This window comes from Ictidomys tridecemlineatus, chromosome 7, assembly GCF_052094955.1.
Source record: "Ictidomys tridecemlineatus isolate mIctTri1 chromosome 7, mIctTri1.hap1, whole genome shotgun sequence".
In the NCBI taxonomy this organism is placed as follows: Eukaryota; Metazoa; Chordata; class Mammalia; order Rodentia; family Sciuridae; genus Ictidomys; species Ictidomys tridecemlineatus.
The window spans coordinates 29,482,495-30,059,210 of NC_135483.1; the positions used below are offsets into that span (position 1 = coordinate 29,482,495).

Here is a 576,716-nt window from a genome sequence, read left to right on the forward strand (position 1 = left end):
TATGGTTTTTCTCTCCATGATTAAAACTAACAACTGGATTATAATCTTCTTGAAGATAGGGACATGATTTCATACTGTTTTTTTTTTCTGTCCCACAGAGCTGGACACAGAACAGACCATAAAATCCATTTACTGAATTGAACTGTTTAAAATGGTAAGAGCAATTACTTTATTAAGCACCTTGGACATGCTTGGCTCTCTGTTAAACACTTAGTATATTTAGTGTATTTTATTTTTAAAGGAACCTTATGAAATATTAGTGTTCTTATTTTACAAATGAGAAAATTAAAATTCAAAGACATTTAGTCATTTTCTGTTATAAATGGCCAAGTCATAATTCAGACCCAGGTCTGACTGTACGGCCAGTGCTTGCCTCCTAATTACATTTAAACCTGTATTCACCTAATTGTAAGGCATTGCACATAGCCACAGAAGTCTGCACTTACCTTAATCAGCATGACGAGTGTATGTACTATTTATTAAATTATCAGAAATTCAAAGCTTGAGGTTATGCTTACTTTCCTCCTGCAATCAAAATGACAACACTCTGTCACAGCGGGCTTGCACAGCATCAAGGTCGTTGTGAGATAACAAGAGGAAAAAAAAATACCAGAACAGAATTAGAGTAATCATTAAAATCATTAAAAGAAGCATTAGGAGTTTATTCTGAGCCATATCAAGGAGATTCACAGCCCACAAGCTTAGCAGACTGAGCTATATTTGCTATAATTATATTAGGGATGGTGATGGTTTGCACATTTATTGTATTATAGGTTGAGATCATGTACATCATTTAAGCTTTTTAGGAATGATATTAGTTTCAGTCTAAATTTAATTTTTGGAAAAGTAAACAATGCTCAGTATATCTAAACCACAGTTAAAGTGAAAGTCTCAGCTTTGTACCTTAACAACACATCTTCCTTGGAAACTTAAAAAAAATCCAGTCTCCCACTACCCCCACCTCAAAAACTGATCTTGATTTGACTGTGCCTCTGATTCTCAGCTCTTTAATTTGGTCTTTGCTGACAGCTGACTTCAATTTTTGCCTGTTTATGGAAGTAAATTAAAAGAACACACTGTCTGTGATCCAGTGGCTCTCCGTGGCAGAGTTCTATTCCATCCCTAAATCAAAACCCAGATAGTTGTCAGGAGAACTAATCCTTATGTAAACACGATTACATTTGTAGAAAGACTCAGGGAGACCAGAAGGAAGTATGCCCTTCCCTCAGGTACTTTATGGGTCAATGTCTTTGTTATTTCAGTTTCTAGTAATAAGTTTGGAACAATTCACATCACTCAGATGCTTGGTGTTTAGGCAGTGGGTTTATGTAAGAGTCCCCACTATTTAATGATTGCAAGAGCATCCCCTGGTATCAGTACTTACACAACAAGAGGGGAAGATGCTAAAAATGCTCCCAACAGCTTTTGTTGTTGTTGTTGTTGTTGTTGTTGTTGTTCTACGGATTGGACCCAGGAGCACTTTATGAGCAAATTAGACCCCGCCAGCCCTTTTGATTTTTATTTTGAGACAGGATCTCACTAAGGCCTTCACTAACTTGCCCAGGCTGGCCTCGAACTTGAGATCCTTCTGCCTCAGCTTCTCAAGTAGTAGGTTTACAGGCATGGACCACCATGCCTGGCTACATTAGCTTTTAACTCACATAGCTTCCCTTAAATTCAGCAATGCTTTGGTAAAGATAGAATTAAATCTCATGACAAGATACTAAGTTTAAGAATAAATAAACTGACAAGATTGCACATGCTATTTCTAGGTATTCTAAGCAAATGAACAAAACTAAAATTGGGAGTTTACTGGCAGTGGAGAGGCCCCTGTTAAGGCAGTATGACTTCTTATGTTCTCGAAACCTTCAAATATAGGAAGTATTAGGTTATAAGGATAGTTTCTTCTTTTGAGTTGTTACCTTCTTGGAAATATTTGCAATAACCACTGGGAAATACCCGCATGGATGCTGTGCTGTTTCATCGGGTGTGATCTCACTACCTTTGAGTACCAAGGGATTATTTTGCTATGCAGTCTGTTGTTTAAGCATAATATGATCATGTGACCTGACTATAAGGCATGATGGATATTCTATGACTTCTTCAAATAATAGTACTAACTTAAGTGACCATCTTTGGGTAATCTTCCTGGGTAATTGTAATTCCAGTGCATAGATAATAAAATGTGTAAGCACTATGGTATTTTCCCCCAGAAGTGGTTGCATTATGGCAGATAGTGATAATAATTTTGATTTGGACTTGAGAGATTTTTGATATTCCACTTAACTAACTTGAAGACAAATATACTTCTAAAGTGAAAAATACTAACTTCTGGGCTGGGATTGTGGCTCAGTGGTAGAGTGCTTGCCTAGCATGTGTGAGGCACTGGGTTCGAGTCTCAGCACCACATATAAATAAATTTTAAAAAATAAAGGTCCACTGACAACTAAAAAATATTTTTAAAAATACTAACTTCTTGGGGCTGGGGATGTGGCTCAAGCGGTAGGGCGCTCTCCTGACATGCATGGGGTGCTCGGTTGGATCCTCAGCACCACATAAAAATAAAATAAAGATGTTGTGCCCACCAAAAACTAAAAAAAATTCCCCCTCTCTCTCTCTCACTCTCTTAAAAAAAATACTAACTTCTTACCTATTTTTTTCTTTAGAAAAGTAACCCCAGCTAGAAAGGATTAATGTGCTATTTCTAAGAACATTTTCATACAATAATACCTGAAATACATTGTAAGCCTTTTTCTGGGAGTGAATTCCATGGATTAAGGGCAGGGAGGACGTCATGATCACAGGTCCTGACACAGGGAGGAGGGTCTGAAGAGAGACTGATGTGTCTGGAGCAGAGTGAGCGTGAGAACGGAGAAGATGTTAATGGTAGGCAGAATCAGGTGTGAAGCTGCAGAAGGACCTGGGAGCTGGTTTTAAGGGCAAGGGAAGAATTTTAGCAAGATCTGACTGCTTTGTGGGATAGGAAGAAGCTCTAGGATTTAGGTAGACAACTAAAGAGGGTATTTTAATCATCCTGGGTAGGAAAGAGGGTGATTTAAACAAGGGTAGCTAGTGCGAATGTGGAGAGTAAAACGAAATCAGAATCATTTGGATGGCTTCACCTGATGGGTATTATGCCAGAAGTAGACAGTAAAACAGTATGCAAGAGTTTCCTTTTCTCCATATCCTCACCAGTACTTGTTATGGTTAGTTTTCTGATATTAGGCATTCTTACTATGAAGTAATACCACATTGTGGTTTTGATTTGCATTTCTCTAATGATTAGTACCATTGAGGAGTTTTTCATGTACCTCTTGGCCATATGTATATGTTTTTTGGGGAACATCTATTTAGACTTTTTGCCCATTTTTAAATCAGTTTATCTGCTATTTTGCTGTTGAGGTTTTGGACTTCCTGAAATATTCTGAATATCACCCCCTTCCCAGATATATAGTTTGCAAATATTTTCTCCCATTCTGTGGGGTGTCTCTGAACTCTGTTAATTGTGTCTTTTGCTGTGCAGAAGCTTTTTAGTTTTATGGGATCCTGTTTATTTTTGCTTTTGCTTCCTATGCTTTTGAGCTTGTGTCAAAAATTCCTGAAATAATTCTCCCTATGTTTTCTTCTAGTAATTTCATAGTCTCACATCTTACTTTTGAGTCTAAATCCATTTTGAGTTTACTTTTGGATGGGGATTTAGTTTTGTTCTTTTAAATGTGGATATCCAATTTTCCCAGCATCATTTATTGAAAAGACAGTTCTTTCTCCAATTGTGTTTTTAAGCACCTTTGTCAAAAATCAATTGACTGTCAATTCATGGGTTTACTTCTCCATTGTCTATTCTGTTCCATTGATCCAAGCATCTGTTTTGGTGATAATACCATGCTGTTTTGATTACCACAGATTTGTAATGCATTTTGAAGTCAGGTAGTTTAATGCCTTCTGCTTTGTTCTTTTTATTCAAGATTGTTTTGGCTCTTCGAGGCTTATTGTGTTTCCATATAAATGTTAAAACTGCATTTTCTAGTTTTATGAAGAATGTCATTAGTATTTTGATAGGGACTGAGATGAATCTGCAAATCATTTGGGTAGGAAGGACCTTTTAACAATGTTGATTCTTCCAACTCATGAACACAGAATGTCTTTCCACGTTTTAGTGTGTATTCTTAGATTTAATTTTTCAGAGTTTTGGAATTTTCACTGTAGAGAACTTCGACCTCTTTGGTAAAGTTTATTCTTAGGTATTTTATTTTTCTCGGTAACTATTATAAATGGGATTGCTCTCTTGATTTCTATTTCAGATAATTCACTATTGGTGAATAGCAGCACTACTGACTTTGTATGTTGATTTTTTATCCTGCAACTTTGCTGAATTTATTTATTAGTTCTAATAGTTTTTTGGTGGAATTTGGGGTTTTTAAAAATAAGATCACATCTTCTGTAAACAGTAACAATTTTATCATCACTTATTTTATTGTCATTCTTATTTTGCAATTAGGGTGCCCTTCATTTCTTTCTCTTGTCTGATTGCTCTGCCTAGGACTTCTAGAACTATGTTAGATAAAAGTGATAAAGGAGGGCATCCCTGTCTTCCTTCAGATCTTTCTTTTTATATTTTAAATTAATTCTAATTAATTATACATGACAGTAAAATGCAATTTGATACTTAATACATAAATGGAGTATAAGTTCGCATTTTTTTTTCTCATGGTTGTACATGATGGAGAATCTCAGTGGTTGTATAGTCATATATGTACATAGGGTAAAAATGTCTGATTCGTTCTACTTTCCTTACTATCCGTGAATCCCCTCCCCTCCCTGCAGTTTCCTCTACATAATCTAAAGTAACTGTATTCCTCCCTAGCTTTTCCACCCTTAGTGTGCGTTAGCATCTGCATATCAGAGAAAATAGTCGGCCTTTGGATTTTGGGGATGTTTATTTTGCTTAGCATGATATCTCTAGTTCCATTAATCTATCAGCAAATGCCATAATTTCAATCTTTTTTAAGGCTGAGTAACATTCTATTGTGTATATATACCACATTTTCTTTATCCATTCATACTCTTCAGTGGAATGTTAGCTGTTGCTTATTTTAAGCCAGCATGATTATGTCAAGATATGTTCCTTATAAACCTAAATTGTGCAGTGCTTTTATCATAAAGAGATGCCAGGTTTTATTAAAAGACTTTTCTGCATCTACTGAGATGACCAGATGTTGCTTTTCCTTCAATCTATTCATGTTTATTGGTCTTCTTATATAGATTTCCATATACCGTTCTTGCATCCCTGGGATAATTTCCACTTCATCATGATGAATAGTCTTTTTAATGTGCTGTTGGATTTGGTTTGCTAGGTTTTTCTTAAGAATTTCGGTTTCTATGTTCATCAAAGTATTGGTCTGTAGTTTCCTTTTTTTGTTGCATTCTTATCTGATTTTGGTACCTGGGTAATACTGGCCTTGCAGAATATGTTTGAAAGAATTCCTTCCTGGACTCTCTTTTAGAATAACTTAATGAGAATTGGTATTCATTCTCCTTTAAATGTTTGGTAGAACTCAACAGCGAAGCCATCTGGTCCTGGGTTTTTCTTTAACGGGAGACTGTATATTACTGATTAAATTTCATTACTGTTCAAGTTTCCAATTTATTCCTGATTCAGTCATGGTGAGGTACATGTACCTAGGAATTTGTCCATTTCTTCTGGGCTATCCAATTTAATGGCTGCTATTATTCACTAATAACCTTTCATGATCTTTTGTATTTCTGTTTTCTGCTGTCATGTTTCCGCTTTCTTCTCTGAGTTTACTTATTGGATTCTTCTCTTTTTTTCTTAGTCTAGCTAAGGATTTGTCTATTTTTTAAATATTTTCAAGGAAACAACAGTTGGTTTTATTGATTTTTTGTACTGTATTTTTAGTCCTCATTTCATTTATATGCCCTCTGATCATTACCATTTCTTTCTTTCTACTAATTAGGGGTTTGGTTTATTCTTATTTTTCCAGTTCTTTGATATGCAATGACATGATATTTACTTGAGAACTTTTTACCATTTTATTAGTGTTTGTTAACTATATAGAATAATGGGTTTCATTGTGGCATACTTATACATGCATATAACATGCTTTGCTCATTTTCACTATCCCATTACCCCCTTACCCTCCCCTTGACTCCCCTCTCTTCTAATAATCTCCCTTCTACTTTCAGATCATCTTTTTTTCTATATTCCACATATGAGAGAAAATATTTAGTACTCATCTTTCTGAGTCTGTCTTAGTTCACTCAGTATGATGATCTCCACACTCTGTGTACACATATGCACATGCATATATACATACACATACATGTGTATATATGAGAGAGTGTGCAAATGAGATGATTTCATTTTTCTTTATGGTTGAATAATACTCCATTGTGTATATAGACCACATTTTCTTTCTCCATTCATCTGTCGATGGGTACCTAGCCTGATTATATAACTTGGTGATTGTGAATTGTGCTGTGATAAACATAGGTATGCAGGTATCTCTGTAGTACTATAACTTTAATTCTTTCAGGTATATACTGAAGAATGGTTTACCTTGATATAGGTTAGTTCTACACTTGGATTTTGAGGAAGCTCCTTACTGATTTCTGTAATGACTGTAATAATTTACATTCCCCCTAATAGTGTATAAGGGTTCCTTTTCCCCAGCATCCTCATCAACATTGTTGTTATTGGTATTCTTGATGATTTGCTGTTACTAGTATTCTTCATTCAGTCATACTCCATCATGGAGTAAGATGTAATCTTCATATAGTTTTGATTTGTATTTCCCTAATGCAAAAGATGTTGAAAAATTTTTTTCCAATTATTGGCCACTTGTATTTTCTCTCTGGAGAAGTGTCTATTAAGTTCATTTGTCCATTTATTGATTGGGTTTTATTTTTGGTGTTGTTTGTTGAATTCTTTATATATTCTGGATATTCATATGGAATCACAAAAGACCCAGAATAACAAAAGCAATCTTGAGCAGAAAGAGTAATGCTGAAAGCATCACATTTCCAGATTTCAAAATATACACAGAGCCACAGGAACAAAATCACCATGGTACTGGTGTAGACCTATGGAACACAACAGAGAACACAGAAATAAACCCACAGAACTACAGTCATCTGATTGTTGACAAGGGTACCTTAAATTTGTTGGTGAATAGGCAGCTTCTTTAACAAAAATAGTTCTGGGAAAACTGGATATTCATACATTAAAGATTATAACTAGATCCCCATCTCTCACCTTAAAACAAAAATAAATAAATTCAAAGGGGATCAGATATAAGACCTGAAACTTTGAAACTGTTAGAAGAAAACATAGGGAAAACACTTCAAGATATAGGCACAGGCAACAACTTTGTGACTAGGACTCTGATAGCTTAGAAAATAATGGGAATCCACCAGTTGGGATTGCATCAAATTGAAAAGCTTCTTCACAGCAAAGGAAATGATTAATAGAGTCAATAAACAGTCTAGAGAACAGTAGAAAATCATTGCCAGCTACTCTTCTGACAGAAGATTAATGTCTCCCTACTTTTTTGATGTGGCAGTGATTGCTATGCACTGCCCTCTTAGCACCTCTTTGGCTGGTTTTGGTATGTGGTGTCTCCATTTTCATTTGCTTCAAGAAATTTTTAAAAATTCCTTTTTGATTTCTTACTTGATCCATTGGTTGTAGTTGTTTAATTTCCATGTACTTCTATAATTCCAAGTTTTATCTTATTATTGATTTCTAGGTTTTTTTTTGTATTGTTGTAAGAAGAGATACTCAATATATTTTCAATTTTTAAAAAATTTATTGAGACTTGTCAGGCATGGTGGAGCACACCTGTAATCCCTGTGACTGAGGCAGGAGGATTGGAAGTTCAAGGCCAGCCTCAGCAACTTTGTGAGGCCCTAAACAACTTAGTGAGACGCTTTCTCAAAATAAAAAACAAATAAGGGCTGTGGATGTAGCTCAGTAGTAAAGTACCCCAGGATTCAATACTCAGTACTAAAAAAAAAAAAAAAAGTTATCAGTGCTTGTTTGAGGGGCCTATTATATGCTCTATCCTGAATAATGTTCTACATCCAAAGAGAAAAATGTGTACTTGGCAACTGTTGGAAGCAATGTTCTGTTAGTCTCATTTGTTCTAGGGTGAAATTGAATGCTGCTGTTTCTTGATTTTCTGTCTGGATAATCTGTCCACTGCTGAAAGGAGGGTGTTAAAGTTCCAAACTGTTATTGTGTTGGAGACTCTCTCTCTCTCTTGAGCTACTAACCAAAGGTTGAATCTTTTTGCTATGTGGAGGCTAACCCACAACAAGGGAGGTGGAAAAAAGTTCAGTGGATTAGAAGAAAGGGAATGAAGGGAAGGGAGAAGGGATAGGAAGGGGAAAGACAATGGAATGAATCTGACATAACTTTTCTATGTACATACATACAATACAGCGAATCTCACCATCATGTACATCCACAAGACTTGGATTCTAATAAGATATATTCCATGTTTGTATAAAGGTATCAAAATAGATTCTACTGCCATGTGTAACTAAAAAGAACAAATAAAATAAAATTGGCTTTCTATCTTTGGTGCATATATATTTAGAATTGTTATTTCCTTTTGTCAAATTGACTCATTTTTCAATATATAATGACCTTCCTTATCTCTTTTTTGCTGCTTTTTATTTAAAATTTATTTATTTTTTGATAGAAGTATGGTCATTCCTTTTGGATTTCATTTATAGGGTGTATCTTACTCTATTCCTTAACTCTCAGTTCATGTGTGTTCTTAGAGGTGAATTAAGTCTGTAAGCAGCGTATAGTCAGGTGTTGCATTTTTTATTCATTCAGACACTCTATGTCTTTTAATTAGAGAATTTAAGTGGAGAATTGAGTTTCCACTCAAGGTAATTACTGATAGGTAGGGACTTATTATAGACGTTATGTAATTTTTTTTCTGGTTTTGTTGTATTTTCTTTCTCCTTCTCTTACAGTTTTCCTTTGTAGCTACTGATTTACTCTTGTAGTATGCTTTGATTCTTTATTATTTTGAATTTGCATATTAGAGATTTTTGCTTCATGGTCACCATGAAGCTTATAAAACATCTTCTGACTATAAAAAGTTATTTTGAAATAATAACATAATCATAAAGATAAGAACAGAGACAAATAAAACCACAAGAGAAAATGTACTAATAAGAAACTCTTCACTTGCGTTGTACTCCTCTCCATGTTTTAAATTCTCAATGTCCCAGTTTACATCTTGGTATATTGTCTATATCTTAACATATTAATATAGTTATTATATTTTTGAAAGTTTTCATGCTAAAGATACAAATGGTTTATCTTCTATGCTTAAAATATTAAAACATTATAATATATTTGTTTATATAATTACTCTTTTTGGGGGTGGGGTACTGAGAATTGAACTCAGTGACACTTGACCACTGAGCCACATTCCCAGCCCCTATTTTGTATTTTAATTTGAGACAGGGTCTCACTCAGTTGCTTAGCACCTTCCTTTTTCTGAGGCTAGTTTTGAACACATGATCCTTCTGCCTTGGCCTCCAGAGCCGCTGGGATTACATGAGTGTGTCACTGCACCCTGCTATATAATTACTCTTACCAGTGAGTTTTATATCTTCCCATATTTTCTTCTTACTTATTATTGAATCTTTCAGTTTGAAGAATATCTTTTAGTATTTCTTATAGAACAGATCTGATGAAGATCTACTCTTTCAGCTTTTATTAGAAAATGGTTTTATCTCTTTCTCAAGTCTTTACTCCACAGTATTATGGTTGACAGTTTTTTGTTTGTTTGTTTGTTTATTTTGTGCTTGTTTTGTGCAGTACTTTGAAAATCTCATGTCATTCTCTCTTGGTCATAAGATTTCTGCTGAGAAGTCTGCTTGTCAGGCAAATTAGAATATCCCTGTACATCACTGGGTTCTTTTTCCTTGCAGCCTCAGGAATCTCCTCCTAATCTTTCACCTTTGCAAGCTTGATTTGAAGATGTCATGGCAAGGGCACTCAGAGTGTCAGGGGTACCTCAGGGTCCATGCCACAGCTGGCAGTGATGCAGACTGACTCACAAGTCTGTCCCTCTGTGGCCCACATCTCTGTGTGGGGTCAGAGCAGTTTTACAGCCTCATGTGTGATCACCTGCCTGGTAATAGCTGTGTTGCCCAAAGCTGGGGGGTTGGGGAGGGGTGGAGACAGTCCCTTGGCTGGCAAGGATGACACTTGGCTGGATTTTGTCTGAATCTCACTGCTATAGGGTACTGCACAATCTTGAGTGGAGTGTGAGTGTATCACAGGTACAATCCAAGGCTAGAAATGATTCAGGTTGAAGTTCAAGTCTTTCCCACTAGTGCAGAGGTCTTTGCCTGATGCCAGGTGGTCTAGAAGCTCCGTGAACACTGCCTGCCTAGGAGGCTTTCGGTTTCTACTGGTGCTGGGTCTTACCATGGAGGCCTTGGCACTGGGCTCTGAGAGGAGACCTGTGCTAGCTTTCCTGCCCAGTTCCCAGCAGGTGGAGTTCCACTCCTTGCTCTGCTGTCCAGGATTGGAGGAGAGGTTGTGGGAGGAGTCAGCTCCAGCCTCCTGCAGTTCCAGCAGCTCATTCTATGCATAATATTGGCCTGGTGGTGTGAATTGTGGGGCTTAATTCTTACACCCTGTCCCAAGCAGGCAGCCTCTCTTTCTGTGAGGGTTGCTTGGAGTAGAGGGAAGGACGGGGTGTCATGGACAGGCAACCCTTTCCCTTCCTGCTTTCTTCCTAATGTCTTTTCACTTTGTACTAAAATCAGAAACTTTGGTCTGTCACCTGATTTCCTTAGTTCTTGTGCAGGTGCTCTGGTGTGTGAATAGCTGTTCAACTTGATATCTGGGGAGAAGATCACCAGATCTTACTCAGCCCCTATCTTCCCCTGTTTCCCTGTTTGCATGTTTTAATTATATTAATCTTATGGGTATGAGTAGCAGACACTGTATATTGTTTTAATCACTTATGAAGAAACATAAATAGAATTCATTCAGAAGAAAAGAATCTTTCATTATTTCTTCTTCCAGGATTGTTCTAGGTGTTGGAATTGTTTAAACAGACAAACGGTGGATTGCCCAGTGGTCCCTCGGTGTAACTCATCCAACATGCATGGACTATGTGGAACGTTCCTGGACAAGAATGATGCTGGTGAGAAAGCATGATAGATAAATCATAGCCCAGGAAACTCATCTGTTTAGAACTCTGATTAGTTCCTTATGTTTGATTAAAATTTTTTATAAATCTGAAATGCATAATCAGAATTTCAGAATTCTAAGACTGGGGCAAATCACAAGGGAAAAAATGCATAGCAGGAATTTTTCAAGTGAATCAATTCAGTCACCATTATCATGACAATAGGTTTCCTGCTGTTCTGAAGGTAGCATAATTCAAATGTTCCTTGCTTTAAAACATTAGGTTTTTAAATATCACTGGTAAATAAATATAGGGAGAGTAGATCCTTGGAGAGGGTGGAATTTCACAGGATGGCTGTGCCCTATTCTGATTAGAAGAAACCCTTGATTTCAAGGTCAAGAAGGGCACAGGTTCCACCTGCAAAAGCAGCAACAAGGCCCTGCATGAACAAACCTTCTATGTTCTTTTGGCCCAGTGAAGAGAATCAGATAAAAATCTGTCTTCCCTCTTGTGGTGTTTGGAGAGAAAAAACGACTTTTGAAGGCATTTCTTTAGCGTATGTTTCTTGAGCTTCAGTGGAGAGCTATAGATGCCCCCAAATGAGAACTCAAATGGAGAGGAGTTGGGCTAGGGAGTGGGGGGAGGGCTGGAAGTCAACCGATTTCATTATCTTCTGTGACAATTAGAGTAAATATTTCAACCATATCTCAGAAGGGTTTATGTCGACACTCTGAAGCACATCTGGCTATGATTCCCAAGGGAGATTAGTCTGTGCTGTGTCATTATCCTGTCAAGAAATCAAAGGCCTCTTCCTGCCTCGGAGGCTGCTGTGTTTTCCTTTATTTGTCCATTTTTTGTGTGTGTGTGTGACCCTCATTTGTGATTGGCTCACAGTTGCCAAAATGTACTGCTGTCATTACCTAGCCCCTCTTTGCCTGCTGGCTGTATTGACTTCGTTTTGAAGGGTATCCCCTACATTCATTTTGAATTAACCTAGAATTTAATGATGATTATAACATTGCAGGGGAAAGTATGTTCTAGTTTCCAAGTAATGAACTTGAAATGATTTTCTAGCACCTGACCTATTTGTGAATTGGTGACATTTTTATGTATTTAGCTCAGCCTCTTGTACCTTCTTCACCAATGGTATATGTTTTTTTTTTAAATGAGTGAAGTAGCATGGATATTAAATAAAATAATACAAATTCACATTGAGATTCCTTCTATGGAGTTTTAGTGCTGGAAGTTATCATCAAATCATAAAGCAAATCCTCTCATATTATATATGCTCAGTTGTGACCCAGGGACTCATAATTAGAATGATTATGTAATTTATTGTTTAGTGTGAATATTTTTGGAGTGCTAGAGCTGCAGTTACAAAGGGGACAATGTTGGGGACACTGGTATACAAAACCAAATTTGCCCAATGTGGTGACTTAATATAAAAAAGAGATAACATCACAAACCCAGAAAGCCTGAAGCGTTTGTCCTTTTATTACTGAATTAAAATAATATGATTTATGCTCTCTAGATTTTTCATCAATAGATTTCATTTGTTATTCTACATTCACACAAAAAAATATTTCCATGTTAATTTAGTTTTATTCCAAATTTAATTTTCAAAACATCCTTGTTAATATTTTACTAATGATAAAATTCATACCAAATAGTTTAGCATCTATTGTTTTATTCAAATTAAAATATTTCAAATACATCCTCATCCTTTTGAATAGTCAATAGAATCAAATGGGTCTGAAAGTTCTTGGTAAAGTATCTATTTGTACTCAAACCAAATACTAATAGAATTTTATAAAATATAAAATGAAAATCAGTAAATCAAGAAGAAGTATTATAGAGGAGCATATACTAAGTCATAGCCATAACACTTTCAAAATATATTTATTTTATGTGAAAATAAATTTATTTAAGTGTGGTTAAGTAAAAGAAATTAGTAAATATAGTTTTATATTTTAACTTTATTGATGAATTCTAGCATAAAAATGAGCATTTTAAATTGTCACATTATGAGGTCATATAAATTTTAAGCTATTATGTCATTGTAATAGGGTACCCTTCAATCAAATGAACTGGTAGAAACCAGAATTAGAGAAGCAGGGTCAAAGTATCACTTCCTTCGATCCCATTTCTCAGACTCAAAGCAACAGACTTTTAGCAGTTCTGGCTCAGTATTATTTCCCCCTCTTCTCAACCACCTGACAATTGACTGAGTGGCCAACCAAAAAGAAACATTTCCGCATCCTTATTCAAAAGACAATGTCTCCCATTAGAACTCACTACAAAGAAGGAATCAAACTTGTTTCAAAATGAAGTACAAATGTAATCCTTGGTCAGATAAGTGAATTATATAATAGGTTATATATAGGTTTTAGCTTACATCAGCTTTCAAAAATGTAGTTAAGCTTGAAGATCAAAACACCTTACAGATTTGTAGAAACACAAATTCTGTCTCCACAATGATGGGGCTGCTAACCAGATGCAGTGAACTTGATTTTTAGATGGAGAGGGTATTTTTGCCATTTCTATCATCACCATTTAAATACTAACCATAAAAAAGTCTCTATTCTTCTAGGGGCAAAAAATAAAAAAACAAAAAAAGTGCTGTTCTGCCAAGTTAAAAGGTCAAAACAGACATGAACATCCCTGGAAACTGAAATATACATAAGAACTATCTGAGGAGTTTCCAGCTTTCTGGACTCACCCACCAGGAATTCTAGTTTTGCAGGTCTGGAAAGGATGCCAGGAATTGGCACTTCTGAGGTGCTGTGAGGCCCGCTGTGCCAGGGGATCCTGCCAGAGGTGGTTCACAGACACCAATTTGACTTAGAAACAGGAAAGTGCTTAAACTAGAAAGCCTACCTAAGTGCTCCAAGCAGTACTTGCCAATAGATTTGAGGTTTTTTTTTTTTTAAATACATTATTACAGATTTTTTTTGGTACATTTTGTGAATTTAAGGTAAAAAATCATTTAAAGTATATATGTCATAAAGTATATTCATGGAAAATATAAATAGCATTTGAAATTTTTTTCATAGTGTAGAAGGTTGTATGTAGGGTGGAAGAGAAAGAGAAAGAGAGTTGTTGGGAAATTTAAAAGTTTGGATGTAGTAATTAATCTGTTTTCTACTTTTTAAAAAACAATGTATCTGATAAAATTGGTTTTTATGCTAAAAAGTAGTTTTGATATGCTAGCCTTAGATATACCCCTTTTCCATGGGTTAAAAATATGCTTTAATGATTTAAAAATTTCAAAAATATATTTTCTGTTTTAACTACATAGTATCTACTCAAAAGAGGAAAATATTGAAAAGGATAGTGAAAACAATGAGGTGTAATATCAAAAACTTGTGACTTTTATAAAAGAAATAAAAATTGGTATCAATAAAAACAAATATATTTTTGAAGGCTCTCAGGAAGTTTTGGGAGTTGGGATTGTGGATTCTAGAGAAGAGATTACTAGGGCAGAGTTTTTGTAATGGCCCAGTTTAAAACAGGTTATCCTGAGAAGAGAGTTGACATTTTCACTGAAGTGGACAAATAAAGCATGCTTCGGGGTGGTTTTACAAGCATTTGTTAGTATCTTGTAAAAAAAAGACTTCCTCTATTATTTCCTTCCTCCTCTTCCCTATTCCTTCACTTCCTCCCACCTCAACTCCCTTCCTCTGTCTTTTGCTTTCTTCTGTAAATACTGAGCATCCATTATTGGCCAGGCACAAAGGAAATAAAGTTGGTAAAAGTTAGGTACATTTGGTTTGGTTCTCCATATTCATGGAGAACATCGCTAGGCTATTTCAACATTGTACAAGGTATCTGTGTATGAAATGACATGGCACACACAGTTATGGTTTGGATGTGAGGTGTCCCCAAAAAGCTCACGTGGGAGACAACACGAAATGATTCACAGGTGAAATGATTGGGTTGTGAGAGCCTTAACCCAATCAGTGAATTAGTCACTTGATAAGATTAATTGAGTGGTAATTAGAGACAGCTGAGATGTGGCTGGAGTAGGTGGGACATTGGGTGTGTGGCTTTGGGGTATATATTCTGCACCTGATGCACAGACTCTCTCTGTGTTTTCTGATCCTTACATGAGCCATTTCTCTCTGCCACACTCTTCTGTCGTGATGTTCAGCCTTACTTCGAGCCCCAAGGAGTGGACCCAGCTATTTCTGGACTGAGACTTCTGAAACCGTAAGCCCCCAGAAAGACTTTTCTTCCTCTACAATTGTGCTGGTCAGGTCTTTTAGTTACAGCAGCAAAAAAGCTGACTAAAACATACATACACCCCCGCCCTCCACACACACACCACATTTTGTGGAAGTTTTCTCACAAAGACCACTTTGGGAAACTTCAGTCTAACCTTCACTTTGCTAATCTCTAACAGGAGATTCAATTTCAGGGTATGGAGTCTTACAGAAATTATTAAGTCCAGAACATTGGAAAGACTATGTGAAAAAAAATTTTTTTTTTCCTTGTTTCACTGATAGCACTTGGGAAAGAATATTAAGTCCACTTGGCAAGCTCTCCCTCCCAAATTGCTACTCTGTTCTTTCATTTCATGATCAAAGAAAGATACTATTGACTAAGTGGAGTGCCAAATCAGGTGTCAGGACTATCTGGTTCTATTTTTAGCAATTATTGATGACTAACTGGTCTGCATTTCATCCCAGTCTTCTCCATCCTTCCTACAATACTTATGTGGCCTGTTGTATTTAATAAGGGTTCTCTAGAGAAGTGCACCAACAAGATGCACATGTAAATAGAGAATTACGGGAGGAGATGTGGTATGAGAATTAGCTCATGTGATTATGGAGGCTGAATGTCTCCCCTGCCCCTCCATATGGTGTCTGCAGACTGGAAAACCAGGAAAACTGGTGGTATAAATATTCCAAGTTCAAAGGCTTGAAAACCTGGGGTAGCCAGTGGTGTAAGTTTCAGTCCAAGGCTGAAGGCCTGACAACCAGAAGCTCCAATGTTTGAAAGCGGTGGAAAAAGCTGAGTGTCATAGGAAAGGATGAGAGAGCAAATTTACCCTTCCTCATCTTTTTGTTTTGTGCCCCTAATCTGTTGGTCGTCCACATTGGTGAAGGTAGGTCTTCTCTGCTCAGTCTACTGATTCAAATATATTCTCTTCTGGAAATACTCCTGTGGACACCCCCAGAAAAATTGTTATGCCAGCTATATAGGTATTCCTTATGCCAAATTCAACACATAAAATTAGCCATCAAACCCATTCTTTTTTTTAAGTATTTATTTTTTAGTTTTCAGGTTGACACAATATCTTTATTTTTATGTGGTGCTGAGGATCGAACCCAGCGCCCCGCGCATGCCAGCGAGCACGCTACTGCTTGAGCCATATCCCCAGCCCAAACTCATTCTTTAAGAAACTTTCTTCTCTATCTTGTGGCTCATTTTGACTCGGGTTAGACCTGAAAATAGAGCATCCCACTAGATGTGCCACTGAGAAATGAATTTATTGGGCCAGCAAAGCACTCTGTTTACAGAGTGGCTGTAGCAGGGCTCAGTCCAAGCAAATACACATCAATTGCTACCCAAGGATGATTTAGAGAATGACATGGCACACACAGTTACGGTTTGGATATGAGGTGTCCCCAAAAAGCTCACGTGGGACACAATGCAAAATGGTTCAGAGGTGAAATGATTGGGTTGTGAGAGCCTTAACCCAATCAGTGAATTTGATGAGATTAATTGAGTGGTAATTAGAGACAGCTGAGGTGAAGCCAAGATGGATGATGGAGAAGGTGACAGGAGATACTAATAATTAGGGCCCAGGCAAACTAGTGGTTGATATTGAGAAATAATGCTAAGCAATGGACTTCATTGAGCCCCTGGGAAGGAGACTGGTAAAAACTATAAAGGGAGGTTGTTGGAACTCAGGAGCTAATCCTCCCAGTTGACTGGGTCTTAGCCTTAGGACTTCTGGACATGAATTCGAGTGAACTGGTAAAAGTTTTTTAGAAGTAATGAACACACCTTAAGAATGACTATATTACTTCTATTATTGTATGTAGTACATTTAATAGATTCTTACACACTCAATCTGCCTGGGCTTCCAAGTCACTACTTCTGCAGCCTCCATTCCATGTCATATTTCGCCATCTAGTGGCAAGTTGTGGTATATGGCAAAACAACCCCAGATAGATTTTCTATTTGTTGAAAACATGAGGTGTTCAACTTCGTAAAACATTGGAGATTCTTTTTGTTTCCTTTATATCCTGTTTTGCTCTAAGGAGATAAATGATGGCTGAAATTTGGTGTTGAAAATTCAGATCATGACAGAGTTAGGTAAATTTCAGAGAGTAAAACTAAACCAAATTATAAACAAAATTTTTACTATTTTTTCTCAACATTAAAATATATCACTTTTTCTTGTCATTTGTCCCCATTTGAAGTTTATGTAAACTGAAATCCAATAGGTTTCACTATTCTTTTTATTCTGGTTGATTCATTTTATTATTGTGTGTTCAAAGCACTCTCTCAATCACATCACATGGTAATAGGTTCTTTTCCCCATACTTTATTTGGCTTTTCCTTTTCTTCTGCATCCCATGTGTGTGAAGGAGAGAGCACTTGACATTTTTGCATTAAAAACAATCTGTGGTTCAACTTCTTGTTGCCTCCCGTGGTAGATGTGACTCTGATCATTATTGAATCAACTTACATTTTCAATATGATATTCTGGAAACTTTCATTCTTTGTTCTACTCAGAATCAAGTCCCTTCAGAACTCTTTAGTACAATGTTTGTACTGTGGGAAATGTGTGAATGGCAATCTACACTTACTATTCAGCAGATGCCAACGGTCAAATGAAAGGGGAAGCCCTTGTGATAAACAGTGTAATTGACAATCTGAGTAGAGCAAAGCATATTTCAAAACCACATTTGGACAAAGTGTTGAACATGGAGGAATGTAGTTTAGCTTAGTGGTTAAGAGCATGCTTTACATTCTAGTTCTGCTACTTAGTAGCTGTGTTGCCTTGTTTAAGTTATTTAACCTCTTTAAGCCTCAGGTCTTTTATCTGTCAAATAAGAACAAAAACTGTGCTTGCCTCATAAGGAAATTATGATTACATATAAGCTTAGTCTAGGCATAGCATCTGGTGCTTGGTGAACAGTGACTAGAACTATTACGATATTGATGATAACTGGCAGGAAATCTGTCATTAATTTCTAATTCTACCTAAATAATCTCTAACAGAATAAATACTTGCCTTACTATCATGCAACTTTGATCTTCCTTGGGGCAGCCTCTGCAATAAGCACTGTAGCTTGAAGAATGATTAGAAATTAATGGCCAGAAACATTTCGCTCCACACAAGAGAGGAAGGAGTCTCAAAAGAGAAGAAGCTAAAGTCCCAGGTCCATGGGTCCCAGTTGTGCCAATGGGGATGCTCCATGGCCAGCGTAGTGCATGGGGGAAGAAGGGAAGATTTAGTTACTTGAAAAATATTCTCAGTGCTGGTGGAACTTGGAGCTGGAACAGAGACTCGTATGGAAACATGACCCACCTGGTTTATAATGACAAGGAAATACCTCTCCAGATTAAACAGGAGATGAGGGGGAGGGGTAGGATTTACAAGTAAATGAGACAGAAAAACGGATTGGAGCTCTTTTTCCATTTCCCATTTCTATTTGTCAGTTAGCTTAACTTGGGGCAAATGACTGAGCACTATGGAATCTAATCCTTCGACATCTACATGGAATAATGTGGCCAAGGGGGACAAATCACAAGACACTGTGGAGTCTATATCTTTGACATTTATGAAGACAAATGCATCCAGGAGAAATGCTCATTGGATTGTATGTCCTTCAAAAGCAGAAGGTCCATGACGGAAGGTACCAAGCTGTCTGCCTGTCACACCATTCTCTGCCTGCACAGGTCCATATGTCATAGGTGCTTGTGTGTTATTTATTGAAAGTTGTGAGCCAATGCACTTGTTGCATTTCTCCATGGTGACTCCTAGACCACTGCCCAAAGGAGATTCTTAATTGGATGGGCAGATGTTGCACACAATCAGTAAGACCAGTTTTGATTTCCACTCACATAGCCTCGTTCTTCTGTGAATGGTATTACTAACTACACTGATATTCATCTCAGAAACCTTATTTCCTTCCTCGTTTCTTCTCTTTTCCTCTAATTTCTAACTATATTTGGAACTCGTGCAGCTCTGGCTACACTTCTCCCACAGGACTCACTTGAATCTCTATGACCTTTAAGATTGCTTTTCCCACATCCACTCTTGTTCTCTAATTCATTCATGATGAAGGACGGACCTCTGGGAAATGAAAACATCCATGTACACAGTCTAAGGCTGGGGAATAAAAAAGGCACAAGTTATAGTGAACAGTGGGCTGGGATGGACGAGGTGGTTCTATTACTGCCTGAAAAAGCAAAATTGGGAATTTCTCTGACTATTGACTATAAAAACCTTGGATCAAGTGACTTTTAAAGATACTTCAACTTTTAAAATTTAATTAATTTTTAATAGGTGCTTCAAATTCTGGAGCAAAGTGGTAATGGGTGAATCAGAAGGCATTAGATTGTAGACTCTGAAAGTAAGGATTATATCTATTTCTGTTTACCATTGTAATTCCAGGGCACAAAAGTGTTGTGCCAAAGATTTGTTGACTCAATCAAGGCAAACAAATATTGCCTATTATTTTACCTAGCCAAATGTCTAGCCAAGTAAGATTTTGTGGTCAGGGTGACTGTGTACCTTTGCACAAGTGCCTCATTAAAGAGGTCTAAGTAAATTAACTACAAACTGTCCTCTTCACATCCAAGTCCCCTGTAACCTGACTCTGCAACTACTCCCACCAAGTTATTGTATCTTTCCACTCGTGAATATGGAATGGTTTTGCAAGTTGCTTTGGCCAATGGAGTGTGGCAGAAGTGATGGGGTGCCATTTTCAAGCATAGTCCTTAAACAACAACAACAACAACAACAAACTGGCAGCTTCTCCTGTTCCTGCTGGATACTTGCTTCTGCCATAAGAATGAGCCTGGGCTGGTCTACTGGAGGTTGAGGGAGCCTGCTTCAGGGAGAAGCTGGAAACCTAAGGTTATGCTACACCAGCCAGACCTCAGACCACATGGAGCTGCCTGTAGATGAATGCATGGGCCCACTGAGATGTGGCAAGACTGGCCCACATCAGCAGAACTGGCTGGCCAGTGTGTAGATTCATGAGAAATAACAAATTGTTGTGATTTTATACTTTAGAGTTTTGGGATAATCTGTAACATGGTTTTATTCTGGCAACAGGTAACTAACTGATAAAAGGTGAAAAGGGACTCATATCCAGACTATGGTCCTCTTGTTAAGCCAGGAAGCCTGGTGTGGATTTGTATCTTCTAAGGGGAAAAGCTATATATATATAAAATTTTTTTCCCTAACTTGCAATATCTCTAACTGTAACTTCTGAAACAGAAAATATAATTCCCCTGAAGTGAAGCTTTTAAAAACTTGGTCAGAATAATTAATTACCACTTTTATAAAAATAACTTGATTTTTACCAATTGGGTATGAAATTTAATATTGCAATATGAAACTACCAGGAACTTTATAAGTGCAAGCACCTTCTACCAAGAGGCCTGTGCTGTCTTGGTGGATAGAACACCTGGCCTCCCACAGAGAAATTAGCATATGTGTCCACTTATCAATAATTCTAAAAATCCTAAAATGCTTTTAAATGAAAAAGCTGAGCATGAACATTGAGTAATGAAGTATATAGTTTTGATGATCTTATTATTATTGGACACAAGTGCCTTGGGACAGTTTGGTAACTTTCCAAATAAATCTTTAACTGTTATTGATTTGCTTAAATGAACCATGTTTTCTGCCCAATTGTGAGTAAAAAGGCACTTAAATAAATCAGATTTTTTTAAAACCAAGAATTTAAAAAAAAAAAATCTTACTTTTCCTAGTGCTTAGAGAAACGTCTTGTTTAAATGGGTACATATAAATGATTTATAGGCTTCTTTGCATGGATACTATGGATTACCTAAATCCCCATTAGATTCATAATGCCAGATACAATCTAACCCCCTATCTTATCTCTTTTTGAATGTACAAAAGTTGGTTGCAGTCTGTTTTTATGTGCCTCTTATCTGAAGTATAAAGATTTTCCAAGGTGTCTTTAGTCTATTAAGTAAAAAAGTGTCTATATAGTACTCCTATAAGAAAATACTTAGATAAGAATTCACTTTGTTAAAAAAAAAAAGAAAAAGAAAAACACATCCTCAGCTAGCACATATGCATTGCTTGAATTCATTAAGAGTTAATAGGATGAAGCCAGCCATAGCCTAAATTGGGACTGTAGGTTTAAATTGCACAAAGAGGGTTAAAGGAACAGAATAAAGAAGACAATCATTATTAGTCATTGATTGGGCAATACTGGAGTTCCTGTCTTCAGTCCAAGTAGTGTATTTTAGGAGACATGTTTACAAATTGGAATGAGCCCAGAGAAGGTAAATGCATTGTTACAGAGTCTGGGAACCCTATAACATGAAATGCAATTGAAGAAGCTAGGCATATTTACGATAGAGAAGAGGAAAACTGTGGAGAATCCCAGATCCTCCAACTTTCTGAAGCAACATAGGGTGTCATAGAAATTTGGCTTTCTTATTTATTCAATATATAGAATTTAGAATCCTTGAAACGCTGTAATTCAAATCACATTATTTATCTCTGTTAGATAAATATCTCTATGAGATATTATTCTTACGACGAAATCTAGTTTTCTTGCTTTGGCCTTTACCCATCTGACATCATGTGGGCCTTTCCTCACTATTGTCCAGATCTGGTAGATGTTCTGCTTTTTGTTCTATTTTCTATTAATGTACAAAATTCAAACCCACCTCAAGACTCTAATATTTGTTGTTTTCTAACTAAATACAGAACTAAATGAACAAATGAAGCATTAATAGTGGGTGAAGTTTAAAATAGCAGAAGAACAGGGGGCATCAGAATTCAAAACTCAGAGTTGTGGCAGAAAGCAGAGGTTTGTCTGTCTGGAATAATTAGAGAGGGCCAGCAAATTTCTAGTGAAGTTACAGAAAATGAACTGGTTGTTTTGGCTTTTACTGAACAGAAATTTATCATAAATTTCCCTAGACCCATAGAGGACTATCCTGGTTAATTTAAATGAAAGTCCCAGCATGACCAAATCCAGGTAATAAAATAATGTCTATAAGAACAGTTTTTGCTCCAACCACAGCCCCCATAAGTTTTGGGATTATATGATGCCTGCTTAGCAACCCATTCAAAAAAAAAGTTATTTTCTAAAAATTCTAGTAGTAGTCCCAGGGTTAACTGTGTTTGATTGGCTTGAGCCACAGGATCACCCTGAGCCAATCATTGTTGCCTGGAGATGAGACGCTTCCATTGCTACTTCTGGGACTCGCATATATCACACCTATCACTAAAGCCAGAAGAAGAATCAACATTGATGGAAGGACATAAAATGAAATTGTAGGTGGGATAGTTCCCAAAATGAAATAAGGGAGTAGTTAGCTAGCAAACAAAAACCCAAGAGGAAGGGATACTAGAAAGACAAAAAAAAAAAAAGGAGATTCTTGTGAGGTCCTATACATGATATTTAAGTTTTTTCTAACTGATAAAAAGTTTGGATTGCCTGACTTCTCAGAGCATGTCTGACACTTGGCATCATCTCATAGAGTGAGAATCCTGTCTTTAACTTCACCTGCTCTGGTCTGTGTTTAGGATGATCCTGTATATGTGATGTCTTGAGATGAAGGCAAAATAATCTGCTCCTAGTAAATGCAGAACAGGTGTGGGGTTGGAGAAGGGAGGCATGGGTCCTGAGCTGAGTTGGGGGCTTAGCCCAGTGACAGAGCCTACTCTGGGGGGTGCCACTGTGAGGGCTACTGAGAAAACATGGATCTCTTCCATGAAATTCCAGAAATAATTGGAATCAATCACCTGGAGTCCTCATGCTGCTCCTTGGTGCTCAGAATCTCAATCTGAAGCTATGTCTGTCAGTTTCTTCTGAGAACACTGCTACCTGATTGTGGGTATATGGATTCTCTACTCCTATAAAATTTATCCAAATCCTAGTCTGTAAGGACCTTACTTTCTTCCATTTATCCTCAGTGCTTAAATGGATGATAGTGTTTTGATATGTGACCCTTCTCAGATAAATACCTTTGCATTTTAAGCTGTGGGGGTGTTCCAGCAGAATCTAAGCTGGAATCTACAGCATAGTTGCAAATAATGAGTGAATGACCCTTCCCTCGCCCTACCACCAGCTACCTCTCTGCATTAAGTAATTGTATAGCTCCCTATAAAAAGGAAGTTTTGGACTGGTTTCAGGAGAGAATGACCAGAGAAGAGGAAGATGGAGAGGGCCAGAGTCCATGAGGATTCTAGCTCCAGGGACTAGATCTGACCTGGCGGAGATCAGAGCAGCAGACAATTTTCATGAAGAACTTTATAAGGTTATGAGGACATTTATACATGGTGTTGCTGAGTCCAGGTGACCATGTGTGATGAGCTGCTGGAGCTAGTGGCACTTCACATTTTTAAAGCAGGTTAAGTTCAAACTTTGTGGCTTTGTAAGAAATTGTGACATATTTTCTATTCTCGTAATTGAAAAGGCATTACCCTCCTCCCCACCAAGGTTCTAGAAATGAAACACAGAACATGTGCATTCTAGGTAAAAGCTCTACCACTGAGATACACCCTAGCATATAAACATATTCTCTCTTTTTACCTTTTGTAGTGCTGGGGATTGAACCTAGGGCCTTGGGCATACTAGGCAAAGGATCTACCAGTGGCTATATCCTCAGTCCTGTTTCAGCTTTTATGAAAGATTCAATTTTGTAGCAGTAGTACATATGAATTGAATTTCTATTTGTTTCTTTATGATAAGCAACTGAGACTTGATAGAGAAAAAGGACAGATAAGGTGCACTTTTAGGCGTGATAGTAGTTATAGTAGTTAGTCATTTTTTTTAATTGTAGGAAATGTAATCCCAGTTCCCTTGTGCAGACTAATTCAAATCTGGGTTCATTTCTAAATGCCAAAATTAACTTCAGTATCTCACCCCAATGTTGAATATTGATGAGGGATTAAATTAAGGCTGATATATTTGGGGTAGAAAGAAGCATCCAAGTGAGGAAGAGAGAAGGTGGGGTGTTTTGGGTTCCAGTGTCTAGAGAGATGGAAATGACAGATGCCATTTACCAAGTTGGGGACTTTGGGAGTAGTTTTAGGTAAAATCTTACTAATTGAAAGTGTTTATTAATAATACTATTATGAAATTCCAGTTAGTTTTAAACTGTAACTAATACCTCTATCCAAGAATCATGTCTGAGTCTAGTATTTGAGCCTGAGTGTGTGTCTGGGGTGGTCTGTATGTGCAGGGCTGGTGGGATCTACAAGGATGGAAGCGTGGGAAGACTGGAACCGCATGAGTCCAATGATAGAGCAACATTAGCCAAAGAATCCTACTTGGTTCCTCTATGGGCAGGAAATACTCTCCTTTGGGCAGTAAGATATTTATGAGATTAGGATATGAGGTTCACTGAGAGAGAGAGAGAGAGAGAGAGAGAGAGAGAGAGAGAGAGAGAGAGAGAGAGAGTCATAAAGTGCTCCACCTCTTCAGATTGGGCTTTAGTTGTTTGCAATTCTATGTAGAGAAAACTGTTCCACAGTAACATAGGTGAGATTTTCCACTTTCCCAGAGAATGGTGGTAGCTTGTTTCCTTTGTTTATTTGTTTATTTTTGGGTTTTTTGGTACAGGAATTGAACCCAGGGGTGCTTTACTGCTGAGCTACATGCCCAACACTTTTTATCTGGAGACAGGGTCTCACCAAGTTGCTTAGGGCCTCACTAAGTTGCTGAGGCTGGCCTCAAATTTGGTATTCTCCTGCTTCAACCTCCCAAGTTGCTGGAATTACAGGCATATGCCACCATGCCCAGTGATTTGTTTTCTTTGTAAACATTTATTTTTTGTTGTATGATTTTTACCAGACAAAAATAAAAGTTGCATCTTTTGAGAGTACATTATTATCTGGAAAAATACTCATAATTATTAAAATAATGCCAGCTAACATTCTTTGAATGCCTACCATGTGCTAAGCACTGTTCTAGGCTTTTTAGTGTCTATTACTCAATCCAGGTTAACTCCTTGAGACCAATAAAACCATTAATAGTTGTGCTTTGCATATAGAAGAACTGAGAAAAGAAGTTAAGTAGCTTGCTGAAGATCTCTTAGCTGGCAAATAGTGACAGTAAGATTGGAATTCAAGCAATCTGACTGCTCAGCCTAGCAGCCAATGACAACACCATAAACACAAGTGATAGGCAGTCTTTGAGATGCCCCCTCCCTATGGGATGCTCCCAGGGGTCCCTTCTTTCTGGACTTCAAACCCTGTGTGATCCCTTCAGCTGGTCTGTGGGTTGGGCCTAGTCTTGCTTCTAAGGAACAAGAGAAAGCAAAAAGAATGGGGTGTTACTTCCAAGATTCCAAGATAATGTTATAAAAAGACTAACTTCCATCCAGTTCTTTCTCATCTTTCTTTCATTTAAAAAAGAGCCATATACCTGGCTGTGAGGTGTTTAATGGAGATGCCTACAAGGCAGGGTCAGAGGGAGTCCTCATTCTAGCAACCCATGTCCTCATTCAGACCAACCAGTCTGGCCAGGGACCAGGTGGGTGAACTGAGGAGTGGAGTCCCCAGGCCATCAAAGCCCAGGCTGGCAACTTGACTGCAACCGCAAGAGAGATGTTGAGCAAGAGGTGCCCAGCTAATCCAACAGATTGCTGACCCATAGAAACTGTGAGGTCTTAATATTTCTTGTGAAACTACTGTGTTACCTAAGAACAAACAAATTATAAAACACATATTTGTAAGTAGAAATTCTAGTCCCTTTCTCCCTTGATTTAAAGTGCTCTATATCTTACTTTGGAGAATGGAGAATGACAACAAAAACTCTATAGCCAGTTTACCTTTTATCATCATGAGCATCTACCTGTTAATATGTCACTCTGCTGAAGTGTTGGGTTTATTCTTTTATTAAATAATCATTTCCTTTCTGCAAGCCATCCTCTGAAATGTTGACTATTTTTAGCCTCTGACAAAAGCACTTTTAGAAGCATGGACTTTGGATTCGGGCTGACCTGTGTCCCCATGCCGTCACCTGTCACACACCAGGATCATCTGGGAAAGCTACTAAACATTATGAACCTTAGATTTTTTTTATTAAGTGCAATAATAATACTAATATTAGCATTTAAAAAAACCTGAAATGGGAAAAAGACTTCTTTTATTCCTGCCTCTGGTTCTGTTTGGGAACGATTAATAAGAACCCTGTGTTCCTTGTGTTTTGGGAGCCCAGACCTGAGTTTCTAGAATCCAGTCTTTAAGTCTTTCCCAGAAGCCTAGTTTATTGAGATATGACTCAAAACTGTGAAAAGAGAGCAGATCAGAGAGCAGGGAAAAACCCAGACTGAGAAAGGTTTGGGAATGGGGTATGCACCCCTGGAGGAAACCATCTGGGGAGATGCTTTGAGTGTCCCTGGCAAACTGGTCTAGAGGAGCTCCCCACCCCTGCAGAGACTTCTGAGCCCGAAGTAGCAGAATTGCTTCTTTTCTGTCACTTTAAGGCAGGTAAACCTGTGAGCGTAAATAAGAATGAAGAATTAATTCCCTGCTAGTTTGGCCACTTGGAATTTCAGAACTGGATGTTTGAAAAAGACTTAAAGGTAGTAATGAGATATTTTCTCCCTGTTGGCCCTGAGGACTTCACAAGCAGTCCACAAAGCTGTACTGAGGAGGCATCCTTGGTGCTTAGGATGCAGGTCTTTATGGTTAAGATGCCCCTATCCACCGTGTGAAAAAAACTGATTACTTCCTCTCCAGAGCCTCAGCATTCTCTCAACTTTATGTATTTCTAGCCTGATAGTTGAGCAAGCTATTCTTGATTTTCATTACTTTTGGGGTTAACAAATTTTAGAGTGAAGATTTTCCAGAAGGCCAAGTTCTCATTCTCTCCAGTCTTATGATGATTCCCCAGAGAGTGATCACTGGTTCCAATAGAGTTGTTTGTTCTACTTTGGGAGCTGTTGGCAAAGCAGCTTTAATTAGGTGCTGAGCTCTTTATCAGTCCTTGGGCAACCCAAATTCGACATTGGATCCCCCTGAGAGCTCCTTTGTACTGAATTCTCAGCTGCTTCCCTCTTCCCACCCCTAAAGTCAGTAGGAGATTGTCCTCTTGGAGGACCAATAGCCCTGCTTCAAAACTTGCCTTTTAGTTCTCCATGGTTTTAATCATGTTGCAATCTGCAAGTGGAAGTACTGTTAATGGTCTGATTTTTTTTTTTTTTGTAAAATTTAACAGGCTTTAAGGGAGTTTAGCTATTCAGAGTTGATTCTGGAAGCACTTCAATTTAGCTATTTTCCAAAGATGTTTATTTTCTGTATTTCTGGCAGTGTTTTGCTAAGAAATGCTGCTGAAACGCTCTCTCAGTAGTGGCATTCCACACTCCTGCAGGAACCCCTTAGATGAGAGAAATAAGGGCCACATAGAACAGAGGTCAGACTTGCACAGAATGCTGGGAATTTAAATCAGCATAAGCACACCGCACTATAACAAACCGAGTCTTCCTTCTTTGCAGTGCAGGAAAATAATGCTTTGTACTTCTAGGAACAAATTATCAACATATCTTTATTTTCTCAACAGGAATAACAAAAGATTGTAGGCTAAAGCTTACACATGTTGGGCTGGAACATACTTGCCTTAAGAAAAGCAATTGCTATATGATGCCTAAAAGGACTGTCAAAAGGAAATGAATGATTTTAACATATATGCCTGAAGCAGAAATTAAGGGGAAAGAATGTTGGTGTTACAGTCAGCTTTCAATATTCTGTAATAAATCTTCATGATTTCTTTTCTTGGTTTTCACCTTTTCCTTTGCAAGGAGACGGCAATATTTATACATACACACACACACATACACACACACACACACCTATACACACATATATATTACACATATATACACATATACACACATATATGTATACGTGTATATGTGTGTGCGCATATATATATACCTATATATATATATATATATATAAAACTTTATGTGTATATATACATAGCTGGTATCTTCATAAGTACTGTATTTTTGCATGAAGACTACTTTATATCTTATTAGCCAAAAATAAATAGGCCCATGTTCATTCCAATTTCAGCACTCATCTTATTTCTTCTAGCTGTTCGAACATGACACATAAATAAGTTCATATAAGCTCTTTGAGGATTTTAATCAGGGTTTCTACTGATTATTTTTGAACTGTTTTCTCTTAAAATGTCCATTTTCAGATGTAACCGTGATCTCCAGTTGCACATATCTTAGTACCCTTGAATGTGTTGGTGTAAGGGACAATTTGTGTTCACCACATTTTTCTCTTAAATATTTGCCCTTCTAAACTAACTTGAGGGATTTTCAAGAAAAAGAGCCAGAGGCCAAAACAGTTTTATATTCTTTGTTTCATCATGGGTTATTTATTTACTGGAATCATATTGCATAGGATGCATTTTTTTGAAATGAATAACTACATTTAATAATTGCTTTATAGTTTAAGATATTTTATATTATTTTATATTCTCACAATTCCACAAGTAAAAAAGCTAAACATAGAATTAACTGACTCTCCAAAGGCCCCTCAAAACTTTTACAGTGGAGCGAAAATTTGAGACAAATATCTTACTCCTTAAATCTGATTCTGTTGCCAGGATCCCCATATTGGCAGATGGCCTCACCACTCTTCCAGTTATCCAAGAAGAGACCTGGAATAAACTCTGGATGTCTCCTTTTTCCATTTTCCTTCTTGCTAGAGGCCTCTTCTCCTCTAGCTGGACCACCTCTGAACTTAATTTATCTTGGCTAGTGCATGGGTCTACTCCGGTTTTTCTGCCTAGAGGCACTCTTCACCATACCACAGCCAGAGTAATCTCTCAAAATTACAAGTTCAATAAAGTTATTTTTCGGTTTAATTTCCTTTAATAATTTTCTAATACCTAATTCCTGAACATCATTGTGTTATGGGATAATATTTTGATATTAACTGATTTTTTTTCTTTTATTTCAAGAAAAACATTGCAATATAAATATGTCAAAGAAAAACGTAGAGAAAATAGTAAACTAGTGGAAAGGCTAGTGTGACGAGCCTTGTGGGCCATCATCTGCCCTCAACAATTACCAATATACTGTAGCTAATCTCTTTTCATCTGTACTTCTCCACTCTCCCAGCCTGGCGCCCTTTGCTGGATTCATTTAAAGCCAATCTCAGATTGTGTTTCTCTTCCCCAGCACAGCACTCTCCTTTCTGTCCTTGATTTCAGGCAAGTATTGAGGGAGCCTCACTGCCTTGGGAGAAGGAGCATTCAGAGTCCAAAGGAGCAAATTATTTAGGTTTCAAACTTCCAAGTGGTGGCTTTTAACACTGCCCCACATCTCCCTGAAATGATTTAGTTTCTAAAGACAAAGTTTATGTCAAGGAATAGAATTGATACAAATAGATCATGATGTAAAAATTAGTTATCTTATCTCAGGCTTCAGAAAGAGGTAGTTAGGACACAAGAGAGCAGAGCTGTTCACGAAATCCTAATCCACACTGCAGCCTGGTCTGGGAGGGGTCCTAGGATGGGTAGATGTTTGGAAACTCACTTTGGGGGTGCAGGGTCTCGAGATGAAAGGATACCTGTGACATTATGTCCACTAAATCCTAGGGACCATTCTGTCACACCACCATGTGTAAATAATGGAGTGGGAGTGATTGCTTGGCATGTTGGGTCAGAAATACAGAATTTTTCTGGAGGACTTAGGGGTTATCAAGAGAGAACTCAAGAATCTGAAGTGACCACATGGTGGAGACAAGGGGGCCAAAGAGACACCTGTGGACAGAGCAGGGACCTAATGGAAAAGTAGATTGCTGTGGGGTGACAGAAGGATATTCAGTAGCACATGTCCCCTCACATTTGATGCTGTGGCACTTTGTATCCACCTGAAGGGAAGAGGAGAGGGGACTTGTCCTGTGTTGACTGATACACTGAGTTGTCGTATATTAATTGTTTTACTGCCAGGTGAAAAGAGACACTAGAGTAGAAATTGCATTTACCTATGAAAAATAGAGCACATTTTTGCTCTCTGGGGTTTGTACCCACTCCAGAGGGAAGAATCATTGGCTCTCAGACTTTCTCTTTTCCTCTCCTTTTCTTTGCAATCAAGCTCCACCTCTATTCAAGTTGGCTTTGTGGTCAGGTGGGATCTGGGTGAAGGGGTGGCTTCTGGGAGCTTTAAACACAAAAGTAACCATTGGCAACTCCAGGAGAAAAAGAGCACTTCTTCACTTATAGCTGTACCAAAAGCACCAGGGCTGACTCTCATGGAATTATTTTGCATTATGTCCCTGAGTTGATGACTGTGGCCATTAAAATGAAATAGTCTGAAATTTCTTGGCCTGAGTTATATCACTATATTGAAGCCAGGGTTTGGGGTCAGTCAATCTCCCTTACCTAACGGAAAATGAAGATTAAAAATGAACTGAACAGATTGAAGTAACAGAGATCTACCACATAAGCATTTATAAATATTTGCTTAAATGAGTGAAAGAAAGTCATCAAAAATCTAAGATCAAGACTGTCTGGATGATCATGCATAATCTGTATCTTTATTCCATTATTTGTTCACTAATGCATTCTATTGAACAAGAAGTTGGAACTTCACTAACCAAAAGTGAGGTTGGTTCTGTAAGATGGTGGTATGGTTTGAATAAGTATCCCTCAAAGTTCTGTGGGCTCAAAGCTTTGGTCTCCAGGATGACACTGTTGGGATGTGACATGGAACTTTGGGAGGTGTGGCTTTGTGGACCATAGGTCTTTAGATCATTGGGGGTGTGCCCCAAAGTGGATTGTGGGACCCTATGCCCCTCCTCTTTCTGCCCCATGAGATAAGACAGATTTGCTCCATCATACTGCTTCCGGTCATTACCATCTGGCATCCCCACCAAAGGCCTGAAGAAATAAAGTTCACTAGATCTTGGACTGGAATCTCCAAAACCATGAGCCAAAATAAATCTTTTCTCTTTGGGTTAATTTTCTCAGGTATTTCATGATAGTAACAGGAAGCTGATTAACAGGTGGCAAATAAGCAAATTATGACATATTATGCAAGATTTATGAATTTTTAATGGTACTTATATGGTACCTAGTTTTCAAGATTTAAAATATTTATGAAAATTTGATAGTGAGTTCATAAGTAGCGAAAGAATGGGAGAAATAAGGCAAAAGGTTGCATTCCAAAATAAGCCATCTGGCAAGTTTAAGTGGCATATGAATTTCAGGGGATGCATACATTCTGAAAAATTTTATTTTGCATGTAGTTTCTGAGTTTTCTTCAGGTATGCCATTAATAGTCAAGTGCCCACTGGGTTTGCAGGACAGAGTGTCACTTCTGCTTATTCCCCCAAATATAAGCCTGAGAAATGCAGAGGCCATCCTAACTGTCACACCTCTACATATTACAGACATTAACCTGAGAAAACCACAATAAATACTTGCTGAGTGAATGAATAAAGTATAAGTAGTTGTTTTGCTAAATAAAAGTAGCAGAGACTCAGCCAATTCTGAGTATAGAATGTTATTTTGGAAGTTAGTGCTAGACTTTGACCCTGGCAATTGGATTTTTTTTTTTTTAGCTGCCAATCTCGTAGAGCCTTATACAGATTCTTGTTTGATATCTATTTTCTCTTACAACGTAAGCTCCATGATACTGTCTTATCCACAACCTAACACAGGGCTTTTAACATGTTAGTGTTGAATGATAGGATTGATCAGCTAGTTTCTTTAGCAAGCACCAATCAATAGAAAAAGAGAGTTTTAAAAGTTTAAGTATCAAAGAGTTTATAGATTTCCTAGGAAATGTGGAGAGTACAAAACACATTATAAAAATAAGAATAGCTAACACTTTAATGGAAATATATAATTAGGTGAATGGAGATATTCAGCACTTACAGTCTGCTTTGGTCAAACCCATATCTTAGTCCTAGATTTGAATGAAATCATCATTTAGGGCTGGGTTGGTTGATTATATCAAAATTAATCAACATTTTGACACTTTTCTACAACAGAAAATTATTTTTGTTAGTGGATTCTTGAATGTTTTCTCACATTTGTAGACTCAGTGGGACAGAAGTAGTACTAGTGTGGAACACTGTAGTCTGCAAATGCTCAGGTATATAAGTGGCATCTTATACTGAACCTCCAGCTCTCTGCACATTAAAAGAATGAGGTAATAAGTTGTGAGTAAAATGGGTATCAGACTCTTTTAAATATTTATATTCATAACCACTAAGTACAATGGTCTTTTGCATTTCCTTAATATGTCCACTGTAAGTGAGAAATACAAAGATAAATCATAGTAAGGATGGCACTAATGGTGTCTTTCATATCTGCCTTAAGATTTCAGTTGTTCTTTAGAGTTTAAGTCTGTCCAACAGGTGATTTTAGCTATCATATGTCCCTGTATGCATCTGTTTTATTTAATCTGTGTGTGTGTGTGTGTGTGTGTGTGTGTGTGTGTGTGTGTGTATTAAGTGTATTGTCTTCCAAAGTCCAGAATAAAGTCTTCATTGAATTTGGATAAATTACCCAAAAATGATGTTGACTGCATAAAACTAGGTACTTAAGTTTGTAGAATCTGCAGTATTAAGGTTTCTCCTACAAGACTACAGCTGTTAGAATTGAGGTACAATTATGTGATTTATTTTTCAGTAACGGCTAGCATTTTGAGGAACCCCATTCTCCCCTAAGATGGCAATCTCTTTTAACTTGGACCTAGTTATATTGCACAACCAGTCAGTCAGTCACTTTGTTTCAGTTTAGATCTGTAGACCCAGGGCTGACAGGGAGCATGTAAGGGTGTGCTCTATTTTTTTCCACTCTCCATTCTCCTTTCTTCTTGTTACCCCTCTGGTCATGCACTTGGGAGGAGGGAAAGGACAAATGATACTTTCTTATGTGACTGCTCTGGGAAGGGTGGGTGGAGACTTCCTTCATTTGTTGGTCAAAAAAATCACATTAGGGCAGTGTGATTTGGGGGGATTTGGGTGTGTGTGTGACTTCTATTTAATAAAAAATGACTTAAAATACACTATAAAAGTCACGTACCCTCATATGAGACGGTGACGTACTAATGGTGGCTTTAGGCTTTAGAATAATAGAGAAGAGGTACTCATGTATTTGTTTATTGTCTAATCAGTGCAACTGAAGATTCCTCAGTTTCCATGCCCATTCCTTTCTGTATTGTCCAGGATTAATCTTTGTTTTCTCGGTTGTCAAACGTAATGTTCCCTGCTAACTTCATATCTCCCAGTATGAGATAAAGGTAGCGACACTGTAATTATTTATAATACCAAAGCTCTTCTGAACCTCTTTTTCTTGGAACACTGTTGTCTCTTACCTGTGAAGTTCCCTAACACCATTCACCTAAAGCTGGTTTTGTCAATTACTGACGAGACTGCCTTCACCTGTGAATAATGGCTGCCTATGACTCTTTTAAAGGTTACTAATTTGCTTTGTTGATATGAGCACATATGCAAGTTTTTCCTACAGTAAATAGGACAACGTGAGCAATAATTTGTTGCCCATATCAAACTTATTATTTGAAAATTTACAATGTAAACAGAGGATAATGCATTGTCCCTCCTTTTCTTTCTTGAATTTGTCAGGACTGCAGTCCCTGCACTTCCTCATGATAGCATCTATTCAGGTGCTGATTTACTCATGTGAACATATTTATTGGTTCTTCGAAAGGCCTTAAAGGCCCCACTAAATTTCTCTGTATAGATAATCCAGGTGAGAATTTCTCTATGCCCCATCAATGACTAGAAGTGGAAAACAAGTAGTTCTATAGTTCAGACCCTTCACCAAGCAAGGAGCCCTCTAGAAACCACCTCCATACATCGGACACATTATCATTCCAAATCTCAATTTTTTAACTCATGGGGACCTCTCATTGACCCATTTGGGAAAGCCAAATAGTGGGAACTGGGTAACTTCTCCAACTCTCCCTTTCTCAGCCCTGACATCTCTCTCCTGCATCAGACTTATTCATAGATCAGCAAACTTCAGAGGAAGAAAGCCCACCAGTTCCCAATTTAGGGGAAGAAAGAGGCCCTTGAGTATTCCATTCTTTTGGGAAGATGGGAATAAATTGGAGTGAGGAAGAGGAGCAGAAGAATGATGGCTTTCCAAAATCTCTTTCTTCGGAACAGAACTTATCACCCTTATCTCCACTTATTGCCCCATAATAGACAGGAGGACATAGGATGCATACCCCCGATCCAGAACTTTCTATTCCAGCTGTCAGCTCCTCAGGGACAGACTTAGCTTCATAGAGCTGCCACACCTCAATTCACGTCTTTCTTGGGACAACTTATATCTTCTCTAAGGGATGGAAGAATAGGCCTGGCCATTTCTGCCCTGCATAGTACACTCTGGTGAGTGCTGCTTACTCTGGTGCTCCTGCTTATGTAGGCCCCAGCTTTGCCTGTCTCTTGGTAGCGTTCATCTCCCTCTGTCTGATCCTTCTTCTTCCCTATCCCTTCACAGGTGCTTTTTCCTAAGGAACATGCTTACCACATTCCACTTTAGCAGCTGCTTCCATAGAACCCAGCTGATAACATCTTTTAACCCACTTTTATACAAACTGGTGGCCATAGAAGGAAGGGGAAGGAGAGGTTTTGGAGACGGTTTCCTCTGGGGAAGTGTCAGGGTCTGTTTTCAAAGCTGGACAGTATGGAATATTTTGATTCTCTCCCTACCTCCTTCCTTTCTTCTTCTTACTTTTCACCCTTCTTCCCTCCTTTCCTTCTGGCTCTGGTTACTGATTTCTAGAAAAAAATAAATATGACCTCGCCATGATGTATCTCATTAGTCTCTTAGACTTTAGTTTGTATCCCAGACTACAAAACTTAGCAGGAAGTTACAATTCTGGCATATAATAAGGGCTTAATACATGTTTTCTCAGATATACATTTTAAAGAATTGTATATTTTATCTTCATTGCTCTGAGGCTGTGCATATCTTTTTCTCCATGTCCACTAATAGAGCCCTGGAATAGCTACTACCCTCTCCTGTAAGGACTATTACCCCCAAGTCCTAAAAGGCCTTCTTACTTCCTCTATGGGCCTCTCAGGCTAACCTCCCGAGGACAACCCAGAGAATTTCTAGAGAGTATGTCAAGTCATACGATTTCGATTCCAGTGGCTTTCCACTGGTGACACCTGAATGCAGAAGTGAAATGCCCCTAGAAAGCAGTTGGTGAAGCAGTGGGTCACACACTGGTTGGGAGAATCTCCTGATCTGTCCTCTCAGTCAATTCTTTTACCAATGAAGGGCTTAGCTTTCTAATTCATAGCTTTTAGACTACTCCACTGGGTAATAAGTCCCAGTACTAGACAAAACTGCTTGGCTGTTGGTCTAACAAAGTTTTAGAAATAATTATTTTTTATCAAATATTTGGACTCCACCCTCATTATGAATGAGAGCAGAGCTGCATTCCAACCTCTTCCACATCCATCCAGCCTCCATCTTGGTACCTGTCTTAGTTGGCTTTTCATAACTGTGACCAAAACTCTACACAAACAACTTGAGGAGGAAAGGCTTTCATGGTTCCAAATGTCAAGCCCATGGCTGGCTGACTCCAAAGTTCTGGGCCTAAGGTGAGGCAGAATATCATGGTGGAAGGGCATGGTAGAGGAAAGCTGCTTGTCTCATGGCAACCTACAAAAAGAGAGAGGGTGGGGGGAGAGAAAGGAAGAAGAGGAGGAGGAGGAGAAGGGGAGGGAAGGGAGAAGCCAAAGACAAGTAAACTTCTCCAGGGTATGCTATTAGTGGCCTACTTCCTCCAACTAGGTCCCACGTCCCAACAATCCATTCAGATTTTTAAATCATCAAATGGATTCATCTATTTATGAAGTCAGAGCCTTCATAATTCAATCACTTCCCCAAACTCGCCTCTGGATATTGCTGTATTGGGGAGCAGGTTTTCAACACATGAACTTTTGGAAGACATTCCAGATCCAAACCATAATAGCATTGCTTTTGTTTGATTCTGATGACCAAACAGGAATGATCATCAAGTTTCTACTTTTTGGGTTCCCTTCATCTTTGGCTGTCTTTGAGACCTAAAACAGGGAAGTGGAATAAGATACTGTAAGAATATGTTGATGTTCACTCTATGATGATATGATCTTCTATTTTGTTCCCTAAGGATAGAGGCTAAATTAAAAATTTAGGGTAAAGTTAGGCCATGAAGTATTTATCTGGGGACAGCTGAAGATTTTTGGAATAGGAGAAGCCTGCTATGTCATCTCAGGGTAGGTTCCACTAACGTACTATTTTCCTTAACACTCAAAAAGTGAAGTGTGCGTTTACTGAAGACATTTGAATTATTTTTTCAAACATAAACTCGGTGATAAATTTAGAAAACACATCTTTTCATATATGCTCTCTGTGCTGAAATTAATTCCTAGCTTAACATCTGGTTTTCTAAACTTTCCTTATTGGACACAAAGGTAATTAAATCCATTTCCTGACAGCAGATACCAATATAGAAGCTAAAGATAATAAAGACTTAATGAGGAAGGCATATACTTCTCTATTCCAAAAAGCTGGTTGAAGAAAGAAAAAGTAAGACTCATTGTTTTATTTTCATCTTAAAACTATAAAGAGATACACATATGGACTGCAGGCCATTTGTTTTTTTAGTTTTTGGTTTTCTTCAACTGGCAAAATGATTCAGACAATGAGAATTATAATTATCCTTTATATATATATATATATACACACACACACACACACACATACACATACATATATATTCACAAATATGGATATGTACACATATATCCATAAATATCATATACATATATAATGTGTATTTTATATATATGTATAATGTATATAATGTATATAACTTGATATATATATCAAGTTATGTGATACTTAACAAGTCATCAGATGGCAGTAACGTCATTGAAAGCAGACTTTCCCATATGTTTTGGTTTTTCAGAAAGTGGGAAATCAATCTTTGGAATAGAATTTTATCATGCAATTTCTATGTAGCTATAGCTTACAGCTTATTTCACAGATGAAAGGAACAAATACAATTATTAATTCCAACCATGAGTTTATCTTATGGGAAACAGAAATATGTTACCATGAGCTTTCCAAAGCTTTAGTTAATTTATGTGTATCATATTTGGTCTGTTCATGGCAATGGATGCTCTCTAGATACTTTTCCATGTAATTTTTTTCCTTTTGGTCACTACTTATGAAGACACCTCAAATTTGATTGGGCTCATCAGAGTAGGTTGCCTTCAATGCAGGTAATTAATGGAAGAAAATTGAGATCAGGTACTCTATCTATCCATCTATTCATCCATCTATCTATCATCTATTGAGAGCTTTTCTCTTCTGCCCCATGCAGTTCCTGGGATATTCATGTTTCTGGTAAATGTTAACTTTAGTCAACAGAAACAGGCAAGAGAGGAATTAGGTGGGTGTGAAAGAGGAAAGGCTATTTTGGCCTGAGAGTGGAGTGGAGAATGAAGAGAGGAGAATTGGAGAAGACTAAGATTGAGGCTCAAAAGATCAAGTGCATCCAACAAATAGATCAGAATTCCAATGTGAGGATTGTACAATTTATCAATCAAATAGAGTAGATTATCATTATTCATGGATTCTATAGTTGAGAATTTGCCTATTAGCTAATTTTTTTTTCTATTTTACTGTTTAAAATGACCCCTGACAGTAGGTCTAAATTGCTGTCTAGTATTCCTATGCACAAGAAAGTTGTGATGTGCTTTGCAGAAAAACTGCATGTGTTGGAGTTCTGTTCAGGTGGAAATTATGGTGCCATTGACTCTTAGTTCAATACTAATGAATCAACAATATAATTAAACAACATGTCTTTTAAAAAACAGGGCTATGTATCGATCAATTGAGAAAAATAGTGTGACTAGAGGCTCCCAGGAATGGCTCCATATTCCCTAATTCAGTATTCCTATCATCATTATAGAAAATAACTGCCATGATTAATGAGAAATGTCTGTAGCACTTTTTTTCTAAATGTAATCTTCCTGAAAGTTTTAACACAGAAGATATGCTATACAGTATATATGTGCAAGTCAGTGCACACTTTGATGGTATAAGGCAAGAGGTATCTGCCTGCAGGTTTTGACCTGAATTACAGTATAAGCTGCTCCTTAAAGTTCTGCTATGTAGAGTATTGCAATCTAGAGTGGAGCTAGCATTTTTCTGAATAGTAACATGTATGTGCACATAGAATAATGCTCTCCCCTTGGCATATTTTAGAGTGCTCTACTTTGACCTTCCTCCAGCCCTGCTGAGCTCTAAAAGCTTGGAAGCCTCTGGTAACCAGCCTCTACCACCTTCTGGTGACCACCATTCTACTCTCAATTTGTATTAAATCAACTTTTTGGGATTCCATATATGAATGAGATCATGTGGTATTTGTCTTTCTGTGTCTAGCTTACTTCACTGAACATAATGCTCTCAAATTCTATCTGTGTTGTCACAGATCACAGGGTTTCTGTTCATACTGGCTGAACAGTATTCCATTGTGTTATGTACACCACATCATCTTTATTCATTCTTCAGTTGATGGACATTTAGTTTGTCTCCATTTCTTAAAGAATGTGAATAGTGTTGTAGTAAACATAAGAGTGCAGGTGTTGTCTTAACATTGATTTTGTTTCTTTTGAATATATACCCACTAATGAGATTGTTGGATCACATGGTCCATTTTTAAATTTTTGAGAAATGTTCTTAATGTTTTCTACAATGGATGCCTTAATTAACTGTCCCATCAACAGCATATAAAGATTTGCTTTTCTCCACATCATTACCAGCATTTGCTATCATTCGTCTTTTTTGATAATAGCCATTCTTTAAAATTCTTTTAAATATTTATTTTGTTTAAGTTTATTAATTAGTACATATTAATCATACAGGATAGTGGATTCTATGTGTCATATCCATATATGCATATAACAAATTTTGTCAATATTATCCCAATGCTTCCTTCTCTCCTCTCTCCCTTCCTCTCTAGTCCCATCCATTTTCCTGTAAATGACATTATTTCATTCTTCTTAGGACTGGATAGAACTACATTGTGTGATTACCATTTTCTTGATCCATTCATCTGTTGAGGAGCATCTGGTAGATTCCATAACTTGGCTGTTGTGAATTGTGCTGTGATAAACATGGGTATGCATGCATCTCTAAAGTATGCTGACGTTAATTCTCTTGGATAAATATCAAAGAGTTGTATAGCCGGATCTCATGTAATTCAATTTTCAGTTTTATGAGAAACCGCCATCCTGACATCCATAGTGACTGTACTAATTTACATCCTCACCAGCAGTGTACAAGGGTTCCTTTCCCCCCATATTCTTGCCAGTATTTAATGTTATTTGCATTCTTAATGACTGCTATTCTGGCTGGAGCGAGAGGATGTCTCATTGTGGTTTCAATTCATGTTCCTCTGATGATAGTGAGATTGAGTATTTGTTCCTATACTTGTTGGCCATTGTACTCATCTTGCATAACTCAAATGTCACACGGACATTTCCCCCTCCCACCATTTCCTTGGAAACCACTGTTCCACTTTCTGCTTGATGAATGTGACTATTTTAGATAGCTCATGTAAGTGCAGTCATACTGTATTTGTCAGTCTGTGGCTGGCCTGTTTATTCAGCCTAAAATCCCCTAGTTTCATCTTGTCACAAATGGTAGAATTGCTTTCTTTTATAGGGACGAATAATATTCCATCATGTGTATTTACCATATTTCCATTCTCCATTCACCTGTGGATGGACATTTGACACAGTTTCAATCATCTTACTTTTCTAACTCCCACAAAATTTTGAAGGTCTTATTATTTCCCTACTTAATAGATGAGGAGCTGATACACCCCTGAAGAAGCTGTGATTCAGAATTCCTGCTCTTAACTATGTCTTCATGCTACTTCTGGCCTCAATTTCTTGGTCCAGGTGTGGACCTTTGACTCAAGCCAATCAGTATTTTCTCCTTTTAAGTGGCAGGAGTTGTTGGGGTGGGAAGCTAGGATACTGGTGGAGGGCATAATGCCTCCTCGTAGAACAGCCTTGTTGGGGACTGAAACTGTTATAGATTGAGATGTATTGCTGATGAACAGCGGAAGCCCTTAGAGCTTTATTTTAGCTGCTTCTAGAGACCAGCCAGATTCCCCATCTTCCTGTGGTGTGCCTATCAAATTTCCATTTTGTCTAAGCTCACTCAAGTTGCGAGTCATTTGTGAATAAATGTGTGGCTAATATGTAGTCCCCTGCTATATTCTCTAATGTCACACTTAGTTCACCCAAATAGCAATATTGAATATGTTACCATGAGCTTTATTACATCCACAATTGAATGATAACCTTGGAAATCTGTCCTTCTGTTTTTGGAAAAGGCAGTTGCCTAAATCCACAACATAAGCAACAGTGTCTTCAGCCAGAGCTGATTCCTTTTGTGGAACTAAAATCCCTCAAAAGTGACTGGTAATGCTCATGGGAAATCAGCCTTCCATAATGCCAGCCTTGGCAATAAATATTACAGCCTTACTGAGTCCAGGATCCTGAGAAATCTTTTTATAGCCTAAGTTTTGACTCTATATATGGTCAAGAACATATACAAATCTGCATAGGGCTCTTTGTTTCATTCATTTTGATTCTGGATGAAAACCTCTCAGCATATTATTCCAGAATAGACATTGATTGACATCTAGTTAATGCTTGTGCATTGATGCTATCAGGCGTAATGTGTATTCTGCTCAATTTTCAGAAGGTAGAATGTATTAATTTGTTCCCTGATGACATTTACAAGTGATTTATATTGCAGATGGTTGTTCAGTTTCTTTTTTTGAAACAGCAAGAGTCCATCAATTCTTGATGGTACTGTTTTAGATAAGGAGGGAAATGTAGAAGAAACGAGCAAGGTTTCACCAGAACATGCATTTTGTAGTTCACATAGACTCTGTAAGTACTTGATCTTCCAACACTGCATAAATATTTCCATGATCCCAGAAGAATCTAATACAAATATTGGAATACTGAATTCTCAGGCATTTCGAAAACATACTGTTAACATTCTTCTGGCTCCAAACTACTGCCTCTGGCTGTGTGTTACTTTCACTTCATCTCTTTTTCTCTTTCTATGGAACTTTCTCCCAGTACACTAAAATTCAATTTGTATTTAAAGCATTGTCAATATTCTGTTGTGAACCTTTAAGACTATGTGTCCCTGAAGAGGGACACAGAGTCGTGAAGGGGCACTGAATTAAAGCATGAGTTTTCCCTCGCTGGCTTATCACTCTAGAAATTCCTGTATGCCAGCAGGTGGCAGCAGAAATAAATGAACTCAACAACAGAATCTAAAGACCCAGAGAAATGGTTCCTTTTATCTAAATCTTCCAGTGTTTCAACCTCATAGTTCTCATTTCAGTCCATCTCCCTGATTTTGAAAATGTGGCTGATGTAGCAATACGGGCTTTAATTTCACTACTGTGGAAGAATCAAAAAGGTTGGAAACTCAGTTATTTATTCTTTGATGCGTTTTTCCTGCCTTGGTGCTTGTCTGCCTCCAGGATCTTTGGCTCGTCTTCTAGCAGCAGTTGTTGGAAGTTAATCCCTCATCTTTGGCAGAAATGAAAGCTTGAAATCATGAAGCAGATTATGGTGGGTGACCTAAAAGAGCCAGGAGAGAGTGATACTTGTGAGAATTGATTCTTCAGGTATAGAGGGAAGAATATTGTAGGTTCTGGGCGCAGAGGGAACCTGCTGGTAGTATTGCTTTTTAAGAGTCGCATATTTCCTGTTGGTAGTATTGCGTGGATGAAGGCAGAACATGTGAAATTGGGTGCTAGATAGATGTCAAGGCAATTATAGATAACTGGAGGGGCCATTCCAAATATTTTCTCCTGCACAAGGGAACATCATCCAAAAAACTAGTGTTGGAGAAGCCCCCAGAATAATCACTGAAACTGAATGTCTTAATAACTCTGTGTGTTATAGACTCAGTCTCAGATTTAGTTAGAATCAGAGAAAGTTAAATGACATTTTAGACTCTCAAGTGTCTGGTGCAAGTTCTATTTTTGGCACAATCTTGGAGTTGTATTCTGCAGAAACAACTTGTCCCATAAAGGGCAGGGTGGCACCTCTGTCCTAGCAAACTCCTTTTCAATCCTCAATTAGGTACCAGGATCTCACTTCCTTATGTTGGTTAGTGAGGGAAAAGAAATAGGTGCTTGTAACCACCCACTGAGTACCTGGGGAGCACCAGTCCTTCTGTTATAGTCCATTTCACAAGTGAACAAAGGAGAAAAATGGACTTGGCTTATAAGACATTATTTATCTCTGAACTATCCACATCCACAGTCTCAGTTCATGGGCCACAAATATATTCAGTATATAAGGATTATAGTTTTTTTTTAATTTAAGACCTTTAAAAATTAAACCCATATTAACTACCTAAACTTTACAACAACTGCTTCCCCCTGATTTTTAAGACTTATAATATTACTAATGTTCCTTAAAACTTGACAAAATAACTTACCATTTCTCAATTAAAAACTTTCCAGAAGTCTGTGTTTGGATGCAATCCATGTAAATAAATGGAGGTAGAACATGATACAATGACATGGAAAGCAGTTACAAAATTCAGCGCTATAGCTCTTGTGACAAGTCCATGTTCAGCAAATCACCACATTATAAGGAGAGAAATTCCCTCACTGAGGATACAATGTGGTGAATTCCTTGTTTGTGGTAATCCCCAAGAGCAATGCTTTTATAATCATTACTGGAAACTTCTTGGACAAAGTGATTAGAACAAATTAAAAATAAATATATGTATCAGGAATGTTTCAAGATAAATTAAAAAGTTTTGATTGTAGAGAGATACAGGAAAGAAGGATCACACAGGCCTTCTACAAACCCCGAAAACTTACATAAATCTCAATACATTTTCTGTACTTTATGCTGATCAGCACTCTGAAGTTTGGCCAGTAGAGGGCAGTCAAAGAGTAGCTCACAAAATCTGATGCATTTAACTTCTCAACACAGTTCTGAAAGATGCCTTCAAGGATCCTTCTATAACTATAAAATCTTGTGCATTTAATATGCCATTTCCGGGCTCTGGATTCACATTACTATGATAACATTTTTCCTGCTACAAAGTGTTGATTTCCTTTAAATTATTCAGGATCTCAAATTTGTGAAGTGTTATTTTTAGCAGAATCATCTGAAATTTAACGTAGCCCAACTTGCTTTTGAAGAGTCACCGAAAAACTGAGAATGAAAATGCACTCTGTATCTGTGAAAAGTCTGAATATAATTTAGAATGTTGAATGAAGAATTTATCCATGAAGAGAGTATAAATAGGAGATGCCCAATAAAAGAAAGATAAGTAAACCTAATGTTTAGAGTTGTGTCAGAAAAGTCAAACTCATGGTTTTAATTTCCCAGTTACTCAAACTGCTAAATCCCCTTGGGAAACAGTGGGATGAAATGCCCTTTGGGGGAGAATTTCTGGTTCTTTTAGAGGGAAATTATACAGAAATAGGCATGTTTGTAGCATTGTGGCCTCAAGTCATTCCTAATTCACATCCATTCTGCCCCCAGGAAGCAGTGAATCATTTAAGTATCAGAATCAAGAACTTCAAATGAAGAGATATGAAATTCAGTTTTAAAAATGGGGGAAAGTTCAAGAATGACGTCTTCAAGTATTTTTCACATTGTTTTCACATGCTAGTTGGTATGGAAATCAAGCAACACATTAATATTTAAACCAGCAAACAACTTGGCTGCCACTGTGCCTGTCATGGGTGGGAGAAGGGAGCAGAGCATGATCAGCCGCCGCCATAGAAGTTGTGGGAGACATTTCTTGCTCCATGGAATACAATGTCGGTGGTTTTCAAGGTGCGGCTCCTCTCAGACCTGCAGAACCAGGATTACCTGGATGTTGGTCAGAAATGCAGAAAGAGATATTGAACATTTTTTTCATATGTTTGTTGATTATATATCCTCTCTCCCCAGAGTGTCTGCTCAGTTCCTTGGCCCATTTATTGATTGGGTTATTATTATTATTATTTTTTTTTTGGTGCTTAGTTTTTTGTTCTTTATATATCCTAGAGATCAGTGCTCTATCTGATGTGCTTGTGGTAAAGATTTGCTCCCATTCTGTAGGTGCTCTATTCACCTCAGTGATTATTTCTTTTGTTGAGAAAAAGCTTTTTAGTTTGATTCCATCCCATTTATTGATTCTCGGTTTTAATTACTGTGCTACAGGAGTTTAATTTAAAAAGTTGGGGCCTAAATTTGACATGATGGAGATTTGGGCCTACTTTTTCTTCCACTAGGTACAATGTCTCTGGTTTAATTCCTAGGTCCTTGATCCACTTTGAGTTGAGTTTTGTGCATGGTGAGAGAGAGGGGTTCAATTTCATTTTGTTACATCTGGGAAATGGAACCACCATTTGACCCAGCTATCCCAATCTTTGGTTTACACCCAGAGGACTTAAAAACAGCATACTACAGGGACATAGCCACATCAATGTTTGTAGTAGCACAATTCACAATAGCTGAATTATGGAACCAACTAGATGCTCTTCAGTAGATGAGTGGATAGGGATACTTTGGTACATAAACACATTGGAACATTACTCAGCATTAAAAGAAAATAAAATCATGGCATTTGCAGGTAGATGAATGAAGTTGGAGAACATAATGCTAAGTGAAGCAAACCAATCCCAAAAAACCAAAGGCCAAATGTTTTCTTTCATATGAGGATGCAGAAACATAATGGTGATTGGAGGCGGGGGAGCATGGGAGGAATGGAGGAACTTTAGATATGGCAAAGGGGAGTGAGGGGAAAGGATGGGGCAAGAGGGTAGGAATGATGGTGGAATGAGTTAGGCAGCATTACCCTAAGTGAGTGTATGAAGACACGAATGGTGTGAAAATACTTTGTATACAACCAGTGTCTTGAAAAATTGTGCTCTATATGTGTAATATGAAATCAATTGCATTCTGCCATCATGTATAACAAATCAGAATAAATAAAAAAATTTAAAAATTAAAAAAGAAAAGAAAGATCACAGGAATTAGTCATATGTCCCATAATTTGGAATATTGCAGAGCCATTTAAAAATATCCAAGCTTCATGGAAAAAAAAAAAGAAATGTGAAAAAGAGATTCTGGCTGAAGGTAAAGCCCAGCAGAGTATTTTAACAAGCCCTCCAGGAGATTCTATTGGGCACTCAAGTTTGACAACCAAGTCAGTGTCCACTAGGTGGGTAGATTCATTTATATGACACATTTGAAGAAAGAATTGGGCATGCTTAGCTCAGCAGATGTCTTCCTCTTGCCTGAGCTGCAGGAAGGGAACTTAGCTCCTCACTTACTTCTCTAAGGACAGACTTTTTTAACACCTTGGGAATTTTAATTTTAGAGATCAGTACCACAGTTTCCTGTAGGTGTAAACTACCTCTTACAACCTAGATTTTGAGTAATAAAGCTCATATTTTGGCTTCTATCAGTCTTATTCCTTGCCTTATTTTTCAGTTGATCCAGAGTCTAGGGAGAAAAGAGGGATTGTGTTCAATAGACCCCATTGAAGACTTTGATGAAGTTTGTGATCTAACCAAGGAGGTAGACTTATGGAGAAGTAGGTTGAAGTAGGTGAATCTAGGCTTAACACAACTTCTTTAATGAGACTGTTTGCTTTTGTAAGATAAAAGTTACCTTATTTTTATTTTCCTAAAGTTTTCCCCTATTGCCTTTTCTTTTTTTTAAAAAAATTCTAATTTGTTATACATGATGGCAGAATGCAATTCATTTCATATTACACATATAGAGCACAATTTTTCAAGATACTGGTTGTATACAAAGTATTTTCACACCATTCGTGTCTTCATACACGTACTTAGGGTAATGATGTCTAACTCATTCTACCATCATTCCTACCCTCTTGCCCCCTCCTTTCCCCTCCTTCCCCTTTGCTGTATCTAAAGTTCCTCCATTCCTCCCATGCTCCTGGCCACCCCCGCCAATTGCCATTATGTTTCTGCATCCTCATATCAAAGAAAACATTTGGCCTTTGGTTTTTTGGGATTGGCTTGCTTCACTTAGCATTATTTCTCCAACTCCATCCATCCATTCCTATTGCCTTTTTTTAATTTGAGAAGTAAAAGCCCTATCCATATAACAAAATTACACATTTCATAATGAGAAAGAAACAGCTATTCACATATCTCTTGTTTTCAAAAATGTACTTCACAGAACATTTTTTTTTTAAACTTAGAAAATGGATCCACTTACTGCTCATGTGTGGGTACTATCACTTGATAACTCAGTGTTTTGAGGATCTTCATCTGCAGTTGGGAATTACAATTCCTACCTTACTATTCTTTAACTTCATTTTGCCCATTCCTTACTGCCTGATTTGAATTTCTTTTCCTTGTCAGCCTAGTTGCCAGACACCTCATCTTTCTTTCAGTGCCCTTAGAACTTATGTAGGTCTTCTGGCCTGACATTTCACCTGTGCGTCTTAATTATCCATGTCCTGTTTCAAATTCATCACAAATAGACAGCATCTCACTCTCCTTTTTCTCAGCATCACAGCATATAATACATACATGTGTCAAACATTTACTTCTTATATATCTAGTATTTTTATTTTTGCATATTTAATTTTTATGATAAAATGTTTACATACTCTAGTTATAGAATTCTAAATCATTTATTAATTTAACTTCTTAATCTATGATTTTAAAAAGTCTCAATAGACGTAGAAACTACATTGGTGGTTGCCCAAAGCTGGGAAAGTTGAGGAAAAAGTTATTTTTTGAGGGTGGTGATGAAAATATTTAAAACTATTTTTGGTGATGATATATAACTTTGTGACTATGCTAAAGACTATGTAATTCTACATTTTAAATGAGAAAATTATAGTATATGTAAAATATCCCTCAACAAAGCTATTATTAAAAATACCTCTATAACAAAGGCTAAGCAATATATAGATACATTCACTTTAATATTTTGTTTTTGATGTTGATAGGTCTATCTACAAAACCTATGAAAACTTGCATAACAGAAAAGAAAGTTTGAACTCAGGAAAATCTTTATGAAAAAATTCTTTTCTCCCTTGATTTCTCTCTTTCATATGTGTGTATACACATACATACCCATATATACCTACATACATACATGTGTATATGAAGAATATACACACACATCTAATGAAGAATGCCATATTTTGTTCTATTTTCGGGCAGACTTTTTAATCTCAATTCCAATTCATTTTCCAATTCAGGAAAGGGAATTTCTGAAAAATTGGTGTCTCACGGGAGATGGAAGAAATAGTTGAATTGATTTAAAACCTGCTTTAGAAATGAGGTGGCCTGTGTGTTCTTAATAACCACAATGGCCTTCTCTGTTGTTAAGCATGTTTCTAGTTTGTCATCCTGAGAACTTAGTCTCCAGCTGGATGAATAGCGAAGATTAATAGTCTTTGGTGTGAAAGTGTCTGTTACCCTCTGGAGACCCAGTAAATAAGTTGTTGGAAAAAAAAAATCTGAGATGCATATTTTGCCAATGGTATGTGTCCTTTTTTATTTACATATAATGCTTTCTGGCAGAAAAGTCAGGTTGCTCTGTGAATGTTTTCTTATTACTCGTAGCCCAGCTGCAAACTCTCGATTAATAAATATCTGTAAAGTTTATAAGGTTGGAGGAAACAACATTGAGAAAGGACAAACCATAAGGACAAACGAGAAATCATCTTGACTTCAGTGTTTTCATGTGGATGGATGCTATCACTAGTGTTAGGACGAAGGTTTCCATTGATCGGTTAACTAATTCAGACTGATATCACGGAGGCACCAGAGATAGAGCCAGCCATGAATGAGGCAGACCAGCTCTCTGCTAGAGTTTGCCTTTTAGGAGACATGAAGAGAGAAGGACAATAAACAAGTAAAATAAACAAATGGACTAGTGAAGCCTGGTAGTGAGGAGTGCTAATGGATTAGTTGAAAGGATTTGGTTTAGATCAGGATTAAAACCAACTCTCAGGATTCATTTTGTGGCTCACAAAGGCAATTTGACACTGAAGAACTATTGATCTTGTTACAAAAATGTCAGTGAGTTTGCTGGAGAGTCTTGGATAGAGGAAGTTCCTGATGAGCAGAGGACTCTACACAAATGATAACACCTTTTGCATAGTGCTGTACAGTTTAGGTGCAGGCATTAATAGAATGATTCAACTTTGTTTCTATCAGAGGGGAAGGTGCTGAACTCAGTAGTGCTGTCACCATGGGGCCTGCTGCACAACCACTCCTGCTTCCCAGCCAAGTCCACTCAGTTAGGAAGCTTGTTTCAACATACTCATCTCTGGTCTTGCTAGGTAAAATATTGCCATATTTTCCTGTAATCTGGAGGCTTTTTGTGTTTTGTTACTGTTTTTAGTAAACATCTATTTATCTGTTAATCTTCACACTGCAGGTGCAGCCAGGGTGGCTGTAATGTGATCTTTTAGTCCATTGCACTACTGGGACACAGAAGGAGAATAATGGCTTGTGAACTTTAATGGTGAATGTATTTTTGTACCTGAGTAGTTTTGAGGTTAACTTCAAGTGACTATTTTTGGTGACTTCATGTCGCACTTTTCAGTAGTGATTGAGTGGGGAAGGAATGAATCTATGGGCTCAGTTAAAATTTGGTCCAGAGGTAAGAGATCGGCCTACAATAGTTTATGTATCCAGCGAAGCCCCTCCTACCAACCCTCCCACAAGGAAGGAAAAGGAAACTTCTGAAAGGAGGGTGTCAAATACATGTCTAGAAGCATCAGTTTGTAGGTTAGAAACAGGATGTTTTCTTGAATTTATTACCTGGTTTACTTTCACTTAGGAGGAAGTATGACGTCTTCACTTTTTTTGCTGTGATTTTCCACTTTTTTTTTTTCTGAATCTTGCTATTTTTTAAATGAAATGTCACTTGAAAGTGAGCAAATCCATTGCACACATAGTCAGATCCCACTCAGTCAATTAAGTTTTCAGATTACTGATTGTATGGAGTACTATGTTCAAGTTACAAAGCAGTTTTATGGGCTGAACTACAAAATGTAGAATATTAATGATTTTATATGGTGTAAGTTAGTTGTTAATCAGTTGAATCAATGTAGATTAAGACAGATCCTTTTGAAAATTGACCACATAGAGAGACGTAAGTTGAAAGCTCTGTAAGTTGTGTTTAGAGTAAAAATAAGTAAATTTCTTTTTCTGTGGCAGTTTAGAAAACAAGAAAAGCATATTCCTAGGGAATCCAAGGGGTGAAAATTAGAGAATAGGTGAATATGAATCATTTCATAATTAATTGTTTTGGGGTGGGAGTACTAAGGATTGAACTCGGGGGCAGTCAGCCACTGAGTCACATCCGCAGCCTATTTTGTATTTTATTTAGAGACAGGATCTCACTGAGTTGCTTAGTGCCCGGCTTTTGCTGAGGCTGGCTTTGAACCTGTAATCCTCCTGCCTCAGCCTCCCAAGCTGCTGAGATTACAAGAGTATATGCCGTTGTGCACGACTTGATTTTTTATTTCTGATGAGCTCAGTTTTTGCTTGTAAGGAGGTTGTACCACACTTTGCGAAGGAGAGATGCCTGGGTATTCATTTGTTTGATCTGAAGGTGTTTTTTGTTTGTTTTTATTTTTTAAATTTATGCATGTGTTGTCTGACTTGAGAAAACGTTACTAGATACTGAGTAAGATAGAGGTTGTGGTAACTAAGGTAACTTACTGTGAAGGACTCAATCTGAAATATGCTTAGATTGTATAACCAGAGAAGTTGGTAAGTTAGATAATGAATTTGGTCTTGAAGCTTTGAGAGACTTTGAGTAAAGACAGATCTCTGAGCAGCCAACTCCAGCTGGTTCATCCCTGTCTCCCTCAGGTTAGGCCTTTGAACAAACTGATACTCGATGCTCATTGAGTTGAACTAAATATTAAAGAGAGATTTTATAGAGCACACAAGAGACAAGACATTGCTCAATAAAAGAGGGTGTTGTGATATACTCAAAAGGTAAAATGAGCACAATAATCATTTGAAATGTAAAAATTGTCTTCTCCAGCAAATTGAAGAGAAACCATTTGATCTGAGTTTTATCAGGGTTTTGTACTCTGAAAGTGTTAATTGGCATCTTGGGTTGTCTGAAGGTTTCTGGAATAACTAATGCCTGTGTTGAAACCTCACTAAAGGCATGCAGTGTGAAAAACTTGAACAGAGTTGGTATTTTATAGTTCTTGGTGCTGTCACAAGGCAATGAGCAAGTAATTCTTAGTTTGGTTACAGATGCTTTTTAGTTCTGCCTATTCCTGGCATAACATATGTGAACCTCATCTTTCTTGGCACTTCCCCTTGCAGTTAAGTACTCCTGGATTTTGCTCATTCTCCTTTTTCTCTAACATAGTTTTAACTAGGTACTGAAATGTACTCAAATGATATGTAAGCACTGTCTTTAATTAATCATGCTTACAGCTAGCATCTGGAAAGTATAACAGAACATCTGCTTTGCATAGAGCCACCTAAGGATTATTAAAATCTGGTATTTTAAGTCTTTTTATAGTGTAAGTATCATGTGTTAGCCACACTCAAATCAAAAGATTTGAAAGGAAATTAAGCAAAATGGCAACAGTTCAGTACTTTTAAAGAAACAACCAAGACATAAGGTTAAGTTTTATTTTTTTCCAATTAAAGAAACTTTTTTTTTTTTTTTGGTTTGCCTTGGTTGGGTGGGAAGAGTGCAAAAGTAGCAGTTGAGAGAGTTATAAATTGATGTTGATCATCTGCAGAGTAAATGCGATACACTATACACTTCAAAAAAAAATAGAGGCACTAAACGAAGATGGAGGAAGCATTAACTTCTAGTTGGAAACATCTTTCAATCTTTGAATTACATTTTAGATCATCTAGGACCCCAGATTCAATTTAAGGGTGTACAATTTTTAAATGTGTTGGTGACAATGTCCACTTTACAAATGTGTATTTCTGCTTTGTGCTGCTTTATTCTGGTTTAATATAGTCCTTTAAAAAGCGCAGTTTTAGTAAATGTTACCATTACAATTTTTTTTCTTAATTTTATTTTGGGCCTACAATGGTCAGTGACACAAAGGATGAATATTCTTGATCCATCCCCCTTCCTGCCTCATCCCTGGTCCCAACTACCTCCACATCATTGTATTTATTAGTAACTTCTTTTTTTCAACTAGTTATATACACATATTTGCACACTTATGTCTTTGTTATGAAAACCACAAGGACTTAAAATATTCCCGATGTGGTCTTTTAGAATTGTATAGTGTAAATGGAATAATATTTATATTTTATCAATAATGAAAGGAACTTTGCTAATGATCAAAACACATTAATCACATGAGTATTGATATGGCTATTATTGGTCCAAAAGATCCACATGGGTTTGGTGTCATTTTCAAGAAGCTAACCTTAAAGAACTAATGGATACATTTGCTTTGTATCATTAGTTCATTCTATTTCATAGATGGGGATTAAAATTCCCTGTCTTTGCTCAAACACTTTGAAGATATATGCATTGCTCACAATAAACTCATCTGTATTAAATAACTAGAGAAGACTGTGTGCAGATAATGGCTGAGGAAAAGAGATCAATTTCAGAATAAAGGAATTACAAATGCCTTTTTCAAATAGCAATCACAATCACAGAATGAATAGCAGCTAATGCTTAGCTCCTGCAATGTGCCATGTACTCATCCAAGTGCATGTTTCATGTCATGATCCTGAGTCAAGTGCAACTACTATCCTTGCTTTGTAGGTGATAAACTAAGGCTTAGTGAGGTTAAGTGACTTGTTCAAGGTCACATAGCTAGCAGGTTGCAGTATGTAAGCTGCTCCAATATTGTAAGTAAGAGACATCACAGGGATTTATTTTTATTGGATTTTAAAAAATACATACTTACTTAAATAGCAGGAAAAAAACCCCTCAACAATCAGAAATTTCGGCATGCAATTTATTTAGGCTTACAGCAGAAGCCAGACTAGAATTCAAAGAATATGTAGACAATCCTGCCTGATCTGGGACTCTGGATGTGAATCCTATTCTCAAGTCATTTGAAAAATCTGAGTTGTTTAAAACTCATTTTTCATGCTTAAAATTTGTTTTGACACCACCCTACTTAGTTCAAAAAGCCATAAGTCTTCTATACATTTAAAATCAGGAGGAGAAAGAAAAATAGAGGGGTATAGAGATATCAATATGCCTTTTGATCTTACTCTTTTCAAAGTAAGAACTTGATGTGTTGGATATTTTGACATATTTTGTTTTTGTCACACTGAGAAGAGAGAAGCTGGTTGGCTAAAATTATGTCACAGTTTTTTGAAGGAAAATATTTCAAAGGACTTAGAATTGCTTCCAACAGTCATTTCGCCCACTTAGAGACATAGCTGATTTCTGATTCCCAGTGAATGCTTTTATGGTTTCCATTTTATTATGCAAAAGAAAATCCTGAGATTTGAAGAGAGACTGAGCTTGTTCACAAGTAACCTGTTGTGGTGAGCTCCCCCAGTGTCATTGAGCATCTGGGGTCAGTGGCACATAATGAAGAGCCCAAATGACAGTGGCTTAGGCAAGTTAGAAGTGTATCTTCTCTCACTTGATAGCATAAAGGCAAATGGTAGGGCTGGCATGGCTACTCAAAGCCAGAACAAGACTCAGGTGGCTTCTTTATGACTTCATAGTTATAGTGTGGGAGCTCTGGCCCTTTTGGTTCAAGATGGCACCATCACATCTATCTTCCAGGAAGCAGGATGGAGAAAGAAGAAGGGTCACAATTCTTCCATTTAAGACATGTTGTGGAAGCTGCACATATTAACTTTCTTCACATTTCATTGGCCAGAATTTCGTCCTATGGCTCTACCTAGATAAAAGAAAAATAGGGAATCGTGATTGCTATTCCAAGTAGTAATATAGTTAGCTAAAATTGGAAAGTTCTATTGTAGTAGGAAAAAAAAATATGGGAAAACAGATGTTAAGGGACAATGAGATGGGGGGTACTATCTTTGTAAACATTGCTTTCCTTTTATTTTTTGATAACCCTGAAAGTGTAAGGTTGGTTTTCATTGTTCATTTGAATTACTTTCCTTTTTCTGGATCATTTTGTTAAACAATCATTGCTCCTTAAAGCTATCTCCAGGACATATCTAAAAATGAACTCCTAATTATGTGTGGAATTTATAACGTAGTTCTACTGAGCTTTTCTAAAAATGAACTCAAGGTTGCTATCTTACAAAGTTTTCTTCCCTCTTTCTCTTCTTCAGTTTCTCTTCTAAAGCATTTGGTTTGCTAAATGGGGGAGAGAAAATCATGACTAAGATATAATCTCTCCCTGGTCTTGACAGAGGAAATAATAAGATTGAAACCTGGGCGAGTCTGAGTCCAAAAATCTAAATACTTTTACTCCACCTGCTTCCAGAGGGAAATGCATCCTACAGTTAGTTTTCTCTTGGACATAAATAGGAATGCTGTTAAAGTAAAGTGAGAACATTAAATCTTTATTACAGGGTCTGGCACAGTGCATGTATTTACTTCACCTCTCGCCCCAGCTTCTTTTAGTTGGGTCTAAAAGTAAATGTTTTTCACAGAGAAATTCAGGTTAGAGGGCTGGGATTGTGGCTCAGTGGTAGAGCGCTCGCCCAGCACAGGCAGGACCTGGGTTCGATCCTCAGCATGACATAAAAATAAAAAAAAAAATGCGGGGTGTGTGTGTGTGTGTGTGTGTGTGTGTGTGTGTGTAAATTCAGGTTAGAGAAGGCCACAGTTTGAAGTTTATCCCAAAAATGATATTGAAATACTATTTTGAGGTCTGCATTTGGGTCTTGATAAATTGGCAATAAGTCTAAAGGGAAGAAGTGGTTAATGGTGACTGGGCCTGTTATAAACACACAAATAATCAGTGCATGATTGCTTGTAAATTTCAACTTAAAAATAAAGTGTTTTCTCCCTGAATTTATTGTTTTGACCTCTCATGGTGTTGGGTGTCTCCAAATAGAGAAAACAAATAATATCAGAGTTTGGTAACATGGTTGGCAATGGATCTTATCAAAGGAAATAATATTTATTGAGCATTTATTATATTTTAGGCATGTTCTGAATGCTTTTCTATATGTTAACTCATAAGATTCATTGTTGTGCAATACAGAATCTATGTTGATTAACTATCAAAATTTTATAATAAATAAAATACAGTTGATATCAAAATGACACAACATACAATTTTTATCATTTTGGTACTCATGCTTCATTTGGCCAATAGTAACACTATTTTATGAGTTTACTATTGTATCAATTAACAGAGACTTTTAAATGTTAATATGTGGAACATTCCGGTTTTATTTTTCTGGTTCTTTTCTAGTTCAGGGGGTCATTTTTCTTGGCTTCTAGATCTCTCACAAAGAGCTTCCTACAATGCAGATCTCCACTTGAAACTTTAGTATAGTTTTCCATTGCCTAAAAAATAAAGCTGTTAATAGGTTGTAGGTTCTCCTGCAATTTGGTTCCTAATTCTCTGTTTTATACATAAGCTTTTCATTACTATAATGAAATACTTGAGGTGGCTAACTTTATGAAAAAAAGAAGTCTCTTTAGTTCACAATTTTGAAGGGTCAAACTTTCAAATTGGGTGATCCCATTGGTTTGGCCTCTACTGAGGATGGCTGATTGTCTCTTAGTCACAATGGGAGCAAGCATTCACATCTCCAACTAGGAAGGAGAGGGAAAGGGAGAAAGAGAGAAAGGCTTGCTCCTTTAATACCATACCTCTCAGGAGAGCTATTTCAAGCCCTCTCAGACATATCCTAAGTGACTGAAGGTTCTTCCATTAGGCCCAATTCTTAAAGGTCTACAACCTCCCAATGGCTACCATCATTCTATGGACCAAACTGTACCTTGAGCACAAGAATCAAAGCACTACACTACATCTGCCTTCTTCCCATACCTCCCTGTATACCTCTCAGCTAAATCCACGTTCTCTGCCGTTTGACAAACAAGCCAAGATGATTTATGTTTTGATATTTGCCTACTCTGATCCCTTTCCTTGGAAGCCTTTCTTAACCACAAGCCCAGAATTGAAAACCTATGGATTGCTGGGATAAAATCTGGTGCAAGATAACTTTTGTGTGGAAATATATTTGAAAACTATCAATTTTGGCCCCAGGGTTTTTATTATATCAACCTTGGAAACTTGCAAAGCAGTTTCTCAATCCTCTATGTCTTTCAGCATGTTTTCATTGTATTTTTAAAATGTTCACCTTTTTTTCCTTTGCTTAAAATATTCAAATTGAATATTCAGTTGAAAGGTTTATTATATTTTTTGAAATACAGAATATAAAATATATTATGACTATAAGACAAAGTTTAGAAGAAAACGCTCAATCAAATAACTTTGTTAAAAATTTATTTTAATATCATAACTTTGGGACATTCTCTTTATTCTTCTATAAATACCATCCCCAACAACATCTTCTCCCTACCTCTAGCTGTTATTTTTCTTTATACCCTCTATCACAATTCACAATTATTAAGTATTTGAGAGGTATGTGCAGGGTAGTAGTTAAGGATACAAACTCTGAAGCCCGGGGAGGTACCTTTAGATTCTAGCTCTGCAACTATATAGGCTGTACGACCTTGATCTCTTCATTAATTTCTTAGTTCCTCTGTTCCTTAATGAGAAAAATAAGACTCAAAATAATAATGATCTCATGGTATTATAAGGATTAAGAAAATATATTTAAGCAGTTTGAAGAATGCCCTGGCACATCATAAATAATCTGATTTTTAACCTATTTTTTATTTGTGCTTAATTATTGAACATTTATCTTTCTCATTGAACTATAAACTCCATGTAGGTAGGGACCATGTCTGTGTCCCCCAGAACTTGGCAGATAATCATTTGTTGAATTAATGAGCTAATAGTTGGATATATTTGAAGAGTTTAATACATTCAACTACATAAACATTTTTGTTATTTCAAATAGGCCCTACAATAAATACTTTTAATTGTTGGCTTATATGTTTAAAGAAACCTTAGGAAAATATCAAAATAAAGTTTCTTGGAAATTATACATTGATTAAAAATAGCCAAAATGTGAATGCTAGCTTTCTGATGCAATTAGAAAGGTAGCTAATTTGTGCTGAATTTCGGTCTAGATTTTTCTTTATACTGTTTGAGTTGAGAGGTTTATGACAAAAAATATCTTAATCAATTGACCCTTTATACTACATATTTCAAAATTTTTCCATAGATCATTTTGAATTTTGTTTTTTGTTTTTTGACAAAAAAGTACATTGACAATAATCTTCATTCATTGAAATGCTCACTGTGACACAGAATTGTTATTCAAATTCTTATATTGAATTTGTCACAAAAGAAATATATATTTTAACAATGTTAATTGAGCTTATTTTGTCATTTTCACTGTTGTGGCAATGTGTCAATCAGATTTTGTATATTTTTATTAGAAAAATGTGATGTAGACTTTACACTTAAGAGAGTACAAGGTGCCTATTCCTAAAGTGATATATGTATCACTATATATGTATCACTATTTATATCAATAGATCTATATGCATATGTATAATTCCAACATAAAAGTGAAAGTAGCATTTTATTGAGCCTTCTCTCATTTTCTGACAATCCAAATGGAAACAATGAAGTACTGAATTATTATGTAGACCATATGCCACTTCTTAATGAATACTCAGCTTACATTCTCATTCTATTGTTCTTCTAAGTAGTTATTTTCACATTAAGTTAAGCTTTATTTTTCTGTATGATGTATATCATTTTAAAAATAAACCACACAGAATTTGAAGCAGTATCACATTGACAATTTATATTACATCACAAACTGAATTTTATGCCAAATCTGATCTATACAAGCTGCAACTATGTTCAGCCAGTATTTGGTCTAGTTTGAATTTAATACCCAGCTGGCCTAAATCTGACAGACTTAATTTTATTAATTCAAGAAAGCTTGTTCTGTTTTCCATATGTGCCAGAAATTATCATGGTTCATTGAGAAGACTGAAGGAAAGATTGCTGAATAAACCTTTATTAAGCAAAGAAATGAACGGCCACAATGATAGGAACTGATACATTAAATGTCACTGATTTTGTACTGATAAAAGCATCTAGTGAAAACATTTTTACACTCCTTGCAATTTATTATTGTTTAAACAGCAGGACATAATTAGAGGAAAGTGTGCTGTGCTCATTTGTATTTAATAGTGTAAAAAAAAAAATCCGTGGATTGGTTTGAATTATCTGAATAGCTCACATGTGGCAATGCCCACGTTAATTACATAATGGCTGGGTTATCAAATTGGTTTTTACTTACAGGTCTTGACTTGTCTTCAGATAGGTGCAGCCTGAGCTCAGACTTTCATTACAAAATACCATGGATTGAGTGTCTTGAACAACACAAATTAGTTTTATTACAGTTCTGGAGACTGGAAGTCCAAGATCAAGGTGCTGTTTGGATTAGTTTCCCCTGGGCCCTCTCTCTATGGAGTCCACGGGGGAATTTCTGTGTATGTGAGTCTCTGGTGCTTATTTGTGGGTCCAAATTTCCTTTTCTTACAATGAACTCGAGGTAGATTAGACTAGGGCTCACCTCAAAGTTTCATTTTAACCTAATCACCTTTTTAAAGACCTTATCTTCAGATACAGTCACATTCCGAGGTACTGAGTATTAGAATGAATAATGGAGGAAGGAAAAGAAATTTAGTCATTAACACTCAAAGATGTTTGTTTCCCAATAGTGACACTTTGAGTGTCTAGTAATAAAAAAAAACTGTAATTGAACAGCTTTTCCCAGCTATGACCAGCATCCTCTCAGCATCTTAAACTTAAGAGCAGTTTCCTTTCCAACAGCTATTTCTTGTGTGTTTGAAGTTAGATTAAATATGCCAGGAGTGGGTATGTATGATTTCTTGCCAAGGTAACAGGTGAAATAAAGGCAAGGCCAAGTACCTCCTTAAAACCTTTAAATCCTTTTCTCCTTAGCTATTACTGCAGAGTTTCTAGAGTCTAAATTTCCTCATCTGGTCATATACCCAGAACCTAACCCAGTGTCAGACATGGTATAAATATTAATAAATAGTATTTATTTACCAAAGAAATAAATTAATGATTTTCCTAATGTATAATTATAAATCATAAAATAAGGACAGAATCTTTTTCAAAAGTGGCCAAAAACTATTATAGATATTGTTGATTGGAGTTTTTTTTATCTATGTAGGTCTGAATTTATTTTTTATTGATACATAGAAATTGTATATATGTGTACTATGTGACAGTTCTATGCATGTATACCACGTGTAATGATCAAATTGTGGTAATATGCAATTCTATTGCCTTAAATATTCTTGTGCTTGTATTCAAATTTCTGTTTTATAGTTCTTTACAACAATTTATTATATATTCTGTAAACTATCGTCATTCTACTATAGAGTAAAATGATAGAATTTGTTCCAAGTAACTATATTTTGGTACCCATTATTCAACCTATCTCATTCTCATTATTTTCTACCATTCCTAGTTTCTAGTAATCATTATTTTACTCCATTCAATGATATTAATATTTTTAGGTTCAATATATGTTGAGAACATGTAGAATTTTCTGACACAATATTAATTCACTTTTTTAAAGCTTATACATATATTCATGTGTGAAAGAGCCCCTTGTGTCAACCCTAATCAAGGCTGGGGATGTGGCTCAAGCGGTAGCACACTCGCCTGGCATGCGTGCAGCCCAGGGTCGATCCTCAGCACCACATACAAAGATGTTGTGTCCACCAAGAACTAAAATAAATAAATAAATATTAAAATTCTCTCTCTCAAAAAAAAGAAGTAAATATAGCCAGGAGATTATGAAGGAGGGGTTCTTCTTAGGCCCCATTGCCTGGTGGTAACTATCACAAGAGGCTCTGCAGAGTCATGCTTATTATAGAGGCCACCACAACCTTACCCAAAAAATAATTGTCCATGGACATCTCTGCCCAGCAACTCTGTTCAAACTGGGACTGATGCCACTGTTATTATTAATCATTGGGGCCAAAGATTATACTTTCAAACTGTCTGATGTGATCCTCCTCATTTTTGTCTTTAAAAACTTTTTTTTTGCTTTATTCCTTTTGAATATGCCCGTAGTTTATGGTATTCCCAATATTGTTCCCAAATAAAGGTTATTCTTTGAAGAATCTCTGATTTTTTAAAATTTAGGTTGACATATGTCTAAATGATATCAGCTGAGGAGAGCTTTGAATCTATAGGACTTATATCTTTCGAATCTAGGACTATATTTTGGATATATTTGTTTCAATACGGTAAATTATATCTATAAAATTCTCACTTATGACTTGAACAACTCCATTTTTTCTTTTTGTGGGGGGCGGAGAGGGAGAACTGGGTATTGAACTTAGGGGGCACTCGACCACTGAGCCCCATCCCCAGCCCCATTTTGTATTTTATTTAGAGATAGGGGCTCACTGAGTTGCTTAGTTGCATCACCGTTGCTGAGGCTGGCTTTGAACTCCTGCTGCAGCCTCCCCAGCAGCTGGGATTGCAGGTATGCGCCACCATGCCTGGCCTCTGTGGTTTTTCCGAGTCAATATTCCAGCTTGCTGTAGAGTTATAGATGCAAATGTGCTTAGTAATATAGGAAAGTTATGGCTTTCTGGGAAGATATGGTTACCTACTGAAAAGGATGTTGTGAAATAGCAATGGGATTAGTGAGGAGTAGGAACAACTCATGTTCAGAGAGAGCATAAACAGGAGTCTCAGCCACTTTATGAACACTCAAGTTCAACAAAATGTCTTAGGTAGTTCATAGGAAGAAATTTAGAATGTGAATAAATGCTAATTCAGTTGATGTTTTTTGTATAAATCATAGGGTGGACAGAAAAGGAGTTAGGAAAAATAAAACCCAAAGAATGAGATGTTGACGAGTGTTTTCAGTGTACTCCTTGGAAAAGTGTTAATTTTCCACCCAAATATATTCATATGATTGATGTGGTGCAAATGGCTAGAAAAACATTAGCATTTGTTTTTCTGGGGCTCCCTAACTAAATGCCACTTAACATTATATAGTTCTTGAGCCTCAAAGCCCAAGATGAAGGTGTCAGCAGGTTTGGGTCCTCCTGAGGCCTCTGTTGTTGATGGGCAGATGCTGATTTCTCACTGTCCTCACATAATCTTTCCTTTGTATACAACCCTGGTGTTTCTCTGTGTCTCCAAATTTCCTTGTATTATAAATGACATTAGGGCCTATCCTAATGTCCTAATTTTAATGTAGTCACCTATTCAAAGGCTCTATCTTCCAAGACAGTCACAAGCTGAGGCCATGAGAGTTAGGATTTCAGCATATGAATTGTGGGGACACAATTCAGTCCATAATAAAGACATAATTAAAGATATAATAGTGTCTTAAAAATAACAGACCTGCTTGATTTCATGCGAACAAATGACCTTGTCTTTGTAAACAAATGTGTATTTTTTTTCTGAGAGGTCTTACTAAGATAGGTTGATCAAATGTCCTTAAATCATGCTCTGAATATTTACTTTCTTACTGACACTAAGATATTCCAACTTGACATGTACTCACCTAGAGTCATTAATGACTCCCTAAAACTTGTCTTTCTCCTGTGTTTTCTTTCTTTTTTTTTTTTTTTGGATGCTATCCATCTATCTGCTGAGGCCTGCATCTTGATTGATTTTCTTTTTATAATTGATTTTCTTTTCTTTCTTTCTTTTCCTTTTTTTTTTTTTTTTTTTTTTTTTTGTGGTTCTGGGGCAAGCCCTCTACCAACCAAGTTATATCCCCAGCCCCGATTTTCTTTTCTTTATCACCTCCTTCTCTATCATAAATTTTGTTGACTCTGCTTACAAATTCCTTGAAAATCTTTCCCCTGTCCATTTTCATTTTATTGCTTTGGTTAGGACTTTTATTTTATCTTGCCTTGATTGCTGCAATAACCTCTATTTGATTTCCAACCAATTTATTCCATCCTCAATATGCAACTGGTAGAAATTTTCGTTAAAATGTAAGTCTGGTCATTTTTATTCTTTTCTTTAACTTCTTTCATGTCTCCAGTTGACAAATGTCAGCTCTACTAGGGAGAGCTGTTCACAGGGTCTCTGTTTACCCTCCTGATCCTTTTTCTATCCTGATCCCCAAATACAACATCTGCTCCAGACAGAACATGTTACTTGAATCTGCCACTCAGGTTTCCTTCTTTATAACTGAGGCTATAATTTTTATCTCTTGCTAAAGTGGCCTTCTCTCCTCTAGCTCTTCCCCTTCCTATGTGCTGACTCAGTGGACTTTTATCCATGTGACTGTTGACATTTCATGGTACTAAAGATGCTTTTTCCTGTTTTCCCTGGAGACTTCTAGCACCTCCTTGTACCATTTACAAGGTTGCTGCAATTTACTTTTTTGTCTCTCTTTCTCCTCTGAAAGCCCCTCAAGGAAGACAGTTTCCTGGTAATCTGTTAATCTTATGTAATGAATTCAAAGGAATTAAGAGTATTGTCCCTGGAGTCTGACTGCCTGGGCTTTACTTTACAAACATATTGTCTTGGGAAGTTTAGACTTGACCCAAAGTAAACTATAAATACTAGTGTACTAATTTTTTATTGACTAAATAGGAAATTAGTTAATTAATTTATGGTTCTGGGGATTAAACCCAGGGGCTCTTAACATACTAAGAAGGCACACTACCTCTGAACTCCCATTTCCAACCCAGAAATTAATGCATCTTAAAGAGAAAAAAAATGGTTTTTAACTTTCTGAATAGTGTAAATATATTATCAAGAGGTAACAAAATAAAAAACTCTTTAGTTTTCTTTCTTAAAAATTATAGAAAATTGGGAAAAGTGTCTGAGGTCATTAAAATTAAGTGTTAGGATAATGTATACTTCATACTTCCATCTTGTCATGTTAATTTTGCATTGATTTTGCCTTAGATCTCTTTTTAAAGAGAATCGTATTAACATATTGGCTAGGGCAAAGAAGCAAACTACAAGCCCCATTTCTTGCTTAAACATGATTTAGTGAGGATAAGAGAACTTGTGGTCTTAGAGAAAAGCCCCAAAGCACTATCACTTAAGTGCCTCCTATCTACTAGCATTTACAATATATTCTTGGAATTATTCCCAAACATCATTTTATTATCATTATAAACATATCAATTAAAAAGATATATAATCTTTGCTATCAATTTTTTTGGCATCAGATTTCAATATTTATTTTGAAGAAAATATTCAATGTACTCATCCATTCTTTTTTTTTTCCTTCAAAAGAAAAAATATGTTTTTAAGTCTTTGGATCTTTATTAATTTTTTTAATGTTAGAAATTCTACCCTTTTATTTTCATAAGCCAGAATGAAACTAATAATGTAAACATCATGAAAATAGGACATAATAGGCATTTGATACATTTTTTCAGAAGATATCACATATTATTTATCTTTTAAATATTGATGTCATAATCTATAAATCACACAAATAGAAATCATTTCAGATTGTTTTTGATGAGGAGGAATTTCAAATCACCAAAGCAAATCAGCTGAATTTTTATATCGGTAGTTGAATTTAGATCTCAGAATATTGTTCATTTCTGTACTTTGGATTCATGTTACAGATCATAAATCAAATTTTCTCTAATCCTGTAAGTGTCAAACAATTCTGTGAAAATAAGCCAAATACTTCCCTCTTTTACATAATGGGATGTGACTTCAGATAAACATTGCAGAACATAGATAGGAAAGAATGTTTCATTAAAGGAATACAAAAGAGTTGAACATGTAATATTTTCATAAATTTACTTAAGCTCAGAAAGTAGAATAGAGCCAAAGAGCAAGGCATAAAACCCTCTTTGCAAATAATAACAAACATTTTTCAAAAACTAGCCCCAAGGCATGCCCTTTTCTTACCATAATAAAAATGCAGCATTAAAAATAGTACAACAAAAATAAGGAATCACTTACAAACATGAATGTGAATAAAAAAAAATGGAATCTCTCAATTTGTATATATACACTCTAGTTCTCAGGCAACCTTACGTGAAAAGACACACCATTGACATGCAGATAATAATGTAACTACATATCTAAATTAATTTTATTTTTAAAATTGTATTTTTAAATGACTTAGCCATACTCATGAACTTGAATTAAAACCTAGGGTTAAACATTACTTTAAATTAAATACATAAGCATACTCTCAGATAATCTGCACGTTTATTTGCATATGCAAAGGTCTACACACACATTCCTAATTCTGCTCTCAGATATGGCATTTTCATATAGTTGGATTAACATACTTTGGAAGAAAGATACTAATTTCAGACCATTTTCAAAATTCTATTACATGCTTCCTTGGAAGAAATTGAAATGTTCAAAATATTTATGCTTTTGATTTTATCTCATTAAAATAATATACCATTAAGAAAGATAACAAATAGACCAAGAAAACTTTGCGACTTGCTCCTCCCAGTCTAAAAATAGAAAAGAGACAGGCTAGTGATGGAATGTACAATGAACTCCTGCCAATATTTTCCAACAAAATTTCTTTTGGGAGGTAAATATGAATTGGGACTAAAGAAATCAATATTCGTACTTTATTTAGACCCTCAGTAGGTTTTTGATAAGAGTTTTCACTTCAAAATTTCTGGAAAACATAACTAAAATGCTATTGGATTAAAGAAAATGTTTGCTTTAAATGTAGAACTGACTAAAAGAAAGCATCGGAAAATTATAACAATAGTAAAGTATAACTATATATTGCTAGACCCATATTCTACATGTTTATTGCTTAAAAATTGGCATGCTGACTTGTCACTCATTTCTCAGTGGGTTACCAGCTAATTTTCTTCTTTCTTTCTGCCTGTAACAAGTCAGAAGCCCTTAGGACATTTCTTCTATTTTTCCATTTTTGTTTGTTTCCCACTAGGAATGAACTCTCAGAAGAAAGGGAGAGTGTGTGATTGACATCTGTGGTACCTTGAGCAGTGCACAGGGAGTAAAGTGCGTGCGCGCGCGCACACACACACACACACACACACACACACACACGTCATTGAAAAAGAAAACCAAACTTTTCCATAGTTTGCTTCTCATTGCACCACATGGTGTTATTTCCTCATGATGGAAAACTGCTTTTCCCATAGCTCATTGTATAAGATGGACTGGTTATTTCCATTTGTTTTAAAGAAATTTTTATATTTCAGGAGTAACATGTCTTCTGCTAATTTCAAAAGTTTTGGGATGTCTAGGCTTTGATAAAGTCATCTGTGCTATCTTGAAAGGCACAGCCTGAGAAAGAGCCCTCTCAGCGTAGGTTACTCTCATATTGGTCAGAAGCAGGAGGTGAAAAGACAAGTCAAAGCCTTTGGAGGTAGAAGAGAGGACCTTTGGGATCTTATCTTCACCTCCCCAAGGTCAACTGCAAAAGTATTAAGGATGAAAAGAAAGTAGTAAGATATCAGAAGAATGATGTTGTGAGAACTGTGACAATTCAGGTTTGATTTTTTTTTTCAGCTAGTCATGAACTAAACTTGAAAAATAACCTAAAATTAAGCTTGAAATAGAGGAAGTAAGTAAATACCATAAGGCACAATAATATTAAATGATTGCTTTAGACAATTTTTAGATCTTTGCTTACTATAAACTCACCGAGTGCTGAAATGTAATATACAATATATGGTACTTTGGTTTTGTCTCCTGAATCCTAGCATTATGCTCAGCACATAGAAGGTATCACTATATACTCATTAAATTATTGAATAAATTAATTTTTTAAAATATTAAAACTAAGAAAATGTATTATATAGGCAATCTTTAACATGTGCCCACATTGAACTACCTGATAAATGATTAGAGGATTGCAGAAAAAAAAGACAAAAAGAATCAGTAAATAATTTTCAATGTCATCTTAAAATTTTTTCTAATTAGTTGTACATGACGGTAAAATGCACCTTGACACATCATACATAAATGAAGTATAACTTCTCATTCTTCTGGTTGTACATGATGTAGGGTCACACCTGTTATAGTCATATACATGCATAGGGTAATGATATCCATTGATTCTACTGTCTTTCCTACCCCCGTACCCCCTCTCCTCTCTTCACTCCCCTCTGCCTAAAGTTACTCTATTCTACCATAGTGCACCCTCTCAATTATGAATTAGCATCCACTTATTAGAGAAAACATTTGGCCTTTGGTTTTCGAGGGATTGGCTTATTTCATTTAGCATGATATTCTTTCCCTCCATCCATTTACTGACAAATGCCATCATTTCATTCTTCTTTAAGGCTGAGTAATAGTCCATTGTGCATATATACTACATTTCCTTTACCCATTCATCTATGGAAGGACCCCTAGGTTGGTTCCATAGTTTAGCTATTGTTAGCTGAGCAGCTATACACATTGATGTGGCTGCATAAGTGTAGTATGCTCTCATTTATGAGATGGTTATTTGGAACTCAGTATTTTCCATAGAAACATGTTATAAACAGTGACTAGCGAGTACCCCAAGTACTAATTTACCAATAATGTACTAAGCATAGAACCTGTTAACTATGGCTTACAACATTTCTTTAGGACAGTGCAAATTAAGCTTCTATTGCAATGGTGCTGACCATGACTTAAATCAAAATTCTCCTTTAAGAGGAATTTATCTATATATGTATAAACATGTATGAAAAAATGTTCTGCATCATTAAGCATTAGTGAAATGTACATTGAAACTAAAACACACCCATCAGAATGGCTGAAGTTACAAAGTAAAAGCATTAATACCACATGCAAATGATGATGTGGACTGAGCATATCCTCATGTGTTCTTGTGGCAGTTTCTCATGTAGATACAATAAATTTCTGTTAGTCACTTATTATGGGATGGAAGAAAGTAATTAAAAAGACTCAGTTAAATCGTATGGAGCCATCAAAAAAGGATATCAAAATGTTATTTACAATAATAATGTACCTTAAAATTTGTACCGCTAATTTGCTTTACTTCAAGAGACAATCAACAATTTACTTTATTAAACTCTTCAGAATGATAAATAATAGAAACCCTAAATAATCTTGAAACCCAAACCAACCGTAGATGGTAATTGTACAAAATTACTCATGCAACCGAGAGAAAAGAGTTTGTGGAAGTTGTATCTGGAGTTTTCTCTATGGGCCACTGGTGAGAAATAATTTTGGAAGGAAGTAATTTAAAGAGCAAAGAAGGAATTCCTTTAACAGAGTTAGGTCCTAACCAGATGGAATGGCTACCTCATATAACTTATGTTGTGGGGGGATGTTCCACTAGTATTTTACATTCCTTTGCTCACTGTGACATTTGTTAGGTGCTGACCAGATGAAATAATATGGAGCTAGATCAACTGTTGAAAGCAAGTTTTTGTGTGTACATTTTATAGTGAGAGATAGGGTTATGGTGGAAAAAAAAAGAATGATACTTAGATGCAGCAGAGTGGAATACTTAAAGAAGTGAGTAATTTAGATATTCCCACATATGATGGAGATGAATGTAAACAGTGTGATTCTGAGTATTTGGAAGTACAATTACCAAGCTGATTTTATCTAGATAAGTATTGGTGAGGCTATCTAGCCATACATAGTGTATGCAGCGGTCCATATCCAACCCCATAGCTTACTAAAAGGAGCTTTTTGTACCTGAATCTTCAATCTATACCATAGTATGCATTTTAACAGAGCCCTCTGGAAACACAATGTGATTAATCTACCCACAGGCTTGAAACAGGAGGGAGAGTCCCGGCCCAGGGAAAGATGGTATTGGGAAACACTTGGGCCAGACGACATCCAAGAGGCCATGCTCTGCTTTCTATCTTCAGAAGAGACTCTATTAAACAATTACTTTTTATTGAGTATTATATTTAATTATAATTTCATTAACTACTAGAATTTCTGTAAGGCAGAAACGTGGTCTCCACTAAGAACATGTTCTGAATCCCTATCTCCATTCTTCCACATGTGCTCAATCATAATGCTAAAACAGTATGAAAATCAAACTCCACTCATAAGGATTTCAGCACCATAAATGGTTTGTTCAGCCCTGTGGGTCATTGACTCTCTTAATTTACTGAAAGCCGGAGTGCATTTAATAATTGCTGGACATTCGAAGCCAAGGCTAGTCATCGTTGGTTATTTACTTCTCTCTCCCTCCACAGCCAGAGAGAAAGCCAGATTCCCATAGCTGCTCCCTGCTCCCCTCCCCCTCCAAATGGGGAGAGGGAGAAAGTGTCTGCCAGAGCAGATTTTGTGCAGCCCTCCCTGCTTTGGAACTGCCAGTTTTCCTAAGTACAGAATCAGAACTAATACATCATCCTTGAACTTTAAATTTCTGATGTGCCTTGACATTTAGAGTAGCCTAGGAACCAGAGGGATAAGGAAGCAGTGGATTCTGCTTCTTTAATGATTTATGCTTTTATTTTCCAAACCCCTTTGCAGTTCCAGAGCAGCTTGCTGGCATCGGTCCATCTGAGGCACAAAAGGGAGAAATCTAGGGTGGTCTTCCAGCGTTTTAGAGGAAGGGCAGGCAGATGTATATTGAGACCATCCTGCAATGGTCTATATTTATCTAGGAAGGGAAGAATAGTGATACATTTCCAAATGCTAAATTGGTGATGTGGGGAATTGGGTGAAATTTTGAGTGATCAAAAGGAATGAAATGCTTAAGTTCTGAGAACTGTGGAGGAGGGCACTTTGTTCACTATTGTTCAGTTCTCATTTCTAGCAGAAATTGTCGTCTTCTCAACGAGCTTTTGCTCAATTCTTGAACTTAAATCTTTAGCTTATGTAACAAGGGCTGAGGGCCCTAGGTTCTAATCAGAGCATCAGAAATCACTGAGAATCAATAGTATGGTATCTATGTCTAGATGGTGCCAAAATATCAGTGTATATCTTAAGGAAAAGGGGGAAAGAATATGCAAAGAATAATAGAAACATTGTTCTTTGAAACTCTCAAGTAGCTATGCTGGATAGATATGTGAGAAGCAAATGTCTTAGTAAACTAATCAGTTACCTCCATGCTAAGGATGAGTTGTTAGACACTTGCTCTGTGTGTTAAAAATACACCTACAGATCCAGGAACAAGGCTTATCTTTCTGTTTTATTAAAGAAGCTGCTATCATTTTGTTAACACCACTCTGGATTGCTTGGACCACCCAGAAGTAAGACCCTCCAATCTCTTCTTGTCTGCAGGGAACTCCCCTCGGATAAGAATAGACCTGTTCCATCCATTATCTTTCTGAGAACTGACAACCAAAGACTTAACTTACCACATTAAGGTGCTTTTGGAAGAATTATTTTACAATAATAAATACCTATTAAAATATTAAAATTTAAATGATTAAATAGTTAAAATAGTACATAATTATGAAACATATATTTCTTTTCTGATGTTGGCAATAACTTTTGATGTAAATGTACTTTGATTTGAGTTTGTTTCCGAATTCTATTCCTGCAGGTAATATGGAAGTTAAGTTATCTCACAAGTCTGCCCATATTTCTCTACTTTCCACTTTTACCTACTAGCACATCCCAACCAAAGAGAATTCAGATGTTTGCTTGTGGGTATAACCAATCACAATTCTAATCTTGCAATTTTATAGCCAGAGATGTCTTTATCACAACTGTTGGAGCCAAAACACCAGATTTGAATCCTGCTTTAGGCACTAAACCATGGATAGACCCTCAGGCCAATTATCTAACTTCTGATTCTCATCTGTAGAATAGGGATAATAACAGTACCCATCTCAGAGTTGGTTTGGAGGAATAAATGAGTTAATTCACAGAGAGTACTTAGAATATGTTAAAGCTCCACAAAAGTAAACATGAAAATGTTAGCCCTTAATTTTAGCTGAGGGTGTCACTGCAGTTGAGAAAAGCAAAAAGTGAAGTTAATACTACTGAAATTTATCTTGGAATATGCCTTATTTCACCCCTTTACCTTGTAGATGATTTATGACCAGTAAATTTTCTTGTAGCTATCTCTATGTCAATTCTTGCCAGTGTTTCCTTGAGAGGTACATATGCCCAGAACCCTGAAATATCATATTTTGATAGTTTAATCTCAATCCTGTAACAGTATGCAATTTGGTTATTACAAGAAACCTAAACACCTTGGAAAAGTCCATCATTTGGCATTGACTAATTTAGGATTTCATGTCCATTTGATTATCATACAAACAACACTATACAAAGTAGAAATTTATCTCCTTTTTGTTGCAGTATATATCTTGCCATCCTTTTAGGGGAATCTAATCCTGCTAAGATGCCCTGGAAAGATTCTATATTACTTTGCAAATGTTTATTTTTATAAAGCACAAATTTCATAATGTTAGAAATACTAGCATTAGCAATGTCTGCCATTGATTTTTTTCAATGTACTCTTAATTATTATCAGTTCCCCCCCAAAAAAAGGTAGGTTAAAAACTTGAAAATATGATGCTTTTTTATCCCTTGTTTCTCTCACTCACACCACTGAACCATTGACTAATAAACCTTTCAAGTGGCTGGTTTTGTAAGGAAGTAAAAGTGCTTATTATAATTGTTGGAATGAGCAGTCGGCACTTTTAATCTGAGAGTACGGTTCCAAGAACCACACAGAAGCTCCCAAGAACCCTGGCTGCACTGTCAGACACCTATCTTTAAATTGTCTCCTGCCAGATGATGACCATGGCCCTGTCACCCTGGCCAGCCCCATAAGTCTCATTCACACTCCTTCTAATTGGCAGGCTCCCACTCTGGGCACCTCCGTGGCCCTTGTAACATTTTTTAGGCAGATAACTTGACACCGTAAATTTGGCTGGGAGCCTGCTACTGTGGGATTTCTTAACATCCGTCCTCTGTGATCATGTCAGTTCCAGCTTCAACATTTTTTTTTTTTTTTTTGAGCAGAGAGATGTTGTTGCTTCAGAGGGTAGGACAGCCTTTCACCTGTTGAAAGGAGGAGGATTTGGTGACCGGAGAGAGGAAGGGTAAAAAGGTGTTTTGCATGGGCAGGAAGAAGAGGGGAAAGACAGTTCCTATTAGCTTTTGAGGCCTGTGGAAACCTAGAGTGTGTGGCATTTGGTTTCCAACATGAAGGTGGCAGCCCACTTGGGAAACCTGATAACAGCTTTTGTGACCTTCAGGTCTGGAAACGGTTTCACTGATTGAAGTCATATAAGTTCAGCTAAATCTGAATGTGTTGTAAATATTTATCTGGCAGCCTGACATACAGTTGTTCCTGAAAATTATGGGGTAGAGTCTTATCTTTCCTAGTATATAATTTTTTGTAATGCTTTTCTGCATGGTGTTTAAGATTATAAATATAACTTAGTTATTGTTTTATGCTAAGGTTTTTTCAGGCTTCAAGCCTATTTAAAAGAATAGAGGGTGTTCTCTCGCAATTTTCCTAAATATGTTGGAGACTGCAATGAAAATCTGCTTAGAGACTGAGCCTCAGTAAAACATAAACAGTCTGCTCCAGCCAGAGCTATATATTTTCCTTCACAATTCCAGAGACACTGGTATATAAGAGCTTAAATCCAATGGGTATTTTATGTGAGAAAACTGTTAGCATGCAACATTCCTTTCCAGTGAATTATTGAGTTGGGTAGCAACAGAATCGGCAGGAGACGACCAGTCTTCAATGAGATCATCCTTGGATGCTTCAAAGACTGCCTTGCCCTGGGCTGGCCTTGCCCTCAGACACTGCTGCATCTAAGAGAGCAGGAGCACAAACTGACCAGGGCAAGTTCCTTGATAGGCTCTCCATCACATATGCCACTCCCGTCCCATTAACTCACATAAGGTCTTCACCAGCAGCCTGCTGCCCTTTGGGGAGAACACAGGGAGAGTCAGTGGCAGGCAGCATAAAAGAGTAGTGACAGGAATGAAAATGTCCAGGGTTGAGTCTGAGACAAGAGCTGATGAGATGCAGCCACTATTGACAGCGTAGGCCTTGTCCCCAGCGTTGCAGTTGATTACAATAGCCCCTGAGTTCCAGTGGTTCTCTCTTATCTGCAGGGATGCATTCCAAGACACCAGGTATATACCTGAAACTGCAGATCATACCAAATCCTGTATGTACTGTTTTTCTCCTAAATATTCATACCTATGATCAATTTCAATCTGTAAATTAGGTGCAGTAAGAAATTAACAATAATGGTAATGTAGAATAATTATAATGATCTGCTGCAACAGAACTTATTTAAAACATATTGTTTATTTCAGGGATTTTCCATTTAATATTTTTGGTTCACAGTTGACTGAGGGTAACTGAAAAGACAAAAAGCAAAACTGTAGTTAAGGGAAGAACTATTAAATTTAATTTTATTTTCATAATCCCAAGCTGTTTACCAGCTGACACTACACCTAAGTTGATTAGAAATTGTAAATTGAATTTAGAGTTGTCAGTGGAGAATTTTATCATGTGCTCTAAAATGACAGACGGCCACGAGGTCAGCTACTCTCCTGGAAGTGATCCTGAAGCTCCTCTGCATAAAAGGCAAAGTCTTTGCCATGCTGATCATTCTATTTCAGTGTTTATAAATCAACAATTGTTCATTAATGGTGTATCTATCAAAATCTGAACTAAGGAATATAAAGGTGAATTGCCCATGGACCAAATTTCATAAACAATATTATAGAGGAGGAAGGTTTAGGAAGATCTCCAATTGAACCCATTAGGATATAATTTCAAAAGTAATATGCTAGGGGGCTGGGGTTGTGGCTCAGTGGTAGAGCACTCGCCTTTCATGTGTGAGACCCTGGGTTTGATCCTCAGCACCACATAAAAATATAAATAAACAAAATAAAGATATTGTTCCCATGTATAACTAAAACAAATATTTAAAAGTAATATACTAATGAAATTTATTTGACATATGAGCCAATAGTAATCCCACCAATGTCATTGTTAAAGTAGGAGTAACCAGAAATTTTAATTGTATCATGGATCTACTTTTTGGCAAGATGGAGTGTCTTATGCAATTAACTGTCTAAAATAGCACCTTTCCATTTAGGTCCCTTCTCCTATTGAATAAAAGTGTTAGTGTTTCAAAAGCAGACATTACAGCATGAGGCATGGAAGGCTGATATTTGGCATTCATATTGATTTAATCCCTTCCATGCCCATTGCAAATAACCATGACTCTTTCTGAATTACCTGAATTTAGCCTCTCCTTAGTTCACATGGTCTTCCAAGGAGTCACTACCAATTGATTATGTGAAGTGTATTTTACCATTCTAGGTACAAGTATTCTCAGAGTCTAATGTGGAAAGCATTTTATTTACTGACTAGTCATTCTTGAGAGTGGATTTTAGTTCCTTTTCTTTACCAACTTAACTTTTTAAGTATTTCAATTTTATCATAAAAATACATTGAACAACACCAAAACAAGTAACAAGTGTGTAGGTTTTCTGTGAAACAATGCTATATTACAAAATAATTCTAAATGACTAAGCTTCTTGGGATTAATTCTACTGTATATCTCACTGGAGGAGCTCAAAAAGTCCACATGGAAAACCATAATATTCACATGTGTAAATTAAAATACACTAATAAGTCAAAAATAAATATCATGGGATTTAAATATTTCCTTTATAGAATGGGTTTAGGTGTCATGAAAGCTCTAATTTTTTGGTTTAAGTAATGATTTTAATTTATTTAAATAATATATGATCATGTATAACTTTTCCATAGATCTAAATTTTGTTGCAGTAATGAACAGCCCAAAATTGGGTAGCTTACATGATGACAGTTCACTTCTTTTACACTATCTTCTGCATATCTTCCCCACTCTTTAGGGGCAGTTATTCTGGTAGAAGCTCAGCACAGACTTCATACTAATCCATCAAAAGAAGAGAGGCAGAGTAAACAACTGAAAAATAAATGACTTTACCTGGAAAAGACACAAATCTCTGTGCTTACTCATTGGTCACAAGCTTCAACTATGATCAGGAAGGCAGGCAAATACAATCTTTGTTTGGTGACCCTGACTGGGGTTTGAGAGGAGAATATTACTAATGTCTGAAACAGCATTCTTATGGCTTTCCTGTCTCTCAAGATTTTATCTTAAGAGATATGTCTTGTAAGAAACCTTAAGTTTGAAACTCGGGCAATGAAGCAAAGTCTATATGCTTTAAATACTCAGATTTCATTAGTTGACATTAGGAAGCTCAAAGACTCTATGGGAAGGCCAGCAAATCAGACTTGGGAGATCTTAAGACAGGAACAATATCCAACCATGGCACAAGGCTGCTCAAGTAGAGACCTGAGCTGTTAGTCCTAGAGGGCAGGAAACGGATGTGCATCTTCTCCTACTTATGCTTGGTCTAGACAGTGGCATCTCCTTCACTGTTTACTCAGCTGTACCACTGACCAGAAGGTAAGTTCTAAGTAGAAGTGTTGTGTACATTAAATCTATGGGTAGAGAAAGGCATTTCCAATGGGTAAAATTGTATGGGAAAGGGAGCCCAGACTTGTCTATTAAAGGACAGATATTCAAAAAATTCTGATTGTCCACTAACATGACAACTGTCCATCACAACACCCTGTCATCATTTTGCGTTTTTGATATTGAAGTTATTTTTGCTGCATAAATAAACTGACCTTTAGCATTACATTTACGACAAATTTATATTTTCTTCAATCTCTTTATAGATAGCTGTCTTCCCTTTTTCACTTGATTTTTAATGTCTTTGAATAAGAACAAAATTTCCTTTTTGTTATCTCACTGAGTACACGAACTAGAATTTTATGGGGAATACCTGGTCCAGGAACAGATTAGACATTTCAAAAGTCATTGGTGATTAGATATTTGAAAATCACGGTGAGCTGGCTGACCCTTCTGCAAGTTCATGGCTTTCGTTCTAACAATAGTGATATTTATTGAGCTTTATTCCAGGTATTATACTTAACATTTGTTAATACTCTATGAAATATGTAAAATTGGAATAATAGATATGCATATGAGGAAATTGGGAATTAGAGGGGTTCAGCAGTTTTCACAGGATTGCACATTTGGATAGGAGATAAATTAGGATTTAAACCTAAACAAAGTGAACTTTAGATTTGAACTGCTACTCCACACTGCTCCCAAGTCCACATACACAATAACTTGAGTAGACTATGGAAGAGAAAGGCCCTAAGATCTAAGAAGATAAGTTGATAAAACCGGAATAATTTACCTTAGAAAAGGCAAGCTGACTCCTGGGTTAATGGAGGTGTATTGATTATATTCACTGTTGTTGCTCATCTCTTCTAAGCCAACATCAAAAGGACCATCATAACATATTAAAAGACAGTGAAGATGAAGACCTATTATTTTCACATCACTTCATATTTCAAGATCAAATTTCCCAGGAAAAAACTTCACAAGGTATGCATGTTAAAAATTTATTTTTACTATATCCATGCTGAAACAAAAGTTCAGTAATGAAAGAATTTCTTCATATTTGTTAAAAACAAACACTAAAAAAATATTAAATTTAACCAAACTATTAGAAGCAAGAATGAATTTACTATGCAATCCTAGGATGAGAAAAAACAACAAAAAAAAAAGATGTCTGACTTAAGCAAAGACGAAAGAAAGGAGTTAGATTTTACAAAACACACATAAAATGAGATTCCTAGCTTTAAACTCCTAATTGAAAAAGCGTATGCCAGAGATTTAAAATTTAGATATGGACTGTACAGGCATTCTTGAATCCACTGATGATGGTTCTTGCCTGAATTTGAACTACCACTGTTAGTAGGAGGTAAAGAACCCAACTACAATATACCTCATTTTACTAATTGCTCTATCGTGAGGATGACATTTAAAACAATATTTGGCAAAGGTACTGAAAATGACCTCTTTCAGTTTTAATGTTCTAGAAAATATATGAGAACTTCAAAAATTTTCATTGAGTTAATCATAGTGGAAAATTCATCACCTTATATTTAATACTGATTTATTTAAAATTTATTATTATTATTAAGATATACATACAGAAACCTGATCATTCACATTTGTCACTAGGATATACAGAGAGAAACCTGATCAGTGTATAAATTACTTCAGAGTTGTTGATTAAGAAGAGAATTCCACATTCAGCAGAACCTCATCCATCTCTAATATATATCCTTGGATGTGTAGTTATCTGATGAGAAATCCTGGTGACTTTTTTGGGTGTGAAATAAGAAACCTAACTTTTAGAAGTTAACTCACACCTCTAATAGCTATAAAAATGTTCATAAGTGGTGACTGATAAATTATAGTGAGCCAGAATATTTCTGAGGGACACCGGATAAAACACTTAAGCATTCCGTGGTGATTGTGCCCCCGGAGTTCAAACCCTAATGTGGATGCTGTTGAACCATGAGTGCCTGGGCACATCACTTGACCTTTCTGTGTTTCCATTTTCTTATCTATGCAATGAGGCTAATAATACTGATTGACCTCATAACGTTTAATTAGACCATTGGGGAGCTCTTTGAAAATGCTAAGTATCATTTGTTGGTACTTAGCTTCATGAAAGGTTTGTGTTTGACACACTGTGGTTTGAGGATGTGTTGGTACAACTCCTGCCAACTTCTTGCTTCTCTGCTGTATCTTTTCTGAGCCCCCTTTGAAGTCGATGGGAATTTGGGTGATTGAAGGCACTCGATGGAGCTCTGGGTGTGAGAACCCATTCTCCAGCGTGTTTATGGTTGGACTTTCCTCAGGAAGAAAATGTCATGCATTTCCCTGGAAAAGATGCTTGCTGGCTTCTCAGTGATTTGGAGTGGGTAAATTAGTGATTGCTCCTGGAGCTGAAGACCTAGAGGAGAAATTTTTGGGCAAAGATACTGAAAATGTTTAAATTATTTGAAAAAAAAAATAATGCACACTTCTAGGCATTGTAAAGGATAAATTAGGCCCCTATAGGGGAGGATTAGGCTTTTTGCCTTCTGTGCAGAGTTGCTTGATACATGCTTGCTAAATCAATGTATGATGAATGGGCACAAATGTCTATGCTAGTAGCATATTACATAACTATCATCTAACACTTAATGAGGATTTAAAATACATTTTATTACCCATTATGCATTTTTATTCTATTATAGCATTAACTAGTTCTTGTGATGCGTTTCCAGAAATGTTTGTTATATAACATACTTTTACTCAAATCTTAAAAAAAAAAAAAATGGAGCTTTCAAAGTTGCATATCTTTGGAAACATCACCATACTCCTATGACACCCTGCCACACTAACTCAACAGTCTTCTAGTTGGTCTCTTTATGTCTAATCTTTCTGCCAGATCTGTTTTGAATTCAATGCGATGCTAATCTTTCTCAAACATTCCTTACATTACAACATCAGGTTTCAAAAGTTTTTGGTTGCTTCCTATTTCCTATGGGGTCATGCTTATCTCTAAAACTATGATTTTTAAATCTATCTTGTTATGGGCTGAATTTTGTCCCCCCTCCCTGAAAATTTATATGTTGAAGTCCTAACCCCCAGTATTCCAGAAGGAAGGTGACTACCTTTGAGATTAAATCTTTAAACAGGTAATTAAAGAAAAATGAGGTGGTTAGTATGGGCATGAATCAAGATGACTAGAGTCTTTAGAAAAAGAGAGAATTTGTACACAGACAAGCCCAAAACTTTGAATACAAAGGAAAAAGACAAGCATTTAAAAGCCAAAGAGAAACACCTCAGAAGAAACCAACCCTACTAACACTTCAATCTTTCAGTTTTAGCTTCCAGAACTGAGAAAATAAACATCTGATGTTTAAGAAGACCAAAATGTGATATTTTTAAATGGTAGTCTTAGCAGATTAATACAATATCTACAACAGAGAAACTCCGCATGGCTTTACAAATTATTTCTCTATTGATAACTTGAGTCTTGGTCATCTGGCTAAATCAAAACTATTAATTTTATAATTTGTCTTTTTATCAGTGTTATTATCTTGTTATAGAAGGCCCTTCCCCTGGATCAAAGAAAATAATATTGAGAAGGAAATTAACACTTTTTCTTTACTCATCAGAAGACCTGGGCATGTCATGGTCCCCTCAAAAATGAATATACCTCTAAAAATATACCTAGTTTTCATACTTCAGAAGTTTGTAAGATGATGCATATGAATGCATTGGAAAATTGGAAAATATCAGCTTTTGGCTTTCCAAAATCTTTAAGTAACAAAAATCCACATGCTCAGCACTACCCTAGTCTGGAGCCCAAATCTGACTGTATTTTAGAAGGCCCATCTATATCACCAGGTAGAATGTGGAGTCAGCTTTGCTGAACACAGCTCTCCATCCTAAGGGTTTGAGGTAAGTTCCTTGAACACCTGCATCTCTTCTTACAGTTCCTAGCCATAGCTCAATCCATAGGGTTTGGTTCCAGGCTCATTTCTTGTTTTGCATTCAGAGTCGGGGCTAGACGTCAGAAACTGATCCAAACAATAAAGTGCTTGGCATAGAGCATTTCCTGGCACCTTACTCAGGACTTGCCAGCCCCTCTAATAGAGTGCTACATCTCATCCTTGGACATTTACCAATTACTGCATCTCTGCTCTGAACTACAGCATATGTTCCCAAGATCATGGCATCCCTCTGATGTGCCTTTGGGTGGTATTTACCATCCATAATAGCACATATTCTTTGTTGAGTACCAGCCTGAATGAAACCCAGGCTTCCCAACTTCCTAGACATTAGGATTTTAACCTTGACTCTGCCCCTTCCGAGCTAGCTAACACCCTTTTGTGCCTGATCTTCCCTGGGTACTCACTGTTCTTCCTCTAATAGTGTGCTGCATCACAACAGATTCTAAGATTGATGAAAACAGTCCTCTGCAACGATAAGAGAATTTCTATTTTATTATAGAAAAAATCAAAGCTATGCTCTGTTCTTGTAATAATTGTTCTCTGATCATTCTCTTATAAATATTTTCGTTCTTTGAATTCTTATTTTCAGTCTGCATTAAAAAACTTAGCCCTTAATTATATGATAGATCTTATATTCTCCCTGTAAATTATTTCATGTGAATCAATTTTAACATCCAGATTTTGAAACCTCAATAATATAATTCTTTTGAGTATATCTTTTGAGCATAATTAAAAAAACATGAAACCTTAAAATGTTTTCAAAAAGTGAAAATACCCAGGGCTGGGTTTGTGGCTCAGTGGTAGAGCGCTTGCCTAGCATGTGTGAGGCACTGGGTTCAATCCTCAGCACCACATAAATTTTTTTTTTTTAAAAGTAACTAATAAAATAAAGTTTAAAAAAAAGTTCAGTAAAAAAGTAAAAATACTCATTTATTTTCTTGCGTGATGTTATGTATACCTTTTATGAACACAAATTTTAACTTTGGACCTCACAGGTATACTTTGTCATATTCTTAGGATGCTTTTGACATTCATGAGTTTAAAGTTTAATGTAATTAATTTTGTCAGTGGTTTTCACTTTATATTTATGCTAAGAAAAGTCTTCATTTTCATAAACTCAGTTGAATACTTAAATGCATTTCTTTTTGGCTTTTATGTTTGATTATCTTAATTCTTTAATTTGCACAGCACAATATTAAATTTGTAAATGCATGCACACACTGAATATACATAGGTAAAGATTGACGAGAAATGTCAAAAATATTAATCTGATTATGTAATCACTTCTGGGAAGTAATTATTTTGCTTTCATTATACATTTCTAAATATATTCTTAATTGCTTTAATGTTCATATTTTTTTTTCATAATTTAAAAAGACAAGGCTAAAGAGGTAACCAAGGAAAGAAATTTTGAAACCTACCAATTTGTGTTGGCTTGTATATTTAAACATATTTTTCCTGAACTTTTGGTTCACTGATTTCTCTGTGTCTATATATATTTTTTGATTTTATCTTTTCTATTCTTAGAGTGGACCAAACATGATTAAGTAAATGTGTTTAGAGCTTAAAAATAGGATCCTTCAACTCTTGAATTTTTACTATTTTACAGAATAGATCTGCTATGGTAAAAGAAAGAAGAATCTCCTCTCATTAACTGTATGGTTTACAACAATAAAAAATATTTGTGGTTTATGGTACGTGTCATCTTAAGTCAGTCAGGGACTCAGCATATCACAGTCACTGAGATGCCCGGTTGACACAGAGGCCACCATTTTAAACTTCATTAGTCACCTTGCCAAAAGGAAAGGGCTCAGGGTGGTCTCCCTCATCTGCTCTTAAATACTGAGCCTGGAAGTGACTTCCATTTGCAGCTTGTTGGTCAGAACTAGTCACATAGGCCCAAAATAAGAGGAAGAAGTCAGAGTCCTATTATGAGCCATAAGCAGAGAAGTAAAAATATGGGGTGAGCAGGGTGACATGGGGCACTCCTATAATCCCAGCACCTTGGAAGGCTGAGGCAGGAAGATCCTGAGTTCAAAGCCAGCCTCAGCAACTTAGAGACCCTGTCTTAAAATATAAAAAGGTTGGGAATGGGGTTCAGTGGTTAAGCACCACTAAGTCTAATCCCTGGTAGCAAAACAAATAACAACAAAAACCCAGAACAATACAAGATACTACTTGTCTAAAATAATTTTAAGATTTAATTTAGAATAATTCTAGTGCAAATTCTCAAATACTATGAATTGTATCTTGACTTAGAAGAAATAATAGGTAATTTTTAATTTAAAATATTGCATTTTTTTGTTTTATAAAATATATGGGTATATTGAATTTCTTTACATTGAAACAATAGTAGAATAAAACCACAGATCTTCTTGGTTATGGAAATAATAGCTGGTAAGTCAAATTGTTAATATATAATTCTGTGTGCTTAAAATTTTTTATTTTGTTCACTAACTTAACTAGGTAGGAGAAAACATGGATCTAAAGAAAATGTTACTACCTTTTATGTAAGACATTAATGAACCAAAGAGAGGATATCATAAAACACACAACTTTTGGAAAGAAATTGTGATAGAATATCTTTATATTTATCATAGAAATGCCTGGTAATTTAAAAAATTGTGTGAAGAAAAAAAGTAAGAAAAAATAAAACTGTTGGATGAAATGAGAAAAGCATTGAAAATCAACAAACACATGCTAAGATTAAAAATAGACCTAGTTTCTGGGTCAGCTCAATTATATCCTTGGCTCTGAGAGTCAACTTTTGAGGGATCGATCCTTAAAAGATTCTCTAAACTGACTCTTGATATTTTCCCACAACATAAATGGAACTTCTTAGATATAATGTTTAAAGGAAAGAACCCAATAACTTCTTTCCAGTCTTTTTCTGTTGAAGTATTTTGGGTGACCTTGTCAAAATAAAAAAATTCTGCACCAATAGGTTTAATAAAAAATAATAAATGACTCTATCATTTGGTTCTTTTCCTTATAAGTAGATATCTTCATCCAATCTGCAGTCTTTGAAAGTGTGTGGTTTTTTTATTTTTTTTATTTTTAGGAAGGAGAACTGTATGAAATCATTTATCAGCTTTAGACTGTCAAAAGTGTTGTCATTAACCACTAATGTATGTCTATAGGGAAAACATTCTCTTGAGAACAACTGCTGTTCATAAACCACTTGTCTGTGATGTCATATTTTACATTTTCAGCAGAGCATCTCTTGTATATTACAGTTCCTTATTTACTTGGAGGTGCTCCATTGTTTTCTATTTCATGTATAGTCGATGCCAACTTTATGATATAGTTTTTCTTCTCTCTGTAACAACAGCAAAGTATGTAGGTATCAGTGTATCCTGCTTTGTGAACCGGAACCATCAAGAAAAGTCCAAAAATCTTGATCTTTTCTCCCCCAAACCCTTCAATTCATTGAGAAATATTTGGATTCAGGTTTAAGTACTTGCTAGATGACAAATTAAAACGGCTGAACAATAGAAGTTTTGTATTGCATATTATTTCCCAGAGTTAGATAAGAAAACATTTCAAGCACAAGGGGAGAGAAATTGTAGCCATTAGGCAGGCAAGAATTCTTTTTTCATATTATGGGATTGGAAGATTGATGGTGTGTCCAGGAGTTAGTTCCAGATGTCAAGAGCTGTGGCAAAGAGGACTTTGACAAGGCCAGTGGTAAGAGCATGCGACTCCCAGGGAGGAGTCCAAGCCTAGAGTGCCCTGAGAATGGAGAAGCATGTTATGGCTCTGAAAGAATAGATAGATGAGACCAGTGCAGAGACCATTGAAAAGAAGGGAAATCGTCTTAAAATGACGTTTCGGATCATTGGGAAACCAGGTCAATATACATTTGAGAACTGCAGAGTTGCATTTGTCATTAAGGATTCGGAGGCACCTGATTTGGGGAGCCTCTAAAGATCACTGGAGTAATAAAAGGAGTCTTTCTAGAAATTTGGCAGAGGTGAGGATGATGAAAAGGTTAATGCGAATCATCTAAAACTGCTACAGTGGATGGTTTTGTCTACAGGATACAATACAGAAGAATAATGTGAAGGAAAGCGGCAGGACAATTGTGTATAATATTGAGTAAAAAAAAAAAAAAAAAGGAAACAAAATGTTATATTCCTGTCTACCAGGACAAAGAGGCAAGACCAAGAAACGAAGAAATCGGACTTGCCCAGGCAGGAATATCCAGATTTTAATATATTACCAAAAGAGAAAGAAAACAAAGAGTGAGAATAGTGGTGGATATAATGATGCACTCACTTGTTTGAACATTTTTTAAACTTGTAGCTGTGATAATGAGTCAAGTCTAAGGGACAAAGCATTGTGGAAAAGGAACTACTGCATATTTCCCCCATGGAGGCTGCTGTGTGGTGAAATCAGTGCTGAATTTGGATCAAGAAGAAAGGGACTCATATCCTGGCTCTGAGACAAACCAGATGTGTTATCAAGGACAAGTCAGCCTCTAAGTGTTTGTTTCCTCATCTGTAAAAATGAGTTATAATTGTGGCAGAGACTGCTGTTATCCATCAACATCCATTCCCTCTTCCTTCCATAGGAGTCAAGCTCATGATTTTTAGCGAGCAAATTTGTTGATACAAATAAAGATTGTGCTTTCTATTCTCCCTTGGTAGATGGGTGTGACCATATGATTCAGTTCTGAACATAATTAGAAGTGTCATGTAGCAGTTTTAAGAAACCTCCCTTAAATGATTACATTTTAGAAATATTTAAAAAAGAGGCTATATGAGCATATAGCCTCTTTTATTTTTTAAATATTTTCCCATGTTCCTTCTGGAATGAAGATATAATGGCTGGATCACAAGCTGCTCTTTTGGATGAAGAGCACGGGGTCACACCTTAAGGATGGCAAAATAGGAAGGATCCTGGTTTCTTGAGGACTTAGTGAAGCAGAGTTACTATATGAGCCTTCAAACTTCTATGTGATTAAAAACTAGATTTCTATCTTTGCAATTGTTATTTATAATCCTGATAATAGTATACTTTACACTTTATTAGGATTGCTGAATCCTAACAGTACAAAACTTATCAAAGTTCTGGCACATAATTGAGCATAGTATATTAGAGCTGATTGGATACATATTAAGCAAAACATTTTAACATGAATTTAGTTTATTACCAATATGTGCCTGTTCAAATATAAATTTTAAAAAGTACTCTATTTTTAGACTGCTCTAAATACTTAAGGAAGTGGAAGAAATGGAGCAGAGAAAAATTGGTGAAGGCAAGAGATGAGCTAAGTCAAAAAGAGGTCAACTGTCACCTCCTTTATAAAGTTTTCTTTGTTCTCCTTAAAATAACTATCTTCTTTGTGGCACCAAAATATTTGAACCCCAAAGCATGCACCTGTGTTCGAACTCAGTGAACACATCCACACCTATTGTGTGCTTCTTCAGCCCCTCTGGACAGTGAGCTCCCAGAAATCAGGGCCGGTTCCGTATGCAGTTATTTCTGTTCTCCATGAGGGGCTGGTAGAACTCTGTAAAGTACCCAGAGAACTCCTACTTAATTCTTTTAGTTTTTTTTTTTTTTTGGCATACAGTAAGCACTTAAGTAAAAGCATTGATTAATTGATTGATCATACATTAAGAATGTGGTGTGTTCAAATTTGTGTTACTTTTCTGTGATTGCAATCTCGTTATCTTCTTGTCTTCTACCTCTCTCTCCAACCCTTTGCCATCCAATCAGTAGCTCCTGGCTGGCCCTGCCTCTCCACGCCCATAGACATCACCCCAGGCTATTATCACAATTCCTGGTCTTAACTTCTTAGATCTGTCCCCGTGAGTGTCTTTGTTCTATACACTCTGAGGCACAATCTTGCAGACCTACAAATGTAGCAGTAGTTCCTCTTTCCTCCAGGTTATTGGATGATTTCCTTTAGAAGCCCCTGTTAGAGGCATTCTATACAGCTGCTACTTGCTGAAATAATCACCCTTTTGTTTGCAGGATTATTATAACAGGCCCATTTAAAAAGACACCCTCAGTTTTATGTTTTTTTTTTTTTCTCAGTTCTCAGCCATTTTCATCTAACCTGTTAAGATGCTTTCACCACCCCAGCTTCTCATGCTGAGAATGGAAACTAACTGCCCAGGAAGCCCTGGGCCTGGCACCAGCAAAACTCCAAGAGCCAGAATTATAATATATCTCTGGCTTGTTCCACATGGCTGAATCTACATATGCATATTTTCTGTCTTTGTTTCTATGAAGTATAACATTTCTGTAGGATGGGTAAGAGCAGATTAACTATCTTCCTAGTTTAGGTCAAACTGTGACTAAATTCACTTTTTTAATATCGTTTTTTTTTTTTCTTATTTCGGATGTGGACAGTTTATCAGATCCAGTTAATTGGGACCCCAATGGCCTTTGGTAATATTATGTGCCAGTAATATGCTTAGAGAAAGGGATCCCACTTCTGATGGGGGCGGGGGAGGGATATGGGACATGAACAGCTTTAGTCATTGGTTAGTATTAGACTTGGCTGCAAATAAAAAGTAACCAAAATAATAGAAACTTTAATGCAGTAGAATGTTATTTCTCTTTCATGGTAATATTGAAACATTGGCAACGGGAAGCTGGCATGGCAGGTTGTTGTTTACAAAGTTCTCAGGAACTGAAGCTCCTTCTAGCTTACAGCTCTGGCCTGAGTAGCTTCCATCCTTAAAGTCATTTTATGGTCACAACTATCTGCTCGAGCTGTAGCTATCACGCTTGCCTTTCAGCCAGCAGGAAAACGGAAAGGATAAAGAAGAGAGATGAGGAAACATTCCTCTTATTTTTAAAGAAAGCTTTCCAGAAACTTCTATGCCATTTTTCTTTCACAACCCATTGGCTAGAATTTAGTGACAGGGTCAAAATTTGCAGCAAAGGGAATCTAGGAAACGTACTCTTTTTTTTTTCTAGGCTACCATGGACTAGGTTCTCTAAGTGGGAAGAAAGGTGAGAAAAGACTTTGAGAAACACTGACATCCTCTGCTACTCATTTGTCAAGATTAGTTCAAGAGCATGTAGCCCAGTTCTGCCGGTAGGATTTGTGGGGAAGTAAGAGAAGGCTTCCAAGAAAGATCTTTCTCCTTGAAAAAAACAAAAAACAAAGAGAACAGAGATGCTTAGTTAACAGTATCCTTTTCTTGCTTTTGGATGCTAGGTCTAGTAAATGAACACCAAAATGCTTCCAGTAATGGAAAGTTTAAAATGTCACAGAGAAGCCAACCATGGATGACCCTGAGCAGATTATACTAGGGAGTCTCTGAAAATGCCTTGTAAACTCCTATATATGGACCTCTTAAAAAACATGTAAAAATGGATGTTGGTATTGACACAGGGTACAGGGGAGGTATATGTGGACAGTCTTGCTTAGAAGGTAGTGAGAGCTCGTCTTACTTGACAGTAGCAGGGATATGGCTGGCATCAGGCCTCCAGCTCAACAACAAATATCCTGCTAGCCTCTAATGGGACAAAACAATATTTAATGGAACCACAGAGGGACCACACCCTCCAGCTAGCTCAAACTGTTTTCCAAGAAGCAACCTGACCTCGATTTTTACCCTCTTGTTTATTAAGACTGATTTGCATATGTACTGCCACACCCCTTCGCTGCATAATTACATGCTAATAAAGCTGAATGGCTATTCTATGAAGGGTCTTCCCAATTCCAGGGAACCTCATCCATAGTCAATCCCTGCTTATGAATATTAATTTCTCTAACCAATATGAACCATAAACCATCTTTCTGGATTGTGCTGCTCAGCTTTCAAGTCTGCCTGAACTCAGGTCTCAAGTGCATACTTTCACTTTGTAATGAAGGGCTTCCTCTTTTGCTATAACCTGAACTGTCCTCAAATTCTTTTCTGCAACATGGTCAAGAACCTGGAAAGTTTTCAGTGAATGTGTCCTCTGTCTCTGAAGTCCTCCTCAATCACCTGACTGGTGACAGTATTGCTTAAATCAACTGTTAGGAATTCTCTGGATGGTATACTGAAAGTGCTAACATTAAAATATTTCTTTTTACTGGCAGAATAAAATGTAAACTCCTTTGACCCAGGACGGGGGATGCTTTAAGATCTTGTTGCTGTCTATCTTCCAACTTCATTTATTCTTCCAACCTCCTTCTTTTTGATCCATATATCCATGTTGAGGCCCAGCCACTGCCACCCAGAACTCTTTACCTGGTACCCAGTGCTTGGTCATGTCTTCACACATGGACTCCTCACTGAGTCTGCATGGTGACCTCCTGCAGCTGCCTTACTTATATCAGCAGATTTTTAAAATCACCTTCATGAATTAGGAACCAGACTACAGCAAGTTAAACAAATGGGGTTAGTTTTCCTAGCTAATAAGTTGAGATGTGAGCAGTTAATAGCTGAACGTCTGTTCATGGAAGTTACCAAGGACCAAAGCTCCTTCTAGCTTCCTGTTCCATTCTATTATAGCTTGGAAGGACTTTAGTTTACATTGTTTTAGGACAACTCCTGTTTTCATAGACATTGAATTGGCATGCCAGGCAGTAAGAGATGAAATAATAAAGAGATGTTTGTATACTATTGGTCTTTTTTTCCCCAGGAAAAACAACCTTTTTTCCCAAAGCTTCACCTGTTAGCCTTCTGACTACATCCCCATGAGCTAGAAAGAGCAGTGGTAGACACTGGGAAATTACTCGACACAGTACAAGTCTAGCAAATTTAGAGTTCTATAATTAAGAAAGAAAAGGAAAATGGATTTTGAATACATGACTAGAAATATCATGTATGTATCCATTGTACTCTTGGTTTATCTAGCATTAAGCATTAAATACTCAATACAGCAGGAAGCATAAAATACTCATATCTTATACTCTTATATCTGGCTTGGTATGAAACTATTCTCAAAGGCAGTATATTAGGGAAGGCTTCAGCAGAAAAGAAATTTCATACTAAAGGATTTGAAGGGAGTGCAAAGAGGGAACTACTTGAAAATGTATATACAGGATTATGGTAATTAACTAGAGATGGGGAATCATACAGATTACCAACCAAAGGTAGCAATTATTACCCATCTTATTGTAAGCTGTTGGCAACACCAGTGAGCCCTGAAGCAGCAGAAGCTGTGGCTCTGGGTAGAGGTTCAACCTCAGCCAATTTGCAACCTGAGACGTGGGGAGAATAAACATGCCTGGCTCTCCACTCATTTCTGGCAGCACTTTTCCCTGGTCAAGCCCAGTAGGAAACCAGAGGGAATATACAGCCCTGTTGACATGACTGTTAGTGGTCAGTGTGTTCCTATTCAAGAGAGGGGGAGACGTGAATTTCAATGTTCAGAGAATAACAACAGCAGATCATTGTACTAGGTCATTTCTATGATCTAGAACAGGCCTGGAACATTATAGGTGTGCCAAGTATTTTTAAAATAAGCAATGTTCAATTAATTGAGAGGAGGAAAGTATTCTGCCATTGAAATGTGACAGGCATAAAAACTTTTAGAACTTTATGGGTTGAAAATTGTGATTTGGCCCTTGGAAACAAATGGCTTGGGGAGCATTTCAAATCACCAAGTATATTTGAAGCTGGATATGTCTAGGGGAGTCTACATTCAAGGAATGTACTAAAAAGAATCTGAGATGCTCCTTCTCCCTTCAGAAACACAAAAACTTTGAAAGGACCCTTTTAAAGAAAATAATAAAAAACACTTTTAGTGTATGGATTGACAACCTACATGAGTTCATAGCTGAGTGATGCTAAACATCATCTTCCTCCTCGTCCCTCTTTGCTAGATACACTGGGACAATCTTATATTTCATGTTGGTTGCTTCAATATGAAAGGCAAGTAAATGAGTGTCCCTTTCATTTCTGTGGAGTTTAGTAATCACAGGTATCAATAAGGAGCATATGAAATTTTCTATGAGTGGCTGTAGTTCTCGGTGAACGGAGAACTATGGATGGATAATGGGATGGATAATAGGATGATTCCTCTTCAATATCAAACCAATGACTCCCTTAAATTGCTGCAGATTTTGCAAAGAATTTGTTTTTTTTGTTTTTGTTTTTGTTTCTGTTCTTGCAGTTGGTAAGACATTTCATTTTCAGGAGAAACCAATTTGTTTAAAATGAGGTTTTGTTGAACTTCCTATACTGCAGCACCAAAATCTAGTGACATTTCTGGTAGTAAGAGGAAAAGGGAAAGGTAAAACCGAGTTAGTGGTCAGTGGAGCTGCCAAGGACTGGAAGAAGACACAAGTTGGATGGGTATTTGTGGAGTTGTATGCTATTGGGGACATGATAGAAGTTGGTGTGAAATCCTTCCCTCAGCCTTATAAAATCTTTGTAGCAAATTAGATGGAACTGAAGGATATTATGTTAAGTAAAATGTCAGACACAGAAAGACAAATTCTACATGTTCTTTCTTACAGGCTGATGTTTTGAAAAGCTACTTGGAACATATAATAGAGATTAGAAAAGTCTAAGAAGGGTAGGAGAGAGGGAGTATGGAAGGAGGTTGGATAGTGGTACCAAAACAATAAGATAAAGTGATGAGTTTTATCATTCTGTAGCACAGTGGAATGTGCATAGTTCACAATAATCTGGTATATATTTTATGAATAACTAGAAGAGAGGAGCTTGAAGTCTCCAAACACAAAGTGATGAGAAGGAGGTGGAAACATCAACTAACCTGACTCCATGGGTACATATTGTATGCATGTACTGAAATCTCACAAAGCACCTCATGAGCATATATGGTAGTGTTAATCAAAAATTTTCAAAGTGTTCAGGGAGATGGAAATGTTAACTACCTTGATTTGAACATCACACACTTGTATATAAGTGTTCAAATTATCACTCTTTATCTTATGAAGTATAATTAAAACAAAAATAATAAAAAATAAGGAATAATAATAAAGAAATCTTCTTCTCTCCCTAAGTGTGTTTGGAGCAAGTAGATTGTCCCAGGGGAATGTAAAGGGGTGTTGAATAATGGGGACTGCTGATCTGAGCCATTGTAAAAATGGAGGATATGAATATCTTCTCTGCTAGGATATAAGGCTTTGCTGTCCATTGCCTTGTAGACTAGGGAGAAAAGAGATATATAACTGGGCTAGTTTTCTAGAATTGTAGACCAAGTGTAGTAGCCTGAATTCTGACTTAGAATTAGCCCCTAAATATACTTTTCCTCCTCTACAATTGTCCTAGTCAGGTGTTTTATTCAGTGGTGGAAAAGTAGACTAAAAGAGTTCCCAACTGCATATTTAAGTTGACTTAGAGGTCTAAACAGGCCACAAAAGAAGGTTATGGAAAGTTATCTGGTATTTAGATGATCTATCTTTCAACCTAGGAGTGGGGAAATTGAGGGACACTTCAGCCTTCATGGTTAGTAGATGGCAAAATTAGATCCTGTTATGGTTCAGGCATGAGATGTACCCACAAAACTCATGGGTGAGACAATGCAAGAAGGTTTAGAGGAGAAATGATTGGGTTATGAGAGCTTTAACTCATCGAGTTAATTCCCTGATAAGGATTAACTGAGTGGTAACTAAAGGTGGGTAAGGTGTGGCTGGAAGACATTGGTCACTGGGGGAGGGACCTTGGGGTATATATTTGGTGAGCCGAGCTTAGTGTCTCTCTGCTGCTTGATCATCATGTGAGTTGCTCCCCTCTACCACATTCTTCCTCCACGTTGTTACTGTGAGCCCCTAAATATACTTTTCCTCCTCTATAATTGTCCTAGTCAGGTGTTTTACTCAGTGGTGGAAAAGTAGACTAAAAGAGTTCCCAACTGCATATTTAAGGAATTTCTGTATCTCAAACAAAACAAAACAAAAATACTCACGGTTTTGAAACTACTTTATTATGGAACCTACTGTTATAATATGTAAAACTTCAAACACATGGTAGTAAGCATGAACACAGACTTTTCTACATATGCATTTTGATTTCTCTTATGAATATATATTTTATGTATGTTATTGCCAACCTATTGCTATAAAAATGGCACTCAGAAATGTTTATTTTTAAACTAATGTGGTATGATGTTGTGACCATAAATAACTGTTTGTGAAACAGTAGATTGGTTCTAAATCTTTGTAACAATGATTTCAAATTCCTTGAATTTCAAAATAACAAAATGCCTCAGAGGTTTTAACTTTAAAATGTAACACATCATGAGTAACAAAAACATCCATTAGATTTTACCAATGACCATTAATTGTTCCCCTGCATTAGTCTATAAAATATGTGAGCCCCAGAACTAGAATCAGGTTTGCAAAGCAAAAATATATCCTCTTCTTAAATGTTGGGGGGTATATGATGAGTTACATACTAGTTCCTAAGAGGATTAATCAGGGTTTATAACAAAAATAAAATGTCTTTGACCAAGGTCTAGGACAAAAGAAGTTCTTCAATTTGTATACTACAGTGCTGGTTTGTATCTTCCTTTAAAATTTATATGTAGAAAACTGATACACTTTGGTGCCCTGACAAATATCAGGCATAATTCAAGATAGAAATGTCTCTGCAAGGAAAGGCTAAACTTTCAGCTCAGACATGTGTATGCAATTGGTTTTGTTTAATGTAGCTTTAATGTGACTGATGGGAATAGTTGTGACTAAAATAGTACAAGAGGAGGACTATCTTAGCCACTTAAAATTTAACTTTCGACAAAAGGCATTTACTATAATTCCTTTGGAGTAGGTATGTTTGGATAAACTTTTCCACCATGATTAACCTACTATTATTTAGAAAATTGTGTTTTTTTTCCAGCTAGTATTGTTTAATTTCCTAAGGTTTAAATATCTCAATATAGTAAATATATGATACACTGTGACTCCTTTTTTTCTTTTCTTCTTCTTTTTTTTTTTTTTTTTTTTTTTTTTTTTTTTTAACAGAGTCTGGTCCTCTTTGGATTGCTTCCCAGGATCTTCTGGAAAACAGATTTTTTACATCTATGAATTTCTACTCATTAAGCCATTGTAAATATAGAAAAAGTACCACGGAATATCTCATTGTCTTAATGTCAGGATGTCAGGAAAGTGATTTACCAGAAGGTTCCACTGATTATTTAGCTCATGGTTTTGTATCAACATGTATTCTCAACATCTATTAATGAGAATTGGGTTCAGTTGGATGACCTTTTAATATTTGTAACTCAAATCTAGTTCAAAGCCAAAAACTGCTAGTTGCAACATGCCAGCTCATGTTTCCCTTTCGATTGAACCTATTGGCAGAAGTCAATAACTCACTTTCCGTCTGAAAATCAATCAACAAACAGAAACCTTACCTTCTTTCTGAGCCAGTGTTCTGTCTTCCAACTTTTCTCTTCCCTAATTAGCAGAGGAAGTAAAAGTCTTCATATAAGTATATAAATCCCTGTGACTCCCATAGAGGTAAGAGAACTGAAGTCAGACTAATTTAGATTGAGATGGGACACTTAGGACACTAGAACAGAGAATACTTTGCCTTTAGGCCTCTAATTGTGTATGGATTTCTTCCTACCAACAACCAGTTCTCCAGTAGACACCAATTAATTTCTCTATAATAAAATTAGATTCTGACACCTTGATAACATCAAATCTCACAGGTTAATTGCTAGAACAGCTCAAAGAACTCAGGGAAGCACATTTACCAATATAGTATATTAATAAAGGATACAAATCAACAACCAGATGGAAGAGATAGAGTCAATGAGTTAAGGAGAAGGGGGCATGGAGCATTCACACCCTCTCTGGACTTGTCAAGCTACCCTCCAGGGACCTACTTGTGTTTAGCACCCTAGATGCTCTCCAATCCCTTTTGAGTTTTTATAGAGTCTTTGTTATACAGGCATGACTGATCACATTATTGGCCATTGATGATCAACTTAGCCTTCAGTCCCCTATCTATTGTCCAGGTGAAGGGTGGGGTTGAATATTTCAACTCCCTGATCACAAGGTTGGTTCCTCTGGCAACCAGCCCCCATCCTGAGGCTCCCCAGGAGCCCATCCATCTGGAGTCACCTTACTGGAATAAACAAAATTTCTATTGCACAGGAAATTCTAAGGAATTTGGGAGCTTTGTGTCAGATACTCCCACTACTCAGGAAATGACAAAGGCATTAGGAGCTTTGGGTCAGGAACTGGGGCCAAAGACCAGTTAGAAGATGATATTTTCCTAGAACCCCAATCAACAAGTCTATTGAGAGCTCTCCCAGGAGCCAAAGGCAGAAACCAAAAAATTATTTCTTATTACACGACAGTAGCACAACTAGGGTCTTCAAAAGGACTTCACAATCAGAGTTTAAGTAGCCAAAGAAAGGAGAAACTTTTTATTCTAAAGCACGCCCTTGTCACTAAATCTGAGCCTTGGTCAATGTTGGACTCGAAGGGATCACTCTGAGACAGGTGGCATAGTAATTTGGTTTCCTTTTGCCAGAAGTTGGCCAATAAGTACCTAGGAATAGCAGCATATTCTGACAGTGACTCCTAGATGAACACCTATTTTATCTTCTTCCTTCTATTTTGGAAAACTGCCACTCTGGTGGGTGCTGACAACTGATGACCTCGCCTCTCTAGATATGGGCACAGAACTCCTCATGTGCCCATCAAAATCATCCTTGAGATCTCTTCTAAAGTCTTCCTCTGATGTAGAAATTTTGAGCTATGAGGCAAGAGCTTCTACAAATTATAATTTTCTATCTTTTATAAAGGAAATTATTTAGAAAAAAATTGTAGGAGAGAGGAGGAAAGAAAAATGTAAGATAGTGAAGAAAGAGTAGAGGTTCCAGTTATTACAGATCTCAAGACTTTCAGTATCATAAACTTTTCTACATGGCCCTATCACATCTTAAGCTCTTTCATCTTTTGTCTACTGGTATGAATTATTTACAGTCAACATTTCTCGTACAACTCTCAACTGATTTAACCCTCGGCCATCCTATGGAACAGAGCTAAGTAGAGACTAAACTAATACTGAAAAAAAAAACTTTAAAAATCTATCTTCAAATATCCAGGGAAACTCATTCTATGCACTGATGAGACCAGAACCCTCATGTCCAATCATTGTCTAAAAGTCCCAACTCTGAACCTTGCTGCATTGGACATCGTGCTTTCAATGAAGAGCTTTTGGGGGAACATTCCAGATCAAAACCACAGCACCTGGTTATTAATAACTCATATGAAATAATTGAACCTATGTATGTCAAAACTGAAAAAAAATTAAGATTTGTAACTGTTTTCTTTACTTGTTTACTCATTTATTCATTCACTGTTTATTCTATACATACCTGCAAGTACAGAAAGTAAAGTTAAAATGTCTTCTAACTATAACATGATCTAAATAACTAGGGACAGGCAAGTAAATAAATGATAACAGCACAGTGTAGTAATTGTGACAGACATAGTAAGTTATAAAGTTTGTAAGGGTATTTTAAAAAGAGACATTGTGCTATTGTGATATAGTAGGAAATATATATTTGGCCTCTGGCCTCTATTTCTAAGACAAATCACCTAAAACCTTTGTAGATAGATGCACTAACACAATCTTTTGTTCTAATATTTGGTTCTTGACACTGGTTCTTGACACGGGGCTCCTAAATCCCTTGGAATTTCCTGGGTTGTAGGAACATCTTTTGTTCCAGTAAGGTGACTCCTGGTGGGCTCCTGGATAGCCTCAGGATGGAGGCTGGTTGCCAGGGGAACCAACATAAGAGTAGTAGGCAATCAGCCTACCCTTTAACTTCTGGGAAGGTTGAGTTAATTGCCAATGGCCAATAATGTAATCAATCATGCCTATATAATGAAGCCTCCATAGCAACTCAAAAGCACAGGATTGGAGTGTCTGGATTGTTGCACACAATTCTCTATTTCTTGCCCTATATATCTCTTCCCATCTGATTATTCATCTATATCTTTTATCATATCTTTTATTAATATAATAAACTTACTGTATCCATGAGTTCTATGAGCTAACCTAACCAATTAATCAAACTCAAAGAGGGAGTGGTAGAAACCCCTAATTTGTAGCTGGTAGGCAGAGATTAATATTTACAACCTGGGACTTGCTACTGACATGTGAAATGGTGGCAGTTTTGGGGGACTGAATCATTGACTTGTGAGATTTGATGCTAACTCCAGATTAGATTTGAATTAAATTATAGGGCATACAGTATTTCTGGAGAATTGGTTAGTGTGTGCAGAAAAAAAAATCTCATACCTCTAGTGTCAGAAGTGAAATATTGTGGAGTGTGAGAGTAGCAAAGACATTTTTTTTCCTATTGTACAGACATCTAACACAAGCTGGAGACCCAAGAAAGCCTTCTTAGAGGAGAATATTAAGGTATATCTCATTAGATAAATAGGACTAAATAAAATCCCCTTTTCCAAGAAAGAAAAAGTAAAAGAAGAAAAGGGGGAGCAGTATATTCTAGGCATTCAAAACAATAATGTTAAAATACTAGGGATATAAAAGAAATGTCATTTTTATGGATCTGAGAATTTTCTTTAAGGCAGGTTTTCCTCTTAGATGACTCGGGCAGCCATGTGGAAAATGCCTAAGAATGGAGTAAGAGGTAAAGCACAAATGGTTCCCTGGTGACTTTGGTAGTGTGGGCAAGAGAGGTGGTGCTGAACACTGGCATTCAGGATTAGGAGGAGATGAGCAGACATGGAGTTAGAACTATTCAGGAAAAAGCAGGATGCTTTGGACCTTTCCATTATTTTGAATTTTTAAAAATGAATCTACTTCCTGAGTGCCATAGTGTTTTACTTAAAAACATATTTGGGCTTCTTGGTGTTGGAACTTAATTTATTCCATTATGGTTAACATAAGGGTAACATCCTAAGCATGGAAGAATAATAATAAATACTATAATTTAATCAGGACCAGTGTTAGTCACTATGCTGAAGGCTCCAGCTACATTATAATATTTAGTCCGCACCATAGCCCTTTAGAGAAAGTGTTCATGTTATTTTCACTTTATAGTTGAGGCAGTGGAAGTAAAATTTTAGACTCAAGCCATTGTGGGAAAATGAAACAAAACAAAATTGTACTTTTAACCACTTTGATGACTCCTTCTCCTTCTACGTTTCTGGGTTTGGTACTTAGCCATCCAATGGCATGCCATCTATCATATAATGCGAGACTTTGATTTAGAACATCATCAACTTTATTTTTCAAGGAAAAACTTTTTAAAAATACATGCAACAGAAGACTCATTTCCATAGATAAGGTCATGACTTGAAGCACTCATATAGTTTCAGATAAGATAATGAAAAAGATTTAAAATAGGATGATTCGTATATTGTGTGAAAGTTTATGTTTTGGAGATGTGCACATGCAGTGGTTAAATGAGGTACATTCCAAAGTTGGCACATCTGGAAGAGACTATCATATGTGATCACAGCATTCTTTGGTCCTCACGGAGTTTTTTTTCCATTTCAACCTTGCTAAATGAGAAATGGAAGAAACCTAAAAGAGTGTGACATCATTCTGTAAACTCATTAGATTTCAGGTTGATCTTATGTGTGGTTCTTTGGGGGCTCTTAAATGTGCAGGCACAAATCAAGACAGCGAGTTCACAGAGGAAGGCAAAATACACAGGGAAAACCTTCAGAGTGGCAACATTAATCTGAGTTTCATGCTTCTGGGAATTGTCATTTTCAGCATAGCCCAGTTCTTAGACTACTGCAAGCTTGGAATTTTAAATATAATTTCAAAACTACTTTCTTTTTCTCAGATATTTTAAAGTATAAAAGCAACGTAAGCCTTTAGTTTGAACATGGTAAATTAAAATCAGACTTTTTCCTTATTGTTATGGAAATAATAAAAGAAAGTAATAAGAAGAATGAGATACCTAGACACAAGCTGTATTTGGCAAATCTAGGGAACAGTGAAATCTAAGAACCCAGAGAAGAACTTGTGCAATGACAGAGTTAAGGCTCCCCTAAAATTTACTGCATAAGATCCATGAGGACACAGCCCCAAATTGTCATAATCAAATTTAAATAACTCTAGAAATTAATCAAAACCTTATAACAATATGAGAAGTGTTTATGCAGGAACAATTGTTGAATCTTAGTAAGACTACGAAGTTTTCTACAATTTTAAATTTTCCTCTTCCCACTCTCATCACCCTGGTTCCTTAGTAACTTTACAAACCAGCATCCTGGGAATCATAGAAGCCTCACTGACACTGAAGTGGGACAGAACAGTTTGAAGCTCCCATAAAGCTCTAACCCCAGAGAATTGACACTATTAACCTGTCTGGTAGCACACTGGAAGCCTCCTTCACAGAGATTTGTTTTCGTTTGATTTGATTCAGAGTTTCCTCAATGAGAAAAGTGCCATCCCCAGGGCAGTTTGTCAAAAACAATCAGTGGCAATTGTTTACATCTGTGCTACTTGAGGTGGAACTACTAGTTAGAGAAAACAAGAGGCTGACCAAAAATTTAAAAAGAAAATCTGGAGAATGTGAATCATACAGGGTGCTTCAAAATACTATTAACATATTTCTGGGGATCTACCGGGCATTGCACATTGTATTTAGCTATAAGCATGCCAGTGATTCCTGAGTACGTCTAACATCTAAGTCGAACTATCTCATTGGTCAATGATGAAAGATAAAAATATGCTAACCAGCTAATTCAATTTTGTTCTGCTTATCCAAATGAAAGATTAAAGTAGGATACACAAAGAGAAAAGGAAAAACAAGAAAAAAGAGAAAGACACAGGGAGAAAATAAAGAGCAAAATTAGATCTTTTACCAGGAAAAATATGTGCAAAGTGTATTAAAAATAATTCATGAAAAAATTATTTCTATGAAATAAGAACACTAATCGAAAATGCAAGAGCTCAGGAAGGAGATGAAATATGAGACAAAAGGAAGAGATGAAATATCACCTGGCAAAGCTCAGGAACTCTGAGGAAAAAAGTAAAAATATCAGAGGAATGAGAGTAACAATAGAAAAACAAGGCAGAATAGACATCCGAGATTGTATATGGTGGAGAACAGAGTAAAGTATAAAATATAACAATAAAGAAAACAATTAAAAAGGGTCAGAGAGCAGAGGGTAGGTAGAGAAAAAAAGAGGAATTGTAATCTTGAAAAAATAAAAATAATGGATCAAAACAAATATTTAGAGATCATTCTCTTGAAAGTTTGAGTGAATTATATCTTCTCATTTTGAATAACTAGTTGGGGGAGTAAAGCTGACAAATCAATTAGTACAGGATGAAATATATTTAACATCACAAACTTAAATACTAAGAAAGATATATAATTGATTAAAATAAGATGGTTGAAGAGAGAAGGGAAAAAGAAATGAACTTCATATAATAAGGATGTAGTAGAAACTATATTAAATAAATGAATCAATAATGGCAGACTAAGAATAAGTATATTGTCCTATTAATAAAGGTATAAATTTGCATACTTAAAAGATCTGGGGTTGTAACTTATTGGTAAAACTGGTGTTCAATATACTCAAATCACAGTGCACGCATACTTACACACAAATAAATTTGAAAAGAACAGAAAGTAAAAGATTTTCAAACAAGATCATGGTAAAAATTTTATGCTATACACAAAAGCCACACTGATAAGTCATAAAAAATAAAAGAACGGGTAAATATATATTAAGCAAGTGAAAACAAAAGAAATCAGATATGATAATCATACTATTTGACAAATTAAATTCAGATCCTAGGGCATTAAATAAAAGAAATATTTTAATGCAAATTTTACCATTCATAGTACCTATGAATATATGGACATCAAATAATATAGCATCAATATTCACAGAATAAAAAGATAACATGGAGGCAAAAAGATATATGTGTTTTCTAATACTATGAAACATAAAAGTAGTGGAAGAAATTTGTAGTGGGAGATTTTAGTCCATATTTTATACTTCAAGACAACTGACTAAGTAGAAAAGATTTAAAACACCTAAATACCACATACTCACAGGCTCACACATATAGACATGTGTGACAGCTACCCCAAAGAGAACACTTCTGTAATAGTAATTAGACTCGACTGTATACCAAGCCATAAGGAGAATGTATATAAATTCTAAAACATGCAACTAGCACATACAACATTCTGTGATCCCAATGCAATAAAACTACAAATTATAACAAATGTAGGAAAAAGAGAGTGAGAAAGGGCAATAAGAAAGAAAAGTAAAATGCAAAATCTTTCTTAACAATCCTTGTGTCAGAAGAATAGTTCAAAAGAAATTGTAGAAACCACGAAAATAACAATAATGAAAATACTATATCTTCATTTACTAATTACTGCTATAATTCATTTTTATGAATTTTATGCTCAGGTGAAAGTTCATGACTTTAAATATAATACTAGTGAAGAAGGAAATAATTGAAATATGCATCTCTTTCAAGATATTATAATAATAATAAAATATACTGAAAGAAATCAGAGGAAAATTATGGGAAAAGAAATTATTTGAAATAAAAAATATTACATATACATAAAATCTGTTTTTTTGGGGAGAATGTGAAGTAGATGCAAAAATACCATATAAACTAGGCGTGGTGGCACACGTCTAATCCCAGTGGATCAGGAGGCTCACACAGGAGGATTGCGGGTTCAAAGCCAGCCTGAGCAACCACAAAGTGCTAAGCAACTCAGTGAGACCCTATCTCTAAATAAAATACAAAGTAGGGCTGGGTGTGTCGCTCAGTGATTTAGTGTCTCTGAGTTCAATTCATATATATATGAAATTTTAAGGGGAAATTGACTAGAGAAGAAATAAAAAATGTTAAAAGAATTTTCAGATCTATATATCTCAAGTATTGTTCCAAATAATTTATTGAACTAACTTTAAAAGAAAAGTTTCTAAAATATCCTATGTTTAGAAACTTACCAAAGAGCTTCCAAACAATAAACACTAGGTCATTTTAACAGAAAAATTGATCTCACCTTCAATGAATAGATAAATCTGGTGCTAATTTCAAAAATTCTAGAGCATATGGAATGAAAAAAAGCTTCCAACTCTGTTTTATAATTTAGGCATCTTATTAATACCAATAAAAATAAAGATAGAATAAACAAAAACCTATAAACTATATTATGAATACTGATGCACAATATTGGCAAAGAGAACGTGGAAATGTATTAACATGAAAAAATCTCTAGAAGGATATATTTTCCATTGGGAGAATGGGGACACTGATGATTTTATATATTATAAATTTTGAATCAAGTGAATGGATTGTGTATTCACCAATTAAATTTTTAAAATTCTCATTCTCAAAAAAGAGGGAATTAAAATCAACCTTATTTTAAACAAGAATCTTTTTATACAGCATTAAAAAAAAAACCTTTTCCATTAACATTTCGACTGATCATGATTGATGAAGGATGAGCCTTGGGTATATGTAGATATTGATTAGTTCAGTTGCTTTTGGTTGTGTTTCATTTTAGATTCCTAATTACTGCCCTCAATTTGCCACCTCCATCACCCTCTGAGAGGATGTGTAAAGGACACTGGTCCAGACCTCTGTGGCTCCACCGCTGACCTTCAGGCAGGGAGTGTCATTTGTCACAGTGCCTTTCTGTAGTAGCTGACACTCTTGATTCTAATTCTGATGCAATTTTAACTTCTTAGGGTGTACTTCAAGAACAAAAGTGTCTCTAACAGAAAATGAATCTCATTTTGAAGTATAACAAGGGGGAAATAGAAATGAAACATACTCTCTAGCCAGCCATTCGGTATTTGTAATACTGGATAGATGTTATAAAAGAAGCTATTTAAAGAAACTAGGGAACTATTAGACTAATGAGTTGTTGAATGCAAAATACCTTCTGAAGTCCAGAAAAGTATTCTTATACCTTTCCTAGCATTCTTACACCTTTTCTGTTCTAGAAGTTCAATTATTCTTACTCTTAACCAAAGACAACAAATAATTCTTTCTTGAGACTCCTTGACATTTCATTTGTTTTATTTAATTGAAAAGGACAAACTGAGTGGGAAAGGAGTTTATTTCCCGATTTAGGGAGTATCTGGTTATGTAGATCTGTAGTAAATAAAGTACCCATGGGCTGGGACTGGGGCTCAGGGGTAGTGTACTTGCCTGGCATTTGTGAGGCACTGGGTTTGATTCTCAGTATCACATATAAATAAATTAAATAAAGGTCTATCAATAACTAAAAAAAGAAAAAGAAATAAAAGAAACTACCCAGCCGTGTAATAAGTGTACATTTTTATCTGTAAAGGAAGAATTCCTGAAACATGATATTAACATTGTCTGAGGCTATTATACATAAACTCAGCTCATGTCCCATTTATTATATGACTTCAGTGATTATCAGATAAAGAGGTGCTTAGATTTTTCAGGGCACTCTGCAGAAATCACACACAGGAGCAAAGGAGACAAGTATGATGGGAAAATGTACTCCATACTCCAACCCCAAGCCCTGAATCTAACAATCCTAAACTCAACACTTACCAAAGAGCGCTTTCATTTTTTGGTAAACAAGAGATTCTGGCATAGACATTATTAGTCATGGCCATTTCCAAAGGTTGTACTGCCAGCCCTTTCTCCTTAAGTAAATTACTGAGTGAGTTCTCTGTAAACAGTTACAAAGACACTTATCTTTGGTCAGAGTTTCCTTTCACTGATTCAGATTTTGTCATTGTAATGACCTGGTCCACCCAGACAGCAGCCATCTCCCTTTGAGGGTGAGACATCTTGTAGACTGGTGTTGATCACTCCCAAGGGGAAACCTTTCCTGAGGACTTTGGATACTTGTGCAGGTAGCATTTAAATGAGGGAAAGCTCCCCCCGCCCCTCCTGTTCAAGTTTTCATCATATAATTGAGTAACAAAATTAGATTGGTTTAATAAAATATAAACTGCCACTGGCCAACTAAGTGATCTAGAAAATTCTAATGGACACTAAGAAGAACTTCACTCTTATTGAAGGCATCATAGAACTTAATATCTGAAGGTTGTGAAAAAACATTAAGCATGCTGTAGATTAAGCCAGAAAACCTTGAATTTAAGGCAAACAGGGAGTAAATGAGGACTTGGGTAACATTTTTGGTAAAACAAGAGATGTTTATGTCAGTAATTATAAAATCTTTGATCAAGTATTGATTCTTCATTCTAATGACTGTAGGCTTGATTTGGGTGCCTGCAAATTACATTTTAAAAAGCCAAACTGAATTTGTTTAGTTAGAATGAGAGTAATTCCTCTGTTTGTCATAAAATATCATCAATCAAAAGGTTAAGCAATAGCGAATCTCCAGTGACAGGAGTGTTAGCCTTTCCACTGAAGTTTTCACTTCTGCAGAAGCAGTTGTAATTCTTTTGATTACACCCCTTACAGCATGTTATTTCACTGAGTAACTAGATCATTCTGCCTTTGCTTGCAATGGAAATTAGATCCTAGTAACAAAAGATATTTGTATACTTGTTACCAGTTTCAAAAATAAGTATAGGAGAGAGATTCTATCAAATAGACTTAACGTTTATTTGTCTAAATAATAGTATTTACTTTTTAGAGCTCTCTTATATCAGCACAAGAATGGCTTGTACAAATCATGTTATATTTTAATAATACTTTTAGTATCTTAATACAAACAATTTTAAAAAATGAAAGTCCTACACATTTAGCAGTGTACAAAGGCCTTATTTTGTAAGATTAGAAAGTAACTTAATCTAAATAGTCTTTATAATAATCAGGGGCATTTGTCTTGAGTATAAATAGCTTTAAAAGAGGGTATAAAAATTTCCAGACTAATCACATTCATTTTCCTTACAACACAAAAGCATCTCACAGAGAAGTACTGACTAAGTTCTTTGTAATTATAGGAAATGTGCAAGTGGCTATTAAATACAAAATCATATTTATAGACTTGATGATAGAATGTGTTGATCTGTAATTGCTAATCAAATTTACCCCTAAGAAATTAAATTTGTACCTCTTATAGCATTTAAAAATCTTTTAATTCAAGAGTAAGTAGGCAGATATTTTTTATCTCAATATAGGCATTCTTGAGGGATGCCAATTTAAAATACCCCCATTATGGTAGTGTCATTTAATACATCAGTAAAATGTTTCAGCATAACTGTCAATGCCCTTTCTTAAATCTAGTCTTGGAGCATCGTGATACCAATACCTTATCTTTTTGCTGAATGGCTTTGCAAATCTGGGCTTGATCAAATTACAGTGACTTGGAGTCTGGTATATATAATCTTAGGACATGGAGACAGCCCAGTTCATCAGGTCAGTGACCTTTTGTGGTACACAGGGTCAACCTGTACTTTGCAGGCATGTATTTCATTGCTTTGTTCCTTTCAATACTGTGCTATCAGTGCTTTTCCATTACATAAAAATCATCAGAAAAACCATTTCTATAACACTATCTTTATGAAATAGGCACCAAGGCCTATTCTTGGGGAGAATCTTGAAAGTTGTAAAGGTAGATGTTATTTGTCATATTATATAGAAAATATTTAAAGAATTTTAATATTTAAGGTGAATAATCAGTTTTTAAAAGCTTAATCATTTTCCTTTATATCAGCTAATAAGAGGTAAGTAGAGGAAAGGGACCAAGGGTGGGAAGAGGTGAAGAGGGAGTAAGTTCTGAGGAGAAACATTAACCAAATTATATTGTTATATTGTGTGCATGCATGAATGTATGCACATGCATGAATGTATGCACAAAGCCCATTACTAGGTAAAACTATAATATACCAAGAAAATTATGATTTTTGGATTATGGGATGAAGGGTGATTTTTATTTTTTTCATTTATACTATACCTCATTACTAATATTGTTTTTACTTAGGATATATAAGCTTAGAGTTATACCTTAGTTCTACCACTTACTTGGATTAGTTATCCTTTCTCAAGCATTTTTTGCTTGCATGTGAACTGGGGAAAAAATCTACCTTTATATGGTTCTTGTGATGCTTCAATGATACATATATAAGAATGCTTAGTATTCTGCCTTGCATGTAAAGTTCATTTATGTATCTTATTAAAACAGATTATTACATTTGCAAACTGAGTTTACCATTTTAGAGGATACTCAAATATACAGGATAGCTAAAGAATAAAATTTAAAACTTGAATTCAATATATGGCATATATTTCAAAATTACATATTCTAGACTAATTTATAAATATACTGTATTAATATTTGGACTATTTTAGAAGCAGGTGTGTTTTTGTACTCCTGTGTTCCTTGTTAGTAGATTTTGTATAAATTACTATTTAAAATTTCTAATTTTTCTTATGGTATTAAAAACTATCTCTGCAAAATTTAAAAAGTAGTTATAGTTGCATATGGGTCTACAAATCTTTTCCTATTCCCAGAACTTTAGAAACTATTTTCATATTAAAAACAGTCATCTCTTTGCAACATAAATCGTAAATTTATGAAACTCACCATCAATTATCTTGATCTCCTTGAATACTTCTCAGGGTAGTATAATAAAGGATGTGTTCTAGTAATCTAGCTTGAATGACCAGAATTTTAGTTTTTATTTGAGTGGATAATTTAGAAAAGAGAAATTTAAGGGGCTGAACTATAGCTTTCAAACTCCGCAACTAGAATATTTAGAAAAGCTACTAATTTTATAGTAGATTTAGTTAGTTGGCTATACAAAGTAGATTGGTCCATGTGTAGCTGAGGAATAAGAAACGAAATTTAAGTTCTGTGTTTTTTAAAATACTCCTTTTCTTTTTTGATAGTAAAATAGTCTCACAGAATTGAACAAAAAATAATCTTCCACTGAACAACTTTCCATCTACCCATTTATTCATTTCCCATAAATATCAGTGAGTCCCTTCAATGTGATATGCACATTGCTTATGTGACAAACTTTTTTAAAATAAAAAGGTGAATTACAAAGTCCTTGACCTCAGAGGATTGGATAGTTTGCTGGAAGAATCACACAATAGACAAAATGAAAAACCAAAGTATGTAAGAGCTTCAAAGGATGTTGTAAAAGAAAGAAAAAAGTAGCCATAAGGATGGAGGATATTTCTCTACATAGGGTAGGTAGTCTAGTCAGCTTCTCTGAGTTGTGACCTGAAGGAGAAGAGGGCCTGACAGAAAGAGCTGGGGATAAGCCTTCCAGACAGGGAGAACCACAGGACTTGGAGATTACCATGATATAATATTAAGTGAACTGAAATGCTAAACTGATTTATCCATACATGGGATACTGTCAAGGAAATGCATTGGATTGATATGCATCAACATGGATAAAAATCAAAAGTCGTGAGTAGAGAAAGCAGAACAATATGGTGCTCCTCATGATATAGTTTATGGAACTTTTGAAAACACAAAACTTTGCACAAAACTTATGTGCAAAATATTATATGCACATAGATATATAGTGAAGTAACATAAATGATTATAATATATGCCAATTTCAGGATTTTGCTTATTGTCTGTAAAGGTGAAATAGGGAAGTAATGGAGAGTAAGACTTCATCTAACATCTTTGCTCTTTAAAAGAAATTTGAAGCCAAGAACTAGTCAATGGATGAAGGTAGAAATGCCTAACTTTTTACAATTTTCTGGTTATTTGGAAAGTTTAGAGATTAGAATGTCTAATAAAAACAGAATACAAATGGTATGCTTAAATTTTATTAGTCATTATCTCTGTGCATTGGGATTATTGATTTTTGTTTATCTTTTTTACTCTAAATGCTAATATACCCCATGGATTAAGGATGTAGGGAAAGTGGACAACCAAAAGAGAAGTGGAAAGCTAGGTATTCCACTATAGAACAATGGACAGGATGTCATCAATTTGTCTTGGTGGTTGTTGGGACAGTGCCTTGCAACCTCCAGGATGTTTCACTGTCCGTCATTTTAAATATGTTTGCTCATCTGTTGTTTTTCAAGCAACTTTGCTAAGGTATAGTTTACAATAAAATAAGCTGTGTATATTTAAAGTGTGCAATTTGATAAAATTTTGGCATATGTATACTCCCATGAAATCACAACCATAATTCATCATGATTATATACAACAGCCTTCCAAATTTCCTTAGGTGCCTTTGTAATTCTCATCCATCACTTCACTCTCTCCCACACTCCATCGATCACTTTTTAGACTTTGACATAAATGGAATCAGGTATGCATTCTCTTTTATTTATTCTTGCTTTTTTCACCCAAAATAATTATTTAGAGATTTATACATGTTATTGTATGTACTAACAATCCATTCCTTTTTATTGATGAATAACATAATTGTATAAATATACCACAATTTGTTTATTAATTTATCTGTTGATGGCCATTAGAATTATTTTCAGTTTGGGGTTATTGCATAAAAAAGCTGCTAAAAGTGTTTATGTGCAATATGTTCTTTGCATGGACATATTTTTTCTTTTATCTTGGGTAAATACAGTCTATTTTAAATATCCAAAATAAAAGATTCTCTATTTCTTTTGAGATTATTCTGTAATATGAGAGTTCCACACTTCCATATCTTCAAATTGATTCACTTAATTAAATTCAAGCTCTTACCGTTCATGTTTATAATTGACAAATCTGCTGGCTATCATTATCCTGTAGTACTTTGTTAAACAAATATTATGTTCAGGATTCCTAATTTTTTGATTATGGTTATTTGACTATGGTTACTATGATTCTGTAATTATTTATTTTAGTTATAGGTGAGCTCATTCATTAAAATAATAGAAAGTCACCAAATAAATATCCTAACATTGCATCTCAAGGCCCTGTAAAAAGAAGAACAATCAACACTAAAAGCAATAGAAGACAGGAAATAATTAAAAATAAAAGCCAAAATCAATGAAATTAAAACAAAAAAGTTCAAAAAATCAACTAAACAAAAATTTGTTCTTTGAAAAAAGCAATAAAATTGATAAACCCTTAGCCATTCTAACCAAGAGAAGGACAGAAAAGACTCAAATTTTTAAAATTTGTGTTGAAAAAAGAAGTATTACCATGGACACCACTGAACTACAGAGGATAATCAAACTATTTTGGAAAATTGTACTCCAATAAAATAGAAAATCTTGAAAACATTAACTTTCTAGAGAAATTAAAGCAGGAGGTCATAGAAAATTTGAACATCAGTTTCAAGCAATGAAACTGAGGATGACGTCAAAAGCTTCCCACCACCACCACCAACAAAAAGCCTAGGACTAGATGGACTCTCAAGCAAGTTCTACCAGACCTTCAAAGAAGAACTAACAGCAATCCTACTCAAACTATTCCCTGAAATAGAAAAGGAGAGAACCCTTCCAAATTCATTCTATGAAGTTAATATTACCCTGACACCAAAACCAGACAAGACCTCAAGAAAACGTCAGACCTATATTCCTGATGAAAATAGATGCAAAAATTCTTAACAAAATACTAGGAAATTGCATTAAAAAACATTAAAAAGACAGTGCTTTTCACGATCATGAACAAGTGGGTTTCATTACAGGGTGGATTCAACTTAAAGAAATCAGTAAATGTAAGTCATCACATTAATAGACAACAATCACATGATTATTTCATTAGATGCAGAAAAAGTATTTGACAAAATACAGCATCCATTCATGTTCAAGACACTAGAAAAACTAGGTGTAGCAGTAATAAACCTCAACATTGCAAAAACTGTATACACTAAGCCAAGGCCAACATTGCTCTAAATGAAGAAAAATTTAAAGCATTCCCTCTAAAAACTGGAATAAGACAGGAATGTACTTTTACCACTTCTATTAAATATAGACCTTGAAACTCTAGCCAGAGCAATTGGGAAAAGAAAGGGATACAAATAAGAAAAAGAAAAAAAAAGAGCTCAAACATCCCTATTTGCTGATGATATGATCCTATATTTAGAAGCCCCAAAAAACTCCACCAGAAAATGAGTAGAACTCATAAACAAATTTAGCAAAGTAGCATAATATAAAACTAATATCCATAAATCAATTGTGTTCCTATACACCAATGATGAATCAGCTGAAAGGGAAATTAATAAAGCTATCCCATTCATAATAGCCTAAAAAATAGAATACCTAGGAATCAATCTAACAAAAGAGGTGAAATACCTCTACAATGAAAAGTAGAGAACATTAAATTGAAAAAAAGTTTAAAAAGACCTTAAAGATGAAAATTCTCCCAAGTTCTTGGATAGACAGAATTAATATTACCAAAATGGCCATATTACCAAAAGTGCTATACAGATTTAATGCAATTTCTATTAAAATCCCAATGGTGTTCTTAATAGAAATAGAAAAATAATCATGAAATTCATCTGGAAAAATAAGAGGCCCAGAATAGCCAAAGCAATTCTTAGTGAGAATAGTAAAGCAGGAGGCATTACAATACCAGATCTTAAATTATACTACAGAGCTATAGAAACAAAAATAGCATGGTGTTGACACAAAAATAACCAAGAAGACCAATGGTACAGAATAGAAGACATAGAGGTAAATCCACATAAATACAGTTACCTCATACTAGACAAAATTGCCATAAACATACATTGAAGAAAAGATAGCTTCTTCAACAAATGGTGCTGGGAAAACTGAAAATACATATGTAGCAGAATAAAATTTAACCCCTATCTCTCACCCTGCACTAAATTCAACTCAAGTGAATCAAAGACCTAGACGCTAGACAAGAAACCTACATTTACTAGAAGAAAAGATAGGCCCACACTCTATCATGTCAGCTTAGGAAATGACTTCCTCAACAAAACTCCTAAAGCACAAAAAGTAAAATCAAGAATCAATAAATGGGATGGTAACAAACTAAAAACTTCCTTACAGCAAAGGAAACAGGAGCATGAAGAGAGAACCTACAGAATGGGAGAAAGTCTTTGCTACCTAAACCTCAGATAGATAGAGCATTAATCTCCAGGATATATAAAGAATTCAAAAAGGTAAATGTCAGAAAAACAAATAACCCAGTTAATAAATAAGCAAAGGAAATACTTTACAGAAGAAATATGGTCAACAAATATTTGAAAAAAATGTTCAACATCTCTAGCAATTAGACAAATGCAAATTGAAACTACACAGAGATTTCATCTTACTCCAGTAAGAGTGGCAATTTTCAAGAATACAAGTACCAATAAATGTTTGCAAGGATGTCGGGGGGAAAGTACATTCTGAAAAATTTGTGCAACCACTCTGGAAAGCAGTATGGAGATTCCTCATAAAACAGAAAAATCACTATTTGACCCATTATCCCACTCTTGGGGGGGGTGGTGTGTAGGTGTGTGGGTGTGTGTGTGTATATATATATATATATATATATACACACACAAACACACCACACACACACACACACAAAGGACTTACAAACATCATACTACAGCAATACAGCCACATCAATGTTTATAGCAGCTCCATTTTCAATAGCTAAGCAATGGAACCAACCTAGGTGCTCTTCAGCAGATGAATGAATGAAGAAAATGTGGAAAATGGAATGGTACTCAGCCACGAAGAAGAACGACTTTATGACTTTTTTCCGGAATGTGGATGGAGCTGGAGACTATTATGCTTAGCGAAATAAGTCAATCCCCCAAATACAAAGGTCAAATATTCTTCTGATATGGATGCTAGCACACAACAAGGTGGGCAGGGAGAATAGAAGTTCAGTAGATTAGACAAAGAGGAATGAAAGGAAAGAAAGGATGAAAGGAAAAGGAATGAATTTGACATGGACAAATGTGAATACCCCCCCCCCCTGTGAATCTCTACATCACATACAGCCACAAGACTGGGATCCCAATTAGAATAAGATGTACTCCATGTTTGTATGAAGAAGTCAATTATATTCTAGTGTCATGTATAACTAAAGAGAACAAAAATTAAAAACAAAATATTATGTTCAGGATTCTTGAATTTTTTTTGAGGAGTCAGTTTTTTAATCCTATGTTTATTCTCATTCTGTAGTTAGTTTTAGTTATAGGTGACCTGTAAATTCCAAAGTCCATAAAACTACACATCTTCTTTTTACTCCCACTTAATTCATTCAGTTCAACCAAATTTTACTGGTTGGTTTAGAGACAGTTGACACTGGCAGTACCAAGATGAATAAAGCAGGTTGAAGACATGGTTAAAGAAGAGTTCTGATGAACTGTGGTTGTGGCGCAGTGGTAGAGCGCTTGCCTGGCATGTTTGAGGTCCTGGGTTTGATCCTGAGCACCACATATAAGTAAATAAAACAAAAGATTCATTGACAACCATATATCTATGGTTGTCAATGAAAAGAAAGAAAGAACTTTGACAGAAATGGAAAACAATCATCTTTGCAATACAGTCATTTTGGAGAAACATTAGTATGTGTACATGTTTGGAAACTATTGGGATTTTAGGGGATCATGAACAAACCCCCTCTCTACCAACTAAATGTGTGGAACACATTTAGAACTAAGTGCAAGAATCAGAAGAATGAAGCTCAAAATATTTCTTGTTTTGTGAAGTTGAAAAAACGGACTCCAGGATGTGCTTTTAAGCCCACAAGGCAATCGTTTTCTCAATCCTTTATCCTATTATTAAACTCACTCCTCACCACCAACATTAGTGAGATGGACAATCACAAGCTTGCCCCACCCAAGCAGACTTCTGTGTGCTCAGATGAAAGCATCAGAGAAAACAATCAGCCTCCTGGCACATGCTTAAAATGTAGCATGCAAGCTGGGCACAGTGGCGCATACCTAAAATCCCTGTGGCTCAGGAGGCTGAGGCAGGAGGATCACAATTCAAAGTTAAAAAGCAAGGCACTAAAAGCAAGGCACCAAGCAACTCACTGAGACCCTGTCTCTAAATAAAACACAAAATAGGGCTAGGGGTGTGGCTCAGTTGGTTAAGTGCCCCTGAGTTCAATCCCTGGTACAAAAAAAAAAAAAAAAAATGTAGCATGCAGAGATCCGAGATATGTTTCTGAAACGCCTCACTCAAATACTTCATTTTCTCCTTCCTTCAGGGGAAGCAGGGAGGTAGAGTTGAAGGAAAAGAAATGTTAGTCTACTGTGTACTTTTTCTACATTAAAAAGTATACCTACCCACCCAACTCCCCACAAGAATTTCCTACAGTGCAGTCCAAGCAGCACATCCTCTTTTGAAATCAGGGAATGATGAGTTTTTATCATATTTGGTGGTCATATGCATCTGTGTCCCTCCATCCCATGTCCCATGAAATCAGGGTCATGGTTCCCACTCCTATTCCCTCAGCCCTGGTCAGAGAACTCAACACCACAAAGTGCAGAGTGACTTTAAAGTGAGTTTATTCCTGAATAAAGAGGATATGGCGAAGAACAGAGATAGAAAAATTTGCCCTTGGTTGTCCTGCCAGGAGGGAAAGGACTAATCTTAGCAAAACATTCCTCTGCTTTCAAGACTTTCCCTTGGCATTGGAGGAGACCTCTCGTTTCCTTTTACATTCATTGAGATCTTGCAAGAAGAAGCATGTTTTTTTTCTCCCTGTACATGAAGACAGCATTTCAATTTCACATAACTCTCTTAAAAGGGAAGCAAGCAGATAGGAAAGTCTATAACCTGCCAATTCCAGTGTTTTGAGGCTTTCCTGCCATTGCTGTGCTGAACTAGTTCATTCCAACGGATTGCGAGCTGGCTCCATTCTGGAGAAAGATGCTTGTCTGCTAAGATGCTGTTTCTATGTTCTAAGCCACCTGATTTCAGCTCTATCCTAATCATGCTCCTTCCCTGATATTCGGTACGGAAGATTATAATCCTAAAACGTGCTTCAACAGAAAACAGAAAAAGAATTCAGTGTTCTAATCAGTGGTTATTTGGAATTTTCTCATGAAGCTCTGATCTTTACATGTGGATATTTGGGTACTAACTATCATGCAAAAATAAACATATGGATTATCTTTCCCCTGAGGATCAAGTGAGAAAGATATAATTATTACTATAATATGCCAGTTTTTGTAATAGTGAAGAATGATAGTGTGGAAAAGCTAAATCCCAGTCCTAGCATTACCATTATTACTCATATCCATACCATATAGTCACAGAGAGCAAACCTCATTGTATTCACCTAAAGAGCAATTTTTGTTGCTTTCTTTGTTTTCTTTCAATTTTCTTGTTCAATAATTGAACTGATGGAGAGATCAATACATTTCTGCTAATTTCCTGAATCTTATTCAATAAAGAAATATGATTTTCATGTTGATGATTACCATTTTTAGGTACTAAAATAGTGCCAACACATTTTCCAAAATAAGTATCCATTATCCTGCTTGATTTCTGTCTCTGTCATTCACACATACGGGCGCGCGCGCGCACACACACACACACACACACACACACACACACACACACACACGCATACACACAGGTAAATTATTTCATGAGTTTAAAATGGCTTTCATTTCATCCATATCCACTAGAGTAGTTTCCATCTTGTTTCCCTGGTATAGAGCCTCACTCTGGCTCAAGACGTACAAAGAAGTTCTGCACTATGTCCAAATGTCACATTATGTTTTTGCTAAGGAAGAAAAATCACAACTTGATATATAGTGTTAGTTCATTCATCAATTAAATAAGCTTCATCTAAAATGCCTTAGTAAGTTCTAATTGCTCATTTATAAACAGTCTTTGGCAAAGGTGACATTGCAGATGACAGGCATTAATGACTTACTAGATGTCAGAAAAAAAAATTCTGATCTTTTTCATGATTCAAAAGCAAACAAATCTTAGGTTTTCCCCCAGAAAGAGAAATATGATCTGTTTTAGTGTTTTCTGTACTCACTAATTGTTTTAACTATAAGAAAACATTGATTTGGAGAATTCAGAGTCCCTGATGTCATGGGTACTTCCCAAGGCCAATTAAGCCTGGGAATTTAGTTGGGATACAAAATAATAAGAAGTCTGTTTTTCTGTGATACAGCCCCATCTTCTCCAGGGTCTTATTTTCTTCTAACTACCATATGATCCTAATTAATCTTGGTTCCCAACTTGTGCCCAATGAGACCACATGCCACAATCTGAACAGCTTCCTAAACCATATGGCCATTAAAGACATTTCCCCTGCACAGCTGGGCAGCTTCCTTCTCTTTATTTCTACCACTGAAGCTCCTACTCTTGCTAGCAGTGAAGACTCTGTGGCCACAATAGTGCCTTTTTTCCTTGGGGACAATAATAAGCTCAAGGGTCGACTAGAGATGGCCGGCTGGTCTCTGTTTCTCCTGGACAAGTGCAGGTTTCTTCTCTATCTGCAGCTGAAGATGGAGGAAATCTCTAGAACCATTAAACTGCTTGGCTCAGATAAGACCAAGTAGTGGGTCCCTTAGCAATCTATCCACTCTCCCTTATTAACAGTGATGGGAGCCATAAACCCCCTGAAAACTGCAATTTTTCCACCCTCTTCTATCTGGATATTTCCCCAGGGTTCAGGCAGTTGTTTTGATATAAGGCTGCTATCTCTCTTAGATGCAGCCAAAGTATTTACTCCAGCTAAAGAGAAAACAAATTCTCTAACAGAGATGTCATGGACTCTGAAGAAGAGCCATGGCTTCCTAAAGTAAAAGGAAGATGAGATTTATTCTACTTTACTAGCAGAGAGGATTGTTTGAAGATTGGAAATGTTTTTACATACTTAACAGAAGACATTCCAGTAGTAGCTATTTATGACTCACAGAACTTAGTGGAGAAACAGAGAGATGGTAGCTGAGATGTGGTAATATATTAGTCATTTTTAGACATGTTCACTGTATTGCAAAGAAATTTAATTTGGAGGTGAGTGATTAAAAATCTCCAATTTGAATAGACACTGGAGACAGTGAAAACAAATCCAGATAGTATCATATGTTATTTGAGTTACAACTACGAAATATTTGGATGGCTTCATTACTTAGTTATCATTATAATATTTTGTGTTTATCATTGTTTGTATTTTAACATCATTAACTTTTTCTAATCCTATTTTTCTTCAGAGTTTGAAGTTTATAAACACTACTCATTATTATCTTTGTTAATAATAGGAGTATTACTACTATTTATTAATAGCATTTTTTGGTCACACTTGCTAGTATTTTCAAGCAAAATATTTATTACATCCTTATTAGGCACTGAGCTAAACACTTAATATGCATCCACCACTTAGTTCTCACAATAACATATTTGTGTTATTTTACAGGTGTGGAATTTCCAGCTTAGAGAAGTTAAGTAATTATGGTTATACAGCCATAATGAGAGAGAACAAAAAGATCAGATCCAAGTGTTTCTAATAGACTCTATATTCCTAAACAATTATATGGCACCTGTATTTTAATGTACATGCTATGTATGTTAATGACCAGATTTAATTAAATGTATCTATGAACATGTACATATATGAATAATAGTTCTTTGTACCTTGGTTCCAAGATCTGCTTAATTGACTTATAAATAGTTGCTATGTTTGCCATTCATAAAATTAGAAAAACAATCTTTGCTTTTTTTTCCCTTAGAGGTACATTTAAACACTAATTTTATGTATAAAAATCAAGATTTGTAGGCTAAAAAATATTGATTTTCACTCAACTCGTAGTCACTTTTCCCTGCTATTCATAATGTATAAAACATTAAGTACACCATTGAAGTCACACACTAAATTGTTCTTTGAAGATTTCCTTCCTATCTTCTCACTTTCCCTTCTCCCCCCCACATTCCTTTGGTTATCTTATCTAAATATTCTTAATTGCACATATTTAAAAAGAATTAACATATGTCAACAGTGCCCTTAAGTATGTCCTAGCTCTTAGTTCTTAGCACTCTGCCTGGCATATAGTGAACCATAAATATCTTGTACATGTTATTAAAGCATAATCTAAGCATGAAATTTAAATCTTTCTGGAAAAGTCATAAGTAGACCAAAGTCAATCTCATTTTTTTTTTAGGAAAACACCAAAATATTTAAATAATATGCTTTTATATTCATAGCACATTTCTGGAAGTATTTTAATAAGTATTCCTAAATAAAATTGAGAGAATAACCAACTTTAATTGTTTTTTTCTGCCACTCTTGTCTTCTATCACTGTATACGCAATATACTTTTAGAGTATTTAATGGGTAATAAATCTGGCTCACTTACAGGCAGAAATATGTTTCATTGACATCCATGAGAATATTTGCAAAGTTATTTTATTTGAAACTCAGGGGTAAATTCTATTTAGTGTAAAGATCAAATATTCGAACACTGTTTTTTTTTTGTCATATACACATGCCATTTTTGATCTACACATACTATTTTTTTTTTCCTCAGCGAAAACCAGAAATGGAAAAGGCAAAAAAATACCGTGAGAACCGTGGTTTTCTTGTGGTATTTCCAGCTTGTTGGAAGTAGAGTATACTGGAAATCACAGGAGACAGGCCTTTCCCAGGGGGCTTGGAGTCCAGCAATGCTAATCCAAGAGGTTTGGTTTATTTAAAGCAGTCCTTTTAGGCTCATCTATCACTAGTCTCAAGATCCTGAACAAAACCCTTAGCAATCCAAGCAATTATACATGCCTTCTGGCAGTGTTCTTTCCCTGCGTGGAGTTATTGTCCAAATGCACAAACATTTTCCTTTCAACAAATGTGTAATGGGTTTTTATAACTCTGAAAGATGGGTCTCCAAGTATAGGTTCTCTTTTCATGTTCTGTGCCGAGATCTGGAGCACTTCCTGATAGGAAAATGGAAAACTGACTCCCTTCCCAACCATCAGCATTTTAATTTCTTCCTCTTCCATTTTAATTATTGTGAACTGGCACTATCACAGCCAGCACTAGGGTGGAGCACAGTGTGATCATCTGAAACCTGAGGATGTGGGCAGGGCCTTGGGGGTTTCTCAGTCACCTATTTTTCTTTCAGTTCTTTTTAAAAGTATCTTTTCATTCTGGTCAAAGGGAAGCTATTAAAGGCCCCAAACATGTAGATGGTAAGAAGGAAATTAAATTTATTTCGATAAATATTTCCCAAGCACCCACACCATGGAAGGTTCTAAGGATTCTAAAATGAGTAAGACCAAAGTAGCTGGTGTTTGTGAATGCATACTATTTTATACAGGAAAAATATCCCTGCACATATATTATCCCATAAAGTCTAAAAAGTATTCTTCAAGGTAAGCCCTCATGTTGACCCTGTTTTACTGAGAATTATCGGGTACAGAGAAGTTAGTTAATCTGTTTAAAGCCATACAAGCAGAAAATGGGAGTCCTGGGACTCAAGCCCATGTCATCCATCTTTAGTCACTATACGTTTAGTCATATCCTCCCTCAAAATATTGGCATTCTTAGATGTGCAAACTAACAGCATGATATAATATGAGCACTAAAGTTTAATTGAGGTGTGAAGTAACAATACTTTATTGTAACAATACTTTATTGGAGGGTGGAGGAGAGAGTTAGGGAGACTTCATAGAAGACATGGTATTTGTGTAGAGACAGAAAGACCAGAATGGAATTTGCCACACAGAGTAGCTTGGCTAGAGGGATAGAAAATGGAAAGTCCGGCATTTGCAGGTAAATGGATGGAGTTGGAGAAGATAATGCTAAGTGAAATTAGTCAATCCCCAAAACACAAATGCTGAATGTTTTCTCTGATATAAGGGGAGTGACTCATAGTGGGGTAGGGAGAGAGAGCATGGGAGGATCAGATTAATTCTAGACAGGGACGAGGGGTGAGAGGGAAAGGGAGGGGGAAGGGGTTTGCAAGGATGGTGGAATGTGATGGTCATCATTATACAAAATACATGTATGAAGATTTGAATTTGGGGCCAACATACCTTATATACAAACAGATTTATATATATATATATATATATATATATATATATATATATAAGAGTTGTAATGCAAAAAAAAAGAGTACATGTATAATGGCTTAAGTTGGCATGAACATACTTTATATACGAGATACGAAAAATTGTGCTCCATATGTGTAATAAAGATTGTAATGCATTCTGCTGTTATTGTGTATTTAAACAATAAATAAATAAATAAAAAGAAAGTGGAAAGTCCTTCCATAAGAGAGAGAGCATGGGAACCAGATGGAGACAGGGAACAGTAGGACAATGTTCTAGAAGCCATAAATGAGGTGGTATTTCTGAGTCATAAGGGAATGATGCAGAGGAAGATGGCAGAAAGAGAGTTTACAGATGTATCAGCAAGTGTCAGTTCACAAGGGACCTCACAGGACATGCTAAGGAGACTACATTTTGTCACATAAATCAGTGTTTCTCAGAGTTTCCCTTAAATGCACTCTCCTAGACAGAGAAAAAAATCCCTGAGGTTTGCACTATACTCTTGTAGTCTTCAGTCCTCATGTGGGAAAAAGTTTTAAGGCCTATGTTTTTGTATAAATTTATGTACGTTTGCTTTCAACTACATAATACAGTTGTGCCTATATAATATGCCAATTTTAAATGATTTATCACATGAGAAAAATCGATCCTTTAGTTTGACTTGCATCCTTCACTTGTGAATTTGTGACCAAGTACTTTTTGGCATACCTTGTGAGAAGCTCAGCTGGAGATGTTGATGGGGCAAGGGAAATGCAACGACAGAATCACATTTGCCTATTTAATGATCACTTCGTAGGGACAGAGAGAAGAGGAAAATATGCAGTGATGATGAAGAGGAAGAATCACGTTTAGAAATGTGTATTAGGATAATTCGCATGGGCTGATTATCAGATGAAGGTAGGCACAATGGAAGGTGAAGGAGGGGCTTCACATCAATTAAATGTGGGACAATTTTATTAGCTGAGATAGAGACCATAGGAAAGAGAAAGAATTTTCTACAGCCTTAAAGAACTCCAGTATAGGAAGTCTTGAGGCTTTCGTAACAATTGGGAATATGAAATTCTCGATATTTTCTCGTAGAATAAAATCTTTCTCTATTTTTCTTAACTCTATGTTGTCGTTTTTAAATACTTTCCTTCTTACAAACTGAAAATGCTGTTTATTTTTTAAAATTAGAAAATGCAATCATGTTAATTATTTGGAAAGATACCTCCAAATCCGTAAAGGTTGGTGAGGATGTGGAGAATTTGAAAATCTTGTGCATTGCTGGGAATGTAAAGTGATATAGTTGCTATGGAAAATAGTACAAATGGTAGTTCCTCAAAAATTTTAAATAGCATTACTCCATGATCTAGCAATTCCACTTCTGGAAATATATCCCAAAGCATTGAAAGCAGGAACTTGAGAAGTTATTTCTAAATCCATGTTCACAGCAGAATTATTCACAGTAGTCAGAAGATGAAAGAAAACAACCCAAGTGTCCATCAACAGATGGATGAATAAATGAAAAGTGTGCAATGCATACAATGAAATTTTATTCAGCCTCAAAGTGGCTTAAGACTTAAAGAGGTTTAAGGAGGCTTGTTTAAGAAACTTTATTTATTTTTTATTTTATTTTTATTTTTTAAAAATATTTAGTTCTTAGTTGTATTTGGACACAATACCTTTATTTTATTTACGTATTTTAATGTGGAGCTGAGGATTGAACCCAGGGCCTCACACATGCTAGACGAGCACTCTGCCACTGAGCCACAATCCTAGCCCTATTTAGTTTTTAATTGGTGAATTATTGTAATGGTTTGGATGTGAGGTGTCCCCCAAAAAGCTCATGTGTGAGACAATGCAAGAAGGTTTGGAGGAGAAATGATTCCCTGGTGGGATTAACTGAGTGGTAACTGGAGGCACTTGGGGTGTGGCTGGAGGAAGTCTTTCATTGGGGGTCATGGCTATGGGGTATGTATATTGTATCTGGAGGGTGGAGCCTTGTCTCTTCTTTCTGATCATCATGTGAGCTGCTTCCCTCTGCCTCACACTTCCACCATAATGTCCTACCTCATCCTTGAGCCCCTAGGAATGTAGCCAGCCACTTATGAACTGAGACCTCTGAAACCTTGAGCACTCAAATAAACTTTTCTTCCTCTACAATTGTTTTGATTGGGGCTTTTTAGTCACAGCAGAAAAAAAAAACTGACTAAAACAATTATATGTAAAGGAGGAACTTTTCATTATATGTTTGTACATGCACATGACGTAGGTAGGCTAATTTCATTCTGCTATGCCTTCCCTCCAGTTCCCCTCTTTCCCTTACTTCTACTCCATGGTTTTCCTTTCTATTTTTATGAGATACATCCCTCTATTTAAGTTCTTTATTTCTGTCTACATTCTGTATACAAGAGAAAACATTTCACCCTTGACTTTCGGACTGTATCTTATTTCATTCAGTGTGATGTTCCTAATTCCATTCACTTGCCAACAAGTTACATAATTTTATTCTTCTTTATGGCTAAATAAAACTCCCTTTTGTATATAAATATATGACACACTTTCTTTATCTAATTGTCTATTTAAGGGCATCTAGGCTGGTTCCGTAACTTAGTTTTTGTAAATTGTGCTGCTATAACATTGGTAGGTATCACCATGTGTGTTGATTTTAGTTATATGAATAAATATAAATAGCTTAGTCATATGGTGGTTCCATTCCTGGTCTTCGGAGGATTCTTCATACTGCTTCCCAGAGTGGTCAGACTAATTTTCTATCAACAATGCCTAAGTGTACGTTCTCCACTACATCCTTCCCAGCATTTATTATTTGCATTTTTGATGACTGACATTCTAACTGCAGTAAGATGAAAGTATAGTTTGATTTGCATTTTTTCTGATTGCTAAGGATATTGACCTTTTTTTCATATATTTTTTGGCCACTTGAATTTCTTCCCTTGAAAAATATCTGTTTAGTTTACTTGCCCAATTATTGATTATTTTTGTATTAAGTTTTTTTTTAATTCTCTATTTTTTCTTGTAGCTTATTTTTATTTTTTAATGTTCTGGAGTGCGATATCATGATTTTAAAAAGCTAATTTTTCTGAAATTTTATTAAATGATCAATCACTTCCCCAATTAACTATCAAGGCTTTCTTTCTTCATCAATGAATTTCATATTCTACAAGGCAGTGTTTCAGGACCATGTCTTTTATTATATGGACATACATGGATAGAGAAGCTCTGTGGAGCATAATAGCTAAGAATATTGATTCTGAGTGAGGACACGTGGCCTGTGTTCCATTTTCACACTGTCTAGTTGTGTATACATAAGGAAGTTAATTTATCTTTATTGACCTTGGTTTTTCAATATACAAAATAAGGAATGATATTAGTCACCTCATAGGATCGTTGTCTTATACAACAAAACTTGCCAAATACCTTGTGTCTAGTTAGTGTTTAATCAATGCCAGCTATTATTATTATACTACAACTTGGCAGAAGATAGATGGATAGATTGATATCACAAAATTGTCTGACAACAGCATGATGTATTTTGTTGCAATCATTTTTAAGAACTTTTTTATATGGAAATATCAAGCCAGAGCCTTATGGCTTTGAAGCTGCAGAGCTCTCTTTCACATATAGTATTAATTTCTTTTTGATCCACATAATAGTTCTACGATGGAATATATTGCTTCCCTAAAGAGAGGAAGAAAATCTTAAGGTCACAAAAGTTATTTAAAAAAAAAAAAGTCTTGGGAGCTAAAGCATCTGATTTCCAAATTCAATGTTTTTTTCTCATTTATTATGTTGTGTTTGGAAACAGATTCATGGCCCTGAATCTCTGGTTATAAAATAGCTTTGTAAACTCTGAATACTGCCTTTTTATTTAGGGAAGTGTTCAGTAGGCAGGAAAGTGTTCCTTTTAAGCATATATTTTAAAAAAATCCGTTATCTGATTCTTCTAGAGCAGTCCACATGTCCCAAACTGAAATATCTCTGTGTTCTAAAGTAAGAATCACAGAAATTAAAGAGACCACTAAAATAATATATAATGTAGCAGGTGCTTGATTTATTTCTCTATAAAGTTTCAGAGGATTAAGAAGTCTTACTCTGAAAGTGGTGTCAAAAATAATTATAACACCTGACTCAAGAGAGACATGTTTCAGGCTTCTCTCTCTCTCTGGTGGGACTTTTCTTGGCAGCTTGCTCTCATCACAAAAAGGTGTTGCAAGCGGGAGATTTTTCTCCGAGCAGCCAAGTTGTACAGAAATTCCCAGAGGGGGGTTAAGTATGTTCAAAGTTTTTCTTGGTTAAGGAGTAACTGGAACTTTCTTACTTAATATAAATTGGCTCCTTTCACTTTTTCTGCCCTGGTTTGTCTATCTAAATTTTTACTACAAATTGAGTCTTTGAATGAAATCACACATGATAAATTATTGTATAGTTTAAATCATTAACAATCATCCAACATTTCAATTACATAAAAAGAACTATTTATTCCCTTTATTAACCAGAATTAGCTGTTCCTCCCTTAAATGTTTCCACGTTTCCAACTTATTGAAAAAACTTAATCACCAAGTTTAAAATATATTCAAATCAAAAATTAAGTCAAAGTCTATATAATAATAATTTTTTGAAAACTGTAGCACAAATTTGAAAATATTTTCATTTATTATACAGATTTCTAAAAACCTAAACAAATTTCAATTTAGCTTACAAAGAAACCTAATTTTCGGGAAAATATTATTAAAGCATTAAATAAGTGAGATTGAAATTGTCTGTGACCAGCTTAAACTCAAAGCTTGAATATCTATTAACCTCAGAGAATGTATTAATTTACATAACTATGTCATTTATTTACTATAGTGGACAGTCATTTTACTTCTATTTCGATTTTGCCTCCTACTTTGCATTTATTCTTCTTTTGGTACCAGTAACTCTATCACCTTCCAAAAAACTATCCTCTATTCTCCATAGAGATCTGTTAGCATAAATTCTTTCTCTGGCTGTAAGGCTGAACCCAGTAAGTCAGCCCAGTTAGTCAGAGCAGCTCATTCTTTTGGCCCAGAGAGATAACTGTAAGAATGGGCATTTGGCTCAATTAAAGCAAATGATAAATAATAATAATTAGTAGTAGTAGTAGTATTTAGATTTTGACTTAATTTTTGATTTGAATATATTTTAAACTTGGCCATGTTGTCACTAAGACCAGTCCAAAGCCAACATTCAATAGAGCAGAGCTGAGGCCTTGAAGGAATATGGGTCTTGGTGCTCTTGTTTAAACCCTTGGATCAAGTTGGAATGGACATTAAACTCTTACCTTAATTCCTTACTAAGAATTCTTTCCAAGACCTTATAGCACAAAAGGTGGTACAAATTGGCAAGGACAGTGTATTGTGATGAATATTAGGTTAGAATCTAGAACACGGTTCTATAGAGGAAATTAAGAAAGGAAGGGTCAGGCAATAAATGGAGAAGGATGTGATGCATCCTAGTTGAGTTCTAAGTGGAGAGAATGCAGTAGTGAATAGTTGGAAGGAGGAGAAAAATTGAGGGTGGGTTGCCTGTGAATGGTCCTGACCAATGGAATAGCCTGTGGAAAATTTCAGACACCAGAGTAAGAATGCTCAAGTAGCATGAAGTAATTCAATATAGCAAGACCATAAATTTAGGAAGTTGGGAAAACATTTTGGAGTCATTGAAAATCAAGTTGGTGGAATGATGGGAAACCAGGTTGAAAAGGTCCTTGCACACCATATTTTTTAAACAGAGCTCTGGTATTTTAGAAATAGGACTCATAGCTATGTGGAGAAATGGTGTCAGAGGCAGCAAAATCAAAGCAAATGAAACTTGTTAGGGAAGATATAATGGCTGCATGTTTTAAGGTAGTGTCTGGGTGAATAGAGAAAAGCAGAAATTGGAAAAGATTTTGTAGGGGTAGTCAGGTCTATTGATTGATTGAATGTGAGAAAGAGGAAGAAACCTAGGGTGTTAGAAAAGACTAAAATATGATATGGAAGTTTGTAGTTAATCCTTCTCCACTACTATATTTCTGTTCTCTGTGAAAGGACTGACTACTCCTTTTTTTGTGATGGTTAACAATAATACCAGCTGCCCCTACTGTCCAAATCATCCTGCTAAGTGAATTGTCTTTTTGCCTTATGGGTACATGCATTACTGTTTCTAGTTGTCACTGTTATAGAAAAATAAAACAATCCTGCTAACAAAAGCTCCTTACATACCAAATATGGAAGAGAGAACAGAATTTTTTATTGGTCTACTTGCATTTAAGGTGACATGAAAGTAACTACAAAGCCTTGACAGAATTTTATGCTAATTATACATTAAAGTAGAAGAAAAAACAATTAGCTTCTTTTATTTCCTCGAGAAACAAGTGGATGTACCATGTGATTGTTCCCTGTATGTATCCTAAATGATTCCTGAGTTTATTTTGGACATATATGTTTACAGTTCAAGTGTCAGAAATTCTGTGACTTTGCTTTGTAAAATCAAAAGATCAGGTCCCTTCTTAGACTTACTATGTTCTTAAGGGAGGCCATAATTCCCTGGGCAGAGGAGATTGAGGATCCAGCTCTCTCACTTCCCTTTATTAAAACAAAGAAAATTTTATCATTTTAATCTTGTTTACTGGAGCCCTCTGACTTTTACATTCCAGCTGGTTTATCCTGCACATTTTTCCTGAATTCAGTATCTGAAATGGTTAATCTTGATATTATACAGCCCAAATTTGAATTCCAAGCTTCCATTCAAGTTGTTAGCTGATTAAATATGATTGTACTTCTAAACTGGGTATCTGAGCAAATGCAAAAGAACACCACTCAACTCACGGGGACATTTGTTTTTCTTTCCTCTGTCTCTTGGTATCTTCGTTTTGCTAAAAGAAAAACTTTATACAAAATAAATAGAATAAAGTTTATTTGAGCATTAAAGGGATTCATGAACCGGACACTCAAAACCATCAAAGGTTCAGAATATTTTAGTCCAGCAGTGTAGACAATGAGCTATCATAGTGTTAACATGAATGTGACGTGAAAAATTACTTGATTGACCGTAGTTAGCCATTTGCCTGATTATGATCTGGTGGAAAGTCCCTAGTTAGAAGTAGTTGGTGGTTTCTGACTGGTTTTGCTTGTGTTTCTCTTTTACTGTTTACATTGTACTTCAGTTTACTTTTTTTGTAGGAACCAAAGGTTCTGGAACCCTCTTAGGTCAATGACCTCCCAATTAAATTTTTTTAAACAGCTTTTAAATAAACTTTTGTAAGGGACATATCCCAGGAAGAAGAAAGTAGAGTGAGACCAAGGAAGGCTTATTTGCTTCTCTTCTAGTCCATTTTACATGTACCTTTTATGAGTGTGTATCAGAAAGAAAAGTTTACTCAGGGACATGAAAATTCTTCCTCAAGTCAATAAACCTTCTCATGCTACACTTAAATACAGCAGCATCAGGTAAGTTGATGTCTTAGCATTTCCCCTCATTCCTCCCTACTTAAGAATCCAAATGGGATTTTGCCTGTGGGTGAGATGTTAAGTAGTGACTACTGAGAGTTTAGGCATGACCCAGTCACCCCTGGTGGCTTCTTGTGAGAAATGCACCTGGCACTTGGACACTGGCAGAGTTCTCTAGTAATGTATTTACAAGTGAGAACTTTTATTGATGATAGCACAGAGAGACTGAGGAAAGGATTTTATTGGATATCACATAAAAATTTTTCCTGAGGGGCTGTGGCTCAGCGGTAGAGCGCTTGCCTAGCACATGCAAGGCACTGGGTTCGATCCTAAGCACCACATAAAAAATAAATAAATAAAATAAAGATATTGTGTTCAACTACAACTAAAATAAATAAATAAATAAATAAATAAATAAATAAAAATTCTTCCTAAAATATCTCTTGAAGCCTCCTTGCTCTTTCTCTAACGTCCTTTGCCATGTATTATCTTACAGCTCTCCTTCCTCCCTTGCTTTTTCATTCATCTCTTTCATCTTTTCAACCTCCCTTTGGACACCCACATTAAATGCCTCTCCTTTTCATTTCCTCTCAATTTTTTTATGCTGCTTCTCTGTTCTCCAAAAAGTGTTTCTGAGTAATCATGTAATCCAGCAATGTAAATGTCCCCCTTTCTTAGATGACTGCAAAGAAGGAGTTGTATAAATCCGTAACGCAAGATTCAATTTTTTCTGCCCATTTGAAATCACTTGTTCTTGAATCTTTTTTTGAGAACTTGTATAAAACATCACCTGTATTATGTTGCAGATCTGAAAAACACCCCTTGAAAATTCCATTGCCTCTCATTGGCTTTTTCAGAGGTAGAATTAACCATGAAATGGTATACCGACCATCTTCAATCTGCAACCTTCTCAAAGACTAGTGCCGCCCTAGATATTTTATCAATCTTTCAGGTAACTGTAACTCTTTATTATTGCAGTTTTCACTTCTCAAATTCTAAAGATACTCAGTCTTTTTTTTTTCTGGTAATCAGCTAAACCATTGTTCACTTCAGAAATTTCCTGAAGGACCCATCAACTTTTCAACAGAGAGCAAAAGTCATTTCATAAGACTTGCTGATGCTCTGCATCATTATCCTCCTTTGGTCATGCCCACCCATCCTAAACTCTATCATGATCTTTACAATTCTAACCAAGCCTTCACACTGAGAGGCCCACTTAGACCAAACTTCATAATATCAATTAACATACCATTTTTGGCCTCTGTGGACTCTTAAGTCTGCTGAGGAGGGCTCTCCCTCACTGCAGCAGCAATAAACTCAGCTTTGTCTTATCAATAGATTGATGGAGAGAAATTTTGAGGAGTCAGCATTGGACATTTGCAAAATTAAGCCTCAGAGGAAGTGCAACCACATGAACTCCTGGGACAATGACTAGAAATCTGAATTTGTAAACTACTCAGGATTATTCTGAAAGCTCCATGCACTATGCCTGGGAAACATGGTCTAAGCAGACATGAAAATACAAAAGTACCAACTGTTTCTTTTGTAAGGTGCATATATTTTAATATACATATAAAATTTAAAACCTCTCACTCAAACCTATAATATTAACTCTTGCATATTTGTGCAATTTTTGAATTTTCTTTGAGAGCCTCAAAAGATCAACTGTGATCCTTCAGAACACAACACATTGTTAAAATTGAGAAAAAAAATAAAGCACTTATTATCATTACTTTAATTATATTAAACAATATGTATGTGTTAGTTTGAACTTTACTCTTGATGAGAATCATAGTAATGGAAAATAAACTTTTTTTAAAAAAACACTAATACTTGTCAATCCAGTCCTTTAAGGAAATACAGTGAAAGTTTTATCAACTTTTTTGCTATTCATCATGTGTTAATCAGGTCATGGAAGGTTCCCATCAATCATAGTCTGCCCTGGGGTTGACTCTCAACTTGGCTTTATTTTATCTCCCAGGCTCAGTTTTCTTATCTTTAAAGTGGGAGAAACAGGACTGTTTACAGGATTGAATTTGCGATATACTAAATACATAGTGGATACTCAGCAGTGTTCATTTCATTTCTCTTTCTTACTTTGATTTCCCTTGTCTGAAAAAGGAAAAGTAAGGTTTTGGTGTTCTTTCCCCCAAAATTGATATAAATGTGATATGATGGTAAACATGATTGATTGGTTGTTGAAACATCTACACTAACTTCAGATGTTGAGGGGTTTTATTGTTGTTGGAAGGGTGCTATTTTTTTTCTTTATGGTTTTACTTCTCATGAAATCTTTCTTGGTCCTTTAAACTTTGTTTTTTTCCATGCATCCTGCCCAAAATAATACTATATGTTAATCTCATTAATCCAAATTTATTTTCAGAGTGGGTTTTGTTTCTCAACTGCCAAAATGTCAAAGAAATATGGTAAGTTTGACCATATTCTGGATTTGTGTAAGTTTGACTCTCTTTTATGCTAAATACATCTGTTCACTTCATTTAGTCTCCACTGCACCTGTAAAAGGAAAGCCTGTGATGATAGACTATTTATCATTTCAATTTGGATTATGGATTGTTTTGGTAATTAAAAGCAGATGACAGAGGCTGGAGGAAAACATGCAACAGCTGATTAGTGGAAACAAATGAATTTGGAGATACTTGCAGATAATGGATGGGTCAAATGCAGTTCCTACTTCACTGTGTGTACTTTTAGAATACTTCCAAACATGATATTTGATAATACATCAAGAAGTAGGTGTTTGTTCTTCATCTTCTTTTGCTCTCTGTCCCATGACAGAATGCTTCTTCTCTTGCATGGGGCAAGTGCCAATATGAGTTCCAGCTTGACTTAGCTCAGCAGTGGCCTCTTGATAAGGGTTTGCTTCGCCTGTGGGATATCTTGAGGCTCAGCATTATGTGTTGCTTGGATTTTTCTTTATGAGACTTGATACTGGCTCTCAAAACCAGCATTGAACCGAGATCAGCCACCCAAGAGAGTTCATTTGTCAGCCTAACAATTTTCATTCCACGGCTGGAAACCAAAGCCTTCATTAGAACATTAAGCTGTGCAGCAAGTTAGATGTGTTGTAAACATGTTTATGGGCTGATGTCCGTTTCCTCTCTGACCTCACAATTAAGATTCTAAACCCTGCTCTCCTTGAATTGTGAAATGAATCTGAAGGTCAGAGATGCCTCTCTAATTTCAAAAAAACTTGTGTTAGACATGTGGTAGTAAAGGTGAAAGAGTCTAATCCTAAAATAAAACCACAAATGTATTGAAAATTTTGTTTCATTAATGAAACTCAAAAAGTAACTAAAGTCTTTTTTTAAATTTTTTTATTAGTTGCTCAAAACATTACAATGATCTTGACATATCATACATTTGATTCAAATGGGGTACGTAATCTTAATCTTATTTTTCCACGTGTACAGATTGCAATACAATAGGCACTAGTATGGCCCTATGTATAAACTTAAGTCTTTTTTTGCAGAGTTTTTAGTCATTCTAGGGGAAATGTGTATCAGAGAAGTAAAAGTGAGAGAATGACAAAAAAATAAATAAATAAATAGAAAGAAACATAGATTCTCCTTAGGACAGTTAACCTTTATTCAAGAATTTTATTAACATTTCTGGAACACCTCTATTTTATTCTGCATAAGTTTTTTTTCATAAAGATTTGGTACATGACACAAATTTTATTTATTATTAATGATTTTATGAGAACCAATCTATTGTGAGTTGAAGTATATCTCCCACAAAAAGATAAAATGAATCCCTAACCTCCAATAGCTCAGCATATGACCTTGTTTAGAAATAGGGTCTTTGTTTAGAAATAGAGTGCTGTACTTTTAGAATACTTCCAATACTTTTGAGGAGGAAGAGAAGGAGTTAAGAAATATTCAAGTTAAGATAAAATAATTTATATGACCTCTAATGCAATGACTGCTGTCTTTGTAAAAGGGAAAATAATGTCTGAAGAGTTTTTTTTTTTAAATGACAGTGACTAGTTCCCAACTAAGACCAATTAAATAAGAATTCAGGGTTGAGGATCAAGCAGTGGTAATTTTAGTGAGCAGTCAGAATTTAGAACAACCACTTATGGAAGTTGAAAACTCATTTCAGTTTGAAATTTTTCTATATCTTTAAGACAGAGCAGTATAAATGAGATGTAAATTGATAACACAGAGGCCAAGTGTGGAAATGAAAATCATCAGAAAGATTGGAGGGAAGAAAAAAAAAGAATCAGCTTTTGTAGTACTGTAGGTGAATAAATTATAGGAATCTAAATTTACTACATTGGCCATGGGAGGAGAAAGATATTAGATTACACAGATACTAGACAGGATGTACCCATTATCTACTGCTGCATAATAATCCACCTCAAACTCTAGTGACTTAAAAATAATAATAATAATGTTTATCCTGGTATAGCAGCATAAGCCTGTAATTCCAGTGGCTCTGGAGGGTGAAGCAGGAAGAATCATGAGTTCAAATACAGCATCAGAAATTTAGTGAGGCCCTAAGCACCTTTGGGAGATCCTGTCTCAAAATGATGAAATTAAATAAAAAGGGCTAGAGATGTGGCTCAGTGGTTAAGCGCCCTTGGGTTCCATTCCTGGTACAACAACAACAAGAACAACAACACACGTTCCCTTATTTCACTTATAAATTTGCAGTCTCCATGGAGAATCACCTGGTGTGGCTCAAAGGGGCCTCAAGCTTCTACATTCAAGGTGGTTCTCTTACATGGCAGTCATGTTGTACTGGTTGTCTGGTAGTCACTTTCAAGCTTAGTGAGGCTTCAGAGTCTAAGAGAGCTTTGATTCCACTTAGAGTAGGCCTCTCTGCAGGCTGCTTGAGCATTTGCAGGTGGCCTAAGTGCCAAGAACTGAGAACAAACACTCTAGGAAAAGAAGAAGGAGAAAACAAAGGAAGAACGTGAACAGCGATTTCATAACCTCACCAAAAGATATGTAGCACTGTTTCTTTTATATTAGTGGAGGTGGTACAAAGCCCAAATTAGATTCAAAAGAAGGGACATAGACTCTGTAACTCAATAGAATAAGCAACAAGGTTAGAGAAGAAACACGGTGCAGGAGATATGGTAGTGGCCACCTTAAGAAATTACAATCTGCTACAGTTTTGGAGACTTATTGAGAGAGGCCAATGAAAAATGAAGGAGAAAGAGAAATATTCACGTAAGCAAAAATAGCCTCAAAATTATCCAGAAGAAGTAATATTGTTATTAGCTAGGGCAGTGAGGAAATGTCATTTGTATTGGATGTTCCTGAGCCTAGGGAGCAGTTCATTTACTTTATTCAGCACCTAGATTAGACATAGACCCTGGATAATGTTTTGGAAAGGTGATGATAGTTTTCTGACAGCTCTTGGAGTCCTTTGATACTTAGTTTGTTCTTAAACATCTAACTCGCTAAATTTGCCTGAATGCAGGCTTCAACTCAAAAACTTGGTAAAATTAGTAAAAAAAAAAAAAAAAAAAAAAAAAAGAAGAAAGAAAGAAAGAAAGAAAAAGAAAAAAATTAAATAAAACCAAAAGAAAAATTTAAAACCAGTTATGGAAACTCAGATGTGTTTATTTTTGAAAAGAAAAGCCCATGATTTTCTTTTCAAAAATATAAGAATCCTGTCCTTCCAATTCTGTTCACTATTATTATTTTAAGGAATTAATACACAGAATTTTCTGAATTAATTCTTATCCATCTTTCAGTTTTGCACTTCCAAGTTTAGTAAAAAATGGGCCTCTTCATCTTAGGTAAATGTATTAATTGTTAGGAAAGGAAAGGACAGCTAAATCATTATGAACAATGACCTTCCTGTGGCAGTCCCGGGGCCAGCTGCAGTAAACATTACATGATGACAGTGACTATGATGAGTGGTAACTAAGAGAATGCAGGTGGAACAGCGTTCTGGGTTCCTTTCAGCTCATTTGGCAAGCATTCCAAAAATGGGCTCACACCCAGTTGTTCCTTGTCCATGTGAATTCTTGGTTCACAAAATCTCAGAATGGTAGAAAGGGGAATTGAAAAACCTTTTTCACAGATTCATTGTAAGACTAAGTTTACCTACCACATACTCTGTTTGCATTTTGTTTTTAACCTAGAATGAATAACTCATGAGGTTACCTAGATTTGTTGTTTTTGTCCAAGTTTGAAGTGTATGAATTATATAAAAATATAAAAAGGATATTATTAAATGTATCATACATTTTTATATTGGGAAAACAGGTGTGTGGCAAAGCACTATCAACACATTCATGCATTTAGTCATAGACATTTAATAAATAATCACTTAACAAAGCACAGGACTAAGTGAGATAAGAAGCTTGCTCTGACTTGGATCAAATTCAGATGCAAGAGTCGATTGTGTAACCATCCTTTTTTGTTAGTTTAGCACTTACTTTCACTTGGCCAAATTTACAAAGCTGCACATTGCTTACAATTTGACTCATCACATGGCAGGCTTTTATTGCTGCTTTCTCTTCTCAGTCTTTTCATTGACTGAATACACATCATAAAATCAGCACTGTTGGCTTTGAAGACATTTATTAAAACAATGCCTTTGTGAGAGGAAACTTTATGAGACCTGTGACTTACAACGCCCTTGATCTATTACTCCAGATAATTAGATCCTAATCCTTGCAGGGAAGACAGTCCCTGATGCTTACAGGGTGGGATGAGAGAAGTTGTAAACTGATCAATTACAACAGGGTCTGCATCGCTCCATCTTGATGACTACAATACTCACATTTATTACTTTTTTCCCCTTGAGCTGGGTCCACCCAGCATAAAGTTAAAAGTGTGCCTGTGTGATAGATAGCCCTTTTGGAAGAGTAACCAACAACAAATACAACTTCAAAGGTCTATTTTCTGTGTAGCTGAACTTGAATGAATGTGTGTGTGTGTGTGTACTGTCAAGATCATTTTACTCAGAAAAAAACCCTACCATTCATATTTGCAAAGAAAGAGTTGAAAACCACATCTCACAAAGAAGCATGGGGCCAAAGTTTTTTAGTTAGGAATCTTATGCTTGAAGGAAGTCAACATTGGAAAATAGTTTTGTTAGGAACAAACATATTTATTGAAGACCTTTTCCATACGTGTTGGGCACTGAGTAGTTATTGGAGAACCAAAAATTTGACTTATATCTTCAGAGAAGTTACTCATGGTTTCGGAGGAGTGAGTACAATGAAGAGCTTGACTTAGATGTAAAGATAAATAATATATAAAATAATTCATGTGCACAGAAATCACCTGCTATAGGGATTTGAGGCGGGGCAGGTACTTGAACTGGCCCTTAAAGCATGACCAAAGCTTTAAGATAGGAAGAAGAAGACATCTGTGACCCAGGCAGGGAACTAAAGGGACAAGATGCTTTGCAACTAAAGGATCAAACCCTGGGAACAGGACGAGACAGCAGCAAAGGACAGCTGAACAGCGCACAGAGCATTTAAACAGCATGAAACACTGGGTGGAGACTGAAAAATCTCCAGGGTTAAGAGCTCTAATTAACAAAGAGGGAGAAAGTATTAGTGGTCATTTAGCAATAATAACAATAGTAGCACTTCCAAATAAGCCTAGTCAGAGAGAGCTCAGCAAAGAAGTTAGAAGGAGAGTCTGTGGGACCAGACTGACTGGTTTGCAACATGGATATGTAACTTGCTGCAGGATCTTGGGCAAGCTACTTAACTTTCTAAGTTGTTAAAAGAAAAACTTTAGGCAAATTATATCTAGCATAATCGATATGATCAAAAAATAAATTCATGAATCAAGGCAACATCCTGAAGGACAGGTTCTGAGATCTCTGCTCTGCAACATGGGCAGGGAGTATTTAGAGACAGGAAAAAAAAAAGTGTTGTACAGAACCAACTTGTTATAGCTTGGCCCTTGCTTTTTAGGGACATAATCTGGTCTGTTGGTAGCCTGTGATTGGCTGAAGCTCAAGTGCTATGATTGACAGACTCAGCTACTTGTTCCAAGAATATACTCTGCGATGGCAATTTATCTACATACTACATTAGGCTATAGTTTGCTATGTAGGGATTTAAAACACAAAGATAGCTTTAGGGAAAATTTAATTTAACAGGAACTTAGTTTATCCATCAGCAAATGAACGTGGTAATAGAAAGTGTGAGATTGGCCCTATAAGGATTATGTGAAATAATGTACATGAAACAATACTGACACATGGTGTGTTCTATTTAATGGATTAATGATGGGGGTTTACATTATTCACGTGTGCACAAAAGGTGACTAGAGAGGTGACCTGACTCTTACTATGCCTGTTTGTTATTGGGGAAGCAGAACCACTCTAGGTAATAGAGATTAAGGGATTTATTACAGCAGTGGTGTTAAGGTTCTTATATGGGTGCTCATTAAGCAGTTTACACAGCTCTGCTACCTCCATATTTGGGGCAATACAAAGGCATGATCAACATACAAGTGAAGAGAAGATAGACTTGAAGTTGTATAGACAAAGGAAAACCAGGATGTTGCATTGGTCTCTCATGCCTTAGAGCCTCCTTCTTCATGACCTGCAGGAGAAGCCAGTGACCTACCCAACAAAACTTCACTTGCTCTGACCTACCGAGGATGCAGAGTAGATAAAAGAGGAGATCAGATGGAACCATGTACATACACAATAGGGTGGGGACCTTACCAACAGGGCAGCCATCAGTTCAGACATCAGTGTGTCACAATACCTGCCCCATATTAAAGCTGCAGCGCCTAAAAATGGCTACCATCCCTTTTCTGCCTGTGAATTCCTCTTGTGTCTGACTCTATGCTAGAACTATCCACGGAAGGGAAATCTAGAACCATGACTCCAGTTTAGGTCAGGTGACACCATATAGTTTCTGTGGACCTACACATTCAAAATGAGGTAGCACCACCCAGCTAGGACCCAGGCTCTCAGCTTTCCTAACACACTCAGTTTCAATAATCAAAGAAAGAACAAATAATTCCATTTCCCAATTGAGAAAGAATGTTAATAATTATTATTATTTATTCACATCACTGTGTTCTGAGTGCAGTGGGTACTCAATAAATTTTTTACGAAGAACTCCATTTGCAAATGATGAAGTGAAGGCTCGGAGAAGTTAAGTGGAAGGAAACTCTACATGAGGAAATCCTCTGTAATTAAACTACCAAAGTGCTGGGAGGAGACACGATTGTCTTTCCAGGGACTCAGGGCTCCACAATGGAGCACCCAGGGATGCAGAACGGCTGGGAGTCTGGATTTCTCTCCCTGCCTTCAACACCTGCTTCTCCTGCCAGTTTTTCATCCTAATAAATGTCACCACCACCCACGTAGGCACTCCAGCCACAAGCTAGAACTCATCTCAGAGTCCCCTCTTTCCCCATCTCCTGTACATAATCTATAAGCAAATCCCGGCAATTTTGTTCCAGTGTGTGTTCTGACTCTGCTTCTTGCCCTCTTTCTCCATCACTGTCAATTTCTCGTAAGCCACAGTCCTTTCTTGCCTGGGCTCCCGCAGTAGCTCCCTAACTGAACTCACCCTTTCTGCTCTCTGCTCTCCTCCCCAGTGCATTCTCCACACAGAAGTCATGAGGTCCCATCATGTTATGTCTGGCCCCCCAAGAATCTTAGGAAAAAAATCAAGTCTTTCCCTTGGCCTACAAGTCCTTGAAGGGTGAGGCCTTCACCTGCATTTATGGCCTTATCTTCTGCCTTTCTCCTGTGTTCAGTACGAATTTATTTTGTTTTCACATATATCAGACCTGTTCCCACCAGAAGAACTTTGTTCTGGGGGTGATTTTGGCACCCTCTTCCCAGGGGACACTTAGGAATGGCTGGAGACACCTAGATTGCAGTGATTTACAGAGAGCTACTCGCATCTAGTAGGTAAATGATGATACTAAACATCCCACATGTTCAGGGTGATTTCCCACAGCAAAGATCTCTCTCTCTCTCTCTTTTTTTTTAATCTCTCCAAAAGTATAGGTCGTGTCAGGGATGAGAAACTTCTAGATATTCTCTCAGTCTGGGTGTTCTCACAGGTCTAGTCATTGCTACCTCCCTCTGTTTTATTGTCTTATTGTTGGTGTCTGGATTATTGTGCAGATCCTCTATCACAATAAAAGCTCCACGAAGACAGAGACCTACCCTCTATCCCTGGTTTCTAGAGCAGTGACTAGTACACTGAGGGTTCTCAATAACTATTTGTTGAGAAAATGAGTAAGTGAGTAGCAATCTGCCTTCTAGCCCTTATTAGCTTTGTGACGTTAGCAAATTACTGAATTTTTTTGATCTTCTAGTTTCCCATATACAAAATAGATTTTTATGTATTAACCAGAGTGAGAAGATGACATATAGTAAAGTACCTGGCATAGAACAGGTTCTTGGTCAATAGTAATTCTCTACAGTAATTGAGAGTATATCAGTTATATAACATTATAACAATATAACAAATCATGGTTAATTAATTATATGGACAAGTATTTGATATGTTTAACAAGCAATGTTCACTCTCTGTAAAGAAAAAAAGATAAAGTGGTTAAAGGTATATACTCTGGCATTGGATTTCCTGAGTTCGAATCCCAGCTTCACCACTTACTGGCTGAGGCACCTTGAACACAGAACTTAGTCTCTGTGCTTCAGTTTCTTCATCTGAATCCTTGGCCATAGATAGTTCAACTATCTCATCAAGATCTTAGCTTGGGTTCTCTAAAAATGCTGAGTCTCCAAAAGAGGGATTATATTTAAATGGTTGGTCTTGGAAAGGAGAAAATATATGCAGGACTGAGCCAGAACCTAAGTGGAAGTGGAAAATGGGTAGAGAGTCTTCAGGGCCCTTCCTGAGAAACTGTAGAAGGCATCATGTGTCATAAGAGAAAAAGGGGAAATTCGTTAAATTCTGGCCTGATTGGTCAAGTGTTGTCCCAGGGGATGCAATTTCCTTGTATTTGAAGTTTATAAGTGTGAGTGAGTAGGAACCCCAGACATCCCCCAGAGCAGGGACTCAAAGTTCTGGCCAAGTGCAGTGAAGGGCAATGTGACTGACGGGGAGGTCAAAGGGCTCCACCAGCAGATAATGGCCAAAGAAGGTGGGCTGAGAGGATGGAAGTAATAACAGATATCAGGTCATCTAGCAGTTGTGGTCATTAATATTAAGTGTAGCACTAAAGAGTACCTAGAATATTGAGATTATATATATATATATAATGTTGTAGAAGAACAAAATACGTTTATTTATCTTCATGTGGTGCTGAAGATTGAACCCAGGGCCTCCCACGTACTAGGCAAGTGCTCTACCACAGATCTACAACCACAGCCCCTTGTGATTAGTTTTCTATATTAAGGTTTTTACAGACATCCTTTTCATAAAAATGATTTATTATTTGTAGATCAAGATTCAGGAAACTTGCTCCTATCAGGTTCACGTGAAAAACCTGTTCTTTCATTTTCTCAAATATGTTTGATTGTCCACAAAGTGAAAGGTGCTGAACTTTTGCTGACAATACAGAATGAATGCATCTGGTCTGTCCTTGAAGACTTGACATCTATTGAGGAGAAAAGACAAATGTGTACACAGCTCAAACACAGAAAGCAACATCACATTTCATGCATTCTAAAATGCATGTCCCCATCCCACCTTAACCCCTGCTCCATGATTTTAGTATCTTTGAAATCAGAATTGTTTTAATAGATGACGTCTCAGGTTTACCAGAATAGGATAATTTCACCAAAGAGGTACCAACACAGTTCCATGGGAATCTAAAGGAGAGAGTGATTATTTCTAGTGGAGGACCGCCAGGGAATGAGGAAACAAAAAGTAACAAAAGTGGTAGACATGTTAGTTTTAAGTCTTCTTTGGCAGATTTGGAAGCTTGTTGCAGCTACCAGAGTCCTGTGCTACCTGTTCCTCAAGGAGAGGCTTATCTGATCTGCCAGTAAGCAGGAGGGTCATTTGGGATCCATATGGTGCTTCTAGGTACTTCCAGACCTGATAAATTCCTGCCATAACTGCTAAGCTATATCAGGCTTGTTCCAGGGTCTATCATCACCATAGACTGCCAACTCCCTACCATAGGGTCTGTGTCTGTTGGTTATGGAGTTATACTCACATAAAAATAACAGTGCAGGGCTGAGGGTTCAGCTCAGTGGTAGAGAAACTGCTTAGAATGTTCAAGGAACCTGGGTTTGATCCCCAGTGTGGCCAAAAAGAAACAAAGAAAAATAAGAACAGTAGACTATTCTAGGTCCTAGTTCAGTGGATATTTAAAGATAAATTCTTTATCAGAACCTACGAGGGCCTTCCTTGGATGCCGAGGTAAATTTAAGCATTGTACAAATGGAAACGTGGGTAAGTATTTTAACAACTTCAGGTCCTTCAAAACTAGATGACATGATACATTTTTTTTCTGCTCTAATATACTTTGAATTTTGTTGTTGGCTGTTTATTTATGACTGAAAATTCTAACCTGAACATTTTTCCTGTAGAAAGCAAGAACTTTTTGAACTTTTTAGATTAGCTAAACTATATACTTAGATCAATTCAATGAGGTTATAATTACTATTAAGGAGAAGGCACTGCCTAGGGCCAGCCATCTTGCTAAAAAAAATAAATAAATAAGAAGTAACTCTCATGGCTGATTTTTCAAATAATTGGTTCCACAGCTTCCATTTTTGGAAAAAGCATTAGGGATATCACTGGTTCAGAAACAAGATGATGAAACAGCATTAGAGGAGAAAGAAAATGTCACATTTAACTTGTGCAAAATGTTCAGAGATAAACCAGCAATCCTTCCCCATTGGTAAAACAAACAAGCAAGTACTGGTGAACTAGACCCCAGGAACCCTGCCAAAGTCAAATCGCCCACGGACACTTGCAGTCTCCTGTGCTATTTCATTTGGTTTTCCCTGTCTTTCCAATACCTCTATCATCTTTAATCAAGCATAAAGTTAAACTGAGAAGCAATATTTTTGGGGGTTTATATTCTATTTTTTTTCATCCTCATCTATAATTATACAATATCTAAAATTATACAATACTAAGAAAGCAAGTAGTCATATGGAGAAGACGATGTTCTGAACTTTTCTAACCAGGCCTAGGGTTGTATGCTTTTAGGAAAAACACTTACAATGAACCAATGTTATTACTATCCTTTTTTATGAAGTATCCTCCCTTGAATAAAGAAAATCGTTTGAAAATGTTTGGAGCACTTTGGAAAAAACTCTCTGGTAACTGTTACACAGAGATTGAAAATTAGTTGTCCATGATACAAATTTGGCACAAAAGTGTCTTGTTTACCTAACAGTGTTTTTCTGAAAATTTTTTAATATAAAACTTAAATTCAGTTGATCTTACATATAAATTTAAATTTATGACCTCTTGGGAAATAAAAAATCAGATTTTCTAATCCAGGATTCCTACTGGCCTATGGATTGCCAGGCACTATAGGGAAGCAGTCATCTGGAACCTCAAAGAGGCCATCTCTTCTAAGGGGCAGGGTGGCAGCTCTCCATGTTCTTCAGGTGCCATGATCTCAGCCACTTTACAGAGGCCTCATCTCAGCAGCAGCTAGTTGATCTGCTCATGAAGAAGAAGAAGAAAAAAAAAATCTTTGGGTCAACATGCAGCAGAGACAGGTATCTGTCCAATAGTTATTTGTGTTCTTTCTCTCATAGAGTTGAATTGGATTGAACAGTGGCTTCTTAAACAGGTCTGACCTTTAATAGCTTCCCTTTTTTTGAGCACTGGGGATTGAAACCAGGGCTATTTTCACACTGAGCTACATCCACAGGCCGTTTTTAAATTTTTGATTTTGAAACAGAGTCTTACTAAATTGCTTAGGCTGGCATCAACTTGTGATCCTCTGCATCAGCCTCCCAAGTAGCTGGAATTACAGGTGTGCGCTACTGGGCCAGACTTCATAGGTCCCTTTTAACCAGGTGAAGTGACAAATTTTCATTCATGGGTTTTATTCTTTAAGAGGTCTTTAAAAAATAAAAAAGAATCTCTTTGCTCTCTTTGTTTTCTTTTTGAAAACTGAACTGGAATATCTAAGCCCTCCATTGCCACAGAATGGAAGAAACTGGGTCCCTGAATTTCATGGGGAAGAATGGCATTTCTCAGCCCAGCCTACACAGAGGACTATTACCTCAAGAGTTAGTATTAACTTAGGGAAGACATCATGTATTTGGCCCAAATTTAGAACATAAATGAATTACTTTCCTATACTAATAATTTGCAATTACTATGCAATCTTTGCAGGTCTTGGACTTTAAGACCCTTCCTTAACCAACAGGTCAAATCTTAGGTTTCCTGTCATTGCATCCTTGCCAACTCCTCCATTACAAGAGTAAATTTAGTCATATAACTTAGTTATATAATTCAGAAAATTAAAAACAAAGTTTTAACATTTTAGACAAAAGAAAATGAGAAGTAATGTTTTTCAAACTTTCCATATTCTTAATCTTTGGAAGGCTAATAATAAAGTATAATAAAATCAAAGACAACTCAAGGAGGTATAGGGGCATCAAAAAATACTTTCTATCAAATGTACAAATTGTCTCAATTGTTACCTTTGGGTCCCACTTTTTTGTAAGTATATTCAGTGATGGGGAACTTCTTATCATACAAGGCAGCTTTATTTAGCAGACTTTGTGGTTATAACGTTCTCATTTTTAGACAATAATTGGCCACTAAGACCTACACTGACTATAATGAGTTGTGTTCTCAAATGCATATGCCTATAAAGTCATGTAGGATAAGCCTGGTTTCTCTTTCTTATGTCCAAGCAACACCCCTTTGGTTATTAGAAGATAATGTCTAATGTCACGTGCACTACTAAATCTTAACTTTCCTAGACCTAAGGCTCTTGGTTCTTTCACTTATAACACATATTTTTTTGTGCCATCATAACCCTGATTGACTCTTCTAGAGGCATCCAAGATTCATTCTTCTTGGATGTGTGGTTCTAGATACATTCTTATTTATCACCTATTTTTCATACCATTTTGTATTTACTTTGGGCCATCCTCATCAGACTCTTGGAAGACATTTATCAACCATATATCTACTTATTTCTGGTAGGGACAGCCCAATATTTTCTATTTGTTGTTTTAAGTTTAACTTTCATCTGTCAGTTTGAAATATTTCTGAAGCTTTCCTCTATCTCAATAATTAACAACTTACTATATGTGTAGTTTTGGTTGGGGAAAATTGATTAATTTGGTTTTCATGGAAACCTAGCTGCTTATTCTTTATTGATGCTATAAAAATTATTCTAAAAGAGATTCAAAGTAAATTTCAAACTTGTTTTTTTTATTTCGCTGCCATTTTTATAATTTTATAATTATTTTTAAATTTCTTTTTCACATTTCTTAATTGCCTTTGAATTTCTGTATTTTTAAATGTCAGTAATTTCTTATGGATTTCTGAAAACTGTTTGTATTCTAATTTTGTGTAACTTAAGGGAAATACTGTTAAATAAAATTCTCTAAATACTTGATAAAATGCTTTATGACTTTGAAAATGTATAAAAGCTAGTAAAGCAAAAATATAAACTCCTCATTTTATCACTGCATAAATTTGCCTGAAAGAGAAGTGTCTCATCTTATCTAGCTCAGACAACTTATTCTAGATCAGTTTAGACTGATACTAAAGTTTCTTTAAACAAATTTAACTGTTATAGATCATTTGCAAACCCTACATACCAAGCTTCGCTTTTGTCTAAGACCTTCCCACTCTACCTTCCTGTTCTCGTTTCTTAGGAGGCAGGAACCTTTGTAAGGTGCTGGTGAGGAGGAAGAAGAGGGTATAGGTGGTTGTCTTGTGTCAGCACTGGCAGGCAAAGCAATAGTCTAGCAGGGTTTTCAATGCTGGCTCCAGCTGCTAGTGGTCTTAATGATTTTGTGACAGTGCTAATGCCCTCATAGCAGCAGTGATTGACATGCTGACACTATGGCTCACACTAGGTAGTTGAGTGCACAGTTGGACCTCCATGAAATTTCATGGTATGTGGTCCTTTGTCCTTCACCTGAGAGTCCTCTATATAATTCATGCCAAGATACTCTTGGGGGCTTGGATTGACTAGTATATACTATATATAATGTTATATATAGTATAATATTTATAGCCTCTAATAAGCCTACAGAAAACCTAGGGTTCTTTTTTATACCAAATTTAATTTTAAAGAAAAAGTTGCATAGTGTTTGGCTTTTCCAGCCTAGCTATGTCTTTGCCTATGTTGTTGATAACCTACCCCACACAAGTCTATAGGTTTGGGTGTTAAGCAGCTTCTGCTTGGTCCTCTAGATTCTGAGAACTTTCCTCAATTTCTTGGGAGAGCTGTTTTTATACTTTTGTGGTACCATCTCTTTCCCCTCTAAAAACCCCTCTAATCATCTAATCTCTACTAACCCAGGGCACATACAGGGCAATAGAAACTGCTTTATAATTTCACTCACTTTCAGTTCATGCAGTTGGAGAAAGATACCTCCTTTCAGGTTTGAATATTTTCCCAAATCTTATGGCTGACAATGTTTTTCAAGATAGATAGTTTAATTCTTGTTTATTGGTGGTATACCGTAGAAGAATGGAGGTAAATGCAAAGACATACTCTTATCACTCAGTGACATGCACTTATCAGAGGTAGCTTTAGTATTGTGATTTTATTAGCTCTCCCTCAAAGCACAAAACTGTGATTAGTAGTCAGAGTAATAAACCAAGATTTGTGTTTGATAAAATACTTCTCTGGCAAAAATGTAGAATTGAGAAATCAGCTCACATAATTGTGCATACTTGGAAGACAATTCTGGAAACTGTGTTTCTCTTTTTCATCTTTTGAAAAGTTACTTTTGAATTTGACAGTTTCATAACTGAGCTAAGTGGAAAATTAAGCCCATCTCTCAGTTCATCTGTCTATATTTAGTAAGCCACTAACTAGGTGGGGCTATAAAAATCAGATCTGGTACTTGTCTTGAACCAAGAATGATTGTCTTTACCTAAAAGTTTGGCAGACACCTGCCTTAACAGAGTTCAATATAAACTCACTTGTGACACTGTTATCTGTATATGAAAATTTCATTGAATTTTTACTAGTTTATATTTTATTTTTTATTATTTTATTATTTTGTTATTGTATATTTTAGTCTTGACAATTTTGATATGTTTTAACTAAATAACAATAATTTTTCTGTGATTCCTATAATATGCTCATTAACTTTTATCCTCACTTCCTTACTATATAAATCTAGGCAGTTCTTGTACTTAATTTACATGCCCATTTTGGCAAAATAAAAAAAAATGTGTACAACAAAAACAAAAACTGCAGACCAATATTTTTGATGATCATAGACACAAAAGCTTTCAACAAAGTACTTGTATATCAAATTCAACAACATGTTAAAAAGATCATACACCATGATCAGGTTAGTGTCATTCGAAGACTACAAGGATGTTTCAACATTTGCAAATAAATAAACATATCACATCACATGAATAGAATCAGGGATAAAAAATAATACTCATCCTAATAGATACATAAAAAGCCTTTGACAAAACTCAATATCACTGCATGATAAAATCCCTAAAGATACTACATATAAAAAGATGTTACTTCAGGGCTGCGGTTGTAGCTCAATGGTAGAACATCTGCCTCACATGTGTGAGGCACTGGTTTGATCCTCAGCACCACATAAAAATAAATAAATAAAGATATTTTGTCTATCTACAACTGAAAAGAAAAAATATTTAAAAAACAGATGTTATTTCAACATAATATCATACTGAATGAGGAAAAAATGAAAACATTTTATCTAAAATAAAGAACAAGATAAGGATATTTACTCTCACCACTCTTATTCAAAATGGTACTTGAAATTTTATTCAGGGCAACTAGGCAAGTAAAATAAATAAAAGGGGTACAAATAAGAAACAAAGAAGTCATATTATCCTTATGTGCAGATGTGATCTTATACATAGAAGACCCTAAATGTTACACCAAAGACTTCTAGAACTAATAAAATAAATTCAGCAAAGTAGCATTATACAAAATCAGTATTAAAAAATCAACAACTTTTCTACACACCAATAATTAATGTACTGAGAAATAAATAAGGAAAATAATTCCATTCATGATAGCTTTAAAAAATAAAATACCTAGGAATAAAATTAATCAAGGAAGTAAAAGATGTCAACATGAAAATTATAGAACAGTGAGGAAAGAAATAATGAAGATACTAAAAGTTGGGAAGATCTTCTATGTTCATGGATAGGCATAATTAATATTAAAATGGCCATATCACAGCCTGGCATGGTGGCACACACCTGTAATCCAGCAACTTGGGAGGCTGAGGCAGGAGGATCATGAATTCAAAGATAGCCTCTGCAATAGTGAGAGTCTAAGCAACTCAGTGAGACCCTGTCTCTAAATAAAATACAAAACAGGGATGCGGATGTGGCTCAGTGGTCAAGTGCCCCAAATTCAATCCCCGGTACCAGAAAAAAAAAAGTTATATCACCAAAAGCAATATACAGATTCAAGACAAACCCCATCAAAATACCAATGACATTCTTTACAAAACTAGGAAAAACAATCCTATAATTCATATGGAAATATGGAAGAACAAAAGACCCAGAATAACACAAACAATCCTGAGCAAAAAGACTAAAGCTGAAGATATTATAATACCTGATTTCAAATTTAACTAAAGAGTTATAGCAACAAATAAGTATGATGCTAGTATAAAAATAGAGACATAGACAAATGAAATGGAATAGAGGGCACAGAAATAACCCCATACAATCAACTGATTCTTGATAAAGGTGCCCCAAAATCATAAATTGCAGAAAAGATAGCCTTTAAAAATGTTGTTGGCAAGAGATTGAAAGTAGATTCCTATATCTTTCCCTGAGCATAAGTCAACTCAAAATTGATCCAAGACCTAAGTATAATACCTAAAACTTTGCAACTGTTAGAAGAAAATGTAGGAGAAACACTTCAAGATACAAGCATAATCAACTTACTGCATTGCATGGGGATCTTATAGCTCTGGAAATAATAGCAAGGCTTCAGGAGAAAAAAAAAGATTGTATCAAATTTAATAGATTGTGTACAACAAAGGGAGCAATTAACAGAGTGAAGAGACAACTGACAAAATTGGAGAAAACCTTTGCGAGTCACTCTCTGTCAGATAATTAATATTCAGAATATAGAATTAAAAATTCAATATTAAAAAAGCAAATAACCTAGTAAAAGGGCAAAAGAAAATATTCAATAATTATATGAAAAAAAATTCAACATCTTTAGCCATCAGAGAAGAGCAAATCAAAATCACACTGAGATTCCATCTCATTCACATCAGAATGGCAAATATCAAGAATACAAATAACAATAAATACTGGTGAGAATACAGAAAAAAGGAAACCCTTATAGACTGGTGTTGGCAATGTAATTAGTATAGTTACTGTGGAAATCAGTATGGAGGCCCCTCAAAAATCTAAACTAGAACAACCATATGAGCCAGATATACCTACTCCTCATAGTATATTCAAAGGGATTAAAATCAGCAGACTTTAGAGAAAACTGTATACCTGCTGTTTATCACAGCCTAATTCAAAATAGCCAAGTTATGGAATCAGTCTTGATGCTTATCAACAGATGAATAGATAAACAAAACATCATAAACACACACACACGATGAAGTATATTATTCAGCCATAAGGAAGAATGAAATCATGTCATGTTGGAGAAAAATATAAGGAACTGGAGGTCATCATGTTAAGTGAAATAAACCAGACTCAATAAGATAAGTATCACATGTTTTTTGTCATATGTGAAATCTAGGAGAAAAAGAAAAAGATGTTACAAGAAGAAGACTATTAGAGAAAAGAAAGGAGATCAGGGAGAGGGGTCAGGGAGGGCAAAGGTGGTAAAGTGTGGATGGAAACTATCAAAATATTTTATTTGCATGTACAAATATGCCACAACAAAGCCCATTATTCTGTATAACTAACATGCGTGAATAAAAAGAAAGTTTATTTAGCACATGCAATTACGTAAAGAACATAATACTTGATAATGACAAAAAAAATGTAGTTACTGGTTTTAAAAACATGTGATACAGGTCAGAGCAAAATTAAATATTATATTTTAAAGTTTAAAAAAACCTCTAAACTATGTGACTTGTCCCTTAACTTACTAAATTGATTTGTTTCTGTTCTCAGAAAATGACTGTCCCAGTCATTCTCTGTCAGAGGATTAATAGAATATAATTAATATTCAAAGTATGTGCATTTTTTTAAAAAAATCTGTTTACTTGAAGGATTGTTATGCCATTTGCTTTAAGTTGATTTTTCATTTCTATCAAATTTATCAAAGTTTATATACATGTACATAGATTCAGATAGATAAATATAACATCTTCTATTTTTCTCAAGAAAAGTATAATATCAAACACTGGATTGGATTGTCCTGATGTTGTCTTACTGCTAAATCAGCACCATCACCTTAAATTCAGTGTATTTCACTATATATTTTTGGAAAGAGTTGAGTCACAGCTGTTTAATCTAAATGTTTTCTCAGGATATTAAAGAAAAATGTTATTTTAAAATTAAAATGAGTTTTAAATACTTCCATTAAAACCACTGCTATATCAGAGTTTCCTGAATTTGAAGGGTCATGATAGATTATGCCCTCTTTACTATGGAAGGAGTAAAAACTTAAGATGTTTTGGCATGTCAACTCTGTGTACATAACAGTTCAAGCATTCCTAACGCTGATCTAGCACAACCCATTTGCTTTTCTTTATTACTTATTACTAGTTGGATTTTTATAATCTCTGTCATTTATCTATCAATTATACTTTTATTTTATGACCTTCATTGTGTCAAATAGAAGCAGGAACGATATTATAATTAAAGCATGCCAAAGTATGTTAAATGGTTTCTGTGAAGAACATTCCTACCAAACCCAAAGAAGACTAACACTGTGTTAGAATTCTCTCAGTTCTGCAAACATGTCCCTTCCCTTCCATGGGAACCTGTGCTGCCCTTCTCCTGGCATCGTTTTTTTTTTTTTTTTTTTAACTTTATACTTTTTTCATTTGTTTAAATTAGATATACATGACAGTAGAATGCATTTGTGTACTTTGATATATCACACATTTATAAATGGGGTATAATTTCTCATTTTTCTGATCGTACATATTGCATAATCACATTGGTCATGCAGTCATATATGTACATAAGGTAATGATGTCTGTATCATTCTATTATCCTTCCTATTCCCCTATTTCCTCTTCTCCCTTCACTCCCCTCTACCTAATCTAAAGTAATTCTATTCTTCCCTAGCACCCCCCACCACACCCTTATTGTGAATTAGCATCTACATATTAGAGAAAAACTTGGCCTTTGATTTTTTTTTTTTTTTACCAACACTTTGTTCAGCTGTTTCTCTTTGTTTTCACCTGAGGCGTGAGGTCAATCCAAGGTGTACACAATTACTGGAATTAGATTCATTCCAATCCATAACCAAAGCTTTTGAAATGCCAGAATATGAGCAATTGGTGTACCCTTCCTTATTAGATCAATTTCACATAGAGATTTTTTTTAGGTTATCTGCTGTTTGCTTCTTATTCTTATTTTATGAAGCAAGCAATATGTGAAATACTCTTCTAGAAGATGAGGCTAATGTGGCCCGTGGGAATATAGACAGCTGACGGAACAACTGTTCTTCCACATGTTCCATGCCAGGAAAAGCTTAAAACCACCAGTCATAAGCTTATACCATATATTATAGTTCAGGGAGCAACATCCTTTTGCAATCGTAAGGATTAAGAAAACAGTGCAGCCGTGATTCCTTTATAAATATTGACATAAGAATTTGGCATGGAACATTTAAATTATATCTACAACAAAACATTTGGTATGCATACCTAGAGTCTGAATGTAAATTGTAAATATAGTACAATTAAGTAATGTTTACAGACTTTACTGTGTAATTTAATAGGTCATAAATAAACTAAGGATTTAGTTAGAATCAGAATCGGTTCTTTGGACCAGGATATTGCTCATCTACAATAACAAAATAAAATGGTCTTTTTAGGTAAAGTTGAATGTGTTAATCTCTTTTTATCTTACTGGGTTTGTTTATTTATATTTAATATCATTTTAGAAATAGCTTTTGAATTAGTTGTGTTCCTATGGCAGCTGCCAGGCTTTCACTAAAATACCAATATAATTATCTACACTTGTAAGAAAATGTCAGTAATAGGAAAAATAAAGCCATCACAAATTCCTAGTGGTCTGCACATTGCATATTTAAATTGAATTTTGCATTTCTAATATCTCTTCAGCTATTACAAATGCTGAAGAAACCAAGAAATGCTGAAGAAACCAATATTCATTTGGTCAGTTTCCTATCATTTAACATAATTCTCTATAGTACATTTTCTGTTGCTTCATCTTACTATAGTTGCATAATTTAGAAGTGGGATTTTCTACCTTTTTCCCGGAAGAAAATATTGTTTGATGTAAAGTGCTGAGTAGAAAGAACGTAGGATTTGCACGGGAATATCTGGGCCTTGTTTGGACTGAATTACTTGCTAGCAGAGCAGTCATTTAATTATCTGTGAGAATGAGGATGATAAAAGTACTTCACACATTGATGAAACAGGCCAAGTGGGATGTTGTATAACAAAGTATTTGGCAGAATGCTAACTACAAATGAACATCATTAATTATTTGCTTTATTTCTTTTCTCTTGCCCATTAAGGGGGATTTTATAGTTTGCATTTGTGATTAACGAATGTGATATCTCTCCTGAGGGATCAAAAATTGGTTCTTATAGGAGGCAAAAAAAAAAAGAAACCTTCTTCTTTATAAATATACAACACAGATATAAATGCAGCACATGAAGATACAAGTGGTACAACTTTGATGTGAAAATTTTAGGAAAAGAGGCAATTAGGGAAGGAAAAACATCTCCCAGGGCTTCTTAGGGAGAATGCAAAAAAGTGTGTGTGTGGGGGGGGGGGGTTGATAAATACTGCCTGCCAAAGTTTGGATCTGAAATGTTCCTTAAAGGCCCATTTGTTAAAGACTGGATCCCCAGCCAGTGGGAGGTCCCCACTGGGAGGTGGTAGAACCTTTAAGAGGTGGGGCCTAGTTGGAGGAAGTGAGATCACTGCAGGTGTGCACTTGAAGGTAATTCTGGGACCCTGCCCCTTTTTCTTTCTCTCTCTCTTTGCTTCCTGGCCCCCCTGATCTGAGTGACTTTGTTGGATTACCCACTTCCTGCCTCACAACAGGCCCAAAACAATGGAGCCAAATGACCATGAACCGACACCTCTGAAACCAAGAATAAAAATAAACCTTTGCTTCTTATAAGTTGATCTCCTCAGAGATGCAAGATTCTTGGCAGAGCTTTCTGAGTTCTTCTATCCTGATCCTCCCTCCAGATCATTCTCTTTGTTTGTCTTCTGAAGACTAGGAATTCAGGATTTTGCCCATGCTGTGAACTTCATCCAAATACAGGAATCAAGAATTCCTGCACATTTAACTTTACTGGTTTCTTTATGTTACCATTTACCCCACCCTGTGCTTCAGCCTGGGGATAGAGGGTGGGATGGGTTTTGTGGAGTGTAATTCTCTTTTGGGAGAACATTCGGAAAGCTATTAGCCTTTCCAGGTGTTTCAGAAGTGTATTTTGAAGCTTAAAGAACAAGAACTTATTTCTGTATGTCAACGCTTTGTTGCAATAACACTGCCCTGAGGAAATACCTGCCTCATGATGTACTTTAATGGGGAAAGAGCCATCTATGAAATCAAAGTGTATGGGTATGCGGGACGTGGGCCATGTGGGTGGACACGATAGATTTCATTGAAAAATTATTTCCGATTTCTCTCTCATCATATCAACTCATCATGTCATCTTATTAACAACTTTATTGGGATATAATTTACTTACATAAAATTTACCCATTCTAAGTATACAATTAAAAAATTCTGGCACATTTATAGAGTTGTGCAAACTTAGCCACAATCCAGTTTTAGAACATTTCTATCACACTCCAAATAGTCTCAAAAGACTCTAATTAATCCTGCTTCCACCCCAGCCTGAGGCAAAGGCTGATCTGCTTTGTCTCTATGAACTTGCCTTTTCTCTCAGTTTTCCATATGAATGAAATCATATAATGCATAGTCTTTTGAATCTAACTATTTTGGCTCATGTTTTTCAGGTTCATTCATGTTGTTGACAGTACTTTATTCCCTTTTTTTTTCTTGCTTAACAGTATTTGTTCTGTGTACGTACCAACTTTGTTTGGTATATGAACTGGATATATCAATTTGATGAGTTGATGTATCTTTATTTCCAATTTTGGCTATGATGAATAAGATCCTATGAACCTTTATATACGAGTCTTTTCATGAATGTTTTTTTTTCCTTTCTTTTGGGAAGATTCCTAGTGAGGGATTTGCTGGTTCATATGGTAAATTTATTATGATCATTTTAAGAAAGTTCCAAAATGTTTTGCAAAGAAGCTGTACTATTTACATTCCTACTAGCATGCACTAGGGAGCCAATTTCTTCACATTCTTGTCAACACTTGATATTGTATGTCTTAATCGTTATTGTAGTGTGGATGTTGTCATATACAGTTGAGGTTTTGACTTGCATTTCCCTAATAAATAATGATATTGAACATCATTTATGTGTTTATTAGTAATTCATATGTCTTCTTTGCTGACCGAGTTATTCCATTTTTGTATTTGCACATTTTTTAGTTGATTTTTGTTTTATGATTTTTTTATATATTTGTGTACAAATCTTATTAGATATGTGGTTTTCAGGCATTTTCTCCCAGTCTGTAGCTTACCTTTTCAATTTCTTAGTGGTATCTTTGGAAGAAGAAAAGTTTTAAATTTCAGTGAAGTCCAGATTTCCAGGTTTTTTTTTTTTTAATGGCTTATGAATTTGTTTTCACCTCTAAGAACACTTTGCCTACCTTGATGCCTAACCCAAGGTCACAAAAAGTTTTCTCACACATTTTCTTTAAAAAGTATTTAGTTCTTATATTTAAGTTTATGATCAATTTTCTTTTACTGCACATCACTCCTTTATTATAATGATCTGGAAAAAGATTTAGAACATTTATACTCAAAATGAATGCTGGGTCCATTGATGTGGCCAAACAACTAGAACATGATTCAGAAATCAGACACAGTGAAAGACATACTTGGAAGTGACTAAGAGGCATTTTACCTGACACAGAAGAAGGCAGGGAAGGAATTCTAAAGTACATATCAAGATGAACTCCAACCCCAAGTTAGTGCTCTCAACTTGGAGTTCATCTTGCTATGTATACCATATTGGTGTGAGGAATGGCTTATTTTATGATGAACACACGTGGGACTATTTTAGCTGCCACTAGAAACCACAGGAGGACTTTTGTTCATATATATATGCAAATGCATATATGAACAAAATGCAACACATAAACTTAATTTCAAGATTAAATTTAATTCAGGATTGATCCCCACCTTTAGGGGCCAGTTCCTCCAAGGTCAGGAGAAAATAGGTTTTGTTTGTTTGTTTGTAAGTCAGCATGCAGGTTACTTTTTTCCTTTCACTGCAAAAATGAAATCCTGATTGACTTAGAAAAAGTAGAGGACTGACCCCTAGGAACACAATGAAGCCAGATTTAAAGTTAGGTAGTTAGTGTAGTTAGGTAAATTGGGTCTAATACCGAGTGAAATCTAAAATGGAGGCCATGCTGAGAATGACTCAGGGGAAAACAGGACAACTCATGGAATGTTTATGAAGTCCTGAAAAGGCCCTAGGCCAAAGTCCACCTCAAAGAAGTGTTAACCAACAGCCCCAACAGATTTGGAAATAGCCCATCCCAGAGAAGTGATAATCCCATCCCAAAAGGTGATAATTAGGCCCACCTGTGTCCTACCCCTTGGGCCTTCCAACCTACATTCCATCACCAAAACTATAAAAAGGGGAAACAACCGCACTTCCACGGATTCCACCTTCTGGGTCCCCTTCTTCCTCCGGGAGAAGTCTTTTCTTCTGTCCTTTAATAAATTTCTAATTTCTACTCTGACCTTGCCTCGGCGTGCTTCTTTGGTGTTATTCTTCAACATCGGGGAGCAAGAACTCGTCACTGGTCAACAGCGGTAACAACAAGTAGTCTCTCCCGCCCACTGGTCCAGCTTTACCATGGTTTCTCCCTGTTACCGACAAAGGAAGGTCATTAGAAAACTGAGGTGAGGATGTGGGGAAAAGGGCAAACTCTTACATTGCTGGTGGGACTGCAAATTTGTGCAACCAATATGAAAAGCAGTGTGAAGATTCCTTGGAAAACTGGGAATGGAACCACCATTTGACCCAGCTATCCCACTCCTTGGATTATACCCAAAGGACTTTAAAACAGCATAGTACAGGAACACAGCCCCATAAAGGTTTATAGCAGCACAATTCACAATAGCTAAATTGTGGAACCAACCTAGATGCCCTTCAATAGATGAAGGGATAAAGAAACTGTGGTTTATGTACACAATGGAATAGTACTCAGCATTAAAGGAGAATAAAATCATGGTGTTTGCAGGTAAATTTGCAGGAGTTGGAGAATATTGTGCTAAGTAAAGTAAGCCAGTCCCAAAAAACCAAAGGCCAAATGTTTTCTCTGATATGTGGATGCTGATCCATAATGGGCATGTGGGGGGAGCATGGGAGGAATGAAGGAACTTTAGATAGGGCAAAGGGGAGGGGGAGAGGGAGGAGGTATGGGGTTAGGAAAGATGATGGAAGGAGATAGACATCATTACCCTCAGTACATGTATGAAGATATTAATGGTGTGACTCTATGTTTTTTTAATTGGTTGTTCAAAACATTACAAAGCTCTCGACATATCATATTTCATATATTAGATTCAAGTGGACTCTACTTTATGAACAACCAGAGACATGAAAAACTCTACTTTATGAACAACCAGAGACATGAAAAATTGTGCTCTATATGTATACTGTGAAATGAAATACATTCTGCTGTCCTGTATAACAAATTAGTGTAAATAAATAAAAAGTGTAAAAAAAAAAAAAGAAAAAAATCACTAGCAAAACCTAAGTCAGTACTCTGAACTCTCTGAACTGTCCCTCACTTTGCCTGAGAACTCCTGCCTCAGAGGAGTTACTCTGAGTAGATTGTATGAAAAGAGTGGGTGCATGAGAAAAGAGCTAAAATGAACATGGGAGCCACTGGAGCCCATCTGCAGCTACAGCTCAAGATGCCTGCAGATGTAGTCAGTGTGGTGAATGGATGAGCTAAGAGTATGCATTCCTTGGAACAGTAGTCAGCCTGCTCACATCCACTGATTTGCCTTGCACTGGGCAGGCACAGCTTCCATGGCTTTATGTGCATCATTCCCTAGGAAGTGATAGGGCTAGCTTTTCTTCAGGTTCTCATTCAGTGCATAGACAATGGGAATACTAGTTGGTAGGTTCTGCTCTAAGGTAGCCTCTTCGTAGATCCTCCGGGTGCTCAGATCCTCCGGGTGCTCGAGGATCCCTCCAAAGGGTGTTGCCAGAACTACCTTTGATCTGCAGAACTATTTCTTTATTTCAGAAGGGCAGTGCTCTGGCCATAGTGTCCTTCAGACTCTCACAGGAGAGTAGTCAAGAGCTGTGAGGTCTGCATACCTGAGTACCTGTGATCTTGTTGTGGGAAACAGAGTGGCTGAGATGCAGGAAGCAGCACTTGGAGAGGAGAACTCCAAACTTTATTTTATGGCAGCGGGCCTAAAGGGAATCAGATTCCAAATTCTGTCTGAGTGCCCATCACCAGTTTTTCACAACATTTATAGGCTATCTAGTGTCATAAATGTTCTAACCTAAATCATACATAGTTGTGCACAGGGTTTTAAGCAAGGAAGCTAAGAAAGAGTGTGAGAAAGGGAAGAACTGGCTTTTGCAAACCCTTCAGTGGATCTCTAGCCTTGGACCTAGAGCTTCCACAGGGGCATTTACACTTCAAAGGAAAGTAGTTAAATCATAAAGCAATCATTTACAATCCAAAAGGTAGGAGAGGGATTTGCTAATCAAGTTCCCTAGAAGACCCCATTTACAATCCAAAAGGTAGGAGTGGGATTTGCTAATCAAGTTCCCTGGAAGACAACAGACTAGAAAGGAGAGGAGAACTCTCCCTTTTACAGGCACTGTGTTTCTTACTTTGTTTTGCCTCCAAGTATGGGTTAGTGACCCATTATAATCTTACTGATGTTGCTATAGAAAGGATGGACAGGCTCTGTTTTATCAGCTATTTCGCTGCTGTGGCTAAAGGATATGACCAGAACAATTTTAGGAGAGAAAAAGTTTATTTGAGGGCTCGCGGTTTCAGAGGTCTTAGTCCATAGAATGTCAGCTCCATTCCTCAGGGCTTGAAGTGAGGCTGGACATCATGGTGGAAGAGTTTGGGGGCAGAAACAGCTTACATTGGGTTCAAGAAGCAAAGAGAGAGAGATTCGAGACTCCACTCTCCAGATACAAATATACTTACCCAAAAGCCACACCCCAATTCCCACTGCCTCCAGCCACACCCTATCCCTTCAATTAATCCCATCATGGATTAATTAACTGATGGGGTTAAGACTCTTACAACCCAAACATTTCTCCTGTGAACCTTCTTGCCTTGTCTCACACGTGAGTTTTGGGGGATACCTCACATCTAAACCATAACAGGCTCCTTCCTATAAGGGGTTATCACTAAATCGCCTTCAAACCTTCAGCTGGGCCTCATCATGTGTGGCAGTATTCTTTGCCTTGAGGCTAGTCAGACACTCAGAGTCACTCAGTGAGTCCCGAGGTGTCAAATTTTCACTATGGTTACCCATATCTGGTCAGTGACATCCAGCATTGTCCAGAAGGTATTGACTGCTCTCTTGAGCTCTGAGGTGCAGCATATATCAAAGTCACAGCTAGCTTCCCCAGTGCCTGACCTCTGTGCTTGGCCTCCTCATGCCCCACCTGACTCAGGAAAATGTCCTCCAGCTGCCAATGAGGTAGTTCTCCAGGTTCTAGGTGTATGTACCAGTTACTCATAGTCTGCTGCTATTATACCAGCTGGGACTCTGAGGTTATGGAAATGTCCACCCCAGCCTTGCCTGTGGGCTTTCTCCCCACAACCCCTGTATTCATTTTAATTTAATTTTTGCTTATTATATAAGTTCTATTTATGGTTTTGTTTTTTGTTTATTTTGTAGGAAAATATGTTTTTTTTAAATTTTTAATTTTTTTCCCATTTAAGTGACATGACTCCCTTGTGGAAAGCCAATTGACCAAAATTATAATGATGAATTCCATTAGTCTATCTACCTCTAACTAGGTCAATATTACTATCTCTTATTATTATAGTGTGTTAATATTTGAAATCATGTCATTTAAGTTCTCTAACTTCATTCTTCTTTTACAAAATTGTCTTGATTCTTTGTGTTTATTGCATTTTGAAATCAGCTTGTTAACTACTACAAAAAAAAAGTACTGGGATTTTGATAGGGGTTGTCTGAATCTGTAGGACAATTTAGGGGGAAGTGCAAATTGAAATCTTATTGAGTCTATTGACTCAACCAATCCATGAACATTGAATTACTTTCTAATTATTTCAACTCCCCCCCACTTTGGGATTAAACCCAGGACCTCACATATGCTAGGCAAGGGCTCTACCACCGAGCTATACCTGCAGCCCTATTTCTACTTTTCCCCCCTCCCTCCCTCCCTTCCTTCCTCCTTCCCTTCCTTCCTTCCTTCCTTTCTTCCTTCTATTCTTTCTTTCTGTTTTGGCTGTACTAGGAATTGAACCCAGGGGTACCTTTACCATTTAGCTACACCCTGAGCTCTTTTTCTATTTTATTTTGAGATAGGGTATCACTAAATTGCTGGCCTCTAACTTGCCATCTTCTTGCCTCAGCCTTCCGAGTTGCTAAAATTATAGGTGTGCCTCACTGCATCCAAGGCCCAGTTCAACCTTTTAAAATTTCTTTCAATAATGTCTTATGGTTCTCAGTTTACAAATCTTGAAGTTTTTGTTAAATTTGTTAGTAGATATTTTATTCTTTCTTTTTGATATTTTGTACAGTTATTTTCTTATTCTCATTTTTATATTAGTCATTGATGATATTAATTTGGATAACTCAAGCCTCCTTTGACTAACTCTCCAGAACTTCCTATTAAAACTCTGCCCATACAGAAGGATAGGCTCAGACTAGTGGGGGTGCTGGCCCTCACTCTTTCCTCTCCATCAAGATCATTACTCTGTCAACACCTGGTATCAAGGGAGCCTATGCTGGTGGCATCAGAAAAGCTACATACTTGTTCTTGACAGTTTGGGTCAACTTTGTAGTTGGTTTGCTGTCTGAAAATTATAGACAATGTATTTTTGAATTTTTTATGTTAGAAAGTTATTTTACATTATTTCATTTTATTTTTAATATTATATTTTCTCTAAATTATGTTTGATTTTTAAAGTGTTGGCTATGTTATTGACAACTTTTTTCACATTCTTTATTTGTTGGGAACTCTGTATCTGAACTACATGGTCACGCATTTTATTATTATATTAAATAAAATCATTGCAAATATATATTTTTTTCACAGCTGTATTCACAGATGTATTTACCATAGTTGAAGTAGAAAAGTAACTGATGAATAATCAAAAGTAACCACATGCTAGAGTCATTCATTGCAAATTAGGTGAGGTCATTATTAATATGACTTGGATAATGCTGCCATTCTTAAATGGTTTATTTCTCTTTCTAAAGTTTCAAATTTGTTATTGCACTTAAATGTTTAAAAAACTGTCATAACTTCAATATTTATTCTAAAACTGAGGATTTCCAGGTTCTTAACTGTGTAATTGATTCATTATTATGACTGTCCTCCAAAATCCATGTACATGGATACAGATACTAAGCCAGAACTATTTATACAAGTTTTATTTTACTTCACTATTTTTATTCATTAAGATTAATTAATTGTATATAATCTTTGGGCCAAATTTTAAATTCTGAAGATCATAATAAATAAAATAATCTACTTTATTCTTGACTAAATTGCAAGCCCTTTGCAGATACCACATTCTTTTAATAATAATACAATTATTAATACCCTTCACAGTATATTATATATAGTACATTGAATGTAAAATATGTATATTCCCTCAACCTTGGAATGGGTTAAGCCACTTTCCCAACAAGAGAGATTAGAAAAAAAGGTGAGAGTGCCTAGATATATTCCACATCTAATCAACATATATTTATTCAAAGCTTACATTGTGCCATGAACTATGGTAGATTCCGGGACAGGTGAATATCACAGCCATTATTCATTTACTCAGAGAAAATTTCATAGGGAAATAATCAGCAAATAATTAATAAGTGATCACAAGCCACTTAAAAACAGTGATTAGCAGGGTGAAGCAACCAAAAAATACACAAAAATTTAATTTGATAGGATGATCTAGAGAAAATATTTTTACTTTTTCTTTGCAGTTTTAGTATTTTACTGCTTTATTATTTAAAACTTTTATTTGTGAGAAAAAATAGCAAAAATAAGAGTACACAAAGAACACCTGTACACATTTTCTCAGATATGCAAAATGCAAATATTTTACATAATTTCCATGGTCATTTGGTCCCTTAATTTGTTTATTTCTACCTAGCTATCTATCTTGTATATAATTTTTTTAAAAAGTATTTAAGAATGCATTCACTATGGACCATTAGCCTTGAATAGTTTAGTATGGATTTCCCAAGAAAACAATAAGTTTTTATATAGCCACAGGACAATTATCAACTTGAATAACATTCATATTGATGGAATCTTTTTATCTAAACTATCACTCATTTCTTGTTGTTAATTTAACTAATAATGTCTTATACCGCAACTCCCCCCGCCCCATTTTTCAGTACAGGATTCAACCTATGCTCAGGTATTACATTTAGTTGTCATGTCTCTTAGACTTGCTTTAAACTGGAACATTTCCATGGAAGGCGGTCCCATCCCTCTCGTTTCTTCTTTCTTCTTATAGAACATCTCTTTGAGCTTGACATGCTCTTCATGATTAGGTTCAGGTTATGCATTCTCTATGTTTTTTATGGCTCTCTCCTCTGGCAGCACATAACACATTCCTGTCCCTCATTGGTGATTTCATTTGCATCACTTGGTGGAGATGTTGAACGATTTCTGTACTTTGTAGTTAGTGCTTTTCCTCCTTGGAACTGCTAAGCAATCCACAGGGAGACAATTTAAGACCAGGCAACTATTCTTCTCCTTAGCAAAATATTCCTCTGGATTTAGCATCCACTGACATTTCTGTCTTGGTTCATTCTATACTGAGATAGTTGCAAAATAAAGATTTCCCCTCCAGTGCTCTCTCCTTTTGTCAATACCCTGCCTCAGCGGGAAGTCAGCCATTTGTTTCTCCAAAAACACTGGTTAGTAGCTTTTATGTACACTAGAAACTACTAGTTATAGGAAACATGGGCAGTTTGATTCTAAAATCAACATTTAAAATAAAAAAAAATAAATGTAAGAAAATATGTGCCCTGAAAATCTCTTGGGAATACCAATATATCTTCCAAGATTAACAAAATATAGGAGAGTAGAGAGAAAAGGACCAAGTGAAAACTTTGTTTAAAAATTGAACCATTTGCAGCAGCATGGAAAGGCACTAGACTCAAAAAGCATAGTTCATTAGCAGGAAAGGCCTAAGCAACAGCAGAATAAAACAGACATTATTATGGCTGTATGTACATAGGTGACTGTATGACCAATGTGATTCTGCAACCTGTACAATCAGAAAAATGAGAAATTATACCCCATTTGATTCAAATGTATGAATTGTCAAGATCATTGTACTGTCATGTGTAACTAATAAAAAAACTAAAAAAAGTGCAATGATCAAGATTCATTTATCAATTCATAGATAATTTCTATGGTGGCACAATATTGGACTTTTCCCTCCACTAAGCAAAATTCACTTACAGAATTAATGGCAAAAATTAAATGTTAAAAAGAAGAAATAGCAGATGAGTAACAGATGAAGAAGGATTTATAAAGCATAAAAGCAAAAGAAAAGCACTCAAATAATACTTATAGCTATTAATTTCTGTACATACATGTGTCTTTAAGTCATTTTCCAAAAGCATATCATTTCATAAAATTTGGAATGAAGGATTCCAGTAAAAAGGGAGAAAAGAATTCATGAATGTCACAAATCTGTCCTCAGGCTTGCACTTTCTGCACATTCATCTTGCCCACTGTCCCTTTTGCTCATTTTATCCTTAATACCTATATAAAACAATGCCCAGCATATGGTAAGACTGGGCTAAGTGAGATGGAATAAATGATTCGTGAACATCGTTCTAAGCCCCTCCGACTTCAGGCCCAGCATGTTTTCCACTCTCTGATGCCTGACATCTGAAGCCAACCTCATTTGCATCCATGCCCTGATGCTGGCTGGTATGAATACCGGTAACGGTAAATATACATCATTCCTTTGAGCCTCCTTTGCTTGCCTGATTCACATCCTCTAATGGATTGAAGGCTGAGGTAGCTGGAGAACCTTCTCAGTATTTCAAGGAAAATGTGATTTTAAGCCTTTTCAATATTCTGAACATCTTGTGTTGTCACACCTTTGAGTGACTGTAGATTGGAGGAAGAAAAAAAAATTGAAAATTACTTTGGAATCTTGGGAGCATGAGTGGTAATGATTTCCATTTTTTAATAGCCACAAGTAATGATAATAAAGAAAAAATATATATAAGGCTGTCAGCTTGGACCCTCTGAAATACATTGAACAATTCCATATTAGTAATGGCTCTTAGAAAAAAATGTTCATTTGAAGACAATCTGATAAAACATTTCATGATTTTTTCTATGTTTGAGTAGAAGAATTAGTCATATCGATCACCATTTATTTAAACAATATTTTGTCAGACTTAGCCTGAGAAATTTTACCTAATCTTATTTTGTTTTTTACACATTGCAATATCTGGTTGTATTACTCACTTTTGGGGGAAACTATGGCACTGTGGGACATGTACATGGGTAGAATTCAGCTTCCCCATTATAGAAGCTGAATGTCAATAATGTAAAAATATTATCACCAGTATTATATTGTTTAATTTTCGCAATAAAACCATCAGAGAGGCACTGTTGTGCCCCTTTAACAGATGAGAAACAGGACCACCAAAAGCTCAGGTTTCTTTTCTAGGGAACACACTTGTTAAATGGCCAGAACTCATTTTAGATGTGGCCTACTCTTGATTTCTCACGACCAGAAAAAATGTCCCATGTGGTTATTAATTTAGGCTAAGAGTCTAAAAACATATTTATTAAATATACATAATTCTTTTAGATGTATAGAAATCCACACCCACAGTATTCTGTGCGATTTTTATTGACTCTGTAAATTACACACACACCCCCCAGCTCTGACTAGGGAAGAGAGAAGAAAAGAGATGTACTGTGTATAAAACAACCAGGTTTCTAAGTAGATATTTTATAACATGGTTACATGATATTGCTAAAATACAGACTCATGAATTATAAAATGTTGACTTTATGATAACTTTATGCTAACTCAGATCTTTTTGCTCCCTGTTTCAAACCTGAAATGGCCTCTGTGATAGGCAGAATAATCTCTCCCTGCCCCCACCCATAAAATCCTAAGTCCTTTGTCTTACCTCCAAGGCCCTTCAAGACTTGCCCTTGCCCAACTCAAATCTGAAATTTTAAGTAAAACACCTAAGGAAAGATAACTCCATACTTTATCTAATCCACTCCCCAGGAACACTAAACTGCTTAGAACTGTCACATTAGTTTTGCCTTTCTCTGCCCCGGCTGCACCTTCTTTCCTGTGTGATGGTTTTCTCTCCCATTTCACCTCTTACCTCAACCCCATGCCCTCACAGCACAGCCACGCTAATCACTGCTCAAACTCAGCTCAGCTTTCATTCCTGCAGAAATCCTCCCAATATCATCCCTATTTCCACTTGCAGCATCTCTCCCTCCTGTCCTATTAATTCCACCTTGACCTCAATTTATCTCTGTGGTAATGGCTATCACACTACATGGGACTATTTATACTTTCTTGGCTCCTGGATGAACAGTGAGCTCCACAAAAGCAGGGACTGAGTGAGTTTATGGGTTTTCCCCCTAGGTGCTAACACGATGCTACCTGCACATAGTCAATGCTCATGAAAAATTTGCTAAATGTGTGTGCTCAAGAAGTTTGCTTTCAAAAGGTAACTGGTTTGTATATAAAAGAAGGAAGGCCTTTTTGAAACTGGTTCTGAGAAAAGCAGCCAATAGTAAATGATTTGACTGATGGCCTCTAGAGATACTTCTTCTTTCCTAGCACAATGTTTATTCTCTGGATAGATAAAGATTTGAACTTTTATAATAAAGGTATAAAATACCAAATCATAAAGTGATCCACATCCTGTAGCTCTTTATATCTGAAATATGAATAGATTACTACTAATATATTCATACATTTACAATATATACAAGAAACTACAGGGCACATCTCACACAGCACTTTAAGTTATATTGTGTACATATATAAATATGTAACCACAAATCCCATCAATATGCATAACTATAATGCACCCATAAGAAATGTGTGTGTGTGTGTGGGGGGGATTTATTTTTATTTTAAGTGTCTGGGTAAAGCATGGACCATTCCAAGATAGAGCCCTTGTGCTATCACAGTCTTTGAGATGACATCTTAAATAGGCTGAGAAGTTAAGGAACAGCTAAGCAAGCTAAAATCAAGGAAAGGGGATTCCATGTGCGAGAAGAACCAGGACCTGCTAGTGAAGACTTATCATTCTCATGCTTGTTTCTCCAGAAAAGCCAGGAGTAGAAGAAACCACATAGACATTTTTAAAATAGTTTTCTGTTTGGATGATTTAAATTAAATTATATTACACCCACAGTGTCAGCTGGTAAGAGCAATTATATTAAACAGATGGACCTTGGAATGGGGGACAATGTATTTATCAGCTTTGCTTATCTGTGTCTGAACTGGGTCCTCCAATGTTTGAAAAGCTTTGATGCCTCCACATGATGTTTGCCAAAGTGGGGTCTATAATGAGCAGCCAAATTCTCCGTATTTCAGGCACTTTCTTTTAAACTCCTTTTGAAGGAGACTGTCAAGTGCTGCATGTTGTTTGTCAGTTAACACTTGGGGAGTGAAATTCACAAAGGGCACTTTATGTACCTTCACAACAAGGATATCTTTGCCAACACTTCAGAGCTATTTTAAGTTTTGGAGTTGTAAGTATCTCACTCTTCTTGGAGATGATAGTAGCTGACCCAGGACGCTTGGGTTGTAAGTGACTTTGCACTTTCAAGACTTATTGGCACTCTCAGGGAATTCAGTTACATTCTATGTCCAAAGAATGGGTCTTTTATTCATGTGTCGTCCTTCATCTAAAAAGCTTCACTATAATGATGACAATAATGAAATAAACGGTGATAAATATCACTCATTGCTTGCTTACCAATTACGCAACATTTTAATAATTTAGCCACATAGCCTTGTTGAATACAGGCTAGAACCTAGAGAGAGATAATATGATTTGTTCTGTTTACAGATGAGAAAATTGAGACTCAGAAAGTTTAAGTAAAATGCCAAAGCAAACAACTCCAATAGTGAAATTGAATTTGCATCATGATTGCATGACTTCAGAGCCCTTAATTTATCTTTCCTTATTCTTTAAAGATCAATGCCATCAAAGGAGGGAGAAAGTGTGTGGGGGGCAAGGAGGGGGCAGAGGTGGGAGAGATCATAGGAAAAGTATTTAGGTGCCAATTAAGTCCTTTCTATTTCACTATTGCCTGGGGGGTGTATTGTGTGTGTTTTGTGTATGTGCACATGGGTGCGTTATGTGTATGTATGTGTGTTTTCCCATTTTCCAATTTTCTTGTGTGCTCCAAAAGTTTGTTGTGAGTACTGGTAATCTTCTGTGATTTATTCCAGGATCTTGAGAGGCTTACATTTCTCTGCCACTTTTGTAATTTTGATGGTGATATTTGAAAGTCTCAGTTCCCGCAGATCAGAGCTGGGAACGCAATAGTTCTTTACCCCTCTCATTACAAGCTGACCACAGACTCACTTTGTACATTGGTGCTTTTGAGAATAATGGAAAAAAAAATAAAGAAAAACCAAGAATAAAGGCAGGGATCTGAAGACTGGGAAAATAAGCATCAAGCTCATTTTGGAGACAATGGTGGATCAGCCCAACTCGACAATGCCTACACATTTCACTCTGCCTTTCATTCATCATAGTGGTTAATTTCTCTCTTCATTTGCTAAACAGATGAGTAGCAAGGAAGACAATAGAATTAAAGCCCAACAAAGATGCCTCTTTGTCCCAAATCCTCAATGTCCCTTTCAGAATAAAGACATTTAATGATGGGAGGTCCATTCTGATTATCTGGAGCCAAAGCATTTCTACCTCAGTGGGCATTGCTTTCAGCAAGAGAAGGAAATGCTTGTAAAAAGGGGTAAAGACTCAGTTAACTGACAGCTTTGAAGAGAATTAACCTGCCAGAGGAAAAGGTGGACACTTTGCAGACTTCATCTTTTCTGGGCAGAGCTGCGTTATGAAGTGCTAGCCTGGCACTTTCTTGCCTTCTTTGAAAGACAAATGTTTTGTGTCTTTAGAGCTTAACTTCATATCTACAGACACACGCGTTCTCTCCCACACCTGACCCCGTCTCTCCCTGGATCTGTGCATCCTTGTGATTTCGCTGCAGAACTGTTATTCTTCTCTCTTGGCTTTAGCTTTCACATTAGCTACCTAATTTATCTTCCTTCTACAGATATTTTTCCTTCCTTCTATAGATTCTATTTTAGGATATTTTGATTCTCAAAAGCTTTAATAGTATATCTAAGTCTAAATCATAATGTGCTTTCTAGCTTAACCTTCCAAATGTTCTATGATTTGACCCTATTGGACCTATGCAAGTATTTCCTGTCTGCTCCCCTACCATAAATCCTCCCCCTACTTTTTTTTTTTCAGTTCCCTTCACTAATACCAAGTTAAAACTTTAGTTCCCTGAAATAGAGTGTAAGTTCCTTAAGGTCAGGATTATTGTTCCATTTTATTTCCATATTTTCAGCACCTACATCCCAGGAATGGCCAGCATCCTCCTAGGAGGGGCCAGATAAATACATAATAAATTAATTGAATGCACAAATGGCCCTTTCCCACATTTCTTTGACTCTGTACCTTTACTTATTTCTTTTCTCTCTATAAATAAATCTTTAGCTTTTATTTAGAACCTATTAACAAACCAACTATCTCATTAAGCAATATCAGATAAACTGGGATAAATTCCATCTGTGAGGTCAACTGATCTTCATATTCTAACAATTCTTCATTACAACTTCTTTTATCACTCATATTTCACTTATAACTTTAGATGTAATAATTTATTTTGACAGAACCTTGGGCAGAGTGCACATTCAAATACTTTTTCTCTCCTCCTCATGGCCTCAGACTCATGACCCTAAGATATTGCTCTGCCGAGAGAAGACTCAAAAAAATCAGTTGCTTAAGAATTTTTTATTTTAATGTCACTATTCCATTAAAAGTCTTTGCAGTCAAAGATGTGTTTTTTACTGCTCTTATATCTCAGCTTTGTTTCACTGATAGTTGCCAAATTATTGAATATATTGGCAATGGACTGGTCTTCAGAATTTTTTTGCTAAGTAAAAAAATTATTTATACCTCAACCCACAGAATACACAAAGCCAGGAGTCCTCTAATGGTAAACCATGGACTTTGGGAGATAATGCTGTGTCAATGCAGGTCCATAGCAACCTATGTACCAATCTGGTGAGAGATTTTGATAACAAGAAGGTTATGCATGTATGTGACCAAGAGTAGGGGAAGTCTCTGAATCTTGTGGCCAATTTATCTGTAAACTTAAAAGTGCTCTAAAATTCAGTGTATTTAAAACAAAAACAGAATTTATATACTTTTATACTTTTCTGCCAAGTAATTTTGACACACACACACACACACACACACACACACACACACACACACACTTATCCTTGTCACAAAGGCTAACATTTTTAATGCTTATGTACATGCCAGCCATTATCCTGACCATGTATATTGTATGACAACTAGATCCCCACTTTAAGAGAAAGCTTGGGGACGTTTCATAACTTGCATGTGTCAGCAGTTATTAATGGATGGGTCTGGACTCTGGTGGTCTGAAGGAGCTCAGCATCTTCAGTGCAAGCCTGATTTCAGCTAGCTGTGGAAGAAGTTGTCTGGGATTCTGTGCCTCTGCAGTGACCTCTAATAACAAAAATCTTCCTTCCAACATCAAGCAGACAGGAGTGGAGGATGAGCAGGTGGTAAAATGTATTTTTGCTTTTGTTTTAAATTTCCTAGATACATATTTCAAGCAATATAACAAAACATCATTAATATTTACCTGGCTGAGCTTAATCTCATATTATTATATATTTCCAAAGTATTAACAAATTGATGTGGCAGCACCATACCAATCTTTATCAGTCATGTTCTTTTTTCTGGGTTTCTGTTTCTTTCATATTTATAACTTTAATTTTAATTTTTTTTTACCAGTTATAAGTATGACATCTTAGGAGCACTTAAAAAAAGAGAGAGAAACCAAGAATAAATGAGTTGGAGATCAGTTTCCAGCATTGAAGAAAAGCAGGCACATTTGTCTAATCAAGTAGATGCCTTCTAAGTCATAGCTATGACTCCTCACTTGGTTCTTGTCCTCCAGGGCATACTTCTCTGGGGAAGAATATGTTTTCTGCAGATTCCTCACCCTTTGTTCCTACCACACAAGGTAATAATCTGTGCAGAAGAATCTTGGCATTTGCCATGAACTCTTTTCAAGATGCATTGATTATAATCAATTGAAGATTTCTGAAAATAGGATACAGCCTTTAATGAATAGAGGTCTAGTTTTATGGTCTGGAAAGTAAATTATAGCAAGAACTTTAGCATTACATTGCCAAAAAGAAACTGTAGAGAAGTCTGACCTTGCATGAGTTCTCCTTTCTTCTCTATTTTTCATAACTGCTCCACAGGGGGCCATAATTATGTTTATTCATGCCAATGATATTTAATTACCCCTGAATTTGAAGATGGAAGTCTTTCCATACAATCTTTCATAGTAGATTTCTCCAACAGTACAGATTGCTATCAAGTGGGAAAGGATTTAGTAGGTCTCTGCAAGCTCAGAGAAACTTATGTACAGGAACCTGCTTGTTCTGTTTGTCATTAATGAATAAGTAACATGCTTCCTAAAACACCATAAAAGAGGTTTTATTTAGATTTTTTTCCAAGATAAAGAACTTAGAGATTAAACATACTGAGATGTTTCTAGCTCGAGGGTTGAAAAAAAAAATCTATCAATCAATCCATTGATCTCTATCTATTATCTATCTATTATCTATTGTCTAAGTTGAGTCATTGTGTTACCCAAGTGCTATTCAGTCTTCAAATCTAAATGTTAACAGAAATGATAAATAGATTCAAACATCTTCTTGAAGTACAGGGACTTGACAACCAGTTGGAATAAAGACTGAACTTATTGTTTAATTTAAAATTAATCTAAATTCTCCATCTTTTAAATGTTTAGTATTTTTAGTAGTTTCCATACATTCCAGAAGTTAAAAAACAAAAACTCAAAAATCAAAACAGAGCTCAAATTCTATTTATGGTTCTTCTCACTCATCCAGAGCCAGAAAAGATTGAAAGCATCACTAAGTCCTATTTTCTTAAGAAAATTCCTAGAGAATTATAAATATTTAGCTAAACATAGAAATGCTCATTTGGATGTTTGAAATATACTCTTATTTGTCGACATAGAAACCAAATATAGTTTTGGGTGGTCTTATTTTAGAAGTCAGCCACACACTAATAAGCATCTGTGCAAAATTTGCCATTTCTGTACTAATTTATTCTTTAGTTTATTATTATACATATTCAACACCTGCTACATGGTAAGCATTGTGATTCTTTCTGGGTATTGAATATTGAAAAAACAAACACACACATGTGATTCCTCTTGGACTTATAGCCCATTGAAGAAAACAGACATTAAACAAAAGCAAAAAAAAAAAAAAAAAAAAGAAGGAAAAAGAAAGAAAGAAAGAAAAAGAAATGCAACTATAAAAGGATAGAAAATAAAAGAGCAAGATAAATATAAACACTTTCCATCAAATACAGGTAGATTTAGAAAGATTTTTTTCCTTCTATTCCTTCTATGAGAAAACAAAGATATTTGTTACCTTGTATGAACATTTTGTTATCTGGCCCCACAGCATTACAAATCATAACCCACTATTTTCCTGGCACCTTTATTCTCTCCATAAGCTTCCCAGAATGTTTTTGGCATTGACCTTTGCCACTTTCTCACATGATCAAGGGAATTTCCACTCGATGATAAGATGTACAAAGTCAAATCAATGTGAGCTTTTGACCAGTTAAGACAATGTCTCTCTGACCAGCTGCCCAATTTTCCCAGGGAGTGGTGCAGGCATCTCTGCAAGTTGTCCTCCTCTATTTACTTCTTTGTGATTCACTTTGTCACCTGCCACCATCTGCTTATTTCCCAGAGATTTTGCTTCCACCAGCTTTTCCCATTGGTCAGTTTTCCCCCCTCCTGTTTCTAAACATATATCTCAATGTCTGCCATGATCTTCACACTTTCCCCAGTCACCTTCCTCAGCTAAACCTGTCTACTTGGCAGACAAGTACTTTGGAACCCCGTATCTACTCTTTCTCATGCCGCTGACATTCTTTTTTTGGCATACAGATGTCAACAGGTAGGATCAAATGGAAAGAAGCATGAAAGGTTAATTCCCCAATATCAACATCAAGTATAGGAAATGTACTTGCAGAGTAAGAGCTAAGTAGAACTCCTCAAATAAACAATGATTTGTGACAACTAGTAAATGAGAGGATTTCTGTCATAAGGAAGACAAAGTTAGGTTGTTTGATGTCATGGGTCCCTGCATAGAGAGCACAGAAAGTTCTTATATAAGAACATGGAAGGCCAGTGTTACAGACTGTAAAGCTTTAGCCAAAGAATGAAGAGCTAGTGCCAGCATTCAAAGGGTTTTTTTTTTCCCAAACACAAATTATCATTCTTAATCAAATCCCTATTAAAACATGGCCAATATCAGTCTGTCGTTACCACACAAAAAAGAAAAATAAGAATTATATATGTATGCATATAGAAAACAGAATAGAATTGTAAATGACACTTTTAAGAAATCATATATTGAATCTTTGCTTCCAGAATGGAGGCTATGTAATGGATTTTACATCAGTGTATCTTTTTTAAAAGGTTGTAAAGTTGTAGGGGAGAAGGAGTTTCTTTTCTCACTTGTTGCTGGAAACCTCTACAATAAAAGATTAGATTAACAAAAGAAAAAACCGCAGGGATTTATGTAATAAAAGTTTTACTTTACACAAGAGCCTTCAGAAGTGGGGACCCCAAGAAACAGGTAAAATGGTATATTTTTATAGACAGTTGTGCAGAAGTATGACTAAAGGTCAAGAGAAAATGATCCCATGGTAATAAACTGGAAGGACTTAGCAAGACATTCTCAGAATTTTCTGTATTTTTTATCCCCATTCCTTTCCTCTGGGTACAGGGAGAACTCTCATGAAATGAGGATCTGGTAACATACTTTAGAGGAAGGTCAGCCCATGTCAGGAGAGAATAGCAGAAGAAAATCAGAGAGAACTTCTTGCCTCTGCTTTTCTCAGATTTCAAGGTATATTTTGGGGTATTATGTACCAAATTCTATCAAAGTGGTACATATGAGTTGTTAGCCAAAGTCAAAAACAAATGAAACTCTAGGTTCTTTTTTGATTTTTCCCCAAAATGGCTCCATTTAACATTGGCTATCTTTGTAGGCCACATTTTCAAAGAGCTTAATCTGCAGCAGAAAGGACTTCAATTAAATATGAAGATCTTTTCTTAATAAATGATTTATAAGAATGTATATACCTGTTTATACTCATCTTCAAAAAATTGAAGTGGGGCCGGGGCTGTAGCTCAGTGGTGGAGTGCTTGCCTCACATATAGGAAGCACTAGGTTTGATCCTCAGTACCACATAAATATAAATAAATAAAATAAAGGTATTGTGTCCATCTACAACTAAAAATATATTTTTAAAAATTGAAGTTGCTTATAAAAATACATGTAAGCCAAGAAGAAAAAACAAATAATTAATTAAAATATTAAAACAAAAACAAATATAAAGCTGAACCAGAGGTAAAACTAGTGCTTATAAAAATTATTGGATTGGAATTTTCTAGTAGCAAAGAACTCATGAAAATGAATCATCAGCAACCTACTCCATAGGTTTTAGTAGCTTAGGGAAACACAATTTCTGATACATTGACGCTGAAAGAATGTTTCCATAAACAACTCTAGAAGACATCATGTGGTAGAGTACATATTCAACAATATTAGCTGAGTTAAGAACCATGAACACTGTGGATGTGGTGGTTCATACCTGTAATCCCAGCTACTCAGGAGGCTGAGGAAGGAGTATCCAAGTTCAAAGCCAGTGTCAACAATTTACAAGACCTTGTCTCAAAATAAAAGTAAGGAGCTGGGATTGTGGCTCAGCAGTAGAACACTCGCCTAGCATATGGGAGGCGCTGGGTTTGATCCTCAGCATCACATAAAAATAAATAAATAAATAAAATAAAGGTATTGTGTCCAAGTACTATATATATATATATATATATATAATACATATATATATCTATATCTACTATATATATAAATACCTACTACATCCATTTTATATATAAAAAGTAAACTGGACTGAGGATGTGGCTCAATGGTAAAGCAGCCTTGGGATCAATTCCCAGTACCACCACCACCAAAAACAACAACAAAGAAAAACAAAACAAAGTTGTAGGAAACTTTACATCTTTTTGTTAGCATGCTATATTAGTTTCTTATATAGCAACATTGCTGTTGTAACAAATTACTGCAAACAATGTGTTTTTAGGAAAACACATTATCTAACAAATCTGGAGGTCAAAAGTCTGAAAAAGATCATAGGGTGATAAAATCAGGTGTCACCCGAGTTGTGATCCTTCTGGAGGCTCTAGGAAATAATCTATTTCTTGTGTTTGCCAGCTTCTAGAGTTGGCCTGCATTTCTTGATTACTGGTCTATCACTCTGACCTCTGCTTTGGCCTTCAGATCTCCTCTGACTAACCCTCCTGTTGGTATTTTATAAGGACTATTGTAGTTACATGGGGTCCACTGGGTGAGTAGGATAATTTCCCATTTCAGGTTCCCTTCTGTCACATATAAAGTAATGCATTCTGGGAATCAGGGTGTGGCCATCCTGTTCATCCTACCACACTTGCCTTATAATAGGACAGTTGGATGATGAAATGTCTGTAATATGCAGCTCTCTGAGTCTTTTGTCTAATATGAAAAAAAAAGTCAAAAGAATAAGATAAATTGTATGGGCCCTAGGCCAGTTTTAATTAATATATCTCAATATTAGTAGTGAGGAGCAAAGAACTTTAGGTTTTGCTTTCTAATAATACATGGAATATAGATATTCTGTGCTTCTGGTAAAGGGCAGATCCAACAATTTTGACTTGCACAGGAAATAGGTGCCATCTCCAATGCAAGTAAGCACTTTTAATTATGTCTTTAGTATAAGCTGATGATCATCCTTAAGGCAGAGCCTAGTCAGAGCTATTAATTTGGTTCTGCCTTGCTGGACACAGAAAAAAAAATGGGCAATGGAGACCCCAAATTTCTATATGAAAGAACATAGCAGATAACAGATATTGAAAAATACCTACTACATCCATTTAAGTTCTCAGAAAAATAATTTAATGATGCAACAATTTAATTGAGGACATTCTATGACTTTCTTTTTCTTTTTTCAAAATATGCTCCTTCGGTATGAAAATGAATTCATTTAAAGGTTTTTTTAAAAATCAAAATTTAGGAATGGTTGACCACAATGATGACTTGGGTAATTTCACCTAGATATGAAGCATTCATTTAGAAAATACCCAGATTGACTAAATTGAAGAAATGCCCATCTACCCTGTCAACGTTGATTAAAACACAATAAAAATCCTTTTCATTACCATGTAGGAAAATGTTAACATATTTTCTTTATGGTAAAGCACAACATGGTGAGTCCAACTAAATGATCTTGAATCTTTAATAAACAAGTAAAAATTCAGACCACTGGAGTTCTGTTGGCTTTAGATTTTATAAGAAATTAGGTGAATAATTTTAAAGAAAGTGCTTAATCTGAAATTAGCTTATTTTTTGCTGACTACACAAATACCTGACAAGTTGAATTCTAGTGTCCCCTTCTTATAGGTTCCATCCATCTTCAGAAGTAATTCATTTAAAGAACTGACAACCTTGACACCCAAGAAGGGTATCATTTGTTATAAGGAATAAATAAGTTGTCATTTATTAATAGGTAAGTTATCATAATAACTTTATTGTACTTCTAATTCCATGTTCCTTTTGAACACAGGGCAAACACAGTTGGTACATCATTAACTTAGTTTTAGAATGTTCAAAACTTGGTGTACTCCCCTCAACATTGAATCCTTTCTTAAATTTTCCTTTATTTAAATTATATGTAACTTTAAATTTTTTTTCTATGCAGAAAAGGGGAAATATATCTTGAGTTTTCTTATTTGGTTTTATAATCATTCCTTTGTTTTTATTCCCACAGTCCCTACATGAGTTCAGGTATCTATAGTCTCATAAACAGATTAAAGTAAAAATTTTATAATGGTTTTCTTGACTCATTTTCTTGAGATAGAATTCACAGACCATCATCAGATGTATCGTCATAAATCACCAGGGTCACCTTTTGCTCAGATACTTTCATTGACTTTACAGGGAATAAGACCTAATGCCTGTTTTGTGCTTAGTTTGATGATCTGACCCCAGCACACTCAACCCAGGATGCCTCTCAGAATTCCATGACCTTAATTTTCTGTACTTAGCTTGATCTCATTTTTTCTTTCATCATACAAGCCATTATTGGGAACCCACTCTATGTTAAACATTATGGAAGATTATTGGAGATAGTGATGAAAAATACAAACTTGGCCCTCACAGAGCCTATGATCTTTTAGGGAAGATACACCATTAGTTAATACAAAAGAACTGTTACCATGGGCAGTACAGAGAACTGTGTGTTCATGTAACAGGAAACCTAATAGGCTTTTGGGTTAAGAGCAGTATTCCCTTGGAAGTCACATCTAAGCTGAAATGGGAAGGGTCAGTAGGTATATAGATTTGGAAGGAGTGAGAGTGTGGAAGCAAATGGGAAATTCTGCATGAAACTCCTGGAAGCAAATAGAAAATGGAGTTAGAGCAAATGGAATTTGGGTTTATGGCCACAGTAGAAGTATAGGGAGAGAAGAGGCTTGGACTGGACAGGGGAGAAGGTAAAAGGTCTTACTTACCATAAAGTGAACCATGGGAATTTTCAATGGATAGATTCTCTTATTTTTGAATGATTACTCATGGACAACAATGGAGAGAAGATAGAAAACATGAACCCTTACGGCCAGATCAATGAGTCACATTAAAGAAGTTGATAGCTGGGATTAGGGTGATAGCGGGTGTGGAGACAGTGGGAACAGATGTTTTTATGGCATAGCTCAGCTGGACTTTATGATTGACTAGACATGGGGATATGAGGAGAAAGGAGGAGCCAGTGAGCATCCCTCACTCAGCCAATCAACATTACTTCTCCTCTTTTGGAGGCCTTCCTGTGAAAGGTTTACCCTCATGCCAGTACAAATTCAAATCCTGCTCATTCTTGAATAAGAGCAAGCTCACATCTTAATTATCTCAGATGCCTTCTTCTACTTCTCAAGTTCACAGTGATGCCTTTTCTCTGAACTCCCAGAGCATCTATTGTTTGTTTTCATCTTTTGGCATTTATACAAATACTATCTTAAGCCATTATTTATGTCATATATGTGCCAGATGATTGTAGGGTATTGTAGGATATGTTGATGATGTCTTTCTTTTATTTCTTTCAGTTCTTATGAAGTTTCTGGCACAATTCCATGTACCCAGTAGATGTACATTAAATACTTATGCAGAAATGGCTCCATGAGCAATGAGCGAATCACATTCAGATTTAACAACGAGCATAGGAAACTTCAGAAGTGGATAATGTCTTTCCACAATCCATTGCTATCGTTCTTCTCAAACTTATCATTCATCTTCTCAACTTTGTAAATTAACACCTAATGCTTATTACACTATCTACATTTTGCTTTTTCAACTTATTCCATTTATTATCATTCCTCAACTTTGTCTCTCATGTTTCATTGTAATTTCATATTCATTTTGAATCTCTTTTATTTAGCATATGTAGCTATCTCTTTGACCTTCTATTCACCCAATTTTTCTTTAACTCTGCCAAAGATCTACTTTGAATTGATGTCTTTTCCCGGTGAGATTTGAGCCCTGGAATCTATGTCTGCAGACAAGACTCAATTCTGTAATAGTTTCACAGAATCTGGGCAATCCAGGCTTGTTCCCATTGCCTCACTAAGCAATGTCAGAGGTGAGAGTTGAAAGTTGTGAACAGATGGTAATGAGGTAATGCTGCAGGGTGTAAGAATCACTGTAAACCAGAGCATGTCAGAGCACAAATGATTTCTTTTCCCAGGGGCTGGTTCTCAGCTCTGTGTCACAGAATTTAAATGTGTTTAGTCCCATTTCCCAACACAATTGGAGTATTTTCTGTACATGTGTGCTTTTATGTGTATGTAAGTGTTTTCCACACGTGGTCATAACCATTGATTCTGAGGAGTCATTTAAGAAAGTCACAGTATAGTTAAAACTAAGTTATCAAATTATAGTCACTGTCATTTCTGGACTAGTAGATCTAACGTAGTACTAGAATTAAGTCTGATAATGCAACTCTGAAAATACTGTATGAGTCACTTATATATTCCTACATATATAATATATTTCATATCATAATATTAAAACTGTACAAAGCCCAGTGCAGTGGCACAGTCCTATAATCCCAGCAGCTTGGGAGGCTGAGGCAAGATAGTTGTGAGTTCAAAGCCAGCCTCAGCCACTTAGCAAGGCCCTAAGCAATTTGGTGAGACACTGTCTGTAAATAAGATACAAAAAAGGGCTGGGGATGTGGCTCAGTGGTTAAGTGCCCCTGAGTTCAATAGTTGATATACATATATATTTGAAACCATGCAGATGTATTTAAATAGCATTTAACAATTGTCTCATTGCTGCTTTCCATCAATTTCTTCATATTGGAATTATTATGGAGTGATTCCTTACTATTTGCATGGATGTATCTTATTCATTGATGCTTTGGTGACATGAGTGTTATAAATACTGTGTGCTGCATACAGCCATGCACTCTATAACTATGTTCTGGTTAATATGATAAGGGGTTCCAAAACGTTATATCGCTTACTGACATTGTCGCCCTTTTGGTTTATGTGAGCACACCCTGTGATAGATGCAGAACTACAAAACCTCCTAAGGATGCATTCTCTGCTGTTAAGTGGTACATAATTGTATTAATTGTATTTTGAAGGGAGAGTAGGGAATCTCAGAATTTCCTGAAGAAATATATTTCATAATTGTTGGAATTTCCCATGATATTTTCTTCTGATAGAATAAATAGAATTTTATGATCATGATATTTGTTTGATTCAAAGATGAGTATTTTGGCCGTTGTTCAGGAATTTTTAACATCTTAAAACTATTTCAGTCTGCTCTTGGTTTGATAAAACAAGTAGCCTGAAGGGATTTTCCTTTAACTTATAAGCCTTATGATTTTGGAAGGAAACTTAATCCATATATTTCTGACTCATTTATACTTAAATCATTAACATGTTGTAGTGTAAGAATACTCTTTCTTTGAAATAAGCCCTTTCTCATCAAAACAGAAAGCTTTGTTTTGCCTAGAGTAAAGAAACTTGGAGACCAATGATGTAAATCCTGTTTGAAAATTGAATTCCAGGGAATTAGGGTATGTTTTATTCTCTGTTCATATTTTAATGTCAATCTACTTTCTAATTTTATTAATGTTTCACTTTTGGGTGGATATTCTCTATCCACATTCATTTGGTTAAGGATTATTATATTAATATCTCATCAGAGCCTTTGTTAAGATGTGCTACTTTACTTAAATCACTATCAAGTTTCATTTACTTTTTAATTCTTGGATACCTTGTCACTGCAGAAAGGGTATTTTTAAATTAAAACTATGTTTAAAATATTAAATTTATTGATTAATTATAGCATTTAAATAACACTTTCTGAATTTATCCAGAAAACTTTATCCAGTTTTCTCACTGACACATTTTTATGAATTTTTTTCATACCATTATATTTTATATGAGCTCAATAAAAATTTAAAAAGGATCTAATGTCACCATTCCCAAAGCTTTTCCCTATCAAAATCCTGAGTTTAAGATTATACTATTTTTATTTTTTAAAGTATATTTTTTCCTCTATAGAGAATGATTTCTTTTTTTAATAACTTTATTTTATTTATTCATTTTTATGTGGTGCTGAGGATTGAACCCAGGGCCCCGCTTGTGCTAGATGAGCGCTCTACCACTGAGCCACAATCCCAGTCCATAAGATTATACTGTTTTTAAATACTGTTCTCTTCAAACAAACAGACTAAATAATAAATAAATAAATAAATAAATAAATAAATAAATAAATAAATAAAACAAATGCTCCAATGCTCTCAGGATAAAAATTAGAAACATATTACCATAAAACAACATATCCAATATGTGTTTAAGCATCTTTATTTATTCTTCTTTGATACACACATGTATACATGTATGTTTATATACACAGATATACATATACAATGAAAGTACATGTATATACATTTATGTATGTTTATGTATGCATATATGTAGACACATATTGATACATATATTCTGCTTAGTTTTTATATATGTATATATTAATATTACATGTTTTATTTTTATATGTATATCTATTACTGTATATGTTCTGCATTTATGTGTAAATTCTCTAGATATTACAAGCATGTTATTTTTGACCATTAGTATACATATTCAACAAAGTATTTAAAACAGTAAAAAGTGATATTAAACTTGTCTTTTCTCTACGTATTTGAAGTAGCTCTTTTATCTTATAATACCTTTCTGTATGCATATTTGTGGATTCCAATCTGTTCTACTGATTAATTTATTTTTGTTAAATACCAAGCTACCTAAAATATAAAATCCACTTAAGAATTATTTGACAAAATTGTTTCACCTCTTACTATTATTTTCATAAATCCTCACCTATTCTTAGGTATTAAATTATTTTTAATATTCACCTTAGAAAAGCTTATGTTGGAAAATTTTACAGTTCATAATTTTATTAACATTGAGTAGAGATTAATTTAGAAAAAAATTAACATGTTTACAATATTGAGTCTTCTAATATTTTAAAGTTATATTTATATATCCCTTAACATTTATTGTTTGGTTTATTCATAGTTGTTTTATCATCTTGTTTATATTAAACCATTTTTCTTCCACTTTATTTTTATCTTTTTGGATATATATTATACAGTATCTTTCAATAGGCTGCTTATAATGGGTATTCCTAATATGTATGGTTACTATGCAAAGAAATGAATTAAATAAAATGTTGACTTTGGTGGCTTTCATACATATCTTTATTACCATGAACTTAAAAATGTATGCATGTTGCAAATTTTCTGAGTATTAAATATTGTATAGATACCTACATATTGAATAAATGCCTTATTTTTCAGTTGCTGTATAGGAAATGTAGCAAAATCTTTTAAAAATAAAAGTGAACAAAGTTGTATTCAGTTTAACTAATTGTGGCTGCCTTTAAAGACTCAGCCTTTAAATATATATATATACACGCACAAGATATATATATATATATATATACATATATATATATATACACACGTGTATATATATGTATAAATATTTCTTGAACTATATATATATGGTTCAAGAGAACTGAAAAGAAGGTGAGATGTGATAACAACCTGAATGCAAGAAGCCTGCATGACAGACTATTAAAAGAGAATGAACATCCTTCATAAAATCCTGGATTGAGCTCACAACCTATATGGAATCTGCTGCAACATGTATACCTGCTGGGTATATTTATAGATAAATACTGTCTAAAACTCTTTGCTCTTTACTCACTGGTTTGTGTGTTATTTTATGTTTTGATTCAATAAAAAGGCATTGCAAAAGGCCTTTCAAATCATTTGGATGGGAGACAGACATGCAGACAGGACAAATTAGCGGGTATACATTTATAGCCACAATAAAATAATTTTACTCACAAATTTGACATTATCAAACACTAGTGAAAAATGTACTGTGAAGATGAAATATAAATCTGTTTCAAGATTTTCCATGTGCTGTCCATATGTACTTATGATACAGGATTATAGAAGTTTAAAACTGTAATAGAATAACTGTTCATTTTATGGATGACATTTAGGAACTATTAACAACACAGTATATGTGTCTGTGAGATGATGTGAGGGTGAGGGAGAGAAAAGTAGGTAGGAATCCTGTAATAGGCAGCATATTTGCTAAGCTGAAGTTTTTCTTTATCCTGTGACACTTTAAAAGGCACAGTGAGAACAGGTTACAAAGAAAAAAGGGTTGTATGCTGTGTTCTGAGCTCTAACAGCTCTCTTGTTTGGAGAAGGGTTTGTTGTAGGCATAAGCACAGATTTTGTCTGTTGGATCCATTCAGTCTATATCTGTCTTTACAAATATCTGATAATGTTCTTAAGTTTCATACTTTATAAAGAAAAAAAACACGCTTGAAAGTCACAAAGCACACTAGAGAATGAGAAATATAAAGAGGTTTGGGTATCAATTATACTATTAAAACTGTTTACAGGGAGGATCAGATAGTAAATGAAGTATAGGCTGCCTGTTGTCTCTTCAGTGTCTTATCTTGGAGATGCAAAAAGAGTTGGGCAGCAGTAGAATTCTAAGCAATATAGACCCTGAAACAAATTCGAGGATTAAAGGAGTAAATCAATACCATATAAGTAAATCCAATGGAAGAGGTAGAGCAAGGTAGAGTCTTAATTTTTCTAATTATCCTAAATATTTCCTTAATTTAGTCTTCCATAAATTTTAAGAATTAGTCACTAAGTTACTTGCAATGCTTTACTTGGATTTTAATTGAAATTTATTTAAATATGTAGTTTAATTTGGAGAGCATTGGCAGCACTGTAATGATAAGATCCGTGCACATGGTATATCTTTCCATTTAACCAAGTAGTCACTTTTGTACTTTTATGGAATTGGCTATCTCTGAGTCATCTTTTTGTCATTACAAACAGAATTGATATATTCTATTTTTAGTTTATTGTAGAGGCAGAGAAAACCATAGATATTTGTGTGCTGAACTTGTATCAGTCAGTTAACTGACCTTATACAATTGTTGGAATACTTTGTTGAATTTCCATGATTTTCTATGTAAATGGCAGCATCTGCAAATGTCAATATTGTTTTTTTCTGAATTCTTTTCCTTTCCTAATTGTTTCAGCCATGGGCCTTAGAGTTATGCTGTTTAGCAGTGGCAATAATAATAGTCCTTGTTTCCAATGTTAAAAAAGGGTATTTCTAAAATTTCCCCATTAAGAACATTGTTTGCTATGGTATTTGGTAATTATCTTTTATTAGTTTAGGGAAAGTGTCTTTTAAATAATTTTTCTAGGAACTTTTAATATAATTGGTTGTTCTTTCAATGACAGTTATTTTTTTAATCTATATTATATTTTATTTTTAATTCATGAATGAAGTGAATTATCTCATTGAAAAATATGCTGCTATTGAAGAAGTAAGGCATTTCTTGTTTAAATCCTATCTGACCACAACATAAGAGGCTTTAATTGCTTGATATTTTATTTATTCAGAATTTGTATTTTTTCATATGATTTTTATTTTTCTACTGCCTTCAACTGATTTAAATGTGAAATTAAGTTATTCTAATAACATACACCTGAAAAATTTTCCCTTTTTGTTTTTACTTCCTGAAATATAGAATATAAGAATGATTTTTTTTTTCCTTGAGAAATTGGTAGGACTCACCAGTGAAACTATCTTAATGACCCTGTGTTTTAAAGTGGGGGATGAAACACATTTTTGTTTACCATTTTCAATTTCTTTGTAATTATTGGTATTTTCAAGTTTGCTGCTGCTTCTTATGGCAAATTCTCTGAAGCTGTGTTCACTTAATCATATTTATAAATGTTACATTATTTTTACAATAGTATCACATTATCTTTTGAGCCATTTTTTTCCATAATTATTTCCCCTTCTTATTGTATATTTTGTTATTCTCCCTTATTCTCACCAATACCAGTTATTCATCTAATTTATCAATACTTAATAACTATCTTAAGTTTTAATCAACTACTTATACACTATTGCGGTTTTTCCTCTGGTTATTTTATTTCCTTCTTTTTTTCTATCATTTTGTCCCTTCTTATTTCCTTGCAGTAACAATTAGCTTTTTACCCTAGTATATTTATTTGAATATTTTCCCATTTCAATATTCCTTATTTTTCAACAATATGTGCAAAGCTCTTATCCTACTGATACTAATTTACTCTATTTTATATTCTTACATGTATTACTTTAAGCTCTAAGTATTTGGTAATAATTTTACTAGTAACCCATAGATTATTTTTTTAATATACTTCTATGTTTCCAGATATATCATATGTTATTTTACTGTCACTTTATAATTCTTACTAATTTTCAATATGGACCAAAAATTCTCCCGAATTTTTAATATGGACAAATATGTATGACGGTACACAGAATTTATCATGGATTTCTTCATCAGTTTTTCTTTATAAATTCTGTAAATCAACTTAAAATTGTTTATGTTCTATTATTCACTGAGTTTTACAATGTTCTCTCTTTTTCCATGAATATATAGATCAATTAATGAATTAGTCAAAGCTTCAATGTTATTGTTTGTTTACTCATATATTAGCTTTAAAGAGGAATGTGCTACTATCTCCCACTGAAAGTACTAATTTCCGTTTATTTTAGTATCTCATTCCACTGTCAGTTTATATACTTTAGTGCATATATTCAGAATATATGTATTTACTTTTTATATATTAGTGATGTGTGATTTACCATAGCTATCATTTCTTCTGTCAGTTTATAACTCTTTATTTTATTCCTTATGATTTTTTTGCCTTAAATATTTCTATTAAAATTGCCTTCAAGGATTTCTTTTGTTTTATATTGCTATATCCCCTTCATTAGTGCACTCAACAACTATTACATGTCCAGTGTCAGGCCTTTTCAAGGTCCTAGATCTGAAGCTCCTTCCTGTCAGGAGGTTATATTTTAGTAGAAAAAAACATGAAATAATAGATCAAGAAAAACTAAGCAATTGAATATTATATATCAGAAGGGGGGTGATAAGTGCTATGGAAAATAAAGCAGTTGAGGAGAAGCAGGTTGCCGGGAGGGGCTGCAATTGCAGATGATGTGGTCCAGAAGGCCTCTGTGTTGTTCAGGGGCACCAAGAATCCCAAGCTGGAGCCAGAGCAGCCACCGTCCACCTCTCCTCCCCACATGGAGTTACAGCTTATGTGAGGAACAGCAGAGAAAGTACCTGTGAGCAGGAGGTAAAGCATAAGACTTCCATGATAAGTAATGGAAGGATTCCCAAAAAGATCTCAGAGTCAGTTGGGAATTAAACAACGAAGGGACACAGGCCACTTTGAGACTCTTAATTTGATCATTTTTGTCTTTAATATTACTAAAATTACAGGGTTTTTCAAAATTTGATCTGGATATCCATCTCTTGGCCAATAAATTTATCCCATCCCTCAAAATTATTATTTATGTTAGGCCTTCTTTACATATATTGTGGATCTATTTTCCATACTTAGTTTTTATTTCTTTTCTCACCCTTATTAGGTAAAATTAGATGTTTTCTCCATTTTTTTCTCTTCTGAAGTTTATCTCCATAAAAATCTTTCATTGGGATATATTTACCTATTTGAAATTTATCAATTACTGTTTGTTCCCCCCAAACAAAATGTGCACCACTGCATGCTTTTAAATTCTAGTTGTTCCTTCCCTGAACACACAACAAACCCACATCTTTCTCCTATATTGATATTTCTGGTATCATATAATATTTTAGAGAAAATTTATTGAGAATATTAATTTGTAAAGGACATCACCTAACTGGAAAAAAGATCTTACTAAATTCTGTTTTCACTTCATTTCCCAAATATCTTTTTCCTGGATTAGTCTGTTACTCATGTAATGAATCCTCTAAAAGTTCTTTCAAACAGTGTTCTTGCATGATAAAATTGCTAGACAGTGTCTTTATTTTACCTTGAATATGAAATTATAGATTTCATGTATTCTTCCTGGTACACAGTGATAAGCAAATATGTGTTGACAGTTGAGTGAATAAGCATGAAAATGTGTTTTCACACAAAACCACTGAAACCACAGAGTTTAAATGAACCAGAATCACATATAAAACCAACATAGCCCAATGTTCACTCTTAATTCCATTAAAATCCTTTAACAGAAAACAAAATAATTGATTGTTCTTCATCTACTACAAGTTTCACAGGAAAATGAAGAGTTGTATTTATATTTAGATAAGCATGTTTATATATACTCTTCAATAATCATAAATTTTGACTTGTACAGCTGTGGTTTTTAAAATTTATTAATTTTTTTATTAAAATAGGTAAGGAATGAGTTGAAAGAGAAAGACCATGTAACTGGCCTTCCTGGAGTGTCAGTTAGGATCTGGAAATATTTTAGGATTGTAAATTCAATTTACTCAATATCAATTTTATGCTACATGTTATGGTTTAGATGTGAGATGTCCCCCAAAAGCTCATGTACAAGAAAGTTTAGACATGAAATGATTGGGTTATGAGAGTTTTAGCCCAATCAGTGCACAATCCCCTGATAGGGATTAATTGGTTGATAACTTTAGGGAGATAAAGCGCCCTTGGAAGAGATATGTCATTGGGGATGCGCCTTCAGGGTATAATGTTTTTTCCCTGTGAAACAGTGTCTCTCTGCTTTCTGATCTTCATGAGCTGAGTTTCTTTCCTCTGCCACACCCTTCCATCATGATGTTCTGCCTTACCGTGGGCCCACAGTAATGGAATTGGAGAGACCTCTGAAACCATGAGCATCAAATAAACTTTTTCTCCTGGAAAAATGTTCTTGTCAGGTCTTTTGATTGCAGCACTGAAAATGTTGACTAAAACACTGCATTTTACTGCAGTCAGATGGCTGGCAGACTTATCAGCTCCCTCCAGTGTCTTCCCATTGGTCTTTTTATATTGCCTTTTGATAACCTGCTTTTGTGTCTCCCTATTAGACCACAACTTTTTGAAACAAGTCTCTTTTTTTCTCAGTGAACAAACACTTATTGAGTTTTGTCTATGTGCCAAGCACCATCTCATTAATTTTTAAAGATCCCAGTTAGCAATGGCATGGGTATGCAATAACAATATCAAATGAAATGATGAATCTTCTCTCTCTCTACTTTAGAACATGTCATAGCACTTGGGTAATAGTATATTCACATTTTGCTTACAATATTTTCAGCAGATTTATACTAAAAATTCAAATGCTGATTTATTACTCTACTTATAATGTCATCAACAATTTTGTCTTATCAGTATTTTTTCTTAATACTTAAGAATTCATATGTAAATCAGCATACAGAATTAAACTGATAAATTGATTCCAAATTTCTATGGATTAAAAGACCTAAGTAACATGAAAAAAAAAACAAAATTGGAGGACTCATACAACCTTGATTTATAAACTTACTATAAAATTACAATAATCTCAATAGCATGACAACAGACAAACAGGTTAATGGTATCACAGACCCACAATTATACTGTCAATGGAGATATATTTGATAAACCAAACCAAAATAGTTGAAATTCAGATAAGCATGTTAACTAGATACCCAACATAAGTCTGAGACATGCCCATAGTTATTTTGAAAAATTAAGAATGCTTTCTTAGAAGTGAATATTTTTCATACTCTAAAATGTGAAAATACTGTTTTGTTATTTGGTGAAATCACAATTTATATTACTGAATGTAGTTAGCCAAAGGTAAGTTTTCATTGAAGTCTAGTGTTTATTTCCATACTAGAGTATTTCCTTGTTTATACAGTGAGGAGTCCAGATATTAACCTTCCCTATCAAAATGACTAAGTATTTCTTCTGGTCTGTCTAATCCCAAGCTTTTGAGTATTTTGAAACTATTCATGAAGCAGAACTGAGAAACATTAGTTCAACATTTGAAGCAGAGTGAACTGTAACGCAGTCCTTCCTCCTTTCTCAGAAGTGTTTGCACACTTGATGTTTTCCCCTTGGTCCATTACAGAACTCCCTATAACGAAATGGCCAAGGAGCTATTAAAACACTAACACTGAAGATGCATTCATTCCTTCAACAAATGTGAAATGATACAATAATAAAGCCACAGTCCCTATTTCTTTGGGGGAACCTCGCAATACACAGCTAAATTAGTAAGTATGTTTTACAGATCCAGGTAGTAAAGTTAGTATAAGTGCTATGATTAGAGAAAGGCACAGTGAGAAGATCAAGTGGGAGGAAATGGCTACTTTGTCTCCGGTGATTAGAGAAGACTTCTCTTAAGAGAGTACTTGGGAATGGAAAAGTCATTGAAATACTCCATCTGACCATCTGGAGGAAAACTTTTCAGGAGATAGAATAGGCAGGGACTCCTAGAAAGAAATGATTTTGCATTGTCAAGTACAATGTAGTTAGAGCAGAGGGGAGAAAGGAAAGATATGAGATTTGAGTGGCATGGAAAAGTACTTTTATAAGAGACGAAAAACAAAATTCCAAAAAAATTAAAATTTTTTTTCTCTACTTTTTTTATCTATTTAAGGTCTTAGCCACTTTCACTGTTCCAATTTTATTTTCTCTGTGCAATACTAGACTCCTTTTTAATTAAGACGGACAATTTAGTTAAAAGTGACCTAGGATAATAATAACTGGTAAACTGATCTAAGTACATTTTTATATTAAGACTGACATAGGGATTATACACTAATCACTAAATAGGCCTCTATTTCAAAGATCACTTTTAAACTTCTATATCAATTCACTTAGACAAAAACTTTATCCCCAAATGTAAAGGTTGAAATATTCCTACAATTGGAGTGTATTTTAGTTTGATTATTGCTTTCCACAGAAGACTCCAATGTATAATTAAAATAATTATCTGAATAATTAAGGGCAAATAATAACTTTGTCTTAAGTACACAAATAGTTATCCATGTAGGGAATCTCAAAATTAAATATCCAAATGGTATTCTTATGGTGGTATCTTGATGATTTAAGTATATATGAATCATAAACATTAGGATTAAATTTTCCCTGAAAGAATCTTATGTTTAGAATCTATGGAGAAATCTACTTGGCAGAGTATATTTTGAGTTAACTAAATACTCATGAAAATGGCTTGAGGTAGTTTTCTTGAAATAAAGACTATTGCTACATAGAACACACCTGCAACCCAAACAAGGAGAGTTCAAGTCACAAATATATTTGCCAGAAATTTCTCCATGATTGCTCAGTCATTTATTCATGCTTTCAATGGAATTGCCTAACCTCCTAATATGTGCTAGTCATTGTGCTGGGTTCTAAGTTTCCAAAGGAGAACAAGATAATCTTGCCCTACACTTCTTAGGGTTCCCAGGCTCCTGAAGAAATTGAGAAGTAATAATAAATGCCACTCCTCAACTCTCCAAAGAGGAGAGGGGACTTCTCCTCCACTCCAAGGATACACAGTATAAAGGATCCCAAAGCAGAAGTAGATGGAAGTAAGGGAAGAAAAAGATAATGAGTTAAGTTTATTGTGTTCAGGGTTGAATCAGGACATAAATGATTTGAACAGGTGCCAAAGGTTATATTGAATCAGGCAATGTGACCTGGAGAATTGACAAGAACTTCAAGGAGACAGATGGTTTACTTATGTATTAATTTATGTGAAGATGCACGTGGGGTGGGCTGTCATGAGTTGAATGTGGTTTGGAAACTGAAATATGTGGTGCATGTGTGGAAAGAACATCTATATTTGAGGGAACACTGGGGATTTAGAGAAAGAGCCAGTGTCCAGTTAAGTCAGCCTAAAAGGAATAAAAGGTAGAAAGGCACTTGACACAGGAATTGACAACAGGCAAAGCAGCTCATACACTGGGCATGGTGAATAACTAGGGCCTGTGCATTGAGCCTTAAATTAGATTGTCTCAAATTGACTTTTATTTTTTTTTAATCAGGAGAATAAGGGCAGCAGAGCTCCTTAGCCTTCAATACTCAACAAATTGCCTCAATTTGCTTCATTCCATAGGTACAGATCTTGCTATACATATCCTGTTCTCAGCATATCATCTGATTTTCAAATGTCTTGGGCTTAATAAAATCCGAAGTATGTATTGCCAAGAAAATATCATCTGTGATTCTAAGCCTGTTTGTTTTAGAAGAAATATAATCCTCATGTTTATGATTCATTTACACTTAAATCCAAACACCACGGAGAAAAACCTTTAGTACATCCAAGATAGTTTTTGTCATTCATGTATCACTCTTGGAGAAGTTTTTCTTAAGTAACTATGAAGATTAAGCCCTATCTAATTTTGGAAAGTTAAGAGATACAGCTTCTCAACTTAGGGAGTGACATAACCACATTGAATCATGGATGTGAAGAAATAGAAGGGACTTTGGGGCTCATCTAATTCCCTCATTATAGAAGAAGGAATTGAGGAGTACAAAGTTCACTTGACACATTTGCAGATACATTCAACTTAGGGAAGAACCAGGGCAAATAAATTCTGTGCTGTTTAATGAATGCTTCACTTTGAACACATAAGCACTTAGGACAAGATCTTCAACATCCAAATAATGCCAAATAATGTTTGTTTAATGACTAGATCAATGTCATTGGAACTCCACCTATCAGATAAATGTGCTACAGTCTGCTATTTGGCATACTCATTAATCTTCTACATATAAGGGGACACTTTGATGGGCTTTGTACCAAACTGTCTTATCAGGCACAATTATTGGCCTCAAGAAGCTTTTAACTAAAAAATAACAAACTGAATAAATAATATTCCAGCATTAGAGAGACTTATTAGATTAACATATGAAGACATAACTGTCATTGTATATAGCTATTTGTGTGAGAATATAAATTAAGATATACACATTATATTAAATAAGTGAAATGCCACTTTTCATTTTATGTTCATGGAGAATAGTTAGGGAACAGAAGGATTTAAGGGGCTTTTCAATTTGACTCTACTGCCGAGGGAATGTCCTGTAGAATAATTGAGGTCTCAGAGCAGGAGGGAGGATTTAAGTAAATGGATTTGGTGTGAAGATTTGTAGCCTTGAAGCACAGTGGGGTGAGGGATAAGCTGATGGAAAGAAGAAATGTTTCAGGATCTCTGGGAAAAGGATGAGAGCTTGAACAGGAGCACAATGCTCTGATTCACAGTATGTGAAGTTTAGCTGTGTGACTTGGATAATGTGCTTACTTTAAATCTAGATTTCATTGAGATAATCTTACAAATGCAGAAAATCAGAAGACTTGACTTCATGTCTTTTATAAGAATGGATTAAATTAATAATGTCTATTCCCTCTGCAGCATGCAGCTCAGGTGGAATCTGGAGACTAGATGTTTAGTGAGATACTGACCTCTTTTGAGTCATAGCCTTAGCTAAGTGGTCCTACTACAGTTCATTCTGAAACAAAGATCCTAATCAGAGGATTTCAATACATGATCATTCTCTGTGTGCCTTCTCTTTTCTTCAATTTTCCCATGTGGACCTCTTTTAGTCTACTCACCTGGAATGCTCTCAAGGACATATAAGAGTTATATTTGATGACTGTATTAGACTGGGAAGAAACCACTGTTTGCTTGGTGGCTCATGCTAGATTACCAGAATATAGGTCAGAATGAATTTATTCTGATGACCTGTTTTTGCACATATGACATTTGTGAGAAAGGCAAAAGTTTTGGAGTGAAAAGACCCACTTTGAAGGGGAAGTCTGCTTCTGTCACCTGCTAACAGTCTGACTTGGACAAATTGCTCAATATTTCTGAGATGTCATTTCTTGATCTATAAAAATAGGTCTAATAATTTAAACATTCAAAGCAGTTGTGGAAACTGATGGTATTAATCACAGAGCATCAAGCACAAATGCCTGATATTATGTATATGTGTGTGTATGTGTGTGCATGCATGTATATAAGTACATGTGTGTGCATGTGTGTGTTCTCCTTCCTTCCTTCCATTATTTAAGTCTTCCTTCCATTATTTAAGTCTTCTTTCCATTATTTAACTTGGAGCAATCTTCAAGTTCTTCCGAGAAGAAACAATAAAACCAAAATAAAGTCTGGGAAGTGGGGAATCTTTGCTCTTAATGCTCTAAGAAACATAGGGGAAAAAGTTCATCATAAAGTGATTTACAAAGGATTATCAATCATTCTTCTTTCATGTTAAAGAATGACAAACACCGTCCATTTTGTAAACAGTAGATATCTAGAACTGTCGGATGGTGGGCATATCACTTTGGAATGATTCTCCAACTCACATTATAATTGGGAATGCTAACTGAGTTAAGCTAAATGGTAAAAAAAATCAGCCCTTTGCCAGTGCCATGGTTTATGCAATGAGAGAAATGGAGTGAAGTGAAACTAATATATGGCACAAAACAGGAGTCATCACATTTCATAATGTCATAGAATAATAGGAAGACACCGCTGAGATCACCCATGTTGATCTCTTCAGGGCCCTCTTACCTCTAAGCTGAGGACATCTGTCGTGTTGCTAGATGACTTCATTCAAATGTGGGGCTCTTGGCATATAGTCCTTTCAGATGGCATTGCCATCCTTAACTTTGCTTCTGCCTTGTTTCCACTGCACTGGGTTTCACCTCTACACCTCTGCACCATAGCATGCTGCTCCCTTTATTGGCCGATTTAATGATGGGAAGCAGGTGACACACTTTTTAAACTAAACACAGAGGTTTCTTCAGCATGCGTATGACAAAACCATAGCTCATTTCTGACAATTGTTAAGCTGTTATGTACCTGAATTCCAGATATTTAGAGTAACGTCTTATATAAAAAATTAGATTTGTTTTGACAATCCTGTTTTCACATCAAATTTCAAGACAATGTACAGTTTGAGATAGTGAATTCTACATTTTGCACCCCAACATCTCAGTGTTGTGTTTTACTCTGGTACTCAATGATATGATTCTATTAATAGGGGTAAAATTCAAACAGGAGGTAGACACACACGCACGCACACACACACACGCACGCACACACGCACACATGCACACTCCTACACACAATATTATGTTCCAATAAATGTGCAACCACATGGAAACTAGCAAATTCTTACCAAAAAGAACCTATGTAACATAGATTGTCTATAATATAACTTCAAACTGAACATTACTCTAGGTGTAATGTTCTTACATTGGCATTTGCAGTGTAGTAACTAGATTTTGCATTCCTCATAGACACTAGCTCCTTGAGGAAAAAGGTTTCTGGCCTACTTCTGTACACACAAGATTCCCACTCCCCCTAGCATCAGAGTCTGCACCAATGTAGTATAAATTTCTTTTAAATAATTATTTTTAGTTGAATGTCAAGTGACATCTCATTTAATCCTCTCTGCTCTAACTCTAGGCTAAAAGCAGTATTTAGATGTGGTAGGTGTAATGTTCTTACATTGGCATTTGCAGTGTAGACTTTCTCAGTTGTGAGGTTCACCTTTGTTTTCTGGACATAGTCCAAATTTGAAGGTCCATTTTCATGTTTTGTTTTCTCCATTGGTCAAGTAAATGTATCCATTATTTTACTCAGGTCACAATTTTTTTTTTTTTTAGAAAAGATGAATTATATATAAGATATTTTGCTGAAAATTTGCAATTCACTGGATACCTAGAAAAGGTCTCTTGCCTTGCAGAACTTATGAGTCATGGACTACTAGAAAATATAGTAGACTTGGAACTGTCCTAAAGAAAGCATAAAAAACACTAGATGATGTTTGCTTTACCACGCACCAGGAACTATATGTATTTAACAATTACCAATTTAAATTGTAGCACAGACTTTAACTCAGTGTAATGATTAACTTCATTTTACCTATGAACATACTGAGGCTCAGAGAAGTTAGAAAATCCCACAGCTATTTTGAAGCTGGTTGAGTCACAGCTCCAGGATTCGAATGCAGGCAGCCTGCTTGGCTCCAGAGCATGTCATTCTTAACCACTTCAGGAGACAGCCTAGGAAAGTGCAAATGATTTTAGGCAGTTTATTTTTCTTGTAGCTAAGGCAAAAAGAAAACAGTCAGAGATATGGTTTTGTGTTTTTAACGAGAGAATTAATATGCTAGGGCATTTTTTTCCTGGAACAATCTCAAGTCTGAATAGTACAGAATTTGCATAAAAGCATATTGTGCACTCTGGACAATGGCTTTAATTGGAAAAATGACTTTTTATACCTCAGTAAATGCAGAAATGCTATTCAAACAAACATTTCTTATATTAACACTTCAAATAAGCAGAGATCATCCTATTTGTGCACTTCATGCCTTGAGCTGATATAATAGAAGCACAGTACTGAGACCAGCTGGATGGTGAGATAGCACATATGTCCTTTAGACTGTCTTTCCTAAATATCAGATGTCTAAAGATTGCACAGGTGCTGGATTTTATTCAATTTGCAAGCAAATCCTCTCATAAATACCTTAATTACAGTTATTCTATAGTGCTGACTACCGTGAGAACCAGGTATGGGAGAGGGAAAAAGAGACCTTCTCAAGGGGAAAGTTGAGTATCCACACTATTACCTGCAACAGAAAAAAATCCAGCTTTTTTTCAGCATGGAAATCAGTATTCTGCTCCTTCTTTCAAACAGTTATTCTGGGTCAAATCTTATGCTAGATACACGGTGTACATATAAAAATATGACATGATTGCAAAGAACTTCCAATTTTACCCAAACCTAACAATTATTTTTCCCAAAATATTTAAATTGTTTCAAACTCTTATACTAGTTGTTGGCCAAGCACTGAGAATTTTCCATCACAGAATGTGGCTTAAACCCAGAGTTTCTCAATTGCAGTATTAATAACATTTTGGGCCCCATCATTTCTTGTAGCAGGGTACTACTACCCTATGCACTATGAGATGGTGAACAGCACCCTTGGCCTCTGTCCACTATGTGCCAGTACCACTACCAGTTCCAATTGTGAGATCCAGAAGTGTCTCCAAACAGCATTTAGGATTGAGAAACACTGCTCTACCTTGCAAATGTTTTAGAACAAGTGTTAGTGCATTTATTTCAAAACAAACCAAAACCAATAATGAAAATTCTCAGGACAGTTTGAACCAAGTTCTTATTTTAAAATAAGTTATAAGAAATTAGTTTCTCTAAAAGGAGAGAGTTACAATGTGCACGTCTAGGAAACTAAAACGTACAATTCACTAGGGTCATTTTAGATTGACCATTGAAAATACTGCAAACGTTTAAGTCAAATACAGAGGCCAGAGCCTTTATTTGGGGTGAAAATTTCTCCTAGGAATATGATTCCCTTCACCCCTACTTTGGTTGCCATGCATACCTGAAAATTTCTGTATGCCAAATCTTATGAACTATTTTCCCAGCCCTTCAATTCAAATAGATTCAAAGAGTTGTAGATCAGGTCTTACACACCCAAGATCTGGTTAAGGTGAGCTGAGATCATCCATTAAATCGGTTTTCCTATTTTCCACAGTTGAAAAAATGCATCCAAAAGCCTAGTAAGATAATTATTCACTTGACTGAATATCCCCTGGGCTTTTGTTTTCTGAAATTTATTTTTTATATAATTACTTACTGCTTATTTTTTTTCCCAAAAAGTATTTAAGGGCAGCTTAAAATAAAACACATAGTGTAAACATATGAAGAAAAGGGATAAATCATTAAAGGAGAAAGGGAAAGCAGGGTTATGAAAAATAAGCATAAGGTTTGTACTCAAGTTCAGATACTCTCAGTTGCCAGGGTTAGACAACAAATGTGACTTTTGGCAGACAAGGCAAAGAGGTATCAAAACCAGTTATACGATTGAGGGTCTCAAAAATAAATAAGTTGCTCAAGAGAAATTCAGCTATTTCTTATACTCAATCAGAAAGAAATTTCACCTACAGATTATCCTAAAAGAGACAAAGATGGTGTCATGGGCTAGAGTTTCAACTACATTAATAATATTGAATACAATGATGAGATTTGTACAAAAGTATCTTATTATGGATATCAATGTGAAGCCATGGCATAAAGTCAAAGTTCAATTTAGCAAAATGTCATTAACAGGGCATTAAAGCAATTAGGTGTTGCACACTCTGCTGGCCTGAAAGAATCCAGTTTAAATAAGGACTACGAGAATGCAAACACTATATTATTTTAGGAAGTTATTATTGCTGATACTATTTCTATCGATATTTCTGAAGTCTTGGGTGTCTGTGAAGTGGCAGTTATATTCTCTAAGAAGCACCTGGAATGTGGCTACTTTATGTCACTAATGATTTTCTTAATAGTTGGCTGTATTGGCAAAAGGATTATGATGGTTCAAAAGTTTAATGGCCTACCAAGGCAATGTGCCTGAATAGATGCTATCTCAGATCTGAATGGTACTTGGCTAAAGTAAACCCCTTGGAGAAGGAAATAAAATCTCTTTTAAAATAAACAAAACAACCAAAAAGGAGCTAAGGGAATAAGTATTTCCATATACTAAAAATTGGTTGCAGTGATCTAAACTAGAACAGTTTTAAGAAAGATATAACTAGGGAAAAAAAATAAAACATATCCTACCCCCTTTACCTCTGCCACCAGAATTGGTAAGGCATCTATAAAGTATCTATCTTTGAGCTATGGAACTTTCTGATATACTTTTCAATGGGAACTTATGTGGATGATTTAAAAATGCTAGAAATTCTTTGCTTATTCCCTCAAGAGGAATTCCAAGTCTCTTTCCCTTGTGTCCGGACTGGCCTTATATCCAGCATGAGTGTTATGGTTTGGATATGAGATATCTTTCAAAAGCTCACATGTTAATGCAGAAATATTTGGAGGGAAATGATTGGATTGTGAGAGCTATAACTTGATCAGTCCATCTAGTTTGAATGAAGTAACTGGGTGGTAACTATAGGTGGGGCATGGCTGAACGAGGTAAGTCACTAGGGATGTTTCCTGGAAGGCTTCATTTTCCTGCTCCAACCCGGCCCCACTTCCCAGTCACCATGAGCTGAGTAGCTTTCCTCTACCATGTCATTCACCATGATGCTCTGCCTTACCTGGACTCCAGAGGAATGGAGTTGGAAGACCATGGACTAAAACTCTGAAACTGCAAGCCAAAACCAAACATTTCCTTTCTATCAGGTGTTTTGGTCATAACAATGCAAAGTTGACAAACACAATGACTGATATAATATTAAAAAATGATGTCCTAGGGTTAGATCTTAAGAACAGCTTTTATCTGAGCTCCCTTGGTAGCTAAGAGCCCATATATAAAAAGTCTGACTACCTTCAGACTCTATGCTTAAGAGACAAGTGTAGGTGCTTCAGCTTGGCTGACCTACTCTCCCAAGGCTACAGATCTACAGGTGTAGCTGGTTAGGCCCTTCAGACTAATAACAAGTTGTCAATTAACAATATGGAAAGAAGAATTACTCAGCTGAACCCTGAGTAACCCTGACTCAATTCTTCCTGCAAATATGATGCATGAAAAAATGGTTATAGTTAAGTCCCTAAGTTTTAGTTAGAGGAAGTTAACAACAAACATCAGGAACAAGTTGTCAATATGCTTACATAAAGGAGTTGGTTAACTGGTTATGCACTGTTAAGTCATTTCCATTCAAAGAGTGGCATTATCTACTAAAATCACTTGTTTGGGTTTTGAAGCATTGATGTTCTTTTTCTACTAGTCTCTTGTATATCACATCCAGGCTTTGATAAAAAGTCTCTAAGTTCTTCCCTGCATGCATCTATTCCTTCTTTCCTCTCCTTTCTTTCTCTCCCTCCCTGATTCTCCCAAGTTTATCCTTTTTTATTGGGCTGTGTTTACAAAATGTAAGTTATTGCATGTCTGATTTTTCATCATTTTGGAGCTTTATAATGAAGACATGCATATATATGATGGGCATTTTCACATAAGCGAGTCTCATGATAGTCTTATAAACATAATGAAGAGCCCAAACCATTTGCTGTTTTCCATCCATTTTTAAAATTTATGATAGAGTTATTTTAATCCCATACAACTAGTGGACTGCATTTGGTTTCATGATAAATTCTATCTGAAGGTGATAGTGAGACTAAGAGATAGCAATTATCTGGCTTAGTCTTTCATGCATCTTAATTTTATATGTTTGCTTATGTTTACTTTGTCCAATGCTCCAGCTTGTTTTGATACAGGACTTCTCCAAAAATAATAGAATTTCAAACTGTCTTCATGTGAACACCTCAAATGAAAAAACTAAACATGATTCTCCTGATTCCCATCTTAGAATGCTTACATTGAAAATTAAATTTAGTTTTGATAGCTCGAGTCACACAAAACTATTGTAAGTCTGCTTTTAATGTTTTCTTGGATTATTCATATTTTTTAACTTTCTCTGAAACATTTTATATTTGAGAATTTAGACTCAAGAATTTGTTGTTCTTTCCTCTGTCAGTCATAATTATTACCCTTTAAGCACACATGCCACTTAGACTGCTTAAGCACAAGGTGGCCATTTGAAATTAATATAATTTTAGCATAGATCCTACATGAGTCATGTTATAACATTACAACTGGCATTGAATTACAAGTCTATTATAAAGATTTGAGAATTGTAACTCATTCTTTACCACAGTTCATCAAATTTAATTATACCTTTATTGTGAAATAAGCTTACAAAAATTAAGTTATAAATGTTTTGGACATATGGACAAATACAACCAAACTATCTTTATAAAAGCACATTCAATTGCACAAATGACTTCCTTCTTTTTGTATTAATGACTTCTTTTGAAAGGAAAAATTTAGGGCAGATGAATATTGAAAAAAAATTAAAACAAATTAAGTAATATTAGAGATGCAATTCAGTGATTCCAGTAGTTTATTTACAAATTATATGTATGTAAATGCATATATATATATATATATATATGCATTTGCACAGATGTTCACCTAATGGAATTGCATTGAAAGTTTTATCTAAATTTTTCTTAGAATAATTTAGTCATCTGCAAAGAGAGCTCATTTGAATAATGACTTAAAATGGCTTACTAAGATTAAATACAGTGTCAAAAAAAAGAAAAAGAAAGCCCACATCATCAGAGCTTTTTAAAAAACAACTATTTTTATGATCTTGACTTTTTTCTAATAAAGTGCAGCTTCTCAAAAACATGTGTTTTGATACTCGAGTTTCTAAACACTTAAAATTTAAAACTTTCACTCTCATGAAAATATGTGTTCTCTTTTTCAGATGTTTTAACTTGTAGAATAATATACTGAATTTTGGCAAAACTCAAGAATCATGGGCTTTTATGTGTATTTTATTATTTGGTATGTGTAATAATAAAAAAAAAGTGTTAAAGAGAATGAAGAGAAAAAAATCCCAAACTCTTATATCCAAAATTATATGGCCATAGTTAAAACCAACCTTGAATGACATAGATTGTGTTCCTTAAGTGAATTAAGTTTATTAATGCTTATTTATTCATTTTTCAATCTGAAACATTTACAAGTGCCTAAGATGCACAGTTATAGTGTTTGACACCTAGGATACATCTAAATGAACAAACATTTTATGAACATCCATTACAAGATGCAAGGAATCTTGCTAAGCATTTAGGATTCCAAGATACACAGATTTTTTTTTAAGACTATGCTGAAGCCCTGTCCATGCCTATATTTACTAAGTGTCAGAAAATCCCAGTTTACCTAGAAGCATGACAAAGGAACACCCACTCTGACCTCATTGCTTGATTGAAAGTTTGTAATAGTTTCTTATAATGGCTAGATTTATCTGGTCATTCACACTTGATAATGGTCAGATTAATCATAATCTCATAGAAAAATTTGGGACCCTTCCATTTTAGTTATTATTTCAAGTTGAAACAGATTATGGTAGACAATCATATTTGATCTCTTAGAAGCTGAATTACAAGTCCTTTTTATTGTTGTTGTTGTTGTTGTTTAGACATGGTATTTTTGTAGTGAGCATTAAAAATAATATTTTTTCATTATTAGTTTATAGAAACCATCTTGGTGAAATGGCACATTTTTTGTGAATAGAGGTATTTTACCAAGATACCCTAGTGTGGCAGAGTATAGGGACGCAGAGAATGAGCCAGAGGTTTAGGCTGTGGGAGCACAGAGCACAAAATTTAATTCAGTCATATAATCTGGAGATATTAATTGGAAATTACTTTTTTTTTAAAATATCAAAACAAAACATAGACAATTCAATATATATTTTATGCGTATATATACACACACACACACACAATCTTAGTGTGTGTATGTGTGTGTATATGTGTTGCTGGAGATTGAATCCAGGGCTTTGTACATGTAAGGCAAGCACTCTACCTACTGAGTTATATCCCCAGATTGACAATTTTATATTTTGTCTGGTCAAGAGTCATGTTCTATAGAGTTCCCTCCCTGATGAAAAAAATTACGTCATTGCAATTATAATGAGTTAATTTATAAGAAAAATGATTTGAGCTTAATTAGCTAAGACTATGCTCATTTGATAAGAGTCACACAATAAATTTCTGTCTTGCCTAGCTTGAGGAACTCTGGGGATTAGCTTTTGTGGTTTTCAAATCCAGCATGTCTAACTGAGAATACAATCCTTGCCTTCCTTGCGATTAGCTGGGTAAGACAGTAACCTTCCAGAGGTTTACACTGTCGCCAGTAAATCTTTTCCAGTAACCAGACACCATGCTTTGGACTCAAAAGGAGATTTACTCTTAACATGTGGGAATTGATGTTCAAATCTATCATCACTTCTCTTATTGGTACTACATTTGCATTCTGTGTCCTCTGGTGAACTGAAATAACTTTTCGCGTTCCATGTGAAATGAGCAAAGGCACAGTGCTAAAGCATGTCTGTTTTGTCAGAAAACAGATACAGGGGCACGAAAGGATGAACAAACCTCTTTATCCAGCTATACAATCCCAGTTCTCCTCCTACTGCTGCAAGAACTGCTTTTCTCTTTATTTCATTTCCTTGTTCTAAGTTCCATATTGGTTTCTGCTTTTCTAATTCCAAAGTTGTTTTTTACTGTCAGGGCTCCGACCTTGCCACTGTCCGGGTACACTTCTGATCTTTCTCTAGGTCCACCCTCTCTCATCTCTCTGCTCACCCTGTGTCTGTGCTATGCGTAATATATATCTACCATAAATCTCCCAACTGCTTCAGTCTATAAAGCCATCTTACCCGTATTCAGAAAATTGACTTTGCCTTCTGCTCTCATGTCCCCTGTCAGTAATTCTGTCAGCATTTTGACAGCACATAGATTCTGGAAAATTCAAGTGGCTCTCTTTTATTCTTTCCCTTCCCCCACTCTCCCAAGGGTGTTATAAAATCCTGCCACTTTTTCATGCAAATTATTCCTCTTTTTTTCTCTATCCCTAGTGCAGCATTCCCAGTTGTGACCCTTAAATACTCTTCTAATTTTAACAACAAAAATTCGAATTTTCACTTCAGTGTGCTTTCTACTCTGCCAATCTGTCTTTCTATAAAATACATCTCTCTGAAAATTATAACATTGAAATAAATGTTTATTCTCAGTAACTTCATGTCTTCAGTCTCTGACTTCCAGGAGTCAAAGCAGTGTCTCTGAAAGCACTTTTGAGGGCACATTATCATTATTATTCCAGGTATCCCAAGTGTCCTACATAAAAAGTTGGCATTACCTTATTCAAGAAAGTTTAAAAGGTCATTTGGTCAAGGGAAGAATATGATAGAAAGATGGAAGGAGGAAAAAAGAGATGAACAGAGTTTCACAGAAATTCATTGCAGGTCTGATTTCAAAATCCAAATGGTCCAAACTAAAGAAGTGAGTTTTTAAAATACGATAAAAAATTTTGATGAAAATTAAAATAATTTCTAATAAGATAAGTTTTGATTGGTTTCCTGAGACAGCCCACAGTATAGGTCTCACTTACTAAGTGACTGGAATGTTCTCTTTGCAATTAAGTTTCTAACATATGATATTGGGCCAATTTGTTTACACTACTGCAATTTAGCTACATTATAAATGAAATAGATTTCTGTGGGATAGACTGGAAGTCTTAAAAAGTAACCATAATATTGCATACCTCCACCTGAAATTTGGTTCTCCATGGTGTTCATTCATTAGTTTATTCTTTCAATAAACCTTTCTTAAAGCCATTCTGTGCCATCCAGAGAATTACTAATACATTGTTGTCATAGCCCTTTAGAGGATGGCAGTACTAGAATGAGAGTCATCTATGTAATCTAATAATTGTTTTGAATTATGTTAATAAAATTAAAATGTTTCTAGAAGGAATTCAGTGATATTAACGCAGGAGAATGACTGGATTTGATTGCTTTCTAGAAATTCTAGGGACAGGATGATCCATTAGAAAGCTCATGAAAGTGCCCTACTAAGTGACTATGGTGGTCTTATTTATGGCCATAGCAGAAGTTACAAAGGAGAATGTTCCCTCCAAACCTCCTTGCAGTAGAAGTTTCATGATCCAACAGCCAGTTGTATAGGCAGTGGCAGAGGGTGCTGGGAGAATTGGGAAGAGTAGAAGATTCTGCAGATTTGCACTTGAAGAGCTTGGAAATTGTTGCTCATGAAATATGAGATAATGAGCTGAGGTGGAGTAATGGATAAGGAATAGGTGATATTTGAAGTGCAGTTAGTTTTAAAATGCAGAAGCCCACATTATTTCCTGAAAATCCCTTCCAACAACTAACCAGTCTTTCCTTTTACTTGTCCAATATCTTGTTTCTCTCCTCCTTTTTGAATGTACCTCCTAGACAATAGACTCCAATCTCAAGTCAGAACCCCTTTGAAATCCAAGCCAGGCATAACAGCAATCCATGCCTCGAGCCTGTCTCTACTTCACACAGCCAATTTTCTGTCACTTTCTTGTTCTAATGAAAACTTCTGAAGACTCGCTATCTTTTACCATGTATGAGTTTGGCCTTTATAATAAATACATAAATGAAATTTCTCCTCCCTGAACTCCAGGATTTGCCTCCTTTTTCTCTGTGCTTTTAATTTTGTATCAGTAAGTGCTCAATCAGAGAAGCAGAAATGATAGGAGATATTTAATATAGTATGAGCATGCATATTAAAGGATTCATTACAGGGAGTTGGCTCATACCACTGTGGAACTGGCTGAAGCGTCCCTGTAAGGCTGTGTCCATGTGTGATGCTGTTGTAAAGTTCAGAGTGGGCAGCTGGGAAGGGTGATCCCTTCTGATGCTGGTGCAGCAGCTGGAACCCCACAAGGGTAAATTTATTTCTGCTCCCTCTGACCCCATCCCATTCTTATGACTTTATTTAACCTTAGTAACTTCCTTAAAGGTCCTATCTCCATGGGGGTGGGGGTAGGGGTGACATTAGAACTTCAACATATAAATAGGGGTTGCAAATATTCAGTGGACAACATTTTACAATTTTATTTATATTCACACAAGCAATCAAATAGCCTTCTTACCCTTTAATCACTCTTACCTTGTCAATTTCTCCTCTTGGGTAAGCCTCAGGAAGCTGACCTCTGCTGGAGAAGAAATATCATGTCAACAGCTGCTCCTGAATATCCACACTGTCCAAACCTCACTGGACCCCATGGTCAGTCCCACCCCATCTTCTTCCACAGGGTTGACATGCTCCTGTGGTTCTCCCAAGCCTCTCTCACACATCCCTAACTCCCACATTCAGCCTCAACCTTTTAACTCTTAAACTAACACTGTATGTCTTCCATACTCAGAGAATATAGGAAACAAAATTGTGTGAAATTGCTGAAGTCCTTTTCCTTCCTGGTATCCTCAGAGGAAAGTTGTTAAGGTTTGGATGTGAGGTGTCCCGCAAAAGCTCATGTGTGAGACAATGCAAGAAGGTCTGGAGGAGAAATGATTAGTTACAGCATTAACCTGGAGGCAGGTGGGGTGTGGCTGGAGGAAGGTGTTCATTGAGAGCATCATTATGGGGTATATATTTTGTAATTGGAGAGTGGAATCTCTCTCTCGGCTTCCTGATCATCACATAAGCTGCTTCCTTCTGCCACACTCTTCCGCCATAATGTTCTGCCTCACCTCAAGCCCTGAGGATTGGAGCCAGCCTTCTATAGACTAAGACCTCCGAAACCATGGGCCCTCAAATAAACTTTTCCTTCTCTAAATTGTTCTTGTTGGGTCCTGTTAGTCACAGCAGCAAAAAAAGCTGACTAAAACAAAAGGTATCCTGAATCTCCTCCCAGATGAGTCATTTTCCAAGATCAGCTGATGGGACCACTCTATGCCAATGATCTCATCTTCCTTTCACATTTTTAATCTTTTCTCCTGCACCAGTTTCTTCCCCCAAACCTGCATACATGTTCACATTTTTTATTTCCTTCAAAACATATCTTGAGCCCTGCTCCTACCCCTCTTTTAAAATCAGCTTCCACCACAACCACTCTGTGAAAAGTTCCAACGGCAAATTACCTTCAATTTAGCGAATCCTGCAGCCCCCACCTGTCCTGATCCTCCCTGGCTTTCTGCAATACATGACCTCCTTTACTCCTTGACACTGTGATCCTGGATTACTCCCCAGTCTCCTTCTTGTCTCTTTCATCTTTATCCAAACTCTAGTTAGATATAGGCTCCTGAATGTTTTCCGTATAGCCTTCTCATTCTAAGCAGTTCCTTCTGTGATACACCTAAGATTCAAAGATCTCCTTTATAAGAATTATTGTAATAGCATTGTCCAACTGTGATATAAATGCAAGCCACCTATGGGATTTTAAAGTTCCTAGTAACTACCTTAAAAAAAGTAAAAGAAACAGATGATATTGATTTTAATACACTTTATTTAACTCAATATATCTACAATGTTGTCATTGTGACATGTAATTGATCCTTTAGTTTTGTTTTTTTTTGCACAATGTCTTCAAAATTCAACATATACTTTTGCTTAGTTTGTGTCTTCCTTTGAACTAGTTCCATTTCAAGTGCTCAATAGATTCATAAAGCAGTTAACTATTGTTTTGGATAACACAGCTTTGGAATATATATCCCTGACCTCAGTTCTGAATTCCAGAGCTGATATTCTATCTCCTACCAGCATCTTACACTCAACCTCTCCCTTGTACAATCTTTAGTCATACTGCTAGTTGTTATCTATAAAATCTAAGGCAACAATTTTATCCCACTGATCACACACAGTCATGGCTCTCTACTGCCTATAGAAAGGTAGAGTAGTTGACATAGAAATTAGGTCTCAGAGGGGTTTGAATTCCAGCTTATTATGGATTGATGTCTGTGTCATTCCTTTTCCCACTCTGTCCCTACTTCATATGTTGAAATCCTAACCTCTAGTGTGATGATATACTATGGGATATGATTGGTCTTAAGAGTAGAGTTCATGAATAGCATTAGTGTCCTTCTAAAAAGGATCCTAGAGAGCCCTGCCACCCTCTTTCTCTCAAGTGAGGGCACAGTGAGAAGTCAGTAGCCTGCCATCTAGAACAGAGCCTTCTCTAAAACACATCCATGCTGGCACTCTGGTTCTCAGAATTCTAGCCCCTTAAAATGTGAGAATTTAATTTCAGTTGTTTACAGGCTACTTCATCTGTGATTCTTTAGCACAGCAGCCTGAATTGAGGAAGACACAGTCCCTGCTAACTTCCACTTGATTCAGGACAAATTACTTAACCTTCAAGGCATTCTGTGTTTTCACAGAAAAGAGATGACAAAGAAGACTTACCTTTGGGGTTTGTTGTAAGGAAGATGTTATCAGTCCTCACATAGTGCGTGGTCCATAGAAATTGCACAATAATGACTACTGGGCTATTAATGTGACACTCAATGTTCTCCAGGACCTTTTCCTACCATGTCTTCCCAGTCTAATGTCCTGCTCTAAGGGTCAGCCACATGCCCATGCTCTCAAACATCTATTCCTTCATTTCCCCAAAAGTCATGCCACTCTGAGCTAAGCTCCCTAAAACTGCCTTTGGTGAATTCATTTCTGCATTTATCCAAAAAAAATGGATTAAGAATATACTATGTATGTGCTATTTTTTAGATGCTTGAAATAAATCACTGAATGAAACAGATAAAACATATTTGCTAGAGGAGTTTACATATTAATTGGGAAGACAAAATTAAAAGTAAATACAATCAATCAGAAAATCATAGAGCATGGGAGAAGCCTACTTTAAGTGCTATGGAGGAAAAACAGAACAGATTAAGAGAGATGAAGAGTGAAGGTGAAGGAGTCTCTTACCCATTCTAAGTCCCAGTATTTGGTAACTTTCTTCATGCATTTTAAAGTAGTACTTTGAACATAATAAGCACTTAATGAAGAACAACAGAATTCCATGGGAATGAGTAGGGAAAAGAGATCTAATTTCAGACAAAGCAATTTAGCTTTATGAACACTTTTCATTTTAAATTGGAGTGTCCTTGATTTTCTCTAGCAGAGTTCTTGCAGTTATATTCTATTGAGTACCTTTATCTCCTCAAAATGTTAGTTCTTTAGGTGGGGTACAGTGAAATAAGTATAGGAATGAGATATAGATCCTATCTATCCTATCTATGCTAATTGGAATTGAGAGCTCATATAACTAGGGACGGATTTTTTCATGTTGTATTATATTAATGAGTATTGTGAAAAATAGGGTCCTAGGAATGGAGAAATATTGGAATTTTTGGATCAAGCAAAGTCAAGCACCCTTAAAAATGTAAATGTATGTTTAACATACCCCCAAACTTATTATGTACAATATGCAGCATTTCTCAAATTTAATCAACCTCAGAACCCCCTTAATAATATGTGGAGAGTTTGGAGTTCAGGTAAATGTACGTTTAGAAATTATATACTAGAAGAGGAAAGGTAATGCAGTCAGAAGTGGTTGGATTGGAAAAAAGAGGACTCTACAAATTATCTCTCAAAGGTGACAGTTTTTAGAATGAAGTAGGACTTGTTAGTAACTGCCAGGAAAATAGGCATAAACAGAGCTCGTCCCTAGGAAACTGGAACACTGGCACCCATCCCTAAGGTACACCACCTGATCATCATTGTATGTTCACACCTTTCCCAATAGGTTTTCTTCTTAGATCCTTCAGCTTCCTTGGGATGTGGGCACCAGGTAATCCCTATATGAAAAGAAGTCATAACTATTCATTCCTTTTGAATGAAGATCTCTTGATATTTTCAGTAACATTTTGTATTATAAGAAAGAAAATTTCAAAATGATAAATTTAAGGAAAAATGTGCTTTACCTTTTAAAGAAAAATAAGGAATTATCATCTCTGAACCTACTTAGTGAGGTATTTCACCTTTCTAGAGATATTATGGAACACGTTAATTTTAGATATCTGGGTATATTTATGAAAATGTTTAATATAGGATTATTAGCAATATTTACTAAGCTAATATTTATAAAATTAAGCAAATTTAATTTTATGGGATTGGAAATTTTGTGATAAAGTTAAAGAATAGAGTAAAATTCATGAGAGTCAACTAATTAAATTGTTTTTTCATAACTGATGAGCTTTCCCTGGTATATTTAATTTTATACATCTCACTGTGGAAAGCTTCACTAAGCTAAAAAATAAATCATATTTAAATCTATGAGTTCTACTTATGTTCTTCATATAAATGAGCAAAGCCAACCGATACTTTGCTATTCTAAAAATGGAACTTATTATTCCTGATATTAATTGCAGTCTTCCTTCAACAAATAATTTTGAAACAAAGAATCTGAATTCAGGATCCTTGGGCCTTTTTCTTTTTAAGAAAAATCTTATTTTAAAAATGTTCCATAAGGTAAAGGGGTACTATTTTTGTAAAGCTTTGGATTAATATTTTATGACTCTCGGAAGAGAAAAGTTCTAGTACTCACCATAACTTAATTATTTTAAGGAGATAGAAAAACTAAAAGAAATTCATTGTTAACTTGAAAACTTTCCTGAGTTGCTCTGCAGGATAATCACATTACAGTGTTTCTGAAGCAACACAAATATCATAATTTGCATTTTCTCTGTTTCCTTCGACCTGATGGTCTCATTGTCTCCAAAGGAAGCAACTGACCTTGACATGTACAGACAGAAGACATGGTTACCCTGGCAACAGGCACCATGGACCACATTTGATCCCTTCCAAAGAGTGCCTGTGCCTCCTTTTTAAAACATAAACTAACAACAGCAATCAAAAAAACCAAACAAACAAACAAACAAAAAAAAAAACCCAAAAAACTGTAATGCTGTCTCCTACTTAAACACTTTTTTTTTTAATGCTGGAAGAAAAATGTAATCCCAATCACCCAATCATTCAGCTTTTTTATTTGGCAAACTGTTTTAATTGTGGAATTGAGCTTCCCACCATCACTGCTTTGTGTTAATTTCATCACCATGAGTAATACATTCAACTAGGTAACTGTAAGGTACTAACCTTTCTCCAACATCCACAGTCCTAAGATCCAGCAGAGGGAGCCCACACATTATTGTTCTTTAACTGTCATTTAATGATCGAATTTCATTTTACATTTTCTGATAATACAACTCTTGAAATTTTTGTATTCCAGAGATTACACAAAAAATGTAAATGCTTAATGTCAATTTATTTTTGTTCTTTTAATCTAAGTGCCAGCATTTTTTAAACTTACATTTATGCTGGTAAACTATTTTTTGGTCTATTTCGTGCAACTAATACGAATATACAAAGAAACTGACGTATCCTTTATTTCAGATTTCCCAAAGTTTTTAGCCATATCTATTCTATCACCACCACCACCACCCACCCCACCACTGCAAATAAGTTGACTGCATACAACCAGGGCATACCCACGGTGAGTCATAGAACTGATTTTGAAACGGAGCACAAAACCCATGAGGAATCCCTAGCTGGTTCTATAAAAAGAACACAAGAGGTTTACAGGGCATTGTTTTCATGTCAAGAAAGACGTCTTTGAAAATGACATGCCTCCCATAGGAAACTGTGGGACTCAAGGACCTGCCCTGCTCCCAGAAGATAGAGATTCTGGGTGCTGTTCATCAACCATGTAACAGTCATTTGCTCATTAATTTATTCAGAAATATTCATCGATATCTTATTCTATTCCAGTGACTTTTCTAAGTTTAAAGGACATATAAATAATAAAAGTAGCTATCATTGATATCATTGACTGAATTCTCACATTGTTGATACTGTGCTACACTCCCTCTTCCTGAGTCTTATAACAAGCAGTAACAGGGTGGAAAATTGCATCTCAGAGGACTTAAATAAATTGCCAATAAATCCCAAAGGTAATAAGAGCTTGAATTTGCTTGGGAGTGTATAAGACCCTAAAGTGCACACCGATAATCATGGTGAAATATTGCCTTCCTAGATGCAAGGGGTTCACTAAGTGTTGATTTGACTCTTGCTTCTTTTGAAACCAGGATTTCTTGCCCTTAGCACAAAGATTTCAAAAGAAGAAAAAACAAGTAGACCGTATATGAGTATCTATCATGTACCAATCATCATGCTAGATGGTCTTTTCAACAGTCTTAGGAGATATGTTCTAGCCCTTTGCAGAGGAAAAAACTAAGGCCCAGAGATTACATAATTTACTCAAGATGATAACAGGAACCTAGGCCTTTGAATCTAGGATTTGAATCTAGATTGTTCCGATCCTAAAATGTTCACTGTCATGCTATTTACACAAATATTTCTTCTAACCAGTTTCAAAATAAATTTTGCTGGGACTGAGGATTTAGCTCAGTGATAGAGCACTCAGTTAGCATACATAACACTCTGGATTTGATCACAAGCTCTGAAAAAAAAAGCTTCAAATAAAGTTTCTTATGTAATTATTTGGGCTTTCATGGACTCATTCTAAATCTCAACTCAAAATCTTTATTCATGGTAAAGTTTCCTGAAATACAATATGCTTATATTAATTTTCAAGTAAAAACATGGTTTGTTTTTCCTCAATCTAGACATTATTAATTTTAAAAAATACTAGAATAGAAAAACTGGAATGGGTGTTAGTACCCAATTTAGTCTGATTCCTTTATTTTATAAATGAGGAAAATGAAATCCAGAGAACTTGTGACTTGCTCGGGTTCTCATTATTAGTTAAGGGCAACACAGAACACCACTGAAAACCCAGCAAGCAGAATTCCCGATTTTATTTCAGAAAGAATTTTAAATGAATTGCGCTATAAATATCTGATCCTTAAGTCACGTTGGGCCATGACCTGAGATTGAGATTAGCAAGCCAAAATCATTTTCATGAAGTCAATGCTGGATTTTATCCATGACAAGAAATTTAAAATAAAGATAAGTTTTACCAAAAAATTAAAAAAAAAAAAAAACGACTCACAACTCAAAATTGAATAAAATATGTTTCAAAATTCTTTGGAGATCAAACTAATGAGTCAAAGACAACAAAATTTCGAAAGCTTTTGTTTGGGTAAAACAGCAAGTTGAACCATGCAATGCATGTTAAAATACCAAGTGCAGAAGACAATGTGATGATGTCATTGGTTCACCAGAGTACACTGCTAACTTCAGCTGTATGTGTGTAAACGTATATTGTACACTCCAATTCTCTGCATGACTTTAGTGAATCGTTCTGTTATGCGCAGATGGATTGTTTCTAGATGGAAATTGCAAAGTACACATTTTTCCACAGGGGCGACAAGCTATTGTGTGCACACACGTACAATGCACAGCAGTTTTGCCTGTGTTGTCAGAGGGAAAGTTCCTAAGTGAGGTCAGCTGGCAGCAAAGTCCTATCCAGATCCTGATCCTCAACATCAAGAGCAGTTCTGGAAAATTCCAGTGTCTGCTGGAGTAAAGGCATCTCAGTGTACAGACCGGTTCCTTTTAAAAGTTTTGCTTTCATAAAAGTTTCTAATCCTTTTTAACTCTTCAGATGTCCATGACTTGATCTCAGCAGTCAAAAGACCCATGTGTAAGAAAGTTTGACTTACAAGCCTGAAGGTTGTTGTTGTGAATATACTTCATAAATTTTCAGAACTGACCTATGACAAAAAAATTAGTCAACCACAAAGTAATCATTGTATCCCAGAAGCCATTCAAAAAAAATTGTAGATATGACATTTAGTCTTAGAGGAAGCTGTTGGAGGAGCCAGGGCCTATGGAAAAATACCCAAGAACATAGAATGTAAAAATACAAAACTTTGAAACAATCTAACATATTGTTATCTTGTTATTGTTTGTTTGTTTCCCACAGCTTAGTCCCTTATTATTGTAAACTTCCAATAATCTTGTTGAATTAATAAAACCTGGCAGTTAATACCTAGTGTTTTCTGTATGCCTAGCAGTACAATAAGAACTTGTAAATACATTATCACATTGAAACTACATTATTATTCTATAAGGTCCGATTGTGGAAACTGAGACTTCTGTAACATACCCAAAGTCACACAGTGAGTGACAGAGGCAGGATTGGAAGTGAGATCTGTTTCTAGAGGACGGTGCTTTTAATCACCAGGCAGATTTTAGTTGGGACGTTTCCATCAGAAGAATCAACAGTTGGTGTACTCTCTGCTTCTATTCACACAAACTTTATTTTTCTTAAATGGCAATAATTATAGCATAACCATATTGTTGCTACAAGTTTTCCTGGCTTATGTAAGTATTTTATTTGGTTTGCCGTAAGTGCCTCCTTAAAGAACACAGGGACTCTGGATTTAAATATAATTTCAGGTCACTGGTTGACTCAGCTTCCAAATTCCTGTGAAAATGTTGTTTCCCACAGGGGAAAAGATACATTAGAGACATAGGAATTGGTGCACAACATGTCAATTCTTGCCATGAAACCCAGAGCTAGCTTTTTGTATGTATAAATGACTTTGGATCATGTTATGTTATAGCAGCCTATCACCTTGGCTCCTGGTTATCGCCTTACCGACATTCAGATTCCAGGATAGCTGGAAGAATGACTCTTTCCCACTGAACAGTACTTTAAACAAAATTTAAACCCAAAGTGGGATTTGGAGTTTGCCTCTGAGTTTGTGGAAATGTGAATTAGGTCTAAGACCAGGTCAACGTGGTCAAATAGCTTGGAATTTTGTCTGATATTTTTTTCCCTTGTTAATTGAAAAGGAGATTATTCTCTCTTGTCAGTGAGTGGCCTTTGGGTTGGGAATATTGTATAACCCAGGCAATCATCTTAATAAATTAGCCAGGAAATACACTGTTCAAGCAATCTTGCTTTTTGGCCTATGGGGAGACTGTATGGCTCAGTAGGCCAGAGCAGGAGATAGGGGTTAAAGTAGGGCAGGAAATTTACATGATGAACGTCCATGGATTGCATTTTTTATACATTCAAAATCTACCACAATTTATTGCACTGATAAAATTCCTATAAATCCATTGTACTGATTAAGTTCTTAGAAAGCAACTTACAGTATGCTGGGTCTATGAAAACTCGTGTAGTATCATTTCAGAATGATATGGAATTATCATAGCTTACTTGTCTGGAAAAGTTATGTGTTAAACAACCAAATAAATTAATGCTTCTTCCTCACTATCCTTCGAAGAAGCCAGACAACACATTCACTGTAGTTTTATGTTGAGTTTCTTACTGTCACAGGATACAAGTTGAGACAAAGCATGTGCATAACTGCCCACTCTTCTTCAGGTAATGTCTGGCTTTGATATAAATATAAATAAATGTCTTGTTTAGTCCAGTTTTTTTTTCCTTTGAAAATAGCCTGAGTTAAATGTGATTTTCAAGAGACAGTCTGGAGATGGAATCTAGAAACAACTAGATTCAGCCACCTCCTTAATCACAGAATCTCCTGGTTTAAAGATACCTCAAAGGTCATACAGTACAACCACATTAACTACAGTTTACCATTAACTACAAGCAGTTAATATTCATCGAACACTCACTAGCACAATATGCTCCAGAGTTGTTTGATAAAAAATAATTATTTAAATTTGATTTCTTAAGCTGTTGTCACTTCAAAAACCCTCTGAAATAATTCTTGCTCATTGCTGCTTATGATGCAGCATGATAGGGTTTGGGCAAAAAATATGTTTGTGGAAAGTCTTATGGTACAGTGGTATTGTGTGACCACTGGCAGGCTGTTTTGCCTGCTAACCGAGCACAGGGGCTTCCCTGGAGACAGACTGCCTGAATACAAACTGTGGTTTTGCCCTTTACTAGCTCTGACCTTGCATGCTGTACCTACCTTGCTAAGTCTTGGTCCCATGATATCAAAAAGGACAGCAACATACACATCTCAGTAGCTTGTTATAAAGATCAAATGGCATATACACTTAGGTTACAACATGTCATTTTACATACTGTATGTGCCCAAAGCAATGCTATTATTGGTAGCATTACGATTATTATTATCTCACTGTGGCCTTTGTGACAGCAGAGGACTGGCATATAGTGGGTACTCAGCATATATTTGCTGAATGAATAAATAAGGATAATTTCTTTAATATGAAGTAAGCCAATTAGGATGGGTGAATATTTAGCTCAAAATTTTATATATTATACCTATGGGCATAATCTATATCCATAAATAATTTGATAAGAATGTCGTGCTTGGTTTATAACTGCTTGCTCTTACAGACATAGATCTTAAATATAAGGGAGTTGAAGTTTCTGGGGACACATGGCATGAGGTAGTTTTACCCAGAACAAAAGCTCTCATCTTTTTATACACAGCTAAACATAGTAGGCTTGGCTCAGACCTGCTTTCTGGCCCTAACAGGTTTGGTAGGTTTGAAGCAAATTAAATGAAGAACAGCTGTGATTTAAATAAAGTCGGGTAAAGACATGGATTTAGTGTCCTTACATTAATTTTAGGTAGTGTTTAAATTTCAGGATTCAAAGTGATATTACCCATTTCCACAGTATAAAGTTTCCCTAATGAATATTTTCAGCAGTTTCATTTTTTCCTTCATTCTTAGCAAAGAATAAATGTTTATCTGATATGAATGATTAAAATATGGAAATGCAAATGAGAAAGAAAAAGTGTATGGAATATCACTAGCAAAGTTAGTAAGTGGAATGGCATTAATTAAATATGATAATACTATAAATTAATCTTAAAAAAAGTTTTCCGAATGTAGTTTTGAAACATTGAGGAATATTTTATGCATTCTTACATCCTTTACTATTTTTCCTACATCACCTTCAGTCTGTTGCTGGTTTTCAGTTCAACAGCTATTTCTTGAGCACTTACTGTGTATTAATGATGGGGACCCTGAGGAGACTGCACAAATAAGGGGTGTAAGTTCGTTTTTTAGTTAAAAGATGGTAAGTGCGACAATGACTATAAAGACTAATGAAAAAGCAAAGCCAGATAAGACAGATCAGAGTTTCCTAGAGGAGATGGAACTTGAGATGTGTTTTGAAAGATGAGGAAGAGTTAGGCAGAAGGGGAATTGGAATGGGGTGAGTTTAGAATAGGGCATTTCAGGTAAAAGGAGCAACATGCCAAAGATATGTGGGGAAGGTCATGCTTCTCTGAGCAACTGCAAATCATACAGGATTCCCAGAAGACAAACTGTGGGGTGAGGAGGGCAGGAAATGCTCCAGGAGCAGAGGAATGAGTCAGACTTCATTTCACTTTCCTACCATGATCACGTCACTCTATACCAGCATAGTCAAAGTGTGTTCTGCTGACTGTTAATAATTGTCACTTGAGAAGGAAGAAATCATTAAATTATTCATTAATCTAGCATATAGAATATGCTAGGTTAGACAATTAGCTGGATTGGGTTGCTATACAAAAGTATCACAGACTGGGTAGCTCATAAAGAATAGAATTTGTCATAATTCTGGAGCTGGAAGTCTGATTTTAGAGGCTTGCTTGGCTGGGTTCAATATGATGTTGACTTTAATTTTGTCATATGTAGCCTTTATTGTATTGAAGGAAGTTCCTTCTGTTCCTAGTTTCTTCTGTGTTTTTATCATGAAGGGATATTGAATTTTGTTGAAGACTCCTTATGCATCTATTTAGACAATCATGGGATTTTTATCCTTGGTTTACTTACATGGTGTACTGTTTGTTGATTTGTGTGTTTTTCACCATCTTTTCATTCCTGTAATAAAACCAACTTGATCCTGGTGTGTATGATCTTTTTAATGTGTTGTTGACATCTATGTACATCAAGGATCTTGGTGTTTATTTTCTTTCCTTGATGAATCATTATTGATTTTGGTATCAGGATAATACTGGATTTATGGAATGAGTTTTGAAGCATAACCCCACCTTTCTATTTCTCAAAATTATTTGAGAAGCATTGGCATTGCTATTCTTTAAGGATGGGTCAAATTCAGCTGTGAAACCACCTGGGTTTGGGCTTTTGTTTTTGCTGGGAGGTTTATATTATTGCTTCAATCTCATTGCTTGTTATTGGTGTGCTTAGGTTTTCTCTAACCTCTTGGTTCTGTTTTAGTAGGTCATATGTGTCCAGAAATTCATTCATTTTTTTTCTAGATTTTTAATTTATTGGAATATGAGTTTTAAAAATATTCCCTAGTGAGCCTCTGGATCTCAGTTGTGTCTATTGTGATATCCCCTTTTTCACCTCTAATTTTATTAATTTGGGTTTTCTCTCTCTTTTCCTTTTTGTTAATTTGGCTAAGGGCTTATCATTCTTGTTTATATTTTCAAAGAACCAGCTTCTTATTTCATTGATCCCTTGTGTTGTTCTTTAAATGAAAAAGTGAAATAATTAATGAAATCAAGATTTCATTAATTCTGCTATGAACTCTATTATTATTTTTTCCTTCTACTGGATTTGGGATTGGTTTGCTCTTGTTTTTCTAAGAACTTGAAATGTATTAAGTTACTTATTTGAGATCTCTCAATTTTTTTTATATAGGCATTCAGAATTCTAAACTTCCCTCTTAGAATTGCATTTATAACATCTCACTGACTCTGGTATGTTGTGTTTCCATTTTAGTTTGATTCTATGAATTTTTAAATTTTCTACTTGATTTCTTCAAATAACTCACTCATCATTCAAAAGTGTACTATTCAATCTCTATGTAGTTGTGTAGTTTTTTCTTGCTATTCATTTCTTATTCCATCCCACTTTGATCTGCAAAAAATGCAAGCGATTATTTCAATTTTTTAAAATTTGCTAAAACTTACTTTATGGCCTAATATGCAATCAATTTTGAAGAAAATTCCATGAGTAAATGAAAAGAAAGTATGTTCCACTGTAGGTGATGAAATATTTTGTAGCTATTTATTAAGTAGATTTGTTCTATATTGCAGTTTAAATCTATATTACAGTTACTGACTTTGGATGACATATCTATTATTGAGACTGGTATATTGAAGTCTCCAACTGTTATTGAGGTATATCTATCCTTTTATGTCAAGCAATATTTGTTCTACAAAATTGGGTGCACTGACATTTGGTGTATAAATGTTTATAATCACTATAATTTTCTTCTATGATTGTTCCCTTTACCATTTTATAACTTCCTTCTTTGTATCTTGTAATGAACTTTGATTTGAAGTCTTCGTTGTCTGATATAAGAGTAGTTCCTCTTGCCTTCTTTTTGATTCTGTTTTCATGGCGTATCATTTTCCACACTTTCATTTTCAGTCTGTGAATGTCTTTGTCTATGAAGTGTGTTTTTTGGAGACAACATATAGTTGGGGGTCTTATTTTTTTTTAATGTAATCTGCCAGTCTGTGTCTCTCAATTGGAGAATTAAGATCATTTACTGTTGGCGTTATGATAGAAGGGTATGTGTTACTTCTTAATTTTGAAGTATTCCTCATTTTCTTATCTCTTCTTCTGGTGAGATTTATTCTTTCCCAAGAAGTTTTTGGTTATTTTTATCCTTTTTTTCCCTCTGTGAAGGATTCCTTTAAATATCTTCTGCAATGCTAGCTTATGAGCCCCTTTAGTATATGCATATCTCTGAAGGTTTTCGTGGTCCAGACTGGTTATTTTTTAATTTTTTATTTTTTTAGGGCTTAAAAACCATCATTCCATGTCTTTGGAATTTCTTCTAAGAAACCTGGTATCATTCTGATATCCTCATTTTTATAAATGATGTGACTCTTCTTGTAGCTTTTAAAATTCTTTTTGGGGGGCTGGAGTTGTGGCTCAGTGTAGAGCACTTGCCTAGCATGTGTGAGGCCCTGGGTTCGATACTCAGCACCACATAAAAATAACATAAAGATACTGTGTCCAACAACAACTAAAAAGCAAAATATTTAAAAAAAAATAAAATTCTTTTTTTTTGTTCTGAATTTTTGACATTTGAACTCTAAATGTCACATAAAAGTTCTTTTCTGGTCTTATTTATAATTCTAAATGCCTACAGGAACTTGCATGTCCATATCATTGCCATAATTAGGGAAATTTTCTACTATTATTTCACTGAATACGTTTTCTATCTGATTAGTCTCTGCCTCCTCTTCTTTCTCAAAACCTATGAGTATTAAATTTGCTTTTGAAATGTTGTCCCAGAACTTTTGTTAGGTTCTTTTTTATTTATTTAAAATAAATAAATAAGGTTCTTAGGTTCTTTTTTTTACTTATTTAGCATCTTAATATTTGAATTCATCTATCTTGTCTGCAAGTCCTGATATTCTTTTCTTCTGCATTTAATCTGTACATGAGACTCTTCACTGTATTTATTTAATTTATTGAATATTTCATTTCCAAGATTTCTGTTTGGTTCTTTTTCAGAACCTCTACCTCTTTACTGAAATGCTCTTATATATATTTGTATTTTCTCCCTTAGTTCCTCAGTTCCTCTTTAATTCATTGATCATATAACAATCCACTTTTTGAATTCTTTGGCATTTCATCCACTTCAATATCTTTGGATTCAGTTATTGGGGAGTTATGAACTTTGGAGGTGTCTTGTAGACTCATTTCCTCAAGTTTCCTGTGTTGTATGTTGTTGCTTGCACATCTGCTGTGACAGAATTCTCTTCCTCTATTATGTGAGGGTCTTTTTAGTAAGAAGTTATCACTTGGCGATGTCCATGGGCTGGAGGTATACTGCAGCATCAAAGTTCCCAATTAGCAAGATCACAGTGCAGGCTCAGCTATCGGCAATGCTTTGAGAGAATAGAATAACCACATTGAGTGGCAACTTGAAAACAATTGTATATCACTATATAATAAAAAACCTATCTTATTAATGATCTTTACAAATCTACTTAAACAATGAGAGAAGTGGATGAGAAATATTGTAGAACAGGTTGAAAGCTCAAGCATTCATAATAGTATCCTTAATATTAAATTATACAGAAGGAAGAGGAAACTAGGTAGGGGAGGGAAGAGATAGAAGAAAAACTGAGGAGAGAAAGAAAAAAAGAAGGGAACAGAGATGAGAAAGAAAAAAGAAGTACTGAGAAAAAAAACCCAATTAATTGACAAAGTATAAAATTGATATAAAAAACAACAAAAGACACAACAACTTACAAAAAAGTGAATGCAAGAACAATTAAAAAGATTAAAATGTCTCCTTTTTGAGTCATTTAAAAAAGAGTCACTTTTTTGAAAACTTCAACTTTAGTATCCACCAGCTGGGAGGTTTGTGGGACACAATTGTTGTATAATTTGTTCCTCCTCAGTTTTGACCCAGACTGGCCAAACCTGTTAGGAGGGTTTGTATGCTGAGCTCTACACCTCTGCCCACCAGTAAATATTGAGAAAATGTTGCCCAAAGAGCAAAATTCACCCCCAATAGTCCGTGTGTGTGTGTGTGTGTGTGTGTGTGTGTGTGTGTGTGTGTGTATTGAATATAGGGGTGTGGCTATATTAGGAGCCACTAACCAGTTCCCTCACTTGTGTAACCAAGCAGATTTCTTCTCAGTACCTTTATCATGTCAGTGGCCTTTGTGGTTTTACATAATTTTTAAATATATTTGAACATAGACCATCTTATGGATATGTGCTTCAAGCAACACTTTCGGAAACCACGGGTACAGCCAAGAGAAAACCTCAGAATAAGAGTATTTCATTTCAGTAGCAGAGTAGAGGAAGAATGTGTGTGTGTGCGTGTGTGTATGTGTGTGTGTGTGTGTGTGTGTGAGAGAGAGAGAGAGAGAGAGAGAGAGAGAGAGAGAGGATGGAATTAGATGAAAGTAGATTAAGTTTGATCTCATTGCAAAAATTCTGGAGTAGCCTAGAGAGAAGATAGGTTGGATCTGACCTTCATTAATAGATGGCAGTAATGAAGAGAAGGCAATTGACTGAGAAGCACTTAGGAAAGGAGGAAAAAATGATGGATTTCATTCTTTTAGTTAATTAGGAGGTTAAAATTAGCAGGACTAGATGATTGATTGCATGTGGAGGGTGAGAAGATGAATGAATCTGACTCAGGCTTCACATTTGAGAAAGTAAGTGGCAAGTGATTTTTTTTTTAAGACTTAAAAACACTGGAGGACATTTGGAACAAAGAACTGTGATTTTTAGATATTAATATTAGATATTTATTCATTTTTAGATAATAATTTTAAAGTGTCTATGGAACATGAAAACTGAATATTTTGGTGACACATATGTAAGGGACATGGGTATACAATTCAATCACTCTGAGTGAATAAAGGCACTCTTCTAGGGAAGAATATGGGCAGTTTTACCAAAAGGCCATTTTTACAAAGCCATTCCTTTTAAGGAATTGCTTTCAGAGAATTAGCCATTTACCAAATTGCTTTTTGTCTAATTGTTCATTGGCAAATTGTTATAGCCAAACTGATCTAGAGCTACCAGGAAAACTGTACAACGTAAGAAGAATTTAGGGCAAAGATGAATCTTTGTATTAGGAGACGGCAGGAAAAAGAGAAACCCATAAAAGAAAAAAGAAGGGCTATGGAATGCCAACATATTTTTGCCAGTATGATAATTTGTACTGCCAAATTAATATTTATTTATGTAAGAATGACTACCTCAACAGAAAATTAATACCAAACTATTTGAGCTGCTATCTTGCAGGTATGTTTGTTCTTAAATGGTCCAAGTTCAGGATTAACTGATCCTCTTGATTTCTATCAATAGTTGACTGTTACCCATGTTACCCATTGCTGTTATGAACGTTTAACATAGCTCAAACTAAACCTAGACCTTATTGCTTATAATAGTGATGAGTGCACATAGCTAGACACATTACACATGTATAACTAATAGCAGTTTCAAAATGGAAATGATATGAGTACTTTATTTGTGAAATCTCTTGCTTAAATAAGGAATGACTATGATTCTTGAATTCTAATTTTAGTTTTTTAATAACTGCATGGATTTTCTTAGCAATGATCAACTCCCTTGGGAATTAAATCTCTCTGACATGCCTTCTGCTGGGCCAAGACCTGTGTCTAGGATCTTGTGTCTCTAACATAGAATGGGTGTGTGATCTCAAGTGTGTGCAAGGACTTATGAGCAGCAGAACAGGCAGAAGATAAGGTTTGTTTGCCGATTTTTAACCAAATGAACATAAGATTGGTTTTCGTGTAAGAGAGGAAAAGGTGGGCATATGGAGTATTATTCCAAGTGAGCCATAAAGCAAGAAGTACAAAAGAGATCAGAGACAAAATTGGAAATCAAAGGAAAATGTAGGCATCTACAATATCTATTCTTCTTCAAAACTTCCTAAAGACTGAGTTTCAATTATCCTCATAAACTATGAGAATTTATTCCTGGATCAAAGACCCTGGGTTTCAGGATTAAAAAAAAAAAAAAGATAAGAGAAATACTAGAAGACCATGTTTGAATGACAACAACATCTGTGAATTGAGGAAATCATTATTTTTCAAAAACCTAAATTCAAGAAGCCATACACTAGTGTCCTACATATTCTTTTTTTAAAGAGGGTGGGAATATTTTTCTCACATTTCTTAGGTTATTCTCTTTCAGCCCTGGTATCTTGGGGCATCCTATAGCCATACCTGAAATGCTTTCTTCCTCTTATCCATTTAAATTTTGTCTGTCCTTTGTGGTTTAGCTGAAGATAACTTCACTCCATGAAGCTCTTCCTGACTTTTCTTTATCATCTATTGTTGTTCTATATCATAATTTCATTGAAATAAATTTATCGAATGTCAACTATGAGGCAGACTCAATTGTTGACCAGGGATATAGCAGTGAATAAAACCAAGCTTTCTTTATCATGCTAAAAAAAGAAATTTTTTTTCTCATGGATAGATATACATAGACAGAGTGGTATAGATACAAATAGAAAGAAAGGTAGATGAATGTATGAAAGGATAAACAGAAACACAGATCATCAATCAGGGTTATAAAAACTAATAGGAGAGTGATAAGCTGATGTGTGGTGGTGGGCTGATACTTTTGCTGGGATATTATTAATCTCTCCTGCCATATTGAAGAGAAAGACCCCATTCTATTTATCTTATCCGCTCATTAGTGCCAGGGCATAGGGCTGGACTTGGGTAATAGGCTTAACAGTTACTTGTTTATTGACACAGTTTTTCACTTTTTATCCAGATATTTTGGCATCCCAGAGGCACAGATTTAGTTAGTTTCCATTGAAATGTCAAATTGGTCTAAACAGGCCAGCTTAGAGATTTGTTTGGTTTCACATTTATATGAAAAGTTAATATCTTTTAAATAAATCCAAAAAGGGATTCAATAACAATTTTTGGCAGTAGTTTTTTTTTTTTTTTTTTCCGTGTCTCTATTTTTTTCTTTCCTGGTTTTCCCCAAAGTCCTTGCATTACTGGGAGATTTCTTAGAGCAATTAGAATGGCTCCACCCAGTGACCTTTCACCCTCTCCCTAAACATGTGAACAAATCCAGAGAGAAAGAAAAGGGGGCTCAAGATGAAAGATACAGAATGGCCCTCCTTGGGGAAGAGAGTGGAAGAGTGGATGTGGAAGAGGATGTCTCCACCTAGGCCTCACCCTGTCCCAGTTCTCACTCTTCCTGTTTCAGGAGGGCAATGCTGCCATTAAAAAGGGAAATAGGATTTTTGCCCAGGAAGTTATCTGGGCAGTGCATAAAGAAGGAAAAAAAAAATGAGTGGGAAGAAGGACAAGGAAAAAAAATATAAATCTCAGGGGGATAAAAATGAACCAGGCCAAAAAGTGTTTTGCAAGGCTCTTGTATCAAACATGGCGTCCCTGGATAGCGTTTTTCAAACCCAGTGAACTCTCAAATGGCAGTAGGAGGAATTCCACTGTGCTTGGAGTTGGGAGAATTCATAGTATTCTTGGAAAGGAGTTTTAAACATTGCTAGACTGCAAGGAAACAAAACTAACAATCTGATTTTCTCTGTACTGTTTGCAGTTCCCTTCCTACTTATTAATGCAGTCTTAATTTATAAAAATAAATGAAAACTGCACTAATTGACTCTCTATGAATACCAGGCATACTGACTGTGCTATCTTATTTCAACCTCATTATAATCTTTTGGAGGAAAACATAGTTACTTCCCTGTCACAAAGGAAGAAACTCAAGTTGAGAACAATTAAGAGCATTCCTCATAGTTTACAGCAGCTAAGGGTCAGGGCAGGGTTTGAACCAAGATCTCTATGAGTACAAGAAGAGCTCATGAATTCTCTATGTTCTTTAATAGGTATCAAATCATATTCAGGTGAGAAATTCCAAATATAACACTGATGTCTGAAAATATAGCCAAAATCCAAAAGGTTAGCAGGTACAGGTTAGCATGTTTTATGCCAGGAATGGGGATTTAAATTGTATCCTCATTTTCCTATAAGGTTAGCAGAATATACAGGGCCACCATTCTCACCACAGACTCTTCCCCACACCTCACACATATACACAAATATATATGTGTTAAAAGGATGTGAACAGAGTAGCAGGTCATGCTGTCTTTTTGCTTTTACCTAACACCAATTGTATCTTCTACCTAATTTCTTTTGACTGGTCTGATTCCTCTTGGACCTGGGCAAATAGCCTGGCTTTTATGGCTATGATTATTTATAGCCATGTTCTATCTGGTTTGCTATTTAAGAATTTCTCTTTAACTCTTTCAATTCCCTTATAGATGTCACACAACTCTATCATGGGATTGGAAGGTATTGATAAAAAATAAAGAAAGAATATGAGGAAAGGGAAGGGAGGAATTTTTCTACTAAATAGATTTTAGTGGTGAAGAGTCAGTGAGAAATCAAATTTGCTTTTGGCAGCTGGATGTTGAAATCCTAATTTTGATCCTGTCTTTCAGGATACAAATTACAAAAAGTATGCTGAAAATATTATAATTGTGAGTCATCCAGCTTACAGCTGAATGTCATTGTAACCTGGGGCAAATCCTTGAGCTACAATTTTCTTATCTACATAAAAAAAATGGGTTATTGAGATCATACAACTCCAGAATTTTAGGACCTTTTCAAATATTTACATTTGATAATTGATCATATGTGGGGTTTTATTAGCTCCCAAAATGACTCCAATAAATAGAAAATTTTCTTGATTTTAGAGTCTTTCTTTCTTTCTCTTTCTTTCTTTCTTTCTTTCTTTCTTTCTTTCTTTCTTTCTTTCTTTCTTTCTCTCTTTCTTTCTTTCTTTCTTTCTTTCTTTTAAAATAACTATTCAAATCCTAGACCAGTTGTACAAACATCATGAAGTCTTAATCTATATCTGGGGTTCATAATTTACCTATAATGGCATGGATTTAATTATCCTCACTGTACTGTGGCTCTTTGTGGGAAGAGGACTCATTTAGGGGTCATGAGCAAGAGGTTTGGAGGCCAAAGCAGTAATATGTGCTCTCTTGCTGAGGAGATATCAGTAGCATTAAGCAGTCCATCTATGTAGAAGGAGCCTCATTCAGGACCTTTTACCTAATAAACTTGACAGAGCAACCTGTCAGGAAGCCTGCAGCCAGGAGGAGTAGGCATACAGTAAGTGAGGGGAGCCAAAAGGCTGCTTCTTTTGGTAGGTAAATACAGCTGCCTCAGCCAAAACCACGGGAGCAGCTGTCATGCAGAGGTCAAAGCACAAGGTTATGAGACATGGCATCCAGGAAGCAATGCAAGGACAGATAGGTTAGTACTTCAGCCATGGCTAGAGATCAGAAATAAAAGTGATCTCTCTAGACTGTGGAAGACAGAGCATAAGGAAGTGTGTTAACAAACCATTTCCACTGGAATCTAGAAATACCTATGGAAGTCACCAAAGCTTGTAATGAAACCACAGTAATTCTATAGATTCAATTCCATAGTAATTCTATGGCTTTAGTTCTTTGTAGGTGCTTTGAATATACATGAGAAACAGATAACATTTCCTCCAAATTGAGCTCCAGGTGAGAAAACATAATTCAACATATAGCTGTTCATTTATGAATTCTCCACTACTGCTGAACATGGAATCCTTACATTGATACACATTCCCTTGGTATTAGAGATGAATGGTTTCTCTTTCCATAGCCTGTGGCAGTCAAGTATGATGTATGTCTATGCTTTTCTTCCTGTTAATATATAATTCACCAGAGCAATGCATTCATTTTATGAATCCTGATTAGAAATATGTTTATCTTAAATTTTCAAAATATATTTCCTATTGGAAATTGACCAGAATTATTTCCTTCTTTTTAATATAGATTTACCAAAATGATGTACTTATTTTTAAAATTCTGATGCTTAGAAATAAGTTTAGTTTAAACATTTAATGATATTTGCCTCTGGAGATTGACTCAAATAGTTGTTTTTAATATTTATTTTTTTAGTTGTAGGTATACACAGTACCTTTATTTAATTTTTATTTGGTGATGAGGATCGAATCCAGGGCCCCACACATGCTAGGTGAGCATCCACCCCTGAGTCACAACCCCAGTCCTGACCCAAATAGTTTTGATATAAAAACCTTAATTCTGGGTTTGATTTTTAAAACAAAATTAATATTCTTGCTCCCTTTTTTACTGACATTATGAATGAGCAGATTAGGCAGTAGCATATGTGCTAGGATTTGAGGAACATTGTCGCTTTGCTTGTAGGGTAGACATAGTTAGGATAAATTCACTTTAAAGAATATTTTTAGAGGAAATTTTGGTAAATTTGGAGTTATTGTCTGTTGGAAAATCTGGCACTCAACACCTCAGGCTGGGATGTTCTGGAATTGTAATTTTGCTTAGTAGTGGTCTCAGGGAGGACCTATAGTATTTATACCTGCCCAGGGTCATTGTTTCAAAGAAGGTTTGACCAAAACTGACATGGACATCTGTAGAGAAAACTCCATGTGCCAGTGACACTTTAGGGATGAGAATAGGAAGTCATGGGTCCATTGAAGGTAAATCAGACTGTTCACTAGTGGTTGGAAGAAGAAAAATTGGGGTCAGTAGAGAGATGGGATGCTATGCCAATCCCCTTTCACTGCTCACTAAAGATAAGGAGGGAGGAAGGATATAAATTGCAGTCTGATGGGAGAAGGTGCAGGAAGCTTGAAGAAAGCCATACTATTCAGCCTATAGTAATATATAGTCACAGGAGTACCTGGACTTACCATGCTGGCTTCCACAAATGGCAGCAGAATAGCTCTGGGCTGTATAAGGGAAGGTGTGTGCAAAGTGAATCCAAGAAATTTTCATGGCTGTTCCTGGCCTTGGTACCCATGCTGCCTTCCTTAGAGATGGGGGACCAAAGTGGTAACTTTGGTGGTCTAGGAAACAGCAGAGATGACAAAAGTTGTGGACAGAATTAAGAATGGGTTGCTATAGTGTGTGTGTGTGGGGGGGGGCACTAAGACATGAGGCCAGAGGCATCCACTTAGCCACCAGGCGGGAAGATCCACGCACTTGAGGGACGGATTTGGAGGGGCTGTTGTCCCACCGATTCAATTGCTTCATCCCTGTTCTCTATTCTATTCCATTTCTAGGACTGAAGAAGTCCTTTGTGGGCAAAGAGAATTTATGAAGAATAAATGAATTAAGAAAAATGAAAAAAAAAGGTTGAATGAACTTATACTAATGTTTCTGGGTCCATATACTTATTCAATTAGGTCATGGTCTACTTTGTGTATGCATTTGGCAGTAAGTCATTTTAAGGAAAGTAAATATAAGGGAATATATATTCCTTTCCTGCTATTTCATGGTTTCAAAGTATTTTCACATTTACTATGTTGTTTACTAAAGAAACCTGAGAAAAGTAAGATTTGTATTTGACATTTTATAGACTGAGAAATCAAGCTTAGGATGCCTCAGTTACTGTTCAACTTTACATGGTCTATAAAAGAAGCAGGATTTGATGACTTTTCTTTTTTCTCTTTTAATTCAATTTTTTATTTCAATGTTTGATACATTCATATGATTAAGTCCCTTTCCAATGCCTGTCCCTATCCACTCTAGTCACCCCCATTTTGTAAACAAGAGATATCATTCTGTATGTCCTATTTTATGGTTTTGTATTTTGTTTCAACTCAGGTAGTAATATATTCTGGAGATCTTTCCACAGCCACACTTGGAAGCTTCCTCTTTTCTTTTTATAGCTACATAATCCTCTTGTGGGTATGCTATACATTACAACATAGCATTTGTTGACAATTGAGTTGTTTTTCTATTACAAACATGGCTTTAGTAAATAGCTTTCAACATGCATTGTTTCATCTGTTTGCTCATCTGGGATAATTCTTCAAAGCAAAATCCTGGGTCAAAGGAAAATGTGTTCATAATTAAATAAATATTTTAATTTCTCTTTATAGGATTTATATTATATTCATTTTCACCTGTTATGTATAGAACTATCAGTTTCCCCTTAAATTTGCTAACAAATTGATATTGTCTAACTTGAATTTTTGCCAAGATTATTGTTTAAGTTGATTGCTTGATATACTTTTAATTTGTACTTTTCTTACATATTATGAATAGGACTTACTTTTTTTCCTTGCAATTTGTCTTTTGATTTTGTTTATAAGTGTTTTCTAGTTTGTTATTCTGACTTTTTTACATTTCATGGTAATCAAAAATTATTACGTGGATTATAGATGTTAAATTAGAAAGGTCTTCCTCAATCTAAGGATTCAAAGGAATTTATTTGTATTTGCTTCTGGTGATTTATTTTTCAAGATGTAAAACTTAACCTGATATGGAGTTTTTCTTGTTATACAGTATAAAGAATGAAGCCAACTTTCTCTTTTCCCAGATGTCTCAGGATAATCCAGTTGTCCTAACATCATTTATTTTAAAAAACATTTTGCCCACTGATTTGAGATATCATTCTGTTCATCTACTGAATGTGTCTAAGTATTTGGGAATATTTGTTTGAAACCAGGTTTATGAAAACACCAAGCCTAGTTGTATGTCTTTTTTACCATGCCTCTCCAGGTAAAATGGCATTTGCCACATTCATCAGTAGCTTTTTATGCCACATTTGAATGAATTAATTGGGAAGGAGATGTGATTATCTCATACATAAAGGAAATAACATTAAGAAAAGACATTTATCAGCCTAGGAATAAAAACATAATTTTACAGAAATTGTTCCTACATGTTCCTAATCAATGTTTTTCTTCACTTCTAAATATGTTGCCAAGTCATTTCATACTATTTAGGTGAAAAACCCATAATAATTAAGGGGAGAAGGGAATGGAACCAAGAACACATATACCCCTGCAAGCATAATTTTTCTGCTGCTAATCACTACCCCCTCTAACAGGAAACCACAACAAAGCTTTTATCATAAAGGAGGTTACTATGGAAAAAAAATAATTCATTTAAAAAATGTTTATCAAGCTAAGTAATAGAGTTATATTACATTCATGTATCTTCAGTTATACTTATTTTCTAGCACAATACTTCCTAGAATAAAATTTTCTTATTTGTGCAAGGGAGTGTAGCATAGTTTATTGGCAAGTTCAAGGATATGATTTAATTATACTGTCATAACAAGATATTTAAAAATACCAAAAAACAAAACAAAAACAAAAACAAAAAACCTCCAACCCAATCTCCACGAGGCCAATGTGTCCAGGTTAGCATATTTCACACAACGACTTGAGGTTTGAATCTTTTGTCCTCATTCCCCCATAAGGTTAGCAGAAAATGAAGTGTGAAACCTTTTCAAGTGTTTTTTATGGATGCCTCCTTCTCTGTGGTCAGTGTTGCTGTTTACGGCAAATCCTTGCAGAAGATCACTGTTAGTTGATGCCAATTCCTTGCCTTCCAGTCTTCCCTAAACCAATCTAATCAGGATCAACACTCTATACCTCCACTATTCTGAAACTTATATCAAAGACATAAACCACCTGCATGTTGCCAAAAAAACACTGCTCAATATTCAGCCCTCATATTCCTTGATTCAAAAGCTCCATTCATTGTAGTTGGTCACCATCCTTGAAACACCTACTGTTCTTATTTTCCAGGTATGTTAGGCAGCTCTTCATTGCTGTGACAAAATACCTGAGATATACAACTTATAATAAGTAAAGATTTATTTGACTCATAGGATCAGAGGTTTATTCCATGGTTGGTTTGGCTTTTTTGCTTGGGGGCCTGTGATGGGGCAGCAAATCATGGCAGGGAGCATGTAGTTGAGAAAATCTGCTTACCTTATGGCAACCTGGGGGGTGGTGGTATTAAGTGGAGGAAGAAAGTGAGAGTGAGAGCACAAGAGGAAAAGGTCAGATCCCAATGTCTCTTCCAAGGGCTGACCCATGGCTCCATGAAGATAACTTCCTTGATAATCACAGCCAGGTGCATGGCTTCCAGTTCCATCTACCCACTTCCTGACAATGCCCAGATTGATGTCTTCCTTAGGCAATACTCCCCTGAATTCTAAAGTCATATATCTAATTGTTCACTAGTAAGCTCTTCAGTAAAACTCTCAAAATCAACATCTCTGAAACCAAGATTCTGATCTTACGCTTTCCCCTCTCTATTCGTCTTACAGTCTTCTCTGACTCAGTTAACAAAATCCAACCTTCCATGTGCTTCGGTCAAACTGGGAGAGCTCTCACACCTGACAGCTACCTAAAAGTCTGCTTAGCCCTGACTTCAAAATATTTACCTACTGACTTCTTGTCTCTGAAGCCACCATCACCTTTGTTACAGCCACCACAACTTTAATCCAGGTCATTGAAATACCCTCCTCACTCACTTCTTAGGCCTTTGTCTTTTTTCCTTTTAAGATAGAGGTATTCCTTTAAGATATGAGACAGATAATGCCAATTCTGCTCAAAACTCCATAATGGTGTACTATCTTACAGGAAAAACCAGTGTCCTTATACAGCTAGCCAGGCCTTCCACCCTCTTTCACCTGTTCCTTCCCACTCCGATCTTATCTTCTGTTACTGCTTTTCTCCAAATGGAATGGCTTCCACACTGCTCTTTGAACAAAGAAGATACTTCCTCACTGCATTAGCTTTTTACTGCTGCTACTACAAATTACCACAACATTAGTGGTTAAGGAAACAAAAAAATTTATTATCTTACAGTTTTATAGTTCAGAAGTCAATTATAGTTCTCCTATGACTAAATTCAAGGCTTTGGGGGGCTTTTTCTGGAGACTCTAGGGGAAGAATCCATTTTCTTGCTTTTCCAATTTCTGAAGGCCACCCATATGTACTGGTTTGTGGGATCCTTCCTCCACCTTCAAAATGAAAAATTGCATCTGTCTGACCCTTCTTCCTCACAATCTCTCTCTCTGACCCTAGCTAAGAAAGGTGTATTGATTTTCATGACCCATGTGATTAGATGGTTTCCACCTGAGTAATTGCCCCCATGTTAAGGTTGGTACCCTTAATAATATCCACAATATCCCTTTTGCCATGTAAGGCAATATTTTCACAGATTCAAGGAATTAGAATGTGGACTATTTTTAGGAGAAAAAGTGGAGTTATTATTTTGCCTAGTAGACTCACCTCCTTAAATACTTGCTCAAATATTACCTTTCTAGTGAGAGCATTCCTAATAATCCTACTTAAATTCACCACCACCACTGCCACAATATTCTTTATATTGCTTTCCTGCTTAATTTTTAAAATATCACTAATAACTATATACAGTGTGTTATAAATTAATAATTTATTTTTTAATCTTCCCTCATTGGAATGTGAGCTGTGTGGTGTCAGGAAAGTCTAGGTACTTCCCTACTCAATCTTCTGTTTCTAGAGCAGTGTCTCTTATACAATGTAGCTCAACAGATATTTGTTGAATGAAGGGATGAATAAATAGGGATAAAAACACAAGGAATCACCCCTTGAACTGAGATAGACGTTTCAAATCAAAGGATAAAACACATTTTGATTGAATATCTCCAAGAATTAATCGTAGAGTTTGTAAAACTGCTTTTATTTCCTGGTGGACCTTACTCACTATACATTAAGAAATAGAACTTAGTGAATATTAAGTATGTGGGGTAACATGGTGGATCCCAGCACTCCTAATAGTGTTAATGTGAATCATAGTTTATTGCTTTCATAACTCTTTCCCACATTATATCACATCTTATTCATATTATAACCTGTGAGTATGAAGAACGAGGGTGTAGGTTGACTATGAGGAAACTAATGCTCAAAAAACTAGAGCAAGATCCCTCAGAAAGGGGGTGACAGAACTGTAAGGTTATGGTAGTAGCTATGTGGATCTGGTTGTGATAAAACTACATAAAACAATTCACACACATTGTTCTAATATCTAAGATCTGGTTATGATGTTACGTAAAATGTAGGGAAAATGGGTGAAGAGTACATGGATTCTCCCTATAACATCTTTGTAGCTTCTTCTTAGCCTATTATTAAAAAATAAATATTTTTAAAAATATATGTTTTATTTCAGTTTGTCCCATAACTCGAGAATTCTCAACACAGAAGCCAAATGTGGTATATGGGGATTATTTTAAAAAGCATTTTATAGAAGTGAAGCAAGATATAAAACTAACCATTTTAAATCACAAAATTCATTGTCATTTCACGCATTTATAATGCTATATAATCACAACCTCTATCTAATTCTAAAAAATCTTCAACACATCAAAAGAAGATCCTGCAGTCACTAGATCGTCACTCACCAATCCTTCCCCCGACATACTCCTTGGTACTCACTAACCTACATTCTATCCTTATAGATTTTCCTTTTAAGCATGTCTCTTTCAAATGGAGTCTTGCAATGTATGACTTTGCAAGAGTTTCTTTCTCTCAGCATAAGCTTTACTAGGTTTGTCAGTGTGGTCATATGTGTCCGTACTTTATTCTTTTTGTGATTAAATCATATTCCTTCACGTGTCTATAGCACCTTTTCCTTATCTGTTCATCTGTTGATGGACATCTGGGTTGTTTCTGCCTTTTGGCTGTTATGAATAGTCCTGCTTTGAATATGGGGTGCCATTATGATACCAGAAAATGCTCATCCCCAAATCTCATTTTTTTTTATCATGGCAAATGTAGGATCCGCATATGTTATATAATTAAGAGAGCACAGTTAGTAATGCCACGCCTTCTGCAGTTTATATGGGAAAAGCAAATTGTTGACGCTGTTTTCCCAATCGCATCCTTCATCCCAAAGTGTGAAACCAGGACCCTGGAGGGGTTGGTGGGAAGAACATGGTCACTGATGGCTTATTTTTGGGAAAAAACAAACAAACAGTAATTCTTCACGAGAACAGAGAAAAACATCATCATAACAGCAATGGTAATTAATGGATGAGTTATCACTGCGTTCATGAGTGACTGAGACACACTAATTTACTCTTTAAAGGCTTTAAGAATATAAATTGAAGTGGTAAAAAACTTCAACAACAACAAAACAACGTGACCAGTGAGGCTTAATCTCTTGGCTCCAGTTTATTTAATTTGTAGTAATCTTTGTGTTCTAAAATGCTGCTGAAATTAAATATACAACACTTTCAAGGAACTGAGGTCATTGTTTTATGCTCCTAGAATCAAAGAATCCCCCAGAATTATGTCAGGCTTATCCAAGTAACTTCATTCTTTACTTCTCTGTATTCAGCCAACTCAGATGTTTTCAAAGCTTTTCTTCTCAGTCAGTACTTTCAGTTAAAGTCACTGATGCTTAACTGAGGCTACACATTAGAACCTGATGCCCTTTAAGGAATACCAGTGTTGAGGCTATATCCCAGATCAAATGAATCAGAATGTCCAGGAGCAAGCCCATATATCTTGATTTACATAAAATTCTTAAGTGATCATGAGATTGCTAGGTTTAGGAAGTAAAGAATTAAAACTAGTTTCTCTATCTTAAGCACACATCAGAATTACCTGCAAGGCTTGTTAAAAGAAACTCAGGTTTCTGAGTCAATAATTCTGGGTAAAGCTCAGGATTTTACATTATGAACAAGTTTCCAGGTGAAGTTGATACTGTCCACCCAGGGTCAAACTTAGAGAACAATGAGTTAACTTTTTCCTTTGCTAATTCTATAAAGGTGAGGGTGGAACTGGCTATAGACCTTCATATAAATAATCTGTAGATAGTTTCTTTTCATGCATTTGTGAGAATTTTTCTTAGCACATTAATTAAGATGATTGGGCCCTTGAGTCATATAGCTTGTTAAAAATGCCGCTTGTGGCACACCTATAATCCCAGAGTCTCGAAAGGCTGAAACAAGAGGATTTCGAGTTCAAAGCCAGCCTCAGCAATTTAGGAGGTCTTAAGCAACTAAATAAATATAGTAAATATATATATATATATTTAAAGGGCTGGGGATGTGGCTCAGTGGGTTTGATCCCTGGTACCAACAAAATTTTAAAAAATTTAAAAATGCCACTTCTATATAATGTTAGGCAAATTCCTTATTTATAAAGCTTTGGTTTCTTCATCTGTCAATAGGTAAGATGTTTGGTTTTAAGAGTTAAATTCAATAATGTATGTGAATTGGTTGACATACTGTAAGTATAATCTATTAACTTTTTGGAGTAGCTTTCATTTTGAACTCCTACAACTTTCTTTTTGTCTCATTGGCTATCAAGTTTTGTGTTTTGTATTGGATGAACAAATGAAGGGGTGTACACTAAATCAGGAAGATAATTAACTGGAAATCCAAATGAGCAGATGTTTTAAAAGGACTGTGGGTTTGTCTAAATGTAATGGTTAAAAGCTTCAGGTCTAATGTTAGAAAACCACAATTTTCAGTACTGCCTGAAACTTCTCTAAACTTGTTTTTTTTTTTCCTCCATAAAATGATGGTAATTGAAGTTCCTACAAATTGGTTTTTGTGATGATCATAACAGATGAGAGGTTAATTACTTCAACAACAAAAGAGATAATGAAAATACAGTGATTAACAGAGTCCTGGATATAACATAGGTACTCAATAAATGTAGCTGTTATTAAACTGAGGGTAATTGATTCCTAACTGCTCCTTTAAATATTAACTCCCCTTCCCCTCTTTTGAACTGATGTGTTTTTATGGCTTTTTTAAAGGATGTGAGGAAGGAATGTAAATTCTCCAAAGGGAATGCAACTCTGGAGGAGAAACTTGTTTACTATTTCCACAACAGTCTTCCAGATGCAAGACTAAAAAGGAGCAAAGATTTACTCTTCGGACACTAAATCACTTCACTATTCTTTCCATTGCCAGAATAAAGAGAAAAGCTATTGAAATACCTGGTCAATCATTAGTTTCGGTTTCAGACCTTCAGAGGGCACTTCCGTTAGGGCACAACATTGCAAATAAAGCTGCTACCCTGCCATAATTTCCTGGGTGGGTGTAGGGAAGTTCCTCACACATCCTCTCTGAGACATGCAAAAATCTGTCTCAAAAGCACTGTTTGTACACCTAACTGTACTACAGAATGGAAACAACCCTCTAACCCTCTGGACATGATGCCAATTCATCTGGAGGAACTGCAACTGTGATATTCTTTCATACACATATGGATGGGAGGCATTATTTCATTCATTTTGCAAGAGGATGACTCCACTCTTGGCAGCACTAAGTGGCTCCTTAAAGTGTGGTCCACACTCCACTGGGACATGAAATATTTGATGGGTTGTGCTGAATATTCATTTTAATATTCTGTATTTATTTGAACGGATATTAGGAAATAAATGTGAGTGCTTGGTCTTCCAGATGATATTGTTTAGAATATGTCTCATATATAGAAAAGTTTTAAAACTTGAATTTAGGAAACTCGGGATATACTAGTACTGAAAGTTGCATGAAATGTCATGAAGGTGATACAAATGTACAAATTTAGGAAACATTTTGTAAAGTAGGCAGGCTTGGTGCCTCTGAAGCGCAAAATGATCCATCTATGTACATCAAAAGTGGAAAAACATGATGATGCTAATCTTTTCTAATTTTTCAGTCATTAAGGATTATCACTTATCCTAACCTTTTTTTTAATTGCTTCAATTATTTTACTAATTATAAAAGAAAGATCAAGAGGAAAAAAACAAATTATGTATTCCGTAAAAAAGGGTTAACTTTTCAGACTTAGTGAGTACTATATTAAGGTTGCCATTGAAAGGACTGGTCTTAGCTAGACAATATATGAATTAAGAACCTAATGAAAGTAATCATATTTTCAAATATTTTCTATACTGCTGGCATTTATTTCCTAATTTAATTTCCAAATTCTTAATCTGGTTAGACCCTGATAGGGAGCAATATGGACTTTGAGGGGGGGAAAAAAAAGTAGATAGAGTCCGTTTTCCTTTGCTTATGTACAAGTCATACTAAGCGCCATGCCTCTTATGAGATTAATGGTAGTGTTTTAGTCCATTTTCACTTTATCAAAGGCCAACACGTTATCTTTCAGGAAACAGAATGGAATACTACAAGCCACAAGTCCAACCATAAAGAAGTTCTTGAAAATAAAGCCATCTAGTTGAGCTGGCTGGAAATGAGCTGGATAACAAGTCATGGTGGTGAAACTATAAACCACATCCACAGTGCCCCTGTGCTCCCTGGGCATCAAATTCTCACTACCAAACCCTGCTGTTTACATTTCTATTTGCTCTGCTAGATATTTCTCTGGCCTGAGGGCCCAAAGTAGAATATTCTCACTACATTGTTCCCAATTTGTTTCATTCATTACTCAGATACTTATTCAGAGCCTCTTATTTACAGTCACTCACTGTTCCAGATGCAGGAAATGTAACAGTGAAGCAAAACAAGGAAGTCCCTGTCCTCTGAGGAGCCATTAATATTTCCACTTGAATGTGGCTATCTTCCCTACCCTTTTTCAGGGGATAGGGAGGTAACTGGCGATTTTACCCCTGAGCTGCATCCCCATTCCTTTTTTATTTTGAGACAGTGTCTCACTAAGTTGCCTAGAGCCACCCTAAGTTGCTGAGGCTGTTCTTAAACTTGTGATCCTCCTGCCTCAGTCTCCTGAGTTGCTGAGATTATACTCCCGTGCCACCATGCCCTGCCCACCCTCCCATTTTGAAAGTGCTTGTTACATTTCAGATTTGTATAAGTTTCAGAAATGATCTTAAACATTTAAGAGGGTAAAATGATAGGAAAGTAAGGCCATTTCTGAACATAAGAATGTACACACATCTAGGAACCACAACCAACATGTATAGCACATATATGCTCCACACCCTGGGCTCTGTGCCTTGTATCCAGCACTTCCTGTCATCTTCACAGCATGAAATTGGTATAAAGTTGTTACTGTTATTACTGTCCTCATTCTACAGATGTGGTAGCAAACCTCAGAATAACTGTCTTGTCTAGTGTTATCGGACATGTAATAGCACAGAAAAGAAATAACCAAACCAAAACAAAATGAAAACAAAGCAGTTGATGTCCCACCTTAAGCATCCAAAAAATAGTTGGTCAAATCTGGCAGGAGCCATGACAGAGTTTCATGTAAGAAGTAAGACTATATTAACCAAGTATCCAAGTGAGACCCAAAGAGGAGGAAAAAGTGATTTTAGAAAACTTCAGATCTTATTCCCATAATATTTTAATATTAATATGAACAAGCAACATTTTATTAATAATTAATATATTATTTTAATATTAATAGTGATATTAATGTAAAAATATAATATATAATTATGCACATTTTATATTATGTATAATATAGCAAATACTATATAATCATAATAATACAATATATTAAGTATATAGAATTAAAATGCATTATGATATATAATAATATATTTAATAATATTAATATTAAAATATTGTTAACATAATAATAATATCTGAGCTTACAATATTTGTGAGAGATCCTTTTTCCAAGAATGAGTAGAGGTTGTCACTTTTCTGATTTTAGCATGAAGAGCTTTTCCTCTGGACAGGAAGTCCTATGTCATTAGTCACTGATTAGTGGATGGCATTTATCAGCTTTGGCTTATAAGGAGTAGCTGCCACTGGGTATCATGACCCATCAAACGATAATTCCTGCCTTTCCTGGAAAATAGTTGTTCATTTTGAGAGTTTCTGAGAACATGTAAATACACGTCCTTTCTGAAGTGGGAAAAGTCAGTTGAGAGAAGCCTTCTTCTTTTTCTTTCTTTCTTTCTTTTTCTATTTTCCTATCTAGGAATCAAGACATCTGGAGGGAAAAAGAGAAGAAATGAGAGTTAATGAATGCAAAGTTGCTTATATGTTTTCTCCTTTCCTGGGATCTCATCTCAATGAATCTCCAGTGGCAGTATTTCTCCATCTGTGTTTAAGGGGAATGTTGGCATCTGCTGGATTCAGTCCCCAGCTGTTTGTTTTCCTTTCTGACTTGAATACTTGTAGACATTATCTCCATTGTGACATTGACAAGTAATGTAATCCCCAAAGGTAATTCTGGGATGTTTCTTGAATTTTTTTTTCAACTTTGTGCATCTTCCTAGGTGACTTGGATGTTAGGTATTATTCTTTTATCACTCTCAGGATTCCCTGGGAATTCTACGACATCTACGGGCTTTATGTGACTTTGTAGAAAGTAAGATTTGGGGACCTAAGTAGGTCCAGCACTTGGAAGCCTCTAAAGGAGTAAGTGATGCTTCCATGTCTTTAGGTCTCATCACAGAGAAGTAAGGAGAGTCAATTTGTTGTATGGTAAATGCTTACTTAATACCTCCTATGTGGCAGGATAGGAGGAGACAGTCGTTATAAAATAAACATGGTCCTAGCCTTCCAGACTCTGATTCAATGTAGAAAACCACCATGAAACAAATTAATAGTCTGCATGATCCACATATTAGCTGTTATCATGTACAGAGCAAGGAACAATGGCTGTTTTCATCTACTATAAAGAAATAACTTGCCCCTAAGCATGTATTTTGCCTAGAAAACTAGGAGGGGTTTTATCTCATAGGAAACACCATTTTACTCCAAACCTCCCCACTCTATATATCTTCCCCAGTCTCTCACCACCGCTTACCCACAAGTTTCCTCTCCGTTTTGATATTTTTCCCACAGAACCTCCAAATCTCTCCAACTTCAACCCCCCATTTCCATGTCTTTCCTTAAGTATCTTATTCCCTTCCTTTTTTTTTTTTTTAGGTAGAACAAATTAATTCTGTATCAACTGTTTCCAACTTGCTTTGCTATAGTTAAAAACTAAATTAGAGAGCAAGTCATCAATTATCAGCATTCTCTCTCATCAGAAGGTAGGGCCATATTTATACTTGCATATCTCTAGCCCCCACCCCACCTGCTGCAGTGTCCACTGCTCTTTGAAAAGGCCTCTCAACTTGCCTGAGAGTTTTCGAGGGATATATTACATGTACCCACACAGGGCTGTCAATCACTTGGTAGTATTGTCTACCTTCTTTTTCTGATGTAGCCCCTTGTGGTATTTCTGTCTTTGCTGCCTACATAGTTGAGTGTATTGGCTTCGCTTCCAGCACTCAAGAAATGTTCTCTTGTTAGAGCTGCTGCTTCCATAAGCCTGATGATAATCTTGATCCCTGAAAGCACCAGAGCAGAGTCATAGTATATGGACTCCTGGGGCGTGCTGAACCACCCTGTGCTCAGGCCAAAGGGAGGAGGCTGTCCCTGACCTGCCATCATAGAGTTTTGTATGAATACCAGAAGAATGTTTCCTTGACTTTAGTTCCTGATGAGGTTTTTCAAAAAGAAACTCTTTTTAAATTTTCATAGTTTAATTTTATTTTAAAGTTGCAATGTCAGTCAAGATCCCTAACAGGTGTTATGGCAAAGACTAATCATTCAGAGTGAACTCAAAATACAGGCAGATCAATCAGGTTGTCTATTGAAAAGCATGTGGGACAACCACATGGGTGCATTCTGACCTAATATTAACCCTGTTTTGAGGGTGTGGGTGAGAAGAGAGGACTAATGATAATTATAGGTGCCAGGCTGTTCCTGCTGCCTAAATTCCAAGAAATATTTTGCACCTATTTCCTAACACTGAAATATACCTGTAAGCAATATAGATCAGAGTTACATGAATTAAGGAACAAATTACCACTCTGCTATATAATAGATCATAGATCTTGGAAATTCCTCTCTATGTGCCCCAACGTTCTCATCTGCAAAATAGGAATCATAATAAGACCTAATTGTGGGAGTTCTGTAAACATTCAATGAAAAAACAATTTGTTAAGGGTAAAAAATACTATCATTTTTGTACATACTACTATTGTACTATGTACTATGTTTGTACTACTATTGCACTAAGTACATACTACTGTTGTACTATGTTCTTGTGTCTAATTCACTCTGTAGAATAATTATGGCTTCATCCCTTATCCCTTATGTGTATAGGCTCTAGGCAAATCTCCCCAATAAATGCAACAGATATGACCAGTCTGTAGTCATCAGATAATCAGAAAGCTGCACCGATTGAGAAATTAGTCCATTCACTTACTCACTCACTCATTCATTCATTCTTTCACTCCTTCAAAGGGAATGTGCAGTGAGTGCTGGGAATTAATGATAAAAGAGAGTTCACTTTAGAAGTTCACAGATAGAGGGGGAGACAGACTAACAACTAGAGCAACAACAACCCCCCCAAAAAAAACTGGAAAAAAAGAAGGTACCATCTAGGTACTATCACTCCCTAATTTAGAAACAGAAAGGTGAGTTGTGCTATCTTGGAGATAAGAAGAAAAAGTTGTTAAAAGTCAACAGAGAGAGTGGGCCTCATTGAAATCAGGAAAGTGTCTCACAGGAAGTACAAAAACTGATTCTTAAGACCGATTTAGAGCCACTAAATTCCCATATAAATAGTGTTCCTGGTCCCACTGGAAACTTCAGCATTGACCACGACTATTTGTAGATGTGAGTCTAGAACCTTAAAGCACTTTCTGATTCTAGAGTTCTCCTACTCTAACAACAATGTAAAGCATTAAAAACAAAAATCAAGCTACCTCAGAATTCAATTAAATAGAATCATTTGGTTCTTTAGAATTTTTAGTTTACCTTTTTCATAACCGTGGTTATAAAATTTTTTGAATTTTCCCATTCTTTCCATTTTTCCATAAATTTCAACATCCCCAACTCTTGCACCATTTCTGAATAAACGGTGTCAGCGTTGATCCCTGGCCCTGAAGTGTTTTATCCTCAGTGAGTGGAGACACTGGAATGTACCTACTGTGGCCCAGCTGGAATTCCAAAACACAGGAGTTGATCCAGGACATCCCTCCATATTCTGATTGTTTAAAATTGATCTTCAGACATTTTTCCAGGTTGACCCTAGGGCTTCCAGTATTATGAATTCCGTTTTTCTGGCAAAGAAATACACCAGTCTATCATTTTCTCTCAGTCTGCCCACCTCCACCCCCTTTTGTGAACTTGTATTTCAGGCTTTCCTTTCTTGGTTGTCTATGTTTCCCTCAGGAAATTGTGCATTCCTTCTTCGCATTTGTTCAGACAGGAGAAGCTCACATGGACAAGCACACAGAGGGACAGATTTTCAACAGTTGCAGCTGTTTGAAAAAAACAGGAGCACTTCCATAGAGACTTTGCCACTCATCCATTAGTTTTCTGCCAGTTTTCAGCTGTATTTAGTTCTTAACAAAACACTTATAGGTGTTGGTTTTGGACAGTCTTCTTTCCATGGATAATTTTCAAAGCAAGCAATGCAGGAAAGCATTCTCAGACAACCTTTGCTTTTCTGGACCACTTATCCTCATGGATGTGCATGCGATGGAAACTGTCACTTTTTTTGGTGGGATTGGCATGCAGAAAAACAATTCAATGACTTTGGAAGTAAACTGAATTTTCAGTTCTTTCTTTTCTAGGTACATATCACTCCCCTGATTTAGGCCTGCAAATCAGTTCAGCTGGAGCCCTTGGGGATTGCTTTCATTTCTCACAGAAGAATATAAAGGTTGATTGGCTTGTTCTTTAGAAACAGAGGCTCTGGATCCCTTTTTGCCTGAGTTCATATATAGGCAACATCACCTGCCAGCTATGTGAATTGTGACCTATTAGCCTTTCTGTGAGTCAGTTTTCCTATTGATAAAACAAGGTTAAACATAATGTCCATGCCTTAGGTTTGTTGGGATGATTAAATGAGATAGTGTGTGCTGTGTGCTTACCCTGCACTGACAAATAATAAACTCTTAATAAATGCCATTATTGTTGCATAGGAGTGATACCACACAACAGGGAGGCATGCCACCACACAAGAGGAGACTTGCAAAAGTGGCTGAAAGGTTTTTATTGCTGTGTTTGGCCTAACTTGCTTCCCTATCTGTCCGATCAGAAATTTGGTAATTGGTGTAGAAAGGACTGATGAATCTCAGCAAGTTCCCCTAACCCTGAAAGTAAATTACATTCTTTCTGGAATTTGTTTTGACTTCTCTAACTTCTCCCTAAAGGCCCATCTCCAGCCACTCCTGACCTTCACCCACTGCCCTGCTCCCATTCCAAGACATGGGAGGGTATGCCCTGACTTCTGTTTGCACACTGTGACTCCACTGAGGGGTCTTGTTGCTTGAGAGCCCGCCCAGTTCTGGATGAAGTCTCCTGATTTCTGCTCACATCCAGTAAAGTTCTCAGTGCCATACTCTAAATTCTATAATCATCACCTGTTCTGTGTATTTTACTGGTTCTTTTGCTCAAATATTTATGTTATACATTTGGGAAAACACCTTCTGATCATTTTTCTTTCTTCCTTAATAAAACCACAGAGACTTCTCCTGTTCAGACCACTGGCACACCTGATAGATACTTGTTCTCAGATGGTTTGTCTCTGCAGCCACAGAGGATTTATGTGGAATTTCCATACCAGTGTTAAAGACAGACACAGCAACACCAAGAAGGTTCTTGTGAAATATATGATTAGCACGTACCACAGGAATTAATAATTTCAGGCAACTGTCTTAAACTGTAACCACATTGTTTTTCTGGGGAAGTTGCTCAATTTATATACACAGAGCTTCCATGAAGGGCTGCATTTTGATCAGGCAACCAGCTTCATTTAAAATCCATATCCCCAAAGTACTTTGATACTTCTATTTAATATGCACATGCTATATTGCTTTGAGTGACAAATTAGGGTAATTTTCTTGATAATTTAATCCTTTTTTGATTCCTTTCTCTAACTCATAAAATTCTAAGTGAACACAATAAAACAATACTGTCACTAAAAATAGTTCTTAATACATTTTTCCCCCAGAGTCAAAAATAAAAGTTTATTTTTGAAAGAAATGTAATAATTATACAGATTTATCATTCACTGTTAAAAATAATTTCATTGGACATTGTGCCTACTTTCTTCCTTGGGGTTTTATATTAAATAGTAACTTTAAAAACATACAGCTGGTTCGTTGGATTTTAGTAGGTCAGCATACACACCAAAAGTGTATTAAGGTGGACTGCTCTATTTATTGATTTCCCGTGAATCTGCTACAGGCTGAGGGCAATTGTCTGCGGAAGGGGCGGGAGGCCCATACATGATCGAGGTCATGCGCATCTAGCCAATTTGTAAGACGATCCGCCGCCCAAAGCCATCAGCAATCCTTAGCATAGGGGCACACTCATGCATTCCTGTCAAGTCATCTTGTGAAAGGCTGCCTGCTTCCAGCTTGGCTTGGATGTGCAACCTTAATAAAACTCACTGAGGTCTGGGAGAAAATAGCAGATCTGCAGCAGATAGGGCAGAGGAAAGGGTCTAGAGTATGTACAGGCAGCTGACTCAGGCAGGCTCCACGCTGAACGGTTACACAGAGAGGAAACAATAAATCTCAGCTACTATGCAATAAATATCTCAAGTTTTAACGAAGGAAACTATCATTACAGTGAAATAAAAAAAAATAACATTTGAGAACAAAGCTAACAAATGGCTAGTTTTCTATGATTCTTCTGCAAACGCTTTCTTTGAGGGGGAAAAAGTCAAACAAACAAGCAGTTTTACCTGAAATAAAGAACTAGTTTAAAGGTCAGAAGAGAGGAGCAAGTTTTGCGAGAGACACGGAAGGAGAGTGCTGGCAGTACAATGACAGTTTTCCTTTCCTTTGCTTTCTTCGCTGCCATTCTGACTCACATAGGGTGCAGCAACCAGCGCCGGAGTCCAGAAAACGGTGGGAGAAGATATAACCGGATTCAACATGGGCAATGTGCCTACACTTTCATTCTTCCAGAACACGACGGGAACTGTCGTGAGAGTACGACAGACCAGTACAACACAAACGCTCTGCAGAGAGATGCTCCACACGTGGAACCGGATTTCTCTTCCCAGAAACTTCAACATCTGGAGCATGTGATGGAAAATTATACTCAGTGGCTACAAAAAGTAAGTGATTGCTTTCAGTTTCTTAATTGCATGGAGCCTTTTCTCTTCTTGCTCTGCAGCTAACTTAGCGTTCCTTAGGGGGACATTTGTGTGTTTACCTTTTGCTCCAGGGGGGCAGTGTTTGCAAATGCAAGCGGGCTCTCTGGTTTGACTTTCTGAGTAAGCCAAGGTTTCTGGGCTTATGTAAGCATTTGAATGCAGGGCGCTCCCCACTCCCCGGATTTGTGCATCTAATACTGGCACCTTATGACAGCTCTGCTTTTCTCTTTTTAAAAGTTTATCTTGAGTGTTCAGTCTGTCGAAACCCAAATTAAAAAAAAAAAAGAAAGAAAAAAAAAGAAAGCATGCAACTTTTAAGCCATTTGGTGGAAAAAAGAAAATCATAATGACAATATTTATTGAGGATCAAATCAATTTTACACCAGAAAATTTTGTGCAGCTAGGGTTTTGCAATTGCCACAAAATGTCCATTTTTTTCAATCTTTATGATATTTATTGGTTGAATAAATTGTATGAGTAGAGGGAACTGTTAATTTCAACAAGTGGCAGGGTATAGAGGACTTATTTCTGTCATCTAGTTCTTCTGTACTTGAGAAAAATCAAGAAGAAGGTTTAATGTGGACTCATCAGGAAGGGATTATTTGTCACAATGAGAGGAGAAATGCAGCCAGCAGTGGCTGTTCTCAGAGACATGCACCTGCAGATTTAGACTGAATGCATTAAGCAGGATCTGCATATTCCTGAAGTACCTCCTTTCCCAGGGATTATGTGTCAGAGACAGTGCCATTTGGGAGTCTCAATATCCACATGAATGTTGATGTTGGATATGCATTCAATCCCAATTTATAGGAATCAAACTGAACCACTGAAAAGTTTGCATTGAAACTGTGCCTATTAAACTATGAGGACACTTTCTGCAGCCCTTTCTCTCTTTACTGTCTAATTGTGTAACAGGTAAGCAGCAGTAAGTGAATTCAATTGACTGTTACTAGAATGGTGGTAATGTCCCTGTTTGTGAAAAGCTTCTCCCCCGGAACATTACTAACAGATTCACTTGGTGCATATAGACAGGACATGAACGGGCTTTTTTAAAGGTAGTCTGTTACCCTTTAAGAGGATAAAAGATAGGGATGGGACAAATGCTCTTTTTTGTTGCTGTCTGGTTACAATCATTTAGGTCAGCCCTGCTGAATCATGCCGAGTAATAGTTGTTCTACTTTTGTCCACTAGGGACTGAACTAAGATCACTGTTATTTCATTTGACATGTTAACTGGAACTTGGTTGTTCTAGAATTTCCAAATTCGGAATTGCAGTTAATCTTCTTATTACAGACTACAGGTGAAATATCAATAGGTGGGAAGAAGGAAAGAAGGAAAATAGAATTCTGCATTCTTTTAAAATCTGTAGCTTAATTTTCAGGTGATAGTAGTTACAAATAGAATGTCAGTTTTTTCCCTTTGGCAAACCTTGTTTCCATAGTAAAGAAATGAATAGCTTGGTTGAACAGCTTGTTATTATTCTTAATATACCATCCCATCTAGTTTTTTAATGAGAATCAATCATGATAAATTGGTCTAAATTCTTTCAGGGGGACCTAGAGGGAAATTTAGTCCCAAATTGTCATGAATGATCTATTCTACCAAAAATGTAATGTTTTGTTTGCTTAAAACATACAATGAAAATGGTGATTCAAACATAGAAATGCATATTTTGTGTTGCTATGCAATTATTCAGCAGTGACAGGGTAAACACATAATTCTACTGGGCTTAAGTCATGTACACATTTCGTATGTTAATTTATTTTGTGAAATAAATTTGATTCTTGTTTACATTGTTCTTGGTCAATGATTATGGCACAGCTCTCAGAATATAGCCAAACATAACTATTGAAATGTTCTTTGGTTATATGGACCCTTGCAAGAATGAATCAGGCTGAATACTTGCTGAAAATGTCTCTCAGTTGGTATGAGTCAGAGCAGTTTGGCTTGATTATTGTCTGTTTAAATTTGCATATCTTTTGTCATTGTTAATGTGATTGGTTGGAGGATCAAGAAACCAAATAAATGCATTCAGCAGAGAATTTGCTAAAGGCTCTCATAAATTTCCCTTAATTAGAGGTTTCCTTCAATCCAAATTCTAAATTTCTTGTAATATATATTTATTTTTATCTATCAGATGAACTTTTTTTTTAAACTGTAACCATTTGGTATATTCTAGATTGCCAATTGTACTACTTATATTTTTATTCAAATTAATTGGAATGGGTAAGAAGCCATGCACTGCAGAAACCCAGGCTATCAGTGTATGTAAGTGAAATTAATTCATCCATTTATTCGACAAAATAATTAATCAAAGCATGGTGATTATTATGCAGCGCATGGCATCACTGTCAGGGACGTTTCTGATGTAGAATAAATGAGTGTTACCAATGCTAGTTGATAATTTATGTTAATCTGTTCTCTTCCTTGAACGCTGGTGAAGTAGAGTTTTAAAAATTCTTTGCAAGACATGAGCCATCATTAGAAGTCACTTTAAGAGACTTACATTCTCAAATTTCATTCTGCCACTTCTCTGGTCTTACAACTGAACATGAAGAAAAGTATGCAAGGGGGCAAATGATTTACTGGTCACCATAAACACTGGAATTGTTATGGCACTGATCTCCTGACATGAGGGATTTAATTGAGAAAGACTAACTTTCCATGGGAACTTGTTTAGTTAACATGAGGTAGGCTGACAAAGTTATCTTGACTTGTCAGATAGCAAAGAGGAGCATGACATTTATGCCCAACATCACAGTTTTATTGGGTGAAATACCTGGATGTGTGTCTGAGTTTGACTTTCTTCTATCATATAGCTCATTTTCATATTATTAGCAAACGTATCACTTGTCTGACAGTGAATACATCTTGGATATGTAACAATAAATATAAATGATTATTGTGTGTTTGCCCCTTTGTCACGATCTCTTCCTACATTTCTATGACAGAAAGGTATTAACATCCATACCTGTTATGGATTGTTATTGTTATTTTTCTTTTATATGTCAAAGTTTTACTAAGATGCAAATTTTAAATATTTGTATTTAGAATATAAAATGTTCTAGAATGTTTAGAAGGTGTGTTTTGCTTTTACCAAATGTTTTGCTGGCTGTTGACTGTGCAATATTAAACCATAAAGGATGTGTTGTGTTTTATTTTCATGAGGGGGAACTTCCTAATTGTGTGAAATGAGTAGAGAGTAGATGAGTACGTTTTTAATAATTTGTCTCTAAACTTGAAGACATCTTTGATTTGTGCATAGAGACTGGAAAAAAGTGGCAATTGCCAAGAAAAGTCAACAGGAATGATTTCTTTTAAATCAGGTTTGTGGAAAAGTCCTTACCAAATTCCTTTTAAGAACAGACCTTTGATCTTTAAGCAAGGGAGGAGCCCTTCAGAATCTGAGTTAATTTTTCAACCAATAGTTAGGTATGTAATCAAAAGATCCAAGAAGGAATAGACACCATTTTGGTCCTGGAATCTGGGCAGTTGGAGCTATCATAGCTTATGAGTTCTCCCCAGCCTGTTTTCATTGATGGAGCTCAGGTTTTAGAGCTGAGGCTGGTGGGTCCTTTCCTGTGGGTATCTGCAGGCCTTCTTTACCCATGACTCTACCCTTCACATTGAGGCTTTTTTAAATAGTGCTCATCTCATATATAGTTATTGGTTTAATTTAAAATGAATAGGAATGTGTCCTTTGCTTTCTTAACCCCCCCTATAGTTTCCCATTATATAAGAACAAAATCCAGATTTCTTACCAAGAAGTCCTATGTGATTTGCCCAACCCCTTTAGTGGCCTCATCATTTATTACCTTCAAACGACATTCCAGACGCTCAAATGACATTGCCCTTCTTGTTATTTCTCCAACAGACAAGCTCATTCCTGCCTTGGGCACTTTACAAGTTATTTGTTCAGCTCAGAAAATTCTTCCCCCAGCTCTTACCATGGATGGCTCCTCCTCTTTATTCAGGTCTTCATGTAAAAGTCTTCTCTGAGCACCATTACTTCCTACCTTTCCCATTCTGCTGAATGACTTCCTATCATATTGTGCTATTTAATTTCTTCATGCCATTTACTCCTGTGTGATGTTATATTATTCATTTTCTGTCTATTCCATCTTCCTCTACTAAGAATGTGAATTTCACTAGAGCAGGTTCCTTGTCTATCCATAGCATTCCTTATACCTAGAAGAATGTGGAATGAGTGATGATATTCTCGCAGACTCTTAGCTCTATGAGGCAGGGACTATACCCATATTGTTTACCAGTTTTTATTTATGAATATTTATTCCTTTCGTAGAAGATTGACCTCTAGAATAATGCCTAGAACAGCATTAGCAGAGAATACCATTGACCCTTCATTTTGCAGATTTTGCATCATCTAACTTAACCCACCTGAAGTAAAAAAATATTTGTTTAAAATTTGTGTCTACACTGAAATACTGAAACATAAAAACTTTTTTGTTATTATTCCCTGAATAATAGAGTGCAATTATATTATGTGTGATAAATAATGCAGACATTTCAAATACATAGGAGGGTGTCATGAGTTAACATGCAGATCCTAGCTATTTTATGTAGAATCTTAAGCATCCACAGGTTTTGATATCTGTGGAGGGTCCTTGAACTAGTTCCCCATTGATACTAAGAGATGACTATGTCATTTTTTTTAATGAACAGAGAGAAATGAATTCCATGTGTAGATCTGAACTATCATTAAATATATATTTTAAAATAAGACCCAATTATATTCTACATATTACTCAGCTATGTAATGTGAGAAATTTTTATTAATATTCTGAGTTCCATCTTCAATATCAAGCAGCAAACTATAGCCCTAGAGCCAAATCTTGCCTGCTACCTGCACTTGTAAATAAAGTTTTATTGTAACGGAACCACATTTTTTGGTTGTTTTTGTGATGCTTGTTGATGCTTTTCTCCTACAAAAGCAAGTTGAGTTATTGCAATTGAAATCAAATAACCTAGAGAGTGTCAATTATTTAATATCTGGCCTTTAAAAGAAAGTTTGCTGACCCCTGCTCCCTGCCCAATATCACAAGAAGAATTAGTATTCATACTGGGACCATTGCAAGGTAAACTGTGGGGATTGTTGTGTGGGAAAAACATTGCCCTTCAGGAGGCCCAGTAAACTTCAGGTCCCTGCCAATTGGCGGAGAGCCTGACTAAGCCACTTCTTGGCTTGGTGTCTGGCATGCTGTGAAGTGACATTTCAGAAGAGTACAGACAAGGGAATTTCATGTCTTTTCTTTCCACTGCCCCTCATCCTTGAACAAAGAAATATTCCCAAAGCAGATCTATGTCAGAAAAGAAAAAGCACCTGAAGAAAAGCACAGGTCCCCAATCTCTGGATAAACAGGTCTGGGCTCCATGGTCCCCTGCTTCCTGTACCTGTTTCATCCTGTTAGTTGCAGCATTAACAAGAATGTTGACAAAACTCTGGGGACATTCTGTTTTCTTAGAAATGGGACTTCAGCTCAGCCTGTTGCATTCGGTATATTTAGAAACTTTTTTTGTCTCTGTCACTTGTTTTAGATAGAAAGATTAGAGACAAGTGTTCTCACCTGTGTAGATGATGGAACAAAGAAGCAATAAGAGAGGTGTTCAGCTACAGAATACAGAGCACTGGCAGCCCCCATGCGATAATTTGCTAATTTAGGGGGTTTTGCTTTCATTCTGCAATGGTCTCTATGCAGACACATTAGGGGTCTTTTCCTGCTTTGTGTTCCTCTTTTTCTTTTTTTAATACCATAAGCTATATTGTATCATTTGCTCTAATGCACAAGCCTAATTACATTCTGAGTCATCCTTGATTCTTGTTCCAATACAAGATCATTTCTTGCAGTGAAGTTGGGAAATTCCAAATCCCCTTTGGTTTTGGACCCATGGTCTGTGGGAGGGAGGGCCTCTTAGTGTTTAAATCTTTTTATAATGTGTACACAAGATGTACCCCCTCTGTTATCAAAGGAGTTTCTAAAGAATGAAGCACTCTGTGGAGTGCTTTTTATTTGGGGGCTATTGACACCTAGGGTCTGTACCTGAATACATTTCTCTAAGTCTCATATAGAAATACTAGAACTGAGAAGCTCTCAGGCTTATTTGGTCCTGAATAACCTGGATTTCTTTGTTGATGTAAATGATCTGAATTTCTTCCTTCAAGTGAGTGAGTGAGTAGAAGAGCAATTTTGAAAAGAGAAAGGGAAGTAAAACATACAACGCCAAATACAGACCTACTGGTAGCTAAGAATTTCATCAATATTACATCTGGGCTTATGTGGGTTTTTTTCTTTCATCACTAAGTATTAGAAAATGAATATTACTTATTTAGACTATACAGTCTGTATGGGAATGTGTTTCTTAAGTTTTCCTGAACTATTGAATGATCATGCATATTAGCACAGATATCAACATGTGTCTAAAGTAAACCCACAGCTGAATGTTAAGAAAATGTAAGCAGTGTGAATGTCTTGAATCCTTAGTGATAGAAACACATCAATCAATGCCAAATGGTCAACTTGTAAATTTCCAGGCAATGACTGGTGACAATTTTGAAAGATGATGTATTTTCAAGTTTAATTGATAAGTATATATTAACTCATTAGGGGAAAATTTATAGATAGGCTTGATTTTGTTTCTTTTTTTTTTTTTAAAGAGAGAGTGAGAGAGGAGAGAGAGAGAGAGAGAGAGAGAGAGAGAGAGAGAGAGAGAGAGAGAGAGAGTGTGTGTTTTTAATATTTTTTAGTTCTCGGCGGACACAACATCTTTGTTGGTATGTGGTGCTGAGGATCGAACCCGGGTCGCACACATGCCAGGCAAGCGCGCTACCGCTTGAGCCACATCCCCAGCCCAATTGATTTTGTTTCTTAAAGCTGAATGAGTTACATTACAGTAATACACAATGAAGGATTTTTGCTTCCCAAGAACCAATAAGTACTCTAAAATCCCAAGTTAGCTGGGTAAGGTGACGCACACCGGTAATCCCAGCTATTTGGGAGGCTGAAGCATAAGGATCATGAATTTGAGGTCAGCCTGGACAACTTAAAATAAATAGGGCTGTTGATGTTGCTTAGTGGTAGAATGCTTCTCTAGCATGTACAAGATTCTTGGTTTAATCTCCAGTATGCCTCACCCCCACCTCTACCTATACAAACAAACAGAGGAAAAAAAAAATCTGATTCAGGCCTGGGGATATAGCTTAGCTGTGGAGTGCATACTTGTTTCATGTTTGAGGACCTGGGTTCAATTCCCAGTACAATAAACAACAACCAACAACAAATAATCATCCAAATTTCATTTCCCCTATAAACCCTTAAAGATAGTCCTGGGATTTTGTAAAGCATTTTAACACTATTCTTATCTTCACTATTAATATATAGCAGACTTTCATAGTCCAGTGGGTATTTATTACAACTCAAGATTTGTTGTTCAAAGCAGGTCTTGGCATCACTTGTCTTAATTATGCAGATGTAAGGTGCAGAGAGTATAACCTCATCATCACCATTACCAGTGTTATCATCATTTTCCTATTTCACTCACTTTTTTAAAAAGAATAGAGCTATCCAATGTCAGTCATTTTAATATTTATTGAATGAATCAATAGGTTTGTTTAATAAACTGAATATTTAATGACTTAAAATGTAGAGTAAGATGACATATGCTGTGCCTACAACATTACTGTTGGTTTTAAATTCCTGGCAGTACCATTTACTTGCTGTGTGATCTTGGGCAAATTCCTTCACTTCTCTATGTCTCAGTTCATTATGAGTTAAATTGAGGTCATAACAGCACCAATCATTGTAGGTTATTCTTAAATGTAAACATAATTTACATAAATTACTTTGTGTAAGTTGTATCATACCATAAATGCTAAGTAAGCATTAGTTATCGCTAGGGACAGTTCTAGGTTTAGTGTTAGTTACCTGTTGGAAACTTTTCCTCAAACTATTAGAATATTCTAATATTAGAATACTTAGAAGAACTTTACATGTTTTAATTTACTGACTAGTTTTAAAAAGCCAGTATGAAGTAGAAAGTATTATAATTGAATGAATCACTTGCCAAATGAAGAAACTGAGGGATGGGGAGAGGACACCACTTTTCCACATGGCTAAATTGCAGGCCAGCAGCCAACCTGGGGCTGTCTGACTCCATGACCTATGCTATGAACCAACCATGAGATTAGCAACAGCAACTTTAACCATGTCTCCTCCTGTCAATCCTCAAACCATTAAGTCCATTTAAAAAAATTTTTTTTTTTCTGTAGTTGCCTTTGTGTATAAACCCTTAATTCTTTCATACTAAATGAGTTGCCCTTTTCTCAAATTGTGTTTCAGACAACCATTTGTCCCCAGCCCAGCTCTAAAGCTGCATGGTTAAATTGGTCATGGCACGCAGGTTTTGCTGCTAAGGGAAGCACAATAGCCAATTCTCTCTGCCCTCCCATGGTCTGTTGACAGACCAGGCAACCCCATCTGCATTCCCTCCCACCTCTCTCCATAGAAGCACCATCTTCTTGAATGTATAGAGCTTAATTGAGTCTGACTATTTATCTGAAAATTTCTAAAACACAGAGAAAGGCTTACAATTGCTTTACATGGTGCGAAGCTGCCTCTTCTGAATATCTTCCATTCAATTGAATGACCTCCCTCTTGGATTTATCTGCAGGCAACCCTGTTTGGAAAAGAAACAGCACATTCTGGAACTTAAAATATTATTTGCATGCACTTTATTTTAGCAGGTCAATCCGAGAGTTGTAAAAATGAGGAGAAAGGCCTTGTTTTCTCAGGCAATGACCTTTTATCTCACTTCCTATTTTATTTATCATTGTCCCTATTAATTAAAATATTTCTGGTATTTTGGACCAAGGCCAAGAATGTTGCTACTTGCAGGCAATTGTGACAGATCTTCTTCTCTTTTCTTCTGCTCACGGAGGCCTGAACACTCACAAGCCTGGGTTCCATAGCTGTCTCCATAGCTGATGAAGATCAACTACAGCAGATGGGAAGACTCTAGGCGACCCTAACTGCCCTCTGTCCATTTTTCTTCATAGAATCACCAAAGGAGGGAAGACAACACAGGTTGAAGACAAATTTGAATTCAGTTAGGATTTCCATGTACTTTTATATGGTGAGATAGATTAAAACACATTTTAAGAAACCAGACAACTCAATGTGTGTCTGTTTGTTTGACCTCCGCTTTCCATTAAATGATGAGAGCCAGCAGTGTGTGGCATGTGGACACCATAGGGGCCTGGAGGACACTGCCAGGCTGTACATACGCCTACATGCATGCTGTAGTGCTCAAGCTATCTGGGGGCAACTGCATGGTCAGTGAAGTGGTCTGAAGGATTCTAGTGCTGATGCTGAATGACGGGGTCTTTTCCTGTCATAGGAAACTGTAGATCAGGGAGGACCCATTTCTCAATTTTAATTTTCTTTCTTCTTCCTCCCTCCTCCCCATCCTTTTCATCTTCTATTATGTCTGCTGATTTTCCTCCCTTCTCAAGAGATAGCTGACAATATAGCAAGTACAAATTCATGGAGGCTGGGAAGTGATCGCTTATGTTTGGTTGTACAGTTTGTACTTTAGGAGACACATAATTATGGATTGATCTTATCCATATAACACAATCTGCAAAGAGGGGAATGTTTGCTGGATGTTCTGTCATCAAAGGAAGTAAGAAAAAGAATATTCCAATAATGATGTTTAGTAACAAATAGGGTATTCCAAGGTCTACTTTAGTCCCCAGTATCATCCTCCAAATAGATAAGTACATGTGTTTTTTTTTTATAAATAATAGGTATAGCAAAGCAATTTTATAGATAAAGAAACTGAGGGCCAGTGGAATCAAATGATGTTTAGAAGTTTGCCTGTCTACTTGGACACAGATGTAAAATTTGAACTCAGACTTTCTGAATGGGTAAATCTGAGAACTCTTTATTATTTTCCACTCTTTGGCATTTTCTTTCAAAAATTAAAACAAATTCTGAATGGTGGGGAGCAGAGAAAAGGTTAAAATGAAGGAAGCTTTTATTCAGTTTTTGGAGGATATGTCCATAATAAATAACCTTCATTTGGCAACCAGAATAATTTACCATATATGGATTTTAGGTTCTATAAGACGCTTACTTTTCTTAGAATACTTGCTTTCTAGTGTTCTTTCTGTCTTAGGACAGTTTTTTTTTTTTTTTTTTTTGTGTGTGTGTGTGTGTGTGTTTTAATTTAAAAAATCTTTCAGTGGCAAATAATTCCTTGATATTTTTCCCCCAAATGAGTTATTTAGGCATATAAATGATTAAAACTGAACTAGAAGTGTAAATTCCACAATCAGCTCTTCACTGAGAATTTGAAAATTAAATGTATATATCAGACTAAGAAGCCTTCATATCAGAGAGAGAAGGGATTATTAAAATTTTGTGACAATTAGGTTTCATATGGGACAAAAACTTATGTACTTTGAGTTCATAAATCAAACTTGATCAGTTTGCAATGAAAAAAGTTAGTTTGGAAATGAATTATCCCGAGCATAAGTTATCTCTATATATTATTAGCTATTATTTTGAAATAACTTCCTTTGGATCTAATTTTGGAGATCATGGCCTTAAAAGTATCAAAGACAATTAAAATATTTAAATAAAACCCTATAAGTTTACTAAACATGTTTTTATATTTCAGATAATTCACCAAATATTTTGAAAAATCTCTCTTCTGTTAAATACAAAATATCCCCTGAGGAAAATCAGGTTAGCATGTGTTTAATCCTTCTCTTTTAAAATCAATGGTAAGAAGGAGATTTTATGTCAGGGAGACACACAGTTCTATTTGTCCATGGATGGGAGCATATTAGAACCTTTGAGGAAGGTATAGTTTGAATTTAATAAGATTGAAAAGCTACAAGTAAAATATATAGAGTATAGAACTTGGAGAACAATCTTGCATTTTCCAAAGATGGTTATAACAGTATCTCTTGTCTTACATGCTATACTCCTATAAAGAATTCCCTTTGCCTTGAATCTTTCTGAATCATTAAAGGAAATTAAATTTTATCTTGTTTATCACAACACTCACATTCAGAGGCTTGAGCTGCCATGTTAGAAGTCCACCATGTTGTGAGGAAGTCAAGCCACCTAGAGGAGGACATATGAAGGAGCTCTGGTTAGTGAGTCCCCATATCTGAATCATCCTTGCCCAGTCTGTAGACATGTGAGTAAGAGAGCCTACACAGGATTATAGTTCCCACCCATTCAGTTTCTTCAAGCTTTGGAGCCAGGGTCCTTTTCATTATGGAAGAGAAACAATCCATTGCCATTTTACCCTGTCTAAAACATTGACCCATAGAGTCTGTGATCCAATGAGCATAATCAATTGATTGTTACAAGACACTAAACTTGTGGATAATATATTGAACCCACAGTTAGGACTGGAATGGTCACCAGATACCTAGACTTACATGCAGCGCTTACTGTGCTGCCTATCACTATACTTGTCACTGAAGAACAGTGCATCCGACATGGACTCTGCATTCCAGAAGTTTGCACTTAGGACACCATTAGAATGTCATAAGTCCTGTATTGGTTCTGAAACCAGTACTTTTTTCTCCCTTTTCTATTCTTTTAAGTTAGATATTTCAGTTTCACATAAATTTAGTAAGATTCAATAGATACAACTTTAAGACAGCTTATACCTTTGTGGTCCTTTGAATAAAATTGTTGTCAGTAAGAATTTTTCTACCTTCTCTTTGCAAGAAGCCTCAGGGACCAACAAAACTTGGAGCAGACCAGTGTTCCATAATGCCAAAATGATATATGAGTCTTATAGATAACATTGTTTGTAGTTTTTCTGATCATTTTAAAATTATGAAAATCTCAGAGAATTCACATTTTTGAGGACTCTAGGAATGAAGCTTTTTTATAATCCTACACTACTTAACCTGTCATGTTCAGGCTGTAAGTTTAAATCCAGATGTTTCTGAAAATTGTTACTGAGCATGGCTGACTGGTGGTCTCCCAAATGTAAAACAAGTTAGCTGCATCTGTTTGATTCCCAGTGGTCTGGAATTCCTGCAATAAAATCCATCCCAGATTCTTCTCTTTTCAACTGATGAGCAGGGGATTCAAACTTAAATGAAACAGGTATAGGAACATTCTTAAATGTATGATGTGCTTTGCTTATTACATTACATACTGATTGAAACTTACTGGAAAACAGCATAATAGTGAGTACAAAAAAACCCCCAAAACTAAGCACTTTTATATCCTTTGACTCAGTAATCCAACTTCTGGGAATCATTCCCAAGGAAAACAGTTTGACAGAGGGAAAAAGCAATATACATGAAGGTGTTCACTGCAGCCATCATAGCAGAAACAGCAGAAATCGTGGGTATTATTAGTCACTAGGTACTTACTATGACACCTCACACACATGATCTCTAATCCTTCAAAAGAATTTGAAAGATAAACAACATTATTTACAGGCTGAAAATGAGGAAACCGTGTACAAGTTCCCCCAGGCCATAAATGGCAGGATCAGTAGACCCTCAACCCAAGATCGTCTGGTGAAAGGCCTAGACTTCAGTGACTCATGACCGCAGCTGTTAAAAACAAAATGTCCACAAGATGTTGACTGAACCAGTAGGTGATATGCCTGAATAAATTACAGTAGTAAAATTAGAAGCCAATATTTCGACCATTTAGTTTACACAAAGTTCTGGGTTGGATAGTTTAAGTGTGTTATTTCATTCTCACAAATCTGTACCTAGATACTATTACTTTTCTCATTTTTTAAAGTGCCATGAGCATGTTATAGCTCTGATTGTGTGGGAGGGTAAAGTGGGAGGTGAGGTTGAGTTTGTAAGTATATTTATAAAACTGTCAACAGCGAATATATTGCAGTACTATTAATAACCGAAACAATATTCACAGTGATTAATTTAAGTGATAGAATTGAAGAATATTTTTTATTTTCTCTTACATGCTTGCTGTATATATCATGCATTATGAGCTTGCCATTTTTACAATCAAAGTAAGGGAAGCTTAAATTTTAATTTTTAATTAAAAATATGTCTTACAGACTGAGGTTAAATAAAAACAGCAGGAATGATTTGGGTAAAATGGGATCATGCAGACTTGACTGAATTGCCATTAGTTTTCAGAGTAACTGTTCTTAGGGCAAGAAAATATGAAGGGGTCTTTAGAAATAGTAGCATAATCCGTAGGAAATAAAATCTAGGGGAAATATTTTAGAGCGGAGAGTTTTCCCTTATTTCTCCAGTCTCATCTTTCATAATTTTCTCTATGTTCCAGCTCTTTCTAAATCCTGCAATTCTGTTACAATATTGTGATTTCTTTTCCTTCCTTAAATATGTGCCTGCTGTGCCACAGAGAGTTCCAGAATCCCTCCTGCCCCATCCTCCACACAGTTTTTAATAAGTGTAAGGATGGAAAGATGGATGGACATATGAGGTAAATGAATGGATAGATTGATACAAACCCTGCAGCTCACTCCTATGTAATGGAGTTTCCTGGAGAAGGTAACAAATAAGATGATGGAAACTTACTGTCAAGTTTTTCATGGACTTGGACATAAGCAATAATTGGATATAGAGAGAGCAGGTTTAGAATTTGCAATTGTATGAAAGGGTGAATGACCAGAAGCTGTGACAATTAGGGAGAGTGACCTTCACACCCCAGACTCTTCCCTAAGGCAATAAGATAACAAGACAAACAGATAAGGAAAACAGGTAGATCATCAGGTAGCAGGTACAGTTCTGAGCATAAAATCATAATAAAGGTAAAAAAAAGTAATTCAGAAGTGTTTGTCAAAAAGATAATACTAAGACTTAAAACTGGGGATATCCCAACAAGCATGCTTTGCTCAAGTAATAGATACTATGACAAATGCAAGTATTTCTGTATTCGTATCCTATAGAACTGTTAATTTCAGGCATCTTTAAGGATAGTTCCTTAACATTATGTAATGTGAGATTGAGTCCATCTGTCTTCCTGAGTGAGAAAGGGAAGGGCAATCATAAGGTCCTATAAATTTATGAATGCAAAGGTAAAGAGCCCTTTCTTTCTCCCATACCTTTGTGTATCTTGTGCATTTGCAATTTGTATAGCACAGAATATCCTAGGGAATTGAGTCAAATTACTCTCCTCAGGTCCATAAATCTTACATCGTAGTCTCTATCTATTTAAAATTACACACTTGTACTGTCAGGCAGGATATATGCACTATACTCTTCTATTTGTGTTATATATGAATGCCTTCATAAATGAATGCTTTTATTCTTTGAAGTTTGTTTGATCCTGGGAATTTAAATGAATCCTCCTGGAAAAAATTCTCAGTGGTTCCATTTTGAAAACAAGGGCATTAAATATTTCAGGAAGAATCATTTCAGTACCAAGAATCTGTTCAGAGAGGCAATAAGGTACACTAAATGATATTAGCTAACCAATGGGTCTCATGTGGCCCTTTTTTCTTGAATCTGATCATGTGTTTTCAATTGGGTCATTATACACTTCTAAGAATATGCATTTTATAATACAAACTGTAGGTAGAATTCTCTTCAGCATTTATCAAGTGGCTCATGCCTTACAATGCATTCTGTGCCTTTCTATAGCACAAAGAGATTCCTGATTAATATTAGGAGTGTGCATGCCCTGGTAGTCCTGCAAGTTTCAGATAAAATATGAGTAGAAATCTGGTTCTGTGAAAACATAGAAATTCCATGTTGCCGAGCAAGAATAACAGTCCTGTAACATGGGCCATGTGGATATTTAAGCAAACACATATTTATGCCTAGAAATAAAATATGCTCACTGGGAAACTCACATCATCTTAAAAATACACACTCCTCTTATATTCTCAAGACTTTACATCATGGAGTCCTATTCACTCTAATGACCCCAATCCCTGGAGACCCCAAACCAGGTGATATTGTGGTATTAGGAATGGGGAAGCCATTTACTTTCTTTATGATGGAAATTAGAACTCTCCAATGAGTCCATTCTCCTGTTCTTTAGCAAAAAGACAAATCACAGTATTTGTCATGGTTCTTGATTTTGCTATAGGGGAAGGTGTTATTGCATAACACATAATGCACGTGTGTATGTATTTTTGTGTTTATGTGCATGCATATAGTTTTGCTTTCAGCATGTGATGGATTATAGATGTGAACTAAACAGGATTTGACTTCAGATTTCTTCATTTATGAAATTTAAAAGTTTCTGTAGTTGCTCTGCCTCAAAGAAGGGAAGCATGATTCCCCATTCCTTAAGGCTGAACTGCACAGAGTCACACCTTCTAGAGAGTGCTGCCATGAAAGAGGGGAAAGGTAACTTTACACTAGAGAGACTTAACCACCACTTCCTCAAACTAGATGACTAAGGTCAATATCAACAGTGCTAAGTCATTTTGATAGTATTTCCGCTTATCAGAACAGCACAGAATGTCACTTTTCTTCTGTGATCTCTTTCTTAAAGCTCATAACCACAGTCTAATTATGACAAAAACATCCAAACAATCTCAAGTTAGAGATAGTCCATGAAATATCTAACAAGTACTCCTCAAAAATGTTCAGGTCATCAAAAAAGGGAGTAAGACCTAAGGGGACATAATGAGTAATATGGAATTTTGGATGGGATCCTGAACAAAAAGGACATTAGGTAAAACTAAAAGCAGAAAAGTGTGGACTTTGGTTAATAACACACAAATTCCAGTGAAGGATTTTCCTGCCCTGAATTCAGTAGAGAAGCATGGTTATATTGTGCAATGGATTTCTTACGAAGCTATATCTGCTAATTCCGTGTAATATGAATAACTCTTCTCTAAATGAGAATCTGAGAGCCACTTGGCTGGGCATTACCCATAATGCTCTTTATGGGTAGCTTTTTGAAGAAGAACAGACATGCAAAACAATGCATTCTGACTTCTCAAAACTGAAGAATCCTCTGAAATCTTCTAAAAACAAAAAGGGCTTTTCCTACCTGCCACAAAAACCTAGAATATTTTACAGGGGACATGATAGCTATATGCAAGAAAGTTTATAGCTTTGAAAAGCAAAGACCTTTGTGAATATAGAAAATTGAATTGGCCTGATCACTGAGGATGAATTAGGTGCAACTTGATGTATTTTATTAGCCTTCTGCAATAATGCAAATGTAAAAAAAAGTAAATTTGTTAATAGCACATACTTAAAATAATATTACAACCTCTCTAAATATCTTTCTTTCAAGTCCTTAGGTTTCAGGCTTATAAGTTGAGTAAGAATGCTCAGGCTATCATTTTCTTTCAAAAAGCATATTAATTTCTTTTGTCTATCACTGAAAGAACTACAAGTGGTAGCAGGACAAGAATTCAGAGCTTTATCATCATTTTATTGAATCATATACTGTAAAATAAAATATTCTCTAACTTTTTTTTATTATGTTCCATTACATAAGTACTTTGTTTTGTGAATCCAAATATGGTTTACATGCCTCTTTTTTTTTGTAACAGCTGCAACAAACATTGCACAGATTGTACACAACCAATTGTAGAATATTCTCTGCTCACTTGATCTTGTAGAGAGTGGTTAAAGGCATTATTTAAGCAAGCCAGAAAAATCTGCATCATGTTATCTATTTGTATTGCCTCACAAAGAGGTATTTTTAAGATGTGGTATGGTGGTATATTGCCTGATGTCAAATCTTATCACTTGGTAATTTGTGACAAAACTGTTGTGTGTTAGCTAAGAGTTTATGAAGTACAATTGGAAAGCCAGAAATCTGGTTTAGCTTGAGAGAGAGAGAGAGAGAGAGAGAAAGAGAGAGAGAAGAGGGGAGGGGAGGGGAGGGGAGGGGAGGGGAGGGGAGGGGAGGGGAGGGAGGGAGGGAGGGAGGGAGAGAGAGAGAGAGAGAAAGAGAGATCTGCAATAAAATTGCATCAATTAGGAATGGAAACACATTCTACACTTTGGCCAATTTAAGGCTAATTCATGAGCTGTGTTTATTGCCTTTCTTAGTTTTCAGAGATGACATAATTAATGATATTGTCCTCCTACAGCATGATGGTGGTTTTGCCTAAAATTTTTTTTTAAAAGACATTCTTTGTGGATCATAAAATCTGCCTAGATTTTGTGTGAATGGTTATAAAGTCTTAGTTAATGAAAATTTGCTCTCCAAGACTGCATTAATTTTTTCACTCACTGAATACTTATTTATTGGTATCATGTGTTCACTCCAGCATTTGTTGGAATACTGAAGACAAAGGTGAAACAAAAATATTTTGATTACTCAGTGTCCAGCAAGGAACTAGGTATTAACCAAGAAGTCACACAAATAATTTTAAGTTAGCATAAAATACACAGGATGATGAAACTATAAAATAAAGAATTGAACGTGGTCAAAATAAAAAAAAACTGTTTGGGTACTGAAAATATGCATTTATAATAATTGGTTCACATTTCCCTTAATTATGAGCCCTAGTATTAAGGAGTGGTTTTAGAAGCTGTCATGCCTGCTAATAGTAACTATGACACACCATAGACACTACAAAAATTTATTTTAAGAAAAGGAAAGGAAAAGAATGAAATGAATGAGCCTAATTGGTATGATTATACTCTATGTCTTTGTGTTTATATAAAGGAAACTCTATAGAGTTTTGTGGTTCAAGCCACCAAGTAGTAAGTACTTGCTAAATTCTACCAGCTTCATCAAAGTTGTATCATGTATGTAACCCATAACTATTATTCCCTTTTTTTGTAATCACTTGAATTTGACTCTCAAATGATTGACAAGTATTAGGGAGGAAAACTGGTCATCTAAACTGTCCTCCATGTGCCAGTTGGATAGGTAACATTCTCTTGTGAACACTTCACAACTTAATCTTAATTATAAGGATTCTTTTCACTTACAATAGGCCTCATGTAATATTCAGGAGTTTTGAACTCAAGAAGGATGCATGTGTAAGAAATGATAATATTAAATGGTAAATTAGTTTCCATTGCCACACTTTGGCAAAGTTATTTTTTGGTTTATGGTATAAATATGTTTTCAAAAATAACTTGTTAGAGGTCCACTCTGCTCAGCAGCAGTACCCTCTGCATATGCCCAGTGTAAGCAGCAAGAGATTTTGAAGTAAGTGTCCTGTCTCCTTTTGGTTCAAGACCCTGTTATTAATCTGACTCCTTGTTCAAAGCCCACGGCCCATCATCACACTTACCATACTGTTTGCTTTCCTGTCTTTCCTCCTGGAAATGTAATTATTGAGGATTTATATATTCCGGGTTCTGTCTCTGGGTTTTACATGTATTAATTCAGTTAATCCTTATAATAAATTTACAGGATTGTAACTATAATTCCCATTTTAAAGGACAGTAAACTGGGAAACTAAGCTAGGGAAATTGTCCCAAGTCATAACATCCTAAGATCCAGAGTTTGCTCCCAGAGTTTGGACTCTTAACCACTGCCCTTCTGCTTCTGCTGCTCTCTAGGTCAGCTCCTCCAAGTCAGGAGTGGGCTTTTATCTTAGTAGGCGTCAGTCAGCTATGTGTCCTAGAACATAGGATGGACTTGATAAATAGGTATCGAAAGAATGTGCTCTTTCTTCTCAACTGGAGCACTTTCAGTGATAGAAGAAAAAATGGGTAAAGATTTTAAGGCTTGAAAAGATTTTTAAAACTTCTCTTTCTTATACTCCTATGTGGCACCTGGGAAAACCATTATACACAGAGGTAAGTCATATTCATATGATCCCTTTTGTAGATTAGCCAGCAGTTGTGTTTACATTCTGTCATATGCCAGAAACTGTTCCCAATGCTGCATGTGTCCTACCTCATTTAATCCTCATCTGAGGTGGAGGTATTTTCATGTTAGAAGTGAGGAACCTGAAGCGTGGAGATTGTCCTTGTCTCATAGCTGTTAGGTGGCAGAGCAGGGAAAAGAACTAAAGTTGGCTGGCTTCTTTAGATTTCATGTTCACACTAAAACACACACAAAAACAATTATTTTAACTTTATCTCCATCTTTACCTGGTCTAAACTATATGATGCACTTAATAAATGTTTTATTTAACTTGAGATTTAGAATCCCTTGATCCTTATGTTCTGTATATTCACAAAAGTTACTGGAGGAAATCTTTATGCAGCTTTTAAAGGAATCCTTTAGTTTTTTCCTAGAAAACTTTCATTTTTAAAAAGGTTATTTATGAGTGCCTTAAAACTGTTAACAGCTATACATGAGTTGCTATATATATATACACATACACACACACATATATACATATACACAGATATATGTGTATATATATGATTTCTGTATTTATTACATATTTAATATATTACATAATATATAATATTGATTATACACACATATCTATAATATTTAATTATTTGTTTGTTCAAAATAAATTTAGGGCATTTGCTCTGGAGCCATAGATTTCTATTCAAAGAAACTATAAGGGCACAATGACAAACTCACTGCTTTTCCTTTATTTATACACAGCTACAGTTTTTTGGAAAAAATATTGTTAATGGAATTCCTATTAATTCTAGATGAACTGGAATATCTTATAAATATCAAGAGAACATATGAGAATTGCATTAATTTTCTATGCTACATAATAAATTATCCAGAATTAGTCAATTATAGCAATGCACTTTTATAATCTAAAAGTTTCTGTGGATGGGGATTTAGGTATTGCTTGAGTAGGTCTTCAGCTTCAGTCTCTCAGTAGGCCATAATCAAGATATTAGCCAAGGCTCAAATTTCCTCTGAATGTTCACCTAGAGAAAGATTGGCTTCTAAGCTCATGTGGATTCATTTCCTCATGGGCAGTTGGACTGAGGCTCACAGACCCTGCCACGTGGTCCTGTCCAGCATTCAGCTTACCTCATTCTAGCCAGCATGCTGAGAAGGCAGTAGAGTCTATTAGAAAGATAGAAGAATAATCATTTGCAGTCCTTATCGAAGGAGTGACAACTTTGCCATAGTTTATTAGAGAAAGCCATTCAATCCAGCCTGTGTTCCAGGACAGGGGGTACACTGTGCATGAGTTTTAGGATGCAGGGTAGATTGGGCGATCTTAAAAGACTATCTATCACTAAAACAGAAATGGAATATTTATTTTATGAGTGTGAGGGATTGAGAGGGAAACACAGCTTAACTTTTCAGGGTTCAGTTTATGACTCCTTCCTTCTTTATGAGCGTTTTGTATCTTGGGGGATGATTGGCTGGTTGATTAGTTGGTTCCCTTATGTTTGGTATAAGCCTACAGATCATAAAATCATGAAAGTTCCTTCAAAGCCTGTTATCTTATGGTGAAAGTTGTGTTGAACGTATAGTTGAACAGCAGCAAGAAATTTCTTTTCTATTCTGATTCATAATTTCTAAGTCCTTTTTAACTAAATGGCTCTCCAAACCCAAGAGTCATATTTTATTCTTTTTTCTGTGGAGTTCAAGCAGTGGCAATCCGATGATCCCCTGAGAGAGGGTCAAGTGTGCCAGCAATGTCACACTGTAAAGGTCTATTGCATTCCACCCTTCCATTTCTAATGCCCCTTCTGCTTGTGTGCTCTAAAAACCCCATGTCTGAATCTATAGCTTTCACACTACCATGATGATCCCAATGCATTTCATCAGGCTGAATGAAGGATCTAGTCTATGTTGGCTCCTCCCTATGTGGATTAAGTTATATTTGTTCTACCAAGAGCCAATGTATGTTGCCTAAGAGATGGTAATAAGAAGTCTAATAGAACCAATTTAGTTTTGGCCTTTAGCTTTTGTCTGTTTTCTTCTCCTTCTCCACATCCTCATTGCCAAGGTCATTCTCATGGGCATGGTTATCTGGAAGCATGTACTTGGTTTTTGTTTTGTTTTGTTTTTATTTCTTTTCCTTTTTTTCTTTTTTTTTGGATACTAGGGATTGAACTCAGGGGCACTGAGCCACATCCCCAGCCCTATTTTGTATTTTATTTAGAGACAGGGTCTCCCTAAGTTACTTAGCACCTCGCTTTTGCTGAGTCTGGCTTTGAGTTCTCAATCTTCCTGCCTTGGCCTCCTGAGCCACTGGGATTACAATTGTACACCACCACGCTAGGCCCATGTACTTGTTTTTCAATTAAATAAAGTGCTGATAATTTTATCTAATTCTCCAAAAATAGAACTAGAAAGTCTGTCCTCTTGAAGGTTTATAGTTAAAGGCAAAACATTTGTGGAGTTTTACATAGTTGTAATGAAAAAAAAAAGTCATTATATAATCATATAGAAAAAAAAAACTGACCACATAATTGTTCTTAGTCAGTGATTTGTTTATTAAATGGAGACTTCTGGCACTTGTTTTCTTTATTCTTTAATAAGAAATGATAATTCCTAGCCGAGCACTGTGGTGCATGCCTGTAATCCCAGCAACTTGGGAAGCTGAGGCAGGAGGATCGTGAATTCAAAGCCAGCCTCAGCAACAATGAGGTGCTGAAGCAACTCAGTGAGACCTTGTCTCTAAATAAAATACAAAATAGGGCTGGGGATGTGGCTTAGTGGTTAAGAGCCCCTGAGTTCAATCCCCAGTATCCCCCAAAATAAAAAGTTTTAAAAAAGAAATGATAATTCCTGGCTGACTTGAAAAACTGAATGGCATCTGACACATTTGTATGTTTTGGTATGTAGAGAGAGACATATATACTATCAGTATAAATTTATTTTTATATTCACTCACTCATTTATTTGTGAAATTTGAACCATCAACAAGAAAAGTACAGTTAGCCTCCAGAATTTATTATTTATGGTATACTTTGACTATAACATATATCCCATTTGAATACTGGCTAAAAGTGCGTGGACTTTAAAGGATAGGCTTGGTAGCATTAAATCCGTAATTAAGTAGAGTTATGCAATTATTTTTAACATCTTAATTGACTCTAAGATACCAGTGATTACAAGCAGTCTCATTATTTTAGTTGAAAAAAATAAAAGTACTAGGTTGGGGTTGTGGCTCAGAGGTAAAGCACTAGAGCACTTGCCTGGTATCTGTGAGGCACTGGGTTCTATCCTCAGCACCACATAAATATAAAATAAAGATATTGTGTCCACTTATAACTAAAAAAAATATTTTTTTTTTTTAAAAATCCAAGTACTGTCAAATAACTATGCCACCATTATTTCTTATCACTTTGACTGCAAAATATCCTTTGACTTGGGAGAGTTAAAATGTGATAGTGTTGAACTCTAGCTGAGTGATAGTAGTAACTTAGAGATGAACTAACTCTGAGCTGCTTTGCATATTGCTATGAACGCAGACAAGTAGGAGAGATCTGTTGCTTCCGGAGATTAACTAGTATGGGTGTCTTTCAGTACAATTTAGTTTATGTTAATCACTAGGATTTCTTTAACTTTCCCATTGAAATGCTCCCAAGGAGAGAGAGAGAGAGAGAAAGAGAGAGAATGAAGTCCCAAAAGTCCGAAGGTATATTCTGGAATGATTTGGCTCAGCTCCAAATTCAGAAATATAAAAATAGTGAGAAATATGATAAATTGTTTTTAAATATAAAATAATTATTTTGTTTATGATTTTAAAAATAAAATTAACTTTCCCTAAAGATGATCCATATTTTCCCTCTGACTTTGTGTAGCCCAGGCACACTGTAGTGTGCCTGAGGGTCATGCAGCCCTGGAGACTCAGGCAACCAAAGACAATATCTGGACTTAACAAAGGATCCTCATGATTTTTGATTGCCTAAAAAAATCTGACAAAAGGCCAAAAATAAATTGCCTCATTTCATTAAATATCATTAACACAAGTTTTCTGCCCTGGAATCTATCCAGAGTTATGAAGAGTTATGTCTATGAGGATTTAACTGAAAATTACATCGAAATGAGAGATATCTGGAATTGCCTTGTTTGATCATAAAAACTGCCTGTAATTGAATTGAATGCTGGTTTTCCTTCCTACCCCCCTGTGCATTAATCAGGCAGCAAACTGACTCGCACATTGTGTTCTGTTCATAACTATGTGTGTGCTGAAGAAATATGTACTTGGCTAGCCTTTCTCTTTCTATAGCAAGGATTCAAACTAACCAGAGATAAAAACAGTGGCAGAATTACATCATAATCTGTAGTTGTTCATTTTTTCCAACAGCAGAGAAGTACTCATCCCTGCATGTGCAAATGCACTAGCTCACTCTAGTTTGTGATGGATCAGCCTCATTGGATTTTAATTTTATTCATGACATCCAAATAGGCAGCCTTTTATATGCATCCAAAGATATGATCTATATCCACAGCTCCTGCTTAAATTTTTCCATCCCTTGTCCCATCGCTGTCTGAGCCCCATTCCTTTACCAATGTCTCCAGGCTATAGAATATACTTGTAAATACAAATTAGAAATAAGCACTTTACACTCCCCACATGTGGGAATTGTTGAACGGTTTTACCCTGAGGATGCCTGGAGTGTTTCACTAGATTTGGACTGCAGAAGTCTTAGAAGTGTCCTTGTCCCTGGAATGGAAGCATAACATGGAGACATAAATGTCTAAAAACAAGGCATGAAGTTATGGTGATGATTTTGGTGTGTTTTCTTGGGCAGGTCAGTTCTGCTGAAAATCACTTGGAGTCCATTAAGTTTACGACAAAATTTTTTTATCACGTATTCACCAAACAGCCCTTTGTTCTCTTTTTGATTTATTTCTAAAGCAAAGGGCAGAAAAATAGGTTTCAGAGAAAATTTATATTTTCATTTAAATCTGTGTACTGTTCATTTGATGTGTCTTTGGAGTCCACCATTTTTTTCCCTCTACTAAAATGACATTCTGGAAAGTCAGACATATTTTAAAAGATTTAGGACTACCTACAAAAAATTACCTTACTTAAGTGGTCTAAAACTTATGATGGTTAATATAAAATGAAAGTGGTGATTTTGAGATATGAACACCGAATTGCAAACATCGATTAGTAGGGCATAGTGAGTAGGTTTTCTTATTAATTCCCAGTTCTCTCCCATTATGGGTTGAATTCTAATCTGTTTTATACTTTATTGACTGGAAATTTCTTGATAGGTTGAAGTGTTTCATACTGTATGGCCATGTAGTTGCTGAGGATCTGGAGAAGTGTGCTCCTAAAATATAAGATAAACCCAAAACCAAAAATGAGAGGGAGAAAGGGAGAGGCGGGGAGGAGAAAGGGGGGAGAGAGAGAGAGAGAGAATATGAGTATGAATCAAGGGTGAAGTGCAGGGCTGCATGTGCCTGGACCCCTTAAAATGGACTGAGCATTCCAAAAACCTGGTATTTGTTGAACAGAGTTCAAAGTGTCTTCAGATGGAGTTACAAACATGGGCTTTAAAGTTCAACTATCCTGGGTTTGAATTTGGGCTCAGGCATTTGCTCACATTATAATTTTCTGCCAGTTACTTTACTTTTTTGGGGACCTTAGTTTCATCATATGTAAAGGAAAATAATATAATTTAGTGGATAGTGTTATTGGGAAGATTAAATGAGATAATAAATGAGAACAGTTGACTTAGCATAAAGGAATGCCTCAATTAATATTAAACATCTATACCTGTGTTCAATACCCTAAATATATATTTAGTAAGTAGGCAGAAAAATAATTAATAAACATTTTTGTTAAAATTTTCACTTTATAAATAAGAGATGTATTGCTCATTAAACATGAACATTTGATGTGTTTGGAATTTTCTTTTAATACTTTCTTACTCCTTACATACAATTAATTATTCATATTTATTAGAAAAAAATTATCTACTAGATGTTATTATAAGCCATGTTCAAAATATTTTAAATTATTTTGTTTGATTCAGCTTAAAATATTTTACTTTATGATACTTCTACATATTGATAGCAGTATTTCCAGCTTATAATTAGGTTAAAGAGTTCAGACTTTTTGACATGGGCAACCCTGAAAACTTTTAATGTGTATATCTATATTTATGTTACAAGCCAGGTTTTCCATTAGGAGTTTTTTTGTAGTATATTGCAATAAGAAACATAGCAATTATTGGAATTTCAAAAATGAATAAACTCATTGTTTATTCCTGTATACATCTTGCATGTTTACAATATCATAAAATACCAAATTAAATCCAAAAGGCCAGTTAGCAGACTATTCTAATTAATATCAACAGCATCAGTCAAATACTATTTATCAGTTCATATCAGAATTTCAACTACCATGCATAGTTACTGTCAAATAACTATCACAGTCCTAATTTGGCCTTTAGTTTCAGAAACTTGAAAGTATTTATTGGACATAACAGAAATCAGACAATCGGAACAGAAACCCTCAGTGTGAAGATTGTTTTTCTGTACAAAGCAGCTTTTGTAGAAAAAGCTGAGACAAATTTACTTACTAATTCACTTCCATCCCCAGAATCATTGTCCAAAGAAAAATTCCTCTTAGTTTTCCCCCATCTTGCTTGGTGTGTGTGTGTGTGTGTGTGTGTGTGTGTGTGTGTGTGTTCCCAAGTGAGAAATTTCTTGGGAGGCTTAGGGGTTCAAACTTCAGATAATGAAACACTACCTGAATCTGGTAAAGATTCATCCACATACTATTGCTAGTTGCAATTCAGCATAACTAGGAGATATACAAAACTCAACTGCCCGACTTCAGGGTTAGTGGTACAGTCAGCAGTTGTCATTTGTAACACACCTTTCAGAAAAGAGAAGTTAGCATTGGGAAAACTTTTTTATTTTAAATTTCTGTGTAATGGCACCAGTTTGGATGGACTAGAATCAATTTTTACCTCATCATCTACCAAGGAGTCTATGTGAAAACTGAGTTAACAGTTAATCAGATTAGAATATATTCCAGTAATGTTCAAATCCTTGTAAAAATGGAAACTTGGTGGGATGATTGACAACCTCATTCCTTAATATAACTTTGATGTCTATTATCGTATATCAGGAGTAAGGTGATTGTCATTATTTTCAAATCAGGGTAAGACATAAATGTGGTAATTATGTCTTTCGGCCATTTTTTACATAAGGTTATTGAAAACATCCCACACAGGAGGTCTAGATTTGTGTATATACCCAAGCACATATTAATGCAGAATGAGCTATCACAAAGTATATATGTGATAAATTTTATTGTGTAATTTTCCTCATATGGGTAGAGTTATGATACTAATGACACATTAAGAGAACACATGATACAACTGTACTGTGCTGAGGAGAAATTACAGTTTGTGGCACATCTCCCATTGGCTCAAACAGAAAGAAATAGTTTTCATCATAAAATATTGCTTTATTAAATGCTGTCTTGATCGAACTCCTGGGATGTAAGATGTTAGAAATAAATATAACTCAGAGATTTGAGTTTTATTTTTTACTTTGGGATTGGTAAGTTTTATGTTTCTGTTTTATAAAAATAAGTGTTATATCATATACACTTTGAGACTTGAGACTTATATTTTGGACAAACGCCATGAAAGTGGTAGGCCACATTTAACATTTTTATTTCAAGGCCTTGAGAAAAATTATGCAAGCAGATTTTATTGTGCATTTCACCTTCTCCTTTGTTCAGTATAATGATTTATATTGTTTATATAAACCTCAAACATTTGAGAAGATTTTGGAGAAGAAATGGGGCTAGATAACTAAAAGTTAAATTCTGAAATTTGAGCAAATTCTTTTCATCGATGTGACTTTAAGTGCATCAATGTGACCTCATCCATAAATTCTTTAAAAGAGAAATCAAAAAACTTATGACCTTCTCTACATCTCAATTTTTAGAATAGGACTTTTGACTTAAGATGCTTTTTATTCAGGCCTTGAACCCAGAATACCACTGAGCCTGGAGTTTCTTTTTAAAGAGAAATATGCATGTGGAATGTTGTTGCTACAGAAAAGATTATGCAAACATCTCAGCTTTGCTCAAGACATCCAAGTTCACAGGAAACTATTTGTGACTTCAACTGCTACCCAGCTTTCTGTTTTAATGTTGGTCAAATAATGTTTGGCTTATTTAATCATAACAGCACAGAGAACATTTTTGAACCTGTAATGAGAATTTAAAAAGGTTTTTTGTTCAAAAAGCAGAGTGGCAGAGTGAACCCTGTTGTTAATACAATGATGTCGTTCTGCCACCAGCCTATGTGCCCAGGATCTCTGGGTACATTCCACATGGTAGACAGAAAACCAATGAAGATCAGCTTTCTGACTCCTTGTCCTTAGAAAAACATGCTTTTTGTGGCTTTATTCCAATCCCAAAGTCATGTATTTTGTGTCTTTCTAAGTTGTTGCCATTCTTAATAATGTTGACAAAAGAAACTATGGGAGAGGGAGACTAGCAAACCATATTCTTTCTTGAAGATGAAGGATTGATTGTGGGTTTTGTTAGGCCCTACTGCCTCAACTTCTAGAAATATTCTAATTGCAAGATTTGCCACAGGTACAGGATATTTAACAAACACAAGAAATCACAAAGGTTACCCATAATGAATCATGAGGAGAAGGCAGGAATTACCAGAAATATCCATTTTCTTTCTTTGAATCCCTGGGACCAATTCAAAACATGAGTTGGTTACTCTTGCATTTACTTGATGTCCAATCCTGGGATGGAAGGCCAAGGTTAAACCACTTAACCACCACATTGCTAGAAAATTCAGTGATAGTTATTAATCATGGGATGTGGGAAAAAGGGAGACATTTGCTGGAAATGAAACACAGAATTCAATTAAGACATTTAACAAATGACTTGATGTGCATTTAAATCACTTGAAAGTTTGAATGTGTGAGACAGCTCCCATCTAAAATTAGACAGACATTGACATCTAATCTTAAACTTTAAGCCAAAGAGGTTGCTTGAGTTTTCAAACATTATTTATAAGTAAAGTTAAAAAAAAACCACAATTATGTACAGTTCTGAACTATGAACTTGGAGACAATGAAAGGACCTGCTACACAGTGAACTTGTTCTGAACCGAAAAAAAAAGTTTTGTCTTTAATTCTTTTGCTCTGTCTTTCCTAATCAGATGACCTCAGTGAGGTAAGAGAAACTGGATAGTAAGGTAGCAAAACATCTGGGAGCTATTTTTGGGTTGAGGAAAAGGCTTCTGAGGGATTATTTTGAGAAGGTGGCCAGAGAGGATGACATATGGGAGCCAAAGGTCAGTGGAAGAGGGTGAGACCTATTTCCAAACCACTTCATTTTACGAGCACATCCTAGACAGTTAAACCTCTTAGACAGTTCTACTATTGTATCTTCTTTGCCTTCTCAATAAGAACATACAAATATACTTAACAGATCTCTTCAACTCTGGAGTAATGTACGTAGATATGTATGTACTTAAAAGATGGCAAATGCTGCATAGAATTAAAGAGCTAGAAATAAAGTTAGGTGAGATTTGTCAGCAAAACCTAACTTTCTCATCCTAAATTCAAGTTACTCTGAAGAGAATACTGAGGATTGCATTACATCTCAATCCATTTGCATGTTGTTTAGGTTGGCTAGGAAAATGTGTGCTACTACTGCTAAGGAGAAAATGTACCTACTTCCTACTTAGAGTGCATGTCTATACATGTAGGAAGACATGTAGATATCAGCTTACTGTAATAATTTAAAAAATAAACAGTTAAAGGTTTGTATCAAGTTGCCTATATAACATTACCAGATAATCAAAAGTGAAGGAAAACTGGCTTAACTCTTGTTCTAAGTGACTTGTTTGAGAACTGATTTATATTATAACAAATAAACAGAGCAGATAGTCTTGCCCAATAGCAGCATGTACTGAGCCATTGAAAAAAGATAGAGCCTAAACATTGCTAATGGAACCATGAGCCTCCTGGCTCTCCCCAAAAAACTCCTTCTCACTTATTGTATGTATGTTTGCACCTTTAAGGCTATTCAGTTGTCTCTATTAGAGAGAGAGAGAGAGAGAGAGAGAGAGAGAGAGAGAGGAGTTGGGAATGTGAAACACACTATATGCTATGCTCAGTCCTTTTTAAAAACATTTTATCCTGAGATATACTATCAGTGAAGAGAAACCAGAAAGCAAGTGGAGAGGAGTTGGACTTTAGGCAGAGTTCTCTGCTTTTCAGTTAATGATTCTTATTACAAAAGTAGCATGTGATAAGCATTGAAAAATTAGAAAATCAGTGTTTCGTATATAAGCCAAAAGAAATCTAAATCACCTACCAGATTGGAGAGTCAACCATAGCCATTCTTAACATCTTTTAAATAAACTCTCCCATGTTTTTTTTTTCCTTCCACAGCTTTGTGAATTTATTTATTTATTTTTAAAAATAGGGTCATTCCATGTATGATGGACTCAAAATCTGTTTTTATCTAATAGTATACTATATAGATTCTTTCATGCTGAGTTGTACTTTGCCACCTTGTTTAATAGTCATTTCAAATTCAGTTGTTAAAATATATTCTACTTTAGTCAACCATCTACTGTTGGATATCTAGATTCCTAGCCAATTTTTAATATGATAAATAGTACTGACATGAAGATCTTATGCTATCCTTAATTATCTTTTAGTCAAAATTCTTGTGTATTGGCTTATAGGTCTTTCAGTTTTTTGTTTTTTATCACTATGACCAAAAGACCTGACAAGAACAATCAGAGGAGGAAAAGTTTATTTTGTCTCATAGTTTCAGAGGTCTTAGTCCATAGATGGTCATTTCTGTAGCTTTGGCCCAAGGTGAGGCAGAACATCATGGAAGAAGAGCATGGTGGAGGTCATGGCCACAAGGAAGCAGAGAGAAAGTTCTGTGCACCTGGGACAAAATATAAACCCCAAAGTCATAACCCCAGTGACATACCTCCTCCAGACACATCCTACCTGTCTACAGTTACCACCCAGTTATCCATATTAGTGGGTTAATCTAGTGCTTAGTTTCAGGCTTTCATAACCCAGTCATTTCACCCCTGAAACTTCTTGTGTGTTTCAGACATGAGCTTTTGGAGGACAACTCATATCTAAACATAACAATAGGCAATACACAGAAGTCCAGAGACAACTGGGGCTAAGTTAATGCTTATTCAATTGGCATTGTGTGAGAATTAGCACTCTTTAACACATAGAAATTCACACAAAATGCACCTTTCCAGCTATTGGATAGTATTTTAAAAAACATTAATCACCATCTTTTAAGAAATTGTCTTAAAGCATGAGTTTTCTATTTAAATCATCAAACATCTTAACATTTAGCATCATTTTAAAAATTTGCATGACAGCTTTTTATTTTTTTATTTTTTGAGCTTTTAGTTTCATTGTATTTATGAATTCTTTTTGCATTACAATTCTTATTACACATATATAGCCCAATTTTTCATCTCTCATTGTATATAAAGTATGTTCACACCAATTTATGTCTTCATACATGTCTTTGGATAATAATGTTTATCACATGCCACCATCCTTGCTAACCCCCTTCCCCTCCCACCCCTCTGCCCTGTCTAGAGTTTGTCTATTCCTCCCATGCTCCCCCTCTTTACCCCACAATGAATCAGTCTCCTTATATCGGAGAAAACATTCGGCATTTATTTTGGGGGGATTGGCTAACTTCACTTAGCATTATCTTCTCCAATGCCATCCATTTACCTGCAAATGCCATGATTTTATTCTCTTTTATTGCTGAGTAATATTCCAATGTGTATATGCCACTTTTTTTTTAATCTATTCATTTACTAAAGGGCATCTAGGTTGGTTCCACCGTTTAGCTATTGTGAATTTTGCTGCTACAAACATTGATGTGGTAGTGTCCCTGTAGTATGCTGTTTTTAAGTCCTTTAGGTATAGACCAAGGAGAGGGATAGCTGGGTCACATGGTGGTTCCTTTCCCAGAGTCTGCGTCTAATTGAAGAAAAAGTAGGCCCTAATCTTAATCATGTGGGATTAGGCTCCAACGTTCTTAATAAGACTCCTATAGCACAAGAATTAAAATCAAGAATCAATAAATAGGATAGACTCAAACTAAAAAGTTTCTTCTCAGCAAAAGAAACAATCTGTGAGGTGAATAGAAAGCCTACATCTTGGGAGCAAACCTTTACCCCTCACACATCATATAAAGCACTAATCTCTAGGGTATATAAAGAACTAAAAAAGCTAAACACCAAAAAAAGAAAAAAAAACCCAAATAACCCAATCAATAAATGGGCCAAGGACCTGAACAGACACTTCTCAGAAGAGGATATACAATCAATCAATAAATATATGAAAAAATGTTTATCATCTCTAGCAATTAGAGAAATGCAAATCAAAACTACTCAATTTCATCTCACTCCAGTCAGAATGACAGCTATTATGAAGACAAACAACAATAAGTGTTGGCAAGGATGTGGGGAAAAAGGTACCCTCATGCACTGCTGGTGGGACTGCAAATTGGTGTAGCTGACATGGAACGTAGTATGGAGATTCCTTGGAAAACATGATAGATTTTTAGATGCAAAGTTAGGGTGAATTTCTCCCTGCATGTCTGGTTCCAATTCAGAAAAAAATAAATAGGCTCACCTATATTCTTTATCAGCATTTGTTTATTAAACCTTTTCAGAGGGTGTGTGTTTAATGGAAATCTAGTGAATGGGGTTTTCTGTGAGTAAGACCATGAAGGGGACAAACATATATTGAGCCTGCACTGTGTGTCAAATTTATTTAATCCTTGCAAACATCTGGAAAATAAATTATTCTCTTTTCAGAGATGAGGAGGTTCTTGCAGGTTGGGCTATGTGTGCAGGTTGACACAGGCAGCCCAAGCTAAAATGGAATGGGGCAGATACACCTTTTCAGCTGGGTGGTTCACATGGTCTGTCCCACAGAGTCTTAATTATAAAACAGAGAAGGAAGTTCCACTGCTTACATTGTATTTAGTTTCATTTTTTTACTTAGGGGGAAGAAAACTTTGTACATGTCTCTGTATATGGAAACTTGTAGAATATATGCTACATAAAATATGATGTGTCAGGATAGGCCTGGTTTCAGGATACTTGTGGATTTTGTCCCTCTAAATGTTAATACCCTGCTTTTTCTATTCATTCTACAAAGAACTTGATGTCACTAAGACACACATACATATATGTTTATATTTAGATATACATTCACAAGACATTAGGAATTAGGTAAACAGGACACAAAAGTTAGGAAAATAATAAAGATCAGCCTGATGAAATTGCATATGAATAGTTCTTTAAAACTGTTAATGGCAAATCAAAACTAAGCTGTAAGTTTTCTGGCAGTCAGAGGAAAAGGTAAATCAAGTGTAAGAATTTAGGAAGTCAGCAAAAACAGTTTCCCCAAGATTCAGGTCAATGAAACACTGTGCTTTGTTTCTTGAGCTCCAGGGATAGGATGGCACGGGGTGACAGAAGCATCCCTGTAGTAGTCTAGTTTCCGTGTCTGTTTCCCCATTAAAAGCCACAGGAAGACCCCCACAAGTTGTGGGTCACATGATGGGTTGCATAACAAGTTCCATATTCAGAGGAGTCACTCATTTCAGTCACTTTGAGAAAGTGGGAAGTGAAGAGAAGTTGCCAAATAGATGTGTGACTGTTGCTGTCCTGGCAGGCACTTACCGGTGCTAACAGTGAGCCAGTGTCTTCTATTGATCAAGTTCTTCCCTTATTATAAATAAGGCCCCTATATACCAGGTAAAGCTTAACTCTTAGGAACAAGGCATCCTTTGACATATGTGGAGCCTAGTGTTTTAAGGTCAAACAATGTGTGTATATGTGGGAGTGTGTGTATTTGTATAAGTTTGGGGAGAGCATTTTCTCTCCTCATTTTTAATCCTTTTCCTACACCTATACTTCACGAGTAGTCAGTGCTCAGTTAGTGTCTAATGTAACCATGATTCTGGAAACAGATGATAGGAAAGAGTTAATGAAAATCCTAGAGGGATTTGTCTTTTTCATTTAACAAACACACATATGAAGCCACTTTCATTGACCCTCATTAGAAGCAGAGCCATTGAAGTGGGCAGTGGGATTATATGTGCGAAGGAATTTTTATTTAAATGAAATGTAACTTGAATAAAGTATCACGGTGCATTTACAGAATAGTCCAGTAAATATGCAGAAGACAGTCGTAAATTTCCTCATCTGTAATATAATACTAATTGCATGGGGTTATTGCAGGAATTAAATAAGGTAGATGAAGTGAAAGCAATTAGCAGAATGCCAAGTACAGAGTAAGTGCTCAATAAATATGATTTATTCTACTATTACTGGTATTACTATCATTTTAATACCTTTCTGTCATTTCCTGCTTTAAAATAGGAATACATATGTACACCCTTATTCCCATTTTCATATTCTTGGCAACACCCTTGTAAATATTTCATGTAGGTCAAGCAATTTTTCAGTATATTTTTTCTTAAAATAATATTAGACTTTGTTTTCATTGGTTTTGCTTTCTTTTTGAATACTCTTGGCAATTTCATGTGTAGTTGTTATTCTGATCCAAACCTGGGAGGAAAATATCCCATAACACTGCACAATTTACAAGACCACACAGTGATTTATAAGTGTCCCCTCCCCCTGCAACAGAAATTTTAATGGGAGAAGCCCATCTATATTGCAGTGTCAAGAAATCAGCACCTTTATCACATACCACAGACATAAATGAACCATATGAAAGCAAATAATCCTTAACCCCACTACAGGAAGCTAAAGCAGAATTTGAGCTTTAGCAGATGCTCAGTATGTGTGATTAGCTGTACAAATCATGAAATGTGGATGACAATAGGAAGTAATACAGTGAGTTTTTCTAACGCAATGACTTTATGATGCTTTCAAAAAATGAAAACTTTTCCAACAATATCTACTAATCCATATGGTTCCACTAAACCCAAGTCATTTTTAGTTGTGCATCAACATTACTTGATTCAGTTGAACACTTCTGCCACACTGTGTTGTTGAATTTTGAGCCTTTAATCAAAACACTAATCTGATACATTTTTTTTCATATTTTAAAGATTCTAATAATTATTAATCATTTGTATTCACTCCTAAAGCCTGAATTCTAACATCAGATATAGAGGCTTCTAAACTTTTCACAAGTATCATATTATGATAAATTGAGATAAGATAAGCTCAACCTGTGCAAATTATTTGATCTAGAACTTTAATATATTTTCTTATCATTTAGGGTAAATATGCAGAAAAGTATGTGTAATGCCAGAAGACTTACATAAATTAATACACATAAAGAATGAAGAAGAGTGCTTTCACCAATAGAGAAATCAATAAATATTACTACTTGACCTAAATTCAAAATGCTCTTTATCTAATGCAAGGAAGGTATGTAAGAGTTGAAAGCATATCACTTTCAGGCTAATATATAACTGGCAACATGGTTTGATGCACAGGTAGAGAAATAGGTCTTGTTTATATTATGTAACAGAAAAATTACATTATCTTGTGAATAAATTTTGTTTATATTCTAGTCTCTAAATACTGATGTTTACCTGTTCCATTCTCTTTGGGCCTCAGAATCTCAAGTAACTTTGTTGAACTGGGATCTTATTCTTATTTTTCGTTAGGAACATCAAAACTGTTGTTTCCTTTTGCTATATTAATAAGTAATTAATGAAGCCAGGAAAAAGTTGCCTCTACTCTATGTTGAAACATATTATGCACTATAAAGTAAACTAAGTTATGTCATATATGCAAAAAATTCACCCACAGCATCACTGAGGAGCTTCTCTGTGTTATACTCTATGTTCTACTGACTGATTTTTCCAGTGTCGGAAACAGTATGGGTTTCCAGTACCTATTTAATGAAGGAAGGAAAGAATGAACAGATATTACTAGAATAATAGAATGTTTCTTGCTATTGGGAAAATGTCCTTTGATTTTAGCAGATTAGGGCTAAAGGAAATAATTTTCTTCCTTTTTTTTCCTATGGATCCCATCACTTCTGCCAGCTCCCAGGTCCTCCTCTGTCCTTCCAGGCCACACATGGACACACAAACACATGCATTCACAGCAGACACAGAGTAAGACAGACTTCACTTTTCGGCTCAGCAATTCTCTGAAGTCATGTTATTTTATTGCATGCTTATATCTCACCACATATTTAGATCTCTATACTCCAAGGAAGAAAAAGGAAACAGAAAAGAAAGAGGCAAGAGAAGAAGAAATTAAAGAATCTGTTCAACTGTTACACCCTCAATTTTAGGAACAATTTTCTTGAAAGATAGAAGAATATGTTACTAGTTTTAAGGAACATGGAGGAATTGATTTACCTATAGAATTCTGTGAACAATTAGCAAAGAATCACTAAAATGATGAGATTTGTTTAAGTCACTCCTATAAATGGAATTACCTTCTGATTGAAGTTTGACATCAATGACAGTTATGGATAACATACTGCCATTCATTCATTCAGAACTCACATCCACTGCCTTTCACGGAAATAGCCAAGAGCAAATGTCAGAGATTGAGCACTCACATAAACACCAAGTTCAACTCTGCCACGAACTAAGCCTGTCACTTAACAAGACATCAACTGTTTTATCCAAATCTAAAGAAAAAATAAAGATTCAAATTCGTGACTTTCAAAATTGTTTTAACCTTTAAAATCCTTTGTGCAAATAAACCTTGCCTAGGAGTTTATAAAGCAGGTAATCACTTGATCTCCTTTGGTGGAGTGTGTGTGTGTGTGTGTGTGTGTGTGTGTGTGTGTGTGTGTGAGAGAGAGAGAGAGAGAGAGAGAGAGAGAGAGAGAGAGACTGACTGGAATTTCACTGTAATATAACCCCATATTTCTGTCCCACTAACAAATCCCTGAATATCTTTATTTCTCAGAGTATCATATGAAGACCATTGAATTCCCTTCAAATTTGATTATTCCTGATTGTATAGGTGTTATAATTTCATATATATATATATATATATATACACACACACACACACACACACACACACACACACACATACACACACACACATTTTTCTCAACCTTTCAAAGTAAGTCGGAGACACCTTGCCCTTTAACACCTAAATATTTCAGTGTGCATTTCCTAATAATAAAAATATTTTAAAACATAATTTTTTTACAGTAATCAAAATCAGGATATTTAATGATTGAGGTTATATTCTTAATCTAACCCAGAATCCCTAATTTTATTAATCTTTCCAATAATGTCTTTTCTGCTTATTTTGCTTTCCTTGTCTAGCATTCAGTCAAGAATTACATATTGCTTTTTGTCACCAAGTTTTGCCAGTGACCTTTAAGCTGCAACCTTTTCTGTGCCTTTCTTTTGTTTCTTGATCTCCACTTTGAAGAGCTCAGGCCAGTGGTGTTAGATTTAGGTTTTCTTTCTTTCTTTTTGAATTAAATCAGATTATGAACTTATTTAAAGGAAAACTCTAAAATGAAATTCTGTCTTTCTTAGCATTTTATATTATGTGTTTTAACACCTGATAGGTCAGTTTTGTTGGTTGTGGTGGTATATGCTTATAACCCCAGCAAGTCAGAAGGCTGAGGCAGGAGTTATTGCAAGTTCAAGGCCAGTGTCAGCAATTTAACAAGGCGCCTAAGCAATTTGGTGAGACCTTGTCTCAATATAAAAATTTTAAAAAGGGCCGGGTAGTGGTGGTGGTGGTGGGGTGTAGCTTAGTAGTTATGTGCCACTAGGTTCAAGCCCTAGTACCAAAAGGGGAAAAATCTTTTTGTTTTTTCCCCCAGTGCTGGTGATGTTAACTTTGATCTCCTGATTAAGGCGGTGTCCACCAGGTTTCTCATTTAAGAAGGGGACATTTAACTTGGAGAAAACAAAGGATTTAGCCATGCCAATAACCAAAAAAAAAAAAAAAAAAAAAAAATGGAGTAGTCCAGGCAGATGGGGCATCCTGTGCAAAGACCCTGAGGCCAGATCTCTTCCACACATTCTACTGGTCAAAGACAGGAATTTGCCCAAGCCCAGAGTTAGTGTGGAAGGGATGTGTGTTCTGTTTACTTTTGTGGGAAATCCTAGGAATTCACATGACAAAAAGCACAAGTGTTTCATTCTGTTCTATAAATAGAATGATGGGTTAGGGATAGTCCCTTCTGCCATTTGGGCACATTGGTTCTGAGTGAAATGGGGAGCTCTTGAAAGGCTTCAGGTATTATTCTGACTTCAATTTCAAAAGTGCCAGCCTGGTTCCTGTTTTGAAAATATACTCCAGGGGTCCAGAGTAAATCCAAGGAGAACAGGCAGGAGGCCAGCATGCTGAGGGAGGATGGTGGCTCAGACCAGTGTAAGGACAGTAGAGTAGATTCCACATATGTCTTGAAGGTCTAGTCAGTAGGATTTCCTGAAGAGAAGAAAGAAGTTTCCAGTCTGAGCAATTAGACTAGAAGAAGAAAGACTGAATGTAAAGCAGTCTGAGTGGAGGCTTAGGAATTGTTTTGTTGTTGTTGTTTTTTGTTTGTTTGATAGAAGGGATTTAACTGTTTAGCCCAGAGGTGCTTTACTACTGAGCCACACCCCAGCCTTTTTTTCTTCTTCTTATTTTTTTTTATTTTGAGACTGGGTCTTACTAAGTTGCTAAGAACCTTGCTAAGGTGCAGAGGCTGACTTTAATTTATGATCCTCCTTTCTCAGCCCCAGAGGCTGCTGAAATTACAGGTGCACACCATTGCACTCTGATAGAAAATTTTTTTTTGTTGTTATTTTCTGTTAGAATTGCCTATCAGGCACCCGAATAGAGAGATCAAGTATGAAGTTGTCAATTCTAGAATTTAACAGAGATCTGGGTTGAAGTGTTAAATTTGGGAGTTTTAAGCACACAAATGCTATTAATCTCTCATAATATTTGCAATAGCCACATGATTCCTCTGTTTGGTTCTACGCTTTCCATTGTGTCTTTCATCTTGCCAATATTTATCTTTTGGAAAGCAAAACTCTCATCCTATTTATTCTCTATCTTTAAAACCCACCCATAGCTTAAAAGTTCACATTTGATATAGAGATTCCCAATCAGGTCAAAATCCACTGCCACTTTACCTAAAAAAAAAATAATGTTTATAGGCCAAAAAACATTAACTATTTGTTCATTTTTCTTGATGATCCAGCAAGAATTAATGTTTTCACCTTCTGTGTTTCTCAGAATTTGTTGTGTTATCCAGTATGGTGGCCACTGGCCTGTGTGACTACTGTGAACATGAAATATGACTAGTTCAAATTGAGATATGCTGCAAATGGAAAATCCACATGTTATTCAAAACTTAGTATAAAAATATATAAGATGAATCATTAAACATTTGCAAAATGGTAATACTTGGGATATATTGGTTAGGTAAAATATATTGTTGATTCTACTCATTTTATTTCTTAACTGTGAATCACTAGAAATTTTACAATTATACATGTGCCCTCTCATCTGTGGCTTGCAATTTACTTCCACTGAAGAGCCCAAAGTTTAGTGCATGCATCCTGCTGCATAATGATTAAAACTGCTAGTCATTTTGCATCTGTTTTTCTGATAGATTCTATGTTTTAAAAATAGAAGTTTTATATTTTTGATTCCTCTTTAAGGGATCTAGAAGGATTGTGACCAGGTGCTCATTAAAAATTAATTGATAATTTATGGACTTTTCTTTGGTTCTCATCCTTCAAACCCCAAAACATGGACCGATTGCCTATAACATAAACATACATAGAATTTGAAAATAGGTCAACTTTAAGAGGTCCATAGTATATATTTAAGAAACCCAACTAACTATTTTGCCAAAGCCAGCCAAAATTTTAGCTGACCACATATAATTTTTAAACTTAAAATTATAATTTTTGAAGGAATTCCAGGGACCCAGGAACCTTTCCAAAGGATAAAAATAAGGGTACTTTTGTCCTCCTTCCATCCCCATTGTTGCCAAATACCCCCTCTGATTTTGAAAATAAAATTTAAATTGAAAAAATGTCTCCTAAACAAAGAGATGAAACCAGGATTCATGAGAATGGATAATCCAGTATGTCATAATCTAATGGAGATAACAGTAAAATACTTCCTGAAGCTTTTCTCCTTTGAGAGAAAAGAGGGTGATATTATAGGAGAGGTGATGTAATTCACCACAGGGAGCATTTGCAGAGAGAACCAGTATTGTAGAAAAGGCAAAGGTAAAAGAGGCCAATTAGCATGTACTATCAGTCCTGCCCTGGCGGTTGGTTTTCTAATGACAGTCCTATGTGTCTAGACAGACATACCCCTGCAGGGAAGAAGAATGACATCTCAAGTTATGTTAATTTGATGTAAATCTTCTTTTGACCTGCTGAATTTTCCCTTTATGGTTCATTCATCAGGGTTTTGGTTTGATACTTGGTCTCTCAAGTGCAGTGCCCTTCAGAAAAGCAGCAGAAAGCACAGTTTACTCCCATGATAAATAGACATCATCTGACCTACATTGTCTCATGTGCTCCGTCAGGCTAAATCATTTTCACTCGCATAATTATAAAGTCATAAAACTGGAGCCTGAACTTGAGACGAAAGGGAGTTCCTGTTAAAACTCATCAATATTTAGGAAGACTCAGATACACAGAGTCTGTTGGCTTCTGTGGTTTTTTTTTTTTTCTATTCCTTATCAGCTTGGATAATAATCATTAGCCAATTTTTGAAGATTCTTCTGGATATTAATGATGACAACCTCATAATATTTTACCCTCACAGGCAAAATCTTCTTAAACCTTAACAGAGCTCTTTCCTGTCAGAACAAGGATGAGACCTAGTCAAGGTCATTTGCATACTCCATGGTTATTGTTCCACAAACACTTTGGCTGGCTGGCAGAAACAGAAGGATGTTGATCCATTACCTTGACAAATAAATGTGTCCTTGAAGAGTTAGTGGTTCCTTTTATCCTCCCTAACTGTGCCTGGCTGCTTTGGGAGAGAGAATAATGCTCAAGGTTCAATTTAATACAAAAAACCTGTCCTTTCCCCTAGGTATCTGAGCCAAAATAAAATATGCTTCCAGAACTTCCAGCATTGCTAAATATCTTGCTCAACACTTAATAGTTTGAGGTTTAGGGGTTTTGTTTGGTATTAGGTCCTGGTGCCAGTGATTCAGACGTGGTACATCCACATATAACCCATGGGCAATCGAGCCAGATTCTTCCCGCACAGAAGATATTCTGAGAGCAATTTAGACAATTTTGTAAGGACATGGACTATTCTTGGACACTCTTAATATCATTGCTATCAAGCATAGTAAATCATAACAAAATAGTCTGACGCTGTAGCTAGAGGCTGAGAAGATTTTAAGCAGAACTCATTTTGTGTTCATCTGTGTTGCAAATTCATTTTCAGCAATACCAACAACCCAGTCTCATTGCATCTTGTCCAGAATGGTATACTCTCAAAAGTCTTTTATTACTTCCACCACATTATCACGTAGCTTGTGAAACCTTGTCATGCTAGAATTTTAGATAAAAAAAAAATGTTAAAGGTGACATAGCTCAATCTCTTAATTTCGGATACCCTCGGAAGTTTTCTAACTTTCCCCAATACAATGCTTAATAAGAGCTAGGACCAGGTCTTCTAAATTCCAGTCTTTCCACTTTGTAATTTTGGCCTTAATAATCAAACCAATAAGATTGATTGGAAAGGGGAGAATCATTTTAAAGTAGGTACTATTCTAGACCTTTGGGATGATGAGGATATTTTCCTTGCCCTCAGAAAGTTTTATGATCTAAAGACGGAGTCAGCTAAGAACAGAGCCTTTAAGTTGTGTAGAACTTTGAACAGAAGTATGGTAATTAGAATCTGGGAACACAGGAAAGACATGATCAATTATATAGGTGGGCAACTGGAAGATACTTAATTTTCTTGTCTCTAATATGATCAGAAATGTGGGTGCAGCTGAAAGAATGCCTGTTTATTTGTTTTACACATAAAATATATGGTCCCTTCTTAGAGGCAGATGTTTAACAGATTGAGCCTAAGGCTAATGGGACTTAGTGAAATTTAAGGGCAGTTCCAAGAGCATTTCTACATTATAATACTGTGTGTGTGGGGGGGGGTGCGTGTATGTGTGTGTTCTGAAATGCAATCATTGCTATCTTTCAATGCAGTAGACTGAAGCCACTATACTTGAAGGATAGGAAATAAAAAAGGTAAAAGACGTGGTGTGAGGGTAATCATGAAATACATGAATTCAACCCAAGAACTTCCATTGTCTTACAGAAGGCAATCCTTTCAGAATAGAAGCCTCTCACTCTTAGACAAGATTTTAATGGCCTTGGCTTACTGATTCTTTGTCTCCTATGTAATATGTTCCCTAGTAATGAAATATAATATGGGAGATATGACAACTGTAAAACCTTTCAAATAAGAATAGATTAAAATAGAAAGAAAAGTACAATTTGAAACAAAGTTAGATGATAACATAATAAAATTTAAGAGTGAAGCATGATCTATACTAGTTTTGTATACTCTGGCTTAAGCTAGCTTTTGCCAAAATGCATTATTTTCCTTTTTTATATTTCCTCTAATTTATGTTGCCAAACCTGTTCTGTGGAAATACATTTGGTGACATCACACTGATGATCTTTTTATGGAGGAGAGGATTATGTGAGCACCTATACATCACGAAATATTTAAATAGACTTTCAGGTGTCCTTCCTTTCAACCTAATGCATGTTATCTGGATCTAAGAGGTGATGGGAATATCCTTTTCATCTACAGAAATCTGACTCTTCTCTTGATGGGGGTGTAGGTTGGATGGGAGCTGGACCAGGAACTAGACCATTTATGATCTCATTTAGCATCTACAACAGACCTCTGAGGAGATTATTATTTCCAAATTGACAGATAAGAATACTGAGGCTCAGGGTGGTTGAATAAATTATGTAATATCAAACAGACTGTAGAGATGAAGAAGTAGAGATTCAAATAAAAATCTATCCAATTCCTGAGCTACAATGCTATACCGCAGTATAGAAAGTCCTCAGTGTGGAGGGAGACAAACTGATGAAGCAAGGGGCTTAGGACAGTTTCTAGGAGGAATCTCCTGGGTACCAGGAAACTTAGGGGGAGCCTGGTAGCTCTCTTGAAATACCGAAAGGATTACTAGGCCAAAGGAGTTATCATGATTTCGTTACACAATTCCTAGGGGTAGAATATAAAACAATATCTATGTGGAAGTTTAATGGAAACATTGTTACATGGAAAAACTTTCCAGCAGAGATAACTGAAGATAGACAACTCACTTGAATGGGGGTCAGTTTTCTGCCATTAGACTTATTCAGTTATAGGCTGTGTAATCACTTAATGGTCTATTACCAAAGAAAAATCAAATATAAAACTCATAGCTTAATAAATTTACCCTTTCTTTACTCTGGCTACTGACAGTTGAATAAAGTGTGCCATTAGAGGAATTATCAAGAGAGTGATTTTCTAAGTAAACAACCCAAAGCTAACAGCTAATATTATTGCCATGCTGGGTATGTAACATTTATTTTGTTTTCTTTGGTTTTATCCAAGTGCATAAATGGTGATTTGGAAATTGTACCTCTTTTCTCTAGAGAGTCCACAGTATACATTTTGAGCTAAGCATATAATAGAGCTGGGGGCACCTATAAAAAGCCAGAATTTCAGCTGAGTGTGGTGGCATATGCCCATAATCCCAGCCACTCAGGAGGCTGAGGCAGGAGGATCGAAGCCCAGCCTCAGCAAAAGCAATGGGCTAAGCAACTCAGTGAGACCCTGTCTCTCTAAATGAAATACAAAAAAGGTTTGGGGATGTGGCTCAGTGGTTGAGTTCCCCTGAATTCAATCTCTGGTACCGTTCCCCCACAAAAAATAAAACAAAACAGGAATTTCAATTATTTTCAAATTAAGTTTAGAATAGAATCCTATATCATCTATAGTTATTCTAAGTTACTTCTGCTAAATTGAGGAAGGGTTTCTAATGTGAATATGTTCAGATACCATCAGCTTGGTGTTTTTAAAAGGACACACTGTTTATATAAAAACTTTGTTTTTCCAATTATGGCATTTTATATGACTTTGGGTCAGTCATTTAAAGTATGCATATTTTAACTTAGTGCAAGAATGGCCCTAAAATTACAGTCTTAAAAGATTTGATGATTTTACAATAGAAATACATGCCAATATATAATTTTGAATTATCCCTTATTTGCATTCATTGATATCTGCCTGTTTATAGACATTGAATGCATGAGCAAATGGAAACTTATTTGCTCAATAGCTGAACTGTGAATTCAATCCTCAAGACTTCTGCCTGTCTCTAAACTGAGGGAATTGGATCAGAAATTTCTCAAATTTCTTCCAGCTCTAAATAGCCATGCAAAATTTAGTACTATATTAATCTCCAGAGAGAGAGTTCAGGAGTACTTTAAAAATATGTGTAATTAAAATAGCGTTTTTAAATAATCTTCTGTGGTTTGCAAGTCATGTCCTCTGAGCAGTCAGGACGCTTGCACCCCTTTTATTTACCACCCACCTCTGTGCAGACAATTTCCAGATCTTCCTCTCTTGCCCTGACCTTTTATATTCTCCCCAGTTGCAGATTTCTTTCTGTTTATGGAACATCTTTACTTAGATGTTCTGCCATCACCTAAATCTAAACATGTGGGGAAAGAAAAGGAATTCATGGTCTCTGCTCAGTGTGTCTATTTTTCTACTCCTGAATCCAGGTTCCCGGCAGAGACCCTGGGCTTCAACTCCTATTCCCATTCATCCACCTTCTCCAGGCTGGGACTAGTTCTGCTGATCCATCTTAATGTGTTTTTATTATTTTACTTCTGAATTTTCAGCCTGGTGCAAGCCCTGGACACCCAGATCTCTTAAGAGTTTCCTGGTGAGCCTACCTTTATTCTTTCATTCTTGCATAGAGTGAAGAGCCACATAATATTATTCTCCAAATGCCTTTTGAACAGCAAGACAAACTCCTTTCTCGAGTCTAATTTAGCAGCTGGTATGTGCCTTTAGGATGGTATTTATTTTTACATGGAAAATTGAAACAAATATTTACTTATAAGTTCTCTTTTATTAGATGAGGTTTAACATTGGAAGCAGGTCCTTTTCTCCTTATTTTTACAGATTTTATTGAATACAGTGTACCTAGTTGTGAAAAACACTTGACCACTCTTTTCCAAGCTAAAAATCCAGGTTGAATATGACTCCTGGTCTTAGGGAAAGTATTCCTATTTAGTATTTAAGAAAGGAAGCTAAAAATTGTTGAGTACATTTAGGCTCTGAGTTTAGGCCAGGACATGAATTATCTCATTTAAACCTTGAAAGCTTTGTACAATCAAGTTGTTATCCTCATTTTTCAGATGAGGACAAAAAGGTAAGAAGAGGTCAGGTAGCTTATCCCCAGTTCTGATCTGAAGCTTTGGTTCTTAGTTCCCCTGGTTCATAGTGGAATCTGTGTCTAATAGCTCCTAAATTAATGGCATTTCCAGATTAATCTGGTATTAAAGCAAGTTAACAGTTTTCTAAATTGGCCTAAGTGACTATTTAATATACCTTAAGTTTTCTTTTTTGCACCCTCATAAATTAATGCTGCTGTGGTTACTGAATGAAATGTTTATTATTTATACCATAAACACTATCATAAACAGTATTCCATATTCCACATTACACAAGAGACTCCATATATATGAACAACCCTATAACATAATAAAATGTTGTATTTGGATCTCAAAAAATCAAGTCATTAAAGATGTACACTTGTTGCATATGTAACTTCCTCTTCTGTTCATTCTATTATTTATGAATTTCTTCCTTCTATAGGCCTTGGTAGAAACATTTTAGGATGTTAGTCTTCTTTTTTTTTTTCCCCCTCTAAGATCACATGCTGCATAAAATGGACTGTGTCTGGGGTAGTTTCTATCAACAAACTTCAAAAGAACATGTCAGATGATTTCTGTGATAACCACAGCCTAAAATCTCTATCAGGTTTTGATTTATGTAAATAGTAAAGATAAACATATGTGATTGTTTCCTTTTTTTCCTGCCTGCCAATTCCCTGCCTTCTAGGATGACTTTAATAAATAATTACATTGTTGGCAAAAATTCTTGTTTCCTTTTAGAATAAAACTCCTCCTTCTCTACTAGGAACTTATTAGGCAAAAAACTGATGGTTTTGAATTTCAAAACCAGAAAATTTTGAAATATAGATTCAATATGAGTTTAACTGTATTTACATATGACTGAATAATCTTTTTATTTTAATTTTTTTAAGAGAGAGAGAATTTTAATATTTATTTATTTTTTTTTAGTTTTCGGCAGACGCAACATCTTTGTTTGTATGTGGTGCTGAGGATCAAACCCAGTGCCGCACACGTGCCAGACGAGCACCCTACCGCTTGAGCCACATCTCCAGCCCTATGACTGAATAATCTTTACCAGGAAATAGCACTAAAATTATTTCAAACAAAAATAAGACTACCTTCCCCAAAGATGAATAAAGATGGAGACAACAAAAAAGATAATGACAAAGTGGAGGAAGAGCAGGAGGAAGAGCAGGAGGGAAGGAAGGAAGGAAGAAGGAAGGAAGGAAGGAAGGAAGGAAGGAAGGAAGGAAGGAAGGAAGGAAGGAAGGAAGGAAGGAAGGAGAGACGGAAGGAAGGAAGAAAGGAGAGACAGGAAGGAGGAAAGGAGACTAAGAATGTCAGCTAGCAGTAGGCATAGTGCATACCCCAGTAATCCCAGCACCTCAGGAGGCTGAGCCAGGAGGATGGTAAGTTCAAGACCAGCCTTAGAAATTTAACGAGGTCCTAAGCAACTTAGTGAAAGACCCTGTTTAAATAAATAGTGAAAGAAGGAAGGAAGGAAGGAAGGAAGGAAGGAAGGAAGGAAGGAAGGAAGGAAGGAAGGAAGGAAGGAAGGGAGAGCTGGGGCTACAGCTCAGTGGTAAAGTACCCATTGGTGCAATCTCCAGTATTTTAAAAAAAATAATGATGTCAAAGGTAAATTGGAATTCCACCTGGACCATTATTGACAGAATGTTCTATTTTTCTCAGTTCCTTGTCTTTGCATTGAGAAGCAAATCTGAGACCTTTCTTCTTTCCCAGGCTTGGGTAACACTGTGGAGAATTGCAGTGTTTGGTACTCTCAGAGCTAGATTCAGTATGGACTTAGAGGCTGCATTCTATACTTCTGTATGACAGATAGCAGAATGGGATTTTCCTCATGCCAGACTGTCATCTAGGTCCAGCAGGTCTGAGCATCCTAGAGGGAAATGCCCACCTGCAGTTCCTACTGCTGAGAACATGCACTTCGCTGTCTTCTATTGCTGTCCTGTTTCTGCTTTCAGAGATAACGCAACTGAAACACTTAGCTCAAGATGAAAAGGTACCTGCCTATCTCTTGATGCCTGCTCCAGTTTCTCTGCCATCATCTGTAATTCCTAATGATTTATCACTTCTGTAGCTTGTCAGTTAAAAGTGCTCACAAAGACAAAATCTGCAATGATGTTTTAGCATGTTTAATAGAGTCTGGTTAAGTAAACATCCTGAACAAAAGCAGCAAAAGAGCTTAAAATAAACAGAGCTACTGTGCCAAGTTCATAATGACTTACACATTTAGCACTCTGCCCCTCTTCTAAGCATGGTCATTAAAACCAGATTTGTGTACTTAATATAATTGTCCTGAAACCATAGCTATTCAAATACTATAGGGCATTTACATACTTGAGCCCATTTTCTTATTCTTATTTTTTTCTCCTCTGACTTTATAAAACCTGGAACTTGTTTCACAAACCTTATGTCAAGGTAGCCTATGGGAACATTATGACAACATGGTTCTTATAGAGATCACCTACATATTCCTTGGGAAGATATAGGCTTGTTCAAATTCTTCAAATCATGTATTCTTTGGAAGAGTATGAGAAGCTTCATATTCCAAATTAGGAGTGTAGCATGGTTAGTTTTTTCAAAAGTTCAGTTATAATGACAAAGAAAAACATGTATTTATTGAAGCAATATATAATTTTAGAAAAATATGAGCTTTGGACAAAGTCCTAGAAATGTCAGCCTACCTCAGTAGCCCTCAGTTTCTGTCCTTACAGTGTGTGGCAGTGGTGGTAAGAAATGTGACCACATTGGGAGATGATTTTTAAAATTAGAGATACTAAGGGAGGAAAGAAGACAGGGAAAGAGGAAGTACTATAGATTGAAGTAGAGCAGATTATATTCCATGCATGTACAAAATGAATTCCAGTAAAATTGTGGATGTATAACCGATGTGATTCTGCAATCTGCATTTGGGGTAAAATTGGGAGTTCATAACCCACTTCAATCTAATGTATGAAATATGATATGTCAAGAGCTTTGTAATGTTGTGAACAACCAATAAAAAATTTAAAAAAAAAAAAAAAAAAAAAAAATAACTATAATGCACTGATAAAAACAAAAAAGGGGTAAAAATTAGGTATGATAATAAAATTAAGTGATTGCCAGATTCATGTTCATTAAATGTTGTTATTTAAATATACTACCACATAATTTGTCCCTTTATATTTTTTTGTCATCGCTCATATTCCTGCAAATAATTTGTTGATTTTCAAGTATTTCTTCCATGTGCATCTAGGAATTTACATGCTTATGTAAACTTCAGTGGTTTGTTCTTGTCTCCATACAAGTATTTAAGCTAAGACATTCCGTTGGAGGAATGGATGATTGACATAAAATGAGCATAGCATCTGAAAGGCTGTCCTCATGGGTCAATCTTGGTTTTATTCTGTTTAACAACATCATTAGTGAGCTGAAAAAGGAAGTAAGTAGCATGAGAATTGTATCTGTAGACGATAAATGAAGATGAACTTCAAATTCCCAGGAGAGAAGAGCATAAATAGTTTCTCAGAAGGTTCCTGAAATTGGTAGCAAAGAAAAGAAAGAAATGCAGACCTAAATAAAACCTTCCATATAAGAACAAGAGTGCTTTAATACTGTGAGACCCAGAGAGAGGAGTGCCCCAAGCTAACAAATACTCAGTACAACTTGCCAAGTGCACCACAGCCCAAAAGAACACAGTATTCTGTGATGATAAGTGCAATATAAATTTCCCTCTTCTTAAATCTGACAATGAAATTGAAGAGGGTCTAGTGTAGCATAGTGCTGAGATGAAGTTCTAGGTTGCAGACCCAGGCCAGGAACTGTGTGGCCATGTGTGGCCATGGATAAGTTCCTTACCTTTTGGATTCTCATACTCTCTTTTAAAATGAAGAGATTTATATTACATACCTCATAGGATTATGTTGAGTGAACTGCATCTAGCACCACATTATAAACTCCATGAACGATATAATTCACAATTGTATCTCCAGTACCTATCAGAATGCTGGCACATGGTATGTGATCTTAAGAATAGTTTGTTTGTTTGTTTGTTTTTTTGTACTAGAGATTGCACCCAGAAGTGCTTAACCACTGAGCCATAACCCCTCAGTACTTTTTAAAACTTTTATTTTGAGACAGGGTCTCATTAAGTTGTGGAGGCTGGACTTAAACTTGCAAATCTCCTGTCTTAGCCTCCCGAGCCACCAGGATTACAAGTGTGCATCACTGCGCCCAGCGTAAGAAAAGATTTTAAAGAGATATTGAGTCTTAGGGTTTTGTGAAGGCTATTTAATATGTGTGAGAAATTATCTTGAGCTTTTATTTGTTCACATGTTTATTACTTGCCTCCTTATTCTTCTCTATGGGAGCAAGAAAATTACCTTGATCCCTGTGATCCTAGCACATGGGAGTATGTGGAAGTCTGTGAAAATGGCAGAATTATGGACTAGCCCCAGAACTACTGAGTTAGAATCTGCATTTGCTATCTTCTAGTCATTCTTAAATACATTAAATTTTGAGAAGCACAGCCTACGACATACCCCTCTAGTAATTATAGTCTGATATTAGATAACTGTGATTGCAAGTTTTACTGCCACATGTAGCGAGTTTAAAAATCCTTAATATGTGTACATTGAGATTTTTTAAAGAGCTTTATTGGAGTATGATTTACATACTCTATAATCCAACCATTTTAAGTGTATAAGCCAAAGACTTTTAGAAAATTTGCATAATTATACCACCTGCATCATAATCTAATTTCAGAACATTTCCATTGTTTCAAAAACGATTCTTTGTGCCACTTTTCAGTCATTTTCCTATGACAACCCCAATTGCAGATACTATAATAATGTTCTTTAAACACACACCTCTGCTATTCCCCCCTTTCAGACACATAATTGTGAAAAGGTGAACACATGTACCTCTTCCATTCACATTTCACTAAATAAGTGATTTTTGAATGAGATACTGTGGTTGAAATAGTCATTAACCATTCCTAAATGGAATTGGTAAACAATTGGGCTTACCAAATTTGACCCAAGGGAGATGTTTACCACTTTCAAAGAACATAGCATTTTCAAATAATTTATTTTCTGAACTTACTGGGCACACGCTTAAAAGCAAACACGGTCCATCTAACAAAAATAGAAGACACAGGAGTTTAGACTTTTCCTTTAATCCATTAATTACGGGTCATTGCTAATCAGGGTCATTGCTAATCATGACTAATCAGGGCCAGGCCATGGGCAGCATATATCCTTTGACTTAATTAAATTGCAATTGGAGTTTTTTAAAGTTTTTCTTTAAAAGTCTGAGCAACCAGAGACTGGCTATCTTTGGGAAAACTATCTTTTATGGTTTGTCTTCTCTGCTGAATTCAAGTCCTTAAAATGCTTCTCCTGGACTTTCTGAGAAGGCTAATAAGTGATTTCACTGATCCCAACACTCTGGCCTTACCCCAGCACTCCCATCTCCCAATCCCAAGATCTTAAAAGTCTTTCACAATTGTTCACATAACGGAGTCCAAAATCCCTAGCGTGCATTTGGTCCAGCTATTTTTTTTCCTCTGTCTTCGCTTGCCATTCCCACATCCCACCCAGTCTATTGGACATGCTGCACTTCTCCCTGTCCTCAGAACTTGCCAAGCACACCACACGTCATGTCTTTGCTAAGGCCATCCCCTCCCTGTGGAATGCTATCCCCTTTTCTCCCCACGTAGATACTTAAATCTCATTTGGACACTACTCAGATGCTTCCATGATCTCTTCTCCAGTATTCACCCCTTTCCTCCATTCAGATTGTCTCTATTTTAACGATCCCTCACTTGATATGGTATTTTAAAATTTAATATGTGAGGAAGGACAGGGACTATGCCATAGTTAACTAAATTGCTACCCCTTTTTATAGTATCTGGGATATCGTAGGAGCTCAATAAAGAGCATATAACTTTGTGAATGGCATGAGGGAATCCATGGTACCCTGTGTTGGGCGATCTTTGTACCTAGTAGTGACTTAGACAGCTGGATGAGACACACACGTCTGGCTTGCCAAAGGTTGACCATCTAATTTGTATTTTTGTTTATGTCCCATTTGTGAAGAAGGTGTCTTGAAAGTTTTAAAATTTCTGTCAGGGATGAGGCACAGCATGCCTGGGACGCGGTGCTTGCAGAACTGGTCCTAGATGCCTGGCTTCCGATGAAAGTTAATATACTGTTCATCCTTTTAAAATCATAGACTGCAGTAACTGAAAGATAATTTTTTTCTTCAATCCGTTAGCTTTCCAGATGAGGAAAATGCTGTTCAGTGTCACTGTTTGTGCTATTTTCTTTTCCTCTCCCATGGAAGGAGACTGGGGTAGTAATCCTTTCTTTACTCAATGTCTCCCTATTGATAATCAAATTAAAAGGTCTGGAACTGTCCTTTTTCTGTAAAGGGTCTTGAAAAGCACAGAAGGATTTCATTGGGTAGATGTCGTTTCCCAGGGAAGATCTTATTGCTAGCATCCCATTGCAATAGAATGTTTCTGCCCTGAAATTTATCTGCCTCTTAGTATTCCTTGGATTTTGTGTGTAATGAAAACAAATAGGCTGGTACCCAGTAAATGGTTGGAAATTCAATTTTGATGGTGCTCCTTTTGTACCAGTTCTATATTTGAAAATCACTTTAAAAAATGGCAATAAAATGAGACAGGGTTGCTATAGCATGCACAGGAGTGCTTAACTCAACCAGAGGGTGTTACAGAAAGCGCCCCATGAATGTTCTCCTGCATTTACTGTGTTGACAGGCCTCTGTTATATGCCATTTGCCACTCTCCCCCTCCATCAGTTTTCTATTGAGGAAATAGCAATTTCAATTTTAATTTAGAATCATTTTCATGATTTTTATGAAATTCCTAAAACATCAAATATTACTCTAGAAATTAAAATGCTTTCAAGAAGTTTTTCTATATATTGAAATTTTAAAAAATTAATTTAAAAATGAAAACTCATTGTAAATCTTTTTCAGTACATTCCAGAAGTCAAATCCTAATGAAAAAGTGGATTCACATATATATTACTACCTAGCCTATTACTCTTTTTGAAAAATGACTCATGTGGACCCAATGGATTTTCTTATTGACCCAGCTCTGGGTGTGTGTGTGTGTGTGTGTGTGTGTGTGTTGCATGCACACATGTTTTGTTTACCTTTTTATTGCTTTTACTTTTATGGTAATCATCACAAATCACCATATTGTCAATGTGTCCTAAAACAAAAGGTTTTTGAAAGCTATGGTTCAAAAATAATATTATTCTATAGATAACTCCTTAACTGCATAATAACAGTAACCACACTCTAGGAATTTTTCCCTCACTGGGACAAAAGCAATCCAGAAACTCACTAGTTGCTGGGAATCCCACAGAGTCCATTCTTCCACCCCTCCTGGAATTCAGCAGTAGGCTTTCATACTTCCTTCAAGCTACCATTGACTCTGGGGAAAAAAGACAAATAATTAACCCTGAAGTAAGCCACATTTCAGTGCAGTCTCTCCCTGCTGGGTTAACAAACATCTTTTGGAAAGAGAGCTCCTTGGGAGTGTCATTATTGATTAGTGACCCTGTTCTTTTTGGTAAAGCCTTTGGAAACCTACTTCAAGGGGGTTTGATAATTAGGGATGAAGTTTTCAGTTGCTTTTTTGCCCATATTTGCTAAGTGAACTGTTAAGGGATGAGATGCCCATTAGAGGGCTGCCCTGGGAAGTCCTGGCTTCACACACAAACTCACCAGTCTGATTGCACATGTGGCTGACTATGTGCCATGTTGTGAGTGACTCCTCCCCTGTGTCTCTTGTGGCCCTGCCAAGGTCACGGTCATTTCACAACTTGACTTGTAACATATAAGCACCTATTAATTAGAGTAATTTGTAGCCAGTTATCCATAACCAATCCAGTTATCTATTCCCCCACTGGTTTTTGCTTTTGTTTTTTAATAGTTCTCAGATCATGAAAATATGGCATGATGCATATAATTTAGAATCGCAAAATTTTTATACCAGAAGTTTTTTTTCTAGAATATTTGGAAATGAACTCATGTTTTCAAAATGCGTAAAAGGTAGAATCAAATGAATACCTTTCATTCATTTCACTCTACCTGAGGATTGGAGGAAAGACAATAATGATGTGATGAGTGCTTTTGAAAATGTCTTTGGGTGAGTTGGAAACTTTGCCAAACATAGTTGGAGAATGAACTAAGTAGCCAAAATGATAAGTGAGAGTCCTATAAAGGTGAGTGAGCAATTGTGACTCATGATCACTAATTACTGTCAAAATGTGTGGCTTTGCTTAAGAAAGCACCTGTCAGGTGCGTGTGATTGTTCTTGTTCAATCGCAACACCTGGAAACAGAATGAAACAACCAGCAATCCCACCACAATGAAAAGACCAAGAAAAACCCAGTATCCTTCTAAAAGAGAGTGTGGGATACCCAAAGAACCAAAGAGATGGAACCTTGGGATAGCCTGCATTTTCTCACACATACATAGTAAAAGCATCATCCTGTTTGTTTCTATTTTAGTAGGCACCTAAGATAGGATATTACACTTTGCAAAGTCTGCTGTTGCATTCGATGGGAATGGACACTGTTTCCCAGTGTCCTGGATCTTCTACATCTTTTCTAATATCTCAAGGTGATTAGTGTGGGCTAGACATACAGAATACATTCTACCTGCACTGAATTCATATGTACTGAGATACATGCAGTCTGCTACTAGATGACCTAAAAGGCAAATCATCTGGGAAGGACACCTACATACTATATTTTATGATTGTAAAATTGCAGGAACACGTTTCTGCTCCGTAAACTTCAAGTCCAGTTGTTTTCTGATTGGTTATAAATGGAAAAAGTCCAATGGGAAGGGGCAGATGGAAATTATAATCCTGTCTGGTCCCTGAAAATTTACCTCCTGGACAAGCTAATTTTCAAAATCTGGCTTTTGCAGTCTGTGAAGTGGAGAGGTTATTTTGCATTGCTCTAGTCACTATGTATACGGCTCAGGTAGCCTAGCCTCCCCCAAGTCCTTTGATGCCTGCTTAGCTAAGAACTGCCTTTCTGAATTCAGCATCCAATTTGGAGAGCTACATCTTCCCCATAAAAGACCCTGGGAATAAATGATAATTGATTTCCTCTCCCTTCCTCTTGGAAGAAGATACTAACTCTTATCCACAGGAATTTGATCTTACCTTATGGCCATATCTGGGATCCACACCAGAAGACAATCTAAAATAGGACAACATGGACTCATTTTCAAACTTACAATAGCAGAGAGATCATCCCTTAATGATTATACTTATTTAGGAAGATCTTACCCGGGCAACGGGAAAGTCAAATAGAAATATTATGGATGAATGGGATCAAAATAGCTAGAGAACACTGGATGTTGACTTGAGGACAAGGGCAGATGTGTCACACTCTGTCCTGAGGATATAAGAGCATCTTCAGGATAGTATCTACAGGTAGATAGAGAAAGAGTAGCCACAACAGATGGACAGTACAGGGCAGAACAGAGGTGCTTCAGCAGATAGTGGTATCTTCTTCACATAGCCCAGAGCTGACTCCCCAGAACACAATGGACTTGACATTGCAGATAACTCTACAGGGTGTCTATAGGCAACTTACAGCCTTACAAGGGACAGTGCAGGAATCCTACAGAATCCTAAATCCTTCTGCTGCAGAAATTTCAAAACAAAGTTTAGCCTTGGATGCTAGACAGTTCCCAAACCTCTACTGCTCCAGAACACACACAAAAGTGCCCTTCACAATTTGGAAACCAGAGATCAACCTTTCCCCTTTATTTGTAGTATTGACTAAACTAAGCTGGTCCCGCCTGGTTCACCAAGCTCACTGTATCCCTGGCAAAGTGACGATGATTTTTCTTCTATCTGAATCAGGAAAAGGGAGTATATGGAAAACAGGGTTTGGATCCACATTCTTTTTCCATGTGAAAATTCTTGTGAGACATCTATGAAAAGTTGAACTTACTTATTTGACTTTAATTTGCAATATATCTTTTAAAAAATATGTGGAGTGTCACTTTTTTCCCTCTTGATTCCCATTCCTTTCCACTCAGCACATTGGTGAACTCTTGGTGACATAGGTCCTATATTGAAAAGGGTAGCGTTTGTTATTTCTGTTAAGCTTCTTGATGTCTTAAGGATTTGGCGCAAGAGAGAGAAGCCCTGTCATTTGTTATTGTTGTGCTCCTTTATTCTTCCTTTTCTGAGTGCTGTGTTTATTTTAAGGACAAGGACAAAGTATTGGGATTTGGTGGAGTATCCCAAGAATAGAAAGCGTATGCTGCACATAAAAATCCGGGAAGCAGAGCTTTGAAGTCTCCTCCCTCCTAAGAGCTCAAAGGGCAGAGAAGTGACAGGAGGAGGAAGAAGAGCAGGGTGAGTGAGGGGAGAAGCAATAAGTTAGCAGACATACTCTAGGATGATGCTATGGGGCTTCTTCTGATTGCTACCCCACAGTTACCTTTCCTTCTCATTTGTCTTCACAGTTAAAAAAAAAAAAAAGATAAGCTTTCTCAACTGTGCTGTTCTTCCTTAACCCAGTAACTTAGTACAAAGAATTTGCAGTCTTGGATCCCTGCCCATTTCCTGGGTTTTAGGACGTTAATCATCCCTTGAGTGCTTACCCCTCTGAGAAGACTTCCTGGTACTAGGGCTGCCCTTTCTCTTTTTATTTTTTTCACAGTACTTTAGACATTAGACATTTGTGCTGCTGGAGGCACATTGACCTTGAAGCTCCTGCAGCCTGAGCTTCGGGTCCCTCTATTGCATGGGCCTCTTTGTGCCCTAGGAGTTGCTGGTTGTTTAGAGAGGTCTTTGTGGAAGGGTGGCCAGTTTGCAACTGTGAAGAAGTTTTGTGTAAGCACTTCTTGTAAATTAGCAAGATGTGACCTTTCAAGGGTCTAGTAACTTCTATTTTGCTTTGTCTTCCCAAACAAATAATGGCATTTAGACCTGGTTGTGCATTTACAATTTTATTTTCATTCTCTTAAGAGGATCAACTTTAGTCTCTGTAAAACTTGGAGCTTCTGGGTGGTCCTATATTGAAGGGCACCTTCTGCTGAAAGCTTGGAGAAATTCCATTCAAGCTTGTTGGGTACCCAGACTTTTCCCAGATCAGTCATAGAAACCAGCTCTTGGAGGTTCATTGATGAGAGCTTGAAAAACATCTTTTGATTATTCCAGAGTGGGAAAATAACGTTGTAGCCTTGCATTCATATCCTTCCAGATCCAAAAGGCAAGAAAACTTGGTTGGGACAATCTCAGAATAGGCCTCTGATAGGCTCAGCTGGAGATTGATGTGATCAGGGATTTAGTTTCTGTCACTGGTACAACCCCAGCAGAGCAACATTGAAAGGATAATGAGGATAAAAGATGTGGAAGAGCCCTGTGATGTTATCTACAAAAGTAAATACAGCATGCTCAGAAGATGGAAGATGTCCACCAAATTTCCTCCACTTTGAATTAGATTTTCTTTGTAACATGTATGCCTCTTCCATAGCTATGGGTTCTAAATGAGAAATAACCTTTCATTATTTCTCTTATTTTCCTCAGCGCTTCTATAATGTCTTGTCCAGAGTTGTCTAAGTCAATTAACAAGGAAGCAAATGAATAGGATGAACCTAAGGTAGATTCCCCTTAATTAGCATATATTGATATCTGAGCCAGAATTCCATACCAGACACTGTATTTTTCCTTTGAAAAATCCCACGAAAGGAGAGCTTCAAAAATGGCAGTTCTAATGTACTTGATTTATTTTACTTTGATATATGACCAGTCTTTTGCATTATTATGGCTTAATTTTGAGAAGTCCACAGAGGGTCCCAAGAAATATTAGATTCCCGATAAGAGAATTAGTCCCTTGGTAGTCATCCTGACTTTCATGCATAACAGAATGTACAAAGAATATTGCTTTACTGGATGGCTGTGAATATTGCTTTACTGGATGGCTGTGAATGACTGCCCAGTGTTTTTCAGCTGTGGTTGGCATTGAGTACTCTCTAGAGGGACATTATGCTTGGGTCCTATGCAGTCTCAAGAGGGGAACGACATGTATCACATTCAGTTTTTTGTTGTTTGAAATTGCCCAAAGAAATTTCTATCAGTTAATCAGACTCATCCTCTTAGTCATCCTTCTTGGAACTGTGATGCTATAAATTTTACTTTTAGATTACAATGGACAACTCCTGAGAGCCATAACTTCTTAGGACTTGGATGTGTTTAAGGACCACCAACCTAAATCCCTTTATTGCCCAAGTCAAGTTTAACCATTTTTCCTGACCCTTAAAAGGATTTGAATTTGTATTTGCCTTCTTGCATTTCCCACCAAATTCAGCATTTTAAAGGGTTAATTAAAGTCCTAAATAGCCGTTATCCTGTTGTCCATAGCAGATTCATTTTTCAGCTTGAAAAGAAAAGGTACCTGAAATCATTTCTTTCTATATCTTAACAACTAGATTGGAAGATAAGGTACAGCGTGAAAATAATTACATTTATTGACAACTGACATTTATGAGCACTATGTGCCATGTAAAAAGTTACATGCCTGTCTAGGTCAGGTTCCCTGGAAAACAGCCTCTGGGTGAGAGGTATTTGTGTGGGTGTCTGTCTATAGGAGCAACACCTGTAAAAGAAAGACAGTAGATGCTAGGATTGTGCAGAGGAGAAGTTCCACTGTGATGCAGCTCCAACAGATCTCATAGTCAAACCCACAAAGAGATCTGAAGCTGGAATAGCCTTTTGGGGTCCAGGTCCTTGTAAATTCACATCCATCAAAGTTATCCAATGTGGAAATGCCTTAATCCTAAATAAGATGCTTGAATTAAGGGCAAGTCACAGAGAAGGTGCACTGTGGGCCACAAGCAGTCAGCTCTCACAGTACCTGGAGCAAGGAGGACACACCTCAGTATCTATTATAATGTGTTATCTTCTTTCATCAGTGTCATGCTGATAAATGTTTAATATCTGGATCTGAATAGGAGCAGGAGAAGGCAGGCTTCATTTGGAATTTGTCCATTTTCATAGTGAACACACTCCCAGCACAGCCAATTTCAGGTTATCAACTTGATGTTAGTGTTAGCGAACACAGTGGAGCAGAGATGTGCAGACATAGCTCTCTCACAGAAGTATGAACAGGCTCTGACACATCACCACTTTAATCTTTGAAAGCCTTTGGTAAAAAATAATATTAATGCCTTTTGTGAAATGGGAACACATACAAGAAATACATTGCTCAATTCTTCTATATATACAAACTGAAATCACCAGGTAACTACAAACATTCCTACAAAAATATTTACTATAAAATCACTTACAGTGGTGTTTAAACCTGCCTGTACCTATTCCATTTTTCCTTCATATGTGTATTGAAGCAAACTCCATTATTTTTTCCCCCAAGTAACATCTATTGATTTAGGCAGTTCATTCAGTGGTTTAGGTTAGATAAAAGGTTTCAATTAGGCGAAAACTAAGGAAACTCAAGATGTAAGATTAGTCCAGGTCTTTTTGTTCCTAGTTTGATATTTAGAATTTGTGTGAGTGTCTGAGACAAAACAAACAAACTCATAAAATTAGGTGATTATGTTAAAATATTTTATAAGAAGCTACTGGAAGATATTCTGGAGCCACAACGCAAGATTTGAGACCCGATTGAGAAAACAAGACCATTATTATCTGGGCTCTAAATCTAGTCATAATGGGTTTCTCATGGGTCCACGAATACACTTATTCTTTTGTAAAGAGTTATTAAGCTGAAGTTTTTGGGTGTGAATATTTTGGGGCAACCACCATATGGTATAATGAGAGAGCTTGAGTTTTATGGACAGATTCAGTTTGGAATATTAACTACATGTCCTTGGGCAAGTACTCAAACTCTCTGATACCCAGTTTTATCTGAAAGTAATACCTCTTTTACAGGTCATTGATAAGGTAAGCAGGGTATCAGATGGTTTGCCATACAAATGTACAATAAAGTATAGCACTTCTTGTTTTCAAAAGGCAAGCATTTTGAATAGAATATGGGGGTTTCAGTAACCCGAAATAATTGCTTTATATTTGTGAAAAGGAAAAAAAACATATAAAAAAACTTAGGTTAAATTTAACAGAATTTAAGCAAAAGACTATTTGCAAATCTCAGGTCCCTCAGAACCAGGGCAGATTCTAAGAATCCTGGCACGCAACAGGGCAGACAACACTAATGGACAGAAAACAGAAATGAGGTACAGACAAGCTTAATTGGTTACAGCTCTGAATTTTGCCTTATTTGAATCAGTTGGCCACCTGCAAATGACTGAAACTCAGCTGCTATAATTGATGGAGACTCAACTATTTGTTACAGGAGAATACTCCTAAATTAGGCTTTCAGTTAGTTTACATACTAAGTTAGGCTGCAGTTCCTTGTGTAAGGATTCAAGTGCAGAGGCATCCTCAGGCCAAATTTGGTTGAATTTAACATGCTTTTTGGAATTACCCTTCAGAATTAGGGTAAATGATTTTCATTTGTAGTAGACCATATTAGTAAACTCCTGAAGTATGTTTGGGCTTTGCTCCCTATAGAATGACTCTGAAAGAATGAATTCTAATAGGTGCTTAGCATGGAACTCATTAAAATTCTAGAGCAGTGGTCCACAAATGGGGCACAAACAATGAGTGGCAGCCGGTACAAATAAGAACATCTTGGAGAAAAAATCACATGGATGGGATGAAATATATGAATTTTTATGCTTAGGACAATGTTTAGCAAATTTACTTTGTTTTGAATGCACACATTCAAATTCTAATAAAATGGCAAACTTAACCACTTCTCTCTTGCTTTGCTGAAATTAGCCTCCCTCTTTTCTAAAATAATGCAGTATTGTGTTCCTTGTGAAAACCCACGCTGCAGATATACTGCATTCACTGGGAGATCTTATTAAGCAAACAATTCAAAGAGCGGCTCTGCTTTTGTACCAGTCTGATATTGACAGATGTTAACCTTACCAGCAAGACTCCTCTTTTGTAGACTTCTGATGGAGAAGGAGGTTTTCTTTCCCTTTCTTGGTTTGGAAGAGGACTGACAGAGACACCAAAGTTGAATTTCTCTTTAGTGGCCCTGAAAAAAGTGAGACTTTACTGACCTTGTTTTTTCCTCCAGTTTTACGTTGTTGGGGCTGATATCGAGTCTATATCATACTTTATATCCTTACAAAAACCCATTGGACATTTTTATTAGGCTTCAACAGAAATGTTATTTGACTTTCTTTTATTGGCAGATTTCCATGCAAACTGTGATGAAAACTGCTGCCATCCTTATTTGATGAGAGAAGAAGAGAGAATTTTTACTCAGGTTGAGAAACATTGGTCATTATTATACAAATAATAGATATACTCTTTACTTTACCTTGCATTCCTAATATTCTTGATACATAATGGAATAGTTTAAAAAATTATATCCAGTAATCTAGAAAATTGTATTGTCAAAATAGAATAGAATATTGCCTGCTATTTATAGGAACTATTAAATCGAATTGTCAGAATTTATTACTTCCTTAGAATAATTCCAAATAGGAGAATTACTCTGGGACTATTTAAATAATTAAACATTCAAGATCACTTTTTTGTATATTTATAATTTATATATTAATAAGTATAAATGCTAGAGTATTAATGAATAAAACTATAGTCTTCACATGAGATTGTTTCTTTTAATGATTAGTAGGGTGGGGACTTGGTAGATAGATATATATTTTAACATAGATGGGAGTAGTCCTAAAACTACAAAGTATTAGGACTATAAAGTCTTTTATTTTTAGTTTTTTGAACTACTTGTGTGTTTCTGTGTAACAAAGAACACTTCAAAACAAAGTACCTTGTGATTCATTCTCTAGGGACCATATATGAGTGATGATTTCAGGGACAGGTTGATAACAAAAGTTGGTCAAATTGCAATTCCTCTAGGGTGAACAAAAAGAGTACTGTGTGTCTGAGAGGGTGTGAAACTGGGGGCTCTCCTCCACCTGATTCAGAAAGTACACAACTTAACAATTTACCAACTTTATGAGTGGAAAATTTGAGTCAATAGAGGAGATACCAAAGACTAACAATGAATTTGTAATGTTTGCTTTGGAGTCAGGCAATTACAATATTAAATCCTACTGATTCCTTCTCAGAACAAAACAATAGCGTTTCTGTTGTTTTGTTTCCTCTAAGAACTCTTGGGCTGTGTCCTGTACAGTATATGGATATTTCAGTTCAAGATTTAAAATACTTTCACATTTGGACTGGGGATGAACAAAGTCCAGGTGATTTTCTTTGGCTGCTCATAAGAGGCCCTAGGTTACAGGTTAGCAGTTTACTACCAATTCCTTCTTTTTACTCCTATAAACAGTTATTAGCACCAATGATTTTCAGATGGCAAGTTAAATGAGCAATTAATTACTTGTCAATTAAACTTCTAGGAACCATGGGTAAGTATCAATGCACAAGAACAATCATGCTGTTTATTCTGTAATAGTTTCTTGATTACTGGCCTTCAGAGTCTAAGTCAAACCAAAGTTGAAATCCTGGCTTCTGCCCTAATCCTCTCTTAACCTAAAATTTATTTCCATCTGTAAAATGGGTACATATTAACTTATGAAACTATTGTAGAGATTAAATGAAGTCATGAACAAAAGCTAATTAGTATAGTGATCGGCATAGAAGAGGAATGCAGTACATGATGGTAGATTGAACATCACTAAAACAAAAATCTGAAATCTGAAATGCTCCAAAATCTGAAGCCTTTTGAATGGTGATAGGATGCTACAAGTGGCAAATTCCACACCTGTACTCATGTGATGGGATAAAGTACTAAAAATATCATATAAAATTATATCTTCAGCCTATATATATAAGTGTACATGAAGCATAAATAAAATTTGTGTTAGTTTTATTCCCATTCCCAAAATATCTCACTGTGTATGTATAAATATTCCAAAATGCAAAAATCTGAAACCCAAAACACTTCTGGTCCTAAACAGTTTAGATGAGGGATATTCAACCTGCAATGGTAACTAGCATTATCCCATGAAACCCTATGCTCTTAGTTAAACCTAGTAACCTGGCCCTTTCACATCATAAGAAAAGCTTGGAAATAATGCCCTGTCTGGGTTGACGTCTGTCCTGTTGGGTCAATTTGCATGTTCTCTCCTTGTCTCTCTCGTCTTGGTAGTGGAGGACAGTCAACTCAATTTAAGACAGATTAACAGGATAAAATAGCACATGCATTTATTTAATAAATTTTAGGTGGTACAGGAGCCTTTAGAATGAAGATCCAAAGATACAGGTAAACGTGTATTTTTATGCTTAGTTTGATAAAGAGGGGGGATTATGATTTGAGAACAAAAAGGTATTATCTAGTAGTCATAAACTGGGAGGAACCCAGCAAGTCCTGTTTGTTCAGATTCTTCTTGGTATTTCTGTGTCTCTGAGGGTAAGAATGCTCCTTTCCTCTGGGTATTGGGCTGGCACCTCTGGAATGAAGGTTTTATGACCTACATCAGAGACGTTCAGAGAATTCTTTATGGGCTGCTTCAGAGGAGGCCACAAAAGGGCAGGAGGTCACACAGAGAGTCTTATTTCTGCAGTTTCCTTAAATGCTAGAGTACCACATTTTGAACCCTATCAAAATATGGGGTTTAGCATGTTCTGAATCCCATCACTTCTCTTTGTGTGTCTCAGAATCCTTCTATCTCTTTCTCCATGTTAACATGTGACAAGATGAAAGGGGAAGTATCCAGACTGACTTATATTTAGAAAATATGTCATTGAAATTTATGAATTAGCTTGACTTTAGTGTACTTGTTTAACTTTCTATATCAGAGGAGAAGTGAAAACTGTGCAAAGAATTGAATACATCAATTCAAAAGAAAGAGTCTTTTCTCTTTATTTTGAGAGAATTGCTATGCTCAGGCAGTTTTACAAATTTGTCTGAATAGAAACAAATTACTATTAATTCAGAAAGCTTGAAGGGAGCTCTGGAGCACTCCATGGCTGATGACAGAGTTTGACATTTTATCTTTGCCTGGCCTCAGCTGACTTTCATTATGTGGGTGAACTGCTAGCTTCTAGATCGGATCTCTATTTTTCACAAGCCAGATGTTTTATCACTTTTTTTTTCTCCCCTGTCATTTACATATGAACTATTTCTTTACTTACACTTTCAAAAGTCATTAACTGTTAAAATGTCACTCTCTTTCTTATTGCACTTTTCAAGTAGCTTTGGTGCATTCAGGAAATATCACACTTCATCCTTATGGTTTCTTACAAATAACTAGACAAACATGAGCTGGCCAACCGAGCTCAGTATCTCATCACATCTGTTGGCTTGTTTCAGGCCAATACCAAGTTCAGTTGGGCATCCTATAATTACCGAGAAACTTGGTATCATCACAGACATGCTCGTGCCCAGTTTCTCTGAAGTTCTTTCATCAGATTTTTTGGTATTGTATAAAGAAAAGCAGCTGCAATACTTTTGGCTGAAAAAAAATTATATTAGGTTCAGCTAAATGAAATTATCATGAAAAGTGATAGAATTGAAAAGGGGGTTATCTGGAAAAGATAATGTAAATTATTGTTTATGATTTGATTTGGTTGAATTATATTTGTTGCATATTTTGTCATAGGTTCTCTGACTTTAACCAAAGGAATCTCAATCTTCCTTCTAACATAAAAAAAAACCCTGGTTCATGCATCTCACACATGAAGGAAAAGTATTTCAGAATGCTTCTTCCTCTTGGAAAGGCTGTGAATTTTTACTGTCCAGTGAACCATCTACAGTCCTATACTACCAGAAGGTAAACATCAAAATGCCAGTTTGCAGAGGCAGAACAGTTTTATCTGCCTTGCTTGATATATTTATCATTTTTGAAAAACCCTGATGGTATTTAGCTCCTGTTTAAAGAGCTCAAGATGGATGTGAACTGATCAATGTCACGGTCACAGAACATTTCCTCCTCATGTCCTCACTTTTTGCTTCATGCTGAAGAGAGAAACTAATGTGCTCTTCAGAATATTTCCTGGCCAGATTTGACTCCTACAGATGAATTTGTAGCTTTCTTTAATGAAAGCCTTGCTGCCAGCTGCCCCTGTAGCTGCTCCTACGATGTTCACAGTCTATTTGAAGAAAAGGTAACGTTTAAGTGTAGACAGATGTGGAATTCTCTTTCCAGAAGTGAAAATAGCAGGGGATGGGAAAAACTGATCCGGGAGATTTTTGATTGAAGGAGACTTGTGTTAGAAAGCTGAAGCTGGAAGTCATCCGATTTCAGTGACGAGAGATTTGGCAAATGCTAATATGGATGCTCTTTAACTCAAGGTGGAGATTTGTCCTGATAGACCCATTGTAAGTTGCAAATCTCATAAGTGAAAAAGCATTTCAGACACTTAACTTACTGAACATCATAGCCAAGCCTAGTCTATGCTAATCGTGCACAGAACACAGCACACAGTGGGGTCAAATTGCTAACACAAAGCCTATTTTATAATAAAGTGTTGAATATCTTGTGTCATTGATGGAATACCTGTATCCAAAAATCACTGGGAAGATAGACCACTGTGGAGCATCAGTGGTTTACTCTTGTTACTGACAGAGCTTACTCCATTGCCAGCACTGTGGGAGTATCATTGCATGTATTGCTAGCCCAGGAAAAGAGCAAAATTCAACATCTGTATTGTATCACTTTTGTACCATTGTGAAGTTGAAAAGTCATAAGATGAGCTGTCATGGGTTAGGCATCATACTGTCCTTTCCCCCCAGTTCTACATAAATTGCTAGGACATTCCTGGACTGTGACATGTGATAACACTGGTGGTAGCTTTTAACCATTCCACCCGAGTATGTGTAAATGTTCCAAAATGCAAAAATCTGAAACCCAAACCACTACATCAAATCATGCTCTCAGAGATACAGCTCTGACATGACTTCCTCTTAGCAAAAATCTATAGCGGATACCTTGGTTTACAAATTAAGTAAAGTTCTTCACTCTCTTATCACTGCCCTTTACAATATGCTGACCACCTTCTTCACTTTGCTCCTGTTCTTTCTGTGCCAACCACAGGGATGATGTACTGCATCTGAAACACAGCCTTCATTGCTCCATCTCACAGCACCTCTTCCAAGCCCTCCTTCTACCCTCAGGGTTCTCTTCTTCTTTCAAATCAATGTGTTCTCTCCCTCACTTCTCTTTGTGTTTCCCTTATGACATTAGTCAGGGATCTGGAGCCAGAATTCCTATATTTCCTAGTCATAGCCCTTTCCCTTCTAAGTTATCAGTTATTTTGAAATAGGGATGATTTGTCTTTCCCAGTGGCTAGTCCACGGTTGCAAATGCTTTTTCAACCGTTCTATCGTAATAATGCTGTTGGGGGAGCCCATCAGGGCTGCCTAAGGCTGTGTATGGGAAGCCTTGACTTCAAAGTATGGAAGGATTTGACGTGCTAAAATAAACTGGATTGTTGAGGCCCTGTGACAGGGGAACAGACAAGTATCTTTTCATTTCTGTCTGGAAGGGGCTAAGCTGTGATCCTTTACTGGATCAGCTTTGCCTTATCACTGACACACTCTGTTGCTTCCATTGAGAAAGATTTTTAACTTTCTGGTTAAAGCAAAGCATGGACATTTTCAGACTTAAATTACATCATGTAACAGGACACAAGAGATACTTGATATGCATTTGAGTAGGGTTTTAATGGGCAAAGTAAACCTTTTCTGGCAATGGGGAATTCCTTAATAAACTCACACATTTGGTCTGGCCTACAAATGTCTACGATGGGAAACTTGAGCCTGGTCTTTAAAAGGTTTCAGGTTCATTTTATAAAATTATCAATGGTTTCCACTTAGGCTAGTATGTCACTAAAAGAAATCTAAGTTGACTTTAAATACAAACCTAGATAAGGCTAGAAGTTCCTGTGTTCTTTCATTCCAGTCACAGTTAAATTTGCTCAAAAGTTTTGTTTTATAAGAAAACCCCTCCAATTAGACGTAACCTTTTCTGTGTGACATGTCCATGGATGATTTAACATATAATCATGGTGAACAGAATCACAGGCAAACGACTAATTTTAGCACTCCTCCTTTTATACAAGATATCTTTAAATCATACTGGTTTTGCATGATGCAACCCACATTCCTTAATCTGGGTGGTGAAAACTGGATTTGACCACCACTTAGTTCAGCAACCACTCAGAATTAAAGTTCCAACAGGAAGTGTATTTTAGGCTTGGAGTCTGTGATAATCAGTCTAATGTGCTCAAAACAATTTGTAATGCTAATTTTGGAACCAGTCTGACAAAACTTGAAGAGAGGAAGCCCTATGGAAGATGACCATCATATTCTTCCCTTTCTTTACGCCTCCTTTCATATCCAGTGGTTATTCACAGATGCTTTTCCCATTAGCAGACACATGGGATGTCCAAATACTTAAAAGATTTAAGTTCAGATTCATAATGATGTTCTGCTTCATTTAGACGTTAGTACCCACATGAGCCCTTGGAAGATGGAAGTGCTATGTCAGATCTCAGAGGATGATGTTAATTCAAATGATCCTATGGAGTTGTCTGGTGGTTTGTTTGAGGCTGCTAGTTTCCTATCTAATATACATGCTTTCTTGGAATTTCAACTCTAGAAAAAAAAATACAAATTTTAAAAATAACATTTTCTAGTCTCTTTTTCTCATGCAGGGAAGTTCATGTAGCTCAATTCTGATGGATGGGATGCTAAAAGAAATATTATCAGCTTCATAGAAATTTCCTTTGGAAACTGCAAATTTGTGCTTTTTGTTTTTTCTTCCCTTCAGCCTCTTTCTTTCTCCTTGGAATTTATATGTGATAGCTAGTGTTCCTGTTGGGACCATGGAAAAAGAGAGTTATTATCAGGGATGACCAGACAGAAAACTGGAAGCAATTTGAGTTCTTAGAATTCTCTTAAGCAGAGCTTCCTTTAGAGAGTTAAAATATAGTCTCCTATTTTCTTAATGACTTTGTTATGTTTGGTCTCTGTTATCATTATTCATCCTGATGTACCATATAGACTAGTATGACACTTAGTGGTGAATAGATAATGAACCATAGAATAGAGTGACTTAATGATGGGAGGGTCTTTGATTTTGTGTGTTTATCATTGCATTCTCAGTACCAACAACAGTGTCTGGAGCAAGCAATACAGAGATACTGAGTGAATGAACAGGTGAAGAGTCTACAGATTATAATTTGTCTCCTCCTCTTCAAGTGCTCTACTTCTTATTTCTATTGCACATCTTCACTGGCTAGAATGTCTAAGACAGTGTGGATTTAGGTTTTCTCTTTCTTGTATATAAAATGTGTTTCTATCACATGTTCTCTTTGAGGAGAACATTGATGCTTGAATTAAATATTTCCTCAAAGGAAATGGTTTTCTATTTTTTTTATTTTTATATAACTGTATTAGATTTTTCAAATTCAAAGATTTACCAACATCTTGTGATAACAGACCTTTTGTCTTAGGCATTTGAATTTATCAGTTGAATATATTCCACTCTTAAAGCTCCCTCTCCCCCAATATGTACATTTATATTTTGAAAACAAATTGCTCGGAACTGATTGTTATTGATTCATCACACATTGTTTATCACCCCTAAGTTGAAAGTATTTAGATAGAAAACACTCTAGAACACACACTGACACAGAGATTAGAAAAGAAAAATGTTTGGAGACTAATGGTTCCCTGGGAAAATTGCCTTTAATATAGATACAAGAAATCCAAGCAAAAGAGTAGATTTTTTCATAGAAGAAATTTTATCAGGGAATTTATTCTTGTGGTTCATTAATTCATGTACATCGTTAATAAATATTTATGGTTCATCACAATTTTAGTAAGAGCAATTTAAATATTTAAAGATGCTTTATTTGTTTCAATTATCTTAAAAGTTTATATCCTAGAAATATAGAACAGAGAATTAAGAGTTTTTAGACACAGCTTCTCAATTATTATAAGAATTTAAGGAAATCATGACCAAGATTATTACTGAAGTTGATTTGTAATGTTTTGAAGTGTTGATCACATAAAAATGTTTCTCTCTCCCCTATTCTAAACACTCTGACACCAACATAATTCACATATGAATTGTTATTAACTTGCTAGAACTAATGTCAATGGAGAACAACTTCTGTTTCTTAACAGTTAAAAAGGCTTAAGACTGATTACTCTAAGACCAGGACTCTTTGCACTATTTCCATAAATATAATATACTATCTTCTATCACACCTGTACATTAAGTTAAATTCATTTACCAATTAACCACTAGATGTTGTGACTAGTTCATTTTGGATGGTGTGGCCCTGAATAATATTGTTCATAATCAGGTATTTTGTTGTTAGAGTATTGATATTTTCCTGCAGCCATATAAGAGAAGTCTTCTTTCCAATTTTTTATAACAAATTGTATTGTAGCCACGGTCATCTCACTATCTACTCATAGGAGAACCTTGACAAAATGCTAGGCTCTTGAAATATTAAAAAACAAACAAACAAACAAACAAAAGGATATCAACTCCACTGTCTAGCCAGTTGATATTATTTGTCCTTAACCTGTGACACAAATACCTGAATTCTTAGCCTTTGCCAAAACTGATAACCTCTATAAGGCTACAGTGTGATTTTTATTACAATGTCAACTGAGTGAAACAATATAAAAATGAACTATAGTAATTATAAGGAAGGAAGGTTCATGCATTCCTTTAGCTGGTCTACCTTCTAAACCCTGAATCAGACCAGAAGCTGTGTACTTTGATTTCCTTGTTTTGGGGCCCACTCAACTTCCTGCCTCCTAGATCTTCCCAAGTTGCTTCTATTGAGTTTCTCTCTTTGGGCTATATTGAGGGTCCTAGCAGAGCAATCAGTGTGGTGAAAGGCATTATGTTAACCCTGTACCTGTGTAACATGCTCTTCGGACCTCATGATCGAATGGAGGTTTTCCAGTATTGCAATTTCAATTTGGATTGAATTTTATCCTGAATTTACTTTCACCATCAAACCTGCTTTTCTTTCTGCATTCCCTTTGTCAATAATTGGTGTGACTGTGCATCTCACCACATCTCGTCCAACCATGTGAATTCCACATCTGTGGACTATCTCTAAAATCTGTTCATGTTACACAAGCCTTATAACTCTGCCCCACTATTTCCTATTATTTTCCTTTTGCCTCACGATTCAGTGTGATTCACCAAGGGTATTGTCACCGATCCTGTTCTTATTTACAATTTTAATATTTTGTTATAATTATGGATTTTTAAGGATGATTTTTATTTCAAAAATATTACATGTTTTCTTATTTATATGGACATTCACTAGTTTTAGTATAAAATTTATAATTAATTGATAATATTTTGCTGAATGTTATTTATCTTGGTTACTGAGCTTTTGGTTAAACTTTATTCCTAAGGTGTGTACCTCACTTTATTTACTGTAGTCCTAACCTGGTTTCCTAAGCCCTTCCGTTTGGCTTTAATCAGCTTTCAATTCTACTGAGTCAGGCATAAACTAGCTAGGAAGGCCTAGGGAATGAGAGCAGAGGGAGCAGGTTCCTCCCTTTCAGCCTGTAGCTTTACCAAGGGACAGGGAAGAAGACTAAACACTAAGTCAGGCTTAATAAGAGTTTCAATAATTACCAAGGACCCATCACTTACTCTGTATTTGGATTAAGACTGTGTTTACAACTTGAAGTCACCACTGGCTGAATAACCTAAAAGTAAATGGAATCAATTGTCATATTCCTTTGGGGTGGAGTGAACCTCCCTTCTTCAACTGAGTAAAAATAACAGAAAAAAACAAACTTGTTTTCTTAGTTCTGTTACAATCCAGGCTCATTTTACATATTGGCCACATCTATTTATTTAACTGTTAACTATTTCTTCCCTCTTATTTTTCACTGCTTTATCCTTAAAAATTAGAACAGTTTCTAGTCCAGTAGGAGCTTAAGACATTAGCATCCATTCAATAAATATTTATGAAAAACCTACTATGAGCCATTGTTATGGTTTAGAGATGAAGTCCCCCAAAAGCTCATGTATGAGACAATAAGAAGGTTTGGAAGAGAAACCATTGGATTAATCCCTCATGGGATTAACTGGGTGGTAAGTGGGGGTGATGGGGTGTGGCTGGAGGAAGTGGTTCCTTGGGTGCATGGCTATGGAGTATATATTTTGTATCTGGAGCGTGAAGTCTTTCTCTCTCTGCTCACTGATCATCATGTGAGTTGCTTCTCTCTGCCACACTCTTCTGCCATGTGTTCTGCCTCTGAGGAATGGAGCCAGCCTTCTATGGACTAAGACCTCTGAACCTGTGAGCCCTTAAATAAACTTTTCCTTCTCATCCCTTTTTGAGGGGAATACCGGGGCTTGAACGTAGGGGCACTAGACCCCTGAGCCACATCTTCAGCCCTGTTTTGTATTTCATTTAGAGAGAAGGTCTTGCTGAGTTGCTTAGCACCTCGCTTTTGCTGAGGCTGGCTTTGAACTCACGTCCTTCTGCCTCAGCTGCCGAAACCACTGGGATTACAGGCATGTACCACCACTTCTGGCAAACTTTTCCTTCTCTGCAGTTGTTTTGGTTGGGTTTTTCAGTTGCAGTAGCAGAAAAAGCTTGACTAAAACAGCCATTCAGTTTTCCATCTAAGGCTCACGTGTTAAAAGGTTGGTCGTCAGCTCATGTTAATGGGAGGTGATGGCACTTCTAATTGGTGAGGCCTAGAGTCTTTGGTGATTGGAGAATTGGGCCTCTTCTTTTTTTTTTTTTTTTTGGTTTTGACAGCTGGGAGGTGAGAGTTTGACTCTGCATGACAGTTAACCAAACAGACTGACACTTCTAAAACAGTGATTTTAATCTTTATAAGTTGATTATCTTAGTTATTTGTTACAGTAACAGAAAGGTGACTAATACAACTACCTTCCTTGATCCTCAGACAAGACAACATTATATTCTCATGGCACCCTTTTTGGTAGTGACCCCCTTCCAAGTTTGACTTCCATAGGTTCCATGAAAGCAGGGAGTGTATCCATCTTGAGTACTTCCTTGTCTTTAGCACTCAGTAGCCAGGCATATGGAATACACACAATGAAGACTTAAATGAATGAGCCAACCACCTTTCTCAGTATTTCATCTGTGTGGTAGCTTATGATTTTATCAGAATCAATCTTGTTTGTCCTAAGGAATGATTTTTTGAATTTTGTTGGTTCCCAAACCTGAATTCAGTGTCCTTTCTTTTCTCTTTATATAGATTTGATTTAATCCAGAAATCCCCCCTTCCCTGGGTAAATCACAGGATTCACAGGAAGCCAATTCCTTCTCTATTGCCAGAGATTTGACCTAATTAGCCCTAATGAAAGTATTCACCATCTTCTTGGCAATGAATCATTTAGATATGGCCATGCAATGTAGTTAACTTTCATCCATGATGTTTTCTTGGGATATCTGGGAAAACTTCCTTTTGCTTTTCATGAAAGTCTTTAATATATATATATATATATATATATATATATATATATATATATAAATATATATATATATATATATATAAATATATATATATATATATATATATATATATATATATTCATTCAGTTGTTCTTAACTTTGGGCTATTTTGCTTACCAGGAGACATTTAGCAGATACTAGAGATGTTCTTTATTATACAATATGGGAGATGAAACTGGCATCTAGTGATTGGAGACCAAGGATGATGCAAAACATCCTACAATGCAAAGGATCCACCACCAAAGAATTACTCAGTCCAGACATTAGTACTGTCAAAGTATAGAAACCCTCATCTCACATGAGTCAGAAAGTACTCAGCCCTCTCTGATGGCCCTTCCCATTTTGCAAGTACAGTAAAACTAATTTTAGGATAAGTCTCTTATTAACTATAGATTTTTTTTCACCTGCATATTTGTGTTAAAATTTTCTACATAGTATTATATGGTAGTATTATTTCTATCTATTTTCCTCTGAATTTGTTTAGTACATATTTTGGAAAGTGTCTTCATCAATTTTATTGAATGACATAGGTGAGATAAGGTGTCTGATATATAGCAGGGAACTAAAGATGTATATTTTGTATTAAGAATAAATGTGTATCAAACAATAATATTAATGTGATTTATATTTCATTGATTTTTAGGTGGTACTTGAATATTATACAATGGTACCTAAAATAACTTGCAGTTAACATAGAGCTCAAAATCTCATTTATAAACCATTGCTTTAAGAGATTGCTGCCTCTAAATTTATTATCCTTTCTTTTTATGTTTAGATATTATCTTTTTGAATGTTTAGATATTATCTTGGGCAAAAGCAAAAGCAGAGGAATTGTGTTTTTTAATATATTTTGCATTTTATAAACAGACCTTTAAGTATTTGTCAAATAAGTCAATCAAAGCTTTAGAATTTTGTGTTCCTAACCACTTGCTTAACAATTTAATATTCTATAATTTTGTTCAAGGTCATGGAAACAGCTTTGTTTATTCATGATATGTCTAAGAGTGGCTATGGAGGCTTTCAAAAAATTAAAATGGAAATTAATTGGCACAAACAAATATATAATATTTTACAAAGCTGAAAAGATTAATAATACTGTATCAGAGATAAATGACAACTGGGTAAAGTTTTTGAGAAACAGTCCAAATCATCAAAGTCTCATTTTAAAAAACTAAGCTTTTATTTCAATTAAGGTATAATAGAAAAATATTTTTGCTGATTGTATATTTGTACTAACAGGAGAAACTACCATATTTTCTGTTTGTTCACTATGTCAAGTAACATATTCTGGGATTTTAGGCATGATCCAGAAGCTACTGTTGTGTATAATTAACACAGCACAAATCAACTTTAGTGTCTTTAAAACTAGCTCATTTTTCTAAGGGTTAAATAAGCACCTTCCTTTTTAAACTAGACACTCTCAACTATGAAAACAACATATGTCCAGTTGCAGAATGAAGGAAACAGAGGTACAGAAAACACTGAAGACTTGGCATTCATATGTCACTTGTGGATTACAGGAGTAAAAGGGAGTCCTCTGGCATGTTGCCCTCTGTAAAAGAAAGCTACAGCAGGGAAGAAGGGAATTCCAGAGCCTTAGGACCCTGACCTAGGGACTTTCTCCTCATTTTCTAGAAGATCAATGCTAAGAGCTGCCAATCATCATGGGTCAGTAGTGGGGGAGGAAGTTATAGGGTTAGAGTGTCAAACGCCTTCTTAGCAGGGTAAGTATTAGAGCCTTGAAGTTGAAGGTAACAGTTTTAAATGCTCTCAAAGTTGTTGCAAGTGTCAGGAGCCTGTGATTTGTGAGCTCTGTCCTTGCTCTTGCATCACCCCTCTAACCCCTGTCCAGGGCTGGCCTGCACAAGTGTGTAGGCAGCTGCCAGTTGAGTGTGACTTGAAGGGCATCAAGAGGCCCACTTGGCTCTAATTATTCCCCCCTGGGTCTGTCATAACTTCTCCATTACCTAGAAGAACATCTGGGTCAGTAAATCTTTGGATGGATAGATGAATGGATGGATGGATGGATGGATATATGAATTTATTCAGCACATACATGTTTAGGACTTGCAGGTATTATTTTGCATAGGACCCCCAAATAAATCTAATCAATAGATTTCTAATTTTCATGAGGCCCATAGTCTAGTTAGACAGAAAGAAAGTAAAATAAACACAATTTAATGGGGGTTCTAAATTTTCGAAGGAAAAAAAAAAAAGAAAAAGAATGCTAAAGATCACAGTCTTTAGGAAAAAATCTTCCAAGGAAAGCATTTCTGATACGAAAAATGACTGCAGTTAAAATGTAAGCTATTGGAAGAAATCTCATCATCTCATCAACCCTGAATGGTGTTTAGAAAGGGTGAAAGTAGAGGACTAAGAGAACCAGGGACTTTTGCTGGAGGGAAAACATTTCAAGGAGCATCTGAGCGGCCAGACTTCTGTCCCAGCAGATTTGATCCCAGCAGAGAATGAACAGGGAAGGCCTGAGCAGAGGAAGGCAGAATCACTGAGCCCAGGAACAGGGACAGAGGGCCTTGCAGGGCTGTCCGTAACCAGCAGGCCAGAGACAGCACCTGATGGGAAGCTGACTCTGGGAATCCAGGCTGAGCAGACAAGCTGCACTAACTGTGACATGTGGTAAGAACTGTGTGAAGGGCTTTATTTTTTCTTTTCTTTCTTTCTTTCTTTCTTTCTTTCTTTCTTTCTTTCTTTCTTTCTTTCTTTCTTTCTTTCTTTCCTTTCTTTCTTTTAAATGGAGAGGTATGAACCTTAAGTCCATCTAGGAAGATAGAATTGACTTTGGAGCCACTGGTTTAGTGACAGTGAAGATGAAAGCCTTGAGCTCTTTTAAATGAATGATTTTTGCTTTATATTAGAATATCTCTTGTCAATTCTAGAGCCATTTAATTTTCCATTTATCTGTTGCTTCTGGATTCATCAGAGAAGAGTTGCATGAATAATACTAAAAATGAGCTTTCTATGTGATCATGCTCAATCTTTTCAAATTTGAGGAGCTACTACCGAGAGCTGAATAATAGCTGACTGACTGGATGAGTGAATGGAAGGAATGAAGAGATTTATCATTCTGATGCCTGTGACACAGTCATACTATGTTTTCACATCTTCCCCTAGCTCTCCTGACACTGTGCTGGTGGGAAAATTAAAACACAAAAACAACAAAAAAAAGAAATCGTACCTCAAATCACTGCTTTTTTTTTTTTTTTAATAAAGTGCTATACTTTTATTTTCATATGAGATTAGCCAGACCTCTAAAGCTGCATTATGTGTTCTTGAAGTACATAAGCACAGACGGACCTATAAAAGATAAAAGTTCAGCTTTGGGGGTAAGCCTTAAACTAAATTTGCACTGCTTCCTGGTTTCTACTTTAAAATTCCAAAGATAAGAGTCCCCCGTCTTTGCCATCCATTATCACTATTTAAACATCTCTCATTGCTGAAGTCACGCTTTCATGGGTTGACTTTGAACAGTAGCCGTTCATGAAGACAGAAGAGGCCTCACCTCCCAATCCTATCTCCTACTTTGTTTTTTTTCTATTTTCAGCATGAAGACTCTTTTTAGTATCAGATGGAGGGACACGTTTTTCTCTCTGAAGACATGAAGGCAAAGGAGGGGAAAGAAAACCTCAGAAGCAATCTTTTCAAATTTGCAAAATTTCCCTCTAATAAATAACTGCTTTCTAACAATAGCCAAAGAACCTTCTTGAACATCAAATAGCTCTTGCAGAATGACATTAAAAAAAAAATATTCAGTGTACCCAAACCAGAAACATATGGATAAAACAGCAAACATTTAGAAGTGAGTGAATTAAATGGAAAAACACCTCCGAAAGCACATTGTTTATTGTTATTACAAAACCACAATGTTACTAATATTGAATAAATTCTGAAAACAGCTGGATTTTGGCTTTCTCTAATTGCATCTGACCTGAATTGACTTTTTTTTTTTAAGACAATAACATTTCTGTGCATTACCCTTCATTTCAGAGCTAAGTTCTGGAATATTCCAAAATGCTTACTGAATTCACTTTCTCCATGTGAGTGAATAAGTAAGAGTGAGCTTGGAGCCCCTGGGGCTGAGCTTTCATGATCATGGAGGAACAATGGTCTTTGAAAGTCACAGATAATCCTCAACCCTCCTGGTGGTCATCTGTTTCAACCCGATCTTTCTCTGCAACAACCAGTAAGATGCAAAAGTGACTGATGGTTCTCTCCCTTCCCCTGCCTGACCCTGGGTACACACCCATCTCCTGAAGGTGCCGAGGAACAGGGAAGTAACCCAAGCCAGGGAGTAGAAGGGAGAAGAAAGAAATACAAACCAAGTGAACAACCCGAAATGACAGAGTGTTGGCTGTTTCCTATTATTCACTCAGCTGAGCTGTCTCAGATGTGTGTTTTTGAGAAGACTTTCATGTTGTGTTTTCTTTCCTCTTCAGCACTCACCACCATTTTCCATGCAAGGCACAAGGGGTGTGAAGGACTTGAATGAGGTCCAGGTAGGCTGCCAGATCATCTCCCCATGCTCAGATACAGCATTTCTACCTGTTTTTCGGTTTTGTTTTTCTTTTGAAAACAGGCTTTTAAATGGTGTAGGAAGCTATGTCAGTGATGGGCGAAACTGAAAAAGTCACCAAGTCAGGACTGAAATTCAAAAGCAGCTCATCAATGCCTGATAATGATGGACAGCTCTAAACCCAGGGAGATTTTTAAAAGCTTTTTGGTGTTTGGCATATCCACTTCCTAAAGAGCAGCCTGCAGTTTATAAACGATATGATCCTCAATGAGCTCTACCCTCTCTATCAGAAGGCTTTTACATTCTCCTATCATGAATTAAACATAGGACAATCTCATCCATTTAAATAAAATCCGCCTACTGGGGCCATATGTATGGCCTGGGTCAATTCTGTGGAAGCACCATTGTGGAAAAGAACGCCCTCCGGCCATGTCTCTTCTGTTTCAATTGTCCAAGGCTGAGAATGAACACCAAAGAGGAAGGAACACATCAATCTGAGTCACTAACACTTCAAAGATGCTTGCTCTTTCTCAAAAGACCCATACACTGCAGGCTGTCAGCAGACATAAACTAACTTAAAGAGAGTTTCCTAGAGCACGTAGACTTATGTAAAACTGCTTTTTGTTTGTTGAAGGATTTAATGGTAGAGAGGGTTTCTTTGGATGTAGAAAATTAATTCGGAAAAGTCATGATGATGATTTATGGAGCAACAGTTTTGTTCCAAGCTTTATGCTAAGTGCTTTACATCAGTTACAAGATTGAATTATTTTGAAAATCTTGTGAGGTAGTAATTTTCCTTATTTATCATCTATATTAGTACAATTAGCAAAAAGGAAGTGCAGACTAGTGAAGTATTTGCTAAAACTCACACAACATCAAAATTTGAATTTCCTTTATATTATTAGATAGCACATAGATTGGAAGAAGACAGACTTGAATATTTCATGAAGATACTTGAAATTTTTTTAGAGTCTACTGATATTGATGTAGTTTGATTCTAGGGTTTACAAAAAAAAGTTTCTTATAATTTGACTTTTATGTTCATTTCCAGTAATGTAAGTGTCACCATAGGGTTCATATTGCCTTTGTGTATTTCAACAATTTTAAATCTAGCACAATTTTTTCAATATTTGTTTTCATTTTTTATTGTCACAAATTTTTGCTTAAGTTATATCTGTACCTTCTATATATGTCAATTTAGTAAAGAGACTAATGTGAAAAAGTAAAAGAAAATAGAGATAACTATTATCTTTACATATATAAAGAGCTTTAAAAATCAATATGAGTATGTAGAATGACTGAAAAGAAGAATGGACAGAAAACAAAGAATTCAATAGAAAATAAATAGAAATGATTATACTTTAAAACATATAATAAAATGTTTGCTATCAAAAGTAACTAGAGGAATGCAAATTAAACAATTTAATATCTTTATTATTGTAAATAGTTAAAAACTATTATTGCATACTTGTTGTTTCAAGAACTTAGAAATATGGTCACTCTCAAATACCTGGTGAGAGTACAAATTATTAAAGCATACACACATATGCAAATTTAAATATAAGTAGAAATATCAAGACTTATAATGTTTATAATATTTGAATTGATAAGTGTACTTTGAGTAATTTATATGAAAAAAATGGAGAGAACCATCAAATTTTAACAACTAGAATAGTTTTGTTATAAATAAAAATTTAAATAACTTACAAATTCAACACAACATAAATGCCTAACACATTTTTGATATAGTCATTTGACAGTTACAGTTTAAAGACTAATGTGAAAACAGTATATTTACTTATATCATTCATATTAAAATGCAATACATTTATTTACATTATATCTTTAAGGAGAAAAAGAATAGATATGAAATGATCTCAATTTTAAAAACAAATATTTTATATATATACATATAGTTACACAATATATTTCGTATATACATTATATACATGCATGAATCTATATAATAGAACAAGAAAAACAATATTATCTTAAGGTGCTTGAATTATAGGTGATTTTTGCCTTTATATGTTTCTGCATTTAAATTTTTCTACAGTTAAAATGTTATTTAAGTATTTAATAAGTCATAGTTCTCCTAAAGTAAAGATGAGTATGAAATTAGGAATGAAATTAGGAATCTACTATGGTGTCAACAAATAATAGCCCAATATAAATTCAAGGTACTGCTGTAAGTATAAATGGTTGCTTGAGTAAACACAAGAAAAAAGCTTAATTTCACTATTTCTTTCAGAAATATAAATGATTTTTCTCATGTCTATTTTCAGTGTTGCTAACATGGAAGTAATGGGCATTTGCAAACATTGTTGTTTGGGGGGCAATGTGTCACTATTAAAGTTAGCATCTTCAATTCCAGAAATAGATTCTACAATTGAATAAAATCAGATGTATGCAGCATGTTTTATAAAAACAAAATATTGGGGGTATCATAAATACTCATGGAAAGAAAATGTGTAAATGGAGTTACCAGCTGCTCAATGTATCTGTAATAAAACAGATAACTAAGACATAGTATATGAAAAATTTAAAAGGTACAACAAACATTTTAAAAATCTGAATATATAGAATATACCTGAACAGATAAATCCTAAATTTACAGTGGAATAGAACCAAGATTCACTGGAGGGACTGGAATAGGAATTTTATTTTTAAGTTTTATCCTTCAACAGTGTTTGAAGTTTTTGCAGTGGGAAGTATTCATGTATAATGTGCAATTAAAATGATTAAAAATGATCAGTGGCCCAAGAAAAGTGTCAGCCATTTGTTTTAACCAAACACTAAAATATTGGCAGGTATCATCATAGTGTTAGAACTGTGAATTACTTTCCATAAAATATGACTATTTTCCTTTTCCCCTCAAAGTATTTTAATTTTTGTGGCCAGCACAAGGCTGATCTTGGCAAGAGTGGAAGGTATTCTCCCAGGAGAAGAAATCCATAGAGCAATGTGTCCAATATATTAAATTGCAACAGTCATTTCTTTAAGGTTTTTGGTTGTATCATCGTCTCTTAACAAAACATTTTTATTTTTCCAATTTTAAAACCCTCCAGTGACCATTTTGCTTGATTTCTCTTTTGTCTTTCTTTCATTTATTCATGACAGTAATGCAAAACAAATTTTGATATAAATGTCTTATGCACTTTTTGACTGCTCAATTCTGCTTCCAAGTAGAGCCAGAGAACATTAATATTTTGATAGAAAATAATTTTTCTCTCTGAACTAGATTGTTTTTCAAAACTGAAAACAAGTCCATTTTTATTATAAATGCAATTGAAGCTAATTTTAAAACATGATAAATGAAAGTGCAACAAAAGCAAATTACTCCTTTAATCCTGTCACAAGAAGATAACTCAGGTTAGTATTTGGGTGTGCATGTGTTATGTGCATCAGGTTTCTTATAACCTGACTTTCCCCCCATGTGACGTACTCCTTATCCTTATCATTTATAATAGTAACACAGGATTCTACTATATTGGGAATTCCATTGTTAATAGCCTCTCCTTCCTCATTGAAAATCTTGTCACCAATAACAGAGGCTGAATATACTAGTTGTTCACATTCTCAGTTTTGTTTGCTGCTAAGGTATGGGCATAAAGCCCAAACCTGGCCAGTGGATCCAAATTAATAAAGTTGCTGGAATTGGCTTTCATCCTTGAGGAATTTATAAAAAAAGGTTCTTGGAGAAACAATCTTTCTTCATGTATCTAATTGTATGAGCTATAATGCCTGGAGCTGCAGGAGCCTTTTTGTGACCATGAGGAATGAAACCCAAGAACAAAGCTATGCCAAGAACAATAGAGTTTGAAGCCTAAAAGGTTCTGAATCTTTGATGATTTTCCTGAACTGCTGAATGACTACTGGCATTCCTTCTTAGGAATTCTTGTGGGCTAACAGATTACTACTGTTGAAACCAATTTAATCAAGTTATCATGTCAAGCTATTGTGTTATCTATATCTACAAACAATCCTATTGATATAGGATCATATCTAATTTTCAACTTCTCAAACAAAATTGAAATGTTCATTTTTAAATGTATAATTATATAAGTTTGTCCAGATGATTTCTTGAAAGAAATTCTTAGCCTTGGGATTCCTGGCAGAAAAGTTAGGGTGACTTTAAATATAAATTTAACTTTTTATTTTAAGAGCATATTAGCTAGAATTTATTATTCCCTTCCTTATTCTTCTATTCCTTAATTGTGGCAGTGTTTTTAGTTTACTTATCTGTAAAGCAGATGAAATAGTACCTACTTCCTTGTCTTTCTGCGAGGATTAAACAAGTCATCACCTCTAAAACTATCAGAACTGTCTAGCTAGCATTGGAAGCAGTAGTGAATTTCTCTGTGTACCCTCATATCCTATCCCAGTAACTGACTGTGTATTAGTTGCTTAATCAATCTTTATCAAAGAAGTGAAGAAATGAATAATAACTCTGAGATTTTTAATCCAGCCTAGTGTTGTATAAGGGTCTCTGGGATCCATTCTGTTCACTCTTACCTCTGTTATTTCGTCTTTTGCTGGAACCATAAATTGAGCTGGAATGTAATAATAGTCAGGCTATGAGTCAGGGTAGATTTTTAATACAAAAGATGCTCGCTCTGAACCATTCTTAGGGTTGGCATACTGGGCTACAAAAAGAAGCTTGCTCCACTCAAATGGCAGTCTGCACTTTGAAAATCATGGACTAGAAGCACTGAGTCTTCAAGGAGAAAGATTTTGATGATTTATGTAGTTCTACTGTATTCTGCACCATGATTATTGCAGATTTCATGCCAAAATGTCTTGCAAAAAGGTGAGGTGTAATCATTACATCCATTACATGAAACATTTTTTTTAAATTGTGCTGATATTACCTAATAATCATGTATAACTCAACTGTATTTGATGCAAGATTAGGCTGCACAGAATACTTGTGAAGGTACATGAATGTAGTGGCAATGATCATCTGATCATAATCCATCTTTCAGCCAATGAAGCAGTTGTACCTCTGGCCATTCAACACAGTCAATCATCTACTGTCCCAGTGAATTTTTCCACTATTATGTTAAAATTCTGAGCTGGAGGGGTTGGAGGAGAAGGAAAATTAGAATACCATGGATTGAATGCTAGTTTATCTAACCTAACCATTAAAGCAAAACAAGGGCACCTTATTTCCTAGATATTGAAGCTTTGAGCACTAATCACAAGTTACTTTTTAAAAAACAATTTTTGATCTTTCCGCCAGATTTTTTAGAGAATAAAATCTGTGAAACGGACAATGAGCAACGTGCAAACACATGACAGATTTTATGTAACTATAAACATGTTTGTTCCATGTACAGACAAATATGAAATCTACAGTGAGTTTCACAACATTATTAAGTGCAAATGGAATAATCCTGCATCAAAGGACCATTGAACTTAGTGGAAGTGTTATATGAAGTCCAGATATCTTACCCCTTGGCTAATGACTATCAATCAACCCACTCGAAGCCCTCAGTTATGTTTTATTCTTTGGAGGATTTAGAAGCAGGTCACTTCAGATCTTTAGTGCATTATCTCATCTCTATAATCTACTTAGGGATATATAAGGCCACCAGAAAGAGATGACTGTTTCAACCTATAGAAACACCACTGTTGTTCTTTAGAGGTCTTGTGAGAGTATTTTTACTTGGGCCAAGAAAGGAAAAGGGAAAAGTTGAGTTTGAATATTGCAGTTTTAAAAATAAAACCCATAGCAAGAAAAGGAAAGCAAATGCATAATCTACATTTGATTTAATGAAAGATGATCAAATACTGTTAATGGATTATTTGGAATAAACTGTGGAACAGTAGAAACAGTATAGAAGAACAGCAGAAGCTTAAAATAAGACTATTTTGAATATTTTAGCTAGGTCTTGATCACAAAACTCAAGTCTATGGACTGAAAAGTCTGCCTGTCAGCAAGCTACAAAACAGATTGCAACAGCACCAGAAACACACTCCTAAAAGTAACACTTTACAGCAGGATTAAGAGTAAGAAACTGGTGTTTTCAGTTAAAATCAATCACTTGGGGCAGGGACAGGAGCACAGGGGTACCTTCATGTGTTTTTGAAGAATAAGCATTTCCTGATAGGGTCTTGTGCAAATCTATTCATTTTCCAGCTATTTTCTTTTTTAAGTTTCAAGTGCAAGAATGCACTAGTGCTGTTCCCTGCTTAGAAAGCACCAACTGTATCTTACAAAATATTCTTCTATATTTTCTAGTTGATAATGAGTGCTCTCCAATGGTCCATGATGCTTGATGTTTACCATGGTAAAACACTTTCATTCATTTACTCATCAACTGCTTATTAAGGACCTACTATGTGTGGGGCACTGTTCTAGGCATCCAACATACAGCAGAGAACCCAGCAGATGAAACACTTGGTCTCATGGAGCATTACCAATTTGTTAACTTTGTTGAGGGATCAGGGTGTGTTTGATAACCTAGTGTGGTATGCTTTGGGGGTAATAAGGACTTAAATTATGAAATCTATATTGGAATGTATTTGTGTAAACAATTTGAAAGGAACTGTCTTCCCTCTTTCCTGATCTGACTTCTTTAGAATAGAGTTTGGAACAGGGTTGATATCTGTGTGTTTAATAATAAATGTTTACATAATTTAGAAAAAGTTCAAGTCTCCTGAAGATGTACAGGTAGTGTCCCCATGTTTTTAGCAAAGGTAGAGTCAGGAAGGAGAGAGAAAATATAAAAATAATTAATATTTTCATGTTGAACTCTGTCCCAATGAGGGCCAGTCTTGGTGTGGGAACAACCTGACCAATCTGAAAGTTTTCCAAGCTCTTTCTTCCTCGCAAGTGAGAGACCTAGATCCTTGAGTTACCAGTGAGATTGGCATCTTAAGGCAATGGTGATGTTTGCTTATGTTACTGAATATTGTAAGGCCTCTTTCAAATCATGCCACTTTGCCAAGTGGGTTATCAGGACTTGTGGTCTCAGAGGGGTAGAGAGAAAAATATTTGGAACTGGTATGTAGGGGTGTTCCTGGGAGATGGTGGGTAACTGGAGCTTGACTCAGCCACTTACTGCAGCAAGCTCTTGGGCTAGCTGTACCCTCCCTGTCCACAAAGGATCATGAAAGATGTGTACTATTTCATCTCTAAGATTAGTCTCCAGATTACCTATATTTAAAATGGTCCACTTTGTAACGGGACAAAATTAAGAACCTGGCACAATATTGGGAGAGAAATACATATTTCTTTCAATTAATATCCAAAGCCTCAGTTTTTAATAGTACAATAACATTGTAATTATGTATTTTGGTAACTTTTTTGCTTAACATGTCCTAACATCCTTGGAACCAACTATCGTTTTCAATTTTTTTTTTTTTTTAAATGCCAACTATCTCCCACTTTTTTGACTCTCATAGCCCTTGACTTCCTCTCACTGGCTTTGCAAAAGACTCTGGTGATGGAGAAGGCAAAGGTCAGAGAGCATGCAAAGAAGCTTCTGGACAACATGGAATGAGAATTTTGCTCCTAAAGTTGTCCCTCTTTTCTCTTCAATGAATGTCGACCTCTCCTTACATTCACTTGGAATATATATTTTCAAAATATGCAAATTAATTTGATCCAAATTAAAATGAAGCCGAGTATTTTGGAAGAACAATGGGGGATTTTTAGATTTGTTTGTTTCTTCTAAATCCTTATTCTTTTTTTTTCTGTTTCATTTTATCTGATCTTATTTTATTATTTCCTTATTTGGTTACTACATCTACTGAAATAACTGACTCTTTCCCACCATTTTCCCAGAAGAGCTGGAACTATGGAATGATGAAAATGTCCCAGTAGCTTCTCAGGTCCTACTTCTTGGTGGTATAACCCTCGCTGCTCTTCTTCCTCCTGGTGGTCTTGCCTCTTTTCCCCTCCCATTCCTGTAGAAGCAGACTTATAAAACAGAATAAGAAACATTGCTTTCGTAATGATATGTGGATGGATGTTTAGCTTTCTCTGAAGATCAAAGACAAAATTTGAAGCTGGGTATCACTCTGTCCAGAACAGTTTTGATCTATGTCTGCCTTGAGATTGAAATATGGATTATCTGACCACCCAGAAGACAGCTCATGCTTGTGAATTTGTTTTTGTACTCAAAAACCACCACATTTTAGCTCTTTGACTCACAGGGCATTTTCACAGAAAAATTTGAATTAGTAAAAAATTTTAAAGATTTCAGATGACTTGACTTTGTAATCAAGTAAAATCTTTGAGTAAAGTCCTCATGCTTCCTTGAAAGAATAGAAATTAAAAGCATTTTAAAAAATGTTTGGATCATATTTTCCAAATTTACTTGATAGAAATTTTGAAACACATAAAAGCAGTGTCCAGAGCATAATATCAAGTGTCATTTTGTAGTGCTGAGTAGAAATTCTGAAATTATTACAAGAATTTCCATTACTATTCCAAACATAGGAATTCATGAGTAAATAAAAGTGGGATTGTTAAAATGACCACCATTTATTAGTACATTAGGTGATACTATTTTATGTTCTACATGTCTTGTGATAATTAGGAACTATCAAGCTTACGACCTTCAATGAAATCAAAGTCCTGACATAAAAAAGAGAACTTAATTTGTGAAACCTAGTTTTACTGCTTTGGGCATTTTGACTATGTCTATTCAGGTACCTGCATGTTTCAAATATATACACATCTGCAGAGACACCTAACCCTCCCATCCCTCCTTAACATGCACAGGGACGCCGTCAGCACCCAGGAGCAAGTTCGTTCCGGAGAAGGCCTATGCCTCATAATGAAGAGCAAAAATTCTGCCAAACCCTGATAATCTGATAATAATTTGGTTTAGTTTCATTTCAGCTTTGGTATTTGAATTACAGGACATCAAAGCCCTTCTGTGCATGGACAAGTTGGTCTTCTGGGCATTTGTGGATTTGGTGAGCAGGATGAAATGTTTTGAGTGAAAAAAACAGGATTGTGTTAGTTGGGTTTTTATGGGGCCACTGAAGACTGATAATATGACTTCAAGAAACCCCGAAATAAGATCACAGGATCAGAAGGAAATAGGACAAGTGGACACAAAATGTAATTGGTTATTAACTGGTTCTGAAACCTGACAACTCTTTTGAGTACCTTCCTTGGTCTTCCTAGATGCAACTTAAGGTTGGTTGGAAGAATACATTTCCCTTTTACTAAGGGAAATCCTAAAAAGGGGATATATTTTTATATGGTCAGAAGCACAGATGTTCCTTTATTCTACTTGAGCCTAAAGTTTTCCAATTGGCATTATTTTCATGTTGCTGTCCCTAGGTCTCTTACATGTCCTCGGCCCCATCCCCTGGGATGGGTTTCCAGAAGGGGAAAGAGATGTGAAGCAAGTGCGGGTGCATTTCCTCCAGGAAAGAAATTTTGTAGTGTTCTCATCCTAAATTAAAAAACAAAACTACCCTCATGTTCCTTCTGCAGGCAACTAAAGTCATTATTGAAGAAGTAAAAAGCAAGTGATGCAAATGACTTTATGGAGCCTTTCAGTTGCCCTTTAGGGTACAGCTGCTCTGTAGTTCCCAGAGCAGGTCTTTGGTTTCCCACCTTGAGTTCCTTCCTTCTTTTGGGCATCAGCATCTCTCCAGTCCCTCACGGCCAGTTTTTGCTGTAAAATGAAGAGAAGAGGTGCTGAACTGCCAGTCAACCTCTTCTGCCTGCTTTAATTTGATCACATAACCTATTTAGTAGGAAATAAAACTGCAAGCACTGTTTTGGCCAGTGTTTCAAAAAGTTTTACTCAAAAGAGATGTTTTTAGCTATGTGTGAATTTCATTTCCTTAGATATCTCCATTATCATTCATTTCTAAAGATAATAGCCTATTGTGATAACTTTTGATTATTATCATGTGGCTGAGAATCGGGGCTTAAATGCCTTTTGGTGTTTAAGGCAATACCTACAAGGGACAATGTGCACAGCTGAATGAAAGTGAACTTGTCTAAGTGGATAGGATAAATAGCTATAGCAAAGATGGACTAAAGCCTGTCCTGTATTTCCTAGCATGAGGTTTAGCAATCTCTAGTTCTCTTGTCAGGTCACTAAAGTATACAAGAGGTAGTATCAAGTGATAGATTAGTTGATATTGTCATCCAGTTGTTATTATATATTCACCCTAATGTTACCTCAGGCATAAACAGACCATGGTCTCTTTTAAACAGTAACAGAGGAGGCAACGCTCCTCCGTACCTTTCAATCTCTGCAATGCTTTGTATCCCAATAACCAAACGCTGTTTCAGACAGCATAACAATACATACATTTTTGTTCTAATACTGGAGAAAGTGTACTCTAAACAACAAGGAGGAAAAATAACACTGATGACCTCCCTGAGATCAATTTTGTTATTCTCAGTTTCTAGATCTGGGCACATAATGATTAGTCTGGCCCTTCTCTTGGCAATTCTAATCATTCTCTTCCTACTGAAAACTACAGACTCATGTGCCTTTTGGTGGTATACACTGGCAATGTTAAAATTAAATCTATATGGTGTGTGTCAAAGAAATCAATGAGTATCCACATTTTAAAATTTATTTCCTAGCATACAGAAGTGTCAAGGATTTTTTTTTTTTTTTTTGTGATAGCTATTCTGAAACCTTAAGGTCAGGTCAAAGTGAAATGTTACAAGAAACAGGCATTTGCCTTTGGCATTTTTTGTTATGACTTTCAAAACTCAGTGCATACTTGTAAATATGTTTACTATCATCTTTAATTAGCAAAGATATTGAGAAATTATTTATTAGTAAAAGAAAAAAATCACGAAGCTAGTTAATTATTCATGCCCTAGTGCCCTCCACTGGAAATTCTTAATAAAAATATAGAAAATTGAATAAAAAAGCATAGAAATAGAAGTAATTTTAGAACTCACTGCACCCACACCTATCTACCAATATAAAGTCTCTTTATTTACTGGTAGAAATCTGCAGGTACTTGATACTTATGATGAATGAATGAATCAGAGAAAGAAAGTATTTGAAAGTATTTAGGTTCATCTTAAATGTTTCTAGGAATTCCTTTCAGAAGGTAGTTTGCTCCATCATGAACAGTTCCAGCATTTAGAGAGCTCTTTTCTCTATTGCCTGATAACATTTCTTTACCACTTATTACCATCACCTAGATATTCTCCTCAGTATAGAAAGTTCCCATTTACAAGTGATAATCAGACCACTCGGTAAAACTTAATCCCACTTGGACATTTTAGGAGACAAAGCGAAGATTTAGGAAGAGTCTCTATTTTTTTCAATGGTCATTTGTGTTCCACATTGCTTTAATACACTGCTATTTTGTTTAGATAATGAAGTTCAAATTCAATGTAAATATAAACGCAAAAGAGAAAGTTTGGCAAAACCATACTGAAGACTAGAAAGGTTGTGGAATAAAAAAAAATCATGATTTTTTTTTCTGCACTTTAGGATAAGTGGCTAAAAGGCATTAGTGATAATCTGTTAGTTTAAGATGGCTCCTATCATTTCTACCTCCAGATAGCCTACATTTTCACAAGTGAGAAAAAGCAGACACTTTTTCATGGTATCTGTTAAACCTAGCCTCCTTTCCTACCCCTCCTAATTCTGACTCTGAAAGCTAACTCACCTAGGTTAAACCCTGATAACATTAAATCTGGAGCTTCCAGCAGGGCTGCTTCCATAGATCACTGTGCCCAACCTCTTGGCCTGCTGTCCGGGACTTAGCCTGGGCCTGGCTTTCTGCAGCACTGCTCATTAATCTCCCCTGCCTCTGGTCTTCTGTATCTGAGAGATGCCCTCAAGTGTTGTTTGTATATTCTAGTGAGAGTCAACTAGGAGAAGAGTTTTCCTTAAAATGCACACATAAAAAGTACAGAAAGTAGGAAGCAGAAGACTGTAGCTCTGTGGTTCTGCCAATCAACCTTATCCAACCTCAGTTTCATCAGAGTGGAAAATTCCTGCTTGGATGCTGCAGGGACCAGCCCTCCTGTTCTAACCGCTAACTTTAGGAAAGAAGCAGTATTTTTCACAGCTCTTAGAATGCTAATTGGGCACCGAAATGAAAATCTGTGCACCTACAAGAGTAAATCCTTTCTTCAGGATGGACAGTCTCCTAGTGAGGTTAAAGCAGAGCAAATGTAGGTGACTTCCAAATTCAGAAGAAATGCTTCCGGGGTAGGAGTTTCCACATTTTGATATAGGATTCTGCTCTTGTTTTATTTCTGTGTATTGCAGGAAGCAGAAAGAATAACATTCCCCTCATAAACAATATTTCATACTCATACTTAATGGATTTTTAAAAGTCAGTTTATTGAGTCAGTTTATGAAAGTATCATACTTTTAAGCGTACTGTTTGATTAACTCCAACAAATGTATATATGTAGTCATTCGACCAGCCCCACAGTCAATGTGCAGAGCATTTGCCCTTCAAAACCCTTGTAACCTTTTGCAGTCAGTATCCATCCCAAACCCTGGCAACCTCTGATCTATGTTTAGTCCCTATAAGTTTATCATTTAGAACGTTCACACTTAGATTTAAGAAATAATAATAATATTACAAATTTTAAAAATTAAGAGATCAGAGAGTGCTGATGAAAAAAATAATAAAAGAGTAGTGTAATTGGTGTTAAAATTTTCATTTGATAGTTTCTTAACTGGATGTTAACTTTTCTCCTCTACACCGTGCACAACTTGTTCAAGCATTCATTACTACCCAGTACTATGCCCCATTTACCAATAATAGTACTGAAGCTGCCACCAATACAGTCCAGCTGTATCAAAGAAATACAGTGTGGTTTGGGAACAGACAAAGAGATCCATACAATGAAATAAAAGGACCAGAAATAAATCCACACATATGTGGGAACTTAATATATGGCAAAGGTGGTATTTCAATTTGATTAAAAAAGATTGCGATCAAGTGGATATTTAGCAAAACCAACTCTTCTGTGCTAGTGAATAAAATTATTTTACATCACACATGACAACTGAAGAAAGATTGGAATTTTAAATGAAATTCTAAAGAGAATTAAGGAGAATAACAGAAGTAGAGGAGATATCCCTAAAAAGAATGGGAAATCCAAAAGCTGCACATATCAAGCATAGATATATTTACGTGGAAAAGGTGATATAAATGAGCTAAAAAACAAAGTTAGATTTATGATAAAGGATTGATCTTTCATATGCAAAATTGCCTAGAAACTGAGGAGAAAATATATTCTTACCATACATTCAAATGTCATAAGTTTGTAACCCCAATGACTAATACACAAATAAGAGCTCATCCTCATTATTAGTCAAAATAGAAAATAAAAGGACAATAAAATATACTTTTTTCTTCCATCAGATTGGCAAAATTATAAAGGAGATTAATATCTAGTGCTTTCGAGTGGGAAAATATATATTTTAATACATTGGAATGAGTGCAAATGGCTTCCATTACTTTGAAAAGAAATTTGGAAGATTGAAATTTTATACACCATCATGGGAATATGTCCTACCTAAATCAAAGTACTAGTATTCATAAAATTATATGAGATGATTTTCAAAAATAGCTATCACATCATCATTTGAGGGACAAGAGATAGTGAAGTTCAAGAGTAAAACAGTTGAATAAATTGTGATACATCTATAATGTGAAACATGATATACCTATTAAAGGAATTAATTGTATTTATCATTTGACTCATGATATCAGTTTGTTCTTTTGAAAAAGAAAATTTCACAGTAATCTGTATGGTATAATCTCACCTTTATAAAGCAACGTACACGTATCATAAAACAAACTAATATGCATATAAGTGTGAACATAAAGTCATGGAGTTATGCATACCAGGATGTCAACATGTTAACTCAGGGGTGACTGAGTAGAGGAAATTATTTTGAAAAAAATAAATTTTTGGATTATTGTACCTATTATAATAAGTACAGTGTACATTTTGAAATTAATAAAAGATAAATAGGAAAATAGAAAGGCTAGACCAGGATTCCAGGTGACCTGGGGCCAGAGACAAAAAAAAAAAAAATGACTATCATAAATACTGAGAAGCTGGCTCCCCATGCACAGGGCACCCAGCCCACATTACAATGGGAGCCATGGGTGCAAGGAGGCACAACATTCATGGCCATAGCCATAGACAAAATGCTGGCCTTGAACATGGGCATTTTATGTTAAAGTAATTCTTGATATGAGTCAATTCTTTAATTAAAAACTCTTCAATGAAGTGGTACCTGGGAACTGATATATCTATATGCAAACTTTAAATATAATAGCAAATATTAGACATTGGAACTCAGAGTCAAAATAGCCTTTTGTTCTGCCATTCTATATTAATAGTGGATGGAATAAAGAGCAGAGGCAGCAGGTACAAATTCTGCAGTCATACTTGCTAGATTCAGAACCTAGAGCAGTCTTTTATCTGACCTGTGATGTTGTGCAAGTTACTGTGACCTCAGTTTCTCCATCTGCAACATGGTTATGACAGTTGTGCCCTCCTTGGAGTATTGTTCTGAGAATTACATGAGTTGTCATTGGTAAAATGTCTGAAATGATGCCAGGAAAACAGAAATAGCCATTTATGCATTTATGGAATAAATTAATAGCAAAATTCTCCTCTTATTTTCTCACCATTCTTTATCATTTTCTGAGCAATCCTTCAAGGATTTATTATGGATCCTCTTTAATTATAGATTCTCTGAGGATTTAACCCCCTATTTGATTTTCATTACCACCTCTGGACAATAGCAGTATCAACCATTTTATGAGTTGAATGACAGCATCTCACTTTACTCATCTTTGTAGCCATATGTATAAAAGGCAAGTTTCAAGCATTCTGAACCAAATGGAACTTGAATGGCCCAATCATGGTAGATTGGGTTCTGCTTTCCAATCATAAACAGGTGCATATTCTCCTGTATTATAAGTCTGTTAGGTTTCAGTGTGCTCAGGTTCAAAAATCTCAAGTCTATATTTGCAAGTCATTTTCTAATAATCTGTATGTATTAGAGAGGTTTGAAATAGAAATAAGTTTCTAAGCATGAGATTAAAAGAAAGGAATTCTTGAATTTATTGGAGAGTGAATGATGTGTTAAAAAATTATTGTGAGAAGTTTATTCATGGTGTATTTGGACTTAAAGGGAGTGAAGTTACTGGGTTTAAATTTAAAGTCTTTGAAATTTATAATCTACTACACATTTTGAAAAGGAAATAGGAACCATGAGATGTTGATTTTTATGCCCTCAAAGTGCTTGCTGCAACATGATTTTTTAAATAAAAAGAGCCTTATACTTCAATATTTCTGGCATGTTGGAATGTACAGAAGTATATCATAGTATCCTCACCACATTGCTTTGGTCAAAATTATTTTTAGATGGAGGGAGTAGTCATAACCATTTTCTACAACTCTGAGTTTACTCTGTGCATTATGTATGTATATGTGTATATGTGCATATATATATAAACATTCTTAATTACGTGTGTGTGCATATATATATATATAAACATTTCTAATTACATTTTTAATGTTTCTGAAGAGCTACAAACCCACTCTTTTGCACAGACATTTACTTTGGCTGCATGCATTTGTTTTTATTATATGTTATCCTCTGTTTGGCCTTACTGTAAGCTAAAGCAGACAAAAGATGTTCAGGAAAATGAAGCCAACTCTCAAGTCTGGGTATGTGAAGAGTCCCTGGTGGAGGATTTGCAATGGAACTGACAGAGATTAAGACTCCTCTTTAGTTTGCTATCCTGTCGAGCTTCTTTTACATCCATTATTATGAAACATAATTGCTTTACAAATCAAATTTGTTTCTCCCTGACCCCTGCTGAATCATCACTTCAATTACAAGGCTAAACTGACTCTGAATTTGGGTAACTTAACTCTAACATGTTGTACATGGTAAACCTAGATATAGTCCAAAGAAAAGCAAGGACCGATGATGGTTATTTGTACATACAGCCTTTCCCATGGTCAAAACAAGCTCATAGGTAGGTAGAGAACATGCGTTTCCCATTTTATACATGAGGAAAGTAGGGCCTCTATGTTACAGTGCTGGCAGGAGTGAACTCATGACTAGAACCCAACTATCCAGGTTCAATAATTCTCCATTTTTATGCTACCATGATTTTGTTCTAAAAAGTCATATTAATACTGAGTCATCATGATTATACAAGAAGCAGAATTGAACTATTGAGTCCATTTGGCTCATCTGAATCCCCAGAGACTTTGTCTATCTCCCTTTATGGCTATTTATACATAGATCTGCAAATTAAATAAATCATAAGGCAGCTTTCTCTGAACCAAAGTCTATAATAATTGAAAATGCTCTACCTACATGGCAGTTACTATTTCATGTCAAATAAATTAAAGGAGTTCCTTCTACTATTAATTTGATCTGTATGTAGAAAGAGTTCTTGGCAGCAGGAAAACAGAATACAGGAGGAAACCCTTCGGAATCCCTGTCAATTCATGTGTACCACCAGTGCCCACCAGGCATTTTACAGAAAGTTATTGCCTTAATCTCTGCATAGAGTCTATATTGTGCATTGAAAATTCTGTAATGCAGGCAGCCCATTTTAGAGACTATGCTATTTAAAGTCCATCCAACTGGTTGGTACGCAGGAATGGTATCAGGCAGTTTTGTTTATCCAGATGTCAATGGAGTAAAGAAGGGCTCGGAATTCATTTCTGTTTACCAATGGAACTTGCCTCCTTTCAGGTATGTTGGTCCTTGGCCGAGATATTCTGTTTAATATTTTCGTTAAGCAACTTTCACCACAGTTGTTGAGATCACTCTGCATTCTTCACAATTATGTTTTTTATGCATTTGATGTGGCAAGAAATTAGGTTATTAAAATACAAAGTAATTTCTTCTAAGAAAACTTCCCATTTGTGAAAATTGAACAAAGTTCCTGAGAAATAATATGTCACTAATAATTGTCTAATTTATTCATGCTACTAAGTAGGAGCTGCAAAATAAGAAATATATAATAGATTTTCCAGATAGTCTTTAAGACACTGAAAATTTAAGAAAGGAGTTGAGGTACAGTCATTTTATATATTATTATAAAATATAACAATTTATTTTTTGTGCTATAAAAAAGTAAAGCTTCCCAGGCAGTACAAATTCAATCTTTAAAAGGCAGATATGATAGTGTTACTTAATGATCAAGACTTTGAATTGCAGGGATTAGTACAAACAATGAAATTTGAACTTGAGAGTATCTTTAGGTCATGACATCAATACTGCTGGTATTCACTTTGGATCTACAACATGCTCCTTTCCTGTCTCCAACCACCTGGCTAAAGACTTACTTCAAAAGTCACCCTCTTTTTGGAGCCTTGCCCAATCCTACAGGGTATCTTACCTCTGTTTCCTTATCACTGAATTATATCCCTAGTTCTTTTTTATTTATTATTTTGAGACAAGGTCTTGCTAAGTTGGTAAGACTGGCCTTGAATTTGTGATCCTCCTACCTCAGCCTGCTCAGTCATTGGCATTATAGGCATGTACTATAATGTACAAACAACCTCACCAGGTATCTTAAAATAAACCAAGGGGCTGGGGATGTGGCTCAAGCGGTAGCACGCTCACCTGGCATGCACGGGGCGCTGGGTTCTATCCTCAGCACCACATAAAAAATAAAAGATGTTGTGTCCACTGAAAACTAAAAAATAAATATTAAAAAATTCTCTCTCTCTCTCTCTCTCTCTCTCTCTCTCTCTCTCTCTCTCTCAAAATAAAAAAAAAATAAACCAAAAGGGATTATAGTTGTGGCTTAGTGAAAGAGCACTTGCCTAGCATGTATAAGGCACTGGATCAACTTTCAGCACTGCATGTAAATAAATAAGATAAAGGTCCATTGGCAACTATATCTATCTGTCTGTTGGTCTATCTATCTATCACAAAATATGCATGTGCAGATATCAATATATGCATATGCAGATATTTTTAGCTCTTTCCAAGAAAATTTAATTCAGAGTCTCTGGACTATACCAGAATATTAGTGTTTTGTAAACACTTCCAGTTGGTTCTAATTTGAAATAGGGCTGAGAATCACTGAATTAAACGAATCACTCAAAGACTTACAAGCTGAGCCTTAAATAACATACTTCTGACTCTACTGACTGGGGTAGGCTATGTCCACCTCCTTGAACATAGCCACTCTTGGTATCTTCTTCTAGAGATTACTGACACCCTTAATTATGTTGCCACATGTACAATGGGAGGATTCTTTGTTCATTCTTAAGAGTACATTTGGATGAACAATATCAATTACTGATGGCCTAAATTGCCTCCTTCTGAAAAAAATCTCATTTAGTTTATAGAAAGATGAGGTACCATGGGAGGTCTGTGGGAAATACACAGAACCACAATCTCTATCAACTTCTGCCTACTTCCCAGTAAACACTCTAATGGAAAATAGCACTTTGCTAGGCAATGCCCTTAAAGAGAATTCTAGTACTTCTTTCTAAAAGTCAGTAGGTTTCCAAACTCTAATATATAAAATTCTGGTTTCCCCTGATAGTCTACTGCTTTCTAAGTTTTGATGTTGAAATGTCCCTTAGGTATCCCTTCAGGCCAAAACATTTTCAGGATGTCTGTGGGTTTCAGAGATGTCGTGGGTTAGTAAGCGCCCACCTTTAAAGTGATTCTGCCCAATTCCAGTTGAGGCTGGCACCTGAAGCATGACTTGATGCTGCTCAGGTTACTGCTGTGACAAACCTTGAATGGCATCCAACAAGACTGAGTCGTGCATCTCGATAAGCCCGGTTACAGCTGTTCTCTCACACAGCTGTATTTGCTTAACTTGTAAGGCTGGCCTCCTGCTCTGGCTGTGATTAGTGCCAATTCTGGCGTGCCAGTTCTCCTCAGCTTTTGCAAACTTAACTCCATACCCATCCATTTCTGGTTCTGCTTTGAATCACTCTCTTCTGGGCTGAGACATTCATTACTAGTCTAATGTTCATTGACTGCCTCTTGTGGTGGCCTACTCACACCTTAACTATTTCTGCTCAGGCCCTGGTTAGGATCTTTATGTAAACTAGATAACCACATGGGGCATCCGACATCACAGCCATCTGTGCAACTAAACTCTGTCACTCTAGAGCTAACAGTCCTGTAGTTCAATTAGCAAATGTTTTTAAATGTCTCTGTTCTAATATATAGTACAAAAAATATCAGCAAGAACAACCCTTGTGGACAAAAAGGTCTGAGAGAGCCCATTGCTTTTAGGCCTGTGGTAGGGGTGCTGGATGGGAATGAATGGTAGAGAGCATGTGGCAGAGTAAAATGCTCACATCCTGGCCAGGAAGGGGAGTGGGGGGAGGAGGAGGAGGAGGAGGAGAAGAAGAAGAAAGGAAGGAAGGAAGGAAGAAAGGAAGGAAGGAAGGAAGGAAGGAAAGAAGGAAGCAAGATAAAAATGAAAGAGAGAGAAAAACAGAAGAGAAGAAGAGACTGTGGTCCTGAAATCCCTTTTAGGGGCAAGGCCCCAGTAACTTATGAGCCTCCCATTAGACCTCAGATCTTAAATGTTCCACCACCTTCTGACAGCACCACACTGAGGATAAAGCCTTTAATACATGATCCTTTGGGGGACATTTAACATCCAAACTATACCAATTATGGACTCTGTATCTATGTCAGCAATTTTTGTACACTGTTTTATTAAAATCTATTGGTCTAACACTTCAAATAGATCAGACAGTGGTCATTTAGAAGATAATGTTTACTAAGTTAGATCTTCCAATCATAATATAGTTCATTATATAATACTAAAAATCCACCTTCATTGGGACTGGAGTTGTGGCTCAGTGGTAGAGCACTTGCCTAGTATGGGTGAGGCACTGGGTTCCATCCTCAGCACCACATAGAAATAAATAAATAAGTAAAGGTGTTGTGTCCACCTTAAAAAAATATTTACCTTTGTTAACATCAACACATATTACATCAGAAGCCTTTAAATGGCAGTAAGGTATGATGTGAATGGTGTACAATAGTGAATATAAAAATTTTAATATTTTAATTTTCTCCTGAAAGTTTGGATTTTAACATTCACAGTGAATATTGTCAGTGTGTTTCCTCAAATAACAGATTTCACACATTTCTGAGAAACTATTCCAAGTCTGTATAATCATCGTTTGCCTATCAGCCATTCATTCAAATAAAAATGGCACTCTAGAAAAGAGGCAGATTCAGCCTGAAAACAACACAATTTCAGGAGTGCCTTTCCATGAGACAACCATGGTCTGTCTGTCTGGATGCTGTTCAAGTATTATATGCACATTTCCATTTATTCACAGAGTATTAAAAATGTATATTCAAAAGTCAAGATTTAATAAAATTGACTTTTCTCCAGTGAGTGCATCCTTAGAGGAGAACTGACTTGTTTTTAGCTATCAGTTCATGATTAAGAAGAATATTATATTGGCTGATCTTAAGGGTAATGTTTCATGTACACGTGTTTTTGTACCTCAAAGCAAATCTCAACAAACAGACAAGGCAAATACTGTTTTAATTTTATCACAGAAATAATCTTAACCTCCTAGACCTCCTGAAAGGAACTCAGGATCTCCTCAGGAGCCTCCAGAACATATTTTGAGAACCAGTGTTCTAGATCATGTCTGAAGGAGCCATACCTGTGAGGTCACTAAAATATGAGCTGTCCCATACTTTTCTGAGATCACCAACGTCAAAAAAATCTTGAGAGTACAGTGCAGTTAGAAAGACAGGGATCTGACCTTTAGTTCTCTTGAGTAGTAATTGGTTCTTGTACAGTGTCTGTTTGAGCCCATAAGTTTCCAAATGACATAGGAGATGTGGGCAGGTGGGTTCAAGAGGGAGAGTTAAGGACAGCTTTCAAGTAAATGTCAGTGCCTGCCTTAATATATAATATATTCGCTTCTCTTATTGTTTTTAAAAATATAATAACTAGCTGATTATTGTTGTTCAAACTAAAAGAAACTCTCTTCCACTCATTTATCTTGTGTTTTGAATACATTGATTTTCACTGTGACTTGAACCTGCACAAGCAGATTCATAAGTATTTTAATGTAAAAGAAAGCCCTGGACTAGGAATAATGTAGAATAGCTACTCTCAATTTAGATATTCTTGCTTGGCTTTATACAAATACATCCACCTCAAAGACTCATGTCCTCTTTCAAAAAATTAGGGGTTTGGGGTAGGGAATTTTAAAGCTGCCTCATAGCTCCACGTGTATGGATGCCTGGCTGGCATGAGCTCACAGGAGCCAACTCTGCACATCTTTTCCCAACTCTGTGTTTAGTGACATCAGTTGTTAGCTTGAAATCTGTCATGGTGGGAATGTTTTCACCACAGAAAATGGCAAATACTATAAATAGAGACGTATTATTTTTCAAAGAGCCAACTTACCAACACAGCATGGGTAGATATCTGTAACAACTTGACACCATGGAGCATACACACTAGAACTGCGAACTTGCCACAGTGCTCAGATCATGGAATATCCAGAAGATCCATCTTGTGACATATACAGAATTCCCACTTGCTTCATCTCTTTCTTAATTACTATCTGTGGTTTAACTAAATTGTTCTGTAATCTAAGTTTTTGAAAGAAAGGAATAAAAATGTAATAGCAAATGGAAAGTTTTATGAACTGTTAAAATTTCATTTTTGTTTGTCAAGTTTATCACCTGTTGACATATTTCTCCCATTTTATATTATTTAAAAATTAAGTTCCCTTATTCTGTTGAAAATAAGTGACTAGCTGTTTGGGCCAATTCAGGATGCAGAGACAGAAGTAAATAATTGAGTCAATAATTTAAAGGAAAAATTCCTGATGTAAATTAGGCTTCCAAGTCTTTCAAAATTCCTGAAGGTTTATCTTCTATGTATTTTCAAATACATATACATTTTCACTCAGAAATGGAGGGGGAGAAAAGCAAAGAGCTGGAAAAAATTGGTGGGATAGGCAGAGAAGCAGCACTCGTTCTAATCCACAACAAGCCCTAGCTAAGTTTAAAAACTAATACCTTATAGAGCATGGTTCGGTTTTGGAAAAGTACTTTCCCATCTCCCATTCCTCTCATGCCCACTGTCCCTGTACCCAGTTGTCATAACATCCTAGTCTGACAGGGAAAAATGTTCTCGTTTGCTTTTGGAAATGTGATTCAATCTTACTAGCAGGGATTCCTCTGAAAGATCCTTGACCCATTCTCGGGATGCGCTCAGTTTGCCAGAATCAAGCAACAAAGGAGATGGGATTTCACAAAGAGAGAATTCAGGAGTCTTAGGGAGAGTAATTCCTCTTTGGGGCTGCCCTGGCACTTCTGCCAAGACCCAGCAAGGCGCCTTCACGAGGGCACCTAGTCCTCTCTTTCAAACAGATCCAATTACTCAGGCTCCAAGCTATGAAGCAGGGGTTCAGCAAGCACAGAGTGGTTCTTGGGAAACTCCAGAGAGCAAACATTGACAGGTAATGTCACAGCTGCCTATCACCATCCAACAGGGTCGATCTCTGGGCAAGTTCCCGGTACACACAGTGTTGCTTTTAAGTCATGCTGATTTGGATTCAAGTTTTTCCCCTTTTAGCATTTTGCCTGAAGTTTCTGTTTGACTTGGAACTCCCCGACCACAAAATTAAGTGAAAGGAGCATGATAAAAAAAAACGTTCATTGAAATTTACCACAGCCATTTGAAGAAACTTCCAATGAAACCAGAGACAGCGCCAATGGCCATCTGCCCAGTGACATAAAACAAAAGCTGCCCACTAGGAGATGAAATTAAAACTCTAAGGAAACCTGGAATAGAAGAATCCAACTTTGCTGCAGTCTCCACTTATCTGAACTTCGGGCCTTCCCAGGAATCCACCAAATCCATCTGGACAGAGAGGAACTTGCTGTTATTTTGCTAATGACAAAGTGTTAAACATATACGCATACAAACTCCCATCCACAAACACAAACCAGTGAGTGCTGGGTCCTGTAAGTCTCTGGGTCCACAAGGAGGTCACTTTGCTGAGAAGACACAGGTTTCTGTGCTTTGCGGCTCTGCCTCCCTCATTAGAGAGAAACACAGGTTAAGATGGGTAGGATATGGGCTAGAAAAGATTCTCTTTTCAAAATAGTGATATCCCCCTTTTCAGAGACGTATTTCTTGCTTGATAAAATGAGAAAAGATTGGCCTGCTCCCAGATGAGTTGAATAAATCGTTAACTTCTTGCTAGGTGTGGTGGCGCATGCCAGAAATCTCAGCCACTGAGAAGCTAAGGCAGGAGCCTAATCACAAGTTCAAGGCCAGACTCAGTGACTTAGCGACTTAGCGAGACCCTCAGCAACTTAGTAAGACCCTGTCTCAAAACATAAAAAAGTGATAGGGATGTGGCTCAATGGTAAAGCACCTCTGTGCTTATTCCCCAATAACCCAAAATAAAAATAAAAATAAATAAACTCCTTAATAAAAGGAGTAGCATAGAGAGTGAACTCACACTGGTTATTTCTCTCACTTATAAAAACCAATCAATTACCTTAAGAAATAAAATAAAAAATCAAAAAGATACATTGAGTGAAAAATAACCCAAAAAGTTAAAATGTCATATAGCTTCTAACGTGTATTGTATGTATGGATGTGAACATCTGCCCACTGTGTACATGTGTGTGTTTACCTGTGTGTATACATATACACGTATTCACATACCTATGTACATATATGTATACATAAACAATATACACACATTTATCTCCTGCACACAATAAATATTCATTAAACATTTGATGATGAATAATTGGCTGACAAATGTATTGTATAGCCTTTAAATGCTGCCTATGTAAGTTTATTATCTTACACAGATTTTAAGTCCCTAGCACGTAATAAACTTTAGGTAATGGTATTTCCTCTCTATTGTACTTAATTATTGCAGAAACATTTTCTAGTAATTTTTTCATAGTTATTTGTATTTTCCTTCTCTCTCAAACTGCATTTTCAAATCTAGAATATCCTAGGGCTCTGGTATCTGATGATAAAGCACATTTGCTAAAGCGTTTGCAAAAAATACTTATGATTATAATATGTATATGCTGTTTCTTGGATTTTTGTGTGTAAGTTCTTTTGTCTTTTTTTTTTTTTTAACCAGTATCCCTTGGGGATATCTAAGGACCCCAACATCTGGTTAGTGGTTTTTTACAAAGGCACATTTTTACAATACAAAATGTTCTTTTTCTTAAAATAACAACAACAACCCAATTTGCGTGATTTTAGCAGCTTAAGAGATTGAGTAAAACTCACTTTTCCTTAACAAATATCAGCTTCTCTCTTATCATAGTTCAATACACCCCCTCTGAAATAACAAGAAGTTTTAGGCTAAAAATGTGGATGCAAATAAATTCAGAATTCAATGTGCACAATACATAAATAGTTGGATTACTCAGAAAAAGCTAAAGAAATAATACAGTGGTGGGAACATGGGTTATATAAAACAAGTGGTGTGAGAGTTAGCATAGGTCCAAGTTCAATGTCCTTAGACTATAAAACCCAATTGCATCACTTTTACATTCAGCAAATTAAAAAAAAAAAAAATCTTTTCAGAGACTTTGTTTCCTCATCTCTGAAACTGGCAGCCTCCTTAGGCTTTTCCCAAATATCATTTATTTATTGGAACCAGAGCATAAGGTTTACTCAATGCCAGGCACTGGGCATTCTAAGGACTTTTGAAATCATTACTTTATTGAATTTTCAGGGCAGCCTTATGGAGAAAGTACTTCTAATTCCACTTTAAGATAAGGAAACAAGATCTCTAAACCTGGTGACTTTCACCTAGCAGCCCTCAGTCAGCAGCATACCAATGAAGGGGGCCCTGCAGGTGGTCCACTCTAGGGGCAGGTGGTTGATGTCTGCCTTTTTAGGAAATAACTTGACAATAATAGCAAAACCAAGGAAAAACAAGTCCATACTTTATCACCATTGAGCACCAATAATTCTAAACAATTTTAGTGATAAAATATTTCTCCCTGATTCAAGGCAGATTACTCCCAACCTTTACTTCAAAATATCAATTTCTTTCAATATTTGTAATATTGCTTTTATAATACTATAAGAAAAGGGTATGTGTGCATATATGTACATGTATGCTATTTTTCTTTTAGGTTAGTTAAGACACAGCATCTGCATTTTGTCTTCATACTACATACACAAGATGTTCACTGGTCTTTAGTGTTTGGTAAAAATTTTAACTGCACTTTTCCTGCAGTGTGATTCTCTTTCAAAAAAAATGTCAATAAATATTTTCAGAATAAGTTTCAGGTTAAAGCACACAGTTCCTAAAAGCACCATTATACACAACAAAAACAGGATGGAAGAGGACTTCTACCATATTTTTTTAAACCAAAAGATTAAAGTGTGGCAAAATCCTATAAAGTTTGATTTAATTGAGTAGTGACTCTGTCTCAGTTTGACTTCAAAATTCACATGAAAAACTTTGAGGTTATTGAGATCAACTAGTTATAGTTAGAAATCTGCTGGATATATTTTTGTCTGTCCACTTGGCCATGAGGCTGGGTCACCGGGGACACTGGGTGACCCAGCACTGGAGTCAGATCTGGTAACCCAGGTGGATTCTTAAAAAGAAAATATCAAAGCTTATTTTGGATAGATGTCACCTTTAGGAATTAAGTACATCTAAACTAAAATATTAGTTGATGTTTACAAATATTAAATTTTGGGTCATCTTTTCTTCTGTCCCATCCACTTCTCTGTTTTTCTGCTTTTCTTATCAAGGCTGTGTAAGTGAAAGCTTTGCACTTTGAGTCAGGACTTTTCAGGTTCAAATCTCCATTTCCACCACTTGTAATGTGACATTGTCTCTTACTCACTTGAGCTTCATTTTCCTAGTCCAGAAATAGCAAAAACAACACTCACATTGCAACCTCTGAAGATTAAATGGGTTAAATATATAGTCTAGTTTTTGTGGTTACCAAATTCTCCTCTCACATCTTCCTCCCTCCTTTCACCTCTTCAAAGACCCAATACTTTAAAATATTATACCAAGTAGCAATCTTTGAATTTTCCCCCAATTTGTTGCCATTTTTAGGAGATAGATTAGGTAGGGTTTGGAGATAGATTAGATCTCACTATCTTCTGGTGAGGCTTACCTATTATGCACAGCAGATTCCTATGGAAAGGCTCATGATGGGGGAATCTCTGTTTTCAGCTTTATTTATGCCCATGTCACAAGGCAAACCGGGGAGGAAATTCATCCTGTCCATTTTTGAGCAAGACACCAAAAAATGTCCAGTATGCTTATTATATAGTTATTTTGGAATAAAGGACAAACAAAAGCTATATTTCAACATTAAAAAGATGTTGATATATACTTAGAATGTTTTGCGTGTGCCAAAAGAAATAGAACATTCCCTTGCAAAAGTGTGTACTGAAAAGAAATGAAACAAATGGCCTTTATTTATTTATGTAAGACTAGACATTGGGTATATTGCATCATTTAAGCTTCATCCTCACACTTCATTACCTACTAAAAATGGGTGCTGCTTGTATTTGTATAATCAGTGATGAGCTGTGTTTTGAGACAGAGTGGTTCAGATCAAGAATCAGAAGGAAAAAAAATTGCACTTGATCTTTTGGAACATTTAGAGAATATTTGATTCAGAATTAGAAATTTCCTCAACTCCAAGTTCAAAAACCTTAGACATACTGTATTTTTCAGACATATAGAACCACAAATCACATGTTGATAGCTTGGAAGTGATATTTCCAATAGTTAAAGAGTATTTTTTATTTATTTATTTTTATTATTTTAAAATTTATTTAGAACCCAATAAAATTCAGATTTGAAGGCTTCTACCCTTGGATTTCCTCTTTTTTTAGTGGGATAAAATTCAAATTCCTTCAGCAAACATTAAACACCTGCTGCTACAGTTTGGCTGGGCTTACCATATTTCTCACTACTTTCTAAAGGTTCTGGCTAGAGTAGAATATTCATTGCTGTCTCCTACTGTGCCAAAAGGAAGCATGTATTAATTTTTTGACTTTTTTGTCATTGTAAAGCCTGTTTTTTTTTTTCTAATGGGAATTCCCTCTCTATTCCTCCCTAGACATTCATCAGGATTGAACTTAAATTCTACCTTTCCCATGAAAATTTTTCTCTTTTCTGCAAATTACAGAAGTCCCTCCTACAAATGAACTCCTACAATTCATATACTTCCATATTGCCATTTTTTGTTGTTGAAAATTTTGCTAAACTTTGCCACATACCAAATCCCTGTTATTCCAACTACATGGTATAAAATTTGTGGCAAGAAATATGACTTTAGTCTTTTTTTTCAATGTGCACAGCATTATTGTATGCAGAAAGATAGGCACAGAAAGTTAGGTATGGATGGAAGGGAGCATTATAGTGCTGTACTCTGCTTTTTAAAGATAGATAGAAGTATGTGAGGGTTTAGAGGAGTTTTGAACTCTTGAAATGTCTATTTTAAAAGGTAAGTTCTATTTGGACAAAAGGAATTAGAGTTTGAGGACAGAGATCCAGATTACATAAAGAAGACAGGAGGTTTCTTCTTAGAGATTCTTCTCTTGTGGCTCGATTTCCAGAATAGTTAATATACTAATCCAATTGTGTCATATTTTAGAACAGTGAATGGTATATTCTAGATGATGGAGACGGACTGCCTTAAAACTTTGCACACTTGAACACAGTTCATTTCCCAGCCTCTCATTTGCTTCTATCAGGTAGTTCCTTATTTCTTTTGCTCCCCTTTTCTTGTGATTGGAGCAATAGCCTCTAACTTTCCATCAGCAATAAGACTTGGAGATTGCTGCTCCAATCACATGGAAAGTACCAGCAATCTTTTCTCTCTGTAGTCTTCTATTCTTTCCTTCACACATTCATAATGCTGAATCCTCCCCCGGGTAGGATGTTCCAATATGGGGCCTGACTGTTATTCACTCCTATTCCTTTTACACATGAGTGCTCAGCACATATATGGGTTCTACCTCCTGTGATTGATAGGAGGATGGTGGAGTACTACCATTTAGTTTTATTGAGGGATGTGCTGGCTTACCTACATTTCTGTGCTAGACTTTATCTGAGAATATTGTATTGGAATTTGGCATAAAAGTCCAACTAGTAATAACAGAGAACTTACTTTTCTCTTTACTATTATCCTTTGGCTTTATATATCTATAGGGTGGCTCAAAGAGACAGACAAAAGAAGGATTTAAGCTTTTCTTTCTGTGTAGCTAAATCCAATCTGATACTACCCTGATTTCCACCAGAATTTCTAAAAGAATAGGTTTCTCTAGACTCTTTAAGGGGTCATGCTGGGAAATGCAAGTCAATTCTTTGGTCTATAGCTCTGTGTCCCCCTTTATGTGATACAGTGTTTGTAAGAAAAGATCGTTTCTTGACCATTAGATGGAAGGTCATTTGGAACCATAAGCAGTCCAGAAATATCCATGACTAAACCAAATTTGATTTCTTAAGGAACAAACAATGCCCGGCTCCTACACCAAGCATTGCAGTTTAGAGAGCTCAAAGTGAATTGGACTTTGGCATGCCTGTGGCTGGGTAGCGTTTTGGGGACAGATCCTTCAGGACTCCGTGGTGACTTCTGGCCAGAACATACAGTGCATGTGAGCATGTTGGTTTAATTTGTTTGTCTTTTTTTAGGGCATATTTCCTCATGAGAGCTGCTATTTCATAAAGTACAATTAAATGTAAATATTATACTTTCTAATCTTATAATAATTTCCTGATAAATATACCTGATAAACTAGTCTGAAGCATTATATTACAGCCTACTGCCATTGGCTTTCCTGGTCTCAGATTTACTTACCACAACTATATTTAATCACACATTCAGAATAGAAATAACCTGGTCTTGATCCATTCAATAAAAAAAAAAGGTTGGCAAGCTTCTTTTATGAGTAAATGGAAAGGGTTTTGCAAGGCAGTATATATAAAAAAGAAACATTAATCCTAACCCTTCACTCTCTTAAATGGGAATTAAGGTCAACATTCTTAGAGCAGCCAACTGAAGTGGTGCTAAGTTCAGTGAGTCTTTGGTAGGGAAACCAAACAGCTGGCTTTCAACTGGAGAAACAAAACATTTCAAGAGCTGGGTGCTAGAGCTGGTGCTATCTTTCCAAGCCACTTCTCTTTAATTAGGTCATTTCTTTTCAGAGAATACTGAGGGGGCATTAAAAAAAGCATCATGTTCATCTGTTCCATTCTTTATTCCCAATTAAGTTCTAATTCATTATGAGACACAAATAAGTCGGATTTTTTCTGAAAGCCTAGGCTGTTCCCTAGGGAAATGCTAGGCCTTTAGAAATACATGGTAAGTCTTTCAGTCCATCAGAAATCACTGATGCACTAAATATTATATTCAAGACAGTCTCCAGAAAGAAAAGCTTTCAACAAGATGGAACTTATCAGACTCTTTTGTTTGAGGTTCAAGTGATAAATAGTCATTTTTTTTCCAGAGAGAAAAGGCTTTCATGAATAATCCCTCTTAGACTATATCATTTCACTCCTTAAACTGCCATCCCTCCCTTCCAACAAGACAGACACACACACCACAACAGTGTCTGCTAGCCAATTCCCAGAGTGGTCAGTTGTATGGTTTCATGTTCCTGCATAGCTTAAAATCCAACTTCTGTATCTTATGTATTATGTTGTTACTTACAAGTGCATTGGCAAAATGACAGAATTCCTTCAAAAATCATCTATTTTCTTCAGATGTCTCCCAATATGTGATCCAATTCATGAAGATAAATCTATTTCAAACTTGACTAAAAATAGTGCTAAAGTTAATTCCCACTCAAGAGAGTAGGGAATTGAGATACTGAAAAGAACAGTTAGCAAATGGAAAAGGATTTACACTTTGTCAAAGAGGCCATTTTTAGCACCTTATCACAATAACAATAAACTCTTTGTAAATTTAATTCTGACAGTATTGGGATTATCACTTCTTCTATCTGAAATCAACTGTAGCATGTCTTCCCCATTTGTATAAATGTCTCACAAATTTTAGCATGAAAATAAGCTAAATTTTTAATTACTTGTGAGAGTTTACAGAACACTGCATGGTCATTTGGTGGTATTATACACGTGATAAGGATGAGGAAACTGAGGTAGAGAAAGTTAGCATTATACCTCAGTCACCCAAATACCTTGCTAAGCCCATAGTCAAGTTCAAGTATTCTGCTTGGTAGCTGTAGATATGTACATAACATGCAGACCCAGGGGGAAAATGTATCATAGGTGGTGTTGGTGAGCTATTAACCAAGAGGAAACTACCTTTTGTTATGCCTACTCACTGGACAGTAGATGATGGTCATAGATCTGGATTCTAGTTCTTACTATACCACTGAGTCTCTATGAGATCATTCTCTGGGACTTAATGAAAAGGATTTTCAGGAAATGGCTGCCATAATCATTTCCAATCAGTGTGTGTCTTTGATTCTAATTCATAAGTTTGGCCAAATTTGAATTAGATGATAAGTTAAATAAAAGAGTTAACATAAATGAATAGTTTTATTTTCTGCCTTTTATTAGCATGCAGGATAAGAATAGGATGAGCAAATTTGTTTCTATGGTACAACTGTAAATTTAAGGGACCACCAGGAGAGTTGTTGCTTCCTAAATGACCTCACATTTCCCCAAATTGTTTTCTTATAGCTCTTATTACATATATATACATGCTCAAATATTTGAAGTAATTATTATTATTACTATTATTGTTATTTTTTTTTTACCAGGAATTGAACTCAGGGACACTTGACCCTGACCCACATCCCCAGCTCTATTTTTTTTTTTATATAGAGACAGGGTTCCATTGAGTTGCTTAGTGCCTGGCTTTTGCTGAGGCTGGCTTTGAACCCGAGATCTTCCTGCCTCAGCCTCCCAAGCTGCTGGAATTCCAGGTGTGGCACAGAGCCTGGAGGAAATATTTATTTTTATCAGTAATTTCAGCTGGGGATGGTTTTTCATCCAGTGCCTATAGATGCTAACAACTATCACACACAGGATGTCCACCTATACACCTGCACATTCTTCAAACCATTATAGTTGTTTTTTTGCTCTGAGTCAATAATTCTGAAATTAAAATTTTTATTTAAATTTATGAGTAAGAAAATGCATTCCTAATATCATAAAACAACTTAAAAATTTCCTAGTAATTTCAGTTATAATACAGGTGAGATATATGTATTCAATTGTGAAGTCTCCAGTTGATAATGCTCTTTGAGATACAAAAAGTCAGAGTTTAACTGGATAAACAGTCTTTTAGATAATTAAAATAAGAGCAATCAGTTGGAAACCATTCATTTGTGCCCTGTGTGAACTGAGGCAGTGGGAAGTCCCTTTGAGGAAGGAAGGACAAAGCTGGGTCAATGCCAAGGAAGAAGGGCACAGTGAAGTGGAAGGCAGCACCAGAACCCTGGGCACTAGGAGAGAGGGAATTCAAGAAGGATGATGGTGTCCACTTTTGCCAAGTTTCACATTTAATCCACCTGATCCCTGCCATAAGTCACAGAGAGGAATAGGTTTTCAATTTCAACTCTCTTCTTTTTTTTCCTGGTTCAGCTTCAAGTGGAATGTGAGTTTTAAAATATCCACTGATTGGGGAGAACAAGAGTAAAGGAGATGTTGACAGACTAATAGATTGGCTGACATATTATTTTATTGGCTACTTGGGATTAGGAGTCTCAGCAATTCGTAATTCGTGTACTATCATCTAGACTGCACTGTGTCGTTGACTTGAAACCCTAAAAGTAAACTATCAGATTTTGTACACCATTCATGATTTTGTTTTACTTTTTTTCTTTTTTCTTTTCCCCCCTTTTCCTTATATTTTTCCTATCGAGTATTCTGTTACTTGATTGTATTTTTCCTGTTAAAGTTTCTATCCTGTTGTGATAGCATCCTGCAAATTTCAAGCTATAACTATATAAATTATTTGCTGTTGTCTAACAAATTGTGTCAACATTTAGTAGCTTTTTATTATCTCATATACTTTGAGAGATAGGGATCTGAGGATTCCTTCACTGGGTGATTATGTTTCTGGGGCTGCAGCCCATGAAGATCTGACTTCCCCGTTCCATGGAGCATCCATTCCAAGCTTGCTCATCCAGTGTGAGTAAGAGGCTTCATCTCCACTCCATGTGAGTCTTCCTAGGGCTTTTTCCAATGCAGCTACCTCCAAAGTGAGCAATGAGCATGAAAGACATAGAGACAGAAAGAGACATAGAGACAAAGAGACAAAGAGAGGGCATACTGTGTTTTATGCCCTAATATGTAAAGTGACATATCATCTGCACTGCCACCTTCAACTGCTATACATACCAAGTCTAGTGGAATGTAGGAGGAGAGATACCACAAGGATGAGAATTCCATGAAACCAGGATCCTTGGACCATCTTAGAAGTTGATATTGACTTTATTTAGTAATCAACTTGAATCCATTCAATACAAAAATAAACTTTGCGATTAATAACTTAATAACAATGACAACTTACTTTGTTGGGGAAAAAAGACTGAGTCCATATTCTTTAAAAAAAAATGTTAAGCTGGGTGCGGTGGTGCATACCTATAATCCCAATAGCTAGGGGGGATCAGGAGTTCAAAGCCAGTGCCAGCAAAACCGAGGCAGTAAGCAACTCAGTGAGACCTGTCTCTAAATAAAATATAAAATAAGGCTAGGGATGTGGCTCAGTGGTTGAGTGCCCCTGAGTTCAATCCCTGGTACCCCTCCCCCCCACAAAAAATACATTGAGCATTTTGAGTTTATAGTTACTTGCATATGATAATCTTTAAAAGACATGCAAACTCTTTTAGGTTCTGCCCAGAGAAATAGCTTTTGTGCTAATCTAGTAAGGAGTCTGTCTTGTTTGCCATGAAATATCAACTTTTTACTTTTTGGCAACCAAACAAGTATAATTCTGGAGAATTGGAGAGAGTGATATACAGTCCCTGCTCTCCTATTTCCTGGCTGCACAACCAGAGCTAAATTTTAATGTCAGATGCTTCATTTATAAAGTAGACATTGTAGCTCCCATTTCTGATGTTGTTTGAGGACTCAAGTGACACAATGAGCAAACTATTTAGCACATTGTCAGGCACTTAGTGAGAACATAATAAACAGTAGTCATGAACATAAGCTTCTAATCCAGTGTGTTTAAGCAGAACATTATGATCATTAGTAAATTAGAAAATAAGAAATGCATTGAGTCAAGCCTTCTTCCACAAGTGAAATAAAATCAAATAGTGTAGTCCCTATGAGGTTCAGAGATCTGAATTTTAGGCTTCATTGGATCACTGCAATAAGACTGTTTCATGAAACCTTTCTTATTTGTGTATACACGGATACCCATGTGCATGTGTGTGTTGTCCTTGTCCCCATTTTAATTAGGCTTCTGACTGTGCTTCACAGACAAAAGATGAGACAGTCTTTAACTCCACTTTATTATATGGATGTTTTCTCCTCAGGAGAACTAAACGTATTCTGTTCTAGTGTCTCTGAGCGTTTTGGAAGTAGGAATATTTTAATTTCTCTTTGTTAGAGAATCCCTTCCAGTTTAGAATCCTATTTAAAAATGAAATCCTAATGCTCACAGAGCCTTGACCTTTCCATGTCACGCTATTAGTTGCGCCCCAGGCAAGGACATGGCTCATTGCTTGGTGCCTAATAGCCTCTGGTTGCAGAAGCATTGATGGTGAGAGTCACAGGAAACTCAGAAGTCTCAAGGGACTTTATTCATTTGGAGTATTTTTTTGTATAGAGCAAGCAGCTACAAGGATGTCTTTGGTTGTGTGATTAAATAAAGAAGTGCTAAGCCCCTGAGGTTTAAGAAATTCTAAACATTGATCTATGTTAGCAGAAGCACTGCTTCTCATGGAGAAGGGAAGCACTGGAGGCTGTTCAGATTGGCCAATTTTATGGTAGTGAACCACACAAATAAATGCTCTTTTATGATGTCAGTGTCATATTTGCATTGTCTTCCCTTGGTGTTGGTTGTTATTATCAGTGACTTGAAATGTTTCAGTTTTAATTTATCAGTCTATTTAAAAAATTATTGGCAGGGTGGGGAATCCCCAAAGCAAAATACCTTAAGCATTTGCAATATTGTTCTTTTCTGGGCCTCTGTAAATCGAACGAAAGTGATGAATATTGTTACCCTTCATCTATTTTAAATCAGATGTTTAGATAATTGAGTTAAACAAGATGTTTAAAATATTAAAGGAAAAGACTCTCCCTCTCTCTTTTATCCCCTCCTGCAATCTTTCTCCAATTTCTATTCTTAACCCCAGACTCTACGCAACTCACAATAATTCTGTGAAGGACATCTGAGAATTTTATTTACTTTAGTCCTTACTTTTATTCATTACTGGCCTAGCAAGTCAGAGTCTAATCATCTTTGAAATCATAATTACAGATATTTCTGTTTAAAGTTGCTCAAGAAAAGAGTTCCCTCTGAAGGTTCAAAAGAATTAGTACTTGTTGCATAAAAGAGCTTTCTTTCTTTATTCCCACTGGTCATAAGTCTGAAGAAATTTATATATATTCACTCTATATATACTACATATATGTGTATGTATATATATATTCTCTCTATATGTATCTTATATTATTATATATATCTCACATATATGTAATAAATGGCTTTCTGAAAATTATATTAAAATCCAGTAAAATAGTGTTATGGTTTAGATATGAAGTATCTCCCCAAAGCTGGGGGATTGTCATGTATGAAACAATGCAAGAATTTTCAGAGGCAAATGATGAGATTATAAGAGGTATAAATTAATCAGTGCATTAGTCCACTGATATGGATTAACTGAGTGGTAACTGTAGGCAGGTAGAGAGTGGCAGAAAGGAGGTCACTAGGGTTTATATTTTGCCCTTGGTAAATGGAGCTGTCTGTCTCTGCTTCCTGGCTATTATGTCTTGAGCTCTTTCTTCTGCCATTCCTTTCCACCATGATGTTCTGCCTCATCTTGGGCCCAGAGCTATGGAGTTGGCTGACCATGACTGAATCTCTGAAATTGTGAGCTAAAATAAACTTTCCTTCTTTAAATGGCTCTTGTCAGATCTTTTGGTCACAGTGATGAAAAAAAGTCAAACAAACATCATCTCTTTCCATGTGATACTATACTAAAGCTTATAAATATCCTGAAGTAGCATTAAAGGGAAAGACACCTATACTTCTTTAATAATGAAAATTTTCAAAACTTTTTAGCATTGAACAGGCAGCTGATCATGTTGACACTCAACTGTAATCCTAGCAACTTGGAAATCTGAGGCAGGAAGATGACAAGTTTGAGGCCATCTCAAACATCTCAGCAAATTATCAAGACCTTTTCTCAAAATAAAAAATAAAAAGGACTAGGATGTAGCTCAGTGGTAGAATGCCCCTCACTCCCCAGTACCAAAAAAAATTTTTTTTTGAGCACGTAATATCATACAGGGATCTCCACTATGATGTAGTAAATCCTTTATATTTATATGGCTATGGTTTATGACATAGTTTCATTCTAACTTGACAAAACTGCTTTGACAGAGATATAATTATCTTTACAGATGAGGAAACCTATGCTCAGAATGATTAAGGGACTTTTTGTAGTCACCATTTTAAGAAGTGTTAGGAAGCTGGGCTTTTCAAAATGAATCCCTTATTAATGTTTTTCAAATTCCCATACCATCTTTTGATCCATTCCTACTGAGTAAGTTTAAAGCTATTTCTTTCCATTAGAACTTGTTACCTTATTTGTCAATGGCAGTGTAGTCATGGCTTTTCTTGTTGAATCCTCAAACCATACTATGACATAAGTGCCTTATGTTTCCCTTTTTCTAGATTCAGAAGCTGAGGTGCAGAGGAGAAAAGAAACTGTCTCAGAATCACAGTTATATCAGTTGCTAGCCTAGAGCTGTCAGAGCCCAAAGCTTACTCTTCTGCTCATACACCGCTCCTCATAGGCCGCTTCTCGCATAGCTGTAAATGTGGAGTTGGCAAAAGGAACGATCTGAGAGTTAATATTAACTGTTGAAGCAGTCAGAACAGGGCATTCACACTTCTTATAGATGCCCAAACTGCTTCTCCTTCCTAACCACAGCAAAGTGTAAGTATCTGACACAGCCTGCCAGGTATTCAGACACACATTATTATTATTATTATTTTTGATCTTTACATCAAACTTCTGAGATGGTTAGGGCAGGTATAATTGGAATGGTGATTTTCCTGATGAGAAATATTGATCTCACCGTTATAAAAAGCCTTAAAGTTCACATGAGTGATAAGTGAAAAAAAAAAAAAAAAAAAAAAAAAACAACGATCACTGGGATCCCCTGATGACATGCTCTGGGATCTCTCCCCAACACCATGCTAAAGATAGCCCTGCAAGCTGCAGGATGCCACCTGCCTGTGAGAGTTCTCCAAGGCCTGTTCCTCACTTGGGAAGAAATCAGGAGACCATCAAGATTCTTGACTTTTGATGTGAGAAACTCTTGCAACTGGGCTGATAGGCATGGTGCGTATTAACTCCATCATGGGTAAGATGTTCTGCTGTGAGTCCCATTTAACTGTGTGTCATCAGGGAAATTATTTATTTGATCCTCCATTTTTCTCAGATTATAAAGTTGTGGGAGGTGTGAAAAAAAAAAACAGTGTCTGATTTTCTTGATATAATGATGGTTTTCCAGCAAACTTCCCAGACTTTTATATTTAACACATCTCATGCTGAGATGAGAACCCTTGGTTTCAAGTAGTCAATAGTCAAGGCCTCAGTGACTTCCAAGGATCTATAATGTTTAGGTCCATGGATTTCTGAACATCATGAAAATGATATATTTTCAATATAAAAGAAGTTCCTGATGAAGCTGTCAGTGCTGAGAGCACCCAGTTCTGTGTGAGAAGGCCGAAGGACTGAAATGAGGCCAGTGAAGAACAGAATTCCCCCAAATTATGTTTGTGCTTGGTCATGCTGAAGGAGAACACTGCCTAACTGACTTCTTCTCTATGAGTGTGTGGAATAAAAGTGTTGTGGATTTCACGAGTTTGGGCGTATGTTTCAACATTTTGTACAGGATATCTCTGTGCCAATGTACCACCTCATAATGATCCTATCTGTGCATGTACTTGTCTTTTTCAGAAGTCCAGAACTAGGCTAGAAGTGTATGTCTTGCATCTTTATATCTCCACACCACCAGGCCTGCTGACATGGAACCTGTACAAAAGTTTCTTAGTGTATGTGCATTGAACTGTGTTTATCTCATGTAAGAAAATAACATACATGCTACATATATACACATGTATACTCATATATACACATGTATACTATAGATATACACATATATCAGAGAATCTTGATTATATATAAAGTATGATTGTATATATACATATATATGTATAATACATCTATATATATATATATATAATCTTCAAATTTCTGTAAGTATATTCCTCTATAAATACAATTTGCTATTAACAACTCAAAACTTTCAACCAAAAATTATTTTATTTTAGCAGTTTGAATTCAGATATGATTTAGTATGCATTAATTTACTAAGCGAAATATTATTTCTAAAGAACAAAGCTTATTTAAATAGAATTGATTCCGTTTTGTTGGTTAAGTATTAAAAATCAGCTTCTTAGAAACCATTAGCTAAGAATAAGTTTTATATTGATATAAGTGAATATATGAAGATCAGACATTTTAATTTAACATTTATGTTTATTTGAAAGGGTGATGGTGTAATGAACAGAAGAACAAGAATGATACTAATCCCTCTGACTAATGAAGATGTTTTCCTTCTTCTGATTGAACAAATGAAAGAAAACACTAATGCTTTTCAACAAGGGTAATTAATGTGCCCATAAATAGCATATTGCTATGGTGGTGAGGAAAGAACAAGTCAGCTTGTCATATAAAATAATTACATTACATATTTATGCTGGGTTAGGAGGGTCTCTAAGGTCCCAGTGTACACTGATCTAATCATTCTTTCAGTATTCCTAAGCATGAGAGAGAAATAAATTTTTCATTGCATTTAGGAATGAAAAACCAGTATATTGAAGTCTTTTTAAAACAAAACAACAACAACAACAAAAAAACCAGATGCTGATAATCAACTATTAGGTGTCTTTATTTCTTGTCCCCAACTGGTCACAAGAAGATGCCTTTAGGATCCTGACAACATGGCAAAGCCCTGTCTTAAAGGGGGTGGAGAGAAGAGGAGAGAAGAAGGAAGGAGGGAAAGAAAGAAGGAAAGGAGGGGGGAGGGAGAGAGGGAAGGAAGGAGAGAAGGAAGGAAATAAGGAATATAAGAAAAACAAAAAGTAGTGCTAGCTCAAGGAAACATGCCAGTGGACACATTGGGGCAGGAAAGGGCCTATTTGTGATCTTTGCATTAACCAAGAAGCTAGGGCCAATTGAAGTGAAAAGAGAATGACAGGGACTTCAGAGAGACTTGAGTTGGAACACTAACTCCGAGGTTTGGGTTCCATGCCTTTCACCCCAGGACTTGACTTCTCAGAACTTCTGCCTTCTCCTCCTTCTCATATGGTAACCACACCTACTACACACGTTCCACATCTAAAACCTTAGTTCATTGACTGACCCACAGGAAGGGTTCAGTAAACAATGGCAGCTTCCCCTTTGGTAGACACCACCTGTAGTTGATTCTGCTATTTTTTTTTTTTTTTTTTTTACTTCCATGAAGTCCAGGTATTGCAGTGGGGGATGTTGAAGGGTGGCAGGAGAGGAGGGAAACTTCTGGGTCAGTGGGGATACATCTAGGGACAATAGCAACCATTTTCTGGAATTGTTCTGCCTAGGCCCACCCCTAAACTCTGCCAGATGTTCATAACTTTCCCACCACGAATGAATGCACTCTAAGCACATTTCTTTCTCTTATTCTTTTTTTAATAAAAAAAATTAAATTCTCACTTTCTTTCAGTGGAAAATGCCAAACCATTTCAAGGAGAAAATATAATTCACCTGCACTTCCATCAGCCAGAGATAGGCACTGTTCACAATTCAGTGTTTCTTATTCCATGGCATATAAATGTGGGTCTGTATACACTTACCATAATTGAGAACATACTAAATATATCATGTTGGATACTGCTTATTATGTTGAGCAGAAGGGTTTTTTTAAGCCGTGCAAAACTGGCATTTTTTAGTCATTTTGTACCTTAAAATCTGGACTACAGAGTCTTTTCAATGGAAGGCTGCCTATAGAAGTTGGGAGGGCTATCTTTGTAACTGTGGTCTTGGTTATTTTAAACTCTTAGTGTAGTAATTTATGTTTGAGAAGAACTATAGAATCAATTTTTAGTTCTGGTAACTTGTTTCCTTTTCTTTCTCAACCCCCTAATTGCTCTCTCTGGGAAATAGCTATTTGCCAAAAATAAAAAATTATTCATTTGAATTCTTGAGATACAGCCTTTAAATGTGGGGAGATTCATCACACAGCTTTCTTTCAGCTCCTTAGTGAAGAAACCCCCGGGGTTTTGTGAGAATCTGAGAAATAATCGGTTTCTTCTTGCATCTGAGCTAGAACTTAGGATAGCAAGAGTCTGATAGACTTTGTACTCTTCTCCAGAGAAAGGCAGGACTTAGAGCACAACAATATTTTATGAGTTTTTAGACTTCCTAAACCTAACTTGTGAGATTCAGAATAAAGCCACACTGCTAATGTGTTTAAATCTCAAAAATATAATATCAGTTTAAAATAACAGAGCTGAAGCCATGTCATAAGGTAATGTTTTTGTAAATGTCAAAACACACTAAGATAGAATGGCATACCATTGAGGGTATATACCTACCCAAAGCACATGTGTCAAAGTGTGACGTCTGTTCCATGTATATGGTAGCACCATAGCATGTATTATTAATTTTATGTGATTTTAAAATTGTTTCTAAGAATCCAGGATTTAGATGTCACAATGAATTAAAACAATCATATTTTAGTTAATGAAGAATGTAAGGTTTTTCAATTGCTCACAACTTGTTGAGGATGGGAACTAAATCAGGAAGAATTCTGGGAGATGACCTACCACTCCCAAACTAGTTTAATGAGTCTTTAAAACTGACTTTTATAAAAATCATAAAATTTTCTAGAGTGATAGTACTCTGGCAGCACATGGAGTAATGGGAGCAGGAGTTTGCAGTTGCTCATGCTTGGCTTTAATCTTCTGTGGTATGTAGTTAACTTTCAGAGAGACTAATTCATGACAATGGTAATTTGCACTCCTGTCCAATAGCATGTGAGGTGTAACAAGTATCACCAGGACACCAGGAGCTCATGGTGGAAGAAGAAACAATGCCCACTGTTTAAAGCACTGTGAGCAAAGTGATTTTGTCTCATTAGGGATTTTGTCTCATTTATGAGATGTGAGCAATCATGATCCCTTTCTTAAGCTTTGAATGACTATTTCCTTCCTAGTAATTCTGCCAAGGGTAATTTAAGTAAGAACTACTCAAGAATATTGTTCAGGAAAAATTCACTGGACCTCACACATAATGCATTGAATGTTTATCATACAATTACACTGATAGTTTTATGCCTGTACATATTGTACATTCTACTGAGTAATCCCACATTGTAAGAGAAAGAGCATGCATGCACACACACACACACACACACACACACACACACACACACACACACTTTTTTCCATTTGTTTTGTGTGCTTAAGCAGAAGAAATAAAATTCGAATTTGCATAAACCTAAGAGATATTGTAGAAGAGAAAGATGATAAATAGAGCTTTAATTCAAGAAAAGAAGAAGCATGAAGGGCAAGGAAACAGCCCTAAAGTCAGCATGATAAATGGAGATTTTTTAGAATAATATTGGATTTTAAGTGCTGATGTCTTGCAAGTTCAAGGAAGGCATGGTAACAATTTCATGTGAAATACCAGGTTAAACTGATGGAAATGTTTTACCTAATAATGATATTACTGAAAAATCTACAAATCCCTTAATTATTAAGGCTTTTGAAATTCTTATATTAAGTATCTTACTTCATCTGCTGAGTATTTGAATTTCACAATCCGTCCTGCAGTATTTTATTTAATACAGAAGGTTTCCTTTAAAAGCTCGCCATCATATGCTATTTGTTTGCATCATTGTCATTTGCTATTGGAGGGAAAAATGTAGTTTGCAGAAGATGCTTCTTAGACAAATTATTCCACAGAGAGTCTCTTCTATCCCATGGATCCCCACAACCTACTGTCTGCTAGGGTGGTCTATAGTTCAAATGTCAGAACTTTTTTTAAGTGAATCAGAATATATTTTGAGTGGCATGCACCAGGTTAAGTTTCATAAGCAAGATAAGCAAGAAGCTGAAAAGTTTTAAATGAGAGGCAGGCATCATTACAATGTTCTGTTTGAAAGAATATCTTGTTTGGTTTTAAAAGATCACTTTTATTGTTATAAAAACAGTGTCCATCAAGTTGCTTTGTGATTCTTCCATTTTTCTGTCATCAAAATTTAAAGTTGGAATTTGGGAATAAGATTTCTAGGTTGTTAGGCAGAATACTGGAGCTTCCCATGATATTTAAGTAGGCAGTTTCTACGGTAATTAAATATTATTGTATCTAGTTGTTCAAGAAAACTGTTCAGAAAAAATGAGGATTTTTAATAAACTGCAATGAAATCAAGAGATCCACAAAATATGGATGTGTCACCTGGCCCTCCTCCTAGGTTGGGAATCTGGAGTTGTCACACATATATTCATATGTAGGTATGGGGTACATATGCATGCATATATGCATGTATATATGCATAAACAGTGTGCAAGCTTATATATATTATTAAACAAGTGAACTTATGCTTGGTATGTTTAGAAATACAGTAAAGTGCACAGAAATTATTTTCTTGAACCTTGTACGTGGATCTCATATTAAGACTCCAACATCATGCCCTTGCCCTCTGTGTGTGGTCTCAGTGATATGCCCTTGTTTCTGACTTATCTTTTGATTTCCTGAGAAATACATTCCAGGAGGGCACAACCATCTTGTCCAAGCTAGTGTAGTTCCTTGTGTCCTTTTTTGTTGTTCTTTCTTACCACCACCCCCCAAGTTTCCCAGGCCTAAATTTTTTGATATTAAGGGAGACATAAGAAATGTTTGCCCTCTTTTCCATACACATCTGGGACTGCCTCTGGGAAGACTTCCTTGAGTCCTTTATTTAGAGGGTGATTCCTTCTTTTATCCTATCCCATCCGGCAGGATAGACATCTGGACCTTCAGTCCAAATGCAAGATGCTTACGTTATAAATAGTTTTGACAAACGGTTGAGTTTTACTCATTCTTTTGATTTTTCTGTATGGCGCAGTGATTACTACACAGTTAATTTTGCACATTTTCCCTGAATTTCACTTAATTTCAATAATTTCTCTACATTGAGACGATTGAGAAGAGAAATGGAGAAGATCACAGTAAGACAATGACATTAGATGATCCAAAATGTGAGGATACTTGATTTAGGCCTCGGTGCTTTTGTATCATTTATATAGTCTCATTGCCATTCAAGAGGGGATTGGTAATAATTGCTATTATGATATTTCTTATTTACAAAATCAATTGGAGATTATTGGTATTTTCATGTAAAAATGCACTACTTTATGCATTAGTTTATTTATCTAGTTTGTATTGAGGACCCACTATGTGCCAGGCAGTGATAGTGAAGTAGGACAGACCAGGCTCCACACTGAGGAATAGCAAGTAGTAGGTTTACTGGCTGCAGTCAGGTTCAAAAGGGGGGCTTTTCCCCTCTATCAAATCACCCCTCTGAACCCCGAGTTCAGAAAGCTTTAGAACTTTACACCCAGTGTGTAATGGGAGGGGCTTAGAGGCTCACAGTCTGTAGAAGTTCACATAAAAGCAGCTTTTTCCTGAGCAGTGGAACCTGGTTCTGGATACAAAATCAAGGGCCAGGACATGGAGAGTTCTCCTCCTCTTCCCTCCTGCCTGCTTGCTCCACAGGATCTGGAATGCAAAGGCCTCTGTGGAGGCCTCAGGTGAGTATTTCTTATTGCATCCTGCCTCTGCAGTACACCTCAGGCCTGTAAACCCTGTTGCAGAAGTTCTTGTTGATAGTCTAAGAACAGTTATGGTAGGGGATCTCTGGAGAAGCTTAATTAGATTTTCTGTGGAAGAGGGGCTGCTAAGTTGAATGGACAGTGTTCACCCTAAAGGAACTAATGGTGGATTGAAGTGATAGGCAATGTGGTTATAAAAGAAGAAAAAAAAATAAAAGAGGCACAGGATGTTCTAGAATACAGAGGAAAAACATTGCAGAGAGAGGATTCATAAAAGGCTTCTGACAGGAGGAAGCTTGAACTGAGTTTTTAAAAATAGAAATTAGCCCCAGAAAAGGGAGAATAAGGTGGGCAAGAAACATTTTCATCAGAGCAAAGTCATGTACAAAATGAGTATTGAGCAAAATAAAGTAATTCGTGTTTGGCTAAATACAAATAACTTGGGAATTTGGTGTTTCTAGAGCACGGAGTATGTGTAGGGACAGAGAAGCAGAGTACAGGTTGCCAAGAATCTTCTATGCTAATTAAGGGGTTGTGTCTTGAAGCACAGGTAGTGGAAACCACTGGAAAAGTTTTAAAAATGGTAAAGAAGGCCAAGTTTGTATTTTAGATAGATCCCTCTAGCTAGGTTATGGATGAGGGGTTGGAGGGAGCAAGGCAGGAGTCAGGAGACCAGTTATGGGGCCATTAACAAATCCAGAAAGAAAAGTTATGAGTCTGACCTTAGTCATTGACTGTGAGGATGAAAGAATATGGTTGAAAGAGGCGGAAAGGCAGAGGAAGAGACCGAGGCAAACGTCAAGAAGTAGAAGCGACCCAATCTGGTGTTGATTGGATGCAGGAAAGGAAGGAGAAGAATTGTCAAGATGACTCCCCGTGACTTGGATGAATGTATAGGTGGCAGTGGTGATATTCATGGAGAAAAGAAACATGGAAAGAAGACTGAAGAAAGATGAAGAATATATTTTTGACAGAATGGTGCCTGGGAATGAGCGATTCACAGATACTAGCTCTTTATCTTAAAACAGATGTGCCTGCTTTAGAGACTTGAGCCAGGACTTTTTCTATTGTGTTTTTGGTATCAATGTTTCCTTACTGCCATTAAGGATATGTATGTTATATACGTTCATATTTCAATTTTCTATAAAAACTTAAGATTTAAATCTTATAGCCTATATTACTCAATAAAGGAAGTTTCAAATCAAGGAATTTGAAAGCTTCAAGACTTCTTAGAAATAATCTAACCCAGTCTCTTTCATTTCATGGATGAAGACCTTCGACCAACCTTATGTAAATGATTTACTCAAGTTCATGGTGTAAATCTATGATTATTCCTGCATTATCTATTTCCTGAATCCTGGCTGAATGTACTTTTCCTATATCATTCACCTTTAAAATTATGCAAAGAGAAAAATTGAACAGAAAGAAATGTTCTTAAGAGTTCCATGATGGTTATACTTTCCTGGTGTGAGAAGGTGGATATAGAAGAGAGATGCCAGGCTAGTAAAATATGTTTTGGCACTGGCAACCTTTCATTTGTTTATACAAAGAGAGAATGACTTTTCTGGGTCTTCGCCCAGCTCTAGGGCACTGCGTATGACTCTGGCAACTTTCAACAGCCACAAAAATGTCATCTTGAAAGAGTCATGGCCAAGAAAAATGATTGCAAGGGCGTTTGTTCATCTAGGAAATTCTGGGATGCCCTTCACAGTTTCTCCTTGTGCTTCAGTAGAGGTGTTGTTGGGACACATATGTAGGTGATAAAACAAATGTCTGCTCACATTTTTAACATCAGAATTGTGAGTGTTTCCCTATTCAGCAGAGAGAAGAATATGGAAAGAAATATAGACAGTTGGAGATACACTCCATCACATTCACCTACTCTAGTAAGATGATCCATCCATCGGTGCACAGCTATTTCCTAGTAAACTCAAAATGTCTTGATCTTGTAGTATCTGGCACCAGGTTCTGGTCACAGTGTGCATTTCTCACATGCATGCCTAGATTGCACTGAGCCTACGTGGGGTGTAGAAAGCCTGGAATAACTTTGGAGTTTGGTCATGCTTTTTGCCACTTGTTGGAGTGATGCATATAAAAAAAAGAATGAAATCAAGGGGTTTCTGAAACTCAATGACTGAGGGGCAGCTAGAGGCATTAATGCTAGTAAGCAGAGTCCAGAGAGGGAAATCTGGGTCCCTAAAACTGATGAAGCATGAACTGGTATTGTGAAAGGGGATCTCCAAATCAGGAGCCAGTAGAAATTAAGCAAGTAGCAGGAACCAGGGAATTGGATAAGAAATGCAAGGCTGGCCAACAGTATTGGCAGCTTTCCGTTGGCTCAGCCTGCTGCTGTGAGTCTGAGTTTCCACACTCTGAGTGGTCACAGCCTGGCATCTGGCATTAATTAGCTGTTTCACCTTGCTTTCTATAACCTCTCTGAACCTCAATCACTATGTCTATAAAATGAAATTCTTGGCATTTATAACTTTGAATGTCTCTTTTAGCTCTCTCTCTCCTACTAATGGCTTCAGGTACCAAAAAGAGAAATGAGATCCATTTCATGGACACCAGCACTGAAACAGTTTCAAATGTTAGCTAACTAGATCTATTGTCTAAAAAGACACTTGTACTTTTCCAGTGGGTAAAAGAAACAGTATATTGGAGATCTAAGAATAGAAATTCCTGCAAATAATGTACTTGGCCTCAGCCATCTCTTTTTATAAGGTCATAAACCCAGGTAGAGTTGCATTTTCAATATTAGTACTGATTTATGAAACAATGATATTAGACAAAACCATCAACATGTAAGACATTTTTTGCATTGTTTTACCTTTTTATTGTTTTTCCATATTTAACCTTTTACTTTATTTCATGCTGATTTTGCCATACCTGAGTAATACCACATGTACCAGCATTCAGTGAGGGTCCACTTAATCTATGACATATTTTAAGCCAACAATGCCTTTGTCAATTTTTATAGGGTTTAAAATGTTATTTTGTTAAGAATTACATGGAGAAATTATATTCTTTGTGCATTCAGACATGCTCTGATTTGAGAGATTCCTTGAAGTATTCTCTTGGAGTGAAATGACAGAGAATGTATTTCACCTGCAGGCCATGTCATAGTCTGACATAGTCTGATCTATGAACATGAAACACAAAGGATTTTGAGACCCTAGTAAGAGAGCTCCCCCAAACTCTTTTTTGTTATTCTCTAGTAGTCATTCAGTAAAAGACAAGAGACAAGTGATTTAGGAGGGAATTACAAATGATTGATAATCTTGATTTCTTAAAAACTCTTTTTTCTATTTTATAATATTGCTTGTCACATAGTTACTGGGATATTTGCTTTCTCACTACCTAAAACATTTTTCAGGATATTATGTCATCCATCACTGTACAAATGTCTAAACAACTTAAACATTATCTTTGAAACAATTTCACCTTGTTGTTTCTATCACTTTCACTTTTCATATTCTATCTGAATACTGTCTGCTGTCAGAATCAGCCTGTAATATTGGTGGCAGTTTGCTGGTATTTTACCGGTGATTTTCTTTTTTGGATGAAGTACAACTTGCTCAGCAATCTGGCCTCTTTCAAAGCACATACCAGCTCCGCCACCCACTTGCTGTGGGATCTTAGACAATTGACTTACCTTCTCTGAGTCTCCATTTCCATATTAGTGAAATGAAGAAATTAATATTTACAGCACCTAGATTGTTGTAAAGATTCAACAAACTACATATTTGCAAGTCCTGGTACCCATTTAGCCTTAGTAGAGGCTTAGTGTGTCCTCACTCCTTTGTTATATTTTGTGCTGTTTATAAGAAACAAATAAACTTAATTTGCTAAGAAAAATGTCCTCTTAAGACAACTTAAAAAAAAAAAAGGACTGTTTGTATTAATAGTGCAGCAGAGTGAACTCTCCACATGCCTGGGCCTGGGCCCTTCATCTGACCTCGCATCCACCTGTGTAGCGCAGAAGAGTGAAGGTGATCACTTTCTGACATTGCCTGTTTCTCTCAAAGGAATAAGTAGATGAATTCTCAAGAGCTGACTACAAATTAAATCACCCAATTATTCAGCTAACGCACCAGTCAGCCAGTCCAACAACAGAGCAGGAACCACGTCCTGAGACTGACTGATCTCCAGTCACATAAGATCTCTGATTCTTGAACTATAATGGACTCAGTACTCCCTTTGTAGAGCTGGTGGGAACATCAAGTCAGATTATGTGTAGGAAAGCTCTCTGCAAACAGCCAGTCACTTCACAGAGGTGATACTACTTCCTTTCTTAAAAATCATCATTTCATCTCATTTAAAACCACATGCTACATCTCCTTCTGAGTCCTTAGCCAATACCTTATAAAACTCTGGAGTGAGACACTGAGCAGAGCAATATTGTCAAAAAATTTTATGATTCAGCTTCAAAGCCTCCCACTTTCTAACTCCTCAGCTCTTGTGGTCATCATTGTCTAAGCTTAAAATACACCTATTAGATGTTTGAGGTACCGTATTTTCAGCAAGCATATTTTTTAAACCACTAGGGAATACACAAATACAATCAAATTTGTTACAAATCTTTCCTGGACCTGGCTGGTATGGTTCGTCAAGTTGGGTTTCACAGTTATACATCTACAGAGGAATGTCTAGAGATAAGATGAAAGCAACCCTCCTTATTAATCACACATTGTATATTTGACTTCTGCCTCCCCGCTCAGCCTTTAAATCAACTACATCTGGTTCTTGCTACTTAAGTGTGCCATTACCTTTTGCATTAAAAGGCAGGTACTCCCAGAGAAAGCAGCCCCATTTGATTAAAAAATAATTAACTAGAGTTATATTCATGGCAGCTTCAATGAGAATTTTAGGATTGGTTGGAGACCTACTTTATTTCCACAACAGGGTCAGCAGAACTGGGAAGCTCTTTGTGATTTGAACAATGTGTACATGAAACAGCTATTTTCTTTGCTTATTTTAACTTTTATAGTTATAAAGAAAAGCACAGTGGTACTGAATGGTCAACAGCTGACAGGTCACAAGGACTGAAAAGCAACTGTTGCTTGCTGTAGTCACCTTATGCCAGAGGGTGTCCTCTGGGAAGCTGGAGACTTATGATTGTTTTTATACCCAGAACATGTTGACCTCTGGCAACTGACTCCTGCTAACTGACTGCATAAAAAATTGATGTATAATTGTCAAGTAAATTATGTATTGGAGCTCACTGATTAGCATATTCTTTCTCAGGAGGGAAATCTGCATAAAAATCAAATTATAATTTTGAAATTTTATTTTCAGCAGGAAATCTGACACATTACTGTTAAGTCTGATGGTCTAAATAAGTGCTAAAGAAGTTTTATCCTTTTGTGAACAAAACAGGAAGGTTGTACTAGGATGTAAATTGAACATTGTTGTCTTCATTGAGAAAACCTTGTTTATATATATGGATCAGGTGAAATGTGCTTAGCAACCCTGCTAATTTACATTCTGGCAAAAAACTACTCATTTCACAAACAGTTCTCTTATAGGAAGTTGTTCTATGATCCACATTTTGAAAACCATTTATCCTTTGGCTGAATCAGAATTATTTTGGAAAGCTGTCCTAAATACATGCTATCCTAGTGTATGCCCTTAAAAACATATAGTATGCGGTAGTACCTCTGAATGCATTCTGAACATCTCACGTGCTCCCCTGTAATTTTAGCAAACACTGAAAGTTAGGAGTTATGTAATAAAAATGCACAATTAGGTGATGCTTGGCTAAGTAGGTCAGTTGTTAAGAAAGTGGGTTTTGAACTTGGGGGTTGAGTTCCTGCTTCTTGTTGAGCAAGTTGTTTAGTGGTTTCTAAGCCTGTTTCATCTGTAAAGCAGCTGTAACATGTGGATATGTGAGGTTAAAATTCACCGTAACATTTTTTATTTATTAAAGGACAGTGCTTAGCTGTCCTGCTGCAGAACAATGTAATTGATCAATGTCTACTGTAAATGGCAGGGTTCATCTTCTCAATGGAAACTTATCTACCATTTCTTAGGATATACATATTTATAAATAGCCCCAAATTCTCTGAATAAGCAAGGAACATACAGTGAATGTCTCGCTGCCTGAGGCTTCTTTTGCTAAGCAGCTATTGAATACAGCAGTCAAAATTCTTTTGGTTTGTTTGTCAGTGTTGAAGACATAAATAAATTTGACTAAAGGAAAAGCAAGACTTGGTGGTTCAGGGGAGATTTATTTTTTAATTTTTTAAAATTTTTTTATTATTAGTTGTCCAAAACATTACAAAGCTCTTGACATATCATATTTCATACATTTGATTCACACGGATTATGAACTCCCATTTTTACCCCATATACAAATTGCAGATTCACATCAGTTACACATCCACTTTTTTACATACTGTCATACTAGTGTATGTTGTATTCTGCTGCCTTTCCTATCCTCTACTATCCCCCTCCCCTCCCCTCCCACCTTCTCTCTCTACCCCATCTACTGTAATTCATTTCTCTCTCTTGTTTTTTTTCCCTTTTCCTCTCACTTCCTCTCATATGTAATTTTGTATAACAATGAAGGTCTCCTTCCTTTACCATGCAGTTTCCTTTCTCTCTCCCTTACCCTCCCCCCTCTCTCGTCCCTGTTTAATGGTGATCTTCTTCTCATGTTCTTTCTCCCTGCTCTGTTCTTAGTTGCTCTCCTTATATCAAAGATGACATTTGGTATTTGTTTTTTAGGGATTGGCTAGCTTCACTTAGCATAATTCAGAGGAGATTTAGATTAGACAATTTACAACTCCATGTCCAAGGGAAGACCTGACTAGAAACATCATGGCTAGATGCAGGTGCTTGAAAGATATCCGATTATCTATATCACACCTGGGTCACTATGTATCACCTATTTCTCATTATTTTTTTTTCTGGATTGTCTTCATTCTTAGGCTTGCTTTAGTTTTTATGGTGGCAAAATTGGGCATCGTCCGGCATCTATGTTACCAGCTATTAACCACAGAGGAAGAGGAAGTTCTTGTGTAAACTAGTTTGACAAAATGCCAGAACCAAGATTTAATGGCCTTGCTTACAATATCTTTCCATTCCTGGACAACCCACACTTCCTAAGTAAGAGTAGAACATTGTGTTTTGCCAGACTTAAATATGTACCCCCTTCTAAAGTTAGAGTGGATCAACTCTACCCAAAGCATCTGCTTTGAAAAAAGAAAAAAATGATAATTTCCCTTAAAGATGTTAAGGGATGTCACTCGGAAAAAGGATACAGGGATGTGGAATCTAAATGATAGATGTTTACTACTCTGACCGACCCTCATTCTTCTACCCTTCCCATGTTGCTTACGTATGTTCATTCAATTGGAATGAAGTCAAGATTTGGTTTAGAGATCTTCCATTTTGTTAAGATAATTTTCAGATATTTCTTCTGATCAATTTTGTATCAGAATATGAGCTTCATACGAAGCTTCCATTTTTGTTAGGTTGGGGCAGGTTCATATTTGATAAATAGAAGTAAGGGAGAGATGATGTTAGAAAGTGAACTGCCAAAATTTCGCAAAGGGGGATATACATTTAGACTGTATTTATTACATGATAATAATGTTACTATGGATTATAAAATAGTGGATGTATTATGGTTCACTAAATCAGTAAAAAATCACGTAGCTGTTAATGATTTGGAACCTGTCTCACTAAGCACGACTTGGCAGAGCTATCGAGTGGTTAAAAGTGTTGGTATGAGTTAAGGACCTCGGCACTCAAGTCCAAGTCTGGCTGTTTTTGTGGTGTGTGGCCTTGGACTTGACTTCTCTGGGATGCAGTTTCCCCATATGTGTAATTTGGTAATAAAATGCAGTCGCCATGCAGTGGTGGGGGAGAGTGAAGTGTACTGACAGGGAGATACAGACTTCTGCATTTTTCAAACCCTGCATGTGCTCAGCTTTATTCTCCCAGGTGCCTAACAAGATCCCTTGTAGTAATTCACTTAATCATTTCTTTGGCCCCTGGGGTACCATTTATTTTACAACTTTAGTGTACTCTTAGATGGCATCATAAAGGAACCAATTTTACCCCAGGCAAGTAGGGCAAATGCTGCTTTATGGGCTATACTTTCAGTGCCTATTTTTGGGCTTGCAAAAGAGCACAGAAAATGCTTATAGCTCACTCTAGGGATCTGCAGTTCATTCAACACATCCTTGCCTATGTTTTAATATTCCTTAAAGGCTTTCATTTTGGGAGTATACTTTCCTCCCCCTCCTTGTCCATTTCCCCAGGGAAGTAGGATATTTTATTTATCATTACAAAAATGGAAGGGGAAGACTGAATTTCTCTGAGATGACTGGTCATCATGGTATAACTAGAAGACCAGAGAACTAAGATTTAGATTGAAATTATTTGCTAATCTGGGTGACCTGGGGTTCATCCATCCTTTTCCCTCTCTGATTTGGTTTCCTCAGCTACAAAATAAAAAGAATAAGGAGGCCTGTTGTGCCTAGTTTACATCTTTGCTGTGAGGGTTAAATGAGATCATGCCAATAATAGGAAATCATAGTTTAAGTGCATATTTCCATTATGATTGTGATTATTATTTATATGTATCAGTATATTAGGAGTTTGTTAGCAATTGGATTCCTGTGTGCTCTGCTTCCTTTTTCTCCAGCTCCCAGAGACACAGAACATCCCTGCCAGATGGCTAGTTTGCCAGCTGTGTCTTGTTTTGTCATTGTAAATATTACATGCCCCAACTGGGAGACTTTGCTTATAATCTAGTATACTTTGTCCTTTATCTCTTGCAGCTTGAGAATTACATCGTGGAAAATATGAAGTCGGAGATGGCCCAGATACAGCAGAATGCAGTTCAGAACCACACAGCCACCATGCTCGAGATAGGAACCAGCCTCCTGACTCAGACTGCAGAGCAGACCAGAAAGCTGACAGATGTTGAGACCCAGGTACATACCCAGGGCTGGAGTCCACACACTCATCCAGAGGGTTTTTTTTTTTTTTTTTTTTTTACCCCCCTATCCTTTAACTTGCTCGGTAAACACAGAGCACATTTCAGCACAGAGATTGGGGAAGCATATGCATTTTTGTTTATTGGTAATAACAACAATGACTGCTTGACATGCTATGCATGTTTCTTTGGTCTTAATGAGGATTGGTATATTTAGCTTTGTGTGGGCTTGCAAAAACAGGATAGTAAAAGACCTAATCAGTGTTTAAGTTCAAATAAACACTGCAGCTACCAATTGTAATAGGATACAAGTGAAACAAGCTAACCATTTCAGACAAATCAGTGCCTTTGATATGCTTTTAGGAACTGTCTCATTTAACACTGGTAATGCTTCTCTAGCTGTAATGGCACCTGCAGAGGTTTTGTGCATTTATTGGATTGAAAGGAAAACTTCAAATGAACTGATCAGGAGTGTATATATATTTACAGATATTCCTCCCATTAGGGTCAATGACATACTTATTTGAGTAAAAATCAGTAAAACCAAAGGATGCTTTTAATTATTACTGCCACAAAACCAACCTTACAGTTTATAGCAAAGGGCAAATACATTTTTAATGACTAGAAAATAATCTCTTGGTGCCTCTGAAACATGGAAATAGCTATTCCAGTTATCATTCTGAAACTCAGGGGCAGATTCTGTATCAATCGTAGTTGATTTTTGAATGAAATTGAAGTAAATAAATGCGAAAATAAGGTGCAACCTTATTTCTTTTTATTTTGTCTGGGTTAGTGGCATCACAGATCATGCATTGAAAGGTCATGATCATTTGTATGGATAGAGATCATATGACACAAACAAGACTCCATGTACAAAGGGTACTTGTTAAAACCATTTAGAGCAGGCAAATCAGCGAGTTTGATTGATTTCTCCCACTGATACAGCTAGTGAATAGAATTCAGGGCTCAAACTCTCATGTTGTCATCTCTTTTCTATCCCTCTTGATACTAATAATTAACTAATCAAATAGAACTTAAATGTTCAATTGCTTTAGAGAAATAAGTCACACAGCCTTCAGAAAATATTTTTGTTGCACAGTGTCATCAGCTAACTATGGGGAAATGGAGGGAGGAAAAGCCACATTGTAATAAAATATTACATGACTTAATCTTTTATTGTCACAGTAAGTGTGGTGATCTATATGCTTTGACAACTTATGGTATAAAATAATGTGACCATATTTTTTCTTATTGTTATTATAAAATGCTATCTCTTCCAAAACGTTTTCATATGTTCAGAAATGGAAATATGTAATATACCCTATTTGACTGCACACTTCACTTCTTTATATATTTGTTATAACTCCAATGACACACATGACAGGGGTTTGTTGTATTTTTTCATTCCCCCAAGCCCTCATCTTAAGTTGTTTTTATTCTCCTGTCACTTGGGAATTGGAGTTGTGGCAGGGATGGGATCCTATTGTTAGCATTTCAATCTCTAACCTGTACAGTTGTATGTGATATAAGGTTTTAAAAGATAATAACATGTTCTGTGTCTAAGAGCAGGAGATAAGGACTTTATGAAAAATCATACAGAAAATCCTAAGAAAAAATAATGAGCACTCCTCAGTGGAACAGTTAAAGTTATCATTGAAAGCCAATCAAATCTTATTAGATATATCAAGGATGATTTTAAGATAGCCAAATCCTGAAAATCTCAAAAATCACAAATCCATCAAAAATAACAATGGGACAATCGATTAAACTTTGTCCTAATTTATGAAGAGAAACCCATGTGTTCATTTCATCTTCATTTTAAGGTCTTCTAGTTGTTCACGCTATTTGTAGCTGTGATGTTTTAAACCTTTTCTATGTAAACATATACCCATGTCATGCCATCATGCGTATTGGAATTATTGCATTAGGACATGTTCTGTTGAGAGATCTTACTACTGGATTCCTGAGGTAGGGCCAAGTTTACAAAAGGAATCCTGAATTACTTTTTAACGACAATTACTTGTATTAATTTATAATAAGCACTTATAAATGAAAACATCCTTCTGTGCTAACCAGGTAACCTCAGTTGGTTTTGCTCCTGTGTTTCCCTAAGTTGGCTTGGTATGTGTTACTTTTCCTAAGACTGACTTCAGGTCCTCAATTATCTCAAGAACTATGGCAGTGGCTTTCCAATAAATTTTAGTGCCCTGGCTTTCACATGATGATGTTATAAAGTTAAGTAACTTATTTCTTTCTAGTCCTCTACTGACCTTCTACATTTGCAACTTAAACGAAGGTGGTACAGCCATAGTTTTATAGATGAATGGATGATGAAACTGTGCTATATATACATAATGGAATATTACCCAGCATTAAAAGAGAATATAATTATGGCATTTGCAGGTAAATGGATAGAGTTGGATAATATCATCCTAAGTGAAGTAAGCCAATCCCCCAAGCCAAAGGCTAAATGTTCTCTCTGATAAGTGGATGCTGATCCATAATGGGGGGGGGCATGGGAAAAATGCAGGAATTTTTATGGGGCAAAGGGAAGGGTGGGATTCGGAGGATGCATGGGAGTAGGAAAGATGGTGGCATGAGATAGACATTATTACCCTAGGTACATGTATGACTGCACATATGGTATGATGCTACATAATGTACAACCATAGAAATGTAAAGTTGTACTGCAATGTGTACAATGAATTAAAAGCATTCTAATTAAAATACCTAGTTAAAATAAAGACAGTAACAATAACCAAAAAAAAAAAAGATTCTGTGTTTGATAAGCATCATGATCAGAAAAAAAAAAAAAAAAACAACCAGGATCTACAATGAGCACATCTAAGTAACCTTATTGGCCATGGTGATGAGAATGGAAAACCAACACCAAACCCTTTCCTTCATCATTAGTCTGGCTGAACATATACTTACTCTATTGTCAGTTTATACCCATATCTCTTCTCCTTCAAGTTACTCTTTTCAAGTATGCAATATGAAGGGGTTAATTTCAGGAATTACTTATGTCCTTCCCTGGTATATAATTCTGTTTCTCACTTCTTCCCCAAGCCCATTTCAGTTCGGGGAACTCTCAGACAAATCCCACTAAAATTCACCTCTAAATAATTGGCACATATCTCTGCTTTAAGTGATTTTACATGTGTTCACTATTTAAAAGTAATAATATATCCTGTGGGGTACATAACGGTATCCTTTATTAAGGTTTAGATCTGGAATGTCACCCAAAACTCATGTGTCGGACAATGCAGCAATGTTTGGAGGTGAAAAGATCATTTATGAGGGCTGTGACTTCCTTAATGGAGCAATCCATTTGACAGATTGATAATTTTAATGGATGTACAGGGAGATGGTGAAATTGAGAGGCAGGTGGGGCATGGCTGGAAGAAGTAGGTCACTATATCTGTCTCTGGCCCCTTTCCGTCTCTCTGTTCCTGGCTGTCATGAGCCCAGCATCTTTTCCCTGCTACACCCTTCCCCAAACACTTGCACTATGGCTTTTCTGACTTGCCGTTTGCCAATAGGCAAACCATGGACAGAACCTCTGAAGCCATGAGCCAAAATAAATCTTTCCTCCTTGAAGTTGTTCTTGTCAGGCATTTTGATCACCGTGATGAAAAGCTGACTAACGTACCGTCTTCTTTAAAGATGAGGAAACCAAAACACAGAGATGTGAAGCAACTTGCCCCGGATGAAAGAACGGTGAAATGTAGAGCAAGAATTTGAAGTCTGTCCATCTGTCATCAGAATCTGCATGCTTTACTAGCTCTTTCTCAATTTGGACTCTCTCCTGTCGTTCCATTCTTTCTTTAAGGTGACAGAACAGCAAATGGGTCCAAGAAGAGGGTAATCTTCTAAATCTGACAAAGCAAAAGATAATGCAGACTTAATAGCATCCCTGGATGCCTCCTCTGAATGACAAAGATGCTGCCACCACTCTGCCAGTGACAATGATGGTTCCACCTACTAGTACCCTTATGCATTGTGCCAGGGATGTCATCACATGTAACCCCAGGACCTTGTGCTCTCCTTGCCACTCTCCAGCTGTGTTAACTATGGGAAAGTTCTGTAGACATACAGGCTGAGTTTTCTCCCACCTCTAGTCATTTATATGGTCACTGTAGTGTTAGAACTGAATCAAATTTGAAAATATATTCTGAGTAGTTCCTTGATGCAAGATGTTTTTTCATAGGTCCTACAAAGACGACAACAGCAAATAAAGCAGTCCTTATAGTCAGTGGGTTTGAGTTAGTGTGGCAAAACACTTTAAAATCCTTTCTTAACTTTTTGTCAAATTAATTAGCTGTGGAGCTTTTCTTCACTGCCATAAAACTGTACCTTTCCATTCTACTGGGGTGGGTGTCACTGACCAGTGGCCCCAGCTGCTGTGTTCTGAAATCCATCACTGTGCTGGTACAGAGACCACAATTCCCAGTGGCCACTTCCAGGCAATGAGTCACTGTGGCAGGGATACTTAGTTTTGCTCCTGGGAGCTGTAGGACTCTGCTGACACATGACATTGCCCTTGCTGAACTTTCTCACAGCTGCCCTCAGGGCTGTGACTTCCACAGGACCTTCCTTCCCTTTACTCTGTTCTCTGTGGTTGGACCTGCATTCCAGGCTGAAGGCTCTCCTAGCTTCCTTTGTCTGATTCCCAGTTTTCCCTCACAGGTATTTTCCCTAATAAAATTTTCTGAATGTCTAATCCCCTTTTATCATCTGCTGCTCAGAAGTCACAAATTATCCTACCTGGTGTTAGATCTCAATTAGAAATTTGAGGCAGTTCACAGTTTGTTGAATGAGCATGAATCTCTGGGCAAAAACAGATCTGGTCTCATATCTACTCTCAAAGGGCAACTCTCCGAGTTGAACCTTTAACTTGATGAGGGAATTAGTTAAATAAACATTTAGCTAAACAAAATGGTGGTAAAATAAATTAGCTAGGTGGTTATCCAAAGAAAATACCCTGGTTATTAATTTTCTACAATGTCTGGAAACATGTTTGATAAGCCACTAGAAGACTCAGTAAGCTATGGCTTACAATTCCTGTTTGGCTGACTATTTCTTTTTCTAAATAAAGTTTTATTGAACATAGCAACACTCATCTAGTTATATGTTGCCTGTGGCTACTTTCTTGATAAAATAGCAGACTTGAGTAGATATACTAGATACACTAAGGCCTGCCAAGCTTAAGACATTTACTGTTTGGCCCTGTACAGAAAAATCTAACCAATTCCTAAAAAAATGATAATAAACTCTGAGAGAGCAGGGATTTTGTCTATCTTGTCCTTGTCTACTGCCCTGTCATTAGGATTTAGAGCAGAACCTGATACATAGGAGGCTTTCATTAAGTGCTTGTTAAATAATAACTGATGTTAGTTCCTTAATGTCTCTGGATTTTAACACAATGAACCCAAGTCCACAAGAAATATACAAAGGGTTGTGTTGATGGTAAAATATATATGCACGAATAGCTGGTTGATCAGAATATGACTTTGAAGGGAAGCAGCTACTACAAAGATGTTATGACTGTCAAAGAAATTGCCTGAATATATTTCTCTACTCCAAGGAGCATGAGAAATTTGTACACTTCCTGCCTCATAGTGCTTATTTAGTTTGTGCTTGGGAAAAGAAGTGTGATGCTATTGGATGCAAAAAGCGGAAGAGCTCATGGTGATTTGAAAGAAACCATTTTGTTAAATGTTTGTTTTGGTACCAGAGACTGAACCCAGGGGCACTTAACCACTGAGCCACATCCCTAGCCCTTTTGTGTATTTTATTTAGAGACAGGGTCTCACTGAGTTGCTTAGAGCCTCGGTAAGTTGCTGAGCCTGGCTTTGAACTTGTGATCTTCCGGCCTCAGCCACTCAAGTTACTAGGATTGATAGAAATTTTTATCCACTAAGGGAGGCACCTTTCTTAGCCTGTGGGAAGGTTCTTGAAATTTACAGTCACATGAGCTTATGTGAGAGAATTTAGACTCTGGAAATTGACTACCAAGTTTCCCTTCTGACCCTCATATGTTTTAGCTGTGTTGAAAGAGTTATTTCAACCCACAATTTCTGCAACTGTGATATAATTACTATCTACTGAATTTCATAAACAAATGAGTTTATTGCATTAAAAATGCAATATAAAATTGTATTGTTATAAATGTCATTATATTCAAATATAATAAGGTTATTATATTATAAACATATTACAAGTTATATAAATATAAAATATTATACATAATTATTATGTGGTATTAATTTTGTATTACTGTATCATAAGAAAGATTAATAATAATTTCATAAGATTATCTAATTTCCATACTCTTGTTTTCTCAATGGTTCCACCCAAAATTTTGTAGATGTTTGGTTTTTCAAGGTTTAAGAGTTCCATTTTAATTTGGGGTGGTCTTCTACTTTATTTTCCTTGAGATTCACATTGTTTAAAGAAACTAGGATGATCATTAGGACACTTGTCTCAAATTCTAAATTGATCTGAACATTTATTTTCTTGTCCTTTATTTATTCTTTCTTTCCGTGTAGTTTCTTTAGGCTGGAAGTTACCGTATCTAAAGGGTAGACTGGGTTCACTTGAGCGCTGAAGTAGGGTACTCTGTGGAATTGCGGCTCACCTCTTGCCTCTCCTCAGGAGGCAGGAAAGCCAGCCTGCTAACACCCTCAGTGATGCCGAGGTTGAACTTCGTCAAGGGAGTAACCTCCCTGTCACTCCACCCTGATGGTTCACTTACCCTGAGGAAATTAACAAATAACCTTGTTGTATGATTCTTCATGGCATTGCCCATCAGTGACCAAAATGTCACTTCATCAGTTTGGCAAAGGGTGATTTTATAGCCCTTCATTTCCTCTTCATTGTCAACTTTCACTCTGCTGGAAAAATCTAACTCTGCCAACCATCATATTTTATGTTACATTTTTTTTGTTTAAGAAACATAATTAAAAGCAAATAAGAGCCTATGAGTGAGGCTAATTTCAAAGTTAATGTGCTGTTCAAAGAGACTTCCTTTCATGTTCTGTATTCTCCCTCAATCTCTACCTTTCTTTCAATGGCAATGTTAATTTAAAGGCTGGAGACACTCTTAAAAATATTAAGCGGGGACAGGTATGGTGGTGCACACCTGCAATCCCACTGGCTCTGGAGGCTGAGACAGGAGGATCACAAGTTCAAGGCCAGTCTCAGCAACTTAGTGATACCCTAAAGGACTTAAGGAGACTTTGTCTCAAAATTTAAAAAAAATAAAAATAAAAAGGGCTGGGGATGTGGCTCAGAGGTCAGTGATTAAATGCCCCTGGGTTCAATCCCTGGTACTAAAAAAGGCAGCGAATGAGTGAATGAGCAGGATTATTTGTGATAGTGATGATTCCATTAGGAAAATAAAACACAGTGACCTGATGAACAGTGAGGGGCGTGGGGAGAGGGAGGGAGTTACTGTACAGAACATGGCCAAGAAGACTCAAATGATGAAAGGATATCTGGGTGTGGGAATTCCAGGTAGAGAAAGCTGTAGGTGAAAAGTCCCTGCAGGGGCAATGGATTTGGCATGCTGAGGTGACAGGAAGAAGGCTGTGGAGCTGGAGTGTGATAAACAAGGAGGAGAGTGGCAGGAAGTGAGATGTGGGAAGTAAGCAGGGTCCCAATCCCAGGGCCTCATAGGCCAGGCTGAGGACTTTGGAATGGAACTAATTGCCAAGGGAAGCCACTGGTACATTGAACACAGGAGGTGACTTGATCTGATGCATGTTTTTAGAAAGAGCTCTGCAGTTGCTCTGTGGGAATGGACTAGAAGTGGGCCAAGAAGCAGGAAGGCAGATTAGGAGTTGTAGTGGTCTCCAGAGTCGGGTACGGCAGCTTCAGTGGCCATTTCAGGTGGATCCATTCTGGTCTCACCGAAAGGGGAGAAGAACTGTCCTTTGTAAAATAAAACATTTTGGTGTTTGAGGATGCCAGGAAGTGTGATCAGAGAATGCAGTGGATAAAATAGAAAACGGCTTGTGTTTAACTGTCTGTGATGTGCCTGATTCAGTCACACCGTGTACCTTTCATTCATGAACAAGTCCCAAGAGTCTTTTCTGTGCCGAGCACTGTTCACCACAAGATACGAGGGTTTCACTGTTTCATGAACTGTCATTCAATAAGCAAAGAAACAAAAAGCTTAAATGGATAAAAATATGTTTATTAATTGAGAGTTGCATCCTTGTGTATCCTCAGTCTTTACATTCTCTACCAAGTTTTCCCAAGTGGGTCCTAACTCTATCTTCTGCAATATTTTTCTTTAAATGAAATGATACAAAATAGAAAATTGTAAAAAAAATTCTAAAATACTCCACAAACAAAATATGATATTAGTAATAATTTTAAGATTGGCTTTTAGAACCATATCAATAACAACTTAATATATAAATGAATCATAACAACTTACACTTTTTAAAGTACATGTGTCTCATCTCACTGTTTTGTGCCCAACTCTCTCCCCAACCCCATCCCATCACCACATGCCTTGCAGGGCTAGAACTAGAGTAAGGCCAATGAAACCAAGGGAGACTGAATCATGTATGTGCAGAGAGGGATCCTATCTTTATTTAAAAATAATATTCTCTGCAATGTGGGTTTTGCATATATATATAATAAATATATATTAAATATATATATTTAAATGGTGCATTACAAAAATCACTTATATGGATTGCCAAGGGTTGTATTTTGTTTTTTCATTTATTTCCATTGCTTTTAGAGTTGCCTCTCTCCTCAGCCTAGTTCCTACTTGCCCACCAGCAGATACATCCCTCTCCCTTTCAACACCCTACAGCCAAATCACAGTATATGTGAAAAGACTTTCTGTGAGCATCTGAAATAATGCCAAATTTAGACCTGCCATGAGAAAGGAACATTCTAAAAGTGTCCTTTTTAGAGGGAGGTCCTTTACATTAATACTAACCTTGCAAAAGTTTTCTCAGTCTCTTTCAATAAGTAGATCCAAGGAAAGTGTGATGCTATCAATGATTTCAAATTATGTAGGGAGCTTTTTAAACTAATTTTCCTTCTTTTTTTCCCTTTATTCCTCTGGTAAGGAGGGAAGGGCAAGGAAGGTTGAGGCAGAAGGAGGAGCAGAACAGTGACACAGTTTGAAGATATCTGCTGGAACTGCAGTGTGTATTCTTTACCTGGAGAAGGAGAGGTTTGGGTACATGGCTCACAGATCCATGTCATATTAACATCTCACTGGCAGCATGGGTCTTTGTGATCCAAAAGGAGGTTAGCACTTAGACATTCTGGAGGATCCACCAAGGTAGTGGAGTTGAAAGGATAAAGACAATCTGTCTCTAGTACAGTCTGCATCCCTGATCACTCATCTCCTAAAATTAAGGGTACAAATGGTTTGATTCTCCTTCTCCTTCGTTTTCTGTTTAGAGCAATAAATCAAGTCAGACTTTTAGTTTGAACCTCAGGTATTCCTTTGGTTCTTCCGTGAATTTGGGGCTCTCTCTGAACCTCAGTTTCCTCTACCATAAGGTGACAATGACAATTCCTCTTTTAATTGGCAGCCACATCTAGAAAGTGATATGACATTTAGAAGGCTTGGCATGACCTGTCATAATGGGTGTTCAAAAAGTCGGTGATTATGAATCTGTTTAAACTGTGTCAAGGTTATAGCATATCTATTTGGGTTTTGTAAGGTGATAAGTTTAGGAAGGTCTGTTTTACATGCCTATTAGTTATTCTAAATTATCCACAGTGTCTAAAACCTTGTGCTAATACCCACTTTGCATTTGTAAATGTTGGAGATAAAAATACGGAAAGCAACTCCATTTGAGTATCCTCTACTATGGTTTCAGGACACAAAAATTGAAATCTGAAAACAAATTAAACAACTCAGTGTCCTCACTTAACTGCAATCTCAATCACAAAAATATTGTATGCGTGAGAAACATATGAAGCAGTAACTGATAGAATATACACCATATGATTAATTATTCTTGAAGAAATATTACTTAAGAAAAAACTCAAAGAATCAATTGCTTTCTGCTGTTTACTTTGTGAATGAAGTTTGAAATGGTTTTCTTTTATCTTAAGGTACTAAATCAAACTTCTCGGCTTGAAATTCAACTGTTGGAGAATTCGTTATCAACATACAAATTAGAGAAGCAACTTCTTCAGCAAACAAATGAAATTCTAAAGATTCATGAAAAAAACAGGTGAGGACTATTCCTTTCCAAAAATATTTACGTATGCAGTTTTGTATCTTCCACCTCTCTGCTTACTCAAAAGAAAAATTAAGATTGCAGTGGTTCAAAAGAAATTAATTTTAAACATGAAATGCACAGAGTTTGAGACAAATGCAGTAAATATATCAACAATATGATCAATGTTTACATATTCACATTTCTGAGATACTTTTTATAACATTTAGCATTAATTTATCTAATGTTTGGTTATTCAAATCTACAAGAACATCTACTATTTATTTGATTCTATAACTAAATTCCAAGACACAAAATATTGGCATTTTCCAGCAGAATCAAAGTTAATAACCATAGAGAAGAGAATAGAGCCTCTCAAATTATCATTCAACCCACTCGTCAGTTTTTGCAAAGTAAGAAGATTATCAAAATCAGAGATCTTGCACTAGAGGGAGAAAAAAATTCATATTTTTTAAGAAAATTATTTGCTAATAAATGTAATCAAGAGTTTTTTCCTCATTTAAAACCATGTTCTTAAACATAATAAATAAATGTTTGTTAGATTTATAGATGTTATCCCAGTTTTGTGTTTTATGAATTATACATCATTTCAGATAAGTGGAATGGGACTTAGTGCTATCAAGACTTAAAGTCATTAACAATTGGTAACACAATTTAATAAAAACAGTGACTTTTTAAGGATGAGCATCTTGTATTTAATTGCATTTCTTTTTATTTGGACCACTAGAAGTTGAGTTTTAGCCTTTTTGCATTATAGTGCTTTAAAGAAAATAGTACTGATAGAAATTAGTGAAATAACATTGCGTTAGTGGAACCAGAATTACCATGTTCCAAACAAGGGAGGAACCTAAGAGGTCTGCTGTTTCTCCTCTTACTTCACAGGTGAGGGAACAAGACGCAGAGGAAATGACCTGTCCAAGGTCACCGAGCTAGCCTATGGCAGAGCTGGGAATGCAATCAGGGGTTCTTTGCTATAATCCTCCTCTTTCCACTTTCACATATGGCTTCAGGTTATCTACAACCTAAAAGGATTTTGCCACTTCATGCTAAAAAGTAGACCATAATGCCAACAATTACAATTAAACTTCTGCATGGAAAAAAATAAACCTGGCTGTAAGTTTAGAATCAGAAAGGGGTCACTCATGTGCTATGACTTGTATTTCTAAGTTATATATTTATTTATCCTTGTGCGGTGTCATGGGGTAAACTGTATAACTATAAATAAACTTGACAGGACTTGACCCTGAACTGGCTGCCTGATGAAATATTCTGGAATTGAAATCCTGTTGAAAAATACCACTCATCCTACTGTAGTCTCACATAACCAGTTCTATGCATGCATGTGACAGGCCTACTTTGCTTCAGCCATCCCTTGATTCAGAGTCCCCAACCTGTGCTTTTTACTCTTGTTGCTAAAATGAACCCTATATACATTCAGACTCTTCAAATCTTTTGGGAAACCTTTTTCCAGGGATCTTGAATATGTAGAACAATGGCAATTTTAGTTTTTGAGTCATTATTTGTTTGAGGATTATGGAAGTGACACACATTTTTTTTTTTGCAGCAAAAGGAGAAAATAAATAAAGGAAAATTAAAAGCCGTAGTTCTAACATGTAGAGATGAATCTTTTTCTGAATAGCAAATATGAATATATTCTTCACAAAAGGTTGTGTCATACAGTACACCCCTTTTCAGTCTGCTTTCTTTGGAGATAGGTATCTTTTAATATCAACAAAATGTCCCTCTAATAACATTCTTAATAGCTGTATGATATTTTGTTTTATAGGTGTAACCCAGGGTGGTTTTAACCCATCTCTCAGTAGGTGTGTTGCCACCTGTGATTTATCTTTTAAACAGTTGCCAGTATGATCTCATATCCGTTGATGCTTCCCGTATTCATGTGTGCATTATCTCTTGGTTTGTGTCTGGCACTTTAGCTGACAGGAGCTCATAAATTCAATAAGTAACCTTGAAGGGTCTGATCCTTAACTATAAAAACAAATGCCATCCTTAAGTATCAATTATACTAAGGTCTGTCTGTCCGTCTCTTTCTCTTTTCTTTTCTCGTCTCGTCTCATATTCAGTTGTTATTTTTTTAAAAAAATCACTTCTACCTAAATTCTTGGATATTTTGCCTTCCCAATATGATTTCTGAGCTGATCTCTGGTATTGTTTCCTATTGTGGGATTTTCACTAGGAAACATATAATTGTTTTAAAGGCAGACTGATTAAAAGTTGTTCTTTCTGTTCTTGCAGTAAAAGGGAATCAGGATGAACTCTCAAAACAATTTCCTCTGGTTAAATTCAAGACCTTCTCCTTGTGCTATAGCCTCTCAGAGACTCTGATTCCTGACCCCAAGCACACACACATGCCTTCTGCTAAAGACATTTTTCTCCCTAATTAAATTCTAATTCATATTGAAAACTCAAGTTTCTTTTATATGCAAATTCTATCATTTATTACTCATGATAATTTTTCAAGATCATGACAATTTCTTTTTCTAATAATATATGCATTGCACAAGGAATTCAGGTGTTTAGACTTTAATTTTAATACAAGACATGTCTTATATCCTTCTACACACTTGCTTCTTTTTTGACTCTGAACTCCTCAAATATGATGTTACCTTATATGTGGCTTTGGAGGTGTTTGTCTGTCAATTGTTTTACCTCTTGGCCTTGCTTGAATTTCTAAAGTTATCTGTCCTTTTGTGGAAGGGTCTAACATGTGCAAGGGAGAGTTGATGGAATATCTGTTCTTAAGCCAATTATATTTTTCCCTGAACCAATTTTGTTTTATTGTTTTGGTACTGGGGATTGAACTCAGGGGCACTCGGCCACTGAGACACATCCCTACCTCTATTTTGCATTTTTATTTACAGATAGAGTCTCACTGAATTGCGTAGGGCCTCATTAAGCCTCCAGAGCCGCTAGGACAACAGGAGTTCAGGTGTCTAGACTTGCACCACCATTCCTGTCTGAACCACTTTTTAAAAAGAGTTTTCTTTGTATAAACAACAAAGCAAATCCATTTGTGATATGTAGCCAATTTTCCCTATTTTGTTTATTGTTACCATTTATTTTCACATGTGCAATGGAATAAGAGGAGTTCTGCCAACCACTTCATACAGCAATAAAGTGTTCCTTCCATTCAATTGAAGAGAAGGCCATAAAGTCAAGAATAAAGCAGTTTGTATTTTTAAAAAAATTTATTGAGCATCCCTATCTGTTCTTTATATAACTGTAGTTCTCCAAATGCAAGAAGAAACTGTTTCTACACTGAAGCATCTCTGAAAAGTAGTAACAACTTGAATTTAGTTAGCCAGGTCTGGTTTGGATCAGCTAATATACTTTGCAGAAGGGATTATCTAAATTAAGCTTTTCTTCCTCCCCAAGGAATGTTAGGGGCTGTATCTGGGTATGTGACTTACTAGCTTTGAGTATGATGGGGCCTTCTCAGCCAAGGCGGTGAGTTGGCCCTTAGAAGTGTCACCATCTCTTTGGCAGAACAAGGAGAAATATTTTATGGATAGGATTACACTACACAAGCATGCTGAGAGTTCCTGCTGATTTACATCCTGACAAATTAAATGCCTCACTTGTAGGATTGAAAACGGATTTTTGGCCTCATTAGATTCACTTCTTTACCCCCTAGATAGCCAAAAGCACAAAGCAAGAACTGGATTAGCAATATTAATTCTACTGTTTGTTTTCTTACCAAGAGAGTGGGGGTGGTTCTGAGAATCTTCCAGTTTACTCTCTTTAGGAAACATTGTTTTTATTTGGTTGGATGCGACACTAATCACAAAATGTGGTTTTGGTTCTTACTTCAAGGAAAAGGCATTTGGAAGTATATATATAACCCAGTTATATAACTGAAATTACACAACCAAGAACCCAAGTAAATGGAAAACATTAATAATTACCCTTCTCATAAGGAGGCAGGAGCACAAAGTTGGTGTGCATAATTGTCAACTTTTATTAAATTCCTTCAGTGTTAAATTCCTCCAGTGCTTTTGCTTAAAAACAATGGAAAAAAGAAGTGTACAGGGAAAGATATCATAATGCAGTTTCCTTCAACAGAACCAAATATGAGACTGGATCTTTTAGTCTAATGGAGAGAATATTTGGCTATGATTCAAGGCATGTACACATCTTATACACAACCCCAACTTTTCCACAGACAGGCAAAAGAAGTTTCCAGAAGAAATATTTTGTGTTGCAACAAGGTATACAGAAAGGGAAAATCAGTACTCCTTCTGTATAAAAAAAGCAATGAAGCATATGGGTTTTCTTGATAATTATGTTGAACATGCAGGTGAAGATGAGGGAAATCTCAGAGTGAAGTGAGCTCTACATATGGTGGCAATTCCAAAGTAGTTCAAGCCATACTAGCTGCTCCCTACCTCTTTATTATAATGTAAATGTCTAAGCCAGGTGCTTTTCATTCACTATTGGTAAGCCTCTAACCAATTCTGCAAACTATGTTTTATTATTTTCATTTTACACATTAAAAAACTGAAGTTCACAGAGATCAAATAACTTGCCCTTGACCAAAGAGTCAAAGTATGGCAAAATGAAAGTTTAAGTCCATGACAATTTTATGCATTAATTATTATAAAAATATTTTTACAACATGATGCAGCCTAAAGTATAATTGATGTGGTTGTCAAGTTAGTCTCTTAACACAAACAAGTATAAAACTGAAGAAAGTGGTAGGCCAGTTGTTTTTGGCCTACCACTGTACACATCATTATTTAGTCCTTCTAATATTGGCATAGGAGATATAAACTATTTATTTTACATTGGAAATTCACTGAACTTTTTTTGACAAGCCTCATCTATCTTCCAATTGGAGTTATGGGAAATTATTAAGTTAATTAATTGTAAGTGATTGAAATTTTGTACAATTTCAATAGACCAAATTATGCATTACAAACAAATTACTGAAATGGCCTAATAAAGTAGAGGTGCTTTCATTGTTAATATGCCTAAAGAAATGAAAAGTTATGTCACTGCCTTTTAAATTGAAGCTCGCTTCCATTTGATAAGTTCTTTGAAAAATACTAAAATAAAACCTTGCTAAGTTCTAGCATTGGATTAGGTTGAATTATATTTGCTGTGGATAGCAGGGATAGAGGAAGCATATTTTTTAGAATGCATTTTAAAAATTTTATTTCATTTTCATTAAAAATTTTATTTCATTCCTTGTAAATAGAACATGTGTAGGCTTATTGAAAAGAACACTATCTATTTTCCTTTCAATTTTCTTTCTAAAAATTATTTTTAGTTGTAGATGGACCCAATACCTTTATTTTATTTACTCATTTTCACATGGTGCTGAGGATCGAACCCAGTGCCTCACGTGGGCTAGGCAAGCTTTCTACCACGGAGCTATAACCCCAGCCCTCAAATTTTTAAGCAATGAAATTAGTGGTATATAGCATCTTTCTTCTTTTAAATTTCAATTACCTCAGGATCTTAGAGTGAAAATAGAATTCTGATCAAATTGGAAATTGAAGGGTCATCTGCATTTTTCCCTTTCCCTGATCTCTGCAACTCACTAATCACTGTTGTTATTTATTCCCCCTCTTAAATACTTTTTCCAATCCATCCTGTCTTTGCATTCCCACTGACTATGTCTTAGACCAGACTCCTATTATCTCTTGTCGAGGCCATTGCAATGACCTCTGGGTCTCAAGCTTTATGCCAACCAAACCTAATTCTCAGACACTGCCAAGGTCTTTGTGAAATGCAAGTCAGACTGTTGCTGTCTTTTAAGGCCCTTCTAACCCCCTAATGATTCCCTGTAACTGACTGAAGGTTCAAGTTCTTCACACAGGGTAAAGTCTGTGATGGCTATAATGATATTTTTGCAGTGTTACTTCTGCCAGTCTTAATTTTTGGAAGGTATGACCTAATAGCTCAGAGCATGAGCTTTGAGGTTAATCTGCCTGGGTTCCTGCTGCAACCATCATACATTATTGTGTGACTTTGGGCAGGTTAACCTAGAATCTCCATGGTTTGATTTACTAATTTATAATAAAGGGATGATGATAACAATGCTGTGTGGAGCTGAAATGAAGATTAATTGAGTGACAGCATGCAACTCACTAAGAACAGTGCCTGCAGGCACAGTACCATTGAATCATGTTAATGTGTCAGTGTCCTGCTCAACAGATATTATCTCTAACAGAGCTGATATTTGCTTTGCCTGGCACGGCTGATATTTACTATCTAACTCACAAACTCCTGTTCATTCTTGAAAACTTGGGGCACATGTCACCCCTTCTGAGAGTCCTCTGTAGCTTCCAGGTAGACAGTCATCCCAATTTTTATGATAGCACCGTACCTTTGTTTCCCCTGGTTGACTTATATCATGAATTTACAACACATATGTGCTTCTGTGTATGTATGCATGTGTTTATTTCATCTGTAGCTACACTATTAGACAATGATCTTCTGATTAATAATACATAGTTTTTCTATTCTTGGGCACAATTCTCCTCACATGTCATATGTACTCGTGTTTGTTAAATGCCAAATGAATAACTCACGGGGCAATGTCCCAGTAGTTCTGTCACAACCAATGCTTTTTATCTACACATATACACAAACACACTTTCACACAGTAAAACAAAAAATACTTTTAGTGAAAAATACAAATCATATTTTACATTAAATATTATAAATCCATTAATTGTTCATAAATAAAATGGTGTTTATGTCATTAATTCTGCATTCCCAAAGGCCTGCTGCATGGTGTCCAACTTTATCAATCCAGACTCTTAAGTTCCCTAATTCAGCCCAACTTTTTAACTTCTGCCAGGATCTGCCCAGTCCATTTTAGACTCATGGCTCTTTACCACATTTCTCTGATAAATATTTTGAAAGTCTAATTTAATATAAACATTAAATTATATAGACATACACTCAATTACAGGTTAAAGTCTTGCTAATTCTACACTAAATCCACCATTCCCCCGCCCCTTGCAGAGAATCTTCATTAACAGATTAGCAGTTTGGTATTTATTCTTTCAGACTTTTCTTTGAATATACCAATATATACGTATCTATTGTGTGTTCTTATTTCTCTGTATATTTACACAAATACACACTGATACACAATTGAAAACATGTACATATTTATATGCTGGGTGTATATGGGTATAGACTTTAATTACACATATAGCTATATACAGTTTTATTTCAATTTTTCTTAAAGAATAAGTAGCAACACATTTTTGTAGACATACTATAATTAATAAATTGTTATATTTTATATTAATAAATAGATAACTTACTAGAACTAGAATTCATGATATAAAATTTTTGGAAATATTGACAAGTTATCCGTGAACTTTATGTTCTCTCCAAGTGAACATAGCTTTCTAATTTCCCAAAACTTGGCTACCTGCATCTTTTTATATTTATTAACCATTTGCATTTTTTCTGTGCCTACTCTAGTTACAGGTTTCTCATTTTTCTATTAGATTATTCATCTTTGCTTTATTAACTCACAGAAGCTCTTAAATAAATATTAAAGCTTTGTCTTATATGTTGCAATTATTTTGTCAAGTTAATTATTTATTGTCTAACCTATATTTTAATGAAAGTATGTTTTTATGTCATGAAAGTTATCAGTCTTTTTTTCTTGATTTATTGATTTCACAACATATTTAACTTATTCTTATTTACCCTAAACCTTAAAAATTTTATCTTCTAATGTTTACTTAAAGCATCTATACTCTGCTATTTAACAAAAGTGATTTCAGATTTTGAAAGAAAATGTACTATTCAAATTAGAAACTTAAAGAATAAATTTAACCAGGAAAAAAATAAAACCCTTTACAAATCCATATCTGCCACACATGTCAACACTATACATATTAAAAAATAATGAAAAGTTGAAAAATTTGTAAATAAATTCAGTCAGGAAATAATGAGCAGGTTTCTATATTTTAATATCTTCCTTCTTGTTGGAGGGGCTATATTTACACACTCACCCCATGAATTCATTGGCTGCTATGTTAAGAGCTCTATTGTGGGAAACAGTTTGAAAGGGAGTGATTTTTCTGTGAAAGTTTCAAGATGTGTTCAATGATTTAAAGTATTTCCAATAAGATATGTTGTAGAAAACAGACGGTACAGAATGGGGGAGGGGACATCAACCAAAAACGTCAAATGGGGCTTTGTGTACATTCATTTAGAACCTTTTACTGAAGTTCAACGTCTAGATTATTTTGTTTATTTTATTCTTCATTAAAGTGCACCTCTGTCTCAAGCTAGAAGTCAAGTGCCAAAATCCTATGCATGTCTCTTCTCAAAGTATTTCCAGAAAGATGGGAAACAGGAAGTACTGAAAATCCTGTGAGAAACTCTCTTTTTGTATTTCTAGCTCAATTTGTATAGATTTAGTGCACGCTACTTCATATATTGTTGTTCTGTAGAACACTAATCCTAAAAGATGCATCTTAATAAAATCTTTATTTAATGTAGGCTCCTCAAAATCTTGACAATGGAATTCTTGTTTTGCTTAATGAAGATATACTGAATGCACTCCAGAAAATGATCCATTAGAGTTTGGAGCAAGTACCCAGTTTTGTGTTATGCATTTAAACCTAAGCTTATATTGTTATTGAAGGCAATCATCAACCAAAGTGACTACTTTGTCTACCTAATTTTAGGACCATGGAGCTGGGATGTTGTCTTAAAGATCAACTCTATATCTAGAGGTCTGTGTGCCTAGCTGACATAGCATCTCCCAACTTACCATTAGGAGAAATGATAAAGAATCAACAAAAACTTTCAGGGTCAAAATGAATCATGATCAGTACTTTGAATAAAAAAAATAAATTTAATGTTAGAGGTGTTAAAGTAGAGCAGTACTGATGAAAATCTAAGTTCAGATTATTGAAACTATTTTAACAAAGAAATTTTTATTTTATACATGGGAAAGATGGAGGAGGTTCAAATATTGTGAAAGACAAATTCCCAAAATAACTGGATGGAGAGAAGCAAACGTGAAGGCAATGTCAAGGTGATGTCTTGATTTCTGTTAGAACATAATTACATTGAACATATTACATTATTTTATTTGAAAGAGATGAGATGGTGGCACATGCCTGCAATCTCCGAGACTTCAGGAGTCTGAGACAGGAGGGATAACAAATTCAAAGCCAGACTGGGTGACTTAGCAAGATCTTGTTTCAAAATTAAAAAAAATAAAGAAAAAGGGGTGGGGATGTAGGGCCCCTCTGGGTTTGATCCTCAATACGAGAGAGAGAGAGAGAGAGAGAGAGAGAGAGAGAGAGAGAGAGAGAGAGAGAGAGGAGAAAGAGAGAGAGAGAGAGAGAGAGAGAGAGAGAGAGAGAGAGAGAGAGAGAGAGGGGAGACTATAGTTAGTGCTTAGTGCTTATTTTCAAAGCAGTGGGATATGTCACGGGCAGATTTCTAGTCTGACAAGTTAGAAGACATGTGTTTTACCCTGATTCTGACACTTAATATCTGCATGATTGGGGGATATTTAGATTATTACCTATATACTAGGGCTTGCAAGATTTACTTAGTCTGTATCACTATTGCTTTAAGAATCAAAGTACATAAGATTTTTTTTAATGCTACACAGCTATAATGGTATATTACAAACATGTGATGATAACTAGAGATAGTTAAAATTTTCTGGCAAGTAAATTTTGGATTCAAACTGTTTTGGAAGTGGTGAGGAGGAAGGGCTGACTTCCAAAGTAGATAATAACCAATGGATGAGAAGAATCAAAGAGGAGAGAAGAGTGTCTTGGAAGCCAGGCATGAAAAGAAGATGAAATAGTGGGATGAAAGTCCTCAAAGGAAATGGAAGGGTCAAGAAGCCAGGAGTCTCCCTGAAGAAGTCTAGAAAATTATTATTAACATAAAAGATTAATGAATAAGTCAGAGAATGACCATTAAGGGTCGTTAAAAAGTTTCAAATGAAGAAAGAATATGGGAAAATTATTAGAAGAGAAAATTACCTGGTAGGACCTGCCATTTGGGAAACAATGTGCCAGTCATGTGACATGTGTCCAATGTGCTTGTGGTTGTCATCATGTAACCTGGATTTCCAAATCCTGTGAGATATCCATGCTACAGAGCAGCTTCTTTTTTCTGTGACAATCCCTTCTTCACCTTACATGAATATCTCTTCTAAGGTATCAGGCTTTGTGGATGTCCTTTGATACCTGATAGTCATGGTACATTGACGTTTCTTTAGTAAATTATGAAAATTAGTGTACTTTCCATTGTGCTAATGCAAGTCTTTTCTTCCACAAGTCAGTTTCCAGAACTGCTTCCTTTGATAACAGGACTTCTTTGACCAGCTTTTAATTTTCAGGTCTTTCCAAATTAAAGTTAAAAAATAAAACAAAAAATAAAAAATGAAAAACAATTTTGATTTTATACATGGGAAGGATGGGAAGGTTCAAATATTGTGAAAGACAAGTTCCCAAAATAACGAGATGGAGAGATTATCTTCAGGGAGTTTAAAAAATAAAACAAAACAAGCAAAAAAACCTACCTCCTTCATTGGCATCTCAGATAGCAGCTGTCTCTAAGTACATGCCTTCTTACAGAAGGCATACATCAAAAGTAGGTAATAATGCAAAAATATGAGAAAATATATTATGTCTGAACAAGAAGCTTCTTATAGTTTGTGTTTCTTTCTTTTTTTTTTTTTTAAATTTGAGGTTTCCTCGCCAAAAATACTTAGACCAGGAATAGCATCATTTTATATTTTATATAACTATTGGTACAGCAACTAATAAATATAAGATGTATATAAAAGAGGATATATTACCTACTGATTAGGAAAACTGGAAGCCAGGGATCATCATATTTCAGATAACAATGTTAATTCAAAACATTTATCCAGTTTTATAAGACTTTATAAGACTTTCAAATTTGGAGCTATACATGATCATCATTTTAATGAATGCCCAGGTTTTCTGATAAGATACTTTAACTCCTGTGAATTTAAAAGACAATTTTTTAAAATAAGTTAGTGACACTAGATATGATAATCTTGCATCTGATTATTACTCCAGTAATGGAAACAAAGGTAATTAAAAAACAAACTGAGAATGAGCTGAGGCATCAGTTGTGGTTAATTCTCAGAGGGGAAAGCCCAAATTCACCAGACAACAGAGAAAACCTCCTTTGCCATCCAAGCGCACTCAACACTTTAGCAGTAGGTCGGGCGACATTGTTAACCAATGGAGATAATAGAGAAGTTGTTTCTTCTTTCTTTTTACTACAAATATCTCTAACAGCACTGAGTTACTGGCACAGAAGGAACTACTAAAGGATGAGTCATAACTACCCCTTAGAGATCCTGTTTTTCATCTTCCTCTGATGTCCTTGCTGAGGTTTTTCATTTCCAAAAAAGGTTTTCTAAAATAAAAGTGACCATCACATTTTCCTCAATCAACTACAGCCAAGATCTGTCCAATTTGGGTTTGCTGTAAGGTCAGCAAAGGGCAGGGCTCCTTTCTTTGCTGGTGTCCAGTAGAATGGAGGCAACTCAGAAGAGAAGCTTGCCTTTTCTGACCTTGCATAAAACACCAAGAGCAACCCCTGATAGGTCTCCATGTGAATGCTGCAAGTGTGAACTAGACACACTATATGGAAAGTCGTGTAAGGTAGGATCTTCGGCTCAGCTTCACAAGCAACTTTTTCTGGCACGTTCTTCTCTAAAGAGTTTTGTTGTTGTTGTTGTTGTTGTTGTTTTGTTGTTTGTTTGTTTTTTTAGCAAAGATCTTAATATCCAAGAGCACATCTTGCCATGATTTCTCCATGTATATAAAAGATAACCAGATATTCCAGCTTGCCCCCTAGTACAGAGTTGGAAAGTTTGACTCTTCAAACACACTCCATTGTACCATTTAAGTATTAAACTTAAAATACTCCCTAGTGTCTTCTTTATGAAACTTAAGGAAATGACTATTGCTCAGAGTATTAAGTGCCCATTTCGGTATGCTGCATTTGAATAACACCTTGTAAACCAAGGACTGGTTGAACCCTCTGAAAACAGAACTGAGAAAATCAAATAAGCCTTTCTCCCGAGGAATAAAGTATATTGAATACTCTATAAAAAGTAAATGCTTAAATGCTTTTTATCTCAAGTCAGTTTCCAGGATCCAAGAGGGCTTCTACATTCTCTGTCACTTTCATGTGCAATATACTAGGAGAGGATCATTAAAAGAGCTCTGAGAGGAGGAAGGTTCTCAGTTTAAGATCACATCACATTGAACAAAGCATCCCAAGTCCTTTTGTAAGACGCTGAGGGGCCTAAAGAAATCTTCCTCTCCTGATTTACAGAGTGATGTCATTAAGCCTCACCCGAAAGCTCAGATTGGAAATAAAGGAAATTAGTAGTTAACATGATCTGGTATCAAAAACACCAAGGATTTCTGACCTCAGATAGCTAACTTTCTGGTCCTATAGACTCTACATCAAATATACTCTTTCCTCACCCGACAAAAACTACTGTGAAATTTAATCAGTTTAAATCATATTTAATTTCAATCAATGTGAAAGTTTCAAAATCCCAAATGAATAAAGAAAAGTAAATGAAAAAGTACATCCTATGTTTTGTTCATATTTTTTCTAAACCATCTTACCTGTTTCTATTAGACCATTACCTTAATGAAAGCTATGTTGCAACTTATCTAGGCTATAATTGTCTGAGTCTAAACCAGCAACCCTAGTTATACAAGATCTACCCCAGGAAATTAATTAGACTTAGGAAGCAAATATTACTTTGACAATATCTGGCATTCTTAATAATTCTTTATTTGACATGTTATATGTACAATTCCTATTTTAAACTCTATAGACTCTTGAGCCTCTTTAAAAAAAATAAGTTTCATGGTGAAATACTTAATTTAATTTTCTAATCTTAAATTCAGGAACTAGTTAAATTACTGTTTATTTTTGTACAGTATTTTAAAAAATAACTTTCACTTCCTTGTAGTTTATTAGAACATAAAATCTTAGAAATGGAGGGAAAACATAAGGAGGAGTTGGACACCTTAAAAGAAGAGAAAGAGAACCTCCAAGGTTTGGTTACTCGTCAGACATACATAATCCAGGAGCTGGAGAGACAGCTGAACAGAGCTACCACCAACAACAGTGTTCTGCAGAAGCAGCAGCTGGAGCTGATGGACACGGTCCACAACCTCGTCAGCCTCTGCACTAAAGAAGGTGGTAAGAATTTCTTCCTTGCTTTGGTTTTGTAAATACCTTATTTTATATGAGCAAATAGTTATTAGATATCATCTTCTCTCTAAGGCATTGATTGCTGTGTGAAAACAGCAAACAGCAGGTGAACTTTTCTTTTTTTTTTTTTTTTGGAAATATATGTGAGCTTTTATTTTTTTGACAGTTTGTTATGTTCTTAATTTCAGAGAATATATTCCTAAATTCAAATTTGTGAATCCACAATATTTTTTCTAGAAGAGTTTTATAACTTCTTTTGTTTTTCATCTTTTTAAACCTTAGACAATCTATTGCACTGCCATGGATAAAAATTTGATATTATGATGTTAGACACTTAATCATGTCGGATAGAAATTAGCCAAAGCTAAAGATTACTTCAGATGGCTGGGAAGAGTTTCAGGAATGTCCCCATTTAAAAGTTAGTATCTTTGAACCGCCGGGGAACTACCAGCTGATGATTTTTGTCAATATAGTGGATTTTTAAAGAAGAAAGATCTTATGAAAACTCATATTGCTTACATTTTGGGGAGAGAATGAGGAAATTAGTGGAGGAAAATGGTGAAAATGGTGCTTTCAAAGGAAAGGAAATTAGGGACAGTGCCCAAAATTAAAATGAATGAGAAAATATGATTATTATTAAAAGTATTTTTTTTAAGATCATTTGTCCTTAGTTTTATTCAGGGAAGATTTAACTGAGGTGACAGGCATATTTTTTTTCCCTAGGACATCTTTGTAATGATAGAAATTGTAATTTTTTTATCTCACTAATATCTGGAGCCATGTAGCCATTGGAAATATCTGCAGACTTCTCTCTCTTTAGAGTACCTCCATCTATTCACCTGTCTACCCACCAATTTTGAATGAGTGCCTCTGGTGAACATCTGTCCATAGACAGCAGAACTTCTTTCCCAAGACCACTTGGATCTTCAGAGCATGGGGCTTGAGGTCACCTTCTGTAGTGCTACTCTCTATCCAGCCTTTCTCTGAGTGAAAATGGCATAAATGGTGATGAGTGAAAGTTCCAGTAACTTCTGCAAGTTACTGGAGTCATTGAGCTGTGGCTTATGCAACCATCCTATGCTGGCTCATGCATATGCAATGTATACATGCGGGGGCTCCTTTAATTTAATCATGAACTTGAGTGACATGAAGAATTAGCTTGAATTCAAACTTTCATGTATAGATATGAATATAGAAGATAACTCTGTATTAAGTGATCGTGTTTTAATGACATTTCACATTTCTCTGTTACACTCCATTACCTTGAGTTATATCTCCTTTAGATAGTCTAAACAAGCCTTTAATATACTTTGTAAAGTAACATTTTTTTTTTAAACAGTGAGTCCCCAGAGCTCCATTTGGGTGTGCTCAGTAATGTGATTGGGAAGGGAAAAACCTGCTAATCAGTCAGAGCCTGCCAAAACCCTGAGTTGAAGCCCACTGGAAGGAAAGCATGGTAGGACTCTGCCAGAGAATTTTAATAGAGCTCATGAGTATTTAGAAATTAAGCATTAATATGAGACATATCTACTCTCATATTGAGATGAATACATTTGGGGAAAAATTGAAAACACATTTTTCTTATCATCCTGAGACTTAAAGCACATGGAGTTGGGTAGTGTTATTTTTTTTTTTTTCACAATTTTAGAGATGTCAAGCTCTGGTGATTCTCACAGAGCTCATATGTCTGCCTACTTATCATAATCTAACTTCTTTTTTTGAGTATTGTCTAATAAATATGTCTTTAAGCTTTTAGAGGCAGGGAGTGTGATGTTAAAATCAAAATTTCTGCCTAGGTTTGGAATTTGGGTGTAATGTCAAGCAACCAAGCACTAGTTTGGCTCATTTATTGAACAATTATGATGGCAACGTGATCCAATCAGGATGTGAGAAAAGTAACTGTGTGTACTCTATGATTTAGCACATGCAAAAAAGAGTAATAATAATAACAGACTGAAACTCTCTACTATTCTAGACCTCCTGCTGTAGCTTTTCCTTTTAATATGCAATCGTAAAGCAAATCATTCTTTAGCTTCAGGGGCTAGACTCTCATGTAAGAGTATTGCCTGATTTTCCAATGATTTCTGTGCTCTCGGAGCCATAGGTTTTATTTGTTTCTTGTTAATCTTTTGTTCCCTTTAATTTCAGTTAAGTATTCTAACTAAATACTTACTTTAGGACTTAGAAGAGACACAAAACTGGGAAGTTTGCTCTCAATAAGGTTTATATCAAGATGTCAATTATCTGAGGATCCTTATTTTCACTGTAGCCATAGTCTTCTCTTACTGTGAATTTAAAGTTTAAAATGGCTAATAGCATACATAGCAGTTTAAATATCAGTTACTAAAGAGAAATTTGATTTTATCAAGTCTCTCTTGTATGCCCCAAATGCTATTTATTTATATATTTGAAATTTATCCAAGGATGATTATATGTAAATAATTTACTTTTAAGTTTGTTTGTATGCAAATAGTCCAAAATCAACACATCATCACAAACACACCAAAATTTCTAAAATGTACATTTAAAATATTTTCTAAAAATATCAGAAGTTGTGTCATAGTCCAAAAGACCAAAAGCCAAAAATTTTAATTGAAACTAAAAGACTTCTTGTTTCAATTTAACCCAATCATTTGCAGAGAGACCCCTGCATATAATTCATACAACACAAGAGAATAATTTTAGTTATTAATGACAATTAATTTAAACTTTATAAAGCTATCTCAGTCTTTATAAAGTCAAGATAATTATGTTTATTTCATCATGATAACTAAATGAGATGTTCAATATAAAAACAAATGGCCAAGTGTTGAGGACACAGTTGACTCATTAAACCTTAATGCTTTCTTTCTCCTCCAAGGGACAAGATTCGATTAACACTCATTAATTAAATTCTTCCTAGAAGCAAAACTTTTTTTGCAGACAATGTGTGAATACAATGCCCTAAAGGGTTTAGCTATTGACAGTCATCCAAGAAGCTTCTTTTGCCCTCAGTTTTCTTATTTCTAAAATGTGATCCTCATATTTACTTGATGAGGTTGTGATAGACCATATATATATCACCTTTACTTATCAATTGTATAGCTCAAAATTGCTAAAAATTAATGAATTTTAATTATCTGATCACAAAGAAATGACGTTTATGATATGATGCATATGTTAATAAGCATGATTTGGTCATTACACAATGGAAACATGTATAAAAACATCAGATTTTACTTAACAAATACATATAGTTATTATTTGTCCAAAAAAGAAAAAATAAAACACCTGAACAAATAAAGTACTTAATTAACAAAAATACCTATTTTACAAATAATTTTAAAACATTAATAAAAATTAAGAAATAACATCTGTACCTGTTCATAGTAAATACTCAAAATATAGTTTTTTAAAATTTCATTTTCATGCCTTCTAAAGTGCTTGGGCTTGAAATGTACCTTTCCCCAAACATTTTGGTCTAGGAATATAATAAATATATATTGCACATAGAGAGTAACTTTTTGTAGTTCCACATGATATTTTCTATTAAAATATCTGATGCCATGAAATGCAACTTAAGCTAAGTACACCTGATGAACACATTTTCTGAAATAATTTATCAAACTTAACTGTGCATGTTCCAAACAGGCAACAGTGATGTCTTAGGCAAATAGTCATTTTTAACTGAATGTATCCATTTTGTGCGGCTTCCGGGTAACACATTTATTTTTGTCAAACTTTAGTCTGCAAACACTTGGTCGCATTTATTCTTAGAAACATTACCCACTGAAGAAATATGATCCTTAGTGTTATCACAGTGTCAAAGCTTAGCTGATTGCTTCATGCTTTTGGCAATTCACAGTTATTGCTGGAATTGAATAGTTTACATTGACAATGGCATGGAAACAAGGTTTGGAATTCTTTGGGGGAGTACTGTGACTGTCAAAAGAGTCACTAGTCATCTATGTTCACTGGTGATTAAAACATCATCACATACACTGAACACACACAGGCGAACATCATATTGTGTGACTGAGAATTTAATTCCCAATGAAATATGCACACAAAAAAAGGAAGAAGAAAAAGCAAAAATTAAAAAGAAAACTGTGTTTAGGCCCCATCATAAAATGACACAGACCAAATTTCTCACTGTCCTAATCAGCGTGGAGCACATTCCTGCTATACCAAAATGTGATTCATGAATTTATCCATTCATTCAAAAAATAGTTCTGCAACAACTGTTCTGTTTCAGATTCTCTTCTGGGGGGATAAGGATGTTTATCCATTTTCATTTAACAAATATTTGCTAAGTGACTATAGTGTGCCAGATATTGGTCAGACCAATGGGAAGGGAAAAAAAGAAAAACAGAGAAAGAAAGGAAGATGTATTTCAGTCTGTGACTTTAAGGAGCCTCAAGTCTGATAGGAGAGAAACTGGTAAATGACCAATTGTATTTCAGAATTCATTGTTGGAGGTGAGCCCAGGGGTTACTGCAGCAGCAAAGTAAACTAAGGGATATTAAAATTACAGGAAGGACACAGAAATGACTGCAGAATCCAGATTTCATTCAGTCTTCTTGAGGATTTTATTGAATGTTTAGTATGATTCTAGCAGTACTTGAATTTTACCTGGATGAACTTAGTCCTCACTCAGCAGCATGAGGGAGCTACCAAGCCCAGAACCATTATATCTTCTGGAGAATTTTCTCAAGGTTATAAAGCTGGAAAAAAGTCCATCCAGCATAGGCAGGTTGGCTTTAATGGGGAGATGATAGCCAATCCTTTAAAATGAAGAAGGACACTCCAGCGAGGCCACATACCATGTATATTTTCCAGGAATCCTGAGAGCGTGGGGTGGGAGTCCTATAAGTAGATGCACAGGTTAAGTCTCAGAATCAAGGGCAGGGGAAAAGATGAGAATAGAGAGAGAAACTGGGGAACATCAAGGAGGAAGCATTTTTGTTTTCTCCTAAAGCAATGAAGAGTCAATATATGAGGATGGCGATAACATATGCATTTTAGAAAAATCACCCTAGTCACAATGTAGGAAGAATGAACTGGAAAATTGAAAATCTTTTGAAAGCAGGGAGACTGGATAGATGTTTTTGCCACTATTTCATTAGAAAAAAAAATCTTAGCACAAGCCAGTCTTCTGAGACATGTGCAAATATGAAATTCATTTAAAATAGGTACTAACTTCCTATGAAATATAAAGAAACTAAGTACCTATTGGCAAAACATTTCTAAATAACAAACTGTTAGTAAGTGAGTGGGCTGAGACTCTGGGTCCAAACGTACAATCTGGAGTCTGTACGTTATATACTGTATTACATTGGAAAGAGAAGGTAAAGTTGATTTCCATTAGGTTCTCAAAGGGATTCCTTAGGAGAGAAATAAGGTCAGAATCAAGCAGAGGCAAGTGGAAAGTAAGTGAGGGAGATTTAAAACTGAAATAATTATAATTCACAATAAACAATGACTTTCTAGAAGTAGGATTAAATACAACTTCCAAATTTCAAGGTTAAGTAACTGAGAAGGTGCAGATGACTTTTCAAAAATTGGGAAACAGTATGGATAGGTGGGACTAAGCGGGAAAGAGGAGTTTAGTTTTTTGTCTATGGACTTTGGAGCCTTGGAGGCCAGCAGGCAGAGGAATAGGAACCTGGAGTTCAGAAGAGAAATCTGATTGGTGTTCTTCTCAGAAGAAGCAAGTGATAAAATCATTGAAGCTGCAATAAAATAATGACTCCTAACCATATGGAAGGGTCATAAATCCATTGGAGAATCTGACACAATTTGTAGGACATTTCCTTCCCACTTACCTCACACCCATAATGCAAGACACAGGCACACATTTGTGTCGTTTCAAAGAATTTAAAGTCCCTTTTATAAACTGATACGAGTAAAATCAAATCAGAACAGAAATTTTGGAGTTATTTATGGGACAGAAAAAGACAGAGAGAGGGAGAGAGAGAGAGAAGAAAAACTGAATTGGGGGGAAACAGTAGTGAGCAGTGTGGTAGGAAATCAAGTGAAAAGTATTCTTTTCAGCGGCAAGTGAATTTTGGAACTGGGATGTGACCTTTAATAGCAAGACTCAACTGTATGACTCAAATGCATAGGATGAAGACTAAAATGAGTGAGAGGAAGTGAAAACAGAAACCATGATACTCCCAGATTCAAAAAACTTGGATGTAACAGGACAGTAACAGGTTTAGGTAGGCAGGTACACAGGGGAGAGAGACAGGAGTAAAGGAAACTTAACAATAAATATCAAGAGACACGTCCATGTTTATGTACTTATTTCCCTACTAAGATATTCAAATTTCAGCTCATAGAATCCTCTGTGAAGTTCATTTCCAAAATTCCTTTACATCATCTGAACGACATAGTGACTAATAGTGAAGATTTTTAAGTGATCTGCATTATTTGGGCTGAAGGTCTTTCCCAGAGGCTGATTGCTGTGGTATGGGACATTTGATCATTATTTTCTGTCCTCTTCAGAGGGGAAATGAAACATTTGCTTTCTTCTCAGTGCCAAGGAGTCATTTGGCTCTGTTCTCAGAATAATTCTACCATCTGAAAGGAATTTACCTCCTGTGCAGTGTCTATTGAGTTCGAGGAGTGAATTATTCAGTCAAGGAATGAGATAGGTTGAGCTTCAGGTCCCTTGAGTTAAGAATGACTTTACAAATATCAGAAACGATGGGAGGAAATTAAAACTCCTTGAATGTCACTCACATCAACATTGATAAAAATGGGAAATATCGTTTTCATTGACCAAGGAAAAGGCTTGTTTTTTTTTTTCAACCACTTGTAAATGCATAATTTAACATTAGGTAGAAAAAGAAAGAAAAATACAGGAAGTCATCCGCTGAACACCACAGTGAGTACATGTTCCCATTTAATGAGGGAAATGCTTTATCTTGACAGAAAATTCTATGTCAAACATTTACAATTTCCTTAAAATGAACTACACACTATCTAGCACTTCCTTTCATAAAACCCAATGTTAGCTTAAGTGAAAAGGGACTGTTTATTTTTGGAAATAGTATATTTCTCCTTTTTGATGGAGCATGTTATCTGCCTTTTGAAAACTCTTAATTTCTGTAAAAAAAATTGTGTGAAGAGTAGATATCTCAACTAATGATAACAAAATAAAAAATAATACAGTCCTTGACCTCTCCCATGAACTATTTCTAAACCACATCTTTTAGAGACGATTTGGAAATTTGTGGTTAATTCTCATTTAGAATTGGAGTTTCAACTTCAGAAACCAGTTGAACCATCTGCAGATGGATATCTCCTGGTTCCAGCTGAGCCTGAAAGTTACCAAAAAGACCACAAAAAAGAGTGTTTCTTTGATTACCAAGAGCAAACTCCATTCTTTTTCTTGTGATTTCATAGCCTGGCTAGCTAAAGAAAAGAAACACAAATAGTTTGAATAAAAATTTAGCTAAGTCATTTCCTGGATTCATCCACACTCAAGTCAAAGTCTGTAGATATTTTCTAAATCTAAGGACAAAAGGGAACAGCTGGCATTGGTTACAGATAAGTTACAGTATTTACATGGAACCAAATGACACCCATGATTATTCTCAGAGACAATAAGAAAAAAAAAGTTTATTTAATGTATGTATATCATGAACTATGGAGTGAATTTTTTTTTTATATTTTAAGGGGAAAAAATAAGTAAAATCTGAGAAATGCTACAACTGTATATCTGGTTTCAAATGTATATAAATAATATTTATTTTTAGTATAGTATTTTACTGAAAGTCAGTTTAAAGAACATTTGTAACTTGTGGTAGAAGGGACTGGGGTTGCAGCTCAGTGCAGAGTACTTGTGGAACATGAACTAGGCCCAGGGTTCTCTCCTCAGCACTGCAAAAATAAATAAATGAAACTAGTCATGCAGGACATTTTCAGCTTTCTATGCAAAGTCATAATTTATTTATAACTCAAGAACACCAACATTTTAACTAATTTTGAATCTCACTCTATCACTGGCTAGGATTTTGACATCCCAAGTGGGACCATCCCAGAGATACAGTCATATCAATACAGTACCTCTCAAGGAAGATGCTCCCCTTTAATAGGTTTACAAAAAAAAAACTCAGGTTACTAAATGTAATATCTGTTCAGTCAAACCCTTATTTGTGTATGTATCACATCTATGCATAAAGTCACAATAATTTTTAGGTGTGAACATTCTGATTTCATGATGAGTTCTTTTAGGACAATGAGTTTGAACTTTGGGTTTAGTTTTATGTAGAGATTGAGTTGCAGAGGGAGGATCGGCCAGTTGTTTAGTGCTCTTGTTCACACAGACACACACATATATACACATAAAGCTAGTCTCAATTGTAACTCACCCTCCAGACTATCTCCCTGGAGCTAGGACTTTGACTATGAAGGTTTCCTCACCATGTCTTGGAGCAGCCATGATGGATGCCTTCAGAGTACAGGAGGTGGCATTTTGGAAGGAACAGGATTCAGACTCTCTGAGTTCTAGTCCTAGCTCTACTACCCAGTGGCTTAACATATCTACACCAGATGCCTTAGGGTTTGTCTCGTATCCTAGACAAAACACCACACTACATGATTCCTATCAATTTTTCCATACCTTCTCTTGATTTTGTGCCCTACTATTGCCTCAGGAAGCCCCATGATCACTGTAGAAGTCCAAGTAGATACCCAACTGGTAGTCAAATACTATTCTTCAAGTATATTATACCACAAGTATAAGAATCAAAGTGACATATTTGTGGTAACAGTAAACCCTCCTTTACTTAAAACTTCCAATGAAAACTTCTGTGTATGTCAGTTTTCAAAAGCATCTGGCAGCTACTTTCTATGCCTACAACATTGACCAAGGACTTTCATTACATTTTTCATAGCTTATTTGTCCCCTCATAATAAGGCACAAAAATATACCCTTTAAACTCTTCCACATGCAGGGGAAGTCTTTTGTGCAAAATCAATACATTTTAGTCAGGCTGAAAACATTACATGGAAAATTAACACACATGAGACACCTGAAATATTTTTGTTCATGAAGTGACTTTCTGAATCAGTGCAAGGGTCATACAGTATTCACAACTTCCCAACAGGGTGCCCAAAGAGAAAACATAGAAATAAATTGTTTTAGACAGTTTTTTTTTTTTCTGCTCTGACTTAAAAGACCCAACCAGCACAACTGTAAAGGAGGAAAAGTTTATTCCAGGGCTCACAGTTTCAGAGGTCTTAGTCCATAGAAGAACAGCTCCATTCCTCAGGGCTGGAGATGAGGCTGAACATCATGGTGGGAGAGTGTGGCAGAAGGAATCAGCTCATATCATGATCAGAAAGCAGAGAGAGAGTTCACTCGCCAGATACAAATATATACCCAAAGCCACACCCCAATTCCCACCTCCTTCAGCTACAACCTACCACTTCAGTTACCACTCAGTTAATCCCTATTAGGGGATTAAATCATTGATTGGGTTAAGACTCTTACAACCTAACCATTTCTCCTCTGAACCTTCTTGCATTGTCTCACACACGAGCTTTTTGGGGGACACCTCACATCCAACCTTAACATGAGTATCGTGAAAAATGAGTGATTGCTTGATTAAACAAGGTTTATGTGTAATTCCATTTATATTTTTTTTGTTGTTTTTTCTTGGTTGTTTTAAGCAGTCATAGATATTGAATATGCATTAAATTATACACAGGTCATTTCACATCAGAGGAGTTTTAGAAAGCTTCTTTAGATATACTCATCAAGCTCTAGTAGAAACATGTAGAATTACATGACATTTTACTCTTCTGCAAAAAAAAAAAGTACCACAAAATTAGAGATCTCGCAATAGCATAGAATGTTTTGCATGTCCACTTAGATTTAACAGTTTATGTATCTTATAAATGTATCTCAGTATTATTAAATTTCATATAAACTACAATTCATTATATTTCATGGATAATGCATTCCACATGTAATAGAGATATATTCCTGTACTAGCAAAATTTTAGGAAAACTCAATCATATTGTGATGATTAATATTTTCATTGTTTTTTCCTCACCTTTTCAGAAGAGAAAATTAAATACAATTATGACTTTGTGTAATAATTCAATTTATTATCATGTCTCTGAATTAGTTCCTATCATAACACCCTGGTATCTTTGGGGAAAGAGTATAATTTGTCTATCTTATACAATGCCTAAAGTATTGTTTCTTAGCTTGACCTACTTTTTAAAGTTGTCTCTCTCTCTCTCTCTCTCTCTCTCTCTCTCTCTCACACACACACACACACACACACACACACACACACACACACACACAAGCTTTCCATTATCAATTTCTTATTGTCTTCATGCCTGATACTACAAGATGAACATAATCACACATATAGTTACACAAACATACACACACATGCCCACTTTCACCTCCCGATCACCCTTCTTCTAAATTTATAGCTTCTAACAACAGTCCGTAGGGTCAGAAACCAAGTAGCAGTGCTCATGGGAAACATACCTTAAATTAATGGGAATTAGTCCTAAGTCAGTGTGACTTTTAGGCATGGACATTAGGAAATCCAACGTGGATTAATATGAGCAGTCAGAGTGCTCAGGAACCTCTTCATTAATTCTTTTCTTTTCCTTTCTCTTTCTTTTTTTCTTCCTTCCTTCCTACTTTCCCCTCTCTCTCTCTCTCTCTCTCTCTCTCTCTCTCTCTCTCTCTCTCTCTCTCTCTTTCTCTCTGATGGAGATTGAGCTAAGGCCCTTGAACATGCTGGACATGTCTCCACCCCTGAGCTGCACCCTCAGACCCAGGGACCTTTCCCTTCCCAGTCCTCTGATAGCTAGCCTTTTAAGTTGTGGGCAGGCATGGACTCACATCTCTCCTGGGGGTTCCCATCTCCTAGATGATTCTTCTGCCTGTGGCTCTTTTATCTTCATGCCAACATTTTTCCTCTTGTCGTTTCTGCCTCCTGTCACTTTCCTATATATCCTGCTTCCACAAGAACCATCGGAACCCATTCAGAATTAAGGCCTGTTGCTGAACCACCCAGGACTCTGGGTGTGACTTTGTCACTCGAGAAAAGTATTATTGAGGAATCTGTGACAGAAGACTCTCTGGAGTTCTGTTTGGGTTTGGCTTTACTCCAGAGGCTGATTAAAAAGTCATTAAGATTCTCATCTTTATAATCGGAATGTTCTTTCTTGTAAGTTGAGGTGAAGTTAGATAGCATCTCTGGGCTTTAGTTTCCTTTTATATAAAATATATATAAATAAATCACTTCATAAGATATTTATGAGGATTAATGAAGCATGTACAACATACTTGGCATACAAAATTCAGAGTTTAGCACATAGTAAATATTCAATGAATATTAGTTTATTTTATTATGATCATGATTATTATATTTGACCAAGAAGATGATAGATTTTATAAATTATCTATAAAATATAAACTTACAAAGAATTTAAATAGGAGTAAGATATAGCTCAGTTTCCAAAACATTGTAATTAAAATAATAATGCAGGAAGTAAATTGTGTTCAAGTGTTCCCTTATGCCAGAGTTGGAAGGACTACGGGGGAAAGAGAGTGCAGTATTTAAAAAGGAGAAGCTTTTAGCTACATAACCAAAGACTTCAAATTAGTTAAGAGTATTTAAGAATAATAATTCATATGCTTGTTATATTGTAGCATAGCTATTTATATGTAAAACCATATGCAGTTGCCTTCTTTGTAAGCTAAGAATATCATGCTGAGGTATCGAGACTCAGATATCTAGGTTTGTACTCATGTGTTTTATGTGAGAAAAGATGTCAAATATGTAATTTTTAGTTTTTAAGCTTTTATGAATATATAAGCTCAATATATTTCTCTCTATATAATTATACATAAGTATATATTTATAAATATATTTATACATAATCATATCATACACATATAATTTATATCTTATATATCTAAATATATAATCTAAATATATTTGTGTATATATATTTTAAAGTCATTGCTAAGTCTTCCTCATATCTGCCCACTGGATATTGAAACTTGGGCTATCTGGAAATCTGTTCATTTTTCCATATCTGCGAAATGGAATGTATTACCTTCTTTCACTTTTAAAAGTCCTTTCAAATTAGGATTCTAGGGAATGTCTCCAAACTGGCCTATAAAATGCCCACACACCTGGCTAAAGAATATATAATCTTTTCGATCAAATATTTGCTTGTTTGCACCTTGTCAGATTTATGGTTTGTACTCAGCCATATGCTCAGTGAACTCCAGTGACCTGTTGAAATCACAGATTTAGGGTCAATTTCTAATGCTATGATCCTGCCTAATGATGGCAGCTCAAAAAATTTCCCAAGGATTACCCTTGAATAAACAACTTGATCCACATGTATTCTAACGTTTGCTAAATACTGGAAAGATATGAATCATTAGCCACATTTAGAGTTTAAAAAGAATGTTTGAATAATTGATTTCTCACAGCAACTTGTTGGGAAATGGTTAGGAAGAAAGGCTTTGGTGTTTTACATTGTCTCTGGTAGCAAGGCTAATTGCTATTTATGTTCTCTGCCAAGGTTTACTGAGACTCAGAATTACCAATTCCACATTCCAGGAAGTTTTCTCTGGAGGGTTCATCTGAATTGAAGTGACCCTCTGCCTCAGCTTTTATGGTCCTTCCCTGAAGTCAGTCTGGTGGAAGATGTACCATCTGGATTGAAACTGGTGAAATGCAGGGAAGAGCAAGATATAGGGAACAGCTGCTGGCATTGGAGTGTCAGGTTGCTCATTGACTAGATGTTGGCTGGTGAAAGACAGTTATGCACCTGCTTATGTCCCTATTCTTTCCCTTTGAATGACAAAGATGGGATGTACAGATAAGTCTAAATGAAAAGAATGAATAATGATTCTTCTGAAGACTTCTAGATTTATTTTCTGATATTGGTATGAGGGAAGGCTTTGAACTGACATACCAGACTCTTAGAATTTAGCTCAGAGAAGCTTTCTACAATTTGTATTTTTTATCTCTTCCAAGCAGCCTTCCCTGAGTCCGCTTGGCAGATGGAGTATGTTCTTCTTGCATGTGCCTAGGGCACTTGACACATACTTCTAAGACAGTTATTGTCATCATCCCATTTTTTTTTTTTTTGGTACTGCCTTTAAACTGGTAACATCATAGTCCTAGAAGATTTTGCCAGTTGTCTTGTGACCAGGTAGATAGCTAACAGATGTGAGTCAGGGCAAAGATACAGAAACCAAATCCTAATCACATTGTTTGAAACCTGATCATGCCTCACCTAGAGTTCTACCCTGGATTGTTCAATGACATGATTCAATACATTTTCTTTTTGCTTAAACTGGCTTGAGTTGAGTCTGCCCCTGCCATGGATACTTCTGTCATGAAAGATCTACTCACATAATCTTACTCTCATCCAGCTGTGATCACATTAAGGGTAGGTCTGTATTTTCTTATGTCTCTATCTCTGTTGCCTAGGAAGTCCTATTTATAGCAGATGGTCGATCAATATTTGAGGAATTAATTAATTGAGAGGAACATGAGGCAGAAGGCCAATAAAAATGCCACAGTCTAATTATCTTATATTTACACTTACATTAATTTTTAACTGATGACACCCAGGAGAGGAAGCAGGGTCAGTGAGAGAAAGAGACAACACAGGGTTTGGAAGGAAAGATTAGGTGACAAAATGAATGAAAGCCGTGGTGGTAGTAGGGACTGCCTTAACAGATGATAGAAATAGAGATCATGAGTTCGAGAGAGGCAAATGCAGAGTTCAAAATGATTATGTATCTTAGAATTCTCTCTGGAAGTTTGAAGCCATGTTAGATAGTTTGCAAAATGAATTTATTTATAAGGAATAAAGATCCCAAAATGGAATCCTACTAAACATGTGCATAGTGGGTGAGGAGAAGAGAAAACCATAAAGATAAAGGAGAAAGAATAATTAGAGACATAGAGAAGGGAACAGGAGGGACCAACACAAAAAATGTGGAATAAATACAAAGATGACTTCTACAGTGTAGAGGGAGTAGAGGAGACATAGCCCCGATCCTCATGGTAAATCCTAAACCTCATATAAAAAGTGACAGGAGACTGGAGTGGGATTTCATCTTTTAAAAAGTGGAAAATTTTAAAGGCACTTGTAGGAAATATGATAGAAATCTACTAGAAATGACCTAGTGCTTGCAATCTAGAATGGGGGTAAGAAAGTGAATGAAATCTCACCTGTCTGCAGGCCAGGATTTGCCCATGCAAGGATGAATGGGTGGGAGGACAGCCGATAGGGACTGAAGTGAAAGCCACCTGTAACATTCGCAGATGTCTGAGTGAAAGCTAGTGGCTAGGAAGAAAGAAAGGGGAGGCTAAGAAAGGGTTGATAGAATGGCCAGGATCTAGTAGAGGAAAGACATACTCATTAGGGATTAAAGAATAGGAGAGGAAAAGATGAGTTTGTGGTCAAAGGGGGAACTTGAGGTGTAAAGACCAATTTTTAAATTCATTCTATTTTATTAAAAGTTCCAGCCACTTTGAGAGTTAGATGAAGACTTCTGTCAGGTCTCTGGATCACTGCCCCAGCTCTATCTAGTTGATACTTAGTATACTCTTCCATCAGGGATTCTGTCCCTCTCTTATCATCTATCACACATTACTCTGGCTATTTTTTTCTATCTAATTGAATCTCAAGACCTTCTAAAATTTTTTAAAATTAGTGCTGATCCTGGCAAAGTTCAGTAAATTCATCTTTGTGACTGTGTTTTAAAATGTTTTGCAATATCTACACATGACCTTGAGCTTCAGAGTGCTCCAGTAGTCAATGATATAGGCCTCAAAAATGTTACAGCCAACAGGCTGGTATATGCATCATACATCATTTTATCTTAAATGTTTAAGAATTTTAACTATTAAGGTGAAGTTTATCTGGTTAAATTGCCTGTTTCTTTTAGGCTGGAACAACAATGGTATAATCTGAATATTTAGTGAATGATGTAAGTTAATTAATCATGTTTGATGAGGACAGGCCAGGTAGGTACGATTTTACATACAACCAGTCTTGCCCTGGGTTCATTAGATACAAAGTCTGAACTTGAGGGTGGAAGGCAGCAGCTCCCAGCATTCCATCTACTGCTCCTGTTTCAAGGTTGCCATGAACAGTGTTATCATTATCATGTCAACAATGAAAATCACCATTTTAAATGTTTCACTCACTCTGTTTGTAGTTCACATAACTATCCCACTTTATAGATTAAAATAAATCAATAAATACAAACCCTGGAGGTCAACCTACCCTTATATAGGGAATCTTCTTTAAATCATAGTATATTCTAAAAGTAGCAAAGGTAAGCTGTGGTGAAGCTTTTAAGTTGATTTTTAAATGATTCAGGGCTATAACTATAGCCTGAATCAAACTTTCAAGCATAATGGTGGCTAATTAATAAGTAATTAAAAGCAAGCAGTCTAATCATTTTGGAAAGAATGCATCTATGTCTTCTGAAAAATATATTTCATTTTTTAAAAAAATAATGACTTAAATCTTAATGAAATGAAATTTTTGTGTCATATATATTACCATCGCAATAACAAAAATTCACAATATAAACATAGTACTAGTTGGACCTTTGATGTTAGAATATTCAAACCACTTTCCCAGGTATAGATATGATTTAGAAAACATAGAGCAAGTTTCCACAAAAACAAGATACTGACCAGCTTTCCCCCTTCTTTTCTATCATTGAAAGCATATGTGAAATAGCTTCCTTCTTCCCACACAACAGCCCCTCCACTCACATCTTCCTGAAGTGGAAAAGAAAGGGAGGGGGAGGAGGCTGAGAGGAGGAAGGGAGTGTATTCTCCTGAACCACCACATATGGGAGGGCAGGAAGTGGTATATTCAACAAACGAAGCATTTTCTCCTTAGATAAATGATTCTCCATCTCTCGCCCCCAAAAGAAAAGTGGGTTTACCAGTGGGTTCTGTTGACCACATCTTCCTGTTTTTTTTTCATACTTTCAAAGAATCATAAATTTTAGTTGGTATTTCTTTACATCCCTATTTTAGGCATTTAATTGGGCTATTTATTTATTTATTTTAATTTATAACATGAGAAAAGTATTTAGCTTTTAGGAAGGTTTTGTTTTTTAAAAATAATGGTCCATAAAGTTGAAGTAAGTGAACACCATTGAACTACATTGACACTTTGAAAACAATACCTTTATATAATTGATTAATAGGCCCAGTGCCATAAAGATGGCTTTTAAGCATGTATATATACATTTTAATTGATATTTTCCTGTTTTCTATGCAATACTTCTTCACTGTGATATGAACCAATAACCTTTTAGTTTACTTGATTCTGTGTTGATATTGCAATTGTAATAATATAAAGCTCTAATTGTTAATACATTCAGGCAAAAACAGTACAGATATGAGCTATATAGAAAAGTATGTCATTAAATGCTTTAATACATTTTTACATTTTTGTTGTGGCAGAATATCTGATATGAATGTTTCATTTTCTTGAAAAATAATTTAGTATATTTGAAAAATTGAAACATTCACACTGAGACAGTAATTCTTTCCACAAAAATTAGACTCATTGTTACCTAGAAATTAACAAACATTATGCAAGTAAAATTTAAGTCGGGTTATTATTTTAGATTTTCTGAGTATTTAAAAATCAATTTAAAAGCATTAATTCATAGTTTAGTTTTGCCATTTTTATTATAAAAGACCATTGTAAAATAAACTAATTGAAGACAGATTCTTATTAAGCAACAGAAAATGTTAGCAGTGATACTGCAAAATATTCTGAATAATTTTTAAAGTTAGGTAAATTGAGCATGGTATCCCCACATCTGTAATCCCAGGTACTCAGGAGACTGAGGCAGGAAGATCATAAGTTTGAGGCAAATCTGTGCAACTTAGTAAGACCCTGTTTCAAAATAAATTAAAAAGAGGGTTGGGAATGTAGCTCAGTGGTACAAGCTTGTCTAGCATGCTGACTAAATTTCCTGTCTTCACTTGACTTTTAGGTGATTATTTCCCCTTTAAAACTTAATTTCAAAGTCTTATTCATTCTATCAATCATATATCATTAACCTGATAATTTAGCTTCAGGGCATTAAACAAAATACAAAGTGCTATTATATTTTCTTTCAAGGTAGTTAAATTGGATCATAAACTCTTTTCTACTTCCCAAATCTAATTATTTTGAGAGTTACTTTGGTTTTGGTTTTTGTAAAATTTATAGGAATTTATCACTATAAAGCCACAAAAGAAAGGTACTACCTTCTTTTAATGTTTTAAACTGCCATGCTACATTTTGATGCATGAATTTTTCTTCATCTCTTCCATCTCCAAAAAAATGTTTTGGCGTCTTTCTGAACTTTCCCAGGACTGGGCATATAGTTCAGTGATATAACATATGCCTAACAAGTGTGAGGCTCTGGGTTTGGTCCATAGAATCACACACACACACAAAAAAAAATGAATAAAATTTTCCTATGAAATGTAGATAAGAATGTTTTAGAAATTTTGCAGGAAACATTGACATAAATCGCTACCAGTTAGAGGTATTTTGGAAAAGATATAAAGAAAAACCAAAATTAAGAAATTAAGTAAAAAAAAAATATATATATGTATATATACATATATATATATAGAGAGAGAGAGAGAAAGAGAGAGAGAGAGAGAGAGAGAGAGAGAATTGTTTTAATATTTATTTTTTAGTTTTCAGTGGACACAACATCTTTATTTTATTTTTATGTGGTGCTGAGAATCGAACCCAGAGCCCCACGCATGCCAGGCAAGCCTATACCACTTGAGCCACATCCCCATCCCAAGTAAAATATAAATATACAGTTAGAAATTGCCTTGTAACTTTTTCCCATTTCTAAATTTTGTAAATCACCTGTAAAAATCTGATATTGTCTTTATGTTTAGTTTTCAGTAAATGCAATATTGATCTTTATGTTGAGAGAATGAAGTCATGTTTAGCTACTCTTGAAGTCCATGTGGGTGTTAAAGGTACTGATATTCATATATTGCAATCTTTTTTTTTTTTTGCAGTTTTGCTAAAAGGAGGAAAAAGAGAGGAAGAAAAACCATTTAGAGACTGTGCAGATGTATATCAAGCTGGTTTTAATAAAAGTGGAATCTACACTATTTATATTAATAATATGCCAGAACCCAAAAAGGTAAAACCAGAAGTGTTTGTTTATGGGATGTAAAGCAGATCCTAGTTGAATTGCTGGATGATAATCAGATTGATTTGTGAGCTTGTTAAATGGAAAAGCAAAAAGTGTGTGTGTGTGAGCTCATTTCTCCCAGAGATAACTTTGTTTCCCAGGCCCATGGGGAACAAAACCCTATTGTACAGATGTACTCTAAACCTTGTATTGTTTATTCCTTTTTCACATTAGCATCCCTTTATTCATTGCTATTCATGGGATGTCTCATTGCTCAGAAATGTTTGTCTTGCACAGATCAAATTTTGAAGTCACACCTACCTTGAGTGCATGAGGAATAGCAGCCATATTCCAAAGCCCCGAGAACTTACAGGATTCCCATCCTCCATGAGGGGTGTGGGGGTGCAGGAAATATAGCAGAGTGCAAGCTATTTACAGATTACTGCTCCTTTTAAAGTGGGAGAATCGTACCCCATCTCAACTCATAATTTTGAAAGGCTTTGCTTTTCATATTTACATAAAAGAGCAGGTTGGAGAACAGATTTCTCCTTATGTTGAACAAGCCCCAAAGTAAACATTAAAGTAAGCAAGCACTATTTGCCTGCTGTCACCTCTCTTTCCTGTACCACCCCTGTTATTTTTTTATTAAAATATCCATGCCTTCATTCAGTACTATTAAGTGGATGCCATTTATTTGTCAGTCACTATCCAAAGACATCAGTTTGGAATAAACAGTTTCCAGTGTAGTAATGATAAGAGATATTTACATAGACAGCTATAAAAACTGTGGGAGAGTTGTGATGCAGATGTTTTTTCTGAAGCAGGGAATATGGGGAGCATCGTGGTGAGGCAGCCAAATAAAGTGGAATTAAAGGTGAGAGCAGAGCTCTCAATGTGTAAAAGCTTTAGCTAGACACCCAAGGTCCAAAGCAGATTGCCTGCTCTTATAGCACAAACTTTCCTCCCCTCTAAATTACCTGTCACAAGTCTTCTTTCTTCTGGGTACTGTGCAAATGTTTCTGGAAGGCCTTCCTTGATTCCCCAAGCAGACTTGCAGGACTTTCTCACTACAAGTTCTATGAGGCAGGGACTGTGTCTTTTTATTTTTGATTTTCTGGAAACTAGCATGGTTTCTGCTCATAGTAAGTCCTCAATAAGTATGTGCCAGGATGAATGAATGAATGAATGAATGCTGATGATAATCAACACTTTTCTGTAGTATACAGTAAGCAAATCTAATTTTGTCTGTCTGATAGTTGGTTTCCTTTGATAAGCAAGATACGTGAATCTTTGAGACCAGTTTGCCAGATGTCGTGTCATTGCTGAGACAGAGTCTGATTGATAATTCAGGTCAAACTCTGTTTCTCTTTTTACTGCTATTATCTCTCTCCAGATTCCCAAAGTTCTAGTACATTAGGTTGGCTCAAAAAATTTTTCCTTTTTTCTGGGACAACATTTTCTTTCCAAAAGTGACCTTTGAGGGTTTTTCTACAAGTGGGAAAAGGATGGGTGTGAATACGTACAGGAGGCAGGAAAGATGGCAGGCACAGTTCCATATATTGCCCCCTCAGTTACCTACCGGACAAGTTTTGTTTCACATGTTCTGTGCAAGATTTCATTTCTCTCAAATACTCAGTGTTAAAAAAAACACTGGGAACATAAAATGGTAAGTCTGAGAGTGAGGAGACTAGAATAAGAAGGAAAGTTTGGGTATACTAAGGTCATACCTATGCTTGAAATCAAACACACACACACACACACACACAAACACACACAGCATACACAAAACATATAGGAAAGTGTTTAAGAAACTGTCTTGGAGTAGGAGAGGGAAGCAAAAATGAATATACTCTGATTTATCTACAGTACTGCCTTAAATCTCGAAGAACCCCTAATTTATCATCAGTTGCACTGGAGCTTATAGCTTGAAATAAAAACAAAAATGGCATTAACTAAAAATATTAAGTGACTCTCCTTTTAGATTCCTGAAGATCCTGTGGTATGTATAAAAACAGAAACAGAATTTTCAGGCTTTTCAGATTGAGAACTTTCAGACTTCTAGAATTTTTCACTACATCACCAGTAATACCAGGTGGCTCTTGCAGATGGAGAGAAGCAATTTAATTCATAAAATTCAGTTCATATGTCAGCATAGCTCATAGTTCAAATATTTTGAGATGCAAACAATTCGCAGACTATATGCAGAACCACTGCTCTTGTTAGGATAGGAAAATATTCTTTTCTAATCCATAATCTAGGAGAAATTCCATATTTATAAAAGATAAGGCTTACAATCCACTTTACTGGTTCAGTGGCTGGCTTCTAGGTTGTTTACACTGAGACAGCATGATTTAAACGTATGCTTCCCCCAAATAGTGTATTTTACATAAAATGGAGCTTCAGAATTGTTCTTGGATAAATAAAGTATTTGAGAAATCTATTTATTTACACGGGGGAACAAACCCAGTGCTCCTTGCATCGTAGAGATGTTTTCTACCACCCAGACCCTAAATTTGGAAAAAAAAAAAAAAAAGGTAAAACATTAAATCCACGTCAAGGAACTTTTGGATGAAATTTCTGAGTTGTGAGCTTATGAAAAAATCGTAACTTGAGCAAGTTCACAGGAATATCAGAGTATATCCGTGAGAGGCAAATTTTAGCACTGTAGAAACTGCTCTAAAAATGGCTTCTCAAAGGAAAGAAGTTCTTACATGACTTGGTCAGGACTATCAGTAGGTTTAGTTATGATTGGGTTTGTTTTTATTGGAAACAAAACAAATGGTAGCGGAGTGTGACAAGAACAGGGGTGACTGAGCTGGGGGGAGAGAGACTCTGAACTTAGGTGTTTCCTTTCTTACTTTATTCCTTCCCCTTTATGATCATGGATTCTCTCACAAGCGGTAATACTGCTCTATTGTTCAGACTGATGTAACTATATTTATTTTTAATAAGTAGCACATTTTGACTTAAATCCCTTATTATGATCACTTAGTGTGACCCTGGTAAGAACACATATTGTATGAATTTCCTCAAAGAAACTCAGAAGCTGGTTAATGCATTGGTTCAAATGTACAGAGCATTAACGGCTTGCCAGTTCCTGATCTGACTGCTTTTCTTTCATTTGCACTCACTCATTTATTCTTTTCAAAAATCATATGAAATGAGTGTCTCCATTACCTCTATTTTAGACAAATAGTTTGCCCAAATGACGTAGTTGGTAAATGTTGAAAACTGGCTTTGAAACAAAGGACTCTGACTCCATATTGCACCATCTTAACTAAAGGCTTAAGCAGGATGATTATATTAGTGATGACTGAAGTTGCACAATTTATAATTTTGAACATGAACTTACTTCCAAGTGACATAGGCAAGGGTTTATTATTAGAAAGTGAGTAAATTGATTCATGTTCTTAGTATAATCTACCTCACTCCCCACTATCCTGTAATTTTACTTTCTACTTCTATCTGATATAAAATCAACGATGTTTTCTTAAACATGTAAAAATCACTAAAAGAAAACCTTGGTTTTTTTGACTTTTACCCTTCTTAATAGACTGGGCATTATAGATAAAAAGTTTGGTGCTACACTTGGATATGCTTAGCAATAGTTTTGATCATTTTAATGCCTTCAAAATTTCAAGAAATTTAAAACAAGCCTATAAAAATAATTCCAAATACATATACTATGGAATATGAACTAATCAATAAAATTGAGCTATTTTAGACAATTGATAAAATCTTTTAAAATAAGTTATTCATCTTTTAAGCAGAATTGTTAGTCTTTTTTTGCCTGACATTGTTCCGTGCTAAAACAGAATTGTTTGCAAAAGCTTGAAAAGTGTTGTCTTTTCAAATGTCATGTGGTTTCCTAGGGTGATTTAATTTTTCAAGAAGATAGAAAATTTACTTCTTTCTTTTTTGCTTTGATAGTATTAATGGCTTGGGGTTATTTCCTTCTCTGAATTCCCTTCAATGCATGGTACTAGGAAACAGGATTTTCTCTTTCATTTCATAATTTTCTAAAACCAAATGCCCTATAGCCATCTTAGTTTCATCCAAAAAAATAAACCATTAAATCATAACTCTTATTGTAAAATATTAAAAATTTGCTCTGAACTCATAATTCCCTTAATTCTTGGAAAAGGACTGTAACAAATGTGTTAAGACTTTTTGATTTAAGGTTATGGAAAAATAATTAATGTCCACAAAGCTAATCATTCCAACTTGTATGAAACATAAAAGCATAAAAAGTATGTGAATCAAATTTCCCCTTTTTGTTTGGGTTTAGACCTCTGTATTATGTTAAAAGGTGTTTAATGCTTGAGAGCTTTGACCTTGCCTGGGATAGGAGCCAGTTCAATATTTTCTTGGATAGAAATAAGCCCAAGTCATATGATCAATACATGCAACAGGCATAGTAAATGTAGTGGGCCTTGTCCACAGGAAGAACCGCCAGATAGCACTGACCACAGAGTGTTGGCAAGTGAACTTTTCAGGTCCTTTTATGTTTCAAATCTTTCTGAAACTGATCTTCTATTTTCTGGAACTTCTTTCATCTGTTAGGCATAGGATTTTAATTTTTCTTGTGACTATTGAAAAAATAACTGCTTTTTTTAAAAAGAGTGAATCCAACTTCTTAAAGACTGAAAAGCACCATGATCAAAGATTAGTGATGCCAATACTATTAACTAGAAGCCAGTGAATATAATTGTAGGGAAATTTTATTGAACTTCTGCATATTTTGAATTTTCTATATTCCTTATTATTCATAGCAAGTTAATAATATGAATCATATGCAATGTTCTATATAATAACTATAATATAATATATTAAATATTATATACACAGTGATATTATATAATATAAATACATGTTATCTGTAAAATGCATGTAAGAGCCGGGTGCTATGGGTGTACACCTGTAATCCCAGTAGTTTAGGAGGCTGAGGCAGGTGGATCTTGAGTTCAAAGCCAGTATCAGCAATTTAGCAAAGCCCTAAGAAATTTGGGGAGACCCTGTCTCTAAATTAAAAAAAAATATTTAAAAGGGCTGGAAAAGTGGCTCAGTGGACAAGTGCTGGATTCAATTTCCAGTACCAAATAAATAAATAAATAAAATAAAATGCATGTAAAAGATAAGAACAATGGCAATTCCTATTACTTGCCAAACAATACTCTAAAAACTCTATGTACATTGGCTCATTTAATCCTCACAAAAAATGTAAGAGAGCAGAGGTGGGAATTTGAATCCACACAATCCAGCACTCAAGTCTGTGCCCCTGAGCAATGTGTCATTCAGCTCTCTTATACCCAAATTCAACAAATGGAGACTGTTGGACCGTTATCATTGCTGCCATGGAGAATTGATAAGAATTGTGACACATATGTCAAATCCCTTAACCTTTCAGAATCTCAGCTTCCAAACCTGTGATCTGCCTGGGTAATTTCTACCTCCCCATGAAGCTCTGTCTCTCTCTGGGTCTCTATCTAAGATGCAATCTCAGCACTTCTTAACATTTCCAAATAGCTGGATACTTTCTTAAAAGGGAAGTTGTCTTTTCTAAAAATTTGTGAGTGATTGTAAAACAAAGCCACAGAATTTTGATAACACTTAACATCCATTAAAAACTACACAGCATAGTTTTTTTTCTATAAATACTCTTTTCTTCTGACAGAAAGAAGAAGGGTGAGGGAAAGAAAGGAAGGAAGGAAAGAGAAAATTTGGGATTACCAATGACAGCAGGGTAAAATTTAATTGGGAAATGAGTGAAATTTGTTTTCCTTAGCAAAATGTGTCCTTGACATTTTTATTTTCCTTTGTTCTGACTTAAATGTCATTGGGAAAGTTTCACCTGCTGAATTACCACCTATGCCCCCTTTTAAGCTGTGCCATCTGATTTTATACTCATAGCAGTCCTGCAATCTCTCAGATCAAGATCACTAATGGCTTCTTCATTTCAAATTTACATGTATATTTTCTTAATCTTAATCTTGATTTCTCTCAAATATTTGATTATCACATCCCAAACTCAGCATTTATACCCAGTGTTGTTTGTAAGTTTTCTTATTTTATTTTTTTAAATATTTTTTAGTTGTAGATGGACACAATATCTTTATTTTTATTTATTTATTTTACGTGGTGCTGAGGATCAAACCCAGGGCCTCACATGTGCGAGGCAAGTGCTCTACCACTGAGCTACAACCTCAGCCCTCTTATTTTATATTTATTATATCTTTATTTATTCAGCAAATATTCTTTGAATACCCACCTTTGGCTAGGCAATACTATAGGCCCTGGGAATAGCAGCAAATGACACCGAATATCTACCCATCTCTAGGTTACTAATATATTTTATCTCCACCAGTTATTCACCAAAGTCCACTCATAGACCCTCCTCCCTCTCCCTCACATCTCCATAAAATAACTATGTATAATGCATTAAATATTATACACAGAGTATATATTACATAATGTAAATACATGTTATCTGTAAAATACAATCTTTTTTGTTTTGAGCTCTTTAAATTATGTATCTATTTTCATGTGACCAACTGCTGATTTTAAGTACATTACTCCCAATAATTTTGAATTAGATAAACATAGGGTTCAAACCCTAAATTCAATTCAAATGTTGGACCCAGTACTAATGCTTAAGTATAACCATTGGTAAGTTTCTGAAATACTCTCACTTTTTTCACGAGTAGAATGGAAATGATAATCATACCTTCTTCATAGAGTTGTTGTGAGATTAATGCATATAAAGTGCTTAAGTTACGTGGCACTTAACAAAAACACCATTGTTAATGACTTCTTTTTATCTCCTTATTCTCGGCAAAATTTTATCCTTTGTCTTATCTCCGGATGTTTCAGTAGAACATCTCTAACTTGTCAATTAACGCTTCTTTTTGGAGAGCTACCTAAAACATTAAATATCCCAAATCATCATCATTTTCTTCTCTCGCATGTTAGCTCTTTTTATACATCTCTCATTTAGATCGTTGTCACTATTATTCTTCAGGTCACTGGAGTTAAAAGTTATGGATTTCAGTGTCTCTTAATCTTATAGGATCAGTCAGTGTTGCAACTTTGCCGTGTTTTGAGTTGATGAGACATATTTTATTCATCCTAATATCCTCAGTTGTAATGTCAAACCAATGCCCAAGAACACTTGCTGAGTGAAAAAGTAAGTGAATGAATAAATTAGAATTAAGGAAGACTAATTAGAGGTTAAGGACAAAGAGCAGATGGAGAAGGGTCAGTAGCGGTAACGCTGGGAAAGGGAGGGCAATTTAAAATTTATAATCTTGGAGGTGAATCAGTTCCGAGGAATGACATACAGGGTCAGTGGCTGTTGTCAAGTTAGAGGGGAGCCCTCAGGAGAGGCGGTTGTCCTGTTTCATATGTTCGCATAGGCATGTGTGTCTCCGTTCCTTTCACTCTGAGGAAGTACATGAGTAGTTTGCCCTTTGAATGACAGTTGTTTCCATTGCTTTCATACCCTTTGGCCATTTGTGCTCCAAATGTAATGCCACAGGGAAAACATTGAGGTTTTTCCTTTAATCAGAGCTTAGTCCCGTGTCTCCACCGCCTGACTGCTGTGGCTGCATCATATCCACACTGTCAGCCAACCTTCAAAATGCTTTAATATTCAGTTGCTGCAGAATGGTGTTCCCCATAGCCCAGCCCTTGAATAATCAACTGCCACATCCATGCTACAACAATTCCAGTGATTGCTCTCCAAAGATCATCCCATCACAGATACGTTTCCCTTCTAGGGTGGACTCTGGGGAAAATTAATCAGTTGTTTAAATAAATGCTATTACATTTAAAATAATTGAAATAAGCCTAAGTCTTTGAAAGATTTGGATAACTTTTCCACATGGGAAAGAAATGCTTGTCACAGTCGGAAGGAATATAGTATGTCATGTTCTCCTCTTATTGTTCATGACTAAAACTTAAGCAAATAATGTGTTCTCCATGTGCTGAGGACCAAATTTTGCCCCTCATGTAGTATTCAGCCATCAAGAATAATTATCATAGTATGTAAATATCTATCAGTTATGAAATAAAATATGAAATAATGAAATATTTATATATATACATAAACTTTTTAAAAATTATATTACCCAAACCTTTAATCTTATATTACCAATACTAAAATATTGAAAAAATGTGAGTTATGCTTTAAACATAAAATGGCCTAGTTTTAGAAACTTTAGTAGCATTTTTAAAATTTAAACTTATACAAGTGCCTATTTCCACTTAAGATGTTGATTTTTAATTTTTATACTCTGAGACTGAATTTTCAGCTAGCTGATCTAAATTGTTACAAGGAATTGATGCATCATTGATAGAATTTGATCAGAAGTAACTCAAATATGAATTATGGGAAGAAATAATCAATATGTCTGAATTAATATTTTTCCCAATGTAGTTCTTTTTCTTGCAGGTCTTTAGACCTATTTTTATTTTGAAATATGTTAGATACATCCTTCTTTAAAATAAACATATTTCCCCCCTGCCTTTCTTTTCCCTTCATCTGCCAGGTATTTTGCAACATGGATGTGAACGGGGGAGGTTGGACTGTCATACAGCATCGTGAAGATGGAAGTCTAGATTTCCAAAGAGGCTGGAAAGAATATAAAATGGTAAGATGGGAGAATTTACGGTGGTGTTTGATGTTTTTTCACAAAGTTATCTTCATCAGATTATATGATGAACCTTTGCATTTTTAGATGCTTTCAAGTTAATTTAAGAATAAAAATGATGCCTACATTAAGGACATGATTTTCATTAGACACAAAACACTCATAAATCATTTTGAGTAAATGATTTCCATGTGTGCATCAGAAAGAGAAATGTATTACTATAATTATTTTATGAACTGCTGTGGATTGTCTGGGTCCATTCCTATTTGAATGAGGGAAGGGGAAGCCAGAACTCCGATCAGGCAGGATGGGTGTCCTGCCAGGCAGGTGATAGTAATGGCCTCACTCAGGGCTGGCAAGATAGTAATGGCCTCACTCAGGGCTGGCAATTGCTGCTGTTGAATAAGTTCCTCCACGAGAGCTTTCATGTGGCTCCTCTGGGCTTCTCTGAGTACCCAGGGTTATCAGGCCCTTCCTGTCACAGTTGGCATCCCCATGAACAGGAGATACTTTTAGTCTCTTTTTAAATTTTTTTTTTAAATTTTAATTTGTTATATATGACAACAGAATGCATTACAATTCATATTACACCTATAGAGCACAATTTTTCATAGAAATGGCACAGAGACATCTCCACTGCTTTCTATTGGTCAAAGTTGACCATGGGCCCAGACTAGATTCAAGATGAGAGGAGAACACAAAGGTAAGAAAGGAAAGACTGTTCATTGGTGCCTCTAAAATAAAAGCAGACATACCATTGTCCTCTCAATAGTCATTACCAACATTCTTGTAGCTGATGTTTTCAATCCTTAGTATGTGTTAGTCTTATCTAATTTTTATATCAAACTGATGACTTAATACTATCCCTATTTTAAGAGAAACCAGATTAGAGAGACCAACTTTTTCAAGGTAACATAGCAGATGATTTAATTAATCTATAATCCAATAATCTCATATTCAATGCCTAAAATATTGACTATTAAAACCTGATGACAGAATGTCAAATCACAGTAAAAGAAAAGGATTTCCTTAATTGGTGAATTCTCATTATTTTATATGTAACATTTATGAATAACTTTGTTTTGAACTCTTGACAAATTTTTCTCTCTGAAGATGAAAAAAAATGTGATGGAAGTTCTATACTAGAAAAGTTCCATCTCAGTACCTTGTAGACAGTGTCAAACCTGTGGTTGGTTGAAATTATAGTTCACCAATTAGTAGTTTCATAGTTGGTTTAATATCACCGAACAAAGGGGTTTTAGTTCATGAATGGTGCTCTCTAGGGCTGTCACTTTATCTAGAAGATTTTTATGAAATTCTCAGCTAAACCTTTAGCATGCAGTTTAATTAACAATTTAGAGGGACACGGAGTTGAAATCCAATGTCTTTAATGAACCATAGACTCAAGATAGAAAGGTAGGCTGAGACCAACAAGACAGAATTCCACAGAGACTGGTGTGACTCAAAGTTTTTTGAATTGTTGGCTGCTGAAAAACCAAGATTAGTGTACTTACTCTACATTAGTAGCAGATTTTAGGGCACAAAAATTGCAGAATTTACTTTAAGATGTTTTCAGTTCTGGAGGTTTTTAACCAAGTGGACAATCTTAAGAATTATAATCAATATGTGAAGAATCTGGAAATCATGTATGGAGCAAGTGAATGATTTGGATTGTTTAACCTGAAGAAATATTTGAAAAGAATTAGGCATAGTCCTGTCTGATAGCTACCTAATTAACTAACTGGATGGAAGCATGTAGTACCAGAGCCTCCTACACAAAATGTGGACCGGGGACCAGCAGCATTAGCATCATCTGGGAGCATAGAGAAACACAGGACATCAAGCTCTACCCCCAAATTATTGAACTAAACTCCACATTTCTACAATAATTTAAGGGGAATTCTATAATGAATGGGGAATATAACATAAAAGCAAAATTTGACTAAGTAAAAGCAAAACTCTCTAGTGCTAAATTCTAACAATAAATGGACTTTCTACTCAGGGACAAGTCCCCTCCCTCATCAGTGTAAGCACCCAAGTAGGAGATAGATCCTCTTTTTTCAGTATGGTTATGGAGAATAGGAATGGTAGTCAGGTTAGATTCTAAAACTCTTTCTGTTTACATGATTCTATAAACACACGGGGGGAATTACCTAAGTTCTAAAAGTGGACTTGAAATATGTATGGATTAGTAGGTTTATTCTTTACCCCACTATTCCTAAGTGGGTTGAATTTAGGAAAATCTCATACACATACATTAGCTTTCTCATTCATTAAAATGGGACAATAATTATACATTTGAAGCCTTTCAGGGATGCTGTGGAGATTAGTAATCATATTAGTAAAGCACTTGGACACACTGAATTTTTAATAAACACTAGTTACTATTATTATTATTATTCAAAATTAAAACATCAAAGTCTGCAAAACATTTATTAATTTTGCCCAAAGTATTATTTTGCTAACTACTTTAACTCATGATAATTTTCACCACTAAAATGGGATGTGAAGAAGTTATCTTAGAAGTCAAACAACTGATATAGGATCAAGCAAATCTGAAATGCATTATTATTAAAATGAATGATAATGGAAAATGAACATAAAGTTGTCATCATTGTGATTTTCCAAAATGGTGAATTATTAGCTGTAAACATCTGCTGCCTTGGCAAGCCAGGCACATTAAGTAAGAGATACTGACTTGTTAAATATGGAATTGATTCATGTCTTGTAAGTATTTACCAAACAAATGAATCTACTTTTAAGCAATTCTTTTTTGTTATTGGAACAAGACTGGGATTATTCTTTAATCATAGTTTTTATTCAGTTTGTCCTTATCCCTTTTCTGAATATGAAAGATTATTATGCTTTATTCAAACTTGAAATATTTATCACCTCAATGTCAATTCTTCATGGTCATGAAATATAATCAGCTCCAAAATTGTAAAACATTCTGGCAAAAATGAATCTGAAGACTTTTTAAAAAATAAAATAATTCATCTTATGTCACAAGTTGGTAATATTCATCAAAACACATGGTAAAAAGTGTTTCATCTGTTTTCTTCAGAGCCTTTTTTTTAAAAAACCTAAAGACAAAATAACACGATTCTACCACGAATGGACATGGTCTCCTTAATGTCAATTCTTGTCAATCACACCTATTTCTATTCCTTGCATCAAAGTCAAGTGAGCCTGAAGTCCACTTCTTCAGCTTGGGGTGCAAATCCTTGGGGGAAAACAAAGACTTCCTGGCATGCACTCCCTCCTCTTTAGTCTCCCCCCTGTACTGTGTGTGTGCCAGGAGGCTACACTTTCTTGCACACTGAGTATAGCCATAACATTTCATCCCGCCCTTTCTGCCTTACTTCTCTCCTTCCCTTTTTTTCTGGTTGATATCTGTGGGTTGTCTCTTGCCTCACAAGTTTTGTGGAATTGTGTGTTACAATTATCAACCCATGAAATTACAAATATGTATTATACATTGCTATCTTTAAACCTCTCTCAGCATAAGAGGTTTGCAATTTATTCGGTTCTGGGCATTGGCTTTAATCCTACAAAAAAAGTCTTTTACCTGAGTTTTGTTTTTTGTTTTCACTTAACCTTTTTTTAGGAGGAGATGCACCAAATCTGGTTTATAGATTTGTAAAGATGTTTGCTAAGGGAGAAGTCAGGAATGGGCTTTTATTGGAGACATTTAGGGACTGATATTAGTTCCTTCAAGTCACAAGGGCACCATTTAGCAGCCTCCAGAAATAACACTTACAGCAATGCTTTTGCATATAAAGCCCACTGAAGCTTGGAACCCCAAATAGTACCCTAAGTGACCTAACTTTATAGTAAGCAGTGGCTAATGCCCTGGAGACAAACTTGCTTTGTATTCAAACCCTCCCCCGCCCCCCAACAAAGCTTCCTTTGACACAAACATTTCATTCTGAGCATCATACCTTCTGGGAGTTCTTTATTTCTGGAAAGAAAATAAACACACATTTTTAACCGCATTTTAAACATCTTCAAAATAAAAAGAGAAAAATGCTCAAGAATTTAAAAATTATGAAATAAATAGTTCTTCTGCTCTTTCTTGAGCTGGAAGTCTCAGCAATTAGTGTAGATGTTTTTAAATGACTCTAAGTGTGTATTACTGCACCTTTGGAAAGCCACTTTTCAGGCCTATTTTCTTTAATCATTTATATGAAAAAAGTTGAAACTCATAGGACTTATACCCATTATGATAAATTAAGAGTTTTTATCATTGCTTTCACTAGGAGTGTATATCAGAAATAGTTGTGGAGCTCTTTAAAAACAGAGGTGATTTAGTTTCCCCATGGAGATTTGGATTTGGTATGTCTGAAGTGGGATTATTGAAACCGTGTCTGGTTTCAATTTTGTTTCTTCTATAAAAAGTCAACACTTCCTGTGATCATTATGAGACAAAACAAATAAAGTATCAGAGACAATAATTTTATTAACTTGGAAAAAGCACAAGCCAAAATTGAACATTTCTGCAGGTTTTGGCAAAAACTAATGAATGTTGATCTTTCACCTACATGATTTTTTTTTAAATAAAATTTACCTCTTAAGGCCATTTTAAAGTAAGTATTATTATTTTTTTGTTAAATTCTAGTATATTTTGCCCTTTTATTAAACTCCCAGAGGAGAAATGAAATTGATCAGCAATGGATCTGAATTGTGTTATCAGAATCTTTTATATGATTGTAACTGACAGAACTACACATAATAGCTTCATGAAACTACATGACATAGCATCCTTGGATTTTACTCAAGAAAAAGAAGAAAATCTATTTTTATAACTAACATTTATTTATTTGCTGCTATTTTTAACATCAGCACAATATTTTGTAAAGCTTCAGTTTTTATTTTTATGAATGTTGCAGGATATTTGAGCTGAAATACGAACCTGTGGTAAACTGTTATATGCAATAGTGTATAAACCTGTACTTTGAGTTGTGCATCAGTGATTTCAGTAATTTAGGCATGGATTTGTTTTTTTGTTTCAGACAATCCTGCAAATATAACCAAAACTTGCTTCCTGATATGGAGGAATTTTATGCCTGCCCTACTCTGATAATTTTGTCTGATTAGTATAATCTAATTTGCATCTGAATAGTTATTCCACCTATATTTATATGGTTCTCCACCTTGGTTCATAGCAGACTCACCCGTGAAACCTTTTAAATATCCAAATCCCCAAGCCCACCTGAGACATACTAAATTCAATCTCCATGGAGAAACTAAGTCATCTCTATTTTTCAAAAGCTCCACAGCTCACTCTTTGTTCCTTTCTCCTTCCCTCCCTCCTTTCCTTCCTTTCTTCCTTCCTCTCTCTTTCTCGCTCTCTCTCTCTCTTTCAATTTAACCCAGTGGCACTTTGCCTGTGAGCTCCACCCCCAGCCCTTTTTATTTGTTGTTTTGTGACAGGGTCTTGCTTAGTTGTAGAGGCTGGCCTCCAACTTGCCTCAGCCCCCTTGAGCATCTGGAATTTCAGGAGTGTGCCACCAACCCTGGCTACTCCACAGCTTTTTAAGATATGTGCCTTTAGTTGAAAGCAACTATCAGAACTAATCATTTATTAGCACAAGTATAAGACCTTAAAATTGCCTGTTTTGTAGATTTTAAAACATGTGGAACATGGAGAAAGAGCAATTAAAACAATAGGACCAAGGGAGAGTTGAAGGGGAAAGGTCCTCTTTTAGAATTGAGAAGCAAAATTGAGGTGGTCTATACTTTCCTTTGTGCCAGTTTAACCCCAGTTATAGTCAGTGGGCTTTTTACTTTTTCATTTGGTAATTAATTTCTTGGATTAAAATTACAGTATTTTTTTGTATACACAAATAAACAACAGTACATTAGTCTCCAGTGTCTATAAAAGCCTTTTAAATAATTATCTCAATATTCTCCTTGTGAATTTTCAGCAAAGACAAGACCCTGGAATTTTTTGTTCTCTTACATGAAATAGAAAGAAACCTGCTTACTCTCAAAGAGCACATAGTGTCTTGGAAGAAAGGCAACCAAACAAAATGACTAAGTCTTGTGATATGTCTTCTAACTATAACAACAGCAACACCTAGACTTTTGTTATGTGGTTTTCCTGTATCAGCACTCAGTCAGGTGCCATAGGCATATTGCATTCTTACAATGTTGTACATGGAATGCTCTAGATTCCTGTTTTGCAGATAAGAAAACTGAGGCTCCGAAGTTAAGCAGAAAATCCCTTAGTAAATATGTCTCAGAGAAAGGCTTTGAATTCGAGGAGAGATAGGAAATGGAGGTTATTTAATTTAAACCAAGCCTTTGTTCCTACACATCAGATCGGCCGTTGTGCTTGATAAATTATCCAATAGACAGCTTAGTAATGTGGGAATCCATTCCCATTTCCCCTTCTTTTGCATATTTTTCATCTTTATGATGTAACAGCTGTTTCTGCTTCACTGCATTTGGCTATTAGAAGGGTTCCTCCCTACATCATCTAACGGCCATTTTGATTCATGGCAGTCAAATATTTTGCTCATTTGGACAGTTTTTTGGGAAAGTGCATGAAATTCAATTTTGGTTTCTAGAGGTCAATCCCACCACTTTCTTTTCAGTTGCTTGTTTCTGAAAGAAGAAAAAGCAAACTTTTTAGAAAGTGGTATGTCCCTCCACTCAGGGGGGATACACAGTCCTGCATGCTGAGACAGGGACCAGCTTTTGTAGGAAGGACTTTAATGCTTGTTCATTTCTGAAGCTCATCCGAGATCACTGCACTTTTCCCTGGGGAAGCTGGAGAGTTTTATTCACACAAGGCTTTCAACAGCATGGAAATATGTGACCTAAAACTTAACACTTCATCATTCCCAGCCTCTTTATTCACATCTAGTATAATTGCTGAATCCCTTTTCAATGACTGCACAGAAAAGGGAATCATCAAGTGGCCATAGGGAGAGTTCTGGCATGTCTGAGCTGAGAAGAAATGCAAAGAAAACCCCAGTGGTCTTCTTTTTCTTCCCAGGGGATGCTGCAATAAAGAAAGTGTTAATTCTTTGACTTGCAGCCCCCTGTAACTTTTTGTTCTGGTTGTGCATTGGAGAAGGTAAGCTTTGCTCTTTTCCTTGGTATGTAGCACCAGCTGCCTTAAGAATATATAAAATTCTTAGCATGTTCAAAATTGCTCTAGTATTTCCTGCCACTGTGGAACTTTTGCAAAGTGTGAGTTGAGTATCTTAGGAGCAGAGAAGCAAGTTATTCCAGCCACTGGAATAACTCCAAGGAATCCTATATTTTTGCTTTGAGCTAAAGGTAGATGATCTTCAGTACAATTTGAGTCAAGAATGTTCAATTAATCAAGAAACTAAGTTAAACTGGGGAATTATTTTTAAAAGTGTGCATACATATGCAACACATGTCATTTTAACTTTAAATATAAAAAATATGTGTTCATTTACCCACTTTTTAAGGAGTAGGACCAAAGTGTATGATTTGGGGTCAATGGTTTCTCTATAAAACTTTCTCCTAAGAGAATATACCCAATGTCTGGTTTCATTTCTGTAAAATAGAACAGTACCTAAAGACATATGCAAAGTAATGTAAAATTTAAAGTCCTCTAAAATTCTATTATTCGCAGTCTTATCTCAGGTTCTCAGCAGCACTTAATTCAAAAAGATTTGAATGATTGTTTTTATTGAGCAAGTCAACATATTTAAATTATATTTTATAAAAACCCTCTCTCCCCACTAATATTTAACCCATTTGCATAACACATTATAAAGATCACCACCATAATAACAGAACTGTCAAAAAAAATGGTTTTGGTACCAAACACCATGGCTTTTGGCCAGCAATTCCATTGGCAGAGGCAGCCATGCCCCATGTAATTAATGCAATTTGAGTCCACTCTGGGCACCAGCACAAAGAGGAATGGAGAACATTGATTCGTTGCTTAGTTTTGTTAAAGGCGAAAGCCATTATGAAAACTTCTCTTGTAATTAGACTCTATAAAACTGATAAACATTAAATGTGAAAGGAAGAAAAAGTTTTCTAAATTCTGTCATCTACTGAGAAAACAAGAACTGTCATAATTATTTTAGTACTTTCCTCATGGATTAGACATTTATTAATAAATATCTCAGCTAACCAGAATTTGTTTCTTTGTGAAACATTGGGAATGTGTCCTGTCATTACTGAAGTTCTTTTAAATGTGTGCATGACAAATTGAGGACTTGATTCAGATGCAGATTCATGTGTTTTGTTCTCAGATATTTGATTCAGTGGAGAGCTAGGTATTTTTGTTTTTAACCAGAACTCCAGTGGTAATAATTCAGTGGGGCAGCTGAGACTCAACCATATTTTTCACATACACACATACACACACACACACACACACACACACACACACACAGATGTGTTTAAGATTACTTCTTTGAATGTGAATGTAAAATGCTATAATATTTTGTCTCCCTAGCTCCCTATATGGACCTCCCATCTGTGTCAGTAAAACAAATATGTAGGCCAAGAATTGAACTGATCTTCAAGTATTATTAGGCAATACTTTCTTAGACAATTGTGAATACCCCAAATCTAGAATGCCAGCAGCTCTTTAGGGTTCTTTATTTCCCTGTCACCAACAACTCCAACACTTAGAGTTGGCTCACATTTGGGGACCACTTCTCTTTCTTCCCACAGAGAAACTATTTTGAGTACCTAACAGCCATGACTGGGCTTGCCCCAAAGAGAAGAACAGAGCCATATTGAGATTAAGAGGCACAATGGTCAGCCATGTGTACTTACTCAGCTCTTACCAGTCAGCCTTCCAAACCTACATTCATGCCAATGGAGCAATGTGAATGATTATGGTTGCAGACTTACAGATTTTCTTAATAATATTAAAAAATAAGAATGTGAAACTGCTCAAATCAGAGGTCTAATAATCCATAAAGTTATGGGTCTATAATTGGACTCCTGAATAGACACAAAACAGTATTATTAAATAACTTGTCTGATAGTACTCAATGAAAAAATCTACACTGATAGTACTCAAATTATATTCAAAAGAATAACCAGAATTTAAGAAACATATTTGAAAGCAAATGCAATCGAGGAAGGTTTTCTGGTAAAACCTATTGAACAAATTCATTTAATCCAAAAATACTTTATCTATCTATGTATGTGTGTGTGTGTGTGTGTGTGTGTGTGTGTGTGTGTATATATATATATATATTTATATATATAAATATATATATATTTGATGAACACAGATTTTCCTATAATAAGAATCAGACGTAAGCCTCAAATGGAAGCACATATAACAGAAGACTATTAAAGTAAATCAATATTAGAAAAAAAATCAGTGTGTAAAAGTCTGAAAGAAATATCTTGACTTTAAAAGATAATATCTTTTTTTTAATTGTTCCTTAGAAAATAATTAAAGGCTAAACATGAAAAGTTTCCCTCTGGAGTAACAAGTTCATGTCCATCTTCTTTCCCAGGGTTTTGGAAATCCCTCTGGTGAATATTGGCTGGGAAATGAATTTATTTTTGCCATAACCAGTCAGAGGCAGTACACGCTAAGGATTGAGTTAATGGACTGGGAAGGGAACCGAGCTTACTCACAGTATGACAGGTTCCACATAGGAAACGAAAAGCAAAACTACAGGTAAGTCATGTTTCATTCAGCGTAGTACTTGACTACCTTTGATCTGGCCATATAGGAATGTTCGTGAAAAAGTCTGAAAGAAAATGATGAAAATCGTCTTTCAAAATGAAAAAAAAAAAAACAGTAAAGACTTCTTACATCTTCTTACATCTTACTTTTCATAGACTGACTACCTTTAACGTTGGCTTGAATTCTAGTGATTGATTAAATAAATCTGAAGTATAAGTATAATAGGGTTGTTGGTGTTGTTTTAGTTATTGCTATGAAGTGTACTGGGTTCATACATGTAAGATTCATAACAGAAGTGACTTCAACTCAGTGGCTTGAAATAATTAATTTCTTCCCTCTACCAAAGTGTTTTTTTAGTTGTTCTACTTTCTTTATCTTCCTTAAATTATTATTTTTCTAATTATCTTGAAGGTGACAAGAGAACAATTTAAATATTTTTGAGTGATTATAAAAGAGGAGATGAGGCATAACTAAAAGGTACTTTTTTGTTTGTAAATAATAATAAAAGGGTGAAAATAAATCCAAATAATAACATACATATACAAAATGCATCACTGGGATATAAAAATAGCCAAACTATACACTTAATTTTAGATGTTTCTGAATTTATTTTCAATTAGCACCTTTCATGCTAGAAAAATTAATTAAAACTATGGCTATGAAAACAACATGATGTGTAAATTTATTCCTTGAATACTTATTGTGGTATTTTTAAGTTCCAAGAATGCTATTAGGCACTGGGCATTTGGTGGTCTCTAGTCATACAGACCTCACAGTCAAATTGTATTGCTAAGTAGTCATAAACACCTGGTTGCTATTCCTGGAGAACAAGGAGAATATTTTAGATGCTCTTATATTGCTATCCATTAATGGGATACTTGAAATATCTTTCATTGTGTGTGCCTCAATTTTATAATTAGTAAATCAGAAATACAATGATTTTTTTTAATTATTGGTACTGGAGAAATTTAACTCAGTATTGTGACTACTCCATGTGTGTCTTGGAATCATGATTGTATACATTAAAAGGATGGCACATTGCTTCAAGCAGATTGCAATGGTAGCAACCAAATCCTTGTGCTTTTTTCCAACCAGCATAGCTATCTCCTTGTAACAGGACTGTTTCTATTTCTTGTCTTTTTAAGACATAATATTCTTTAGGAATTTAAATCTTCATCTCTTTCATGGCTCAATTCATTTTCTTTCAATAGATTACATATAGAATTGAATCCCTGGAGACATAATAATAATTTTCTTAATAAATAGTGATGATGTCACCACAACAGAGGGTGAGAAATAGATCTAAAGGGTGGACAGTCTCATGGGAGAGCAAGGGTCTACTTAATAGCAATTTGAGAAACCAAAGATGAGACATTTATAAAATGCAATGGGGTGGAAGAAGAAATGTTTCCAAGGAGGTCAATATTTTGAGAGTTTTATAACACGAAAAACCACTGTAAAACATCAGGGGTACTCTTATGTAAATGTTTTGACCTGAAACTTGAAACTAAGTGAAACTTGGCTAATGTCATACAGCTTGACAATAGGACTTGCAAATAATTAGTTTGGTCTTTTTCTAGGCTCCTGAAGAATTTGCTTTGGTTCATTTCCAGAATGTCTCTCAATTCTCTATAGGTGGTGGTGGGAGGTTGGTGGGGGGAGGTATGTATGTGTGCATACATGCATATGTGGCTGGGATAGTGTTAGGGGAACAAGGAGTGTCTAGGAAGGTTTAGGAGGAGAGCTGGCGTCTGTTGTAGGGTTGGATGTGTGGTGTGAATGCTATTTTGCCATCTGCCTGAGGAAGGAACACTGGCCTCCTCTTGGAGTCCTCCCTACTCTGGCCCCAGCTGTCCTCCTGAGCATTTCTCATTCTCTCAGCATCTATGATTCCATTTCCTCACCAGTATGATATGGATCTATGATCAGAAAGGAAGTCTTCCCAGGCAGAGTGAGGTACACACTCTGGGATTTTCACTTACCTTTCTTAAGAAATTTGTGATCCTTGAGAATCAGAATCATAAAGCTAAAAAGTAACTTAACAATTATTTCCCAATCTCTGGTTTTGGGGGAAAGAAAGCTGAAGTCCAGAAAATAGACAACATTTTTCCCCAGGAGTGAAAAAGACTTTTGCTTCCTGCCTAGTGCAGCGTAGTTTCTGCTGTCATGGTGTTGTAGTCACCTCACAGATGGCAGATCTGCAACCATTACTTTCTCATGCAATTAAGCCCAGGATTCACACTGGTATCAAATGAGAAATCAGAACTCATTAAAATATAATGGTTTTTCTGGTGGAGGGTTAAAGGAAACATACTATAGAATGCTGTCACTCACTCTTTCAAAGAAAGGGAGGGTAAGCTTAAAATGGAAAGCTAACACCTGGAGATTTTGTCCCTTCCTAGGCCACCACTGCTTCTCCAGAGTCAGTGGCACCACCTGTGGCCCCAAGTTGCAACTCCAGCCATTCATCCTTGCTTGGAGGTATTCTTCTTCCATTCCTCTCTCTCTTTGCTCTGAACTGCTACCCCTTCCTTTGTGATAAATCATTCAAATTACTAAAACTAAGAGTGAGACAGTATTTTATATTTAGCAAAATGATTTTGACACTTTAGTTAGTTAACCTCCTCATAGTGACTTTTTGACATAGGTATTATTAGACCCATTTTAAAGATGTGGCACTGGAGGTACATGCCTATAATCCCAGCTACCAGGAAGGCTGAGTCAGTAGAATTGCAAGTTGGAGGCCAGCCTGGGTAACTTAATGGTACCCTGTCTCAAAATAAAAAGGACTGGGAGTGTAGTTCAATGGTAGAGTGCTTGCTCTGAATGCATGAGACACTGAGTAAAACCCCAGTACCACACACACACACACAAAATCCTAGAGTTTTGATCCATTTACCTCAAATTCAACTAAACAACTAAATTTCAACTTTAATTCAAAACTATGGAATGCATGCCAAATATTTTTTATATTTTTCCATTTTCCAAAATTTTCTTCTTTTGAATTAGATTAGAAACTTCTCAAGTTTTCTTGTTTAAAAATATTCTATCTTGAAGTTTCTATCAATTGTATTCATAATAAACAGAACAAATTGAAAAAGAAAAACTTTTCTCATACTCTTAACATATTATGAGTAAGGATTGTGAATGGTTAGATAGGCTTACAAATGTGTGTGTGATACACATGTTTTCCTTTTATTCTCTGAGGAAACTTCAAATGATTTTCTCAGATAGAAAATAAAATTTATAGAACCCAAGAGAATGTGAAGGAGAAAAAATAATAATGTAAGAGTGTCATGATAAACATATCATGTGAAATAGCACACAATCAATGTGAAGTTATTAAATACCTCCCCTGGAGAGGTAGCATTATCCAGAGCCTTGTCATCTAACACCCAAACCATTATGGAGCCTTTCTGCCTCTAGTCTTGATATTCTTCAAAATTTCTTCCACACTGTTGCTAGGGTGATTTTTCCAACAATCAGACATGGTTCTTCATCTCCATCATAGATTTGGATAGCATTCAAATATCTGCAAGTTAAAGTCTGCCACTAAGACTCTTCATGATCTGGCCACTACCTACTTCTCCTGCTATTGCTGTCATATACACCCTCCAGCTTTATCTACTAGATTTCCTCTTCATTATGATTATGTTCCAGTAACTTGCAACTTGCTATTTCCCTAAGCACTTCATGCCTTTGTTTAGACTATCTCCTTGCCCTACATACATAAATCCAACTTTATCATAAAGATATGTCTTAAAACTTACAGATTCTCTCTTATGCCAGGAACTCTTCTTTGATACCTACTATGGCAGAGGCTGTGATGTGTCAACCCACTGCCCCCTTCAGAGCCAAAGCACTCCTTCTCCCACCTCCCAGAAATGCTGTTGATGGACAGCTTCCAGCTGGGGTCCCCTCTCTAGGTATTGGTTATGGCTGAGAAGAATCACATCACCCAAGGAAACCCCTCCTTTCTGCCAATAGATTGCATCTAAGGAATGATGGATACAGGGATGTAAAAGCCTTCTTGCCTCAATTGGGGACAATTCTGAATGACTGGTAAAGGTCTATAATTCCACCTGAGGTTAGCTGAGGTCTTTACTCTCTGTGGCTGTGTGTGAGTTGTGAGTACTATTTTCCCTTTGTTCAGTCTTGCCTCCTTTGCTCTGCCACAGATCCTAAGAACACTCCCCTCTAAAAGGCCCCTATACTAAGTTTCCAGAGAAGTATGTCACCCTTGCTCTCCAGCCAGTTTAGATTTTGTGCTCCCATTGTTCCATAACACTCTGTGGATAAGGATCTGGGATCCACACACTATGATGTCATTAACAAGTGTTTATTAAGTAACTTTCTCTCTCTGTGTTCTAAGCTTCTAGAGTATAGAAATCATCTTTATCATAATTCAAGACATATACCTGTTAGCTAAATTATTAAGAGTTGATAACTAATATAGGGTGCCTACATACTATATGTACCAGATGTCTTGTTTTTCAAGAAACCTGAAACATAGTATTTTGCACAAAGTCACAGTTGCTAATATGATGGAGAGTTAGAATTTTAATTTTGGTCTCATAAATACCCACCATACATATGGCCATTCCCCAGCAAAGGGAAATCCAATAGCTAGTTTGGGGAATTAAATTAAATTTCAAAGCACATATTCTAACATATATGTTTCTTCTAAGCTCATTTTTTTCTTTAATAATTTCAGTGTCTATAGACTCATTAACTCATGTTTCTGACTCTCAATTTTCTGTCCCCAGGAAATAAAATATTTGTAAGTTATTTGTATAGCTCAAAAATTATTATTGTTTGAACAAAATCATCTTTAGGTGTGCATTTCTTTTCTATTTTTTTACGGATTTTGAATTATTTAATAAACAATTTTTTATGTCTCTAATAAATACTTGAGAGTTTCATCAACTTAGGGATTAAAGTAACCTTTTTACTTCTAATAAAAACTTAGCTTGTCCTAAAACAGAGTTAAAACAAATACATAATCACCAGCACCACAACAAATACAACTGAAAAATAACAGAGTAATTGTGGGGTTGAAGAGATGTTAAGGCTACTGGAAAAAGTTCTGGCATAAGAATCAGAGATGGGAGGCTGTGAAGAAAACTGACTTTATCATCTGTAAGATCAACATGGCTGTGACTGTCATGCTTTCTCAGAAACGAGGACCATGGTGACTCTCAGGGAAGTCTAAATTACCAAGCAAATTCAGTCACCAAAATGGGACCATGAAAGGGGCACTCTGTGGAGAGCTGTTGTGTTGGTGTAGAGCACTCCCCATGCTTGTGCAGACAAGCGTCTTGTGGTGTGTCTGGAGCTATTGCCATCATCAAGAAGCCAGGCTGGATGCTAAATGGAAGAGAGGATAGTGTGGAGACTGCCAGGCAGCTGTATCTGATGATGTCCTGAGAGTTGGGCCACTTTTTCCCTTCCGTTTCCCAAATCTCATATGAAGTCCACTTTGTGGCCCCATCTAATACAGACCTATGAAGGCAAGGGAATTCTGGGAAAGAAGTTCCCAAATTAATGAGGTTGACAGTAGCACAATCTGCCCTACACCTTGGAAGAATCACCAATACTTGTATACCTCAGTTTTATTATCTTTAAGTGGGAACAATATAATTAGATGGAGTATACAAACATATTTTGTATTTAGTAAGCTTAAATGCCCTACCAATATGAAAACTGTTTAGATTTTTAAACACAGTTTCATCACAACCTGTAAATCTATTATTGATTTATTAAAGATTCTAATGATATATTATATATTGAAACAAACTTCTTTTGCTGCTTGGTAGTTATTCATCTATTTATTTGGATTCAAGTTCCAAGCCAGGTTAACTCTTAAATTTGTGATCTTCTTTTGTCTTCTTGAGCTAGACCAAGCTACCATAAACCCCCAAATGAACCAAAAGTTAACATTAATTAGTCAGTCATTATTAATTAAGTGATTAGTCACAAAGTTCATAAAAATAATATTTTTAAAGACTCTAGTTTTTCGCAGAATTTTTCTTTCTAGATTTATCTGATTGTTTCTACCTGATTAAATTCAAATTAAATCTTTTTGACAAGAATGTAAGTGATATTGTATAACTTCCTATTCTCTTACATCCAAAGTCATAAAAGACCAATTGTTCCTTGATTGACTGAGCTAAATTTACTTCATTCTTCAAGGTTTGGGTTCTGTTTACCCAATGGAATATGTACTCTTCTCAAAAAACAAACAAACAAAAAAACCTTATAAAGGATTATAATGTATAAAGTACATAAAGCTGATCTGTTTTGAAGTATTTGAGGGAACTTGTCTGTCACTCTGATCGTTCTCTTATTAGGGACTCAAGCACAGCAGAGCACAGTTTAAAAATGATTGCATCACATTATTATAACTAAAAACACAACTTGCCAATCAGAAATAAAATTAATTATATATTTTTAATATTTTTTAGTTGTTGATGGACTTTATTGTCTTTATTTTTATGTGGTGCTGAGAATCAAACCCAGTGCCTCATGCATGCTATGTGAGCACGCTACCACTGAGCCACAACCCCAACCCCAAATTATATTATTTTTAATTAAGAAAAAAGCTAAGTAAAAATTCTCTAAACTTAATGTAATAAAAGCATAGTTTTAATGAATATATTTCATTAGAAAGTATATGTGTTTTTTTCTTAAATCTTGGGCACAATATTTTCCCTAAAGTTAATTCCTTTGTAATATTTATAAGTATTAACTTAATTAGTAAATCCTATATTACAGAAGAATGAGTACATCCTTCAACCAATAAAAAATTTGAATTAATTAAGTCTGAATGACAAAAGCAGCAATTCATAATACCCCTGTTATAATGAGTAATCTGGCTATAATGTTGATAGTACACATTTGTGGATATTTATATTTTATTATTAGCATACCATTTGTTGGGTATAATGATACTTCCAGGTTAGAACTGACTAGTTGATAGCTATCTGAAAGCCTTTTTCTGGAAGATTCCACATGAGAATGTGAATAGACTATTTGGACAAAAATTGTGAAAAAAAAACTATTTGAAAATAATTTGGCTATTTAGTATAATTTTACACCATGTTTATTTTTTAGCCTACATCTTTATTAGGAAGTAATTTGATATAATGTATAAAACATTGTACTGGGAATTCAGAGACACAAATAGACTTGGGTTTGTAGTTGCTTTTCTGCATGACCTGGGACAAATTGCTTCACTTCTCCAAGCCTTAGATCCTCAGGAGTAAAATGAGGAGGTGAGGCTAAAGTTCTTTCCAATTTCGCAACCATTTAAAAAAAAAAAATGAAGTACTCTGTTGTCCTGTGTGTATTTCAAGGACAAAACAATTTTATGTGGACTGAGAAAAATTCTCTTAAGCCTCCTAATGTAAATTTGAGCCCTGCATTTTTGTAGGTATTGGAAAACTTGTTTCATTTATTTTAGTAAAATGTTTCTCATTTCTCTGATCCTCTGGGCTACATGGTCCTGGCTGAAACCAGTAGCAGATATATTGAAATGCAGGACATTTTTTTTTCAGCAGCAGCAGTTATAGAATGAACATAGTAAAAATATATATGGACACATTCCAGCAGCTTCAAAATTCTTAAAATCTCTGGCATAGGTTTTCAAACTCAAACTTTTACACAGTTTTATTTGAATTTACAAATTTACAATTTGAATTTACAATCAATTTGGTAGGTGTATACTTTTATTTATTTTTGATGTGGTTACTTCCTAAAGCCTAGGAGGAATTGCCTTAGTAAACAAAATTTATACTTTACACCTGCTGACTGAGATGAAATATTTATGAGGAAAACAAAACAAAACACTTTCTAAGGTCTTCAGAGGCTTGGTGAAGGCAGAGTCTTACAAAGTCACTTTCCTCGGGTCTTCTAAGTGTCAGAAAAATCTCTTACTTTTAATGAAGATTAATATCAGTCTCTAAAGTCAACAAAAACAAGTGTCCCAGTGCTGTTTGTTAAGTCTAAGGATTCCCAGAGGATTTCTGCTACAGAATAAGTAATTTTAAGGCTCAGAAAACTGCCACCCTAGAAAGTTGCAGGTATACCCATGTTGCAAAAACCAACTGTTACAAAAACCAATATTGGAAAGACACTGGTTCCAGGAAATAGTGGAAGAGATGCCCTATGAGCCACTGCTCTAGATTCCCCTATGCTATCCATCACCTCAGTGGTGCAGCTGAGCATTCACAAGGGTACATATATATATATGTGTGGGAGAGACAGGGTAGGGAATGGACAGTAGATAGCCAGCAAGCCATCACAAGGCCACAAACACAGCATATACTGAAGATGAGTATGAATAAGGAGCACTGATCAATTTGGGTAGGTTGGAAAGACTCACATGGAGTAAGTTAAATTGACGTAAGTTTAGGCAAGTTGGAATTAGCTGGGGAATAGTTCAAAGTTGCAAGTAGAAGAGAGGAAGGAATAGCACATGTGGAGGCTGAGAAGTGAGACATAGCATGCCTTAGACAAATTGCAAGTAATTAGGAGTTGCTTAAGCAAAGGTGGAAGGGGGCAAAGACCAATCAATCACAAGGCTAAGAGTGAAGGAGGCCAAATGACCAGCAACACGTGGAAGACTTAGGACTAGTAAGGAGGGATGGGCTTTGCAGGGGCCCCTCTGAAATGGCCTTTTCTTAACATTGATTTCCCCCTCAATACTCTGAAAACACTATCCATTAAATATGGGTGGGGACAATGTGCAGAACACATCCCACAGCACTCAGCCCCTGTCCTTCAAGAGCTTAATCTCTTTGCCTGAATTGACTTTCTTTATCCTGGAAGTTACAGCTCAATCTGTAGAGCTCTTCATTTTAGACTGGGGAAGGAGGCCCTCTAGGAGCTACCCCTCTGTTCTATATATATCTTTGTCCTGTCCTTATCACACTACGTGATAATTGGCTGTTTCCTGTTATTAGTCTGTCACCTTTAGAAGGACAGGGACTTCACAATGCATGGCATGTGCCTGCCAAGGAAGCACTTCTACTAAACATAAAAAGCACATCAATGAGAAATTTTTTTTGTACATTCCATAAATTAGATTCGAATATTGAATTCATTAATCTGGATGCCAAAAATTCAGAGACTAACAAGTTAGTCAAAGTTTCTGCTCTCTTAGGTTTATGGTATAGGATGAGAGCATATGATAATTTAAGATTTATAATAAAGTACTATTTTCTTTAGTTTCTGGGACTGTTGTGGAATGAGATTCACTTCCTGATCTATTTGACTCCTGGTGTTTCTGTTTCTTTTATCTTTACTTTCAAGTGATATGTAAGCATTTCTGTATTGCATGATGCCAGGCAAATTAAATATTCACAAAATAGACACAACATACCTTGTTCATTGCTCTTTTAACTGAGCATGTAACTTTATTAAATCACTCTCTGAAAAGATGTTCTATCTCATTCATTTGAAATCGGAGCCTGCATTCATTCATATATCTAGCCAGCCAACTGCCAAATATTTATTATGCGGCCAGTATCTTCCTGGCACACTCTATCACTGATTTCTAAACTTGACTGTGATACAGTCAGCTAGGATGCTTGTTTGAAATAAATATTTTTAAATTCCACATCTAGAGATCCTTATCCTGGTGATAATGGTCTTGGAGGTCAGGAACGGGTCCTTGTTCCCTGGTGTTGAAGATTAAACACCCAAAAAATGCTGAGGCAAGCGTAGAAAGCAAGTTTTATTTAAGTAAGGGGCAGCAGACTTCTTGGAAGAGAAGGGGCTGGCAGAGCTGGGTTTCAAGGGTGTGGGTGTGTCTTGCTCTTTTATAGATCCCAGAACCCCTTACCTTCTCTCTCTTCTCCATGTGTATGCCTAAGGGCAAAAAGGAACAGGGGCACAGAGTGTCATCTAGAAACCCATCATGCCAGGAAGCTCAATCCCACACCCCCAGGTTAGCTGTTAACAACCAATTGTTCTCTGTTTGATAATCAGCCATCATCCTCATTCATTCCCTACACTGACTGCTTGACTTCCCCCACTGCCTGAGTTTGCTGAGGAATGTGACAAATGCTGAACCCTCAGACCAGGTGGGGCTACAAGCAGTTGGGTTTTTTGTTGGTGGTGGTGTTTTTTTTTTTTTTTTTTTTGCAAAGAAAGCATATGGAAGGTCTGTTGAGTGGGCTCATTTTATACAATTATTCTCTTAACCTCGTGTTCCCACCATCCTCATCTATCTGTCCCCTCACACTAGGATAGGACCTAGGTATCTCAATCTCCTGAGTACACCAAGGTGATGCCAATGCAGAAATAGCATTTTAGTAACACTAAATGGAGACACCATGCTTGCTACTCTTAGAGGCTACTCATTAAGGAGAAGGAAGCAAACCTGGAAGTTGACTTAAACATTTCAGCTGCAGCGTGTTTTAGCATGTCTGCTTGATTTCTTTTGTTTTTCTGTGTTCTTTGATCAAGGAATCATAGACTTAAAAAAAAAATTCAATGTCACTGTGGACCTGCTCCCCCAAATAATGAAGAGACACAAAATTTTGCTTACATTTATGTGTGATTCAGCTCTACACTCACAGTCTGTAGTAAGAACCCTTGAAATTAGGGTATAGTTGGGTACTAAAGAAAGTTGATCAAATCTACTGGGGTGAAGGATGGATGAGGCCTATCAGAGGAGAATGAAGGGAATCAAGAAAGGCTCCACAGAGGGGGAGCCCCTGTGATTTGTGAAGTAACACCAAGTATTTATGAGGCAAGCAGGAAAGATGGTGGCAGAGGAGGAAGGGGCTTTGGTTTCCAGCCAGAACAAGGGATGTGGATAAAAACAGAGGTGGGAGGAAGCCTGCCCTCTGGAGAGAGCAGCAGATATCTTGGTAAGCAGGGGTTCATTGTTAACAGGGCCCTAATCCATGGTGAGGAGTTCCATCTCATACTAATTATGAAGAGAAATAAGCACCCTGATGATTTTGGTCAACTTAGGAATCTACTTAGGTACCCTGGAGTCTTATTTACTGACCTCATTGTAACACATTGTCCAAATACAACAAGGGAAAGTGTTTTTTCTTTGCAAAAAAAAAAAAAAAAAAGGAGAGAACAAAAACCAACCAAACAAACAAAAACCTTAGATAATATCTGTCGATGATTTTTAGCATTCTAAGCAACCTTTCCTCTCTGTCTTCCCCAGGAGAGGCTGGAAAGAAAGCTTCTTTAAACAGAAATAAAAATTAGAACAAATCTATCTCCCTTGAACTTGTTTGTACTGAAAAGTGCCAATTTCAATTACATATTTTCCAAGATCCTGAGTTAATTTTTGGTAGAAGAAGAAAACCAATTGAAATCTCTGCAATAGTTGTTGGCTTGCTCTTTGAGGCACTAGAGGAGAATCCATCCAGTGAGCCACCGACTCAGAGCTGATGCTATCAGTCACATATTACCCCAGGGGAATTAAAATGTTTAAGGGACTGCCTGTGTTCTTTACAGGGGTCTTCTGGCCACATCATTCATCTTAGCATTCAATTTTTTTATGTATTCTTAGAAAAGGGAGGGTGCGGGAGCCCATTTTGTTTTGAACTAAAAAGAAATAATTGCTACACTGTGTATTTCTGAACTTTGGAAAATGTAGCTCCATTGACACAAATCTCATGAAAAAAAAATATTTCAATATATACAATGAGTGTGTTCTCTCGGGACTCTGCAAAGGCAACCAGAGATAACAGTGCTTGGGCTCACTATTTTCCTTGGGGGAAGAAATTATCATGAATTTTGAACACACATAAGCATCATGTCTGCATTGAAAAATACTGAGAACTGTATTTTGCTGTCATTTTGAAACAGGAGTCACTTGTAGCTATATCAAGAATTTAAGGAAACCTGAATTGTTAATAAACTCCTTTGGTCAAAGTTTGTAAGTGAAGGGAGAGACATTGAAAATGTATGTCATCAAAATTTAGATGAAAAATCAGTATACAATTTGTACATGCATAGTGAAAATTACCTAAAAGAATCATATTAGAAACAGAGAATAAATGAAACTGGATTTTCCAAAGCTTCTCATTACTTGGACTGAGATTTTTCTCTAACTTTGGAAATTTATCTTTCTAATCACAGTGTGGATCCAGGATCATCATTATTACAAACATTTTTCTTTCACACTTTCACATCTGCTACTTAGTATACTACTTAAAGATAAGTAGTATACTACCTCAGGGCATTGGAGGCTTACAAAATAAGGCAGCATAAAGAGAAGGCACATGTGCTGAAATGCAGATGATTCCTCAATAACCCAATTTCTTAGAGAAAAAGTAGAAATAATCGAGGAAGATTTAATGTGATAAAGAAAGTTTTCAGGAAATAGACCTGAGAATTAAAGGGTAGGTTGTTCTAGAGATTTTTTCCTAATATCAGTTAAGAGTAAACAAAGAAAATACACATGCTATATTCAGCCAGCAGAGCTCCCTCCTAGCAAGAGAAGCCTACCCAGGTAGGGTTCTCAAAACATTGGAATTTTAATTTATTAAGGAATAAGTATTTGTATTAGAGAATTGTTATTGACTTTGAACTAAGTAGTCAGTCAGCAAACAAGCAACTCTTTGCTTCTTGTTCTTTGAATTTAATATTTTGTTTATTCTGTATGAAATGAGAAATTTCAAATGATATGGCACCTTATGGATTTGAGGAAATTGGTGCTTTTCATCTTTAATTTATTCAACATGTTGCCTATATACAGGCCTTAATTAGCTGTGTCTATATCTCATCATTTCCATTACTGTCAGTACACATGAATGACTATCAAGGTCATTAGTTTATACTTGTTTAATTCAGATTCAGTCACACATATAACTCATGTGTACTGATCCACATTTTCCTTATTGATGAGGGAAATTTCAGTTGTTTGATTTTTTAATGAATATTTAAGTACTTACTCTGCCTACATGCAGCAGTCCTTTTAAAGACTTATATGTATTATCTCATATAATATCCATAATAATACAGGGGGACATTACTGTTGTTAGAGGCATTTTACAGATGAGGCAAATGAGAATTAGAAAGGATAAGAGCTAGATTGCAAACTCAGAGGACTGAGCTTCAAGCTTTATTATGTCCTATTATAATTCCAGATATAGGTGTACATGGCACCTGCTGCACTTTGTAAGTTAATGGTTTATTTATTTACTTGGTGTGTGTGAGCTAGATGAATGAAAGAATCAAGAACTTTAGTCAATGACTTTATTGTCAATTATTTCTTTCATTTATACTTATTTTGTACTGAAACACCTTTATCTGCTGGATCTTTAGTTTTCATATCTCTATCGTATCTTTAATTCTTAGTCAAACTAACCCTTATCAATTCCTTGTTTTAGCTTTTGCTTTTCCTTATAGATTTATAATGATGCATGTGGATGATTGTCATGCAACAATTTGTCTTGGACTTGTATTTTTGTACTTTTTCAAGTACACTGACTTTTCTTCTTGTATTTTCTTATCATTTCTAACATATCCATTGATAGGCTCTTGATAACAGGTAAATCTACTTAATTGTAGACAGCTGAGTTACAGAATATATTTCCAATATGTGAAAAAAGTGTATGGTATTGCTGAGTTTAGCCTCTTCCACTAGAGAGAACAGTACCAGATTCAACATTGAAACACAAAACTTCTATCCTCCAACAAAGAACATAAAACTTTTGCAACAGATTCCAAAGTGGAATGACTGGGCTCCAGAGGAAGTCATCCAATAGAATAGACACTTTTATAGTTACAGGTTCTTTTTTAAAACATGATGGTCTCATTTCTCATTTGGACTCCAGTACTTATGAGTTGTTTTTATCAAGCTTTTGTCTATTGGAAGCTGCACGCTAATTCATATTCATTATAACAGAGCCCCAATATGACTAGAACAGACAACAATTCATTCACAGTGGACAAATCTCAAATCAAGAAAAATAATACCAGTGGGACTTGAATTCTAAAAGGTAATTGCATTGTTAGTGTTAAAATGTTTCTACATACAAACCATCTCTTAAATTATTTGTACTCTTAGTTCATAATTGATTCAATAAACATTTATAGAACACTTGCTGCATGTATAGCATATAAAGTTTACGAAAATGGCTAGGACATGAATAATTCTGTCAGGAGGTTACAGTCTGGTGAGGAAGATACCATTGCGTTGCATTATTATAAAGACATTATAATACTAGAGTAGACAAAATGAGATGTGCCCCAAAAGAAGCAGGGAGATAGGGAGAAAGGATGGTTCAGTAAATCTCAGGTTATTTATAAGAACAGGATATTCTTGGATAATAATGCATGAGAAGATAAAATGTCACCTTGTAGATGTTATTGTGAAAAAATAGAAAATATTATTTAGCTAGATAAAATTTTACTATGCTAGTAATAATACTGAATTCATATTCTTTCCTTTATCTAAGGCTTCCAGTATTAGTAATATCCACTGTGATCATGGTATGCTGAGTTTAGCCTCCTCAATTATTTGAACTCTGTATTTTTAAAATATTTTTTTTGTAAAAATTGATGAATTTTAGTCTCAAATACTAATGATGAAAAAAAAGGAAATGAAAATATACTATCTTAGGTTGTTAGTATCTCTAAGTAAGTGCATTGTCTGCTTTTCACTTGGTGCTCCCAACACCTTCAGAAAACTGATGGAATCTCTTTTCTTTCTTACCTTTTCTTCATGTTAGATAACCTCAAAATTTAGCTGTGTTCTGAATTTCACAATTACTTGTTGCGAAAGTCCTTCTCATCCTTTTCTAAATGTTTACACCCTCCACAGCTTCCAAATGAATCTCCTCTCCTGAAAAATTTGAACAGTTTAGAATCTGCTAGTTTTTTTTAAACATCAGAAATTTATTAGTTGCTCAAAACATTACATTGATCTTGACATATCATATAGAATCTGCTAGATTTTTACTTTACCTTTTTCTCTACAATTCTAAGCATTTGACTACCTCCCAATGGTATCTTCATCATGCCAAATGCCTTTTCTCCCCCAAGTGTACAGTAAGACAAACACTGTTTGCTCTCTGTAATTGACAAGAGAGATGCCATCTCTGTTTTCAGCAAAAGACGCCACCTGTGTCATTTAAACTCCACGCTAACAGACAAGCTCTGACAGCCCCCTTTGCTGATGGTGCCCTGAGGGCCCTTTCTATGGGGTGTAGTGGGGGAGGGTGGTTAAAGCAGAGACAGTCCTGGAGCAGCCACAGGAGTCAAAGTTATGTCCTGAAACTCTGTCACACTGAGTCATTGCTACCAGGTTCTGAAAGAGAACCATGGGGGTCATTTTGCATTTTCTTCAAGTAATTGTGAGGAAGACAAAGTAGTTCCAGATGGTGGCAGGGAGTAGAGAACTCAGAGCCAAAATAAAAATCTACTGGGCTTGTGAGTACCTAAGACCTTGAAGTTCAAATATCTGAGATTGTGTCTACTATTAAGAGTCGAGGTTACACTTCAAATTGTCATATATATAATTCCCCTGCCTTAGACAGTGAAAGAGACTCTTGCTTCCCTTAACACAGTAGAGATGTAAAAATGCAGGGAAAGGGGCAGTCCCTTAGATAGACAAAATTAGTGAAAACTGGATCCCTGAGCTTGGGCTCCCTATTTTAAAGAAAAGAATGTTCCAGAAACCCTTATATGACATACTGGAATATATTGAAGCCTGTCCTTCCATAATAGAAGGCACTCTGGTCCGACATTCATTAGGAAATATGAGTTAGTGACTTAGTTATGGACATTTCTGAAGGAGAAGGGAAAGAGTGACTACATCTTTCATCAGGATGACTAGAAAACCGTGACCAATTTCACTAGGCATCCATCTGGCTCATTTTCCATCAGATACTAATTTAAAAAATCAAAATACTGACATTCTTTATAGTCATTGGCCCAAAAGCACTCGGTTTTTTTTTTTATGTGTGTCAATTAGGAAAAACACACATTGAAGAGGATTAATGCCATGATTCTGCCCCAGCTGCCTTTGGGTCACATCTAATTGTATTCTTGGAGTATACTTGTGTCTTTGTTTTTGTTGTTGAGTTCTTACCCCCACAGCTTCCTTATTTTTGTCTCTAAGCCAAATGTTTTGCTCTAGAGGAACATTTTGTTTAATTGCCTAACATATCATCCTTCATGCTGACCATATCTACACTGGCTGAATGCAGAAATAAATGTGCAGGATTCCCAAGCTGTTATTTTGGAGGAAGTATTCACTCTAATGATTCACACGCCAAGTCCCCTTTCACTATAGTCAGATGCAAAGCCAGTCTGGGCCCTTCTGTGTATTGACTTTCTTTTGGAAAGTGAAGGTCCATTTGGAACAACTATAAACTAGATGGAGAAAGCCATAAGTAGTTATATTTGACGATTTAAGAGACCAGCCAGAACCACTATTACAAAGAAACATTTTTGTGAACTTCAAAGTAGTTTTCTTGTCTTGTTACAAAAAATACATGACATTAATGAGCAACCAGCCCTTAGTGTGCTTTATCAAACAGCCAGCTAAAGGTGTTGGCTTTGGGTCAGCAGTTGTGACTCTGCACTGGCCAGATAAATGTCAAGAAAGAATAGCCCCCTTCCCTGCACAGAGGGCCTCTCCTTGACTACGGTTTCTCCCAGAATCTTTATGGTTTTCCTCACTCATACATTTCTTAAAATAATGTTGAGGAGAAATTAATTTTATGAAATTCCATCTCTATCTCCCAGTGCAAGAGAATGACTACCCAGGAGGTGTGTGTCTTCTTTAGAAGAACCTAAGACACTATTCTGTGACATGCTAAGGATAGATGCTACTTTAAGTAAGTTACTAACTTCCTCAGTCTTGCACAGTGAAATAGCCACTATTCTTTAAGATATCATCAGTGTCTTCTACTTTCAATTCATTCCAACCAGTAGGTCCCCGTGTTTACGTTATACACCTTGGGCGTCTTCTCTACCTCTGCTTCTTGATTCAGTGATTTGTGATCTGAACAGGACCTTTAGGAAGTATTTTCACGTCTAATCAGACTTTTCCCTTTTCTTTCTCAAAATGACTTTAACTGAAGCATTTATCTTTCCTATGGTTTGATTTTGAATTCGTTTCCTCCTGTCAGCTGGGTACGCACACAATACAAATAAAGCATTTGATAAAATGTGAGAACTAAAGAGAAGACATAGCCTTTTCTTCTTAATTCTATATGTATAATATATCAATCATGTTTTTATATTCCCAAGTTTATGAGAAAATGAAAACAAAAACAATTGGAAGGAGAGTAGGGAGGAGTATTTTAGGATGCACACACATGAATACATGTCAACACACAGATGTATGTATTAGGCAAGGAAGTAGAAACCTAACTACTAATCTTGAGTAATCAGCTGAAAGAGATGTAAAACTTTCTTTCTGAAAACATGGGTGAGATATTTTTTGGTTATAAGGATTATTGATATTTGAGTTATTTTTACTTGCTATAATGATCCTACTGAAAATTAATTACTGAGCAAACCCATCATCCATTTATTTAATGAGTATTGGGTTCTTCATTTCTGGCACTGTTATAGATTTTGGTGATTCAAAGATGGTAAGACACGGTTTATGCCTCAAGGAGCTCACAATTTATTATGGGATACATAAGTGAAAAGATAAACTGTGACACTCTTTGAGGCTATAGGTGAAATGAATCTTAGAGGCTGAATAGGAGTTCAGCAACTATTCAAAACCAACAAGGTCCCACCAGGAAAAGAAGACAGACTTGCAAATGTGCAAAGTCTTTGTCACTTTGAGGGAGGAAATGCTTGAGTAAGGCTGGAGCACTATTCCTGAATGCAGGAAATAAGAGATGCAATTGGTGAGGACGTGGGTTTAAGTAGACATTAGAAAAGGCCTAGACTACCAAGGCCTTCTAAACCACCATAAAGAATTTAGACTCTAGCCTTTGAGTGTTCAGGGAGCAACGGAGGGATTTTAACAGGAGCAGAGGAATGATGAGGAACACAGAGCCACATGGAGCATGGATTTTAGGGGTGAGAAGGAGAAAGAGTGAGACCCCAGGCAGGGAGACAAGTTGAAAGACTTCTGTAGTCACCCACAGGAACTGGAAGGACAAGAAGACTTACCTTCAACTCTTAATCAAATGGATATGGGCAAAGATCTCTTTGCTCACAGATCCTAATACACAGCATCGAAAAGACTGATATGTGGTAGGTTGTATTGTCAAACTTGATGTATACACCAGCATATGTACTGAGAGATGCATGAAGTCACTCTTAAAAATATGACAACTGATGCTATATTCATATGACAACTTCCAAATGATTTTGGAGAATAGTTGATAACCTGAAAAAAGGTCACTCAATTGCATAGGAAAATAATCTGTAAAATATAATGTAAAGTATAATTGAAATTCTATTTCAATTTGTTTTTATACAAGAGGGCAAATGACTTTGAAGTGAACAAAACTGATATTAGAGATTATCCCTAGAGAGAGATAAGGTGGGGCTGTGAGTACAATTGTATTCACAGTGCTGAAATTTTTAGAAGAATGTGTTTAAGCATTGTACGTATACTTAAAAGAAATAACATTATGTTTGAAGAGGAAAATCAAGGAAAAGACTAAAAATATATATGTCAAGAATAGTTATACTTGATAAGATTTTTGGGTTGATTTATTCCCCCTGATTAACGCTTTCCTTTTTATTTTTATTGTTTTCCTTATATTTATTTTATTAACTGAGAAATACTAATTGTGCATATTTATTGGGTACAATGTGATGTTTTGATCTATGTATAGATTATGTAAAGATTCAAAATCAAATTAATTAATATATCCATTACTCCATCAACTGTTGTATGTGTGTGTTGAGAATGTTTAAAATAATCTACTCTTTTGGCTATTTTGAGTTATACATTATTACTAATTGTGGTCAACATTCAGGGTAAGTTCATTAAAATCTTAGTGATCTAGTGTATAGATTACTGAAACATATTTCATCAGTCTAGTTGAAACTTTGTATCTTTTGATGAACATCTTCCTTTATCCTATCTTATTTCCTTCCCCTAATTTTTAGTAGGCACCTTTCCACTTTTGTTTCTATAAATAAAATTATCTTTTATAGAGTCCACATGTGAGTTCATAACAGTACTTGTCCTTCTGCACCTAATTTATTTCACTTATTATAATGACGTACAATTAGATCAAACTTGTTGCAAAAAAGAGAGTTTGCTTCCTTTTGGAAGGCTGTATAGTATTCTATTATGTCTATACACCACCTTTTCTTTATCCACTCAAAAACTGAAGGATACTTATGTTGCTTCCATATCTTGGTTATTATGAATAATTCTGAAATTAACATGAGAGTACAGATATCTCTTTGACATACTGATTTGAGGGAAAACTTGTATACTCTTGTGTCAACGTCAATTAGTATATCTATTTTAGAAAGTTGTATAGAGGTTCCTAAAAAAAAATAAAAATAGAATTACTGTAGATCCAGCAATTCTACTTTTATGATTTTCTTTGCTTTGCTTCTCAGATTTATGCAATTGCATATTTGTATTGCCTAGGTTACACAAAGGAACAATTATAAATTATGATACTTGTGCTGTAAACTTCATGAGAAAGGATAAAAATATAAAATATATCCAGCATGTGCTAGCCATCCAATTATAATCAATGGAACTACCTTTGCTAAATTACCTGCAAAAGGTGCTACACTACATCACTCTTTACCATAAAGTCTGCCTCCATTATTAGTAAGCTTACACCTCTGCAGGGGAAATGGTAGTGATTTAATAAGGAAGGAAGTCCACCACAAACCACAGGAGCCAAAAGCACAGCTGAGATCAACAGAGTTCTTGGAAGAACACCTGAACACTAAATTCAGCCAGTCCCAGGGCAGCAGGAGATCTCAGGTCACCAGAGACTCAGCTACTTAATTTTGGATTCATTCAGAGTCCGGTGACTGTAACTCTGTATTCACCAAATAAGCAACTTTCTGGTTATAATTTGGCTTTGTGTGTAAAAGTCTAAGGAGATCAGGCACTGGGTCCCTAAGGTACTCATACTTTGGCTACAAATGGTGACCTGACAAAAGTCATTGGTGATTTTACAAGTGTGTGTGTGTGTGAGGGGCTGAGGAACTCTAAGATAAAGTGAGCAAATTTAACTTCAGACCAGATCTGGAAAGTAGAAACTTCTCCAGGAATCTTAATGGGGAACTGGAGCTTACTCTCCTCCAGTGAAGCCCACTTCTGCTGAAGCTGAAGCGCACACACACAGACACACACACACACACACACATACACACACATACACACACACATACACATGCACAAACACACACTCTCTCTCTCTCACACATGCACACACACACACACACACACATCTGTAACTTTTAGCTTGCCTCTTAGAGTTTTACAATAGAGACCTTTATGTGATAATTCAGCATTGGAAGTTATTTGTACTGCTGTTACTGTTATTTGTACTACTGTTCTATTAATCATTGACATCAACAAAACCTGATTGGGATAATATGTATTTTCCCCAGACTTAAAAATCTCTGCAGAATGTTTATAAAATACTTTGTACAAATGCACAAAAATACTTAGTGTACAAAAGCACTAAATATTTTTGTTAAAAATACCAAACATCACAGAATAATGGGACATATAACTGCATGCAAACACAAATCAAACAAATATGCATTTCCAAACAGTAATCAATATTTATTATGCTTGTTTAATAATAATGTAATGCCTTGGTCAGAGATGGCCTACATCCTAGAAGTTTCTTATTCATATAGTAATGTTAATCACCCATTAGCTGCGGACAGATAAGATTCTTAAAAAAGACTCAGGCACAGAAGTAGAGATGGACATGGACTTGAAGGGAATATTGCTACGTGATTTTAGTGATAACCCTCTGTTGGTACAGAAGAGCACTTTATGCAGGGTTAGAGAGGGGAATAGTCTCACACAGAAAAGACTGCAAGTATCAGTCAATGCGGACAACTGCAGCTTAGTTCCTCTGAACTCTGAGAAGTCATTGGAGGACATGGACAAATTCAAATTTGCTCAAAATACTACATGGCTCAGGGCAAGAAACAGCATGTAGGATCAGCAGGAAATGAGCAGACATCAAACAAAAACCTACATGAGGCAACTACAATGATTTGTCCTTTAGTTCAAGTTCTAGGACAACATGCTTCAAAATGTAATCCTTATTCTGCAAAGTGCAATCCGAGATGCTCATTGAAAACACAAGTTATGGGCCTAGTGAATACACACTTATATCAAAGATCAGGTGATTTGCTATGCGTACAACTGTTCAAGGGCCACTGATCTTACTACTAATTTTATATAAGAAATATTTCTGGAGAATAAGTTTCCCAGAGAATGCCACATTTAAGATTATCAGTTGGGATCTTGAAGTTAAGTTAGGGATACAACTAGAATACAAGTCTCTCAAAGGCATGAATTTTTTTGTTTTTGTTTGTTTGCTGATGTATCTTAAATGCTTAGAATAATGTAGGGTATATGGTATGAGCTCAGCAAACAGTTGTACAGAGGTTGAATAAAGAGCTTGGGTTTACAGTCAAGTACAACTGAATCCCATTCATCTGGCTTAGCCTCGATAAGCCCTTGCAAAATGGCCATGCTAGTGACACATCCCTGGCTGTATCCTGTGGTATCCTGCTTCACTTGTGCTCAAAAGGAACCTGTATTAAACTCATTCCCTGGTAACCTCTCCCATCCCAGCCACCACCTCCAAGCACCCGAAGGACCCCCCACCCAGTTTTGTACATCTCCCTGGAGACTAAGACAAGGGACTCCCACCAGGTCCCAAGACTCCCAAACCACTGCCTGATAACCTGGAGCTCTCCACCTTCTACCTGTACCTACTACACGTACTTCTACTTGTCCTACTACATGTGGCTTTGAAGATCTGCACCAAATGTTTTCTTCATCAGTCTCAGGAGGAGAGGGAACGTGCTGAGAAGCTGAGGGAGTCGCAGGATTGAGGGACTGGCCAGGTCTTCCTTCAGGAGATAGAAGGACCAGGCCCTCAGAACTTGGAGAGCAGGTTGGAGGCAGTGGAGGGTACCTTGGACCTGGACAAACTGGCCACCGAAACACCTGTGACATCATGGAGGTGCATGATCTGAATGAGCAGATGAAATCCATCAAAGAATTGGGTCACCATGTCCATGTTAAGTAAGACGGAGGTCCTGGTCTGGCATGGCAGAATATCTCTTTGATAAGCACACCCTAGGAGATAGTGATAAGGAGAACCCAGCCTTAGGCCAACTTCTCCTCAAGCCTTGAGTGACTTCCCTGGTCACCAAGCATTGCATGTAGATTGGGACTGCATTTGCCTTTTCTATAAGTTGTATCAAAACATCTACTGACGTTCTTTAGTTTATATCATTCCTCCAAATACAAAAATGTGGTATCCCTCTGCCCTCCCTGAAAAAAACCTATAAAAATTAAATTAACAGCTAAAAATCATTTAGCAGAGTGCCTAGCCAGAACAAGTCTTTTATCAATGATACTTACCACTCTTTAGCATAACAGTGATACTAGAGATCAATGGAGTGATATGCTTATTGACACTCTTTTTTTTTCTTATTTACACTCTTAAAGAAACTTTTTTTAAATGATACCTATAATAATAAAATTAAAATAAACACATGCTCTTTTCATGAATCCTCAATTATAAGAGAACCATATGAGTTTTTGTGTGCATAATGAAATAAACACAAGTATACAAGCCATAGACTTTTACCTATTTGTAATTTGAAATCTTTCCTACTTCTCCCCTCCTTTTTTTTTTTCTTTTTTTTTTTTTTGGTTTAGAGAGTGATTTATTGGAAGGGTTGATTTCAAAGAAGGAAGAAAATAATGAAAAAGTTATAACAGAATGAGTCACTCACTCTTTTGGGCTCTGTTATTCTGTAGAATGGCTGATCTTTCTTTTCTCTCTCTCTTTTTTTTTTAACTTCAGGTTATATTTAAAGGGTCACACTGGGACAGCAGGAAAACAGAGCAGCCTGATCTTGCACGGTGCTGATTTCAGCACTAAAGATGCTGATAATGACAACTGTATGTGCAAATGTGCCCTCATGCTAACAGGAGGTGAGTCCTATGGGGCCATGCTCTAAGCTGTATTTTGCTGGTCTGAGGCTTCAAGTTTCTTATCTATGAGAAAAGGGTATGATCTTCTGGTCAGGAAACTTAAGAGCAAGTCCCTTGTTCTGCCTTCTAATTTATCCTGGGTTCTTGTGCAAGACATTTCTAGCATATTTAGAGATTTGCCTCCTCCTATAATATCTGTAGTGGGAGTGTGCTGAGCTTGGTTCTCAATATATTCTTTAGCTTCTTGAAATCCCAGCTATTCTACCTTGCAAAGAGTCTTCATGATACCTATACTGAAAAGAACAACAATTTAGGAATACAGCATATAGAATAATTGCCTCTTACCCAATGCTGTACAATTGTGTAGTAGAGTTCATTGAATATTTTGTTAAAATAAAACAACAACAACAAAAAAGGAATCATAATTAAACCCGAAGTTAGAAGATTCAGACCAGCTATACCAAGGTTTTCCATTATGTGATAGTCCTTTACAACATATTTTAGCTAGTATAGGGTATACTATGAAATAATATTTTTTCTTTAAGTAAGAAAGTTAATCCTTTCTTGTACCTTTTCAATATTTTTTCAGTCTTCTGATTGTGCCAAAGACAAATTCTCAATTTGGTGCTAGAATGTCTGTAACTTTTCTCTAGCACTTACTAAACAGTCGTCTTATCCAAGAAAGACCAGAGCCTTGCCCTTCTTCTCAGAGACATTGGTAGGCAATGGAACCTACCTAGAATCAAATAATGCTATTTTGTTTTAATTTTATTATATTTTATATCTAGCATGTATTAAATCAAGTGTTACTACTGATTTCTTTTTAAAGGGATGCTATAAATTTTGCATTTTAAAGTGCACTCATGATATTGCATGATTAATAGATCATTGATTTCAACAAAAAGTATTAGTTAAATATTAGTTCTAGGTATAAATGGATATAGAAAAATCTGTGAAGTTGATATATGGCTGATTACATTCTAAGAAACACTAATCTAAAACCCATTGGTAAGTGATGTTGCTCACAAATGGTGTAAGCTCTGGCAAGGGATTGGTGCCAAATAATATTATAAAGGAAAACCCTGTTTTATTGTTTCTTTTCTCACAATTTTGGTGTTCCTTTTGTCTCTTAATGGAAAGCAAGCAATGCCACCCTCTACTATTCTGATACTCTTTTTGTGTCTTTGTAGAACAAAACATTTTCATCCTAATGAGGATAAAAGTTGAAATCTACTATTTTCCTCCCCAAACACTACCTTTCTGCTCTTTTAGTTGCATATTATTATATGTCATTGCAAATGTTGTTCTATCTTCCTTAAACTCCAATCCAACTTTGAGACCAGCAAGGAAATTCTCATCTCTAGTTTGTACAAAGGAATATGAAAGTCAATCCTGTTTCAACCTTCTATCCTTAACATCTGCACAGAGGATGTGATACATATATAGGAACTCAAGAGTAAATATGGTGCGTGAGTGAATGAGTAACTATCTGTAACTCTCAAATAACTTTCAAATTTTAAATCTAATGAATTGAACCATTAGGTTAAAATTTTCACTCATCAGATAATAGAACATGGAAAGCTGTGGAAGGAAGATTTTAGCATAATCTTCCCATCTTCCTCTCTATCTCCAACCCCTTCATTACTACCACAACCAAATCATAGGCTATTGACCTCCATCCCTTCCACCTATGTTGAAATCTTTTCATTATGAAACCAGCCTCCATATTATCAAAGATAAGCCATTATGATTCTGCTTCTATCACATCCTTCTACTTAAGCTTCAGGTACGTCATTTGGAGATCATATTCAAACTCATCAAATATTTAAAAATTTCTTATATGTCTTTGTGACCGTACCCCCCATAAAATATGGTTATTGCAAATCTAGGAAATTTCTTTTAAATAGTACCCACAGGTCTTGAACATTTTCTCCAAAGAAATATTTCTTTTCATTACCTTCCTGATCCCATATACGAAGTTTTCAGCAGCTTTATACAAAGACAAAAGGACTTGGATTTTCCATTTTCCTGCCCATTTTAATATTGAAATACACTTAATTTTCACCACTCTATTTTTACAGATAATTTTTTCTTCCAAATAAATAAAGTTACATGAAAGACCGACAGTAAAATCTTTCAAATGTGTGTTCTTAAAAGAACATTCCAGTACGTTCATATTCCTGTCATAATAATGAAAATATGGAGCAAAACAAAGAGGAGTATGCATCTCATTGGTTGTCGAGAACACTTCATTGCTTAGATTTATGATTTTTATTTCTGCTTCACATGATAGAACTTTGTCATGTTCTTTCATCCATAATCATTCTTGGACCTGCTTCTTAGCCACCAATAAACACATATGTTGGGGAGAAAAAAATTTCCACTTATTGCTTGGGCTGGAATAGTCTAAGTAAATGTGTTTTTGTAATAAATGCCATTACCCTATCAAATATCCTTCTGAAAGACTCCAGGTCTTGCAAAACCATTCACTCTGAAAAGCTAAAATGTGAAATTTAGATAGCTGAGAACTGGAAAACATAAGGATGAATGTCAGTGACAGTCCAAGTACCTGGAGTCTTGCCTGGAACTTAGGTCTTAGTTAGCTGCTACTCCCTGCCATCCACTGTCAGATTTTCCCTTACAACCATTCTCATTGTCTAATGACTATTCCTTTCTTTATTAAAAAAAAAGTGTTTTATTTAAAATAGTCTCTTTTAAGCCGTAGACTTCAGACTGTTTGAGACCAATAACTCAATGACTTGTCATCATCAAAGTTTTCTTCTATCTTCTTTATTTGTATATTTTCCTTCTAAAAGGAACTGAGGGTATAGTAAGGTTTATTTTGCACTATCTTACATAAATTTTTTTCCAGTACAGGAGGGAGTTTAGTTGGAGCACATAGTATCATTGTTACCTTTATCTGTTAAAAAGAGTGAAAAATAGAAGATAGGCTTAATTAAAAGCAGATGGTATTTCAGCTAGACACAAGGTGGAGCATCTTAATCTTTGTGTCTTCTTCTTTTCTAACATCCCAAAGTCTTTTTCCTACCAATATGATGTATTTTTAAATAAGTTCTATTAAGGAGATCAACTACAATTAGATGAAAGAACAGGACAGAATAGAGCTAATCTTCTTTGAGATTGTCAACAAAAGAGTTAATAATAGATGACTCCATTTCGAATCATAACAAGTTCTGTGGATAAAATATGCCATGTGGTAGAATTATTTGGGGAAGAGGGAAGAGACTTTAGGTAGAAAGTTGAGGGGGTCCAAAGCTAGAATAAGTAGTAGAAAGGGTTGTTCCTTTGTAGTGATGGACATCTGTAATAAGAAAATAGAGAGCTATTTATTTGACAGAGTTTATTTATACACTTTCTTGTAATTGTGAGTCTAGTAAAAATAGCTCCCAGGTTTTTGGTCTGTTTCTGAATTCTATCATTCCATATATTCATTGACACTGTTGGTGGGGGAACAAGGGATATTATTTTTTAGTGCCTAGGTGGTAATCCATATTACTCAACATTGTTGGTTGAAAGGAGACACAATGAGTGGGCTGAGAAAGCATCTGACATTTGCATCAATAGAAATAGATACCACAATGTTTTACACCCTTTTTCCCAGAAGTGTTCATACTTATCCCCACCTTACCAGCAAGCCAGCAATTTCTCTATCCAATTTAAATATTGAAAAACTTTTATGTCTCATTACACATTTCTTATTGTACTAGAGCATATATTTCAAGGTCAAAATCGCCACACACATTTTCTATGGAAATGACCTCCTAACTAACCATTAAACAGAGATGATTTGTCAGCATATATTTATAAGCCAGAAATGTCTGTATTATGTGATTACTGTTGACCTCAGGAAAATTCGTGAAGTTTCTCCTTAAGTTTCCCCCTTTATAAAGGATGCTACTGCAAATCTGTATATTTCTGTAGTGGGAGAAACATATTTATAAGGTAATTGTAGGGAAATATTTCTTTAAGTCTCTCAGGAGAGTTCCTATTGTGCACCTCACTCCCAGTCCAAAGAAAATAATCAATTTCACGAAAAATTTAACAGTTTTTTCCTACTATTTATTTATTTGTTTATTTTTGACTGTGGAAGCAAGCAAGGTTTTCCATCCTCATATCAAATAAAGTAGACTTCAAGCCAAAGTTAATCAAAAGGAGTAAGATGGACATTACATACTGCTCAAGAGAGCCATACACCAACAAGACATAACAATCATAAATATATATGCCCCAAACAATGGTGCAGCTTTGTTCATCAAACAAATTCTTCTCAAGTTCAAGGTCTAATTGACCACAACACAATAATGTTGAGTGACTTTAACACACTTCTTTCATCACTGGATAAATCTTCCAAACAAAAGTTGAATAAAGAAACAATAAAACTCAATATACAATCAATAACTTAACTTAACTGACATATATAGAATATTGCAACCTGCATGAAGTGGATACACTTTCTTCTCAGCAGCACATGGATCCTTCTCTAAAATAGACCATATAATATGCCACAGAGTAACTCCTAGCAAATACAAAAAAAGTAGAGATACTGCATTTTATCAGATCATAATGGAATGAAATTGGAAATCAACAACAAAATAAAAAATAAAAATTCCTCCATCACCTGGAGACTAAACAATATGCTACTGAATGAACAATGGGTTACAGAAGACATCAAGGAGGAGATTAAATTTTCTACTATTTAATATTAAAAAAATGAAATGTAATTTCATTCAGTGAATGCAATGCTTTCATTTGTATAGATTTATTTACTTATTTAAATATATTATAATAAATAATATATATTTTGGGGGGTACCAGGGATTGAACTCAAAGATACTTGACCACTGAGTCATATCCCAGCCCTATTTTGTATTTTATTTAGAGATAAGGGTCTCACTGAGTTGCTTAACATCTTGCTTTAGTTGAGGCTAGCTTTGAACTCACAATCCTCCTGCCTCAGCCTCCTTAGCCTTTGGGATTACAGGCATGTACCACCATGCCCAGCTGATTTATTATATATAAGATAGATATGCAAAAATCCCTCTTACTGCAAGACTAGAAAAAATGGAAACATTACTACATTATCACTTTTGAAGTAAACTTATATTCAACTAAGATGTGGTCTTTGACACTAAATTAAGATTCTTCAAAATAAGTATTTTTAAACATCTATTTAAGCTACAAGTGTTGAACTACAATTACTATAATTATATTATCTAATTATTAAGGAATTACAGAAATGAGTATATCTAAAAGTCTGCTGTAAAATAGTCACTAAAGGTTGCTAACAACAAAAAAACAAACAAGGTATTGTTTTACATCGCTTTCCTTTCTAGTTTTCTTTTAGTGCAATTTCCATATTTAGTATATCATATAAAAGCTATGTAAAAATGTGACCTAACCTTCTGCAGAAAGAATCTGTTGCGACAGAAACTCCAATCTCTTTTCCCACACATAAACTATTTCAGCTGACAGACAAGACTTTCTAAAGCTAACAAAGGATATTTCTCAGTTCATCCCTAAAAGAGGGGATAAAACCATACGCATAAATTTCTTAGTGTGCCCCAGAAATTACCGGATGCTAACAGAAGAGAATTGATAAATGTTTGCATTGCCTGCTTTGTAATCTTCATGAAGACAATGAAAGAAACTAGCAGCTTCTTTAACTGGTAGATGACACAGAAGTGACAAAATCTTTGGAAAAAGAACATTATCTTAGCATTTTTCATACCGGGAAAGGACATACAAAGCATCATGAGGTAAATGTTATTCCCTAGGTTTAAAGAAAAACTGTCAAGATAAAGATGCATATGAGGGCTGTGGCTGTGGCTCAGTGGTAGAGCACTCCCCTAGCATGTGTGAGGCACTGGGTTTGATCCTCAGCACCACATAAAAATAAAATAATAAAATAAAGATATTGTGCCCACCTATAACTAAAAAATAAATATTTTAAATAGATACATATGAATAATTTAAGATTGATTTTTAAAAATCTACATTGCATTACTTTTATTTCAATTTGGTCTATATTTAGTGTATAAGAATATACATCTGTTCCTAAAAATAATATATGTTCCTTGAATGCAGGGACTTTGTGCTATCCCCTGCTACTTCCCCAGGACCTGGCAGAGAGTATGGCACACAGTATGTACTCAGTATTATTGGTTAGTTAAATGAATATGTTATCAGAGACTCAGAATGGACACTGAAAAATCATAAATGATCCTGGTGAGAATACATAAAAATAAACTAGTGTATGAATGACATTCTTGCTTGCATTTAGGTTTAAAATATATAAGCACATACATATGTTTGTATATAAATATATACATATATCTGTATATAAACATATACATACACTTGCTCTGCACAAACATGAAACAAAAGGATGTATATCAATAATTGGGACCAACTGTTAAAAAATCACAAAACCCCGGAAGATTAAACAGCAGAATAATAAAAATTTGAGTGTTAGGATTCTGTTTAAATAAATTTGAGTTCCCTACATATAACATTTAGAATTATATTCCTATTTTCTCAGGACATTTTTCTGTTCTTAGAAAGCTAGCAAAGAATATCAGAGAACACCTTTCATAAATTTAGGAAAAGGTGAATTAGAATCGCTATGCCTACTCACAAAGCTACAACCCAAGGTTAATAACTGACAATGGATGGGAAATAACCAAACAATTAATTTTGCTTGTATTATACTTAATGAGTGGTACAGTGAATAGTTTTTCAGCTTTTATATTATTTAACAGTTTTGCATTAATTTAAATTGTTTATATTGAATAACTTACATGCAGTTTCCAAAAACCTCTGAAATAGGATAAATAGGGACCAGAACAATTCCTTTCACAAAAACTGAGATACTGAAAGGTGAGCTATTTACCCATGGTCACTGAATTACAGTTAGAAGTAGGATTTGATGGCTGGCACTCAGTCTCCAGAGGCTGTCATCCTGTGACTCTTTCTACTGCCTCCTTGCACAGAATGGCATTCAAATAATAATAATAGTAATAATAATAATAATAATAATAATAATAATAATAATAATAATACTCTTTTTACTGTTTGTAGTATATTTCCAGGAGCATTTTCTCATTTAGATACGGTGAGAATTGAAGCCAGAGCAAGGGGAAAACAATTAAAGAATACCTACAAGTTTTATATAAATTCAATATTCAATATTACTGGCCAGGATAAACAAGTTTTCATCTTTTGGAACAATAAATAAATAAATAACACTAAGTCCTTGGCCTAAAGCGGGTATAGTATGGGATGACAGAAAAAAAATGAAGACCTTTGAAAGTTCGTGGACTCCTGCACATGCCCTACAAGACCGGCACAGCTGCTCCTGGAGACTGGCTGAGGGGAGGCCAACTGTGCACACATAAAGTGACTTTTTCATTATGATCTCGCTGATAACAGCGGTACCCATCAATTCAGTTCAGTGAAAAGAGTGAACTCTTAGTCTCTCCGCAAGCTCCTTTACATATTGCTGATTAGAACACTGAAAATAAATGAAAGAAAGAAAAAGATATATCTTTTCACATCGCTGTACTCTTTACCTTAGAAAAGAAGTGTTGAGAGACATTTTGTTTAGGATCAGAAGACTTTGAGAGTTAGGTTTCCTGACTTTCAAATAAATTTGAACTTCCTGAGTACAAAGTTTAGAATCAAATTCCTATTTTCTGGGCAGAGTTTCATTTATTAGTGATAAAATGTGAATTTTCTACTTCAAAGATAAAAGACGCAAGTGATTTTTTTAAAGGCCTGGGAAGGCTGGGATAGTTTTTACAAAACTAAATTTTAATGAGTTAAGTGTAAATGAATTAGAAACATTCATCTCAGATTTCTTATTAAAATATACATGAGGTTACAGGTTATAGACAAAAATGCTTGGCAAAAGTACATCTCAGCCCTTGCCAACCTGAAAACATTTGAGACATGTTATCAGTTGTCCCAACCGCAGGCAGAGGGAAGCTCTTTCTTCCATCCCATTCTTGCATCATTAAGTTCTTTTGAAATGAAAGTGTCTTTCCTAGAAACTTCTTTAGCATATTTCTTATTAGTTACTCCAAGGCACACAAAGAACAAAGTACTAAGCGAATATTTTTCCAAGATTGCACAGCACATATAAATTCAGCTATCTGGTATCTGGTCAGAGGGGAATTGCAAATATAGCCATGTTCCTCAGTCTGTTCAAACAGAATATCTTCATCTCATGAAAACTTAACCTATATACTAAGGACCTGTGAGTACCAAGAAGTTACCAGGATAATGCTATAGTATTCCTTGCCTTATATAAATATATTTTAACCACATCTTACCAGGATTCATATTTAATAGACCTTGCTATCCTTAATTTTTTCATAGAAAGGTAGAAAGTAGAAAAACTATTTGCAATATTTTGTTACAAAAAATATTTGTTTATGTAGTTTTTTTTTTAAAAAAAAATGCATGTCAAGGAGAAGAAAAAAAAAAAAAACAGACTACTTACCTGCACAGAAGTAACCTGTTTTTGCTAACTTGTAGTTTATAATATTTTATAATGGAACTGAAATAGTCATGAGAAATACTTGCCCTTTGATTTCATTTTCTGTCATCTCAATTTGGCATCTTTATTATCATCAATGCTCTCTGATACATCACAGTGGGTATGACCCACTGGTCTTAAGAGATAGTTGAATACTTCAAGATCAATAATTTTGATTGCTCATATATTCAAAACAGAACATTGGGAGAAAATCTTGGTCAGGTTTTTAAATGCAATGTTTTTATAATGTGAACACTGTAAATTGTGCTCATTTGCAACAGATTGTTTCCATATTTTTCTAACAGATTGTACCGAACAAATAAAATTTGTTAGTACCGATGACCTTGTCATCATTATTCCATCATTATGGTGAAGCCAAACAATCTTGTCCTTTTGTTCTTGCCCCAAAACTCCCTACTCTGTTTCCTAAGTGACACCAGATAGAGTTTTACTGGATATCATAGTACGACATTTTATTTGATCCTAACTGAGCTGTGAAAATGGTTGGACATTAGAATCCATATATTATGAATGGGACTTTGGAAAGTTCTTTAAACTCTGAGCTTTGGTGTGGTTATTATATACTTGCCATTTGCAGAAAACTGTTTATAAAATGAGAGAATGCATGCAAATATCTCCATGCAGTCCCTAAAACATACAAGCCATTCAATAAACACCACATGTTGTTGAAATCATTTCCTAGGGTCTCAGGTTAACTTATTAACAGCTTGTTAATTGATGAAGTCAGCATCATCGAAGCTAAGGTTTTCAAACTTCTCATCTCTCTGGGTCCTCCATTCTTCACAAGAAAATTTAGAAAAAGTATAATGTTTTCCCTCCTGTTTATTTTTTCCCAACCCCTTACCCATTGGCACTCCGGCCAAACTAAGCTGCTGGCTGACAATCTGTTCTGCTTTTCTAGGGTACATAGAGTACTTGGAAATTCTTTTGGTCTACTGAAATCATACCATCCCTCGAGACCCAGCTCAGGTGGTAAATGAATGAATCTCACAGTCCCAAAGGCAGTTGGGACCATCTGCCCCTTTATTTCCATAACATGTTCTTTATCTCTTTGTTTAGTAACTATCATCTGATTTATTTAAACAATTAGTCTTCTACAAAAACGGTACATACCTTGAAGTCAGGAACATACTTCCCCCTGTCCCCTTGTCCAATGGATGGTTAGTCTGTGTTGAATTGCTTCTGGGTTCAGTTTTCTCCCCTTCATCACACTGACACATGCGCTCAGGACAGCTTTGACAGACCATATAGAATGAAGACTTTATATGCTGCTTGATTAAACATTTAGCCTGGCAGATTTGGTTCCCCTGTTTAAATATGGGTTCCCATTCCTAGCGAATGTTTTACTTGTTCAGCTGATGATAGACAAGCAGGCTGGCTAAACTATAATTTTTTTCCACAAACATTGTTCAGCTTTCCATCAAGACTATTTCTCCACCTCATTTTCTGAAAGTCTCCTCTGTTCCCTATGTAGCAGTTATAGTGATGCTCTTTTAGTCTCTAACCACACCAAGTTGTCTTTCAAATGTGCTGTACTCTGCTTAGAAAAGTCTTTCCCTGACTTCAAATGGCTGCCTCCCTCTCTTCCTTCAGGTCTCCCATGAAGGTGAAACATTATCTTCTCCTCCTTCACAGCTCCCTGTTTTCTCCATGGCATTCTTTGGTCATGATTTGTAGTTCATTTATTTACTTAGATTTATTTCATCTGCTTCACGTGTTGGAAGTAATTTCCTTGAGGGTAGGGACCATGTCTGTCCTGTTGAGTATTGTGTAACACTTGAATGAATAAAGAAAGAAAAGATGAATACAATAAGCATAGATGTTATATATTGGGGTGTCTATTAAATATAGCTTTTTAGTAAACTAAACAATTCCCCAAGTTGAATCGGTTGGTCAATCACTCAACAACCCTGAAGTTACATGCCAGTCCTGTGCTAAGCAAACTCAATTAGGTGTAGCATGAAAAATGTAACATGGACCAGTGTATAAACCAGGGTTTTCCGTTGCTTTTATGATGATGAACAAGACTGGGTTAATTTGGTCTTCAAGCCCCGCTTATTGTCAAACAACTGTCTTGTTGACTGTAACCCAGCCATAATGGCCTTCTTTTGGTGTCTCCAAAATGTCATTCTCACCACAAATTCATTATTGCATGCATTTTGCTCAGAAAAGAAACACAAAATTAATTTATCTGATTTTCTCATAGGTCCCTATAGTTTCCTGTCTCTTTCGTAAGCTCATCCAAAGCTTTCCTATGAATAATCCTTTAGCCTGTGCTCTTTATTTTTTTGCTGTCGTCTATCCACACTTTTCTAGAAGTCCTGTAACTTTGTATAAAACAAATAACTGAGACACACATTTTCAGCATGGATATTTTAATGTGACTCAACACAATACAGCATTCTTTGAATCTTCATTATTCTCATTAATAAAGTAAGTGCATGAAATTATGTACTTTATGAAATCATGATGGGTATTTGAAAGACTAGGAAAGATTCATTGATACAATGAAAAAATGTTTCAAGAAAGACACAGAAAAGGAGTAGGTAAATTAAAACACGGAAGCAATAAGTTGGATTTTATTTTGGAGTTTCACTTTAGTGCTTTAGAGTCGTCTGTTTAAATAAATTCTCTAATATTAGAATGTCTGTTGTACTACAAATAGCACATTTTTAATATGAGCACTGATCAAAATTAAGGAGGTAGTCTTAAGGAAGTAATGATAGGATTTTATAGTTCTTCCTTTTTTGCCCAACAAGTACCTTCTTGTCCCTTGTGTTTTGACAGCATTAACATTTATGTTTGCACAAAGCATTGCATAGAGTGTCTCTCAAAATCCATTGAGACATACTTGACTGCTAGCTCCAGGATGAATCGGTGATTACTGTAGCTTGTTATGCCTCTAGTGTGACTTTATAAACACAACCCAGCTGTATTCATCTTCCGAAATTGAAAAATGAGAGCTAGCTTTTCTTCACTTAACTTTTCTAAAGTTTCTGCAAGACGATGCTCATGTTACAGTCCAACATCAGCTGTACAGTTTTCTCTTTCTTTAGCTATTAGTCCCTTAGGTACAACTCTGTAATCAAAGAGAGGTCAACTGTATCCGAATACAAATATGCCAGAATGTCTCTGGCATAAGTCTCTCCCTAAAGATTTCAGTAGTGTTGCTTCAGGAGACAGAAAAGTACTATGCTTTATCTAAACATCTTAGACCTTACTTCATTAAAAACATAAACCTGGGTTATCCAGTTATCCTTATAGAGTTATGCAAGCACAGGATTTCCATACTACCCATCAAGTTTGTTTTTCTTTTTGCTAAGTTTAGGAAGAGCTTGAACAATCATAGACAAAATATTGCTATACATGCACTGTCTGAATACTATGGATGAACTTCCCAGTTGCTATAAACTATTGAGAGAATGGATGAATTGAAATTCAATTTAAGCATCATAGGCATTTTACAGTATCCAGTTTTAATCTTAGAAGCAGCTGAGGGCTAGTTCTTGACAAAATCAGAAGTCAATGGAGAACATCTTTTGTTTCACTAATAATTGTTGTATTCTTAATGAAGGCTTGAGGTGGAATGCCTGTGCCTTTTACTCCACATTTCCTTCCAGGTCTGACTTAGACTATATCTTCAAACTTCCCACAATTACTGTGGGAAGTGACTCCCAAGGAGGGGGGCAGGGATCACACTGAAAGCTGGTTTTCAGAAGAGCATCCTTCTCTTAGATTGTTCGTATACATCTTTAACCAATGTCGTCGGAAACAATCCACTGCCAAGATGAAAGACCCTGAATGCCTCCTATTTTCAAATAATCATGACATATCAATAAGTTCTCCACCAGTTAATGCCAGTAATTTCCAAATGTTCGATTTGTAATTGTTGCTTCTCTTTATCTCTTCCATTATTAACTGCTTTTTCAGGCTGGTGGTTTGATGCTTGTGGCCCCTCCAATCTAAATGGAATGTTCTATACCGCGGGACAGAATCATGGAAAACTGAATGGAATCAAGTGGCACTACTTCAAAGGGCCCAGCTACTCTTTACGTTCCACAACCATGATGATTCGACCTTTGGACTTTTGAAAGCATAATACCAGAAGTAATTATAAAAACAACAAAGAAATCTGGGGAAACTACCAGATAAGAGACTGTTTCTGAAATGAACAATATTGTCTCCCTTCCAGCAGCAGATGGTAGTTAGGTGATGTCATCAAGGTTCTTGACTGTGGATTTTGGAGCCTTTTGAGTTCACAGAACTCTCTACTTGGGTCACTGTGTTTGTGTGGCTTGACTCTAGAGAATGTTACTCACTGACATGCTTTAAAAAGGGAAGAAGAACTGCTCAGCTTGCTGTGCTTCAAACTACTACTGGATCTTAGTTTGAAACTATGATAACCCGATGATAAATATGGCTTATTTCATGTGAAACCATGAAGAAGGAGAAGAAGAAGAAAAAGAGGAGAGAGAGAGAGAGAGAGAGAGAGAGAGAGAGAGAGAGAGAGAGAGAGAGAGCGCATGAGCAAATGAATAAAATGAACATGCATGAAGATAGAAAAAGGCCTGCCAAAATCCTTTGGGAAATAAATATTACATCTGTAAAATGGTATTATCTCTATGCAAACCTACAAATAAGTAAGTTTATACTGTTGCATAATTTTGATACAGTTCAAAAGGAGCAGCATTGTCCTCTGAGTTTAATGTTAATGGATTTCAGAATAACAGTTCCAATATCATACTTACTAGTTGATCTGAGTTAACCTGTCTTCAATTATAAATTCCATTTTTGTAAGCCATATAAATTGTAGTGCATGGAAGATAACAGTGTAAGGTAGAAACACTATTCATTACTCTGATATTTTAAAATACAGTTTTCAAAAGAGAAAATAAAATATGGACATAACATATGTGCTACAGTTTTCATTTACCTTAAAAAATAGATGGACTGATGAATATATTTATAACATGAATAAAATTTAAAGAATGTGAAATGTATCACCTTGTTCTTAAAATAACAAACATGCATTTAATATTTCCTTTGCTATTATATGGGAAAGCAGTACTTGGAGTGTATTAAGTTGAAATAAAACCAAGTAAACTGGAGCAGTTCATTTTACAGTATCTTCTTACATGTGTATACATGGCTGTGACTTAATTATTTTATAAGTGTTTTTAGATCTTTAATTGTCAACCTGTTATTTCCAGCTAATTTAATTTTTTTGCTTACTAAATTCACCCTGTTCCAGTTTCTATTAAAGGTACACTTTGAAATCTACAAAATTAAAAAAAAAATTATTAATATCATTGTACATAGCATGTTTATATCCATGTTAAACTTAATACCTGTTTAATCTGGAATATGCAACACTGTCCTTAATTGATGCATATAAATACAAGTGTTCAAAGAAATATATTTTTACTTAATTAAATATATTACTCCTCTTTTTTTCCCTTTAGGTTCTATTTCTTTAGACAGTTTTAAACTATTAATATTAATGGAGAAAATTGGCAAAAACTCTCTATATCACATGTAAGGGAAACACAGAAAATAAAATTATAATCACCTAATAGAAAATTATGACTGCTAGGTGCTAGAAATATCTTTAAGAAAATATTCCTATGGGATAATCTATTGTAAATGAATTTTAGGGCAGATTTCTGTGGCAACTTTAAGTCACTAAAGTATTTTTTCAAGAAATGCTCTCTGCCTGTAAGTGTTGAAGGTTACAGTATTTGTTTTCTTAATCGAAATTTGCAAGACATGAGCTATTGTGAAATGAGTACATTGAATGAATACATAGATATTGGACCTCCTTCCTTGGAAAATTAATAGGTTTTCTAGAAGATAACCATACCAAAATTTCAGACTTGATCCATTATGCCTTAGTGGCTTTTCTCCATTTGGGAGAATAAAGCTATTTGCATTTTTAAGAAAAAAATTTAAAAGTTTACAATCAAATCTTTTTTTTATATTTATGCATCTGTATACAAACAACCGATTTTTGCCTTACAAGTGACATTTGCAGGTATTTCACAGTTTTTCTATTATCAGTGTCTTCTTGATAATATCCTAAAGCCTCTCCCTCTCAAAACTTTCTTTATTGTCTTCATTTTAAGTGAAATAAAATGAGCATTTTGTTGTTTGTGTTCCCCAAAATTTTTTTAAACCAATCTTTGGATAAAGAATACTATTTTCCCAATTGATATTACAAAAATAAAATGAAATAATGAAAAAAAAGAAAGCATGATATTTACTGTTGTCTGGGTTTGAAAATGAAATATTGTTTCCAATTATTTATAATAAAGCAGTATAAAATGTTTTATGACGCCATTATGTGTGTTGTGTAATGCCTACATGTTTATAGCATCTTCACATGTATATCCTTTGCATTTAATTATTTCAGAGTAAGATAATTAGTATTAGAATTTTGTCTTTCAGCTTTTATTGCAATAAAATTGATGTGGCTTCTATGCAAATTTCTTCATATGGATCACAACATTATTTGTTTTAAATAAAATTGGAAATAAAGTTTGTGCAATTTTATCTCATTTTAAATACACATTTTACAAAATTTATATTTGACATCTATGAAGATAAAGAGCCACTGAAAAAAAAATTAGCAAACTAAAGCCTCAATCTTTGAAAAACTTCCCGTTTGGAATGGGATAGAAAGCTTAGCCCTATTACAATCGTACACCCAGTTAAAGGGTCTGAGTCCCACATATTTGCTCTAGGATACTGTATCCTGCCAATTACTAAATGATGTAATATCATGTGACGATACACAATATGTCTTGAGAAATTTGGATGTGGATTCAGAGGGCAAGTGTTGAACATCTGAGACTGGCATAAAGGGTCAAAGAGAAAAAGTATACAGCAGATACTATGTGCCCTTCACACCTTGATGCCATTGTGGCCTTATCAGTTAATTACTTTAAAGAAGTTTCCTTTACTCTTGATTCTGTTCCCATTGCCACCACATTGATTCAAACCTTCCTTAATTTCTACCTAAAAATTCAGAGAAGATACGATTATTTTCTGCCTCTCTCTGCTCTCCTCATAACTTTGCAAGCTTATTCTTTCCCAAGCCAGGCTTCCCAACATGCTGTTTCTTCCCTCCTCGAAGCGTTCAGTTGTTTCCTCACTACTACTTGAATTTAAAATAAAGGTCAGGTCAACTCCAGTCCATGTCACCTCACACTTCCATCTATTCAGTATTTTAATCAAAATGAAGATACTTTGCAAAAATGACTTTATTTTTCCCCACATATCCATGCCCCTTGAAATCTGACTTGGCAGCCTGACCTATAAAGAAGTAGAGTTTATTTCCCTACCATCTAATAATCTAATGGCTGACTTAGGACTTGCTGTAGCCAGTACGATTCAGGAACAATAACCATGTGCCAGTTTTGAGCATGGGTCTGCCATGAGAAAAACCCCAGGGTGGTCTAATGAAGGCTTTGAGACCACATGGAGCAAGAATGAGGTTACCAACCTCCACCTGCCAGTGTTTTGCTGAAGAGTCCAGATGCACAAATCATCTCAACCAAGTTCAACTGAGCCCTGCTCAGATCAGCAGGACTCCCTAGGTAATTTGCATAATCATGCACAAAGAGATAAAGTCCTTATTGTAAGTCACTACATTTTAGAGTGTTTTCCTAAACATCGTGATTGTAGCAATAATTTATAGAGAACACTATTGACTCCAGCCACCCCACCCCACACATGATTTTATGCACCCTAAGCTTTCAAAACCGCTCTGCAGAAACTTCTCTTTCTGCAGTTCATGTATGCAAGCAATCCTCTAGAAATCCTTTAAGAAGCATCAAAAGATATTGAGCCCTTTCTTCCTGATCCCTGTTCTGTTGTGTTCTATTGTCACTCTCTATACACACAGTCTTACAGCTCTTAACACATTTTTAGTATTATCTTATAATCCCTACTGCTTTTTGAGAGTCTGTTTCTCATTCATTTTTTAATTCCCTCTGGTACTTACAAGAACCTTGTAATTTGTTGAAAGAAATTAAATTACTATGAGAGATTGAGAAGTCCCTTCTATCTACATAAAACCTAACACTTAAATTTGACCACTATCTAAAGTTATTTATTTTCAGTCATTAAACTTTTTCCATTCTCCTCTAGAAAACTATGTCCAAATTTATAATTTAGTTATCTCAGAAACCTATTTTATTGCCAGCTTTGATGGAATACAGATATATAAATTGAAGGAAACCTATATGTTTCTTTTAATTTTAAAACTATGTAATATAGCCATGCCTTGCTTAATGATGGAGACACATTCTGAGAAATGTGTCATTAGGCAATTTTGCATTTGTGCAGACATCATAGATGTCCTTAAATGAACTAAGATGGCTATGATAAAACTAAGTCCATCATTGACCAAAGCATTGCTATGTAGTTCATGTTATGTAAAATGGACTATTGAATGGCAATTATTAATTTTTTCTTAATGTGTTTATTATTATTATTACACACACACACACACACACACACACACACACACACACACACACACTTGGGCAACTTTGGGATTTAAAGTTCCATTGAAAAAAGGGAGACCAATAGAGTAGAGGAAGGACATTGAGAAGGAGGGAGGAAGGAGGGCATGAAAAAGTACTGGGGAATTAAGCCTACAAATTTTTTGATGTCCATGTACAAATATAATAGAAGGGAGAGCAAGTAGATTAGGGAAGGAGGAGGGAAGGAAAAGGGAAGGCATTGTCAGTGAGGTTGATCATATTGTGATATATGCATGTACAAACTCTATGATTGTGTGTAATTATAAGGTACTAAAAAATAAATTTTAGAAAAATATGATAAAATAAAAAAAATAGAGTTGCCCAGTCTGGTGACACATGCCTGCAATTCCAGCAATTTTGGAGGCTGAGGCAAAAGGATTATAAGTGTGAGGCCAGCCTCAGTACCTTAGGGAGGCCCTAAGCAAGAAGAGCTGAGAATGTTGCTCAGTGGTTAAGCACCCCTGGGTTCAATCCCTAATACCAAAAACTAAAAAAAAGAAAAAAAAATCTAAAAAATAGACTTCCACTAAAGTCCTTTCTAGCTGATTTTACTCTTACTAAAAATTTCTTCTTCTACACCAAAGTCAATATTTTCTCCTATTTTCCTCTGATCATTGATTTTATCAGGTCCTTGTATGTCAGCATTGAGGTTATGATAGGGAACATAATAAAGGGTTTCCTAGGTAAAACTGACATAAACTTGATGGAACACATGATAAGGAGTAAATACACAAAGAGAATTGAGAGAAGTATAGACATGATGAGATGTAGAGTTTTGACTTTTTTATTTAGAATGATTTTTCCAGGACAGCAGAATAGACTGGGGACTTGATGGAAAGACAGAACCTTGGGTTTCACCCCAGACTAATATAATTCTTTTTAATAAGAACCTCAGGTGACTTAACAGGCATTAAAATTTGAGAAGCTTTGGTTTAAACTGTACTTTCAAGAAGATGACTGAGAATGGAAGGGAAATAAGAAGGGAACTGGAGGGCCAAGGATAAGGATGTTGATGTTTTCAGGATGAGAGGTCCTTGCGTGTATTTTCAGGCCAAGAAATAGAGGCTTTACAAGAGATGAGGCCAGGAGGAGAACAAAGCCCCTTTCTGGGACAGGCCAGTTGAGGTCACTGAGAAATTAGTTGAAGACTAGAGGAAGTGAGGAGCTACTTGGAATAGGAGGAGAAATTTCTCTTCCTAGTCTAGGAGAAGAGATTATGGTAGAAGGTAGAGACACCTTGTGGCCTCTATCTTATAGAAGAAGTGAAAAGTAGTGTTTGAAAAGAGATTTGGAATAGCCACATGATAGCCACAAAATATTTAGAATTGTGACTCTACCAAGATCTGTTAAAGATCAATTGAGATTGAAAATTGTGAATGTCAACAGACTGTTCACTATTGCCAGGGAGTTTTATGTGTATGAAAATAATGAAATGATACCTTAAAATCTTCCCTCTGTCATAGGTAGGTGACTTTACAACATCTGTTGTGTGTCTCAGCCTACATTTGCGTCAGTGGATTTGAACACCCAGGAAAAATTGCCTCCTCTTAGAAGCCAACCTTAAAATTCTCCTAATCTCAGCTACAGGTCTATTTGGCAGATAGTATAGGTTTGGTAAAGAGAATATTGCAATAAAATGAGTCACATAATTTGTTGTTGTTTCTGAGAGCATATAAAAGTTATATTTACATTATACTATAATCTATTAAGTGTAAAATAGCATCAAGTCTAAACAACAATTTATATACTTTCATTAAAAATACTTTATGGTTAAAATATTCTAGCAATTATCTGAGACCTCAGTGAATCATTATCTATTTTGATGCTTGTAGCATCGGGCTGGTACTTGCTGAAGGGTGGAGTAACTGTGGTATTTCTTAAAAAAAAACAACACTGAAAGTTTACCACATTCACCTACCAATAGACTATTCTCTCATGGAAGATTTCTCTACAGCATGAAATACTATTTGATAGCATTTCAAAACCACATTAGAACTTCATTAAAGATTGAAGTCACTCCTTTAAAACCCTGTCATTGCTTTATCAACAAAGTTTATGTAATATTCTAGTCTTTTATTGCCATTTCAATAATATTCACATTCCATAGTTTTTTATTATTTTTTATTTACATATGACAGCAGAATGCATTACAGTTCTTATTACACATATAGAGCACACATTTATAAGACCTAACTCCACATCCTTTAAACTTCTATCATGAGATTGCAGCAATTCAGTCATTATTCAGCCTTCCAATTCTAGTTCTGTTGCTAATTCTACCACATCTGCAGTAAATTCCTCCACTGAAGTCTTGTACCTCTCAAAGTTATCCATCAGGGTTGAAATCAACTTCTTCCAAACTCCTATTGATGTTGATATTTTGACCTTCCATGAACATGAATGTTCACAGTGACATCTACAACAATAAGTCCTTTTGACAAGGTTTGCAATTTGTTTTTTCCAGATTCATCATCAGAATCACTACAACCTTATGAAATGTACTTTATACTGAATAAAAATCAAAATTACTCTTTAAACCATGGCTTGCAGAATGAATGTGTTACAGGCATGCAAACAACATTAAATTCATTCTACACATCCATCAGAGCTCTTGAGTGACCAGGTCATTGTCAATGAGTAATACTATTTTGAAAGGAATTTTTTTCTCTTTTAACAGTAGATCTCAACAGTGGGCTTAAAATATTCAACCAACCATGTTGTTAACAGATGTATGTCATCCAGCCTTTGTTGTTCCATCAATACAGCACAGGTCGAGTCGACTGAGTTTAATTCTTAAGGGCCCTAGCATTTTCAGAATAGAAAATGTGCATTCCTTGGTTTCAACTTAAAGTAACCAGCTATATTAGCCATTAAGAAAAGAATCAGTCTGACTTTGGAAACTTTGAGGCCAGCATTAAATTATCTTAATACGAAAGTCCTAGATGTCCTCCTCTTCCAACATGAAGAAAATGCACATTGAAAATCTGTAGTTTGGGGCTGGAATTGGAGCTCAGTGGTAGAACGCTTGCCTTGTATATGTAAGGCACTGTGTTGGATTCTCAGCACCACATATAAATAAGCAAATATAATAAAAGACCATCAACAACTAAAAAACGAAAAAGAAAAGAAAATATGCAATTTAGTATAGCTACCCCATCAATGATGTTGCTAGATCTGAATAACCTGCAACAGCTTCTTTATCAGCACTTGCTGCTGCATCATGTACTTCTCTGTTATGGAGACAGCATCTTTCTTATATCTTATGAACCAATCTCAAATTTCAAATTTTCTTTAACTTTCCTATCTCTCTTAAAGAGCCTTTTTTTTTCTTCGTTTCTTTTCTTTTTTTTTTTTTTTTTGGGTGCCAGGGATTGAACTCAGGGGCATTCAACCACTGAGCCACATCCCCAGCCCTATTTTGTAGTTTATTTAGAGACAGGGTCTCACTGAGTTGCTTTGTGCCTCACAGTCACTGAGGTTGGCTTTGAACTTGCAATTCTCCTGTTTCAGCCTCCTAAACTGCTGGGATTACAGGCATGTGCCACTGTGCCTGGCCTCTCTTAACCTTTTATACAACTGAAGAGAATTAGGGCCCTTGCTCGGATTAGGCCTTAATTTAAGGGAATGTTGTGGTAGGCTTGATCTTCTGTCCAAACCGCAGAAATAAGGCTGTTTTGTTTTCTTATCATTTGTGTATGCACTGAAGTAGCACTTTTAATTTCCTCCATGATCTTTTGCTTCACATTCACAACTTGGTTAACTGTTTGGTTCACAAGGCCAGCTTTTGGACTACCTCGGCTTTTTTTTTTTTTTTTTAATTGTCAATGGACCTTTGTTTTATTTATTTATACATGGTGCTGAATTGAACCTAGGGCCTCATGTATTCTAGGCAAGTGCTCTACCACTGAGCCACAACCCCAACCCCTACTTCAGCTTTTTATATGCCATCCTGGCTAAGTTTCATCATTTCTAGCTTTTGCTTTAAAGTGACAGACGTGTGAATTTTTCACTTGAACACTTAGAAGGGTTATTAACAGACCTAATTTTAATATTGCATTTCAATGAACATGGAGGCCCAAGAAGATGGTGAAAAATGGAAGAACAAACAGCCCAAACGGGAAACAATAAGAACACTCAAAACATTTTATCAATTCAGTTCACTGTCTTACATGGGCAAGGTTCATAGCACCTCAAAACAATTTCAATGCCAATACCAACCTTTCTTCTATGTTCCCATGAAAATTTACTTGTACTTATATTATAGAAATTTTACAGTTTGATTTGTATCCTAATCAGTTGTGGATACATTTGTTCTCTTTCTGAAAGATGAGCTCTTTATAACAAGTATCAGAATTAGTTTTTGTGTCTCCAGAACCTAATATTGTGGCCCAGGACATTCTTGATTCTCATTTAAGTGTTAAGCGATGTGCACTGTCCTTTTCTGTTGAAACTATAAACTCTGAATGCGTGTTCTATGTCTTCTTTTTAATTCGTGTCTTTAGAACCAAGCACAATATTGCAGTGGTGTAAATAAAGGTTGGTAGGACACAGGAAGCATGAGTAAAAACTGCAGGAATTGAAAATGGTCTACCAAGTTATTTTTTTTTCCCTAAGAGTTTATATTTCAAGAAAAAATGTCTTCCTGCTTTCAACTAAAAGATTATAAAGACACATTTTTCCCCAAACATCAAAGAAATCATGTAAAAAGAACATCAGAATATTTATGTGCTAATAAGAATCATGTGGATTACATTTCCTCAAAATTCAAGATCTTTTTTTTTAATATAAGGAAAAGCAACCATAAACAAGCACTGGATTCTAGCATAACGAAACCATTTGATATTTGAGATGCCTATGTCCAAACTAGTGATTAACACAGGGAGTCTAGCACTCAGCGCAGCATGGCTGTTTGAGCCTCCCCTCCCCCTATCCTCAGTAGGGGAGACCCAGAGGCCAGGATGACATTTCATGGAGTAATGTGGCAAGGAAAGGAAAATAGGAATTTCCATTGTTGTAAAAAGACAAAAGCTTCCAATGTAGTCTTTCTTGGACTGTTGGTGCTTTTGTGGGGTTATGGGTTAAGGGTAAGAAAGAGCCACTTGGAGGGGGTAAGTGGTATGTACAAAGAGATCAATGAATTTACTGACTATCTCTGAACAGATGTCTGTCAAGATTCTGAAAAGTCAAGAAGCAAACACTGTTAATGCCCCTGGGCATTTACCTCTACATCAGAAAGCTGCTAAATGTGGAAATCTGTCATTTTCTACCTAGAGGTTTTTTGTATGGTTGTTTGCTTTTTCAAAGAAAGCATGCTCAGCTTCTGCAAAAGACAAGCTAGTAATGCTGAATAATGTCTCAAAAATAATCCTCAATAGATGATGGATATTTGTACATAAATACCTCACCTCTTGTCCCTTTGATAACTTAATAACTTTGGGGTGTATTCTAAATCTGTTTCTCAGATTCCCCAGCAAAAATGAGCTCCATTTATACTGGTAATTAACATGGTAGCACCTTATTCTCTTATGTGTCTGGTTTCCAATCTTTTACTTGCATTTAATGGAATCACCTCTCAAATAAAATACTTGCCCTGAAAACTTCTGTCTGAATTCAAACTGACAGAAGTCCACACATATATCAAGGTTCATTCTTGACTATTATAAAACAATCAAATGCTTTTGATGAGTTGAAGGATGTCTGAATAAGAACAGTCACAAAGAGATTGTTTGAGGATAAAATGGACTAGGTGATATCTCAAAGCAATCATCTAAATACCAGTTGTGAATTATACTTTATTCCTGTGACCAATTTTCTATATGTATTGGGCTGGACTCAGCTAGACCACAGCACACTGAGAGGAAGATTTGGGACTACCCTGTGCTTTCATAGAAGAGGAAACAATAATCCTCTTGAGGCAGTTATAAGGATAGCTATGGGGACTAGGAACTTCTCAGCGGAATGTAATTGAGCTCATCCTGCTGCTGTGCTTCAAGAGAAGGAGCTTCCACAGTTGGGATGTTTAAGTATTTAAAGAGTTGTTCGATTTCTTCTAGAACGTCCTCTCAATTTAAATGGACCCTATACGTAGTGGATGCATGGACCCAAACCCAGGTGTGTGACCTACTTTCCCTCTGTTTTTGTCAGTTTTTCTGTCACTGTGACCAAAAAAATCAACAGGAAAAACTTAGGGGAATATTATGGTTTAGATACTAGGTGCTCCCAAATACTCTTGTGTGAGATAATGCAAGGAAGCTTAGTGTTGAAATGATTGGGTTAAGAGAGATTGAACCTAATTAATGTATTAATCTTCTGGCAGGGATTAACCGGGTGGTAACTATAGGCAGGCATGATATTGTTGGAAGAGGTGGTTCATTATGGGTATGACTTTGGGGCTTTTATTTTGTTCCTGGTAAGTGAAACAACCTCTCTCTGCTTCCTGATTGCCAGGTTCTGAGCTGCTTGCTCACCTGGATTTCAGTCTTGCTTTGGTCCCATCCCTTCTTTCTATGTCCTTTTTTCTTCCTTTCGGAATGAAAATGTTTCCTCTGTGCCTTTTTGTATTGGGTATATGGAACTTCGCCTTTGATTTTCATAGGAGTTCAACTAAGACTATGGGGACTCTTGGAAATAGATGCTATGTGTTTGGCGGGGGTGGGGTAAGGGGTGGAATGTTACATTTCAGATATAAGGTGTTCCCCAGAGGTGAAACGATTTGATTATGAGAGTTTTAACCTAATCAATGTGCTGACTCTCTGATAGGACTTAAATGGGTGGTACTGTAGGCAGGTAGGGTATATTTGTAGGAGGTCAGTGTTTGTGGGAGTGTCTTGTTGGTACATATTTTGTTCCTGGTGAGTGAGTGGCACAGTCTCTCTCTGTTACCTTACTGTTGTGTCAGGTCTTTTAGTCACAGTGGGGAAAAAAAAAAAAACTACTTATTAAAACAAGAAAAGAAGTTTATTTGGGGCTCCTAGTTTCAGAAGTCTCAGTCCATACATGGCTGACTCCATTGTCCTGGGCCCAACATGAAGCAGAACTTCATGGAGGAAGTATGAAGTGAAGAAAAACTGCTCAGCTTGTGATGGGGTCAGGAAGCAGCGAGATGAGGAGGGAACTGGCCACGGTAGATGCACTCTTTTAGGGCAAACCGGACAATCCATATCCTCTAGCCATGCCCCACCTGCTTACAGTTACCACCTCGTCAGTACATTCAGATTAGGATGAATTGATTAGATTAAAGCTCTCACGATCTACTCCTTTCACCTCTGAATGTCCCTGAATTAAATAACACAGGAGCTTTGGGGGACACCTCATATACAACCACCACACCATCATTCCTCCACTCTTAGATTTTGGCATGCTTCTCACTGCCCCATCTGCATTTCCTGTTGTCCTCCTACTGCTCCAACCCCATTCTTTCCTGATTATACAGACCCATAACATATTTATATAGCTTAACTCAGTCTTTCTTGCTCTTAAAAGTGATTAAATACAAACTCAAGCCGGTTTTCAGTATTACTATTTCAATGGTAAACATTTATTTGGCTTCCAATATTTCAGGATGTTTTATTGTTTTCTAACATAAAAACTTTATTTGCTCCAAGAAACAGTTTATCAAAATATTTATTTCAAACTGTCATGCCATTTTGTATGAATGCACTGAACTTTCTGCTCAATGTCTCACAGGGCTAAAATCAGTGTCAATAGGCTGCATTTTTCTCTGGGACTCAGGGTCCTCTTCTAAACTCATTTTTAGCAGAATCAAGTTCTTGGGGTTACCTAACTGCATTTGTGTTTCTCTTGGTAGGTGTCAGCTGAGGGTTATACTCAGCTCCTGACCATTCTCAGGACAGATTATCTGAATGGGCTTAATTTCATCACATAGGTCCTTTACTCTGGGTCCACAGGTCAGAGAGAGACAGGATGGAAATCCATCATATCCACAGTTGGGTATTATACATGCCACATCCAAGAAGGAGAGGGAATCTTGGGGGCTACCATACAACTTTGCCTACCATAGTTGCAAACCAAGGGTATAATAATATTCTGCTTGGGTCTGGGGTTGTGGCTCAGTGGGAGAGTGCTTGCACATCTGAGGCCTTGAGTTCAATCCTCAGCACCACATAAATATAAATAAATAAAATAAAGGCATTTTGTCAATGTACAGCTAAAAATATATTTAAAAATAATATTCTGCTTTTCAGAAAAGGATTAGGGGTTTCAGAAATGGTGTGTATGCAGTCAAATATTGTCTGTCTGTCTTTCTCGTCTAAAAAGCAAGGTCAATGATAACCCTAAAAAGTCATTTAATCTCTCTGTGATTTTTTTTCCTCAGTAGCTAAACACTAGTATTCTTTATTTGCTCCTCTTGTGTTCCCTTTATCATTGTCAGAATAGCAGTGAGATTATGGGCATAAATCTCATTTTCACAAGTTCAGATTAGCAAGAAATATCACAGTATTTTAAGTCAACTTAATTTTGACTGCAAATTCCCATCAAGCAAATGGGGAAATTAGTCCCTATGGGATTTTCTCCCAAATCGGCACAGCTTTGAGGTATCAGAGGTGTATTGAGGCCAAGGTTATGTAGGTCACATCTCCAGTCATAACTCCACACCACTAACTGGAGACGCCCAGGGCTCTATTCCTATTCCTTCAGTTCATCCAGCCCTGCTGAGCCTGAATACTTTGGGCTGGAAACCACAGAGGTTTTGTCTCCAACACCCCTTCTTGCCTTAACTTTGAGTCATTATCTGCAAATGGGATGTGGATTTTTACTACACGAAGAACTTTAAGGTTTAATAATCCAAGGTTAAACAAACACTGAGGTGTGTTATTAGGAGTTGAACTAGCAGTTCCATCATCTATTTCTGCAGTTATATGTGGCTATTGAGCACTTGAAAGATGGCTTATCCAATTGGAGATGTGCTATTATATAAAATGTACACCAGATTTAGAAGGCTTAGTATTTTAAAAAAGGATGTATTATAGCTCATTCATTTTTTATTGATTATGTATTGAAAGGCTAATTTCTTCAATGTGTTGGGTAATATACATAATTGAAATCCATTTTGTCTGTATGTTTTTACTCCTTACATCATAGAGAATAGAAAATTTAAAATTCCATTTGTGGCACGAAATATATTTCTATTGGGCAGAAATAATTCTCTGGAGAGCACATTCCTAGATATATACTGTACTGTAGCCTTAGGACGATGTTAAATATATTGTACATAATAGTTCATTTAGACTTCCAAGTAGCCCTACAGGGCACTTGCATTTCATCAATAAAGAAATAGAAATGTGATCCATTAAGGTTCTTGTCAGTGACTATACAGTGAAAAATTCTGTTCCTTTGATCCTTAGTCCAGTGGTCTCTACTGTGTGTTCATGCAAAATTCTTATAATCTATAATCATGCTAAAGGGACTCTTTCAGTTTTAATATTTCATGCTCTTTGGCTTTCCAAGTTAGCCTTAATAAAACAGTTCAGTTTTCCAAAGAAATGGCATTACAAGATCAGTCATAAAATATTCTTATGGGCTTAATATATCAATTCACAATTGGATTATAAGTCCTCCATCCCTATTCTTCTTTCTGCGAAGAAACTGCCTGGTTCATTTCCTAGGGCATGTACTGTTTTTGTGCAAATCCATGAAAAAACAAATTGAACCACCTTTCTTATAGCAATTTTGCATGTAAATGTCATTAAATATCTTAATGCCATTAAATATTTAAGGCAGTTTTACAAGACTGCATACTCCCTAAAGAATGGAGTAAATTCCATATAATCTGAAGCTGGGGAAAGGAATTGCTAATTTTCAACAACAAAGGCTTTATAATATAGACTATAGAGTATAGAATGAGGGGGCCTGGGTTGTGGCTCATCAGTAGAGTACTCACCAAGCACATGCAATTGTTGGGTTCAATTCTTAGCACCATATTTAAAAATTAATAAATATAATAATGATATTGAAAAGAAAAACTGAAAGAAAAATTAAAAAACAGGAATGATGGTATTTTATGATTTTGATAATTTTTGCCATTCTGTGAAGCCATAATTTTACCCTACACTTTTTCACTATTTGAAGTTACATCAAAATCTAATCTATTTCTTACTTTCTTCCTCACCTACAGAGATCTGCCATTGTTAGCACAGCTCTGAAATTCTGGAAGGCTGAGAGCTGTACTAGAAACGTATCCCAGCCAGACTGTTGGCAGTGTGATTCCTCAGGCACAAATTCTTCCCCACCCAAGTCCTGCACCTCTGTGAATTTGAGTCCCACTGTCTGTAATGCCTTCCACTCTCTACCCTGTGTCCAAGGCTATTAAGAGTCTCTATAAAATCCTTAAAGTCTTTGCTAATATAATACTTATTCTGTTCCACCTTCCCTGAACCACAGTGGACTCATCTCCATGCCTGTGAGTCCATAATAGGTTTAAATTCCTATAGGAGCACCTAATACATGGTACAATATTCTTTGTTTGTGATTGCCTATTTTTCACTAGATCATGGGCTCCCTGAGAGAAGTAATTCTATCAATTGTCATGTTCTTAATTTATTGCAAAAGTCAACCTTGTTGGACATGGTACACCAAAATCAATGTTTGTTGAAAAATATCACTTTGTATTCTAGTTATGCTGAATGTTATAGATCTGATTCTTTGCTGTCCCCATGTCCTTGTATATTATGTATATGTGTACTATATTTCTTATATGTGTCATTTACATATGATATGATAATAAGTATGATATTGCAGACTGGATATCTGTTCATAGAATTCCCTCCAGATTCCCAATCTCTTCTTCAACAGACTTACTTACTCTGCCTCTGAAGTTTTTCTTGATCATTGACTTGCCTGCCCTCATGGTTCCTCATACATCCCTCAACATTATACTCTGTGCCCCTTTCTGGAAACAATGTCAGGACAAAGGCCAGGTCTTCTTTGTCCTCTACAGCATCTCTCATACTAGAACACTTCTTGACCTGAAGAAGATGCTTAGCATATCATTCCTGTGTAAATGGACGGACGAATGGGTTTTATTCAAACACAGACTAATACATTTTATACCCCACTTAACACTTCAATATGCTTTAAGTATATTATTTAGATAATAATAAACTTAACTAGCATAGAGAAACTCTGGGATCCAAAAATAATATAGAAATGCTTTCCTGAGGAGTTCATTTTTCAGTGACAGGAACTGGTGGCTATCAATGTAGATAAACCTATATGGAACCTAGGCAGGGTAAAACTTAGGTACAGTTTCCCACTGGTACAGTCTCTTCTTTTATTCCCTTTACATTGAATAAAATGAATGGTTCCACCATTATAGTTAGTTACCCAAACCAGAACCTGAGAGTTACTCTTCTCCTCTCTCTACCTCATGACTCACCCTTAACAAGTAATCACCAGATCCTCCTAGTTTTACCCTTTGAATGATGCTTAATTCTCCCTTCCTCTCTTGGGTAGATCTTCATTATCTGCCATTTACACTGCTGCAGCATCCCCCCAACTGTTCTCAAAGCTTTAGCTTTGCCCTTCTCAACTTCATCTTCCCATTGGTACAAAAAAAAATGAGGAAAGTAATTAAAGTTGGAATATGGAACTCTCCTTCTTAAACATTCCAGTGGGTGGCTCCTTGTCACCTTGGGTTTTAATTCCCTTGCATGGCAAACAAAGCCCTCCAGGACTGGACCCCTACTTACCCCACTAATTTCTTCCTCTTGGATTTAATGTTTTAATAATGTGAAATGTAATTTTCTTTGCAAACCATGAGATTTCACAATCACACCAAGTTCCTGAAGGTGAGCTATATTTCATCATGGTTTTTAAAAATAGTTTATTCTAAGTATCTGAATCAGATTCTGAATGTCACACGTATCTATGTTGTCTAAAAGGTGGGCTCTAATCCTTAAAACATTACTGTACTATTCTCAATGCCATTTCCCATCCCTAAGGAAGCAGAGTCAAACCACAAAACCATTACTGGGGCATGATATGTGTGCTTCTCTTGACTATTTAATGTCTATGACCAAAACAAATAATATTTCTTGACCTCCACTTAATTATATTATTAGGTTTAGTCTCTAAAAACATGCCTGAAATTTAAGACTTCTCCATTATTAACCACTATTTATTGGCCTTAAATAATAGACTTGAAGCTATAAAAAAGGATAATTTCTACCTTAAGGGTTTGCTATGTAAGTTAGACCAGAAGCTCAATAGAAATGTTTTAGAGTAGAGCTCCAATTTTAGCTGCTGCATTTGTAGTTCACAAAGGCAATTACAAGAATCCAATAACTCCCAAGTTATGATACTTGAAATTCCAAATTTCGGCCAGTCAATATTTATAGAGCACCCACTGAGTGGAAAATGTTGTAGTGGCACCATGCATAAAAACAAAGTAAGCATTTTATTATAAGCAATGAGCAATTTAGTAGGGACATCACCATATCCAAACCTTCATTGTCATGCCAGTCTCTTGAATATAAACTTGAAGGACATGTTAATAAGAGAACTCACTTGGGTAGTTTTTGTTTCTACAATAGTAGCATCTTGTCCATGGTTCTGTCACATGGTGGATGCTGAGGAGGGTGCATTGCACAGTACTTCACATTCAGGTAGAGTTTAATCAACATGTCTACTTTGTCATTGGGATGCTAAGACAAGTTTTCCAGTTTCCATTTGCTTAAACTCTTATTCTCCCTCTGTAAAACAGTGAATGGGAATTGAAGCCTGACTCTCAGAGAAGAATAAAATGTTCAAACGAGGAAGGGGAAAGAAAGCTATTTTAACATTCTTAGAAAAGGTGCTTCCAATGATGGATAAAAATTATCATCCCCAACTGGAGACCCCTATGCATCTCTGAGCAGCAAATACTACTAACAAGCATTCTAGGAATAACAAGCATTCAGAATACAGAATTGTCAGGATATCAATATCAATTAAATGTGAACATCCAAAGAAGTGATCAGCAATTCCTCTGGTGTTACAAGGAGGCCTTGACTACCAGTGTCTGTCTGGGTTTGTCGTGGATGTCTGCTTAGGGGAAATGTGATCTGTGGCCAGGGGAAGGAGGTAATCACATTAGTGTGTTGTTGGAGTTGGGCCAAACAGCAGAGCACCCAAAATGATTTTAGGAAATATGCTTTGTCGCCAACAAGGCAGAACAACAGCAAAGCCCAGTTCGGAGGAGAACAGGGGAAGTGGAGGAGGGAAGGCAGTAAGGAGACAGAAAAATTATTTTAGAATGATGTCGTGGATAATTAATAATGTGTAGTTTGAGGTAGAATCCACTGGAGAAGAGGACATCCTCATGTCCAAAATGCTGGAGAAAGGGGTGACTTAGAAGGCCTATCTTGGGTGAAGAGGCTAAGCCTCCCTTTATCACTCAAGTCTTAACTGTAAAGCATGGAGACATCAGGACCTCCTGAGAGTGCAGGTCAGGGAGGGATGGATTTAGAAGGGAACTGACAACATGTATTTATTTTCTCATTTGTGTTTTAAAGACAAGAAGTAAATGGTAGGTAATTGGTACTGTCCTAAGCTGAGAAAAAGATTGAATAGATTCTCTGTTGAGGGCTGCAACCAAGTCAAGATGGCGCCTGGCAGTTTGCCAGGAGGAGTGGTTTGTAAGGCAACGCCACTGAGCCATTAAATTGGTGGGGATTCCTTATTGGCTGATTGCTGTAACTGGATGATGCTAATCGAGTCAAGCTGTGTGTAATCAGTTAGGTATATATACCTCTGCTGCCCGGCAATAAAGCAGTTCCCGTTTCAACCTTCAAGTTGCTTGTCATCTCCCGGTTACTTTGCCCAGCCAGACTGTGGTAATTCTCTACATCATTGAGTTTGCATTTTTGTGGAGGAGATTTAATTTGTCAGTACATAAGTTGTTTTATAGCCCATATAACTAAAGAGGCTCTAAAAAATGAAGGAGAGTGGGTTTAGAATGAAGGAGCAGGGGATGAGGAGGCTATTGCAGAGGAAGCTGTCAGATGATCATGAAAAGGGAACTTTAATGTATGGGAGTTTGGGGAAGAAACAAAATAGGTACAAGTTGAAGGAAGAGAGGATTCTCAATGAGGAGGCAGCAAGCTTGAAGCCCAGAGCATGCACCAGATCCATGTGTGAGAGAGAGGGAAGTGGAATCAAGGAGGGGACAGAAGGCAGCAAGCAGGTTGAGCCTGTATAGGATGTTGAAGGACTTGGGCTTTGCCTTAGGTGCTCTGGGAAGCCGTGGGTGGCTTCTGAGCAGAGAACAATATGATCTGATTTAATGTTTTAAAACTGTCTTCAAGTTTCTGCTTTGTGATGAGAACTGCAGTTGGATCTACGATAATCTTCATTTTATCACTGATACACAATGGCACAGGACATATGTCAAACATTTTCCTAAATATTATCCCAGCAGTTATCTATTAGGCAGAGGTTTACTTTCCTCACAGGGCACCTACACAGGAGAAAGTGTTAGGAAAACAATGAATAAAAAAAAATCTTTAAAGATTCCATAAAGCAAAAGTTTCAAGGTATAAAATGTTCCCTGAGATAAAGACCTTCTGTTGGTGCAATAGGCCGTAACAATCAAGTACACTTATTTATTTTTTTAAATTAGTGCCTGAAATTCTTGAATGTCTATCGGTATCAAAATGAATCCACTGGAATGGAGCTCTGGCAGGAGATGGATCATCTTGACTTGGCATCTTGTCCCCAGGGTCCCTGCAGTGACTGTCCTTTCTTCTCAGGCATTGCAGACATATTTTCTGCTCAACCAGGAAACTTCTCACTCCTGGAGGAGTAAGTTCAAGACATCTATTCTACACCATGCTGCCTGTTGTTAATAACAATATATCGAATGTGGCTAAGAGCAGAGTTTAGAGTTCTTAACCACAAAAAAGTGCTTGGTAATAGGTAATGCACGCTCAGAGGAGCTTGACCTAGCCACTCCACATTGCATACATACGTGAAAACATTATTGCGTATACCATAGATGTATATAATTTTTATTTGGTAACTAAAAATTGTGTAGCTGTGATAATATTTTAAAAACACAAAGATTTTTGTTCAATGTACTTTTCATTCAGTTCAATTATATGGCTATATATATACTAATCAATTATCACCATTTATCAAGGTTATCTTTTAATCATTTCTTGCCAGTATTAGAACTATCTTTAGGATAAATAGAAAAGTTTTCAAAGACGGCTTTTTCATGTGAAAAGAAAAGGTTGAATCCCTCCAAGGCACTTAGAGCTATGTGATCTTGTAAAAATTACCTAACAGATCTAGACCTCAGTTTCCTCGTGGGGATAATTTCTACCTTTTAAGGCTATTAAAAGAAAGTAAAAATTAAAATTTAAAAAGAATCCATGAGCTTATTAGACATTCCAGATACATAGACATGGATGCTATAGTAAATGGTAATTTTCATAATCATGTTGCTGCAATGACAAGTAGCAGCAGAGTATAATATTTTGATTAAAAGAAAGCACACAGTGAGCTTATAAGCATTCTTGGTTCCTGATAATACTTAAAGGAAGGCAGACCAACCACATATGGAAAACTTAGAAGGAAGGTCAAAAACTTATTTTGAATGTGTTGAATATGTTTAATTAAAATTTACATAATTCCATCACTGAATAGCCCACCTTCCAAAGTATGCCTTAAGCATTGAAAAAGTTAAGTAATGAAAAAATAATAATGTGATTAAACATTTATGTAAAAGATCAGCTTCTCAGGATAATTCCTCTATGACAATCAGTGGCACATTCCTCTGTAGGCACATGTAAATAAAGCCCTAGGAAATGCCCTAGGGATTATTTTTCCTGGGATTGGCATCTAGATTATGACATTTATTATTTTTAGAAAGAGAATCACTTTTTTTCCCCCCAAAGGAGTATAACAGTTTCTTGGCCTTCACCTCTGAACTCTCACCTTCCCAAAAGACATCTCCAGCAATCTACAAACTTCCCCATATGGAATGATTTAATTTGGCAAAGGAAAAAAATACCAATTAACTTTATTTTAATTGATTCAACTGTGTGATGTCTGGAAAAGTTGATGACTCACATGAAAATCTGACAAGAATGTTCTCAGATCAGAGGGATATTGCAAAACTTCTGGCCATGCACCAAATAGGCAAACTTTGGCAATATCCTGTAATAAACACCAGGAGAAAATTGTTAGGTATGCAACAATTTATTCAGGATAATTTTTTAAAGGTTTCCACCAAAATAGCCTTTTCTCTTTTTATTTAATCTTGAGTGCCTGTCTGTGTTTAGTATTCCTCACAATGAACTACTAATTAGAACCAGACCTAACACAAGCATCTCTAAAATTCTCCTCAGTTAACTGTTGACCTGTAATACTCTTATGATTTCTCCTGGATCACTATTATGCAAAAACTTGCCTTTAACATTTTTTACATAACAGATGCATTAACAGTGAATTGCAAATTTGACTTTTTTTTTTTTTTTTTTTAAAGCACAAGTTACCAGAAGTGGCTCTTCTACTCACTTGATTTGTTAAAAATGGGAACACCCAGAAGCTACGCAGCTTCTGAGCTTGGACCTTGGCATTGACCTAGGCCACCATTTTAGTCACTGGTTCTTTATTTTAGTACCTGGGAGAACTTGGGCTTGTTAGGTAACTTTTCAAAGCCTCAGTTTGCCTTCTGCAAAATGAAACAAACTATAGTACCTCGTATAATCTAGGGTGATACTGAGGAAAAATTTAATCATATAAGTGCTTAAGCAGTGTTAAATGAATTCTAGTTATGATTATATTATTTTATAGATTTGTAAAAAATGCTGATTTTATTTATATACATTTGGTCATACATAAAATCAGATAAACATTTTTAATTAATTCATAGTTTAGCTGAAAAAATTAATTCCATCTAGAAAATTTTGGCAAGTATTAATTTGCAGTGTTATGTAGATTTGGTTTCAAATTTCTGGGCTTCTTTTGTTTGTAAACATTACCTAAGGTTTCCTAGATTCTCAAATTGTATGATTTTATTTTATTTTTTCTGAAGTTTAATTCATTAGAACCAGGACCTACCAGTTGTGATGGACATCATAATCCTAAGTACAGGTATAAAGACACGAATAGTATAAATATACTTTGTATATAACCAGAGATTTGAAAAATTCTGCTCTATATGTGTAACATGAGTTGTAATGCATTCTTCATCATATATAACAAATTAGAATTAAATGTTTAAAAATGCAATATTAATTTATATTCATTTGTTTAGGTTCTTCTTATATTTTTCTTTAGACTATTTTACCCTCCCCCTAAAAATATGAATTCATTTATAAAGAGTAATTATAAACTTGAGAAATTTTTATATACATATTTATATGTATATAATATATATATATTTATATATGTACACACACATCCATATTCAAATATATGTATATACACACACACTCAAATACACATAAACATAGCAAATTAGAAGGCACAAAACAAATAAAACCACACTTGTCGAAACAAGTGGGATTATGTGACCTCCAAGGGATAGGTGACCTAAGATGACATGCTCACTGTTCTCTGAAACTCAACTAAGGGACCCCTACATAAAGCACTTCCACTCCAGCCTTCCCAAAATAGTTACAAAATCTGTAGAGTGCAATGATTAATTTTCACAGAATATGGAGAAGGTGCAGAAGTAATTCCAAAGGTAAGGAGTTACAATAACACAAGGATGTGCAGTTTTAAAATGATGACTTGTGTAGTACCTACTGATGGACAGAAACAGAGACTTCAAAAATAAACGATTAGGAGGCGTGGGGCTTAAGGATCATCTTCCAGGGATGTTCAACAGTTTCCCCACAAGGTAAAGACAACATTGGGAAAGATACTACAGGGCTGAAAGTGTGCAGCAACTGAAAAAAACACTTTTCACTTTCTAACTTTTTGGCATCTCACAGAAATATATTCAGAAGCCGCATTACTGAAGGCAAAAATCAAATTTAATCACAATGATAAAAGCTTACTTCCTAGCAAGTAGTTGTATTTTTCTCTTCAGATTGAGCAAAAGCCAGTTTTGATTCTGTGTTTAATTTGAACTCTTAACATGATGATATATTGTGAAAGTGTGACATGGAAAAAGTCTCAAAGACTCTGTGTGGCTTACGGCAACACTCTTCTTAACCCAAGGAGGTCTCTTCTTTCTTGGACTCACACAGAAGCACATGAGTGTCAAGAAGAAAAAGAAGGTTAAAATGTGTTGCAGAGTCACACTATAAAGGAGATGCTTAAGTGATTTGGGAAATAATCAAGATGTGGATTTTATTATTCAGTAATTTTGACAGTGTAGCAAAGATGAGTATAGATTTTATAATACACAGGGAATGAACATGCTAATATTTTGTAGTAACTAAATTTGCTTGGAAGAAAAAAATGTTTGACAAAGTGTTTGACACGGAAGGAAGGAAGGAAGGAAAGGAAGAAGAAAGAGGAGGAAGGAGAGAAGGAAGGAGGATTATGTAGGATGAGGAAGGAAGGAAAGAAGAAAGGAAGCAAAGAGGATTTTAGGATTATGTCCTCTTCTTTCATGCTGGGATTACCAGCCAATAAGACGTCCCCAAAAAGAGGTTTTTGAAAGGTATTCTAAATTTTTACTAATGACTGATGATGTTACAGAATTCATGTTTAACCAGTTTTCAGATGACAGCGAGTTGAGGAGGCTATCTAGCCTACCATCTGTCAGACCATTTGTCTCTCCCTCACTCAGTCTACACACATACACACACACACACACACACACACACACACACACACAAACACAAGCACACACATACTAAAGAGGGGAAATAAGCCTAATAGTATGCTTTAGATTATATTTCAATTATAGGACTACATGTTCATTGTAAAAAAAAAAATAGGGCTGAGTTGTGGCTCAGTAGTAGAGGGCTCGCCTAGCATGTGCAAGGCACTGGGTTTGATCCTCAGCACCACATAAAGATAAATAAATAAAATGAAGGTATTGTATTCAACTACAACTAAAAAATAAATATTTAAAACATAAATAAATAGAAAAAATAATACAGAAAAGTAACTTATAAGGCAAAAATTACAGGATTCTTTTCAATCTTTCCTAAACTCCAACACACTCCTTGAATATAATCACTGTTCAATGATTGTGGACATTTTCTACATGTTTATTATCATACACATGCAGATATATAATATCTATTTGATGTACACCTTCTTAAGGCTATGTAAATGGATCAAGTCATAGGTGCTATTTAGCAACTTGCTTTCACTTAATGTTTCTTGACATTTCTCTTTCTCCATGTGGATTGAAACTCAGGCAATTCTTAAATAAACTATACACTTTATGGATAAGACTTTATGCATTTGTGTGAATGTTCAAAGGTGGAATGATTGTAAGCAAAGTGTAAAAATACATGTAAACTTACAATAAACTTTAGGATTCTGTTATCTTCCCTAGAAATCCAAACTGAAACTCATCTCAAAAAATAAAAATTTTAATGAAACAAGCATAGATCTGAACAAAATACTCAGAATATAATACAATTGTAAACAAGCCACGCGATATGAAGAAAATAATAGAGAAATTAGAACTAAGCTCATCATAATAAAACTACAGAATGTTAAAAACAAATCAAATTTAAAAACAAATAGATGAAAAGACAGATAATAGAAAAGAAAGGAAAGTGAGACAGGCAGTAAACATTAAAGGAAAAATATTAAAAGTAATACTGTGAACTGAAACAGCCTAGGTGACACATCATGGGGTTGGCATGAGTGCACTCAGTATAGGAATTGACTTCCAAAATAAATGATAGTGAACTTAGAACTTATTTTAATAACCTAGTGAGTGGCTACATTAGAACAAGAGGAAGGAAGGGCTTAAAACTGAAATACCATCTATTCACAAAAAAATTGAATTATATCAGAATGTGGAACTTAGTATTTACATATACCATTTTTATGTCCAATAGATAAGCTCAAAGGTATGTGATCCCAAGAGCAGGTGAAAGAATTGGGTATATTTTTTTAAAAAGTAACATAGCTCATGATAGTTATTTTTAGATAGCTAGTAAATAAGTAGAAAATAAATTAGAAATGTCCTGCATGGATAAGTGTAAATAATTGTTACATAGAATAGGAATTATTTATATTATATACCTGGGAACTACATGTCCATTGTCATATATTGAGGAAATATTACCTTATTATTTTAAATCTTCAAAAATGGAAGGAGGGTAGGCAGTGTAGTCCTGTGTTTCATCCCCAGCATTGAGGGGTTGGGGGAGTGAGCTCTTTTAACAGGTAGTGAGAACCCATTGTTGGAGAGATTTCATAATAGCTAAGATTCGAAATTGGCCACCAGGCTTTAGAGAGAATTCAGGAAGTACACGAGAAAAGAAATTTTAACATTGATGTTAGTTGGCCAAGAGGAATTTAAGCCTCCTCTAGGCTGCCTCTCTAGAGGAAAGAGTAGCTATGGGTGGAGACTAACATATACAACATCCTATCTTTTTTAAAAATTAATTAATTTTTTTAGATGTTGATGAACCTTTATTTTATTCATTGATTTATATGCAGTGCTGAGAATCAAACCCAGTGCCTCACACATGCTAGGCAAGTGCTCTACCACTGAGCCACAACTCCAGCCCCTACCACATCCCATCTTAACCATACAAAGATCTCAGCCTATTTAAACTGTTGAATGATCAGGACAATAAAGAGGCAATAATTACATTTTGGTCTCTTCTGTAAGCTTAAATTTTTTAAAAATTCTTCCTATTTAAATGTCCTCTTCCTTCATGCTGGGATTACCATGCAATAAGACTTAATTTATTTTTTTTTATATTTGCCCATTAATGTATTTAGAGCTATAAGAAGAGTGAAATAAAGAAAAATATCAAAGTTCTAATGATGAATGGCAGCAATAAAATTGCAGACTTTCATATCCCCAGTCTGGTATTTTGTGTTCAACAGTATATTATTTCTTCTGATAAAGTTAAATTGTTTCGTAAGACAGAGGAAAAGGTAATTCAGCCTACAGAATATAAATTCTTTAAAGCAGGGATGAATCTGAGGAAAAGTGTAAAACTGTAGAGTCAGACCTGGATTCAAGTGATCACTTTCCCATTCACCCATATACTGTGTGACCTCAAGCACTGTACTTAACCTCTCTAAGCCTTAATTTGGTTATCTGTAAAATAAGAACAATGCTAACTGCCTTGCAGAGCTGTTGGAAAGTTAAAAGAAGAGAGAAAAATCCCAGCTCAATACTGGTACAGAGTTAGTTCTTAATATGTTAGTTTCATTTTCTTCAACTAAGTGATTCTGGCCTTTTTAATTTGATTGTTATTAAGCAATAAACAAAATGTTTTAACACTACTAAACTCATGATGTTAAAGGACAAACATGGTTATCATTAGAGACCTGGGACTTGGCACAAAGTAAACACTCAAAATTAATGAAATTTATATCATAATGTATAACATTTTAGTAATATAACTAACTTGAAAAAAAGCTAAAGTTGAAGTTTCCCCTTTATTTAAAGCAATGATAATGTCTTCAAATTTGGGAAGAAGTAACTTTCTTTTTGTTTTTTGAGATGCTGTGTGTCCACAAAAGCTGTATTTTTTTTTTCTTTTTTGTCTCCAAATACAATAGGCTACATCCTCTGCAGGACGATTTCTCAGGACAGGGTGAAACCCCAAGACCCTTAATATCTGACTGTGTAACCAACAAAAGCTGCCTTTTAAGTATGTGTTTGTAGATGTCATTTAAAAAAATCAACTTCCCATTTCAGCCTAAGGGGCAAGAACCACATTTTCAAGAGAATCCATCTGGTTTGCATTTCATTTCAGAACTCAAAACCAGGTGTCTTTCATGTGCATTTAATTTTAGATGGAGGGGAAAGAACAGAGTTGGAATGATTTGAAGTGGTTTAATAATTTAGATAAAGGACATGCTGATATTGTATTGCTAGAACATAACCACTTCTCCTTGTTGCTGTTGCTCTTACTGTTATTGGTATGAACTCAATTAAAATTGTCCTTGGAGTGGTAGGCTTGGGGTGTAGGACAGTCAGCCTAATTTGAGATGTACATGGCGCTTACATACATCCACAAACAAACACTGTTTACACTCCAAGAATTTCAGAAGCTGGACAAAACCCCAAAACAACAAAAACCAACCCTCCCCAAGAAAAGACAAAGAGGGAGGGTGAGGAGGAGGGGAGAGAAAGAGACAAACCCTTCACTAACATCTTCCAACAATTAATCGTCCTTGGGCTATGTGGTTCAGTTTCTTTGATAGTGTGAAATTTTAACAAAATAACTATTACACTTGTTATGGAAACTAAGCTAACTTTGGGGACAAGCTCTTGATTAATGAAAGGCAGTTTTACCCCCTGTGTATAGAGTGCTAGAAGATGATTTCCACTGGGGGAATGAGTCCACATCTAATTTAAATAGAGTCCTTGGTGTGAATCCATATGCAGTGTTTATTTCCTCCTGTAATGAGAGAGTTACCACCAATCAATTCCCACTCTTTTGCTGTTAGCAGTTACATGAAGTTTACATGCTAAAAAAGTAAGCACCAGTAAATAATGATTTCCAAAGACAGATTGCTTATTTTGTAGAATCACTAAAGCTCAGAAAGTAACAGTTTTTCTTGAAAAAATTGGTCAATTATAATTTTTCTTAAATACCTTAAGAAAAGAAGCAGACATGGATAGTTATTCATATGGCATTGAGATGGTGCTAAGCCTATATCAATTAATAAGCTAATTAATTTAAAGTACACATGAAAAAGACTCAGTGTAACTCATTATTGAGCAAGAAGCTCTGAATCTAAAATTTCCTTCAAAATTTGCTTGAAAATATACGTTCTGCCTTTCAGTATGAACTTTCAACAAACACAGCCCTTGGTAATCATAAGCTCTCCATCTGTGTTCCTTCAATGACAGATAACCTTCCTCAGAATGCACATGATACAGAGGTCAAGTTTACCAGTTGCAATGATTAACATCATGTCAATATCTCTTTCCATTTTAGTACATCTTAAATAATCAACACAAAAATACAAGAAAATATTCTGATTCAAATTTTGCCCAGATATGTTCAGACACCTTTTTGCATTAGGTGTCTGTCTCATGGTGACAGGGAGGGTCATGAGAACCCTCTGGAATCACCTTCAGGGTGTCTGCAGCTATGTCTGCCCATAGTTTCTTGGGGTGCAGCATGATGTTTCCATGTATCAGTCATATATGCAGCAGCCCTTCAGAGAGCCCAGCTTAGTGCACAGACCACCATGCAATGCCAGAACTGAGAAATTACTTCACCTCTTTGGACCTTAATAGCATTAATTAAAATAATGCATTAAATATATGTAAGCTATTGTAAGGTCCAGAGTAGACAATATATTTATTATCATCATCATCATCATCATCATTATTATTATTATTTATATTAACTCTTAAACCAAGGGGAGGACAGTTGTTTAATGGAGCCTTATCAGAGTGCACAGGGTTAAGTATAAGGGTTACCAACTAACAAACTCAGACATTTTCAGTTCTGTTGAAATTGAAGAATAAAGAGAAACACTCCTACAAGCTAATTAAGATTAAGGATCACATTTTTCTCTAATAAAAGCAGAAATAAATTGGAGTTTTCTGCCTATCCCATTTTAAAGGCTATAAGCCTTATTAAAAACACAGTAAATAATGACTTTTCATTAATTTGATTTATTTAAATGTAAAGAAACTGGAGAGATGCACATCCTGAACTTATTATATATCCCACACTCCTAAACTGAAGAAGAAATGGAGTAAGTGCATACTCCAGACTCCAGGAGAAGAAACCAGTGTTTTAAAGGGTGAAATGATTTCACTTCAACTCTAACACATGGAAGGGATTTTTCCCCCATATAAACAGCAAAGATTTGAAAATAAAGATTGATAATAGAAATGCAACATGACCCCAAGGTGAACTCAGTAGTGAGCCAAGATTTGAGAGGTCAGAGTTATTTCCTTATGACTTGATTCCTCACTTACCTAAGTCCTTTAGGGAGCTGCAGAGCTTGCAGTAGTCAACTGGCAGCAGCTGGGCTGTTTATCAAAGGCATTCATTGGATAAACGTTTTCTGAGTATCTATCATGCAGCCAGATGCTCTGCTAGACTGTAGAGATAAAAACAGAACCAAGACTTATCTGCTGCTACCACCTGTAGAGTCCAGGATCCTGGAAGCAAGTGGGAAGTCTCTGTACAGCATGGTGACAGGAGTCATCCCAGAGCTGTTGGAATGTGTGGTGTCATGGATGCTTACAGTAATTGGCACTCTCATCTCTCAAGGGACAGGAAGACTGCTGAGATTGTGACACTTGAACCAGTGGCTTTGGAATAGGAGGGTCTTAGGGCTAGCAATTTGGTCACAAGTAGCTGGCTTGAAGTTTGCTTATATGGCATTTTAGGTAGACTTAATAAAATGTCAGTCATCCATAAGAGAGAAAGTGTAGAGTCCAGCTGACATGCATTGTGAGGAGACGCTAACTTGCTCCAAGTCTCTCTCCTTTCTCAGTGCCACAAGGAGCTTCAACTGAGTATTTAATGAAGGTTTGGAAGATTGAAATGGTGAACAAGAGCACCCCTCATAGACAGGCAAGATAGAAAGATCACGCTGGAAGATTATGGAGTTTAATGTAATGAAAAGTGGTTCTCCTTCTGGCAACACATTAGAATCCCTTCATGGGCTTTAAAAGAAATACAAATTCCCAGGTTTTATCCCAACCCAATCATATCTATAATCTGAGAGAGTTACCACCAATCACCTCCCATTCCTGGCACTGGTCTTTGTTAAAATTTTCCAAAGAGGTTTTACTAGACATTCAAACTTAGAAACAACTGCTCTAGAAAAGGGTACACAAGCAGCAGATGGTTATTCTGGAGAGGCAACCAGCCCCTTGGCCATGAAAATTAGATATCATCATAGAAGTGCACTTTAGAAGCCTTGGGGATTTTTAAAATGAGAGAAGATATGCAAGGATAGACATATTCTGTCTAGTAGAAACTATATGGAAGGCAGTGAAATAAGTTAAAGAGAACAGAATTGACCAATTCCAGTCAAGAGATGATACTACTGCACTGAAGGTGCAGAGATGGGATGGATTTAAAAGACATTTAGGAGCCCAGAAACCATGTACTAGCAAGAGTGAAGAAGAGACGGGGCTGGGGATGTGGCTCAAGCGGTAGTGCGCTCGCCTGGCATGCGTGCGGCCCGGGTTCTAAATACTATTTCTGATAGTACATTCTTATATATAACAGGGAGGCTTAATAAAATAATTTTAGAAAGCAATTTAGGAGTATGAGTCAAGAATTTTTAAAAAGCACATTTTTTGCTAATTAATTTCATTTCTGGTAACATATCCTAAGAAACTATTACAGAAACACCGAAAAGATTTTTAATTCACATTGTACTCAAGGTATATTTCTAATAGTGGAAAAGAAATAACTTAAATACCCATCATTAGAGCACTGATTAAAAAATACACAAAAAAAGAACAATTTTATACTATGTTAATTAAGAAAATAGGTCCTAGAATGTTTTGACTGCCTTTGGCTGTGTGACTGTGAGACATTATCAGTCTCTCTAATCCTTCCTTATATCATCTGTAAAAGAGAAAGAGAGTCATCCCTAATGCATTAGCTTGCTGAGAGCATTAACTTCAAATAAAAGGAAAGTAAGAACTGCTAACATTTATTATGTGCTTATAATAATCCAGGCACTCATCTATGTACAACTTAAATATATTTTGAATTTATTTAAGCTTCATAAAACCACAGTTAAATCCTTACTTTAAAGATATAGAATCTGATGTGTCTCCAAGAAAGTTGAACAAGGTCACACAGCTGATAATTCTGCCAGGCAATCATCAGAGAACCTTGTTTTTAACTGCTGAATTCCCGGCATCTGGAAAGACCCAATAAATACAGATGATTTCTCCTATTATTACTATTTTAAAAGATAAGAAAAAACACATAATAACATAGTTTGTCTTTATGAGCTTGTAGATATTATTTTCATTCTTTTTGTATTATTTTTCAGTTATTTTATCAACTTTATAGTGCAACAAAATTAACATAAAATCCAACCATATTAGTTTTGTTTCTGTTTCCATAATTTTTGTCAGAATTAACTTTACTGAATTTTTCACTGGATTATTTATTCAAGAATCTTGAATCTGAAATGGGAATTGTACTTAATGGTAACTTTCAGTGTTTTCAGCCACAGACTTATTTTCTTTAAGAAAACCCATTTTAGAAGTCCAATCTTGTAAACAGACCAATCTGTAGCTTCTCTGACTCAGTACAGGAAGAAGAAGAGGCTTAGTGGGGGGAACAGAGAGTAGAGGGACCTGGGCTACCACCTCTCCATTATGCACACACTCTCAGGAAACCCATTCTGAGTGACACATTCTGAGTTATGTTAGTTACAAAGACTTTTTGCTTGTGATATATGTCTAGATGGGTAACTAGGAGTGAGGCTCTCGCTCATTTACCACCTGAGCGAGGAAGAAGGTTCCCAGCAGAGGGATGGGCTGGCTTTGAAATAAAACCTATGAAAATAGTACCATGAAATAAATACAAGAGATCAAAAATATAGTTTCAGAGTGGCAGGGGCCAGCAACAGGTTAAGCCTACCAGAGGGGTATGGCATCTAACAAAGGTGGAGCCCATGCTTGCTTATTTATAGCACTGAAGATCAAAGGATCAAAGGAGATTGGTAGGTTTAAGATTTCAGTGTGAGAGGAATCTTCTTGAGCTTGCTTCTGCAGGAAGAATAGGATATAGTTGGGGATAGGCAGGAGGCTGTTTGGCTGTAAACGGGTGACACCCATCTCCCATGCCGTGCTGAACTTGAGATGGAGCTAGGCACGATGGCCACATGAACCAGGCATTCACAATCCAGCTGGATTGCTACTGAGAGTTCCTGATGCCAGTCTTTCCTGTTTAATGGCTTCAACATCACTTTTAGTTCATGCACAGTTCATGGATGGCCCCCCACAAGAGGGGACATGTTAAAGTGGAGGTGATGGACTTGGGTTGACACTGTCACTCAAGGATAGAAGTACAGGAGATGCCTTCATCTCATTGCTTTATCTTCAGAAGCTCATGGACTTCTGGTTATGAGGGCAGGGAAAGAGAGAGATGGGATCATTGCATAGGATCTTTATTTGCCTTAATCAGGAAATGAACTGTGTTGCTTCTGCTTACATTTCCCTGACCATGACTAGTTTTATGGTCAGCCAACTTTGAGAAGACTGGGACACATGGTCTTCCACATGCCTACCAGAACAGAATTGTCATCAGTGAAGCCCAGCAATGTCCATCACACACAACAAAGGGGCCTGAAGGGATTCCGCAAAACACAATTTGATTGTATCCTTTCTATTCAAGTAGTCAGCGAGGTTCTGATGACTATAGAGATTTTTAACAAGACTCCTTTCTTACACCAGATATCTCATTGCTTCACTGACACTCTCTGTGCTTACATTTTTGGGTGCCAATAGATGCCGATCTTTCTCATTACATGCACACAGCTGATAATGTGTTATATACTTTGCTTTCCATTCAAGGTCTTCTTCCAAATGAAACAAAGATTTTATGAGAACAATAAAAAGAAATCTATCTTTAAATAATTTCTAGAAATACTAGGGGGAACAAAATTGCCATAATTATTATAAAATCACTTGCTTTCAATATGGCAACATAAGTACAATTTTCCATGAAGTTGCTATAGTATGCAGGACGTACCAATATCAAAATTCTTATGATTGAGTATTTATACAAAACTCTCAAAATTCCTAGAATACAGTTGTGAAAGTACTACACAACTAATTGTTATGATGCTCATAGAAGTACTATGAACTGTTTTGGGCTTGCCGTATTGTTTCTAATGCCTCCAACAGCCATCAGATAAATAACTGATTTCCCAAATCCCAAATCCAACACTGTGGTGTGAAGTGTCTTAGCAGCAGGGCTCCTAAATTGGCTGTAACAGTAATACACAAAAATCCATTCATGGTGCTGGGCAAAGGGCATCTAGCATTTGCTACTAACTCTGATAGAGAAGTGAGCAAATCTTCCATCTAAGGGAGGAGAACATAGACATTACCTGTCTTAAGGGAGCAAACCAGCAAAGGAAGGCCAAATAGAGCACACCACTCAGGCCCCCGAGAGCCACAGGATAAAGCAAACGAACAAACACAATACCTAGGATGCACTGGCACAGTCCAGCATTGTGCAGGACTTTTTCAAGGTTGAAGGCTGAATAAACAAATTGATAAAGATTGGAGAATATTTTTCAAGTATAAAGACCAGGACTTATTGTAAAGGGTCTCAAAGAGTGAAGTTGCAGTCCTAGCACAATTCTCATTTGTGTGCTGAGAATGTTACACATCCTGAGAAAAGTTGCAGCAGAATTCAAAAGATTAACCCACTTCTGACCAGAGTCTGTTACCTTAGACAGCTGCCCTAGGGCTTTTGTCCATCTATTTGTGAGGGGAAAAAAAAAGGTACCAGTTTTATCAGAACTATCTCTGAGATAAAGAGACAACCATTACACAGGAATTCCTTATCCTTGACCAGAAGCCTGTTATCCACACTGAGTCCCAAGAGGGATGCACACTTGCACTAGTCGAAAGCTCTGTGTTACTCAATAGACTTCAGTTCCACATCCCTGTTTGTTCTTCTGTGCCACAAACTGAGCTGACTACTGGGGGACATAAGGCTTTTCCCGACATCTCCCCTCAGGCTTGCCTAAACAGACTTTTGTCTCCATGTTGACTCAAGTCCAAGTTCATTCCTATAGTTTCATCACTAAATATGGTAAGAAGACACATGGAAAGAAGAACCCAAGCAAAAACGGGGGCATCCTAACAGCCTTAAATAGAGCTGTCCTAATCATTCTCTGCATGCTCTTTCATATCATAGACTTTATAAGGAGTAGAGAAAGGAGCAGGAGTCACATGATGATGCCATTGTCATCTACCATGCAGCCTGATGGGATCCCTGAGGTTTGAGTGCATGACCTCAGATTTTATGCATTATAGACCATTATAGACCAGCAGCCTCTGCTTCCTGTGGGGTTCAAGAAAATGAAAACACAGCCACACCCCGTATTCATCCTCTTCAGTACTCCTAGATCTGTCAGTAAAAAAACTGTGCATGCTTCCATTCAAGTTCTGGGACAATCTGACATGACGGTACTTGAGCAAGGAAAAGCAGACTTCCCAATGGTGGATCCCAGGGTTAGACATCTTAATCCCCAATCATAGGCAATACTGGCCAACCTAAGGTCTTCATCACAACAGGGAGAACCAGGGCAGAAACCATTTTTGTCATGCTTGTCTGGAACAAACCATTAGTAGGTACTCAATAAACATGGGTGAATTGTTTAAGCAGTTGCCTGGGAAAATAGAGACTTGGAAAGATGGAGTTTTTTCATTGCATCTCTACAAAAACTCTGCCATCAAAGATAAGCTATGATTTAGAACTTGGAATGGAGTCAAATTGCTTTAATTTAAATTCCAACTACACCATTTAAATAACTTTGAAATCAGGACTTAAACTTACATTCTGCTTCAGTTTTCTTTCCCTTTAAAATGGAAAAAACAGTAACATTAACTTGCGGCTTAGAACGAGGATTAGGAGACTTTACATGTTTAAAGTATGTACAGAATAAACACTTGGTAAATATTTACTGCTACTAATACTGTTTTCTGTGGATTGCCATGTCCTCATTGGTAAAATATTGTACATGGATAACGAACAGCTTTCAGTCACTTTTAGTACATTCTTGGTGGTTCCATCAGAGAAGTACAACCTCTTCAAACAGCCTGGCTCAGATCCCATACAAAGGTGGAAGCTGTGAAAATATCTATAGAAGGCTTTAGTGTGCCTGAGCTGATTTAGGTCAGCAGAACCAGCCTCAGCATCTGGGAAGAAATGCTGACCAGGAAGCAGGGCAAGAGTACCCAAAGAGGAACTCTAGAGGACAACAGAAACCCATGAGGTCAAATGGGAATTTGCCTCTCTTCCACTGTGATGTCAGAAGACCTGAAGGAGAGGTTGGCACCTCTTGGCTACAGGAGAGTTGCCTCTGATTGACTTAGGACAGCAAGAAGCTGAAGGAGATGGGGGAACAGCTGTGTCAAGCAAACAAGATGATCCATGATTAGTGATGTGGAGAAGCTAGTCCTGCCCCAAACTTCAGAGCATAAATATACCCCCACTTTCCTACCAAATCTATTACAGACTTACCAAGTAGCCAACTTTCATCTACAACAACACAGGGAAGCATGTTCTGGAAAATGCACTACTAGATTAGCTAAGCTGGCACCATACAAAATCACTGTATTTAACAACAGTAGAATCATTAAAAACCCTCTTGTCAGATCTGCAGTATCAGAATACAAAAGCATTAGTGAAAAGGGGCAAAAGTCAAGGATCCTAAACCATTTGGTCTTCCTTATATATCTCCCACAAAATATTCCCTCCCCAGAACTCTGTAGTTTGAAAAGTATTTTCACTTGAACTCTTTCGGTGGAAAATGTGTATCAGTGTGCAAAATGTCAAAGATATCTTATCACAGAGATTTATTAATTAGGCATCAGGCTGTCAAATAACATATAATTAGATTTCCAGTCAAGATAACACAAACTATTCAAATTAAATTAACTCTAGATTCCATCACTTTCAGGAATGATCCAACATACCACTCTGAGTGATAGTGTCAACCATCTAGCAAATAGATGTCTTAATAATGTTTAGGGTATCAGTGTTCCAGTCCAATGATGAGTAATAAAGAAAGAAAACATGGATGCTACATATACAATAGTCCCACAATTTGTGACTCCAGAATGTAATCCATTGTATATTAAATCCGTCATATTTTTATATGTACAAGCTGTTGGTTTTTTTAACTGTCATGATAGGAAATTGTTTTCCTAATAATTTAAAGGCTTGAAAAGAATATTCAAGATAAGGAGTGATAGTTTCCACAAATCAAAGTGCTCAGAAGGAAAACATTTCACAGGGCATATACCCAGGATATATTTTGATATCTGAGTCTATGTGCATTCTAGTTGTCAACTTAGATTTGCAGACATAATTATCCCAAGGATTGGCAAACATTTTAAGTAAAGAATTAGAGAGTAAATAATTTCAGGTTTTGGGGCCATCTGATCTCTGTCCCAATTATTTAATTCTGCTATGGCATAAGCAGCCACAGATAATATGTAAATAAATGGACATAGATATCTTCCAATAATTCTTTATTTATGGATACTAAAATGAACTTCCGATAATTTCCACGCTATAAAATATTAGACTTAATTTTTTCCAGTACTTTAAAATAAGTTTCATTGTTACCATGCAATCCATATAAAAACATCAGTGGCTAAATCTGGATCTAAGGGCCTGATTTGTTAACACTTTACATATGTTAATAGAAATCACTAGCTAATTAACTAGAAAATTTTAATCAAACCCTGAAAACATTTAACTAAATTTTCTCATCTAAAAGAGATTTAGAAAAATCAGGATTAAAACAATAATGATAATATAATTAGATTTTTATCATTAAAACAGATTGAAATCTAAAATCCTTTTGGAAACTGAAATTTGCAATGCTTCTTTTTTTACATTGGTACTCAAATAGTACATATGCTTCGAAGGCATGCTGCTATGCCACAAACCATATATTATTTTATTAAAAGAAAAAAGATAAATTTTTGTATTTGAATTTGTTTTTAGATAAGTTGTAGGCCTTTTGAAAAGTTAAGATTATTTCTTGGCTACATAGCAGCATGTCAAGAATAATTAAATAATCTCTTGTCACATCATCACAGCTAGTTGTTGATTATCTTGCTTTTTCTATCTTATGGAAAAATGAAAACTTAAAAATTTTGCCAATGCATTTCTTTTCCTAGTGTTTCAAAAGACAGTTTACAAAGCTATCAATTGTCATAGAAGCAAAAGTATATAACTTGTAATACACAAAATATGTCAAAACACACTATGGATTATCAGATCAATCTAGCATGTGAGAAGGACCTTCACAACCCTGCCAGTATATCTGGGATTTGTGTCCCAAAAGGGGTAAGTTTGGTATTCCACCAGGAAATATCATATTACTGTGTTGATTCCATTATGTTTATCTTCAGCAAGTGTTCAGGGCAATGTTATCAGAAACAACAATTTGAAAAACAGGGCTTTCAATCTTTTAACAAAAATCAGACTAAAAATATCAAGACAAATTTTCTCCAAACTGAGCTAGAATTTAGTCTTGATTTCTAGGGAGGAGGAAGAAAATACTGTTAAGTTCATGTTAATTTAACTTTCCTTTGTCTCCAGCCATGCACTCTTTATTTATGTTTTTATGTTAATTAAATAATGAATACAATGAAAAATATTCTAAATAATTCAATTATTAGTAAAGAAGAATACAGACTAAAAGTATTCTTATTAACTCATTTTATTTTTCCCAAATTCCAGTGCACTGAAGTTACTTTCAGGTTTTTTTTTTTTTGTCTTGAACTTTTAGTATTTTCTTATTGAAGTTATTCCATATCTATGAAAGTGGTTACTATGGATAAGTATTTATTATTATATACCTCTTTTTTTCATTGGACACAAGCCATATAAATATCAGTCAAGACCAAATAATACATAGAGGAAAAAATGAAAGACCTTAGGGTATTTTAAGAACAGGATTTTGAACTAATGCATTAAAAGGTCAGAATGTTCAAAGTGATTTAAAGTTAAAAGAAAGCAAATAATGATATATTGAAAAGATACATCTTTTTTCAACTCATTTGTTGGACTCTTCAAACCATTCATTAAAAATGAACTAAAGTGAAGAAATTTTCAATAAAATATGAATCTTTTATACCATTCCAAATTCCTTGTTGCTATCCAATAAGTGCTTTTTGTATGCAAGAATCTCATAGTATGTACCATTTTAGTATGAAATGTTATATGCATCAGAAATCGTATAGGAACAATAAGAAAAGGAGAATGAAAATTCTTTCGAGAACCATATCTGATATCAGAGGCAGGAAGTTACCTAATTATAAGTACAGCCCCCAAATAAATTCTGTTCTTCACCCTCAATAGTCAGTGTGTTTACGACACCCATTGCTTATCTATAATCACTTTCTGTCACAATTTTTCTTTCTTCAATGTGTCATAAAATGCCCAGTTATTTCCTCTTCATAGATGACATGGTCACCCACTTGAGGCTTTTCATTCTAATACTGGTGGTGTGTCACCAACCCTCTTTCAGCTTCAGTCTCTTCATTCAATAAGAACATCTACTTCACAATGCTTCTGGGAGAATCCAGTGAAATTATGTCCATGAAAATATGTTGCAAGCTGAGAAGAGCATAGGACAAATCATCTATCATTTTATGACCTCCAATAAATACACAATTTCCACAGCTTCCTTCACCACCCACCCACTCCCCATCACACCAAAATGACATGATTAAAGTAATGAATAACAGAGAAATCCAAGCCCTTTCATGCTTTTCATCATCTCAAACTCTTAACGTTCTTTTTCATATACTTTTATTCAATTTAGTAAAATATACCAGGGGTACTGGAACCATATATATGTTGCAGCAGCTATGGGAAGAAGAGCAAGAGAAATAGAACTTTTCTGAGCACACATCACGTGCTAGGCATTTTGTTAGAAATGTGCACAATTTATTTTACACGAATAGTTTAGAGATGGGCACAATGATGATAAAGGTTCCAGCCTCAGGGTAGAGGGAATAACATTGTGAATATTTGTTCTACCTTTCCAACACATCAGTTAAAGAGATCCTATTCAATCTCTTAGCCCATGTGTACAAAAACGTCCTTTTGTTGATGCACACCAATCAATATGGAGCAACAGGAGCAATTGCAAGGGAGTTTGTACTTGTAAATGGCATGCCCCCTCACCCATGAGTTAATTCCTCCCCAAATCCTTTTCTTCAGTCACTCTCCCCCAATGTTAGCCTTGTTCCTACATACAATAAAAGTTCCCCTTTTTACTCAACATACTGGCAGTTTCTTATCTTTCATCTCTAGTAGAATGAGTTATTTTTGAAAACAACATAGTTACTGTAATAAGGTGGCCATGGGGTTAGGTTAGCACAAAGTGTTTTTGTGAAGAATAGACCTACTTTGTTCCTATGTATTGTATAACCAACATTCATGACCAAAGCCTCAAGTTTAAATTTTAGACATCTAAGCAAAAAATTTAAGAAAGGGTTTCCTTTATGTATTTTCTCCTCTTTTGTTAATTGCCTTTATCCCTTTTTAACTGTAAAATAAGCAGGCCTCTAACAGGAGAAGGCACTTGCCTGAGTCCCTGTTGGTAGAGAAAAAGTTTGATTCTGAACTGTGTACAGGCTTTGAACTCGGAAGATGTGCAAGAGCTTCCCAATATCTATATGACCTTCATCAGGAATTGTAATTTGAAGACCCCCAATTACCTCTTGGGGATGCTTCTGAAAACCTAGGCTAACACCATTGGTAGGACTAGCAAGTGGAATGCCTGTGTGAGAAGGTACTCTGAATGGCAGAGCTCTTGTTTTGAACATGCTTTCCCACTGTGGCTCATTTGTTCATGAGTAAGAAGTATTTCCAGATGGCCTACTCTGTGGCAGGTGTTATGCCAACTGCTGTGATAAACTTAATCCTGTATAAACTTAGAATAAGAGAAAGTGATGGGCATCTTTATGTTTTACCACATTTAATAAGATGGAGAATGATAAATTCGGAAATGTAGACACAGTAGGGTCTTCATTTTATATTGAAGTAATGGAGAACCTGGGTATGTGTCATGAAGGGAAAGGAGATGAGCAGTTCTGACTGAGGGAACAGCATGAGCTTTGTTCAAGGAAGAGCAGGTGTTCTGTTAAGGTCATGGTAATGGTGTTTGGAGCCAAATTATACAGTGCTTTGAAAACCAAGCTGATAATTACAGATTTTATTTTAGTAGGAAACCACCTTTGACAATTTCACATACAGTAATGTTATGATTAGAAGCAGGATCATCCAGAGTGAGGTGAGAGGAGCTCAAATGACCCTCTCCACCAGGAAGTGACTGCTTAACTGATGAAAATTATAAATGCGTGCATACGTAACCACTTGAAGTCTCTGGGAATGTTGAGTGGAGAAATATTTATTCAAGATAATCCACTCAATCACACTAAGAAAAGTGAAGGCCTGTGGTCTCAGGAATAACCCTCTCTCAACTCCTTCTCTTGTTCAGTGTAACAGAACCTGGAACTTCAGGACAGTGGGGCACTGTCATAAGTGACAAGAGTGTATGGTTTAGATATGAGATGGCCCCCAAAATGCTCATGTGTGGGATAATGCAAGAAAGCTTAGAGGTGAAATGATTAAGTTTTTATAAGAGTTTCAACATAATCAGTGCATTAATCCCCTAATAGGGATTAACCAGGTGGTAACTGTGGGCAGGTAGGGTGTGGCTGGAGGAGATAAGGCATTGGGGCATGCTTATGCAGCATATATTTTGTTCTGCTTCTTGGTGGCCACATCCTGACCTGCTTTCCGTCATTACACTTCTGCCATGATGCTCTGCCTCCACTAGAGCCTTTAGGAATAGAGCTGGCCACTTATGAACTGAGACCTCTAAAACCATGAGTTTCCAAATAAACTTTTCCTTTCCTCCTGTAGTTGTTCTCCTTGGATCTTTTGGTCACAGTAGCGAAGAAGCTGATTAAAGCTCAGAGCAAATAGCAATCAATGAAGCTGATGGTTGAATGTTATGTGGGGGGTTCCTGAGACCACCACCAATTGCCAGCTCACTAGGACGACTCAGAGAATTCCACTGGTTGTCACACTTAGAGGTATGGTATAAAATGTAGTCAAAAGCTATAAAGCAAAACCCACAAGAAGGAAAGGTACATAGGATTCAGAGGAAGCTAGGTATAAACTTCCGAGATTCATCGCCCAGTAAAGGTACATAGGATGCAGTCAAGAAACTTAGAAGGGAACTATTTCATTCATATGAAGAACATCTGTGAAAAACTCACAGGTAAGATTATACTCAGTAAGAAAAGATTGAATCATCCCCTCCAAGATAAGGAACAAAATAAGGATTCTATTTTTGTCGCTTCTATTCAATATTTTCCTGGATATTCTAGTTCAGGCAATTAGGCAAGTAAAGATAGTGTCCAGATTGCAAAGGAAGAAGTAAAACTGTCTTTATTTGCAATTGCCATCATCTTAAGTATAGAAAATCCTAGAGAATACAAACAAAATATATTAAAACTAATAATATATTATCTTAATATCTTCCAGTAAGACTGGAAGATTCAGGATAAGTGTATAAAATTGTATTCCTGTATACTGAAATAGTGTGTGGAAAATGAAATTTAAAAAGCAAATCCATTTATGATAGCACAAAATAATTAATAATAAATTTAACAAATAAAGTATAGGACTTATGTACTGAAAACTACAAAACATCATTTGAAGAAATTAAAGAAGATATAAATAAGTGGAAATTAAGTCATGTTCATAGATAAAAAAGATAATGTCATTAGGATGACAATAATTCAAGAGCTAATCTAAGATTCAGTATAAACCCTATGAACATCAATGCTGCCTATTATTTGAAAGCTGCTAACTTTATTTTAACATTCTAAATTTGGACTCTGATGATTACTGCACAACTTTGTTAATATACTAAGTAGAATTGACTTGGATACTTTGGGTAAATTGAATAGCTTTTGGATTGCATATCAATACACTGTTAAAACATCATCAGCAAAGCTGAATTTCAAAAAGGTTAATTTAATGTAGTCTTAATTGAGGAGCAATTAGAACGGGGAGAAACTGAGTAGTGGAAAGAACTAGGGGTTTCTGCATTGACCCATTTAAGATGTACCACAGAGCTGAAGAGAAGAGAAAGGTATTCCATTCATTGTGTACCCATTAATTGTGTACCCATCACATTTGATATGGTCCAAACCTTTACGGCAATCTTCTTTTCATTACTTCTCTTGAGTGATCCTATGCTACGGTACCCTTGAAGTTAGGTGGTAGTAGTGGTAATGGTAAAGAAGATTCTGATGGATGTGCAGTTATTGCTTTCCTTTTTCCACTTCTTATACACCAACTAGTATTATTCAATAAGCTAAAAAAATAACCAATTAGGATATGCTAAATTATGCTACTGCAGTGGGATTTAAATTTAAGCTTGCATCAAAATATTCTGGGAGGATTATGAATACACAAATTACTGGGCTCCATTGGCAATTTGACTTGGTACATCTGAGGAAGGACCTGAGAATTAGCATCATTGTAAGTTTGCTCTTGAAGCTGCTGGTCTAAGTCTGAAGACCACAATTTGAGAACACATGTCTTATTTTAACAAATATTTCCCCCAATCTCTGTGGCTTACCACAACAAAAGATCATTTGTCATATATGCTGTTTGTTCATCAAAAACCATCAGGGTTGGATTCAGGGGCTAAAGTATCTCTGCTCCATATAGTCACTCCAGGATACAAGCTGTGTTCCATCTACATAGCTGTACCATCTAAAGCCTACCATATCCTTGGTTGACAGATCAGGAGAAGAGAGACCTGGGAACTTCATAGAGTCTTCTGTGATCTTGGGTAAGCTTCTATATCCTCTTTATCTTCTTTTTAAAGTGGGGATAGTACCTGCCTATATAACATTGTTTTGAACATTAAAGGAATACTTATAAAGCTCATAAAACAGTATCTGATTTATGATGTTATGTGTGTTTGTCAAATGTGAAAGAAAATTTCTCAGCAAAGTGGTCAGGTGATTTAATCTGAAATAGCCTCTGGATGTCAAAAGTGTTGCTGCTGTAGCTTCTCTAATGGGAATGTCCATGTCATATCCCTTGTCTTTTTCGTTTTGTTTTGGTTTTAGTTTTTGCAGTACTGGGGCCCTCTACCACTGATCCACATCTCCAGCCATTTTGTTTGTTTGGTTTTGGTACAGGCTCTAAGTTGCTGAGGCTGGCCTCAAATTTGCAGTCCTCCTGTCTTAGCTTCCCCAGTATTACAAGTGTTTTACAGGTGTACTTCAGGATGCCTGGTTCATATCCATTTTCTTGAAGCAAAAATTTCATGGAGATTACCACTGATATGATGTATTAACATTCCAGAAAAAGAACAAAAATGACTAAATTATGTTAAACCATCTATGAATCTGAGAAAGAATCACAGAAGATATTTTACTCCAGTCCTTCTCACCTGGACGGATGCCCAAATTGCTATCTTCTCTGGGGATAGAGTAATTGAACTATAGTCCTTCCCTGGGCATCTCTATAGGGTATAGACTTTAGGATAAGTCTCTCTTTCTCACCAAAGATTTTAGGGGCTCTGAAATCCCAGAAGTCAACAGTGCTGAGACCCTAAGAGGAATTCTCAACTCCAGTTAGCCCAAAGCCTAGCAGGTAAGAGTTGAAAGGTGTACTCAGAGGGGGGAAAAAATTATTTTCCTTTTTCTCAAAAAAAAAAAAAAAAGGACCTTAGAAGGACAAGTCAATTGTTAGTAGGAATAGGTCTGGGCCAATTGCCTGAAATTTCATTGCTGTCTGAGATTTGCTTTTATGTGTAAAATGCAGCTATAGGACTAAGAAGCAGATATGGTCATTTAACAAGCATTTAAACCTATATTATATCCTGTTAGGAACACAGCAGTATCTCTGAAATGAGATGTGGACACACCAAGATGCTATAGCTATAAAGGAAAAGAAACTTTGAGACCCAGGAGGGACCCCAGGGGAACTTTAACATTATTGCCATGTTTTCAAAAGGAAGTGAAAAAGAATACCAAATATTTCTTGCATGATGTCCCAGTAAGGAAATTCTTACACCTAGTAGGGACTGGGGGGAGGCAGATGAAATCAACTGTGGGAATAAAACTCTTTTGACCTGGTGACTTATCTGAGCCAAAAGTCGCTTCCCTTGATGGTGGTTTGGGATGCCTTGTTTGTACTCACTTGATCCCTGTACTCCTTCACCCTGCCCCAGCCCCCATTTGCCTGCAGATAGTTAAAAGGCAAAGCAGTAAATCAGGAAGTCTCCAAACACAGCAGGGTTCAGTTTACAGTGCAGCAGGGTTAGGGCTGAAAGCTGAAGTCCTCTGATTCCATATTCAAAGCTGAGCATCTAATGGTGGATTATCATCAGTGACAGACGGCATGGTGTCAAAGGGTTGTGTAGAGTTCCAGACCTTTTCATGCTTTGAATTCCTATGTTTAATCAAAGGTTAACCAAATCATTGCTGGTAGCAAACTGCTGCTTCAATGTACTGTGGGTGGCCTGTCTGCCACTGAGTCAGCCATTGCTGATAAGGAAAAAAATACACTCAAAGCTCCTACAAAGGCACACCTCCATGTTGAACACTTTTTCAAAACTGGACTAATTGGCTCATAAAAACTTAAAGATGAAAAGGGTGTGCCATTTTATCTTTAATTGGAAACAGTTTGATTAGTACAATATATGATTATGGATTTAATATTTTTTTCAATTTATTGTGTTAAATAAGCATTACTAAATCTCAGGCACCAAATACTCTACTAGCTCCTACATATTCAGAGTTGAATATAAGAATTCTGTCTTTAAGCCTAGAAGACTCATAAACAACCTTCAGTTCATTGTGATAATTATTATGCCGGTGGGACACATAAAGGACCAAAGGACTCTAGGAGAGAGTGACTACTGGCAAGAGTTGAGGACAATTTCATCCAGGAGGTAAAGTTGGGGATGGATTTGGAGAGAACAGTAGAAGTTTGCCAAAGTTCGGGAAATGCATTTTAGATGAGAACAAAAATACCTCAAAAGCAAAGATGTGTTAAAGATGTGTTAATGGTCAGGAGATTCAGCATCTGTGACTGTAAGCATGTGACTGTAATAGTTGTGTGCTCAGTGGGGGGATGTGGTTCAGGCTAGAGTGAAGGCTGAATGAGTCTAGAGAAGTTAGGAAGACTAAAAAGAGCCTTGTGTGATGCAGTGGTTAATTGAATTGTCAACTTCATTAGATTAAGATATGTGGAAGATTAAGAGGCATCTGGGTGTCAATGAGGGTGTGTCTAGGAATGATGGGCATGTGGGATAGTGAATTGGAGAAACTTCCTAAGTGTGGGTAGCACCATCCAATAAATAGGTTGGAGGCTTGGATGGAATAAAAGAAGAATAAGAAAGCAGCAACAGATGCAAGCTCCACCCTTCTTGAGCGGGTTCTTGATTGCTGCTGCCATTGTCTGAAGATAATCAGACTCTCGCTCCTTCACTCTTCCAAAGCAGAAACTCTGCCAATGATTCTCCAGGGAGTTTCCAAAAGCCTTCAGTCATGAACTGGGATAGCATCATTGATCCCTCCTGTTCTGAGGCTTCAGCATCTTTGCACAGCTACTGGTTCCTCCAGCTCTCCAGCCTGCCATTGTGGACTCTCTCCAGCTTCTGGTCATACAAGACAATCTAATAAATTCCCCCCCCCTTTTTTTTTAGAGAGAGAGAGACAGAGGGACAAGAGAGGGAGAGGGAGGGAGGGAGGGAGGGAGAGAATATTTTTTAATATTTATTTTTCAGTTTTCCGTGGACACAACATCTTTTTATTTTTTATTTTATGTGGTGCTGAGAATCGAACCCAGTGCCCCGTGCATGCCAGGCAAGCCCGTTACCACTTGAGCCACATCCCCAGCCTTAAATTCTCTCTTTATAATCATATTTCCTGTTGATTCTGTTCCTCTAGAGAACCCTGATGAATACACGTGATGATATAAGGAGTCATCCCTATGTCCTGTAGGTCAGTAGTTCTTTAGTCCTCTGAGGTTCTCCTGGTTGGCTCTTTAAACCACAGATTACTGAGTCCCACTGATTAAGCAAGTCTGGTGTGGGTTCCAAGAATGCATTTCTAACAAAGTCCCAGGTGGGGCTGATGCAGCTGGTCAGAAGATCATACTTTGCAAACCACTGTTGGTAACTGGGAGACATAAGCAGTTTTTTTTTTTTTTTAATTAAGCTGATAGTATTTATATTGTAGAAAGAAAACATGAGGTGGGATAGAGAAATTAGGGTATGCAGGTTGCAGGGAAGTAAGAAGGCCCATTAGTCCACTTGTATCTATTTAGCATCTGCAGCATTCTGTGCTAAGAATTAAATTTTTAGCTTTCACTTAACATATTTAAACAATGTAATTGCCAGGCTTTACACACCAGGCTTTGATTTGACTGAGTGTTTAAATCATGGCTAATAGCCTCTCAGGAAGAGGAGGAGATAAGGATGGTATTCTTCCTGGTACCAGGAAGGCTGCAGTTTGGGGAACCAGACATCAACGGAGCACTTCCAACAGGGGGGAATGGGACGTCAGCACAGCCAGTTCTTTATCAGCTCTCACGTGGGAAGAGAGACTCAGCTGCCATCACCTCTCCTCTGCTTCAATGGCCCTCCACATCAGGTATGGTGATAGCTGCAATGAGACCTCACCTTCTGAATATGAAGACAGGCAAGTCACCTAGATGTAGCTAGAAATCCAAACCTCTCCTATTGGCTTTCCAAGTTTCCCTTCATCTTTAAGTGCCACCACTTTTAAACATGCATTTATTCTTGAGTGCCTGTCATCCTACCAGACCTCAACTATGTCATTTCAATTTTACCTTCATGTCAGTTTCCATACCCCAAAAGCCCTTCTTCTCTGACAAGTCTGAGATCCTACTTATACTTCAAAGCCAAGCACACATTCTTCTTCTTTTATTTTTCTAGGCTTCACTGATCCTGCAGGTTGTGGAATTCTATAATCACAGTTGACTTAAATCTCAAATTAACTCAATTTAATTATCCTCTGCTGTCTTACTTCTCAGCCAGACTGCCAATTTTTCAAAGTCTTCTATACCACCCAGGAAATTATCAAGGTGCTCTGCATGGAACAGAAAATTAGATTCTCAAATACTGATCCAATTCAACCATAGATTTCAAGCAGCATGGAAAAATGTTATAGCAAATTATCTAAAATTTAAAAATGTAAAGCAAACTAAACCTCTCTGAAGAACAATCTACTTGCCTATCCTTGCTCAACTTGGCCTACGATAACCTCCAGTTTCTGATTGATTGTTCCCATTCTTGCAGGCTTTTACTTCTCTGTTTTTAGGTTTTCTTCTTTTGCCAGATTTAAAATTCTGAACTATGAACTACAGGAAGAGGCAGGAATGGTATAGACATAGGATCTTAAAACCGCAGACTCCAGCAAATGCCCCCTACTCCCATATCAGTCTTCCTGCCCTGGTGTCTGGGACTGGCTCCAGCTGGGGTTGGCTCTTGAATTACAAGGTACCCAGAGCTCCCTTTCCCTAGCAGACACCTACCTGCTCGCTGCCACAACATTGTTTTGCAGATCATTTCCAGACTACCTTTCTAAGCCAACCTTACCACACTCCCCCTGTCTAGACCTGAACTTTAAGCTCTCAGATTATTTGTCCAAATCTTTCACCTCCTACAAACTTATCACTGTGTGGACAAACATAAAGCTTGCTCTTTTCTCTCTGGTTATTAGCCATGCTCTGAGCTCTCTTGTTATCATTGGTAGAATGAGCATCCTACCACTGCAGTTCTCACCAGCAGCCAATGCGGGGATCATTGGAAGTGTTTCTCTTGGTCCATTTTTTCCCTAACTCTTTTTATTCATAATATTCATAAGATCCATATTTATCACAAAAGGAACAATCCATGCTGTGCTCATCATGTGGAAGAATTGTGGTTACTGTGGCATTCCTTTTCTTTTGTTCATTTAATTTAGATTGGTCTTTCTGTCTACATTAAAAGTGGTTGTCAAAGATTCTAATGAAATTAAATTCATATTCCCCCACCATTCCTCTACTGAATTTGGAAAAACTTTAAAAGATAAGTATTTCAAAGTTGACCACATGTGTGTCCTTATTTGTACTCTGTCTTCTTCCTTCTGACTCCTAAAATCAAGTTGGACATTGGCTTACCCCCAACTCTTTCATTCTATTTACTTTTTTTTTTTTTTTTTTTTTTTTTTTTTTTGCTTTTGTGACATTCTGAAATCTGGTGCTAACATTTGATTGAGTTAGAAAATGTTTTAGGACTCCTGGGCTTCCAAAGAAGATCAGGAGTTATTTAAAGCAGCCCACATGAAACACTAATCTTAAGAAGCAGCCTAGATTATTAATAACTTCTCATTTCTAATCAGCTAGGTCAACCCAGACTAATCCATTCATAAAGCTGAACTTTCCTTTGGATTTTGACTGAATCTTTCTTTTAGATTCTGTGGAAGAAATAAATAGAGCCATGGACCAAACAGTCTAAGAACTTGGAAGGAATACCTGGAGATAATGGAAGAAAGAATAGTGGCAAACATAATGTCCCTCCCATTTCTTTTCTTTTCATGTCCTACCATCTATCATAACAAATACTAAATTAATATTTGTAGAATGACTAAATTGACATCAAAATAATGCACAGGTAATTGTAGCATATGAAAGTGCTCCTACTAGTTCCAAAGTATGCCATATTTTTAATTCAATATACTGTAGTTTCATTTCTATGTTTTGAAAACATCACTGAGGATATAGCCAAAATAGATCATGAAAATTACATCTTGAACATCTTGTTAATTTATGCTTCACTTTAGGAGAATAGAATTTCTAATTTATTTCCCAGAGTCTTGCTTAAAGGGTGGTATTGATTACCATGTTTTACTTATACTCTGGAATCTCTCCAAGTTTTAAGCTCAGCATAAAAGCAGGGTCATGAATCTGTTCCTGAGTAAGTGTAAGGCGAAGTTGCTATAATGAAGTAACTTTAGTATTCACGTTAAAATAACATTGAAGTCATTTTAGGTAGACAATTTGCAATGGCTCCCCTGAGTCCTCTTAATAATTTTACATTCTGAAATCTCCAAAACCTTGATTGATGCATTGATAAATGCTCTCTTCTGTTTTAGATAAAGGAGAAACCATTGACTAAAAACTAAAGCCAAGTTTTGCCTTTAAAATATCTCCAGTGCATGTCAAATTATATCAAAGCCTAATTCTCATTGCAATGCATATCATAAACATTGTACCAATCATAAATCCTGACTTTAAATCCAGGTTTTATAATGACAATTTTGCTTTCAAGCAGTTGTTTTGTTGGCAAGATCTCCCTGAAGACTGACTACAGAGATTACAAGGTCATCCTTGGTTCCAGTGAATCCCATAAACTTGTGAATAAGAAGGCCTTATTTTTCCAAGGCTTTAAGTGTCATGATAAGGAATGGAATATGTCAATAACCTGCTCTGTAGGTTTCCTGTCTTAGATGTCTGGATTTGATCACATCTCAGGTAATAGTTTTGCCTCATAATTATTTAAGGGAGATCATTTAGAAACAGGGATGGTTAAAATGACTTTAAATTTTTTTTAAAAAAATATTTATTTTTGTGGCACTGAGGAGCAGTAGGACTTAATGTTAGATTTTACCTGGAACCCTTAAGTAAATTTACTAATTTTGATTTACTTTAATTAATATTAACCTCAGGATAAATAACTAAAATTAGTTGAATTTGAGACTCCTTTGATTATTCATATTATTAATGCTTGATTGCTTAATCCCCAAATTGTTCTTTCATATGTGAGTTTTAACGGATGGTAAACCTCAAGTCTAATTCAGATTTCATAAAGGAAATGCACAAAGCTTTCTTTACAGCCATTTTTTAAGAAACTAGAGTTTTGCTGCTACTGTCAATTCTATCATTCCCCAACCTGTCAATGACTATTTCCATAGTCATTTAGATGAAGGCCTGCTTCTTCTAGCATGTACAGCTGACTCAGCCTTACTCTTTTTGGTGCAGATATTCAGTTTCCCAGCATTGTGCCTTCAATGCTTTTCCTTTCTCTTTCTAAAAAGTCACAAAACTTTCTCTGTCAGCTTCAGCTCCAGGGTGCCATTCCCTTTATTTTTGAATTCTTTGACCTTTTAGCTATTTGTATTACTCCTCATTTCATGTGTCATTGGCCTGTCTCTAATTCTCAGAGAAACAATGTGGTTTTTCCATAGCAATCACAGAGCCAGAGTACAGAGCACTCAGAATATAGTAGGCGTTTCATACTTGCTTGATGAAAGAAGGACCAGCAAACCTTTTGGAAAAATTTCTCAATAAAGCCATCTTACATTCCACAGACTTTTTCTCTGTTAAACCTCATGAAAAAAAAAATTAGCATGAATTATTAATATCACATCCCTATATGCTCTTTTTTGATCATTTGCAATAGGAACTATCTGGCAATATGTTGCTGAGTACAGGTACTTAGGGGAAAATAAAAGAAGTGGAAGGATAAAATCAGAAAGTGGCTCATCCTCAGGCTAATGATTCAGAACTGATCTGATTAGCAACCATAACTATAATGTGATTCTGGTATGAAAAAGGGGTTTCAGCTTAGATACATATAGCTTGAAATTATATCTATGTATAAAATTTCCTGACCAAAAAAGTCAGGAAACTGTGCTTGCTATGAAGATTTATATTAGAGTTTTCTAGCTATGTCATTTCTAAAAGAATCTGTGTACATATTTACTTAATTTTCTGTGAGCCTGATACTGTTTCTTAGACGGGGGAACAGCAGAAGCAAGTTGTTGAATTAAATGGAGCTGAAACCAAAGGTTTCCTGCACCACACCTGTTAATGACTGAAATGAAAGGGCAATTCAAAGATGTAACATAACACTGGGAGCAGGCCAAAACTCTTGCATTACCACAAATTCACTTATGACTCTCTGGGGACTATCACTGCTGTAAAACCTATAGACAGAGAAACTTGCCCCAAATTCAATTCAGCAGAGAATGCAAACATTTCACTCATATGGCACTTGTTTGTCAAATGAGCATAGTCCGGGAAATTGATGAGGGTACTAATTATTCTTGAAAGAGCCAGAGAGGAGAACATTCAAAGCCTTCCTAATGGAGTGAGGAGCAAAGAAATGAATTTCCCCAAAGTTTGAAAGGCTTCAGATTCACAGACAGCAGGATTGGTGAGTAGGACAGGGCTTTCTCAATTGAAAACAGTTGTCCTCATCGTCGATTGGGATCCTGACTTCTCCCCTGTGGCTTAAAGCAGTGGGAATGTAAATTTTTGAAAATTGTGAAATTTTCTATTTTCTTTCCAGCACTGAATATCAGTGCATAATAGGAAAAATATAGACCATAATGTTTTGACTAACCTTTTGTCTTTCTGGGTTTTATGAAAATTAATGTTTTTTGTTCTCCTTAAATACCAGAAAAGGAACACCAAGACAGTTTAGTGTTTAGAGACTTTCAGAGAAAGGTTAAGTTACTCATTATTTAAGCTAACTGTGTGAAGGGACAATCCTAGGCCTAAGTGAAATTACTCTGGACTTAAAAGGGACAAGTTCAATTTGGTTTTTAAGCCACAGATAGTTGCCTGCGTCAGAGTTTCCAGTCCAAAATTTCACAGTTAGATTAAACACTTTGACTTGGTATACTAATACAAACAGGCAATTATTTTAAGCTTCTTGCAAGGGAAACCAAGATACCTATATTATCATCTTGACCCATTCTTCAGAAAATAAAGAAGGTGAGCTGGGGATGTGGCTCAAGCGGTAACGCGCTTGCCTGGCATGCGCAGGCTGCTGGGTTCGATCCTCAGCACCACATACAAATAAAATAAAGATGTTGTGTCAACCAAAAAATGAAAAATAAATATTAAAAAAGTAGGGTGTATAAGGCGTGCCTGTAATCCCAGAGACTCAGGAGGCTGAAGCAAGAGGACCACAAATTCAAAACCAGTCTCAGCAACTTGGGAGGCCCTAAGACACTTAGCAGGACTCTGTCCCAAAAAAAAAAAAAAAAAAAAATGGGTTGGGGGTATGTGGCCAGTGGTTAAACCACCCTTGGGTTCAATCCTCAATATAAAAAACTAGGACCTTCAAAAGAGAAATACCTTGGATAAACAGCCCCAAATTGCCGAAAGAACAGACTAGGAGCTTATTCTGCTCAGGAGTATTTTTGCTTATAACTAGTCATGGTTAAAGTTTGAGAAATTTCCAGGCCGGGCACAGTGGTGTACACCTGTATTCCCAACAGCTCAGGAGGCTGAGGCACGAGGATCACGAGTTCAAAGCCAGACTCGGCAAAAGTGAACTGCTAAGCAACTTAGGGAGACCCTGTCTCTAAATATGAAATAGGGCTGGGGATGTGGCTCAGTGGTTGAGTGCCCTTGAGGTCAACCCCCAGCACCAAAAAAAAAAAAAAAAAGTTGAGAAATTTCCAAACTTAAAGAAATGAAGTCTTCTATTGAGAAATCAAGTGACTGGTGTTTAGGATGGAAAAATATTTGTGTGTGCAGTAATGCAATGAACTACCTGACCTCAGCAAACTACCTGTAAGAAATCAGATATATTCAGTGAAAGGTTATCATTTGCAGAGCACTATTGTAGGTTCTGAGAACTTGTACTTGGTCTCAAAGAGAGCAACAATTCACTAGCACAATTCAGTAGTGCTATAAGAAATTCATAGCAATCTAGTGAGAAAATGAGTGAGTTAAGACACAGCATAGAAAGAAATGTTGTGGGAAAGCAAGAAGATTAGAAAACCAATTCTTCATGCTGAGATGGACAAGAAAATTTATGGTAATTAGGCAGCTACTTGTTGCACCTAATTGTAGAAACATTCTTACTGACTGGAATCTGCTTTTCTGCTGTTAAAATGACTCTCAGTTATTGATTTAATGTGCAGCATGGCAATCATGGGAAATCCTAGCCCCCCTTTTCTCACCTCTTGACCATCATGACTCTGTCACAGAGGGTGGTTGACATCATACGAATCAGGTTAGTGCAGAGGACATAATTTCTTTCCTTGATCCATTATAAGATGTTTGAACTCCACCGAAAGAGAACCAGGGTAGGCTGACCCAATCTGAAGTAAGGAAATATCTTGTTAATTCACTCAACTAGGACAGAAAAAACATGTTCTTCCCAGAGGTTTGTTCAAAAATTCATTCCTGGGGCCAATACATTAGATTTCAATGATTTCCCACAACTGGGACTATGGCTTAATAAAAGGGATTACATTGTCCCTGGTTTCTGAAAATAAATACAAATTATGGACACCAATTGAGCATTAAGGTATCATTCAAATATCCTGTCTACATTGTGGACATCAAGCCAGGGCAGCACACTCTGTCCAAGGATATCCTGATGAATGCTTCAGCAATGAAACCAAGAGCAGGAAATCGTTTCCCAGGCTGGATGAGTTATAAGGGACTTGCAAATGTTCTGTGGTTCTTCAATTTCACAAACACTAGACTGGATTACAGGAAATACTAGTTAAACTATGACAGAAAATCTGTGCTAGAAATAATCCAAATAGATTTCTGAACAAAGATAGTGACTCAAATCTTTATGGAGGGTTCACGTGCATGTGTGTGTATAAATGTGTGTGTGTGTGTGTGTGTGTGTATGTTGTTTCACTGTTTTTTTTTTTTTTTTTTTTTTTTTTGCTAGAGAACCCCTAGATTGGCCAAGTCTGGACCCATGAAATATAAGGTATACCCACCATCTCAGGCAGATTATCAATATTTCCTTTTATTTTACAAAGGAAATCTTCACTGTGGACATGGATACTTGATAATTACTTTTGTTGTGTTTCTTTTTTTTTCCCCACATTTATATTCAAAGTAGGAAATGCTAGGCTTCTCTGGCTATTTCCTTGTATGTTAGAAAATAAATGACAAGCAACTCATGAGCTTGGGAATTTTCTGCTTGGTTTTGTGGACCCAGGATCTTTAGATCTAAGGCAGGCTGGAGCTGAGAGTGGAAATGGCGTGAGAGCACTGTCCTTAGAAGTCTTCCTACAGGTGGTATTGATTATATGCTGTCTCTCTGTTGCCTTTTAAATCCTTTCCTTGTTGTGTTCCCCCCCACCCTTTTATTTAAACTTTGGGCCAGAATTGAAACTTCAGGCTATTGTGACTGTCAGAGGTCCACAGAGTCACTGGACAATCAGTGGGTTCAGACTGCCTGCACATCTCTTCCTGTGGTTGCTACTACCTTGACCTTCTCTCCAAAATGCCATGCCCTTCAAGTCTTTTTCATAGAAGGGCAATTCCATGGATGAGAGGAAGATTTTTCTCACCTGAATTTTGGAGAGCCAAAAAGAATTTCCTTACAGAAAGCACGCCTGAAGGACTCGAGTCGACTGCAGTGTATATATATGATTATAAACACAGCCTCCTGCCAGCAGACACTATTAAACCCAAGCTGACTTCCAGGCAAAGAAATAACAGTATCCTTCTCATGCTTCCTCTTCTGTTCTAAAAATAACCTGGTACCTTTTGCATAGATACCCTCAAAGAATTCTGGTGAGCAAAGAAATGACAGCAGAAGCCAAATTCCATCAAACCCAGAGCAGCTCTGCCATATTGTCCAAGCAGTTCATAGCAGATTGCCCAGAAAGCTTATAGTTTCTCTCTGATATGAGATTAGCGTAGACTGATTATGATTCCTGCGTAGTTTGCTGGTTCCTTTTCCTTTTCTCATAAGAAGTAATGCTAGTCATTGCATTCATCTTCAAGGATCTCATTTTGATCTAAACAGTGTTTTGAAAACATCAACTGATGTTTCCACTCTGCCCTCCTTTATCAATCATGGATGTGTAATGTTTGGTGGCTGCCATATCAATGATAATGTCTAACATTTTCAGAGTCCCAGTTAAAATTATAACCATAGTCTTACTTTCCATTTTATATCCAGAGTCACTTAAACCCCACTATGCTGAAATCCTACAACTTCCTATCTACTACTGATTTTAGATGGTGGAAGAATTAAATTCTTATTCTGCATTTTTTCTCATTTCAAAATTGTGCCTTTATTTTCTTCTTCTGAAAATAACCTTCACTATCAGTATCTACTGTATAAAAAAGAAACCCAATAAAATGAAATTTTAACAACCAAAAAACTTACATCTTTCAACACCTTTCAGATCACAAGTTATCTCAAGGTATAAAAATATTTATTGTTCTTGGAAATGAAAATTTAAAAAATGTATAACCTAGGATTATCAATTTGATAAAAATAAAAAATAAAGTTAAATTACTGATGGAAGTATAATTGGTATATCATTTCTAAGTGAAAAATAAAATATATATTAAAGGTTTTAAAATATACATATTTTAAGCAACTTAATCTTTAAATTTTTATCCTAAAATTATTATTAAAGCAATGGACAGAGAGACAGATGAACAAGAAAGTTTACTGAACAATCATGGTAGATGTTCTATAATGGGAGATTTATTAAATAAACTAGTTATAACAATGACATAAAATATTATTTGGGCATTAAATATGTTTTAATATAAAATTCTTTTGAGTAAAAATTAAGTAGACTCTAAAATTATACATATTGAATGAGCATATATATGAAGTCATACATAAATTTACACTGAAGTAAAAATCTTTTTATTGCCAGATGGGGAAATTATTTTCTGTTTTACAAGTATCAGATTTTTGGATTTTGCATATTTCTTTCTTACAACAGCTTAAATTATAATATGTAATATTCCTATTTGAAAATACACAGAACAATTCCACAAGGCCTCTCTCATGCTAGGCAAGTGCTCTACCATACAGCTATTCTTCCAGTCCTTTCTTTTGATTTTTGAGTAAAGCCCTATGTTAGGTAATTTTAAAAATTTCATATTTGAGGCCTTATAAAAATATGAAATATAAGTTTTCAGAATATATGATCTGGTATTAGTGGATATGAATAAAACATCAAGTACTTTTAACCTATACAAACTGTCTGAAATTTTACAATGTACTCATAGTAATATAAACACATTTAAATATGAACAGTATTTTAAAATAAAAAAAAGAATAAAAACTTCCTCAAACTTAAAGAGCAAATCTGTGAAGGCTCTCACATAATGTAATACCTTAGTATGATTAAAAAAAAACAGATATATTGCTCTAAAAACAGAAAAGTAAAATTATTCGAAGACCACTAACTCTAATATTGAGTTATTTTATATAAAGTATATTTTTCTTTTCAAAATATTGTACCCTTAAAATTTTTCAAGTAAATATTTCAAGGAAAAATTTTTCAAGTAAAAAAAATTTTTTTTCTGTATAGCTAATTAACAAAATTATCAACCAGATCTCTGGGCATTATGGAGATATCCAAACAGTGAAGAGACAGAAGTTACTTAGGTTAATGTTATTCCTCTGTTTAGAGCACATGCATGGTTAAGCTGTGGTGCATACCTGTGATCCCAACTACTATGGAGGCTGAGGCAGGAGGATTGCAAATTAGACACTAGCCTTGGCAACTTAGTGAGACCCTGTTTCAAAAGAAAAAAGGAAAAGGATTAGGTATGTGGTAAGGAGTCTGTGGGTTCAATCCTCAGTACCAAAAATAAATAAATAGGAAGTTTATACACAAAGTCATGAAAACTAGGTCTTGGAATTTTAAAAAATTTCAATTATTTGCTTCAAGACAAAGCAGAATCATGGCTAAGGTAGTGATACCAGTTGACTCTAATTATAGAACCATAATCCCCTGTATCAGTCAGGGTGCCAACAACAAAGCCAGAATTTCCAGCAATATGTGATTTATTATAGGAATTTGAATTTAGGCAATTATCAGAACTAGTTACACAGTCTGTCTGAGGCTATTACTTATTGTCTCTGTGTCTGACACTGGAACCTGAAGTTCAAAAGGCCAGCAATTACAAAGGAAGAAGGGCCATAAGGAGAAAGCATGGAAAATCTGGAGCCTGAAAGGTTGACCTAGAACCCACAAGGAACAGTTGAAACCTGCAGTGGCCTCTTGCTGCTCCAAGTTTCCGCTCAATGATGTAAGTGTCTTGTATGAGCAACTGCAGCCAAATTGGTGCTTCACTAACTTGCTGAGCCAACACAACAGCAATAACAAGGGCAGTTACAGCCATGCTTTGGACTCGCCCGGGACCTCCAAGAGATGAAAAGTAAGAGGCTGCTGCTGTGGCAGCCCCTGCCTGCCTTATGCTCAGCTTCTCTCTTCTTGGGACTTTGAGTAGGGTAGCTTCTTGAGGAAGGGTACCAATGAGTCCTGCAGGTCACTACCATTGTCGAAGTTGGGGGCTCAAAAAAGTGGAAGGAACTTGGATGAGCTGTTGCACCATTTCAGTTCTGAACCTTGCTCTTCACTGGATTCAGTGACTCTAAACTAGCAACTTAATGTCTCTGTTGCCCACTTTTCTCATTAACAAATTGGAAGAATTAGATGGACTCTAAATTAGCAAGCCTAGGAAAGCAATGCTTGTGAAAAGGAAAGTAATATGCAAAACTCACCTTGCTCACCACGTTGTTACATGGCAAGTATGGGTGCAAAAGGGTGGATCTGAAATGAAGCTTATGAAATAGAGACAGAAACATCTGAAATAAGTAGAAGGAAAAAAAAATAGGATTAAGAATCAGGAGACCTAGACTCTTGGTTCGGGCTTTGACACTGATTCCCTGAACTAAGCTCAGTCATTTAGCTTAAGAGTGCCTCAGGTCTCTGTGAACTAAAGACACTAAGGCCTTGTTGCTCATCATTGGTTGCACAGTGCGATCCTCCAGGGAGCTTTAAAAAATATTGATGTGCAGGTCCCATCCCAAGAGATCCTAATTTAATTGGTTTGTGGTGTGGCCTGGGTATCAGGATTATTTAAAGCTCCCCAGATTCTCATGTGCAGCTGAGCTTCAGAACTCTTTATTAGGATTTGCTTTGGAAAATGGCAGTATGATTTAAGGGTTGTGGGAAGAATCCCCCCTCCCCCAAAATGTACGTGCACCACAAACCTGTCAGGCTGCATGACAGTTCATCCTTAGAGATTCCACCCATTGAGTGTTGAAGTTTCTTCATTACTTATTAAAATTCATATAGTCCTGGTAGATGTGACACCATGAACTTAAAAGTATATCTTCCCTACAATCACAAGAAACTAATTTGGAAAGAATCTCAGAGGTCACAAGTTCAAACTGGCAAGTATTTTTATTGTGATTTTCATAGATAAGGAAACAACCTCAGAATGTCATTCTCCAGTGTTAGGGTTTTCTACAAGCATTTATTTTAGTGTGTATGAGGGGAAGGATTTTAATTAATGCCATCTTTCTTTCTAACAACAAGAGATTTGGGATTGTACTTGTGTGATCATGCAGTTTTTGAAGCCCCATTTTATCTCAACCTTTTTTAGAATTTCAAATTCTTTTAAGATGGAGATCACAATGACTGACCTTCTAACTTTTCATAGGCCTCATTTATCTAAATAAGAATTTCCTGCTCTGTTTTATCATCCTATGATTGCTTCCTATGATCTACCTTTCACTTTCTGCCTTTCATCTTGATCCATGATATCTCTGCACTGCTGGCCAAAGACAATATGTCATTGCCAAATTCAAAGGAAAAAAAAGTTCTCCCCTTTGTATCAAAAGACATAGACAGCTGTCGTGTAATACACAATCACAAATCTGATCTCAAAGACATCAGGCATTTTGTCTGTCTGGGAATTGTTTGGGGTTCCCCCAGGGTGAATGGAGCCAAGTCCAAAAACTTGTAACACATTAAATTAATCAACCCCTAGAAGCAAAGTTCCAATGTGTTTAATCACAGGCTGCTCTAATTGGAGGACATCCTTTCTTTTCCCTCTCATTAGCATAGTCTGCCTGAATCAACCTGTCTGGATCAAATGCAAGGTACCTTAATAGCTGATGCTGGTGAAATGAGTCTGCAAAGGCTCATCAAGGATTCCATTCCCTTAGAAGGGACTCTGGAGGGGCTCACCTAAGCAGGAGTGTGTGACTAATACAATTATTGTTCTGTGACCTAAATTACAATCGGATTCCTACAAATCGTGTTGACATTATATTGGAGAATATCAAATTCTCCACTGGGGAAAAGCAGTTATTTTTCTGCACAAAAATAACTGCAAACAGTTAAATAACTTTTAAAAATCCCCACAAACCTGATGTTTCTCTCCCTTTAATATCTAATATAAATCATGAAGATGAGTACAACATGGGAGCATCTTTCATGTGACTTATGTTAAGACATCTTATTTAGGCAGCTATATGAAGTTCAAAAAGTAGTTGAAATGTTACATTTTCCAGTGTGAGAGACAACACTCATGATTTTTCATAAATGTGACCAATATTTGTCAACTGACAAACTAAAGCAAGCATTTTTTAAAGAATTTGGTACTGCACATTTGCTCTAAGATCTCTACATCCTCATCATCATTTATTATTCTCTGACTTTTTAAAAACTGAAATCCATGCTATGGGGTGTGAAGTGATATTTCATTGATTTTGAATGGTGGAGAATGATGTTGAACAACATCTTTATGTGCCTGTTGGCAATTTGCTTGTCTTCTCTGTAGAATTGTCCATTCAATTTCTTTGCCCATTTGTTGGTGGAGTTTTGTGTCTGTTGATTTTTTTTTAACTAAAATTTTATTTATTATTTAAAATTGGTGTAAAGATTATATATATTATAGGTCACAAGGCAGTGTTTTGATATGTGCATGCATTAGATAGTGTTCAAATCAGAGTAAGCATGTTCATTTCCTTAAAGATTTATGGTCTCTGCATTGTTTTCTTGTCTAGTTTTAGTTTTAGAATAATGCTGGTCTTATCGAATGTGTTTGAAAGAATTCGTTGGTATTCATTCTTTAAATGTTTGGTTGAAGTTATCTGTGAAGCCCTCTGGTTTTGGGCTTCCTGATAGGAGGGAGATCCTTTCTAACGGATTAGATATTGCTGCTTGATATTGTTCTTCTCAGGTTTTCTATGTCTTCATGTTTCAATCTTGGTAAGTTATATGTGTCTAGGAATTTATCTAAATTACCAAATCTGTTGGAAAAATTTGTTCATAATAGTTACTAATGATTCTTTGTATTTTTGTGATACTAGTTGTAATGTCTCAGTTTTTCATCTCTTTATTTATTTAAACCTTCTTTCTTTTTTCTTAGTCTGGGTGATAGTCTGTCAATTTTGTTTATTTTTTTAGAAAAACTTTCTTTTATTGATCTTTTGTATTTTTTCTGTTTTTTAGTCTCCCATTTTTATTCTATTCTGATCTTTATTATTTCCTTTTACTAATTTGGGGTTTAGTTCTAATCCTTCGAGGTATACTGATTGGTGTTTTGGTTGAGATCTACTTTATTAAAATACATGTTGATTACTATAAACTTCCCTCTTCCTACTGCTTTTTCCATATCCCCAGGGGGTTTGGGGTGTTATGTTTCCATTATAATTTGTTTTAAAAATTTCTAAAATTGTTACAATTTTTTTTCTTAATTTCTTCACTGATCCATTGTTTGTTCAGAAGTACTTTCTTTAATATGCTTGTATTTGTATATATTCTGGAGATTTTTCTTGTTGATTTTTAGTCTTATTGTACTGTGGTCAGAAGTGATATTTGATATGACTTCAATTTTCTACATTTGTTGAGCCTTTTGTTGTGGTTTACAATATAAACTATCCTGGAGAGTATTCCATGTGGTTTTTTTAAATTATTATTTAGTTGTAAGAATTCTCTGTATATGCTAAAGGTAAATTGCTTTTCAATGCAATACTTCTTATATTATATGGGTTATTTTTTCACGTAATTGTTGGTACTCTTTAAATACCAAAGATTTTTAATTTTGATAAATTCAATTTGTCTGTTTTCTTTCTATTTTGTGCCTTTGCTTTTGATGTCATATTTATAAGAATGATTTACCTATCTTGAGTCACAAAATTTTACTCATATTTAATTGCTTTAAGATAGTTTCAAAATTTTCTAAGTTATTTTTCAGGGGGTACTTTCAGGTTTAGCATATATACCTTAACTTCAGGTTTACTGTAACTCTACTCAATTTAGGTATAGAAATGTGACTCCTATAAAACTATTTCCTTCTTTCCTCTTTTGTGTTATTATTGCCATACATATGATATCTCCATGTCAGAATGTCAAAAATACATTTTTCTATTTGTTACCTTATGTCATAGTATGTTTTTTAAAGAAACTGAGAGAAAACATAAGAACTAGTAAATATGTGTATAGTTTTGTTAATGTTCTTATTTACTCTTTCTTGAATTCTTCATTCCTTTCTGCCAATCAAGTTTCTCTTGAGTGTTATTTCCTTGCTCTAAGTTTAGTCCTATTGTCTTTATACCATTATTTAAAAAAATTTAGCCACTTTCACATACATAGGGCAATAACATAATTATATAAAATTTTGCTTAATGTGATTATTGAGTAGATCAGTGAAAAGAAAAATACTTATATAATTTAACCACCTTTTAATAATTGCTCATCTAGATTATGGTCTTTATTGGAGCTCTTTGATTTTTCATGTGGGTTGATTACTGCCTGGTTTCATTTGCTTTTATCTAGAACAACTCCCTTTCCTATTTCTTGCAAAGCAGATCTGTTAGCAACAATTGTTCAGGTTTTCTTTTCACTTCTTCTTCCTCCTTCCCCTCCTCCTCCTCCTCCTTCTTCTTTTTATTATTTTGGAATGTCTTTATTTTGTCCTCATCTTTTCCACATCATTTGGCTGGATGTAAGATTTTTGGTGAATTTTTGTTTGTTGTATTCTTTTTCCTTTTTCCATATTTTCTAACTAGTGCAGTATAGTTGTGCATAAGGTGGGGATCATTGTTACATATTTGTACATGAACACGATATAACAATATAATTTGGCCAATATCGTTCCCCAGTATTTCCAGTTTCCCTCACCTACTTCATCTCCTGGTCCCTTTCCTTTCCTTTTCTGATTTCTCTCTGATTATCACAAGATCCTCCAGTACCACCTCTCTTTTCCTTTTTCCTCTCTAGCTTCCTCATATGAGAAAAATACACATGTGACCAATGACTGAGTCTGACTTATTTTTCTTGATAAAATATTATCAAGTTTCATTTGTTTTCCTAAAAATGGCATAATTTCATTCTTTATGGTTGAATAAAACTTCATTGTGTACGTATACACTACATTTTCTTTATCAATTCATCCATTGATGGACACCTAGGCTGGTTTCATACTTTGGCTATTGTGAATTCTGCTGCTATAAACATAGGTATGCATTTATTTCTATAGTATGCTGTTTTAATTTTTTAGGATAAATACCAAGGAGTGGTATAATTGGATCATGTGGTGGTTTTCATTTGTAGTCTTTTGAGTAAACTTCATACTGATTTCTATTGTCATTGAATTAATTTACAATCCCACCAATAGTGTGAAATTGTTCCTTTTTCTCAATATCTTCTCCAGAATTTATTAGTTTGTATTCTTAATGGTACCATTCTAACTGGGGTGAGATGAAATCTCAGTGTAGTTTTGATGTGCATTTTCCCTAATTGTTAAGATGTTGACCATTGTTCGTATATTTGAACAATAGCCATTTTTATTTCTTGTTTGGAGAACTAGCTGGTTAGATTATTTGTCCATGTATTAATTGGGTTATTTGGTTTTTTTTTTGCTATTAAGTTCAAATTATGCTAGAAAGTTATAATAACAAAAACTGTGTGGTACTGACATAAAAACAGACACATAGACCTATAGTGCAGAATAGAATAAACAAGACAAACCCACACAGGTATAGTCATTTGATACTTAACAAAGATGCCAAAAATATACTTTGGAGAAAAGATAGCCTTTTTAACAAAGTGTACAAGTTTAAATAATTTAACAAGTTATCCATATGTAGAAGAATGAGACTAGACATTAAATTCTCATCCTGTTGTGTTTGTTTTGCTTTCAGCAACTGTAATATATCACATTATTGCCTCTGTCCTTCATTATTTCTAGAGAGAAATCAGCTATTAATATCATTGTTCTATTGTACATTATAACTTGTTTTTCTCTTATAGCTTTCCATATTTTATAATTATCTTTGATTTTCATCATTTTTGCCATGATGAGCCTGGCTGTAGATCTCTTCCCATTTGTATTGGGAATTGTTTGAGTTTCTTGTATGTGTATGATAATATTTTTCTTTACCATATTTGTATAGTTATCTTTGACTTCTTTCTTTACCATTTTCTCTCTTTCCTTTCCTTTTGGTACTCCTGCTGCAAACACTGATGAATTGAGTGGTGTCGTAAAGTTCTCTGTGACTGTGTTGTTTTGTTTCATTATTTTTTCTCTCTGTTGTTCAGATTATGTAAGATCTACCAATAAACCTTCAAGCTTGCTAATTCTTTTCTCCGTCAGTTCAAATCTACTGTTAAGTCCCTTCATTGAAATTTTTATTTCAATTATGCTTTTCAACTCCAAAATATCATCTCTCTTATTATCAATGTTCCATATTTCATGAGATACTCATCATATTTTTCTTTACTTAAGTAATAATGGTTGCATTTGTTCCTTGAACATATTTATAAAAACTTCTTTGAAGTCTTTTTTATTTTTTAATCTGGCATGAGAATTTTCTCATGGTAGTTTCTTTGTACCCCCTCTCCTGCGCCAAGAAGTATGGATCACACTTTCCATTTCTCTGAATGTATCATAACCTTTAGTCAAGAAATAGGTATTTCAGATAATAAATATCAACGGCTCTAAGTATTAATCACTCCCACTATGTGCCCTGGGTTATTATTATTTGTCTATTTTGTGATTGGCTGGACTACTTTAGTTAAGTCTATTTCCCTCACAGTAGAAAGTCTATGATCTTATTTATCAGATGACAAAGTCTTCAGTATGTGCAATGTCACCCTTCTATGGCAGCTTTAGTCAGGTCTTGTCTGATCTGTATTAAGCTATCTGCCTCTTTTGGCATCATACCCAGATATTCGCTTCTACTAATCAATCTCTGATTGCTCTGTTATTTTCCACAATTGCCTGGGACATAAATTGTCATAAAATCTGATATAATGAAATTCAGATGTCTTTGATGGGATAATTTTTTTAGGGGCAGGATTTGAGGTTTGGTCTGAACTCTAAGAACACTCTTTATGGCTATTTTTTTCCTAGTTCTCTCTGTGGAGGTAGATTGGGGCTCCAGAGTTCTTGGCCCACTGCATCTGAGGTATAGCCTTCCTCCTGTGAGAGGAAACCACCCTCCAACTGCTTGGCCTCATTTACTTAGAATGTAAACCTTAGAGCACAAAACTAAGCAGGGTGAGAAGTACTTTATACTCCACTGGGGAGAGGGAACCAAGTCTTCAGAGCTCCCCCACACTGCCATTCTAGGAGTAGATCTCCTGTCCAATACATTTTAACTGTACAAGGAAGAGAAACTTCTTCGGCCTACCACAGGTAACTGCTGCTGTTATTTTGGTGTATTTCCTTCAAGGACATTTTCTATATATATATATCTTCTTTTGACTGCTGTCCCTCCTTCACTGTCTCCCTACCTTTCTATCTTCCTCTCTCCCTTTCTATTTAAATGTCAGAAGGAAACTTGTACAGTTTTATATATTCTGTTAACATTCTAAAATAAGATTTTGTAAATATCAACATTATTGGGAACATGTGGCTCTATCCATTTGATGTATCAGATTTACATAGGTATTTGATAATTATGTGGCTAGTTACTTTCCTATCATTAGAGGTGTATTGGTAACATTATATTGTCATTCCTTATTGAGAACATGCTGTCAATCATCTTATAGACATCATTTTGATATTCATAATTCTATAAGATAAAGTTTTATATCATGTTTTATAGATAATCAAACTTAGATTCATTCAGAAAGACTTTCAAAGCCACACTAGGAAGGAATGGAATCAGGGTGATCAGATCTATTAGGTGCTAATGAATATGATTCCATAAATTTTGCTTCCTTCATTAGATTTCTTTCTTTTTGGTATATTTCTAAAAGGAAAATGCTAGGGCAAAGATGATTATTATTTTATATTTTTTATAAAAAATTACAATTGGTTTCTGGAGGTACATGGATGGAGTTGGAGAAGATAATGCTAAGTGAAGTTAGCCAATTCCAAAAAACCAAATGCCAAATGTTTTCTCTGTTATAAGGAGGCTGATTCATAGTGGGGTAGGGAAGAGGAGCATGAGAGGAATAGAGGAACTCTAGATAGGGTGAAGGAGTGGGAGGGGAAAGGAGGGGGCATGGGATTAGAAATGATGATGGAATGAGATGGACTCATTATCCAAAGTATATGTATGAAGACACGAATGGTGTGAATATACTTTGTATAAAACCAGAGATATGAAAAATTGTGCTGTATGTATGTAATATGAATTGTAATGCATTCCACTGTCATATATAACAAATAAGAATTAAAATTTTTTAAAAAATATACTACCACACAAAAAAAGAATTTACAATTGGTAAATCTAGAAAACTATTTTTATTTATCATTTTTTTCTGTGCTGCAATTAATGGAATCTCAATAGCCCTTTTACTTTTTACTGAAAATAGCATTCATTTACATAATGTTATCGTTTATGTTGGAAATGTCCCCATTTCTTCAATGTGCATGAGTTATTTATACATTTTGTGAATATCTATTAATGCTCATGACACTTTCCTTAACTGTTTTTTATGAGATCTTTACATCACATTTATTTATTTATTTAAAAAATTTGTTTTAAATATTGATGGACTTTTATTTTATTCATTTATTTATATGCAGTGCTGAGAATTGAACCCAGGGCCTCACACATGCTAAGCAAGTGCTCTACCACTGAGCCACAACTCCAGCTCTTTACATCACATTTAAAAAATAAAAATGATCAGTTTTTGCTACAAGTGCTTTTACTTATTTTTCACTATTTTATTTTGACCATGCTTTATTATCTAAGAAATTTGTATATAGTCAAATTTATTAGGGGTCATCTCTTTGATTTTTGAAATGAAGTAAAAGAAGCCTGAGAATACATATTCTGATAGTCACAATTCTGAAAACTATTGTTTACTTTTGGTCCATGCGTACTTCACAATGGCTATAGCAACAGCATCTTTTTGAGATGCAAGCTTTTTCTTAGAGGGCTGGTATAATCCATTCATGGGCATCTCATCAACTCACTTTTTTTTTTTTTTTCTGGGAAACTCCATTCCAAGAAATTATGCTCAGAGTAGATCAGCTCTCTTTATATTTCTTAACCTAAACACTTGAGGAATTATGATACTCTATATTATGGACTTTTATGTTACTTCACTTTGAAGGTACATCTTTCAGCATGTCAGGTGGGAGAAGCTAACTAAGTAATGTAAGCAAAAACAGATTTCTCAATTCTAATTCCCTCTCTCATTTACTTGGTTGAATGAGAGCAAATCAATCCAGGTTGACTAATCTCTTGAGTAGCCCCTTAGTAGGAGAGCACCTGCATTTGTCATCTACTATGTGGACATCATTATCAACTCAAGATCTTAGCTGTTGTCTTCCTCAGAAAGCGTTTCCCACCTATTTAAGTGCCTCTTTAGTACATTTTTCCATTTCTTTCGATCAAGAAAATAATTGTATATAGTTAATTCTCCACATTTCCACTACAAGTAGTTATGGGTGGAAGGAATTCTCAAACAGGTAAAAAAAAAATAAAGTCCAATTTCAAGTTGAAAGCATGCTATGCAAATCTGTGTATCAACTCTAATCTGATTAGCAACATTACAGAAGTATACAGTTGTTAGAACTCTAGGTCAGCTGTGTTCAAAATGACCACTGATGATTTTTCCCACACACACCAAATTCAAACTTCAGGCAAATGAAAATTCATAACTGGCAAGTTAATGAATATATATTATTAATATGAGATAGAACTAGCAGCAAATGTGATTTTATCCTTTCATTGATACATCTGGCTAGTAGTGGTTGTAATAGAAAATATTTACTAAATTTACTAACATTCCAGTTCATCTGGGAGAGAAATAAACTATGAGAGAATAATTTTACTCTTCTGTTAAGAAAGAATATATAATCATATTAGTTTAGTCCAGAAATAAGTTGAAAATAGTGTGTTATGTGCCATTCTCCTTAACTATTCATCACAGATTATAATAACTTTCAGTTTTCTTCTGCCCTGAAAGAAAAACTTTCTAACTGAAAACTCTGGAATTAGGTAACCTATATTTTATTGAGGGGGAGGGGTGTCTTAAAAATGGAAATTCCAAACTGGCATTTCTTCAGAATGCATAGAGAGCTCACTTTTCAGATGTGGCCTTTTCTTGAACTTCTCTCAAATATCCAAAATAGCACAGTCAGCTGAATATATTTGTGTGAACCTATCAGTTTACTGGATTTTAAAGCATATGCATATGTGTGTGTATATATATGTATATATACACGTACGTATATATACCCAATATATATACATATATTATATATTATGTATTTTCCTACTAATACCTTGCAAAGATGTATGTATAGCAGGGAAATAATACCCCAAATCTTCAGGTATTCAGAAACTTTTCACATGAAAGTGTGAATAAGTGATGTTATAATCTGAAAACATTCTACCTATTATTGTCTATTTTTCCCCATGTGGATCTTCCCATCATGAGCGCAAATGTCTGTTGATCAAAACTAGAAATAAAACATAATAACTAGTTAACTCCCTGGAGTATAAGTCCACATCCACTTTGGGAAGGGAGAAGGAAATCAATTGCCAATTTTGTTTCAGGTAATTGCCATGGCCAAAGTTACCAGGATAAACAGAAATTCTTCAAAAGCAAATTTAGTGCTTTTTCCTTCTGTAAATTCTACAAAATGGATGTTTGACCATGCTTCCACTCAGGAGCATCACAAAATACCATGCTAAGCCAGCACTGTCTTACTGGAGTGTTATTCTCAATGGTTCAGAGAAAAAAAAAAAAACATAGAAATTTGTCTGAGCAAGAATATGTACCAACAGTTTCTAACAGTGGGGAAAGTTCAATACCAAGCTCAAAATATTTAATGGTTTTATTAAAGTGGTTTCATAAGCTTTAATATGCTCTTCTGCATTTGGCTAGTGATATTGTAAGTAAAGATTCCACAGATTTAGTTTATAGATTCAATCTTAGATGGGTTTGAGGGAAAAAAATGAATAAAACCCTCCAAAAGGGAAACATCTCCATCTTTTGTTGTGAATACTCAAAGGCCTAAAAGCATTTTATACAGAATACTACTTAGGAAACATACTTGGCCAACACATCTGTGCTCCATTGTATTTTCCTGGGCAAATCAACCCAGTGACTATAAAACAAGAATTCATATAAAAGTGTATGTGAGGAAGACACATTTCCCTTTTTAAAAGCTCATTCATCCTTGATGAAGCTATTAAAAGTAAGTTCAAGTTAACAATAAAAAAAAGGGATAATTATGTGGATATATGTGGTGGGAAGACCAACCCAGTCAAATAGTAGGTTAGAATGATGGAGACTCAGATACTGCACAGACCACAAGGATGTCCTCTGGGGCATGTTTGGGTAGAAATAAAAAGAAGAAAAGCTGTCTAGATGTGCTGAAGACTCATGCAGCAGGCAGACATTCCCAGCTGGTGAGGAAGGTGCCATGGGATGTGCCCAAGTTATAAAAGGAGAGGGCTAAGGGGGGAACAGGATTAGTGATGGAAAGGAATGAGCAGGCAACAATACACAGAGGTTAAGCCGTCAGTCTGGGAGCCCAGCTGCAGCATGGGATTTGTACACATCTCGCAGGGCCCGAGTGCTTGAGAAACTGGGATAATAGGTAGGATCACAAAGCAAAGGTTCAAGCACAAAGTGAACCTCCTTCTGAGAACAAAAGGTCAAGAAAGAATTCTCAAAATGGGAAGAGGACCTTTGAAGAAGTGTCCCTTGAGTTGAGTAAGGAAAGGCTATTGCCAAATGGCATGATTCTTTTACTCCTATATAGCCTCTTCTCTATTGTCACAAGCTAACCTTACCAATGAGATAAACATCTTGTTGCACAGGTGTGTTGGTGCAAATTAAAGGGATGGAATGCTGAAAATCACAGAAAAACATGCTTGGTCATAAAAGAGCTAAGTAAAGAGTTTACTATGCATAGTTCCTGAGCTCAGTATCAGAAGCAGAACTGCATTTAGGTAGATCTAGATGCTGAGCTGTGAGTACCAGGGAACTGGGTAAATGGAGAGTTAATATACCTTGGAGTGAGGGTGACTAGGGCTCAATTCCCAACCTGCCATAGAGCTTAGGCACGTTTTCAAGTTCACTGACTCTCATTCTCTTTGTACTACTTTAGATCTTCATAATCATGTGTTTAAGAAAAAGACTCGGCAGGTTTTCTATACTTTCGTTCTGTTCTTCTGTATTTTATAACATCCTCCCAACTAAGCCTACCATCATCTGTCTCTTCCCAACCAGCTGGAAGATGGTAGGAAGTGTCCTCAAGTCTGATTCCTTAGGAGTAAGGATAACAAAGGATACTAGGAGAAGGAGCAGTAGAAATTAAAGAAAGATAAATTGGGAGTTTAGTGGGAAAGTATTCATGATCATGGTTTCTCAGCAAGTCAGGGAAGGGAAGCTTATGAGATTGGGGACCATCTAGTGTAAAACCAAAAAAATACCTGTGGGAAGCCATCCATGAAAGACATGGGGATCTTCTCTTAGCATGGAAGGCAGGGAGAGGTAGGCCTGACATTGGGAACTTTCTGTGACTCTCTCAGGGCAATAGATTGCCCAATGCATGTGACCTTTCTCTCCACTCGGCTAGGAAGGTTCCTCATAGTAACTCTGGAGAGGGCATAACCCATTAGAAACTGAACAGCCCACCTTTAACCTTTTTAGGAAAAGAACATTCAATAGAATCTCTTTGATGTCTCCCAATATAAATAAAGTAGGTGGGGGCGTTATCTTTGCCAGAAGCTCCATCTGTCTGATCTTGCCCATCCCCGCTTTTGAAACTACTTCCTGTGTTCTGTAGTGGTTTCTTTTTTTTTCCCATTCTATTTCTCTTAGCTTTTATTTCTCAACCATCCCATTCCACAGAGGGGAACCCTATTTCCACCCCTGCTTGAAATGTGGGCCTGAAACACCCTCCCTTGCATGGCCAGAGGAGTCTAGGTTTAACATTCTCTTTGTGTTCTTGGGTTTCCAGTTACCATTTGCCATCTCTTATCTCTTTATCATGGATCTCCTTATCTCTTTCCTTCTTGATTCTCTGAAGAATGTCCTATGGTTGCAAACATTAAAAATAAATTAATAACACAAAAATACATATGTATAAATCAAGATAAGTATTAAGTAAGAAAAGGAAAGAAAAGGAAAGAATAGAATGAGAAAGGATCATGAGGGTTCTATTTCAGAATGGAGGTTAGCCTTGAGAATTGGGGAAGTAGAAAGGGTAGAAGTTAAACACACAGAGAGTAGGAGAAAAGGAGTTTCTAGGCAAAGGGGATGCTAAGATGTCTAATTTTTATCACTTGTAATAATTCTAAGAAGTTAGTTAAATACCTGTCTCTCTTATCTGGAAACCAGCTGCTTCAGAACTAATTCACCTATTTGCTTAATAAACCAAAAGAAAAAATAACCTGACAACACTTAAAATTTTCAGGAGACTAAATTGGGAATATAAAATGAGAAAATAAATAATAATTATTGGAATGTGTTTATTTTCACGTCATGTAAAATACTGTATATCACTATTATCAGGCCAATAGAAGGAAGGGGGAGATAAAACTTCAGAAATCAGGGATTTGCTGTGCTGTCAAGAGCATGAGACATCTGCTCAATCGAAGGTGAAGAGATGTGATTTGGGGTAAATAAAAGAAATGTCCAACTCTGTTCAAGTCTTAGAGATTCATAGGAAGGAGAGAAGAAGGGGAAAATGAGAGTATGAGGCAAATGGTTTCTTCTGATTTTCCCTCTGAGGTGGGGAGAACATTCCAGAAGGGTGAGGAAAGCACTGAAGGCAGAGAAAACCTATGCCTGCTCCACATTAATGCCTCTACAAAGAGGATGGTGTTGGAGAATAGCATGCTAAGTGAAGTAAGCCAATCCCAAAAAAACTAACGGCTAAATGTTGTCTTTGATAAGTGGATGCTGATCCATAATGGGGGTGGGGCTGTGTGGGGGAAGAATGGAGGAACACTGATTGGGCAAAGGGGAGAGAGAAGAGGGAAGGGGCCATGGAAGCAGGAAAGATGGTGGAATGAGATGGACATCATTACTCTAGGTACATGTAAGGCTGCACAAATGGTGACTCTACATCCCGTACAACCAGAGAAATGAAAAGTTGTGCCCCATTTGTGTACAATGAGCCAAAATGTATTCTGCTACTACGTATAACTAATTAGAACAACAACAACAAAAAGAGGTCACTTCTGAAAACTCCTCAAGATAATTGGTATGAAGCTGGAATGTGGCCACAGCAACTGGGCACCACCTGGTAGTCAGACAGAGATTGGCCTCAAAGGTTAACTTTCTGGAGCCATCCTGGGTTTTAAAGTAACCGAGACTCTGGCTATGGAGCTTGTCACACTGGTTTGACAAGATAACTTTGTACCAAGGTTATTGTGCAGACTATAAGGCTGAAATCCAACTGAATTAAACACCTGCAGTGTCTGTACACAGGAGCCATTGTGAAGCTCATTCTCCAGGCTATTGCTCCGATCTGACCAGGCTGAGAAAGACCAATTCAGGAACTGACCATGCTGCAGACTCCAGCTCCAACTGCAAGACAACTAGGGCCTTACCGGTTTAGCCATTGCAAGCCATATTTATGGCTTGCAATAACTTAGGAAGAGAAAGACTAAAAGGTTAAAAGTACCATTTAAATTAAGGTAATAGTTATACCAGGCGTTTATGCTCAATATAATTGTTGGATTTAATTTTTAGTTTTGATGATGGTGATTGAATGAGCATCTCAAGTTGAAGAATCATGTTTTTGTTTTTCATTTTTGCATCATTTACAGTACCTGACCCATGGCTCCTCATATAGAGGGAGATAAAAATCAAAAGACAGGGCTGGGGATGTGGCTCAAGCGGTAGCGCGCTCGCCTGGCATGCGTGGGGCCCGGGTTCGATCCTCAGCACCACATACCAACAAAGATGTTGGTCTGCCAATAACTAATAAATAAATAAATAAAAAATATAGAATCTAAGGGAAAAAAAAAGAGTCCTAGTAAAAAAAAAAAATCAAAAGACAAACAGAAAACCCCATTCAATGAGTAAAGAGTAAATAGATTTTAATATTTTAAATTCTCAATGGTTCACAAAATCCTAGAGAGCAGAACATGCTATCTTAAACTTTTCTCTTTATTTCCACACATCCCTAACTCAGTGCTCCAGAGATATAAATTACCTTGTGTGAGAAGAAAACCAAGTCCCCATGATTGGCTTTCAAAACTAAGGGTTTTTTTTTTTTTTTTTGGTTTTGTTTTGATTTTTCCTGTTTTCCTCTAACTTTTATATTGGGAAGAGAAAAGCACATCCAGTTTGTGGAATCCTGGCTATAAGAGACTTTTTTGGTCTACACACAAAGACTCACAGAGATTGTTCCTTCCAAGAATAATCTCCCAGGGCCCCATTCAACAATAAATATTTCCCAACTTCTCTGGGCAGAAGTCAGCACAAGGCTGCAAATACTAAGGAAATTGCCTCTGCATCCAGCCGGCTGATTTGGCAGACCAAGAGTCAATGCACAAAGAAGGTCTGTCTCTGTTTGTATTCCTCATACTTTCCTCCTCACTGAGCAGTAAGCCATGGAGAATTATAGAAAAGCCTGGGAAGAATGTGATAGAGACTCCCTCTTCCTACAGACCCTCTAATTATGAAAACCCAAAGATGTGCTTTCACTGACTGGATAGTAGTGAGTCCAACCATTGGACAGAGTGAAAACCTGTAAAAAATTCTGGAAGGAGAAACCTCTGAATCTTCACTCATTTTATTTCGTTTGGAGCTTCTTCCCCAGCAAAATTAAAATGAAGGGAATAGCCATTGTATGACTCATTGCCCTTTTTTACCCAGGAGAATCCTAAGGGACATTCCAGTTCTGGTGTCACAGAAAGAACACCCAAAATAAAAATAAATAAGTAGTTTGATATCTTTTTTTTTTTTAAAAAAAAAGGAACTTAGCTTGTGTTATTGTATGGGTGAAGCCACTAACTTTCTATGTGACATTGGCCAAGACCTTTGACCTCCCCGGATCTAAATTTCTATCCTTAGTTAAAGGAGACCTTGGAATTGTTTTAGAATTCTGTTATACAGATTTATTTATTTTTATTGTTAACTGAATTTAATACTTGGACATTTTAGCCTCAGTTATGCTTTTGTTGCAAGGATAATTTTAGATTATTTTCTAACTCACTTATTGAATGTATCGGCTTGAACTCTTCAATAAACATAAAGTATCCTTACAAGCTATTTTGATTCTTTAAGATAAAATTCATATAGGAAATATAGAATAGATATTCAGTTCATTTCCATTATCACAGATGCTTTAATCAAAGCAGAGAGTGCCATGATTTATGCATAGAATTCTTTGTGATTTTTTTCATTGTAGTTGTGAATAGCTGTCTCTTCTAGATAACTGTGGTTAGTTTGTGTATTCAGCTGAAATAAGGTGTTTTCTGAAATTAGTGTTGGTCCATCGACTAATTTTGGAATTTGTAATAATCTAATAGCTTTATTAATCAAAGGTCTCTCGTGCTGTATAATATATACATATTATATATATGTATATATATATGTATGTATACACACACACATAAATAATCTAGGTAGTCTAAATAAAAGAAAAAGTGTTTGTTATGGAAGACAAAACATCAGTGAGACATTGAGATGGCAATTTGAAAATAGGAATTTGGGGTAAGAAATACCATAGAAAAGGAGTTGCAACACACATTCAGAAGCAAGCATATATTCAAAATGATTAAGTGAAATTATTCCTACAATTTGCCCTGGTTGTGCAAAATAGAAATCATTATGTTAAAAATTGTATATGTGTTGGAAAGAAGACCTTTCAACAAAAGCATGCTATTTGTGTTTTTGAAATACTAGCTTCCATAAACTAATATATATATATATTGCTCTATTCTTATCAATATACACTTGGCAAGCCAAGAATGGCTTTATTAATTTTTAAAGAATATCTAGGTTAGCAACCCCCGATGTCTACACTTGAGTCAAACAAGGTCAACTATCTAACAGAAATCAATAAAGAACATAACATGTGGAACCACTACTTTTGTATTTACAGGTGATTATGTCCCAAAAAGAATGCAATAATTCCTTTAATGTTAACTCTACTTAAATGTCCATTTTCCACCTTTGTCTCTTGCCAGAAGCATAATAATTATTCCAGACCTAGGCTGTGTTATAAATGTCTGGGAATAGTTAACTTGCTTGGTCTGTTCTTCAAACTAAGACATAGAACATGTGGTATTCCACCATCTGGGTTCATTATATGTAACTCTTCCTGGTTCTCCACTAGAGTTAGTCACATGTTCTGAATACAATAATGCAAATAATAATACAATAGTGTTTCACCTTTGGTTCAACTTACTACTCAAAGACCCTAAGGAAACCAATTAAACTGTTCATTTAAAATGAGTTCTTAAAAAAAAAGTTTTGTTAGAAAATAAGGCAGAAATTACACTTATATTTTAAATTCTAAGACTATTACCAAAGTATTAGAAGTTTACAGCTTCATGGTAATCCTCAAACAGAAACCAAGTGGAGGGAGGATTTAGGAATCAAATGATCACATTTTAACATGTAACAAGGGAGGTGATGAAAGCATATTAAGAATGAAAAAAAGTAAAATGCTAACAGATGTGAAATATTGTACCAAGTCCAAACCCAATAGGCATCCATATGGAGAAGAGATGAACCATGGAAATGAAAAGCTAAAAGGAGTTTCCTGCGGTGGTTTATTTGGAGGCTGGACTTGGTAAAGTTTGCCTAGAAATTTGCATTTGCCTGCCCACCCTGAATACATGATAAATAAGTCTTAAATGTCAAGATAAGTGAGTGACCCACTGGGTTCAAGTGTGGACTAGAAATTGCATAGGTGAGACATCCTCAGTGCTAACATGTACAACACTGTACACATCTCATTACACAATGTGCTCTTGAAAATGCAAAAGCTGATTCTGAATGCATCTTGGTGGACAATAGTCATGGTCCTGAGTTTCTCTTCTAGCCATCACCCCAGATCCTGGCTGGACATGTCTATACAGGGTTTACCCAACTGGTGACTTCCTTGAATTATCACCTGGGCTCACCTATCACCAGAGGTCACACAAGGTTACTCTTACTAAAGAGTATTATTCTTCAAGAGTTTGCTATAACCTACAGGGTTCCATGAACTTTGCCCACTAAACTCAATCTGGTATACTCTGAAACTCCACAGCTCACTGGATTTCTGTCAGTTTCCAAAATAAAATATGCTCGTTCCTTTTCCCTGCCTTTTCATGTGCCTGAATGTCTTTCCCCATGTTCTTCCATGTTTGAATTGGTTTAGTTATTCAGATCTCCACTTAAATGTAAAAACTCTTCAAAGAAGCTTCTCCTAAACACCAGGTAAAGCATTTCTCCTTTATGCAGAAAGAAAGGAACACTTCTCATTAGTATCTATAGCAGCCACCCCTACTCTGCATCGTTATTTGATGTGTTTACTGTTGGCTCTCCTCACTGGAGTGTGACTGTGTGGGGAATTGTTGTCTCATCTGTTATAACATCCCCCACAGCCTAGCCCTGCTTCTGGAACATGGTAGGTCTCAGAACAATGTCATTAATAAAAGTGAATGAAGCATGAAAAAGTTTTATAGAAAAAAATGGATAGATGGAAGGAGAGAAGTACATGTGGATGTGAAAAGAGAATCAGAATTCCTGTGAATTATTTCTAACCACCCTCCTCCAAGAAAAAAAAAAGAAAGAAAACTGTGGAAAAGAGATCCTTCAGGGGTACAACTAAGGGATTTGAACTCAGGAAAGAAAGGAGAGTTAGGGAGGAATAGCTAAAGTACCACAAACAAAAGTCTTTAGATTGCCTACCAGGGCTAACGGAGCCTCTTAAAACTCTCAGAGACTGGTTACCTTAGTCATTTACCTTGTCTGTGAGTGGAAAAATTCAGCCCTGCTAGAAGACTGAAGCTTAAACATCTGAAATGTGTTAATTCAAATGAATAATAAGAATGGAAGACAAAAATCAGAACAAGGTTTGCTAGAAGACAGAACAAGACAGTAAAAAGCATGCTTATTATAACCACAGTTTGTTAGAAACAGCATGTGATTGGAGGTGTGTATTTAAAGAGGTTAAGAATGGGAATCAGAACAGGGGCATGACTAAGAGCAGGGTTGTGGCAACCTGCAGCCAGATCCCCTCCTGGCAGAAGCCCTTGGTTCAGGTCAGTTGGTTCAGTGACCTTCCGTTAGGCTGCTTGAATGCAATGGATGTTTCCGCTACCACTGAGAATGGAGCGGTTTCCCCCTGATGTCTACTAAGTGGAACTTGGACTATAAAACAACGTCAGCAAAAAGGGAATGGGCCACTGAAGCGTTTTCCCACAAGCACACGGCTCTCATTCGTCCCTGGCATAGGCTCTACCCAGTCTGCACTGAGCCTCATGCAGAAGCCCTGCTGAGGGAACAGCTGCAGCTGGCCTGGTGCCCATTGTGGACCTGAGGAGAATAATGCTCCCCACTTCACTCAGGGCTTAAAATAAAGCTGAGTCACCACTTTGGAGATACAGAATATGTCAGCCTGGGGAGACTGAGGTCATTGTCTGTGATCCTTCTGGATCAGACAGGAATGGAGGCCTTCAGAAGATATGTCAACTGTACCACAAACCGAATCACTTCAGCTCACCAACTTGAATTGTTTCCCTGGATACTACAGAGAAGATACATGCATGGGTTTTTCTAAATGATTTTTGCTCCTTCAGTCACTTCAGAAAGTTGAGGATAACTTTCCAGATCTTGAAAAGTACTTCTAACAAAATGCTTTCTAAAGAGATAGAGTGCTCCCAGACCAGGGTATGTGTGGTCCAAAATATCTAGGGACATGCAGGCTCCAGAATCATCATCAGGCATCCTGAATTTCCTTTCCCTTCTACCCCAAGGTGATGGCAGAGTTTCAAGAAATAGATAGAGCAGTATTTTCACAAATGATTAGACACAGAATTAGTTAACAGGAGAAAGAATGCAACCATGGCTTCTTAGAATACCCGAATAATATAATTACAAAGGTTTCCTGGGATGCAGCTCCTAAAGATTCATCTTCCTTTTGGACACAGCATTCTTAAACAAATATAATAATTCACTATGTACAAAGACTCTGTGTCATCAGAAACAATTTATGAAGCAGTAGGAGGTAGTATGTGGCAGTATATTAAACACTTCTCAAACACATGAACAGCTGGGGGGGCTTATATGTAAATAATTTAAGTTTTCCATTAATCATCTCACAAACTTCAGAGGAAAAGAGAGCACAGAAGGGGCATGGAAGCACTAGAGATACAGAAATATTTTTAAATATATCTAAGAGACTAGATAATATCTTAAGGATGTAGTGTAGTTCTTTTAAAATTGGTGAACTAAATGTTTTAACAGAGGTGTACATATGGACCAGAATATTCCATCCCCCTTTCTATTAAATAAAATTATTTATTTCTTAAATATTTGTTGACACCTGCTTTTGTGTCAGGCACTGTGTTGGACAATAGGGATATAAAAATAATAATGAGGTAGACAAGATTCATGCTCTCAGACAACTGATTATCACAGCATGCAGACTAATTAGAATATTGAATTATTTCAATTGTATCTAAGAAAGAAATAACTGGCCCTAAGAGTTGGTTGCAGGATATCCTGATTTAATCCGGAAAGTCAAATGAGGGTTTTCTGAGGAAGTGGCATTACTCTGATATGAGAAGGGTGAATAGTATTAAAGGAGAGGAAAAGCATTCTAGGACAAGGAACAGCATTGTGAAAGAGTAGAGAATGGAAGAGGTGAGCAAGCCTAATAACTGAAAGAGTGCTCCCCGAGTGGCTGGACATCAGATACAAGAAAGTGAATGATGAAGGTGAAAATATTAATGCAAGCACGATCATGCCCATTTCTTATATTAAAACTTCAAATTTTATGTTGAGACAATTAGAAATTTCTGATGTGTTTGATACACTAGAATGGTAATAATTGCACATGCAATTTTAATGGTTGATGTTTTACAAAAACATGAATTTAAACCTTTTTCTTGGGAATAAGGATTTGCGTAGAGAGATGCATTTGGCAGCTATTGCAAGGACCTGAAGAGTGAGCATAGCAGCATGAGCTTGGGTGGTAGTAGTAGTAGAAATGGAAAAGAGTAAATGGATCTGCATTATAATGAAGAACACTTGACTTATCTGGTACATAGAAGCCTTCAATAAATACCTGTTAAATGAATGACTGATTCATTTCATATTTGGGAAGAGAGAAGAATCAAGGATAACTCTTATGTTGATTTAAGAATGTATTAGGAGGGGCTGAGGTTGTGGTGGCTCAGCAATAGAGCACTTCCCTAGCATGGGTGAAGCACTGGATTTGATCCTCAAAACCACATAAAAATAAATAAATAAAATAAACTATTGCGTCTAACTACAACTAAAAAATAAATATTTTTTTAAAAAGAATATATTAGTAATAAAGCTCTCTCCACTCAAACAATTATCTACATACTCTAACATATTGGTTCAGGCACTGACTTCTTTAACAAGACCTGTAAAGCTCAAGAAATAAAACCAATAATCAATTAATGAGATGGCATTAAATTAAAAAGCTTCTGCAAAGCAAAGAAAATGATTAAGAATAAGAGGAGCCTACAGAATGTGAAATAATCTTTGCCAACTGTTCTTCTGACTGGGGATTAATATCCAGAATATATAAAGAACTCAAAAAGCATAACACCTGAAAACAAAAACCCAATCAAAAAATGAGCAAAAGAACCAAATATTCAGAGTCCCAGTAAGCAAAAAAAAAAAAAAAAAGACAAATTGCCAACAAATATATGAAAGAATGTTCAACATCCCTAAGAATCAGGGAAATGCAAATCAAAATTATGTTAAGATTTATCTTACTCCAGTTCTAATGGCAATCATCAAGAATACAAATAATAATAAATGTTGGTGAGGGTGTGGGGGGAAAGACACATTCATACACTGTGACACTGGAAATTTATACAAACACTCTGAAAAACAGAATGGATGCTCTTAAAAAATCTAGGAATGGAATCACCACATGACCCAACTATTCCACTTCTCAGTATTTATCCAAAAGAACCAGAATTAACAAGCTATATAGTGATACAGGCACATCAATATTTATAGCAGCATGACTTGGAATAATCAAGTATGGAACCAGCCCAGGTGCCCATTGACAGATGAATGTTTTAAGAAAATGTATATATATACACAATCAAGTTTTATTCAGCCATGAAGAACAATAAAATTGTGTAATTTTTCAGTAAATTAATGAAACTGGAAAACACTGTGCTAAGTAAAATAAGCCCAACTCAAAAAATTAAAGGTTGAATGTTTTCTCTCACATGGAATGTAGAGCAAAATAAGGGCAAAGGAGGAGAGGATCTCGTATGAATAGAGGTAAGATCAATACAATACAAGAGGGAGATTAATGAAGAGGGAGGAGTGATGGGAAAAGGAAGGAAATATAGAATAAATTTGACAAAAATTACACTATGTGCATGTATAAATATGCAACATAGAATTTCATCTTTATATCTATTAAGCACCAATTAAAATATAAATAAACACAAAGAATACCAGTAGAACAGGGGTATATGGGGAGGAAGGAGAGGAGGGAAAGAGGAGGCACTGAGAACTGAAATGGAGCAAATTCCATGCATAGATGCTTATGTCAAAATGAACCCGACTATCATCTATAACTATATTGCACGAATCAAATCAATACAAAAAACAGTTGTCTGCACACCAGCAGCATCAGCATAACCTGAGAGCTTGCTAGAAATGCAGATGTTGACCCTCTTGCCAGACTTACTGAGACTCTGAGTATTAATGAGATCCCCAGGTGATCTGTATGCACATTAAAGACAGAGTGTTCTGAGACAGGGCAACATTGAGGCTCAGACACAGAAGATGTTAAGAGGGCATGTTAGAATCAAAGCCAAATGAAGGAAATGCAGGGATGATAGATAAAAACCTACCCAAAAGGGGCTTAAGTTCATAATTAGATGAGACCTTTTATGTAACTCCTCACCAATATAACCAAATTAAATTTTCAGAAATTTAAAATAATAAAGAAATGTTGGTGAGGAAGCTATTTCTCTGCCAAATGATGATGATGATAATTGTGAGCAACATGGAAGGGGTGTATTTTAGAGTTACTTATTCCTTGTTTTATATATTTTTTTCTTGAGAGAAATTCAAGTTAAAGAAAAATAAAACACTTCAGGGCAGAGAGGAAAGGCATTGTATGTTTTATCATGTACATGAAAATGTTGAAATTCTTAATTACTTCCAAGTAGTTTGACAGAGGTTAATAAAAAAAACTAGAATGAATATTAAAGTCCTACATAGTAATTTAATAAAATCTGTGTGCCCTATGTACAAGAAAAATTATGCTGGGCCATTTCTACTGAGCAAGCACTGAAATATTGAAATATGGAGGAGAAATGTGTCCAGTGTTGTTATATCAGTATGAATCTTGATAGGAGGAAAATGTCAAAAATAGTTCTGAGATGCACTTTAACCCCAAGTACCATGCAACCAAGATTACTAGTCTGCTCACCATTCTGCACTAGATCAGTTCCATATAGCCCAAAAGCATAAGGAGAGGGGGGAGGAAAGCCACAGTATTGCACGTATCCATAATATATTGCCAAAAATAGACAAGGTTCAATGGTGCTCAATGGTTCCTGAGGTCACAGAACATCATTCTTTTCTAAAGTTCCAGTTGGCAGATACTCTCTCTGACTCTCCTCTGCTCCCTTGTGTTTATTTTACATTCATGCACATGACAATGAAGTTACCAACTCTGCCTGTGCAATCTTGCAATTACTGTTTTCTGAAGAAAAGCACATTGTAAGCATTAGATCAACAACTGAATAATTCAAAGCAGTCAGTTAATATTAATATCATATGTATATAACTTGAAAAGGGCACAGAAAGGAGCAACCAAGAATGTTGCAAGGTAGAAATATTTGACCTAAGAAGAAAGAATTAAAAGGTGACTTGCTTGACTTTGGAAACAGGAGGCTGGAGAAGGAAATAAGAAGACTAAGAATACATAAGGCAGGCATTAAAGGGGCAGGCACCAGAACTTGGTCAACATGGAAACAAAGGACCATGATGAAAATGAGCTCTAATGGTCAAAAAGGTTCAGGATAAACCTTGTAGGAATCAGAGAACCCTAGCATAGTGAACAACAACATAGAGCTTTGGGTGTCAATATTCCTGGATCCAAAAGTCAACAGATTGATATGTTTCTATTATTTCCACATTTTCGTATATATGATAAAACATACAATGCCTTTCCTCTAGATTAGGATAAAACTAACCAGAAAACTGTAGACAGAGAAAAAATATGGAATGCTGTTCTGGTAATGTTTTAAAAGGTTAGAGCACAAAAATTGGGAATGCTCTTATTTAAAACACATCAGCTACCTCTGATTTGTGATTCTATCGGTTACTTGGTAAATTAATTTATTTTTTATTTCACCAGCTCTGAAGTCACACTTCCTGGGTTTGAATATTTATCCACTCATTTGAAGTCTTTGGTCTCATACTTTAAGATAGAAATAAGAGTACCTTTATTGTATGATATTCTAAGGATTTAACGTCACCTTTCTGATTGATTGGGATGTAGTAAACCCTCAATAATTTTTAGCTTTCTTATTATTCTTGGACTGTGTAAGGCACTAAGTTTTGTAAGAAATTTAAAAATGGGGCTGACAGTATAGTGGTATAGCACCTACTAGCATGCAAGAGGTCCTGGGTTTCATCCCCAGTAAAACACACACACACACACACACACACACACACACACACACACACTCTCTCTCTCTCTCTCTCTCTCATCAAAGATGAATCTGGTAAGGAAAATAAGTAAAGGAGTTTTTAGAATCAAGTAGAAGATATAAGACATGAATTCAAATGACCTTAATAAAGAGGACTGTATCTGCCTCAAGGGAGAGATAGGTCAAATAACATGTGCATTTAAAAAATAGAACTGACTTTAAAGGACAGCATGAATATGGGAAGAATTTTGAGGGAAGGTGGTATTTGACTGGATTTAAATACATAGGGTTTGATTCTCTGGAGTTGGGGTTAGTATGGTACAATCAGCAAAATAGTGGCACCTTGCGTTGGTAAGTTAGGGAATAGGATAGGCATTCATTTGGCAAGGTCTCAGATTCTAATGCTGGCACAAAGATATGTTTAATCAAGTTTCCCCTCTAAACATATTCCAACACTCTTGTGCATTTTGAGAAGTCAGTTGACCTCCTGTACCCCAGCCTCAACCCTGTGATGCTTTTGTAAAGAAGCAGCCACCACTTCCGCGAAACACCACAGCCTAGCATCGGCACAACCTGGTACAGTGAGTTTTCATTGTTATCCCATTATGGACTTACTCCCCAATTTTATCATTTAATCATCCATGTTGTGCAAGAATAGTAGTTTATTCATGATTGCTAAAAGTGCAAGTAAAACCCCAACTATTCAAAACAAAACTATTTAGACTCTGAGTATAAAACTCAAAGAGATTCTATTTTGCAACTATGGTTCCATTTCACACTTTGATTCAAATTGAAATGTTGGCAATCCTGAACATCAGTAAATTAAAAATTTTAGAAAAGAATGGATTCATTTTCTGAGACACAGAGAATTTATTGGGATTAAAATACTAGGGGGAAACATACTTGGCAAAATACATTCTCGATGTTCCTTCAGAGAGTTTGGACACTTGCATAACAACAAGGAAATGACTGGGAGACTCCCACACAAAGCTTTCTCTCTCTGCTCCCCATCCCATCCCATCCTTGCTTATAATATAGTTTTAAAAAACCACATTTATATAAATATAAGCCTTTTACAGTTGTGCATAGTAATAAAAACTCTACTGGTGTAGTCTGGGAACTTAAATTCTTACCTCCACCCAGGGGGCTTTGCTTTCTGAAATTTTGCTGAATAAGGTATAAGGAAGGTGAGGATGCCCATCATTTTAATAACTTGACCCAATCAATTCAGAACAGCTGAGAGGAAAATAGATACAGAGTAAACTAGCCCACCTTGGGGAACATTAACATCCTCCAGCCAAGGTGTCCAAATGAATCAAGTATGCATCTCTGACCTCAATAAGATGGCAAAACTTTGAGCAAAGGATCATGGTGAAACTTTCAACTTTGGTCATAAGTGATAGCATTTTACTCATCTTTGAAATGAAATAAATTGAATTTTTTTTCAGAATATTACATTCCTAAAATTCCTAAAAATTAAATCTATTACCAGATCAAGTTTCTTCAAAGATAAACCAGATTTGTAATCTCAAAAGAGCTGATATGAATTGATTTTAGTCCAATATGGAGACCCTTCCTGGGACTGCATTTCTTCTACTAATATCCTTTCTACATTTGAGACATAATTTTATTTTTATTTCCTTGTATTTTTCTCCATAAATGAAAAAGTTCAGAGAATTTCTTAAGTAGGGTAATGCCCAGATTTATGAAAAACATAATGTCTTGGGAAACTCACTTTGTTGTAAACATTTAAAAAAAAATACTTCCATGAAGTAGACTGCCCTGTGGGAAATGGAGGGCAGCCCGTCATCTGTATACCAGATGATCTGATAGTTGAACAGCTGTGGTATACATATGCATTGATTCACATATTGAAAGTGATAGCTACATCGGAGCCCACGATTCTAAAGAAAACTACAATGAGTATCATCAGATTGTAGCAGTGCAGCAAGGTTTATCAAAAGTGGATGAGGACAGCAAGCCTGCCCTAGGGAGTTCATTTTATGAGAAGATCAATGAATTCTAATTTCTAGGTCATGAGAAATGCCAAATATTGAGAAAGGAATGCTGTGCCTGTCTATGTCAAACAGAAGACACAGCAGTATTTTTTTTTTAAACACATAATCTCAGGAAGGCAGTATCGCACAGTGGAAAGAACGTGAACATTTTAGAGCAAGAATAGCTGCATTTGAATTCCAGCTCTGCTACTTACAGGAATCCTGATCTTGAGTTATTTATTTCTCTTGAGTTACAGTTTCTTAATTATCTCAGGTACAAATAGTAATGCATATCTAGAAAGCTAACTGTGGGGGCATAGATAAAATCATCTACATAGCCCAATCATTTCTAGACTTCATGAGGCCCTGGGTACTCTTGGCAACAAGGCAGATTTCAGTGTCTCTTGCCCAGTGCCTCATAATGGAAGATTTGTACCTTATCTAGGTCTTACATGGGTAAGACCTAGATGTATTAACATCCCTGGAGAAATTTCCTTAAAACTGTATAACACCAAATACCTTCTTCAGAAGGTTTCTCTGAGCACAAAACCCTCCCTGATCCTGGGCTGCCGATGTACTTTATGACAAGCACAATGGATGTGCTGAGAACATTGGCTTCCTACATTTCCTGAAGGGAACCCCCTCAAGGTGTTTGGAGACTTACTTCTCTTGAATCCTACCTGTACTGAAACCAGGAAGAGATCTACTCAGAACTGAAAAAGAGAGTCTCTTTGTCTCAAATTCTGTTACACTGTGTCATCTTAGTCCAAAACCTGTTTGTGCCACCTTGGTTTTCAAAGTCACTTACAAATCCAGTTTCTTCACCCTTTGCCTGCCACTTCTCTCTCTACACTGCCAAGAATGATGCACCTAGGCTATAGAGAATGGCTGTGTGATCATAAGTTTGTTAAACGTTCTGTATCTCAGTCTCCTGCTACATAATTAAGTTTCTATAATAATATGTGCTATATAGGGTTGTTGTCGTGACCAAATATAAGACAAATGCACATTGTAAGGACGATATAAGGATTAGTGCTTATTAGAACTTGCATCATCCTCAGAATTGTTCTAGAATGCAGGCTCTGTGAATAAGAGAAAAATATTGGAAGAAGTTATGTGACTCAAACTATTTAATTGAAATATTACAAGGAGAGTGGGTTAACACTGTGCCCCACACTAGTATAGTTATTTCCATTTATAACTATGTTTCAAAAAAATTAAATATTCTTGGAAAATAGAGGAAAAATTAAGTTTTCTTAGGGATGCAAGTGGGAAAGGATTCATATTGGAGTTAGTGTTTTTGAAGGATCTGGAAAATATGGAGCGATTTTGAAAGAAGAGAAGATGAGCTGGTAAAGCCAGATTGATGCTTTGTCAAACAGTAGAGACAGGCATAAAGTAAAGGAACACTGGAGAATGCTGACTGGTATGTTGGGTAATGGAAATGGAAGAACAGTTGAAGATCAAGTTTGAAAAATAAGATTGGATGTCATTGAATGACATGCTCAGAAGTTTAGATATATTCCCCAAACAATGAGGAAACACAAAAGATCTTTGTAAATGGAGCTCTCAAAGATTTTGATGTTTTCAAACAGTGGACATTTTTAGATATTATACTGAGAACCCTTAAAATTGCCTTTTATTTTCTAAATCTACATGTTTGTACCCATGCAATAAATTATCATTTTGGTAGGAGTGCTTACCATATAATTTGCAGGTGTGTCAACGTCTTCACACAGGAATTCCTGGAATGTATATGTCTTATTGAATTTTACCCATAATATTTCATAAGCAGAAAATGTTTTAAAATAGTGCTGACATTTGTGATAAGCAATGACCTGATGAACTAAATAAACTCGAGATCAAGATGGTAATCATTAAACTAAGCACAAAGACTACTAAGGCTCCATTGGACACTCTTTGGACCTAAGCTTGTTGACTACAAAATGAGTAATTAGGAAAGGAAAGAACAAAGTTAAAGAACATGTGTGAAACGCTAGTCATAAAATTTTAAGACTGTGTCTAAAAAGTGAACTTTAATTAAGCATTTGGATTAGTTTTTAGACTTCCAGGAATAGTTTTCCTGATATTATTTAATGACATAGGTGACTCACATACATTTGGGTTTGGTAGGTTTTTAGGAACATTGTTATGTAGGAAAATCAGGGACTATTTGAAGTTGATGCTTTAGATAGGAACCTAAGATAGCTATACAAATGGGGGAGGAAACCTTTTTTATAACCCACATTAAAGATGCTGCAGACCTAAGGCAAAAGCACAGAGAATGGAAAGAGGTCCCATAGGAAATGCACAAGGAAGAGAAGGAAGATCAGAAAGGAAAGGAACTGGGATGACGGAAGGTGGTCCTGTCTCATGAGGTGTCTATGGGCTTAAAAGCAGACAAGGACAGAAAAGGAAAATTGCAGTGCAATCTGTTTTCACATTTTCATAAAAGTCCTAAGAAAATATGATCAAACCAAAGATAACGGTATATAAAAACATCATGACCCCATGGATTTATTCCATGAGTAAAAGTTTCACATTAAATATTTAATGTACATCATTACACTAGCAAATTTTCAAAAACAAATCATCATTTTAAGTTGTACAGGGAAAACCCTTTAATTAAATTCAATTTCTATTCATAATTGTATTTATAATAAAATTTTTAACAAAATAAGAATGGAAGAAAACCTACCTAAACCTGATGTATCTGTCCGAGTCCAATCAGGAGAGGGAAAACAGAGAGCAATATGAATAGGAAAAGTATAACATAAAGGTTTTTGTTTTGTTTTGTTTTTAACACTATCAAGTAACTGGAGTAATGGATTGACCCAGTGAGATGTCAAAAGAATACTAAATAACACAAATAATATAAAAAGCAGTACTGAAAAGAAATTGGCCCAGGGCTGATCACATAAACACATGAAGAACAAAGGCAAAAGCAGATTTATTGTCATGAGCCTGACAGGATGCCCCTGCCCCCCCCCACGCACACACCCTCTCTACCCTGCAGAAAAAGAGCAGCAGCAACTCCCCCTCAATCCTTACCTTTAATAGGTAAAAATCATGGTCTTGCAATAGGGGCGGGGTTAGCCCTTGTGATTGGCATTGTAAGCATCACCGGATTTCAGGGAAGGCAAGTTTCTATTTCTTGTGGAAAGAGACTGGCTAGTTTCTATTTTTCAAGGATGGGCAAGTTATTTCTTAAGATCAATAACAATATTCATAAGGTGGGGGTGGGCAAAGGAAGATAGATGTAGTGTGCCAACAAGAACTGTGCCTAGGGTTGGATACTGTGTCCAAGGAGGACCCCACCACCACCCTTGCTGAGGTCTAGACTTCCCTAAAGAATAAGATGGTAGAGAAATTACTATGGAGCACGTCAGAAATTTGGTTGAAATCCTGCCTCAAGGAATTCTCAGAAACCTACTTAAGGATTTGGGGGAAAAAAATCATTCCTAGGGAGGTGTCTTGCTGGGAAGCCATGCAGTGATGCAATATAAGAGGGAAGCCAGTGGAAGCTGCTGCTCATTAGTTGGTACTGACTTCCAGGCAGGACATTAGCCCAGTTATGAAGGAGCTGGACATTGGGGAAGTTGACAAAGCTATTGGTGCCAAGGAGCCCGGCCCCTGAAGACTACAGTGCAAAAAGCAAAACTGCCTTTGTGGCTGGGTGGCAGTGGTGCACCCCTGTAATCCCAGTGGCCCAGCAGGTTGAGGCAGGAGAATCTCAAGTTTAAAGCTAGTCTCAGTCAAAGCGAGGTGCCAAGCAACTCAGCAAGAATCCCATCTCTAAATAAAATACAAAATAGGGGTCAGTGGTTGAGAGCTCCTGAGTTCAATCCCTAGTAACCCCCTGCCCCACCACCCAAAACAAACAATAACAAAATAAAACTGCTTTTGTTTCTATTGCTGGGCACTGCACAGAATCCAATGAGCAGGAGCAGGCTCAGTTAGCACCCTGCCATCCGGAAGGAAAACACTTCCTTCTTGCAGTATCACTCTACAGACTTCAATTGGCCAAGTTTAACACCAGCTTGTCAGAGGAAAAACATTTAAAGGATATATTCCAGTTTCACTTTCCATTTTCACAGAGCAGACAAAGAAAGGGGTATGTGGCACCGAGAGGCAATAATTTGATAACTAGTGCAGCTAGTAATAGAAATCTAACATAAGTACGTAGTCTATACAGCAACTAATGTAATCTTACAATGTTTTAAAGCATTCCATTTAAAATCAAGAACAGAACACAGATTCTAGCTGTTATTGCTTCAATTTAACATGGAACTAAAAAATCTAGCCAGTAAAATAAGATAGAAAATGAAATAAAATATATAAATATTGGGATCAAGGGAGAGTACTCTAATATTTTTATTAAAAACATAAAATATATTGTAGATAAGAAATCAGACTTAATATTATTTTTAATCTAGGCTGTCATATCTTTAATCACTTTTGTATGTTGTGCTCTTAAACAATTTTCAAAGACGAGCGGGCCTTTAAACATTTGTCTGTGTCATATTTTTTGGTTCCATCTACTCCATGCTTCTAAAGCTGAAGAATATACTCTGAGCATTCTCTACAGACATGGAAATTCATTAAACCCTATAGTACATGAACACACACACACACACATATACAAATAAATGCAAAGAGGAAAGAACTGAAGAAACAGATTATATTAGCCATGGGACTATGGCCTGGTTTTTACTTCATCTGGATATCTGATATGGCTCACATTTTTATGGTTGAGATTCAATATACTACTTCAATATCCAACAAATATTCATTGAGCATTTGCTATGGGTCAGATGATTTTTAAGATGCTGGGAAAACAGCACTAAAAAGATAAGCAACGTCCTTGCTCTCTTCAACTTATGTTCAGATTATAGAAGTTCTATGAACAAAGACAAGGTGATCATCTATCAGGAGTCTTGGTAGGCTAGCAAAAGTCCTTCTTCTAACAAATCAATTCAACATATATTGTCTGTCTCATGAGTTTTAGTACTGGTTACAAAATCAAATTTGATATAGCATCCTTAACAAACTCACAATCCCACCCATCACTTTCAGTATTATTCAATACCTAAGATAGTCTCAAATAAACAAACCTCAATTTAAAGCCTCCATTCATGATAAAATAATATCTCCATAGCCACTTTCTGGCTATTCATAATAAAATAAGGCTGGTGATTGGGCTGGGGATGTGGCTCAAGTGGTAACGTGCTTGCCTGGCATGTGCAGGGCGCTGGGTTCGATCCTTAGCACCACATAAAAATAAAATAAAGATGTTGTGTCCACCAAAAACTAAAAAATAAATATTGAAAACTTCTCTCTCTTTAAGAAAATTAAAAATAAGTATGGTGGTAAAAATGATGATACATATCTAATACATAAAAGCATGTACGCTCTCTTATAGTGGTTATCAGAATTGGATGAAGCATAACCATTAAAGTGCTGGGGACAGTTAATCAAAAGATAGCTTGTACTCAATAAATATTGAAGATGATAATTTTATTAAAAAGGATGTTATTTGTGTAAAAAGTCATATATCTTAACTCATAAACAGATACCCTATCCAAAACATATAGCCACTCAAATGGCAGGCTTGTCTGATAGTTACTGAGCTGGGTGAATGAGTTTGTTGATCTACATCCAACTACAAAATCTAAAGGGTTTTGCTGTTAAAGACATTATTAAGGCTAGGGAAACAGTGTTCTTCATGTTTCTCACCAGTGGATATAGGCACTCCAGTTTTAGTGGAAGCACATTTATGGGCAAGCTTACATGGAACCGTAGTTTGGATTTACATAAAACTATACATTTTCAAAGCATGTTATGATTATTTCCCACATTGCCATGATAAAAAGCTAAAGCTGTAAGTTAGTATTGTTTGGGAAATGCTTACAAATTGAATAAATAAAAAGTGCTTACAGAAGTTTTAAAGGAAAGAAATAAAAAGTCTTTAAAAACCCCCATTCAGTCAGTATTCTTATTTTCTGTTGAAATGCTGAATCGACCTTCTGTGGTGATCCCTTTAGGTTAGGATTGGTGATGTAATAATGTTACCCACAAGTCTCTTGCCAGTAGTAGATTACCAGATTTTGAATACTGGTATCAAAATGAAGTTAAAGAGAGAAGGGGACAGAGTGACAGAGAGAGGGAGGCATGGAAGGAAGATGAGAGAGAAGGTGGAGGTGGAGAGAGGACCCTACAGCTTCTGATAATGGCTCATGGGTGTGTTCCATTTAAAGCTATAGCTGAGACACTCCTGTAAATGAATTTCTTTTCTTTTCCTTCTCACCATCCAGACTCCCTCATTCCCCTTCTCTTAAGCTACTCTTCTTATTTCCTTTTGACTCCTTCCGTAAGCCAGTTATTATATTGACTTTTGACACTTTATTATCTATTTGTTAACAGAAAGAATGCTGTCTCCAGATCATTAGAGAAACTAAATAACAATGTTGAGCCCTCTACCCTTATAGATATAACACAACTAAAGCCTTACATAGAAGGAGGAATTAAGCAAAATACCTAAAAAGTTTATTCTTGGTAGAAAGAATAGATGGAGATATTTTACTGTTTTTCATCATCGGAAAGAGCTGCAGCTCTATCCCCAGTAGCAACTTAGTGATAGATATCTCTGGCCCTAGGCAATATTATATATAAAATTCAATACATAAAAATGATTATAATGGAACTAAGTAATTTTCCACCTACCCATAAGTCTCTCTTTCCCTAATCCCACTTTGATTTCTGCCTGAGGAATCATCTTTTCTCCAGGTATACAGTTTTGCTGAGCAATAGTATCTGCCTCCTGTTACAGAGTCACATGATCAGATTTTTCTCTATATGCCTCTGTGCATAAAATGTATTATGTGCTCAAGGCCAGGACAAACAGATGCTTTGTCCCTGGAGCAGAATAGAAACTCCATGAGGGCAGGGAACTTATCTATTTTCAGCAACCCATGGTACTTGACTTTTGGAAGGCACATAATATATACTGCTGGAACAAATGATTGCATTTCATTTTTTCAATTTAATGATAATATGGTACTTACTAGAGTACTAAAAGAATTATAATAATATTTTTAATTCCCATAACAACCCTATGAGGTTGGAATCAGTATTATCTTCATTTGAATGATTTATCAAGCTGAGGCACTAGGGTGTTAAGACAGGAGTAGGAGAGCTAAGGTTCACAATAGGCAGCTGGCTCTAACATCACCTTCCTGGATGACAATTAGAATGATTTAATTAACAAGTTGACTAATAAAATACTAGTCCACTATAGGTGGTCTGAGAAGGCACAGTTTAAACTTAAAAAGCCGGGATTGCTCATTGCTCATGTAACTCATGAGTTTGCCCTAAGAGGTCCAGCCAGGCTGCAGGAGTGCCTCTCTCACCAACCACAATTGTACTGAGCAGGGTTGAAGGTTGTTAGGCTGCAGTGATGGTTTATGAATGTTGATAAAATATTTCATATCTGTTTAATTTTGTTCTATAACTGTTGTCTGTTGAAAAGACATCAATTATCTTATTCATGGGGAAAGATCGAAATGAGGAAAGACCTCAAAGGCAATTTTTTTCCCATTCTTTACAAAGTAGTCTCAACATTTTATAATGTTAGACCAACCATTTTATAGTTGCTGCTGTTAAATTTCTGAAATGCATTTCAAATCCTACCTCCCGTTTTCTTTAAAAATTTTGCAATACTTATGACTCCACAGTACTCATTATCCGAAAATACAATAAATTATAATAGAAAGGATGTTCCTCATTTAATCTTCAAAGCCATTTTTATGTTAACCAACCTTTAAAAGCTGTGGGTATATCCTTTTCTTTCCATTGAAAACATTATTCTTTCCTTGTGATACACGACTCCCCCCCCCCTTCTTTGGGTACAACTTAATCCTTACTGAAACAAGTTGCAGCTGTTGTGCAAATTCATATTTTTATGCTGATAGAAAGCATTGAGACATTTCAACTATTCAGTTTTGTTTAAAAGTAAGTGAATAGTTCAGTTCATTCTTAAGAAAACACCAGTGAAGAAATGGTACAAGAATGTGTTTGTGGCCAATGAATGTTTGTGATTAAAAATACTTGTGAAGGCGGCACAGATAGACTTGAAAAGAGATACGAGGCCCTGTAGGCTGGGAGAAGTGTATTGAGGAAGAATCCACTAACTCTGGAAGTGGTAGCTTTTGACCTCTGGCACTGGTAAATACCAGCCAAATGATGAACAGATTCACTTCTAAGTGAATTGGCCCTTACATAATTTCCTTTCCTTAACAACTCCATGAAGGCTATGATACTTAGAACTACAGAACCTTACATAACAAGATCCATTTTGATTCCAGTCTCCCCTGAAAACCAACCATTCTCTCCTCATATCTCTAATCCTGACACTGAACCACGTTAATTTCCTTTGCTGAAAACTTGGAAAGCATTGAAAAAAAAATCATCATTTTGTACACTGTCTCTACTCACCCATATTTCTCACTAGCAGCTCACATTTTACTTAATCTTATAAAATAGTGGTTAAAGGCATGGCCCTGGGTTTAAATTTACCAGAGGTGGAATATGCTTAATGTAGGCTTGTTAGAAAGTAGCCCTACCACTTAACAGTTGGGTATTATTCGGGGTAGATAACTTTCAAAAACCGCAGGTTTTTTTTTTTTTTCTATACCAAAGGAATAAAAATTTTCTACTTCATAGAATATCAGGGGGCATTAAAGAAAACAATCAGGTATCTGATAGTTCATCAACAAAATCCCCCAATAATTACAGGAAATATCAAAAGCTTAACTTACAATCAAATATTTAGTTACAGCTTGTATGAGTTTGTATGTGTTAGGACTTATTCAAATTAATCTTAGGGAAAAATTCCTTAGTCATACCTCAATACTAGAGTATCTTTTAGAAATCAAGGAGAGCAATGCCACAGCTCTCAGGAAGGACTAGGTAAAGAACGTTAAAACCATCAGGATTCTGTCTTTCCTCCATCCATGTGTCTGAATATCCACATGATCCTTATCTTCTCTGTTTTTTTCTCCTTCTCTTGACCATGTGGTAGATGTCATGACCATAAATATCTACCAAAGGTTACAAATTCAGCTATTCAAGAAGAAAATAATTTATCTACTTACATGCCAAATCCAAATCCCTGATGAAAAGCTTCTTTACTCCACTGGCTTAAGTGTCCACTGTTGGTCCAGGAACTGCGGCCAGGGGGCCTTTTGCTATAACCATGCTGGGAGAAGGGTTAGCAGTATTCAGAACAATTTAGTTTCTTGGAAAGTGTTTTCTTGGGTGGCCATGAAAACCACCAGCCTGATCTAACTCTGTCTGCCCAGCTCTCTTCTTTTGTCATGTGCTCTTGGAATGGAGAGATTCCTTTTCCTTGAGTCAATTCTTGGACATTCTGGCTGTCACGGTTGCTGACACCCTTCTACACTCAGCCATGGGACCCTTTTGCAGTATTTGTTTTATGAGCAAGCTACAGCCATTGATATAACATTTTCTCAAAAGTGTGTACCTGGTCTAAATGCCTTTTTCTATCCTCCTCCAGGTAGATTTAGAATTTCAGGACTTCAAAGTTATAGAAACCACACACATATCACACAACACACACACACACACACACACACACACACACACACACACACACTTTAAGGATGAGAAGACTAAAGTCCAGATAAACGAACTCCTTAGCTAATGTCACACAGCCAATTAATAAATCAGGGACAGAAGCTAACTCTTTGGATTGTAAACCAATCCTCTTCTTTCTCAATAAGCTGATTATTTCTGTGTCACCTATCACCACTCATGACCCAATCCAGTTCTTTCTCTACAACATACTAACTGTTTCTGGGTCAAGAGCACTGTTCTTTGCCAAAAGTAGCTTCCTTTCTCAACTCACCCTAGTGATGGCTTTGCTGATAATATCCAACCACAGCAAAGGGAGCGCTGCACACAGTTGTAAACTTCTGTTGCTTTTACCTTGGAGGCAACAAACTATATGTGAAGGGTATTTAAATTGTATATCATAATCATTATCTTTGTTATTCATTTTTCTTTGATAAGTTTCTTGTTTTTAGTACATATATTAAACAGCCAAATTTCTCATTAGTGACTCTTTTCAAGTATTTATAGGTGCAGACAGCAAATAACGCACAGTAGTTGAAGAATTTGTACTACATTCTGAGACATTATAAATGTGCCTGTGTCTTTGAAGTAGCTTGACATTTTTTCCTCTAATTTCAAAAGGGAAAAGGATCAATCATTCCTGAAAGAAAAAATTATAGAGAAACCCCAATTGAAATTTTTTTTCTTTTGGTGAATCTCCAAATAACCTTAAATATAATATTTTTAAAAAACTAAGGAATATTCAACAATTACTGCCCAATGTACAATGTTTCATTAATTAGGTTATGATGTAATACGTTCTATGATTATTTTTATATTATCTATATATATGTATATACTCCCTATTGATATAATATCTGTGTACTTTTCCTCATCTGTACATAGTTCATATTGCTTGATTTGGGCTGCTTAGAATAGTACTCTAATTTTCCAAAGGTACGCTTTCTCCGCTCTGGTTCATATGGTTCTAGAAAATTGGTTCCAACTTTATAGCCATGTCATCAAAATTAGAACACCAATATCCTCTGGCCATGCTCAGGAATAATTATGTGTTCTAATAAAAGATACTGAGACTCAATTTTAAGACATTTGCTGGAATAATTGGATAGAATGCTTAAAGTTAAATTGTAAGTTCAAGTAATTGTAAATCTCCAGGAAAAGGAAGTTATTCTGAGACTTGAAACAACACAGAAGAAAGCCAAATGAAAGATAAATTAAATAAAGGTTTTAGTTTGTACTGATCTGCATACTAGATCTAGCATTGCATGCTTTTTTAAAAACAAATTTAAGCTAGTTTAATTATTCTTATCTTCAGTTGTAGTTGGAGAAATACTGACTACGTTGATGTGAAAACTTCTCTTACAAATCTCTACTTCATATAATCACTCTTTGATAGCCTGCTTTTTAGAAAAGTAGAACTCATTGAAAAGTAAAATTGTATTAGCGCAAGATCCAAAAGAAGAGAATGTCATATTTTCCAAAATGAAAAGACTGATAATTAAGAATAACGCACTCACACTAGAATTGGATTTTTAAGAAGTAGACTATAGTCATCAAGATGGGATAGCCACCCCCTTGAAACATGAAGAAGAGAGCAGGGATTGCACATTGTAAATCTGGAGGGGGAACACCAGCATTGGTAATAATGCTATTTGCATTCATGTTTTTATACCTTTGGTGATAGGTGGTATGATTCAGTGCATTTGGAGTCAGGGAAGAGCAGGGGATCATGAAAGGAAAATTCAATGTTCTTTGCTGAATTTTCTTTGATTTGCCACCAAGACAGCTGGGTTCAGAGTTTTGCAGCCTGGCTCATAAATCCCTTTGCATATGTTGTATGGAGGTAGAGAAGCTGGTTAAATGAGAGTAGAGGAATGAGCAATGGGTGACCTGCAGAGATTAGAGCACAAGGTCCAAACTAGCATGCTAGAAGCTCACAGAAATTGCCAAGAGAACTGTGAGAAATGGTAACCCTGGTATCAGGAATCTTAAAAGATAGGAGAGGTAAGCTGGAGAGGGACACATCTTTTCTGTCGGACCCCTCAGAGAGGCCAGGGAAGCTGAGCTGGGAGTAATTTTCTAGCCCTTGGCCTGTGTGTCAGAGGCCACTCACAGTATAACATGAATTAAGGGGAAGAAAATCAAGATCTTGAGTTTTACTTTAATGTAAATTTAGCCATTGTATCAATTTTTTATAATACTCTCCTAGTTTGCTTATTTTCAAAAAATCACATGGCAGAAAAAAGTCCTCAGATATGTGTTCAATCAGTGCAAAATAAATCATGAAGCAACACATTGTGGTTGTTCTCTTCTTACCAGAAAGACACCTGTTTCTCAACTACTAAATTCCTGGTGATTTACTTAAAGCAACATTCTCTTTAAAAAATTTAAGAAAAATGATAGTTTGGTGATATACAACAATCTATACTGTATGATGTTGAGGGGTCTTTGACCTTATGTTCTGTTAAAACATAGTTTACACTGAAGCATCACTTTAGTATAATTTAAATAACTAAACATATGTCAATGCTAATATTATTACCTTTCATATAGATAGTATAAGGTTTTGTCATTTGTAACAAAAATAGACATGGCATAATACTTAATTTTCTAGAAAATATTGAAAATGGAATATTATTCATTTATATGCATGGTTTGAATTGATACATCTTGATCAATTCTTAAAGCACTTTGTTTTATTGCAAGAATATTATGCATGGGATTATTTGCATTTCAGGAAATAACTACAGAAACTATAATTATTAACAAAAATAAATTTATTAATTCTATAACTAGAATTACTTTATTAATTCTAATATGATTTTCATAAATGATTCTTTGCTTAGTAGAGCTATGTGATCATTAATTTTGTTAATCCTTTTTCTTTGAAAAATTAGAAAGGATACTTAGAAGTAAAAATAAACATGGATTTTCACCAGAATACCTCAGTCCCCCAAAAGTCAATGAACAACCAGTAGATAAAAATCATATGTTAAATATTTTAATGCTTCATGATGGTTAAGTTAAAAAGTACATTTAGACAATATTTATGCCTAAATCAACCTGCTTCTAAACTTTTGTGTCTAATTTAAAAGAATGGAGAAAAAAAGAAGTAAGAGAAAGAAGAATAGCATGTTTGCCTTTCTTTTCAGTTCTAACAGTAATTCTAATTAAACTATACAAATATCCAGAATGAAATTTACAAAAACATGGTATGGACTTGATGGTCCACCAATTTGGAACACCTTAAGAGGCATCCTGCACTACTGCACTACTCTTGTTTTTGAGGTAAAAACATAAGATTCTATTGGCCAAGTTGTTTTCCCGTGTATTTGTCTTCCAGATGGGATTCTTGCCTTGAATCTCCCATTTAAAAAATTCCTCAGAGTCTCATTTAATCCACAAAACCCTCTCTAACAATTCCTGCCCTGCTCTTATCCCAACTATCTTTAGACAACAGTTATAAAATGACAACATGTAAGTGGCCAGAGTGTTAACCGCCATCTTTAACACTAAAAATACATCACTAGTTGATATAATAAGGGTCATGTCTTTTCCTTGACCTATAGTTTTTATTCAGTTTCCCTACTTTAACTACGTCTATTTTTATCCCTCAGACCATATTATCATCTTATAGAGAGTTTTTGTCCTTTCACGCTTCTAAAATTTATCTCTTGTGCTCAGGAGTTTGTCCCACTGCCTCTTATAAATTCTAATATTTATTACTATGTTAAATGTACTGGATAACATTTTGATTGAAGAATCTAACTATAAAAGTCATCTTGTATCATCTTCAAGTCTTTTATTTTTATATTTCTAGTTTCTTTAGAAATGCCTGAGTAGAAATCTAAGTAAATTTAACAATGTTTGATGGGCTGAAAGATATATTGTTTGGAAACACACACTGGAAAGGCTGCAGGCAATCATTTAAACAAAGTACATAACTCATTTATTTAGTGATTCACTAGTCTAGGTGGAATATTTTCTATACAGTGATCATAGATGGAGGTATATTAGGAATAGTAGTAATAATAGAAGTATCCAATTTCATTGTTCCATAATTTTTCTCCTTTCTATACCCAACCAAACAGAAGCAATAAAAAGCACTTGTTTTTTTTCCTACTCCTTGAAGTTGTGTTATTTTAGAAACTTTATTGCATTTCCATTTTATTCTTCAATAGGGAATACACTATGATTATCCAAAACATATCCACATAATCTGAAACACTAAAATCCAAAAAACTCTATACTGGGGTTTTGCTCTCTGTTTCTCCAGCTTTGTTTCTTCTTATAGTATTCATCTTAGATTTATATTTGGGAAGCTAGATAGGCAAGGCCGCAAGGGACTTAGGCCTAAATTGATGAACACATCTATTACTCTCTTCTGAGTGACTGGCTCCCATATGAGCATTTCAATATGCAATGGAATTTTTCTGGGAAAATTGCAATAGAGGCTTACCTTTTCCATTGGCTCCCATTTGGGAGCGTATAGGAAGATAATTCAGCCATCTTGCCACCACATTGGAAAATCCTGGAGCTTTTTGGGTCCTATTATTGGACCTAAGTCTAAAACCAATGAAGGGACAAAAAGGACTGGTATATGAAGGAACAGTCCTAGCAACATTTGAGTCCAAAATTCCTACACGTTTGGGGGTCCTGCTTCTAAATGTTCCTGATACCATTGATAAATGTACTTGAACTTATAAAACCTCTTAACACTTTACATCACAATCTGAGAAGTTATTTGATGTATAATTCTTAAAATAGGATTTCTTTAAGTTTTGGCAAAAGTGTCTTCCAAATATGTAACTCCCAAGAAATTTTTCATCAAAATAAGCTTTCATTTTCAAATGTATTTGGGGAAAGCTAAATATAATACTACACTTTCTTCAGGAAAATGGTATTTTACACATCAGTCCCTTCATTGAAATTCTGTCTTGAGAAAAAAGTCATCATTCATAAGGTTTCTGAATTTTGCATGAATTACCTGTGATTACTTCTCCTGCTTTTTACACTGGGCCATTTGTCTACTGTAGTATAACCACATTGGCCTTTTTTCTCCTCCAACATAGCAAACTACTTGCATTGAGCCTATGAATTTGCATTCTCTCTTCCTAGAATGCCCCTATTTATCTGGCTAATTCCTACCTCTTGCTTCATTTGACCTCACTTCCCATGGGAGAACTTCCCTAAATTCATCCTCAAATTAAATTGCTACCTCTTGTTGTTCATTCTCATGGTGTCTTGGTTTTTGTTTGCTTGTTTTTGTCTTCATGGTACACTACAATTTACTATATAAATATTTACAACTTTATTTGTTTAATCTCTGTCTTCCCATTACTCTGGAAATCCTATGAGGACAGAAACCATGTCTGATTTTTTGATATTTCTTTGAACAGAGCATAGTGCCTTCTTGTCACACATTAGAAACTAAATAGTTATTACCTGAATGTTATCTGGAACTGTGAAGCACTTTATGATATTACAGTGCCTTAGTAAATTATCCTGTTTTAATTTGTCCCCAGTTTTTTAAGAAACAACTTTTTGTGAGTGTTTAACATGTGTTAATATTCCTACATGCTGTTATTCTGTAGTTTCTATTTCCAGAAACACTGTTTTATGTTGTTTAGGTCATTTTCAGTTTAACGACTATGCCTTCAGCTTTGAAGCCTGAGCATTGGGTGAGTCTAAGCGTCAGAGGTCCAAATGAAACAAGGCAACAGTGAGACTTTCAGATATTAACCCAAATCACTTTAGTGAACATTATATGATATTCATATATAACGTTTCTTATGTTTTTCAGAGAGAGGATTTAAAGTATGTATCTTAAAGATCATCAGCATAGAGATTTTTATGGTACTAGACTCTAAAAACTAATATAAACTCCCTTAGATTAAAAAAAAATTACTTAATTATTTTTCATTAAAGAATATGGTCTGGCTTTGAGTTTTTAGACATCTCTTAAATTAGATAATGGCAATTAAATATATTGTTTTGAGAATTAAATAATACCCCAGGGCAGATTCTAAAGTTCATATAAAAATAGGCTAAAAGCTCAATAAATGATGATGGTTTTAGTTATGTCTCCATATACATTTGAAGTGTATATTTTACCAATACAGAACACTTGATATCAATGAGTACATTTTAAATAGAATCTGAAAAGAAATTAAATATGACACTTGCATTACTTTCCCTTTATAATTTTGAGTTAATTGAATTTTGCCCAAAATAAATGAGATGAGTGCAGGAATATTTTACATGACCGCACACATGGACAATCAAATCTTCAAGCTCAGTTTCCTCACTCCAGAGCACCATGGAATGCAGAAAGCATTGAAAGCTTCCATTATTCTGAGCTTGTGTTGAGTAAACTATTATTTCCTCTGCTGGCAGGAAGTCTGTCCCAAATGCAGGATTCTTCAGAAGCCACAAACTCCTCACTAAACATACATAGGAACGGCTTGCTCAAAGAAGGGTTGGGAAAACATCATCAGCTAGACTTGACATTCCTCTTCCCCTCCACACACATCTATATCTGCTTTCCCAATTTTATTTGAAGCCAATGGATTTCAAACTAAAATTTACCAAGGAATGTTATGATTTTCCACTTGTGATTTGCCCAACACCATCTGTGATGGCTTCTTTGATGTGTCCAAATTCATTTTCAACAGTTGTGGAAGGTAAGAGGTTTTCTTCTTCTTAGCCCCACACTGGAACATAACACGTACTCACTACCCTTCTGGAAGTTCAACTTAAAAGGCTGGACAACAAAAGAGAGACCCTGCACTGAACCCAAGAGCAAGATAAGAGACAAAGAGTCTCTCTGGTGAAATAATACTCAGGTGTCCTGCATGAACCTCGCTATGCCAAAGGCTGTTTAGCCAGTAGAGACTTGGCACTGAGATCAGACTAATAAGAGTTTTTCCAATGACCTCACTTCAAAAATTTCCAACCCTCCTTGGATTTGAAGGTTCTCCAGTTTCATCTAGGGAAAAGGAAAAACTAAACTCCCAGCCAAAAGAGAAAGCCGGTGATCCTATGGCAAGAGGCGGGGTGTGTGCTATGTGAAAGAGGATCTAGAAGGCCTATGGGGAAGGGGTAGAGAGAGAGGAGTCCTGGGAAGAAACAGGTCCTTGGATGCAGGAGAGGAGAGTGTGGTTGGTGGAGACGGTCTGCCAAGGTGAGGACTGGTCTAAATGGCCTGCCCTGCACTTGCTTGTGGTTGACTTGTGTGTGAATGATCAGTCAGCACCAATTTCCTTCAGTGATGGCTATTACTCTTCCACCTACCCAAAGCTAAGATCAGATCAAGGAAATTTTTAACAAAGGTTAAAATAAACACCTCATACAAAACAGAAGATTCTGGAATAAACATATTTTACTGTTATTGGTAGAATAAATGCCTAATTTAGAACAAAATTCTAAATCACTTTACACAATATCAGATATACAGATAGCAAGGGTATACATAATTCCAAGCATATATAAGAATGTCCAATGCATGGCAGAATTTTTTTTTTTAAACTGAGATTCTACACACACAAACACACACACACACAGACAGACACACACTGCACACCATTGCCTTAAGAATGATGATTCCACTGATAAGTGTTATTAATGTCACATATTTGCTCTGATGCTGTTCTGCTTCCTGAAAATAAATGTGATAATTTAAAACAGGGAGTTTTACTAATGAACTCTGATATTAAAGTGAGAAGAAAAAACAAAATATTTATATTTCTGCAAATTCCAGCCAAATTCGGGTGGGGGACTATTAAGAACTTTACTTCTTTTTTCTGGGGTCAATGAAGTCTCACCAATGGGAGCCAACAGTTCTGTAAGCCACCCATTGAACATCGTTTTACCAGGCCTCAGCTGTAACACAATCACTATGGCTCCTTATTTTCATTTACAGTGAAGAGTAGATAACACAAAGCTTCACCTTAAGTTTAACTAAATGTTGAAATAAAAATGTCTAATGCAAGACAGACTCAATTTCTTCAGGAAAATCTTCATTCAATTAATTTTTAAATATATGAAAAGGACCAGGATGCAAAATCCCTAAAGAAAGTCTTAACAATGGAGAAAGGGTAAGAAATGCTCAAGTAAAAACAAACATGAGGGCACCAAAGGAGAAAGAAAAAAAACCGACATCGAGAAATTCAACTTTCAAAGCCTGAAACCACAATAAGCTAGAAAATATACACTTAGAAAACAGAAAATTAAGAAAATAAGATAAATAATTTGTTGTTGTTTGGTTTGATTCTGGGAATTGAACTCGGGGACCTTACCCACTGAACCACATCCCCAGCCTTTTTCTTATATCTTATTAATAGACAGTGTCTTGCTGATTTGCTTAGGGCCTCACTAAGTTGCTGAGGCTGGTTTTTAACTTGCAATCTTCCTACCTCAGCTTCCCAAGCCACTGGGAATACAGGAATATGCCACTGCACCCGGCTAGTTTATTTGTTTGTTTGATATGAAAAAAAAAACAACAACAATAAAAAGAAGAAATAGGAGACTAATTTTTACTTAAAGTAAAGAAATGGAGGTTTAGGCCACCTAAATAAATGGCATACGCTTCAGTAGAGAAATTTCAGAATAAGAACATATCTTTGTGCTTAAATGTAAAGCAAATTAACAAAAGAGATGCACAAAAGAATCAGATATAGTATATTATATATATATTTTTTAAAGAAATACCTATCCTCAATAAAATATCAGAAGGGCCCTTGCTTAAATTAATCACCAAATCTCCATCCTGGGATTCTACCTACCTAGGTTTGAGGGCTGGTCCTATGGGATGGGTTCACCATGTTCATTTAATGGGTGAACATGGGTGAACAGGGTGGCTGTTACATGTGGCTACCTGGCAAGGATGCCATCTTAAAGGAAAAAAGGACAGAAATTTGAGATGAGCCAGTAACAACACGTTAGTATTCAAGGGGCAGGCCTCCTTGAAAACAGCATGGTACCTCTTATTTAGCATCTGCTGTGTATTGAGTGCTCCTGCCATGACCGCTACAGCTGAGGGTCATTCATCACCCTTCCTCTGTCCCTGGCTCCTTCCCATCCTCTTTGTGAATATGCCTCAGGTATAAGAATCAATAGACATTTAATCTCCAAATCTTTGTGAGCCCTCTTTGATTTGTAACAATAAACAAAAGAAGAAGAAAATAGATTTTTCTCCCTTAGTAGCTAACACATCATGAATCTCTGGAGAACACAGCCTGTCACTGACCTAATAATGATAGCACCTCAGGGGCCTGAAGAACAAGACCATCACTGCCCCGATTGTGCCATGACTGTCATCAGAACCCTGAGCATTAGTGCCATAAGCTACTCTCATGAGGTTTGTTATTTTGAATTTTAAAAAATTGGTTCTCATTAGTTATACATGACAGCACAATGCATTTCAAATCATTGTACACAAATGGAGCACAACTTCTCATTCCTCTGTCTGTACATGATGCAGAGTCACGCTGTTCATTCAATCCTTCATGTACCTAGGGTAATAATGTCCATCTCATTCTACCATCCTTTCCCCCACAGCCCCACATTGCTCACTCCCCTCTGTTCAATCCAAATTTCCTCCATTCTTCCCTACCTACCCTGCATTATGGATGCAACATTCACATATCAGAGAAAATCTTTGGACTTCGGTTTTTTCATTCTTCTTTAAGGTTGACTAATATTCCATTGTGTATATATACCATATTTTTACCCATTCATCTGTTGAAGGGCATCTAGGTTTGTTCCACTTTGAGTTTAGTGAAAGGTGAGAGATAAGAGTCTAATTTCATTTTGTTACATGTGGATTTCCAATTTTCTCAGCACCATTTATTGAAGAGGCTATCTTTTCTCCAAAGCATGTTTTGGGTACCTTTGTCTAGTATGAGTAACTGTTTATGTGGGTTTGTCTCTGTGTCTTCTATTCTGTACCATTTGTCTGCATGTCTATATTAGTGCCAATACCATGCTCTTTTTGTTACTATTGCTCTGTAGTATAGTTTAAGGTCTGATCTTTCATCTGTTAATTGCTCTGGCTAGAGTTTCCAGGACTATGTTGAATAGAAATGGTTTAAAAGAGGACATCCCTGTCTTGTTCTAGTTTTTAGAAGGAATGCTTTCAATTTTTCCCCATTTAGAATGATGTTGGCCTGGGGCTTAGCATAGACAGCTTTTATAATGTTGAGGTATGTTCCTACTATCCCTAGTTTTTCTAGTGTTTTGAACATTAAGGGATGCTGTGTTTTGTTAAATGCTTTTTTTTTCATCTATTGAGATAATCATATGATTCTTACCTTTAAATTTATTGATGTGATGAATTCCATTTATTGATTTCCATATGTTGAGCCAATCTTACATTCCATCATGGTATCTCATAAGGTTTTATAGGCATGTGAGGCCCAGAGAAAAAAAGTTTCTGGGGAAAAAAAATGATACCTGCCACAAGATAGCAGAGGTGACATATTTGTAAACAGAGAGACATCCCTGGGGACTTTCCAAGAACAGTATGGAAACTCTGAAGGAAAAGCTGGATTTCTGTGAAATTTCTTGTAGAAAGGGGAGCCAGAATAAAAAAGAAAATATGGGTTATCAAACTTTTATCCTACCTTGGTTTGAGATTAAAATGGTCTACAAATCAGGACTTTGTTTCACAATTATAACAGGCATAAAACTGCTTGTATGACTGTGTACTTACCCATAGATATTTTGCAGATTGAGAACAAATATAGCACATGGGACTAGATTTCCTATGTATTCAATTTCTATGAATTGAAACTCAAATGAATTGAAAGTCTGGATGAAGTCTGCTTTCTATAATCAAGACCTGAGATTCAAAAGATCTTTTCCACTGATCCTAATCTTCATTTTTCAGGCCCCAAATCATCCCAGATTTTTCTCACCTAGCTGTCTTTGAAAGTCTTCTGAAGATTAGTGTCATCTAAATGGGTGCCTTTGGAACAGCAATGTCCATGCTGAGTGATTAAGGGTAAGAGCTGATGCACTATTCAGCCTGTGTACACATCACACTTTCCCCATTGACTATTCTAAATGTTCTACACTCCAGTATCCTTATCAGTGAGATATACTTAAACACAGGACCTAAGCTCATAACAAAATTGTATCCACCACAATAATATAAATTAAATATTTACTTATCTCGATAACATAGATATCATTATGAAAAGTACATAACTTCTTGATTACCTACCCAAGGGAAAAGCCATGCAATTTATGCAAGTTCACTATATTGACTTCTATGTGATTCTGATGAAAATTGAGATACTTTATCAAATATTTATAATTTGCATAATTACTCTCAAATATTTTACAGATTGAGAAAATATATAGTACATAGGACTAGATTTCCCTCTTCCTTCAACACATATCTATTGAGCACCTATTTGAATCAGGTTTTGTTTTGGAGCCATAGATACAGTGGTGAGACAAACTAATTTTTTTTTCTTCCCCTCCTGGCCTTAGATATTCTAGAAGGTGAAATAAAAAAAGTTATAGAAACATTATATTCTAAAAGGCAGTCTATAATATGAAGAGATGATAATTTAAATACTCTTCAGGGTTAGAATGCATCTTTGAAAAAATCGATACTGAGAAAGACAAAGAACAAAGGGGAACAATGTGGCTTGAAAAGATATGAAGTAAGGTTATCCCACCAGAGGCAACAATAAGTGCAAAGGCGCTGAGTCAGGAACAAGCTGAGCATGTTCCAAAAAGAGCAAGAAGTCCAATGTGGCTGTTGAGAATGAACAGAAGAGAGTAGCAAAAGATGAGATCACAGATATATGCAGGAGCCAGATGAGGCCATGGTACATTAGGTACCATGAAAACACCTAATTAAGAGTTTTGGATTCATGTAATAAGAACTAAATTGCAAATATGGAACTAATAGATTATTGTCTCAAAAAAAGGAGGGGGAAATCAGAAAGTCTTTTAATTACCTCGGGGTCTATGGAAGAGCAAATAATTGTATAACTCAAGGACTGGCAGTACTTCTCAGGAAGTACAGCAACATGGTCAAGGGTCATGGATTGAAGGCTATGAGAAGCAGCAATCTGAACCCATAAAGGGGGTTGTAGGACTCTCATTTTCTCTGATCAAGGCTCCCAGTTATTCGTTCTTAGGAGGGGGAAGGTGACAGAAAAGACAAGGAAACTAATGGGAAAGCTTACAAAAGATAATTGAAAATACAATGTTTGTGTGCCTTAGTGTTAGACTTACTGTGGGAAGTTAAAAATAAATGGTCTAGTTAGAACACGTATGTTTTTATTGGTGCATATTAATCATAATAATGGTGGATTTCATTGTGGAATAGTCATACATACCTAAAAATATAATTTGATCATTTTCACTCCTTAGTACCTTCTCCCTCCCCCTGATTCCCTTCTTTTACCCCAATGGACTCCTTTTTACTTTCATGGAATTCTTGTTTCCTGTGTTTTTGCTTGTTCCTTCTAGCTTTCACATATGAGAGAAAACATATCACCCTGAGTCTGATTTATTTTGCTCAAAATTTTGGTCACCAATTCCATCCATTTGTTGCAAATTACATTTCATTCTTTATGACCAAATAAAACTCCATTGTGTGTATCATATTTTCTTTTTTAAAAAATCTAGTTGTACATGAATATAATAGCTTTATTTTACTCATTTATTTTAGGTGGTGCTGAAGTTTAAACCTAGGGCCTCACGTGTTCAAGGCAAGCACTCTACCACTGAGCCACAACCAAGCCCATCATATTTTCTTTATTTATTTGTTAACAGACACCTAGGCTAATTCCATAATTTTGGTATGGTGAATTATGATTCAATTAACATGGAGATGCATGTATTTCTAAAGTAAGCTGACTTTAATTTTTTTGGATAAATACCAAGGAATGGTATAGCTAGATCCTATAGTAATCCTATTTCCAGCTTTTTGAGGAACCTACACACTGAGTTTCATAGTGGCTATACTAATTTATATTCCCATCAGTTCCTTTTTCTTACATCCTTGGGAATATCTATTGTTGTTTGTATTCTGGATGATTGCCACTCTTATTGGAGTGAGACAAAAATCTCAAATCAGTTTTTATTTGCATTTTCCTCATGAATAAAGATATTGAACAACTTTTCACGTAATTGTTATTCATTTGTACTGCTTTTTATTGATAAATGTCTGTCTAGTTCATTTGTCTATTACATATAATGAATGATCTCAAAATAAAAATCACCACACATATGAAGAAATAAGCCATATTAATTACAGTCAGCAGAAACACAAATTGTGAAATCATACCTGAAAAAAAAAGTGAGATCATCACATACGTGTTTTAAAATTATGTTGGATAGTAATCTTAAAAATGAAAGAAAAGTATGGAAAAAAGAATACACTAGAAATTGAATATATTTTTGTTTATCTTCGTGTGTGTGTGTGTGTGTGTGTGTGTGTGTGTGTGTGTCTAGAGATTGGTTTGCCACTGAGTCAAATTCCTGGAAAAGGTCTCACTGAGTTGCTGAGGTTCACCTTGAACTTACCAAGATTGGCTTCAAACTTGCAGTCTTCCCACCTTGGTCTTCTGAGTTGTAGGGATTATAGGCATGTGCCACTGTACCCAGCTTGAAAATAGAAGGATATAATTAGACTTTTTATTATAAATAAAAAATTTAAAATATGAAATTCCATGAATAAGTTAGCCATCAGTTTAGACAAAGAATTGGAAGATAGAACTGAATTTCAAGTGGAAGATCTAAAGACATTATCTAGCAGTTCCACCATTATCTGTTTGACCTGGTTGGTTCTCTGAGGTAATATCTACAGCAAGGATTTAAACCCAAATGTTCTCTTCTTTCACATGGGCCCTCAACTCTAAGTCAGTGTTAGTGAAAGGAATGAATCTATTTTGTATTAATTGATGTTCACAAGACAAATGAAAGTTAAAAATTTTAAATGAAGAAACTTGTGATATATAAATGTAAATCATGACTAGTTTAGCTATATTATCATCACAGAAAAATCAATTTTAAAATAGAAAGCAAAACTAATAATATTTATTTTAGATTTATCACATTTTGACCAATTATTTAATTCATAATGCTAACAGCTGTAAACTAGGATGCACTTAAGAAACTTTCAAATACAAGGAAATAATGTTGATACATCTACATACAAATTGACAAAATCATTTATGAATGTTGGTCATTTCTTTAATACATCCTTCCTGATGTTGATATATCAAGCACACAAAGTATATTGATAAAACTACGAAAATTTCATCTAAAAATTAACAAAAATGACTAGGAGGATATATGCAGATATTCAAAATGTTCAAACCCATATAGAATCTCATAGTGAATTTCTAACATCTTTATGTACATACTTATCAACCCCAAATTCAATTATGATAAACTTCAAAAAAATCTTAATATTTATATGTCAAAGAAGAACTACTACTAAAGATTAGAAAGTACCCAGAACTGATCACTATTTTATAACAATAAATGTGGCATGAGTAGAGATATAACAAGATGTAAGATAAAATATTATAAACAATTTTTTAGCAATGTATGAAAAATCTAGATGACATAAAGTTCTAGATTTAAAAAGAACAAAATGTTTATTGAAAACTAAATAGAGCGCAAGGGATGTGCCTCTGTGGGAGAGTGTAAGACTCTGGGTTCAATCCCCAGCATTGCAAAAACATACAACAATTTTAAAAAACACATAAAACAGTATTTTAAATATTTTTCCCAAATAGTATATCATTTTTTGATATTTTGCTTCATATTATAAAAAGAATCATGTCTTTTTTATAAACAGAGAAAAATCATATTTTAGCTATACAAGAATTTTAAAAATAAATTAGATGTATAAGGATTAGGAATAAGTGGTATTTTCCATTGTTTTTAAATACTTTGTATACACTGAAAACTCAAAATTAATTTTCTTTAATAGGAGATTTTAGCAAGATTGATAGATAATTAATATACCAGACTCCATTGTATTTGTTTATTCTAGAGAGATAAGGGTTAGACAAGAAAAATTTTAAAATCATTTTGATGATATTTTTTAAATATCTAAGAATAAATACAGCAAATAATGTCCAAGACTATTTTGGAGCAATAATAAAGTTAATAGCAAATAATAAAATTCAATAGGAATGTTTTAAAAGAGATTTTAGAGAAAGCCAAAATAGGTACAAATATATAATAGTCACGGAACAGGACATAATAGGTTAAAGACATCAATTTCAATTGCCTACTTAAATTGTTCTATAAATTAATATAAAATCAATTTAAAATACTGTGACAAAATACCTGATAAAATCAGCCTAAAGAAGGAGATGTTTACTTTGGCTCAGAGTTTAAGAGGTTTTAGTCCATGTCTAATTGGTTCAATAGCGTTCAGGCCTGTGATGAGGTAGAAGCATCATTGTGAAAGTGTGTGGTGGAAGAAAGCTGCTCACCCCTTGCTAACTGGGAAGCATATAGAAAGAAGAACTGAGATCACTGAGTTCTTTATATATCCTAGAGATCAGTACTCTATCTGATGTGCTTGTGGTAAAAATTTTCTCCCATATATAAAGAACTCAAAAATCTTAACACCAAAAAAACAAATTACCCAATCAATAAATGGGCCATAGAACTGAACAGGCACTTCTCAGAAGATGATACACAATCAATCAACAAATATATGAAACAATGTTCAACACCTATAGAAATTAGAGAAATGAAAATCAAAACTATTCTAAGATTTCAACTCACTCCTGTCAGAATGGCAGCTATTATGCATGGAAACAATAATAAGTGTTGGCGAGGATGTGGGGGGGGGAAGGCACACTCATACATTGCTGGTGGGACTGCAAACTGGTGCAGCCAATATGAAAAGCAGTATGGAGATTCCTTGGAAAACAGGGAATGGAACCACCATTTGACCCAGCTATCCCATTCCTCTGTCTATACCCCAAGGATTTAAAGACAGCATACTACAGGGCCACATCAATGTTTATAGCAGCACAATTCACAATAGCTAAACTGTGGAACCAACCTAGATGTCCTTCAGTAGATGAATGGATACAGTTATACACAATGGAATGTTATTCAGCAATAAAAGAAAATAAAATCATGGCATTTGCAGGTAATTGGATGGAGTTAGATAATATAATGCTAAGTGAAGTTAGCCAATCCCCCCCAAAACAAATAACAAATGTTTTCTCTGATATAAGGATGCTGATTCATAATGGGGTTGGGGTGGGGGAGCATGGGAAGATTAGACAAACTCTAGATAGGGCAAAGGGGTGGGAGGGGAAGGGAGGGGCATGGGGGTAGAAAAGATGGTAGAATGAGATAGACATCATTACTCTAAGTACATATTTGAAGACACGAATGGTGTGACTATGTGTACAACCAGAGAGATGAAAAATTGTGTTCTATATATGTAATATGAAGTGTAATGCATTCTGCTGTTACATGACATATATATCAAATTAGACTAAAAATAAATAAACTAACAAACAAAGAAAAAGAGGGCCTGAGATCAGACACAGCCTTCCAGAGCATGCGCCCAATGACATACTTCTTCCAAGACCCACAGTTTCCTGCCACCTCTCAGTAATGCCATCAAATTATTAATCCATCAATGAATTAATCTACTAATAAGGTCAAAGTTCTCATGATCCAATTACTTCCCAAGAGTCTTACCTCTGAATATTGTCACATTGGAGATAAAGCCTTCGACACATGAGCATTATGGGGACATTCTAGATTCAAACCATAACAAATACCAGTAAGGATTTTTTTTTTCTGAATGTGAAAGTTATATAAAAAAATAAAAAATTGGTGAGCCAAGAAAAGCTAAAACATTCCTAAATGATTATCTAGAGGAAATGACTTATTAGATATTGACATTTTTAGAGCTACAATATGTTAGTCAGTGTGATTATGCAAGAAGTTCTATAATTAAACAAAATGGAGAGGTCAGATAAAACACAAAATCAGTGAGAAAATGTTCAATACAAAGACGTGCTACAGAGAAATGGGAAAATGCAGGCCCATTATTCAATAATTGTACATAGAGTATGGGGGGATGAAATTGGGTTTCTAACTCAAAATATAAACAAAAACAACTCCAAATTACTTATGAACTTACATATGAAAGATAACACCTTAAAACTTTGAGAAAAATATGTAAGGGAATAATTTTCTAAGTTTGTAGTGCAGAAGAATTACTCAAGATTCTAAATATGCAAACTAAAAAATATTTCTAACAAATTTGAAGGAAAAAGACAAACCCAAAGAAAACAAGTAAATATGGACAAACATTTCTCTAGAAAGAAAAAATGTCAGCAATATAAATATGAAAAAAATAATAAATTTTGATAATAGATAAATAACATTTTACTGTGAGCTGACTTGTAAAATATTTGAATTTTAGATCTAGTGCCATTGAGATGATAATCCAAAAAGAATTCTTATTCACTATATATAGAAATAGGGTCAACTTTTTAAAAAATAATTGTATCTTATCTGGTAATGTTGAAATGAAATGTTAAGTCTACAATAGCTATTTCATTTCTAAGGCACATGACCTAGACAATGTTGGCACATACTTACACAGAATTACAAAACATGAATTTTCACAGTATCATTCTTATTATTTAAAACACTGATGCAAACCTAGAAGACCTTCAAGAGAAGAAATGACTTAAAGTGCCAATCCATAAAATGAACTATAATACCACAGTAAAAGCAAATGGACTTCAGCTATACACACTGAGGTGAATGAAACTCAAAAACATATACTGAGCAAAATAAGTGACAGAAGAACTAATACAATATAGTTGCATATATATAAAGCTCAAAACTGAGCAAAGTTGAATACCATGTCTTGGGAGATACACACAGATGTGGAGAAATGATAAGAAAATCAAGAGAATGATTGATTCCAAGCTCAGGCTAGTCATTTTATCTCTGGTGGGAGGAGGGAGGGGATGAGATGGGGGTAGAGAAAGGCACTTGAAGGTTCCATTTCCCAAAGCAGGTTCATGAACGTTCATTTTTATTATTCTTGTGTATACCTGCAAGTACATCATATCCATTTTTTGTATGCATTAGATATTTCGTTTTTGAATAGAAAACCATGTCTTCAATGTGTGGTGTATTTTTTTTTTTAATTTTAAAAAGTGGGCTGAGAGTTCACCATACTCTCCCTCATATGCATGGTGACTTAGAAGCAAGGTAGCTACCCATCATCAGGGTCCCTGCTACAGTTGACAGACTGGAGCAAGAGAAGCATCTGTAATTTTTGTTTTAAATGGTGCTGTTTCAAGGATAGAGAATCATGTCATCTAGAACAAACAAAGGTCCCAGGATGATTAGCATGGAACTTGTAAAGAAGAATCCCCTAGCCACTCCTGAATGCAGCAGAAAAACCAAACACTTTTTAAACGGGAGCAAAAAATGTTCTAGACCATTCAGATTTCAACAAGAATGCTGGAGAGAGTGGATATAGATAGAAGTTATTATTTTGTTTTCATTTTGCAATGCACCACAGGCTGCCGTGGCCTAAGGAAATAAGAAAAATGTGTCAGTGTAATTAAATCAAACATAAATATTTCCCACATTGAATAACATAACTATGCAGAGTTTCTAATCGCTAAGTCCTTTATCTTTTAAAGCAAACTACACAAGACAATCTGCATTTGAAAAATGAAAGTCTATGTAGGTCACTTACAATTCTGATGTTCTTCAACAGAGCTAAAATTAGCCAAGTATTGCATTGCTTAAGTTTGTTCTGAAATTATTAGCACATTCTCTGAGAAGCTAACCTTCTTCCAGGAAGGCTTTTAACCTCAGAGGGGTAAAGTCTTTCTACTTCTTCTACAACAGCTATAATATGAGACTTGTATTTCCTGCCTTACTCAAGAGATGGTAGTGATTGCTGAGAATCTTTCAAAGAATTATATCACTCTATGGAATAAAGGACAAGTAAGGTATTGTTATATTTGGGCAATTTTTTTCCCTCTAAATGAACTCTTCAATGTTTTTGATTGGTATCATTCCAAAAATTATAAATGAGGAAGAAATATGTCTTGTCTCCCAAAGGGCAGTTGAACTTTGTACAGAATGCTTAAGAAAACATCCGGTGGGATGTTTGCTGATGGAGTTATGTCAACTCATCTTCAAGATTTCTCTTTGAGAACAGTGCAGCAGTTACAAGTCCAAATGCCATGAATATTTTCGTATCACTGAGATCTCATCTCCTAGTGGCCACAGAGCAGTTCCAATCAGCTACTGCTAGAAGCCTGGACATGCTGTTTATTCAAGACCAAACCGAAGGTTATGGGATAACATAAAAGTTAGGATAAGCACAGGAACTAAGTACAAGAGATATTTTCAGCAAATGAGAAATAAGTGTGTGTGTGTCTGTTTAGTACTCCTTCACTGAGAAGCACTTAAACATTGAATTGTTACTAAGCAAAAATGCCTAAAAAGATCTTTACAGGCAAGAGCTGAGCCTCAGAACATCATCGATATTTACATGAGAAGAAGTTACTATTTGACCTAGAGTCCCTGTCCCCTCATTTCTTCTTATCTTGTTCCCTTCCAGGGTTGCAGCATAGACATCTTCCTGATAGAGAGATTCAGAGGCAGGGACAAAGGTCATGAATGTGTGACTCTACAAAGAGAGGAATTTAAAAGGAGATTACTTGGATACTTTCTGTTCTTTTCATCTCTTAATCAAATTATATGTAAAAAAAAGTTATATAATTTCAGGCATTTAAAAAAAGTTTTGATTTGTTTTTCTAATTTAATTCATTTCAGCAAATACGTTTGGTAGCCTATTATGAACAAATTAATGGGAGATTAATCAAAATTTAGAATATCACCAGCTGGGTGTGATTGTGCACGTTGGTAATCCCAGTGACTCTGGAGGCTGAGGCATAAGGATTGCCAAGTTTGAGGATAACAGGCTCAGCAACTTTGCTAGGCCCTCATCAACTTAACAAGACCCTCTCTAAAGATAAAAAATGAAAAGGGCTAAGAATATGGATTAGTGGTATAGCACTTCTGGATTCAATCACCAGTATCAAAAAAATTAAAATATCACCAGATTTAAACATAGGTCTGAAAAATTAAATATAAACTAGAAAAATGAGATGATTCATTTTTCGATAGCTAATTATCATAACCAGCTATGTGCCCAGCACTGCACTGTACACTGGGAGATATATACATTACCCATGTGAAATATAAACTAGTGGAATGAGCTACTGTTATATATTGTCACATCAAAGTCTGATGAGTAACTACAAGTGCTTAGGTCTGAGAACTGTAGTAAAGACTATGCTATGCAGCAGGTAGATACTGACCTGGGTTGGATGTCAGAGAAGGAAGTCTTTCTTTCCAAAAGAAGTGATGGTTGATCTTATATCCAAGGATGAAGAGAAGTCAGTTTGATAAAGGATTGAAGATAAAGGACTATATGAAGACAATTCTGGACATTTTCACATTTTTTAAAATTTAAAAGGAGGAAAGGCATGGTGTTTCAGTAAGGAGAATTTTCAAATATATTTCCTAGAGTCATTCATCCTGGAATAAGGCACAGGCTGAGAAAGACTCCTGGCAGAATGGCTCATCAGTGGCTTCAACTCTGGTGTAAGCACACCTGTGGGCAAGGCCCACTGCCACTACACAGGACACCTGAAACTTTGTAAGGTCAAAGAAGGCTGAGTTTTTCAAATTTAATCAACTTAATAAATTGAATATTAGTTTCAGATTCTCAGTAACTACAAAAAGATTTTTCTTTTGATTCATTAAGCACTATATATACCCCCAATATTTTTTTAAAAAGTATATATCGACAAATACCAGTTGCTATTAGTCACTATGAACTTAAAATAGGATAAAACCCTCTAAGAATTTCTCAAAGTGTCTTCTAATATGTGTTAAGAAACTATATTCACTATGCACCACTCTAAGAGTCAACCTGCTTATTAGCAGGTTGATAAACCCACTCAAATGTATCCATCCTAGATTCCCCAACAGTATTTCCCTAAGGGACATTTAATTTTTAGATGTCTATTATCTCGAACTTTAAGCTCTGTATTGGTGGAGAATTTATAAATCAGGAACTTCTGTGTGTGCAAGATGTAACCCTTCTCTCAGCTAGGAGAGCCCCTGAAGGGGGCTAAAGAAGAGACCCAGCAGGGATGGTAGGGAGTTTGCTGGGCAGGGGGGAGAAGAAACCATAGAGCAAAGCTCTGAGGTACACTTGGCTTATGGACTCCATTTTAGGCCATGCCTACCTGCTGTTTTTCATACACACATTCCTATGCATAACAAGATGATATTGATCTATTCCTCTTTACTCTTCATTTCAATTTCTATGACACCTGGGGGAAAATTATGAAATATTTTATTGACAGTTTTGTAATTGGTGATTTTAGTACTGTGTCATTTGAGAGGCTGGTTATGGAACTGGTAAAATATTCGCTTGCTACCACAAAATTCTAATACATGTGAGTCACCTGCGGAAGTCTTACCCCACTTCCTCCACATTCCTCTGATGTCCATGTTTTAGTACCTAAGACGTTCATCTTTGGTTTCTATGGGTTCCATCTACACTGGGCTGCTGCCCCATCAAGGGCACAACAGTTATTGCACAGGAACACTTTGCTCCTCAAATCTTAAACGTGTCTAGAATACATTTTTTTTTATCTTCAACTTTCTCAAGCCTGGAAATTATCATTTTTATTTCCTGTGGAGGTTTTTCCTCCCCCAGCCAATCTCTTCTCTTTTTCATAAGACATGATGAAATGGTGTGGGTTGTGGGAATGCTATGTGTGTGTGTGTCTGTGTGTGCATATGTGTTTGTGTGTGTGGGGGGGTGTATGTGTGTTTGGTATTCTGTTTTCTAAAGCATTACATTATACATAATTTTTGTCAAACCTTGTGTTGGCCAGAGAAAATTACGACTGTTTTTTAGTTCCTGGTGGTGGTAGTGGTGTGTGTGTGTGTGTGTGTGTGTGTTCGTTTGTTCTTTGAAATTGCTCTAATTCCTTGCTGTTATAATTTTGTATGGTTGAGGTTAGCCAGAGGAAATTCATGAAAAAAAAAAAGGACGGTCTGAAGAATTTTGTTTCCTGTCCATTTTTTCAAGATATTGTAAAAACAAAGATGATATTCTGTTCAAACATATGAGAAAATAAAATTTTCATTGGAGAACTGCACTTCAGAAATTGACTGTAGTTATATAAAGAATATGAACAAAATTTCTGCCTGGAATGACCTGGAGTTATCTCAAAGGGTTTGATATCAGTCAATGTTTGTCCTGAAATTTACATGCTTAAGGCATATAAACAATGAAACATAACATTGACCCTTCTGTAAAATTATTCTGGGCTCCAGGCTATCTAAGAGATAAAACTTTTGTGTTAATACTATTACTAACCTACTTTATCCAAATCACAAATTCTCAAAGGGAATGATCTTAACTCCAGTGGGACTAAATGTTTCTTGATAGGTGAAAAAACTTAATTATTACAGTGGTTTGCGGTTGCATACAAACAGACATACAGAGTATCTATGGTATTAAAATTTCATGGGGTGAGGGAGAAGTAATTAGGAAAAAAAGTCTGAAAAAAGCTCATTGGCAGGAGAATCATCAGACTGACAAACAACTCTAAAATAAAACTTAAGATGAATTATTGGAATTATTGAAAGTTTATTTCTCTTACATTTATCAGTCCTTGCTCTGAAGTTATGCTTTATATACAGAACCCTTTGCCTGTTGGAATCTTGTTCCTTTGATGATAAAGAGTTGTGTCATTTCTCATTGCCATGCAATTTTTGGTATTTCTTGGATGACATGTTGGGAGAAGGCTATATATGTGAAATGCAAAATGACATTTTTCAATGGTTCATTTCACTAAACCAAATTTGACCTTCTTATTGGCCTAAGAAAACCCTAAATGATTGGACTACATTGCCACATAATTCTTAAGTACTTATATTTTATTCAAACTCATAATTTTCATGCCTACTCAATCTTCAAGATCTAAATCAAGCATCACCCTTTTTTGAAGGCTAAATAGAGCTTCAAGGTCCAAAGAGTAATTATTCCTTCTTTTGAGTTGGCAGGATGGAGTACGTATGTCAATTCTTATACTGACCACACTGCATGGTAATTATTTGTTTCTGTATCCATTTCACCTTCCTCATTGAAAAATCTGGGTAGAAAGCAATGCTTTATCCATTTCTATTTTTAGACCCTAAACACTAACTAACAGATGAGTTGTGGTATTGCAGCTGAGTAATGTTTGGTGTGTCACGTGCAAAGGCGAAATGGAAGTACAAGATGCCATGTATAAGGATCCCTTAAGGGTTTTGTAGCAATTTTACAGGAAAGATTTCTCCATTAAGTTGCTTCAGTGTCCAACTCCCAACAATCACAAGCCAGAAACAGTTATTTGCAAATGACAGTGCTATTTTGTGCATACTAAAAATATTTAACATTTAAATTCATTTTCTTCTTTCTTCATCCTCTCTCTTCTTCCTTTTCCTCCAGTTTGGATGATGACACCAATTTTTTTTTTGAGAGAATTTATTTATTTATTATTTTTTAGTTTTCGATGGACATAACATCTTTGTTTGTATGTGGTGCTGAGGATCGAACCCGGGCCGCACGCATGCCAGGCGAGCGCGCCACCGCTTGAGCCACATCCCCAGCCCGATGACACCAAATTTTATGAGTTGACCAAACATGGAAGTTGAGCTTGCTTCACTCTAATCTCCATATTATGTTGATCTGTTTTCTACCTCCTTAATATTCAATCCTGTTTCATTTTCTAGTGTGATAGAAATCCTTTCATAAAAGCACATCTCTTCACAGGCTGAAGGATTAAGTTTACTGTGGATGCAAAGGCATTGTTTATTTCAGGCTCTGCAGCAGGTAGTAGCAGAGTGTTACAATTCAGTATCATTTGGAAAGGGATGTACAATGAGCTCAGAATCTGTAGCCATTTTATTGCATAGGGGAAGGGAGAACACTGGAAAGAAGGTATATTAGCTGGACTACTTTTGAAGTAATGAAGAATTTTTAAAATTTAAGACCCACTCATTGCTTATCTAAGACTTCTCCATAAGACATACATTCCATACAAAGTTCATAGTAGGCTAATACTTTTATTATATATGTACCTCCAGTTCTGAAAAATATAGTTTCAAACTTAATATATTTTCCAGAATTATATATTAGTTTTCTTTTTTTAAATAATTGTAAACATTCTCTGGTTAGCCACAACTCTCTATCAAGTAATTTTTAAATGGGTCTGTTTCTTTCTGATCTTTGGAATTTATATGAGGTATCTATCGTCATGCCACATAATATTTTCCAACTTTTAAATTGCACTTAACACTTTGAAAAATAATCATATGCATAAACCTTAATACATCTTACTGATTTTATATTCTGGAAAATTTCAGGAAGTCAAGATGCTGAGTCATGGATCACAAGCATGTTTTTTTTTTTAAGTCTTCTCTTGAGCACTGCTGAGTTTCCTTCCAGAAGGGCTGCGTAGAGTCATAAGAAAAATATATTAAAGACAATATTCTAAAACCACAGAGTGGCCCACCTCCACCACACGTCATGGGATGACTTTCAGGACATACCACAGCAAATACAATGGTTTGTTATGTGGCAATGAGGAAAGTTCTCTTATGGAAAAGTTTGAGGCAAAGTTACACAGTAGCTAATGGCAACAGCCATGATCTAGGGTTCAAACCACAAGCAAGTATTTATGCCTACTTTCCTTGCTGGTCACATTCATAACTTTTATTTTTAGCCTAAGACAGGTGAGTGCAATCACTTTCAGGATTGTGTGTGTGTTTGAGTCCTATGGCACAATATGAGCACAGCAGAAAAGGAAATAAATGAAAATACACATAAAAGCCTTCCAAGTAAAAACTCTACATGAAGAGGTTTTAAAAGACAAGTTGGGAAATTGCGCCTTTCTCTACAGATGATCTCTGCATCTACATGTCAAATAAACTTCTCTCTTACACTGTAGGAAGATTTGGGGGACTTAATATTAATTTTGTCAGCCATTTGCTTCCTTAGAAATGACACATAAAGAAAGTAGAAGCCTCAGACTTTATTGAGCCATTTCTCCCAGGTGTGCAAAGCGTTTCACACAGGTGAGAGACACAGTCATTTTTGAAAGCTAAGTAATACTGTCTTTATTTGCATAGTTCCCTTAGGACTAGATCATGACATAACATATTCTCATAGACAGAAATAGGCTTTACAGTTCCTTTTTTTTTTTTGCTCCCATGGTTACCAGAGGGAAATACCCAAATATCCGAAAGCAAAGATCTGAGTTTTGAAAGAGTTAATGCTGTCATCAACTCATAGACCATGGGTCCTAGTTTTGGCTATGGCATTCTAGTAGAAAGTGGCTAACATGACACTGATGAGGGTAACGGGACCCAAAGCTATAGAATCCATCAGGCTAGTCATCCTGCAAG

At 35.9% G+C, this 576,716-nt stretch overlaps 1 protein-coding gene and 2 long non-coding RNA genes across 5 annotated transcripts in view; 1 reads left to right on the top strand and 2 right to left on the bottom strand.

Annotated features, from left to right (window-relative positions):
• Positions 1-228,509: 228,509 nt before the first annotated feature.
• LOC144365435 (uncharacterized) lies at positions 228,510-234,741 on the bottom strand. Its single transcript, XR_013423866.1, has 2 exons — positions 234,618-234,741; positions 228,510-228,848 (listed from the first exon to the last, which is right to left on the bottom strand). It is a non-coding gene; the product is annotated as an uncharacterized LOC144365435 (long non-coding RNA).
• On the top strand, positions 234,699-458,550 carry Angpt1 (angiopoietin 1). 3 transcript variants are annotated; one of them, XM_005316250.5, is made up of 9 exons: positions 234,699-234,995; positions 362,196-362,351; positions 372,452-372,573; positions 385,586-385,818; positions 403,900-404,027; positions 412,565-412,666; positions 422,143-422,309; positions 445,322-445,452; positions 457,961-458,550. In XM_005316250.5, the coding sequence occupies exons 1-9, from the start codon at positions 234,699-234,701 to the stop codon at positions 458,119-458,121; spliced, it is 1,497 nt and encodes a 498-aa protein (XP_005316307.1). In that variant the 3' UTR covers positions 458,122-458,550. The 3 variants fall into 3 exon arrangements, with proteins under 3 accessions (XP_005316307.1, XP_005316308.1, XP_077872906.1); XM_005316251.5 differs by having other exon boundaries at positions 385,586-385,815; XM_078016780.1 differs by lacking the exon at positions 445,322-445,452 and having other exon boundaries at positions 457,961-458,034.
• Positions 458,551-564,723: 106,173 nt separating this feature from the next.
• LOC144365288 (uncharacterized) overlaps positions 564,724-576,716 on the bottom strand; it is a 245,585-nt gene continuing 233,592 nt past the window's right edge. Inside the window, exon 4 of the long non-coding RNA XR_013423594.1 lies at positions 564,724-564,809. This is a non-coding gene — a long non-coding RNA (uncharacterized LOC144365288). The remainder of the gene's footprint in view (positions 564,810-576,716) is intronic.

Bases quoted from the DNA above. Each gene is read 5' to 3' on its own strand.
- Angpt1 (XM_005316250.5), top strand. From the start codon at position 234,699: ATGACAGTTTTCCTTTCCTTTGCTTTCTTCGCTGCCATTCTGACTCAC. The intron at 362,352-372,451 runs GTACATACCCAG...TTTTATCTTAAG, and splicing joins TGACAGATGTTGAGACCCAG to GTACTAAATCAAACTTCTCG. The intron at 422,310-445,321 runs GTAAGTCATGTT...TTTTAACTTCAG, and splicing joins AACGAAAAGCAAAACTACAG to GTTATATTTAAAGGGTCACA.